We start from the raw sequence: 576,716 nt of genomic DNA on the forward strand, positions 1-576,716 counted from the left end.
AGGATTGTCCAGTCTTATCCACTTTACAGAGTAATTTCAATTTCTGATCATTATGTTTGTTATTACATTATGGCCTTGTGAATTATGCAAGGATTTTGTTTTGTTTTTATGTCAATTTCTAGAAAGTATACCTCCAATATTTATGTGGAATATGAGATGTGTATTTTGCTTGATAATTTTATCCTTTTACTTTTTTTTCATATTTTACTTCATATGAATTTAAGTCACTAGCTACCATAGTGTGGAGGTCATTTCTACTTGTATCCATAGGTTTCAGCTATTCTAGCTGTCCCTGACACAGGGTATTATATTGGCCTTTGGTATATATTATATATTATATTCTGAAAGACACAATAATGATTTGGAAAAGATCAATAAAACTGACAAACTGCTAGCAAGACTAAGAGAGACAGAGAAAGAGAGAGAGAATACAAACTATCATTATGAATGAAACAGGATTATCACTACACAACGTGCAGACATCAAAAAGATATGAAAACCTGTACACATAAATTTGACAACCGAGATGGACCTTTCCTTGAAAAACACGAATTACTACAACTCAAATAATATGAAATTGATCATTTGTATAACCCTGAGGCAACTAAGTAAATATAATTCATACAACTACTCTACTGAAAACTTTTCCAGATCACAGATAATTTCACTGGAGAATTCTATCAAACTGTCATAAAATGCTTAATATGAATCTGATGCACATAAATATTCTATACTCTTTCTTTTTTCAGAAACTGGAAGATGAGGGAAGGCATTCCAGTATATTTTATGAAACCAGCATTATGCTGAAACTAAAACCAGGCAAAGACAGTACAATATGGTTAATAAATGTAATGTAAATGTAAAACTATAAAACTTGTAGTGGAAAAGGATTGGGGAACATTTTTGTGATATAGAGTTAAGCAAAGAATCCTTAGACTTAACACCAAAAGCATGATCATAACAGGAAAAACTGATGAATTGGAATTCTTCAAAATCAAAATGTATATACTCTGCAAAGAACCTGTTGAGATAAAACACAAGATTCAGCCTGGGAGAAAATATTTATAAACTACATATTCAATAAAGAACTATCTAGACTATATCAGAACTCTTAAAACTGAACAGTAAATAAATAAACCCTTTCACTTTAATTATGTATTTGTCCAGACCAATGGAACAGAATTGAGAGCCCATAAACAAGCCCACATATGTATGGACAAATAATTTTCGACAAAAAAATACAATGGAGATAAAAAACCCTCTTCAACAAATGGTGCTGAGAAAACTGGAAAGCCACATGCAAAAGAATGAAACTAGACTGCTATTTTTCACCATACACAGAAATTAACTCAAAATGGATCATAGACCTAAATATAAGACCTGAAACAATACAATACATAGAAGAAAATATAGATACTAAACTTATGGACCTTGGTCTTAGAGGGGATTTTATGAATTTGACCTCAAAGACAAGGAAAGTAAAACCAAAAATAAATGAATGGGGCTATATCAAAAAAGCTTCTGCACAGCAAAAAAAACCATCAACAAAACAAAAAAGCAACCAGCCCAATGGGAGAAGATATTTGCAAACAGCACCTCCAATACAGGGTTAATATCCAAAATATGTGAAGAACTTATACAACTCAACAATGAAAACAATCCAATTTTTAAAAAATGGTCAGAGACCTAACGAGACACTCCCCCAAGAAGACACACAAATGGCCAACAGATATGTGAAAAAATCCTCAACTTCACTAGCTAATTGGGAAATGTACGTCAAAACCACAATGAGATACCACCTCATACCTGTTACAATGGCTATTATCAAGACAAGTAATAACAAGTGTTGGAGAGGTTGTGGAGAAAAAGAAACCCTCATACACTGCTTGTAGGAATGCAAATTGGTACCACTATTATGGAAAATTATATGGAGTTTCCTCAAAAAATTAAGAAACGAGTTACCATATGACCCAATAATCTCTCTTCTGCGTATCTACCTGAAAATTTGAAAATGTTTATTTGTAAATATGTATGTACCCCTATGTTCACTGCTGCATTACTCACAGTGGCCAAGACAAGGAAACAGCTGAAGTGTTCTTCGATAGATTATTCGATAAAGATGTAGTACATATATACAAGGGAATACTACTCAGCCATAAGAAAAGATGAAATACTGACATTTGTGACAACATGGATCTTGAGAGTATCATGTTAAGTGAAATAAGTCAAATGGAAAAAGCCAACCATACGATTTCACTCATGTGGGGTATAAAACAGAAAGCAAAAACAAAGAAGACAAACAAACAAACAAACAAACAAAAACTCATAGACAGAGACAACAATATAGTGGTTACCAGAGGAAAAGGGGTGGGTGGATGTAGAAAGGGAAAAGGAGGTCAAAGATATGGTGATGGAAGGAGATTTGACTTTGGGTGGTGAGCACACAATTTAATATACGGGTGATTATAGAATTATACACTTGAAACCTATATGATTTTATTAACCAATGTCACCTCAATAAATGTAATACAATTTTGAAAAGAAAGAAAAAAAAGATATAGAAATAAATAATCTGAGTAGAAAATACGCAAAGGACATGCAGTGGTATTTTACCAAAGAGGATGTAAAGATGAAAAATAAACACATGAAAAGCTGTTCATTGTCATTAGTCATTGAGGAAACAAATGGTCCAGCCACTTCAGAAACTTTTTGGCATTTTCTTAAAAACCTAAATAGGTAACTGCCACATAACCCAGCCATTTCACTCTCTTGGGCATGTATCTCACAGAAATGAATACTCATGTTCATGCAAAAACATGTACATGAATGTTTAGAACAGCTTTATTCAAAATAGTAAAAAATTAAGAACAGCCCTGATGTTCTTCAAGGAGTGAATGGTTAAAGAAATGTGTACATCCATACCATTGAATATGCTTGATGAATCTCAGAAAATTATGCTGAGTGAAAAAGTCAATCCCAAAAGATTAAATACTATTTGATTCAGTTTGCATAACTGGTATGGCTGAATTGTTTCCCCTCCCAAATTTGTATCTGGAGGTTGTAACCCTCAGTACCTCAGAATGTAACTGTATTTGGAGATAGTGTCTGTAAGGAAGTAATTAAAGTAAAATGAGGTCATTATGGGCAGGCCCTAATCCCATATGGCTGGCGTCTTTATAGGAAGAGGAGATTAGGACACAGACATGCATGGAGGGAAGACCATGCAAAGACACAGGGAGAAGATGGCCATCTGCAGGCCAAGAAAAGAAGCTCTCAGAAGAAATGAACCCTGCTGACACTTTAATCTTGGGCTTTTAGCCTCTGGATCTGTGAGGAAATAAATTTCTGTTGTTTTAGCCACCACTCTGGTTCTGTGGTTATAGCAACTCAAGCCAATAATACAATAACCCTGTTGAAATGAAAAAATTACAGAAATGGTGAACACATCAGTGGTTGCCAGAGTTAAAGAATATTTGGGAGGTAAAGGGAATTGGGTATAACTATAAAAAAGAAAAATGAGGGATCCTTGTAGTGATGGAAATATTCTGCATCTTGATTTTTGGCTCACCAGACACTGAATCAATGAGTTCAGTCACCATAATTATTCCAAATCTCCAAACTCTACACTCATGTTAGCCAGCAGCCATATTACCACAGGAATGAGCTCTATCATACATGTGCCTTGTAAATCTCAGGCCATATAACTAACTGGTAAAACTTAATTTATATCAAGCAGTTGAGATTAAGAAAATCTTGAACATTTGTTTTTAGATTTCTATCCTCTCCACCTAGAAGGTAGTTGAAATGAATGTTTTCAGAGGCAATACACAATACTTACCACATTAATATTTATCTTTTAGGTTTGTGATAAGAATCAAAAAATATTCTTTGTGATAATGTTTCCTTAACTGCTATTGAAATGTTAGTTTCCTGCTAATCTCCAGGCCTATAACCTTGAAGAATCGCTTCTGCAAATCTGTACACCTAAATACAATAAAACATACAGTTTCACCCATTGACAGATTTCCCTTCTTGTTCTGTGATATCTACTTCATCAATTTCATTCAGACCCACATCTTCAACTTCTGACTGTCAAATCCACATCTTTCATTCTGATCTGAGACTGAATTTTCGTTTTATGTATCAGAAATCTTCAACTAGGTGTTCATTATCATTAATTTGCTTCAAAGTCAAGATATCTTGAATTTGTATTATGTCTTGTTTCATGAAAAGCTGATTCGATGATTTATACTATATATAGACAGTACAAGAAATTAGAAACGAATGTAAGGAAATTTGGAAAAATTAATAATGATCTGGCATGAGTTTATGTGTCTCACCAGATAGCTCAGCTCGGCCTGTCTTTAGATCTTGAATAAATAAAAAGCCCTGTTCTTATTGTCTTTCTCTCTTCTCTTAACATTTTGGATTATAAAGTACAATTTGCCTAGACTCACAGAGGCTTTGGCTCCCTGTAACACTTCCTGGCTCAGGTGAAAACCAGCTCATGGGATCTGGTTTTCCCAAATTTGTTTTCCTGACATCTTAGTAATGTAACTCAGAAGTCTGGGAAAGATAACCTACTTTAGTGAACCAAAGACATACAAGAGAAACGAATAACTCCTCTCATTTCTCCTCCTGGAAAACTGTTCAAGAAGGATTGGGTTCACACATCTTCTCTGGAAGATGCTACTCATGACCTAGGAATTGACAGTTTTATATTTTTGAAGCTGTGGCCACTTGGGTAATGCCCCAATTTATGCTTGCTTTTTTTCTCTTCCTTGCTTCACTCTTTCATTTACTCACTTTTCCCCTTTACTCTTGCAGCCCCAGGATTGCTTTTCAAATAAAGCCACGGCTCACAAACTTTACCTGAGGTTCAACATTTTAAAGAATCTGGCTGAGACAATTTGTACCAGGTCCACACCACCAATGCAGATTATCAGAGTGGAGATTTTAGTGTTGGGTTACCTGTCTAGGTGAGTGAGATGATAATAACCCCTGACATGCAGTGGCACTACAATTACTGAAATCTTGACCTGTGGTAAATTTTAATGAAACCCAAATGGAAACCAAGGCTTAAGGAGACCAAATGTGTAAAACCCTTGATCACTATGGAGGCAGGGATAGCTATAAAGATTGTAGTTTGGGATATCTGTTTGAATGCAATCAGAGACCTTGCAAAATAAAATTATAGGACCAATGCAGCTAACTTAAAAGATGCTGTGGAAGCCAGAGATTTACTACTTAAAGGACTTTCCAATATTCTGCAGCCACATAGCGGATTATGATTAACATCAGGCCCAAGTTATGATCATAAGGGTATCAGAGCCTCCATAAATATTACATTAGTAGCATCCAAAGGTCTTTGATGTCAGGGCCAGCATTATGATAGGAAAATTGATTAGAATGGAAAAATTTCAGTTGATGAGCCCAAGACTATTCAAACTCCAAATTCCTTGTACCTCTCCTGCCAGGTACAAGCAGTCCCTTACTAGTGACCAGAGTTTCCCCTTTGCGAGGAGTTAATGCAAAGACCTCACCTGAAGCAGGTGTCTAGTAAAATGTTGTGGTTCTCCTGAAATACACCACCACCTGTTGCATCCACGCTAATAACCAGAATCAGTTTTAGTACATCCCAAGTGGGTTGGGACGTACTAAATTCTATAAATATGAAAAGAAGAGGATACTGGGAGAATATGAACCAGCAGGCACTGAGTGGATATTAATGACCATGGATCCTAAAGATGTTAGAGCAGGAGATGCAAAAGATAAAGGTAAGTAGAAGAGAATTCATTCATATGAGGATATGTACCCATAACTCAGGATGCCGAATGTTGGCAAAAATACTTATAGCGTGACCTAAAATTTCACGGAATGTCTCCTTGAAGCCTAAGCATGACAACAATCTATAGTAAGTGTACATTTACAGATATGGTGTACATCTATTTGAGGAAGTATTGAGGAAGGACTCAGAAACCTTAAGGAGTTGGGAAAGTTTACTGTGTAATGCCTAAGAATAACCAATCCTTCTGTTTTTATGAAATAGACCAACAGACACTTTTTAAATCATTGGGAAGGTGATGAGGAATCCCTTAGTAAGGGAGGCATTTGAACTCTGGGAAGTTGTGAGGGCGATCCTCTGTAGTCCTGAGGCAGTGAGAGATGCTGCTATGGAAATAGGGGACCTAATATCAGTGAGGATGATGAGATTCCAGAATGAGGGTACAGCCCTGGGGGTAAAACTTATCTGTGAGAAGCATAGGAGGCATAACTGCTATAGTAGGCACCAATGTGTTTTCCTACAGGAATAGGAATGTGATAGATAATAAATCATGATGCCCCTACCAGTTTGACAGACGTGCATCTGACAAGGCTATTCCTCCATTTATGTACTAAAACAATTGAGTGCTGGCAAGAAGAAAGTTGACAGCACTGCAGTAGGAACTATAAAACTCTCAGAGTACATAAAATGTTAAAGTGCCATGTGATTTGGTGATCATTACTAGATTCATTCTTGGATTAACTCTTTAGGGAAAAACGTGAAATTATTATATACAAAAAGGTGATGTTTTATGGCCATTAATATATACTTTTTTTTTCTCAAATTTTTTCTTTTTTAATGATCAAATTTAAAGCCTCATTAATTTATTGAAGGTTCCACAAAATCATTTTGAAAGTGCTTTAAGATGCATTAGGAACAATGGGATTCATGAAAATTGGTATCATCTAGTGTATTTAGAACAGCCACACTTATATTGTTTGCTCTCATTTATGAACGAATACAATCCATCAATTCTGTGGACAGTGAGCCACAGATACAGCAATGACAGGCTCATTACCCTGCTCCCGACATGGCTCAGGTTCCACTGTCCAGGAAAACCAACACATGGAATGTTGACCTCAACCAAGCTGAACAGAAAAGTAAATCTGCTTTAGGAAATACGATGTTCTTCAGGTCTAATCGACATGACGCAGGATGATCCCTGCGCTCAGGATTAACTCTGCTATCACGCTCCTCCATTAGCAGTGGGGAAATAACAGTTGACAGAAATCATATCTCACCCATAGACAGTATTTTAAATCATATTTCTCAAGGGCCTTCTCAAAGTCATTTTTAGAAATTGACAGGTGTGTTAATTTGCACTCAATGTGAAACTGTATTAAATGGTTAATTTGCTAACTATCCACTGCTGAGGAAACATTGAGTTCCTGTGTACACAAATGAGTAAGAAAATCGACCAGTAATGGGAAGTAGACAACTGTAGCAGTTTACTAATTGTGTCCCTACCCTTGCTGTTCTAGTTTATATTTATGGAAATGGAAATTTTAAACTATTGGGGATCACATCCTAATAGAAATGTTAACCGCCAATCCAGAACATTAAATCTATTGAGACTTTTATTCATTATTTCCCTTGTCTCCTCTGACAGGATTTATAAAAGTTAATTATTTGAAGAATTTTAAGTCAGTATCCAATTAGGAAATAAAAATCCAATATTCACTAGAATGCATAAAATCAACATATAAAAATATTGTCAGGATACTATGGAATATTCTGGTCAGAAAGACTCTAGCCAAAGAGATATCAAAATCAACATAACCTTATGCATTCAAGTATAAAACTGCATGGAAATCTATTAATAGGAATTAATCTGTTAGCTCTGCACATAACTAAGGCATCAACCTTAACTAGCTACTGCTTCTCCTAAATTAATTTTGCAAATTAAAGGAAAACCAACAATTTGTGCTTGGAAATAGTTTGTTACTACCCACTGTACCAGTTAGAGGAGTTGCTATCTCATGAAAAAAATCCTTGTAATTAATCCATCACGTGCTCAGCTGTAGCCTGAAGAGGGCTGTCAGGATGAACGTCATGGGCTTCAAAAGCCTTCTCCAAGAATTGGGAGCATTCCAAGAAATAGAGTCTCATTTGGAACAAGAAGAAAACTCATTTCACCCAAACAAATGTTTCTGAGACATTTGACCTTTGTGTTGGAAGGAATAAAAAGGAATTAAACAGAATTTGTACTCTATAATTGGACTAACCTTATTTGGAAGCCATTCACTAACAGACTAGAACACTAAGGCAGAATTTCAGTAAATGGCACGTTGTCTCATAAAGAGCTCTGCTCAAGGTAATTTATAAGAAAGAGAAAGCCTTACTTAAAGCAACCACTTAGAATTATAAAAATCAAATCAATTTCATGGTTCCTTTAAATTTTATTGATGTTTCTACAACTTTTGTATTTCAGAGTTTCAACAACAAAAACATCTCTGAGATATATCAATTTTAATCCCATTTTAAACTCAATTTTTAACCTAATTTGCTTTTTTTGTGTTAAAAAAAGTTTGTTTCCATTTAAACTCTCTGACTATAGCAATAGAAACCACTGTACTAAAGATTATCCTGACAACTTTTGGTATTTAACTGTAGTGTGGGCAGAAAGCCGAAAAACTTGTTCTTCCTGTGCGAAGATGAAGATAATCACAATATTTGGCGCCTGTGTGTAGGATGGGGAATGAGGAAGAAAGGGAACCTCTGCACATTGTCTGTGGAACAAGCTGTGCTTATGTAGGAGAGCTGAGGCAAATTTGTGGTGGGGTCTGTCACCTGACCTGGCTCTGCTGTAGGCCTTGGGACCAGACCAGCTCTGCAGCTCAAACACTTCCTCCTTCCTGTTTGTTAACATGAGACAACCATTGCCCTGCAACTGCAATTCTGCTCATTTTCCCTCATGTACAGCTTCAGGGTCTTTCTGGGTAATAATTACATTTCATATAGCTGTAAAATAAGTACATTTTCCTTTGTCACAACATACCTCACCAAGTAATAGCTGATGAGGGCATTGACTGCCTCCTTCCGCTTCTCGTAGAATTAAAACTCAGAGAAGATTTTCCTCCATGTATTTGATTAAAAAAAACAAAACCACAAAAATCTTTATTATAAACACATGTTTACATTTTCCCCAAAAAGGAAATGTAAATTCCTAACTGATAATTGGATGCCAGGTTTGGAGTATGCAATGAGACCACATATCTGGACTTGCCTTCCTTGTTAAAAGCACATAAAAATATCAGCATTACAAAGTGATATGGATTTTTTTTCTGAGCAGCAATAATCAATGTTAGAAATTGGCCCTGATTCTTTTCTTCTCTGATTGAACTATTATTTCTGAGATGATTATTTTAAAACACTGTGTGAATAGGTAAATATTTCTTGAAAAAAACCTAACAAGTTTTAAGCAAAAACATACTTGACAAATTGGATGTTAATAGAATTACAATCTTCTGTCAATTAAAAGACACCATTAAGAGTGAAAAGGCAAGACAGAGAGCAGAAGATGTTTGCAATACAAAGAACAAATAACTCAGACCTAGAATACACATAATTCCTGCAAATCAATTAGAAAAATACCAGTCAAACCAAAAGGGAAAAGGAAAGAAAAGACTTAGAGATACTTCACAATATAAGATATTCAAATGGCCAATACACATTTGAAAGGGTTCTTAAAGAAATTAGTCATTAGGGAAATGTAAATCAAAATCATGGTAAGATACTACTATAATATATTCTAAAAATAGTAAAATAAAACAATACTATCATGCATTGCTGCTGGTAGTATAAATTGTACAACTTCTTAGCAAAACTGTTTTGCAGTATCAACAAAAGCTCAAATATTGCGTATCCTATGAGATGGCTATCCTAGTCACTATAAGGATCTTTGAGGATCCCAGCTTTACATAAAGGAAACCCTCTCCAAGCAGTAAGCTAGGGCCTTCATAGGGCTCACCTCATTGCCTCTTTCTCAGGGATCACTGTTCTGCATTACCTTTTGTCCAATATCTGAAAAGCATTGCTTCAAATATTTAACGGGTTTTCAGTTGCTCAAAGCTGGAGGTTAAACTGGTCCATACTACTCATCCATCTTGGCTGAAAGCTCATACTGTGCATGACTTTTTCTTGGCTAACTGCCACAGCCATTTCATCTTCCTGTTGGATCACAGCATTTGTACCTTCATTTGCCCTCATGCCACACCTGTGGTATAATATCTGTCTCAATCCCAGGATTCTTTTGCCAATACTCTGAAACACTTTTAACATATACACATTTGGTTTGTTATTTTTGATTTTTAAATTTGTCATTTCTTATTCCAGGAGGTAGACAGGAAATTAAAGAAGTTTTCCATCCACATATTTGATTTAAAAATATCTCTTTATTGTAAACACATGTTTACATTTTCCTCCAAAAGAGAATGTAAATTCCTCTGTCCATTATTTAATTAGGTTGTTTTTGTTGTTGTTGTTGTTGAATTGTATGAGTTCCTTATATATTTTGGATATTAGCCTCTTATCAGAGGCGTTGCTTGCAAAAATCTTCTCCCACTCAGTTGCTTGCCTCTTTATTCAGTTGATGGTTTCTTTTGCTGTGCAGAAGCTTTCAGTTTGATATAGTCCCATTCATTTATTTCAGCTTTTTCTTCCCTTGCCTTTGAGGTCAAGTTCATAAAATGCTCTTTGAACCCAAGGTCCGTAAGTTTAGTACCTATGTTTTCTTCTATGCAGTTTATTGATTCAGGTCTTATGCTTAGGTCTTTGATCTATTTTGAATTAATTTTGGCACATGGTGACAGACAGCAGTCTAGTTTCATTCTTTTGCATGTGGCTTTCCAATTCTCCCAGCACCATTTATTGAAGAGGCTGTCTTTTTCTCCATTGTATGTTTTTGGCTTCTTTGTTAAAAATTATCTGTCCATATTATGTGGGTTTATTTCTGGGTTCTCAATTCTATTCCATTGGTCTGCGTGTCTGTTTTTCTGCCAATACCATGCTGTTTTGATTATTGTTGCTCTGTAGTACAAGCTGAAGTCAGGGAGTGTGATACTTCCAGCATTGTTCTTTTTTCTTAGAATTGCTTTGGCTATTTGGGGTCTTTTGTGGTTCCATGCAAATTTTATGCTGAGCAAAATAAGTCAGACAGAAAAAGTCGATAATCATATGATTTCACTGATATATGGTACATAAAACTGAAAACAACAAAATAACAAGACAAACAAATGAAGAAACAAAAACTCATAGACACAGACTATACTTTAGTGGTTACCAGAGGGTAAGGGCGGAGAGGTGTGGTAGATGAGGGTAAAGGGGATCAAATATATGGTGATGGAACAAGAACTGACTCTGTGTGGTGAACATAAAATGTGATATATATAGATGATGTATTACAGAATTTTACACCTGAAATCTATGTAACTTTACTAACAATTATCAATTTAAATAAAACTTTAAATTAAAAAAATAGAAAAAGAAAAGAAAGAAAGAAAATGTAAATTCCTAACTGATTTGGATTCCAGTTTGGGGGTTTGTAAGCAGACCACATATCTCTGTATTTGCTTTCCTTGAGTTTTCATATGTTGATGATATCATAAATGCTATTCTTGTGATTATTAAATTCTATGATAAAACTCTGCAAAATGTGTTGTATTACTTATTAAGATGCTATGAAACTAAAACTGTTCATTAACTTAAAATTTTATGATTATGAGTAAGCTAATAAAATGTGTGAAGGCTCAAATGTAAAACAACGGTAATTTAATTTCCTTTCAAATCCATTTTTGTGTCTTATTTTATTCAGCAGAGAACCACAAGGTGTAAGTCTTTCGATATTTTGTTGCTGTTGTTCTTGATGCAGAAGCAGTGTGTGTGTAATGAGGGTATCATTAAACAACCATAGTAATTAAAAGTGACTCAGATAGAAATTTACTAAAGAACTTGCATTTTTTTTAACTTCACGCTTTTGTTTAGTAAGGTACTGATTGGCAAAATGATTGAGTAGGTAACTTTATCGGTATCATTAAACAGCCATAGTAATTAAAAGTGACTCAGATAGAAATTTACTAAAGAACCTGCATTTTCTTTTTTAACTTCACTCTTGTTTAGTAAGGTACTGATGGTCAAAATGATTGAGTAGGTAACATTGATTTTTGGTTTGCTCCCATTCATTTCAACTCCTCTTTCCCATTTTACATCTGAGGTCACAGCCTGCAGCTCATGTGCCTCTCTGGGGTTCCCAATTATAGCATCAGAGCCATATAAGTAGATTTTGTCCTCTATTCTCACTTGCCTTGATCTCTACAAAGTGGTATATATCTGACCCTTTGAACAACACAAGTTTGAACTGTGTAGGTCCACATATACATGGATTTTTTTTTTTCAATATTTTAAATGTACTTTCTCTTCATTATGATTTTCTTAACAGCATTTTCTTTTCTCTAGCTTACTTTGTTGTGAGATGACAGTACATATAATACATATAACATGCAAAATATGTTAATCAACTGTCATCAGTAAGTCTTCTGGTGAACAGTAGGCTTAAATTAGTAGTCAAGTTTTTGGAGGGTCAAAAGTTATATGCAAATTTTCACTGTGCAAGGGATTGGGGCCCTTAAAACCCATCTTGTTCAAGGGTCAACTATATATTGAATCTCATAAGCACAGTTAAGTTTGTAGTTAGTTGTCACTAATGGTTTAATACAGGATCAGCAACTTTTTCTGTAAGGGGCCAGATAGTAAATATTTTCAGTTTTTACCCTATAGTTTTTAGTCTCTGTTGCACCTACTCAGTTCTGTAAATGTGACACAAAAGCAGGCATTGGCAATATGTAAATGAAGGCATGGCTGTGTTCCCTTAAAACTTTACGTACAAAAAGAGGGAGTGGGCCAGATTTGGCCTGTGGCCAAATAATAATTTGCTGAACCCTAGTATAATTGGTTATCCTTCCCAAAGTAGTATGTTAGGATCTTAACACAGACCTCTGGAAAACACTATAACTCAAATTTTGAAGGCGAGATTTAACGGGGACAATTTCAGATCCATTGAGAGAACTGTAAGTCATACATTTTTAAACCATTGGCATCCAGAGCAAATTAGATTGCTAAACAGATACATATGCATATGAAAGTAAACACTTCCTGGAAAAATGGTATGTTTACTATGAGCACTGTATGAGAGTTTACGGTTCACTATAATCAAAACAATAAAAAAAGGGGTTAGTTTGATTTTTATCAACTTTCCAAAAAGCATTGTGAGCTAATGATTGGTAGTTGGAAAAGGTTAAAATGCAGAGGGTGCCAAAAAAAAAAAAAAATGTATACACATTTTAAGAAAAGAAAAAAGTATTAAAATTGTAATGCTCAATATATATCGATAACATAAGATGAATACAAGTCAAGTGTACACATATTTTTGGCACCCCCCGTATAACAAAGTATGTAAGTGATCAGATATGGGAGTTTAGTAAATTATTTAGTTTCCCATTTAAAAGAAGTCTAATTGTCTTGCAAAATAATTTTCTAACAAGGACATGTAGTACCCATGTTGCCTGAGAGAAGAAATAATTTACCCAAAAATATCCACATGAAGATCCACATATAAGCCATAGTCTCAGTGGGATGGAAGAGTGCAAGGATGATTTTCTGTTAACTAACTTTGAGGAATAATTGTAATTTTTCTCCCTGACAAAATAATATTTCTCGACTAGTTCATATTTTTGTTTTCGTGGCTACATGTAGACTGTAGAATTGCATTTTCTTTAAATTCTTGTTTGTATAGATTTATTTTTCTTCAAAACTTTCCAGAAATATCATGGGTTTCCAAATAGACTAAAACTATTTTACTAAAAAGTTGTGTGATGGATTCAAAGACTGTATTCAATGGACAAATTCATGGCTTCAGGTGATCTTTGGAAAAAATCAATCAACCAGTGTTTTCTGCCATTCTGTCCCTGGTAGTTCTTTTAGTCTCTTTATGCTTATTGCTTTGCAATAAAGTATTCCAGCTGAGTTATATTTGGCCATTATAACAACATTCATTTCTTGACTAAATTTGGGTAACTTAATAAGTTTCTCAAAACTATATACAAGAATTGAAAATATTATTAAGCTATTTAGAACATTTTTAAGAAAGCATATTCAAAGATTACAGTGGTCACTCAGCAGGAATATTACTTTTCTTATGCCAGTAAAAAGCCTATGAGCTTTCATAATACCAGGTAGGTCAGGATTTCAAGTAATTTTTCATGTCATTTCACAGTAATTCCATAGTTATACATTTATTCGTGAAATTAACAGCATGTCATAAATCTTGACTTTCATTTTTGCTTAATAACTCATGATTTCATTCATTCAATCTACTACATGCTAAGATCTGGGAAGTCAGGAATGAACAAGTTAGATGTAATTTCTGCCCAGATAAAAATTGCTGTCTGAGTTCGCCGAATCAGATACTAAACAAGTAGAAAAATGTACATAATGATTTCAGAATATGACGAATGCTTTGAAGGAAAAGAACATGTGATATTAAAAATATATGACAGTTATTGAACAAATGAGGAGCCCAGCAATTCCTCTGCTAAGGAACGATGCAGAACGTGAAGCAGTATATTGTTACTGTATCTTCTAAGGAGTTTTTCCAAGGAACAGGAATTTCCAAGAAATTAGGGCTATTTCATGAGAGCAATAATCTGTAGAGAATGAAAAACTATTTCAAGGTTTTAAGCTCACAACAAATTAATGTATAATTTCTTTTAACTTTAGTTTCTAAACTTTCTCAGCTCTAATCCTATAGATACTCCAAAAATAATCTTGTATTCACATTTCAACCTTGAGAAAACCTTAGTTCACTCAGCCCCAGGCTGCTCTGAGAGGGAAGCTGAGAATGAGAGGGAGACAACAACATTGTCCTCCCCTAACACCCTGGTTTTGTTCACATTGACAAATGGTAAATGACTCTGTCAATCTGATAGCAAGAGACGGAGCCTAAGTTACTACAGAATTGTGTCTTTTGGAACATTAGGCTTCTATGCACCCATGCCACCCTTCTAAAATAGGATCAAGATTGAGGACTTTCATCTCACTTCTGACTTAACTATCCTCCATATTTTACTCCATGTGTGGAAAATGGTAGTCATACAGGAAGCTCGTTCTTGCTGTTCCTTTGAATATCTAAACACCTGCATGGCACGCGCAAATCTAATTTACTTCCTGTGAACAAGTCACACCTCTACAGGGCTTGGAACATAGAATGTTAAGTATATAGACTATACTCATTTTCCTACAAATAACAGAGAACCTGGAAAATGTTGGCTTAAACTACTAATCTGTTTAATTTTTTTCTTGCCAATAAGAATTTGGCAATCTACTGTTGATCTCATGGAGCCATCAAAATCCAGTTTCCTTCCAGCTTTCTGCTCAGCCTTCCTTAGCATATGGCTTTCATTCTCAAGTTTTCCCTCAATTTTTTTCAAAATTTCAAAATTTTACCCTGACATGGAACAAAATACAGCCAACATCTGAGAATACCCATTCTCGAAAAAGAAAAATGCTGTTGTAGGACATAGTCACAAAACTTTCTAAAATTTAGTTAACAGTAGGCAACAAAGAGAGAAAGCACATACTGCTCTGCTTATATTCAACATCAGTGTTTTCTGGAACTTGACAAAGCACAGCACTTGCTACTGAGGAACCAAAAGGAAGAGCCTCAAAAGCTTGCAGGACTACAAATGGAGGAAAGGGAAGCAACATAAGAGGACTTAAAAGCTTGTGATGCCAAAGAAAGATGGACAAATGGTGGGAGTTAAGCAGGGTCCACTTGGCCTCTTCAAACCACCGTGCCTGTAAGGGAGAGGGGCACCTCCTAACTGCCAGTTGGAGGAGGATGTTTAAGGTCCCTACATAGTTGACACTGACATTGCTGCAGGTGGTGGGGAAGCCTCATAATTGGCTGGCAGAAATGAAAGCCCTGCAGCCCTACTCAATCTTCCTTGACACCAACCAGGGTTTATCAGGGCACCTTTCATAAGTCAATGAGGGAGGAAGTGTAGTCTTTACTGGAGTCAGTAGGGGTGAGGTCACAGGTGTTTGTTTATTGTTTGTTTGTTTGCTTGTTTGTTTTTTCAGTGTTGGCTGGAGAAGAGTGGGCATTGTGTTCAAGTTTTCTGTGTTGCTAGAGTGCCCTAGACGGTTTGTTCCTTTGGTTAAAGAGAGCAGACTTTTCTGGTGCTTTTCTAGTGCACACCTATTGGCATTTCCAGATTGTTGGCTTCTTCAGCTCCCACTTTGGGATGTGTGAGGCAAAAAGAAAATCAAGGGCACACACCACTGTGTCATTTCTCAGGGTGCAAATTTCTTACCAAATCTGCCTTGTTTTCCCGAACTTTCAACATCTTTGAATGATTATTTTATATATAATGTCTAGTATTTTCCATTGTACTTAGCAGGAGAAATATGAAAATGTACATCTATTATCACCTCTTGGAAACAGTAGTTGGCTAGCGTCATGAACATTTTTAGTTCTGAGAAGTCGACTTATTAAATGTTGAAAAAAATTTTTTTTTTAAATTTTCTCTTAGAAATTCCTTTTATTTAACTCAATATATTCAGAAAGCCCTTAGAAATTCAAAATGTTGTTAATTTTAAACACTTTAGTCATTTTAAACACTTTTTGCATTCTATGTAAGGTGAAAAACTTGTTATAACTCATCTGTAATATTTGAGCTCTTCAAAAGAGTTTTCCCCCCCTAAAGCTAAATGGCAAGTTCTGGAGATGAATATTGAGAATATCTGAAACAAATTTACTTGTATTTAAATACATGAAAGAAGTCATTTTTTGAATTCAGTATTTCTTACAGATTATATCCTGTTTTGCTCTCACGTTGCCCCCCCAAGAGGAATTCTTTGACATTAGGCAGAGGATAGAAGAGTTGAGGTTAAGTTGCCTAAAAGAAATTTGCCATCATTCCTTTGCACACTCAGGGATTTCAGAATGTTTCATCAAGGGCCAAAATGTCCCCATCGTAATACCATGTTTGACCTTTAAAAGTAATTATGTACTTTATGAGATGAATTTTCCCCCACTACATATTACTGTCTCTTGAAATCAAATGCACCTTATAATTGTGGTGGGGTAATGATTGCCAATGCCTGCATGTGTGCAGTGAGATCAAAATGTGCAGACAGGATGTCTGTAACTTAGAAGAGAATCTCAAAGACACTACTGTAGCTCTCCTTTATTTCCTAGCAACCGAATGGCTGTAGGATGAGGTGGAATATGTGGAAAGCAGAGGGCTTGAGTTTTATTTCCAAACCAAGACAGCAAGAAGGCTAGCTTTATTCAGTTGCAAAACCATTTTAGGAATCATCTCTAAGGACTTTCAGTGTGTCTGTAATTATGTTAAGAACCTCTGTGCCGCCAATTCTTTTGATGGAACAGAGGTTAGTATTTTGTGGAAAAATATAAATATTTTTGACTCTAGATAGGAGAGTGATTCCATAATTCAAACTGTAAATATGAAGAATTTTAAGGAAAATCTTAGCCAATGTATGTCCCTTATATTTTTATGCATGTACAGAAATAATATGTGATAAAATTCCATGAAAATATATCTTTCAACAATTATAAATTGAAATTTTTATGATGAGAAAATGTGTGTCATACTTCAATTGGCTGTATGGTTTTTATCATAGTTCTTAATAATGAACATTTTCTTGATAACATTTTAGAGTAGATGATATAGACATATAGATGATAGATAGATATAGATATATAGATCAATAATCTCCTATCTCGAGCTTATGGAACTTTTAATTATTCAAGGAGGCTTCTCAGAAAACAGTAGATCCCTTTGTTTGGAGTCCTAGAATTATTTTGCATCCCAGGCAATATGTAAACAATATACATTATTTTATATATTTTATTAATATATATATTTATGTATAACATGATATTTATAAAACATAGTACAATTGTATTCTATTTTAGATACCAGTAATTTAAGGTATGCATATTACAAGATTATTTACCTGGAGCAATTCTCAAAGGCTTTACTATGTGAGGGCATGTGTTGAATTTCCACAACAATGTTATAGTGTTCAGCATTTTCTGCACATATTTAATTGTGGGACATGTTTTCCTCCAGATCCTCTAACTAAGACACCTTGGAACATGGTTTGGATATCATTTCTCTAGCTTCTTTTATGTCACAGTGCTGTGGTGTATTTTCTAATTTTCTCTACATTGTAGTATTTAATGTGGTAACAGAGATTATATTCTTTGTTAATAGTTGTATGGATGTATGCCATTTTTCTCAACAGATGCTACAAATTGTCACCTATGATAGCAAGTTTTTAAATATAGTTTTTATTAATTTATAAAATCTAACTAAGCCTAGATACATGGTAATTTTTCAATAAATGCCTATTGAACAGAATCAAACAGTAGCTTCATTTCCATAATAGTCAAGAGAGGCAACCTAGCAATGGTTGTGGGGGAGGGGAGGGTCATGGCTTAGGTTATTACACACATTTCATATTATATATCACTCTTCTATGTTTATAATTTCATTAAGTCTATGAAAAAATCAGTCCTTGTATATAAAATAACAAATAGAACAAGAATTCAAATTGAGGTCCTTTGGTTGCATATCTGATTCAGTTGCCTTTTCTATTTGACTTCATACACAGTCAAACATCTATTTTATTTCCAAATGGTATTGATAGTCATTATTTTAATCTAGCACATTTTTCATGTCATTAAAGTATTTTTGAATCACGTAGGAGATTTACTTTCTTCTGACATTTCCATTAAGTTATGGCTTCGTATATTAGGCAATAACAAGCATAACTAAAGGAACAAGTTGAAGTATCCTAATCCCCAGGTTAACTGCTCTTTTAGCCACATGTCTATTTCCTTTGGACCCAAATTCCTACACAACTACGTAAATGTCTAACAACGAAATGCAAATCTGACATATTTATCAGAGAATCAGGAGAAGAGAAGCTGAACGCTTTAGAAGAAAAACTTTGTTTGCATAAGATGAATGTCTATCAGATGCTCTCCAGCATCAGAATTAAAATTTTCACGTTCAAAGAAGGTCGAAAGGGACTAGAAAGGAAATGTTTTATACAAGAAAATAGTCACCTCTTTGAAGTACTTTAAATGGTAAATTCTTTCCACGAGTATCTAAAAAAATTGCACAGAAAATACAAAATTATAAGTATTCACTCTTTGTTATTATAAAAAGGTACATTTAGGTCAGTAGTAAAAGTATTGGGCTTTTCACCTGCTCAAAAATTTAATTGGTTTATTCATTATGGGATTCAAGTTATCCAGCTGATTTTCCAGAAACAATGAATGATCATTAATTTTAAAGAGGGAATGGAGTAGGTTAAACAAGGACAAATATACAGGCATTGAAGCCCACAACTTTTAAAACATGTTTTTTTATTCTCTCTCTCTCTCTCTCTCTCTCTCTCTCTCTCTCTCTCTCTCTCTCTCTCTCTTCCCTATATTTCATTCAGGACTGCTCATTATTCTTTTCTCAATGACAAGGGACATTCTAGCTTAATTAAGTGGAAACTTGACTGAGAGCAATGAAAAGGTCATCTGTAATTCACGCTACAAGTGATAAAAATTTAGGGGTTAAGATTAACAGAGACTGGGAGGAAAATTGAAAAAATAAAGATGAAGATTTATAGACACAAGGCTATTCAAAGAAGACCAAGTGCTGCCAGTTGCTGAGAAATCAAATTGATAACCAGAAAATAAGATCAGTTTAAGAAATATGAGATTGGTAGGGCTTCCTCAGGCACAGGCAGGGGACACTGAAATATATTTTTAGCCGATTATGAAGGCTCTGGGAATGGATAACTCTGAAATCCTTTTATACTACATCACAATGTGTCACGTATTCCTTGAGAAACTCAATTACCAAATATCCCAGACAACATGAGTGGCTCTTGTTGAAGTGAGAAAAACTTTGAAAGTGACATGTAATGCTAAATTGGCTTTCAGGGTTCAGAAAAGTATTTTCTAGGTAGGCATAAACGCTGATTTTCTTCAGCATAAGAAGCTCATGTATACAGACAAATACCCGTTACCTGTGAAAGGTAGATTTAAAAAAGGTATAAGATTGTTGTGAGCCTTAAAATGAGCACCGACATGCATTTTTATTTATAATTATTTAAGATCTCTTGTGTTTAGCTTCTTCCTCAGCTTTAATTCACCTGGGAGAGGTGCTTAGGGACAGAATCAAAAGTAGACAGTACAGAAGGTATATATATATTGAAGGATGGCTTATGAAGGGAAGCAAGAATAAGTTTGATTAAGGGATGGAACAAAATAGAATCATTTGAGTAAGTATTAGAGGAAAGAGACTAATGCCTCCTAAGAACAATAATGTGCTAGAATAAATTAACACAACAAACTTCAATCAAACTGTTTGATATTCCCTTTTGTCTTCTAAGACTCTTTTTCCCAGATTTGATTTCTGTACATGGCTGTCCAGAATTAATAATGGAATTAAATTACCCAGGCCCCCTTGCATCTAGGCATGGGATCAAGGATCAATTCTGGTCAATGGATGGAAGTAGAAATAATATGTGCAACTTTAAGAATCAGTCTTTAAGGGAGATTTTGGCTTATTCTTTTCACCTTCTTTATTCCATAGCATCTTCATAGCTTCTAGACTACAGCACCTGCTGATGGACCCCTATACCATGGTCCAACTCCCAATGGGGCTACAGCTGCTTCCTTGCTCCATCACATACATCTCTTCCTTCCTGAGTCGCTTTGGCTCTAAAGATGATAAATCTTCCCACCTCGAGAGAATGTGGGTGCCTCAGTAGATTTCTTTGTCATAGCTCTGCATTACAATATCTTAATTTGAGCCATCCTTTTCTTGCAGAGACCATAACTGATACAAAAATTAGAAATTGCCATACCAGAAGTGATGTGTGACATGGAACCTTTCAGAGTTTCCATTGTGATCAAACAATATGGTGAATGCTACTGCCAAGTGCCATCCAATGGAAAGGCAGGGATCTTCAGTACAGGAAGTAGTGCTTCGAGTCTTAGTAACGGTGTGTGACAAGTTTCAACTTGTTTGGTGCAGTCAGTCAGGTGTGAGCTTCGGTTGAGAGAAGGTGTGTTTTAAAGTGTGCTGTAAATTCTCCATGGGTAACACTCCATGTCACACATCCTTTCAGGTATAAAGCAATTTATGTCAAAAAAACATTACAGTGTGTCCTCATCCACCTTATTCACTGGATCTGGCACCATGCAACTTCTGTCTCTTCCCCAAAGTCAAAATGATTCAGGATATCAAGGCAGCCACAATAGCGCAACTAAAGCACAAATGAAAGAGGACTTCCAGAAGTGCTTCAGAAAATGACAAGAGTGATGGGATAAGTGTGTTTGAAGTGAGGAGGGAGTATTTTGAGGGGGTTTAAGGTCAATGTGTCTTTTACTATAATATTTTTTTTATTTAAATATTCATCATATTTTTTTATCACACTTTGTATGTTGGTTCTCATAACCAAGATGTGAATGGCAATTAAATCAAGTGGATTTTGTTTTGCCTCCAGGTGGGTGCCTGGTATAGCACACAGTGAAATTACCTCTGCTCACAAAATGGCAGAGTAGTTTGCATGGGGGGTGGGCAGGAATGAGGGAATGTACACAAGGGAAAGCACAAAGAATCCCTCGATCAAGTGCAGAGAAGGGAGAGATTTTCAAACTAGCCCTAATTACCAGAAGGCATTTGCAAGGAAGGGGGAAAGTTTGAAATACAAATCCATGACAGCGTGGGTAGATTTCATAGAAAATCCATATCCACATGCTACAAAGGCATTTTCTGGGTCCCAACGCAGAGTAGCTGCCTTAGCAGGGACAGCTACTGAGATTCACTGAGCAGTGGAGCCCAAAAGTCATGCAGCAACCATGCCTACCTTGGACTGATGAATCCAGGAAAACCAAATCTTAGTGGTAAGGGCCAGAGGACTGAGAGGAGCCAACCTGTCAATGAGAAACAGGAGGTAACATATAAGCCAAGGAGGGCACCGTTTGGATAACAGTCAGTCATTCTTGAATACATGTCAGAGCACAGGGAATTGTCTCTTACATCTGAATTTTGAAACGTTCTGGACTTTACTTCTTTGAAGGTTAGAAGTGTTAAAGGGCATAGCCCAGTTGGGTCTTAAGTTGTAAGTTGTTATGGGTTGAATGACATCCTTCCAAATTTCATATGTTGAGAGCCTAACCCCCAGTATCTCAGAATATGAAAAGAATGTGATAAGATCTTTACAGATGTAATTTATTAGGCATCAGGATGGGCCCTAATCCAATATAACTGGAGAAAGACACACAGGAAAAATGTCACGTGAAGATGAACCAGAAGGTGAAGTGATACTTCCACAAACCAAGAAATACAAACGATTGACAAAAAAGGATCAGAAGTTAAGCAAGAGGCTTGGAGCACATTCTTCCTCACAGCCTCTGAAAGAACTACTGACATTAAACAAGCAGACAGTCAGATATTTCTCCAGCAAAATGTATTTGTTCAGGAACAACAAAGAATTGCAATTCGGGACATGATGTCTAATGGTGAACCACTGGCAGATCCCAAGAAACAAAGGAGGAAAGTTTTTTTATAAAGGAGAAGATAAATTTGGGAAAACTATTCGCCTTCTTGGGCTCTGCAATCATAGTAGGGCATGAGCTTCCCTTACAGTCCCTCCAACTCCATTTTAAATGACGTTTCTGTCCATTAATACTCAGAACCAAGCCAGCTGACACCTTGATCTTGCACTTCTAGTCACCAGAACTGTGAGCAATATATTTCTTTTGTTGAAGTCACTCTGTTTTGATCACCTTTATTTAAAAATATTCTCAATGAATACAGGGACCTTATTGTCAGCTTCTGCATTAGTTCTCTGGGGCTGACAAAACAAAACAAAATCCCTCATATTTCCATAAACCAAAGTACGAGTTTGGACAGTTAAGTTCACTATCTGGTTGCAACGATGTTGCTAACATTTTTTGATATCAGAGGAATTATTCATAATGAATTTATACCAACTGAATCAACAGTTAACCAAGTTTACTATTTGGAAGTGCTGAAAAGGCTGCATGAAAAAGTTGAAAGGCTGTGTGAAAAAATTAGACGAAAACGACCTGAGCATTTTGCTAACAATTTACGACTCTTGCATGACAATGCATCAGCTCACAGGGCACTGTCTGTGAGGGAGATTTTAGCCAGTAAACAAATAACTGTATTGGAACACCCTCATCTGATCTGGCCCCCGATGACTTCTTTCTTTACCAGAAGATAAAGGAAATATTGAAAGGAACATATTCTGATGACATTCCGGACAAGAGTAATATGATGATAACTCTGAATGCCATTCCAGAAAAACAGTTCTAAAATTGCTTTAAAGGATGGACTACGTGCTGGCATCAGTGCATAGCTTCCCAAGGGGAATACTTCGAAGGTGACCGCAGTGCTATTCAGCAATGAGGTGTGTAGCACTTTTTCTAGGATGAATTCTCAAACATAATTGTCAGACCTCGTATGCTGCTACAAGAGACTCACTCACTCTCAGGTTGAAAGATGTACACAGACTGAAAGCAAAGGAATGGAAAAAGTTATTTCATGAAAATAGAAAAGGGAAAAATAAAAAAGTGGGGTATAAATACTTATACCAGTCAAAATAGACTTTAAAACTAAACTATAAAAAGAGACAAAGAAGGATCCAGTTATCGCACCTCAGAGTTTTCATCTGAAGAAACCCAAAAAGCTACTTTGAGGGGACATGAGCATCCATATGTTCACTGCAATATTATTTACAGTGGCCAAGATGTGGAGACAGCTTGGATGTCCATTGATGGATGAATGGATAAAGAGGAATTGGTACATATATACAATGGAATATTGCTCAGCCATAGAAGGGAATGGGTTCTCGCCATCTGCGGCAGCATGGATGGTCTGAAGGGTATTGTGCTGAGTGAAGTATGTCAGACAGTGAAGGCCAGATGTAATGTGATTTCATTTATATGTGTAATCTAATGAAATAAGTAAACAAACAAACAAAACAGAAACAAACTCGCAGATACAGAGGACATTTTGATGGTTGTCAGACGAGATGGGGGTTTGGAATGGGTGAAAAAGGGAAAGGGATTAAGAAGTACAAACTGGTAGTTACAAGGTAGTCATGGGGATGTAAAGTAAAGCACCAGGACTATAGTTGACAATATGGTAAAAGCAATCTGTAGTTCCTCGTGGTTACTAGACTCATCGGGGGATCACTTCTTAAATTATACAAATGTCTAACCACTACTCTATACACCAGAAATTAATATAAAATAATATTGAATGTCAACTATAATTGAAAATTTTAAAAAAGGGGGGAATGGGTAAAGGGGAATAAGAGGTTCAGATTTCCAGGCATAAAACAAATAAATCATGGGGATGTAATGTACAGCATGGGGAATACAGTCAACGATATTGTGATAGTGTGGTACGGTGTCAGATGGTTGCTGGACTTATGGTGATCACTTCTTTAGGTATATAAATGTTGAACAACTATGGTGTAACTGCAACTGATATACTGTTGCATGTTAGCTATATTTTTTAATGAAAATCTTAAATATTAAAATTTCAAAAGAAATGTGATATTCAAGAATGCTTATGAAATAAAACAGTGACACGAAATAAGTAGCTTATTCTTGAATGAGAAGATGTAAGACATAGAGGTGAGAAACTCATCTTTAAATTATGTTTAACAGTTATTATAATTAATTCACATCATCCTCACAACTATGTTGTGAGCTAGTAGAACAGATGTTATCACCATTCAAAGGCAAGGAAACTAAAACTGTGAGGTTAAATAAAAACCAAGGCTAAAATTTTGTTAACTGGCAATGCGGCAACACCAACCAAGACTGAGTACTCTCTTGAGTATTGATATTATGTATTATTTATATAATTATACAAAAGAGCCACAAATCCTGCTTCTCTACCTCTTGTTAAATGAAATTTACAAAGGCTATATTGTATTGGTATACAATCATTTTCTATTAAAACTCATAAGCTATTACTTCTTTGTTTTCAAACATATTAGTGATCAAAGTCTAGGATTCATTAATCACTTTTACATTTATCAGAGAAATGTCATATTTCTCTAAAAAGGTTTATAATCTGTTTTGTTTTTGTTTTATCTTTGTGCTCTGAGAGTTCAGAAGGTTTTATCAATATGTGGAACTTTCTTCATTTATCCTATAGGCTCCTGGAGGACCATATAATCTAAACATGTTTGTCTTTCTTTAACTATGAGAAATCAATTCAATTATTTCTCAAGAAACATTCCCCTATATTTTTTCTGATATTTTTATTAACTGGATATTCTGCCTCCTGGATTAATTTTCTATATCTAAGATTTTATTCCCCCCCCCTTTTTTTTTCAGTCTCTGCATTCTGCATTATACTAGCTATCTCTGTCTTTATCTCTCTCTTACTCTCTCTCTCTCTCACTGCGTGTTTTTAATTTCAGAGAACTCTTTCCTTGTATTTGAATGTTATTTTTTTCATAACATTTGATTCTTATAAATTTGTGTGTGTATACCAATTAGAATTTCTAAAATCTCTTCTTCCTGCATTACCTCTGTAACTATAGTCTTTTGGGTCAGCAGTTCCATTAAGTTTTTCTCTTCTATGCTGCTGATTTACCTCCTTTGTCTAAGTATCCTTGAGCATTCATTTATATTTTAAGAATTAGGAATTGGGTTAATCTAAAAAAACGGCATGAATTTCCTCTATTGTTGTGTATGTAAGTCTGTTTCCTTAATCAGCTGCCCTTCAAAATGGAAAGTTTGGCCAGACATGCTATAAAAATGGGTGTAGCTTGTCAACTATTAGGCTGTGCTTCATATAAGGAACTCACATAACTCAACAACAGAAAAACAAACAATTAGTTTAAAAAATGGGTAGGGGACCTGAACAGGCACTTTTCCCAAGAAGACATACAAACAGCCAACAGATATATGAAAAGATGCTTGACGTCACTCCTTTCAGGGAAATGCAAATCAAAACCACAATGAGATGATGTCATCTCACACCTCTTAGAATGGCTAATATCAACAAGACAAGTAATAACAAATGTTGGAGAGCTTGTGGCGAAAAAGGAATTCTCATACACTACTGGTGGGAATGTAAATTGGAACAACCACTATAGAAAACAGTACAGAAGTTCCTAAAAAAAAATTAAGAATATAATTACCATTCAACCCACAATTCCTCTTCTGGGAATCTACCCACCAAAAATCTAAAAATATTTATCTGTAAAGATATACGTAACTCAATGCTCATTGCAGCATTGTCCACGGTTGCCAAGACATGGAAACAACTGAAGTGTCCTTCAATAGATGATTGGATAAAGATGTGGTACATATACAGTGTGATATTACTCAGCCATAAGAAAACGTGAAATACTGCCATTTGTGACAACATGGATGGATCTTGAGATTATCATTCCAAGCAAAATAAGTCAGACAAAAAAAATCTAGAGCCATATGATTTTACCAATATGTGGGATATAAAACTGAAAGCAACAAATGAACAAGACGAACAAACAAGCAAAAACTCTCAGACACAGACAACAGTTTAGTGGTTACTAGAGGGTAAAGGGGGAAGTAATAGAAGGGGTCAAATACCCTGTTTCCCTGAAAATAAGACCTAGACAGACAATCAGCTCTAATGCCTCTTTTGGAGCAAAAATTAAGACCCAGTATTATATTATATTATATTATATTATATTATATTATATTATATTATATTATATTGTATTATATTATATCCCCATTCTTCTAATAAAATAAGACCAGGTCTTATATTAATGTTTTGCTCCAAATGACGCCTTAGAGCTGATTGTCTGGCTAGATCTTATTTTAAGGGAAACACAGTATATGGTGACAGAAGGAGATTTGACTTGGGGTGAACACACAATGCAATATATAGATGTAATACAGAATTGTACACTTGAAACCTAAATAGTTTTACTAACCAATGTCACCTCAATAAATGTAATAAATATATATACATGGTGATGATATTAGCTGGAAAGCTAATGATGCCAGAATGTGAAGAGTTTTAATCAAGTGTAGCAACAACTACATCTATAGCTCTATTTCTCCTTTAAATATGAGTTGAAATTTCAGTTAACATTAAAAACAATTTTAAAGAGATGAATAATTACTAGCAGCTGTAGTAGTTAGACTTCCCATAGCTATAATTCTATATCTTCAGATATTTGTTGGTAAATGTCTTAGAAATCAGTAAATCTTTCAAAATCCGTTCTGTAATACGCTATAATTTATGCATAATAATTATGCTCTCAATAATAAAATGAGTGAACTTAAAAAAAGAGCCAGTGCTCAGGTGGAGTTTTCTCAATTTCATATGTTGGTTGTATATTGGATTTTATCTACTGACATGAAGAGTATTACAGGAGCCTCAAGTTAGTGAAACTAACCACGAAATAGCTAATATCAAGACCTTGATTGCTCAATACAATGAATTAAAACCACAGAGTGATAGTTGGGAATAGAGAATAATCTATAGACAAGCAAAAAACTGAGGTCTAAGAAGAAGACCTATAAATAGTGAGTAGTTAATGACACATGCACTTGAAGGAGAACTGTAGCACTTGCTAGGAAGGCATTCCAAGTGTATGTAATTGTCTAACGAACTATGTACAATCGGGAAGGATGGTGTATGACAAGAATCATTACAGGGGAGATGAAAGAAGTCGAAGGTATTAGTGAGTAAGACAGAATGAAGGGAGTGAATTGTGTGGCAGAAATGTACCACCTCCGTAAGGGGCTAAATCAGGGTTGACTGGGGAAATGCAATTTTGACAACCTCCTGAGTGAAGCCTAAGAGAGATTAGAATATACAGGTTTTTCTAAAATACTGGCATGAGTATTTCCATTACTGACATAACCCGCATCTTGGGAGATTCCATCAACCATGTGGTTGGGAGTGTTATGGTGAGAAGGGGACAGGGATGCAATAGGCTTTTTCATGACTTAAAACATGTGTCATAGTGACATGATACTAATTGCTTTGTGAAAGTGAATTAAATACATTTCTGAATAAAACAAATGTGAGGATCCATCATCAAAGAAACAACTTTCTCAAAACAGTATTTTAAAATGAAAGAATGTGAAGTTCATTATTTATGAGATTTACTAGCCACAAGTGTGCTCAAAACTAGGTTTTTTAGCTTTATCCCATTTTGTGAAAAAGAGAGATCTTAGCCAATTCATAACACAGAGCAACCACACTCTGAAGTCAATGCAGAATGGTAAATACATAAAAATGACAGCTCGAATGAATCTTATTCCTAGGTGAAACCACAAGATAGACTTTGATCATGAATCAAAACAACAGTCTTCACAGTCCAAATTGTCTGGTAATGGCCCGAGCACATAATCACCAGAGATAAAGTACAAAGTCCCATCCGCCCTTTCGGAATGGCAATCACAGGACCCAGATGCCAGCCTTTGAAAGACCTTTGCTAGAAGCATGGCTTGACTCACTGGCAGACTTTTCAGTTTCCCTGGCAGCTTTGAAGTTGACTCTACGCCAGTTTTGTGATTAGACTCTTCAGAGAGCTTGGATGTGCTTATCTTCCTCTATGCTGTATCTTTGGACAATGCACCTTCTCACGAAGGCAGGTAACTGTGCAGTTCCCATCAGTTTGGGCCACCCGTTTTCAAGAGTGAATATCTATTTGGTTGGACTAAATAAACAATCATAGTGAGTTTTCCAGAATCTAAGCCAAAATCTTGAGTGTCCAGAGAACACTCAAGATGTATTATGTTTTGTTCCTGAGTGCCTGGCCTTTCTTCTTTCTTGGTCCCCACTCTTATTTTAGAGTTCCAAAGATCCTTTTTCATCATCTCTTACCCTAAGTAACCAACCACTTCCTCTAGGATATTCATTAAAGTATATTTTATGGTGGAATTACAAAAGAAACAGAAGTTCAGAAGAGACTATAAAGAAAGATTAAGAATGGTCATTGGAAACGTCTTCCTAGTTTATATCATCATAGGTGTTTTATCAATGTATGGAACTTAAAGACAGATGTGGTATAATAAAAACATTTAAATCACATAACATTAAGGAAATCAACATCAGTAACCCTTCTCTGTAGGCATGCCAACCTGTGAGATAAGACCCCTAGGGCCTACATTTTCCTTTCCATTTATACTTGTACACGTGGGAAATAAATGCAGTCTTTGTTAGAATGATACTTAAGTGTTCTATTCATTGCACAAGAACTTGATCTTCTTCCTATTTTGTTAGAATTATAAATGAAAAAGTTGGAGTTCTGTTCATGTAATTTGCCAGGGAGATGCCAGAGCAACCTGAAAAAGGAGGCCCAAGAGTTTGCCAATCAATATCATATTGGTTCTTCACGGAATATTTGACACCACACGTGGTTTTCTAGCCTGTTCTTACAATGTTTCCTATCCCATTTTACACAATCCATCGATAGTTTTCTTCCTTATAATTATTACATGAGAATACATGTATATATATATATATATATATATATATGAGAATGACAGTTAAGTTCGCAAACTTATTACAATAATGTTGCTAACATTTTTTTTTTTATATCAGAGGGATTATTCATTATAAATTTGTACCAACTGGACAAACAGTTAACCAAGTTTACTATTTGGAAGTGCCGAAAAGACTACATGAAAACATTAGATGACCTGAACTTTTTGCCAACAATTCATGGTTCTTGCATCATGACAATGCACCAGCTCACACAGCACTGTCTGCGAGGGAGCTTTTAAGCCAGTAAACAAATAACTGTATTGGAACACCCTCCCTATTCACCTGATATGGCCCCCAATGACTTCTTTCTTTACCCAAAGATAAAGGAAATATTGAAAACATTTTGATGACATTCAGGACATCAAGGTTAATACGATGACAGCTCTGATGGCCATTCCAAAAAGAGTTCCAAAATAGCTTTGAAGGGTGGACTAGGCACTGGCGAAGGTGCACAGCTTCCCAAGGGGAGAACTTTGAAGGTGACCATAGTGATATTCAGCAATGAGTTATGTAGCACTTCCTAGGGTGAGTTCACAAACTTAATCGTCCAACCTCACCTTTTAATTTTGGGGTAGATTCAGTTGAAGCCATTTTGTCATTTACTCAGGGCCCTGAGAAAACAAAATTATACATGTCTCATTCTAATTGTGCTTAGTGAAACTATGATTCATCTTATTTTTTAGAACTTAAAAGCATGTAGGATATAGGTAATGTCACTTATCTTTTGCAGTGCTACAAACTCAAAATAATATGCCAAAACTGCATATAATAAAAACCTACTTAAAGTTTCACATTGATAACCTATTCATCATTGCTTTTATTAGTAAAAATGTTCTCCCTGACCTCCAAAGAGCCTTTCTACATATTAGATATTTTAAAGTGTGGATCGCCTGGAAGTTAGAAATGAAATAATAATACCATATCATCTCTGCTCAGCTCTTTCTTCTGTGGTACTGTGTGGCTTTTTTAATTATTATTCTTTTCTGTGTATTTTGCTGTCTAGTCTCATCTGGCAAAAGGATCTGTCTAGTTAGAGCAGAAGTTGTTCTCTCTGGGTCCAAGGGTAGAAGCAGGTGTGTTCAACCTCAGGACCCTTCTTCCCTAGCCAAGGATACTGAGAAAATTACAAATGAGGCAAGACTTGATCTTCAGGCAAGGCAGACAGTGCTCATCAATCTTAACCATCAGACCATCCTCTGCTAGACTTTTCAGCTAGGCCAGATTGAGAGAAGGTTAAACAGAATTTTTTCCCCATCTTCTTTTTCCCCCTTCTTTTGTTATTTTAGCTGGTATTGTAAGAAACAGCAGGAAGGAAATTTAAATTGTAGGTCTTTTATTTAACAAATCTACTTTTAGACTCACGAAGTAAAGCTAAGAGCACAGTAATTGACTGGGAAAATTAACAGAAGAATATTTAATGTGTGAACTATGAGATAAGTCTAATTTGTTTCTTTTAGAAAATCTTATTTTACCACTTGGCTGAAGCAGAGATTTGATGTGTGTCCTCTTTGAAGAGCATAGGGTCAGAAACTGACCCAACACGTCACCTTAGCATATTCAGAATTGACCTACATATTTAAACATAAGATAGTAAAATAATAGCACAATTTTATATTTTGGAAATGTGGGAAAATATTGTTCTTTCATTCTCACAAGCAAAATGCCATCTCATTTGGGTGGTGGCAACTTCAACAACAAATGCATTACTAAATCATGTTCATTTTCTTCCACTTCCATCCTGTCCAACATGCTTTTACCGCTTTGTATTATAGGACTTCTTTATTTTTAAGTATAGTTATGGCTCCAAGTTGCTCAGTTGCATCCCAACTTTAATAAACAAGTAAAAAGCCAAATTATTTTCAGTATTAATATGAAAATTTTATACAATGCTTTAGTTTCTCATCTTTCACATACACCACGTCATTTGAACCTCACGGAAGATACCTAGGGGAAGGGATCATTATCCATATCTTACAGATGGGGCAATACAGATTCAGAGAGATTAGGTGACTTTCCCAAACTAGTAAATGATGCTGCCAAGAATCTGATACACTTTATATCTAAAGCCCAAGATCTCTAGGCAGTGTGTTTTTTGATCTCAGCTTTTAGGCTGCCAGGCAGGGTTTAGGTGCCACTAATTACCTAACCAGTTGCATTCATCTGTGAGAAACCTCATTCTTGATGCTTGTGGGCCAAACATTTATTGTCATTTTTATGTGCCCCATGATAGGAATACAGTAGGAAAGTAATTCTATGAGCTATCAGTGTTTCCTAGAAATGTTTACCGACATTGTTTAAATTTTACTCTAAATACATTCTAAAATTGAATTGGGCTCAGCTAAAGTAAATTTCTTTCTTCAGACCACATAAGCATCCCTTAACAGATATCTTACTGTTTTTCAAGAAAACAGTATATACGTATATGTGATGGATGGATAGATAGATACATAGATAGATAGATAGATAGATAGATAGATAGATAGATAGATAGATAGATAGATAGATAGACATAGATATAAACTGTATGTGATGCTCTAAATCTGAATGTGCCCAATCAATGAACTATTTCCTTCCTAAGTTCAACATATCTCTAAAAACTATGATAATAATTAATATTCATCCCCACTCAAAAGTAACAAAAATACATTTGAATGTTGTTTTGCCATTCACAAATTACCAGGTGTTTTTATGTATTTTCTCTTGTCCATTCTCAAAAGCATTTTGTGAATTAGCTATGATCCCTGAGTTTCTGATGAAAAAGTGTTTGTGAGATATGATTCCTTCTTTGATTGCTTTAAGTTCACGTCTCAGCCTATAACTTCCTGTAAGTTCTGAGAAGTGATCACCATGTCATTTCTGTCAAACTGATTCTTCTGCTAATATTTATCACTCGGTTTCCTTAGTAATGCCTATGAAATTCTTGAGCTAGCATTTGTCTTCTCTTTCTTTGCCCGAGGTATCCTGAGACTAAACGAGTTATCCAGGTCTCCCTAACTGAGGTCATTAGTTCCACCCATCACCTTATACCTTCAGGATCCTCTTACTCACCTAACATAAATGGTTTTAAAATGGATTACAGTTTTCAATGCAAAGAACTTAATATCGCAGAACCTTTAAGAGACATAATTTCTACCAAGGGAAGAAAATGGTCATTTCACCACAGAAAGTCTTCATAATTGGTGTCTCTCTACTTGCAGTGCATTTGCTAGTGGTTGCTCTTAATGGTAGAGGATAATCAGCTCACCGCAGCAGAGGAGAAGCGCACAGCTTCAAGTGGGAACTGTGAAGCTGGAAAATCACATGACCAGAAGCCCAGACTGCTTTATCTACTGCAAGAGCATTCTGACTTTCAGCAAAAATAGCACCATAATTTGCTCCACAGCCCCAAAGTCACACTCCATCCCCATTCTCACATAAATATTTCATATTAAAGAAACCTTTTCAGAGCCCCTGAGCTCACATAAGCTCCTTTCAAAATGACAGATGACCCCCTGCCCCACAGAGACAGATTTCACTGACTGCCTCAATGTAAGTTTCAGACAGAGTGTTCTGTGATGAATTTCAGTAACAACAGTGATTCTGCTCCTCACCACCCTAATAGCCAGACAGCAGTGAGGAGCCTTGACACCAAATTCCTAGCCTTAGGTTCAACAGTCTGGACAGCAATCTACTTGAATGTCTGGTAAGACATCTTCCCCGCCTTAGTGCTGGATATGTGGCAGATCATTAACTTCAGAATAGCCAGACTGACAAACAAGGGAAACTATCATCTGAAGATGAGATTTGCAATAGCTTTCTTTTAATGTTGGTTAGGGACTTTTAGGAGCATATATTCTAACTGACAATTATACTAAAAATGTTAACAGTGACCTAAAAACAACAATAGTCTCATCAGTTCTTTAACAAACATGTCTCTATTCCTGGACAAAAGCTAAAATCTTTCATCTTCAAAAGTCTGTAAGTTTCTTCAGCACTCCCGGACTCAGTATCAGATACACTTCTGGTCCCTGTTCCACCAGACCCAATATTACAGGAAAGTGGTGGGAAGAGGAGACAATGAGTCAATGTTCACAAAGCATTTTCCTGTTTTATTCATCCATCCATCCATCCATCCATCCATCCACCCATCCATTTACTCATTCAATCATCAGGGTTTACTCAGCATCTACTATATATCAGTCAGTGTTTCAGGCACTGGCTATAGAGTGGCAAATAAGATCAAACCAAGTTCCAGTAGCAAGCATGAATTTAAGAATCCTACATTTTAGTGGAGTCATTGGGAGTGTGTGTGTGTGTGTGTCCCCGTGCTCACATGCACAAGCATCTGTCTGTCACCTGTGTCTGTATCTGTCTTTATGTATAAAAGAGTGCTAGGAAATGATACTAATAGGCACCCATGGACCAGATAATGTAGAACTTTACAGGCCATAGAATAGAAATGTTTGTACTTTTCTAGTTTGACTAGAAGCTAATGGAAGGAACTTGAGTAAGAGAATAACATGATTAGATTTACTTTGTAGACATATCCCTTTGGCTACACAGTGGGGAATGTGAGAAAGTATAGAAGCAGAAAGACCAGTTGAAAGTCCAAGGTAGCAGTGCTTGAGAAAGCTGAGCAATCTTAGGACTAGAGTGAGAGTGGCAACAGTGATGAAGAGTTGACCAATTTTGAACCAATTGAAGTTAGACCCGAGATAAGTGAATAGGGGCGGTTAAGAAAACAATCATGAAAGGGTCCTAAGTTGTTAGCTTAAACTGCTGGATAGCTGGTGTCGTTTACTGAGATGAGAACTGGGACAAGGGGCATCATCCAAGAGTTTTATATTTGATTTAGAATTATGAGATGTTTAGACATCTAGTGGAATTATCACATTGGCAGTTGGAATACAGGTCAGAGAGAATTTGTAATTGACCTTACAAATTGAAGATTGATCCACAATACAAGTGATATTTAAGGTAAAGGGTTAGGTTTGATCACTTATTGGGTAGGAGTAGACAGAGAAGAGAGGTTTGAAGACTGAACTTTGGAGCCCTCCATCAGTCAGAAATAATGAAGAGGATGATTCACCATAGGAGTCTGAGGCATGAATAAAATAAGAAGAAAACCAGTGAGTGTATTTATTGTTTATATTCTTCTGACCACAGGAATCATTGGGGGAAGAGCATAACTGTATTATCGATAGAAGGAAGTTATCATAGTTTATCTAGTCTAAGATGCCCTTTCTCACATTTTACATCTCTAAAAATCAGGATGTATCTTATAATTGATGGCATCTTAGGACTGTGTCACAGTTTAACTGTCAGACATTTTTCTTTAAGAGTGCATCTTACAATTGATGCTGTTTTAGACCTAATGAAATTCAGTATGACTATACAACACAGGCATGTTTGTAACAGTCATTTATTCTCTCTCTCTCTCTCTCTCTCTCTCTCTCTCTCTCTCTCTCTCTCTCTCTCTCCATTGCATCATTAAGTATTTATTAAGTACATATTTGAACATTCTTTCCTAAGGATTCTTGAGGATCCCATAAGAAAAATTTTACTTTCTTTGTATAAAACAATAGGAAACAAATTAATGAGTTCCTACATGTGATATTTGAGTAGGAGGATATTCTAAAGTAACATGGTACATTGTCTGTATGTTTCTCATATAAAAACTTTATATTTGGATGGTGAATATGTTGTGTTCAGATGATAAATATATCCAATGAAAATTCAGTCTTCTATCAAGCAAATGTAAATTATCCTTATAAATTCCACAAGTAAGGCATAACTTGCTAGAAAGCTATTGAGTACTTTCGATTTGCTAGAAATAAGGGAAAACCATGGCCATGAAATAAGACTAAAATTTTTTGTTCATGGTAATTTTGTAACAGAGTTTTACTTTCAAACATTAAAGAACTGCTTTTCATAATAAAAAAATGACACTGAAAGTGAATTTAAAGTATACAGCTATCCAAAGGTCTTATGTAACTTGAAGTAACTAAGAACTCAGTATTTTACCAAAGAGTAGTAAGTTGTACAGTACATGTAGTTATTGTCATTGATTAGATACAGAATTGTTTTTGCACTATAGGAATCTGATATTAAATAATTGAAAATAATATTGAGGTTAAGTATTTAAAAAATTATCAGCAAAATACTAGCTGTATAGATATGGGGCATATGAATTTATGCAGCCTATTCCTGCTATTGATAAATTTTAAATGATGATAATTGAATAGGATACTGATTGATTGGGGCTGTTGTATAATTTTCTTAGTTTTTCTTTTCATTCGTTTATTAAGTTGTTATTCTGTTTCAAAGCTGGAGATGACCTATTATCCTGGCTTACCATTTTGTAAACAAGTGTTCACATCAATGTCACTAAGTTGTTCAGCTGCAGTAATGAGTCAAAGATCAATTAAGCACAAGCCCCATAATAGATCAAGGCACAAAGATTTTTTTTCCCCAATCCATTTGAATTTAGAAAGAGACAGCCTGGTTTAATCTGTCTTCTGAAACGCAAGGTCAGCAGCCTAGAGGATATTGGCTGCCACTCTTTTTGACATCTTCAATCAATCAACCTTGATTGGCCATGCAGTTGGACTTTGGAGTTAAGAAAATGATGTTCCTCGTCTCCTCTACTAATGCTTGAGATGAAAGTGAAATGTATCTTGATTTCAAATTTTAAACAAATGGTAAAGTCTAGTTTTCATGTATTATTCAAGGCTTGTCTCTAAGATACATAGGCTCACAAAGTTAAAAAGTATTTCAATGAAGAGCTAGGTTGCTTTATTTTCCTTTGAAAGTGGAATTAAATTTAAAAATAAAATGCAAATAGAACTCGAAAATATGTACCTCACAGAATTTCTTATTTTTTACCCAAACATTATATTTATATCTAAAAGGAAAATAAATTATTGCTAATAAAATCAAACAGAAAAATAGCCTGTAGTCATGTTTCCCAATGATGGTGGAAACAATTTACATTGCAGGCATTGGAGCATGCATGATTATTAGACGAGTTATAGGTTCAAATGAGACCCAGACAATCTGTGTACAAAGACAAAGCCAGGCAAAATAATGGAAGCAGAACCATCCAGAACATATGAGGTCACACTGGTATAATTCAAAAATTGGAAACTTGTCACTTTGTTGAAGCTGGAGTGGGATTTAGATCCAACAGAAAATGAGTGGGAAACTTAGAATTCGAACCCATGATATCAGATTCTTTTCACTGCAGCATGCTGCATCATAAAGAGTCAGGGGAGTCCAAGATGAGCTCTCTTACAGCATAGCCTTGGAGCCTCCTGGGTTGGTACATGAATTGCATAAATTCATTATATTTGTCCTTAATAGCAATTTAAGAAGCATCTACTTATTCATTTTTGTTTTTCACGCCATTCCACTTCATCCATCACAAGTTCTGGCTTCTGATAAGAAAGTAAAAGTCAAAAATATTTGTCCTTTTAGCTTCCAGCGTCAGAATTAAATGTGATAAATTCTGTTAAAAAGCTTGGGATAGGGGGAGGGACAGGTAGTCCCACATTCTTCATTGATTTGCCAAAATCAGTAGTAGGTGTGACATTATTCTTCAATCATACATTAATTCATTAAAATTGTTTAATAGTATCATAGTGTTGACAGGAAAATATCAATACTAATATGAGTTTATGCTTTTCACCAAGTTTATTCTATCTTTTAAAAATATACAGACTTTCTTTTGTTTTCTGAAACTGTGTTGGCAGTCCCTAATCATAAGGATTAAATAAATGGTGCATAAGAAGTGGCTATCTTGGTGTCTAACATGTTTAGATCATTAAATGTATATTAATTCATTTATTCATGCATATAATTTAACTATATTTCATTAATTGAAACTAATCATCTGTGAGGAGTTCATTTCGATATCAAAATATTGCCCATGATATTCAATGCATGAATTCATCCCCTCCCAAAATGTAAATTTGTTTCTAGACAATACCCTATAGTGTAAAGTGCCAGGAGGCAGAATCATTCTTTTTAATTTGCCTTGTAAGAATGATGCCAACAGTAAGTAGACATGGGATGCTCTTGACAGGGATAACTAACTAATCTCCCTTTTGGCCCTCTATTCTCCAAATAAATAGCCTTGATTACTTTTTTTCTTTTTTTCACTATCTAGACTTCCTACATTTCTGAGCATTTTGACTACTACTGACCCCCCTCCCCTTCAAAACCATTGCTGTGTTTGAGGAGCAACAGGAATATTGAGGGTAAACAAAACTTAAAATGGTAAAAATAATTCTCAGATGTAGTTTTGGTAATAAAGATAGTTTTGGTGAAAGCATGTTTTCTTAGGTTGGATTTCCTGAAAACAAAACCTGAGCAGTGTGTACTGTGCAAGTGGTTTACCGTGTTTCCCTGAAAATAAGACCGCACCTGAAAATAAGCACTAGCATGATTTTCCAGGATGCTCATAATATAAAATAAGTCCTAATGCATCTTTTGGAGCAAAAATTAATATAAGACCTGGTCTTCTTTTCGGGGAAATATGGTAGGGCTTATTTTATATTACGAGCATCCTGAAAAATCATGCTAGGGCTTATTTTCCAGTTAGGTCTTATTTTCGGGGAAACACGGTACTAAGGAGAAACCTGTAAGGAAGTGAGGCGAGCAGCACTGGGTAGGGAAAGAATCTTGGTGGAAAAAATATGGAGTCAGCCTAAGTCTAGCCAAAGCCTGACCTCATGTGGCTCTCTGGAGAATGGATGGTACCACAAAAGTATTCTGATTTGAGGCAATGTGGCTGGACTTTTACACTCCATATCAGTCAGTCCTTAACTCTGGCAAATATAACTTCCCAGGGATCCCTGGGGGAGGTGACTGCTGTTAGTCTATAACAGTTGTTTTCAATAGATGGTCCCTGGCCAGCAGGATAAGCATCACCTGGGCACTTGTTAGAAATGATAGTTTCTTGAGCCTCAGCCCGGACCTATTGAATCAGAAACTCTGGATGTAGGGTCAAGCAATCTGGTTTAACAAGCTATTCAGGTTATTCTGATACACAATAAAGTGGAGAACTACTGGCTGAGGGCAATTCTCCCGAAGGGAGAGCTGTGAGCCCTTAAGGGCTGATTCTCACAGCATTTATGGCCCTGGGAAGGGAATCAGAGTAGATCACCAACAGCACCCACTAGATATGTTGAATGCTTCAGTTGTATTATAGTAAAGTCATCCCTCTTGGATTAACAATGTTTGTAGCTTCTGTAAGCTTGCTAATTTACTGTCTGCCCTGTATGCATATGCCAGACATGCCTCGTTCTAAAGAACCTGAAAATATGCCTCAATCACTTTGCCTTGGCCTCAGGCCTTCCTCATCACCCCACCCCCATTCTCCAGAGGAGTCTTCCTCCTGGAAATGTATTTTTAAATACAGACCAACCAGTCAACCCAGAGTCCACTCTGCCAAGCAATTGGGCTCTCACATCCCAGGCCACTTGTGGGGACAGAGCCAGGAGTGCAGTTTCCAGGCTCTCGGCCTCACGTGGAAAGGTGCTGGCTCAGGTAGTAAATGGCCATCAACTGTGATTGGATGGCCATCAGCTGTGGCTTGTTGGCCGTCAGCTGTAACCAGTGAGCCATTGGCCACTAATATAACTGCCGTGGCTACGCTAGCAGCAAACAGGGGCTAGCAAGAAGATGGTGGCTGAGCCTGCAAGAGCGGATTGCAGTTAGCACGGCGGATTACCGCTAGCAAATGAGGTGGGTTGGCAGAGACAAGAGGACGGCAGGTAGTGGATCGCGTGGCTGCTGCTTCCTGTGTAACCATCCCAGCCACCAGTGAGACTATAGTGATATGACTCCCCTATCTATGGCTCCGTGGGTGTTCCTTTTTGGCCTCACCATGTCCTGCGTTCTTAATGTGGGGAGCAGGAGCTGAGACCCCGCTTGAGTTCCTGCATGACACATGGTGCAGCGAGCAGGGTCTCCTGTATGACACCACTACATCCTACCCTAATGAACCCTAGGGCCAGGTACCAGATAACTAGGTATAGCCCCTTTGCCCTAGAGGTCACTGAAATTATTCAAACTAGCTAATCCTAAATCAGCTTACCCTGCCTCAACTGTTCCTTCTCTGAGGAAACCACAATAAAAATCCTTACCCTTAGGTCTTCTGCCTTCTCTGCGCTTTCCTGTGTGGCCTCCCGTGGTGTGTCATGCCTCCTCCTCTTTGGAACTGTGAGTAATAGTTTACCATTATTTTGGATGGCAATTGTTTTCCTGATATGTTGGTCTTATTATACTTCACATTTTCTATTAATATGCTATATTTTAAAACACCTTTCTATCACAATTCACTCCGTAAGGAATGCACGTAAGATTCAGAAGGTCAATCAAAGAGTCATACCACAGTGTGTGTGAGACCAGTTGGCAATTCATTTCCACTGATTGGAATTCAATTTTCAACTTGGAGTGGTTAAGGGCAGAGAGATTCCAAATAGATGCCATGTAAAATTCTACCTCACATAATCTCAAAATGTGACTACTCTTTCCTTTTAAACAAACAGAATCAAAATTCACCACCAACAAAGGGCAAATATTTGAGTCTTCCATATGAGGCTGCCTAAAGAATAAATTCAGTTTGTCTTCTCTCCAAGAATTTAAATAAACTTTTCCTTGAAACATCACTCTTGAATTGCAAACATCCCTTTAATGCTCATGTGCAAAACACAGTTATAATTTTTACTATAAAAGCTGTAGTATGTACTTTTTGGTCAGAACAAAACAACAACAAATAACTCACTGTGTGCTTTCAGAATGAGAATGTATCTGCCAAGGCTGAAACTCAGGGTGACAAATAATAATAAACATTAACTAAAAGTACTTGATGTAAAAAGAATATAATTATATACCAAAGCAATTTTTCTGCAATAAGCAAGGTGACGTGCATTTTCGGCATCGATTTGCATTGAAGGTTTCTCTTAATTGTTTACAGTCAGAAACAATATTATGTGTTGATTCTTGTTCATGAATGCATGTTTTGTGTGAAGTTTGTGTGAAGATATTTCATTTAGCAAGGACTTAAATTCAAAAGTGAACACAATCCCAGCTCTGGTGACCTTGCTTTTCAGGTATTCTCTGGTGTGCCAAACTGTGAAAATTGCAGGAGATACATTCATCTTCATCATGTGTGTTTGATAGCAGTTATTGAATTTTTAAAATTAAATAGTTTGCAAGCTATTTTAGAGTCCAAAATTTTCTGCCAAATTTTCTATCTCATGAGTGATTTATTTGTAGGTCCAAAGCACTAGAGGCTATAAAGCTGTGGCCCAAAAGATACTTGCTCTGTATATAGATTAAAAGGTTTATCTCACTGGAGATGCACCTAACTCTTTGCACAGATGCCAAAACCCAATGGTGTGTGACATGGACAACAGGTTATATATCTCCAATGGTCAAAGCTGGGATATGCATTGGTGTTGTTCTGCCTTGTAAAATATTCCACAGGAAACAGAGTTTTCAGTTACATAAGCATAATTCAACACTTAATTCTACTTCTGATTTTAGCAGGACAAAAAAGACAACGTTCGATAGTTTAAAAGGATATCTATTATTTTAGCTTTAAACCTCAGGAGTGTTTGACAAGCTTCTCATTACCAGGCAAACCTACCCCATACTGTGACGATATAAAAGCAGCCTATATTCCAAGAGATAGTGATTTGTTTATAAGATTTAGTGTATACTTGGAGAAAAAAAGGTGAAGAAATACGATTCAAAATTCACAGCATTTTAAATGTACTATTCTCCCCAACTTGTAAACTTTAGGCATAGAAAATTACTTTCTGTATTAACACCACCTGTCTTAATCCAACACATTCCAACAAAATCAACTAGACATGATTGTGGTCAAACAAGGATAATGGAAATTACAGTATTAATACTAGCTGTAATTTCATAAATGTTTATAGGTATCAGGCATTTTCCTAGGTGATTTGGATATAAAAATGTTTTTACTTAATCATCAGAGCAACCCTTTATGTTCCTTTTCCAAATGAACCTGAATTGAGCTCTTTCTTTCTTTCTTTCTTTCTTTCTTTCTTTCTTTCTTTCTTTCTTTCTTTCTTTCTTTCTTTCTTTCTTTCTCAGTTTTATTGAGATATAATAATCTATGGGATGCTGAAATTAGGCAGATTGAGTTCAAATCCAGGCACTGACACTAATAAAGTAGGTTACCATAGGTGCATTACTCGACCTCTGACACACATTATTTGACCTTTAAGTAGCTGACTATTTAAAGGACCCTTAAAGAGAAAGCCATTTATAATGTGACTAATATCTCTAATATGGACTGTTAGCCTTACTTCTATATAATGTCCCTTGATTGGGTTTCTTCCTCTCCATACCCATAGTTGCTTTATGATTCTTTATCCTCATCGATTTTACCTAGATGAAGCATATTCTCTTTCCCTGCCAGCAGTATTCTAGAGCAAACTGTTCTGGCCCATGAAAACACAATTGTTAAATATTCAGGAATTCTGAAAATCTGGTTATTAAACCATCGGCAGCTTGAAGTCTCCCACAGTGGTGTACTTGCACCAGGAAAATCTGTAAACTGTACAAATCAGGGCTTTCTCGCACCCATGTCTTGCTGGAGAACCAGTTTACCAGCACATCAACCTTTACACTGATAGCAGAGGAATATTAAAAAGCATGCATCTAATCACTTTTTGATATACAGCTGACCCTTGAACAACATGGAGGTTTGAGTGCCTACCACTTGTGCAGTTGAAAATTTGCATGTAACTTTTGACTTTCCCCACATTTACATTGTTCCTTAGTATCTGTGGGTGATGAGCTCAAGGACACCTGTGGATACCAAAATCCACAGCTGCTGAAGTCCCCTATAAAAAGTGGGATAGATCAATGCATAGGGTTGTCCTTCTGCATCCACAGACTGCCGAGTGCAAATTGAAAACAGTACAGGTCTTTATTGAAAGAAAATCTGCATGTAAGTGGGCTCACGCAGTTCAAACCTGTGGTGTGCAAGAGTCAACTATACTTCTATTCACTTCGCAATTCCTAGAGACTAAACTACTAAGGATTACCTATCATTTTTATAACTTGAACACAGTCAGTCTTTTCAGCCACTCGAACTCTCGCTTTTTGATTCACACATGTTTACACTATGTTATAGCAACTCTTCACCTTATTCCCCAGACATATGAACTCCATGCCTTCGTATTGTCATTCATGTTTTTTTGTCTGCCTAGAATTCCTTTCATATGGTATATACTAGGCAAACTTTTTTTTTTTCAATCCTTTATGGTTCAGCTTTCTAATCTGTATAATTTCCTCAAAGCCTTTCCTACTCTGGATGGGGGTGGAGGGCGGGGACCTTCCTTAACTGTTTTCTATAGCACATTTTTAAATGTGAATATTGCACTTACCACACTCAATTATATTTGCTTAGTTACCTACCTGAACAGATCTGAAGTCTGAGATTATGGCTTATTACCTAGAGTATAGTAGGTGCTTGTCAAAAACAAAATTTCCACCACAGGAATTTAAACAGAAGATAGACTATTGCAATAGAGAAGAAAGATTGAATTAAACTCCTCTGAAACAGAAGGTAAGACTTTGTAAGCACAGGGGTGAGCTAGTGGAAAAGTGGGAGAGGATGTTGGAGGAGCAGGGTTGGTCAATGTGATCACTGCCCTCTGCGTTTGCTAACTGGCAATTATCAAAGTCTGGTGGCTACCCTCCCAAGGAGAATGGGATATAGGGTCTTTGTGAGGATTACATTTCAAAGACAATTTTCAGGTCATCTTTCTTTCTTCCTTCCTTTCTTTCTTCCTTCCTTCCTTCCTTCCTTCCTTCCTTCCTTCCTTCCTTCCTTTCTTTCTCAGTTTTATTGAGATATAATTGGCATATAACATTGTGTAAGTTTAAGGTGTATAACATGACTTGATATGTGTATATATTGTAAAATGATTACCACAATAAGTTTAGTTAACATCCATCACCTCATATAATTATCTTTTTTTTTTTCCTTGTGATGAAAACATTTCAGATCTACTCTCTTAGCTACTTTCAAGTATTCAGTAGAGAATTGTTAACTATAGTCATCAGGTTGTACATTACATCCCCAGAACGTATAAGGAAGTTTGTACCTTTTGACCACCTTCACCCATTTTGCCCCTCCTCATCCCCGGCCTCCCACTGCTAGCCATTTTTTGTGTTTGTCCTAGATTCCACATATAAGAAATGATATTATGCAGCATTTATTTTACACTGTCTGACTTATTTCACTTAGCATTGTGTCCATGTTGTCATGGCAAAATGGCATAATTTCCTCTTTTTTTAAGGCTGAATAGTTTCCTGTGTGCTTGTATTAATCACATTTTCTTTATCCATTCATCTGCTGATGGATGCTTAGTTGTTTCTATGTCTTGGCTATTGTAGATAATGCTTCAGTTAACATGGGGGTGCAGATATCTCTGTGACATAGTGATTATATTTCCTTCAGATACATACCCAGATGTGGACTTTCTCGGTCATACAGAAGCTCTATTTTTAGTTTTTGAAGAACTTTCATAATGTTTTCCATAGTGGCTGCAACAATTTACATTTCCACCAACAGTGTACAAGGGTTTCCCTTTCTCCACATCTTACCAACATTTGTCACGTCTTGTCTTTCTGATGCTAGCCATTCTGATAGGTGTAAGGTGATATCTCATTGTGCTTTTGATTTGCATTTTCCTGATCATTAGTGATGTTGAGTACCTTTTCATGTAACTGTTGGCCATTTGACTATCTTTGGAGAAATGTCTATTTGGATTCTTTGCCCATTTTTAAATTGAATTGTTTATTTTTTGCTATTGATTAGTATGAGTTCCTTATATATTTTGGATATCAACCCCTTATATGTGTGGTTTGCAAATATTTTCTTACATTCTGCAGGTTGCCTTTTCAGTTTGTTGATCATTTATTTTGCAGTGCAGAAGTAATTTAGTTTGGTATAGTCCCACTTGTTTAATTTTGCTTTTGTTGCTTGAGCTTTAGATGTCAATTCAAAAGAATAATTGCCAAGACGCATATCAGGAGCTTTTTTAAATAAAAGATTTTAAATTAGCAAACATAAAATGATTTTTTTTCTGGAACTTTTATGGAAATGGGTCTTTGATCCATTTTGAGTTAATTTTCATGGGTGATGAAAGATAGGAGTCTAGTTTCATTCTTTTGCACATAAAGATCCAATTCTCCCAAGACCTTTTATTAAAGACCCTGCCTTTTCCTCATTGAGTATTCTTGGCTCTCTTTTCAAATATTAGTTAACCTTATACGCACTGGTTTATTTTTGGTCTTAATCCTATAGTCAGGAAGACACCTATCTAAAGTCTACTCAAGCTGAGGGGACATTAAGGTCATCTTGGTCATGCTTAGTAAGTGTCTTAAGAATTGTTTGACCAATGATGTGAATCCTATTAGTCAATTCATTCTAATAATGTTTACGGGTAAAAGCAATAAATATGATAATATGGTCTTGGTAGTCACCATTTTAAAAATTACTAATTGGTATTATTTGGGAAGTATTTTCATTTTGGTCTACCTAAATCTATGCTCATAAAAAGGTCTGTGCAAATAATGTGTTATAAATAAAATCATATTTTAAATGTAGTAAAATTGTTGACTATTTAAAGTACCCTTAAAGGGAAGGTTATTTATATTGGTGAAAATACTGCAGAATTAGATGTTTCATAGAAATGTATTTTCTATACTGATCCCCCTTCAAAAGAACTGAGGTGCGTTCGGTGTGCTAGGGATATTCTATTTTTTTATCTCAGTTCTGGTTACACAGATGTTTGTGAAAATCCATTGATTATACCTTTTTACCAGGGGTGCCAAAAAAATGTATATACATGACTTGTATTCATCTTTTGTTATTGGTATATATTGAGTATTACAATTTTAATACAGTTTTTTCCTTTCTTAAAACGTGTATACATTTTTTGGCACCCTCTGTATATGTACATTTCTAAATATATATTATGTTTCAATATGTGCATTTTTCTGAATATGTATTGTGCTTCAATATGAAAAGGTATAGAAAAAAATGACATGAGCTTTCGAGTAATAGGCCTTGGATAATAGACCAATGGCAAGTTGCTTAATTTTCCTTGTTTCAGTTTCTGGATCTGTAATGTATATTAATTTACCTGACATACTCATTTTTCAGATCAAAAGTGATCATGTCTGTAAAGTACATTATATAAACTAAATACTTGCTCATATGACCCTGAAGTGGAAAATAATTCATGTATTATGGAATTTGTTTATGCTAAATTCATTTATTTTCATTCATATTATGTTTGCCTTTAATAAAATTTTTTTATCTCCTCATCTTATAAATATTTTATTTTGGGGGGAACATTTCCAATTTTTCAACATTTTATGTGAGAATATCCTAACATAGAACAAAACTGAAAAAAAATGGACAGTAAAACCTGTATACATACTGCCTAGACTCTCCCATTTCCTCTTATTTTGTAATATATAATTTCTTTACATAGAGTAAAATTCACCTATAAGTATGTCTTATATAGTGACAGAGAAATACATTTAACACACACATAGCCTTGCATAAACACCATCATAATGAAGATATCTAATATTTCCATCACCTGAAAAGTTTCCTGAGTATTTCTGAAGTCATTCCCTTTGCCTATTCACACCCTGACAACCACTGATGTGATTTCTGTCCCTACAGTCTTGCCTTTTACAGAATGTTATATAAATGGAATATTATAATGCAGCCTTTTGAATTTGACTTTTTTTCACTTTTGACTTTTTTTCCACTTAAAATAATGCCATTGAGTTTCATCAATGTTATGGCAGGTATTGCTAGTTATTTCCTTTTACTTGCTGAATATTATGCCATCATTTAGCTGTACCACAATTTGTTTATTCATTCACCAGTGATTAACATTTGGATTTTCTTCCAGTTTTTGGTAATTATGAATAAAGTTGCTCAAAACATTCACCAATAGGCTTTTATATAAAAGTCACCTGTCATTTCTCTGTGGAAAATTTTTTGTTGGAAAAGTATTATATTCCTAAGAGTGGGTTTGCTGGATCATATGCTAGTGTGTGTTTAACATAATATGATATTGCAAAACTGTTTTCCAAGGTGATTGCATCATTTTTTACTCTCAAAACAATGTATAAATGTCCTAACAGTACCTCAAACTTGCCAAAACTTGGAATTGTTTTATTTTTTCTTGTTGTTTTATATACACCTAATAGATATGTAGTTATAGCTCATTATGGTTTTAATTTTCATAATGATTAATTATATTGAGTAACTTTATCTTCATATGCTTATTTGCTATCCATGCCTGTGCAAATATTTTTTTTCAATTGGATGTTTTTGTTCTCCTTGGCAAATTGTGAGCATTCTTTTTATTTTCTGTATACATCTTCTGTCATTGTCTTTTGCAAATATTTCTCTATTGTTTTTATATTTATGTTTGTTCCAATTTTTATTTCCTTCCTTTCCTTCTTTGCTTTTAATTCTCTTTTTCAACTTTCTGAAGGTGCAAAATTAGATTTACTGTGAGATTTTTCTTGTTTACTAATATAAGCATATAATCTATAAACTCATTTAGGCACAATAGTGTCCTCCTGTATTTGTATATGTATTTTTTATTCAATTCAAAATGTTTACTAATAACCCTTGATCACTTCCCTTTGAGCCAATGTTATTTAGAAGTATTTTTTTTAATACTCAAGTGTTGGGAATTTTCCAGATGTCTTTTTTTGTTATTTACTGTGGTTTATTCGGTTTTTCTTTCCATTACTTTAAATCCGTTAAAGTTTATTTGAAGCTCCAAAGTATGGTTACCTGGTGAATGTTTCATTTAACTTGAAAATGTGCATTTTGCAGCTGTGTGTTGGAGTGTTCAATTAGGTCATGTTGACTGATGGTATTTTTCAAGCTTATGTGTCCTTAATGTTTTCCTGTCTCTGGTAGAGAAGTGAAGTCTCTACCTGTAATTGTAAACTTTTCTCTATTCCTATTTTCCTTTCAGTTTTATCAGTTTCTTTATATATTTTAAAGGAAATGTGCACATACATATTTTTGTATGTCTTCTTAATAAATTGATTTCATTATCATTATAAATTTTCCCTCTTAGCTCTCGTAATAGTTTTTATTCAGAAGTCTACATTGTCTGATACTGGTATAGCCAGCCTACCTTTCTTCTAGTTGTTAATTATATTGAACATCTTTCCCATCATTTTAATTTTGACATATCTTTGTTTATATATTTCAAGTACATTTCTTTTAGGCACTATATAATTTCTTGGTTTTTAAAAATCTGCCAATCTGTTTTTTATTGGTTGTTTAAAATATTTGTTATAATAAAAACTATATTATATTAAGCTGCAGTTGACACAATTGAATTTAAATCTACCATTTTGCTAGTTTTCTGTTTGTCCCATCTGTTCATTTTTTTCTTTATATTCATTATTTTGAAAAACAAAACAATGATATTTTATAATTCCATGTTATTTCCATTATTAGCTTCTTAGTTTTATTTTTTTCATTGTAGTGGTTTCATCAACATTTAAACTATACATTAATATATCATAATCTAATTTTAAACAATGTTATGTTGTTTAACAGTGTTTAAATCTTGCAACAACATACTCTTAACTCTTCCGTGTCTCATTTATGCTGTTTCCCATACATTTGAATTTTGCATATATTTTAAGCACCACAAGAGTGTTATTTTGCTTGAAGGGGTCAATTATCTTTTCAAGTGTGTAAAATTAGAAAAAAAGGTATTCTATACTTCTGTTTTACCATTATTAAACACTCTATTGTGTAGATTCAAGTTTCCATCTGCAATCCTACTCTACCTAACTAAAGAACCTCATCTAACATTTATAGCTTTTCTGGCAATAAATTTTCTCAGCTTTTGTCTAACAGTCTTTATTTTGCCTTTATTTTTAAATATGTTTTTGCTGGGATAGAATTCTAGGTTGAAAGCTTGTTTTACTTTCAGTGCCTTAACATCTGGATTGTATAGCTTCTGACTAGAAATCTGGTGTTACACTTCGTAATACTTTCTTCTGGGTCAAGTTATACATGTTAGCTTTCAATGATTTGGTCTTCTCTCGTAACTGTTGGGCACTCTATTTTATTTTCACTCTTTTTTCTGTGTTATTTTGGATAATTTTTATTGACATTAATTTGTTTCTCGATTTCTTAGCTTCCCAATTTCTTAGCTTTATTTATTCTTCCGATAATCCTATTGAAGGAATTCTCCATCAATGTTATCACACATTTATCTATAACATTTTCGTTTGACTTTTTGTATGGTTTTAATCTGTCTGCTGACATTGCCTATCTGTTCATAAATGTTGTCCAAGTTTTCTACTATAATCCTTTACATGTGAATCATGGTTATTTCAAAATCCTAGACTGATAATTTCACCATTTGAGTCACATTTACTTTGGTCCTAGGGATTGCTTATCTGTTTACAGTGCGTCACATTTTCTTGCTTGGCATGTGTGTCTCAATTTTTAATGGAATGCTAGATTTTGTGTAGTAAAGAACAGAAGAAGCTGATGAAAATAATTTATGCCCATTAAGGGGTGCAGCACTTCTACCTGGCATCAAGTATAAGGTTTGAATCAATCAAGTCAGTTGATTTGGGCTTAACGTTTATTGTTGATATCATGCTTCAAATTGCTGTAGTGGTAAGCTGCCTCTTACTTTGTTCCTTATGTGTGCTTAGGGTGCTAGACAATTTTTCTCAACATTTATAATCACTTTGAGTTTTCAGCAGTTCCTTCAAAGTTGGGCAAAAATAAAGATCTCTACACCCCTCCTCCTTCCTCAGTGTTAGACTGGTGTTTCTTCTTACTTATGCTAGGTTCTTGTTTTAGGCAAGATATTCTCTATGTCAGTCTAGCTTCTGTCTTAGGCAGATTCTAAGAACCTGGATTCCAAGGGTAAAGCATTTTCAGCATCCCTGGCCTTTCTTCTACTTTCATTCAAACTGAGCTTTGTTTGTATCTGTGGTTGGTCTCGGACAGGAGTTTTCTATATCTACCCTAGTGAGTAGAGTATCAAGGTAGTTTTCAGGGCTAATGCTAATTTCGTACTTTTCCACATGGATCTTGCTTATTTGTCTCCTTTGAAACAATGGATTTTATTCATTGAAAAGTTCTGACACTGAGAATTTCTACTGCTCCTCTCTGGTCAAGTAGAAGATTGGTGCAAAAGTAATTGCGATTTTTGCTATTATTTTTAATCTGTTAAATCGCAATTACTTTTGCACCAACCTGACCAATGGAAGTCCAGGAAAAAATAACTTTTGGGTCGGTCTCTTCCACCCCTGACAACCACCTCTGCAATTTTATGACTCTCTTAGATCTGCTCTGTCTCAATTTTCATTGTGAGTACCCAGTGGAAGCCACTAAAGAAGATCTTGCAAGTCAGTGCAAACGCCTCTTCTTTCTGGGTTCCCCACATGTTTCAAACCTGGCCTTTAATAATTCCCATGCTTGGCATATAAGATTGTATTAATTTTTTAGCTGATTCCTTCATCTCTGTTTATATAGCTGCTACAACTTTTTGCCACAGGTGAAAGAGTGTATTTGCCCTATATCTCCTTGTTCTTCTCTAAAATTTATTTCATTTATTTGCTTGAGTAAATTCAGAACAGCTCCATTGTGTGCTCAAGAAAATAAGACAAGTAATTTAGCCTTCAAAAACAGTTATGTTCTCTGTTGATATTTAGGATTTTAAAAAATTGGCTGACATTACTGGACATCATTTCTAAATAACAAGGACCAACATATTGGTAGATTCTTGTGAAGTAGTTGTATTTCAAGATAAACTTTTTTGTTAAGGCCTCCAGACATACCACAGAAGTCACAGGGAGAAAAATCAGGTTGACCTCAGACTTTTCTGTATCACCATACAATATCCAATAACAATTGAACAATGTTCAAAATTATATCCAGTCAAAGGTATTCAACATTCAACATAATTAGGTACTCACAAACATTAAGGGACTCAGGGAATGTTAATAGCACTTATGAGCTAAATTTTGAGGGAAATCTGTTTGACTGTTTTGTTTGCTGAACATTAAATCCAATAAAATATGAAATAATATGGTTTTATTAAAAATTGCCAATGTTATTTTTTTAAATAGCTATAAAAATAATACTTTTAATATATTTTTGTCCCTGAATAGAAGGTTGTAGAAAGAAGGGTCTAGGAGTATAAGTTCACTGTTTCCTCATATTTCATATCAGGGAGACAATTCTCTAAAATTTAACATGAAGCTTTAGGGAAAAAAAACATTCCTATCAACATTTTTAATATCCACTTAAATTTAGACATTTAGAAATAAACATTATTGTAAATGTTTATCTAGAGTTTAAAATTCCCTCTACATATCAATTATTATCAGTCTGTCGATAGTCAATTATATTTACCACTATTTTTTCTGTATAAATGCATACAGAGATGTTTGCAGTCACCAAAATGCAAAGTTCAATTGTTTATAGATGGTGCAAGAGAGATAACATCACTAATAAATATACACTTTGGGGTATTACTATAAATTAAAAAATGACCATGGAAGGCTGGCCTTATAAAATGTTATTTTTCTTTCAAAAGGAATTTTATCAAATTAAACATATGCTTTTTAAATTTCAGAACACTGCCTATTAGAATCCTCTTCAGCTTACTTTTGTGGCTGATGCTTTCTCTAAGATTTTAATTATTTCCCATAGGAAGGGTTTCTAAATTTATTACTGGTAAGTAATCTTGCTTGGTCATATAAGGTCTGTTGTAAAAAATGAAGAGTTTTGTTCTGGGTAAATAGGATATTGCAAATATTTTTCTCTCCTTGGGTTATCTCAAACCAAGTTGCTTTATTTCTGGTATTCTGATTCTGTGTCTTTCATCGTGGCTGAGAAAGTGTATCTGGAAACTTGACTGATTTTCTGACTTCCTTCTATCTTGCTTTCCTAACTTACGCATTCCCATCCATCTACCTCCCTACTCAACTCCCCATGTGCCTCCCCTAGAGAACTAGATACTAGTCAATCTACTCTTACTTTTTATTCATTAGGACACTGGTAATATCTTAAATTATCCTGAATAAATTTGTTTTTATGCTTCATTGCTTTCTCTTGCTTGCCTCAGAACATTTTTTTTTTTTTTTTTCAAATTGCCCTCATTAGGACCTCTGTCCAAAAAAGCTGAAGAGTGTTTTGGATTTAGCAACACAGTGATTTCTCATGAAGCACATGAATATACATTTGTATAATTAGTTTTTAAAATATTCATTATTTTAAATAACTATTTTAATATCGCCCACAGTCCATTTTCAGCAAAGCATTACAAGATGAGATTTATTCCAATGATCATATACAAATAGTAGCTAACCATTCTTTAACACCCACTCTGTCCCAGGAATTACTCTAAATGCCTTACACAGTATCAACATTTAAATGCATAACATTTAAAATAACCCTATGAAGCAGGTAGTATTACCTCCATTTTGAATGTGATGAAACTGAAGCATAAAATGGGTAATTTGCCTAAGGTCCTAGTGAATGAATTGGTACCACCAGGAACACAGGTTTTGGTAAATTTTACATTAAGGTAATATTACCTTAATTTCATGAATAATTTTTATTTATCTTTGTTTTTATAAACATATAATGTCATGGAAAATTTGCATATAACATTTACAAAATGTAAAACATTCTTTCTGTTGAATTACTGAATATGAAACTGACTTGCTGTAAATAAGACAAAATTTATTTTTTTTAAATTTGGATTTTAATAAGGATTGTTTGAAAGAATCCATGCTCCCTACCTTTAAAAAAAATTGTGAAAGCTACTAATAAATACTGTCACTTTAAGAACTAAAACTATGCATAGATTAACAAATTTAATGTAAATAATATACAAATATTTTGTATTCTCATTTTTTATTCAATATATCTAAGTGATTATGGTTCAACTGATAATCATAAGTTAATTTACTTGATATTAACTATGAATATCAATGGAAGAAATACTTGCCTAAAAAGTTGTCATATATGGAAACTGAGACAGAAGTGTTTTCAAAATGCCTAACTATAGGAATATAACAATAACAATGTTATGCAATAGAATACATAATCATGACTAATTTATTTTGTCATAATTTCACACAAAATAATAGAACTTATGATATGGATTATTTTCCTTTAAAAACAGGAAATGGAAGATTAAACAAGCAAACATGTTTGAAAATGACACATTTATTTATTTTAAATTCTTGTATTCAAAGAGCATCCACCGTATATTAATAGTGGCAACTGCAAAATGCCATGCCATTTACTGTTCATGTGTTTCTTTTTAGTTCAGTACAACATAAATCTGGAATGCAAAGATTACTTTAGATGTGATTTTCAAGGATTTAATCAGACTTAAAGAAATGAAGACCCAGGGGAAAGATATCAACTTATTCTTAGAGGTTATGTGAGATAGAATTTTTAGTAATTCTGAATATCAAGAGAAGTCAAGTATTATTCCTTGACTCATGATAGAAATTTTGTCAATCATTTATTTATTTTTTATTTTTTAATTTTTGCCATCAAGAACGTAAGGACAAGTCAAGACCATATTATTAGTCATTCACTGTGTCATTGATTCTATCTATGCAGTTCCCTCCTATCATTTCCAATGACACTGCCTAGGTTCAAAATTGTGTCTTTATGATTTAAATACTCTCCTAGCTCATAACTCTGTCTTCATTTTTCCTTTCCACATCATAACCCCTCTCCCTAAAACCAGTCTATTTTTAGTGCTGTCATAAGGAGTTTCTAAAACATATTTGATGGAGTCACTCTTCAAAATCTTGAACACGGAGTCAGACTGTTTCAGTGTGAAGCGTAGCTCTTAATAGTAGCTTTGGAACCTTGAGAAAGTCATTTAACTGCTTAGTGCCTCAGGTTTCTTTTTTTCATGTGTAAAACAGGGATGATAATAACGAATTCAATAAGGTTGCTATAAGAATTGAGTTAATGTACATGAATTATTAAGAGTAGTACCCAGTAAGCAATACAGACATTATTTTGGGGAGAATAAAATAAAAAAATAATAAATACTATCACCTAAACAAGGGTAGGCAGTGTTTATATGACTAAATGTAATAGGTATTTACATTTTGTACCTACTTACAAATGTAATAGGTATTTACATGACTAAATGATATATATTTATCCTTGTTTAAATGTGTATGTATATTACATATGTGTGTATATGTTATATATAACCCTTATATTTACATATATATTATTAGGTTGGTGCAAAAGTAATTGCAGCTTAAAAGGTTAAAAATAATGGCAAAAACCGCAATTACTTTTGCACCAACCTAATATATACATATACATTTACATATGTTTATATTCTGTGTGTGTGTGTGTGTGTGTGTGTGTGAGTAAATCAAGCAACTGGTTTAGTAGCTCTACTTATTCGGCATTAGAAATTTACACACACTGTAAAAAGCCAGGATTAGAAGAAATGTAAAATTGTGAGAATGGGTCCAAAAAGAAACTTTAATAACTGGTTTCAGATAGATATAGAAATGAGAAAGCAAGCAAAGTAGACATAGACCAAGGTTACATCAGTGGGAGGAGTCCTCTTTCTCTGGGATCTAGAGAATGGGGTGGAAACATTCCTTGGAATATAGCAACCAATAACAAACAACATTTAGGTGAGGTTCAAGTCTGAGCGTCATCTAGAATAGGGGTGTCAAAACTGCGGCCTGCGGGCCAACAGCGGTCCGCAATCCATTGTTAATTGGCCCTCAGCAAATTCCAAAAATATATTTAGTTTACTTAAATAAACAAGGTGAGGCAATACGTACGTCACCTCGAGTGAGTGACCCAGCTGTTTGTGTAGTTTACCACATATGGCCCTTGGTAAAAAACATTGAAAAAAGTTTGTACACCCCTGATCAAGAATATAATACAGTAAAATGGGATTGAAAGAGCAGGTGGGCAGGATTTAGAGAGTCTGGCTAAGGTCAGAGACTCTAAAGGATATTTAACAGGAACTTAAGTGAGCAGGGGCTGATGTCAGCATCTCTGGAACTTGATTTCCATGGTATCTACTGCCTTGGATTTCAAATTTTGCTTCTGTATCACCACAACTGTCAGAAAGATGTTTGATTCTTTCTATGCAATCACTCTCCAGTTTATTGAAACCATCACAAACAAACCTGACCACATTACTCAGACCTAGTTCTTAGATGCATGAAAGATATAAGGCAGATGGGATCAAGAAGCAAATTGCCCACTGATGTGGTGGTTCTTGCACTGTGTCCTTAACCCCTGACCTCTGGTCATTTCATCTGTAGTCATTTCACCACCATCATGCCTCTAGTCTTTAAATGATTACAGATTACATAATTGTTGCCCACCTCCTGTTGCATGAACAGGAGAAATCTCAACATGTTTTAATTTCTAGTCCTTGGTTTTGTTCCTTATTTTCCTGCATGCTTTTACTACCCAGTCTTTGCGTGAACTGAGCTCATTCCTTTCAAATTAGTCCACACTGGAGCAGACAAGACTCATTTTTATGGATGGTGGGCTGGACTGCACAAGTATGAGCAGGATCTGGGACATTATTCTGATTACTCCAGGCAGATGAAATAATATCTTGTGCTCTTACTGTATTACATATAATATAGATTATATTTACATATATATTATATATAATATAGATTATATTTACATATATATTATACATAATATAGATTATATTACATATATGTATTACATATATTACATACATTATATATAATATAGATTATATTACATATATATACATACCGGTACCATTATTTCTACAGTGGGTGTATACACACACACACACACACACACACACACACACTCTCACTGTAGAAATAATGGTACCAGTATTATTTGTGCAATGTTTGGTATACTTGTGAATCTCTCCACTAGATTTTAAACTACATTTTAGCTAGAATAAATGTGTGTGTGTGTGTGTGTGTGTGTGTGTGTGTGTGTGTGTGTTTACCCCCTAGTGCCTAGTTTAAAATGAATAATATAGAATAAAAATAATTTAATAAATGACCCAGATGACAAAGGTATGAACTAATGTTTGGCATAGAAAGAGCTGAATTCATTGGTAGACAAATATTGGTAGGAAAGCTGTCCAAGTGTCTTTTAAAACATGAGGCACTTTTTTTTGAAATATTCTAAATATATAAGATTTATTTATTTGTTATACTAACTTGTTCAATTCTCTTTGGAAAGCAACAATATTTCCATACCTAAAAGTTCCCGTAGATTGGAATTTTTGACACTTTATAGTCCCTATAAGTTATTTCAACTGATAGAAAGAGGTATGCCATTTAGGGTCTTAACTGAGGAATATCCATGAGTAAATATAATGTGTGCTAAGGAGGAAATGTATGCTAAAAAAGGAAGAAGAACTGTTTTTAAAATAGTTTATTATTTTTACTCACTGCAATATACAATGAAGTTACATTGTATATTATCTTCTATCTCTAACGTTTAAGAGTTTTTCTAACTTAATATGTTAACGTTGCCATTAAGGGATTTTCAAAACTCCATGTCTGGTTATGTTTCATGATTGGCAACTCTCTTTATTCTTTCATTAAGCTTGACTTCCCTTCAACAAGCATATCAGGGTTTTCCTAAGGATGATTCAACAAAAGCAACAAAACAAAATTTCCTTTTTTCCCCAGGTTATTCCTCCAACTGGCTGTGGCTACAGTAGATGTAGAAAATAAGTGTATGTTTGCACTAATCTCAAAGTCTACTTTTAAGCCTTTTTAACTTATTCATTAGAGTAGCAAAAAAAATTAGTTGTAATACTGTGGAAAAGAAGTATCCTGAAGGGGTAAAAATCTGTAATATCTTTATTCATTAGAACTGAGAATTTTTATATTAAAAGTAGTTATATAATTTAAATACCCATGTGCACAAAATTTCTCAAATATAGTACTTTTAAACAATAACATTATTAGGAGTAAGCAGAACATCAAAATTACAGAATACCACTTTGAGATTGCTACTTCTTTCTCAAAATAAGAATTTTCAAAAGTTTTAAAAGCATTATTACTTGGTTGCTGAAATGAATCATAATAATTTCTTCTTAATTTTGCTTACTGCATACCAATATCCAGAAGTCACTCCATTAATTTTTATTAAGGTATGTACCAACTTCCAATATGTTTTTAGTGCCTAAAATAGAGATAAGTAAAAAAGTCCTTGCTCTTGTGACATTTATATACTGGGAGGAGAGTGCTGGAAAAGGGCAAAATATGTCAAATGAAAAAATATCCCAAAAGATCATTTTAGAGTTTGAAAAGTGCCATGAAGAAACTAAATTTGAGCAATAAAACAGGGTGTGAGAAAGCAACATTAGTGTTATGGTTGTCAATTAGGTTGTAACATGAATGACAAAAAGGAGCAGATCAAAGGAAGATCTTGGGGGAAGAGTATTCCAGGCAATGGAAACAGCAAATGCAAAAGTATGAGGCCAGAGAGACCAATAGGACACCAATACAGCTAAAATAAATGGGAGGTGCTTAAGCAATCAGGTAGCAGAGTTTGGCATGGCACCAGTCATGTATAGAAATGATGTCTGGGTGGTGAACATGTATTATAGAATTGTATACATGAAACCTATGTTGTTTTGTTGACCATTGTCACCCCAATAAATTTTAATTTAAAAAAAATTTTAAAAAATGATGTGTAGACTGTGGTAATGATCTTGATTTTCTAAGTGCCATAAAAAACTATACAAAGGTTTTCAGCAAGGGTTGAAATAATCAAATATTCATCTTCATTTCTGAAGATTAATTATGGCTGCTATCAATGCATGAGTTTTACCTGACAAATTTGACTTAAGTGGGAAACTCTTTGAAGATGTCAGTGCCGTAACCCAGTGAGTAATGATAGTGTCTTAGACTCAGATGATGGTGATGAAAAAGTAAACAAGTGATCAAATTTGGTGTGCTTATTAGAGGTAGACTTAACAGGATTTAGCACTGGTGTGTGTGTGTGTGTGTGTGTGTGTGTGTGTGTACACACGTATGCGTGTATATGCACACGCCATTCACACGTGCAAGAGTTGAAGGGAGTGGTGTATGTGTGTGTGTGAGTTGAGGGGAGTAAAAGAAAGAAGGGTATTAAGAATAACTGCAGGCTTCTTCTAACTTGAGCAACTGAGTGAATGATAATGCTCTTTACTGAGATGGGGAAGATTAATGGAAAATCATGTTGTGGGGAGGGAGGCACAAATCACAAAGTTCTATTTTAGACTTGTTTAACTTGAGATGCCTACTAGTCATTCAAGTGACAGTTGGGTTTATGAATTTGGAACTCAGGGGAAAAGTTAAACACACGAATATATGTTTGGAACTCATTGTCCAGTTCATAACGTTTCAAACAGTGCAACTGGATGAGATTATATAGGAAGACTTTTTAGATAAATAATGTAATAGAGCTTTAAAATAATATAGCTTAAAACCAATTTCTAGGGCATTTCAATTTTGAAATATTGGGTAGAAACAGAGAACGATCCAAGAAGGAAAAAAGCCAAAGTATAGTATCAAGAAAACAACAACAAAAATAAGTCAGGAATGAGGTAGTTATCAGTTGTATTGAATTCTGCTGAAGCATGGAGATCTCTAATGAACTTAATGAGAGCAATTTCAGCAAAGTAGAGAGGACAGAAGACTGATCACAGAGGCTAGGAAAGAAAATGGGAGATGAGGATGAGGCGATAGCAACTGTAGCTTACTGCTAAATTCTGTGAAAGGGTATGAAAAAGAGGCAAATGCTGGAATGGAATGTAGCATAAAAGATGGTATTTTTAAATAATGCATTTTTTCTTGTAAGATCAGATATACCAGAGTACATTAATGTAATTATTCAGGATAGCAGGAGAAATTGTTGATGTGAGAAAAAAAAGGGAGGGGAAAGAGAGACTGAAATGCTTAGGAAGACAAAAAGCTGTAGGACAATGGATACGTCTTCATAATGTCAGTAGGAGAAACAGAATGGAGAAACCTGCCCAATTAGGTAGTTATAGGTTTGTTCACAGGAAGATTAGATCATTCCTTTCTGTTTCTGCATTAGTAAATAAACATAAACTGAGGTCATCATCTAAGAGTTGCTGGGGGATATGAGATGTTTGAAGAGAGAAAAAAATATGAGATAGTTGTCCCAGGAATGGGAATTCTCACTTATTATGGAAATATAACAAAATTGCCTGATAATGTTGAGTGTCAACTTGATACTTGTGGTTATGAATTGAAAGGCAGTCCATTTAACAGGATTGTGTAGTTTTCTGCAGCAATATTCAGCTTCCCAGATACAAGCGTAGTGTAAGAAGTGTTGTATTACTTAGATTTGCGACTTTGTCAGGTGAGCAAGAATGGGAGAAGATGTCAAGAGGTAAGGAGTTTTGCAAGTGAATGATTTCACTAATGAAACACAGGTCCTAGACCTGGAAGTTGACTTGGAAGATGAAACTAATTATTAATAATGAAAAAACAAATAGTATACTAATCAAGCTGGACTGAGGGGAGGAAGAAAAGAGGGGATTGAAATTGGAATTTTGGAGGTGTTCTGTTGATAATGTCAACAGAAAGGGTACAAGCATAGTAGTGCATGATTGAGGTAGAATGGAGAAAATTCCCATTAAAGATGAGGTCAAATAACTTAAAATGAGAATTTTGAATTAGAATGAATTTGAGTATCTCTGTAACATTACAACACTTTTCCCACATTCATAATCCTAGTAAGGAAATGAACAAGAAGTGTAATGTATTTTAATTACTATGATTTTGCATTCATTTTTGTCAGGTCAGAATTGTGCAAAGTGAAGTAAATATTTTTCCTAAGAACATGTATAATTTTAAGTAAATTAGTGTAATCCATTTTGTGTTAATACTGAAAAAGTCCCTCAAAGAGGGTTGCAGATTCTTTTGCAAGATGGTGTATCCAAAGTTGTAGTATTTTTCAGGTTTGTTTTCTTCTAACAACCAATTGCACTGAAAACACAATTTGAACTTTGGATAATTCATTAGGAGTGTTTTAACTACCAGATAAAAGATCATGAGTTATTCCCTCTTTTGCACTTAAAGAGAATCATTTTTGCCCTATCCTCTATGTTCGCTTTCACTGAGATCTTTCTGCACTTGACCTAAGTACCACTGAGAATATACTGTTGAAAAGAATAACTGTGTTGGGACTAAAAGTCTATTCATGCTGCTACTGGAGTTAGTTGCTGTCATTTTTTCCGTTTAACACTTTTCATAAATCTAGGCACTGTGAAATATAGTTGACATAATATTACATTACTTTTAAGTCTCTTATCATTTCCTTACTCCCCAAATGTCTGAATAAAACTTAACTATTAAAATAGGGGGGGAAATGCCAACCATATGGAATTAAAGAATATAAAATATCTTAAAAATGCTTAAATTCTTAATCATGTCAAACTCATAGACATTTAAACAGTTTTCAATAATTCTATTAACAAATATCAAAATGTCCACTATGCACTGGAGTTTGGAGCTCATGACACATCCAGTGACTGAGACAGGGATAAACTCTGCCCACATGGAGTATGCTCTTTATTGGAAATGGAATTTAAGCACAGAGAAATACAGGAAGCTATAGGAGAAGAAAATGAGGAGACCTCACCAAATCAATGAAAGCGAGGAGGGCCAACTAGAAGAAATAATGACTAACCTGAGATCCAAATGATTACGAGTGTTTTTCAGGAAATCTAATTATTCCAGGAAGAAAAACAGCATATTCAATGCCTTTAGAGCCAAGAAAATTTATGAAATGGAAATTCAAGAATTTTGTATTGCATAATGGGAAGAGTCAAGGTGATAAGAGATGAAAGAGAAATAGTGATGTGCTGGGGTGGGGTGTGTAGCAATTAGGGTGCCTGCCAGGAATTGGCAAGCTTTACAAAAGGGAGTGACAGATTTTGTTTTTATAAAAACACTCTGAGAAAAATACATAGAATATCTGTAAGAACTGAGTAAGATTAGAAATAGTCAGGAACAAAGTTATGAGGTGACTCAAAGTAGGCCAGAGGAGATTAAAATGGTCTGGAATATTCATTAATTCACTCAGCAGATATTTATTGAGTTGTATTTAAAGCCATATGCTATATATACAATAGTGAATCACCACAGGTAATAAAAACATAGATTAAGAGTATCTCTAATGCTTAGTGATTATTTTGGTTTGCGGTATGTTAATGAGACTCAAGTAACTTGGTGGATTCAGGAAACATAAAAGTAGGAATAGACTTAATGTGTGGTGGGGATTAGGGGATAAATTCGGTGTCCGTCATGTTGCATTTAAAGCGAGATGTCTAACAGCAGGTGGGTTAATGAGTCTGGAGCTATGAGAGATCTAAGATAGAAATAGAGTTAACGGGTCACCAACTTCTAAATAGTTATCAAGCACTTAGACATAGATGAGGTTACACAGGAAAGGCGTGTACAGAGACAACAAAGGGAGACATAAAATAGCTCTGCGCAAAAAATAGCATTTAGTGGATAATGAAGGAAGATGATTGCAGAGAAGACTTGGAACAAAAGGTTATGGATTTAGGACAAAAGCTCAGCCTTGTTTTGGGTAAGCCTAGACAAGCAGCTATTCCAAGGTGAAGAATAATTGGTAAGCGTAGGTGAAACCTCTTCACCTCCATCATCAACAAAAAAGACAAAAGAAAAATAAGAAAGCAATAGTAGAAATAATCTTACTCTTAGTCTGAATTATTTTAATATCTTTGACCCAACTCTTACTTGAAGAGGGCTAAAAGCTCTCATTTCCCCTCCCCGTCAAACATACCAATCTTCATTATTTCATTGAAATAGTAATGCTTTGTTTTATTCAGCAAAGTATTAAGGGAATGGATGATATGTTTCAATTACACTGATTGGGAGATGTTAAAATTTTAAAATCTCTCCATTTTCATCTTTTTAGCAACTTTTGTTATTTTTCTATAAGTAACCAAATATTTCTTTGGATAAATTAAGCATAAAAAATAATTGGAAAGATAGAACTAGCTCACAGAATTTGAACAAACAAACAAAACAAAACTATAAAACCAGGCTCAGAAAACAATAGGAAATAGGGAAGCCTCAGAGTTCTAGTTACAGGTACTCAATTTTTTTGGTTTGTTTTTTTCCCTAAGCCTCTACTGCCAGGATTAATAAACTCCAAGTGTTTTCTCCTCTTAAATCTCTTCACTTAAGATCCAATATCTGGGAAAATATAAAGTCTACTAACTCTGATGGGTTATGTGTCTTTTCTTTAATGAAGGGGGGCAGGGAATTATATTGAGGGTCACTTTGGAACTGCACACAATGGGGAATAGTAAATTACCCACACAGAAATTAGTATGCTATTACTGAAAAAGGAAGGAGTGACTTCTGGAGGAGTACAAAACCATATTTTGTTTTTTATTCTTAAAGTAAACAAACTTTCTTATACACTGGATTCTTAAAGTAAGCAGACTAGAAATATTATTTTGAACCTCAAATTGCATAAATTCCCATTTCTCCAGCTTTACTTTTTTATGTCTTCTGATTTTTTAAAGCAATTTTATTGAAATATATGGACATACAACAAACAGAATGTGTAAAAACTTTACAGTTTCATAAAGCTTTGCAGTTGCATACACTCTGAAATCATCTCCACTACCAAGACAAGGAATATATATCCCCCACCTTCACAGTTTCCTCACGCCCATTTGTAATCTCTACATCCTGTACTTCTCCATTCCACACCTGCTGTCTTAAGCCAACTGCCTATCTACTGTCTGCTGATACACATTCCGTTCCTTTGCCTACAGTTTTATGTAAGAGGGGTCATGCAATGTGTACTCTGCTTTGCATGGATTTCTACTTAGCGTAATGATTCATCCGTATGATTAACAGTATCAATACTTCATTTTTTGTCCACTGCTAAATATTTTATTCTATGGTTATAACAATTTGTTTATCCATTACATATTAAGTGGCTTTCAGTTTTTGTGTATTACAAAGAAAGCTGCTGTGAACATTTAGCACAATGCTTTGTAGAAACATGTGCTTTTACTTCTTTCGGGTAAATACCTAGGACTGGAACAGTGAAGTGCTAAAATCGGCAGTATATATTTAACTTTAAACATGGCAGAACAGTTTTCCAAAGGATTGTTTCATTTTACATTCCTACCAGCATTGTATAGGAGTTCCAAATGCAAGTAGTTGGGATGGTCAATTTTTAAATATCACACATCCTATTTGGTATACAGTAAGATCTCACTGTGGTTTTAATTTTCCTAATGACTGATGTTAAACATCACTTCATTGTTTTTATTTGCCATTCTTATAGATTCTCTGATGAGCATTCAAATCTTTTTTTTTTTTTTACCTTTTTTTTGTCTTTATTATCTTATTGAATTTTGAAACATTATCCGTTCTAGATACAAGTCCTTTATCAGTTATGTGTTTTGCAAATATGTTTCCCAGTCTGTGGCTTGTGCTTTTATTCTTAACACCATCTCAAAGATCAAAAGATCTTAATTTTGATAAAGTCAAATTTATTGTTTTTCCTTTTAAGGATCATACTTTTAATGTTAGAGTTAAGAAATTTTTGTCAAAACCAGTTGATTTTACCCCATTAAATTTTCTTCTAAAAATTTTATAATTCTAGGTTTTATATTTGGAGTTCTCTGGCTCTCTCCTTTCTGAAGTTCCTCTCTCCGTTCTACAGAGGTCTTGTTTTCTCCAACCCCTTTCCTAAGTTTCCTTTAACTTGAAAGATGGTAAAGTTCCTATGAGAGTTTTAACACTGCATCTCTACAATGAGAGCTACCTTCACAGCAAAATTACACAAATATGTAACATTTCATTGCTTCCTCTAAAATGTTTGTTAATTACATTGTGAAAGGATTCACATCATTTAGTTTATTAACACAAATACACCCATCACCTTACATAATTTTTGTGAGAACATTTAGTTCTACTCTCAGTAAATTTTAGTTATACAATACAGTCTACGATAGTCACCATGTTTTAATCTTAGAGCAGAAACTGTACCCTTTTACCCACTTCTCCTTATTTTCCTACTCCCAACCCCCAGCAGCCACTTTTCTACTCTTGTTTCTATGAGTTTGACTAACCTTTTTTTTTTTTAAGTTTCCTCATATAAGTGCTACTGTGCAGTATTTGTCTTCCTCTGACTGGCTTCTTTCACTTAAAATAATGCCCTCAATGTCCATCCATGTTGTCCAAAATGGCAGCATTTTCTTTTATATTGCTGAAAAAAATTCCTCTGTGTGTGTGTGTGACTTTTTTTTTTAATCCACTCATCTATCGATGCACACTTAGGTTATTTCCGTGTCTCGGCTACTGTAAATAATGCTGCAGTGAACATGTATAAATATCTTTCCAAAACAGTGATTTTGTTTTTTTCAGATAAATACCCAAAAGTAGAATTGCTGGATTATATGGTAGTTCTATTTTTAAGTTTTTTGAGGAAACTCCATATTTTCCCTAGCGACTGTACCAATTTACAATTCCACCACCAATGTATAAGGCTTTTTCCTTTTCTCCACATCCTCACCAGCATTCATTATCTCTTGTCTTTTTGGTGATCGCTGTTCTAACAGGTTTGAGGTGGTATCTCATTGCGGTTTTTATTTGCATTTCCATGATGATTAGTGATGTTAAACACCTTTTCATGTACCTGTTGGCCATTTGTATGACATCTTTGAAAAATATGTCTATTCAGGCCTTCAGCTCAATTACAGAAATATAAAGCATACCATTGCTTCCTCTACATAGCCACTCCCCTTCAAAATCCACTCCTTATGCTTATTTTTTTCTTTTTTTTCCAGAATTTACAATTGTTATTTATAGTAGAATTAATTTTTGTAGTAAAGTCAGTGTTTAGATTACATCTTAGTACTACATGCTGATGGCCAGAATTTTAAATATATGTAATATATAGCTCTTGTGTTGGTTTTGGTCTTTTTTACCCAAAATAACAACAAAGGCAAATTCAAAATTCATACATATAATTGGACATCTCTCATTAAGCACATCAGTCCCCCCCTTCCTCAAGCCAGTGTTGGGGTTATTGGCTTCACACAGGTATAACCTGATGTCCTCTTGCTTTGGACCCAGGCCATGAACCTCTTATGTCCTGCCTTCAGATTTCAGTTGTGCATGAGATGCCTGTGGAAATGGCTCAATGCTCACTGACAACTGATATATTTTTAAAATGTAATGCCCCAGACACATTTTGAAAGGATCTTCAGAAGGTCCTATGTGACTGTGACTAAGCAGTGTTTGCTTGTTGCAGTGGTCAGCTCAATAATGCCTCTTTAGTGTTGGTTTTACCCCCTTCTCTGTTTTAGCACTCAAGTTTGTCAAGCTTCCCTGAGATCATATTTTGAAGTTAAAGACCAGAATGCAAATCTTTGTCTCCAGCTCTGCTTTCAGAGAATCCAAGTTTAGACAGATATTTAGTTTATGCCCTAAGTGGCTCTAATAAGCAGACCTCGAGGATAGGATTAGAAAGTTGGATCACTCACAGGTCAGATCCACTGTGGACATGGTTCTTGATGGTAAGTGAGGTGGTGAGATCCCCTGCTATACAATTGCACAACAGCATCACCATGACCAAGATTCTCACCCATGGGGGATTGTGAAGTGATAGCAAAGAATAGTGCAGTAGCTCTGACTCTTGAACAACACGTGAGAGGTGGCTATTAATATGTATAATGAAATAGCTGGGGGTTGTTACCTAATATAGACACTGAATAAAGGAGTTACAGGATCATGTCAGCCTTCTATCAACTGAATAAACTCTGAGCAATCCAGGTGGTTTCTATGGAATCTTTGAGGAAGACTCTCATTTCCTACATCTGCGCTTAAGATTATACTTAAGATCATGGAAAAAATTTAATAGAAATTGCAAATAAACCTTAATGTGGCATCTTCCACATCAGAAAAGTTTTTAAGGGCCCATGGCAGTCCAGTATATCCTGTTAGGATAAAAGACAAATTGTCGCACTTTGCAGGACCTACCTTTGATAATAAGACCCTTCACTTTTTTTTTTTTTTTTTTTTTTTTGAAACGTCATGTCTTACACTTAGGAAAATTTTCCTCTCTTGCATTTATAATTCTAAAAGTTAGCAAAATTATTTTCTATGAAGAGGAAGATAGTAAATATTTTAGACTTTGCAGACCAAATTGTTTCTATTAAAACTACTCAACTCTACTATTGTAGCACAAAAGTAGCCACAGACAACACATAAATTGGTGTGGTGGCATTGCAAAAAAAAAGACTTCTATATTAATTGATGACTTGGAACTCTTACTAGTCTAAATTGGGTTCCAGAGGAAGAAGTGGCTTTGTAATTCCATGTCCAGGTCACAGGTCCATACTATGGTGAAAGTTTCTCTGTCATTCAGGCCATACCACCCAGCTGATCTCAGGAAACTAGCCTTAGCCGTAGTTACCCATAGTGATATCCAATTCACTTATGCAGCCTTTTGTTTTCCTTGTGCATTTTATTCTTTGCATCTATCAATTTGGCTTTCTGGGATTACCTTCCCCAAAACACCCACCTGTATTCAGATATTTGTCTCAGAGACTTATTTCAGGAGAATCTAATATAAGATATACTGTTAAAACTCTTTTTAAATGCAAAAGACAAAATTGCATTATTCTAATGTTCCAAGATAAGAACAAAGGTTATTTTTCTGCATGCATTTATTTATGAAGAAACATAATATCCCCTCAAAAAAAAAAAAAAACTAATTTAAAATACAACAACAAAAAAATAGGGAATGATAAATCTCACATAAACAAAGGGGGTGATGTATGTGAATATAGATTTAGAAATCAAATGTAATCAAACTAGTCTGTAAACTGAGCTGGTCAGCAGTATTTGATATAATTTTGAGTTACTCAAATGATGTCTCTATAGCTCTCTGTAAAGAAATTAAATTCAAAGGCTATTTGGTTTTTATAGATGAAAACACAAATCAGATATTCCTTAGAGAATTTTCCTACTTCCTCTAGTCTTTTCTGTGGCTGCTTCTTTTTATTTGTGGTAGGGGAAAGTTTGGCAAAATTAAGGTAGCGTATTCAGGAAAGAGTATTCAGGAAATGGACCAAGGGAATGGATATAGGGGCTCCTAACCCTGTTATTTATTTTTGAATCATATTTGAAGACATAGCATACAGATTTACCTTTATTTAACTTGGATATAGAGTGAAAAAAATCAGAAAATGGTAGTCTTCCTTCTCTGTTTGCATGTTTTATTCTTTAATTCCCTAAAGTAGAGATGTGCTGACTGTAACACAGTATGTCACTCTTAAGCTGGTTGCTACTTCTAGCTGTCACTTTTGATCACAAGGCACACAGGTTTGGGGTATGAAACTTGCAAATAAAAATCAGGGAAATAAAAACAATTTCCATTTTCACTTAAAAATTCACAAACTGGTGCTGAGCAGCATGTGGTAGTTAAGAAAACATGCCTTTCATTTGTCTTGCCTGTATAGAAAATACAATTTGAAGAGAAAAAAAAGTAAATACTGAAAATGTTTCTTTCAGCTTGCTGAGAATTTGGGAATGCTGTGAAAACAGCAATTAAATAAAGGCTGTGAAGTCTGCTCCCCTCCAGTCTTAGGCATAATGTGGCCAAAGAGGCTCTATGAGGCATTTTAATTCACTGGTGGATAGAAGCGTTTTGTGTTATTTGCCCATGTAGCCAACATTTTCAAAATAAAATGTGGATCTTAAGTTCCCCATTGGTTCTTAACTCCAAATTGTTAAAGTGCTTTCTTACAACAGCTGCAACAGTGTTTGACATACCAGAAATCAAACAATACTTAGAATAAACAAATAATCAACATCTAATTTCACTATTAGCCAAATCTCAGCCTGCTTTCACTGTCTGTAGAATCTTTTCTAGTATAACGACTCCAGTTAGAAATCATCATATTGTTAGTTTTCAGTTTTTCTCTCTGGATCATGGTTTCTCACCCCTCTTTTGCTACTACAAGCTCCAACAGACCAAAATTTGTCACTTTTTATGACTACAAAGCCCCACAAGATATAACATTTTATTGTGTATGAAATAATCATAGGTCTACTGATTCTACGTGTTTTGGAAAACAATATATTGTAAACTTTAATTTTGAAAAAATAACATAGCCCTATTAATGCTTTAATATTACTTTGATCAGTTTCAGGTAAATTGTGTGTGAAATCTGGTCAAAGAACCAATTAAAGGTTAAAAGAATTTGTTAATAAGTGATTGTGTACCTATTATAATGTCGAAAATCTGGAACATAACACTAAAATCTGGTGAGGATGTGAGTAACAGGAATTGCTTTTGGGAATGCAAAGTGATACAGCCATTTTGGAAGGCAGTTTGGTGGTTTCTTATAAAACTAAACATGCTCTTATAATCCAACGATCGTGCTCCTTAGTATTTGTGCAAAGAAGTTAAAAACTTACGTCCACACAAAAACATACACAGATAGTTATAGAAACTTTACTCATAGTTGCCAAAACCTGGAAGTAACCAAGATGTCCTTCAGTCGGGGAATGGATAAATAAACGGTGGCACATCCAGACAATGGAATATTATTCAGTGCTAAAAAGAAATGAGCTATCAAGCCATGAAAAAACATGGAATAACCTTAAATGCACATTACTAAGTGAAAGAAGACAATCTGAGAAGACTGTATACTTTGGTTCCAACTATATGACATTCTAGAAAAGGCAAAACAATGGAGAAAATTAAAAGATCAGTGATTGCCAAATCTATTGAATGTACAACAGCCGAAGTTGATCCTTAGGTAAACTGTGACCTATGGGTGACTTTGGTCAATGTAGGTTCATCCTTGGTTAAAAAAAAAAAAAGTACCATTCTGGTGAGTGATGCTGATAAGGGGGAAATGCTAAGCATATGTGACAACAGGGAGTAAATGGGAAATCTCTGTACCTTCTTCTCAATTTTGTTGTAAGCCTGAAACTGCTCTTTACCTTTGCCCAGTCCACACTTTTTTTAAAGATTGTGGAGGGAGGTTATAGAGGCAAATAAATATAAGAGAAGTAAGAATTTAGAATTAGAAGATGCTACTTTACTTATTAGTAACTTGGTGATCATGGCCAAATCTCTTAAGCTCTCTGAGATTCTACTTCCACATCTGTGATATGAGACTAATAGTATTTGTCTCACCAGGTTGCTTAAGAAGAATATGAAATAATATACATGAATATATATATATATATATATATATATATATATATATATCACTCAGTAAGACTTCAGAATTCTCAATGTAGATAAAGTATATCTAATTGTAGGATAGCTTATAAAATAGTAATATCTTCAAGATTTATTCATCAAAATCAGCTGAGCTAACACTCAAGTTACCTTTTTTATACTTGATAACTATTTTTAGAATGCCAGTCAATAACTATTTCTCTATTCACAATTCAGATAGATTCTTTTCTGAACTGAAAATTTTTACTTAATGCCACCTATTGATTTTTCAGCAAGTCACAAGAAAGGCAAATAAATACAACTTTTCAACCTGGGAAATTCTGCCTTCAGGTCATATTTAAACACAGAAACAGAAGATCAGTTGCTTTTGTCTGAATCAATGAATAAGACAATGACTAAATATGTCTGTGCTCCATCCTTTCTCACCTTTGGGGATTCTTACATAAGTTGTGTATTAGTCTGTGGCTTTTCACCCAACAGTCTACCCTGAGGTCCAAAGATCTGTAATAGCAGTAACTATAGGTCAAAGGTCTTCAGAAACCAAAAGTCTTGGTGATGATAAAAGAAAGGAAAAATAAAACAAATTTTCCAAAAGGAGTTTTTGAGAAGGACTTTGAGATGAAACTGCACTGCAGTCATTTGTAAGACTATACTTGAATTACCATTTCAGTTTTAACTTTCATCCAGAACTTGATGCCAGCATTTTTTCAGGAAAAATCCATGTCTCTCACCTCAAAAGGAATGAGTATTATCGAGTGGTACTTCTCCATGGGAAGGAACATGACTGCAGCGGGGGGGAAAAAGATGAATCCAGAGCATCTGAGGCTATAAAGTAAAGAACTCCAGAAATGATGTGGATGTGTCAAAAGGATATAGACGGCAGCTTGAGGTGGCTCCCACAGGCCAAATGTGCAGCAACTTGAAATCAAAATAAATAATATTAGTAAGAATATTAAGTTAATAACTAATACATTGAATCAAATAAGAGTCCATGAGTCTATGCTGTTATAAATACATGGAATAATTGGAAGTTTAATGAGAAGTGGGGTATTTATATAAGTACCTCCTCACAGAATGCTAATTCAAAGGCGAAAATGAATAACTTTACAGTGAAGTCACCATCTTAACCAAGTGATCGAAGTGGCCATCATCAAAAGCTAGATAAATCAAAATATTTGGCACTTTGTAGAATACAAGAAGAAAAACACAGTATCCCAGGCACTTCCTGAGGAATGTGATCTAATTCCAAGGAGGGCATATTACAAAAGAACTGGTCTGTAATCTTCAAACATGTCAAGGTCCCAAAAGCTAAGGAAAGAGTAACAGACTGTTCAAAACTGAAATAAACTAAAGAGAAATGATGTTTAGATGCATTGTATGATTCTGGACTTGATCCTTCTGTTATAAAGGATATTATTGGGGTGATAAAACCTGAATGACATCTGTGGCTTACATGGCAGTAATGTACCCACGGTAATATTTTGGGTATGATGGCTATATTGTGGTTATGTAAGAGAATGTATTATTTGTAGAAGACACACTAAAATATTTAAGGACTTTAGGGCATCTGGTCGGCAACAGATACTCAAATAGAATTAGGGAAAGTCTTTGCGATATACTTGTGAGTTTTCTGTAGGTATTGTCATATATTCATAAGTCGATCAAAAACAAGTCATATGGTCAGAAAAAATCAAACCATGGAAAGGATCTTGCTTATTTGATGGCTCTTATGTCTGTCTTTAATTACAATTATGAATGAAAATACTACAGAATTGTGTATAGTGAAAAATAAGTCCCTCTCACATTTCTTCTACTCCCCAATCCACTTTCTCAGAATGGACATTATTAGTGCTTTGGAATGTATCCTTTCTGGGCTTTTGCTATGTATTTATCAGCGTGACAATGGCAATAGAATGAACAGTAAAGATCATACTGTGCAGCCAGCCACACTGCATTCAATTCCCTCTTCTGCTTAGCAGTTCTGCAAATTTGAGCAAGTTACTTAACTACTTCTTCTTCATGCAGTAGCTTCTTCATTTCTACAGTTGGGCTGATAATCATTTCTACCTAAGAAGTTGGTTATAAAATTTAAATGATACGTGTGAAGATCCTAGAATTGTGCTTAGCTATGACTATCTTGCCCTACTTTACACAGACACATATATCTAGTTTTACCACACACACAAAATGCTATCACAATGTCTTGTGTGATTTCAGTTTTTCCACAAACAACATTCCCGCTATTTTTTTATTTCAACAGCGATTCTAATTTTCCTTACTAAAATTGTATCAAACATATCTTTTCATCATAATTACAAGGCAGAACTGATTAGATTATCACACCCACTTCAAAAATTCTATAACTTTCCTGGTTATCCTTTTCTTTTCCCCCAGGGACCCAAAAGGATTTCATTACATAGCAGCCTCATTCAGAAATGCCCTTGAGGCAATGCCAACAGCACCATGATGTTTGACAATTTGAAATCACAATTGTCCCCTCAGTACCAAGCCATAGACCACAGCTGATGTGCTCAGCAGTCAGCAGTGGTAACAGGAGAGCCAGCCTAGAGGCAGGGACCAGAAAGACAGGGAAAGGCTGTCCTTGAGTCTGAAGGTTGGTGGTAGGGGTTGAGTTAAGGATCAACTACCCAAGAAGAATCAAAATTGAAGTACAAGCATGAGTGCCTGTGACATTAGAAGTCACCGATGCATGAAGAAGCTCAGCAGAGCTAACAGGAACTGGTGAATCTCAAAGGTCTAGGAAGAAAGGCTGCAGGACTCAGGGACTCGGCCATTAAGGGGCCAAAATGCAGACTGGGAAAGCAGGCCATGAAAATAAGTGGTCATGAGCAGCAGCAAGAAATTTACTCTCCTGATGCTGTACCAAATCTCTGCCTCATTTCAGGACATTTTCTATGAAGGCAAGAACCACGTCCCAGCTTGTGTGGCCTAAGTGTGGGAAAAGAAAATGGCCACACTTAGTTGGACCTGAGAGAGGAATGATTAGGTCTTCATGGCAGGAAGTCTAGAGCATGTTACCCAAGATGGTGCACAGCCTGATTTTTCAGGGACCACAAGCAAGCTATAAGTATTATGAAACTCAGTGATTTCCAAACATTATTGAATGATTGTGATATGCAGCTCGTAAGACAGAAATAAACTTTATTGAAACAGCATTCCATCAAGCATGTTTTTTACTCTTTTTGAGCACCAAAGTCTTTTTGCATAGTAATAAGGAAGTGTTCTGTTCTCTCTATCCAGGAAGCAATTTATGACAATAGGATAAGGAGTCTTTAATGATAAGGTTTAGTAAAAATGGGAAAACTATTTCTGGATCTTGACAGTAACCTTCATGAGAAAAGAGACAACTTCATATTTTAAAATAGTATATCCACTTGAATAAAGAATAGAATTCTAATAATCAATTACAAACTGTTCTGACAAATGAAAGGAGGGAGATCTGTGGCCTGGGTTACACAGGAACCAGTCACGTTCTGTTTTGGATTCTGAGGCTTTGCATTGTGCTGGGGGAAGCAGGGCAGTACCCACCCCACTGCATAACTTCAGAATGGCACATTTGCATAGTGGCATATGTTAATGAATGATGCCCCCTGGAACTGTGCAGTGCACAGTCTGCATTGGCAGAAGTGGCAACCTTGCTGCTCACCTTTTTCTTTAAAGCTTGTTTCACAGTCACCTGCACTGGCTCTGGCTCCTTCTGTAATTATATTTATATTCTCGGTCTCCCCTTTTGCAGTTGTTCAACTTTAAGAACAGACTTTTTCAACTGATTTCCATAGCAACTTTAATCCCCTCTCTTGATCCCCTCCCCAAGTGTTGTTTTGGAGGCAGTGAGGCAGGTAGGATGGAAATACGGTTGATCCTTGAACAGCAGAGGTTTGAACTGCTTGAATCCACTTATACGTGGATGTGTCTTTTCAACAAATATTGTAAATGTACTTTCTCTTCCTTATTTTCTTAATAGCATTTTCTTTTCTCTAATGTACTTCACTGTAAATATAGTATGTAATACATATAACATACAAAATATAAGGTGTTAATCAATTGTTTGTTATCAGTAAGGCTTCTGGTCAATGGTGAGCTATTACCAGTTACGTTTTGGGGGAGTCAAAAGTTACACACTGATTTTCAACTACCTGAGGGATCGGAGCTACTAGCTCCCTCATTGTTCAAGGGTAAACTGTATTATTGATTGGGAGGCATTATTACAAGGATAGGTTTACCTAAGCGGTTTTCTCTCCCCTGACTCACCTTAATGCAAACAAAATCAACACTTAATCACCATATCCTCCACTCAGGTGATTCCTAGGGTTGCCTCCATCACTCCTCCCAAGAGACCCTCTCTACTCCTCTCCTATTAAAGATCAGGCACTTCACTTTTGATAAACTGCTAATCCTGTCACACTGGCAAATTCAGTCATCTCCAAGCATACTTTTGTACTAGCAGGGGGATGATCTTTGCAATCGAAGTAAAATGTGCATTATTCTGGTTATATCTGAATGGATACTGCCAGGTGAAATTGCCTTAGGTGCTACCTGTAAGTGCTATTTTGCAGTTTCATGACCTGTGCCGATAATCAGCAGGTCTGATAAGCTTTGCCTTCTTTATTGCTTTTCATTTCACTGTTCTCATCTTTATTATTCTTCTTAGGTATGACTTTTTAGCAGAGCTCATTCAACACCTCATTTCACCCACATTTGCTCAAGCATAGGTAACTATTTCGTTGCCTTGAACATCAGCACTCTGACCCAGTCATGTGCTGCTTTGTTTAATGTTAGTAAAATCATGCCCATCTTTCGCCAAGATCATCTGTCAGTATTTTACTTAAGATAGTTTTTGACACATGCTGCTTAATATTGAATCATCCTTTTATTTTCCTTTAAAGTTTATTGGGGCAACAATTGTTAGTAACATTACATAGATTTCAGGTGTATAATTCTGTAATACATTATCTATATCTCACATTGTATGTTCACCTCCCAGAGTCAGTTCTCTTTCCATCACTATATATTGGACCCCGTTTACCATCTTCTAGAGCCCCACTCTCCCCCCTTTACCCTCTGGTAACCCCTAAACTATCGTCTATGTCTATGAGTTTTTCTTCTTTCGGTTGTTTGTCTTGTTTTTTTGTTGTTTGCGGTTTATATCCCACATATCAAGAAATCATATGGTTCTTTACTTTTTCTGTCTTATTTCGCTTAGTATTATAATCTCAAGATCCATCCATGTTGTCACAAATGATCCAAATTCATCTTTTCTTACTGCCGAATACTATTCCATTGTGTATATATACCACAACTTCTTTATCCATTCATCTATCAAAGGATATTATGGTTGTTTCCATGTCTTGGCCACCATAAATAAAGCTGCAATGAACACTGGAGCACACTTGTCTTTATGGATAAATGTTTTCAGATTTTTGGGGGTAGATACCCAGGTGAGGGATTGCTGGGTCATATGGTAATTCTATTCATAATTTTTTGAGGAACCTCCACACTGCCTTTCATAACGGCTGCACCAGTCTGCATTCCCACCAACAGTGTATGAGGGTTCCTTTTTCTCCACAACCTCTCCAACACTTGTTACTATTTGTCTTGTTGATGATAGACATTCTGACTGGGGTGAGGTGATATCTCATTATGGTTTTTATTTGCATTTCTCTGATGATTAGTGATGAGCATTTTTTCATATGTCTCTTGGCCATTTGTCTTTCATATGTCTGGAGAAACGTCTCTTCAGGTCCTCTGCCCATTTTTCAATTGGGTTGTTTGTTTTTTTGTTGTTGATTTGTATGAGTTCCTTGTATATATTGGATATTAGCCCCTTATCGGAGGCACTGTTTGCAAAAATCTTCTCCTGTTCAGTTGGTTGCCTCTTTATTTTGTCGATGGTTAATTTTGCTTTGCAGAAGCTTTTAAGTTTGATATAGTCCTATTCATTTATTTTAGCTTTTACTTCCCTTGCCTTTGGAGTTAAATTCATAAAATGCTCTTTGAACCCATGGTCCATAAGTTTAGTACCTATGTTTTCTTCTATGCAGTTTATTTCAGGTCTTATGCTTAAGTCTCTGATCCATTTTGAATTAATTTTGGTATATGGTGACAGATAGCAGTCCAGTTTCATTCTTTTGCACGTGGCTTTCCAATTCTCCCAGCATCATTTATTGAAGAGGCTATCTTTTTCCATTGTATGTTTTTGGCTTCTTTGTCAAAAATTATCTGTCCATATTTATGTGGGTTTATTTCTGGGTTTTCAATTCTATCCATTGGTCTGTGTATCTGTTTTTCTGCCAATACCATGCTGTTTTGATTATTGTTGCCCTGTAGTACAAGCCAAAGTCAGGGAGTGTGATACCTCCAGCATTGTTCTTTTTTCTTAGGATGGCTTTGGCTATTTGGGGTCTTTTGTGGTTCCAAACAAATCTGATGATTTTTTGTTCTATTTCTTTAAAAAATGCCACTGGGATTTTGATGGGGATTGCATTAAATCTGTATATTGCTTTGGGTAATACGGCCATTTTAACTATGTTGATTCTTCCAATCCATGAGCATGGAATGTCTTTCCATTTCTTTGTGTCTTCTTCAGTTTCTTTTAAAAATGTCTTACAGTTTTCAGCATATAGGTCTTTCACATCCTTGGTTAAGTTTATTCCTAGGTATTTCATTATTTTTGTTGCAATTGCAAAAGGATTTATTTTTTTATTTTTTTGAGATTTCATTGTTTGTATATAGGAATGCAATGGACTTTTGTACATTGGTTTTTCAGCCAGCAACTTAACTGTATTTGTTTATTGTTTCTAATAGCTTTTTGATGGAGTCTTTAGGGTTTTCTATGTATAGCATCATGTCATTTGCAAAGACTGACAATTTAACTTGTTCATTCCCAATTTGGATGCCTTTTATTTCTTTGTCTTGACTGATTGCTCTGCGAGGACTTCCAACACTATGTCAAAAAGCAGAGGTGATAGGAGACAGCTCTGTCGTGTTCCTGAACAAAAAGCAAAGGGTTTCAGTTTTTCACCGTTAATTAGATATTAGCTGAGCGTTTCTCACCTATGGACTTTATTATGTTAAGGTATTTTCCTTCTATACCTATTTTATTAAGTGTTTTCATCATAAATGGATGTTGTATCTTGTCAAGTGCTTTTTCTGCATCAATTGATATAATCATATGATTTTTGTCCTTTATTTTGTTTGTGTGATGTATCACATTGATGGATCTGCGTATGTTGAACCATCCTTGTGCCCCAGGGATGAACCCCACTTGGTCATGATGAATAATCTTTTTAATGCATTGTTGCATTCAATTTGCTATAATTTTGCTTAGGATTTTTGCATCTGTATTCATCAGAGATATTGGCCTGTAGTTTTCTTTTTTTGTGTCATCCTTACTAGGTTTTGGTATCAGGGTAATGTTGGCCTCATAAAATGAGTTAGGGATAATTGTCTCTTCAATTTTTTGAAAGAGTTTCAGTAGGACAGATATTATATCCTCTTTGAAGGTTTGGTAGAATTCACTCGTGCAGCCATCTGGTCCCAGACTTTTTGCTTTTGTGAAGGTTTCAGATGACTGATTCAATTTCCTTACTGGTGACAGGTCTATTTAGATTTTCCAGTTCTTCATGATTCAGCCTAAGAAGGCTATATGTTTCTAAGAAATTGCCCATTTCTTCTACGTTATTGAATTTGGTGGCATATAGTCCTTCAAAGTATTCTTGGATGATCCTTTGTATTTCTGTGGCATCCGTGATAACTTCTCCTCTTTTGTTTCTGATTTTGTTTATTAGTGTCTTTTCTCTTTTTATCTGAGTGAGTCTAGACAAGGGTTTGTCAATTTTATTAATCTTTTGAAAGAACCAGCTCTTTGTCACATTAATTTTTTCTATTGTATTTTTGTTCTCTATTTTATTTAGTTCTGCTCTGATATTTATTATTTCCTTTCTTCTGCTGACTTTGAGATTCATTTGTTCTTCTTTTTCTAGTCCTTTAAGGTGTAACGTGAGCATATTTATTTGGGATTTTTCTTGTTTCTTGAGACAGACATGTAATGATATAAATTTCCCTCTTAAAACTGCTTTCGCTGCATCCCAAAAATTATGGCAGGATGTATTTTCATTCTCATTTGTTTCTATGTATCTTTTGATCTCTCCTCTTATTTCTTCTTTGACCTGGTCATTCTTTAAAAGTATGTTGTTTAATATCCACGTATTTGTGGTTTTTCCTGCTTTCTTTTTGCCGTTGATGTCCAATTTCAAAGCCTTGTGATCAGAGAATATGCTTGGCATGATTTGCATCTTCTTAAATTTGCTGAGGTTAGGTTTATAACCCAATATATGGTCACTGCCATGAGCGTTGGGTTCAGCCATGTTATACGCTGTCCCCTCAGCCCTGTGGGCCATAAGTGGAGCCCTAGCAGTTCGAGTTCTTCCCTCTCCCGCATCTGCGGTAGTTCTAGGGTGGAGCGAGTTTGGAGCACCAAGCTAGGTCAGCATCCTACACCCAAGAGGCCGTCTCCACACTTCTCCCTTCCTTCCTCCCCTGCTTGAGCTATTTGACCACCTTTAGATGATTTCAGTAGTGCACCTTTTAGTCTTGCTTGTCTGCTGAGCAGGGAGTCCTTTGTGGCGTTATACTTGTTCAATTTTTTGTAAATTCCAGGGGAGATTTCAAGAGGCTCTCCTCACACCGCCATTTTTATTATGTCACTCTTGATTCAAACTTGATGAAGGATCTTAAGTGCTACAGTTCAGTCTTGCAGTTTAGCAAAGCTCTCTAGTTATCAAAATAAGCTTTATATGACTAATTCTTAAACCTACCCTCTCTAAAACCTAACTGGGTTTTCTTAGCAAACTTAGACAGCTTAGAAATATCACAACGGAGGTGAGTTAAACTAACTGCATTGCATCACTTGATGATTCATGTCTGCTGCCTTACATAGTATCTAAGGAAGCAGGGAAACCAGACACATTTCTTTTTATTTTATTTTTTTCATATATATATATATATATATAATTTTTTCAGATACAATTGACATACAATATTATATTAGTTTCAGGTGTACAACTTAGTGATTAGCTAGCTATAGAACCTACAGAGCTATACCCCCAATAAATCTAGTACTGATCTGATACCATGCAGTGTTATTACAACATTATTGACTCTATTCCTTATGTTATACCCTGCATCCTTATGACTGTTTTGTAACTACCAGTTGTACTTCTTATTCCCTTCCCATTTTCCACACATCGCCCCAACTCCCCTTCTATCTGGCAACCATCAAAATGTTCTCTCTATCTATGAGTTTGCTTCTTTTTTGTTGTTTACTTTGTTCTTTAGATTCCACATGTAAGTGAAATCATATGGCATTTGTCTTTACCTATCTAACTTACTCTACTTAGCACAGTACCCTTCTGTAGCCATCCATGTTGCTGCTGATGGCAAGATTTTGGGGTTTTTTTATGGCTAAGTAATATTCCATTGTACAAGTTCTGACAATTACATTTGCGAACTCATCCTAGAAAAAGTTCTATATACCTCATTGCTGAATATCACTATGGCCACCTTCAAAGTACTACCCTTGTGAGGCTATGCACTGACACCAGTGCCTAGTCAATGCTTCAAAGCAATTTCAGAACTCTTTTTCTGGAATGGCCATTAGGGTTATCAGCGTATTACCCTTGAGTTCCTGAATGTCATCAAAATGTCTTCCTTTCAATATTTCCTTTATATTCAGGTAAAAGAAGAAGTCATTGGGGACAGATCAGGTGAGTGATTTGTTTACTGACTCAAAACTCCCTCACAGACAGTGCTGTATGAGCTGCTGCATTGTCATGATGCAAGAACCATGAATTGTTGACGAAAAGTTCAGGTTGTCTAACATTTTGACGCAGCCTTTTCAGCACTTCCAAATAGTAAACTTGGATAACTGTTTCCAGTGGTACAAATTCATATTAATAATCCTTCTGATATCAAAAAAGATTAGCAACATTGTTGCAATAAGTGTGCGAACTTATCAAACATTGTGTGTGTGTGTTGTGTGTGTGTGTGTGTGTGTGTATTCAGGAATTTTAATTGGAATATATATATATGTGTGTGTGTGTGCGTCTATATATAAATGTGTCTATATATGTGTCTATATATTGGAATATATGTACATATGTGTGTCTATATATAAATCTAGACACATAAAACTCTATGTAAAACTCTATATTATATATAATATGTATTATATATATAATATATATTTAAACTAAAATGATCTTTCCTTCCAAAAATATGCCATATCACTCTATTTAGCCACCTGAAAATATTATTTAAGTTTTCAAATTTCAAAAAAATAATACCAAGAATTAGACATAGATTAGGAGTGTGGCAAGATCTCAGGGCTGGTGAACAGAAATGTCATAAACAAAGCTTCTGATGGGCTTTTTGTGGGGAATAGGTACATTTGCCTACACATCTGATTGGACAGCAGTGGAAACATCACTTTGTTCCTCATGTGCTCAATGGAGCATTTGCCATAGGCTCGTAGTTTCAGGCTATTGTAATTGAAGACAGCTAGGAGAGGTTAAGGATTTGCCAAAATCAGACATTTAATTAAAGACAATGTTAGAAACCAGAACTCTTGTGATTTCAGTAAGCAATTCCAGTACCTGAGTCACTAATGCTTAATAAAAATGTATATAGGTGACTGAATAAATTAATCAAAATTTTTTCCACAAGTCAATTAATTTTTACTATGCGTTTTTATACATGTCACATCCATGATATGTAAAAACTTCTTTGGTCACAAGAAAGTTAATCCCAAATACTGACAGATCTACTGGCTTAAAAATAATTCTAAATAATACTAGCAACATCTAAAAGTAACTTTGCTTAAATACAAGGCTTTAAACTTATCAACTATTCTGAGTTTCTCAGTCAATAAGGAAAGAGAACTTTTTATCCAATTGTTTACAGGCAAGCCAATTGTAATAATTTTAACCAAATGCAATTCATCTTTTTATTCTGCTTATCCAAGTAGAATACTCCCAAATACTCTTTAAAAACTCTAAGCGGATAAATAGATTCAGGAGTAGGACAGCCGAAACACATTATTATACCTTTTTAATGTACTTTTATACTTAGGATGTAACAAAACATAAAGGATAGAAACTTGACTCCCCAGTTATGTCAAGAGGAGCGTCATTATGTTCCTGTCCTTAGCATATGAAATCCACATGCATATAAAACCCACAGTAATCTACCACTAGGCATTCACTAGAATGTTAAAATAAGAAAGACTACCTATACCGACTGTTGGTGAATATGTGTGGTAACTGAAAATTGTATACATTTCCAGCAGGAGTTTCAGTGGTGCAACTACTTGGGGAAATAATTTTTGTAATTTCTTTAAAAATCACATGTATTTACCATATGACACCAATCCTACTCCTAGGCACTTACCAAAGAGAAATCAAAGACATATAGATGTACACAGGAATTTATACATGCGTGCTTAGAAAATGTGTATTCATAATAATCAAAAACTGGAAACTAAATGTCCAACAATAAATGGATCTATACACAAATTTTGGCAATATTTTCACAATGGATTATTAGCAATAAATTAGAATGAAGTACTGATACATGTAAGCACATGGATGACTCTCAAAGAACATTATGCTGAGCAACATAAACCAGATATAAAAGAGTAAATGCTATATAAAACCATTTATATAAATTCTAGATAAGGCAAAACTAATCTATAGTGTCAGGAAGCATATCAGTTTTTGCCTTGGGTTCAGGGTGTGTCTGAGGGGGCTTGGGGTGAGAGCAAATTTGATTGTAAGGATCAGGAGTATAATTTTGTGGCTATGTTCTATATTTTGAATGTGGTGATAATTATCAAACCTCATTGAAATGTGCATTTAAAATGAGCATATTTTCTTGTTTGTAATTAACATTTCAGTAGGGTAAATTTAAATAGTGAATAGAAATTGGTTGCTAGGGAGAGGGGATAGATATGAAAAATGTAAACTTGTGCGCAGAGGCACCTAGGGAGGAAAGCATATGGCATTTGTGGAACAAACAGGAATTGTTGCAGCATAAATTGAAAAGTTAAATAAAATTAGAATGTGCACAATCATAAATACCAGAATAAACATCTCAAATAGTATTTGTGAGCCAATGATGGGACATCAGTTTATTTTCTCTGCATTGCCTTGAGCTTCCCTTCCCCTTCTTAACATTTGGTGTGAAATTCTCCAACAAGTGGATAGACAAGTCTCTGGCAAACCATGGTAGGAAAAATGCCATGGTTCCTCCTGAAGTGGTAGGATGTCTTTGGCTTCTGCTTTGCATAAGCTCCCTGCCCATCAAGTTGTAATGTTCATTTGTTTCTGTTATGTCAGCCTTCCTCACAATTACTATCAGCAGAGCTCTTAAACATATGATTTTACGCAACTGAAATGGAAGCATGATATTCAGTTCTAGGCACTTCTTGAAAAAAACAAAAGCATTGAGTAAAAATCAAGTATTTTCTCAAACACATACTTTGTTCATATTCTCGGCTTATTTTATTTTATTATTTTATTTTTAGTTTCAGGTGTACAAAACAACAAAATGATTAGACATGTACACCCCTCACAAAGTGATAGCTCCCCTCCCCAATCTACTCCCCTCTGACATCGTATATAGCTGTACAATACCATTGACTATATTCCCTATGCTGTACTTCACATCCTGTGACTATATATGTGTATTTAATTATAGTTGCTATTCAATATTTTAGGCACTATTATTTTAATCTTAATATCTAAAATAACTGTTATGTGGAAATAACTGTTAGATGGAAATATGAAGGTTTTGTAAACTACTTTTTCTCAACTCTCAAGCTTAATTTTCATTTGAGGAATTATAGGGATTAGTCACATATACTAGAATGACTGCAAAGGCTAAAAGATTCTCTATAAACCTATAAATCTGTTGAGTTCAATATTAGGCAAGACAATGTTATTCTATCCATATGGCTAATTTGCATGACTTCATTTAACACTTCACTTTTCCACACTCATTTGCTTATTGTAAAGATTGTTAAAAGAAATACATTAGTTACCTCAAATTTTGAAAGAGAAAAAAGACCCTGCAAATATCCGGCTGCCAGATTTGAGTCTTGCTATTCATGTTTCTAAAATGAAGGAGAAAAGAGGTTTAAAGGATTTGGGGCTTTGGAAAAGCAGTAGCTGCTTTTGCAGTCTCCAGTGAATTAGTCTTCTATTGGATTAACAAGCTATTAAAGTTTCAGATAGGGACATTTTCAAATAAAGTCTCACTGGAAAAGTGCAAAGTCAAAATTCAAATGGAGTTTTCAGTACTACTGTTATTTAAGAGTTAAATTACTGTATGTTATAAAACATTTTTTAAAGGTTTTATAAGAAATGGTAAAGCATTTAAATTAAAAGAAATTATAGAAATATGTTGCTATATTGACATGATATAGAAATATATCAATATAACACTTATTTCTTTTAATGCCCCATCAAGCAGAGACTCCTTGCTTTCAGTCTAAACACTACCAACATTATTTTCTATTTGTGGCACTCCTAATAATTACTTCTTCTTAATGATTATTTTAGCCATTCTAATAACCCCATTTATTCCACTTATAATTGAGAATTGGACTTTATAAAATAACTCAGAGGCACTGTCTGGGGTAGATAGAAGAGATATCAGGATTTGGTTATTTCCATTCCTTCTCTCTGAAGTCATCATTCTATACTGTGGTGAATTTGCAGTCATTCCATAGTTATCACAGTTGCTTTCTCCTAGACAATTAAAAAAAAAAAAAAAAAAAAGCCAGGTGGAAACAGAATAAAACACTAAATGTTTGGAAATTGTAGAGATTCACAAATAGGCATTTGGGAGAACGGAGATCCTCAACTTCTGTTTTGTGATTATTCAAACTGAAGCCAGAGAGATTGAAACTGAGATTCAAATCCTGCATCTCCAACTGTGTTGGTTAGGAAAATCTCAAACACTGTTGACCTCAGTTGTCACCTACAAAGTGATAAAGGCCTAACTATGCAAAATAGGGTTTTGTGAAGTTAAAGACAGTTTTATGAGAGCACTCTGTGAAGTTTTAAACCAAATTAAACATGGTAACAACATCAACAAAAAGCCCAAATAGACAAAGACTTGAATTTGAGTCCTGACTCCAGAATGTGTTGATTACATGAGTTTGTAATCTCTATTTTATAGAGTAGTTGTGATGATTGAGTGATAATCTATTTATGCCAACATGCAAAGTGGCTGGTTTTCTTTTGATAGCAATTCTAAATGTTGAACAGCCCCAGGAATCAAGTGATTCCCTCTTCTATTGGTTCAAAATGAATGCGAGCTCTGCAAAAATAATTGAGACCAAAAAATATAATCAGAGGTCTTTGAACTTCTCTAATAAATATTTCCTCCAGGTTTTTCTTACTTTTTTTCTTTTTTCTTTTTTGTCAGGATGAATTATTTTCAGTAACCAGGCTAGTATTTTTCTTTATAATATTCCGTAATAAATGCTACCTGAGTATGCTGAAACTAGTATGCAAATATTTGTGTATTCCCCTCAACTCTTTTTTTAAAAATAATTTCCAGTTATTTATCTATGTACCTAAATCGCTCATTCCCCCCTTATTTTCTTCTGTTTCTTTCTGTTTCATATGCTCAGGAAACTGATCTGTTTTTTTCAATTGTTTAAAAATTATTATCTACAAAAACTTAAAAGAAAAAAAAAGAGATCAGCAGAACACACTTTTTAAAGTTATATTTCAATTAATCCATGTTTCAATAGATCAATTAGTTGTAGAAGGTACTGTGCTAAGTAAACCCCATGGGAAATTCAAAAAATTATAGACCTGCCCATTTTTTTATTGGATTGTTTGCTCTTTTGGTGTTGAGTTGAAGAGGACATGAAGAGACATTTCTCTAAAGAGGACATACAGATGGCCAACAAACACATGAAAAAAGGGCTCAACTTCACTAATCATTAGAGAAATGTAAATAAAAACCACAATGAGATACTACCTCACTATCGTCAGAATGGCTATCATCAATAAAACAACAAACAACAAGCGCTGGCGAGAATGTGGAGAAAAGGGAACCCTCGTACACTGCTGGTGGGATTGCAGAAAGGTGCAGCCACTATGGAAATCAGTATGGAGGTTCCTTAAAACACTGGAAATGGAACTACATTATGACCCAGCAATTTCTATCTTAGGTATCTATCCAGAGAAATCCAAAACACTAATTGGAAAAAATGCATGCACCCCTATGTTTATTGCAGCGCTATTCACAATAGCCAAACATGGAAACAACCGAAATGCCCATTGGTAGATGACTCAATTAAGAAACTGTGGTACACTTATACAATGGAGTTTTATTTGACCATAAAGAAGAATGAAATCTTACGATTTGCAATGATATTGACAGACCTAGAGAATATTATGCTAAGTAAAATAAGTCAGACGGAGAAAGATAAATACCATGATCTCACTTGTATGTGGAATCTAAAGAACTGAATAAATGAGCAAACTAAACAGAAATTGTCTCGGAGATATAGAGGAAAAACTGATGGTTGCTAGTTGGGAGGGGTTAGGGATGAGGGAGAAGATGAGGGGATTAGAAAGCACAAGTTGGTATTCACAATATTGCCTTGGGGATATGAAAAACAGTTTGGGGAATATAAACAATAATGTAAAGATTTTGTAGGGTGTTAGATAGGCACTTGTCTTATTAGGGAGATCACCTCATGGACCGTGTAGATGCCTGACCAATGCTCTGTACACCTGAAGCTGAATAATATTGAATGGCAACTGTAATTTAATATATATCGTATATAATCATGAGATATGGAGTACAGCATAGGGAATAGTGTCGATGGAATTGTAACAGCTATATATGATGTCAGAGGGGTAATAGATTGGGGACGAGGGTTATCACTTTGTGAGGTGTGAAATATCTATTACATTGTTTTGTACACCTGAAACTAATTAAAACAAAAAAAAGTATAGACCTCAGTATACTTACAATCTAATTATAGATTAAAAAAATACACCTATGTTCTGGAAATTGTTAGAAACATTAGAGTTTACTTACTTAATCCTCACATTAATCCTCTAAAGTGTGTGCTATTATACAAAATGGGGAAACTGAAGCTTAGAGAGATTCCATGTCTTGCCCAAGGTCATGCAAATAAGAAGCATTGTAGCTGGAATTGAACCCACTTTGACTCCATACCTTTTATTCTTTTAATTGTGCATACTAACACATGACTTGCATGTTTTTTAAAAACAATCTATTACTGCATTTGATTTGCTAACATTTTTTTTTTTTTCAGAGAGTTTGTCAATTTCATAAATGATATTGGTCTCTAGTTTTCTTTTCTGATAATGGTTTTGTCTGTCTTGGTATCAAGGCAATGCTGGCCTCACAAAAATGTACTGGGGCATGTTTTCCCTCTTCTGTTATGTGGAAAATTTGTGTATCATTGGTATTATTTCTTAAATGTTTGGTAGAACTCACAATACAGCCACCAGGAGTTTTCTTTGTGGGATGATTCTTAACCGTGACTTCCACTTTTAAATAGACATACGAAAATTTTGATTGTGTATTTTTTTTTACTTGAATAAATTCTGGTATTTTGTGTCTTTCAGGGAATTGGCCTATTGTAGGTTGTCAAATTTATTGGTTGTTCCCAATATTTCTTTACTATTCTTTCTATATCTGTAGAATCGCAAGTGATATGCCCTTCTTCCTGACACTGGTTCTTATGTTTTCACTCTGTCTCTCTTCTCTCTCACAAATGCACACACTTTATTTATTTTGGTTAATATGGACTAGTGTTTTCAATCTTCCTGATCTTTTTAAAGAACCATTTTTTAATTGATATTCTCTGTTCCTTTGATGTTTTATGAATCACTAATTTCAGCTCTTACCATTACCATTTCCTTTGTTCTTCTTATTTAAAATTTAATTTGGTTTTCTTCCTCTAGTTTCTTCAAATAGAAATTTCTGCAAATAAAAGTTCAAATGATTTGACCCCTTTCTTTATTTCTGATGTAAGTACTTCATGCATTCATTTCCTTCTAAAGATTCCTTTGGCTTAATCACAAAAGTTTATATATGTGTGTTTTATATTCACTTAGTCATAAAGTATTTCTGTTTCCCTTTGTCATTTCTTCTTTGTCTCAGGGGTTATTTATAACTGTGTTGTTTAATTTGCACATAAATGGATATTTTCTAGATTTCCTGTCTCATTGACTTCTAGTAATTATGTTATAGTCAGAAAACATACACTGCATCATGTCTAACCACATAATTTTTAAATATATGTCTCAGCATATGATGTATCATAAAAAATATTTCATATACCTTTGACAAAAATATGTCTTTGCTAATATTTGGTGACATTCTCTATAAATATCAATTTGTTGTAGTGTTTTAAAAGTTCAAGTATTCTACATCCTTAGCGATTTATGTCTACTTGTTATATCAGTTGTTGAGAGATAAGTGTTAAGTTCTTCCACTGTAACTGGATGTATCTATTTCTACTTTAAGTTATACCAGTTTTTGCTTCACAGGTTTGAAGCCCTGTTGTTAGGTGAAATTAAACTTAGGATACTTTTTTCTCCATAAACTGTTATTTGTCATTTTGTTATGTCTCTCTCATCCTTGGTTGTATAGCTTTTTCTGAGACTTAACTTTATCTGATGTTAACATAGCCACCCCAGCTTTCTTTTGATTAATGTGTTTGTATAGTACATATATGTCCATCAGTTTACATTTAATCTGTTTTTTTTTTCTATTTAACATGAATTTCTTTATTTTTATTTTTTATATTAACTTCCAGTGTACAAAACAGCATAATGATTAGACATTTATAAACCTCACAAAGTGATAACCCCCCAAGTCTACAACCCCTCTGATATCATATATAACTGTTATTATACCATTGACTACATTCCCTATGCTGTACTTGACATTCTGTGAAAAAAGAAATATATGTGTGTGTGTTTATCTATATATATACATGTATATTATATATTTTATATAATTATAGTTTATAATTGAATATATAATTATGGTTGACATTTAATATTATTCTACATCAGCTTCAAGTGTACAGAGCAGTGATCAGGGATCTACACAATCTAGGAAATGATCCCCCGATAAGTCCAATACCCATCTGTCACCCTAAATAATCTATACAACATTATTGATTATATTCCCCATACTGTATTTTACATCCCCGTGACTATTTTGTGACTAACAATTTGTAGTTTCTAATCCCTTCAGCTTCTCCCCTACCTCCCCACCTCCCCTCCCATCTAGCAACCATTAGTTTTTTTCTCTCTATCTCTGAGTCTATCTCTGTTGTTTGCTCATTTATTCTGTTCTTTAGATTCCACATATAAGTGAGATCATATGGTATTTGTCTTTCTCAGTCTGACTTATTTCACTTAGCATAATATTCTATAGGTCCATCCATGTCATTGCAAATAGTAAGATTTCATTCTTTTTTATAGCAGAGTAATACTCCACTGTATAAATGTACCACAATTTCTTTATCCAATTGTCTGTTGATGGGCATTTTGTTGTTTCCATATCTTGGCTTTGTGAATAGCACTGCAATAAACATAGGGGTGTATATATTTTTTCAAATTAGTGTTTTGGATTTCTTTGGATAAATACCCAGGAGTTTTGTGTACATAGCATATAGTTAGGTATTATATTTTATTGAGTGTGATAATTCTGCTTTGAATTCGAGTGTTTAGCTGCTTTTCATTTAATGAAATTTTTGATACAGTTAAAATCTATCTTGCTCTTTGCTATTTGTCCAATATATTCTCCCTTTCTTCTTCTTTGTCTGTCTTTATTTTGATTGGGTGTTACTACTAATCTATTTTATGTTCTCATTTGCTTTTAAACCATCTCTCAGTTTTATTTGTAATCATTGTTACAGGTTTTCTAAAATTCACTTTTAGTTTATCACACTGCACCTTCAAATACCAATCACATACAGTATTAGAATCTGACAACACTGTTTTTATCTCTTCACACCTAATCTTTGTGATTATCATGTATTTTATTTCTCTATATGCTACAAACCCTATAAAATATTGTTTCTATCTTGTCTTAAACAATTATCTTGTATACTATTTAATCATAAGAAGCATTGCAGTTTAAAATATACCCCAATTTTTTCATTTCTCCCACTCTCATTTTTGTGTGTGTGTGGATTTAGATTTCTATCTGGTATCACATTTCTTCTACCTGATGTACTTCAACATTTCTTATAATTCAGGTCTCAGTAGTTGCTCATCTGAAAATGTTGATTTCCCCTTAGCTTTTGAAAGATATTTTCCCGTGTTATATAAATCCGGACTGATAGTTTTCTTACTTTTTTTTCCCCATTTTTAAAGATACCACGCCATTGTCACCTGGCTAGCATTGTGTCTCACAAGGCTTCTGCTGACTGGTTATCTGTGTTCTTTATTCACAGTGCACCTTCAAGGTTTTCTCTATCTTCTGTTTTCAGCAATTCAATTATTATATGCCTAGCTATGATTTCCTTTATATTTATCCTTTGGGGGTTCTGACCTTCTTTGACTTACAATTTGTTGAATTTTATTAATTTTGAAAAATTCTGGGCTATTTATCTTTTTTGTTTTTCCACTCTGAACAAATTTTTTATTGTGCCAAAGAAAATCAGTCTTCACCCTGCCTAATTGACCCAAGCTGAATAACTGTGCTCCCATTAGTATGCCCAGACATTACTAGTTTGTCACATTTATGGGCTATTATCTCTTAAAATAGTTCTGTCCTTATCATACTCTCTTTACTTTCTAAGATGCCAATTTACATGTGTGAAATAGTTTGACAATATACCACTGTTTTGGGTGCTCTGTTTAGTTGATTATCATTTTTTGTGTCTCTTAATTTGGATAATTTATATTAAACGATCCTAAAGGTTAGTGATTCTTCCTAGAATATGTCCATTGTATTGCTAAGTCTGTCAGTGGAATATTTCAACTCTATAACCTTTTCATAACGAGTTTCTCATAGTTTTTTATATTTTCTATATCTCTGATGAAACTCTCCATCACCTGCATATTCATATTTTTTACTGTAACTTTAAACACATTAATCATAGTTATTTTAAAGTGTCTGATATTTCTGGGTCTGGTTTTATGGATTTGTTTTTCTGGATTTTTTATTTTTTTGTCTCAAATTTTGGAATAAATTTTAGACATTGTGATTAAAAGGAAAATAGAGACTGAGTTAAATAATACTTATATGCAGAAATAGTCCTGTCTTCTTCAGGCCATCAATATGGAGGGTTGGGTTAATCTAGTCACTAATTGTTTTAGATTTAGGTTTTGTTTTCGCTACAGTTTCCCTCAGAGTAACACATTTCAGATTTCTCCAATAGTGGACTGTTGCTACTCTGTGATTAGTGTGAGTTTTGAGATACAGGAATGTTTTTCTAAGTGTTCCTGCTCTAACATCAGCTTTAGATAAGCTCAGCATATCTGCCCCAAAGAAGTTCTCCATGTTCTTAAGTCTCTCCCAGAGGTAAACTACTATTGCTTTATACGTGGTTCATGAAAAGGTTGATAATGGGACTACGGCATTTTCTCAGTTCTCCTGTACTACCTTCATGTTTCCTCATACCTGGTACACCTGAGCCCCAGGAGTGAACTTTGCTGAGCATTCCTAAACTTTTTCCCTGAAGAGTTTGGGCATACGTTTCTTGCTCAGTGATAGCAAAAATGTGCATGGTATCATCAGAGAATCGTAGGTACACGAAGGTTTCCTGACATTTCCACAGTAGAAAAAGTCCTTTGCTTATATTTATTCCGAAGTGAGAGAAGGAGGAAGAGAGGGAAGGAGGGTTTGCTGCCACATCCCCAGCAATAGTCATATTTTTAATTATAAGAGAATGGGCCAAGACACTAAATAAACTCTGGCTTATCACCCAGTCACCATCTGCATGTCTATTTCACTAAGGCATACCAATTCAGTCTCTTTTCTGTCCCTTGTCTTCCTTGTGAGGCCCTGTCAAAAAACTGTCAAATAGGTGCTAACTCCTATTGTGTCTGGCACTCCCAGTGATTCTCAACTGTCAGGCAGGCTCACACTTAACCTTTAAAGATTTATTAAATTTTTACTTTTTTTTCCTACTTGCTTTTATAACTGTTATCTCTTTCCCTCACTCTCTGACTTATAGAGACACAGTTATGTGCTCCATTTCTCCTCATGGGATCTTCTTTGAAATTCAGTTCAGCTTATTGTTTTGCGTCCTTGGCCTGCTAGTGAGCTTTAAAAGCATTTGACTGCATAAATTACCCAGGTTTTATATTTAGTAGTGTAGATCTCTTGCAATATTCTACATCATAACCACAAGTAAAACTTTGAACATAGGTATATTTGGAATACAGTTTTTGACTATCCTCAGAATAAAAAGTATTTAAACAAATATTGAATTCTAATTAGTATGTGTGTATATTCATATTCTCTCTCCTTTTATAGTGAAACAACAATTTATTAATATAGAGGAAATGATACAGTTTAAAATTCACACTTTGGCAATCAACACACTAATTGGTTGAGAAAAGGAACACAGATTAATGCTAAAACTTTTGAGTGAAAGTTTGAGGAAAAAGATACAGTCTCAAAATATCTCCCCTGGAAATGTTTATAAATTACAAAAGCAAAAATAGAAATACCTGGCAAACACCACCTAAACCATGTGATAAAGTTGTCATAACAGCATTAAAACAGGATATGTGCCTCCTGGCAAGATTCACTGAAAATGACCTAACGCTTCTGTGATAATTCTGCCAAATATGAATTACTCTAATTTGATCAAGCGGAAATACTAAACAAACCCAATTATTGGACATTCTACAAAGCAACTGGATATGTCTTAAAACCTGTCAAAGGTATAAAAGACAAAAAAAAAAAAAAAAGACTAATGAACTCTTCTAGATTATAGGAGGCTAAAGCGGCATGACATGCAGTGAATCACAGTTCCTGGACTGCAATAACTGTTTGCTCTAATCAGACATTATTGGGATGAGTTTGGTTTAATGTTTGTATAATAAGATCTGTAGTTTTGATGCTAGCATTATATCAATAATTTCCTGATATTGATTTACAACATGGTGGTTGTGGAAGAGAATGGCTTTTATCTTTATGAAATATACAATAACTTATCGGGGTAATTAGATGTCATATCTGCAATTTATCCTCAATGGTTCAGAGAAAAATATTTACTTACATATATGAAAAGATAAAGAAAATGTAGGAAAGTAACTTTAGGAATCTAATTTGAGGTTATATAGAATTTCATCACCTTTTTCTTTTAATTTTTCTGTAAGTTTGCAATTACTTTACAATGGTGTAAATTTCTAATATTTGATAGTGGTAGATAGCACTAAGAAATAGAAATTTGCTCTATGTTTTCCTTTGCTTTTTTGTCTATTACTCCCAGCTTTATTGGGACATAATTGGCACATAACATTTTGTAAGTTTAAGTTGTACAAAGTGTTGATTTGATTCATTTATGCCTTGTAAGATGATTCCTACCTTAGCATTAGCTAACACTTTCATCCAGTCACATAGTTATTACTTTTTTGAAGTATGAACATTTAAGATCTACTTTCTTAGCAAAATACAAGTACATAATACAGTGTTATTAACTAATTTCTATGATGAACAGAGATTCCCAGAAGTTATTCATCTTATAACTGGAAATTTGTACTCTTTGACCTACAGCTCCCCAGTTCCCCTGCCCATTCTCTATTTCTATGAGTTCAACATTTTTAGATTCAACATATAAGTGATAGAATGGAGTTTTTGTCTTTCTCTGTCTGGCTTATTTCACTTAACATAAAGCCCTCAAGGCTCATCAAAGTTGTTGCAAGAAGCAGAATTTCCTTCTTTTTCATAGCTGAATAATATTTCTGTTTGTGTGTAAGACATCTTTATCCATTGACAGATACTTAGGTTGTTTCCATATCTTGACTACTGTAAATAATGCTGTAATGAATATGAAAGTGCAGATATCTCTTTAAGATACTAATTTTAATTTCTTTGCATATATACACAGAAGTGAAATTGCTGGATTATATGGTAGCTCTGTCCATTCTTTTTTTTTTGAGGAACCTCCATGTTGTTTTCCATAGTGGCTATACCAATTTGCAATCTCACCATCAGTGCAAAAGTGTTCCTTCTCTTCACATCCTCATCAACACTTGTTATCTTTTGTCTTTTTAATGATAGCCATTCTAATAGGTGTGAGGTAATATTTCATTGGGTTTTAGATTTGCATTTTCACAATGATTGGTGACGTTGAAGACTTTTTATGTACCTGTTGGCCATTTGAATACTTCTTTGGAAAAATATTCAGTTCCTCTGCACATTTTTTTTTTAACAGGTTGTTGTTTTTTTATTTATTTTATTTATTTTTTTAATTTTTTGCTTTAGAGGTGCATGAGTACTTTATATATTACATATTTGGGATATGTAATATCCATATATATTATATATATATACACACACACACACACACACACACACACACATATAATTTGCCAATATTTTCTTTCATTCTGTAGGTTGCCTTTACATTTTATTCATGGTTTCTTTCCCTGTGCAGCTTTTTAGTTTAATGTACTCCCACTTATATTTTTTCTTTTGTTGCTTCTGCTTTTAGTGTCACATTCAGGCAATTGCTGCTGAGACCAATGTCAAGGAACATTTTCCCTATGTTTTTTCCCTAGGAGTTTTATGGTTTCAGGATTTAAAATTAAGTCTTTAATTCATATTGAGTCCTTTTTTAAAAGTAGTGTAAAATAAAGGTACGATTTCATCCTTCTGCATGTGATTAGCCAGTTTTCCCAATACCATTTGTTAGATTATCTTTCCCCATTGAGTGTTCTTGGCTCCCTTGTCAAATATTAGTTCCATTGGTCTTTGTGTTTATTTTTATGTCAGTACCATTCTGTTTTAATTACTGTAGCTCTGTACTATAGTTTGAAATTAGATAGTGTGACATCACTGGCTTTTTGTTCTTCTTTTCTCAGGATTGCTTTGGCTATTTGGGGTCATTTGTTGCTCCATACAAATATTTAGATTGTTTTGTTAATTTCTGTTAAAAATGCCACTGGAATTTTATTGGGGATTGTATTGAATCTGCAGATGATTTTGAGCAGTATAGACATTTTAACAAGATGAATTCTTCAGATCTATAAACAAGGGACATCTTTCCATTTGTTTTATCCATTCTTCCATTTCTTTCATCAAAGTCTTGTAGTTTTCATTGCATAGTCATCTCACTTACTTGGTTAAATTTATTCCTAGGTATTTTATTGTTTTGATTCTATAGTAAATAAAATTATTTTCTTTGTGTTTTTCAGATGTGCTATTAGAATATAAAAACATAACTGATTTCTGTGTTGATTATATATCCTGCAACTTGACTGAATTCGTTGGTTAGCTCTAAGAGTGTTTTGGTGGAGACTTCATCATTTGCAAAGCTAATTTTACTCCTTTTCCTGTTTTGGTACCTTTTATTTATTTTTCTTGCATGATGGCTCAAAGACCTCCAGTTCTGTTTTGAATCAAAGTGGCAAGAGTGAGCACCCTTGTCTTTTTCCCTAATCTTAGAGGAAAAAGCTTTTAACATGTCACCATTGAGTATGATATTGGCTATGGGTTTGTCATAAATGGCTTTCATTTTGATGAGGTATGTTCTTCTATCTATAACCAATTTATTAACTTAAAAGGATATTGTGTCTTACAAAATGCTTTTTAAAAACAGCTATTGGTATAATCGTACACTTTTTATTTTTCTTCTATTAATGTGCTGTGGTATATCACACGTATTGATTTGTGTATGTTGAACCAACCTTTCATCTCAGGGATAAATCCCACTTGGTCATGATAATTGCCTTAATGTGCTGTTGAATTCAGTTTGCTAATATTTTGTTGATAATTTTTGCAGCTATAGTCATCAGAGATATTGGTCGATAATTTTCTTATACTATCCTTTTCTGGCTTTGTTATCAGGTTAATGCTTGCCTCGTAAAATGAGTTTGGAATTCCTTCCTCTTCTACTTTTTGGAAGAGTTTGAGATGTACTAACTATTCATTCGTTTTCAAAAGTTTTATAGGATTCACCAATGAAACAATCTGGTCTGGGGTTCTGTGTTGGGAGGTTTTTGATTATTGATTCAATTTCCTAATTGGTAATTGGTCTGTTCAGATTTTCTATTTCTTTATGATTCAGTGTCAGTAGGTTTTATGTTTCTAGGAACTTACCCATTTCTTCTAGGTTATCCACTTTGTTCATACTATTCTTTCATGATTTTTTCCATTTCTGTAGTATCAGTTGTGACATCTCCTCTTTCCTTTCTGATTTTATTTGATTACTCTTTTTTTTTTTTTTTTTTTTTTTCTGAGTCTGGATAAAGGTTTGTCAATTTTCCTTTTCAAAAACCAGATCTTAATTTTATTGATAGTTTCTATAGTTTCTCTGGTCTCTATTTCATTTATTTTTGCTCTCATCTTTGTTATTTCCTTCCCTGTTCTAAGTCTGGGCTTAACTTGTTCTTCTTTTCCTAGTACTTTGATGTGTAAAGTGAGGTTATTTGAGACCTTTCTTGTGTCCTAATGCAGGTGTTTATCTCTATAAACTTATCTCTCATAAATGCTTTTGTAGCATCCTATAGGTTTTGACATGTTGTGTTTCCATTTTATTTGTGACAGTATTTTTTTTTTTTTTTTCATTTCCTTTTGATTTCTTCTTTGACTCATTGGTTGGTCAGGAGGATGTTATCTAATTTCCTAATACTAGTAGATTTTCCAGCTTTCCTATTATTACTAATTTCTAGTTTTATATTGCTGTGGCCAAAAAATACACTTGATATGATTTCAGTCTTCTCAATTTGCTGAGACTTGTTGTATTTCTTATCATATAGTTTGTTGTGGAGAATTTTCCATGTGCATTTGAGGAGAATGTGTATGCTGATTGTTGAATGGAATGTATGTAATTATCTGTTAGGTCCATTTGGTCTAATGTATGATTCAAGTGCAATGTTTCCTTGTTGATTTTCTGAATGATTTATCCATTGCTGAAAGTGGTTATTGAAGTCCCTTACTATTATTGTATTGTCTGTTTCTCCCTTCAGACCTGTTAGAATTTGCTTAATAAATTTAGGTGCTCTGATGTTGTATGCATACACAGAGGGTGCCAAAAAAAAATGTATACACATTTTAAGAAATGAAAAAAGTGTGTTAAAATTGTAATACTCAATATATACCAATAACAAAAGATGAATACAAGTCATGTGTATACCTTTTTTTGGCATCCTGGTATATTTACAATTATTATATCTTCCTGATGAATTGACCTATTTATCATTATATAATTACCTTCTTTGTTACTATTTTCGTCTTACAGTCTATTTGTCTATAAGTATAGCTGCCCCCACTTTGTTTTGGTTTCTACTTGTATAGAATAGGTTTTTCCTCCCCTTCATTAAAGAGCCTATGTATGTCTTTAAAGCTGTAGTGCGTCTCTTGTATGCAATGTATACTTGGGTTTTGTTTTTTATCTACCTACCTACCCACTCTGTGCCTTTTGATAGATGAAGTCAATCCATTAAGTTGAAAGTTATTATTGGTAGCTAAGGACTTAATATGATGGCATTACTAACTCACATCTGTTTGAGTTCTTTCTTTTTCCTATTGCTTCTTTTTTCGTGTATTTCTGCCTGCCTTTGTAAAATTGTGTGTTTTGTTTTTGTTTTTACGGTGGTATGCTCTGTTTCACCTTTATCTTTTGTTCTTCTACTCTAGGTTTATTTTTTGTGGTTACCATAAAGCTTAAATAACATATCTTACAGATAAAATAGTCCATTTTAAGCTGATAGCAACCTAATTTGGATTGTCTATAAAAACTTCACCCTTTTACTCCTCCCTTTTATATTTTTGATGTCATTATTTATGTCTTTTTACTCCATATATTTAACTAATTATAGTAGCTATCATTATTTCTAAAACTCCTTGATTGAGGAAGGGATTCATTAGGTGGAGTCTCTGTGTAGAGGCTGAGGAGGTATGGAGAAAAGCACAATTTGACCTTCTCCCCTGAATTAAGGTTGTTTTCACCTCTGATTCTAGCATCTACAAAAGTCCTCTGACTTACAAATTATTTGTCAGTTACTGATAAACTGCCTTACTTGTCTTGCATAAGCACTTAAAAAGCAAATTTTATTCATCCATATATTTTCCAGTAGGTTCTTGCTCCTTCATAACCGTAAAAAATATATTCTCGATTTATAAATCACTCATATCCTGAAGTATATATACATAGAATTTTAAAATACTTATTGTGTATTCTCAGTAAAGCCCATATGACTTAGGTCATATGGCTGTATAGCAATATATAAGCAATATTGATTTACAACAGTTGATTAATGCTATTATAAAAGGTTCATTTGGGTAGTTAAGTTTAATATGTATTAAATTTTCCTTTCCCTTTTCACACCTAGATTTTTATGTTTGTTTACAAAATATTCTTTTTAACTCCTGATAACTATTTCCAAGCTCTTTTCTTAAGACTCAGAGAGAAACACTGTTTTTGTTTTGTATAAAACATTTTATATAAACAGGTACTTAGATTATGAAAATTCAGTATTAAAAGCATTTGTGTACACACACTGGAGACACAGACATGAATAAGATGCTAAAACAGATATTAAGAATCTCACAGTCCATCCTGGATGAACGGAAAGAGAGACACATTCACAAATAACTACCATCTAAGTCCATGGTGGTAAATGCTGCAAAACAACTATAAACATTTCCTGTGGGAGCAAAAAGGAAAAGGTGATTGATTGATCAATTGAGATTATGGATACTAAGAAAGAGAAGCCTTGCAAAAGATATGGCATTTGGTTTATACCTTTAAGGATAGTTATGTCAAGAAGGCAGAGAAGCGAAAAGGCTATTTTTGGCAGAGAAAGGAAAAAGCAAAGAAAAAAATTGCATGTTTTATTCAAGGGGCAGGGAATAGCATCCTGTTCCTGGAGTATAGAAGGCAAAGGAGAAGGAAAGTTCTTGGAGACAGCAGATTCTAATTATGAAAGGCATTGAACACAATACTGGGATTTAATTTCAATCTCTAGGAAATGGGAAACTATATAAGTTTAATGCATATAATGGAGACTCAAGAGAATATCAATATCATATTTATGCATTCTGAGAACTCATTGCTGAGATTCTAGAAAGCATATTTAATAAAGAAGCATTATATGGTGGTGAAACAATTATTTGATTCTCAAAATAGATTAGATTATGTAAGAGATATTGTTAATCTAGACCAGGGCAATGGTTTTTTAAAATATAGGTTAGTGGCAAAAGGGTAATTTGCATATTGTTGAGATAGTACTGTGAAAGACCTGGCTGGTCTTCCTTTGACTCGATAGTCAAAGGAGGACTCCATGTTTTATAACTTTAGAGAATAAATAAAGGGAGATATAACAAAAAGAAATCAGGATTACAGAAAAGGGAAGAGGTGTCAGGAAAGAAAATGAGTTTGGTTTGAACATTATGGTAGAGTCTTTGATATGGGCCACAGAGCTAGCCACCTATTTAGTCTACATTTTCCATAATCCCTTGCAACTAAAGGGAGCACATAATGGATCTTTATGTACAAGGGAATATAAACAGAGTGATGTGTACCATTTCCAAGTCTGATTAAAACATCCTCCTGTGCATATTTCTTGTTCTTTCTCCTTCTGCCACTCAATGCAAGTGATTATGCTTCCCTAGAAAAAAGTAGACGATGTTTCAGTTTATGGATGAGGTATCTCAGAAAGAGACATACTTACCTTGGACTGTAAGTGCTCAATAAATAAACCTCTATTGTTTTTGAGACATTAGGGATTATGTTGGTTTTGAAGCTTAGCCCAACTGTAGACAGATGTATTGAGTTTAAAATTCCAATACACAGTATATGCAGTACAACGTTCCATGAAAGATAAATAAGTGAGGTCCCAAGATTACACAGAGGAGAAGCACCTAATTCAGAATGAGAAGGCTGAGAAAACTTCTCAGAAATTTATTTTGAGATTGGGAGTTTGGTGAGATAGAAAATTATTGGGACACTCCTGAGAACAGGAGTCATAAGGCCAAGCTTTTTGTGAATTTGCATTCTTGGAAGAGAGACATCAATTAGTTGGTCTTACTGAGATGTATTAGTTTGCTTAAAGGTTAATTATTTGGTTAAAAGGTAGAATTATAAGCAGGTTTTTGAACCATAGGATCAAATAGGTCTTTACTTAAAGAATACAGGCTTTAATGATAATGGGTAAACTTTAAGCAAGCTCCCTTTCAGCCACCCATTCTCCCACACTAAGGGGTAAAGCAAGTAAACGGTCCCTAGACCAGAAAGAAAAAAAAAAAAAAGTGATTTCTCACCACTCCAGTAAAGGAACTGCAGAGTCAGTCAACAGTAAAGCGTAAGAAAAAGTATTTTGACAACTAGGGTGCCAAAAGAAATTGAATTTTTCCTTCATTTTGTCAGAGAAGGAAACATAGTTTCTAGTGAGTGTAAGAATACAGCACAGACCAAATTCATCTTCTGTTAACTGAATTATCCTCCTTTGAATTTTATATAAATTTGAAAACCAAGTTTTTTTATCCAAAAAATAGGAAAACAGGTAGACCTGCTATTGGGATTACATTAAATCTATGTATCAGTTTATGTAGGACTGACATCTTTATAGTATTGAATCTTTCAATCAATAAACATCGTAAGTCCCTATACTTAGGCTTACTTTAATAGTTCTTGTTAATGCTACGCTACTTTTTTTTTTTTATTCATATAGAGTAGCGGTTCTCACTCAAGGACAGTTTTATAGTGGTGCTATTGAAAAAATATCTGAAGTAAAGATACTGTGCATACTTTATTAGATTTATTTCTAGAAGTTTGACCTTTTTTCTATTGTAAGATGCCTAACATTTTATCTACTTAATTGATAACTTTTTAAAATGTCATTTTCAGTTGTTTATTGCTGAAATATACATGTAATTGATTTTTATACTTATCATCTTTTATCCAGTAACCTTGCTAAGTTCACTTATTAATTCTAAGTTTATTTGTTCATTCTTTTGGATTTTGTCTATTCACAGTCATATCATTTATCAATAATGACATAGCTGTATCTTTTTCTTTAATTCTTATATAACTTATCTCTTTTCCATGTCTTATAACACTGGTTTAAGATCTTTAGTACAATGTTTAATAGCTGTGTTACAAGCTGACAGCCTCATCTTAGTCCCAATCTATGAGTGGAAAGTTTGCAATATTTCACCATTAAGTATAATGTCTGCCTTTTTTTAAAAAAAAATACAAGTACCACTTACCAGATTAAGGAAATTACCTTATATTCCTAATTTAAGAGTTTATTTCATAAATGAGTACAGACCTTTTCAAATACTATTTATACATCTACTAATATGATCATATGATATTTATCCTTTATTAACTTAATGTGCTTAGTAAATATGTACATCTCCTTATATAGTTTTTCCAGACAATTGGATGTCACATATTTAGTTTTAAAATTAGAATCAAAACCCACTGAAATTCTTCACATGGAAGATTTTCATCTACATTAGAAATTTTGGTTTCACAATCACATAACATTGGAAATATTTTAAACACCCATTTTACAAAATGCTTTTTCCTATGTATGAGTTTCTCTCACATTTACTTTTTTGCTTATTTTCAAAATGTTAGTTTTAACTCTAAGATAAAATGTTAACTTTCCAGGTTGACTATCCAAAACTTTGATCATACATTTTCTTGGCAAGTCTGAATAAACAAGCATATCATGGACTGCCAATAAATATCAATTGATAGCATTGTTAGGGAGGGCAGGTTGTCTGTATCAATCAAAATTACTATGTTTACATCCTTTGACCTAATAGTTCCACTTTTGAGAATTTAAACAGTAAATCTACTTACACATTTTCAAAATAATATGTGTAAGTCATTGCAGCTGTATTTGTTATAGCAAAAGTTTGGAGATAACTCGTGTATCAGGATAGGCTAGGTTATGTGAAAGTAACAAATACCACCGAAATCTTAATGATTTAAAATGGTAAAGTTTTATTTATTACTCACCCTGTATGCTCAGTAAGGGTCTTTGCATGGATATTACTTAAAGAATTCTCCCACTAGAATCAAGCTTATGGGACAAGAACTGTCTGGAACATTGAGGGCTGCAGTGACAGAAGAGAAAAAGAGAATGTCAAAGTATGCCCTATGATATAAAGTTTCTGACTACATCAAATCTACTCATATTTCCTTGCCCAAAGCAAGGCATATGGCCAATTTTGGCCCTAATGAGAGAAGGAATTAAAACATAATTCTATTCCATGGTAGGAAATTGGTCAACTGTAATTGTATCTACCCTAGTCTGCTCTTCAGATCAGCAAATCTTTGGTTTTCTCCCCCTCTCATTTACACACTCACTTCCTCCAAAATGAAACTACCCAAACCTTGCACCCATTTACTGCTTTGAGCTCAAAACCGTAGGTCTCAGTCATTCCAACAGTTCATCACATCCAGGTACCCTCTGCCAGACCAACCGGATACACAGCAGTGAAATGAGAACAGCATACCTGCTGTGAACACTTCCATCCAGATGGAGAAATATTAAGGAACATACAGCAATAACTCTGTACGGGAATTTAGCAATGCCAATTCATGCTGGTCATATACAGAAATGAGCTTCTATCCTGGCAGTGGGAAATACTTCTTGATAGGTCTCTGATTTGTCTTTCTAAGAAGATTCCCTGCCCCTTGTTCTTCATGGTCCTTGAATCTACCCTCTGGGAGTTCATTCTTTTGCCATTATCTTCCTAGGCTACCCCTGAAGAAGGCATGTGACAATATAACTTTTTTATGTGGTAATAGCTTTCACAGCCCACTTTCTGCCCACAGAGAGTTGGAAGCACAATAGTCTATTTTAGTCCACGCTAGTGCTTCTCTTGAAAGTATAATCTCTCAAATAATTTATTGACCTCATATTTATTTTATTTCAATCAGCATTATGTACAAACAGCCACATACACCATGTCTTCTCAAGACATACTCAATTGCAGATACCTTGCGTTGTCAGGTTTTTTTAAGTCACATTCTTAGTCTTTTCTTAACTAAATCATCTGTGCAATGAAAAGAATGTACTGTCTGCCACTGAATCTGTTCAGATATTTTAACAACTGTTACATGATCTTTTCTACAAGGCTGATTTCAAACACTTGTTCTCTTAATTTTTCTTTTTACTACTAGAAATCACGATACAATTTCCTCTTGCAAACCTCAAGTCCTAACTTTCAGCACTGTCTCTCTCCCTTTTAATTTCTCCTTTCAAATTGCCAATTTCTGCCCTGGGCTTATCTCTTCTTGTAATTCCTTTTCAAGTATAGTCAATGGGAGACAACTCACTACTCCATTCTGTTTTCCAACCTACTTACCAAATTATAGAGGTCATTATTGACTTTCCAAGTTATTGTAGGTAACAGGCAGTTTTATCACTACTCCAACACATAATGTAGACCTTATGCCTTCCAGCTTTAACAACACTTTTCTTGCCACTGCATTATGAACAAGGATGCCAATAAATATAATTTCTATATTATGGTAGCACACAAACTTTGGTACCATTTTTCAGATCAACAATGATTGTCTAGGTAATGCTATGGTAACAAATGAAAACACTCTTTATGGATTTTAGCAATGAAAGTATATATCGTTTCCACAAAGTGTTTGTCATGGGTCCTAATTTACCTACACCTTCTAGATACCAGTTTGAAAAAGGCTGAAACATTTGGAATTATACTGGTTTTATTGTCTGATTAAGAAGGAGAAAGAAAGGTAGGGGGAAGAAGCACCATGGCAAAGCATTGCCTGTCTTTTGAAGTTTCTACCATCAGTGACTTAATGTCACTGTCACTCATATTTCATCAGTCAAAACAAGACAGGGCCAGGTCTTTCTTCACAGGGACAAAAAAGTATGATCCCTGGATTGGAAATGGATATTGGTGAACATTTTCAATGCCTACCACAAATTTCACCAATAGAGAATTAGAAATTAATTATGGTAAAACCATACAAATATCTAGCAGCCATTTTTTAAAAAGAATAAAGATGTACTGTATGCATTAATATAGAAAGATTTCCAAGTTTAGTGTTATTGGAAAGAAATTAAAGTTTTGAGCAGTATGTGTAAATACTCTTCTGTGAAAAGATAGGGAGATAAAAATACATATTCTGATTTTTTATATAATCATAAAGAAAGCCTAGAAGAATACATAAGATACTGGCTAGATGAAATATAAAAAGGGGAAGTAGACTATTCACTCTGTAATACTTTCTGTTTTTGCATTTTGAACCACATAATGTATTTCCTACTCAAAATTTCTTTTAAAAAGACCACGCTATATTTTGAAGGGACAAAATAATTTTTCTTTTATATTTAGGTAGAACTATGTACTTACTGGATAGCATATTACTGACAACTACAACATCACAGAAAATGTCAGCTCATTTACAACACCCGGCTTCGTGAAAAGAAAATGTTCCATTTATCTTTAACTCTTCCCATTCCTTTTATGTTCTTCACCACAATGTTCTGGTAACCTTTTTAAGATAACACATTGCAAAGCCATTCTTCATGTCATTAATAGTAATACCTTCAAAATATGATATAAAGGTCTTATTTTTATAAAACTAACCACAGTGATGATACCCCATAGTATTCTGTTCACTTTGGGCGTCCACAGACAGTATCACCCACTTTTCAAAAGTTCACTTTAAGTCACTTCACTTTTACGAAAGACCTACATTAACACCTATTTTCACTAACTGAAAGGAATCAGATAATTTTCACGTTTGCTTAGAAAGGCAAAAAAGGGAAAATAGCTTTGAATATTTATTTTGCAGCGAGCCATTATTAGACGCAGCACCCGGAGCTGCGAGAGTGACACTGCCAAGCTCCTTCTCTGTGAAATACACTAAGCATCAAGCTACCCTTGCTTTGAATGATGTAAGAAATGCATTTCAGGTATATAGTTGTGGCTGGAAACAGACACTGGATTCTTTTTTAAAGCCAAGGTAAAACTATCCAATATGGATGATGACATTTGCAAATTTTTACCTTAACATGTTTTGTTACAAATAAAAAAAAATTGTTATCAAGTCATTTTTCTGATATTTTAGCATACTATGAAAAAAATAATTTGTCATAACTTTCATTATGAAAACAGTCTGTGTCACACAATTTGAGATTGGTTTTGAAAATCATTCAGTAGTTTCCCACCACTGTATAGCAAAACTCCCAAACTAAGTACAGTTGACCTTGAACAACATGGGTTTGAACTGCATAGGTCTATTTAACGTAGATTTATTTTTTCAAAAAATATACAATCAGCCCTCCAGATCCCTGGTTTCACTTCTAAAGATTCAACCAACAACAGATAAAAATCAGTGTTTTTCAATTTCAACAGGGTACCGACTGTATATATTGTTCTACACCATTTTACCGGTTTGTAAGGGACTTGAGCGTCCATGGATTTTGGTGTGTGGGGGGGGCAAGGGGTTGTAAGTTTTGGTGAGTCAAAGTTATACACAGATTTTTCTTGACACTGTGGGGGCCCAGTGCCCCTAATGCCTGCATTGTTCAAACGTAAATTGTATATTGTTTTAAGTACATTTAGTTAGTACATTAAATTACATCGAATACATTTGTTTCTTTAAATTTCAAAAATGTTTTCTTCTTTTCCAACACTAGATGCTGACTAAAATATGCAACTAGTTAGGTGCCATATTGTTTAATGTATATTTTCAGGATTTTTTACTCAGCTGGAGAAAAAAATAACAAATAACAAATTCAACACGTATTTGTGATAAAAACTCAAAAAAGTGGGTATGAAGGAATTTACTTCAACATAATAAGGACTATATATGATAAGCCTATAGCTAACATATTCAATGGTGAAAAGCTGCAAGCTTTTCCCCTAGGATCAGGAACAAAACAAGGATGCCCACCATAGTATTGGAAATCTTAGAGCAACTAGTCAAGAAAGAAAATAAAAGTCCTCCAAATTGAATAGGCAGAAGTAAAACTTCACTAGGTGCTGATGACATGATATTATACATCTATAAAACTCTAAAAACTCCATCAAAAAGCTGTTAAAACTAATGAACAAATTCAGTAAATACACAAATCTGTTGCATTTTTATACACTAATAATAAACTATCAGAAAGAGAAATTAAAATAAATTTGACCAAGGAAGGGAAAACCCTACATATTAAAAACTAAAAGACATTAATGAAAGAAATTGAGGGAGATGCACATAAATGGAAAGATATTCCATGCTCATGGATTGGAAGAATTAATATTGTTAAATTGATCATACTACCCAAAACATATATTCAATGCAATCCTTATCAAAATTCCAATGGTATTTTTCACAGGAATAAAACAGTCTTAAAAATTGTATAAAACCATAAATGACCGAAATAACCAAAGCAATCTTGAGAAAGGTAACAAAGCTTGAGGCATCATGCTCCCTGATTTAAAATATATTAGAAATCTATATAAATTAAATCAGCATGATATTAGCATAAAAAAGACACATAGATTAATGAAATAAAATAGCCCAGAAATAAAGTCATGCATGTAAGGTCAATTAATTTATGACAAAAAAGCCAATAATACACAATGGGGAAAGGACTGTCTCGTCAGTAAATAATGTTGGGAAAATTGAACATCCCTATTAAAAAAACTGAAATCAAACTACTATATTACACCATACACTCAAATTAAATTAACTCAAAATGGATTTTTAAATCCTTGAACATAAGATCTAAAACCATAAAATTGCAAGAAGAAAACATAGGCAGTAAGCTGCTTGATACCTATACGTCTTGGCAATAATTTTTGAATTCCACACCAAAAGCAAAAACAATAAAAACAAAAATAAACAAGTGGGATTACATCAAACTAAAAAGCTTTGTTACATAAAAGGAAACCAAAACAAAATGAAAAGGCAACCTACTAAATAGGAGAAAATATTTACAAATCATATATCTGATAAGTGGCTAAAATCCAAAATATTTAACAGCATTCATACAACTCAATATCAAAAATACAAACAATCTGATTAAAAATGGGCTGGAGATCAAAACAAAACATTTTTCTGAGGAAAACATACAGGTGGCTAACAGGTACATGGAAAAATGCTCTACATATTTAAACATCAGGGAAATGCAAATCAAAATCACAATTAGATATCATGTCACACCTATTAGAATGGTTATTATTAGAAAGACTAAAATTAACACGTGTTGAATATGTGGAGAAATGAGAACCCTTGAGCATGCCTGGTGGGAATCTAAATTGGTGGAACCACTATGGAAAACAGCATGGAGTTTCCTCAAAGAATCAAAAATAGAAGTACCACATGTTCCATGACTTTTTTCCAAGTCAAGTTGTTGTCCTTTCAATCTTAGTTGTGGAGGGTGCTGTTCAGCTTCAAGTTGTTGTCCTTTCTTTTTTTTTTTTAATTTTATTTTATTAAATTTATTGGGGTGACAATTGTTAGTAAAATTACATAGATTTCAGGTGTACAAGTTGTTGTCCTTTCAGTCTTAGTTGTGGAGGGCACAGCTCAGCTCCTGGTCCATTTGCCACAATCCGCCATTCATAACCCACACCAACATCAAGGAAGTAAGTGCTAAATCTGGTATCCACAATAGCTGATTCGATCACAGAAATTGTGATTTTCACCACTTTGTATATTGAATCATCACCCAGGCTGGGACGTTCTTATTTTCTTCATCTACGGTTTGCCCCACACAAAGAAGTGTCCTCCAAAATCCTGGTTTTGAATTTGGATGCAACTGTGATGTCAGGTTGTATTGTCTTTCTTTGGGAAGTAAGTGAACACATTTTTAATTAAATGTGGAACCACTGCAAAAGTTTGAGAAATATGTGCTTTTCAGGACTATGCATTTTTTTTTAAATAACTTTTTATTTCAGAACAGTTTTGGATTTATAGAAAAATTGTGAAGATAATAGAGTTCTGATACAGCCCATGCCCAGTTTTCCCGATGTAACATTTTGCATTAGTATGGCACGTTTGTCTCAATTAGCGAAATAATATTTCTTCATTATTATAAACTAAAGTCCATGCCTTATTCAGATTTCCTGAGTTTTTACCTGGTGATAATCCCATTTAGGCTATCACATTGCATTGAGTTGTCATGTCTTCTTAGGCTCTATTTTGGCTGTGACAGTATCTCAGACTTTCCTTGTTTTTGATGACTTTGTCAGTTTTAATGAGTACTGGTCAGGTATTTTGTAGAATCTCTCTCAATATAGAGAGTTGTCTGATGTGTTTTTCATGATATGAAATGGTTATGGGTTTTTAGGAGAAACACCACAGAGGTTAAGTACCATTCTCCTCACATCAAGGATATACATTATGAACATGATTCATGACTGTTGATGATCACCTTTATCACCAAAGCTTAGGTAGTGTTTCTTAGGTGTCTCCACCACCGTAAACTTACTCCCCCACCTCCCATACTGTCTGAAAGAAATTCAGTATTGTGTAGCACAAACTTAAGGTTTAGTTTTGTAAGAACTGCCAACTGTCTTCCAGAATGACTACTAATATTTTGCATTTTCACCATCAATGAATGTGTTAATGTTGCTCTGAATCCTCACCAGCAATTGTTATTGTTAGGTTTTTGGATTTTGGCCATTCTAAAGGTATATATATATATATATTTCAGAGATACAAAAGAATGAACTCTTGCTATTTGTAACAACAGGAATGACCTCAAGGGCATTATACTAAGTGAAATAAGTCAGAAAAAGGTAAATATCATATGATCTGTCTTATATGTGGAATCTAAAAATAAATCATTCTCATAGATACAGAGAACAGATGGGTGTTTGCCACAGGCAAAGGTTGAGAGTGGGAGAAATGAGTGAACTGTTTTTGTTTTCAGTAGTTTAAATAAATTGAAAAAGAAAGTTTATAAATTCAAAAGACTTAGAATAGAAAACACAATACTGAAGAAGTTGAAGGATTGACACTACACAATTTTTTAAGATTTTACTATAAACTTATGGTACTCAAGCCAGCCATGGTATTGGCTGAAGAAAAGATGTGTAGATCAATGGAACAGAATAGAGATGCCAGTAATAGACCTATGCAAATATAATCAACTAATTTTGACATACGAACAAAAGCAATTAAATGAAGAAAGGATAGTATTTCAAAAATAATTGGGCATTTGAACACAAATATGAAGTTAAATATAAACCTTATACCTTACATAAAATAAAATCAAAATGGATCAATATTCTAGAAACTATACTCTAGAAATAAAGAATATAAAAATTAAATAAAATGTATAAGTATTAAAAAAATTTAGAAAAAATAAGAAACAGGAGAAATCTATATGATCTTGGTGCAAAGTTTTAAGATACAATACAAAAGTACAATTCATGAATGAAAATACTGATACATTGGACTTTATTAAAATCTAAAATTCTCTGTGAAAATCATTGATAAGACAATATAGAGATCAGCCACAAACTATGAAAAAATTTTGCACAGTACATTTCTGATAACAAATTTATATCCAAAACATACAAACACTTAAAGCTCAATAAGAAAATCAACAAGCCAGCTTAAAAAGGTACAGTATCAGAAGAGACATATCACCAAAGAAGATATAGAGCTGGTTAATAAGCATATGAAAATACATTCGAACAAGACAAACAAATAAAGAAACAAAAACTCATAGACACAGACAACAGTTTAGTGGTTACCAGAGGTAAGGTGGAGGGGCTGGTAGAAGAGGGTAAAGGGGGACAAATATATGGTGATGGAAGGAGAACTGACTCTGGGTTATGAACACATATGCACTATATAGATGATGCATTATAGAATTGTAAACTTAAAACCCATGTAGTTTTGTTGACCAATGTGACCCAAAAAAACTTTAATTAAAAAAAGAACATACAAACAAAATCACTTGTCATTAGAGAAATGCTAATTAAAAATACCACGAGATACCAGAACATAAGTTTAGAATGGCCAAAGTCCAAAAACCTAACCATAACAATTGCTGGTGAGGATTCAGAGCAACATTAACTCATATTCATTGATGGTTAAAATGCAAAATATTAGTAGTCATTTTGGAAGACAGTTGGCAGTTCTTACAAAACTAAACCTAGTTTTTCCATATGATCAAGTAATCACACTGCAAAGTATTTACCTAAATAAGTTGAAAACTTACATCCACACAAAAAACATAAATATGAATGGTTACAGTAGCTTTATTCATTATGACCAAAAACAGGAAACAAGTAAGATGCTCTTCAATAGGTAAACAAATAAATAAAATGTCATACTACTTAGCTATAAGAAGGCATGAGCTATCAAGACATACAAAGACATGAATGAAGCTTAATTATATAATGAGTAGTGAAATAAACAAGGCTGCATATTATATCATTCCATTTATGTGGCATTTGTAAAAAGTAAAACTATAGAGGCAGTAAACAGATCAGTGATTGCCAAAATTTCAGGATTGGGAGAGGTCTGGAACATTGGATAGGCAAAGCATGGAATTTTTAAGGAATTTTAATCTATTTTATGTACTACTTTAATGATAGATATATACACTATGCATTTATCAAAACTATTAAAACTTTATAGTACAAAGAATGAGTCTTAAATATGAAAATACTTAGAAAGTAGAGGTTCCCAGGATAGAAAACAGAGTGTGAACCAAAAATTTAAGTATAGTATAAATATATAAAACAACCTAAAGTGGGCTGGAGGAAAAGGTGCTCACCTAAGTAACTTTGGAAATGAGTGGATTCTGTAAGACAACAGGCAAAAAGAACTATAAAAAGCACTGTACTCTAGTTGATAAAGTTGTTCCCCAGGGAAGTATAAGTAAACAATTCTGAAACCACCATACATTTATACTGGAACTAAGCAAGCAAATTAATTATGCATGATAGGAGCTGGGTTTCTCATTTTTGGAATTCAAGGTTACAGTGAAGCAAGGGGTGAAGACTAGAATGATCCATGTAGTAATGGATTAGAGTTGGAGACACCAGTATGGAATCATGTTTAACTTAATACAGTGATAGATGCTTATATAGAGAGCTTTTATAGATATGTGTATATACACCAGTTAGTATACTATTTATACACAAACAAATATCCTTCTTCGCTCTGTCAACAGACACGGCCTAGAAAAAAATGGTACCCCAGTACCAACGAGCATACTTAGCACCCAGACCTTTGTTTCTAACACCATTGTCTAATTAAAAGAACTAAGCTCCTTGGGAAAAATGGCTGATTCTTTGACTACGGCAGGGAACACAGGAAATGAGCATGGAGCATCTTGTAATGCCAGAAAGTAAAAGTACTCTAGGGAAAAAAAAATGACTATAAAGGGGGTATGTCAAGGGACACAGGACCCAACTTAAAGAGCACCCGATTGCCAAAGCTGGAATAATTTGAGTGGAAAAAGGTGATATTAAATTATAATTCAAAGTATAAAATAAATGTTTGAGTCTACACTACTATAGGTAAGTAATCAAAAATAAATTAATAGAGAATAGACAAATCTCCCTTGCAGAAGAATTCTACATAGTTTATGTAGATAACTCATTTTCATGGAGGTAGAGTATAACTCTCTAGTACTTAAGTTTGTGCTACACAATACTGAGTTTCTTTCAGACGGTATGGGGGGAGGTGGGGGAGTAAGTTTACGGTGGTGGAGACACCTAACAAACACTACCTAAGCTTTGGTGATCAAGGTGATCATCAACAGTCATAAATCATGTTCATAATGTATATCCTTGATGTGAGGAGAATGGTACAACCCTCTGTGGTGTTTCTCCTGAAAACCCATAACCTAAGTCACATCATGAAAAACACATCAGACAGCTCTCTATATTGAGAGAGATTCTACAAAATACCTGACCAGTACTCAGTAAAACTGACAAAGTCATCAAAAACAAGGAAAGTCTGAGATACCGTCACAGCCAAAATAGAGCCTAAGAAGACATGACAACTCAATGCAATGTGATATCCTGAATGGGATCATAATTAGGTAAAAACTCAGGAAATCTGAATAAGGCCTGGACTTTAGTTTATAATAATGAACAAATATTATTTCGCTAATTGAGACAAACGTGCCATACTAATGCAAGGTGTTACATCGGGAAAACTGGGCATGGGCTGTATCAGAACTCTATTATCTTCACAATTTTTCTATAAATCCAAAACTGTTCTGAAATAAAAAGTTATTTTTAAAAAATGCATAGTCCTAAAAAGCACATATTTCTCAAACTTTTGCAGTGGTTCCACATTTAATTAAAAATGTGTTCACTTACTTCCCAAAGAAAGACAATACAACCTGACATCACAGTTGCATCCAAATTCAAGACCAGGATTTTGGAGCACACTTCTTTGTGTGGGGCAAACTGTAGATGAATAAAATAAGAACGTCCCAGCCTGGGTGATGATTCAATATACAAAGTGGTGAAAATCACAATTTCTGTGATCGAATAAGCTAATGTAGATACCAGATTTAGCACTTACTTCCTTGATGTTGGTGTGGGTTAAGAATGGCGGACTGCGGCAAATGGACCAGGAGCTGAGCTGTGCCCTCCACAACTAAGACTGAAAGGACAACAACTTGACTTGGAAAAAAGTCCTGGAAGTCCACACTATTTCCCAATAAAGTCCTGTTCCCCTTCCCCAATAAAATCTTAAAAAAAAGAATGGAGGATTGCTTTGCAGAAATTACCATAGGGCATAAACAATCACAGCTCTTTTTTTACATGCTAATGTGTCAATACACCTTCCTTTAAGGTTTAGTAGAACTAGCCGGAATTTGCATTTGGTCTACCCCAGAGGCCTTGTTGAATCACAATTCCTGTTCTATAGCTTAGTCTAGAGATTGTTTTGGTTAGCAATGGGCTTTGGTGTTCTGGCCAATGCTACCCTACTCAACTCTGCAATCAAGAACTCAGCGTAAGGTCTTCAGTTTTGGCTTCTAAGAAAGTTCAAAACAGAGTAGCCTAGAATGGGTAGGTATATTCCCTCCTTTACCCCAAAGCTACATCCCTTTAGATGACTCCTTCCAACCTGGCAATTTTCAAGGCTGTTACAACCAAGAATATGCCACAAAGGAAGATTGAGAGGGATATGGTAGACAGTACAGTAAGTAGATTCATTACTTGTAAATTATTGAATAAATTACTGCACCCAAGAGGAAGTAAGGTTTGGAAAGACTAGGCCTGCATTAAGGCACCATCTCCAAAACTGGGGAACCAGACAGCCACATCTGAAATATGCTAACTGAAAATGAATAACATCATGGATCCTTTTACACAGCAATATTGAAATTAATGCTAAGCAGGTAAAAGCAGGTGATATCCACTACCAGTATCGTCGCTTATTATCTAAAGTATTATTCAATAAAATATGAAATTCAAGCCTTGGCTTCTATGTCATGGCTATTCTTTTGGGAAGTAGGTATTGAGAGGCCATCTTCTGTTTACTTTGATCAATTTTATACTGCTACAATACATCTGAAAATAATTTGTTCATACTGCTCCACTGACTCCCCAGAACAATATGAGAACTCATTAGGTTACAGCTGTGAATCGTATGTTGTATTTATGAGGATAGTGACATTTAAGTGTAATTTACAGTGTTATTCTTACTGAATAATTTCCTTGTGACCTGTGTTCTAAAAACTTCCACTTGTTCCTGTTTATAGCTAATGATAAAATTTCATTCAAAAGACAATTGAAAAAAGATTTAAAGCAGATGTTAAACTGAATAGCTATAAGGCTCACTTTGAAATGACTGATAGAAAAAAACAATGAAAATAATTTGAGCATGGAACAAAAAAGCATTGATATAAATTTGTAAAATAAATAATTTTTCAATAAAAATTGTAAAGTAGAAATATGTGTGTTTTCACACATAGCTCAGAGATCACATAAGTGCCAAAAGAAGTGACAGTTGCTGAAATAAATGTGTTTTTTATGAAAAGCAAAGTAATAAAACAAGCACAATAGATGCATAAAATGGGTAAATTTTCAGTGTATTAGTTATTGCTGCCTCAGGGCAGCTGTAAATTACAAACTTGTTTTTAACTTTTTTTTTTTTTTTTTTATATTCATGAATTTATTCTGGATCTGTTATTCCTTCCACAGACCTTGTGATTTGACCCTTTGCTGATTTATAATCTTCTTTAAAGTTTATAAAGCAAAGGGTACCAGATATTTGGATAGAAAAATTTGTGTAAAAACTGAAATGTAGGTAGATAAGATATTAACTTTGGGAAATATTGTTAAAAAATAAAATTTAAAAAAGTCTAAGTGTAAAATTTTATTTCATCTCCCTTTATCCAAAAATAAATTTTTAACAAATATAAAACTTACTATTTTGCTTTTTTCTTTCAAAAAGGAGCACTGCTACATACAATGACTTATTCATCCAGCCATATTGGTCAAAGTGATTAACTCTGCAGTGAACACATTGGTGATGAGATGTAGAGAACGACTGTAAATTAAATGCTTTTATAGCATGGAAATGAATATTTCAGACAGAAGAGTCATTTTATTGTCTTAAATGGAAGCCTACATATTTCACCCTAGCTCCTGGAGCTACAGAGAACAGAGAAAATGCACCTCTGAATGGAGTTATTCCTAGAGGACTACACACCCTAAAGTTCTTACCTGGCATGCATTTATGTAGTTGTAATTAGGAATTAGAACAAAAATGGCATGAACTATTAAAAATGTTCAATTTCTCATCATATAAGCAGAAAATCAGTACATAGGACTGAACTTTAAATAATATCAAAGATACAAATTGTAAGAGAGTAATAAGTTAGATAAACTTAACCCTACAATTAATGCATCATACTTTCTTTTCCCAGGCTTATTGAGGTATGACTGACAAATGAAAATTACATATATTTGAGGTGTTTTGATAAATGTATACACTATTAAATGATTACCACAGTCAAGTTAATTACTATATCCATCATCTCACATAGTTATGTGTGTGTGTGTGTGTGTGTTGAGAACATTTCAGATCTACTCTCATAGCAAATTTCAAGATATAATGTATTATTCACTGTAGCCACCATGTTTATACATTAGGTCTCTAGAACTTATTCAACTTATAACTGAAAATGTGTACCCTTTGATCAATATCTTGCTTTTTCTCCCACCTCCTAGACTGGCAACCACCATTCTATTCTCTGTTGCTAAGAGTTGAACATTTTCTCTTTGACTTCCCATATAAATAAGGTCATGCAGCATTTGTTTTTCTGTGTCTGGCTATTGCACTTAATATAATGCCTTTCAGGTTTATTTATACTGTGACAAATGGCAATATTTCATTCTTAAGGCTAAACAGTACTCCATTATGTGTGGATAATTAGATAGCTAGAGAGATAGACAGATATCACATTTTCTTTATTCCATCAGTTGATGGACACTAAGGTTGTCTCCATATATTAGCGGCTGTGAAAAATGTTGCAATGAACATGCCAGTGCAGATGTCTCTTTGAAATATTGATTTTATTCCGTTAGGTATATAGCCAGAATTGAAATTGGTGGATGATGTAGTAGTTCTATTTTTAATTTCTTGAGGAGCTTCCCTATTTTTTGTATGATGGTTGTATGACCAATTTACATTCCAACCAAGTGTGCACAAGATTTCCCTTTTCTCCCCATCCTCACCAACACTTGTTAATTGTTGACTTTTTGATGATAGCCATCCTAACAGATGTGAGATACTATCTCATTGTAATTTCAATTTGCATTTCCTTGGTGATCATTGTTTTTTAGCATCTTTTCATATACCTTTTAGCCATTTATATGCCTCCTTTGGGGGGAAAATGTTTATTCAGGACATTTGCCCATTTTTCATTGGGTTTTGTGGGGTTTTCTTTCTATTGATTTGTAATGAGTTCCTTATATTTTTTAGATATTGACCCCTTATCAGAAATATGGTTTGCAAATATTTCCTCCCATTCCATAGGTTGCCTTTTCATTTTGTTGATTGTTTCTTTCGCTGTGCAGAAACTTAGTTTGAGTATTACTTGTTTAATTGTGCTTTTGTTGCCTTTCCTATTGGTATCAAATCCAAAATATCATTGCCAAGGTCAATATCATGGAGCTTTCCCCCTGTTTCCTTATAGGAGTTTAGGGTTTTAGGTCTTACATTCAAGTTTTTAATAATTTTTTAAGTTAATTTTTCTTTGTAGTGCAAGATAAAAGCTCAATTTCATTCTTTTGCATGTGGCTGTCCATGTTTCCCAGCATCATTTATTGAAAAGACCATTCTTTCCCCCTTTGTGTAGTCTTGGCACATTTGTTGAAAACTAGTTAAACGTTTATGTGAGGTCTCTTTGGGTTCTTGATTCTTTCCATTTGTCTATGTGTCTGTTTTTATGCCAATATCGTACTGTTATGATTACTAATATACTTTGAAATCAGGAGATGTGATGCCCCCACTTTTGTTTTTCATGTTTAAGATTGCTTCAGCTATTCAGGGTCTTTTGTGGAATCACACAAATTTTAGGATTTTTTTTTCTACTTCTGTGAAAAATGCCATTGGAATCTTGATAGGGATTGAATTGAATTTGTAGATAGCTTTGGATAGCATGAACATTTTGACAATATTAACTTTTCCAGTCCATGAAGACACAATATCTTTCCATTTATTTGTGTCTCCTTCAATGTCTTTCGTCAATGTTTATAGTTTCCAGTAGAGATCTTTCACCTCCTTGGTTAAATTTATTCCTAAGTATTTTATTCTTTTTGATACTATTATAATGGGATTCATTGTTGTTGTTTTTATTTTTTTTATTTTTGGACAATTTATTGTTAGTATATGGAAATGCAAGGGATTATTATATGTTGATTTTGTATCCTGCAACTTTACTAAGTTCATTGACTAGATATGCCAGTATTTTTGGTGGATTATTTAGGATTTCCTATATATACAGTCATGTCCTCTGCAAATATAGACAATTTTACTTCTCCCTCCATTGCTGGTGCCATTTATTTATTTAGCTTAATTGCTCTGGCTAGGACTTACATTACTATGTTGAATAGAAGTGGTGAGAATAGTCACCCATACCTTGTTCCTGATCTTAGAGGAAAAGTTTTCAACCTTTCACCATTGAGTATGTTAACTTTGGGCTTGTAACATATGGTTTTCATTTTATCAATGTCATTATGACCTTCTACAGCTGACTTGTTGAGAGTTTTTTTTCACGAATGGATGTTTAATTCCATCAAATGCATTTTCAGCATCTATTAAGAAGATTATGTGATTTTTGCCTTTCATTCTATTAATTGAATGGGTCACATTTATTATTTTGCATACATTGAGCCATCCTTGTATTGCAGGGGTGAATTCCAGTTGATCGTGGTGTACGATCGCTGTAATGGGCTGCTGAAATTGGTTTGCTAATATTTTGTTGATTTTTAAATCTATATTCATCAAGCAAATTTCCCTTTAGCTTTATTTTCTTGTAATGTCCTTTTCTGCCTTTTGTATCAGGATAATGCTGGCCTCCAAAGATGAGATTGGGAGTTTTTCCACCTCTCAATTTTTTAGAAGAGTTTGAGAAGGATTGGTTTTAATTCTTCTTTATCCATTTGGTAAAATTTATCAGTGAAATTATTTGGTCCTAGGCTTTTTTCTTTGTTTGTTTGTTTGAGGTTTTTGTTTTGATTCAATCTCTTAACTCATTATTGGTATATTCAGATTTTCTATTTATTCTTATTTAGTCTTTGTAGGTTGTATATTTCTAGGGTATTATGCACTTTGCTAGGTTATCCTATTTTCTTGGTGTACAGTTTTCACCGCAGTCTCTTATTATCCTTTGTATTTCTGTACTCAATTTTAACATCAACTCTTTGTCTGGTCCTAAAAATAGCAAGCCCCATTGACATTTTCTACAAATACGTAGCCTTTCCAACATATTTCATACTTATTTTCCATGCTGGATGAACACTTTACTGAATTTGCTGATTCATCATCTTTTACAGAAGCACTTCTAATCTCCGAGCATGGAGTTAATTGCTTTTCACTGCTACAGTCATGATAAAATATTTCGTTTCTCCTTCACCATTACTTTTCACAGCTTATGTCATAAAGTCATCCATTTTTTATGTTTAAATATGGGTGATGAATTTTTTTAACTGAATTTTTAGTACTGGGTTTTCATTTATTTTCTTGGTTACGAGATAATGCTGATCTAAGCCACAATAACCAAACTCTCCGTATGTTGGTCCTTTCCTAACTGCTTCCTGACTTGATCCTTGATCCTTCTGTTCTAATTTGTTTACAGCAGCCAGAGTGATCTTTGTAAAGCAGACCATTCCTCCCTGCTTGAAACTGTCCATTGGCTTCCCTTTCCTTACGGATGCTTATGGGATACTATAGGATTTGGTTCTGCAACTTACCTCCCCAAAACTTTTCACCCCTGATTCTCCATCATTCACTAATCTCCATCACATTGGCCTTCTCACAGTTCTTCTAAGAGGCCAATTGTGGAACCACCTCTGAGGCTTTGCTTTTGCTCTTCCTGTTACACAATTCTCTTCACTGAAATATTACTCTGACATTTTCTTTCTAGTTATTCCTGTTTCAACTTTGAGTTGGTTCCTCAAAGCAGCCTTCTTTACCCGTCTCATCAAGCAGTACCTCTAGTTATTCTGAGCTATTCTCCCATTTTAGCTTTTTAATATCACCTACCAGTCTTGAAAACATCCTAGTTAGTTTAGTTACTTAGTTATCTAGTTAGTTAATGTGAGTCAAGCACAGAGGAGGGTCTGACATTTTACCACACTTGCAAGTTAACAAGTTAGTCTGTCATATCTTTATGGTTGCTCACAGAAGACAAGGGTCTTCTGGGTGAAAGACAATGCACAATTAGTATTCACAGTAGCACTTGTCATTTATCCAAACTCCAATTCCCTTAGTGTGATTCAAAGAGGGTCAGGTAAAACATGAACACAGGATGAAGTGTATATAATAGGGGAGAAATTCTGAGCTAAGGAAAGTCCAGTTATACTGGACTTTAAGCAAATCTCTTTTCCCCAAATGAATATACTCATATACACTATCTATTCCAAGGTTGTACACTTTACATAATGGTATCTTATGCTTCACCTTATGTGTGTGCTAGTTATTAATTCATTGCCTCTCACCTCTAAATTCACTCTCATATATATATATATATATATATATATATATATATATATATATATATAGTGATAATAGAATATTCCTTTAAGTATTTCTCCTTTAATGTGAGCACGATGTTAAGCTCTCTCAGTAGAGAGTTTGATTCTTTATATTAAAAATCTTGTTTAAACTACTATGTGTTTCTATCTCTTGATTGAATCCAGATGGATACAATGAATTTAAGCAATCCATATTAACATGTATGTTGCTTCTAATATTTCACTATTATTAAGAAAACAACAAAGAACATCATTGATCTTAAATCTTGGCACGTCTCTATGATTATTTCCTTAGAGCAAAAGCCTTGAAGAAAAACTGCTACTTTAAAAATTATGTATATATTTTTTTAATTATGTATATTTTTAAGAATTTTGATATATTTTTCCAAAATACCCTCCAGAAAGGATGTAATAAAGTATACTTCCTCTAGAAAAGTGTAGCATGCCTAAGCCCCATTCCCTTATAATAAGCGTGGTTTATAAAAAGAAAAACAAATGCATGAGATTGCACAACAGCATGTCTCTAGCCTACAAAATATCTATCAAAGGTGAGCAAACTATTTATCACAGTTTGTGTTGGACTGTCAGAGGTTATTACGACTTAGAGAAATAAAAATAGTATTGAAGGGAAAATTATTTCTAGGATCCTGTTGACTTGTAAACCCTCAACACCTCAGTGCCCTCTCTAGTTTCACTTCCACCAGAAACCAGAACCTCTTCACATGTCATCTCTTTATTCATTAAAAACCTCAAAGGAGGGGCGGCCTGTTAGCTCAGTTGGTTAGAGTGCAGTGCTCTTAACAACAAGGTTGCCAGTTCGATCCCCACATGGGCCACTGTGAGCTGTGCTCTCCACAACTAGGTTGAAACAACTACTTGACTTGGAGCTGATGGGTCCTGGAAAAACACACTTAGAAAATAATAATAATAATAGTAAATAAATAATAAAAACCTGAAAGGAAATCAGAAGCCCCACAGCTAAGCCAAAGTGTGAGTTTTAAAAGCTGATCAGTCACCTTAATCATCACTTACAATTTTCTGAAGGAAAAAATTTAATTTCCAAATATACTGAGGCCAGTTAAAATTTCAGCAAAGAAAATACTTTCTACTAATGGAGTATAAGACTTCTTTATTTCCTTGGGGAAGAGCATGATTAAATTCTGAGAATGAGGGACATTCCGTTTGCGACAGAAACTGAAAATCTGAAATTACTGACTGTCGATCTGGAAGACTGGGTATGAGGGGTACCAGGTTTAGATCAATAGAGGTCTCCTTAAAGTAATAATAATAGTCCACTGAGCGTTACTTGTATAGACACCTAACTAGGCAAAGGCAAGGAATTGAGATGACTACGAACTTGGAAATCAATTTACTAACCTCCCAGTAAACCTGAGAAACACTTAGAGCTTCTGGCCCTTTCTCAATCCTTGACCTATATGTATTTGTTTCAAAACCGCTAATATTTAACAGGGAATTAGAAAGATGTACATATCTATGCTCCAAGGTCTAGGGCAGTTCACTATTCCTAAATATTTGCTATTTACTCAAACACCTGGATTTTGGACCTTAACTCTTTTGACACTTCACTTCACTTTACTTATTCCAAACAAATGTGGCACTCTTCACTTATTCCAGGTAATCAACTGCCTCGTCCAGGTACATGGGCTCTCAAGTCATGCCACAGCGACTTGATGACTAGGCTTAAACCTGCTCAATGACTCCCTCTTTGTTGCAAACGTTTTCCAGATATGGTACCAGATAATTACCCATAGGAACATAAAAATAAAAAGGGAATAAATATTCAGGCGGGTTGATCTGGTCACTTGTACCGATGTAGCCTTCATTTTTTGAAATGAGATAATAGTTTTCCCACATTCTTGCCAATTAAAGTGTGATTAGTGGCTTACTGCTTTTAAATGCTTTTCAGTGTCCTCAAGAGTAAGATCTTACTAAAAGGCCTGGTGTCATTATGCCTCCATTGTGTTACTTCATAATTGCATATAATAGATGAAAAAGCTAGTAACCTAATTCCATTCTCATTAGTCTCATGAATCAACTATAAACTCCTGGTCAGAGCCTTGACACTGTCCTATTTATAGACATGTGAAAAACCCAGAAAAGAGAGAACATCCTTTGGAACTTGAACTCCTCCTTGACAGGAAATTAAAACAGCAGTGTTTTCTTTGAGAAGTCCCTGCACTCAGCAACCCTAAAGCTGTGGCTGCTTCAAAGAGTCTTCCTGCAGAGTGACAGACTGACTCACTTCTGAGGAAGAAAGATGGGAAGGAAAGCTCTTCTGGATGTCAACATCACAGGGTCCGCACATGGCAGCATTTCAAAGTCTCCCTTATTCTCTTCAGTGGGACAATGTCGTGTTAGTAAAATGTAACTAGGTAGAAAAGTGAAGTGAAATCATGTGGCTTTTTGTCTCCTACTCAGCAACTCTAAAGCTCTGTCATCCCCCTTTTAATTGAAATTAAAAAGTTCAATCAAGTTTTGAGGACCCAAAGGGTTCAGAACTCACAATTTGACAATGGCATTTGCAGAACTGTGGTATGCTGAATAATGCCCCCAAAGAGGTCCACATCCTAATTTCTGGAACCTATGAATTTGCTACCTTACATGGTAAAAGCAACTTTGCAGATGTGATTAAGTTAAAGACCTTGACATGGAGAGATTGTCCTATATTATTCAGGTGGGCTGCAGTAATCAAAAGTGATCAAAGTCCGAAAAATATGACCATGGATCCAGAGGTTGGAGTGCTGAGCTTTGAAGTTGGAGTAAGGGACTACAAGCAAATGAATGCAGGTGGCCTCTAGAAGCTGGTAAAGGCAAGGAAATGGATTCTCTCCCAAAGCCTCCAGAAAGAATGCAGCTCTGCCAACTCCTTGATGTCAGACTGCTAAACTTCACAGTTTATAAGAATATACATTTAGAAGAATATAATTTATGATGCTTTATGCCACTAAATTTGTGATAATTTGTTACAGCAGCCATAGGAAACTAAGACACAAACCAATCAGTATGTATCAAGTGCTTGTAATAAATTTCCATTTGTGACTGCTTAGGGATCTCAGGAGGATGACACCATGACAAGATAGATGCTACTAAAATCTCTATAGACACAAGGCATAGCACAGTGACTGCTAGGAGCTAATTTGTGGCCTGGAATAGAGGTCAGAGTACATCCTAAAAACCAAAAAATGTCCTCCTAAAATCCATCCACTTATTAGGTCATGTTCCCATTTGAAAAGTCTTTGGCCTAATAGATTAGTTTTTAAAACATTGAGTGTGATACTAAAACATGTTAATAATTTGTTTCCAATCTATTTCTTGAGATTCATGCCTCCCTTGCACAATGCATACCCGGTGTATTCCCTGAACAAACTCCCAGGGCTGGACCCACTAATTAGAATGCCTGACTTACTTGGCACATGTTTAGTATTCCTTCAAGAGGTCCAGAGTAAACATCTCCTTTTCTAACAAGCCTTCCCTGGTTCTCCAGATTCCATCCCAGAGAGCCAAAATACTTTGTTTAATAAAACATTTTTGCACTTCCAATTTTATTATTAATGCAATTTACATTATGATATAATTTGTCTTTTTAAAAATCTGCCTATTTGCATTTGATCATGGTCTTATCAAGGATGAGAAAAGACCTATCTTGTGAATTCTCTGAGTCTTGATATTTAAACTTTAGCACTCAGAAAATTAATGAATTAATGGGTGAATGAGAGAATGGACTAATAAAAGTGCAAGTTTTGCAAGTACAGCATCGGGCTTTGATTTAATTGATTTAAGGAATTCAATTTGTGTGTTAGCCTATAGATTTCAATATGTCTTCTGGAAACAAAATTCCAACTCCTGACCGTGGATAACAGGGCCCTGTATAACCTGGCTCCAGACACTCTGTCTTTCCCCTACTACTTCCTTACACTGCTTCCCAGACATGCTAACCATCTCTCAATTACCCCAAATCAATATTATTTTCCCTGTCTTAGGAATTTTGCAAATGCCTCTGCCATTATACAACCTACACTGAGTAAATCCATTTTCACCTTTCATCCCTCACTATTAGCTCCTTTGTATCCAACAGACCTTACATTAAATACCAATTTTCATACAAGTCTTCTGAGACGACCCAATTTGAAGCAGGCTCTTGTTATTATACACTTTCCTGGTTGAGATTCTTTTCCTAGATATCACAACTTGAAATTATATGACTGTTAGCATTAGATCCCTCCCACTGAAATTAAGTTCTATAAAGACAGGTCATGCCAGTTTTCTTCCCCACTATTGTACTCCTACACCTGACAAAGGTTGTACATAATGTCAGTGCTCAAAAAGTATTTGTCAAATGGTTGACTGAATGAAGGATACATGCACAAAAGAACAGGTATGTGACTGAATGGCCAAAGATTCAAAGATGAATACTTTGCCATACTTTTTTGTCACAGAAAATCAGTTAAGTGAATTCAAATTGATGAATACAAACCTACCACTTTGTTTCTAATAACTGTTCATATCTGTCCTTTTTAATTCAACTTTGCAGAAACACTTGCTAAATATCATGGTAAAAAGATGCTAGTTTAAATAGGAATTACAGCTGAGCAAAGCAGATTAGCATACATAAATTCCATACAAACATCAAAATTTTTTTCAAGAGAACAAAATGAAGTACGTCTGATACTGGATTGCCCACTACCCCAACAGTAAGCATTACTTCTCATCTTAGAAGGTCCCCTTTGGCCAAAGAGATTCAAAGTATTACAGTTGGTTCCTACTTTGCACATAAATGCATTTTCAGAAAACAATACAGTTTGTAGAAACTTCTTCATTCACAATTTGCTTTCTGTTTAATTTATGTGTTATTTGTTTCACATTACAGAGAAACAACTTTATGGTATTGTATCAACATGTTAAAGATTCTATTTTCTGAAAGTCATGAATTCTTTAGTCTAGAGTGATGGCTCTGACAATTGCAGTCACCAGTCGAAGCACCATAATTTTACAATATACAAGTAATCATTTTAGAGTATTTTTAAAAAGGTGATTATATTAATTGTGACTCCTACTAAAACCACATCCAAGTTCTTAAAATAACTAATCTAGTGTTTTCAAGACCCCTTGAATTTCTGTTTTCTGGGGCTAAGAGACTAAGAAGCATATACAAGGTAATGCTAATAATTATCATAACATTTTTCCTGTCTTTATGTAGTTTTCTTCTTAAAGCACATATGCATTTATTCTTACTTGAGGCTCGGAAGCACACTGAAGGTTTTGTTTCTACTTCATGTCCCCTTATCACTATAAATATCTTTATCGCATTACATAACAAACCTTTGTCAACATCGTTCATAGTTATATACGAGTATATATACATACATTGGTTTCCAACACTAATAAGAAATCTGGTTTATTCACCTAGGTAACACAACTCTCTAAAATGCCCACCACACAGAGACCTCCAATAACATTTACTGAATTGAACTGAAGTAGTGGTTGTAGATATCAAATATCTTTTAGAAATTACAATTTTAAGTTAAGTGTATAATCTATTTACAAGGTTCAAAATTGATGGGTATTAAAATCAGGACTATAAGTTATCTAACTGATACCCTGAGTACAGCTCTTTCCACTAAATAGCATCTTTGAATGTTTTTAATGTGAAATAGTGTTTCAGTGTCCCTAAGAATTAGAATTGGCAGACCTCATAAAGCAAATCACTTCCATTCAAAAATCATATAAGGTATATAAGATATTGTTTCTTTAAATATCAGTAGGTTTTGACTTAGTACAGTTGCTTAATCATAGGATAAAGAGCTTTTTGGTAATGACAGTGGAGGGAAGTCTTGAACATAAAAAGGATGGTTAAGGTAGATAACAGTTGAAGTCCTTTTCAATAGGAACAGTCCATGGTTCTGTTTTTCCAGAGACAGTACAACAGCACTTCTAATGGAAAAAACAAAACAAAAAAACAAAAAACAAAAAGCAGAAAAAAAAAAAAGAATAAAAAAAACTTTTACATTTTATTATTAATCCTGGTGATCACTAAAATGTAATTAGTGGGGGGAAAACCCTATTCCAGATATAGAGTTCTAATTCTGATACTGGGAAAAGTAATGATGGCACAGTGAAATGGTTCAGACAGAGCAGGATATCTGGACTTATCTTTGCTAAACTTAAGTCCTGATTTTACTTTTGTGTCCTAAGCATAAAAGCTTTACGAGACTCATCTATAAATTGAAGATAACGCCACCATGAAGTTTCTATCAGGAGTAAATGAAATAATAGCTATAACAGGTTTATCAGAGTGCCTGGCCTGGAATATAGTATGCTCACAATAAATGTCGTTTATATTTCCCACCCTGGTTCCTCAACTGCAAAATTAAAAATTGCACTGGATCAGAAATGTCAAATAAGAAAGTAAGGGTACCACCACTCGCACATACGTCACACATTTACAAGTAATTGCCACACAGAAACCTGCAGAGCCAGCCTGATTGTGAGAATCCTTCTCAACCCAGATAATAGCCACTAGCAGTTGATCAAAACTGGCAGAGGAATTGGAAACTACTTGTGCTACCCAGACTTGCTGGCACTAAGATTAGGTGTGATTCTTTAGAACGAAGTAGCAACTGTACTACATGAAACAGAGTCACAGCGTTATAGATATGATGCTGTCATTTACCTTATGAAACTTTATTTGAAAATATACTAAATGTGCACACATATGCGTGCACACACACACAATCACAGTTTGTTCTAATGAAGCAAATCCTATCCATTGTCCATGTGAGAAAAAGAAGCACTGTCCCCCTTTTCACTATCCCCATCTTCCCAAAGTCATAGTGAGAATACTTTGGGGGAGAATAGGCTGATCTTAGAAAGAGGAAGAAAACTCTAAGCTTATAGTTTCAATTATATTGCTTATACAGCGCATGTATCCAAAATCATGTAGGGTCAGATACGTAGTGTGAGTACCGTGTTTCCCCGAAAGAAAGACCTAGCTGGACCATCAGCTCTGATGCGTCTTTTGGAGCAAAAATTAATATAAGACCTGGTATTATATTACATTATATTATATTATATTACATTACATTACATTATATTATATTATATAAGAGCCAGTCTTATATTACAGTAAAATAAGACCAGGTCTTGTATTAATTTTTGCTCCAAAAGACGCATTAGAGCTGATGGTCCAGCTAGGTCTCATTTTCGGGGAAACATGGTAATTATTTTGGGTCATAATCAAAAGAATTCAATACCATTTCTTTTCAGTCTGACTTGACTGTGTTGTTATGGCTAATTTAGAATATGTTGAAAAGCAAATTATCTTCACTTAGTACACTATCTTGTTTGTTTATGACTATATTATCTGTCTGTATCTTTTTAATTATGGAAATATGTTGTTAAACAATGAGTATAAACAGAATAAAGGATTGGATACCTTTATTTAAGGTACATTTGCCTATTATATATATATTAACATTTCCAAAGAAAGAGAACATGGTACTAGTGACTAAAATTAATAGAAACCAACCAGAGTAATCTGTTTCTTTTGTTCTTCTTACTGAAGCTTGGTTATGTCTACTGCCTTCCTGATTGTTGGCTGTCAATCATGGGAGTAGTGTACCTCCTCCATACACATGGATGTCAATCACATAACTGGATGTGGAAACTAGAAAACCTGATGTTTCAAGTAAATTGGCCAGATAGACTATCAAAATACATTTTGTTGTCTTTTGTGATTTTACATTTGAAGATCCCTATCTGCTATTTTGGTTAGAGAAAATTATGAAAAATTAAGTTCACCATCTTCAAACTGTGGTTCATATATTGCTATAAAAATGTATTAGAGATTATGATGATTATTGATGATTGTCTTTATTTTTATTATTATCTTTTTAAAGAAGGTCACAGCTCAAAGTGGCCCAAGTGGGGATCGAACGGCAATCTCGGTGTTAGTAGCACAGATGCTAACCAACTGAGCTAATTAGCTGTCCCTATTGGTGATTGCCTTTAGATGCAGTTTGGTAAACATTTGATTCACGCATCCAAACTTTATAGGCAACATCTAAAATAGCATTTTAACAAAGACATTTGAACAAGTTGGTTTGGTGTGGTGTGGTGTGGTGTGGTGTGGTGTGGTGTGGTGTGGTGTGGTGTGGTGTGGTGTGTGGTGTGGTGTGGTGTGGTGTGGTGTGTGGTGTGGTGTGGTGTGGTGTGGTGTGGTGTGGTTTGGTTTGGTTTTAATCCCACGTTAGAAAATCCTAACTTCACCCAGGTGAGTATTAGCAGGGTTTAAGAAGACATAAAGCATTTTCTATAAAATAATAACACATTAGGATTTGGATTTGCACACAGCAAAAGTTCTGCCTGCCCACACAAACACATAATAGTGTAAGGAGGGCATACGACAGATAGAAGTCTGAAATGAATGTGTGCATTTCGTAAGTTTTAATGATTTGATTTTGAAGTAAATTGCTGAATATATCAAAGAATATATCAGGAACTAGGAAGAGTGTAAAGGGGAAAAATAATCAAGAATGAAATACCTCCTTTAAGACATAAAATAATTTTTTTCTATCTTTCTCCAAATTTTAAATGCCATCCTTGAGAAATTTTCCAAAATCAATTAATTCTCAACTAGATGGCAGTAAGACATCTTACTGCCAGGGTTACTGTTGATGGCAGTAACCCTGGTAGGTAGTTGGATGAGGTGCAAAATAAGTAATATAAATATAAACATACTGTTCTACAAAAAATACTATAATTTGTTGATTGTACCTATTTAGGAATAAACATTGACCTCTAGAATGTCTGAATGTAGCACAAAATTCAATTTTATAGATAATTGAATGATATATTGTCATTTTGAACATTTTGTTATTTAAAAGTGACAAATTTATATGGTTCAATCTAATATTTTAAGCACAAAATAGTCTAAATGAAAACCTTAAAATTAAATTATACTCAGTAGTAGCAGATTAGACTTAAGCTATCTAAAGAAACACTCTAATTTTCATAGTAATGCTTATGTCACAATGAATATTTAAAGGAAAGGAATATCTTTTAGTTTTCCAGAAAGTTATTGAATAGGTGGAGTAAATCAGTCTGGAAGTTTCATTGGTCTAGATCCAGACTATAATATTACTGTGAAACATATTTCAAACAAGCAAAATGTAATTTTTAAGACTAAAAAAAAAAAAGTACATGTGTGAAATATAAACATTTCATACTCATCTCAAAATGTTGCAATCCTCTATTGTCATTCATTTTTAATTATATCTTACTATGTAGGATTTACATAAGGAATAGAAAGCATTTTTAAAGTTTAAAATATAGTAAGACAATGTTACACCTGCCCTTTAACAGGTACAGCTTTATTTTTTAATTAATAAGTTTCTCCACAAAGTGGTTTTAAATAAGAGATTATCAAATCTATGAGAGAGAAAATATTTTTTTTTTTCATTGTGCTTCAAAGATCTTGGACAATAATTAGTCGAATTTTTCCCTGTCACAATCCATATTGTCTCTTCTACTGCATGAGTCTTTTTATAATGCAGAAGAGAAGGAAAAAAAACTAAATTTCAGCAAGTGAGAAAGAAACATGCAAAATGAGAGCAGGTGCTTGAGTTTCTCGCCTGGAGGTCAGATCCAGGCATTACTATGTCATTGATGTGGCAACACTCCTAGAAGTCAGAGAAAAACATCTCACCTGGAGAACTCCTTGAGCTAAAGAGCAAATGAACTTAATAAGAGTAGCAATAAGAAGTAATAAGAAATATTAGGTTGGTGCAAAAGTAAAAGATTAAAAATAATTGCAAAAACCGCAATTACTTTTGCACCAACCTAATAAGACCCTGAAGTCACAGCCTCAGGGAATCAGTTGACAAAAGAAAATTACCTAACACTTTTGGAACCTCTGGAGTCACTGTCTAACAGTTATCTCTTTGTATTTCCTTACCCTTCATTTATCCACCCCTCTCCACTCATTCACTTTAATTCTGGGAATGTGCTTCTGCAGTTCTGTTCCTTGACTTAATTTGCCTGAGTCTGTCTCTACAATTTGATCCCTCCCTCCACCCCCGACATTAATGCCAAATTTATATTTTATTTTATTTTCTTTCTTCCTTACTATGCTTATAAACTTATTCTTAAGGAAGTATATAGTGAACCTCAAGGGAAATATTAAATATTTATTTTACTTTTTAGACTTAACACTTCAGTTTTCTTTTTTTTTTTTAACTTTTCTTCCTTTTATTCAATAACATCTACAGCTGCTAACATAATAGCTGTTAACAGAATATAGTTACCCCCTTACTCCTTCTGCAACATACTTAACCTTAACTAATTGCTATTTATTATAAGCAAAAATTATTTTTGAGATAAAATAGAAAAGTTAAATTTAAATATAATAACCACCCTGAATCTTTCAAATTATACCCTTCCAAAAATTTCCTATGCAAACATATTTATATTATTTGGCATATTCACAAATATAAATATTCTTTACATGTTTTCAAATAACTTTGATAATTAAAAACTTAAACTTTTTATCTCAATAATTATAAAACTGCATCATCATTCAAGGAACTATGTAATATTTCTTTTTGGAGAATTCCATCATAATTTGAAATCAATCCTAACAGCTGAAATTGTGTTTGTAATCTCTATAAAAAATGTTTTTAAGTATTATAAAACATTGACTACTTGAATTGGTTTTATGGTTCTACAATTTTCATTATAAACTTTTGTTTTGTTTGTTTCTTTTCTTTTCTTTTTTTTTAAAACAACAGAAATTTATTCTCTCACAGCTCTGGAGGTCAGGAGTCCAAGATATCAAGGCGTTTCTGTCTGAAAGCTCTGGGGGAGAATTCTTCTCTGCATGCTCCAGCTTCTGGTGGAGCTAGCTGGCGCTTGGCTTGCAGCAGCAAAATGCCAATCTCTGCCTCCATCTTCACTTGGCCTTCTAGGCATCACTTATTAAGGTTGTGACTATGTCTCCTCCCCACAACTTCCCCCATGCTCCTCCCAACTTACTCATTTACCTAGTTGTATAAGTTTAACTCCTTTCAGATGTCCTAGGTCTAACTGTCATCCAAGTAGACCCTCCATTGTTACATATTCCCTGAAATGACCACACATTGTGGGTACAGGACACAGATCTGTCTTGGGGAATGAGGGCTATCTTTGCACAAGGTCCTTTAGGGACCCAGAATTTAAACTTTGGCCACTCCGTGTCGTGCTTGATTCTTTGAGTCCACTTGCTTCTGTAACCACAGACGCACATGTTTCTGCCAGTCTCTGCTCTTGAAATGCTGCAGGGCTACCCTTTGGTTGTTTTTGTCCCAGAGAGTGCGACAAGACAGAAGGGAGACAGATAAAAAGAAGGTAGAAGCTAAATATTTGTCATTGAAAGAGAGAGCAGGAAAGAGCTCTTCTTTCCCAGACTGCTTTCTTTTTATTACACTTTTTTATTAGTTTCAGGGGCACAAAACAAAGTAATACTTAGATGTTTGTCATTTATATCTCTCACACTGTGTCAATCCTATTTTCTTTTAATTATAAAATTCAGATAAACAAAATACCACCTCTAGTTTATTTTTAGGATTTCTAAAGAAATTAATTTGCCTGTAATTTTCATTCAACTAACATTACATAGCGCAGTGACCTGCAATAAAGAAAGTTTCCCCACTCTGATGTGTATTTAACAAAATATACTTCTGGTATCATTAAATTTCATGGCAAGAATGAGGACCTGGAAACGTTTGTCATTTTAAATACCTTTTTATGTAATTTATGAAATTTTTATTTAATCTTTGGAGCCACAGAAATAAATTAGAAAAAACAGGTATAACTGATATTGTGTTAAATCTCACAATTATTTTTTTGTTTTGTTTTCACTAATGGGACTTTCCCTTTGTTCTTAATACAAGCAGATGACCTCAAACAGCATGCTTGAAAAGTCATTCAGGCATTTTGCTCATTTATGCTATTAGCCAATCATTTAAGAAAACCCAACACCTAAAATCAGGATAGTATTCTGAAAAGTCAGGACTAACAGTACATTTCCTTCTCTGGCACAATCAAAAGTTCTTTTCAGGAGTAAATTATAATGCTTGGCTCACAGAACAGACATTAGCTGATTGGACTACCAAGTTAGGTTACTAAATGACCTTATTAGTTTAAAGTCATTATAAGTAGCAGCGGGGATTTAACATAGCAAAGACTGGGCACAAAATGTATCAAAAGGTTCACTGAATCTTGGAAAAATGTCCCTTAGTATTGTGTAAAGATGATGTGTGATGACTAATGACACAATATTTATTTACGTCTTGTTCTGATAGGCACGGACACCTGAAGGGTGAATGGGATCAATTACTGAACATTAAAAATTAATTAAGATTGCAGGTCCACTGACTCTAGTCACAAAAAAATAATAAATCAATAATTGCAGGTATAAATTTTCTACAAACTGCAATTCCCCAATCTCAAAACACTGAAAAAGTCACTTTGTCATCATGATCTAAGCAAAGAATGCCAAAATGAAAACAGCATCCAGCTTTTCTATCTAAGCAAATCATACTCTCTCATACACAGTTGTGTGTGCATTTGTGTGTGTTTGCAGTCCTGCACCTTGCTTTTTTGTCCCTTAACCATCTCTGTCAGGATCTGGGCACTCCTTCCAATTAAAAGGCTGTTTCATTCTTTGTAATGGCTCTGTCGTGGCCCACAGCATGGATTTTACATAATTCAGTCTCTCATGTATTGTGGACATTGTTATTCCTATTATGAGATTACAAACACTGCAGTGTATATTCTTATCTACAAATGAACTCAAACATATGCAAGTTTATTAGTAACAACTATCCTTAGATGCAGAATTTCTAAGTCAAATGTTATGACTCATAGAATTTGTCAAAATGCACCCAACAAAAATATATGAAAAAAAACACCACTTTCCTACACCTCATTAACAGTGTAATGAAATATTTTGATACACATTTTGATACCCATTTGAAGTAAAAATGTCTCCTTGATATTTTAGTTTACATTTTCCTGAAGAGTATATTGGACATCTCTTTATATATTATCTTATGTCTGTTTTTTGCCTATTTTTCTCTAGGTTATCATAAGTTTACATTTGTTGCTCTTATTAATCCTCCTCATACCATAAACAAGTGAACATTTGGTCTGAGACAAACAGTACAAATTTTCTATGCTGTGGTTTGATTTTGACTCTGTTTATTGTGTTTATGTCAGCTGTATTGAAGCATAATTTACACACAGGATAACATACCAATTTTAAGAGTACAGTTTAAGCGTTGTACCATGTGACATAGAATGTTTCTGTCACCCAAATAATGTTCTTATTTCCCTTTTAATCATTTCTCCCCTAATCCTCTTCCCAAGCAACTACTAATTTGATTTCTATAATTAGTGTTTTCTTGTTCCAAAACTCTCTATATAAGTGCATAGTATGTACTCCTTTTACCTGGCTTGTTTTGCTTGGAATCATGTTTCAGAGTTTGTCTACATTATATCTGTAGTGTATTGTTTTTCACTCCTGAGTAGTATTATATTGTGTGAGTATATAAAATTTGTTTCTCGGTTCATCAGTTAATAGGCATTTGATATGAATTGTTTCCAGTTTTTGGCTAATATAAATAAATTTATTTATAAGTCTTTATGTAATCATTGTTTTTATATTGTTGTTGTGTGTTTGTTTGTTTTCACATGATCATGTTTAACCTTGTTAGACAATGCCAAACTGATTTCCAAAGTAGTTGGAGAACTTGACTCTCTTGCTAGCAATGTATGAGAGTTCCAGTTGCCTGACATTTTGTCAGTCTTTTATTTTTAGCCATTCAAGTTGATGTACTATGGTACCTCATTATGGTTTTATTTTAAAATGTCAGATGCATAATGATGTTGAATGTCTTTTAATATGCTTATTTGCCAAGGATATATTTTATGAGGATTTTGCTCAAAACTTTATACTTGGTTGTCTTTATTTTATTGAGCTTTAAGATTTTTTTTTTTATATCATGAGTGCAAGTTTTTTGTTTTAGCACACTTACACTTTCTCCCAGTCTGACTTGTCTTTTTAACTCCCTCATATTTTTTTCAAGACCAAATGTTAAGTTTTCAATAATGATGAAATCCAATTAATCAATATTTTTCTTCTAGGCTCTATGCTTTCTGTAACATTTTCAAAAAAGTTTTGCATCCCCAAATTCCTGAAATTTTTCTCCTATGTTTTGCTTTACAATTTTAGTAGTTTTAGACTTAGGTCCATAATAATTTTAAATAATATTCAGGTCATGAGTTAGGGGGAGATGTTCACTTTTGTCCACAGATATCTAATTGTTACAGTACCATTTCTTGCAAGATTATTTTCCCCATTGAATTACCTTGACATCTTTATTAAAAATAAATTTAACATATTTTATAAATTTATTTTTAGAGATCTGTTTCTAGCCTCTCTTATTCAATTCCATTAATTTATATATAGATCTTTTCACAAGAACTATGCTATCTTGATTACTGTAGCTTTATACTAAGCCTTGAAATAGTGTAAGTCTTATTGTTGTTTTTCTTTTTCAAATATGTTCTGGCTATTCTAGTGAATTCCAAAATAATTAGCTTGTAATTAAAAAATATATATATAAAGATTTTGGATAAAACCACATTGACACTATAGATCAATATGAATAATAGACATCGTAATATTGAGATTGCTAATCTATAATCGTGATATATTTATTTAGATCTCTTAAAATTAATCTCTCCTGTATTTTATAGTTTTATATGACCAGGTGTTTTACATATTTTGTTACATTTATCTCTATGTATTTTATGTGTGTGGATGCTATTATAATTGGTATTTTAAATTTTTTTCTTTTCCAGTTATATATTGACAGCACATAGAAATAGAGTTGCTAAAATAAATGAAGGGGACTCTATCAAACTAAAAAGCTTCTGCACAGCAAAAGAAACCATCAAGAAAACAAAGAGTCAACCAACTAAATAGGAGAAGTATTTGCAAACACCTCCAATAAGGGGCTAGTATCCAAAATATATAAAGGACTCATACAACTCAACAACAAAAAGAAAACAATCCAATTAAAATAAATGGGCAGAGGACCTGAATAGACACTTCTCCCAAGAAGACATGTAAATGGCTAACAGATATGTGAAAAGGTGCTCAACTTCATTAGCTGTTAGAGAAATGCAAATGAAAACCACAATGAAATACCACCTCACACCTGTTGGAATGGCTATTTTCAACAAGACAAGTAATAATGAGTGTTGGAGAGCTTGTGGAGCAAAAGGAACCCTCCTACACTGCTGGTGGAAATGTAAATTGGTAGCCACTATGGAACACAGTATGGAGGTTCCTAAAAAATTAAGAATAGAGTTACCATGTGACCCAGCAATCCCTCTTCTGTGTACCTACTCAAAAAATTTGAAAACATTTGTCTATAAAGATATACTGTGTTTCCCCCAAAATAAGACCTAGCCAGACAATCAGCTTTAATGTGTCTTTTGGACCAAAAATTACTATAAGACCATGTCTATAATATCATATCACATCATATCATATCATATCATATCATATCATATCATATCATATATCATACTGGGTCTAATACTAATTTTTGCTCCAAAAGATGCATTAGAGCTGACTATCCAGTGAGGTCTTATTTTTGGGGAAACAGGGTAGGTGACTCTATGTTCACTGCAGCAATATTCACAATGGTCAAGACATGGAAACAAAGTGTCATTCGATAGATGACTGGATAAAGAAGACATGATATATATATGACAAATTTGAAGACAAATGTTTTCAAAATTTTTATATGTATATATATAATGGAATATTACTCAGCCATAATAAAAGATGCAATACTGCTATTTGTGACAACATGGATGGATCTTAAGAATATTATGCTAAGCAAAATACGTCAGACAAAAAAGTCAAGAACCATACATGGTTTCACTCATAAGTAGGATATAAAACTGAAAGCAACAAATGAACAAATAAGACAAACGAAAACTCAGACACAGACAACAGTATGTATGATGGTTACCAGAGGGAAAGAGGGGTTAGAAGGAGGAAGAAAAGGATAAAGGGGTTAAATACATGGTGATTGAAGGAGACTTGATTTTGTGTGGTGAATACATAATGCAATATACTGATGATGTATTATATAACTGTACACTTGAAACCTATACAATATTATCAACCAATGTTAACCCAATAAACTTAATATATAAAGAAAAAAGAAATAGAGCTATTAAAGTCACCTTAGTTCTCATGGGTCTCTGTAGATTCCTTTAAATTCCCTATGTATGTGCTCATGTAGTCTTAACATAAATTTAGTTTTACTTTTTCTTTCTAATACATATGGCTTTTATTTCTTTTTCATGACATATTGCACTGTCTAGAATCAAAAGTAAAATGTTGAATAGCAATGATAAGAGGTGACATCAATGCCTTTATCCTGATTTTGGAGGGAAAGTATTCTTTCAATGTTGAATGTAATTTAATTCTAATATTTGATAATGTATTTTGTCAACTAAAATAGAACTATAGGCCTCTGTTAAAATATGACATCTTTTATTAAATTTGTGTATCAAGGTGGACATATATCTACATTCTATTATTTTATTGATTTTACTGTCTATTTCTGTATAATTACCTCATTTTAGTTACTCTGGCTTTATTTTATATTTTAATGACTGTTATGAGTGGACTAATTAATTATTTTCCCTGTTTGACCCAAATTTTCTAGCTATTCTTACTTATCTTTTTAATATATGAACTTTAAAATCAGCTTCTCTGGCTCTTCAGAAATTCTATTACTTTTACTGAGATGTTAGGATTTTGATAATTTTATATCAATTTAGATAGTATTCATTATTATGATAATGAGTTTCTATCTAAAAGCATGCTTTTAAGTAATGTTTTGTGTTCTTCAATAGTATTTCAGAGTCCTTCATAGAGAGCTTTTCAGTTTGTTGTTAGATTTATTATTATGTCTTTTATATTTTTTAAAAATTTCATTAATAGGAGTCTTTCTTTTATGACATCTTCCTGAAGTGTCTGATTCTTTAATGGTCCCGATTTATTAGGTTGCTAAAGTTTACCTTAAACTATTTGATATGTAAACTCCAAGAGACATGCCACTGAAGTTAGTGAAGCCAAAACATAACAGATGGTATTTTCAACTTCCAAATTCAATGAAACCAGCAATGTGCTCACTGATACACACATTCTCCTTTGGGAATAAAGATTGCTATGCAGCAAAGATCAGAGTTATGAGGACGGAGGACAAAAATTCTGCAATTGGGTAATTAGATGATACAAGAGAAGGTCACTTCCACATTTGCCCCTGAGTTCCTGGATATATGTATTCTGGTCTATTGGTAAAAGCTGATAGTTTTCCTGCAGGACGGCACCCAACTCCTCAGGAAGTTGTCTCCTAGCTCATACTATAACGTACGCTTCAGTAAGCTATTCCGCATTTCTAAGATGCTTCTAGATACGAGGTCTGTGATAAGATCAATAATTTACTCAGGAAGAAGCATGTGGGATACTGATGTCTTCAAAGTATTCTATAAATCCAGTAGTGACAGTGATTGCAGAAGTAATGCAGGCTAAGAACACCAACACAAATACATGCATCTAAAAAAGGCATTGTTTTCCAATTAGAGCAAACCCTTCATTTCAATGAAGAAAGAGGGTCCAAGTATCCAATCTTCAACAATGTAGTTGGCTACCCTCCATTTCTTGAAACAAATCCATATCACGGGTCGAGTTTTAGATTCTGCTATTGACAAGTTGGGAACTTGGCAATGGTAGAAGCCAAAAGATACAGGTAGAGGCCTAGAAAACATAATTTTCAGAGTTTAGTTCCTGTGATACAGCATGGATATGAAAGCAACCAGGGAAATGATTGACACAGGAGTTTTCTTATGATTACCTTTACATATATTTCCACGTTTTCTTCTCCACAATACTTTCTTTCCCTCTACCACCGTATTTCATCTCCTTGTTGTATTTTTCTTTGTACTGCTAGTGTTCCCCCATAAGGGGATTTAATATGCTTATCTAAACATACTTATAGCCTATTGCTGATTTCATCAACTTTATACTAATATCTTTTGACCCGTAGTTTTAAAAGGGTAAAGCAATCTGCATACTAACATCCATTTTACTTTTTTTTTTTTTGCCACTTCTGTCTCAGTCTGTAGGTACTATCAGTTTTACTTTTTCATGAGTTTTAATATTTATTTTCTGTTCTGAAACCTTAGTTGCTTAATCCTTCAGTTGAATAGATTTATTTTAGTCTTGGTCCTTCAGTGAATGTTTGATACTCATTTCATGTCCTTTTGTCATCTATTACCCCGTTAATCTCTTGTTTGTCTTTGAACTCTTAATTCTAAGGATGAAAGTTTAAGTTTCTCTAAATCATAACTGTATATTTGAACATAATTTCCATGTGGGTCATGAAAACTTTGTTTATGAATATTCTTCGTTTGTTAATTGTTTCTGCTTTTCCTTTTCTCCTGTTCTAATTGCTTTTGGTTTATTATTCATCTTTTTAATAAAGTTCTTTCTGGCACAGCTAATTGCAGGAAGTTTATGTGGAGTAGGACAGGACACTGCTTTCTGCTAGCAGGGATTCTCTGTTGTTCACATAAGTACCTTATGATATATTAATAGTATATGCTATGATTGTTTTTTAAAACTCAATTTTAGATTCCTTTTCATTTTGGAATAAAACTGGCTCTCTGTTGTTTAGAGGTTATATTTGAATTGCAAAAAATATTCTGCTCCCTCTATCAATGTTTTTGTACTTCCTGCATTCCTCTAGTCAATCTTGGCTGCCACAATGAGAAAATACAAGAACACTTTCTTGCATCTATAGTGGAAAACTTAGTAAAGGATTGTTTTCTTGTTTTGGGGGATTTTTCCCCCCCAATCTTTCTCCTTTGGTAGCAAAATTCAGGGGGTGAAAGGAATTGCAAATGATTTAAACCTGAGCAATTTCTGCAAATATCATCACCTATTAGTCTTTCTAGCTAACAAATGGTTCCAAATGCCTTGACTTTTAAGCATGTGCACTCATAATTATTTTCAACTCATTCTTTCAGACCTTATATTAAATTCAAAATTTTCTTCCCTTCTTTTCCACACATTTTCTGCTTATCTTGATGGTTTCCCACCAAGAGAGGAGAAATCTTTGTTGACAGATCCACATTTTAAACCCACAGATATGTAAACAAATAAATTTATAGCCATGAAAATCATCAAAACTGGTCCACTGGAGTAAATTGATCTGGAAAATGAGTATTTGGGTAAATCACATTATTTTTAAGCCTCATATAAATATAATTGAAGAATTTCTCAGGTGAATTCATGGGCACACACACACAGGTTTTTCAACCATAATGAGACATATAGGTTTTTTTGTTTTGTTTTTTTCTTTTCTTTTTTTTTCAAATTGGCACAGTTTTAATTCTGTATCTCTAATAAACATTTATTCTATATGGAAGTTAGTTTGGAGAATGCCCATTTATATATGTGTGGAAGTGGGTTCAGCCTCACAGATTCATTTGTTTTATAGGTGAAACTTTTTATTTGAAATACCTTAAATATATAGAAAAGTAAATAACATAATATAACCAACACCCATTGCCCACTGCCCAGCTTTAACAAAGCTTAATCTTCACTACAGTTTTTTAAATACATTTATCATAATATGCATATCATTCTGCATTTGGTTTTCTTATTCATGATTTTGGGGATGTATTCGTATCTGTTGATATCTATAGCTCCTGTTTTCTTTTATTAGTTTTGGGTGTACAAAACAACAGTGATTAAATATTTATATATCTCACAAAATGATAACCTCAATAATTATATTACCCATACGACACTGTACACAGTTATAATATTATTGACTGTATTTTCTATGTTGTACTTTATATCCCCGTGACTATTTTTTTAGTTGACATTCAATATCATTTTATATAAGTTTCAGGTGCACAGCATAGTGATTTGACATACAATTTATGAAGTGATTCCCCCCAGTAAGTCTGGACATATCTAACACTATGCATTGTTTTTACATTATTATTGACTATATTATCCATGCTTGAGTTCACATACCCATGACTATTTTATAATTACCAATTTATACTTTAATCCCTTCATCTTTCTTATCCAGCCCCCACCCCCACCCCTTCCAGTCTAGCAACCATCAGTTTGTTCTCTGTATTTATGAGTCTGTTTCTGTTTTGTTGGTTCATTTATTTTATCCTTTAGATTCCACATATAAGTGAAATTATATGGTATTTGTCTTTCTCAGTCTGATTTATTTCCCCTAGCATAATACCCTTTAGGTCCATTCATGTTGTTACAAGTGGTAAGATTTCTTTTTTTTTTTATTGCTCCCTTGTATATATGTACCATTTCTTTATCCGATCACCCATTGACAGACACTGGGTTGCTTCCATACTTTGACTATTGTAAATAGTGCTACAATGACTATAGGGGTGCATATATCTTTTCAAATTAGTGTTTTGGGTTTCTTTGGATAAATACCCAGGAGTGGAACTGTTTGTCACAAAGCAATTCTATTTTAAATTTTGTGAGGAATCTCGAAACCATTTTCCATAATGGCTGCACCAATTTGCAATCCCACCGAGTTCACAGGGTTCCCTATTCTCCACATCCTTACCAACACTTGTTTGTTGATTTATGGACAATAGCCATTCTGACAGGTGTGAGGTGAAATCTCATTACAGTTTTTAATTGCATTTCTCTGATGATAAGTGGTGTTGAGCATCTTTTCATATGTCAATTGGTCATCTGTGTGTCCTCTTTGGAGAAATGTCTACGTATTCAGGTTCTCTGCCCATTTTTTAATTGGACTGTTTGTATTTTTTTTTGGTGTTGAGTTGTATGAGGCTTTTAAAAAATAAATTTTGGATATCAACCCCTTGTCAGATGTATCATTGTCAAATATCTTCTCCCATTCAGTAGGCTGTCTTTTCAATTTTTTGTTGGTATCCTTTGCTGTGCAAAACCTTTTTAGTTTGATGTAGTCCCATTTGTTTATTTTCTCTTTTGTCTCCCTTGCCAGAGGAGATATATCAGTAAAAATATTACTAAGGGTAATGTCTGAGAGTTTACTATGTTTTCTTCTAGGAGTTTTATGGTTTCAGGTCTTACATTTAAGTCTTAAATCCATTTTGAGTTTATTCTTGTACATGGAATAAGAAAGTGGTCCACTCTCATTTTTTTTTTTTGCTTGTATCTGTCCACTTTTCCTGGCACCACTTATTGAGTAGACTGTCTTTACCCCAATGTATAGTCTTGCTTCACTGATTCTAGACTAAATGATCATATAGGCATGAATTTATTTCTGGACTCTATATGTTCTATTGATCTATGTGTCTGTTTTTAAGCCAATGCCATGCTGTTTTGGTTAGTAACTATGGCCTTGTAGCATGATACCTCCAACTTTATTCTTCTTTCTCAAGATTGCTGTGGCTATTTGGGTTTTTTTATGGTTCCATATAATTTTTAGGGTTATTTGTGAAAAATGCCATTGGTATTTCAAGAGCATTGCATTGAATCTATAGATTGCTTTGGATAGCATGGACATTTTAACTATATTAATTCTTCCTATCATGAGCATGGTATATTCTTCCATTTATTTATATCTTCTTTAATTTCTTTCTTCAATGTTTTATAATTTTCTGAGTGCATGTCTTTTACTTCTTTGGTTATATTTATTCTGAGGTATTTTATTTTTTTTGATGCAGTTATAAATGGGATTGCTTTCTTAATTTCTCTTTCTGAAAGTTAGTCATTGGTATATAAAATTGCAATCAATTTCTGAATATTAATTTTGTATCCTGATACTTCATTAAATTTATTTATCAGTTCTAATAGTTTTCTGGTGGAATCTTTCAGGTTTTCTCTATTTAGTATCATGTCATCTGCAAATAACAAGTTTACTTCTTCCTTTCCCATTTAGGTGCCTTTTATTTCTTTTTCTTGTCTGATTAGTGTGGCTAGGACTTCAAGCACTATGCTGAATAAAAGTGGTGAGAGTGGACATCTTTGTCTTGTTCCTGATCATAAGGAGAATTCTTTAACTTTTTCCCATTGAGTATTACGTTACCTGTAGGTTTGTAATATATGGCCTTTATTATGTTGAGATATGTTCCCTTTATTCCCACATTGCTAAGAGTTTTTATCATAAATGGATGTTAAATTTTGTCAAATGCTTTTTCTGCATCTATTAATATGAATGTATGATTTTTATTTTTCATTTTGTTTATGTGGTGTATCACGTTAATTGAATGCAGATGATATATAGGGATTTCATCTGGGAATTTTCTTAAATTTCAGAACTAGATTATATTCATATTTTGTACATCCACATCTTAATACCTGACATACAGGAATAAAACACTGTTGATTGAATTTTATAATAATCATAATAAATCAGTTTGTGTATATATATATATGTGTATATATATATATATATATATATATATATATGTATATATATATATATATATATATATATGTATATATATATATATATATATATATATATATATATATATATATATGGCTATTTTAAGTGGATTTTACAGTATAGTCATTAAAGCACAGGGTTTTTGATATATTATTATTTTTAAATAAGAAATCATTTTTTACCTGGTCTAAAATGTTTTAGGGAAATATTACTTTCTCAAACATAGGTAGTTTACCAACTTTAGACCCCCATGCCTCTTTTTGTTCACTGACAAGTTTTTTGAAGGGATAGTTATAGCTATTCCCACTTCCTCAGTTTCCACTTCTCAATTTATTATAATTTCTCTCCGCCTCTATTACCAACAAAATGGTCTCATTAATGACCTCCAAATAGCTATGCAAAAGACACTTTCATTCCTGATTAAAGTCTACATAGGATGAGATAATGTTTTCCTTATCCTATTCATTGGATTTTCCTTTGTTTGACTTCAGGGATCCTCTATTTCCCTGATTTTATATCATCTCTTATTATCATTCGTGGGTTCATTTCTTAATCATTAGTGTTTCTGAGGCTGCTATTATTGTCTCCTCTTACTTTACTACTCTCACTGAGTAATGTCATCCAACCCTATTAATCCAAACACTACCTATAGGAGATTTTATTTTTCATTCGGAATGCTCTCTACCTTTCCTGTAGTTCCCTCTGGGTAGAGTATACTTCCTCACCCCTTTGGTGGTTGGCTTGGCCATGTGATTTGTTTCAGTCAATGGAATGTAAACAAAGAGCAATTTGTTAGGCGCATATTGAGACCTCAAGAGACACCAAGAGTTTTTGCTAGTGCTTTTTGTATCTTTGCCATCTACCATGAGAACGTTCCTTGGGAAAGCTCTAGTCCCAGGATAAGGAGCAGTACTGAGATGATTTGCAGCCTGAAGACAAGTACAGCCTAGCCCAGCAGAGCCACATCTACTCCACAGGCACAGGAGCAAAAAAATAAGTATTTGTCATAAATCACTGAGCTTTTGGAAGGCTCTTATACAGAGTTTTTCAAGCGAATATGTCATATTATACCACCTGCTTGTTAATGTTTCTCAAACCATAACCATTCTCCTGAATTTTAAACAAAAATAGTCAAGTTTCATTTTAAAGTCACCACCTCAATAATTCTAGGAACCCCAAATTCGGCAAACACAAAAATGAACTTGACTTCGCTCCAGGTAAGCTAATTTTCCCATGTTATTTTCCATTTCAGTGAGGAATTGCATTTCTCTGTTTTCCAGACAAAAAAGCCTAGGCACTGTCTCCTTTATCCTCCCTCTTCCTTTTTCCAATTGCTAATTGTTCAATCACTGATACCCTTGATAGTATTTAATCCTATGAACTAGTATGTTTTTCTGTTGCATTTTATATATCCCTATAAACTACCTTAAATTTTTCATGAAACAAGACAAATAGAAACAACCAAAAAAATTATGTGGATTAATTTTTTTTTCTCCTTAGCAGCCCTAAAACGTCCCCTGTCCTAATCCCTGCTGCTACTACATTAGTTGAGACACTCCTAATTTTTTACAAGGAATACTACATTCTAACTTCCTCCAAGTTACTTATTCTCCAGTATATTCTCTACTCTTCTTTCACTTGATCTACTTAAAAATCCTGATCTACTTAGAATCTTGATCTACTTAAAAATCCTCATTGGCCAGCTACTTTCAGAATAAGTACAACCAAAGAAAAGCATATAAACCCAATTTGATATCCAAATACATTAACACACTGTAGCTCAGTGAACACAGAAATCTCTTGTGATTTTGTGTGCTTTTTAAAAGCAGTCCTCTTCTCAAGAAATTGGCCTTTGCTGTCTCCCTACAATCCATCTACTTACTGACGCCTGCTTATCTTTCTAACCCCACTTTAGTTATTCTCTCATCTGGTGTTAGTTTTAAAATAACTCTATACCCCTCCTTCACCACCAAGCTAACTTGAGAACTTGTGCATAAATCTATGACATTTTATAATATTTGACTTATGACCCTTCTACTTTAGATATTTCATAGAGAACATGAAAAGTATATTTTTTATATCTAGCTTCTAGAGGAGTAGTCTTATATTATATACCTTTATGTCTCAAAAACCGACACATAAGTAATGAAAAATATTTTGGACATGAAGGAATGAATGTAAATTTGGATAAATAGTTAAGGGGGAGGCATTGATTTAACTTAGCGTTCTATGTCTTCAAATAAAATTAAAACCCACTTAAACTCATCAAACTAATTTTCATTTAAGAAAACAGCAATTCAAGAAAAACTTCCCCAAGAAGTCTTCCTCAACATGATAAGGCAAGAGCTGGATATCCCATTCTGGTTTAGCACTTTGTACAAACTTTAATCATCATGCCATAGTGTTATGATTTATTTTCAAGCCTGACTTTCCCAGTAGACTGTGAAATTTCTGAGGCCCGAATGCCAATTTCATTAAGCCATGAAATCCTAAAATCGAACACAGTTAAATCCCAAAACTGAATGCTATCATTTTATATTGGATTGATCAATGCTTGTTGAACCAGATCATGTATTCCTTCAATAGTAATAGAGCTTTATTGTGTGCCATACACAAATCCCAAAACTGGGAATAGAGCAGAGGTGTAACAGGACAATCTCCTACACATATTTACTATGTGGAGTTCAAAAAAAGGAAAGATCGTTTATTTTATTCTTTCTGCAGTTCCAGGATGTTTAAAAATTATCTATAGGATTTCATCTTTAACAATGGCTTCAAGAAACTAAGGAGAGTTGAATTGTCCCTAAATAAGCCAATAGGCCCTGCTATTCTACTACTATTTGAAGTAGTGTATAATTGCACTTGCATTGGTCTCAATTCAATATGGTCCACTACATTAAAATATCAGCAGCTCTCATTTTATAAGATCACTACTAACCTAAATGAGTTCTATTATTATTTTACTAGTTTAACAGTTCTTTTCCTGACTTCTGTAGTATTGCTGTTTTTAATAAGAATGTATATTTTGTATATCTGTGTTCAAGCTCCTCCTAGGAAACTATTACTCTTGATAGATGACCTGATTTTAAGAATCGTGCTGTCCCTTTTCCATTATATATATGTATGTATGTATGTATTTATGTGTGTGTGTATATATATATATATATACACACACACATATATGTATATATATATGTATGTATGTGTATATATATATACACATTTATATAACCATAATATTAAATGATTTTAATGACTGCTTATAAAATATAAGTGCTGCTGGATGATACCCTATTGCATGTTTTATATCACAAATTGAAAGTATTTTTGAAGAGCTTTGAAAATCAATAAACAAATCATAAGATTTCAATTCTTTATGAATTTATCATCAAAATTATATTTCAAATACACAAATATTATTACAAATATTTAGTAAGAAAACTGCTTTGGAGACATAGGGGTATAAATTAGTAATATTCTTCTATAATCTGATACAACACTGTGATATCTAACAATTATATAACATCATACATGTCACTTTCTTCTTCAATTAAAATGGCTAAAGAATAATAAATCCAATCAGAATAAAAATAGTTACTTCCTACCAATTTGAGGCATAAAGAATTCTTTGAGTAACAGCTGTGGTTATTGATATAATTAGTCTATTATGTATTCTTTCTTTGGGAAACCAAAATTATTTGGGGAAAATTAAAATTGTAGGTTTGTTTTTATAAATGACATATTTGCACTTCATATTTCCTTTGGAATTATAGTCAAAGCACTTAAGGTATTGGAAAAATGTACTCTGAGGTCCTTTAGAAGACCTCAAAATCAGTGATATTAAAAGACAGACCTTCCCCTACACTGACTGTCATAGCATCAGAGTGAGGCACGCTGTAATAATTGAGTTGCCCTTTATACTATGATTTCCTATTCTAAGTGGTGTCTATGTAGTGGACACTGCACAGGCTCAAATATCATACTTAACTACAAACTCTCCAACTGAATATCTCTGGGGGGCACTTAACTTTAATAGACTTCACTCTACCTGGTCCTGATCAGTCTTCAATTTATGAAGATCATTTTGTAATTAGATCCTACTTTCCAAACTCTTCACCCTGCATAGTTTGAAATAATATGTAATCTTAATGATCAAAGCCTTTATTCTAGCATTTAGTCACAGAAAAAGATGCTGTGTTCCAAACTTGATCGCTATATGTCCCTAGAGGTGACATTGATCTATGGCTAAATATACTCATCTTAAAGGGAAACATTAAAACTTTGTAAAATATCAAACAGATTATGACTATTTTTAAAGTCCATCATACTTTAAAAAGAGATATAAGTTATTGAAAAGAACTTGTTCTTTATAAAGACACTGGTTGATATAAAATTCCTGATTTCACTAAGGGATACTGAATACTGGCGTGAAACATTATGATTAATTATGCAGTCTACAGACATTTTCTTGTAGGATATAAAAATAACTGCTTAAAATATTTTTGATTTCTCAGCTTTTCTTTTAAATTATTCAACATTCTTCATTGACTTGGAATTTTACTAATCAGAAAATTGCTGATTAATTGGTCTAACAGTCATGGGCCTTAAAATTACATGGTATGGTAATTACTTTCAAGAAATTTCTATTCAAGTTAAAATTATGCAATAATGCCAAAACTCTGGGAAAGCATGATAAGTGCTTCCATAACTTCTGTCCAGTCTAGAATGTATTATAATGTCACTAGGATACACTTTTGAATGAAACTGCCAATATCATTCGAAAAAAAACAAAATCACACATCTATGGCATTCTGGTCTCTGCTTCCAAGTTACAAAGTTACTTCTCAAACTCTGTAACGGTCATAAAAATTGTTTTGGACAACCATACAATCCAAACATGTTAGAGGCAGAATAACCATTATTAATATACCAAAAATTGGTTAACATTCAAGGAAATTGAAGTCCCAAATAACAGAATAGAATACCCATCTTGGAACAGAATCCAAATCTTGCAATTCTCAACCCAGTATTGTTTCTAGTCAGTTAATGGGAGACATCATGTGACAAAAGGGAGAGGATGCAATTTAACGTTAGAAGAGATTTTGGCAAGGTCCCCTTGTGGAGTCACACTCTTCAAAGTCTCCCAGTATTGGAGATGGAAAGGGAAAGAGATGAAATGTCTGATGAAAATCTGATTCTTGCATTAGGGGCGTCTGTGTGCTTGTCTTAATCATTGAAATTAAGAACATTTACCAAAATATATTCAAGTATGGGTCTTTTTTCCCTTTTTATCTTTCCTAGCTCCCAGAGTCCCTGTAGTTTGAAAATTCTTGCCTTTTCCCAGGTAAGTGTGATTTTTCAATCTGTTATATTTATTGTTGCTTCTCTTCACTCCCGTTTTGAATACTGCTGCTGTTCTTTAACACTTCTGAAACTATTTCTCATTTGCAGCAAATCTACAATACCATCAACAATAAGATTTAACTCCATTTCAGAAATATTATAATGTAAAACAAATAAGGCAACAGGGATTGTAACATAATAGAGATTGCTAGACACATCTTGTTTCCAGACTTTTTAATTTAATATGTGAAAAAAATTACTTCTGAAAATCAATGAATAAGTAAAACCCTAGGGTTTTTTAAAAGTTGTCATCGTATTCCCTTATAATTTCAAACACTGTATTATTCTAAATTCTGTAAGCATATCTCAAACTCACTTTCTAATCATTAAATGTAATACAACAGTTAATTTGCTGTCACTTCAGACTGGATTTTACATGGAATGAATCATTTTAATTTTAATAATCGTTGTTTTAATTTCCAAAAATTTCACTTCTCTTTTTATTTGGAACATTCAAGTATTGTTTATGATCTCTAAATGTCACCCTCATTATTTAAAAGAATATTTTTAAACCTTCCTATTTAAAGTTATTTGATTTGAGTGCTCAGATGCCCATACTGTTGAACTTTAGGGTGGATTTAAACTCGCTTAAAATTGGTAATCATTAGCTCTCTCAGTAATTGTAGTCACAGCTCAGTTGTATTAGTCCCAGGTAAAAATAGATTAAAATATAAAAGAAGTACAAAAATAAACATTTTAAAAAATGTAAATTTACTCTTAATTTCAAGATCCAGTGTGACTGTCATGGGAGATGGGATAAAGTTTGAGGCAAAGAAAGCTATAATTTCAGAGAAATTGATTTTTGTGAGTCAGATGCCAAATGCTGCAATGCTTTTCAGCTTTACTCAGTAGGGTTCCCAGGCTCCTGGATGTTTTGTGACTTCCATGGGCTTCTTTATTTTGAAGGTTCTGACACTTAGCTAGTAAGCCTGGAATTCATCTCCCCAACTCCCTGGCGCAGCTTCAAAGTCCATCCTTTTGTTCACAGTTCACTTCTAATTAGGAGATGTTATTGGGGTTCTAGAGAAGTTGGGATGAAAACAATTTAGGAATCTTTACCCACTCCACTGGGGACTCTATTGCACCTGTAATGTATTCTCTCAACTACACCCTTTACTGACAATAAGCTTGGAAGTATCATGTACATGACAGGAGCTTCTCTTTTCTAGGTGTTATAGAATGTCTTAACCCTTAGTATATTCACTGATACATTTAGTATGAAATAAAGAGAAATATAATACAAAAAATCCATGGCTTCAGTATACCACCTTGGTTTGTGTATTCAAATACTTTCAAAACTAGAAATTTACTAATACAACTTTTTGCGTAAACTTATTTCATTCCATTCATAAAAAGGGGCAAATGAATTAGAATCGAAAGTTCCTTGACAGCATGGTCTCAATCTTTTTAAAGTCATCTCCCAGAATGCTGACTAAGCTTTACTTTTAATAGTTAATCATAGTTCCCTGGACGTACTATGATCTTTCATGCATTCGTATTTTGCCTGTTAAGTCTGAAACATGTTCCTCCACTTTAGCCTATAAAGTATATACTCCTCATGTTTCTAGATTCAGCTCAAATATCATCGATTTCATACAGGCTTTCCTGGCCCTTTCTATCATATTTGAACTCACATAATACTTTTTTATAGCACTTATTTGATAGTCTTCTAATTATTTATTTATGTTATTTTTTCCATTTGACTCAATTTTTCACCATGTATAGAATGCTATAGGCCTATGAAATGGGGGTCAAAAATCCTAGTACTTTTTCCATCCAAATCCCCCATAAAATAATGGCATATTTTATGAACCACATAAAACCATAGTAGTCTAGGAGTTCTGTTTATGGCACCCCTCAGAGCTCCATTTTTATCATTATACAAATAATATTGAATTCCAAAGACAGAATATACACATTAAAAAAAAAAAAAAGCCCAAGGGCAGCGCTAACCCAAAACAATATTTTCTACTTGAGGATTATATCAAAACATTGCTTTAACAATCTCATCTCATATTTTCTAGAGTATCCTTCCCATTATTATATATATCTCTTTCCCAAATTTCAGACCAGTTATCCAGAGTTCTAAGTTCATCATTTTGGCTTTGTATTGTTATCAATATTAATTCTATTATGTACCTAATACTTTCTGAGTGTTTTATATACATTAATTCATTTAACTGAATCCTGAAAACAATCCCATAATTAGGTGATATTATTACTCCAATTTAAAAAATAAGGAAATAGTGAACAAGAGGAGGAATTTTTGACTCTACAAGTCTTCCCAGATTTCCTGAACTCATATCACTGTAATATTATCATAGTTATCACCATTATTATTAACCATAGTAAAATATTACCAATATTTGATTAGAATATAACAATTGAATCTGTATGATATTAAAATATTAACATCGCCTAGTATTTGTATGGTGTTTTATCATCCTGAAAACACTTTGCAAACATAATCTCATTTAATTTTCACAATGACATGGTACTGCAAGTCACACCACATCCAAGTGCAAGGGGAATAAAACTGACGCCTAGAGAGGTTGAGAGCAGATTTATATCAGTCCTTATTATAAATAAAATACCATGTTATGTTTGAATTGGGCATTCTCACAGGCTAAATAATGGCTCCCAATAATATCAGGTACCCATCCCTAGAAAATGTGAATGTCAGTTTATTTGGAAAAAGGGTCTTTGTAGATGTGATTAAGGATCTTGAGATGAGGAGATTATCTTGGATTATCCAGATGGGCTCTAAATACCATCACCTGTGTCCTCATAAAGGAGAGACAGAGAGAGACTTGTACACACAGAGGAGAAGGTGATGGGAGGATGGAGCAGACAGAGATGTGAAGTTTCTGGCCTAGAAAACTGGAGTGATACGCAGCCATAAGCCACGGAAAGCCAGCAGCCACCAGAGGCTGGGACACGCGAGGAACATATTCTCCCATAGAGCCTTAAGGAGTGTATTCTGGCCAACACCTGGCCAACACCTTGACTTTGGCCTAGAGAATCAGAGTTTGGACTTTCATCCTCCAACTGTGAGAAAATTAATTTCTGCTATTTTAACCCATAATATTTGAGGTAATTTGTTACAATAGCCACAGTAAACTAATGTGAGCTTTAGTTTGGACATGTGGACTGATTAGCCTTATAATGGCAATCACATGAATATAGTTGTCCCCTAGTTTCTTGCTGACTGAGATCTAAAGAGTAAAAAAGGAATCTAGTAAAGTAGAATTTCTGTGAATTCAGTATGAAAGTCTCTTATCTCCCCAGAGCGTTAACAACAGCAACTTGCTACTACTGTTCTAACCTAATTTTCTTGCTGCGTCAATATTCATCTTACCATGCTATACACCGAATGTATATATGATTAGCACCTCTCAGCATTCTTTATCCTTGAAATCCCTCTTTCATCTCTAGATTAGGATCTCCTTAACTATCTGTATGCTTTCTCCTTCCCAATATGATTTGTCTGTCACCCCTCCCCCATTCACCTCTCTCCTTGTGCTTTTGTCCTCAAAGTTTTCTTTTCCACATTTTTATATTATTTGATCTTTTACTGCTGCCTACCCCGCTTCCTTTCCCATTCCCTGACATCTTTATGGAGTACTAGATTTTTCAACTTATTTCCTTTGCTGATTTTTACTCATCAGATTTTTTTTTTTTTTTAGCTATTGCTAGTAACTCTTTCACATATCTTAGCATTACAACACATTCCTGCATCCCCTTTGCAACAGAGTTGTATAGCCTCAGTTTTTCAATACAATTTCATTTCTGAAAATGTGACAGAGGTGTAATGCTTTTATTTGTAACACTCATCACTTTGCTGATGTACCACATTCTGTGAGTCTGTGCCAGCATACTTTGATTAAAATTGAGCTGACACAGCTTTTGAAGTAACTATTGAAGGCCCTTAATTTCTTACAATTCCCATTTTACATCCTTTGCATCCAATTACTGTCTAAGTAAAAGAAAGGAGACAGCAGAGTGGAATCTTTATCGGTAGGTCCAAATCATGATGTGTACAATACAGTGTCTGGGGCTTGCCATTGGGATCCACTGACAATAGTCTTAACAGACAAGCTGGTGATTTAATGTTGCTGTTCACCCAGTTCACTTCAGTTTGGGAGGATTGATAGCTGAGCATCAGGAAATCATATTTCAGAGCTCTCAGACTACCTGCAAATTCATCAGTGGTTCCTATAAACCACCTAGCTGACTTTTATTCACATATTTGTTTATTCAGAACCTGAGTTGTTTCCAAAAAGGTTTAAAGCAACTTACAGAGATAAAATATATTCAAACAGGGAAGATCAAAGTAGGGAGAGCACAAGGAACATAAAGTCATATACATGTTAAGGTGGGTCACAAATTCAGCGCCAAGATTTCTAAGCAAGCAAAGAGGGGAAGTAATTATGACTCAGTTCAGTGAGCTCGGCTCTTCTTCATCTGAAGACTAGAAAGAAATCTCTCCCAAAGGTCCTCAAGAAAAAGATGCTGCATAGGAAATGAAGACTTTATATGCAACACCACACATTTCCACAGGGTTATTCATAGTGTTCCTGAATCTGTCTTTGATATCAAAATTAACTATTCGCCAATAAAATGCTACGCTAAGGTCAGGTGAAAATTTGACTGATACAATTCAGCTATGCTATCAGGAATCTCACAGTCTAAACAACATTATATGGCACTTTCCCAACTCTGGACCGCTGTTTTTGCTGTCGTTTCTTATTATTACTGGTAGTGTCTGATTATATCTGTTGAAAACTGATACATTCTTCAAAGCCCAGTTCAATTGTTACCTACAGGTATGTAATATAGTGGATAAGAGCATAGAAGATGGATCAGAAAGAAGTAGGTTAGAAATCTGGCTCCTTCATCACAAGCTGTGTGGCTCTAAGCAAGTTCATTTCTCCAATTATCTTTTTCCATATCTGTAAAATGGGACGAAAATTCTATCTCATAAGATTGTCAATAGTTTTAAATATGATAATGAAACATAATAAGAATTCAATAAATGACAGTTTTAGCTACTTAGAAGAGATTTTTTAAAATGCCCTTTCACTCTTGTATTCACACAAAATTATGGTACAATGTAAAGAAACATAAAATATGCAGCAGAAGGTTTAGTTAATTTCTTATCACCTATGTGACACTATTGGCATTGTGTAGGCACATGTTCCCCAAAAGTTCTGCCCACTGATACATACCCCCTAGCTTGTGCCTGGGTTCCTGACTCAAAGAAAGTGTGAAATAATACACACTTGAAGGCACGCTTGCAACAGATCTTTCTAATCAAGTAATAAAAAAAATAAGTAAATAAAAATTGTATAATTAGTTCATTCAATCCTGTCTTGTGACCCAGATAGCCCTATACCTAAATACATCCAAAGCTCAATAATCAAACATTACAGAGAACCAGCATTTTAAAGAATTGAACTCATGTATTTAAATGATCTTCATAAGTTATTTAGCTTTGCAAGAAAAATAAAAGACATGATGTTCAAGGAACACCAGGGCACATGGTAAAAGTAGCAAATGGGGCATGTGCTTGTGAGACTCTTGAAACAACATTGAATTTTCATTGGCAGTGTCAGCAGGTTAATGAAGAAATCTCTTAGGCATGGCACATGTTCAATTCAGATTGACATTACTTGTGACATGGTTTTAACAAATGCTTGTTCATCAATACTCACCCAACTGATTGACCTGACTGAAAATTAGAAAAATGCCACTTGCTTCGGGGACTGAATGCCTGTAAAATCATTGCATGGAAGAATGAGAGGCAACCATGTGAAGAAAATCAGAAGATAAATAGCATTCGGTGTCAAACTATTGCATTGGTCTGTTCACTTCAGTGAATCAATCTAAGGGATGTTTTAGAAAGCAGCACAGTAGACACTTTTCATGACTTCAAGCTCAGGAAACTAGGAAAATCCTCCTATTTCCATCCTTAAGTTTCACACTTAGTCTCCGAGCTTGAAGGGACTCAGAGATAACTGAATTCAAACTCCTCTATTTCAGGGGGGGGGGAAAATCAGCTCAGATATTAAGAAGTTGGGACAAGAGAGGATTAAGAAAGGACTTGTGTTATATTAAAATGAGCATAATGATAATATTAAGGAAAATATATCAGTGGAGTAATTAACTTTAAGAATTATAAAATAACTATTTTATAGAAAGTCTTATAAAGGATTCTGAAAAACTATTTTCAGTTCTCTGTTGAGGCAATAAAACTCAAAGCTCTCTTCTGGAAACTGAGAAAAATCTGGTCAATAAAATATAAAGAACAAAATAAATGCATTGTCACTACACAATCTGTGGCCAAAGGAGTGGGAAAAGCAAAGAACACAAACAGAGTCTGACCAGATTCAAGCATAGATTGAACTGCTCTTGTCCCACCCTCGGTTCCCTGATAACAGACATTCCTACTTGAGTCAACAAGAAATGATACTATATCAGTGAAGTTAATGATAATTAGGCGGCTGAGAATCTGCAGTTAGCAAGCTCTAGTTGGAAAGGTCTGGAGAAATTTAAAAAGCATTGGTGCTGCAGGCAAAGGACTAGATTGAGAGAAAAAAATAAAGTGTTGTAAAAAAAAAAAAAAAACACATTAAATTCAACTGAATGATCATCCACTCCTTACTTCTGCACATATTTGTCTAGTTTGGACACAGTCAATGTCAATGCTTTATATGTTCACAAATGGCATGTGGCCTGCCTAGGACTACTCAATGGCATGGTTGCCAGAAAGAGTTTTGATCTGGGGTGCTGCCAATTTCAATGAACTGGTAAATGAGGTAGACTGGCTGGACATTAGAGCACTTTAGCCACTTGCTACTTAGATAGCTCTCCTTGTTGCATGGATATGCCTAAGAGTGTGTCAAGTTTGCCCAGAAGGTAGTTGGCATAGAAACAGGTGTCAACAGAAGCAACTTCTGTGCAACACTACGGCACTAGTTAGAAGAGCTCACACCCAATCAAGGACTCAAGATTCCCTACTCAGTGCTCTTTCTACCACATCAGATATGCATTCCGTGAACGAACGTACCTACAAAATTCACTTCTACAGTGTACACAGAATATATGCATTTAACAGTATAAACAGAAGCTAGAGGCAGACCAAATACAACAGTCAGAGGAACAGAGTTCATCTTTGCAGAGTTTCTCCCACTGTACTTTCTGATACCTCTAAGCAACAGGCTCCTCTATTTTCCATCACACCACCCACTACCAATTAGCAGTTAGAGTCACATTTACTTGAGGATCATAATATCCCTATTTGGAACATAACCCAGGTCTCAGTGTCCTCAAGTTGTAAGTCTCTAGTTGTTACTGTTCACTCTGATACAAGCAACTTCATCCTCTGTCCCAGATCTTATTTTCCTTTCCTTGACTGCTAAGCAACTTGCCTGCCCTTTGCCTTGTTCCCACCCAAGAGTTATGCCCTTTGATAAACAGCACCTAATAAACAATTTGCAAGCAATTATGTTGCCATGCTTTGTCTCATGTAGAGCCAGAAAAACCAAGGTAATCTAGCTCAAACTCTTCATTACACAAATGAGGAAATTTTAGCCCATAGGATTTTACTCCTTATCTAATATCCTGAAAGTAGATGTAAGAACTATAACTCAGGATTCTGGACACCTGACAGAATGTTTTTTTTTAATTCTATCTTATTGTGATGCCTCAGATCATACCAATTAAGTTGTCATTATAAGTAACTGGACTGAAATGTACAAACCATTCTGACATGATGTTAGCCAATGTGATTTTTTTTAAATCTTCAAAGTAAAAATAAAATTAATCCACAGGGATATAAGCACATTAATATGAAAAAGTACACACACTGTTGTAAAATTTGAAAGGTAATAAAGGACTAGAAGTATTTTTCATACCCTAAGAACTTTGTTTATTACCAAAAATGAATATTCTATTTCACACAGAATTGAGAATCATTTCAATTTTGCAACAAATGTGCTTGAGGAAACTAGAATTTTCATAGACTACATTACAACCTGATTTCTTTCTTTGTAACTCTTTTACCCAAAAAAAAGTATTTTCTAGCAAAAATGGAAAAAAAAATTGTTTTGGCATATTCCACCAGAGACATTGATAGCTTTGAAAAATATAATAATTGATGGTAAAATGTTCATTTGTTTCATTAAAGATGATTATCTGAAAATTTTGATAGCTAAGGAAAGTAAGGTGAAACTGTGTTATAAGAGTAATGAAAAAGATTTCTGGATGAAGATAAAAGCTATGGGATTCATAAAATTTCATGGCAAATCTATGATCTTTTCCCACATAATCTGATAAACTACTGCTGCTCCTATTTCCTGGTCACTGATAATGGCATTAAACTTGCATCAATTGACATTCAAAATCCAATCTTGGTTCAGTTTTCTATCTCTCTGACCACCTCCCAAAGAGTAATCAGTTCCTACTGGGACTATATTCTCAATGTTTTATCAACATGGATTTTCTTTTCCCTTCCCACAATTACAGTTTCAGTACAAGTCTACCTGTGTTTGCTTTCCTCTGGTCTTACTCAATAAAAAGCATCAGGCAACCTGACTGGAAGAATGATGTCCCATGAACAAAGTCTAGACTTGTCATGCCCTTTTGTCAAAAAAAAACAAAAAACAAAGAACAACAACAACAACAAAAAAAACCTCATCTTTCTCCCTAGGTAGCAGACTACGGTTCAAATTCCTTACTACTGCATTTAAGAATCTCTGTGAGTTGAGATAAATCTACTTTATTCCATTTCTGAATAATCTCCCATTGAGGTCTCCATACTCTAGAGCAATGTTGTTCAACGTAACTTTCTGTGATGACGGAAATGTTCTGCAGCTATTCTATCCAATATGGTGGCCACTTACTCCATATGCCTACTGAGCACCTGAAATGCAGCTAATGCAACTGAGGAATTGAAATCCTGATTTAATTTAAATTTAAATTATGTAGCAACAGGTGGCTAGTGGCAACCATATTGGACAGTTCAGCTCTAAAAGAGATGTTTTCAAATTTTATCATGCATCAGAGTAACCTGGAGGGCTTATGAAAACAGATAGTTGGGACTCCATTCCAGAGTTTCTGAGTTTGAAATGCCCAAGAATTTGCATTTCTAAAAAATTCTCAAATGATGCTAATGCGGCTGGTTGGTACAGGATGCAAGTTTGAGAACCATTGTCCCAGAGAACTTTAAATTCTATTGTCTCTTGAACAGATCTAGTACATGTGCTTACCTCTGCACAAGTTTCTGTTTATAACTACATTTGCCTTACTTTATATTTACTTGCATGTCTATTAACTGCTTCATAAATTTTAAGTTTTTTGAAAACAAAGACTATGTCTTTTTCATACCTGTAAGACCTAAAAAGTCTCAATCAGTCATATAAGCACAATAAACAAACAGTGGGGGTTGTTGAATTAGAAGCCAGGCCTTTTTAAAACATTAAACATTTCAAAGTGGTTTTATTCATTCTAAATGTAAATTTTGGCTAGGTGGAAGAATTAGTTATAAAACTCCCTAGAACACCTTACAGTTAATTTTATAATTTGGATTACATAAATTTGAGACTCTCATGGTTGTTCACCTACAGAGTCATATAATAATACTCTAATGGCATTTGTAATTATATTTGTGAAGTAAAAATAAATATCACAGAAATACTAGTGAGAGCAGCTAATGTCACAAAGTACTAACTGTTTAAAAATAACAAGACAAATCTACGTCTCTGAGTATATTTTTTAAACAAATGAGAAACTCTTTATAGCAACTTTAAATGTTTTACATATAACCTTCTTTAGCAAAAAAAATGTGAAAATAGCTCACTTTTTCTGTTGAAATGAGACTCAATACAAAAAGAGCAAGGCATCATTAAAATGAAGTTCAAAGTGATACAATACCACGATCTCAATTTCCAAGATGTCTTACAGCAGTGAGCCTAGTTAAGACCAAGCAATTAGTTCCTTATTACTGTGATCAGCCACCTTTAAACCTGCAATTTGAAAGAAGCCACCTATAGAGAAATCACTTACACTTCTTTTTAAATTATAGTAAGTCACCACCAAATTATTTTTCTTCAGATTATCAAAGAAGTTTACTCAGCACATTTTTAAAACAAATTCACTCTATATTAGAGACTGAACAATATATGGCCATTTCATTTACAAATCATTCTTTCTCCATTTTCACTCTAATGTGGGTCTTTATGTGAACATCAAAGAAGTATGGTTAATGAAGGAACCCTCAAAATCATAGCACAGAGAAGAGCCTAAATGGCATCATTTGGCCTCATCTCAACATTTTTTGTTGCTAGGTAATGAAAGATAGTAAAAAGGATGTCTGAAGTAAGCCAGCAGAAGAAAAGCAGCCCAGACAATCTTTAATGTCAGCCCTGCTGCCACCATTAAGTTTGTAGGAGGCCCCCAAATCAAAATACAGCACCAAACTTGAAGGAAGTAGAGTTGCTTTTACCCTGCGATCAAATGCCCAACTTTGTATTCCAACACAAGGTTTGGCTGACAAGAAGTTTTCCAAGGAAAAAATAAATTCATCCATTTTGGGGGTAGTCAACGCCCTTTACATTTGAGAGTCACAGTTTCTAATATTCTAAGATAGTCATTCAAATGTTCATTAAGTAAATATCTGAAAATTTGAAATACATTCTAGAAGTATGAGGGGGTTGTTTGGGTTGATAGTATTTTTATTTTATTGTCTGTTATTGTTTGGTGATAAAGTTTATGGTCTAAGAATTTAAAATATCTTTAGGAAAAGAATATCTAAATAGGCAAATCAATAAACAGAAATAGTAGTCCATGATTTCAATTAAGGACCATGAGTATACACAAAATTTAGACCTACATTTAGAACTTTTGTGTTCTGCTTTGGTAGGACAAGGCCTAATGGAATAGGTGGGGTTTTGGCTGGGTCTTGAGTAAGGTATTGTAAGTTAAATAGAAAGAAGCAGCTACTTTGCACAAAGAGGCCAGAGTCAAGAAAGCATGATGTGTACAGAACAAAGTGAAGACATGCTTGCCTCAAGAGGAAAGTTCACTGTTACTTTATTATTCATAGTTAGCATTCATTGAAAGTCTACTCTTGCCAAAACAAAACAAAAAACACTTAAGCACTTTTTGTGCCTGATTTCATAACTCATAATAGAAACGCTCTGAGCTAGGTACTATTATATCAATTTTGTTGATATGGATGGATCGATGGATGGATAGAAAAAATACCAACTTTAAGTTGTTTAAAATTTGCCTAAATTCACACAATCAAAATCCAGGCTTGTATGATTTCAAAGTTCAAGTTCCTAACTACATTTTACATTCCCTCCAGGAATATTGGGAGACAGGAGAACAACACGGGGTAGGTAAATTAAAGTAAATTATCGAAATTCAAATTTGATTTAATGATTCCATTCAATATGGATACTGAAAAAAAAAAAAAAAGATATTTAAGTAGGAGTGTGAAAGATATTGATGTTAAAACCACCAGGAGAAAATGTTTCAACCTAACTAGGTTGCCAATTATAATGTTGAAACATCTGGGGTCTCAGATATGCTCAACATATGAGCTTCACCAGCTAAACGTTTAGTCCAGTTGTCTACCCCTTCCATAAAATATATACCCAAAGACATTAAGAAAAGATTATTAAATGTGAAAATATAAAACTATGGAATATTTGAATCATAGCACAAGAATGCTTTTAATCTGATATTATTAATAAGTGTCTTTAAGCAAAGCTGGCTTAGTGACATTATTTCCCTACTGAGACTGTCATTAGAAGGGTGGCTTGTAGAGAAGCCTAAGTAGATTACCCAAATAGCTTCTAAGATCATTTAATTAACATGAACTTGGAAATCTGTGTGCTTTTCTTCTTTGTTTGTTTGCTTAACAACCAAAGGATCAATTAAACTCAACTGGTGGGCTTTTACTAAAATGCAGATAAAAAGAATATCAGTATTAACAGTTTTCCAAAACATGTAGAACTGAGTAGTGCAGTTCCTATGTGTTGGTTTATTTTAATCAATTGGTATTTTGTTGGAAGTTATAATGAAATTCAGTGGGTAGAAAATTTTAAGCACCTTGTTTTACTGTCTCAGAACCATTTCTAGTCATCTATGCATCCTCTGGGTAAGAATTGGGAGTCTTGTTAATTTACCCCTTTTCTATTTATATACCTCTGGTCTCAGCATTCACCTCCTGCAGGATTGCTAATGAAAAGACCTGCACATAATTCGCATTGCCAGCTCAAATCTCCTCAGAGTCTTTTCATCACTAAGAAACATTAGATTTTATATTGGAAAACAGTCTTCATTGGTGAGAGGCAATTCAGCATCTCCGGAAGAGGGACGTGAACATTTTTCATGTTCCTCAAAGGAATAATAGGCTAAAAACAATTGAGAAACAGCCCTATCAATACTGAACATTTTTCTGTCCATCTTGGCTAGTTTAGCAATTACTATTCCTTCTGCTTGAAATTTCCTTCTCTATCTTCTTATGAACGATGTCTATACATCCTTTAATAACAAGCTTAGGTGTCATTTTCTCTGAGAGCCCATCTATGAACATTAGACTGTATTTATGTGACTGTCTCCCACTTAGATTGTAAAGTCCTTCAATACAGAGATTGTGCATCATTCCTCTTTGGATCATGGGTACCTATCAAGATTTGTGTCAAATAAGAGATTCTCAAAGAACATGAGATGAACTGACATAAACTGGACTTTCAATCTAAATAAGTGATCCTACCTCTGATCTTACTAAGAAGCATGAGAAAGAAAAATGTCTTTCCCTCCAATATTATGTATCTCTTTTACATCACACTCTGCTCTTCTTTAAAGCCTTGTTCTTCAGTCTACGCTTATTCTACCCTCTTTCTCTCTCATAGAGGTATAAGCCTGTCCTATTTTCCAAGGATAACTATGCTTCCTGGAAGATCATTCTATAATCATTCCTTTTTTCTTGCAAAGCCTCACTCTTCTGCTTCATTTCTTTTGCTTACAGTTTACTTAGTCTAAAAATCTTCTTAAGAAACCTTATTACCCTCTTGAATTATAATTCTCACTTTTCACTCAGAGATTTTCCTAAATAAATCTGTAGGTCAGTAAACAATTAAAATCCTTTGGAAATAAATGTGAAACAGAACGAGGGGACGATATTGAGAAGCTGATTTGCCACAATAAGAGAAAGAGTGTGCTGGTGGAAAGCAATAAAATGTACTTCTAGAAGGACTGGTATGGTACTTGATAAGCTCTACTTCCTCACCAAACCCCATACATTAATACCAAGTTCTTGAAGCTCAAAGCTCACTTGCCTCATATGAGCCTTTACCGAAAATGTCCAAGTTCTGAATATTTTTTGGTATGTATCTTAATTTTTCATGTCAGAAATCTTAATTTTGAAGTGTGGGTATGCAAAATGTGTGTAACATGTAAACTTTTGTGTAATATGCAATACTTTTATATATTTTTTGTAAAAGTTTGAGGAATTTGATTTTTTTTTGTTTATCTAGTTTGGTTTATTGTTATGTAGAGTTCATTTTATATCAAAAGAAACACATTAGACATGATTTAAGTTTTTGAAGGGTTAATGAAAAGGACGGTAGGATGCAGGGAAAGAAGATTCACGTTTTCTATATACAAACCACATAGAGACATATGGTCACAAGAAAATGCTTATTGCTACAAGGGGAAGTCACCAAGCAACTAAACTCTTGTGGCATCAAGCAAATAAAATTCAAGTTCAAATAGGCTATGGTGATACTTTATGTTTTAACTATTTTATTGTAAAGTAAGAGATTACTTAAAGTAAATGATCTCCTAAAACCTCATTGTGGTAATTTATTGCAGTTATGGTCCCAAATGTATTCATGCCATCCTGTATCCTCACCTTTGGTTGATACTTTATTATACTGACTAATGGGCTTGGTCAGATGCTTTGGCCAATGGGTTATAAGGGGATATAACATAACGCAAGCAGAGATTTGAAAAATGCTGGTACCTTGTTGCTTATGTTCCAGCCACTGTTGAAATGAGTCTCCATGTGAATAAGCCTGGGCTAGCCTGAAGAAGTGAATCATTGTGCTGAAGCCATCTTAGACCAATAGCTTCCAGATGGTTGGAGATATATAAGAATCCTAGATAATACAAGAACTGTTTGGCTAAGTCCAGCTCAAATTACTAACTAATAATTGAGTCATTTAGTCTGGTATTTTTATCCCATTATAATTGCCACTTTTGAGTAATCACAAGATTCTGTCAAAGAGAAATTAATTGTACTAATGCACTTATGGTAAATACAAAGTTTAGCAGTAATATATGACCTGTGAATGCTTAAGCAAAACATGAAGAGCTAAATTCAGTATGATACTTATAACATTGATTTTATCCTGGAAGTTCTTCAATAATGTTGAACTTCTAAATAAGGTGAATTCTTAAAAATAAAATATCTCTATTATGATGCTGTTTGCTAAATGTTTCTTAAAAATACAGATCATATCATATGTTTCATTTCCTATAGTATCATATGAATATGTAGAGAAATACAAGCACTGATTATTAAATCCACCATATTTCTCTACTCTCAGATTTTAAGGCAGACTACATTTAAAGGCTTAATGTCCTTGAATATTTTAGGCTATATGTGATATTTGTGGTTAGAATAAACTAATAACTAACAGAAATTACAAATTTTCAATCAAGAAAACTCTGAATATGCATGAAATCAATGAAAACCTACAATGATTTATGGGCTTATCTAATCAATTTTCATAGCATTTTTTAAATCCTCTCTTTCTTCAAGAAAACCTATTTAATATTCAGGTTCAGGTTCCCTAATTTGGTACTTTACTGAACATATTACACATTTATTCATTTATGAAATATAATGTTTATCTAAAGCTGAGTTCAAATCTACAAAATTATAATTCTAGGTTCGAATGATTACATAGCTAGATAAACTAGGACATTTATTTACATTAAATCCAAGGTTCACATACTGGCAAGTTTTACCTGCTAAGCCATGACTGCTTTCTGCAACAGAAAAATATTGAGATATAACAGCATAAATGTAAAGACATCAACATATTCAGTTAGTATCATTCCCTGATCAGCAAAACACTCTTGCAAAAAAACATTATATATATATATATATATATATATATATATATACACACACACACACACACACACACACACACACACACATATGTACACATATATATTTATTTATACACATGCACACACACACACACACACAGAAACTTTTGTGAAGCTGGCATGAGGCTTCATAAATTATTATTTATACACACAGAAAGCAGATTTCATCAGGTATTCAAGTGATTAAAATATCTTTCTATCTAAAGCAGATCATGTTTGTTTTATTATGTTTGTGTTGATTTTTCTTTATGTTTTTCTCCATTCTTGAGAGGATTGTGTCAAATGAAGTTGTGAGAAATGGATAGCTATGAAGCTGAGTGCCCAAAGCCAAAAAAAGGAAGGAGAGAAAAAAGAAAAAAACAGTTAAGAAGTGTAGATGAATTCTAGAAGTGAGAAAATGGTCAAAAATCAAAAACATGTATGTTAAAATTAGGGTTTATACAAGCAGTAATATGGGTGAACGATGAGCCACAGCCAAATAAACATCCAGAATTAGTTAAGAAGGAAGAAAAACAACTATCATTTGCTGAATGCCTCCTGTTTGCTGGGCACTACATTTATGCTTAGCTTAGATTACTTCATTTAATCTTTATCACAACTTTGTGAAGTAGGTAGTACTATTCTTTCCATTTTAGCAATGAGGAAACTGAGGCACAGATAAATTACATGACTTGCCTATGATCACTTGATTTGAGTTGCTTAAATAGAATAGAAACCTGGGCATGTCGGAGTCCAAAGCCTGTGCTCTAAATTTGGCTGGCACTGGTGGCAAGAGGAGACTGATTGCTGAGTTCAATTTCTGCCTCAGCCTCAGGATTATTTTACTAGCATTCCCAGTCTCACAAGCAGTCTGTTTACTAACAGTCTACTTGTAAAAATGTCCACTGCTACTCCATACCCCAGGTTTTGGTTTGTAAGTTACATGTGGGGTGATAGTTTCTCTTTCTAATGTAACTCCCTAGTAGGCTTGGACGATCTCATACAACACACCAAAAGTCAGGCTAAAATTAATAAATCATAAAATGAATCTTTATTGACCTATCCTCTATACGGGATTTTATTCTTGTAAGGAAATGTAACAATCACTGCCTTTAAGGGGGTTAAAGTTATAAGACATACAAATGGCCTCAGTGTACATGGCTCCCCAAGGGCATAGGAAAATATTCCAAACTCCCTATCTTAGCATGCATGAACTAAAAAAAAAAAAATGTTCATCTTGGGGTTGCCAATTAGTTCAGTTGGTTAGAGTGTGGTGCTCTTAACAACAGTGTTGCCAGTTCAATCCCTGCATGGGCCACCATGAGCTGTACCCTCCACAACTAGACTGAAACAACTACTTGCCTTGGAGCTGATGGGTTCTGGAAAAATGCACTTAAATAAATAAAAGTTTTTTAAAAAATGTTCATCTTAGCGGTAAAAAAACAAGAAAGAACTAGTTAATCACCAGTTTTACTCATATTAGAGGCAGAGCTAAGTCATAACTAAGTATAAATAATGAGATACAATTAGTATGTTTAGCATAAAGCCTTGACATAGTAATGGCTCAATAAACATTCAGTGTTTTAGTGTCACAGTGAATACCAAAATAGTAAAACTTGCAAGAGAAGTAGTATTTCACATACAAGGGGAACTTTCTACCTCTGTGAAAGGAAAACATTATGCGTGCTCTTTGCTTTCAAGAGAGATCAAGAAGGGAACAGTCTAACTATGCTGTGACAAGTATTTATTATAAAAGAATGATAAATACGCAATTAAGAAAAAGGTTTATCCTGTTGTTTGCACTTAATGTCATATTATGCATATATCCCATCACCTTAAATTGGTTTTTAAGAGATAATTCTAATGGTTTCGTTGTTGTGAATTACTGTTCTATTCTCCAAAATATTATATGTCTTTACTGCCTTTGTGCCTTTTGTCATTTTGAAGGATGGTTTTTATAACTTTATCCAAATTATTGATAAAAATTATTGAAAAAGATTCAGCTTGTGGTTCATCAATAGAGTTCTTCTTGTTGGTATTGTTTCTCAAATTTGATCATTTTTCTTTTCAAGAAAAATGTCTGTTTTTTTAGTAATATAAAAACATAAGCATTTTCAAAATTGTGTGGATTGCAAGCTTTTTCTGATAAGGGCATGTGATTTCAGGGCTAAAAGTTTCTGCTTTTTGGGGCCCAAATAGTACATCTTTTGTTATCCCTGATAGGGTTCAGCAAACTACAGCCTACACACCAATTGTAGCCTACTTCCCATAAACAATGTTACATGGGAACAAGACACACTCATGGCTTATTTGTGAATCAGACATTTTCTTACTACTGAAGCTGGTATGTATATATAATTCTACCAAATTAACTTCCAGTTTACATATTGTCCATGGTGGCTTTCACACTAAAATGACAGAACTGAGTAGTTATGACAGAGACTGTATAGCCTGAAAAACTGAAAATATTTACTCTCTGGCACTTTACAGAAAAAGTTGACCAATTCCTGCCGAAGGCACATGAGAACAAGAAAAAAAAAATGGACTTAATGGGAAAGTAGTAGTTTTGTTGCAAAGTGAAAGAAAACCAAAGGTATCATCATAGTCTGAGGTTTAAATAAAAGAAAATGATGGAAAAATTGGGTTACAATCAGGCTCGATGGCACATGCAAGTCAAACTCAGACTGCATCTACAGCAGTCAGTTAAGGCATTTCCCATATAAGGAGTGAATAAATGTCTAAAGATAATACAATGTTACATTAATATTTATTTTACCTGGGGTTAATTTAGCTTCTTATGTCTATAATTTAATGGTTTTCATTAAATCTGGGACCGTCGGGGTCATTATTTCTTCAGATATATTTTTCTATTCCTTTTTCTACTTCAGCTGATACTCTCATTAACATAAGATGAATACTGAACATTGCCCCACACGTCATCTGATCATCGAAGATTCTGTCCATTTTTCTTTTGTCTATTTTCTCTCTCATCGTCAGTTTAGGTAATTTCTATTGGTCTGTCTTCAAGATTACTGATCCTTTCGTCTGCCAACTCACATTTACTGTTGAGTCCATCTAGTGCAATTTTCAATTCAATTATTATGCTTTTCAACTCTAGATGCTTCATTTAGAAATTGAGACAAGGTACAGATTTTATTCTAGAGTCTTCTTAGCAACTACCACAAGACCCACACCTTGATTATAGAACTCCGGCCTCCAAAACTGTGACAGGATAACTTTCTATTGTTTTATGTGACCACATTCATGGAAAGTAGTTACAGCATCCTTAGGAAAACTAATACATGCCCTAACCAAATTCCTAACACAGACTCCATAAGCATAATAAAATGATTGCTGTTTAATGTGAGTAAATTTAAGGTGATTTGTTAACAGTAATAGAAAATCACATCAATTCATGTGTAGATATTCAGAAATCCTGAAATACTCAAAAGTAACTCAATTAACTAGGCATTATCACTGCTGTCCCGAATTGTTCATCGTCAGAATTTTCATTTACTGTGTTTTTCTATTCTCATTTTCAATGAATGTTAGTTTTGCTTCATTATTATTGGATTACTGGGTGGGATTGTTTGGTATTCCTACCATGTGCAGTAGCATCTTCTGCATATTTTTAGACCATAATTTTCCAATTAGATTATAAGACATGTTTGTATCATGGCTTATTTGTGAATCAGACATTTTCTTACTACTGAAACTGGTATGTGTATATAATTCTAACAAATTAACTTCCACAATGGCGCTTTATTTGTGGTGTGCTGCTTGTGCATTTTGCAATTTAAATAATTTGCAGCTTATTACTAAAACATATTACTAATTGTTATTTTTATGAGACAATATTTTATAACATTAAATCATAGGTATAACGTCAGATTCTTCTCTTCCAAATTAAATGATGATTATTTTTCCACTGAATTTTAAATAATTAGGGGATGTTTTTCTGGCTAAGTGAGTTTAAAAACAAAAACGTTTAATTAGCTTTACATTAGCTGCCTCCACATCCCCTTTGAACTGACCAAAATTTCACTTAAAGGTGATATTATAGATCATATGATTCTTTCTTCTCTATAAACAATATTTGTGAAATGCCTGGTTTACATTAAGATGTATAAAGACTCTGAATTTCCTCCTCTGACAGCCTAATTACCAGTTAAAAAAGAATAGTCAGTTAATTTGACAAGACTTGAACTTACTAAAGATATTAGCTAATGGTTAGTATTTTCTTTTCTAAGTACACTCAAACCATTTGCTTAATAATTCTACTTAAAGTGTTAACATAAATCAACACCAAGCTCCTTAGTTCTCAGCTTCTGAAATCTAATTTACTCCCATTTGGAAAATCCTTATATTTATATTTGTCCATCTCCACCCTTTTGGGAACATTTTCAGTCATTTTCAAAAACAAATACAATGCCCATTTAACTGAGAATCAAAACAGTAATGAAGAGTGTCCTGGATATTTTTTGTTGTTTATAAATTCCACTGTTACCTATTTTTATCAATTACTACATTACAAAATTCAAACTCCAATATTACATTTTCAGGGTTTTTCTTTTTTTTTTTTCTGAATATGATGCATTCTTAAAAATATTATTCGTTCATTTTGCTATTTAATTTTTAACTTTCTACTGACACACACTACTTGACACTAAAATTTAAAAACATACAAAATACTTGATTGTTCTTTTTATTAATTAATGTGTTATTTGGGTTCAAATCATAGTCTAATTCTTGGTTATACTGACTGCCAGTGTTGCATTATTCTAGGTACTTCTGACTGAGTCTTATACAATAGGAAAAATGCAGTAGAAAATGTACATGTTTCATATTTTGCTCATTGCATCCTCATTTTCATCCTTTAAGTGGAATTAAAAACAAGTACTAAACAAAGGCATGTACCCACATTCATAACAGCACTATTCACAATAGCTAAGAAGGTTGAAATGGCCTAAATGCCCATCAATTGATGAATTGATAAAGAAATAGTGGTATATCCATGAATGGAATATTATTCAGCCTTGAAAATGAATGAAATACTGCTACATTTTTACACTATGGATGAACCTTTAAAATATTAAGCTAAGTGAAAGGAGCCAGACACAGATATGCAATATCTAAAATTCCACTGATATACAATATCTAAAATAAATAAACTCACAGTGATAGAATGCATGTTGGTGGTTACCTGAGGAGGGGAGAGTGAACTGGGGAGAATGTGCTTAATGCATATAGAGTTTTATTTTAGAGTCGTGGAAACTCCAGGGTCTTGAAATTAGATGGAAGTTTTTTTTTTGTACAACATGGGAGTGCACTCAAGGCCATTGAAACTGCTCACCTTAAAATGCTTATTTTTATCTTATGTGAATTTCACCTTGATAAATAAAAAATGTAAATCTTGTTTAAAAAATATATAACTATATCGATATGCAAACCTATGTTAATATATGTGTAGTAAAAAACACCCAGAGAAATTCATGAAATTTTTAAATAATGGTTATCACTGGGTTTGGAATTATGGGGTTTTTCTTCCTCAATTATTATTTTGGTAATTTTACAAAGAACACATTATTTTTGTCATCCCCCAAATTCATATATAATGTTGATACATACATACATTTTAACATTGCACTGACAGACAGATTAGGTAGAACAGTTGTTACTATTCCTTAATTGTGCATTATATTTTATTTGAGGATGTTGAGAGCAATACATTCGCTCTTAGGCTGAGTTTATAACAAGAGTGAACTAGGAAGGGAAACTGGATATGGATATGAGTATAAAAATCGACTCTATTTATATCAAATGGAGTTTGTATACATTTCCTCCTAATGGTACAGTAAAATTATATATACACTATTTTAAAATAAAATGTACTATACCGTGTTTCCCCGAAAATTAGACCTAGCTGGACAATCAGCTTTAAAGTGCCTTTTGGAGCAAAAATTGATATAAGACCCGGTATTATATTATTATATTACATTACATTATACTATGTAATATTATATTAAAGACCTGGTCTTATATTACAGTAAAATAAGACCGGGTCTTATATCAATTTTTGCTCCAAAAGATGCATTAGAGCTGATTGTCTGGCTAGGTCTTATTTTTGGGGAAACACGGTGGTAAATCATGAACATCCTTGAAAACCACAATAGTATAACCTTGACATTCTTGAGGTGTATAGCAAAAGACCTAGATTTACAAACACGACTATATCTACTCTTTCTTTTGGGAAGTATTTTTTCATAAAGACAGATTTTATAAATTCAATAAAATAACTATATACTTAATTCAAGAATATCATTTTAGATGCAGATGCTGGGCTATGGACTAGGATTACTGTGGTAAAGGAACAATCTTTCAGAGATGGCTCATCCACATCTATGAAACCTGTGACTTTGATGAGATATCACACCCATGGTTATGTTATGTTACGTTACGTTACGTTATGTTATGTTATGATGTTATGTTAAGTCATGTTATATGACACAGTTGATCTTAAATAGGGAGATTATCTGGTAGGTCTTATCTAATCACAAGAGCCTTTTTCAAAACAAAGAGTTTTCTCCAGGAAGCAACAGAAGGGGAAGTCTGAGAATTCAAAGCAAAAGAAGAACTTGGCATGCAATTGTTGGCTTTAAAGATGGAGAGGGCCCTATGCAAGAAAGGAAAAATGGTTCAAGAGGCTGAGAATAACCCCAGTTCAGCAGCGAGGAAATAGGAACCTTACTCTCACAGCCATTAGGGACTGAATTTTGCCACCAGCAGCAGTGAGCTCAAAAAGGACACAAAGCTCCAGATGAGAACACAGCTGACCAATAATGTGATTACAGCCTTATGAGACCTTCAGTAGAGAACCCAGCCACACCTCCGAGACTTCTTATTTATAGAACTATGAGATAATAAATGGATGTTGTTTCAAGCTGCTAAATTTGTGGTAACATGTTATATAGCAATAGAAAATGAATACAATCACCAACTACCTAATTGATAACCCCCATACATTGAAAAATATTGCTACTCAAATATTGCCACAGAAAATGTACCCACCACTACCATGTACCGAACTCAACCTCTCTGCCAATAATGTCACTAAGTAATTTGCAAAAGGAAGGGTATCTATACTCTGGATTCTTATCTTCTGGAACAACAGCAAGGTACGATCGAATGTTGTGGTAACAAATTCAGGATGATGTTAGAAAAATCCAACAATGAATGAATGAAACCTATGAGGGGGAAAAGACCTATGGGAATGAACACATGCCTGGAGTGCTTCCTGGCCCATAGTCAGTGAGTGAATCAGAGTATCAGTCTAAAACTGTCACTCAAATAACTTTATTGTAGAATATGATCAGAAGGGCCCAAAAGAATGGGGTATAAGAACACAAAATTTGACAATGCACGCATGTCAAGCACGGCCCAAATGGTATTTGTGGGAACAATTGTGGCCTTCCGACCCCTGGACAAGTAGCCTTTATTGAAGATCAATCAGGGAGGGTTCGCCAGGCCTCATCATGATATGGATGACTTCTCCTTCAAAATCGTTCACCTCCATTTCCTCTTTCCCTTGTCCACCTATAACCTTCTACTCTGATATGTGTAAGGGGTGCATATAGTAAAAGGCCCAAGAATTCAGATCACTAGAAAGAAGTACCTTCAATTTTAAATTAATATTCTGAACTTGTGTAAAAATTAATATAAGTGGATCCACTTCAAAATGGAGCAAGAGCTGCCATCCCAGAGTAACTGCCTTGCATAGCTTACTCCTCAAATTTTTGGAATGTTTGAACCCAGTAAAATAACCTTTGGACTGGGCCTAAAGCAGCATGGTACTCCAAACAACTGTTAGCAAAGTAGCAGGAAAGCAGACATTGTGACCACCTGACTGAAAATTAAAGATATTCTTTATAAGTAGCGTCACTATATTAGCTTATTTGCATCTATAAAAATTCCTTCCTTACCATATTAACACCCATAAAAATCCCTTCCTTCTATTTATGTATTGATTCCCCTTCCTTTTATCATATATACCCCTTGCCTTTACCTTCTAATCAGAACATTATTTGGGTTTCTGCCTGAATCAGTGCTTCCAGAATAGTTATTCTATTGAATCTCAAATAAAACCTTGTTACCTCTTATTTTGGCCGCTTATTTTTAGGTTAACACTTAATTAATAAGAATCAGTCACACGCATTCTACTAATTCTGGGTGCTTAGAAAAATGAATTTCTCAACCTATGGGCCATACCCTGGACTGAGCTGATCATCTTTGATTATCATCAAAAGATGCTCCTGGGCAGCCAGCCAGGCTCTCATACAATTTCTTTATCATGTGGCTTGTGTTATAAATGCAGCAGCTCATTTTTAAGACTTTTAAATATGCAAAATACCATGAGTAGACCAAAAAGCATAATGAAGCCTTAAGAACAAATTTTCCAGTATTGTCAGTTATAAATGCATGGCCAATCTTGTTTTATATACACCCAACCCACTTCGTCATCTCCCAACACCCGCATGAATCCACACAAAGGCTTGTTTTGAAACAAATATTAGAGACATTCTATAGTTTCAATAGTCAGTATTCCAGTATGTACCTCTAAACGATAAGGATATTTTAAAAACCTAACCATATTACTATCACACCTAAAATAATGAGCATGATTCCTTAAAATGATCAAATATTCATTAGGTGCTCATATTTCACACTCTGACAGTTTTTTCTTTTTTAAGTTGGTTTGTTTGAATTAAGATCCAACAAAATATAAGCGTCACATATAGAATTTCTATGCATGTCAGGTAAGAACACTATGAGATCGACGTTATCCTCCCTAAAGGAGGGCAGTGCATAGACGGACTCTTCCCTCCCATGAGGGCCTCTTCCTTCCCATACGTGAGCTGCCTCCTCAAGCCACTGCCCTGCCACCAGCCATTTGACTGATGTGGAGTGTGACCCATCATTCTGTGGCTCTGTCTGTCATTAAGGATTGACAAGTACAACAAAGGAGCCACTCCAGGCAATTTCTTCATATTCCCCACAACCCATTTATCACCAGTATTTTTACTTAAATTTCAAGGTACATCTGAAAATCTTTCCAATTCTCTTCACCTTCCCTAACAACCATGATTATCTCTCAGTTGAACTGCTGAGTTGGTGACTCACTGAACTCGATGGAATCTCTCTGGCCTCCCTCAAACTATTCTCTACCCAAAGACTTCTTAAATAATACATCAATTTATGTCATCTTTCTCTTAACATCATGGAATGATTTCACTTTATGCTGAGAATAGAATTGAAACTATTCCACTAACCTGTAGGACACCGCTGGACCAGACCACTGCCTGCCTCACTAAGTTCTTGTAAGGTTCTTCTCTTCACTCACTACACTAGTGAAACTGGTCTTCCTTTCATCCCTCACCTACAAATTTCCTTTTCAGATGCTGTCTCCTGTCTCAAATGCTTTACTTTTACCTCTTTACCAGCCTGATATAACTTCTCATTCTTTGCACATCACTCTCCTCACTTATCTTTCATAGCATTTATCACAATATGCTATCGTATGTGTACTGTGAAATGCATTTTTAATATGTCTTCTCACTGTGACCTAAAATCCATTAAGCTCCATGAAGAGTGAGGATCATACCTTTAATTCACAATGTACTTAACTTGGCGAAAAACTACTCAATAAACATTTGTTAAAAGGATAAATGTATATATCCATGCATTCATGCAAGAATGAAAAACTAAATGGATTACTTAATCAGCTAAATCAGGCACTTTGCATAATCCTAGTCATCGGGTTTCAGACAGAAAGAGGACATGATAATCATGTCTCAGGGCATGTTTACTTTTATCATTGGAAAAAAACAAAAAAAAACAAACTAAGCACTGAGGAGAGATCTGGCTCCAAGTCAAAACAAGAGAGGTGAATCAGAAACACTACGGCTCTGCTCAAAAGTGGTTTCTGAGGTTCAGTAACAAGGGCTGAAGGAATCTGCATTCTGTTGGTGGTCTACTGAGCAGAGTTAAAGCCACATATCTCTCTTGGTTGGGAAAGTATTTTGTAGAAACCCTCTGACCCAAATGGAGTTTTAGTCCCACAGTCCAACTATGCAATTTACCATATACTTAAAATCTTGCCCCACCAGAAATAATCCTCGAGCATCCTATGTATGGCAAAGATGGCTGCAAAAATATCTTCTACCCCACATGCTCTTCTGTGATGTAACTTTACTAGTCCCCCATTAATACAGGAAGTCTACTTTCTTTGAATCTCAACTGGTTCTACTCACTTGTAGTCAATAGAATGGGATGAAAGCAACTCCAGTGACTTCCGAGATCAGCTCCAAAGTAGCCTGTCCCCCATAAAGCCCTACGTGATTTAGTTCCCTGAACATCATCTTGTTCTGCTTGGACTCTTGGAACACTATGTGCCATTTGTTCCTTTGCAGGATTCTCCTTCTCAGAACCCAGATGCAATGGTGTGAGAAGTCCAAGCCATGCGGAAAGCCTGTGGGTAAGGACTTCGGTACATAGTCCTCGCTGAGCCCTGACTTTGAGTCATCCCAGGCCAGCAGCCAAATATGTGAGTGAAGAAACCTCCAGATGATGCTAGCCTGCAGTCGTTCAAGTCACTCCAGCCATTTCAGTCTTCCCAGCAGAGGCCCTAAACATCATTCTATCCAAATTCCTGACCACCAAATCCATAAGCATAAAATTGTTGTGGCTTTATGTCACTAAGTGTGGAATAATTTGTCACACAAGAATAGTTGGAACACCACAGATGCCAAAAGAACATGTAGGGCACATCCTACTAAAGTATAAAAGCTAATATACTGCAAGGGTCCTTTGTGGCATATATCTTCATTGTGGCATCATCTATAACAGGGAATTAGATTCAATCTTAAGGTTAAAGCAGCCAGAAATGATTTATTTATACATTAATAAGATGGACAATCAACTGTGCAGCCACTAAAAATAATATGAAATGCACAGTAATCAGGAAAATGTGTACGCTCTAAGATTAAGCTAAAAATAAAAAGCAAAACATCAAACGGTGTAAAAATATGTATGTATTTGTTCAAAAACATGTATGCTTGTAGATAGCACCAAAAGCAGCACACAAGAGGGAAGACTTCTACTGACATTAGTGAGGCAAAGTGTGAGGGATGGCACCAGACTTTCTTGAACATTTTGTAGTTATTTTTCCTATAAAAGTGTGTATAGTATACAGGTGGTCCCATATCTTATTGGTAGTTAGAGAATTATTTTTTTTTTCAAATCAGGCAGGGAGGTAGAAGAAGAAATGAAGAGAGATTCTCTCTTTTGTACTCTAATAGATGTTACGGCTTTTGCTCTATTGGATGTGAAAAAAGGAGTTATTTCTGTTTACGTGTGTGGCACACACATGCAGATTCATTCAAAGGATAAATTTGGTTCCTAAATATAGACTCTTTCTTGAATAAAGTTCAGAAATGGACCATTAGGTCAGCCTCACAATATACTTTCTTAAGATTTACTTGAGTAGCTAAGAACTCAAAAGAAGTTTTTGGTTTTGTTGTTGTTAGTGCTTTTCTATCTCCAGACATGAAGGCCAAAAATAAAAAAAAATTAAAAATGCTACCTAAGAAGTTAGCAATATAGAATTCTAAGGAAAGATCTCCTGGATCTGCTACCAAAGATGACCTAGACACACAGAAAATCGAAAGTCTATGTTTAAAGCTCTATGGAATCTGGTATTTCTCTGGTTGGGATCTAGGTGGAAACATTGATATCTCATCAATGCTTATTAAAACATGGTTCTGCTTTGATGCTCAGAATAGAAAACACTGGAAGGCAGAAACCCGTACATGCCATAGATGTGCAGGGGAAACCATACCAGGATTAACCACGACAATTAATGGCTGAGAAATAAAGAACCTCATTTCCACAGATAAAAAATGCTCCATGCCCAAAAATATATTCAAAGTATTGAATTCAAAAATGTGTCTTTTAAAAAAAATACCTTTAGGATTATAAATCTGTACTTAACCTGTATAATACCTTTAGGATTATAAATCTGTACTTAATCTTTCATCTATTCTTCTACTAAATTTCATGTGTAGAGTCCACTGAATTACCTGCGTATTAAATTGGACTTTTGGATAGCAAGGAGACTTAAAATCTAACAAATTGATATACCAGTTTGTATTCTACTCATTTCCTTTATACGACGGTCATGTCACTCAAACACAAAAAACATTCATGGCATCTTTCATTTTAAACTCCTCCTATGTTTCAGCACATTCTCTATAATAACCAGCACCTTTACCATTGAATGAAGGAAGTCTCCACTCTGCAGAAAAATCTATGAGTTCTATGATTTAATGGGTTTGTCTTTTCTAATAATGTTTACAAAAGCAAAGTCGCTGCTTTACTGTCCTGCAGGGGGTAACTGCTTTTTATTTTTCAGCACTTGTCTGCAAATCCTGCTTATATCTGTCAGTTTAGACATGTCTAATAATCACTGGCAGAGTTTATATTTAACTAAATTTAAATATAAGAGTATGAGTTTATGACCACACAGCCCCTTTCTCAGACTAAAAGCTGCTGGCACTGGGAGAGTTTTGCAAGTGAGTGACAGCAATCTGATCCAATTTCAGATTTGCCAGGAATACATTTTTGATAGAGAATCCTCTGCAAGTACTTTGAATACCATCATCTGGCAAGACTTGGAAAAGAGCCTTTGAGATAGAAGAGGTGGAATAAGCTACTCTCTGAAGTAGGTCCCCATCCTGATGGTGCCCTGCAGGTCTGACTTAAAGATGCCAGATGGAGTAGGATGCCAGTCGCGAGAGAGGGGAGAGGCACAGACACGTGCAGGGTACAGGCGTATAACAGAGTGGCCATGAGAAACTGCACATCACTGGATGGCTCCCCAACATGCCACTCCAGGGTGCCCTAAGAATGTTGAGGAGCTAAAGAAGGCACTTGAAACTGAATTGTTAGTTAATAAGTTCTATTCAAGGTTTCATAGTATGAGATGCCATATTCAGCTTTGTAATAATTTGAGATTTTAGTTTTATTCCATCTCCACTCTTAACATTCAAGAGTTTCCCTTCATTTGATTATAGTCCCCAAAGCTTATAGGTCTTCAAAAAGCAATTGGGAGTATTACAGAATTGTACACCTGAAACCTGTATAACTTTATTAATAATTGTTGCCCCAATAAACTTTAATATAATATAATATAATAATACTGGGTCTTATATAATATAATAATATAAGACAGGGTCTTATATAAGACCAGGTCATATATTAATTTTTGCTCCAAAAGATGCCTTAGAGCTGATGGTCCAGGTAGGTCTTATTTTTGGGGAAACACGGTATGAGTACTGAAGTCCCCCATACGTATGTGAAGTATAAACACTTGTCATGAAACTTTACAGTTCAACTTACATATATTTAATTTCTATAATACTCACACATTCATTTCAATTCCAAAATATTTATCTAAAATTCAGACTTGAATGAACAAAAGGGAATATACATGATTTTCCCCTCTTATTTCACTGTGATTTATGAGAAATACTGCTTTCTTATCATTATTCTATCTATAATCAGAAAATTTAAAAATTAAGGTTAACTCTATAGTAACTCCAATAATCCAAAAAGGTCATTAGTTATAAAACAAATAGCAATGTAAAGGATTTATAGTACATAAGGTTCCTACTTCTACAAGTGATTTTGTTTCTCTTGGGTGATCAAAAGACATTTAGTAGACCATGTCCTGCCTTCCTGGGAATGAGACAAAGTTTTTCAAGTGGAGCTTTGGAACACCCCTGGACCAGCCAGGCCCTGCTGTATGTATGTTCAAGAAATAAAAACACTTACCAGATTCCTAGGAGAGTTCAATTCTCTGATAATTATTTCTGGTTTGCAAATGACGATAGCTTCTGACCTTGTTTAAATTTTATACAGTTTACAAAGCTCTTTTCTATGTCCTGTTTTATTTTCCCTTTACATTCTTTGAGTTATAGGTTTTCCAGGTTTTTTAGTTCCTACATTTTCTACATGAATGAACAGAAGCTCAGAAGAGTTGCTTCATACGGTCATAGGGTTCATAGCCTCTAGAGCTGATGAAACAGGTTTGATATTATCCAACTGCCCGCTATATGTTAAACAACATAATTACTATGTTGACCTCTGCCTTATACTCTGAAACAGAGGTCTCTAAAATTAAGGTTTTCCAACTCTGCACATGCTATGATAATTATCTTTCCCTAACAGCTGGCACCTAAGTTAAAAAGAGTAATGAAGTATTTAAAAGGACTTAAAATGTGTAACTTGCAAGAAACCTAACAATATTATAATACAAATTTCAGCAGTTAAAAATAAAGCCAAAGCTCATATTTAGAGTTAATAATTTTGTGTCCAAGGATAGAGAAAAATCCATAAGAAATGATGATAAAATGCTGACTTTGGAATACTTGAAAAAAATCAATAAGAAAAACATTTAATTTTCAGGAGTAGGGAATATTTTGAAGATATCAGCTTCATTACTGCCCCAAATTCAAATGGACAGGACTTTTAGGAAGAAATGACATTTCATTATGTCAAAGTTTCCTTTTGCTCCAACAATATAATATTATATATATATATAAAATAGCATTATATTGCACACCTCTCTCTCTCTCTCTCTAGAGAGAGAGAGAGAGAGAGAGAGAGAGAGATTGAATGCTAATGAAAAGTCACAAACAAATAACACCTTTAAAGGCAAATCTCATTTCTGGAAAAAGGACACATTTCTTGCTTAAATATAGACTTTCCACCGGGGGCTTGTTAGTTCTGTTTTAATCTACACTATTCTAATTAAACTATCCAATTCGCTCTTTTTTTTTTTTTTTGGTGTGATTATCATTGTTTCTACGATGTCATTAGCCATGATTACAGCAGTGAGGGACAGCACTTGAAAACTTACAGCAATTCCAGTTTTCAACATGTAGGCTTCATGCTTAATGACTATAAACATAACAAGCAAGGTGTGCAATATAAAATATAAAAGTAAATAAAAACAATAATCAACATAATAGTATAAAGATATTTGACTGCTCATACATATGGACATACAAACAAAAATAAATGAAATAAAAATTTCTGGAACAGGCGGATTTGGAACTTTTTAGTCACTTCCCTCCAAATCGTCCGATACAGATTGTAGGCTTCTGAAGATCCTGATTTACATACTAATTAGTCGTTTGCATTCAGTTTGTTAATAAACTTATCAACCTGAGTACTTTCCCTGTTTCCATTTAGTATTGATGTCATTATTGGATAAACATGCAAAAAAACGTAAAAGAAGGTATTGCTTATATCATCAAATAATTCAAATGAAAAAAAGTGACTCAGTTGGGAAGTTGAGAGTTACTCTGGATCAGTAGAAAGAGACAGATGCAAATTACATTGAAAATGTCTGTTCATTTGGCACCTCTTCCTCGATCTTTTTTTGATAGTGAGGGAGAAGAATTATCTACCATATAGTTTATTTGGCTCTGCCTTATCTGACCAGCTACTACCTACCAAGGCTTTAATCTCTGTGTTTATCTCTCTCTCTGATTCCACCTAGAGCTGACCATTACAGAATTATTCCTTAGTTTTATAAACTATAGTTTATTTAACAATTTTCCTGGTTTTGACTCAGATTTAGCATGTTCCAGGCACATAGCATGAAAATCAACATTTGGAAGTATTGGATCACAGAATCAATACCAGAGTCAGTCTCAAACCTTCTGTCAGTGGCTTTGGCTTTAAAAAGCATCCACAGTGAGCTTTTGTGGAAACAGCAGGAGCAAAAGAGCTCCTTGAAGTTGCATATAGTTATATTTATCTCCTGCCTCAGCTGGTTTCTATGCCAGAGGCAGAGATACTATTTGATATTTAGACCCAATGCTTTCCTCAGACCCCCACCACTTAATGGTGCCATGGCAGCCCAGAAGGATGTTAAACAGCTGTATTCATTATTTAAAGATGGGCCCTAGACAGTCTGGGTTTTACTAATGCCACTGCTTCACATGAGCTCTGCGACTATTATTGAGGAACTTAGCTGAGCTCTAGTTAAGAAGGAAAACACATCTGGACGACACTGAAGACGTGTTTAAAGGGCTTAGGTAAATCTCAAGTTCACTTCTGATATTAACTGCCAAGTAAGCAGCAAATTCTGAATAATTATGCATGTCCTATATAATATAATCAAGTGTGTATGAGAGAAGGAAACTTCTCTCATCGGAGTGACAGCTTATTTCCTCAACTGAAAGCTATGAGTTTAAAACTCTTAAATGTTGTACCTTGTGCTTATTAAATAGCTAATAATTCATATTTTTATTAGGTCTCTGCAAATTGCAACTAGAAAAAAATCACTTAATTAGATTATACTGAAAGTGAGAAAGTCTTTTAATAATATAAAAATGTCTTATGGAAACTACTGGATTCAGATACAGTCAGGTCTCAGAAATAAACTTGTAACCAGGGATACAAATGTCAACAGAGTGTTCCCACCTCTCATCTCTGCCTCTGCCAGACTGCGTCATGATTCTACCTCATAGAATACCACCTTTCTTTACTGCAAGTCCACATGGTAGGATATGGCTGACCATATCTCTGGGGTTTATAGATCATCTGTTGAAAAGATGAGCTATGCTTACATAACCTGATTTCAGGTCCCCGCAAGAAAATTTTGATTGGGCCCATTGGTTTGGTTGCCCAACCCTAAGCCTAGTATGGAGTCAGGTTACATAAACACAGCTATTTGGGGCGAGTGGTTCCCAGTACAGTAGTTGAGAATTTTGCAGACAAAAGAAGAAGAAGGAGAGTATCAAAAGTGACATGACACTGTTCTGACTGGGCTTTCAAGAGAAAAGATGTGAGCTATGATTTCCACGCCAATAAGAAACTCCTCAATTAAGTCATCCAGAACAGAGATTGAGATGCTAAAGCAGTGGCTGAAGCTCTGCGTTGTGTGACTCTAACTTCTTTAGAAATGGTTGTGACTTTCCCTTATTCTTCAAAATCACAGTTAAAAAAATAGTATGAAAATCATAAGGAGACTGTGCTTTGCTGTTCATTTATTTATTCAAGCATTGACTCTTCCTAAGAGCCACAAAATAACTAATTATTTTTACAATAAAAGGAGAACCAGATTTTAACTGGGGTTGAGGTGTGTAGTGGTCAGAAAAAGGCTTTTGGAGAAAATGGCATTCAAACTAAGATCTAAGAATGAGGAGGAATTCACTGGATGAAGAGTGGAGGAAAGAGATATGTAAGCAGAGGGTATATTAAATGTAAAATCCAACAAACTAAAACAAACCATAGTAGAAGCTGTTAACATCAAATCCAAGTTAAAACAATCAGCCAGAGAGCATACTGAAGCACATAACAAATGTAGGAAAATTGATATATTATCCTGTACCAAATGGTTGTTTAATTCTTAATTACATTAAATTACCACAAATATTTAATTAGACACAGGTGGTGATGTGGCTTTTTTTTTTCTTCTAGTTCTCAGTTGCAAAATATTTTGCATGTGTTCTTTGTCTGCAGACTATATGTACATATACATATTCATAGAATGCTAGTGAGTATAGATTTAACAGCCTGAAAGAAAGCTTTCCAAGAATAAAAAATTTTGATATTGATAAACAACTGCCTGATTCAGTTTCCAGTTCTGCATGTAGACCAGCTGTGCTGTTAGTTATAACTTCTGGCATGTGTATAAATCTTAGCTTTATTCCATCCCCAGAGGTTCTCTACTTGTCCAGACAAATTCAAAAATACAATGTTTGAATTCTGGGAAGATAGCAATGGTGGCCAAGGCTTATGAATCTCCCTGCATCCCCATAAAAAGAGAAAGAGCAACTAGAATAGAAAAATCAAAACTCACAGACAATACCAAGAAGAAAAGTAAGTGAAAATTGATCTGTCGCCCCACAGCCCCAGACCTGAGCAAGTATGGACAAACCATGACAACAAGCAAACCTGTGTGCTATCAGCAGCTGTACAGGAGGAAGCAAGAGGACTTCAAACAATCAAGAGGTGCTCAGAGGAAAGGATGACTTGGTGTGAGAACCTCAGCTGAAACTCCAGTTAAGGAATAATGCAAGGGGTCCATTGAAATATCTAAAGGGGTTGGAGCCATCAGGGATGCCTTGAGCTTTCAAAACTGACAACCTGAAAATCCCCTCTAGACTAAATCCCCACATTAAAGAGATTTGGCTTGAAATAGAATTCAAATGAAGCATGACCTCAAAAGTATGTGTAAAGAAAAGAAAAGGTCCAAAAGAAGTAGGGGAGGGGAATAGAGTCTGGAGATCTCCAAAAATAAGAGGTTATATACCTGAACATTGGACAAAACAACAGATCAGGAACCACAGCTTTCCTGCTCACCCTTGTGGGTGACCAAGAGCTAGCAAAATTCCTAGCAGATATGGTAACTGGTATAAAAACTAAAATGGTTTACAAGAATGACAATTACAATATCCTTTTATCATCTTTAATGTCTTGGCTCCCTTAACTTCTACCCATAAAAGAAAGTATCCATCCAAATATCTGAATAACATTTTTAAACTTAGCTTTTTCATAAGGTAGAAGACATCATGATGGATTTAACTGAGTTAGCATTACAAAAGCATTGCACTTATTTCCTTTGCATTCAGAACTGAACCTGTATTTGTGTGAAGTTTCAACTAAGAAATTAATCAGTTAAACATAATAGAGAGAAATTTCATTCCAGAACTGATACAAAGACAGAGTCTACAAAAGAGATGCATCAAATATTGCATAACTTAGCTAGAGACCTAATGGATATTGCAAACCAAATATTAAAAAAATATATATAACCCATACCAAAATTCTCCCTAGAAAGGAATCATTTAACTCATTCAAAAAGGAGCCTGATGTGGCGAGGGCCAAGTATCTTGATACTCAGTCAGGTTTCCACAATCCCTCATACGTAGGTTGAATCTAATAAGTCTAAAATTTCAGACACCCTTCTGATACACAATTATTTTATCCTGTAGTTATTACTCAGAGAAGGAGTGCCTGAATTGGAAGCAGAGAATTTAATTTGTTGAGTTGCTGTGGTTTTATTGGACTAAATGTAGCAGAGATATAATACTAAATAGATTTTTTAAAAAGCTCTTTTCTGAGTACCCTTCTCCTAGTAGCCATGCTATTACCATCATACAATTTTAGGGCAATGCTTGGGTTGTAATAGCCTTTGGACGCTTGTGCATTGTAGTGCAAGATGTAGCACATTATTGTTTGTGTCACCCCTCAAATTCCAATTTACTAGGCTGCCGATTGCTCCCTGGGCTCAATAAATGCTTGCAGATCCATCTAAAGTGGCTGCACTGCACTCTTCTCCCCACTGCCCCATTCACTTGGTGCGGCAGTTTCTACAAAGTGTTATTATATTATGGTTTCTATCAATCTGAAATTATTTTTGATATTTTACGACACTTGAAGAAATATTATACAGTATATATCCATTTATCCAGTCTCATAGTAATAATACTATCAATTTATTATTATCACTTTATATTTGGGTAGCACTTTACAAATTTCACATATACGGATGTGTTTTGGATTTGTTTCATCCTTTCAAAATCTCTGTGGGGTAGAGAGAGCAAATGACATACATATTTCATAAAAGGAGCAATGGCTAAACATTTTTATAATTACCATGGTCATAATGAAAGTAAATGGCAAAATCTGAATTTGAACTCTCATCTGCTGCTACTTCCTCAAGAAAAATGACATTAGCCATATTGGTTAGATGACCCCTTTGGTGTGGATATTTGGATATTTTTATTTAGTGAAGGTATAGTTCACCTGTATGGAAGGCTTTAAGGAAGACGAGGTTATGGCAATAGTCCAGGAGAGAAACAATGAAGATTTGAATGAGATAGTGATGAAGGAGTTCCTACGAAAATTTGTAAACTAGAGCTAACAGGATTTGCTGATATGAGGCATAAAGAAGACAGAGGATAATATCATAATGTTGAGTCTGCAACCAGAGGAGTGCATCTGTCATTTGTTTAGATGGAGAGGGCTGTGAGAAGATTATGTGTTAGGTGACAAGATTCAAGACCTTAGGTTTGAGTTTACGTTTGAAGTGTTGGTTAGACATCCAACTGAGTATGTTGAGTATGGATGGGTGGGTTTAAAGCTTGGGTGAAATGTCTGGGCAGGAGATATAATTTGAGAGTCATAAATGTATAGATATTGTTTCAAGTCACGAGACTGGGTAAGGTTATGAAGATAACATGGTTTCCTAAAATCCAGATGAAGAAAGTGTTTCAAAAAATTAGGAGTGGTCATCTGTGTTAAAGATTGTTGATACATTAAGTAAATTGAAGGCCTAGAATTGACCATTGTCTTTCCCACCAGAAAAGTCCTTTATGTGATTGACAAGAGCTATTTTGATAGAGTGGTAGGTACCAAAGAATGCAGTGATTTCTAGAGATAATGACAAGAAGAGTTAGTTATTACAGAAATTTTTTCTGGTATTTCGATGAAAGAAAAATAGAATAGAAACCAGAAGAGAATAAGGTTCAAGGGAAACTTCCCCCCACGCCTTTTTCTACACCAAGAAGAAGAATATAATTGTATACTAGTAGATAATTCAGTGCAACAGGAAAAATTGATGCTGCAAGAGAGAGAGGAGGTAATCAATAAAGCAGTCTGAACAGGCATAAGGAGATAGGATCCACTATCAAATAAAAGGGCTGGTATTGGATGAGAACATGAACTGTCCATTAATAGTGATAGGAAAGGAGACAGAGAACCTGGCTACAGATGTTTATAGCGTCACTTATGTAGTGGTCAGAGCATCTGGAAATTCTCTTCTAATTGCTTCTGTTTTTCTCAGTGAATTAGGAAGCAAGAATGTTATCTAAGAGTGATGATGACAGAAGCATACTAATTCAATTACAACAGCTTCACAGTCTACTTCCACAAATTCCTGTTTTATTTTCTAACACAATTCTTGGCCATTTTCATACATTATTCTTTCAGATGAGCTGCAGTATCAGCTTTTCAGGTTCTAATAACAGCAACAACAACAAAATAAAATAGAATGTCAATTGAAATAGAAATTAAATGTATGAACTTGGATATAATTGGTATTATAATGATATCATGTCTTTCCAGGAACCTGGCAGGCCTCTCTACTTATTCCAGTCTTCTTTTATATTTTCAGATAAATTCTATTATTAGTCTTGCTCCTATTTGTCAAGTTCAATCCTGGATATTTTATGGTTTTTTTGTTGTTGCTTTTTTAAATGTGAACGATCCTCCTTTTATCCCATGCCATCGCATTTAAAACTGTTTAGTATGTCTATAAAAGAAAGCTAATTCAATTTCTGCCAGCTAGTATTTTTGTGAAGTTGAGGAAATCATTTACCCCCAGAAATCTCATGTCTCTGCAGCTGAAACAGGGACAAATAAACTAAACGACCTGTGTAATTTAAAAAGATATATATAAATAGAAAGATACTAACATTATTTCTATTTTACTGATTAGCCAATTGAGTTTCAGAGAGTATAATTTACCCAACATCATTCTGTGGATAATGACAAAAACTTACCCAGTTTGGGGTAAATTACAAATGCACTGTCTATCAGACACTGCTTGGTTATCTAGAGCTGAGAAACAAACCACTCCAAAACTTACTGGCTTAATATAAGAACCATTTATCTGCTTATAATTGTTTGCATTAGCAATTTAGGCAGAGCTCAACTAGGAGAAGTTGTTTTTGCTCCATATTATGTTGACTTGACTCACTCATGCAGATGCAGTTGGTTGGCAGGTCAGCTGGAGGCTGGTTGTTGATCCCAGATGGCCACACGCTAATGGCTGGCAGGTGGCTGGTGCTGTTGGTCAGATTGCCTTGGTTTTCCTCTACCTATAAAGCAAGTCATCTTGGGCACCCTGGGGTTCAAATGGGAAACCACTGTGTGCAAGTACAAGCTTCTACTTGTGTTCATATTTTCTGATGACCCATTGGTCAAATTAAGGAAGAGGACTATACAGGGACATGGATAATAGGAGGCATGATTCATTTGGAATTATTCATGTATTCATTTACCACAGCCCTGAATATGATTCAGCAGACTATCACTTTCTAGAACCAGTACACAAAGCTTCAGTTGGTCAAAGCTTGGGAAGCATACATAGCACGTCCAATGAGGTTATTTGTTTTGATTTAAAGTCTCCCAAAGCTCTCACATCCCTAATTTCCCCCCTATCAATCTGCTACAGATGACTGACATTTCAGCATTTGATTGTGAGTCATTTGTGTTAGAATTTGCTCCTTATAAGATGATATATATCTCTATGAAATAGACTCCACATAAATTTATCAGAAAATTTCCAATGGGACCACTAGCACTAAGCAGCTACCTTTGGAATAAATAAAGATTTTTGCTCTATTTAAGGAAAGAATGAGAGATAGTCATTATCTGTACAGATTGCTGCTCTGATAAGTAGATCTGAGCTCAGGATCACTTTAGAATCCCTGGAAAGGCAACAGGCTACAAGGGAAAGGAGCAAACTTGAAAGACTCATTTTGTTTATGTTTCAGTGAATCCCAGAGCTGAAGTTTGAATGCAGACAATGACAATCCTTCAGCAACCTTACTGTTAATTCACTCCTACTATAAACTTATCTACTATGCATTTGCCACCACATAGACTTTAATAAATTTTCTCTGAACAAAAATGCTATTCCATGCCACATCTGGGCTTGTAAATCATGGCAACTTTTAATGATGAGAAACATATTCTAAAGGAGAGCTATTTCTAACAATGGTATTCAGACTTTGTGAATCCACAGAATATTTCTATTCTAAATCATCATTTGTAGAAAAATAAAATAAAATTTGTTCTACCCATCCTCATGTAAGAGCTTTGAGGATAAAGCTTACAATATTCTAAAATTGCCTCAAGATTCTGGAGAAGGTGATATTGCATGATCACATTATTCAACTTTTATTTCTGCATATTAATACAAAATAATGACCCAACAAAAGGAACCAAAAAAATTCATAAATTAGGGTCAGGCTAACCTTCTAACATTGAGGCTTACCATTTATTTTAACTGAGATGCTACCACTAATTTAAGCCTCTATTTTCTGTATATAAATGTTTTAATCTTTATAATTATATTTCATTTCCTCATAGTGTTTATGCAGATATATATTGTCCATAGACAATATATACCTATAATCAACATGTTAGATCTTATAATTATCCAGGAATAAAAAATCAATTAGAAAATTAAACAAAGGATTATTTATTTAATTGTTTGTATTCTTCTTAGTTATTAATAAATGGTCTTTCACTATATTCTGTAGAGAAAAGATAGGAACAAACGTGAAAAGCAGCTGAACTTTTGATGAGGAATGAATTGACTAAAATCTCCCTCCCTCCCATCCTTCCATCTTCCTTCTTTCTTTTCTTTCATTCTTCTTAAAAATTCTGCTGTGTTTACTGAGTTGGGTACAGGAAGACAGTGGGAAATTAATTATTTGATAATGCAAGAGGCAGAAAAGTAGTCATTTTGGTGCCCAGAAAGCAATTAGTGGATGTAGCCAGAACTGGAAAAGCAGCTTGCTTGGTTTGATTGATTAGAAAAGGCCATATAGGAAGGCAAAGATCAATTACTAGAGTAGTCAGGAAAGGAAAGATTAAAAATAGGTAGACAAGAGAAAGTGTCAAGGAAAGCTGGTTGGACTGAGCTATGTCCAATGTGAGAACTTTCTAGAGAAGTGTGAAATGGGAGACAGCTGGAGCACTAGATGGCAGAGTGAGGGGGAATTTGTGAGGTTTCAACCCTAATTAGCTGGATTTCATTGCAATAATGGATGGGCCTATGGACGTCCCAGGCCTCCAGATGACCACCCCAGGCAGAAGGGAGCTAAAGGGCTACAAAAAAGCATCAGCATGGCCCAAGGTGCTGAGGTCACCTGAGATGGGTTTTGGAGAAAGAAGAGAATAGAGAGAAAATATGTTACTTTTAAAACTACTACCGCAACAACATGAAATCTCTTTTTGTAAATGCCAAGAAGAAAACAGCTTAACAGCTGTTGGCTGCCTGTAGGAATTGGCAGAAGCCAACTCTCAGAAGTGATTTCCCAGGGAGAAGAATTGGCCCCAAACAACTGAGAGTTTACCAAATAACCAACTTTACTTTTTAAAACATTTTTGAGTCCTACAGATGAACAAAACAAAACCCCTGAAATTATTCTTTACAATATTACTCTATTAATAACTTGCTTATTTCAAGTCACCTAATTTTCTCAGAGGCAGCAAATAAGACTGGGGCAGAAGTCAGCATGCCTGAGGAGACAAAGGAGTCCACATAAAAGAAAACTGTATGTTCAAGTCTCTGGAAAATCCTAAATCATCTCCTATAGAAACCAAATATATAGGACATACTTCCATCATTGTCATTGTGAATGAAGTTCCCTGAGTAAAGGCTGGGTTGCTGATAAGACGATGTGATGGTGATATTATCCAGGAGGGACTTGTAAAAATAATCCCCTCATTGTAAGAGGTAAACCCTTAAGGTTACAAAGTCAGCTCTCAGACTTTCAACTCCAACGTCTAATGTTCTCAGCACCTAAAGAGATCAGTCTCTGTGACGAAGTCCTGCTAGGTGACTGCACAAGATCCATCTATGGACTTCTGAGCACAATACCTCACGACCAGTATTTCATTCAAAACAGCAGTCACATCACTTGAGTGATGAAGTTCCTATACTCCTTTCTCAGGCTTCCCTTGTCCTAGATTCAACAAGGCGGTGTTTCAGAATGGCTAACAATGCAAGACTTGGAGTTGTGATTGCCCCATTGTGCATCATAGCTCTGCCACTTACTAACAATTTGTTCTTGAGCAAATTTCTTAGTCTATGGAATCAAGTTGCATCAATTGTACAATGGGGTTAATAACAGCATCCACTTTGTAGTGTCTTTATAAGAATTAAATGAGCTAATACATTTAAATGGTGTCTGGCACATTATTAATGATCAACTACTTGAGCTGTTATAAGCAAGATTATTGGGAAGCTACATCTTTTCAACAGATGGTTGCTTGGTTAAGTGTGGAATGTAAGATCCAGGGCAGCAAGGTGGGGGTAGTGGTAGTGTTACGTTTAATTTCTAGGGAAGCTAAATAAACAAGTTTACTTTTTCTCTCCCAAATGGAGTCTTCTGTAGTGGAGCAGCACTCACTAAAACCTGAGGCAGATCTCTACTTTCTGAATCTCAGTGTCCTAGGCTTTCCACCTCTCTCCATCAAAATCATTCTTTCTTAGATGGGTTAATATCACTGATTAAATGGCACTCAAGTGTGATCCCCCGTGGGGCTTAGAGACATTAGAGATTGATTGAATTAATCCAACCGTCAGAGTTTTAGAAGTACTGGTACAGCCTACGTCATATCCTGTTAGTGGTCAGAATTGAAGGCTATAACCAGCCCTGCCCATGTACTGCTCCATATCACCTCAGCCCACCTGACCTGACCTGCAATAGGCAATCTCTGACACTTTGCACCTATCCCACACAACACGCCTACATTGTTCTCTCTCTACCTGGTACTGAAAATAATTACATTTTAAAGTTATAGTTGGGACTATGTCATTAGATAACAGAGAGTAAGTGATTGCCTAGGTATGTCCCTGTGTCCAATCAAACTAATCAGAGGCAAGCCATATCTGTCTCCTGAATCTTCCAAATCTTCCTTTTGGCCACACCCTTCTTACTCTTCTGAGTACCAATCCCAAAATATCAACCCATCCTCCAGGTAGACAGATTTTAGTTATTAACGGTCTCCAAACATCATGTTTCTAGTCAGTAAAAACCTGAGCATACACCCCCAAAATATGGGTTTCTATATTCTAATAATACACATGTACTATTATATGTGTTATTTAATTTAAATACAAACAACAGACATTTGACAGAATGAGATGACCCACCATTAATAGAAGTACTAACATCTTAATTCTACATCTCAATAAATCATTTTGTACATACGCCAGGGTGAACATACCCTGATGCAGAAAGCGTTGCTTGAGGTATATAGTACATACCAACCTGCAACTTCTAAATGTCAAAGCCAAAAATAGCTGAAGATGCCAGTTGGTAGAAATCATGGTAAGACAGAAGGGGCACCACCTGATTATCACCTGGTGGAGGAGAAGTCCAGGTTCTTCATTTGACCCCTTTTGATATTCAAGGGAGGATTTCTCATTACTGTTGGGTGGGCATGGAAGTTGCAGTTCCCCACAAGGTGTCCACTCACCTCCCTGGCTGGAATAGGTAGGAGTGCCTTGCGATTGCTCCCCACCTGGCCTTCTCTGACACCACAGGGCCAGAGGACGGCCTTGTTATTGCTGGGTGGTGGTGACAGCCCTGACTGTCCACTGGGCCTCTATACCACTGCAGCGGTGAGAGGGAAGGGTGCTTCATTCTTACCAGGTGTGGATAAAAATCTGTTTCACTACTCAGCATTCTCTGACACCACCCTTGTGGGGAGATGGAAGCACCTCATTATGGCGGGGCCAGGGATGAAGTCTAATCGCCTCACTTGTTGTTAGATGGCAGGGGTAGGGATGAGGCCACTGTTTTTGTTTTATTTCCCTGTGGTATTTGGATACAGCAGAGTGGCTATTGGCTAAAATTTTCCTGTCTTGTATGCTGCCCCTGACTTAAAAGCACAAACTTTAGTTTAGAAAATGTTTGTCTGTACCTGTTGGCATTTACCAGTTGCCTATACCCTCAACACTACGTTTGAGATATATGAGCCAAGAAAAAACCCAGGAAACTCACCAGCATGTTGGTTCTTGGGTTCCAAAGTTAACAATGATCTGCCTTCTTCTCTTTACCTTACAGAGTCTTCTTACATTGTTTGATATATAATGTCCAAAGGTTTTAGTTATATTTAAGAGGAAGGGAAAAAGATCATATTTCTAGAAGTGGAAGTAGGATTTGTTTTATGTGAGCTATTTAACCTCCCCAAGTCTCAATTTCCTCACTGATACAATGACAATAATTATATCACCCTTGCAGAGTTGTTGGAATAATTACAGATAATGTTTTGTTTTGTTTTTTCTAAGCTACCTTATTATACACTCTCCAAGGACAACTGTGTTAAAGCTGTTTCTATGAGTGCTCGTCGTGGGAATGAATCAGGATAGTGTTGATTCTATGAAACACTGTGTTTACCACTCCAGACTGTGTGTTTTATATTCTCCAAAGAGACATGTACAGAAGATGTTTCTAAGAGTACTTGTTGCACAAATGAATTCATACATTATCAAAAATAAAAGTTAGTCTGGAGCATGGCACCTTCTAGTTATTTTTTTTTTTTAAATGACAGCTGTTATTATTATTACACAGTAATGGCATCAGTGTTTTCAATTTTGACAGCAACAATTAATGATGTTGTAACTGACTAAAGCAATTGTTGGATGTACCACAGTCTGAAAAGGGACATTGGTGAAATGGGATAATGCTAATAATACAGAGTTAGAGTTTCTGAGAAGACTAAATTAAGGCATGTTAAAATATGAGCTATAAACTAAATTTGTGATAAAATGAAAGTTGCTGTAATTGTATTTATTATTAGCAGTCATAGTAATACTGCAAAAAATTTATCAACTATATTAGTTAGGTCAATTACATCCTACAAAACCTCAGTCTGGTTTTTAAAAGTAAGTAAAAATCAGTTAAACCTTTAATGTAATCTCAAGAAAATGCTAACAAGTTTACATTTATAATGACAAAAATACAAAACTTAAAAATCTTCTTTGACCTCTCCCCTCTCTCACATACCTCAGCTGCCTCTGGAGTTTCCTGTTCCCTCCCCAACTCCTGTTATATATTTATCATTTTTTTCTTCCACAAAGAAAACCCTGGCTTAACTGCTTTCTTTTGCAATTCTTCTCAGGACAGACTCCATAAGGTAAAGTGGGGGCAGTAAATTCTCCTCTGTTAATTTAATATTTCCCTTTATATCATCCACTTCATGAAAATTCCTTAGCTTTTCAGTGCTGGAGTTATAAGCAAGATACAAATGTAAATTTCTTCCCACAATGGGGCAAAAAGCTCATTGCATTTGAGCAGATTTCTAAGGAGGAATAGGGTAGATGCAGGTGTAGTATAATGCATCTGAGCATAAACTTTGGAGCAAGTAAAGCTGAGTTCAAATTCTGCCTTTACTTCTTTTTAACTTTGTGCCATGGGCATGTAAGTAAACACTCTCTGTCTCAGCAAGCTCCCTGGGTAATAGGGAAAATAAAGATTTAGAGTTGTTGAAGGATCAGATAAATATGTGTAAATAACTACCTGTCACACGAGACATGCTAATAAAAATATCTGTTACAATGTTTATTAAATACCCTGTTTCCCCGAAAATAAGACCTAGCTGTATAATCAGCTATAATGCATCTTTTGCAGCAAAAATCAATATAAGTCCTGGTATTATATTATATTTATTATATATTATATTAGACCCAGTCTTATATTATATTATTTAAGACCCAGTCTTATATTATAGTAAAATAAGACTGGATCTTATATTAATTTTTGCTCCAAAAGACACATTAGAGCTGATTGTCTGGCTAGGTCTTATTTTCGGGGGAAAACGGTACTTGATTTCTTTAAATCACACTGAATTAATCATGTACTTTCTGGCCATTTGCACTGAGAAAGGAAATAAAACAAATTGGAAATCAGTGATTGTTTTTGAAAAACCCACGTGTCAAGAATTTATGTTTTTAATTTGTTGAGAGAGGAAATCTTAATGAAATGAAACATTTATACCCTAGAAAATAATCATCAGTAGATAAACAAATAAAAAATCCTGGGCCAGAAAAATACATTGGCAACTTCCATGAGACAAAGCCATCCTCACTAAAACTATTAAGTGATAGACTGCATAACAAATAGAATCTCTTCCGAGTTCAAAGGCTGATTATTTATTATAAGACAATTTACATACATAGTGAATGTGAAAAAAATGATACTAGATGACTAGGTTTCACGACTTGGAAGTTGGTCAGTTGAAAGCAATTGAACAGCATTTTAATCCATGAAAATGGCAAGGAATTAGTTAATCTAAAAAAATAGATTTGACCTATTTAGGATGACTGTAGGTAAATTTATAGCTCTGAAATCATATAGTTAGGGTTTTAAAAGTAATAAAATATGATTATCAATGATGATGAGAATTATGGTGATGACAACAATTATCTGAGAGATGTCGTTAATGTTTTGAAGTGTAACTGCTTAGATAATCAAGTTTACCTTACAACTTGGTGGGGTACTTTTTTCCTATGAACTTATTCACATGTTGATTGAACGTATTACTTCATACAGTAGAATAGCCACTGACAAGGAAATTAAAAATGAGGTCATCACAGAATAGCTGACCAAGAAGTCAGGCTATGAGTAAAAGGAGATGAAAGCTTGTCCTGATGCCTCTTCTGCTCGTCCATATTGCAAAATGGTAAACACCATCATCACAGGTAGTACTGGGGATCAAGGTTACCAGATAGGATTTAAGGGCTTTTTTGTACAGCAAAACTAAAATTATATTTTCTTATCAATATGACTGTGTGAGATAATGGTAACTTATTTTCAGTCTATTTATTTATTAATGGTCTATAGACTCAGAACTAACCTCCCGCCCAAAAAGCCATTCTCAACAAAGTCAGCAGGCAGAGAGATTTCTCACAGTTGTTCTCAGTGGTGTTCAGATCACTCAAGTGAATTACTGGAAACAATGGATACTGAGAATAAAAGAAAAGTGATTGGAGAGAATAAAAGTTGATAACATTGAAATAAAAACCTTCCATTGGGGCAGACCTGTGTGGAACTGCATGTCTTTGCCTATTTCCCCAAGGAGAGGAATAAAGAATGGTTTGGGCTGGAAGATGCATTTTAAAACTGTAAAATGAAAGGAGCATGTATCAAACCAAATTGTGCTGGATTAGAGACATATTACATTTTTACACAGTTTTGCATTTTCTACAATATTTTTAATATTTATTAATTTACTTTATTCTTCCCATAGAATTTCTCCTCCTAAGATAGATAGAAAGATAGATTAGATAGAATAGATTGGTAGATAGATAGATAGATAGGTAGGTAGGTAGGTAGGTAGGTAGGTAGGTAGGTAGATAGATCGATCGATCGATCGATCGATGGACAGACAGACAGACAGACAGATATTTGTTGGTACTGACTCAGTAGCACATAACTCCTGATAAACTTAAATCTTTAATGAATTCTGAAAATAACTAAAATATTTTCACTCATCGTGATTTCTGGAATATTCTGTAATTTAGAGTGTGCTGCATTATTCTTGACTCCTTCATTTGGGATGTCTGTTGCTCAAGTACTGAGTATTTCCAATAAGTTCATTTATTACTTTCTTGGCACAAATAAAAGCCTTACACTGGCGTAAGTGCAAGGATTCTATGGCAAGAGAAAGGTGGTGCCTCTATTCTTAGCACAGGGTTCCTAGACAGGACTATTTAAGACTAATACATGGAAATATTATCAATGCAGATAATATTGCACAATGAGCTCTATTTATAAGAATAGCATATTGTTAGAAAGATGAATGGGGGTTATAGGTAGGAAACTAGTAAATAAGGAAACAAGTAGTTTTTGAAAATGATTTTAAATAAAATCCTTGGCTTCCGAGAGAATGTAAGCTATAATCACAGGAAAAGACCAACAGCAAAGAACATCTTTTTTAGTCTAGACCTTTTTTGCATCCTGACAAGGCAAGCCCAATGTTTTAAAATCTACTTTTATCTGTCACAGCTGACTAATATAAGAATCTCACCAAGTTCCAAAGTGAATTTTACTATTTGGGACAGGTATACCATTTGCCTCAGTTTCCACATTGCTGCCGCTTTCTGAATTATCATATCATGCCCTAGGTTTAAAGCATTATGAAAAATCAGCCATAATATAAAATAGAAGCTAATTTTGCAATTATAAAAACTCTTTCATTAGTAGATTATTTGAATCAGGAATATGACCACTGATCTTTCTGCTTTACTAGAGCACATTCCATTTTCAGGGATTTAAACAAACAAACAAAAAAATGGTCTCTTTAGGAATAGGGTCCATTATGGTAAATAGTTGGGACCACTCCAGTAAGAGAAACTAATGTTGCCTAAGACCTATTGACTAAGAAAAAGTGTTCTACCCATTTTCTCATTATGCAAGAACTAGAGAATTTCTGCTTAGTGATTTGAAATGAAAATGTCATTTTGGGATCCCAGGATAATTTAGGAATAAGGGACTCTGCATCTTAGATCAACTGCATGTATTTTTCAGATGTACTCTGCAAGGAGAAACTACCATCCATGCCGATTGCTTCTAAACAGATGCCAGCCAAGTCCATCTGTTTCTCATTGGATACCTGCCTCTCTGAGCACCCTCTGTTTACATATTCCGTCACAGCATTTGTATCCAGGAAGATCCCAGGTTCTTCTCTCATTCTCATTTATTTTGCTGCATGATTAATAAGAGTAAACACATATAGAAGATTTATTTTGTGACAGGCACTATTCAAAATGCTTTGTATAGGTGAAGCCTACCCTAATCCTTTGAGGTAAAAACTGCTATTATTCTCATATTACAGATGAAGAAACCATGGCATGGAGAGCTAAATATGTTACCAAAAGTCACTCAGCCAAGGAGAGATAGAGCCAATATTTGAACGCGAGCAATCTGTGGTCAGAGTCCACTCTTAAACACTACTCTGCTGCCTCAGGTCAAAGACAATACAGGACATCCAGTTATCATTTAGCATCAGATAAACAACTAGGCTTTTTTAGTAATAAGTATGCCCCAAATATTGCCTGGAATATACTTAAACTAAAAAAAATTATTATTTTTTATCTGCTATTCAAATGTAACTGTATGCCATGTATTTTTTATTTGCTGAATCTGGCAACCTTACTGGGGAGTGTCACTTAGCCTGACTTTTCCGAATAAAGTCTCTTTCCCTGCATGGTGTCCGTGACCTTCAACAGTAGCTTGCCAATTACCAAGGCTGCCTCCTAATCCATGCCCCTAGGCTGCCTCAGCTGCCTGCTACATGGCAATGCCTTAGAGAAAGTTCTCAATATTATAGATCCGAGTTAGCAAACTTTTTCTGAAAAGGGTCTGGTAATAAATGTTTTAGATGTTGTAGGTCATATAGTCTCTGTCTCCACTATCAACTCCACCAATAAAGCAGGAAAGCCACATACTTGTACATGGTGATGGAAGGAGAACTGACTCTGGGTGGTGAGCACACAATGTACTGTATAGATGATGTATTATAGAAATGTACACTTAAATCTATATAACTTTACTAACCATTGTCACCCCAATAAATTCAATTTCAAATAAAAGAGTCAAACTCATAGAAAAAAAAAAATAGTGTGGGTATGTTCCAATAAAACTTCATGGATAGACACTAAAATAGGAATTTCATACAATTTTCCTATGTCACTAAATATTTTTCTGATTTTATATTAGCCATTAAAAAATACAAAAACCTTTCTTAACCCCTAGCTGGTGCAAAAACAGGAAGTGGCCAGATTTGGCCAGGGGACTATGGTTTGTGGGACCTTGCCTGTAATTACCAGATTTCAAAGCTTTTGACACACCACAGCTGCCTGATTGAATTTGAATGCAAAAGCTACTTACACTAAATAAGTGTTTATTCAGTTAATACAACACAATTTTTGAGATTTCTGCTTCAAAATCTTAATGCCTGTTTAAGAAAAATTAAGTAAAATGGAATCTCTTTCATCCCTCGGTTTTATATCTTTTGAAGCTACTTACACTCTATCTGAGTAACTTTAAAATCATCAATCACCTCTTCTCAAATTCATCCTCTTCTCTTCCCACTTCCACCAGCCTCTTTTCCTGGTCTACTAACATTCAGATCCAAAATCAAGATTACCGTGTATTATGATGACTTGTGTAAGCTTGTCACTCACTTCTTCTTCCTTATTTTGCTCTTTCCTTCAAAATGTCCTTCAAAAAAGAGTGCTATTAGAGACTCAATTGGCACAGCCCACTCAGACTCAAAATATGCTTGCTTTAGGCTTATTGATTGCACAATTTGCACCACACCTTTCAGAGATTTTTCCATTAAATTTTGGGCAAGGCAATGAAAACAAAATCGGCTAGCAATGCTTACTGGTGAGAGCAACAAAACTGAAAAAAAGTTTATGAGTTAATTCAATTCTACTATGTAACCCACACCAGGATCTGGACAGAAAGAGCAATAGAACATTAACATGAGAGACGGTTCCCAGAGCAGTATTTGGCTACCATTAATCCATTGAAATAAATATTTAGTTAACTCTAATATCTAAGTAACTAATAATTAAGTTAATATTGAATACAGGTGTGACTGAGACACTTGAATGCAATAGTATATAAAAGATTATAATTAATTTCATGGCAGAAAAAATGCAGCAAAATCTTGTCAGATATGACACACATTTTTAAAATGAACTGAAACAAGACAGAATTTTTAAATTGAATCTCAGCATTTCCTCTCGCTTTAGAGGAAAGACAAAGCTTTCACTCCCTCGTGAACAATCTGACAGACTTCCTTGCCTTCCTGGGACTACTGTGCTATTCATTTCACCAGTGCCATTACAAGCCATTAGTTGGTCTTTTCATTAAAGTACTGTCCCAGCAAATCCCCAGGGCCACCATCCAAAGACCAAAAGCCAGGATGATTTTATGCCTCTGAAATAACTAGATTTTGTTAGCACAGAATATTTCAACGTGGTCTCTGCCTCTCTTATTAGATGTAGGCTTAACTGAATAGTTTTTAAATGATCGTACCGAATACTGAAGCCTCAGTGCAGAATTATCATAAATACACAGATGTCTCCTTCTTTACATTTCTAGCCAATAGCCTCTTTAGAATAGGGACTACCAAAAAGAACACTAAAAAATGCATTTAAAAATCTTTTTGTAGTTTTTCATGCTGTGGGTCCATACCTAGGCCTAAATTAAAACCACCCTTTCATCTATTCTTGAGGCCTCATTTACCTGTCTTTGAATATGAATAGTGGTGGTCGACTTTAAGTGTTATTACGGACATTTTAAGAATATTATGTGATGCTTTCATTAAGCACCTCATATTAACATATGGAGTAGTGGTTCCTTATTCCCTTTCCCTAATCCTGTTACTTGTCTGTGAACAATCTTCTGTATTCACCTGACTTCCTTCCTGTCTAATCAAAGAACAAGGAAAGGAAGAGTCTCTGGATGAAACCAGACTGAAAGGCAGCCAGTACATTTGGGCTAGTAAATGTAAAAAAATTCAAAACCAAATCTGTTTTTCTCAGTCTTGGCTGAATGTGATCTGGGTTGAGAATCAAGAATGGAAACCATAAATGAGCCAACAAATTATCCAAATCCAAAAGGCCTCTGCAGAGCTTTTCCCTGAATTACCTTTATTTTGACCAGAAGTGTCTCATCCTCTAAACACATGTCCAATGTTCCTCAATTCACCCTACCGAATGAATCAAGTGCCTGCCTACAGCAGGTTCAATTTAGATGACATTTAATTCAATACCTTGGATTATAGTTCAATCAACCAAAATCTGTGAAATCCTTAAAGGTAAGTATTTAGTCTGTTTCGTCTCTGTGTCCATAGCACACTGCTTGACATAATTGATGCTCAAAAACACATTTGCTGGCTGAATGAATAAACATATCAGATAATCTATTCAGACCAATAAAGAACTATTTGACTGACTAATTCATGACGTGACTGAACTGCCTAGCTGACCTGATTGATGCTTTTTTTCCCCCAATCACGTCAGACAGAATATTTGCATCTGTCGTGCATGTTTAAATAAAGATTCAGGACATCCCAGTTAGTCTCCTGCCCTTCTAGATCATACCTTCAACTTGTATCTGTTTCTCCCTTAAATTCATATTCCCTACCATCATTACACAGTTAATAAAGAGAATATAAGGAAGTTAGGTCATTAAATTTCTTACAGACATAATAATAAAGGTGCTTATTTCCATGCCTGTAAAAGGATATCTAATTTATATTTCATTTTTCTTCCGAGTTCCTCAAATATACCATAGGCTTTACTTTATTGGTTTTGGTTTCCTCATTACAGACCAAGTGCTTCGATAGCATAGGACGGAATGAAATTTGCCCAAGGACAAACAGACGACATTAGAACTTGGGTGCCCTGGTTTTCATTCAATGCTTCTTCCTATTTTAAAAACCAATAGAGGTCTTTTTTCTGATTTTGCTACAAGAAATGCCGGAAATAAGAGTGGTTTTTATAAATTTTTATTTATATAAATTGAAAAACGATTTTACATGAAGGCTTTCAGTGCCTTCTAATCTCAAAATTATTTTGGGTAACTTGGTATTTTTATAATTGAAATTATGATTCTACCTTTGCCCTTAATATGTAAAAACTATAAGCCAAAAATACAGTTTACACCAGCTATTCATCTCCTACAAGATTATATGTGACCCTGTTTAAGAAAGAGAAATCCATAATAAGCAATTAATCCAATCCTTTAATTATATAGAGAGCTTTACTTTTTATAAGTAAAACAAAAATATTCACTATAAGGGTATAGTCACCATGGAAAAGAGAGCCATAAACATAAACTGTCAGCAGGACGCATACGACATAGTAAATAAACAAAACCATTGTTTTGAACCATGTCGTTTTCTGATATGATCCAGGTTCGACAAATGCCCAGGTTTATTCACAGGACTTCGTTTTGTTTCAAGAAAGCAAAATGATATTGTCAAAGTGGTATATTGACATGTTTTCAGAAACTACAGACTAAAACTGCAATTTATATATTAACACGTCATTGTCTCATAAATGCTCTGTTCATTAAGAGATGGTTTACATGCAATCCTTCTCATGAGAGCTTTGCAACAGCTGTGTCACTAGGAATATACCCTATTTCAGCTGTGCAGACTTGAAGATAACCTCTTAGCGTCTGCCTTGCCCTACCTTATTTTATTTCTCTTTTCAGTAAAAGATTTTTCAGGAATGTAGTCATAAATACACACTCCAAAATTATTAGTATTAACTAAGACACATGTCTTAACAGAATAGGACGTAATAGAGTTTATCAGCCATTAAGGACCTTCATAGGCAACTATCCCTGAAACCCTGGAACCAACCATAAACCAACCACCTGAATCTACTCATAGGCAGATCAGTTTACAAAGACACTGGTTCTTACCAATTCTGACAAGCACTGACAGCTTTCTATTTCCTCTATATGGAGTTAGTACATGCTAGCTAGTGAATTCTGGATGCAAACCAGATTAAGAAGAAATTCTATTTTTGCCTCAAGCAGAAACAAATTCAGTGGGAAGCCAGTAGGCATTCTGACACACCAGGGATTATGGATTATGATCTATCAAGTCTTTATTAGAACACCCAGGGCAACAAGCTGTGGTTGGAATTTGTTGTGTAGCCTTGGATTGGCAACATAATTGATATCAGTTTCCACACTTTTTATTCTGGGGATAATAAAACTTCCCCTCCTTGTTTACAACATTGTGGTAGTAATACAATGAGCTGATGCAGGTCAAACTGCGGTGAAAGGTCAAAGGCATTATGTTATACAAACATAAGATACTTGTTCATTACAGAATACAGGGTCCACTTTCTACATTTACCACTCAAAAGAAGCAATGGAGTCACCGAAATTGAGGATTCTGTGATAACTTTGATATCACCCAGTTTAACATACATCTTTCATAGATAAAGAAATGGAGACAAATAGAGATTAAATTCTTTATAAGAAATAGTGGCAAATCCACATCATCTGATGCCCAGATTAATGCTTAGTTAAGATAGCTCATTCTAACAACGTATCCCAGCACACTTCATTTATTTCCAGAATACTGACACATTTTTGTACAAATACACTGCTATTCCTTTATCAACTCACACATTTGATAGGAATAAAGTGAACTACATGTGCAAATTTAAAGGTATTATGGAGTTTGGAAACCAAAGTAAAGGGGAGAGGTAAAAAGGGTGGATTAAAAGTTTATCAAAATACAAGCACTAATGCATCATTTTTCAGAAACATCGCAGAAAAGATTGATTCAAAGAAAGGCTTCTCTGTAAGTTTTAGCCAACAGATAACTTGCAGAATTTTCTTTACTATAACTATTTGGATCACAATAAAAACTCATTAATTCAGGTCACAAAAAGAGAGATCCCTACAGAACATGAGGAAGGCAATATCATCTTCTTAATTCTGTAAATCTCTGCCCAGATACTCAACATCCCTCCATATTATACACTTAGGAGGGTTGGGAGGGTAAAGAACAACGTGAGGAGAGATTTTCAGTTCAGTTATCCTGAGAGATTCTCCCCTCTGTCTCTCTAGCAGTAAATAAAACATAAAATGCTATTATATTTCTTTATCAGCACAAAGCTATCTAGAGCAACTCACAGAAAGAGTTTGTCTTACTGCAGACATTTTTTCTTCGGTGGCATCAGAGCAATCATTTTTAAAGAAGTTATTTTCTCACTTTCTCTGTTCCCTACATCATACCTTCTATGCAAAGCTGTGATTTTTATGTCTTAAAAAGTAGGGATTATGCCCTGTGAGTCTTTAATTAGTATTTGTTTGTCACAATAATGCTAATAATACCCAAGCCAAAATTGTTCAAACAAACCCATGCTGCCAAAATAAGCACAGGAAATTATATACTCTCTAAATTGATTTATCCAGGAACAGAATGGGAGGATGTAAGTAAATCCCACTGGGAGTTCTGAACTTGATTGTCAGTATGTCCTAGAAACAACAGTTTTCGCATTGTCTATTAAAATATCATGTAAACTTCCCTGAAAATAAATATGGTACGGCCTACATATGTGCAAACCATAGACCCAGACCGTTTTTTGTAGATCTTTAAAGCATTCTTCAGTATTTTGTATAACAAGCAAGACTACAGTACAGTCACGAGTCCCACAAGGATGTTTTGGTCAAGAACAGACTGCATATTTGATGATGGTTATAGATTAAAATGGAACAGAAAAACTCCTATCTCCCAATGACATCATAGCTGTACGACACGTCAGAGTTCTGTGCAGGTCTCAGTCTATCAACAGTAATGCTATTGACTAGTAAAGCCTGAGCCTGTGAGTTTCCCACACACATCCATCCCCATTTTCCACACCAGTGTTACAACTGGACCGAGCCTTGTGGTTCATATTATGATTGCAAGATGCCCTTCAGCAGTAACCATTAGAACATTTTGAAGGGAAAAAAAAGAGTTTATTTCTTACAGGCCCTGGAGCATACGAGGCATGCCAGGGGCCACACAGTAAGGTCCCTGGTGAAGAGAATGGGAGAACACAGGCTTAGGAGTCTATTTTTATCAGGGTTCCAGGTGGGGTCTAAGGTTTTGCACACTCACTCTTTATTGGTGAATTTAAAACATAAGAGCAAGAATTTAATGTATGGAAAGAGAAGTAAACAAGTAGTCCAAATGGTCAGTTACTGAAGTTGACCAAGATCCAGAAAACAAAAGAGCCTCAGTGAGGGGGGACGGTCTGGCTTTTAATCTGGTCCTCTGGCTGGCAAGGTGTTTATTTGAGATAGCCTTCCTTGAAATGGACACCTCCACAATCAGAGCTTAAGTCAGGCACTTGCATTACCAAAAGAAAAGCCAACTGTAGGGGCTTACTCACGAGTTTGGGATGATGCTGGTGTAGGCAAACCTACTGGGCTGCCAGTCCTATAAAAGTACAGCGCATACAATTACAGTAACAGGCTGTACCATCTAGGTTTGTAAATACACTCTATGACATTCACACAATGAAGAAATCGCCTAAGGATGTATTTCTCAGAGTATGTCCCCATTGTGAAGCGGCCCATGACTGTAGTTAACGATTTAAGCCACATTATTACAAATTTAGCACTTGCACATTAAACAAAGGAAGATGTCAGTGCATTTGTTTACTTATAAGTGACGTGAACTTAATTCAAGTAAATTGAAAAATGTATATTTTCATATCATCAGAGTTTCCAGATTGTTTCATTTCTGGTATCTTTCTCAGTGACATTTGTGTTACTCTGCTTTGCTGGTCATCTACATGTCCATCTCAAAGGTGTTATCCTGGCATAGTAGACAGTGCACAGACGGTGGGAGAAAACAGATTTAAGTTTAAATCATGACCCCAGCCCTTAGTAATTGTGTTACCTTAGGCATGTTAGTTGATCTCATTGAGCCTCAGTTTCACATCTTTAAATAGGGATAAACTCCCAACTTTGCAGATGTGTTGTGAGAATTAAGTGGTATAAAGCACAGCATTTGATCTAACCTACTGAACAGGTGCTCAGCAGTGGGGGCCATAACTGTTATCTCCTTCACCATGCCATGTCAAGGGTATTGAAGGATACTAACTCATTTCTTCTTACCATCAGTTAAACTCATAGCATGGGTCCTTTCTAAATAATGGTTTAATTGAGTACAACTAAGCTTGTCAGCACAAAGGGTTAAAATACACAGAGCTCATTTTAAGAAAACTGTTAAAACAAAATAAAGGAATGAACACACATATACAAATGAGAAAGTACTGCCTACTAATAATACTAAAAATAGTCAAAATAAAAATACAAACTTGCTAAAAGTCAAAGAAAAGTAAAACAAACATGTTTGGTTATATCGTTTTTCACCATTAATTCAAGAAGAACTTTTCTAAAAATACCAATATGCAGAAGTGAAACTATGTCAAAAAGTGGCACAAACATAAGGCTGCTGGCATTTGGTCAAGACTTCTAAAAAATAAGATATATATATATATATATATATATATATATATATATATATATATATATATATATATATAATCTTCAAATTCTGACCTATTATCTAATATTTGGAACTATTTTCTAAACTTTTCCTAACATTTTATTTCTAAAATTTGAAAATTTTTATATTTGTGGAATATATACATAATTGCATAAATTATAACACAAAAGTGGAAAAAAATTTATGTCTAACAAAAGAAGAATGGTATAGTAAGTTTTTCTTTATTCACTCAATATAAGAGTATATGTATTTACAGATGCCAAGCCCTGTTTCAAGAGCTGGGGATACAGTAGTAAATAAGGCAGATAAGTCCCTGCCGTCATGGTACTTATTATATTTTAATGGGGGAAGACAAAAAGTAAATGAGCAAATGAATATACAAAATTATTGAGTATAGGACTAATTGCTATGAATTTAATAATTCTGTGGAGGGTAATATGATTGAAAGTTGGGGGAGAAAATAGGTTAATATAGATTGAATGACCTGGGGAAGTGATATTTGAGACTTGAATGATAAGAGTGAATTTTATAGTTATGTGAACATCTACAGAGTACTACATAATTATACAAAATCATAGGAAAGATGTTTAGGATATAAAGTATAGAACTTAAAGTTTCATAAGTACTTATTACAATTATAAAAACCCATTATTATATAGAAGAAATGCATTAAAATAACAATAATAGTGGTTTCAATATGAAGGGTATACGTGTTGTTGTTTTCTCTAGTTGTATTTTTTAGTGTCAAACTATGTTGTTTCATGCTTAAAATGGAAAACTAAATAATATTAAATACACCAAAGACAAGGTCATGTGTCTCAATGTTTTTCATATCAGAGTACCCGTCCTATGTTGTTTTAATTATAGTGATTTAAAATATACAAAAAAACTGAAAAACAAATGGCGTCATTAAACATCCTAAAAGTCATTATTAATCTGTTTAACATATGTCCAACTGATTCTTCTTCTCCTGCTACTCCATTCAAATTTCTCTCCCACAACCATCCTCTAAGATACTAAAAACAAATCCATCATAATTTTCAACCTGCACTCTTTAATTTCGTATCAACATCACCTTCTGGAAGGTAGACATCTTGCAAGAAAGCAACAAGTGTGTTTTCAAAATGATCTCTCCTACATATATGTCATTTCACATCCACTCCTCATTCCTCTCTTGCTCCTATAACCAAAACTATTGAAAATAAAAATATAAGATTCCTACAAACATTCATAAGTGTACATGGCATGTCTGTCAGAATATCCTCACTGATAGGTTACAGCCTGTCTAACGTCTGTTCAAAAAATGCAATTAGTTTCTGGAGGTCCAAAGTCAAATACATTGTCTTGGAAAGTAGTTTTAGTGCAAGCCACAAAGCTCTCTACTTGGTAATTTAAATGACTGACCGCTCAATTTATGAGAATTCCCAGCAATAAAATTCAGCCTGAACTTAATAATAGCACATTTTATGTGACAATGATGACAATTACAATCTATAGTTACTGCAGTCGCCCTTTGGTCTAGGGGAAAAATGACAGTATTAATTATACACACTCGCCATTTATCAGACTTAACTTGGCAGGCGATTGAGCTCAGGAACATCTCCAACTTGACTTCTACATTTACCATTTTCTAATCCACTGAAACGAAGATAATTAGAATAAAGAAAAATGAGTAGCTCCTTCTTCCACTGCCTTTATCTCTGATTTCATGTACAGTACAGTTCTTGAATTATATTAAATTTTTACCACTTGGTTTAATAGCCTGCTATTGTTTACATTCTAAACTCTAGAGCAAAGGGAATAATATTTCCTAGGTGGGCTACAGCATCAGATTTTGGCAACATGCAACTTTCTCATTTTGTTTTAATACTTATTTTATGTTTGAAATATTTGGGGATCTTGGGTCCTTGTTATTACATTGGTGCAAAAGTAATTGCGGTTTTTGCAATTTTTTTTTTTTTACCTTTTAAACTGCAATTACTTTTGCACCAACCTAATATTTTCCTTGCTCATTAATATTACTGATATATTGAGATCTAAAATTATTTAAAACATGGAAAACTATCTAAAGTGCTTAAAGTCCATGAAAGAACACAAAATGTGTCCTAAACAGTCTTATTTTCATTTATTTTTTTAATCATTCTTAATCAATCATGTACCTGTCTTATTCAATCTTTATTTTTTTTGGGGGGGGGGCGGGGGCTGTTGTGTTCTGCAGACTCATAGTATGTCCTTTAAGATTTAAGACAATTATAAAATTGTGCTGTCTGCTTCTGTGTTCAGAGCTCTACAACCTCTTCTTAGAAAATTCGGAGAATTCCAATTTATTAAAGTCCTATTTTGACTTTACATGAATTCCCTCATCAACCCTTACCAAACCCTGAGAAATATTGTTCTTGTTTCTTAAATAAATATATTTTGAGGCTTAGAAAGCTTAAGCAACAGTGACACCTGAAATTAGAAATTCTAGAAGAAGCATCAAAGAGAAGATGTGGTTAGAGGTATTTCAAAGGTATAAATAAGCAGGGAGCTTCAACCACTGCTAATCCTACCTGATTCTGTCATTGTTTGCCCAAAGCACTTCTTAGGAAGATCCATTAGTTAACACCTTCAATCCAGAGAAAGTCAAATAGGTAGAAATACATTTGAATAGACAGAATTCACAAGAGATTTTCCCATGTATATAGGCAGTATGTTATACTGAAATAGAGATTATAAATAGGGTCAAGAAAACTGGGACTAAAACTAACTCTGTAATTACTACTCACAAGAGTTTTGGGAAGTTAAGTAACTTCTCTGTGTCTCAATTTCAAATCATCTATAAAAATGATGGGATTGAGTTATACGAAGTCTGACAATTAAGTTCACGAACTTGCCACTGTGTACTTACATTGGCAGCATTGCACAAACAGCTCGATAAGGTTTCATAACCTCAGGATATCAGTGTTTCACAGCTGTATTTGTGTCAACATGTGGCAGTATCTTGCTGAGTGGCATTCATTATTGTTGCATGTTTTTATGTGCCATGGCAAAAATGTCTGAGCTTGAATTAGAGCAACGAACAAACATTAAATTTCTTGTTAAACTTGGCAGGAGTGGAAGTGAAATCAGGGATATGTTAGTCCAAGTTTATGGAGATAATGCCATGAAGAAAATGGTAGTATACAAATAGATTAAACGTTTTCTGAGGTGGGGGGCAATATGTCACTGATGAAGAGAGGTCAGGGCAGCCAGTAACAAGCAGAACTGATGCAAACATTGCAAAAATTCATCAAATTGTGCGCCAAAATCATCACCTGACTTTGAGAAGCATAGCAAACCAAGGAAACATCAATAGAGAAACAGTTAGGAAAATCTTAACTGAAAATCTTGGCATTAGAAAGGTGGGTGCAGAAATGGTCCTGAAGATGCTCACTGATGAACAAAAGCAAAGGAGAGTCAAAGTTTGCAAAGACCTTTTGGAGAAGCAAGATGATGTTTTGGGCCGTATTATCACTGGTGATAAAACACGGATGTACCAGTACAACCCTGAAAGAAAGCATCAATGGATGTGCACAATGGAAGTCAGCCAATTCTCCACGACCAAAAAACCTCCGTCAGTCTAAATCAAGAGTCAAAATGACGTTGCTAACCTTATTTGATATCAGAGGGATTATTCATTATGAATTTGTATCAACTGGACAAACAGTTAGCCAAGTTTACTATTTGGAAGTGCTGAAAAGGTTGCATAAAAAAGTTAGACGAAAATGACCTGAAATTTTAACCAACAATTTATTGCTCTTGCATCACGACAATGTACCAGCTCACACAGCACTGTCTGTGAGGGAGTTTTTAGCCAGTAAACAAATAACTGTACTGGAACACCCTCTACTCACCTGATCTGGCCCCCAATGACTTCTTTCTTACCCAAAGATAAAGGAAATATTGAAAGGAAGACATTCTGATGACATTGAGGACATCAAGGGTAATATGACGACAGCTCTGATGGCCATTCCAAAAAAGAGTTACAAAATTGCTTTGAAGGGTGGTCTAGGTGCTGGCATCAGAGCATAGCTTCCCAAGTGGAGTACTTCAAAGGTGACTTTAGTTTCAGCAATAAAGTATGTAGCACTTTTTCTAGGATTTCACGAACTTAATTGTCAAGCCTCATATCTCCCATAAGGTCCCTTCATCTCTAGAGTCCTCTATGTAATTACGAAATCCTGCAGTGATTATATACAGAACAGGGGTGTATCCTAGAAAACATTAATTATATTTGTAACAAAGCCCAACTGCTATGTTCAAGTTGCCAGCACAGAGTTTTCCTAATTCAAGATGTACAAACTTAAACTTTAATAGTAAGAAAACTGCCATAAGATCTAAAGGAATGATCCTAAATCATCCCCACATTCTAGAAGTAAAATTGACTCTCTTTTGGGGACTGGCCCTGGTCTTTTTCTAAGAAGGATAAATCATTTGAGAATATTTGGTAATGCATGTTTAAGGAAGTCCTTACTCAATCTTTTAAGGGAAATTTAAACCAGTGAAATAGCTATAGGAGCTTCAGATTGAGATTTGGGGTATGTTCTGCCTTGTCATACAAAGCATATACATGCAGATATTCTGCTTTTTATGAGTTTGAATTTAGATATAATTGTCCCTGAAAATATTGTTTGCTCTTGGGAACAGTACATGCCTTCTGTGACTATATTGGCCCTCAAACACTTGTGAGATCAGATAGAGCCCAGGGAGACTTCAAAGCTTCTTTTTCTCTTCACTTCACATCAAATCAGGGGCAAAAGATCAAGTTAACGCACTATGTTTAGTAGATTTTAGGTGAAGAGTAGTAAGGGGGATGGGGGTGGGGGGTGGGAGATGAGGGTAAGGGGGATCGAATATATGGTGATGGAAGGAGAACTGACTCTGGGTGGTGAACACACAATGGGATTTATAGATGATGTATTACAGAATTGTACACCTGAAATCTATGTAATTTTACTAACAATTGTCACCCCAATAAATTTAATAAAATAACATTTAAAAAAAAAAAAAGAAAGAAAACCTTTGGGAAAGTCCTATTGATTTTGCCTAGAACTTGGAGAACAGAATCCAATATACCTAATATTCCTATGATCTACAGAATAATGCCCACCCCCAGCCAAAGATATTTACATTCTAATCCCTGAAACCTGTGAGTGTGTTACACAGCAAAAGGCAATTTGCAGACATGATTAAATTAAGAATTTTGAGTAGGGGAGATTATCCTGGCTCTGAGCTCAGAAATAGCAGTGCTTGGTTTCTAAAGTAAGAGACATCAGAATTATGGGCTCCCAATCCTAGGGAAAATAGAGCAACACTACAGCATAGCATCAGGCCAGTGTCTAAGTCATTTCTTTTTCTGCATTCCCAAGATTGCTGTAAAGTTTTGCAAAATACTAGGAAGAAATGAGGAAGCAACAAATTCCATAAATCCATTGTGGGGAAAGCATAAGAGATTTCTAAGTGATTCTGGAAGCACCTAGAAAACAGTATACAAAATGTTTTAGTTTATTCCGGGAACATGGTGAATCTAGTACGCAATCAAAAACAGTGCTAAGTCTATCAGGAGATGCACTTATTTATTTTTATTTCTTGCCTAGTTTGTGAATTTTATGTGTCCTTGTTTATAAGGTTATAAGTTTATTTTCCTGAGATGTTACAAATTCTGGCCTAGACCCATTTTCTTATACTTTTTGTCATTTCAAAAAATAATGAAATTTATTTGGAATTAAGAGAATACTGTCGCGTCCAGCACGACAAAAGTTGTGGGGAGCGAGGAGGGTGGCGCAGGGTTAAGAAAGACTGTAGCCAAGAATAGAATGCAAGCGGGGCCAAGGGACTCGAGCCTCACAGGACTGAGCCCCGAATTGGGCCAACACATAGCTTTTATTAACAAATGAGGAAGTAAAGGAAGTTAAGCTTGTCAATCTCAAGATCTGTGAATCTCACACATTATACTAGGAAACTGATTCAAACCAATCACCCTTGCCTGCAAGCAGCGGAACCGTAAGTCTCAGGATGTACGTACCTCCCCAAGGGACAAAACCTTTATGCATATGAATAGATAGAAAGCTGATGTTATCACATCATTGACTCTCTTCCCAAGCAGGATGTAGGAAGGAATGTAGCCACAGAGGCAGAAGCTCTCCTTAGCCAGGGGAAGATGGGGGTCTGTGCCCACCTATATCAACCCCATGAGTTCTCCAGATGGCCCCTATGCGACTGTGCCTGGCTTAGGTTGCTCCTTCCTTAAGGAATCTTACCCGTCATTGACTAACCAGTCATCCTTTGGGGCCAAACAGGGAGACATAAGGTATAAGCACAAACGTGAAGCAAAGTCCATGAAAGGATCCGTCTCACAGACTCTCCTTTCTTTAGGGGTAGGTACAAGGGGACAGACAGGTAGGCTGCTGCGTGGCAACAGAATACTTTTTAAGTCATAAAATGGAGCCTAAGATATTTAGAAAAATTCTTAAGTGAATGATGTATTATTGTCGGGTTTTTAATATTCATCTTTGTTAATTTTACCATGAATGTGCTCAGTGTTCTGGATTCCAGGCAGATTTCTTACTAAGTCCCTCACAGTAAATAACTGTGTCCTCCCCATTTTCCCCTAGTACTCATTCCTACAGCAACATGCTGAGATCCAAGTCCATTTTCCTACATGTGTAGTTAGACACCTCATAGATGAGGGGTGAGAAAAATATGATTTTTCTCTGCAAGTAAAGGGGAAAGGAGGCAGCTTCCTCCTTTCACTCCACAATGGCCTCCTTGGAAACAAAATGAGCTTGACTTTACATACCAGCCCTTTGGTATGTAAATAAATCTTTCTGGAAGCCACATACTCCCCTGTGTTTTAGCTCTTGTGACCTAAGATGTCTCCAAGTTCTGGGGCTTCATTCCTCCTGAAATGTAAATAACTGGGCGATAGCTCACCAGTCTCCCTAGTACTCTAGCACTTCATTTAGAGACCTGGTTCAGGCTGTCACCATTTGGCCCTTAGGAAATATGAGAAATTGTATTATTCTTTGAGATCACAGCAATTTACTAGACTAATGCCTACAGATCTCATGGTATGTGAAAAATGAAATATTTCTGGGAGAAATAGAAACAGACACTCCGTATCTTTACACAGATGCTTGGATTAAATAATTTTTCTGACTTGACGATAGCACCAAAGAGATACACATTCAGAAGAAATCAGCACTTTGAATTTTGATTTTTTTCCCCAGGCTAGTGACACACAATATGATACTCTCTCATGACATGGGCAGTGTCAGCAAGCCCCAGTTCCCAGTCAGCCAGGGGGATCGATCACAAGGGTAAACACCAAGCCTCTACTGTGCTGGGCTGCCCACATGTTTTGGATATTGTGTTTTGTGTTTTCGCATCCTATCATGTCTACAAAGCATCCATCTGTGTCTCTTGCTTTGGTGAGAAGAAGAGAAAAGCCACTCAAGATAATTGCCCAACTGTAGGCTAATGTAAGAAGTGTTCTGAGCACATTTAAGGTAGGCTAGGCTAAGCTATGGTGTTTGGTAGATTGGGTGTATTAAACTTATTTTTGACTTATGATATTTTCAACTTACAGCGGGTTTATTGGTATGTAACTTCATCATACGTCGAGGAGCATCTGTGTTACATAAATGTCCACATCAGGGAAAGCTGGTAAGTTTTGCAGTAGCACTGAGAAATCCAGGCAAGTTTTATTTCCCCACCATTTTCTACTCTTAGCATGCATCAGAATTACCTGAAGGGTTTGTAAATGTCAGATACTAGCTAACCCCTCCAAGAGTTTCTGATTCAGTTAAAGTTAAACCTGAGAAGCTGCATTTCTAACAAGTTCCTAAACATGTTGATACTGGTCACAGACCATACTTAGAAATCCATTGATCCACATTCATCACAAGTGGCTTCAGGTTTTGAGGAACTTGAAACTTATAAAAATTTAAGAGCCCTAGTTTTTATAAATGCAAAATTTGATGTAGGGATTGGAATGGGCCTTGACATCATTATTTCACAGCACATAAATCTCCTGACAGTGATTAAATCTGATAGAAAGCTAATAGTTCTCTACTTTATCTCAACTGTATTCATTTTGCATAAATACTAGGGGTGCTAAAAAAATGTATACAAGTGGAAACCTTGGTCAACGTTGCTCAAGCAGTAGTTCGCCATAATCAGAAGTGTCTGGACGCTGATGGTAACCACTTTGAGCACCTCTTGTAATTACAGAAGTCAAACGTGACTTGTAGTCATCTTTTGTTATCGGTATATATTGAGTATTACAATTTTAATACAGTTTTCCTTTCTTAAATTGTGTATACACTTTTTTGGCACCCTCTGTATGAAATAATAACATGCATAAAACAACCACTTATTTAATTGGGGAATTAAAAAAATAATAATGAAAATCATCTTGTTCTTCAGTGAAGTAATGACTGATAGACCTTTATCTGTGGTCAAAACAATTTACCTGACTGTGCAGTGTCTGAAAATATTTACAAGGTCTAACAATTAAGTTTGTGAACTTGTTGCAACACTGTTGCTAAACTTTTTTGATATCACAGGGATTATTCATTATGAATTTGTACCAATTGGACAGTTAACCAAGTTTACTATTTGGAAGTGCTGAAAAGATCCCATGAAAAAGTCAGGTGACCTGAACTTTTCACCAACAACTCATGGTTCTTTCATGACAACAATGCACCAGCTCACTGTCTGTGAGGGAGTTTTTAGCCAGTAAACAAATAACTGTATTGGAACACCCTCCCTACTCACCTGATCTGGCCCCCAAGGACTTCTTTCCTTACCTGAAAATAAAGGAAATATGGAAAGGAAGACATTTTGATGGCATTCAGGACATCAAGGGCAATACAACAACAGCTCTGAGGGCCATTCCAGAAAGAGTTCCAAAATTGCTTTGAAGAGTGGACTGAACATTGGTGTCAATGTATAGTCTCCCAAGGGGAGTACTTTGAAGATGATTATAGTGATATTCAGCAATGAGTCATGCAGCACTTTTTGTAGGGTAAGTTCGCAAACTTAATTGTCAGACCTCGCATACACTGTTGGCTGGAAAATCGTTATAGTGGCATAGAAAAAAGTAGTAGCCAGTGGCTCAAATGAGGGCATCTGAATCTTGTGCATGGTATCACCTTGCCCAGTGTATTGGCCCTGTAAAAAGCTATATTTCTTTTCACTATGTAACCAGGCTCAAATCCTATTTTAGAATAACAACATTAATCAGTGTCTAAGCTGGCAATTTACCAATATGAGCCTCTAACATATCCCCATTTTCTGAAATTGAAAAAAGTTGTATATTGAAATTTTGGCCTAAATCTCCCTTATATAAGAAAATAGAAATCATGTCTTAAATCATTTACATTTTTAATTCTAGAGATCAATTAAAACTAAAAGAGAAAAATACTTAAATTATGTACTGGGTTTTACACCATTTTAAAAAGAATATTTAACATGTCATATTATCTAATAAATCCCAATAATTCCACAAAACCCTCCTATAGGAGTTCAGAACAAGTCACCCAAGTTGTGCCTCTGTGGCCTGCAGATTATTTTGAGCTATACCCTATGGGCTTAAAAGGAACTTCTGCTCTGCCCGTCCCCCACAGCCCCTCTCCCCACACTACCACCCCAACCCTTAATTACCTAGAGTAATATGAATTAGGAGCCTGTCCATAATAAGAGATTATCAGAGAGAACTGTTTTTGACCTATGTACATGGCAGGGCAAACTACTAATTACTGAATATCTGCTGTTCTTATCATCCTGCAATGACCCTCTAAAGCTCCAAGGTGCCTTTCTCATCCTTAGTTCAGAATGTCATATATACCTCATTTTTCCTTTCTGTCTCTGAAACTCTAACGTATGCAGGGTCTCTAATACTCTCATGTATGTGGGGTTCCTGTGCACAAAAAAATTATATGTGATTTTTTCTTGCCAATATGTCTCATGTTGATTTGATTATTCGACAAGCCAAAAGAACCAGAGGAGGGAAGGGGGATTTTTCCCTTTCCCCACACTTCAAAATATCTTTTTTTATATTGGTAAAAATATCTCCTGAGGAAGCTGCTTTCTCTCTTGCCTAGGTCTCAGAAAAATGATTTGCCAACAACAAGCTAACCTCACCTCTTCAGATATATCCTGCCTACCCTATTGATTTTACTGAGGGCTCCTGGGTTTGGAGAATAAAAAGCAGATCAGATAGTTTTGAAAAGTAGAACTGGGATCTGACTTTTAAGTGTCTAAATTAGACAAGCCAGACACATCCTACCCTCTATACAGAACAAAGAGGAAATCAACACAAGCATTTCATGAAACTTCAAAAGCCTGCCACTGTCACTCAGGTACATGTTTCCCAGTACAGGATAGAAGCCACATGTATCCAGTTATGGCAGAGTTCTAGAACAAGAAATAGAAGAGGCAGAAAAATCAATTTATTGAACACTGACCCTACTTTGAAGTGCAGTGCAGTACAAGCATCTTAGCATAAACCTTTAACAAAGGTCTCTGATCAGCCTACAAATTGTCTTTGGCTATAATACTGTACAAAAAGGAAAGGATCAGGAATTAGAGATTATCCCACTGGTTTGATCTATACAGATGTCCCAGATTTCAATCCAAATCAGAGATAAGTAATTTTTTTTTTTTTTTTAAAATCTGAAAATTCCTCTCATGAAAACTAAGGTAGATACACCCTGATGGTCATTTTCAACACTGCCTGCTAAGATTATGTGGTTTTTCAAGTCCTTTCACACCAGCAGTTGAACTGGCTGTCCCTGTAAACACACAATTCGAGCTTCCCCGTCAGACTCACATTTCAATAGACTCACATCTATTGAAAGGGCCTAGAACTATCTGGCACAGAAGTGGCCATCCGTAATTCTTTAAAGCATGATTAAGTACATACATAATATATTGAATAAATTAGAATTTAAAAAGTAACCTATGCATATTATAAAACTGAGACATTCCAGGAACAGGATTTTTCAAAATGGTTTAAAATATAAGTTCCAGAACACTGGGAGGCAGGGTAAGTCTCCGATTTTTATTATTCCAATAATCAATGTGAGGAACCTTTAATTATAGTCCTAGACCAGGGAGAAAGAAAAGGGAAGTAAGAATTTATATGCAATTGGAATGTAACAAAACAAGTTTTTCTTTTTAATTCCTTGGAAACATTCCTGAATCCCAGCCATCTCTGTGGAATCATCTTAGATTAAGTTTGCTGTACATTTTTTATCTCAGTATCTCAAACCCAAAAATACCCTTTAAATGTCCCTGTTGGTATTGTCAAATTCACTCCCCTTAAAAACAAAAAATTTCTATATGTGAGCACACATACATATACATACATGTACACTGGAGGGAAAGAGGTGAGTGTTAAAGAAAAAATGGAATAGAAAAAAAAAAAAACAGTAAATAGGATTGAAAAACTAGGAAATGTTCAAAGATTATGAGAAGGAAAGTAATCATTTTTATAAATGTAGGTCAATGAAGGAGGGTTGTCATTTTTATACTTAGGTTAATGATAATAATGACAATAACTAAAAATATTTTACCTCCAGGGTTTATAATCCAAAATATATTTTAAAAGAGCTCTATACTTGGATACCTATAATGAAACACAATTGTCAATGTTTACAGGGGTTGTCTGTTATTAAAAACAATTTTAGACATGTGTTTCTATGACCATTATGAAGAAGTGGTCAAAAACCAATACGAAGAAGCATTCTGCTGGTCTGACCCCCAACTAATTTTCTTAGTTGGTACATCTGAGAATCATGCATTTATTTTGCTGCTTCTGCTATGTACATTTGAATAACATATCTCCCAATATTTACAGAGATAAGCAATTTATATTTGTTTTGTATTTTATTCTTTAGTGACTATAGTGAATTATTGACAGAATATTAGAATATTAGTAGGCATAAAGAAATCTAAGCGGCATTATCTAAGGATTCAATATTCTGATTGCTACCTAACCCAGGTGTGTGTCTTGGTGCATGTTTGTTCAGTAACATTTTGGTGCCTTGACTTGCAGGGAAGTGTTGGTGACTAATAATCAGTATGTCAGTCTTCTACAAGTGAAATAAACAGGGTCTGGGCTTCACCCTTCCTTAAAAGAAAATTTAAGTACAATTTGTATCCCTCCGTATGCTTTTAGATATAGTTATAATGTGTATGCAGTATTTTAATGAAATTAATTTCATGCTTATTTTTAAAGGACTTGTTTTCAATTTTTTTACAGTTTTCTTAAGTTACGTGATAAAGTATATCTTGTCAGAAAGAGAATCATAATTAAAAGTTTAAGGTACAATCGTGACCAAATATTTTTCTGGTCTGAGAAGAGTACTGGATACAAATGCAGGGAAAATTTGTTTGCCTAATTTGTTTTTTACAAACCCATGTAGCTTTCTAAGGAAAGTGGGCCTTACTAACTAAAAGGTTCTCTGGTTGTTGAACACAGGGTATGGAGAGAGACAGAGAGAGAGAGAGAGAGAGAGAGAGAGAGATAGTTTCCAAGGACCAAGGAAAAATCCAAGAGGCAAAGACACTGAAGCCCAGAGTGCTGGGACACCCTCCTCCCACATAAGCTACCTCATCTCCTCTCCCTCCCTCCACACATCATACATAATGGGGTGGGGCTCAAAAGAGATTTTGAAAAGAAAATGGTTGAATAGGGATTCCAAGCCATTTTCAACCGTGTTTCCCCCAAAATAAGACCTAGCCAGACAATCAGCTCTAATGCACATTTTGGAGCAAAAATTAATATAATACCTGGTATTATACATTATATTATATTATACCCGGTCTTATTTATTGTAAGACCTGGTCTTATATTAATGTTTGCTCCAAAGATGCATTAGAGCTGATGGTCTGCCTAGGTCTTATTTTCGGGGAAACATGGTATGTGGTAAGTGGTATTAGCCTCTCCTCCTTTTCCATCTCATCATCAGGAAATTCTAAACTGCTCACTTAATGCTCCTATTTTATTGGTTTCTTGTGCGGTATCCCAAAGAGAGAAAAGAGGTAATCACTGATTTCCAAGTTTTGTGTGTGTTAGGGAAACACTTCCTTGATTTTTATTAAAAGGAACTGGTTATGAATGACTAATAGATACGAAACTGATGCAAATATGCCTGAGCCTTGCCTTGCATTTAATTGAGTATTGTGAACATATACTAATACACTCAAATGTCCACAGACCAAATGTTTTTAAAAGACCAATGCAAACTGACAAGCTTAATAATTCATGCCACATTTACAAGAGCTTCAATTATGTGTTTAGAAATAGCAGGAGAAATTTCATTCCAAGGTCTGGGCAATGTCAAGGTAATCTGCCAGAACAGGCTAATACTTTGATGGCTTTCAACATGTTAAAATATGATATATCCATTCTAAGTCTCCTATTTTAAAACCACTTTTGAAACAACTGAATTGCATTTGTAAATGAAACTCAAGGGTTTCCTAGAGCCCCTCAAACATGGATTTCCAAAAACCAGAATTTGAAAATAACTTTGTAAGGTGATAGGGGGTAGTGAGGAAAAAATAGTACAGGACACACTCCCTTCCTTTCTCTTTGATCTGTAGAAATCAGAGTCTAGTGGTTAAAAGCTTGGACTCTGAAGACTAAATGCCTTGGTTTCAGTCTCAGTTCTGTCTCTTACTAAACAGGTAATCTTGGGCGAGTTTCTCAACTTCCCAACGCTTTCATTTCCCCATCTATAAAATGGGATTAAACGCAGTATGTATATGGCTGTGGTGAGGATTCAATGACTAAACATACATCAAGCACTGAGAATAGGGCCTATCTCTTTTTCAGTTATATATATATACATATACATATACATATACATATATATATATATACATTCTTACTGGATTAAATAGGCATAGTCACTAGCTTCCAGTTCTGCGGGGACACTGTTCCCCTTTTGTCTTCACCCTAGCCGAGGACTCCCGTCTGCTGGGTGAATTCCTGGTGCTACCCAGTGCCATTTTTACCCAGTGCCATGGAAAGACAGCAGTGACAAGTTCTGCTACTATAAAAGGCACATGTTTACCCTTTGCACTTCCAGATAACTCATCAATGTCAATCTTCTATAATTTACATTTAAACCATTCTTTAGAGAGAAAACTGTCAAAGTTTAAAAGACAAACAAATGAAACTGCAATGTATTTCACAGAGCTACTCAAGCATCAACTCGCCCTACTAGGGAATTAGGATTATAAATATAGAATATGATTCTTAGAGTATCACTGATTTAACATATGGATATGTCCTCAAATCATATATTCAATGCTCCCTCAGCAATAAGTTGTTGTTCATCTAGAATGTCTTATTTAGGGTGAGTACTGGGACCCAGTACTGACCAATCAGAGATACACTCAGAACTGGGTATATGACACAAGGCTTTTTTAAACAGGGTCCTCTCTGGGGCTTTGCAGGCAGGCTATCAATAAATCTTCTCAGTTATTCCCTGCTTGACTACCTCTGTCTTAACTGTGGCTGGGAGGACTTGGAGCAGCCAACAGCTGTCTTTTCCAACAACCCAGAAAAAATTGCCGACAGGATGAAATCAATGCACTGAGGAACGTGGTATGAAGACATGGAGATAGAGAAGAGAGCGAGATAGAGAGACAGAGACAGAGACAGAGAGAGAACTGACATAGCTTGAGACCCAGGATTCAGCTATGTCTGAATCTAGACTCTTGAATTTTTCAGGTATATAAACCAATCAATCCTTTTTTTTTTCTTTTTTTTTTTTTAGCAGAGGCTACTTTGGTTTGAGTTGTGTTTCTGTAGCATGCATCTAAGAGTTCTGTCTAATATACATGCCCGTCTGGATAACCCTAACATGATCAACAATTTAATGAATGAATAAATGATTGCTGTAAGTAGTTTCCCTGAACAACTTGGATAGGAATAAAAGTTTGATGCGGATCAATAACGTAACAGTTCTCTAATGGATCATTATTTCCAAATTCCTTCTCCTGGCTCAAAAACATAGCAAGTGAGAAAACTCCTTGGAAGACTACTCTTTCTTCTTTCCCTGCTTCTCACCTGCTCCTATATCACTGTTACGACAGACCCTTAATGCTCTCAGCACCAACAAGGAAACTGGAGTCCTACCACATCACTGCTGCTTCTATGTCCAGAATAAGGCTCCTCACCCTGGATGGGGGCTTGGTGCTGGCTATATAGTTTGTAAAGATGTGGTGTGCTGGGAGTAGGGGAAGTGGAAGGTGTCTTAAGGGGCATTCCTAGGCTCTTCTCCACAAGTCTCCTCTTGGCTGCTCCGCTGTCATCATCACTGGCCAACACACAACCCACTTTCTCTTAGGAACCTACAGGCTCTCTTTCTTGCCCTTCTAACAATCTGGTATTTGTTTCTTTCTTTGCCGGGTTACCATGGAATAGCTTAAGAAGCCTGGGCCTCAAGCCCCAAGTCCCAGGTAGAGTTAAAACTTTTTCCTCATCTATTATTTCTCTACCCACCCAGTGCCAGATCAGAAAGTTCAGCACTTCCGTATTTCTGGAGACATCATTACCCTTCTTTTCTAGAGTCCCTACATTTATCCCAAGCACTTACATGGAAGTATTACTTAAACATATTTACTTTTAGAGGCTTTTGCTATATATTACTGTAAACATCTACTATATTCAGCAGGGAGTCTTACTATAAATGTCTACTATAGAGTATATAAATGGTTTTGGCTTTCTTTTCACTGTAGCTATTAAAAAAATGAAAACAATCAGAAAACAATTACAAAACTATAAGCCATGACTTGTATGAACAATTAGATTTTACATAAGAGCATGTTTAATCTAGTATCTAATAGATCTTGTATTTTTATGAGATGACTATATTGCCAGAACTTGAACGTCCCCAAATTCTCAGACATCTGTATGGCAGGAGCAGTAGGCAGTCCCCAGACTTCGTTTTTGTACCTAGAGATTCCCAATAACATTGACTTCACAGTATGAAGCTCAGAGGTATCTTCTCAAGGTGTAAATTACCACATTATGGAGAATTAGGATCCTTCATCAATTGTGATGGTTAATTTTATGTTGACATTTATCAACTTGGAGGGTTTTGTTTTGGGTTTTTTTTGTCATTTTTCATTTTTTTTTTTTTTTGGATGAGATTAACATTTAAATCGGTGAACTTTGAGTAAGCAAACTGCCCTCCATAATGCAGGTGGGCCCCATAAAAGCAGTGGAAGCCCAGGAACAAAAAGACCAGCTTCCCTGAGCAAGAGAAAATTCTCCAGCAGACGGCCTTTAGACTTTGCCTGCACTACTAGCCTCCCAGATCTTTGCCTGCCAGCCTTCAGATTCCATCTGCACTGTCAGCTCTCTCATGTCTCCAGGTTGCTGGCCTTCAGACTGGGATGCAACCCATCAGCTATCCTGGGTTTTGGGCCTGCCAGCCCACACTGCAAATTTGGACTTGTCAGCCTCCACAATCATTATAATAATGATGATGATTATGTTTATGTTAGTCAGTTTGGGTTTTTATAACCAAAATACCATAGACCGGGTGGCTTAAACAATAGAAATTTGTTTCTCACAGTTTTGGAGGCTTAGAAGTCCACGATCAAGGTGCTAGCAGATTTGGTTCCTGATGAAGGCCCTCTTCCTAGTTTGAAGATGGTCACTTTCTTGCTGTGTGCAAGAGAGAGAGAGAGACAGAGACAGAGAGACAGAGAGAGAGAGAGAGAGAGACAGAGAGAGACAGAGAGAGGTGGGGTGGCAGATTGAGAGGACAAAGTATGGTCTTTTCATCTTCTAAGAGCACTAATCCCATCATGGGGCTCCACCCTCATGACCTTCTCTGTATCTAATTACCTGGTAAAGGCCTAACTTCCAAATACCATCACATTGGGGATTAGGGCTTCATCATATGAATTTGTGGGGTGGGGTGGAACCCAAACATTCACTTCAGAGCTACACACACACACACACCCTATTGGTTGTTACTCTGGAAAACCGTGACTAATACAAATCATCAAGTCACAAAAGTGCAATTTTGTGAGCACTAAAGGTTTGCAGTTATTAGAGAGAGAGAGCTTAAAGGTAGCTGGGCTTCAGCAAAGACATAAAGAGAAAAATTAATATGATATCTTTTTTACTAAACAAACATTTATCAAGCACCTACTCAATATGAGGCACCATGCTAGATTCTGGGAATACATAGATGAATAAGACACATTCTTTATGTGAAGATACTCACTGTATAATAGCACAGAAAATATGAAAACCCAGTTCTGGAGAGTGAATAGATGGTTATGGAAGGCCTCTTAGAAGAGCCACTAGAATAAATGTTTCAAGAACGACTACAGATTTGATAACTGGAGGTGGGAAGAACATTCTAACAGAAGCAGTAGTATATGCAAAGAAATGAATGGGGAAGAATGCATGGCACATTTAGAAAACTGAGGAACACAGATATGTGTGACTGGAGTATTAGCTGCTTATCAGAAAGTCATTAGAAACTAAATTGAAGAGTAGCCTGAAGCCAATCTGAAAGGTCCTGGCTGGAGATATAAACGCGTTTTAGGAAATAGCTTAAAATAGTGATGGATGGATAAGGTAGGGTTATGTTATGGGGATATTAAAAATAAGATGTGATTGGCAAGAGTAACAGCAGAAAGGTGAAACTATAAATTTGTTGTTTTGAGTTGGGGCTAGGACTGAGATGCATATTGAATTGGAGTGGGGGTGGGCAAGAGGGGAAAACTATCATGATATGAAATCTTTTAAGAGTACATACACGAAACAGGAAAGTCCTGAATTTTGGTGATGGCTGTGGAGGACGAAAGGAAAAGAGAATCCAGGTGACTTTTTTTTAATCGTAGATCTTTATTGATCAGATATGTACATTGAAGGAGGAAAAGATGTCAAGGATAGCTTCAGGGTTTTTAGCCTTGGAAACTGAAGTAATGATAAAAAATACAGAGGGAGCGCATCATTGTAAAAGAAGGGAAAGTAATTTAGTGAGATGACAACTCAATTATGGGCTGAATATGAGGTGATGGCAGCATTTATAAATGTAAATGATGTCCATTTGATAAGAATCAGTCACAGCTCCACCGAAGAAAGTCATTTATACATGCACAACATAAAAAATATAACTGATAACATGTCATTTTTTCAAAAAATTTGGATGAGGGATAGTGATAAATTTTAGTAATGTTTTCTCCACTTAAAATGGAGTTTTAAAACTATTAATGCAATATTCAGTCCAAAGCAATAATGTGGATTTTAATAGAAATCACCATGTGCAGATTTTCAATGAATAGGTAACCTATTTAATACTCATTATATTGTGATGGGATGAGTTTATTTTGTACTGGTGCTAAAGAAACTATACCCAGACACAGAAAATAGATCTCTTATGTGAGTTGGGAGTCTGATGACAAAATATACATTGAAACTGTGTTCCACCACCTGAAATTCATAGAGCTTAGCCATGCAGGCAGTAAACCATTGTGTATATTTGTACCAGATACTAAGAAAGCAAGATACTTCATAAAACTATCAGGAAAATTGACATAGATTTCATAAAATAATAACATCAAGATCACTAAATGCAAGAAAAAAAACTATCTACATCCTTCCATCAAGTGCTTTCCAGATTTGTCTATTTTATCACTTCATGTTTTTTTGAAAAGATAGTCTGAGTTTGATATTATTTTACTGTATATAATGTTTTAAATATTCACAATAAATATGGTAATGCTATGCATTTATAATAAATCCTTATGGATCCAAAATGTATAAGGGAGTGTATATTTCAGACTTCGTCTGCACCATTGGCTCTTTGGGGTTTCTGCCATTGAATACATAGAGTGTCAGTTGTCAGACTAAGATATACTGACAAAGATGCATATATATATGCACATATACAAATTTACATATATAAATATATAAAAATACATAAATATATAAATACATATATAAATATACATATGAGGTCAGACAATTAAGTTCGTGAACTCATCCTAGAAAAAGTGCTACGTACTCAAAGCTGAGTATCACTATGGTCAACTTCAAAGTACTCCCCTTCGGAAGCTATGCACTGACACCAGCACCTTCAAAGCAATTTGGAACTTTTTCTGGAATGGCCATCAGAGCTCTCGTCGTATTACACTTGACGTCCTGAATATCATCAAAATGTCTTCCTTTCACTATTTTCTTTATCTTTGGGTAAAGAAAGAAGTCACTGGGGACCAGATCAGGTGAGTAGGGAGGGTGTTCCAATACAGTTGTTTGTTTACTGGCTAAAAACTACCCCACACACAATGCTGTGTGAGCTGGTACATTGTAGTGATTGATGCAAAAGCTATGAATTGTTGGCAAAAAGCTCAGGTTGTCTAACTTATTCACACAGCCTTTTCAGCACTTCCAAATAGTAAACTTGGTTAACTGTTTGTCCAGTTGGTACAAATTCATAATGAATAATCCCTGTGATATCACAAAAGGTTAGCAACATCACTGCAACAAGTTCGCAAACTTAATTATCCAACTTCGCATATTTACATATATACATATATGAATTAGACACTGTTCTGTACTTGTTTATTAAAAAATAAGCTTCCAAGGAATATCGATTGTTAGATTCTATAGATTCTATTAGAGTCTATAAAAACTATTATGTAGTTTTTATAATGTGATAATTGATATTTGTTCTCATAACCCAAATCTCCTCTAAAATCATGACAGATATAATCAGTCAGGCAAAGATTACTGTTGTCAGTACATCTTAGTCTAACAATCATTCCGATATGCATTCAATAACATATTCTTCTGTTAAACCAGAGCTTGCATCTCAAATCAAGAGACCTACACAGAATTGCTAACAGAATTATCAACTTCCCAGGATTTCAAAGTTTCAGGACCAGTAACTTCCAGAGTCAATCTGCTTTAATTTACAGCATGATCATGACAATAGTTAAATAGACTTTTTCTTACTGAGATTTAAAAAATCAAGCATTATACAAAGAAGTAGTAAAATGTGGTGAATAAAACTATCCTGGAAATTAGTAACTGGGTTACAAGTTATGTCTTTTCCACTTACAAGCTATGTGACTTTGAGAAGTTAAAATTCTCATAGCCTCAATTTGTTTCTCTGTAAAATGGGGTGATAATGCTTACCCATACAAACTCACAAGTTTGCTGAGGAAATCATGTTGAGAAAGTATATATATGAACATATTTAGTATACCCAGTATTTTATTATATATATGAGGCACCCAGCCATTACCTGGGACATAGTGATAAACGGTAGCGATCATTTCTTTCATTATACAGATGTAAGACAGAAGAAGCAGTCAGTAGGGGGAGATAGTCCCAAAGCTGTTACAATCTCATGTACCCTGCTCCACAAGTTGTGGTCTGTCCTCCCTCAGGAAATCCATCGGTCAGGGTTCCTTATATGGTCACTTATACTCCTCTTTAGCAATAGGTGAGAATATACTAGATTCAAAATATAATGAATATGCATATTTGCTCTTCCCTATATACTTCATTTTCACTTGGATTTGGGCATTATCGCTTTTTATAATGACTTCTGCTTTCTCTGTGCAGTAATAAAAGGAATATTTTAGAGCTATATAAAGTTTTCTTAAGTAAAGTAGGTAGGTAAAAACAAAGGGCATTTTAGTTGAGAATTATTTTAATTATCACTTTATATTCAACATCATTACAATAAATGTTTCTGTAATAGAACTGATGAGATGTTTTCCTGGAACAGTGTTTTTGTCCATCTGATTGTTATATGTTTTCATAAATTATCTTTCTTATCCCTAAATAATATTGTATAATATATTAAAACTCAGTCTATGAGCTACCAGAACCCGAAGAGTAAAAGAAATAACAGAAATAAATATTCTCAGCTTCATGTCATGTTCTTATGGTTTACTGTTCTCTTGTAAGGACTGGAAGCTTACTGAGGGCAGCCTTGTTGTCTATCATTCATTGCTCTATTGCCCAGGTTGAGCACAATGCCTTGCAAATAGAATGTGCTCAATATTTATGGATACAAAGAATAAAAATTTATGGCTTTTGTTTTTGTCAGTTTTAATTTTTAATTAATAGAACCAAGGACACACCTCATCATTGAGCAAATAAACAAGGAATTCACCTATTTTGTCAAAAAAAATCACGCCCCAGTGCCACAATGAGGTAAGCGTGAACCCAGGGGACAAAAGGAAAGAGCACTGGGTGAGGGCCAAAAATGTGGTTTTTCATGCCCTTTCTCAATTGTTATATATCCTCAGGCAAGTCGCTTAGCTTCCCACAGACCTCTATTTTATTATCTGTAAAGTGAGTTTAATGTCTACCTTCTCTATTTCACAGGGCATGGATGAAATCCTATATGCTATAGGACCTGGTAACCTGCAAAGTGCAGTGACAACTGGATGTGAATATAAATCTGCAGCTCCTGAATGAGAACAAACGTGACTTGTCACAATAAAGATCTATTATTAGGCAAAATACATTCTGATAGTTTGGGAACACCCTTTTTCCTTTTTTTTTTCTTTTTTCTTTTTTTTCCAGTCAGTAGAGTAGAAGTTATACAGTTTGTCTCACTGTACCCTAAGACTCCTTAGCACCCAGGGGCTAGATTTATAATTCTATGTAGTAATGGAGTTACACGGTCTCATATAACTCAGGACTGAAATTGGACTTTAGGATGCATCCTTTCTGGGTATTCACCCAATTTATATTTATATATTTTTATGTATCGAAGGAGGAGTGCCAGACAAGTTAAAATAAATTGGAACTCTGAACAAAATATTGGTCTGTAACATGCTGCTAGAATGTCGGGGGGAGAAGGGTTTCAGAGAGCTGTTTCTGTGGGCTTCATTATACAGCACCCATCATTCTGCCGTCTCTGTACGGTCTCATCCTTGCAGCTTCCTACTCAAATATCCAGGAAGCAGCAAATAACAATACTCCCCACGGTAACATGAGTCCACAGTGAATAAGTCCATGCAGGTATCAACTACTTGCTTGCTCATGTCACAGCTCTCAGGAAGTTCCTTTGGAAATTTCCACACAAGACATTATGCTTGTCACTTCTATTTACTGTGTATCTAATAGATGCCATGCATTGCACTAAGTGTAAGAAGGCAGAGATATAATGTGACGTGGCACATACCTTAAACTGTACAACGAGACAGGCTATTGTAATGTGAAATGACTACCAGGGCTAACATTTATTGAGCATCTATTAAGCCAGACATTATTCTAAGCTTTTTACATGTATGAACTTTTTCAATCCCTGTGATCATCCCATGAAATAGATATTATTATTATCCCCACTTTATGGATAAAAAAAAAAAAGAAAAAAAACAAGAGGCAGAGGCAAAATTTACCAAGAATCACATCGTTAGTATGGGTTGGAGCTGGATTTAAACCAGATACTCTGGGAACAGAGGGCCCATTGTTAACCTCAGAACCCCGTGGATTGTAATTATCTCTCCCTTCTGGCAATGTCCAACCTCAGTCCTCAGGAGAATCTGACCACAGTCTACAATTCATCTTTGTGACTCTCATGGAGCACAAAGGGACATAAGAGTATATCAACCAAGAGAGGAAGAAGTAACATTTTGAGCGCCTACTGAGAGCTTTAGATAAAATCACCCTGCAGGCTTTCCGAATCAGGGAGCAGAGAGGCTCATAGAAATGGAGGCCAATCTGATTCTAACAATCAGGTCCACTGCACTACAACATAACATCTCTTTCAAAACCCCAGCATAGCCATAAACAACGATGTAAATGAAAGTCTAATGACAAAACTTCAGTTACTCATAGAAAAGGATTCGTCACATTGTTCCAATTGCCACTTCTACATCAGCTAAAAGTGTGCTTTACAAATGAGTCAAGCAAGCATGCATTTGACCTTGGCACTTAGTAGAAAATATGTCACAAATCAGGGTCAAGTGATAAATTCAATTTTGGTCATTTCTTTGTCTTTTCTACTCCTTGTGATTGTAAAGGGACTAACGAACTCTGGACGTGCTGACAATGTATACCAGTCACTGGTACAGCTCCTTGTTCGAGGACAGGTTAGAAATGTGCCAAGCTTCAGCAAAGGAACAGTCAGGTATCCCAGGCAAGTTGACTCATAATCACGATGCAAATACTCAACCTCTCTAGGTCCTGTAACAGTCAGGGTTCCAGAAGGAGGCAGAATCCCACACAAATGACTCTATTAAGAACAGCTTAATAAAAGGAATATTTATAGATGTATGGCCAAGATTAAAAGAACCACAAGAGGCTGAAGCTCCCAAAAGCTCGCAGAAGAATGAAGCCAATACCAAGCCGAGGCCTACAGGAGCAAGAGGGGGACTAGTTGTGTAGGGGCCCAGTGAGAGCTGGACCAGAGAGGGGGGGCCCCACAGCCAGAGAGGTAGAAGGACACAGCCACAGTCATGGACCCAGCACCCAAGGAGGAAAGGATCGGGGAAGAATGCTTGGACTTCTCTCTCCTATAGTCCTCTCGCCTGCCATTGCCTCTAGCCGAACTGGAAGCCAGCTGGCAGTGGAACCCAAGAAGAGCACAAAATATGTAGGGAGGGCAGAGGTCAAAGGGTAACAAGCGTGGCTCCCTTTTGAGTCCCTGCCATCCTCAGAATGTTTCCCAAAGGGGCTGGTTATTAGAACCCCCTCAACTGGAATCCTGTACTTCTAGTCTCAGGAAAATTACTCCCATCCTATGTGGTCTTCAAACTCCAGGCTGAAATTTCCATCCTTTTCCCTTACAGGGCAAAGCTAGTCTTTTCCTTAAGGATCTGTCTTTCTGAGGTTTATCTCAATGGCTCCTAAAACAAAATAAATTGTCAATTCCCCAGATTTCTTGAGGGTACAAGAAATCTCAAAACCAAAATACCTGTTCTTTGTTTTAGTGAGTATGCATGTAAATTTGAGTGTGTTTGGATTGGGATTGAGACATAAATTAAGCCTCCCCACCCCAACAGGAGTGAGAATAAGACAAACTGTTAAAATTGTCTTGCAGGGAAGGATTTGCTAAGAGCTCTATTTAGATGAGGGTGAACAGTTGAACCTACACACAAGGTAAGAAGCTCATGTGTTAGAATGTAAAGAAACACACAAGGGAATGATTGCACAGTACACATTGTCCACAAGCTTCCCAAAGTTGTTAAAATATAAAAATCCATTTCACAACACTGTCAAATACCTCAAGAGTTTTGTTGACTGACTCCCCTGAAGACCTCATATTTTCCTGCAGGGTGTTTAACAACCCACCATTTTACTATTTTACCTTCCAATCAATTGGTTTTGACCAGTATTTTGAAAAGTATCAAACTCCCATCCAAAGAATTTTAAAAGGTTTTTTTTTACTTTCCCGTATCTTTCTCTCTACAGAAATACACACAGAGGTAAGATACTATGGTCCAAGCATAAGTGGCATTAGGGACTGAAATACGGAATTCTGTATGAGAAATGAGTACAAGAGAAAAAAAAAAAAAGTTTCCAAGGGCTGTCACCAATACCAGGACTAAATTTCCTATAATTTTAAGAATTAATGACCGTGAACAGTTGCAATTGCATGAGTTTCATATTCAAATATACACGTAAAACTAAAATTATAGATTCTTTCTATTTATAAAAACTAATGTTTTTTGTGACCTCTTTTATCCAACTCTAATATTCCAACATATTGGATAGGCTATAATGATATATTGTAGATTGGAATACTGGTATATATTGAATATTATATAGTGATATATACAGAGGTGCAAAAAAATGTATACACATGATTTCTATTCATCTTTTGTTATCAGTATCCATTGAGTATTACAATTTTAACACAGTTTTTTTTCTTAAAATGTGTATACATTTTTTGGCACCCCCGGTATACATAGTAGTGGTTTTGAATATCAATATATAAAATAATACATCTCACTAACTTTAGTTATAGGAGAAAAGCAAGTGTGTCAAATCTTATTAGATTGCTCTTCATTTACCTTTTAATAAGGAGCTGACAAAAGCTCATACAACTGAATTCAGGAGCTCTGCCTCTTTATTATTACTTTTGTTCACTTAAAGTTCTTGTATTACCGGTATCATTCCATCCCTTGTTTCTGTACAGGACTATCTTTTAAGCTACTTGCCCCCATCTGTGGGTTTAATTTAGTTAAAGTGGTAGAAAATTATATATAAGTTTATTTAATCAGATACACAAAAGCTTCAATATGTAATCAAATGCTGACTGGCTGAACCACAAACTCCTGAGCACACAGACCAAGGAAAAATGGCAGCTTTCATACATATTTCAAAAATTAACATACTTAATGATTATGCATACAATTCATTCTGGGTATTCATGGTAGTTATGTCCTGTAGATAAACATTGAATAGCAAATACAGAGCCATCACTCCTTAGGGGAAATACAGGGTGAAGTTTTTGCAATCCTCTGATCACAACATTGTTATCAACCAATTGACACCCAAACTTGTTCTTTGTATGTTTCTATTTCAAGACTCTAATTTAATACATATTGATTCATTAACACTGACCTCACAGCCGAGACTATTGTAATTCTGGCCTGAATAAAGCTGATCGAACACACATATTTTCTCCGTAAGACAAATTATGGCCTTCTTCTGCTTACGAACATTCAGGAGTATTTCACCACTAATCTCAGGGGCCATTTTAAACAATGAAATCACCAACGGAAATGTGAAAATTAAATACACCACAAAAAAACCCACCTGCTTACAGCATGAGAGCTGAAACAAGAAGGCAGAATCACCTTGTTTGACCTCAGTTGGGAACGTGCACACTGGGTGACTCCAATTGTTCACTACTCTGCATGTCTAAGAATGACCATGAAAGCACTATGAGTACTGCTTTCTGGGTTACAAAGAAATATAGCAAGTAGGCAAATTCTCAAATACAGAATCCGTGAATGAGGACCGACTGTAGACACTGAATATTTTTAATACCTGATATAATTTTACTTCACCTTCAAAACTTCTGCATTAGTGTTAGCGTGAAGCAGCTATGTTTCAACACACTGTGTGAGTGGAAGAGGACCTGACATTGTTGCTGCAAACCACACCGCCTTCTCTCCTTCACACAGCATGTGGTACTCACAGACACACATAGCAGTGTCTGTTGTGACCTCTGGAAAAGAGGAAGGAAATTCAGTTGGATAAGGAGAGCAGAAGAGAGTGGAAAGAGGTCGGTGGATTGTCTAATGTTGTTTTTATATAGGGAATAAGTTTGACTTTGTATATATATAATAGAGGGAATTCTGGGAGGGATGACAATAGTATTTTCTGGGAAAGATGGTGCAAGGTGACACACTGGGCAAATAGTTATGGCCAGAAGGAGAGAAGTTTTCCAGAGAAATCCATGAGATGGTGAGAACTGAGCCAGATGACACAAATGGCACAGCATTGAAGAAAAGCCCATCTTTCCTGGTCTGGTTCTTACGGCTGAAAACGAACTGTACTTTGGGGACTGAATATACTCTGAGGACGGCATGTTTGGAAGCATCTGGACTCAGCACCTGGAACGAACACTAGTTTTCTCAAGGCAGACAGGGAGTGTAAAGAGGCTTCAGTTTGATGAGTGAGAAAAATACAATAAGCGGGGAAGGCCAGGCAGGAGGCAAAGAGGTAAATTCTGGTTTTCTAAATTCATTCCTGGACAGACAATCCTTTGGGGATAAATAATTGGGAACATTCTGAAGCTGATTTTCTGACAACCAGGCCAGTGGGAGTTTGCACGACCATGAATTGGTCCTTCAAGTGAATAAATAATAGTCTGTTGTATATTCTATACATAGCGAAGGTTGGCCCTGGAGTATGATGAAGTTGAATTGTGACTGAGGAATAGGCCTTTAAATTTGTGACAGCTACCCCACTTGTTCAATATTGAAAGAGTTCTATCAATGGACTTAGATCAGCCATTAAAAACTCAGATTGCTGAGAAAATGGAGCTAGCAAAGGATACTATTTCAAGAAATTTGGCAAAGCCAAAAAAGACACATTTATTGGCTAACAAGAACTCACACTCAGAGAAAATTTTTATAAATTAAAATTAAGAAGAAATATCAAATATGCCTCTGGGTGACAAACAGCAAGTTGTTGATAAAGAGGGAAAGGTTAAATATATCATCAAAAGGAAATAAAGGAAATAATTATTAGATTTCCATATTTTTAAGTGCATATATCTTAAATTTGGTAGGTCTACCTGCAAACGGATCCCTTCATATTCAGTCATCCAAACAGTGTTCATAGGGCACTAATTTGTGCTAGGCAGTGGGCAAGGCATAGTGATACCTGAATAAATGAAAGAGACAGAATCCCCATCCTGGTGGAGTTAAAAGGTTATAGGGCAATACAGAGCCACGTGCAATGCAGTGGGAAAGGTGCTCGGACATTGGAAATACCAGTCCCCGAAGCAAATAGGAAAGGTATTCATGTCACCTGAGGGATGAAGGAGAGCATTTTACAGGAAGGGACATGTAACCTGTCACTTGGACAAAGGTAGGAGTGATGAAGACATGGGGAAAGGAAAAGTAGCCAATTTGCAGTAGGTTAGAGGGGTGAGGCCAAACTATACTAGAAAAGGAAGACAGATGGTATATATCGGAGGAAGAACTCCAGGTTTGATGGACAGAGATGAGTTGGGAAAAGAAACGGGTTATGTGAGGCCTTATAAACTGTGTTAAGGAGTGTAGATGTCATTCAGAGAGCAATGGGAAACTGGATTTTAAATAGGGAAGGAGCATAATCATATTTGAAGTTTACAAAGGTCACTGTCTGCAGCTTTATGACTGCGGGTTTCTAGTTAGAGACCTTTGTTGAAAGTGATCCTTTGTTTGAAAGTTGTGTATGTCAGAGGAATATTCTGGTTTAGTGTGTATTTCATTAGAAATGCCTCATCATCAACCCTTGAAGAGTGTTGTTGAAAAGTAAAGAAACAAAGTAAAGAAACTAGGCACGGAGATGCTGGTGATTAACAAAAGAGTCACAATTAAATCCCAAGGTTCCTGCACACTATGGAAGGGTCAAATGTAAATACATTTTCCTGATAGATTGCCACAGTAAAGCATTTTTTTTTTCACATTCTCACAGCAGTGTGATGCCAAGTTTTGTAAATTTCCATTGTATGACCCTGATCTCAAAGTCAGGTCCTTGAGGATGAAACCATCGGAAAAGCCCAAATTTTACAATACATCTGCTTTAAACAGATCTTTAAAAGGAAAACAACAACACCCTTTCTGAGTTGAGGTCTTTAGGAAATTTTCTAATACTGGGACACTGGTAGAGATTCTTGGAGGTCATTCCCTATTGTCTTATCTCTGAAGTCCTCCACGTACTGCTACTTTGTTTTTCATATTAACTGTTTGAAATCTGGAAATTAGTATGGGCAGCTCACCTACTTTCACAAAGCAAAAATACTTGCTGGAATTTTTCTTCATTATTCAAACTTGTTATTTAGTTCTACCATCCTCCTGCAGAAAGTTGCTGGGAAGATCTTATTACTTAAGGAATTATGCACATGTGTGGTGTGTACGGACATGTGGCTTTAACAAGACTTGTTACCTGTTATGGTGTGATTCTCTCCCTTGTCCATAACCCTGCCCCTCCCGTCCCCACTTCACCACTCACACAACATACTATGACACGCATACGTAAATGTGCACAGGTGGTCTCATAAAACAAACCATTTCTCCAGAGAAATCACAGGAGTTTAAAAACAAAATATTTCTATTGTATTCTACTTCAGATTAGCTGATTGAGATGAAGCAAAGGAATAGACCTACCCCTAAATCCTTAAACCATAAATGTTTCTTCTACCTCCATACTGAAGGCTGAGAGCCAGAGAGGTGCATGTACCCAATAAAAATTTGGACACAGAGAATTATGGTTTAGCAACCTCTTTAGGCTGTGCTCTGTGTATGTGTATATATCTACTTCCTCTAATATCTTGTCCATCCACAGAATGTTTTGCGTGCCATTATCTTAATCTTTAGAACTGATTTTGGTATTTGTCACATTATGAATATATGTATTTTTGCTTTAGACCTGGAAAGTTTTAGTTATATGTATTATCTAAAGAGAGGTCAACCTAATTGCACTGCAACCTCAATGACCGTTGCATTTCCCCAAGTAGATATAAGCAGCATTTTAAAAGCGTCCCTTTTATCTTAAAGAATAAATGAAGATCTAATAGCTGTGTAATTAAAATTTAAATAGTGTCTGTGGAGGCACTGTTTTTTTACATATCAGTAAATGTTTTAATTGAGGAAAACAGTTGACACATTAAATTGTTGCCAAAAACATTAATGAGACTATTACTCTTTCATGAAATTTCATTCAGGTGGTTTCACTTTTTTATTTTTTTGTTTTGTTTTGTTTTTGTACCTACAGTGTACTATTTCCCCCCTTTTACTTCTATAAGATATGAATGATACCCCATAAAAATCAAACTAGAATAATATCGACAGCCACCACCGCCACCACCACCACCACCACCACCACCACCACCACCACCCATTTGATGTTAACCATGGGCCGATCAGTTCCTCACCCAGTTTACATACAAATCCAAATTCCTTTTCATAACCCATAGGTCACACCTAATCTGACCTGATGTCTTCAATTCCCTCAGACCTTGAAGATTCTGTTTCCCTGGTCAAGGACACTCTTTCCTTAATAGACTGAGAACAAGACGGTAAGGGGGAAAGGCTATTTTTAATCTGTAAGGTTTCAATTGAAAGGTTGATCAGCCTGAACAAGCCATCTGACATAAGGTACCATAGTTATTGCCTATAGCCACACCCTGTGTTTTCTCTTCATCGCTATTAAAACAATTCATAATTGCATTATTTATTTGCTTTTTCACTTGTTTCCAACTAGACTGTAAACTCCACTGCTATATCCTAATGCCTAGCTTCATGTGTGGTATATAGTAGGTGCTCAATAATATCTATTGAATGAATAATAAAGGGCACCTTTCACATAGTACCCTGTCTGCAGATGAGAAAACTGAGGCATATAGGAGCACTTTACATTTATGCATCCTATTCTGGTAGTTAATGGGCTGCAGAACTAGTATGAGGTGGGGGGTGGGGGGACACAGTTCTCTTTGCCTCAAAGCCGTTGCTTCTCTGACTCTACCAGAGCATCTCCAAGTAGGAAAGCCTTACAGTGACACATTAGGGAAAGATGCTTTGGCAGAAATATTCTGAAGTTGGATTTTGAACTGTCCCAACTTTTCAATCACTATCTTGTGCTGAGAATTCCCACTGCTATTACAGTGTAGACCCTAATCTATATTTAGCCATGGAAACAGGAAGGCTCTTGACCATATCTAACCCAGAGTTTTGAGCTGGGGGACAGTTCCTGACCCTTACTGACCTCCCCTGGCTTTTTTGTTCTCTACTTAGGCTGAGACAACTTTGGGCCTAGTCAGGCCCTTGGTCTGAGTGAAACCCAAGGAACAGAAGCAGGTGGATAGGATAGGGAGGACATCTTAACAGCTATGCACTCACATGCCCTCATATAAGCAGTAACTATTGTCTTATGTATGAATTTCCAAATGGTATATAGTCAAGAAACTAGATCATCATCTAATATTTAATTCCATGGATTAAAGACATTCTGAATGATATTTGACAAATATATTATTCTCAAGCTTACTTACAGCAAAGAAAACCAGAGTTGGACAGTAGATAAAAGCTATAAAAAGAGATTTTAGTCAGGAACAATTACAATCAGGGGAAAAGACCTCCTTATAGAACTGGGTTCAATTCCAAATATAGCATGGACAGTGGGGATTTACAGGCAAAGAGTAGGGTGAGGAATAGTTGCCGGAAATTCCTAAAAGGAAACATCAGGGATAAGCGGAGGATTCTAAACCAATTTGATATGATCCTTGCTGAAGGCAGATGAGAGTGGTCAGATACCAAAGGTAGGAGTTGAGTAATTTGATCAGATATCGAGGCAGGTCAGTTATCGAGGGTTGGAGAGTCATGCTGTAGTAATAGGAGAGTTTTCGTCATAGTTTCCAATAGTCTTGATTCTATGATTTGTCTTTATTTATATAAATGAAATAAAATTTTAGTATTAGGTTGGTGCAAAATTCCGATTTTTGTAATTATTTTTAACCTTTTAAATCGCAATTACTTTTGCACCAACCTAATATATTCCACGATGTTAGTTATTTGAAACATGATAAACCTAACTCAATGGTCATTTGGAATTTATTTAAATTTTTAATTGCTGTAACATAAATATTTTTAAAGGTAAATCGTACATTTTATGCATAAGCAGTGATTGAAATCAGGTCTTCTCGAACTCTTGTGCTGCTCCCAAATTGCTGGCATAGAAAATTTTTCATCAAAAGGATTTTATTTCTGGGAATTCATTGTTCCTCTAATCCCTGGGCACACCAGGAACACTGGATATACCCTGTCTCACATTATTAGCCACAAGTCCTGGGGCAAGAGTTTGGGATATTTGTCCCTTCCCTCTCAGAAGACCCCTCGGATGCTTTATTTGCACTATTTCTTCCCAGATTTCAGCATACTTAAGAGAGAGGAACTCTTACCAAACCCCATAAGATAGACATCCATTTCTTCCTTCTCCTCATGACCAAGGATGGCTACTCAACTGAAATTTTTCACAACCAATAGAACCACACTAGGGACCTTTCACAGGACAAAGACACTTTAAGGTGGAAGGGGCAATATCCCATTAACTAGTTCTGTATTTTATAAAACAAAGCTTAAATCAATGTAGAAGCAAGGTTTAAAGGAGTCTTATAATAATTTCTTTGTAGAAAAAACAAAATAAAACAAAACAAACAAAACAAAAAAACACTCATCTTAAATGGACAACCACCTAATAATTTTTATATTCAATAAAAGTTGAGTATCCTTTTTTAAAATTATAAGGCAAGGCATACCAGTAGTAATCTAAAAGGCAAAGAACTAAATGTAAAATCTTATCAATTAAATAGTTATTTCCCATCAGAGAAATCCATCATTTGAATCCTTATAAGAAGTCAAGCCTATTTCCTAGATCAATTATCAGAGTCCTCTAAATTCAGTTATACCATCAACTGGGGTATGACAAAACCCCATCTTAAATTTTGATTTCATACCCATTCTAATGCCTACTAATTCGAATGGGTTCATAGCACATCATGGCTAACAAAGTAATAAATGGTCCAAACTTCTGACTGTTACCGTAAAGACAATGATAAAAAGAAAAAAAAAAAGAATTTTCTTTAAGTGTAAACTAAAGATACATTTCTGGTGAAATTCTTTCTCTATCTAATGCCCTTATTATTCTAAAAAAATTAATCCTATTAACTTTATAACTTCTGGATAATAGTAAATATTCAATTTTCTATACTTTAAAAAGACACAATTAGCCAAATATTTAAATTTTTTAGTATTCCTTTTATAAGGAATAGAAGAAAGTACCCAAGCTGAGAGAAAAAATGCTGTATTTGACTTTTTCAGAATATTACCTTGTAGGTAGCCCCCCAAAAATCTTACAAAGTTTTGGTTACATGCTATTGAGAAAGAGCAAACATATGCTTAGTGTTTCTCGGAGTTTAATAGCTTAAAATTAGGCTTCAGAATATCAATCAACCTGTCACTCCATGGAATTGGTTTCTGGGTAGCTGATAATCTCATACTAAAAAGTCCATACTGAATCCGACTAATCTCGCGTCCCTTTCAAGCTTTCTTTGACACACTCTCATGCTGTATTTTGAAAAGGAAATGGGAAGCAGCTTCTGAAAACTTTATTTAAAAAACAAAACAGAACAGAAAAGAACACAGAAGCTCAGTGCAAACCAGTGCTGAAGAGATAGATTACAGCAAATTCAACACAGGTCCCTGCCTCTCAGCTATAATACAGTCAACAATATGGATTTGTCCAAGTCCCAACAGCAAAGTTCCCCTAACCAGTCAGCTCCTGGACTGTGCCCTCAGCCCGTATCCCTATCCAAACACAAAATTAATCACCGTAGATATTTAGCTAATATTAATGGATAATGTCTACATAGCACATGCTATGGTGAACACCATTTTAAATCTTTACATATATTAATTGATATGGTCCTCATAATTCTGTGAGATAAGGTTACTATTAAACCCATTTTGTACTGGTAGACCAAGGTACTGAAAAGTTAAGCAATTTGCTCAAATTCACACAGCTAACAGGTAACAGAGGAAGCATTTCAACCTAGGCAGTTAAGGCCCATGCTCTTAACTGGTACATCCAGGTAGGGTATCCTTCCTGATCTGACTTTTCTAAATCTTTTTCCCCACCACTGATCCCATAGGCACCTTCTGGTAACAAACCCTCTGTCCCTGGCTTGCCCTTTTCATTTTGTCTAATTTATACTTGAAAACCCATCTGTTGACAATCTGTTATGACAAAGGTGATCATACCTTCTATTTGTCCAGTATAATATGAGTTTATGTCTGTTGTACTGGCAAAATAATTAATAGCATATTTCGTACCCTCAACCCCCATTTAATCTCAAACATGTCCCAGGGCGATGATAAATTATATGACCATCTTAGTCATGACTGACTTGAAAATTCTATTAAGATGCTTTGCCTGGCAACTGTCATCAGGCCCCATGCTTTATAACTGAGGCTGGAAGCCAGCACCCACTGCCAGGGCCCTGCAATACTGTCAGCAGGGTCCTTGACAAATGGCATGCAATAGACAGTTATTCCCTTGTCTAGGACAATGAAATCATAAATTAGGAGAGGACAGTGTGAGGTATAACATGTTACTCACTCTAACCCTTACACCTAAAAAGCCAAAATTGGATCACATGGATTCAGTTTGCATTCACACACACACACACACACACACACACACACACAGCTGCAAGAACAGAAGATGGTACTATCATAACATTCAAAGCCTTACACTCCCACAAAAACCTATTAGAACTAATAAATTGAGCAGGGTTAAATGACACAAAATCAATACACAAAACTGGTTATATTTTGATACACCAGCAATGAACAATCTGAAAATCAAGAAATAATTCCGTTTACAATAGCATCAAAATGAATAAAATACTTAGGAATAAATTTAACCAAAGGACAAGACTTGTAGACTGAAAACTACTATATATGACTGAAAAATATCAAAGAATCTAAAGATGTTTATTTAGTATTCCTGGATTAGAAAATTTGATATTGTTAAGATGGCAATATTCTCCAAATTGATCTACAGAATCAGTTTAATCTCTATCAAAATTCCACCTGCCTTGTTTGCAGAAATTGAAAGTTGATCCTAAAATCCATATGGAATTGGAAGCCCAGAATTGGCAATAACAATTTGAAAAAAAAAAAAAAAAAAGAACAAATGTAAAGACTCACACTTTGCCAATTTCAAAACTTACTACAAAGCTACAGAAATCAATATAGTGTGCTACTGACTTAGAGACAGACATATAGATAAATGGAATATAACAAACCCTTATACTTATGATTAATTGATTTTTCGACGAGGGTGTCAAGACAATTCAATAAGGAAAGAATGATCTTTTTAATAAGTGGTATTGGGACAACTATAAATCCATATACAAAACAATAAAATTAGACTCCTTCCCCACAACAAAAACAAAAATTAACTCAAAATGCATTATAGACATAACTGTAAGATCTAAAACTGTAAAACTCACAGGTAAAAACAGGGGCAAATATTAATTATCTTAGACTTGTTATTTGTTTCTTCTTTGATATGACACCAAAATCACAAGCAACAAAACAAACCAAAAAAATTGATAAATTAAACTTAATCAAAAATTAAATATTTTGTGCTTCAAATGATCCCATCAGAAAGTCAAAACAAAACAAAAAACCCACACAGAATGGAATAAAATACTTTCAAAGCATATATATGATAAAGGACTAGTATCCAGAACATGTAAAGAACATTTACAACTCCAACGCAACAATAAAAAGACAACCCAAATAAAAATAGGCAAAGGATCTGAATAGGAGATTTTTCCAAAGAAGATATACAAATGGCCAAGTGAAAAAATCCAGACACAAAGGGCCCTGTATTATATGATTTCATTTATGTGAAACTCCCAAATAGGCAAAATGATAGAGACTGGAAGTAGATTAGTAGTTAGTGGAGACTGGGGTAAGGAAAAATGAAGAGTGACTGTTAATGGGTATCGGGTTTCTTTTGGGGTGATGAAAATGTTCTAAAATTAGATATTGTGATGATTGCACAAATTTACTAACAGTCACTGAATTGTACACACACACACAAAATAAGCTGAAATAATAAAAATAAGCTTTAATCTCCACAGCAAACTGTCACTTAGGATCCAGGAATACCAAATTAAAGGAACAGGTGACACTGAGTTTTAGTTTGTTGAGCACTTTGGTTAACCTCACAAAACACTGGAAGAGGTAATTCTTCCTAAGAAAGCTGGTAAGAAGAACAAATAGTATGTGCAGAGCAATACATCCCAGAGGCCTCAGAGGACACTAGCACAAAAAGGGGGTTCAGCTATTAGAACTGTGAGCATCTTCTCCTGCTTTGAACACTGGGCTATAGTACACTACTCTTCTATGCCGGGTCTTCAGGGATACCATTTTTGCTTTTGGATTCAGAATCCTACTCATTCTGGAGACTATGTTTTTATTGCCTCAGGAAATCATTTTTCTTAAAATCTAAAACCTTATTGGATCATTGATTTCAGTGGTAGCCTGCACATTAAAGAAAAATAAATGGAATTCTAGAAGCACAAAACAGTGACAGTTTCTTTAATTACATTTTTAGCTATGAAAACATTTTACTTCTCTTTGTAACAGAACAACCTGGCTTAATATATTAATACTTTGGGTGGATGAGTCACCACAACCAAATTATTCACCCACTCATTATTAGTTCACACACACACACACACACACACACACACACACTTACATTTATAGAACTTTACATAAAAGGCACACACACACAGAAAAACAGCACAGTGAGAAAAACTCTCCCATTCCTGTTCTTTAGTTACTCAGTTCCTCACACTGGAGGCAAAAAACAAAATAATTTCTTGAGAGCAAAATTATTGTTCAACTTCAGTCTAGACTTTGGAAATCTAAAGATACAAAATATCTGTCAAAGAAGTTTCCTAAAGAAGGGATGACTGATAGAAAACAAGATTATTTTGTTTGTTTCTTTTTTTTTTTTTTTTTAATTTACCTTAAGTATATATGATTGCCTAGGGAGCAGAGCCATTAAAAAGCTGTTAACATTTTCCTACGTAGCCAAGTGGATTGTGGTCCTGGCAAAACAGCGCAGACCCTATAATTTTGTAAATAATTTTGCTTTTGGCCGTGACTCTAAATGCATTGAGATATTCTGCCTTATCTTCAGAAGTGTTTACTTCAAAAAGCTTTATTAAACTTTAAAGTATTCCTTTTGCTAGTTTTACAAATCGATAAAAGTTCTTTCCTGTCCAAATTGGCTAAGTATAAAGATGAAGGATACTTCTGAACCGTGTTCATACACTGGCCGACATTGTATTTTGAGACTGACCCGAAGATTCAAACACATTTATAAATACCCCATAGACAGAACCGCCAGTCAGACAGCGATTGGTGGAAATGTCAGATCTTAGGCCTACTGCAAAACTGGACTACAGCTACCATTCATATAATTTTCTGAACCCTAGAAAAATTATCTACTTAAAACATTCTTAATGTGATACACAAAGTGTGAAACATTTAGAAGAATAATTTCAGTCAGATTTTTAGAATAATCAACTTTCCCAATTTCTACATTGAAAAGTTCTCATCTGAGTAGATAAAATACACAAGCTTCTGTCCCTCTTCCAGAGGAATTACCTCTTCCAGAGTTTTGTGAGGCTAACCTTCCACTCTTTAAATGAGAAGAGTGTCATTTCCAGCTGTACCATGGCATGTGAAAATTAATTTAGCAAAAATTAAATTGCTCAGAAGTTGTTGTGTGGCACCTCCCTACTAAGTTGTTGTGTGGCACCTCTCTAATAAGACTATGATTGCTACATTTCTCCAGAAGATTAAGAAATGGCACATATCATTCAGTGATGTCTTGTATGTCAGGGTGGGTATCAATGAATCCGGAAAATTGAACACACCTAAGAAACAAACACAAAACCTCTTACAGCACCTCCAATGTTATTTAAGTAAGTGGGATTTGTGTTACACAAAGACAGCAAATCTAAAACCAGTGGTCTAGAGTAGACCAAAGAAATTCTAAAATCATATAGATCAAGGGACCTTAGCAAACAATTCGTTTTACATATATGGAATTTAAGTCAAGGAAATCAACTGATTTACTCAAGATCAAAAAACTACTTGTGGCTAAACAAGGTTGTTTAAGTAAATAAAGTGAAGTCAACAAAGCAGTTTTACAAATCCCAGCTTTTCAGAGGTGTAGCATGTATACATTAATAGCTGTGATTATTTTGATCCTACCATGTCAAAAAAAATAAAAGGTGTGTTTTTAATTCTTAATTAAAATGCACACACTTTTAAAATATACTTCAGTACAATAAAAATATTTAATATCAGGGGATAATTCTTCCATTTGTCTTTTAGATTTCACTCAATTTGGAATAGTGCCTGGTATGTAGTGGACCTAATAAGAATTCAATGAACAAAGAAATGCACTTTTTAAGAAATTAATTCTTCATGATTCTAATTATAAGCTACTTTCACTATTAGCTTGAATAGAATTTAAGAAATGCCATACAACACAACTATTTTTCCTAGTTTAACATGGGAAGATTATCACAACAAAATTAATCTCTACTTTTGGCCTTTTCTAAAACCAGAATTTGATGTGAATTCAATGTTAAAAGACTACGCAATTTAAAACCCAATATAAAAAGTGCCACAGGGAACAAGCAATGGGGTCAGAAAATATCTTTTCAAGTATGCATATGCTCAAAAGCAAACAAATTATGAATTTTGCACTTGCAAAGTACATAATGGCCCAAAGTTACAGTTTCTTTGCACTTCCAGGGATGCCACATTATGGAAACAGAGTTCAGGCTTTGAATGTATTACGTTGTCTCTATGTTCTGCATCAAGTTGTGATGTATACAGAGGTCCCATCAAGTAAATGGCACTAAGTACCAGGACATTTCTGTACTGAATTTGCAATATGTTTGCTAAAAAAATTCAATGGACATGTGAAAAGATTTGACAATGAAAAGCTTACTCAGCAGTACCTGGTATACCTCTCCTACTAAAGTTTAACTTACTATGGGGGCTTCCAAACTTTAAGATCTCTTGGTTCCCATAGACGCCAGATAGATAATAGATAGGGGATAGATAGATACTTAAAGCATCTTTGCTTAAACCTGTCTATCAAAATTGTATGGTCACCAGTATTTTTTTTTTAAAGAATGCTAATGTTTCACAGGCATACCAGATCATGAAACATCTGTCACTGAAAAACCAACAGTGACATAAATTCCACGGACATTTTCATCATAAGCCATTAGACTGAATAGACATCTCCTAGAGTGTAAGTTCTCTCTTCAGTAGGAGCAAGCTCCTTAGAGGTTTTACTTAAAGGCCAAGTAGATTTCCAGACTAGATACTGAAGGTAAGTCCCCAAAGAAATGACACAAGTATTGTCACCACTAAGTTGATGATTACTGTCTTTTAAATTGTCTTCAGATGCTACAGTTCTGACTCTAAGTGAGCAGTATAATGATGACATTAAGAAGTATGGAAAATATAAATCAGGAAACATGCCAGCAAAAAAATAATTCATTTCAGATATCAAAAAGCTAAATATTCAGGATTTTATTGTTTTACTTAGTTGGTTCTAATTTAAAAATCTCAAGACTAGTTAAGATAAACTATCTCATTACATTTAGCTATATGAATTGCATTTCACTTTCCTCTTTTCCTTTGAAAAACATACATGCCTTACTTAATAGTTTGCACATTTTTTATATAATGCAGAAAACCTTGCCTAATTGATGATTTTATTTTTTTTAAGAAATTAAACTTCCTTAAATTTACCTAAAGGTAACTTTATATAATAGAAGAAATAAGGAAATATGTTATCTATAGTAATTCTCAGTTTGAAAATGTAATGTTATTTCAGGGTTTTGAGAATATTTTTATTTCCCAGAAAAATTACATAACAAATTAAAATACCCCAGGATCTGATTTAGAGTATTTGAAAAATCACACAGTGCATATTAGGAAATATAATGAAGACATATTAGCCATGTCAACTGCAGACTCATACTACCACATAACTCATTACAAATTCTCCATGTTCCGAGGTAATACCCAAAATGGAAGCAGAGGATGACAAGCCATACTGTATTGATTTCCTATCACTTTTCAGAATGTGTTAAATATTACAATGAGAAACAATTTAATGGGATTTCATCTGGCAAGTACCTTATTTCCTTTCAAGGACATAATGCAAAATTCACTAGAAGCTAATATTATAACATCTATAACAAGGTCAAGGGTTTTCATGAACCTAAGTATCTAAATGACCAAAGACAAAGGTTACAGTCTTGCAGTGGAAACTTCAATAAAATAGAAAAGAAGTATGTGGAAGACGATTAGAGAATCTTTTTTTTTTTTTGCTGTTGTTTAATTTGTTATTTTATTTTGAAAGATTTGAAACTTACAAGTTCAAGCACAGCATAATGAATTCCTAATATACTTTTGACTGACTGTTAGTATCTCACCATACCTTCACTTCCTGTCTCTCTTCCTCCTCCCTCCCATCTCGCTCTACATATACACATATACAAACACATATGTACATACACACATATATACACATACATACATACATACAGAGAGAGAGAGAGAGATACTTCTGTTATTCCAAACCATCCTAAAGCAGGCTATAGGCACTGTAACATTTCATTCCAAGATACTTAAGCAGAAACTCTCAAGAATGACATTCTCCTATACAACCATAATACCATTATCATACCTAAGAAAGTCAACATTAATACGGTATCACCCAAGAAAAAAATCTATACTATAATTTTCCTCTTGTTTCAAAACTGTCCCTTACATCGCATTTTTCCCAATCTTGGATTCAATCAGTATTTACAGTTTGGATTTGGCTATTATGTCTCCTTTGTCTCCTTGAATCTAGAACAATTCCCCTTCCTGCCTCTGTTCTTGATGTCACTGAATCCTTTTAAGAGTTCAGGTCACTTGTTCTGCAGAAGAGTTCACACTATTGATTTATCCTGTGTTGAGATTCAGGTCCAAATTTTCTAGGGAGAATACACTGGTAACGTTGTGTACCACTGTATCACATCAGAAGGTACATATTAAGCTGTCCCACCATGGGCGATGGAAAGATTGATTAATTAAGGTATCTGTCATAAAGGCAAATTTACCCTTCATAATCAAGGAGTAATTTGTGGAGAAAGTGAATTGATTACCTATGTTTGAATCAAATTGGGAGTTACAAAATTGTAATTTTCTAATTTTGTCACCCCTTCTATTATTATTCACTGGCATTCTTCTGTAAGGAAGAGATTTCTATCTTCTCTCTCATTCTATCTTTCCTGTTACAATTTATGTTTTTCTTCAGAATCATGATGGACTTGTATTTCTTTTTTATGTGTTCAATATGGTGCAATCCATTACCATCATTATTCTTTTTGAAGCTCTATTATGCCAAATATGAATAGCTTCAAGATGGCTCCTACGTCCTTTGGGCTTGACTCTATCTTTGAGTATTTCCATGCTCTCTGTCAAAACAAGATGTTCCAGGCTCAATTTGTACTCTCCTTTGCCCAGATTTGAACTAAGTCATTTTCCCAATGAGTCCAAATTCCTTTTAGTAGGTAATGGTATTTAAGATGCATCACTTTTTTTTTTCATGAAGATGGTGCCGAAAGCGAAGAAGGAAGCCCCTGCCACTCCCAAAGCCAAAGCCAAAGCAGAGGACTTGAAAGCAAAGAAAGCAGTCCTGAAAGGCGTCCACAGCCACACACACACACACACACAAACACACACACACACACACACACACACAAAAGATCTGCACATCACCCACCTTTGGAAGGCCCGAGACATTGCTGCTCACAGACAGTGCAAATATCCTCACAAGAGCGCCCCCAGTAGGAACAAGCTTGACCACTGTGCCATCATCAAGTTCCCCTAACTACCGAGTCAGCCATGAAGAAGATAGAAGACAACAATACAGTGTGTTCAGTGTGGATGTCAAGGCCAAGGAGCACCAGATCCAACAAGCTGTGAAGCTCCATGATATTGACGTGGCCAAGGTCAACACCCTGATCAGGCCTGATGGAGAGAAGAAGGCATATGTTTGACTAGCTCCTGACTATGATGCTTTGGATGTTGCCAGCAAAATGGGGATCATCTAAACTGAGTCCAGCTGGCTAATTCTAAATATAAAAATTTTTCACTGTTTAAAAAAAAAAAAAGATGCATCACTAGATTGTACTAGTAATTGTTCATTGCAACTGGGCTGTCACTCTTATAGACACTTCCAGGCACAGAACTAGAACTAGAACACAGAGAGTTGAATTAACATATGTATATACAAGTGCATATAGTTGAATATCAATAATGAGTACTGAATTATATATGTGTGTGTGTATATGTGTGTGTATATATATATATATATATATATATATATATATATATATATATTTGTTGAAATATATAGGATCACGTACATGAGCAATATATATGAATATATATATGAATATATATTTTTTCAATATAAGGTTCTTACCTTTCACATTTCATATTTGCATCTCCTTTCACCCACAGTGAAAGTCTAACAATATCATACACATTTACTTTATCCTACAATACATACAGAATAGTTTTAGAAATATAATGCTAACAGAACTACTAATCGCAAACATACTAAGTAAAGTTTAATATTCATTATAGTTGTTGGGAGGTTTGAGATGTGTCCTTAAAGCATACAGCAAGAGCACTGTATTCAATAGTTATTTGAATTAATTATTTATTCTGGTTTCATTATCATTTTCAGTACATTTCTTTTTTGTGTATTTCTAGAATTTTTTATTGTTTTTAATTAATTTTATTGTTTAATATGTGAAACATATTTATGGTTCATAATATAAAAACATGTATATAGACATATTCAGAGAAACTTCAATTCTCTCCCTGTACCTTCTACATCCTGGTCCATTACCATCCATCCCAACATGTAACCATTTTCTTTAGTTGCTGGTGTAACATTCTTGTTTTTCTCTATGCAAACATAAGCAAATATGTATATGTTAATTCTCTTTTTTTTTTTGTAAAAAAGCTAGCATGTTCTTTATACTCTATGAACCCTGCTTTGACTTATATCTTGAAGACCACTTTATATCAGTTTATAAATGGGCATCCTCATCCCTTGTTACTGCTGCATCACACTCAAATTTAGGAACGTAATTCCAAATGGAAGGGTATTTATTTAGGTTGTAGTCAATATTTTGATGTTCCAAATAATACCACAGTAAGTAACACGTTGCATATGTTGTTTAATATTTGTGGAAATGACCATCGGGTAAATTCATAACGATGGAATTGTTTGGCAGAGACTGTGCATTTGCCAACAATTCCATCGTTATGAAACTGTAAATACTGATTGAATCCAAGATTGGGAAAAATGCGAAGATTCACAAAGATAGTATAGCTTTATAGTTTTAGTCACTCAATTTTCCTCATCAACATCTTACATTAGAGTGGTACATTTGTGACAATTGCTGAAGTGATACTGATACATTATTATTAATTCCATACTTCATTTAAATTTCCTTAGTTTTAGTTTTAACTTCATGTCCTTTTTCTACTCTAGGATTCCATCAAGATACTACACTTAGCTGTCGTGTTCCTTTTGGTTATTAGCATGTGTTCCTTCCTTTCTTATTTTGTTTTGTTTTTGTTTTTACTTTCAGTCCTCAGACTGCATTTGTTTTCATTAAAATTTTCTGTTTTGGGAATTTACCAGATTTTTTTTTCTTGATTAGACTAGGGTTATGCATTTTAGAGAGAAAGACCTCAGAAATAAATGCCATTCTCATATCATATCACATATCACACTATGTAAAGCTTACAGTAGCAATATGATTTATCACTGTTGATGGTAACCTTGATCACAGGAGTGTGTTTATCAGATTTCTCCACCGTGAGGTTAGTCTGCACCATATTCTCTTTACATATCATTCTCATTGGAGGGAAGTTATTACGTATAGCCCACACTTAGGTAGTTATGTTTCACCTCCGTGAGGGTGCAGCAGCTACATAAATTGGCTCAAGTATTATTATTTTTCACTTTGGGTTATAATCCAATAACTATTTATCTTCTTGTTCAAACTGTTCCACCAATGACCATTGGGAGCTCTTTCATTTGGCTCCTGTATACCTTTAACACCCATATTGTAGTGTTTTCTTGAGCACTTCTTGACTTCCTGGCTCTACAAGGTGCTCCAGGACCATCTTGTATATTTCTGCCTCCAACTCTAGAATTCACCATTTCTCCAAGGTGCTCTGGTTCCTTTTTATTGAAAATGATATTAGAAACCAAAATCTGGGTGCTAGGTATGTTCACTGCTACAAAGTGTCATTTTTTCTAGGCCCTCTCAGTTGCGAGAGCAAGGAAATATAGGTGTGTATACTACCTCATTTATGTATACATACCTATGAATATTTCTATATGCATCCATCTATGTCTATATTAAGCTAAAAATGTGTTCCTATATATGTCTTCAGTTCTAATCCATTACTCTATGGATCATTCTTGCCTTCTGCCCTTGTTTATCTGTTCCCTCCCATGCCATCAGTGATAAACCTGGCTCTCCAATCCATTCACTTAATTTTTCAATTTGTGTACACGCACAGTGGTGTCATCATTGTTAACATACAACCCCATGAGATAAAACTTTATCAACTAGAGTACCATGCTTATATACAGCTTTTTTTGTCTTTAGGCTAACAGGCTTCACTCATCTCCAAAGTTACTTAGATCAGTCCCCTTTTCCCCCACCCCTCTCAGTAAGGTTGTTTCATGGATTTGTAACACAATGAGATTCTAGCGTCACATTCTGCTTTCCATTCTGGGATACCCTAGCCTCCTAAATGAATTATTTTTAATTTGCATACGTTAAGCTTCACTCTTGGTGCTATGAAGTTCTATGTATTTTGACAACTGCATCATAGCAGTATTCAACATTATAGCATCACACAGCCCAGTTTCATCACTCTAAAAAAAATTCCCTGGGCTTCATCTAGTCAACCCTCCCTCTTCATACTACCCCAGCCCAATGACAGACACCGTGGATCTTTTTAGTGTATTTACAGTTGTGCCTATTCCAGAATGTCATAAATTTAATCAGGCAGTATTTAGTCTTTTTAGACTGGCTTCTTTCACTTAACAATATGAATTTAAATTCCTCCATGTCTTTTTATGGTTTAATAGCTCATTCATTTTTATTCCTGAGTAATAATCTGTTGTATGGATGTACCACAGTTTGTCTACCCATTCACCTGTAAAGGATATTTTGGCTGCTTCTAGTTTTTGGCAATTATGAATAAAGTTGCTGTTAACATATTTACACAGTTTTGTGCGGAGTGTGGACATAAGTTTCAAATCAGTTAGACAAATACCTAGGCATGCAATTCTATACCTTTAAAATCCCAAATTGTCTTCCAATATGGCTGTATCATTTTGCATTCACACTAGCAAAGAATGAGAGGTAGATTTGTTTCAAATCCTCACCAGCAATCAGTATTGTCAGTTGTTCGGATTTTAGTCATTTGAATAGGTATCTCACTGTTGTTTAAATTTGCCTCTTCCTAATGACAAGTGATGCTAAACATCTTTTTATATGATTATTTCTCGTTTAATTGATGAGGTGCCTATTCATATCTTTTGCCCGTTTTTTAACTGAGTTTTCCTACAGTTGAATTTTTAATTTTATATACAGTGGATACAAATTCTCTATCAGATATGTGATTTCCAAATCTTTCTCCATGCCTGTGGCTTGTCTTTTCTTTCTCTCGGTAGTAACATTTTTGCAAAGCAGATGTTTTTAATTTTAACGAAGTCCAACTTATCATTTTTTTTAATGAAAGGTACTTTTGGTTTTTTATCTAAAAGGTTATCATCAAATCCATTGTCATGTAGATTTTTCCCTATATTTTCTTCTAAAAAATTGCATAGATTTGCATTTTACATTTAGTCTATGATCCATTGTGAGTTCATTTTTGTAAAAATTATAAGGTGTGTGTCTAAGTATACTTTTTGCATATGGATACATAATTTTCATTTGTTGAAAAGACTATCTTTTCCCCATTAAATTGCCTCCATGACTTTGTCAAAAATTAGTTGACTATATTTATGTGGTTATTATTCTGTATTCTCTATTCTCTTCCATTGATCTATATGTCTAGTCTTGACAATACCATCACACCATCTCGATTACTGTAGTTTTATTTTCAATCTTAAAACCAGGTAGCACAAGTCCTCCAACTTTGTTCTTCTTCAGTATTGTATTGACCATTCTAGGTGTTTTACCTTTCCATATGCATTTTATAATCGGTTTGTTGATAGCTACAAAATAGTTTACTGGGATTTTGATAAGGATTATGCTGAATTGTTATCAAGATTGTTTTATTATATTTCTTTCATATTTAGTGATAACAATATTGAATCTTCCAATACATAAATATACTTGTATATCTCCATTTATTTTTCGTTTTAATCAATTTTTATAATTTTTGAAATATAGATCCTATGCATAGATTTACATCTAAGTGGGGTTTTCTTGGGTGCTATTACATTTTTTTATTTTAAATTCCAATTTTTCATTGTTGGCATATAGAGAAGCAACGGATTTTATATATTGACTTGGTGTCTATAGCTATACTTGCAAGTTCATGAGTTTTTTGTAGCTTATTTCAGATTTTCTACATATACAATCTGTCATCAGCAAATAGAGTTTATTTCTTCTTTCCAATATGCATATATTTTATTTCTTTCCTTCTCTCATTGCACTAACTAGGAATATATGCATATAGAGAAGCAACTGATTTTGCATATGAAACTATAAAAGTATAAAGCTTGTTATGAGATAATTTTTTTATTACTTTCTTTATTCCATAAAAATTTCATCTGTTTAACTTTCAAACTCAGCTGAGGTCAGTTTGGAGACTGTATTTTCCTAGTAAATTCTGCTATTTATATAGAATCTCAAATATGTTTTGAAAGAGGTGTTTGAAATTTCCTCTTTCCACTGATGTTTCCCCTCATACTTCATTTTGTATATTTGTATCCATCTCCCTTTACTTTTAATTAAACTAATTAGGGCTTTGTCTATATTGCTGAATTTTTCTTGAAGAGCCAGCATTTTGATTTATTTATTATTCTAATGTTTTCTGTTCTCTATCTCATTTGTTCTTTTATATTTATTCCGTTGTTTACCTTTCATTTTCTAGCAGTTTGAGTTAGGAATACATCTTATGTGTGCCATTCTTTCATTTTGTTTTAATGAAAGAAGTTGGGTCTAAGAATATTCCTCTGATCACTGCTTTAAGTTGTACCCAATAGATACTAATATATAGTTTTATTATTTTTGCTTATAAATTCTGAAAATTCATCCTTTATTTTCCATTTATCTATGTTCAATAGAGAGTTTTTCAATTTGCAAGTTTAAGAGACTTTTTTTAAATTAATTTCTGGTTTATTGCAGTGTGATGTAAGAATGCTATTTACACTTTTTCTGTTATATAGAATTTATTGTGCTCAATTTTTGTGAATGTTCCATGTGCTATTACTAAGCTTGATGCACATCTATAAGATCTACCTTATTTATGATGCTGTTTTGACCTCCTGTGTATTTACTCATTTTTATCTACTTAACCTGTATTAGACTGACAATGTTATTTTAAAATCTACTTACAATTGCTTTATGCCTGTCTATTTTATTTTCTAAATTATGAAGCTTATGCTCTCTGTTTGGTGCAAAGATATCCACAGTTTTTTAAACAATCAATGTGAATTTTAGCCTTTATTTTATAAATTTCTTTCTTCCTCTCATTTGTTACTTTTGGTCTGTTTTCTATTTTGTCTGATACCAGTACCACAGACCCTGCTTTCTTATTGTTTGCATTTACCTGCTGTACTCTTGCCCATTACTTAATTTTCAACCATCCTACATCATTTTATTTTACAGTTTAAATGGGTTTTGTGAGCCAATCTGAAAATACTTCCCTTTTAATAAGTGAGTAAAGTCTGTTTATATTTGTTGATATAATTAATATTTTGGGCTTATTTTATTCTATATTATCTGTGTGTACTTCATTACATTTACTATTTCTAATTGATGTTTTTTCTTTGTTTTATTATATTCCTTTCATATTTAGTAAAGTTTGTATTATTGTTCTAGGAATCTTTACACTTGTACATATATTTGTACATAATGGTCCTCTCTCTTCCTAATTAATGCATCTAATGCTAGGGTTAACTAGCTTTAGATAATATCCTTTTACATCTATTTATAAACTATGTAGCGACCAATAAGCCTATCCTACATTTTCTCTTTCTCCTTTTTATTTACCTCCAAATTTTTACTTGTGGTTTTCTATTTATTACAACTACCACATACTGGCCTTCAAATCTCTTCCTCACCTTAGTTTTATTCTTAGATATCCACTTAAATAAATAAACTTAATGATTACCATCAGTCCTTTTGCTCAAATTTCCCAGTCATGTCTTAGTTAAATGAAGCTCTTCATCTCTAGATGAGTACTCAAAATGGGCTCATGAATATAGTACTCCCTAATTTTTCACATGGTCACCACATTTTATATAGCCTTCATACATTGAGGACATGCAAGACTAGAGATAATCATTGACTGAAACATTTTTTCCTTTAATTTCTTTAAAATGTACCACTGTCAAGAACTACAAAAGGTCTGATATTTTTTAACCTACTGAGAAACTAACAAGATACAGATGCTTGGAGAAAACATGAGACTCCTGGACCCAAGACAAAGGACTTTATTGTTCACGGGACTACAAGAAGTGTGAGCACCAGCCTCTGTGCATCACTTCCTCTGGTCCCAAGTCCTTCAGGGATGATGCAATGGGCCCAGATAAGAGTCTGAATACAAAGTGTCCTGTATTATAGGAGAGAAACTCTGAGTCGAGGGAACCTATATCTTTTTACAGTAGATGTTTGCCCTTTGCTCCAGTGGGAAATACTGTATCTATCTTCTAAGGATGTTCACTACACAAACATCCTGGAAAACATAGTTTAGAACAAAAGACATGCAGTGCCTCTGCTTTCAAGACAAGCACATACGCAAAAGATCCATATAGAATTGTCTTACAATATTATCTTTATTTGTATAAGTACTACCAACAAAATGTTGTTGGTATACAGAATCCTCCGATATTTCACTGTGTTGTATTTCTTATTTAGTCATGAATGAGACTATGATTCTGCAGCATGGGTTAAATAAGACCATTTTGGAAAAGGCTCACGTGAGTGACAAATCTCCTTCTTACTGTAACAGTTAAGAATTTTTCTTGGTTTCCTTTCTCTCTTGACTCATAAGATTTGTGGTCATGTATGTCATGACAAACAGTAGGAGAATCATGAAAGTTGACAGGGTTAGTTAGCTAGAGCCTGCATCTTAGCTTCCTCTTATAAGGGCTCAGTGGATGACCAGGATATACCTGAGAATAATGAATCCATAAAGTCTGGGTCTGGGATCCAGATGGCAGGACCTTTTAAAGCTTGCCAAGTGATTCCAAAGTGCAGCCACAGTTGAGACTGAGCCCTGCTGTCAACTCACATATAAAAACGTAACTCCCCTAGGAATAAAATCTGAGGGTCATAAGAGCTAATGTTTATTTTCGAAGAGGGTTTTATTTTAACATTACCCTTTACTATCCTCCGTAAAGTAGACATTAATACTTGTCTCCAAATGTGTACAAGAACTTGTGAACAGAAAAATAATAGTTTTCTTATTTAATATACTTTCAGATATTACAGGCAAATTCTTGAGCAGTTTAACAACAGAGATAACAGCATTTAAATGTTCAAACCAAAGTTGTCATGTTGGTGGAAAAAAAGGTATTTTAAGCTTCAAAATAAGTATTATTTGCTCTGGAAGTCAGCTACTGCAAAGCACTTAAAATTATTTCAGACAGCTAGTTTATCAGGTCACTTGGATGGTTAAACATTCCTCACTCTATAATTTGGGGGGAAAGTGGGTACTACAAGATATAGAATTCTCACTCTTTAGCTTTTAGCTTTAGGTGAAGAGTTACATTGTTTTCTCTTTTTTAAAAAAAGTTTTCTATTTGCTTAAATTGTATCTTACAGGGTGCTGTCCAACTTACTTTGGCAGAGATACATGCAGCTAAAATCTCTTCCCTCTTGCTAATACTGTATACTCAGCATTTTCCTGATAGGCATACTCTTGGATGAAACCTTCAGACATACACTGAATGACTCTATGAATAAAATATTTAGTCTCCTTAGAGCCCTCAAACACAGCCTTGACTTATCGACTTCAAAAATGCTGACTCTCCACAGTTCATGCCAGTAGGCTTCCGATATGGCCTTACCCTTTAATGATAAGTAAAGCACTTAGCTACCCCTAGAAGACTATTATAAACTGCCATGAAATCTATAAAATGTCTGTTAGGAAGCATAAGTAAAAATGCTGCAAAACTCATTGAAGAAGTATATCCTGACAATCAATTCCATTGTAAGTGTATCAACAAAGACTTAGAATCCCTGCAAAACAGAATAAAATGCATGAGTCCCATGTGAGGACTGGCTATATATAAAAACTGTACCAAGGCTACTAAAGTTACATGATAGCAAGAATAAAAGTTATCTGGAATTGCATTTATATGCCATCGTTCCCAAAGAATTCAAAACATTTTAAAGATCAGCAAACTGTAAAAATGGAAATGGCACCATATTACTAACCTCATGTTTTAGGTAGAAAAAAATTATTGGACATTGATTGATGGTCCTAAGGGACTACTATCAAAGCCAGTCAAGCATTATTTTATACAATGATGCCAGGTGATTTGGCAAAGGCAGCAAAGAAAATGTATGGTAAAAATAAGGAATATATACAGTATATATTTGTCAGCAAAAACTTGCTTGATCCTTACCATCAAATACACAGGAAAATCTTAGATAACAAATTACTGTTTGAGAATTTTTAGTTAAATACCCTTCCTCTATGTCCTTTTTATTTGTCCTGGGATTAAAAGAGACCATCAGAGAGCCGCTCATAGAAATGATGTCACAGAATAATATTTTGCTTTCTATTATTTTCCTGGCAATGCAAATATTGCTGAGGACTGTATCTCCATCATACAGTATCCATAGCCTTTAAAAACCCTCTCTAAAACCAATCTTTTTGCTAATGGCTACACTGTTTTCATTTTAAAGAGAATTGCCAATGTTATTTTTTCTTCTGCATCAGCTTCTAAAGGAGTACAGAGCCTATGACCAATCTTTACCACATGCAAACACCTTCCTTCTGGAGACATGGTATGGTTACTACACTTTTTCTCATTTGTCTTGGTCTACCATAATCATAATTTTTGGTATTTTGAGAATAATATAAAATCAATGTAAACCTTGGAAAATCCATATATATATATATATATATATATATATATATATATATATATATATATATATATGTATATTATCGTATTACAAGGATATATCTTAGTACTGGCTATACTGTATTCTAAAAGTTAGTGTTCATTTTAATTTTGTAGATGCAAGTTTATTTTTATAGAGGTTTCTTAAAAAGTTATTGCTTAAATTGTTGTCTATTCCATTATTTGTCTCCCCTCTTGGTTTCCATTTACACATATATTGAACCTCCTTTACCCTCTATTCCAACCCAACTATTTTGTCTCTAATCTCCTTTAACTCTTCAATTCTATTTTCTTCTTTTTAAATTCCTTTTATTGTGTTTTTAATGTTATTTATTTTTTCTTGAACTTATTCTGATTTAGTCTTCACTTCTGTGGCAGTCCAAATTTTTATTTTTCCTTGAAGTTAATTAGCTCGCCTCACTTATCCTTTCTATACATTTTACAATCTCTTCCTTGAACTCTCACAGTTCTACTTTGTGCTTTTCTTTTATACATAGTTGAGTCAGGTTTTTGTTTTTGTTTTTTTGTTTGTTTTGTTTTTTTAATTCACTTAGAAATATTTAGCCACAGTATTATTTTGCTCCTTGGAAATTTACTTTTCTAGTTAAATTTTTCTTTCTTTCTTTCTTTCTTTCTTTCTTTCTTTCTTTCTTTCTTTCTTTCTTTCTTTTTTTTTAAATCTGCCATGGATTTATTTTCCCTATCCCTTTCTTAATTTTTATTTTAGGGTATTTTCACTCTGCTTCTCTGTTTTCTTTAAATAACAAACGTTTAAATAAGAAGAGCTGAGTTTTTCCCAAATCGTTTACTTGTAGAAACTTTGTATAAGGGAAACATCAGAGCTTTATTCTATGCCAGTAGATTTTCTGATGACAGAGGTTGTGACAGAGTTTTAATCTCTTTTGTGCCTAGACAAAAGAGATTGCAGTTATAGGAGTTACTTATAATGCAGAATCTCACTTGTATCACCAAAATAATACTTCAATAAATACAATTTTCTTTTGGCATTGCTCTTTATTCAGTCAAACATCCTCTGTCTCTCAGCAAAGTAACTGGATCCAAGGATGACACCATCACCATCTTGATTACCCCATTATAATAGTGGCACATAAGAGATTTGGGGTGCTTCTCATATTAGGCCCATTAGCCTGGAGAAGTATATATTTTCTAGCATTTCTAAGATATTCAGAATGTCTCTTTTTTTCACTTTGCCTCATATCGTTGCATAATCTCTAAGATTTTTTGGTAGCTCTTTCGCCTGTTCAGGGTTTCAGATTTCCCATAGTTTCATTGAAGATGTAATTAGTTTTTGTTCTTATTCATACTGTTAATTATAGGAAATTATCTGAGAAGAGGAAGGGGAAATAGCTTAGAGTTTAAATCAGAACAGAAATTTCAAATTTTATTGTAGTCAAAACCATTAATATTTTTCTTTATAATTTCTAATATTTTTGTCATACTTAAAAACCTCTTCTATTTTCCTAATGTAATATACATATTTTATATATTTTGAGGTATTTTATTCTACATTTATCCTTTTATCTGTTTCCTTCTTTATCTAGTGTATAGTAAGAACATGACCTTCTTAAATAGTAAGTTAATTATTTCAGTTTCACTTAGCAAAAAAAATCATCTTTGCCTCACTGATTTAAAATAACAATTTTATGATATAATAAATAAAATATTTAATATGTTTGTGCCTTTTCTTTCCATTGATCAATATGTTGATTTTGGAAGAAGTTGTATTTATATTGATATTTTGCCACCAGTTGTTTTATTCTGTATTTTCAAATCTTTCAAAAGCATATATTATTACAGATAAACATTAAAAATCATTTCTTAAGGTAAGAAAATACCATCAAGATTTTGTTTAGGATTTTATGAACTATATAAGTATGTATAAGGATAATTGATGTCCATTCAACATTAAGTCATATAAGGTAAGATCAAATATTTTCTTCTTTACTTGTTTATTATCTGTCTGCCCATCACCCACCATTATCACCAGAATGTGAAATATAATAAGAACACTTGGTGAAAGAAGATAGTAAAAGCTTCTGGAGAAGAGAAAGGGGACAATGAGATGATTTACAAAAGACTAAAATTGAGAATAGCAACAGCTTTCTTTTCAATTTTATTGAACACTGTAAGATGGTGAGACAGTACCATCAGAACTCTGAGGAAAAATTATTCTTATCATACAATTATATAGGCTATATTTAGCCAAATTATGAATCAATATAAAGAAAAAAAGAAGATACTTTCAGACATGAAAGGAGTCAAGTTTACCTCCCAAGTACTCTTTTGTTAGATGTTACTCAAACAATTAACAAAACAGGAAAAACAAGGGGAAATAAAAGACATGAGACACTGTAAACAATAATGCAAATGTAGCAGTACATTAAAAATATTATCAGGATTACAGTTATGCAGCACAATCTAGAAAGCAATTAGAATGACAGATGTAGTCTCCAAGAAGGATGTCATCAAGAAAAAAATGGAATAAATAGAATCAGTCCATCAAAGGTAAATTTTAGTTATCCATGTATTTGATAGAATACATGTTAGGATAACACAAATGCTACTACTCTCTTTGTAGCCTAAATAACCAAACCACAAATGAATTGCTTATAATTAATCATCTTTTGATACTACCTTCTAAAACAAGACCAGAATATCTTTCTCCCTGAGCCTGTCAAGCCCAGAAAATGTCTGAATGGTTTTCACATTCTCTATCCCTATATATCTTCCCTGTTCCCTTACTTCTAATACCATTTTCTCTGGAATCTAGGAGAGGATTGTATATCCCAGTTCCAGTTTTAATGGCAGCCCCATACCGGACAGAGCTCAGAAGTCATGCATGCAGCAGCCACTCCCATGGAATCTACTGGAGGTAGACAGTGTAGAGCTTATAATTAGTTTCCCCAAATCCTGAGGGAACCAAGCTCCTTTAAACTCTCTGGCCAACCATTCCTTAGGACCTAATACATACAGTTCCAAAAGTCAGACTTTACTCACATCTGATTCCCAGGCAACAGGATAAACGAAGGGATGTAGAATGAGAAAAGGACATACCCTTGTTGTCTTTTAGGGAGTTTCCTAAAAAACATCAAAAAATACTTCTGCTTACACTCATAGATAAATATTAATTTACATACTCACACCAAGACATAATAAAGATGGGGAAATGTAATCTTAATTTCTGTCAATTATGTACCTACCTAAAAATAGTGGTTTCTATTACCTTGCAATGGAAGGAGAATGGATATTGCAGGACAAACTATTACTCTTGTCACATTTCCACAGAAGAGATTTGGGTTACATTTATAACCCTTTAATTTGTCAAGGAAAAAAAAATGGATTATAACAATTTTTTTTAAAAAAAAGGAAAATGAAACAACAAATTTCAAGAATGGATCTTAAAAGTAACACTGTTCTATCTAGTTGGGTATATTCAACACATGGATACAATCCTTCAGGTAATAGAAGTAATAAGTGTTTAACATAATTACAATAACTTAGAGGTTTATAAACTATAACAAACTGTGTTAGGATAAACTTGACAATAAAAGTATTATCATTTAGTCCTTCCCTGTATCTGATAACAGACTGTAGAACTCCACAGGGCTATGTCTTCATAAGAACTATATATGTAATATCGATAAATGTAATCTTATTGAGTCTGGAAACTGCCTACTACTCCATAAAGAAGCTAAGGTTTGATGGAGAACTAATGCAGTTTTGGAGCAGGAAAGATTGGCAGAGTGGTAAACAAAGATGGAGGTCAATCCTGCATCCATCATCGTACTTTCGTATTACTTCTCCCTGGATTATGACACAGTTAAAAAATATGCTAGGAACTTGAGAAGATAGGGCATAATTCCTAGATATCCTTCTTGTAACAGACAGGTAATTCTGTAAGAGTACTACCAAAGCAATTACACTGCCAGCATGGGGTAGTGGGAGCCATTTTGCAAATCCATTTGCACCCGCCTTACTCTCCTCAGGGATGCACAGAGGACAGAAGTGATTTTTTTCCACTTACTTTCAAGGTTGTCTATATGATGATGAGTTAAGGACTGAGCCTTCCCAAGTTTAGTTATTATCCCATTATACAATGGAAAAATGTGGAGAGCAGGAATATTAAAAAATCCTATCTGCATTTACAATATAATTTCCTATGAATAATCTTCCAGATTTGGCTGAAAAGTCAGCACAATGAGCATCACATCTGGTGGATACAGTACATCAAGTTACCACCCCCCTTAGCACGCAGGCTTCACTGCCGAACGCCAGGGCCTCCTGCAGCAGGATCAATGGAATGAACTATGTTCTATTGTTTTATAAGCTCATTGTGCAGAAAAAATGACAATTAAGCTGGCTCTGTTCTCATCATCTCTGATAGCACAGGGCAGGTGATTCAAAGATAATGGCACTTTTGAAATGGATTTTTATGTTGATGCAAATATTATAATTTTTAATAGAAAATTACATTATGATACTAGGTCATTTTTTCCACTTGGATAATGATATTTTTCATCCCTTCCATTCTAATTTGGAAGTCAATGCAGTGTAAATAACCATACAGCATTTACTTATTATCATCAAGTCCACAGAAGCAAAGATGATTAGAGTCAATTTTGTCATTTTTGAGTTAAGGTGGTACAAAAGCATTTCAGTGTTTCTGGTAAGCGTCAAAGAAACAAAGAAATGACAAATACAAACATATCCGTTTTAATTTGCTACTTTTTGTGTACTGTACAAAACTGTATTTAAGACAGATACAATATAATTCACTATACAAACTGTAGATAAGCAATCAGGCCAAATCTAACTGAGGTATATTTTGACATAGTCGATGTCACTTGATTGTATTATAAGGTTGTCTCTCTCCTTCTACATTATAGAATTGAAGTCTCAATAGTTAAATTTGTTTTCATGTTTTCAGTACGTACTAATGTAAATTAGAAATATACAAATATTACATGCAAGTAATATTTTCAAGGACTATTTAAAGGGGCCTTGCCACAGATTGACTTGAAGGATAGGAATAGGAAGACATTATTTCTTAACACTTGAAAAATGATTGACTGTTGCACATAGGAATGATATTATGTGCCACTCTAGACAGTAGAAAGAGATACTTTCAAGAGGCTTTGCATTCTCTCACGAGGCCAATTCAGAATGCACTCAATGTTATCATGGCACACAGCGTCTTTTGCTAAAATTGTTTTGGGCAATTATATATTACTTTCAAAGCTGTTGTGAAATTCTTTCTTTATTAGCCCAGAGACAATTATAATGTTCCTTGACCATGGGGGTGATACGACAAATGCTGACTGGATTTCCCTGACAGAAACAATGCTGCTTTATTATTTTTGTATTAATTTCTGGGCTTTAGGAGCCATCTGCTGCATTTAGTTACTTCTTTGTGCTGATTATCTGCTATTGAACTAGACTAGATTTTAATTCATGAGAGGATGCTTTCTATTTGTTTGTAAAATGAACCAAGTAGGATATCTCGCAAGCACAGCATTCTACTTAGAGAGCAGAGTTAGTATTTTTGTTATGTGAAACAGTTTTCTTACATCAAAGTTATAAAAAAGAGAACAAAAACACTATATGCTCCAACCACAATAAAGATTTTATTGACCATGAATACTGAACCAATAAAATCTGTCAGCATGTCCAATAATTAAGGCTTTAAAAAAGCACAGCTGATGTTTTTCAAGATGAGTTTGGGGCCTATGGTATGACATTATATGCTTTTTAAATGGAGAGGATAAAAAGGATAAGCAACAGAGCCACTGGAAAAAAAAATCAGAATTCTATCCTCTGTCCCCTAGTAGTCCTCCCAGGCTCCAAAATTTTTTTTCCAAAAGGTGCTGCTATAGGTACGTATCTAAAATCATAAGCTTGATTTTGAAATTAGCTTGAGATTAATTGGCATAAAAAAAGGGGGCTAGATAACTCAATAAATGCTAGCCTTTTACCTGTGGGGATCTGTATTTATATCCTGGCTCAAGTAGAAAGTGAAAATAAGTTTGGTGATTGGCTTCTCTTTCCTATAACAATCTCCTATGACTCTACCTCTGCTTGAAAAAGGCCAAACCCCAAGATGGTATTATGCAAAAGCCTAACACAAAAAACATTTATGTAGAGAAGATGAGAATTGTTACATTAATAATAACAATAAATAATAATAAAGCACAAAGAACAGAAACTAAACATTTTTCTTCTTCTCCCCCTTACCTTCAATGTTATTGAATTCAATTAAGTAAACAATTATTAAACATTTTCTCTGCACAATTATTTTTGGAAGAAACTGAGAGATACAAAGACAAATGTGTATGACAGAGCAATAACAGAATTCATCACAAGAATAGAGCCAAGTTGAAGAGAGTGTTCTGAGAAGTGATCCACTTCCCATTCCTAGAGGCTCACCCAACGTGAAGTGGGGTTGCATTAAAGGAACTGGAACACTGGGTAGGTGACTGAATTTGTAATCATGGGGAGCCATTCACAGTGTGGGGCAGGGGCCCCCGAAATGGACTTCAGTACACAGGAGCCTCTCAGAAATGTAAAAATAACCCATCTGGGACAAACAGTGTCCTGACTGGAAATAAAATTATTAGGTCACAAACATGGCTGAGCTGCACAATCAAGAAGGGAACTGTTTAAAAACAAAGATTCTCAGGCTCCTCCTCAGTTCTTCTGAATCAGCATCTTTGAATATGGGGCCCATGAAAGGCATACTGTGTTAAGCAGAACCACTTCACTAGTTACCTATGGATCCGGCAGCATCTTCTAAAAAAGACTTAGGAAAGGCCTTCTAGGCTGACCTAGGAAAGGCCAGGTGAGTTTCTTACCTATCTCAGGGATAAGAGTGGCGAGAAGCATTGGGGAATTGCACCATCTCTGAGAACTATTGTCATGCCTTACTTGCACAACATCCATTCATACTCTCCCACCTTGTCAACAACAGCCACTGGCCTGGGCTCTACTTGGTCACAACAATATTGTTCCTTGGCGAATTCTAAGAAATGGGCATTTTGAGGATTCAATGTGGCTTTTCTCTGTTATGTCCTGTCCAAAGCCTCACATGTTGCCGAACTTGAAGTGAATGTCACATGAGAGAACCTGCAGTAAACTAAGTGCACCCAATGGAGGAAAAATAACAATAAAAAAAAGCAGACTTCACCGAAAAGTAGCCCATGAGACATTAAATCTATAGCTCTGTTTCTCCTTGCTCAATGAAAAAGGCCGCATTGTATTCAGTTGTAGTCCTTGAGGGTAAATGAACACATAACTAACTCACTTTGAGACACCTTAGGTCAATAAAGCACCTGGCATCACTGAGGATAACTATTATTAAAAGGGTATGGATAGTTGATTTGCCCCATTTTCCAAGGAAAGAGACTTGTAACAAGTATGTCCTTATCCTGAGAGTTTTAAAGAAAAGTTGAGGAGAGGACTAGAGGGCAGACTGTTTTTGAGATCGTCAGAGTGGTGGATACATAACCAACCATTGCTCACTAAGCACCAGACAAAGCCGGAACTCAGCCTCGTCTACACGTCACCCCTGAACTGTTTCACTTGCTATAAGTGGGCACTGGCTTCCAGCTGAACTAGATCACTTTAGCTGAACTGGTGTCACGGTCAGGGCTTCATCTATGGCCTTGTATGGCTCAATATATTAAACGAAAAATTGGATAAAGAATGTATGCCCAATTGTCAAGTAATACAAAATGAAAGGATACCAAAGATACTGGTTCACTTTCAGAAATTCAAAAAGATCCGAATAGCTTGGAATGTTGAGCCAAATATAAACAGAAGGCTCTACTAAATAATAATAATAACAATCACCATCACCATCATCATCATCATCATCACAGTAAACCATAGCGGTGTGGATTAGTAGCCACATCTCAATAATAAAAAGGAAAATTTAAATCAACAATATGTCAACCCTAAGTCAAGAGTTTGATGTGAGCAATCCAAAAACCTAACGTGATCTCAAGACTAATAGTGTAATATTTCCTCCCCAGGTAATGACAGAAGACAGTTCTTGCAGCTTTAGCCATAATAAGTGACAGCATAGCTGAGCAGCCTCAGCCTCAGCCTCAGCGTGGATGTCAGGTGGCACTGGAAGCAAAAGTAATGTCTCTAGCAAACATTTATGGCATGGTTGTCACATTCAATATCAGAGTGGAATTAAGAAATACTGCAACTAAGAGATGGAGCAGGACACAGGAAGGTGTTAAATGTACATGGCAACTGGGAAGACTGTGAGGAAATGAGACCCTTCTCTGAAGACTCATAGAATTGTTTGGGGAAAAAAGAAAGGGATGCGGAAATGCAGTCCATGTATTTTGTGGCCCCGTGAGGTGCTGGGGTGATAATCAGTCTGGCTCACAGTATACCAGAAAAAGACAGTGTCTCAGCTCAAGTCAGGTCAAAGAATTACACTTTAATAGAAATTTTTATAGGTTGCTCATTTCATGTTACAATATCTTCCCCACATCCTCTGCAGTTCAGCTCCCTGCCATCATTTTAATAACAGACGTCCTGTAAGAAGCACTGTGGTTATTATGAAGCAAGAGGAGGAGAGAACATAAGCCTGACCACAGCGTGACTTACCCAGTATGAATACGAGCTCTGTGCATCTTGAGGAGATTTCAAGGACCCTGGTACTTATTGGCAAATTGGAAGTTTAAAATTCCCATCCGAATGAAGGTGAACCTGACACCTCTGGGTACCAGAGCTACATTTAAGAGCCATGAAATCTTTCCAAACATCTTCCATGAAAAGAAAAGGCCTCTAGCATAAAATCCAATGAGAAAAGAAGCCTATGGTAAAAAGAAAAACGAGAGTGGTAGAGAGTGTTCGAGAAATGGAAGATACAGCTGGCCAAGCTATTTTAGTATCCTAAATACGCTGTGCTCTTTCTAGCCCACAGGCTATCACATACGCTGCTTCCTCCTTTCACCTAATTCCTATGCACACATTAGGTTAGCCATTACTTTCCAAGGAAAGATTTCTGGGACCGCCTAATCAGGTACTTGCAGCCCTGCCCATCAATGTTTAATACCTCCATCACCTTGCTCCCCAGGGCTCCTTGTGCCCCTTCGGGCCTAGCATTTATCCCACTGCATCCGTTGTTTGATAATACATCTCCATCTTCAAATAATCTATAGGTTATCTGAGCATACTGAGCAGAGGGACTGGGCCTGTTCTATGGGTAATTACTTCCAGCACTTGATGCATAGTCAGGGCCAAGGAAGTATTTCACAAATGAATCAGGTAATTGATTTTTTTTCTTTTCACACTGTAAGTTACATAGACATAGCCTTTATAGAGGAAGTAAACTCCCAAATGGCTTATTTCTCTTAATTTGTAGGAGTACTTGGGAAAGAAATTGCAACATGATCTGTAACTTTCTTAGCCTCCATTCATTTACATTACTTACTAATTTCTCCACAATGTGTTATTTTTGAAGAGTTAGCTGTTGCCGCTGAACAGATATATTGACTACATGTGTATGAATTTAACCCCTACTTCTCTTCTTTGCTTAAAAAGAAAAAATATATTTTATTTTTGGCAAGAAATTAAAGGGAAGTGATTCCTTATTCATGATCGGTTACCAATCACAGTTAGCAGATCAATGATCATGTAAAGTCATCAACAAAATATTTTATTCAATGCTTGTATCAAATTGTTGTGCATTTGTCTTCTGTATCTCTGTAATATCACCCTTCTAAACTTGGCTTGCCCTTCTTAGATATCATGCTTTACTGGAAAATTCAGGGGGAAAAAAGGAAGACATTAACATTTAAGTTATGAGGGAAAGCGTCTTTACTTTAATTATCACTTCTCTACTCAGAAGCAGCCCTGAGTAACACATTCATTATAAACCAGCAGCACTACATCTCTTTTAGTCACTTTATAACACTGACAGAATTATTAGTTAAAATTAGTCTTCTCATTTTCATATCAGGGGAGACATCAACATTAGTTTCTACATTAAACATAACAGTTATTCATACAATCTGGAACTGCAGAAAGCTTTTTAAATGGGTTTAAGGCGATGGATGCTGGATTTTCTGAACATTTGCTTAATAGAAATTATGATTATCGACCAAATTATATTTTGGGAAAGCAATCATTTCTTCACTGCAATGCAATAATACATTTTCCAGTCTACAAAAAGTGTTATGCATAAAAAAAGTATTTTATAGGACTTTTTATAGTTCTGCAGAGTACCACATTACTACTCGTCAACTGGCAACTGCATCATAATTTAACCTGCTACAACTATAAAACTGTATCTTGACTTGATGAAACAAAAGACACCACAAGCATATGTGCTGTACATACATATGTGCATACAGCAAGACCAGGGATGAAAATAATAACAATTATATATTTAGCACCTAAATAAAATAGTGTCTATACAATGAGAAGAAAGCAGAACATCCAATGGGAAACCAAATAGATTCTGCCTTTAACTTTCTATTCTACTTGGTGTAAGTTTTGTGAAAAATTTTTGCCTGTAGACAAAAGCGGGGGATTTATTGCAGAGAAGTGCTTATATTTTCATTATCTAATATACCAAAAGGCTGAAGGAGAGAGGAATGCTATCTTAAAAATGCTTCCCTATCTCTGATCATGGTGTTTACAGCAAATGATAAGCTATATCTGCACTCCTTCTCAGGGGCAGCGAGAGTGGTTCTCAGGCTGCTACTACCCCAGGTCTTACTGGTCACCCCGCCCAGGGCTGAGGGTTCACTGCCTCAGTGCATGAGTTGCCCGTTTATGGCATATGGATTGGGAAGCTCTGGCTTAGGAAATTTGGGGATTCATAGATGGAAACAAAGCTACTGTAAACACTACAGAACAAGGAGAATGTTCCCAGATCCATTTATAGAAAATATTTTTGGATGACATGATTATAGAAAAAAAGTCTGAATTACCAGGGGGCAGGGAAAGCTTAGTAGTTACAAGGGAAGGTTTTGCCATGAATATGCTGTAGTTCAAAACACAATTCCATTCCTTACTCACCATATAAATATGAGGAAGTTATTTGACTGTTCTGTGCTTTGATTTCCTATTCTGTATAGGAGGGATGGCAATAATGGGGTGATTGTAAGGACTGAATGACTTAATATTTGATAAGCCCTTACAGGAGCATTGAATAGATATTGGCTTTAATTATAATATGTTTGAATATAAGGGAATTTAGATAGATAGATAGATAGATAGATAGATAGATAGATAGATAAATATATTATTTCAAATGATCAAAAATTATGGAAAAGACAGAAGAAAATAGAAAGAAATATTATTTATCCTAAACATATTGAGAATAAGATGCCATCTTGATATATTTTAATATATTCTTTAGTGCATTTTTAAACACTTAAAGTTTTAAAATAATTTAGTGTTTTTCTTGAAAATAAAGACATTCACCTATGTAACCATAATATGACCATCAAAATAAGAAAAGTAACAATGATATGCATCTACCATCTAATCCTGACCCTTGACCCTTACACCGTGTTCAAGGGTCAAAGCTACTATAAACACTACCCTAATCATGTTCTTTAGAGCAAAAGCTTCTAGTTCAGAGTTACATGTGCATTTGTTTTCATTCTCTTTTAATATGGAAGAGATTCTTGGTCTTTTCCTGACTCTCATGATCATGACACCTTTAAACATTACAGTCCAAATATTTTATAAAATGTTCCTCAATTGGGCTTTGTCTGACATTTAGCACAATTAGATTCAGGTTTCAAATCTCTGGCAGGAATCTCACAGAAGTGATACTGTGCACTCATTGCATCCTATAGTTTGTATACATTTTAATTTGTCTTATTAATGGTAATGGTAACTTTGATCATTTTATAGGCGGTGTCTACCAGGCTTCTCTACTAAAAAGTTACTAATTTTTCCCTTTTTCGTTAATAAATATTGGGGGGGGTCATTACTGTGAAACTATATCAATATTCCATTTTTAATCAAACTTTCAACACATACATATTTATATAAACATATTTATTATATATATATATGTTTATATGTATTGCTATATATTTACGTATTTACGTGTGTGTGTGTGTGTGTGTGTGTGTGTGTGTGTGTGTAAAAGACCAAAAAATGTGCAGAAGGCAACTTATTCAATAAAGAACAGTCTGGGCTTCCTCTCCTGTCTGAATTTCAATGAGAAGAGGTTGGACAAAAACTGCTTCAACTAATCTCACACATTCCCCTAAGCATAAATCTAAAATAAAAAGATAAACATACAAGCATCACCAACTTAAAATTTGAGAAAAATCAATACCATGGATATAATACATCAAAATACAGAATATATATATATATATATATATATATATATATATATGCTCTGTATACATATATATGTATATATATATACACACTGTATTTTGATATATGCTCTCTCTCTCTCTCTCTCTCTATATATATACATATATATGTGTATATATATATATGTGTATATATATATATATATATATACACACATTATAGAGATACAGAGAGAGATGGATAGAAAGAGAGGGGGAGGTGGAGAACAGATATAGAAGTGCCTACATTCTACTGATATTCCAATATTGGAAATATGGAGAAAGGAAAAAAATAATACAGAATCCCTTAAAACTGATAAAAGACAGAGCACTCATGTTGTGAAGGCAACTAAGAACAGAAGGGAACTTGTTTCTGTTAATAGAGAATATTTATCAGAAATCTAAAGTATTATATAATGTTGGAGACTCTCCCAGTAAAGTTAAAAACAGACTAGAATTTTACAGCTTTCTGCAGAGCCTAATCTCCAATTAAGAGAAGTGTAAATTTAGCAAGGAAGAGATGCAGAAGGTATGATTGACTATCTGAGTGTTGGCAAAGGTATGGAGAAAGCAGTTCTTCTGTGCAGGGATAGGACGGGAGGGAGACTAAAATCAAAGCCATACAGCAAGATCCATGGAAACTAAAAAGGTTTCATCTCATGCCTCAGAAAAAACTTTAAACCAAGATTACAAATTTTGATAAAATGTTCTCCCTTCATCTCTTGATAAATATATCTTCATAATCTCAAAATTAAAAAGCATGTCTAAGTATGTTTTTATGTGACTGAAAGTCAACCAAATATCAACAAGTGACTGGTTTAGTTATTATGGTCTAAATGATCTTTTAAAAGACTAGCCATATCTGAATTAATAATAAAATAAAGACAATAATTCATACATTATTGTACATTTATTCCTTAAAGTTGTCTTTTCCTTTTTTATTGAGATACAATTGGTATAAAACATTATGTAAGTTTCAGGTGTACAACTCTGTAATTTGACATCTGAATACACTACGAAGTGATCACCTCCAAAAATCTAGCAATAATTTTGCACCATACAATTGATCATTTTCATCCATTTCACCTCTCTTAACCCCTTTCTCCTCTGGTAACCACCAATCTGTTCTCTGCATCTATGAGTTCATTTTGGTTTTGTTTTGTTTTGTTCATTTTTTTAGATTACACATATGAAACCATATGGAATTTGCTTTTCTCCATCAGACTCAGACTTATTTCACTTAGCTTGATAAGCTCAAGGTCCATCCATGCTGTTGCAAATGGCAAGATTTCAGTCATTTTTATGGCTAAGTAGTAATCCATAATAGAGATATATACCACATCTTCTTTATCCTTTCTTCAATTGATAAACACTTAGATTGTTTCCATATCTTGGCTACTTTAAACAATACAGCAATGAACATAGGGGTGCATATATCTTTTCTAATCAGTGTTTTCATATTCTTTGGATAAATACCAAAAGTAGAATAGCTGGATCACACGTAACTCTAATTTTTTTGAGGAACCTCCACACTGTTTTCAATAGTGGCTGCACCAATTTACATTCCACCAACAGTGTATGGGGTTCCCTTTTTTCCACATCCTCTCCAACACTTTTTTTTCTTGTCTTTTTGACAATAGCTATTATAACAAGTGTTAGGTGATATTTCCTTGTGGTTTTGGTTTGTATTTCCCTAATATTATGTTGGTACAAAAGTAATTACAGTTTAAAGGTTTAAAAATAATTGCAAACAATGCAATTACTTTTGCACCAACCTAATAATTAGTGATATTAAACATGTTTTCATATGTCTGTTGGCCATCTTTATATCTTTGGGAAAAATGTGTATTCAGATTCTCTGTCCATTTTTTAATGATGTTTTTGTTGTTGTTAACTTATATGAGATCTTTATATATTTGTGATATTAATCCATTGTCAGATGTATGATTTGCAAATATCTTCTCCCACTCAGTAGATTACCTTTTCAGTTTGAGGATGGTTTCTTTCACTGTGCAGAAGCTTTTTGGTTTTGTGTAGTCCCATTTGTTTATATTTGCTTTTGTTTCCCTTGCCTTTGGAGTTAGATCCACAAAGACATCACTAAGACCTATGTCAAGAAGCTTACCACCTGTTTTCTTCTACGAATGGTTTGCATTCTTACGTTCAAGTCTTTAAGCCAGTTGGATTTAATTCTTGGATATGGTGTAAGACAGCAGTTACACTTTTTTGCATATGGTTGTCCAGTTTTCTCAACACAATTTTTCAGAGACTATACTTCTTCCATTGTATTTTCTTGGCTCCTTTGTTTTAAATTAATTGACCATATATTTGTGGGTTTATTTCTGGGCTCTCTACTCTGTCCCATTAAAATATGTGCCAGTTTTTATGCCAATACCATACAGTTTTGATTACTATAGCTTTGTAGTATAGTTTGAAATCATAAGCATGATGCCTCCAGCTTTAGTCTTTTTCAGAATTGCTTTGGCTATTTGGGGTTTGTTGTGGTCCCATACATGTTTTAGGATTGTTTGTTGTATTTCTGTGTAAAATGCCATTGGAATTTTGAATTGAATTGAATCTGTAGATTCTTTGGGTAGTATGGACATTTTAACAATATTAATTACTCCAATCCATGAGAATGAAATATCTTTCCATTTATTTGTGTCTTCATCAGTTTCTTTCTTCAATGTCATAGTTTTCAATATATGGGTTTTTCACCTCCTTGGTTAAATTTATTCCTAGGTGTCTTATTCTTTTTGATGTATTATAGATGGGATTGTTTAATTTCTCTTTCTGATAGTTTATTGTTAGTATACAGAAATACAGCACATTTTTATATATTGATTTTGTAGCCTGAAACTTTACTGTATTTGTTTATTAGTCCTAACAGTTTCTTGGTGGCGTCTTCAGGGTTTTCTATATATAAAAAATCAGGTCATCCACAAATAGTGAGTTTTACTTCTTCCTTTCCAATTTGGATGACTTTCATTTATTTTTCTTGCCTAATTGCTCTGACTAGATCTTCCTATACTCTGTTGAATAAAAGTGGTGAGGGTGGGCATCTTTGTCTTGCTCCTCATCTTAGAGGAAAAGCTTTCAGATTTTCACCACTGAGTATGATTTTTACCATGTTTCCCCAAAAAAAGACCTAGCCAGACAATCAGCTGTAATATGTCTTTTGGAGCAAAAATTAACATAAGACCCATTCTTATTTTACTATAAGACCGGGTATAATATAATGTAATATAATATAATATAATATAATATAATATAATATAATATAATATAATATAATATAATACTGGGTCTTATATTAATTTTTGCTCCAAAAGATGCATTAGTGCTAATTGTCCGGCTAGGTCTTATTGTTGGGGAAACATGGTAGCTATTAAATCCTTAGTAGACTATTCTTCAAGCTATTATATGCTTTGTATTCTGTCTGACATTCCAAAATGAACTGTTCTTTAAATTTCTAATACATCTACAAATATGATTCTTAATTATTCTATCAGATAGGGGCTTTAGTGGTTATTTTAATGTTCCCTTTATGATTCCCAAATCAGAAATCTATATTATATTTAACTATAAAATTTTTCCTGAATAGTCATGCTGTGCCAACATTATTCACATGTGCCAACAATATTCTTAGTGTTGCAACCACTGTGCTAAGTATTTGTTAATTAATCATTACAACAACCTATAAGAAAATGTTCTTATTATAAATAAGAGAACTGAAGCTCATGGAGGTTTATTGTACAAAACAAATGTCAGCAACAGAACCCAGATGGAGAAAAGTAAAAACTACAGAGCTGGAAAGATCAAGACCTAATCCAAGCTAATATTTTCTAGGTAGGCCAAAGAAAATCAATTAAATGAGTAGGAAATATGGAACAGCCCCGTTTTGGCTATTGATACTTTGAGGAAAGAATTATCAAAAGGAAAATGTTTATCAGCAGTGTCTAGGTTTACTGGAGCTGGATTCACTCTTGAGAAAAATCTAAACAGATGTGTACTTCAGGCACTACTCTAAATAAAGTAGATAAATTGCTCTCCAAGTTTGACAGTAACTAGTCCCAGATAAAGGTGTTTGCTAAGAAGTAGAACAAAGAAGTAAGGAAAGATTTAGCGCTGGGAAGAAAAAGAGCAATATTGAATGGATCAGCTTTCACACTTTCCGGATGGCCAGACAAGACAGTTTTTTGTTGTAAAAAAACAGCAAACCTGGAAATACAGACCCTTCCAAGCCTCTATAGGCTCAAGCAGCTTGATGTCCTCTATGCCAAGCTGCTGTCAGATTACAGTTAAGCAAACACTAAGATTCAAACATGTTTCACAAGTCCCAGAAAAATTTCATTGGAATTTTAAATAATATGCAACACAAAATATAATATAAAACCAGTTGTTAAGTAAGCTTAAAATTTATAGAACACCTCCAAACTTTTCAAAATGTTTCTATTTATCTAATTATTGCTCAAAGGAATACTTTTGCTTATTTTCTTAGAGAAATGTTTGTACTTTCACACTTGTTTTATTAAATATATAATATTTATCAATATATAATATTCAATATATATTAATACATACTAATATATATCAACATATAATATTTGTAAGAGGATTAGGGGTTATAAAAATGATTGCAACTTCCTGATCAGTTATATAGCGAAAAGATTCAATGTCTATACACTTTAGAACATAATTTTATTTCAGAACATGATTTTACTTATCTTTGTGACATTATTAAAGTTTAATGTTAATGTCTATTTACTTAACCAGTATATTTAATGTTTTGCCATACTCCATGGTTATCCCTTATCCCCCACCACCACCCAGAAGTTTAACCAAAAATAAATTCTACATAAGCACATGGACTCATGACACAACAAAAGGACAATATATGCCATCTGTGGCTTTCTCACTAATTTTTGAAGCTTTGGCTTACAAACACAATCTTCTTAACATGGTATTAAACATAGTCATTAATATTATCTTTATAAAACTAAGCATGATTTAGACCATCAATCAAATTCATAGGAAAACTTCAACAAGCATCATCCCTAGAATGAAAAGTCATTTAAGCACCTAATCACGCATGAAGCTTTCAGTGCAGAGAAAATTAATTGCATAGCTCTGGGCCCCTGACCTGCAGTAGTTTTACAACTTGAAATAGACAATGAAATAGAGCCATGCGAACAACAGAAAAGTAACAGCAATTTTCAAGGTGTTTAGACATTCACATGCGGTGATTTCGGGGAGGGGGGGGGATATTTAGAGTAAACATCCACAAGTCCATGAAATGTGCCTTTATTTCCTGTTCAAGAATGAAATAACTCAAACCCAAGACAAGAAAAATTTCTCATTTCAATGTTACCATGTAATAGTTATCACAGAGAAGGGCAACTTGGCTTTCTCTAGTATGGAGATTTCTCTGTAGTAGCTGTAGCATTATAAGCAATAATGTTCACTCCTTCACAGATTTACCTCCACCACCACCCACCCCCATTGTCAGTAATTCCTTTATGGAAATTGATCACTGTTGCAGTTAATTCGTGCACTACCGGCTTCATTGCATGTTTGGTGTCCTTTCCTCCTCCTAGAACACAGACTCCATGGTCCCCTGTGTCAATTTGCAAAGTCTAGCACATGGTAGTGTTCCTAAAAAGAAGGAAGGGAGAGAGGGTGGAAAGGACAGAGGAGAACTCTGGCCATAAAACATTAAGTGTAATTAACAGAAGAAATTCTCTAACACATTGAACAAACACTAAGTGGCTAACAGAATACATTAGCACTTTAAAACCCTCACAGTTGGCAAACTTATTCATCTCAAACCATAACCACTGACACCTTTGCATATCCTGAGACAGAATTTTAGAAAGACTTAGAAATCCTCAGCCTGCCATAAATCTTGAAAGGATGCAGAAATTCCTTTTCAACTTTATCATGGTTAATCTGCATCCCTTCATTGCTGTGACTCTGCTTCCTGGTTCTTAGGCTGTGACCTCACTCTGCGTTTCCTGGGAAGACCTTGCTAAGTTAAAATGATTGTATGTATAAAATGATCTCCACTGTCATTACAAAGGCTATCCTATCAGCAGTTGCCATTTTGGTTCCCGATTCACTGGATAACTTTTGATTTCTTATCCGGAGTTGTATCTCATCCCACCAGGAGTCTACTCTTCTCAGTACCTCAAGATCTAGGTGTTCCTTATAACAGTGCTGCTCAAAATGTGACCGCTGAGCCAGAATCCGCATCAATCTTTGTGTCCAATTTCTTGAAGCAGAGTATCTGACAATGGAGCCCAGGAGTCTGTGTTCTAACAAGTTCTTCAGACAATCCCTGTGTATGCTGAACTTTGAGAAGCACAGCCCTATGCATCTCTGCTTTACTGACCTCTGACACAGATGCTGGACCCTCATACTCTCTTAGGTACAGTTTGCATTGGAAAAATCTGAAGCAGCTAGCCTACACATTCCAGTACCATCGCTCCCTGTGCCCCATCCTCACCAGCCTCCCAGAGGGAATAGTGATTAAGAGCCTGCATTCCAGACTTGGACTGCCAGGATTGGATTCTCAGCTCTACTACTCAGTAGTCATGCGACCTCAGTTAACTTATTTAACCTCCCTGTCTCAGTTTTCTCTACCATGAAAGTGGAGTCATAATAGCATCCATCTTATACAGCTGCGGAAAGGATTGAATGAGTTTATATCCAAGCTTAGAAAAATACATGGCATATTATATGGGCTATATTTGTTTCTTATTTAAGGTTGGTTGAAGTCATAAGGTCCTCTTTTTCTGCCCAGAGAGTGTGATTACTTTGCGTATCATCTTTCCTCTGGAAAATAAATCCATGCTGAATGTCTCATGCAAGCTAAACTCTGGTCTTCGTGATGGAGTTAAGGATTAGCATCTTTGAACGTCTTTTCCTAGTTTGAAGTGTGATACAGCATTATAAGGAAAAAATTACACCAATATACCTCCTTTCATTGGTGAATACCGTTCTCACCAAATGACTTGCAAACACTCCATATCTGTCATAAAATGTTGACAGTAATGGCTTTCGTAGGTATCTTCTTGTGAGAGCAGAATATATAAATTAAATTGGTAGGTGGCTTCTGAAGAGGAGGGGTAAAGGAAACCTTACTTTCTCGATAGACTGGAAATATGGGTAAGATCCCATTATAATGAACTCTACTGGCTCCATGATTTGCTTTTGCTCTAATTAAATTGTTATTATGGATATATTGCTAGATACCACATCTTAGTCACAGGCGCAAGAGCTGACACCCTGCTGTTGGGTAGCCATTCTGGATAAATTAACAAGCACAAAGGAATGTTTTGAGCCCAACTGGAAAAGAGAAAAGCATAATGAGCTCACCACCCTGTACTCTGCGTCTCCAGTTACTGCTGGACCCTGGTTTAGCCTTAGAAGGTGTTTTAGGTCCTATATATGTGGGTGTATAGAGGTTCATGATTTGTGTGGGTCTGAGATTTTACTTTTTGAGTAATCAGGAGACCTACAGTTACAGAGACAGGAAGAAAACTGAATATTAATTATTACTTAATCTTGAAATTGTTATGGAAATAACTTTTGTTTTGCCTTCTTTCAATGAAAGCAATATATTTGGACATGGCTGGTGAACACGTATGAAATTCTTGAACAGGATCACTTGTTTTAGAAAAGTATTTGTAACAAGAACAAGACACTGGTGGTTTGGACCACATGGCACTACATGGAGTCTCTTGGTTCTTTGGAAGGCTTATTTATGGTGAAGTGTTTATGCATGAAAGATTGATTCTATGATATCCAAGTCTGCATTTTGAATCTACTATTCAGGCTTTATTATTTCATATATTCAAGACAGTATGAAACTATATATAGTCAATTTTGGATATTTGCACATATACGCATACGTACACACATTTTATATCTATATCTATATCTATCTGCATATCTATATCTATATTTGTGGTAGTTTGATTCTCAGCAATAGATTATTTTATTTTGAGTTTTAAATTTTGTTGATATTATGCTGTTAATATAAAAATAGATAAATAAAATGTTCTATGTCCATTTCATTTCATCTGGAGATTTAACTTCAAGGAATATGTCCTAAGAAAATAACTTGTAATGAGTTAGACAATATATACATGAGTATACCCCCCTCAACATTTATGAGTAAAAAATTAATACAAAATGAATGTCCAACAATTAAGAAATGATTTAGGTTAGTGATGGATAAACACATAATGGAATATTTGCAATAATTAAAAATTATGCTTGTGAATACCATGTGCAAGACAAATTATGCTATAAGAATAAAGGAAAACCTAGAACCCCAAATCGTTCCTATAGTGAGAGTAAAGAAAAAAGAACATATGTATCAAAACATAAAGATAATATGAGATTAATAATGGTAGAGTGGTGATTTTATTTTGTATTTGAAATTATTTTGTTCAGATTTTATGATCAAAAAAATAGTTTTTCTAGTATAACCCAAAGATGAAGGCATTTTTTTTGTTGTTGTTTAGCCTGAAATCTTATTAACCTAAATATCACATGAAATGATTGAATCAATATGGCTTAAGTATTTTAATAGAAATTTTCATTATGTGAAATGAAATTTTGTCATAAGGATTTGGCTTAAGAGATTTTTAAATGTCAACTATATGTTAGTGCAGTGTTTTTTTTTTTTTTACAGTGCTATTTTACTATGTTATGTCACATAGAATAAAATAGCCTACAAATTATGAACTATGTTAACAACTGTATCAAGTATATTGTGTTGACTATATTCCCTGTACTGTACACTATATCCCCATGACTCATTTATTTTATAATTGGAAGTTTGTGCCTCTTATCCCCCTTCACCTTTTTCACCCATCCTCCTACCCCCATTCACTCTGACAACCATCTGTTTGTTCTCTGTATCTATGAGTCTTGTTTGTTTGTTTTATTTGCTCTTTGGTTTAGTTTTTTTTTTTTTTAATAGATTCCACATATAAAAGAAATCATACAGTACTTGCCTTTCTCTGTTTGACTTATTTCACTTAGCATAATACCCTCTGGGTCCATCCATTTTGTCACAAATGGTAAGATTTCATTTTTTTTTATTGTGGAGTAATATTTATAGTTTTCTAATGATGAAATTAATATATATTAGTTAGCAAGAACCTTGGAAATATAAAAATAAATACTGAAATCACCTATGATTCTACAACCAAGAGATTGTCACAGTGAATAATTTGAGTATTTTTTCTTAATTTTCATAATTTTTTATAACATATATCATTAGTCTCAAACTTCCAATAGCGTCAGAGCCACCTGGAGGGCTTATTAACACACAGGTTGCCTGCCACCATCCCCAGAGTTTCTGATGCAATAAGTCTGAGGTGTGGTCCAAGATTTTGCTTTTTTCACAAGACCCCAGGTGATGCTAATGCTTATCTGGGCTCTACATTTTGAGAACTACTGTTTGATGTATTAGGAGCAGCCTGTATTTAACATTAGATATATTTTGAGTTGATCCATTAACATCACTTTATAAATATTTTTCATGCCATTAAAATTTCTTGAAAATATATATATTATTATTTAATATTATTTCATATGAATAAACTACAATTTAACTCATCTTTTTGATTTGTTGAATATATATTTTTATCTATTTTTATTATCACAGATAATTCTGAAATGAGACTTGTCAGACCAAAAATCTCTATTTGCTTTGGACTATTTTGTAGAAGTAAAGTACTGTATCGTAGACTATGAACAGTTTAGCTTCTTGGACTACACTGCCAATCTGTGTACCAGAACATTTATACAAACCTATAATAGCAATCTCTAAGAATATCCACTACCTCACACCCGTGCTAGTAAATGCATAGTTCTTAATTCAGCCAAGTGGCTTTTTCTTCCAAATATATCTCGTTCAATGTAACAAGGGAAATTGAAGGGAGAAATCTTACTCAATAAATTTACAAATAATTTCTAAGATATTTGTCTGGTCTATAAATCAACCAATGTCAACATTAATTGTACCATAGATTAAATGTATGAGAAGTTCTTTTAGGCCACTGTTACAGAGGGCAAAAATCCTCATTTGGACAGGTTGAAACATACATTAAAAGGAAACAGATTAAAGGAATACATTCAACAGCTAAAAAACAAATCTTTTTTATATTTTTACACTTTCTTTATCTATTCCCTCCCTACAGTTCTCACATTTAAAACTGATATGTGGAAATCACTGAGTAGGGAAACTTGTGAAATTTGAATGAATAACACCATCCCTTTATAACTTTCTCCCAGAATGTTTTCCCATCTAACTCTTGGCACTGACATGTTCTCCCTATCTTCTTATTAACATTGACTTCTTTGCCCTGCCTGGAGGATCCCACAATAAGGAAACGTTTCTGTGTATTCCATGGAGGAAGAGAAAGGAAGACATTTATATAACATGGGCTTGAAACCAATTTTAGGAATATACCAGGGTTCTATCCCTTTTTCACTCATATCTAGCGATTTGGGGCAAATTTACTCCTCCTCACTGTGCTTCAGTTTCTCATGGAAAGATGAGACAATTCTTGTACCGTTGGATTCTTGCCAATACTACAGAAAATATAATTAAAACACACTGTATGTGGTAGGCACTCAATAAATAATATGTATTATTATTCTCTTACATCTGCCAGGACTTGGAATACAAGTACACATTCAGTAAGTGAGTAAATGAATAATAGGCAGATGAATGAATACAGGTATGATCGGATAACTCAACCTCTAATGCAAAATATAACAAGTTTTAGGACGCTCTGTTTCTGGGCCCTAAGACCAAGAAGACACAGTGTAATATATTATTATTCCCTCTCAATTTCTTACTACATTTTCACATGAAGAGTTTCTGCTCAGGTCTCTTCCATATGGCACAACAAAACCTTCCCTCAGAAGAAGACTGGGAAGGATAAAAAGGAGCGAGAGTGTCTGGAAAGAGAAGACCTCCATTAGAAATTCCACCATATTTCACCAGTCTTCTTTTGGGATGGGTGGGGTACTTTGTTTGGATGCCTTTTGATGTGAATTCTCGTATTTCCCTGATAAGTGGCATTTCAAAGCTGACAGCCCCAGCTGTCCATTCTTTCTCCCTCATGCCCAACAGATGGTGTAAATAGCCTGGCACAGATTCCCTGGATCAGTGTTGGGGGAAAATCCTTGCCAGACAGCTGATGGTTTCTTAGAAGTTGTCCATTCTGGCAACAATGGATGGCTAATAGTAATGTATTTTTTCTTATTAATATTATGTTAGAGCTGTATCATTCTCTCACTTGAAATTTACAATGCCTGCAATTAAGATAAACCCATTAATATAGCTCAGATGACAGTGAAAAGAACACAGGGCTAGAGGTCAGTGCACCCAGATTCTACCCTCAGTTCTCCCTTTAAATTTCCTAGGTAATTTTAGCCAAGACATAGATGTGCCTTGACCTGGAGGTTCTGTACCTTTTACAATGGAGTGAAAATATCTTCCTTGCTTATTTCACAAGGTGATGTTCAGACACATATAAAATAATGAATTTTAGGTGTTATGTACAGTAAGTATTACAAAAGGTTATAAAGTTGTAAATGTCATGAAGAACACCATACTGACCCTCCACAAGCATATGAACTCTTGAATGAGCATGAGTTTCCACAGATATATATTCTCAGCCCTGTCCATGGCCATTGAAGGACAGTGGATATCACGGAGCTAGAGACTCTCTCTAGCATGTATTTACCAGCTCGGCAGCACACCTTAGAATCATATTAATTCCACAAAATATAGAATCGGCTTAATTCTTGCTTTGATCTAAAAATTCTTCCACAATGTGAACTATAATATTTTAGGAAATTAGATGGTATTAAAAAAGACATGTTCTTGAGTTTCTGAGACCTTCAAAACAGTCATGACTGTTCCAAATAATAGGTTCTAAACACACTCTCATAAATATGAAACTACTAAAATCTACAACAGAGGTTGGTTTTCTCCTCATGAGACTGTAGTTTCCAGAATCAGAGATTTTAACCCATACATCTCTGTAGCCTCAACTCTGGTAGAAAGTCAGCCTGAAACGGCACACCTAGTGGATATGGACATCCAATTCAGAAGTACAATCCATATGGATTTACTATACTAACCAATTTCTAATTGTACCTGACGATCTAATTAATTACTGAAATCACTTCTTTATTCTTTATTTCCCAGAAAATTCTAGAATGTTTTATATCCAAAAATGCATCGAAATATCACCCAGTCAAAAAGAGAGGAAGAAAAAAGCCTGAATCTCTTTTCTTTTTGTTTACCAAAATTAACTTCCTCAAATTAATTATTAGCTTTATTCCCTTTCTCCTTTCACTAAAAATTAGTGGGAGGGCAGAGGATATTGAAGTCAAGTGCCTTAACCTGAAACATTATTTTAAATAATTTATTCAAAATTTCACCAGTTCTTACTATATACAGGATATTCTTATCAAATACTCTTTTCAAAATTGAAGGTAGTAAGTTGTTAGATTTCCTTTTCCTTCAAATGAATTTGAGTATACACCAGGCTTAGGTTTAGCTTGTTGGCTCATAAAAAATGGATAAAAAGTTTCCTAAGGCAGCTGTTAAACTGGAAAAAAAAAGTTGTACTAAGTATCCATTAAAGTTTGATTAGAAAAACAGAAGCCACTGTAGACATTTTGAGCTCTCCCAGGAAACCCAGAGTTTCACGGTTACGAGGAAGCTGCCATCGGTGATTTCATTTGCCTGCATCATCAGAGAAGGGATTTTGAGGATGATGCCCCCAAATTGCAGGCAATACCCACCTCAGCCATCTGTTGATGCTCATGTACCTGACCTGATGTGTCTAGAGAATAACGGTTTCTTTCCTTCCCGTTTCAAATCTTTATGAAAGCCTCTAATTGGTAGAATGTAACCAGAATCTTACAGGCACTGGGGTGCCCATAAAACAGGAAACTTCTCTGATATTTCATTCCATCTCCCTTCTCCTTCTAGAGCCAAAGTAGCCAACTCAAAAACACTCTCAAATCTGAGGTGTATTGTCTCCTCCGTCACTGAAAACCCTTGTTAAGAGTTCTGCCTATCCCAGGAAAGGATTCTTCATGAAGAAAATGCAGCAGCAGCAGCAACAAATATTTATTCCTACACTAATTAAAGCAGCACACTTCCTTCCTTCCAGCATGTGATGACTTAATGGGAAATGCAAGATTTTACTATTTTTAAACGTGTTGAGAACCTCCTTTCTGTTAGGTACTGTGTTAAGGACAGCATATAATTTGTTAAATCCTTGCCAATTTTCTGTGATGAGTTTATTGTTCTGTCTTACAGCTAAGAAAATTGAGATTCGGACTAGTGAAGAGAAAATGGCACAAGACCTAGAGCTGCCTAATGCTAAACTTACCCTGGTTTGTCTGATTCCAAGGCTGTTACTGTTTCTGCTACACAATGAGTGTGGTAAGGTAGTATATTCTGAGGGTCAAATATCAGTATAAAAATACAAGTGCTAAAAGAATTCAGAGGTATGAACAAAAAATGGTCCTATTGCATGATCATAATCACTTTTTTTTTTGGCCAGGAACCATATTATTTTATGAAAAATTGACATTTGTCACAACTGCATATGTATCTCACAAAATACATATTTGAAAGCCTAAAACCTCAAGTAAAATTAATTCTGCTGACAAATTTGCAGAATAATTTATATCTAGATTTAGTTTAACTCTTGTTTTTATCCCCAAAGACAATTTAGGATATATCTCTTTAAAACTTTAAATCTCTCTTGATGATTAATGGGGACCTGATGATAGGGCAGAAAGATTTAAACTTGAGTTTAAACACTTTTCAGAGACTTCAATTAACCAGCATCAATTTGTTGCTCCTAGACCTAACCTTCAGGGAGAGAAAAACTACTTAAAAGCACTTTAACATAGACTGTCCATTCATTGCTTGATGCCATCTGGGAGCATAATGGCTCTATCCTTTTCGCCCTCAGATTAATGGAGTAAGCTCACATGTTATAAAGAGCACGTTAATTCTCTGATACTTTTGTTATGGATTTCTCTGTGGCAGAACTCATTTGAAATAATGCACATGTCATTTTGTAAACAGAATTGAAAAATCTTGGATCTTAAAGTTACTCCTTTACTAGAAGAGATGTTGAATATACAAAAAAATTGAAAGGCGAGGCAATGCTATTCCTCAGCTTTTTCAATTCTTTAACAACAAAAGTGAAATTTTCAATTTGTTGCCAGAATGTTGAAAATAGGTAACTTAAATAAAATAGAATGCAATAAGAAATGGAAATGAAGAACACTAATAAGGTTGTCTTACGCTCCCTAAGTATTATAAGATGTGAAACATATTGTAAGATGTCTTTCTCAAGAATTTGAATACTCCTTAACTTAAAATTAAATCAATGTAAAACTCTTGAAATCACTAACATGAATATTTCTCTTTTTATTTGGAATTTTCCATCCATAAATATCACACATGTGTTCTTAAATTAAATTGGCATTGGAGAAAGGCAACAGGGCTGAACTAAGGGGAAAAGGTTTATGTAGGACACTTTTCTTTATTAAATTTATTGGAATTACATTGGTTAATAAAATTATATGGGTTTCAAGTGTACAGTTCTATAATCCATCATCTATATATTTCATCATGGGTTCACCTCCCCCAAGTCAAACATCCTTGCGTCACCATATATTCAACCCCCTTTACCTTCTTCTACCTCCCCCCCTTCCCCCTGAGCCTCTGGTAACCACTAAACTATTGTTTGTGTCTATGAGTTCTCCTTGCCTGTGTTGTTCATTTCTTATTTTCAGTTTTATATCCCACATATGAGTGAAATCATATGGCTCTCGATTTTTTTCTGACTTATTTGGCTTAGCATGATAGTCTCAAGATCTATCCATGTTGCCACAAATGTCAGTATTGCATCTTTCCTCATAGCTGGGTAATATTCCATTGTACATATGTACCACATCCTCTTTATCCAATCATCTATTAAAGGATGCTTCAGTTGTTTCTATGTCCAGCCATTGTGAATAATGCTGCAATGAACATATGGATGCAATATCTTTACAGATAAATATTTTCAGCTTTTTAAAGAAATATATAACCTTCCTAGACTGAATCATGAAGAACTGAAAATCTAAATAGACGGATCAACAGCAAGGAAATTGAAACAATTATCAAAAACCTCCCCAAAAGCAAAAGCCCAGATCCAGATGATTTTCACCAGTGAATTCTACTAAACATTCACAGATGATTTAATATGTGTCCTTCTCGAACTCTTTCAAAAAATTGAAGAAGGGGCAATAATTCCTAACTTATTTCATGAGGCCAACATTACCCTGATACCAAAACTTGTAAGGATAACACAAAAAAAGAAAACTACTGACCAATGTCTTTGATGACTAGATAAACAAATTTCCTAAAAAAAAAAAAAAAAACTAGCAAATCGAATACAAAAACACATTAAAAAATTATATATCAAAATCAAGTAAGGTTCATTCTTTGGGCACAAGAATGATTCAACATATGCAAATCGATTACTGTGATACCACATAAAAAAAAGAATAGAAATCTTATAATCATATCAATAGATGCAGAAAAAGCCTTTGAGAAGATACAACACCCATTTATGATTAAAACACTCTATATAATGGAGAGGGAAGGAAAGTATCTGAACATAATAAAGGCCATATATGACAAAGCCTCAGCTAATATCATACTTAATGTGAAAAACTGAGAGCTTTTCCTCTAAAATGAGGAACAGACAAGGGTGCCCCCTATCACCACTGTCATTCAACATAGTATTGGAAGCTCTAGACAGAGCCATCAGGCAAGAGAAATAAATAAAAGGCATTCAAATTGGGAATGAAGAAGTCAAATTGTCGTTTTTTGCAGTGACATGATTCTTTATATAAAACACCCTACAGAGTCCACTAACAAACTATTAGAAACAATAAAAATACAGTAAAGTTGCAGGATACAAAATCAATGTACAAAAATCCATCCTGTTCCTATATACTAACAATAAAATTTCAGAAAAAGAAATGAAAAAAAGTTCCTTTTGGAATTACAACAAAAAGAATAAAATACTAGGAATAAACAACAAAAAATGTGAAGAACCTATATGTTAAAAACTATAAGACATTATTAAAAGAAACTGAAGAAGACACAAAGAAATGGAAATATTTTCTGTGTTTATGGATTGGAAAAATCAACATAGTTATAATGGCCATAATGCCCAAAGCAATACACAGGTTTAATGCAATCTCCATGAAAATCCCAATGGCATCTTTTAAAGAAATAGAAAAAAAAATTTGTCAGATTTGTATGGAGTCACAAAAGACTCCAAATAGCTAACATTACCCTGAGAAAGAAACCGAGGACAGAATGTTCGTTTTGAATGATCAAAGTATAATGAAACATCACATATGCTAAAGCCTAAATCACTAACGCTGAAGTAATAAGTCATATTTATACATTGGAATGGAATGGTTTCTATGTATCTTATCTGGATGAAGAACACCAAAATGAACTTATTTTCTATTTTGTTTTTTATGTTTAATACTTCACAGTTTAAAATTTTTAAATGGATTTTTGTTTTAAAATGCAATGGTGTTAATTTGGATACCATTTACTCACATTTTTATTTGAATTCATAACAGAGTGGCCTTATTTTGTACATTTCATGGAAACATACTCCAAGGATTTCAGTATCACCTTTGGGATCTTATGGGGTCAATAAATAATACTTCATTCTTCCCATTTTAGGTTCAAAAACAATGAAAAATAAAGCACATGAGATAGATGAAGATTGAAATAACAATGGTATGACTGATAAAGCAGATTAGAGAATGTGACTTTAAGCCTGAACCCAAAGGACTTCCCAAAACTACACAAGACTCCCACATCCAATGACAGGCAGGACTGCAGGATTTCCCCACCCCTGGGAGTTCACCTTAGTACAGGAGAAAGCAAAAAAATAAAGGGAGAAAGCTATTCATAAAAATAGAAAGAAAGGGGGTAGGCTGGCCTTCTCCATTCTTTCTGCCCAACCTGCTTTCCGTGAGGAGTGAGTGATGTATCAGCAAAGGAGCCAGTAGTACTGTGCTACATAGACCTCCCCCATGGAAAAATGATGAGTGAAATAATATCCACCCCCAAAAGTAACATTGAAATAAGGAATCAATAAAGGTTTCTAGCTTATAGGTTGATACCTGCACACATCCTTCTTCACTTATTAAATGTTTGTGTCTTTTCCTGAAAATAGGATGTACAAATAATGTGTTTTCCATTTTAAGAAAATATCTATTTCCTTTTCTCATTTTCGTGTTCTATAGCCCATGAATAATAAAAGCATGTAGGCCTGTTTTCTCTACGGAGTATTTTAACCAGGGCTAAGGATAGATGGATGGACAGACAGATGGATGTCTATAAATATAGACAAAAACACAGCTTCAAGAAAATATTGATTGGACTAATCATCTTTTGTATAATATACACTAAGAAAACTACAAAGTAATTGTTCATCGGAATCATACTGGTTATTTGCCCTCTTTATATAGCTTTATGCATCACAACATATAGCCTTGGAGACAGAATGCAATTTTCTATACCCTTTGGGAACTGCTATTTCTTCCCTATTTCAGCTGGTCATGCATTTTGATTGTGTCATCATTGTGAATAATTGAGCTCACAGGAGATTTACAGCACAGGGATTTCAGATTTTTGCATTTGTAAAGATCTAAAATAGTCATGATTAAATATTTGGGAGAAATGAAAACCAATTTTAAATAACTATATTGTGATGGGGAGGGGTTCTATTATAACAGTTTTAGCAAATGCTAAATGAGTCATCTAATCTTAATTATGTAAAGAGTATTTTTAAATATTCAAAATTAAATTTTAAATAATTATTCAATAACATCAAATATTCATTACATAATGACTATTTAATCATTGTTCATAGTTGCTAATCCTTTGCAATTCAAATTGAAGTTAGAAGGATGGCCTAGTCTTGCAGTTTAGCCTATTATATTCTTCAAAGGCCATAATTACAGTAGTCCTAAAAATGGTCAGTGGGAATAAAATTGATACCAGATTTTCTTGTTTATTTCCCTTAATAGTCCTACAAAGGTAAATCAAATCCATTGGTGGCAGATTAAGGGGGAAATCTTTGGGACTGAATAAGAAGTAAAATGGAGAGAAACATACTTCTTTTACATTGGTGGGTACATATGGTTATAACTAACATTTACAGCGCATAGAGATGGTATTGGGGGAACAAGACAACAATGAGGGGTTCTGTAGTTTCCTGCTCTGGTGCGGTGGGTGTGCACTGAAGGGTCCAGAAAAGGGGGATTACTCTGATATTCCAAGGGTATGTTATTTTACGTTTCATCCTCTGATTCCAATGTACAAAATAAGCTGCAAAACTGCCATTCTCCAGAGCATTTTGTCAATCTGTTGAGATTTTGCTTCCCGGAAATTATAGTCAGTTTGGCTCAAATAAACTCATAAAGATTCTCTACAGGTCTGGATATTTCTCACGTTGACATTGACAATACCAAATGCTGGCAAGGATATGGATCAACAAGAATTCTCATTCCCTGTTGGTGGGAATGCAAAATGGTACAACTATGTGGGAAGACAGTTCAGCAGTTCCCTACAAAATTAAACATACTCTTACTAAATCCAGCAGTCATGCTATTTGGTATTTACCCAAAGATAATGAAAATTTATGTCCACACAAAATCTGGCACATGGATGTTTATAGGAGCTTTATTTGTAATTGCCAAAATTTGGAAGCAGTCAAGATGTACTTTAGTAGGTGAATGGGAAAATACTCTAGTATATCTGGACAATGAAATATTATCCAGTGCTAAAGAGAAATGAGCTATTAAGCCATGAAAAGACATGGAGGAAATTTGGATGCATATTACTAAGTGAAAGAAGCCAATCTGAGAAGGCAACATACTGCCTGATTCCAACTATATGACATTCTTGAAAAGGCAAAACTATGGAGATAGTAAAAAGATTAGTGGTTGCTGGGCATTGAGGGGAGAGAAATGAATAGGCAGGGCACAGATAATTTTTAAGGCAGTGAAAATACTCTGGGTGATATTATAATTATGGACATATGTCATCATATATTTGCCAAAACCCACAGAATGTACAACACCAAATGTAAACCCTAAGGTAAACTATGTAATTCAATGATTTGGGTGATTTATTTCTCACAGGTCTGGAGGCTGGAAGTCTGAGGTCAAGGTGCCAGAGACTTCTAGCTGTGTCCTCACATGGCAGAGAGAGAGAAGCAAGCTCTCTCATGTCTCTTCTTATTAGGGCACTAATCCCATCATGAGGGCTCCACACTCAAGACCTAATTACCTCCCCAAGGACCCACCTTTGGGGGATTAAAGAGATTAGGCTTTCAACATATGAATTTTAGGAGGGCACAAGCATACAATCTGTAACAAGTGACATTAGAATTCAGCAATAAGGTGCTCTTGGTGATGGAACGAAGTAAGAGCAGACCTGCCACAATTAACAGGATTATATACTTCCTATCCAGAGGCCCATTTTCATCATTGGTTTCCCTTGTGAGTGGACAAGTTAGAAAGTGAAACATTATATGTCTATTCCCCAAACTGCCATGAGTGCCTCATAGAAACTGTCAAGAAAGGCACAACTGATTTAGGGCAAGCTCGAGGGACTTGAGGAGTCTGAAAGCCCTCCTTACGAGAATGGAAAAACAAAAGGGGAATAAGACCTAGAAGACAAAAAATATAATTATTACCCAAGTATCATTAAAAAGCATCCTTCAAAGATAACCAAGTATAGTTTGTAAGAAGCATGTATTCATAATGGAAAATAATGTAGGATTTGAAGTCAGACAGACCTGGACATGAGTTTCAGTTCTTATACCAATAAGACCTTGGAGAAGTTCTTAAATTTCTCAACTGAATGTACAAATAACAGTTTTGTGATTGTCGTAAAAACAAAAACAATGTGTAATTATTTATGTATAGTGCCTGGGATGTCAAAATTGTCTAACAAACTGTCCTTGTCATTGCTGTTTTTGCTATGTTGGCGTTTTTATCACTGATATAGAAAAAGCATTAGCTTCCATCTCTTTAAATTTAGCAGTGAAATTATCAATATTCAGCACTGCTTCCATTGCCAAGACTAATGTAAATGAGAAATGGCAGACCAAGATGGGGACCAGTGGAAGCAGCCTTCCCCATGCTAAGGGGAATTTTATCACTAATGTTATTTAGAATTGCCTGTTCACAGTGATTTAAAAAAGGTTAACTGAATTTGAGGCAGTTTCAATTCTCTACAGATGATGAAGCCCCGTAGAGCCTGTGCCGAATGGAACCTTCCAATAACCGCCACTTCCCCTGTGGATCAAACTACTTTCTTTATACAAATAAAGAAGTTGGAGACCCAGAGAACACAATCGAAAGTCATGCAACATCCTTTTCATGCTTCTTTTTTTTTTTTTTTCTAATTTACATTTTGCTCCTTTTTTTCCCAGAATATTTGCTGCCTCCTAACTTCTTTTGACTCGGGTGTCTAATTCTGGTTTTCCGTTTTATTTTTTCCCAAAACCTAAACTAACACAAATAAAATCCATTTACTTTTAGAAGTTCTGATGGAAAAAATAGTAACAAATATAATCCATTCACGTACCAGGATTTTTACTATTTCTGTTTCTGCCCCTCAGTCAACATGCCTGATCTGTTTGTCCAGTCTTTACAGGCTCTGTTGACAATTCTTGCAATGTAGCAAAATGTTTGCCCAGAATAATGTGATAAGACAAAGTAGAGCCATACTTATGTCATGTCATATTTTAAAATCATTCTGTTTTCCAATTCTTCCCAAAAGGAATATGGAAATATATATCAGTGATAGCTTTCTTCCTTCTAGCTATAGATGAGGGATAATAGTTAAACAGTGTTGGAATTTCTCCCAGCTTCTATTTCCCCTTCAATATAACTGTTGTGAGATGTTTATTTCCATGTGTGTATTAAGAATCCATTCCTCTACGTAAAGTCAGATAACTTGCCACTTCTCACCAACTCAAGGAAATAAAATGACAGAAACAGAACAAATGGTGCACACCTCCATTTCCACCATACATGGGAGCCTTTCCATTTCTCAACAAAAAGCGCTCCCTGTGGCAGAACGGATGAATTAATGTTCTGCTAACATAATTATGCATATGGAAAATGGTTGCTTGCGCAACTCAAAAAGAAATCAACCTATATAGCTGAGTGTTCACAGTTCTTATGTCTCTGTTTCATGACCCTATTGTCCTATATTAATATTGTCTTTTTAAAGATAAAAAGGGCAGTCTCTCAGGGGAAGTACTTCTCTTTCATCAAGAAGATTTTACTAAACCCAGAGTAAGCTGTCCTTACTTCCCCTAATTTCAAACTACCCAAATAAGGATGCCTCCAAAGAAATCCTACAATGGATACGATCTCTTTCCAGAACTGCACTTCCCTCCAGAATTATGCTATAAAACAGATCCCACACCATAGGTACAACATATAAAACATATGCTAAAATTTAGCACTCAAGATGTAAAAGGTCTGAAATATTTTTGCCTCAATAGTGTTGTCTCCACTCATTTTCCTATAAGTAACTGTATCCAGAAGAGCACCACTTGTTTCTCCTCAGAACAACATTGTAGGACCAACAATTATTTACTTCAAGGCAAAAGGACATATATTTAAGAAAATTAATTGGGAAAATTTCTTCATATATAAATATAAAGAGCCTGGTGAGGACCTTTGAAATGCTCATTTGACACTCAATTTCAGAGTTTACTAATGATTTGGCTAAATGATAAGTGTATCTACAAAAAAAAATGCAAAATAGCGTATCTTCTAAATGAGACAGTATTGAAGCCAATTGAAACTTTAAAGGTGAAATGTTTTCTTTATACCCGTTAAAAGCTAAAGCTTGAAGGAATAGAAACCTAAACATTTTAGCAGCATCAGTAAAAGGTACTCTGAGAGGAAACATAATTATTTATTTAGGAGATTCCTAGAGATAGATACTGCGGCCAGCAAAGATAGGATGGCACAAAAACAACATAAATAAGAAGAAATGGAGTAGTAGAAAGGCAATATGAAATACACAGCAATGTCCCTTCCAGGGCAGCAATTTGGACTCAAACCAGGCCAACAGTGATAGAAAATCATTATTACTGGATGGCTGATCCTTTAGCTCTATCTGAGTATGGATATAAGAAAGGTATTGGAGGCCTGGACTTGTTAACTAATGCTTTTATCCCAGGCACCAGATGCTAACTGGTTAATCCAGAATTGCCAGGACCAGCATCATTTCTTCTCACTTCATTACCTAGACTGATGGTTAGAAAACAAACCAGAATCCAACCATCTGTTTCAATTGAGACAAAAACGTTAGTGTCTAAAGAAAGAAAAAAAAAAAGAAAAAAACAAACAGCACAATGTGCAGTAGAATTAAAATTTTGCTTAGATAGTAAAAGATACTTAGTATATAAAGATCTTTTTAAGCAAGAGGGAAATCTCTAATTCATACTTTAAAAAATCTGTTAGCTGTCTCTATGAAAGGAGTTATTCAAGAAAGAAAGATTAATCTGTCATATCTTCTATGCTCTCTGAGATTACTCATCACCAACCTTTTTCAGCTTTATTTGGGCCGACCGATTCAGAAGTTTGGTATGTTTATGGCATTACTCTCAGTTAAATATTTCATAATATATATTTTTAAATCACATCAGCTAGGAAGTTTCCTCCCAACAGTTAATATCAGTTTATATTCTATAAAGATAGTAATCTAAAATAAAATAATTTTACTAAAAGGAATTAACAGAGAATGAAATCGCTGTACAATATGTGGGGACAGAGCCAGGAGTGCAGTTTCCATGCTCTTGGCCTCACGTGGAAAGTTGCTCACTCGGGTAGTTAAATGGCCATCAACTGTGATTGGATGGCCATCAGCTGTGGCTAGTTGGCCGTCAGCTATAACCAGTGAGCCTTTGGCCACTGATATAACTGCCGTGGCTACGCTAACAGTGGATGGTGGCTAGCAAGCGTGAATTGCAGTTAACATGGCGGATTGCAGTTAGCAAGGGGTTAGTTGGATGGTTGGCAGAGAAGTGGACAGCAGTTTGTGGATCGTGGGGCTCCTGCTTCCTGTGTCTCCAACCCAGCCACCAGCGAGAATATAGTGGTGTGACTCCCTTATCTGTAGCTCCATGGGTGTTCCTTTTTGTCCTCACCATGTCCTGCGTTCTTATGTGGGGAACAGGACCAGAGACCCTGCATGACAAATATCTCTAAAACAAATGTTTTAGAATATATTTCCCTCAAAGAAATATTATTGAAATACAAACTAAATTTATTTCCTATTCAGTGCTATTGAGCACTTTACTGCCATAAGCCCTCAATGCCATATTCAAAGTAGCTTATTTCTGAATCCCCTCTTCCACATTGTGACCCCTGAAATAATTTTAGAAGCAAACACCAATTTTTTTTAAATAGTGTTGTGAAATGTTTTTAAATATATAAAACCAAGAAAGAAAACTTTGTTTTCACAAACAAAAGTCATTCAGGAGCACACGTATTCCAACTGTACAGGTTGTAAATGTATCTATTAGTTTTTCCAATATATTTGGTTTGAAATATTTCCTTACTATTTTGGAGACACTACAGAAGTGATAGAAGTTGATATATAAGTCACAACAACTGGCTTTAAAGTCATGTATGGGTCAGAGTTATAACTCCACTGCATAAGGCTATGACCCTGAGTCTTAATGTTATCACTGATAATTGGGATAAAAATAGTATATGTTTGCCGCAAATAATACATAATACTTTGTGTCTGCACATAGCAATCAACAAATGTTAACTATTGTAATTGTGATTAATATTAAACAGGGCAGTGATATCAGCAAGATGGCATAATGGAAAGCCATCCACAGAAACACCGATTTAACATCATCTATGGGTGAAAATACTTTTATGAGCACTCCAGAATCCAGGTGAGAGATTACACTATCCCGGAAGAGCACAGAAATTAAAAAAATAAATAATTAAATTATAAAAAAGCAAAGGTTTAAAAAAGTTTCACTTTATCTGCATCACCCTTCCCCCACTCTGGCAAAGCACAGTTCTAAGAGAGATTCCCTTGGAACATAAGAGATCCCCTCAGAACATGAGAGATATTCTCAGAACATAAGTTCTCCTGTGGAGCAAAGAGAGAGTAACTCACCCACAGGTGCCATGGACAGCATGGTGACTGCAGTTAATAATACTGTATTACATACTTGAAAGTTGCTAAGAGAGCAGCTACTAAATGTTCCTACCATGAAAAAGAAATGGTAATTATGTGACATGACAGAGATGTTATTTAATGCTCTGGTGATAATCATTTTGCAACACGATAAATGTATCAAATCAACACCACTGTACACCTTAAATTTACACAATGTTGTATGTCAATAACATTTCAATAAAGCTAGAAAACACACTTCAAAAATGGGTTATAGATTTAAAGGTAGGAAATGAAACTGTAAGTAGGGAAAAAGCTTCCTGATATTGGTCTTGTCAATGATTTTTTTTATATGACATCAAAAGCACAGACCAAAACAAAGCAAAAATAAACAAGTGGGACTACTTCAAACTAAAATGTTTCTGCAAAGCAAAGGAAACAAACAACAAAATGAAAAGGTAACCTATGGAATGGGACAACATATTTGCAAACTATACATCTGATAAGTGGTTAACATCCAATATAAATAAGGAACTAGGGGCAGAGACCAGAACATGAGGAGATGTGGGTCAAAGGGTATAAGTTTCAGTTATACAAGATGAATAACATTGGGAGATCTAATGTAACAGCATGATGACTATAGTAAATGTATAGTTAAATAATATTAACTATAGTTCATATACCAAATTATATACTTCAAATATGCTAATAGTGTAAATCTTAAGCATCCTCATGGAGAGAGAGATGGGGATGAAGGGGAGAGAATGAATGGAAGCTATATGAGGAGGTGTATATGTTAATCAGTTTGATTGTGATAATCATTTTTAAATATATATATATATATCAAAACATCAAGTTGTATGCCTTCAATATACATAATTTTCTCAGTTATACTTCAATAAAGCCGAAAAAATTCATATAGAACCACAAAAGACCTTGAACAGCCAAAGAAATTTTGAGCAAGAAGAACAAAATCTGGAAAGCATCACACTTCCTGGTTTCAAAATATATAAAGCTACAGTATACAAAATGGTATGATACTGGCATAAAAACAGACATATAGACCAATGGGACAAAATAGAGCCCAGAAATAAACCCGCAGTCTACCGATCTTTTCAGGGGTCTGAAGTATACATGATGAAGAAAGGATAATCTCTGCAATAAATGGTGCTGGGAAAACTGGACATCAACATGCAAAAAATAAAATTTGACCCTTATCTAACATTATGTACAAAAATTAACTCAAAATGCATTAAATATTTAAACATAAGACCTACAACCATAAAACTCCTAGAAAAAACGATAGGGAAATTTTTCTGAACATTGACCTTGGCAAAAATTTGCTATGACACCAAAAGTACAGGCAACAAAAGCATAGACATGTGGGACTAAACCAAATAAAAACCTTCTGCAAAGCAAAGAAAACAATCAATGAAATGAAAAGGCAACCTACAGAATGGGAGAAAATACTGGCAAACAGTGGAATATTACTCAGCCATGAAAAAGAAGGAAATTTTGCCATTTGTGACAATATGGATAAATCTAGAGGACATCATGCTAAGTGAAAACAACCTAGAGAGACAAGAAATGGAAAAAAAGAAAGAGGTTAAAGGACATAGCCATGGTAAAATGATAAAGAGTTAATATGCAAACTGTACAGGGACATCTTACAACTCAATAGCAAAGATCCAAATAGCCCGAATTAAAAATTGGCGATGGAACTGAATAGACATTTCTCTAAAGACAACATGCAATTGCCAACAGATACATGGAAAAGTGCTCAGTATTACTAATCAAGAAAGTGCAAGTCAAAACACAATGATATATTATCTCACACCAGTTAGGATGGCTATTATCAAAAAACAAAAGGTAACTGGTGTTGGGGAGGATACAGAGAAAAGAGAACCCTTTTATATTGTTGAAGAGAATGTAAATGGGTACAGTCACTATGGAAATAGTGCAGAATTTCCTCAAAAAAATTAAAAATAGAACTACCATGAAATCCAGCAGCCTACTTCTGGATATATGTATGTGTGTACACATATCCAAAGGAATTAAAATCAGAATCACAAAAAAGTTTTCCAAATGAACTCCAAAGTTCATTGCAGCATTATTTATAATAGCCAAGATATGGAAGCAGTCTAAAGATGCATCAATTGACGAATAGGTTTTTTTAAATGCGCTATAACATGCACTTGAATATTATTTGGCCATGAAAAAGAAGGAAATCCTGCCATTTGCAACAACATGAATAAACCTGGAGGACATTACACCAAGTGAAGTAAGCTAGTAGACACACAAAGCCAAATACTACATAATACCACTTTGATGACAAGTCTCATATAGTCAAACTCACTGATGCAGAAAGTAAAATGGTAGTTTCCATGAGTTCAGGGAAAGGGGAAAAAGGGAAAGTATCAATTGCAGGGTACAGAGTTTCAGTTATGAAAGAAGAATAAGTTCTAGGGATCTACTGTATACTATAGTGCCTATAGTTTATAACTCTGTGTTGTATCCTTAAAAATTTGTTAAGAGGATAACTCTCATGTTAAGTGTTCTTATCACAAAATAATTATTATTAATAAAGAAATAGGACAGGAGGAAACTTTTGGAGGTGACGCATATATTTATAGAATAGATTGTTTCAATGGTTTTATGGATGCATACTTACTACCAAATTCATTAAGTTGTGTACATTAAATATGTACAGCGTTTGTTTTTTGGAAGGGAATAAAGTATTCCTATCATGTATTGAGTATTCACTATGTGGTTGACACTAAGTTGGGAAATTCACATATACTATTTTGTTTAGACTTCATAACACCACTATGACCTGGGTATCTGAATTGTCCATTTCAGAGGTAGAAAAACAAAGATTCGAAGAAGTGAAGTGACTTCCTCAAGGTCAAATATACCATAAGTAGTAGAGAAAAAAAATCCAAACTCAAGACTATCTTGCTCTGAGGCACATCACATGTACAGCTTTTTATATGTCAATCATACCTCAAATAAATGTCCCAAACTAAGATTTTTTTCCACACCTAAGGAACTAAGATATGAGGATCTTGGATATTATCTGTCTCCCATTCCCAACGTTTTTCACAATTGTAAAGCAATGTTAAAAGCTGATTCTATACACTCTTACTGAAGATAAGGATGCAATCTGACTCAGACAGATAATTCATGTTACACTCACCTCTTTGTGTCAACAGCCATTTCTGAAATTAGGTTGGAGCAGCAACAGAAATAAAGACAGGAAAGCAAATGAAATGAAAAACAGAATTAAGACCAATAGAAAAACATTTACCTTTTAAGAGTCAAATTGAGAATAGCAAAATCTAACCAGCCTCAAATAGATCTTACCACTAAAACCATAGTTCTTGTAACAGAAACAAACTCTGGTAACATTAAGGCTGAAGTATTTATTTTGAACTTCCTATTTTTTCCATGTAATGTGTCTCATCTGAGGGTCAGCCACCCACACAGAGCTGCTTAGATCTGTTCATGATACACAGAGAGTTACTGGACTGGGAGTTTCTAACAGAAAGGGAGTCAGAACAAAGATGATAAAAAAAATAGGAGAATGGCATTTTAAAAATGTGTATTGGAAGTGACATAAAAAAAAACACATATTCTAAAGTCTGTATGACAAAGATTTTACTCATAATTCCAGGATAAAAATGTTAAGCATGACTGCACAGAAGTGATAAGACACTGATTTATGTATAGACTAGGGGAGTCAACAATTTTTTGGTTAGACTATTCTCTCATGCATTATAAAATGGTTTTTCCCTTTTACTGTTTAGTTCAATAAATCTTCTTGTCTACTAATCTGTAAATTGCCAACTCAAGCTACAGGCCATGATTTCCTCGTTGAAATAAAGTCTGTAGGAAAGGGTGATGGCATGAAGCAAAATCCCAGATTCAGCATACAATCCTTCTACCCCCTGCAGACCCACTGCCAAAAAGATTTTACTGAGTTTACTTACTAAAACACTAAAGAAATTTCCAGTAATGTTTAAAGCAGCAATAGCCTCCCTGGGGACCTGACGTCCTCTAAAACCTTTTAAATGTTTTGCACACCACAAATGAATCATTACTCCAGTCAGGACAGATACAAGAAGTAATGAGCAAAAAAACTATGCTAAAAAGCAAATGTCGAAATAAAACACAATTATGATTCTAGTGTCTGATCTGTGGAGTTAAAAAGCAAAATAATGTATATCAGCTAACAATAACATGTGATGAAATAGAGATTAGAACTAAAGGGCTCTAACGTACTGAAATTCTAAAGCCAAGGCTTTGGTAGCTCAGAACTAGAGATCGTATGCTCCAGAGGACAATGTGGGGAAAGTGGAGTCAGTGTGTCAGCAGGGTGTAAGAAAGGATGGACTGGCCTAGTGGTGTGGCAGCAGGGAGAAGCAAGGAAGCCCTGAGACAATGTATTCTAGCAACACAGTTTTGGGATAGTGACTCCTGGAAGAGAAGCCGAGTCCTAACTATCTGCTCAACGATCCTTTAGGTAGACTTCCAGAGAACAAAATGATGCAGAACATTACAAGACTGCCACACAGTAAGAAAGTAAGCTATTTTGAGTCACATCTAGCAAAAACAAGAATTAAGTAATTAAAAAAAAATTAATATCGGCAACACTGGAAGGTTTTGAATTGTCAGTCCCAGCATTCAGAAGAACCATTCATGAAATGTTTAAATGCACAAACTGGGCATTGGTAAAGATAAACATAAATCAACAAACTATCAGAAATAAATACCCAAATTTGAAAAAAAATAGAAATTATAGAAATGAGTTTGAAATAAATATTCACTGAATGTTCAAAATAGTAGGAAAGATAAAATAGAAAAGAGAATTCATGAACTAGGAGATACAAATAATTTATCTAGAATGAAACAAGAGAGAAAGATGTGAAAAATGTGAAAGAAGTTAGGAGACATGGAGGACAGAATGAGGAAATCAAATGTTTGTCTATTGTAATTACAAAAGATAAGAATGGAGAAGAGGCACTATTTAAAAAGCTAAAGCCTGATTATTTTATGGAATGGAAGGAAAGATAAATCAACACATCCAAGAAGCTCAGTGTATCCAAAGTAGAATAAAACAAAAACAAAGTCTTTGATAGCTTTCTTGCTCTATACTCAAGTCTCCCATTTCTCCAAGATGTTTTGTTTCCAGAAAGGATAGGGACTGGTATTTGAGAAGCTAATCTGAATACTATGGGTATTCATTGCTAGAGAGTTCATTATAATCTCTAGGCCTTTCAGTAGAGAAAGCAAGGAAATATGCATTTCTTAAAAGAGAAAATGCAGCTCAAAGTGTGAGTTCATATCAGTAATTCGTATTTAAATTTATATTTTTATCTCTTTTCCCTTACTCTGGACATTTTTGGATCCTCATGACTATGCCAATATTATAATGAATAATACAGCTACTTTTTTAATTAAGTATATAATTTTTTCATAGAATATGATTCGATAAAGATCTATGGTAAATTTACCAGAATTTAAAATAACTTCCAGTAATTCTTCTCCATATGATTTATACGATCATAACAAGTCAAAGTTAGGTTCATTAGTTCAGTTTTTTTTGTTGTTTTTTTTATATACTACTTTTGCCTTTCTTTCTATTAATTTTTAAACTATTGTAAAAATAAACATGTTTACATGATTTCAAAGTCAAATCCATAAAATATGGTATATTCAAAGCAGTTTAGCTTCTATTTATGTGCCCTCCACATAATGTTCACCTTTTGAAATGTTCTGATTTATTCATCCACTATTTTAACATAAAGAAATACACACATTTTGCATATATATGCATATTTATATAATATACATATTATATGTTTATACTATATATAAATACATAATTTATATATTTTGTGTATACATGTGTATATGTATATAGACATATACATTTAGATATATACATTTTGATATATGTACATTTATATAGACTTAGATATGTATATTCACTTATATATATCTAAACAATATATTTAGATACAAGCAATAATATGCAATACACATTTTCCATACCTTATTATTTTACTCCATAGAAATATAAAGGATTTCCTCAATCTTTTACAACTGAATAAAACTCCATCGTGCAGATATAATAGCTTTTACGTAATTTTAAACCAACATGACCATCAAAGGGAACGAGAAAACTAAAACCTTCTACCATGAATAGTCCTATGCAAATATCATTTTGCATTTTTGCCTGAGTGTCTTTGAGATGGATTCCGATCAGATTTGCTGGGTCAAAAATTAAAGACATGCATAATTTTACTAGACATTGCAAAGCTCTTCACAATAGTTGTATCATTTTGTATTCCTGCTAGCAACATATGAGTGCACCTGTTTCCCACAGGCTTGATCACAAATTATGTTGTCAAATCAGAACTTTTGCCAATCTAACAGAAATGGAATCTCATTGCAGTTTCAATTTGCCTTTTACTTTTGGGGAAGTTGAGAAACTTTTCCCAGGTTTAAGAGTCACTTGTGTCTCTTTTTTCTATGAACTGCTCATTTACTCTAAATCTGTAATTTCCCTTCTCTGTTTTTAGAACCTCTGTATCATAACTTTCTGAAATAAATTACAAATATTTTTCTAGCTTATTATTTATCTTTTATTTGTTTATAATTACTTTGCCATTCGGTTTTTTAAAGTGGTCAAATACAGCAGTCTTTCCTTTACTGCCTCTGTATTTTAATCATAGTTAAGAAAATATTCTCTACTCCTGGGTTATAGAGGGACATCGTCGGATTTCCTTCCAGGACTTATATAAAAAAGATACATGTTTTCCCCACTGATTCATTTTCCTGACTTTGTAATACATTTCACAAGGATTAGGATCTATTTGTAGATTTTGTTATTGTCCTTTCTTGGTCTGAATGTCTATTTAGACTCCAATAATGCACTTCTTTTTATACTGTTTAATATCTGATAGAGCTAGTTCACTCTGCATACCACACTACTCTTCTCATCAGGATATTTACAGCTGTCCTTGCTTATTTGCTTTTCCAAATAAAATGACTAATCGACATGTTTATCCCCAGAGAGAAAAAAACTAAATGATAATTCCATTGAGATTGCATTAAATTCACTAACTTAGAAATTATTACTATCTATATGATGTTAAATCTTTCAATGAAGGAATGCGGTATATAAACATATAACCCAAAACCAATTAGGGGATATAATGAAAGAGATGACCCTGTTATGATAATAAATATTTATTTGCAAGCTTAAAAATGTGCAAAGCTTATGTGAGGAAAGCCATAAAATGCTTTTAAAAAGCACAAATCAACTACAACATAAGGGAAGATATACTGTATTTTTACATATATATTTTTGCATATATGCAGATATGATTTGGTATCACATGGATGTCAATCATTGCTTGCACATGAATGACCTCTGTTTTCAGTCCTAGTGGTGTGACAAGACAATTGCAACCCCTTAACTATTTAGACATAAACAACTTGAGAATTATTTGAGGAAGTAATTTACATCCTGCTTATTGTCCGAAATCCTTCTGTTGACATTTTATGAAAATAACATGAAAAGTTCAATGTCAAAACATAGTTGATGGGTAGAATAAGCTTGGAGGAAAACTGCAGAGTATACAGTAGAGCATCCTTTAAAGAAATGCTTCATCATTAATTATATTGATGACGCAGAGTATAATTCTGTATGGAAAAAGACAGGTATTAAAAATCCTACATCTAAAAGAGCTGGCTCTAAATGCAAAGAAGTTTGGCTCTAAATCCAAAGCACCTCAACACAGCCCTGAGACCTTTTAGGGATCTGGAAGTTCAAAAGTATTTTCATAATTTTTAAAGTGTTTACTTTTTTCACTGCAATGACATTTGCACTGATGGTTCAAGAGCAATTCTGGGAAAAACTGCTGGCACCCTAACATGAATCAAGTGGGTACCAAGCTGTACCAGTAGTTATATTTTTCACCACCACATACTCAGATTACCAAAAACATAAGGAAGAAAAGGCCAATTTCACTTAAAAATGTTCTTGAAGAAGCAGTAGAAATCATTATTTTTATTAAATTTCAACTCTTTGGTACACTTTTTTTTTTTTTTTTAGTTTCAGGTGTACAAAACAATGTAATAGACCACTTCATGGATGGTACACATCTTTTAAATATTCTGTTTGACAGGGGGAATTATACATCAAGTACTTTGCTACATCCTGAAGAGTAGCGGTGTCTTTAGGAAAAGCACTCAGGCAACTGTTTGAGTTGTGAACTGAACTAGCTTCTTTTTCACAGAACACTATATTTTACTTGAAAGAATGACAGACAAAGAAATGATAATTATTCAGATTGGGGATATTTGGTAGACTATTTTTTAACAATGAACAAAGTGAGCCTGTCACATTAAAGAAAAGAACTGACTAGATTTGTTGCCAATGATAAAAATAGAAGCTTCCAAGTGAAATTTAGAATTTTGGAAAACTAGTGTCTGCTACAAAACATGTTCCCAATCTTCAAAGACTTTTCTGATGAGTGTTGTGGTGATATTAATAAGCACAATTTTTAATACTGTAATAAAATGTGTCGATATTTGGAAGATCCTCCTTCCAAACACTCCATAAATGAGTGTTTTCCAAATGACTAATGCATGAGGTTATAACATGACCACTCAGATTGCAAGATAAACCAATGAATTTTAATGCAATAGAATAGGACAAGGTCATTGATATGTGTAGTGGGCTGAAAGGTGGCCTTCAAAAAATGTACATCCATGGCTTAATCCCCAGAACCCGTACTTTATATGATAAGAGTAAATTACATGTCAAAAATGTAATTGCATAAAGGATTTTTAGAGAACTTTATTCTGGATTATCGGGGGGTAGGAGAGCACTAATTCCAGTGATAAGTGTCCTTATGAGTCAGGCAGAGGCAGATGTTATGACAGAAGAGGAGGAGGCAATATGACCACAGAGACAGATTGGAATGATGAGGTCACAAATCAAGGAATGCTGACAGCCACTAGAGGATGAAAGAGGCACAGAGCAGACTTTCTCCTAGAGCCTCTAGACTCTAGGGAGGCTGTCAAATTGGCACCTTCATTTCACACTTTTGGCCTCCAGAACTGTGAGAGGATAAATTTCTATTGTAAATCATTCGGTTTGTGGTAATTCGTTGTGGCAGCAATAGGAAATTAAGATGATATCCTTTCAGATACCACATTGCAACTAACCTCTATGAAACTACCACTTACTGAGTTGCAGTGTAATATTAGTATATTCGAAATTATCTGTAAAGGCTATTGAAATACTCCTTTTTTTGTTGTTGTTATCTATGTGTGAAAACAGACTTCCTGCCGAAACAATATATGGCAGCAGACTGATGCAGAAGCAGATAATGAGAATACAGACTGAAAATAATCTCTGTTAAGGCAGACATTAAAATGGTTGACACAAATATGAAACAATACTGCTCTAATAACTATTTTTTATTTTTGAAAAATATAGTTAACTTTCATAACAGTGTTTATGTTAATAATTTTATCTATTTTTAAACGAATTGATACATAAATATTTTTAAATTGTCTCAGCAAATTTTTAATACCGTAAATACTGATAGATGTAACATGTAAAGAAAAATTATTAGGGTTCCTCAATAATTTTTAGGAGTATACAAGAGCCCTAAGTCCAAAAAGAGAATTATTATATTAACCAATACATTGCACTTATAATTTCCTGTTTTATGCATTTATAAGAGCGATATATAAGGGAAAAGGCTACATCTCTATGAATTCAACAGTCCTCCTTAATTAAGAATAAAATATAAGAAAAGAAATTTAGAGTTCTCTGTAAGGAGTACCTTTAGGAAGAAGACAAATTTCAGTATATAAATTATACTTATTAAAGGTTGGAACTTCTTAATAAAAAGATAAAATCATTTGACTTTCAATAAACCAAAGGGACAGAGAGAGAAATACAGAACTTAAAAAAAAAAAGAAAAAAAATTTTTTTAAAAACCTGAATTAAAAGTCTTAGTCAGAATCTTTCTTTTCATTTCTTGCACCTTTTAAAGGGTTACATATACAACAGTACTTCAAATGCTTATGACATGTCCCATCTAATTCCTTTACACACAAACTTATTTCCATTCCTTCTCCTAACTCCCCCAAAACTGCATCCTAACCTTAACACATTCCTTGACTTTATGACTCTTCTCCTTTCCTCTCGTTTCTATATCACAAATTCCCTAAACCTAATCTGGCAACATCCTCTGGGAGTGGAGGAGGAAAGAAACTCAATGAGCAAAGCCAGGAACAACGTTTGAAGATAGGAGTGAGAAAGAGAATCTAAAAACAGGCTTACATTTTCTTATCCATAAATCAAACATCACTATTTATTGATTGTACTGTAAATGCTGTTTCTTGGTTTTCAAATTTTTGAATCCACTACACACAAAGAACAAAAAGTGCGATTATAATTTAAAAATGTAATTGTGTAAATATTGACAAAGTAAAAGTAATGATATAGCTGACAAAAGCTGACATGGAAGAGAAAAGAAAAAGAGAACAGAGAAGTGCAGATCCACAAACTTCTTCATCTTACCTAACAGTGATTCCTTAAATACTATCTAAAGCCATAGTTCTCAAAGTGTGGACCCTGGACAAGCACCATCAGCATCATCTGGGAACCTGAAATGCAAATTCTCAGGCCTCACCTCAGACCTACAGTAAAGAGTTTAGCAGAACTACTCCATGGCATTGCTGCTTCTCATTCATTTTGCGCGGCCAAGCAGACTGCGGGGACTTTTTACTGACCCAGGGAATCTTGTACTGACACTAGCCGTTCCCTGAGCGAATGCCCAAAGTAACAGCCCACAGAGTCACAGGTAAATGTAAGATCCTGATGTGACTTTCCCACGGGCCCTTTTGGTAAACATTCTCCCTGACCTCCCAGGTCCTCTCTTTGTGAGCACCTTGGAAAAGACCCCACAAGCCTCATCAAATCCCACTTCTTTTTTGTCTGAATTGACAAATGCAGTCCATCTTAGCCCAGGAATCCCAAAGCACTTCACCCATGGGAGGACCCTAACAAAAGCATGCACACCAGGTCCTCAGGGGCTCTTTCTGCCTGCACCCTGCCTTGACCTCCCTTCACAGTCCCTTCAGGGATGCGGTGTACTTCCACCAAGGCTGGTGAGTAATAAACTTCACTATTTCAATTCCTTTGTAGTCTTTTGTTGAACATGGCTCCCCATCCCACAATCCAACAGCCTGGGGCTCTACTTAAAATGAATGTTAATTTTTATTAACTATGCATATTTTTTTACATCAAGAAATTTATTCATTATTAGGCATTTGATATTTTACATTATTTTAAATTATATGTATATTTAATTTTTTTTTTAATTTTCCAATTACAGTTGACATACGTTATATTAGTTTCAGGGTACAACATAGTGATTAAACATTTATATAACTTACAAAGTGATCACCCCAGTAAGTCTAGTACCCATCTGACACTGTACATAGATACTAATTTAACAGTCACAATTCCTGCTGAATCACATTTTAGGGGTAGGGCCCAGCAATTTGCATTTTAATAAGCGCTCAAGGTGATTTTGATACTCACTAAAGGTTGAGAACCACTAATCTTTACTTCTCAGATCCAAAAACAGAGATCTATATATTTGACCCCTTTTGCTCTCTTCATCCTCCCCCACCCCTTCCTCTCTGGTAACTGCCATTGAATGTCCATTGAATGTCTTTGTTACCCCAATCAATTTAATTGAAAAAAGAAAAAAACTGAGGGCTAAAAATTATTCTAAGTAAAATGGTAACCACTAGAATAACTATTATAAGAAGAGCTTTTTTACATAATAATATATATTAAAAAACCAGGAGTGGAGTGTGTTGGCAGGGGAAGGAAGCCGTTTAAATGCATTAATTGCCTTAAGTTATGGGAAATGGTCATCAAATAATACCAAGAGTTAATAAATTAAGAAACATTGATAAAGTACATTATTTAGCATGATAACAAGAATTAAAAACAAACAGTTAAAAGTGGCAATATCTGAGAAGTAGAACAAGGGAAGAGGACTAGGTGACACATTCATTCTTCACTGTACACATTTTGTAAAGTATTTTTTTCAACAAATTATTACGTATCAATTTGAAATAATGTCCAGTATTCATTTCCAAATCCCTGGAAATTTTCACCCCAACCTATATCTAAATATTTATTTGAGCATTTTATTTTTGTCTCCCCTCATATTAAAGATAATGGATTAAGAAGATTCCATCTAAATTCCATGTTCACTAAGATTGGTAACATCCAGATAGCACCAGCATTTGCAGTACCAAAGCGAAAATTGCACCAAAGTTAAGCAGGCAAAGAAGACTTAATTCAGGCTATTGCAATAGGAGAGAAAGACTGAACTCAACTCTGCTGAAACAAAAGGTAGGAGGATTTTTAAGTGACGAGGTGAGCTAGTAAAAAGTACTGGAAGACATTAGGGAGTAGTAATGGGATGTGTGGAGTACACTGAGGTATTCCTGAGTTTCCTAATGATTTTCTATGTGAGTGGGCCATCTGGTTTGCTAGTTGGTGCCCATCAAAGTTAGGCTCCTACCCTCCCACAGAGACTAGGAAACAAGGGTGATTTTATGTTAACCTTTCAAAGACATGGCTCCCTGGTCCTTAAGAAAAACATATCCCAGGTTGTAAACTGGAAATAGACTTACATACACTTCAACGAGGCAGAGAAATAATGTACAATTTCAAGTTTTCTCAAGTAAATGGTCTAAGAAAAATGGGATCTGGGGCCTAAACTAAGGAAGAAACCCACCTAAAGTTTAGTTAAACTGAGGGGAATGTTAAGGCCATCTGGTCATCAATAACAATATTTCATATGCTGAAGTGCTGCTTATGAATGCATGCTAGAATGCTAACCTACTCTCATTTCTTCATCTCATCCTGAAGAGCCCTCTGACAAGAACTCTATCATTGGAACTGATGAATGCAATAACCATGTGAGAAATTCAGGACACATATGCACTCTTGTTCCTCTGCCTTTTCTCTGACACCCAGACACCCACTCTTGCCTATGGCAATGATATTTGACTATAAACTACTTGAGGAAAGACTCTTTTCTGACTGATCTTCTTAGTCCTTAGTGGTCTTCATACAATGACCTAAGGATGGATTGTGTTCAAGCAATATTGAAGCATGCAGTAAATAAATGAATACTCCTTTCTTGAAGATACATAACAAAGATATTACAGCAGAATCTGAGAAGCTGTACAGGTCAAATCAATTCAAAAACCAAATCTATGTAATCTCATCTCTTCTGACCTTCAATCCCTTTTATTAAGCCAATAAACCTTTTAGAACACAGCCACAAGTCCAATAGTCCATTTGACATTTGGATGACAAAGAGGACCTCCAGACTTCATGCACTTAGTTCTCTGATAGCAGAAGTGTAGATGGGTTTAAAAAAAAAAAAAAAAACAATCCGTGTAAAAAAATACATAGAGATAACCAAAAGTAAAACTGCTTGTCTCATTATAATGTATTACATATGCATTTAATGAATCACTTAGCAGATTCCTGACCTTTGTAAAGAATGAAGTTAGTATTTTCACTATTCGTCTTAAAGTGTACCATCACAGGAAATATCTTATGGGTAAGTAGATCATCTACTAGCCAATTTAGGTGAAAATATAAATGTATAGGGTTATTACACAAAGAGGATTTACTAAATTGAACTGATCTTACGTGAATCATCTCAGGTGCTCATGTCTTCATTTCAGGATAAAATGGAGTCTACATCTATTTTGAATTTCCCATTACTTTCATAAAATAGGCCACTTCTGCTTTTTGAAAATCATCTCCCCAGCTTTATTTCAGTCCCCTAAATTGCCCAGCTACTCAGAGCTTAGTCCTGCAATTCTCTTACTCATATTCTTATCTTGAATCATTCCAATATCCATAAAGACCTTAAAACATTTTTAGGTTTCCACCAGCGAAAAACAAAAAAAGAAGCACAAACGAAAGAAAATATCTACAGAAACTTGTATTAGTTATCTAACATCACATAACAAATTACTCTAAAACTTAGTTAGCTTAAAACAATAAACATTTATTATTTCACCGTTTCTGTGGGTCATGAATTCAGGTGCGGCTTACCTGGGTGGTATGATGTTGCTTGTAGTCAAGATGTCAGCCATTTCTGCGGAAATCTGAAGGCTTGACTGGACCTAGTGGATCTGTTTCTAAGATATCTCACTAACCTGGTGCCGACTATTGGAAGGGGCCTCAGTTCCTCTTCAGGAGCTGCTTGAGTATCATCATGACTTGAAGGCCGGCTTTCCCCAGGATGAGCCATCTATGAAAAAAGATGGCAGAGCCACAATATCTTTTATAACCTTGCATCAGACTTCACACACCATTGATTTTGCAATATACTATTGGTTACACAAATCAGTACCATTCCATGTGAAGGGGAACTAAACAAGCATGTGAACAATAGGAGGTGACGCTCACTGGCTGCCATCTTGGACATGAACTATCATAACAACCTTCTTTTATTCCTGCCTATCTATTCTACTTACTAACCAATGCCCTTCTCTGGTTTTTCTGCCAGACTTCGAATATTTGACCAACAGCTTTCCTCTCTTCTTTTTAACTATACTAATTTCTTCTTATTCCCTTTACCATCTACTTCAGTGCATACCACTCCATAGAAATTATTTCCTTGAAGATTACCAATGATCTCTTCCTGCTAAATTGTTGGTCTGGCTTTTCCTCAGACATATTCAACATTTTTCAAGGTTTGGTGTTACAAACCACCCACTCAAGAAATTCTCTCATCCTCTAGCATCTTTTGTAAATTACTTAAGGTCTTCTCCCATCTCTCTGATGCCACTTCTCTCCTGTTCTCCACTAGGTTCCTAAATGTGGAGTATTCTTTAAGCTCATCCCTCTGGTTCTCTTACTATAGTTCATGGAGACAATATGTACTCACTACTTCAATTATGTCATCTGTTATCTGGCTACTAATGAATCTGCATTATTCAATCATAGTATGTCCTTCCAGGCGCCTGTAGGCATCAGCATTCCCTAATCTCTAAACAATGCCGATTGCTTCTTTCTTCAATGCCTCTTAGAAGAATTTGCCGTATCTCATTCATGCCATTAACCAAGTCCAAAGCCCTACCTATTTCACAACCAGATTAACACAGCAATACTTTAGCTGCTGTACCTACTTTAACATTGATCCCACTTCTAGTATAATCCAACTGTCATACGTATCAATGCTAAATTTCCCTTAGAAATTCCTTTCATTTTCCAGCACAAGAGGATTCATTGTTATCTACTGTTTTCAAATCTAAACTTAGACTGGCTTTTAAAGCAGTCATTGTTTTCCCATTTGACTAGCATAACTAATTTCTTATTCCCCTTATATCCCTTGTTTCTCTTCAGTGAGGTTAATGTATTCACCGTCCCTCAAATACACAAATTTCCACATTTACCTTTTTAATTCTATTCCCTCCACACAATAAATAAATAAATATTCTTACTCATCTCCTCTATCCTACCAATTTTCGTAGGCCTACCTCAAATTCTATAACCCCAATGAAATCTTTCCTAAATACTTAAATTAATGCTGGGCTGTTCTATTTTTGAGTTCCTGAGACTCAATTGGGCATCTACATATCACATGTGTTAGTCTTGTATCCAAAAGTAAGTTACAAGCTTCTGAAGACTGGAGTCATGTTTTATGACTATTCTTTGTTTCTTTTAAAACACCTAAAATGGTCCACAAGTAACATAAAATGGGCCATGAATATTTATTGGTTAAGGAAAATAACTAGAAAATTCCCATGTCATCTGGCAAAATGAGTATAGGCAAACAACTCCTTTCTAAAATATATTACCTAAAAGTATTTTTCTCATGTGTCAATGAAAAAAATGACTATATTCTAGCATAGCCCAACTTAGCTCTTAAAGCATGGGTAAAATCCAAAGACAGAATTGTTAAAGCTATAACTGTTTAAATCAAAAGACAGATATACAAAATAATTGCTTCATTTAACAAGTACAGAAGTAATCAGATCACATTCCAAAAGTAATTTGATAATTTCAACAGTTCGAGAATAACTAAAGGAAAAAAAAAAAAAGCAATAAGGCTGTTGTCTTGGATTTATTAATATAAAGGAAATTGTTGTGAAACCAAAAGGAGAAAAACTTAAATGATATGTAACAGAAAAAAAGTAGTGAAGGTAATTGCATCACAGCAGAAACATTTTTTTCTAATTCCAGCATATTAAAAATTGCTATGACTATTAAAAACAACTATGACCTATCTTTGGGAAAAGAACATATTTTTATTTCCCCCAAAGCCCCCAATGCTTATTGTGCCCAACTTTGCAAGCAGTATTATGTCTTGGAAACTGTGTGAGTTTCTGCAACCAAAGGGACTGCATTACTATTATAGTTGAGTGATCTTAGCCAACTTACGGATCCTTAGGAAATGTACCAACCCCATGGAGTTGTTGTGCAAATTAAATGAGATTGCAGATCTGAAAAAACCTGGCACGGTGCCCCACACATGGTGGTTAGTTTGTTTCCATTCTGCTTAGCAGAGATAAAGAGAGAATAGGAGACTTAATAACACTAGACAAGGAGAGAGGAACCAGGGACTATTATCCCAGCTCAGCACCTACTTAGATGTTGTGGCGGTGACAGACAACTCTTGTCCAGTTTCCATTTTCTTCTTCTTTTGGTAATAGATCCCTGAGTTTTTTTGTTTTGTTTGTTTGTTTGTTTTTTAATGGGCACAAAGGTAGGCAGATAGAACTATATATCCTTTGGCTTCACAGGGCTTTTACCTGATTTGCAGAGCCTTTGGGTAAACCAGATACTTCACTTTTCTACCATATACCAATCACTTCTGTCCTAACCTGGCCTATTTCCAATGTGCAGGACTCCTTCCTGACACATATAGGCTCTTCTGTGTATGGCCACGGGACCACATGATCCCTAAGGACTCTTCCAACATTTTCAATGGTTCTGAGGAAACACAAGGAATCCTGTGCATTCCTCTGGTAGTCAAAATTAAAATTACTAAGATTTATTTTTCCTAAAACTTTAAAAGTAAACTTGAGATAATCAAGTTTTAAAATTTTCAGATCTTTTTTCATGTTAGGCCTATCATTTTTATTTAGATGTATAGTATATTATTTTCCTGTGGCCACTGTAACAAATTAACACAAACCTGATAGCTTAAAACAACAACTTTATTCTTTCACAGCTCATTCCCAATTTGTTTGAGCCTGCTAAATTGTTCTCCAAAAAAATTCTCTATAAACTGTCCAATGAATGCTGAAGAATAATTTTTACCTGGTCAATCAACCAGCTATATGCTTCTGTGATAGCTTGACATGGGTAAGAGGACTTATATGTATGTGTATATTTGTATATGTGCATGTATATTAAGTACATGCATACATATACATATATTTGTGTAGGTAAAATACAAATGTCTTATACAAAACATAAATATATAAATTATACATAAACATTATATATTATATCATATATATATATATATATATATATATATATATATATATATATATTCTATCCAGGTATATGGAAGGCCACTTAGCATTGGTTAGATAAATTAAGGAAAAAGCCACTTATGCCCATATCCTCCCTAATCCACCCACAATGGCTGACCGTCAGGCACTCAAGGAAGGGAAAAGAGACCTCCTTTCTTGATGTAGTGAACAGAAAAGTTTTTAGAAAGTGGCATCTGTCATGCTTTTTGACCCAGTGCTATTGTCCCAGGGCAGAACAAGACCGGGAATTCTCCCTCAGAACGGATATGGCTCCAAAATATCTAATTGATGCATGCTAAGTCAATATCAGAACTCAAGCCAAAAATGGCATCAGAACTCATTGTGCTTTTTTCTCAAAAATGCTAGCAAGAAAAAATTTGCTAAACACTGTATGCAACTTGAATTCCAAAGTGATCTGATTAAAGTAAGCATGGCACCACAAATTATGTATTTAGATGATTTTCAGCTAAACTAGGAGAGGAAGAATACCTTCATCAGGCTCAAGGTTGAGCAGGAATGGCAGTAGCATAAAAACCTTATTGAGATGCCTCAATAGCTGTCACTCCTGACTTCAGCACTTGGCATAATTACAACAAGGTAGTAATAATTATTCCAAAGCATTTGATCAATTACATGCTCTTAAAACAGGCTGAGAATTAAGAATGCACGTATGTTGAAGGTAATTGATCTTACAGCTCTTTAAAATGCAGCAGAAAACTGTTTTGCTAAGTTAAGGGAGTACATAAAATTATTTATCAACCCATTATAGGAAATATACAGACTCGGAGAATTTATTTTGTTCATTAAGTATAGAATTTCCTTCTATTTGGCTTTTCCTTATACAGGGACTCAAATATCCTTCATCTAACTTTGCTGAAGTCAGTATACTCATCTACTCACTTTTTACCTTCTAAACACCCCCACATATATCCTCATCACATATTTAGCAAAATAGAGTGCTAAATAATAAAAACATGATGGGCTGCCTTGCAGGAATGGCTTTCTGATGAAAATCTAAGATGCATAAAATGCTGGGTTGTTGCAGCATCTGTTTTATTTACAACACAGAGAGCAGAAATGTTAGTAATTTAGTCATGAAATTGGCTGCACTAAAGCTTAGAATACACCGGGGATTAGAGACACGGTTCAGGATGGCTGCCCTTAGGCAGTGCGACATATTTCAGGACAAAAGGATTTTGTACTGGGGGATGATTCTATTCTGCCAACAAACAAATACAGCAAATGATTAGTTTTTGTTCTTTACATGTTATTCTTTGAATACTCTTTTCACCATTCAGAGATCAAAACTGTTCCTGACTGTTGTGCAATTTCTTTCTCACCAATGATTTGATACCCTTTTCTCTGCTGGTTTTCACTTTTTATTGAGATATAATTGGCATTCAATAAAATGTACAAGCTTTCAATGTTCAGTTTGATGGGCTTTGACAATTATATGAGCAGTGTAACCTCGATTCAAAACATATAGGACAAATGTCCCCTTGCACCCTTTTCCAGACAATTCTCGCCCCACCCCCACAATTCATTTGGGAGTTCAATCACTATAAAGTACTTAGATTTAATATATATGATACCCTACAGTATGTACTCTGCTGTGTATAGCTTCTTTTGCATAATAATCATATCTATATTGTTTGTATAGCAGTAGCTTTTTCTTTTCTCACTAAATAGTATTCAATTGTATGGATGCACTACAACTTGTCTATCAATTCTCCTATTGTTAGACAATAGGGTTTTTCCTAGTGTATGGCTATCATAAATATGGCTACTATAAACATTCTTCTACAAGTCATAGTAAATACCTACGAGTCGCATTCCTGGGTCATAGGGGAGATGATGTTTAACTTTACAAGAAATTGCCAAACAGTTTTCCTAAGTAGTCTCATTACTACACACGCTCATCACCAATGTATGAGAGTTCCTGTCACTCTGTATTTTCACCAAAATTTGATGTTTTCAGTCTTTCTTATTTTAACCATTCCAGAGAGTGTTTAGTAGCATTTGACATCTTTTAGTTTGCATCACCTGATAACAAATAGCATTGAGTACTTTTTTAACATATGTCTTTTGTGAAGTATATGCTCAAGTCTACTGCACATTTTGGTTATTTAATTATTAACTGATAAGAAGAAATTCTTTATATATTCTATATACAAGTCCTTTGTCAGATACTCTAAGTTTTTTCCAGTTTGTGCTTCATTTATCCATTTTTAATGGAGTCTTGTGATGAGCAGACTTTTAAAATCTTTGCCTGCCCTGAAATCATGAAGGTATTTTTTTCTATTTTCTTCCAGAAACTTGAAACTGGTTCTATATTTTGATCTATGAGCTACCTGGAAATAATTTTTGCTTATGGCATGAGATGACAATCTATTTTCTTCCATATAGATGCTAAGTTGTTCCAGCAACATTTATTGAAAAGACTTTGCCCAAAGAATTGCTTTGGCACTTCTGTTAAAAATCATCTGACTGAATATGTGTAGGTCTGTTTCTAGACTATTCTGTTTCATTATTTTCTTTGTCTATGCTTATGCCAATACCACACTGCTTTGATTACTGTGCATTTATAGTAAATTTTGAGACCAGGTAGATTATAGTCCTCCAACTTTGTTCTTTTCAAGATAGTTTTAGCCATCTTATTTTCTTTGCATTTCTATATATAATTTAGAACTATCTTATCTACTTCTTCAGAATAGCCTGTTGATATTTTGATAAAATTCCATCAACTGTACATACCAATTTAGGAAGTATAGCTATCTCAGTAACATTTCATTTTCCAATCCCAGGAACATGCTCTATCTCTCTACTTATTTAGGTCTTATCTAAGTAATATTTTGTTGTTTTCAATGTGGAGCTCTTAGATGTCTTTCATTAGATTTATTTTGTCTTATCTGATTTTTTATGCTATTGTACATTTTTTAAATGTTATTTTCCAGTTAGTGGTGAGTGGAGACTTGCTCTATGGCGGGGATCACTAGTCATTCTTACTTATTACTAGAGTTCATACAAAGCTATTAAATGTGCATTAGCAGTTCAAATGGTTTTCTCATCTTTTATTTGTGGTGGACATTCCTTACCTGATGAAACGAATGGTTAAGTTTCTATCCTATAAAGAGCTCCTCACACTCTGATGCATTTGGAGGGGGGGGTTTCTTTATGGGCTCAGCTTTATGATTTTTTTTAAACAATGATTTTTAAAGTTTATCTAGCTTGTTTGGGTTGTTAATTTGAAACATTGTGATTTTTTTCATCTCCTGTGATTTTTTTACATACAAACTAGAAATTGATCAGTTTTCTTTTTTAATAGTTGCAAGACAATCTTCCTTTTCACTGTGTGTGAAACAGCAAAAAGGAAGGATATCAAATAGCATTAGGAGTCCAAGCACTCATACTACAAACTAATGTTTACTCAGTGCTTGCTATGTGTTAGAATTTAAAAATATCAACTCATTCAATCTTTAGAATAACCCTATCTGGTAGGTTTGATAACCATTATCCCTGTTTTACAGATAAGTAAAATGAAATACAGCTTAAGTCATTTGTCTAATGAAATACAGTTGTTAAAAGGTAGAACTGGAATTGATCACAAGGAGTTTGAATTTCGAGCCTGTATTTTTACTACTTCCTCACAATACCTCTCTACCAAATCTGAGCATTCCTACCTTTACCCTGATTCTGCAGATATTATAGCTATCTGCATTTTTCATTGTAAATGTTCATTTCTCTTTGAATTGCACCATATCTGCATTTTTTCACCTGAAAAATCTCTTCTAGTCACTTAGCGTTTTGATATAATAACAGTAGATACAATTTATTAAGTACTCACATGAAAGATACTGTGTTCGTAGTTTTGGGTATATTATTTACAAGCCTCGTAAAAAGTCTAGTAGATAAAAGACATTATTCCCATTCTACTCTGGAGGGAGCTGAGTTTCAAAGAAAACAATTTTCTTAATTTACGCAAAAACCAGTAAATGAATAAGACTGGAAACTGACCTGTCTGGAACCCAAAGCCCATGATGCAACATCTCATGAATGATTGATCATCCAAGTCTTCACCTAAAGCTGTCTTTATAACCCGCTTTCCTCACCATTACTTAAATACTCTGAGTATTTAATTAAACACTACTCCTCTGTATAACATTATGACTTCATTTTTTTCTTGCTCATTTTCTAAATCCATTTGTTCAAGTTTAAGGGACTCTGTGAATGTCTACCGGATATCTTTTAGAGGCTGTTGTAAACACTGGAATTTAGATAAAGAACATCCTAAGTAAACAATCATTAGTAGGAAAGAGTAAAATTAGTTAACCAAGCAGGCTTTCAGTTGTGTGCAGTAGACTGAGGCCTGGGGCTATGCTCTGGGTTGGGCCTGATTCTTAGCTCTTGGAGTCGGCAGAAATAACATAGAATCTCTCCACTGATGCACAAAATGTCAGAAGCTGCTTATAACCCCACTTCACCACAATTGCTATTCCTTCCCAACAACTCCCCCAACTGACTTTACCTTCAAATACCTTCTGTGTCCATTTCAACTTGGATTCAGAGGGAAACGAGTTCAAGAAGGCCCTGAACTCCTCAAGACTGATTTTGGGACTCACATCCTCCTACCATTATTGACTGGAAAATTTATCCACTTCTTGCCTCATAAATCAAAAATCTGGTGTATAGTTTCTATCATTATTTCTTGAATCATTTAGCTGAAATAAGAGAAATTCAATAATAAGAGCTTGTAATCAGAGGGACTGTAACCTGATTTGCTAATACTCAAACTATGATAGGCCCTAGGCGAAAAAATCTGTAATCCATGATTTTAGGCCTATTTCTGAAATGTAATGGCACTTAACAAAATTCAAGAAGACTTAATACTTATCTTCATTCGCAGTACAGAAACTCTTCAGAGAAAAAAATTGTGCCACTCCTTTAGGACTGAATCTCATTTCAAACACATGTTCCTTATTATAGTCTGTGTGCAATTATTTAAATGTCATGAAATCCTGCAAATGTGTTTGATAAAGTAATTGAAATCACTTCATGTAATTTATTTTACTTTCGATGATGAAAATGTGTGCACATAAATGTCACTGCACCGTCAATGCAGTTAATGGCAACTGAGTTTACTCTTTGAGGATTTCTAGTCAGTGGAGATTTTACCTTCCAAATCCACAATCTCTCTCTCCTAGCACATGCCTGAACTGAGGCACTAATTATTGTATATTATTAATAAGAAATTCCCCTATACAATCCTCTGACCAGAGAGGTAAGGCCAGGACTTTATTGAAACCAAGTTTCTGCTCTAACATGACCTCTCTGATACTTTCACAAACTATACAAGTAGTTCTTTAAAACCAAGACTTCAGCATAAAAGAGTGCACTTTTTGGAACTGATTTTTGCATGCCTGGAGCAGGTGCTACGACTTGTAGTCAATAAGCACTAATGTACGGCCAAGCTGATACAGGAAAAATGAACTAATATTTCACCCAGAATGATTTTTGCAAAGGGTTCTAGCCTCAGGATTGCACTCCATACAGTTTCGTTTCATATATTTTCCTGTATATTTGTACAGGTGAAACTACAACCTGCCTTTGCCTGAGGAACCTGCCCTTCTGCCTTCTTACTAAGCACAGCAGTAAAGAGAGCTTTTGGCTGACCTGACAGAAAGTTGATTTTGTCTTTGTCACTTGTAAAGCACACTTGTTGTTTATCAAGGGATATGCTTTCAAATGAGCATATTAAATGTGTTTGATATAAACAGCAGCAGTGAAGGAAGACTAAATCCTTGACTAAGAATTTGTAATGAAAATTTCAGTTTGATGTGGAATACAACACTCCACAGTTGAGCTGTGTAAATAGTTCTCTCAGACTGATTAGGCAACAGTAGTGACAGAATATTCTGGCAAACTTTAAAAAAAAAGGGAAGATGTGGCCTCTCCCCATTGTATAATCCCAGAAGGGTATTGTTATACTTTCTAGTTCAGAATTACAGGCAGTTGAAAACTGATTATTTTTAGTTACCTTACGATGTGTTTAAGTTTGAAGACAAATCAATCAAAAACCTAATTTAATGTAGACTCATTGAATTCTTCTGGTTACTTATTCTCATCTATGGAATTGAGTTTTGTATTACATATAAAAGGTTATCTTCTCAGCAGATTAATACCTAAACCACTAGAAAAAATAATTTGTAACTGAAAAAATTATATATGCTTATGCATAAAAACTTGCATTTTGCGAAAACTACAAATGCCAAATGATGTACAAATCACAGGATATCATGCTGAATTTTGCCATTTCAATTTTAAGTAAACCCTACACTGCACAAAACTACAGCCGTATATTTACTGTCACGATAAAAGTTCCCTTAAATGTCATGATTCACAACATATATTACTACCACTCACATTTTCCTTGGTAACTCACTTTTACTTCTAAAATATCCAAGTGTGAATAAACAGAAAGATCTTCTGTTTTCTGTTTGGACTCCAGAAACTGCAGAAATTAAACCTTCAAAGCAAGACAAGCATAAAGTCAAGAAAATGAAGGCGAAATTTCTGGGCTGGACTCTCAACTGTACTGTCTAGAAAAAAGGGGTTCTAGCCTGAGCCTGTGTATTAGGAGTCTGCTCCTGCCCTCCTCCAGGGATGTCTCTCTACACACATAAAAAAGCACCTGTGGGTCCAAAGCTCTGGGGACTTGGGACCCTGCAATTAGCTACCTAAACAGCCTCAGCATGCTGCCAGAGCTGGCACAGGCCTCTTACCTACCACAGCATCCTCCAGAGAGTGAGCTAAGCCACCATTGCTAAACTGAAAAGTGGCCCAAAAGATGTTTGTTCAAGAATTCGGCTGTTGATGAAGCTTGACTATGAGGTTGGGTTTGCAAGATGTACACAAGGCAACAAGCAACATGTGACACAGGACAGAGCTCGGTGGGACAAGGAAAAAGCCACAGGCCACACGTCTGGCTTTCCCTGGGAAGCTGCAACTATTCCAAAAATTTCAAAATCTAACTGAACTTGCAATTCATTATGAAGGCACATTCATCAAGGTAGAAGGATAGCATATATTTTATCACAGTTTATCACAAATCTTTAGATGGATGTACATATTTTAGATATATGTAAAAATTAGATATATGAAAATTTCTATTTTCAGTTGTACCTTCAGCCCAGCTAAAGTTAGGACCACGACGAGGCTGTCTTTGAATAAAGTCCTCAGTATCCCTGAGCGTGACTTTCACTTTTTTACTTCATTATAGCATGATATGGTCATAGGTTCTAAAAGAATAAACAGAACTAACTGCCTATACATAATACATCATCAGAGCTACAATATGCATGCAAAGTGTAAACATTCTGCATACATATATTATCAGATAAAATACAGCAAAAACCATAAATACATTATTCATACATGAAATGCAGTGATTAATATCTCTAAAGCTACATTGCTTCCTGCCCGTGGACATAAAATGATTAATTTTCTTTAATATGTGGAGTGTGACTTCACAAGCTTTACTAAGTATATTAAATACTTCAACAGGAGCCATGAAGAAAAACAGCAGGCTAAAAAATATTTTTAAATTGAGTTGTCTTGATTTCAAATATATGTATACACATATATATACAGAGGGTGCCAAAAAACGTATACACGTTTTAAGAAACGCAAAATTTGGATTAAAGTTGTAATACTCAATATACTTGTATACCGATAACAAAAGGTGAATACAAGTCAGGTTTGACTTCTGAAATTACAAGAATTGCTCAAAGTGGTTACCATCGGCGTCCAGACACTTCTGATTACGGCAAACCACTGCTTAAGCAACATTGACCAAAGTGTCCACCTGTATGCATTGTTTTGGCACCCTGGTATATATATTTAAAATCACATTTTATTTATTAAAATGTTATAAAGTCAAAGAATATGTAGAAAATAAAGACTACATGGTTATAACTCCAAAAAGAGAAGGAGCTCATCATTTAAAGTTTTTGCCATGACATGCTTCTCCTCAAAATGCTTGAGAATTCTTCATGGCAGAGCGGATCAAATGGTAGACTAATAACAGAGGCATGGCCTATTTGTATTGGGACGGGGTATGTGTTGAGGAGCTGACTTTTAATTTTTAAACATATCTGTACCAGATTTTAGGTCTATAAAGAAACTTGCTTTAATTCAAAGATTCTGAAAATAATGCTGATGAGAATTAAACATTCTTTTTAGCTGGTACAAAGTCTCACACCCAAACGGCCCAATAAATAACATGAAAATGATACTTCAAAAATAGAGTACTTGATGATTCAGAAAAATCATCAGAGATTGTGTTGAGCCAAATTTTTATCATAATGAGCACTAATTTGGCTACTAACAGAAAAAAAAATGCAGCATTTTGTTCATATTCTCTGCCCTTTTAAAAGGAATTACAGAATCAAAATAATTTACTATCAACCCTCCTTCTATGAGAATCTACTTCTCATTCATTTTACCATCACCCATTTATTTAACATTGTATGGTACATAATATGTACTAGAAGCGCTTAAAGACACTTTATAAATATTAACATAATCAATAATCCTAACAACCCTCTCAGGTGGGCACTATAATTATCTCTATTTTATAGATAAAGAAACGGAGGAAGAGAGCTTAAGTGATTTGGTCTAGGCCACATAGCTCCAAGTGCAGAGATGGAATTCAAACCAAGGCCAAGTGCAGAGCTGGAATTCACACCAAGACCAACTGCTCCAAAGTCTGAATTCCTTAACTGCTATGCTGTACTGACCATATCTTGCACTACTCAAACCTTTATTAATGCAAGTGAAAGAAACAAACACATTCAAGCAAAAAAAAAAAAAAAAAGCAACAATCTAAAAAAGAAAGCAATACAGTGTATATTGGCATATATAATGATTTAGTCCATGGATTATTGGGTGGATTTGATCAAGGTTTCAAATGATGCTACTGGAATGACTACTCTCCTTTCCTCTTTTAATGGGTGGCAAAGATATCCCAAGAAATCCATCATTAATGTTTTTGTTTTTTATACCTGCAATTTCAGGCAAGGAGTGACCCTTCTCTATAATTTCAAAAATGTCCTAGGGAGAGCTCTCTGCTTGGATCATGCGTCTGTCTCTGAGTGAATCACTATAGCTGGTAAGGAGGACAGAATACAACGCTCTTGTCGTCTGTTGTTGCTGGGAGTAGGTGACTGTCACCTGAACCATGGGGAGTTTCTCCCATGAAAGAGATTATGTTACCACAAGAATGGGAAAGGTTGCTGGGCAGGAAGAAACCGTGCATGATGTGAGTGAAATCTTCTTTCCATAGAAAGATTTTAGCAGATGTACCAATCATACGAGCTAATTTAACTTATTCTATTATTAAAATACTCTATTATTAAAAACGTATCATGATATCACAGAATATATAACCACATATATTTTCCAAATACATTAATTTCAACATTTTCAAATATATTTTACACAAAACCTATAGACTTATATTCTTTAATTTTTACTATGACCACGTAACTACTATGAACAGAAACTTAGATTTGCTTCTGACTATCACCACCAGACCCTGTTAGTGCAGTATTTATTGCCTGAAATTTCCAAAACCAGAGGTAGTAATACATATTAGTGAAAACTACTGTGGTTTTGCTTTGAATTTGTGAATCTGGTATTTTTCTAAAATGCTTCATAAAGACAGAATATGAACATGTAGAATTTTAATAGTATGTCCATACAAATGCTTTTCAGGAAAAAAAATTAAAGGCATACTTCAAAATAAATGAAAATCATAATATCAATAAAGATATTGCAAAGTCAATATGCCTAACAAAAGTTAATGTTTAGTAAATTTGAACTCTTCCCTGTGATATATTTGATTATCTGTGTTAAATTGCATAAGAAAAAGATTCTAAAATGGAAGAAATAAAATAATGTCCAATTGTAACTAGAGTAGAAGAATGAAATTCCTACGGAAAGGCATTTTGTACAATATTCTTCTAAGATTCCTTTAAATACATCCAGTGATTGAGAAGACAGCACATACTACAGTGAAATGAAGTCTCCAATTCCACAGAAACACAATAATACAGGAAAAAGTTTTAAATTGCAGTAAAAGTAGTTTAGCTTAGATTTCAAGGAAATCATTGAAAGATAATCCTTTAGTCTGCAATTTTTGAAAGGAAGAACTTTTGCTGCATATATATTTCTCACTAGAAAACAAGATCCTTTTTCTGAGTCACTATATAATTTCTCATTGAGCCATATGAGTTATTTCAACAGTTTCAGCATTAACTGGGGCACTGAGGTCGTGTTAAACTAACATGTACTTTTTTGCTAACACAAACATTATCACTTAATCATTTATAAGACAATGTATCATTTCTTTTTAATTCTAGGTTAATTTTCCTTCCTGAAGCAAATCTGAAACATTACTTGCCTTCTGCATAAATATAGGATTTTTTAAAAAGGTCCAAAGCACTATTAAAGAATAAATGTGTTTTCCTTTCCACACATAATTAAAAGATGGCAGAAAATATGTTACTCAGATTTGGAGGAAAACAGAAAGGAAAAAAAAAAACAAAAAAAAAAACCTCAGCTAAAACCCAAAAATGTCAAACAAATACTACTTTCACTTTCTATGAGATTTCCTTTCAATATTGCTTGGGTATTCTCAAGCACCAACACTCCATACCTGAGAAATGAGGAAGAGTGGAAGAAAGGCAAATGCCATGAGGGTTAAGAATCCAAAAGTAATGATATAGAATAAAAATCTAAAAGGCAAGGATATTCCCACTTTATTAATGAATTCTAGTCCTGAGTATCCTATTCTGTTCTTATAACTGGACTAGCTATCATCTAGGAATGTACAAAAAAATTAAGTAAGTGCTTAAGAAGCAGAAAACAATTGTTGACTACATAGTAGTTAGTGGTTTTGTAGTGTGTGTGTGTGTAGAATCACAGTGATTATGGAAAATATGTTACAAAATATAAATTAAACAAGAGAGATTTAAGAAAGTGGCAGTTTGCCAACACATCATCTTAGAGAGTAGAAGCTGATAGTTATTGAAACTGATATCTTGAGTGATACAGAATCCAGAAAGTTTTTTAAAGTCTTAAAATCAAAAAGGGAAAAATGTCAAAGAAATTCCAGCTATAAAAGAAAACAAAGAGATAAAAAGCATAATAAAAGTTTCAATATCATGAAGAGACAAATTCAAATTTATGGTAAAATCTTCAAAGGAACAAAAAGTGTTACTTTTATGGATAAAAGGACAATGCTCAAAGGTCATAACTGTCATCAACTTTTATGCACCAAATAAAGCATAAAACATAAAGCAGAAAACAGTTGACATTAATGAAACATAACAATGCAATAAGAACTCTCTTAACTGACTCTTTAGATTAACTGATCATTTCTATTATTTGCAAAATATGCTGACATATCATAGCAGTCTACACACTAACCACTAATACATTTCTTCCACTGTATACTTATACCTCTTAACTCTCACAAATTGAGTTGTATTCTTACCAAGAGTCAATCATATTTGTTCCCGAACATGGTTACCTCTATTGTACTTGATACTGATAAGGGACCTGGTATCGTATATTAAATAGCATGCATTAAATAAAATATATCTGAAAATAGACTTTATACTGAAACAATGTATAAAGCCTCAAACAATGTGACTCTAAAAAAGTCCTGTCAAATTAGGTGTAGGGACAAAATGTAAGATTCTAAGAGATCAGATACTAACTTTAAAAGCATAGATAAATTATTCCACATGAAGGTGACTTTCAAAAACATCTTTAAACTCTCACTGCACTTTAAACATCCACAATTAAAAAGAGCAGACCTTACATAATGGGTGTGACAAATAATAGAACTCCAATTTAGTGTCCATACTCTAAGAAAGACTTTAGCCCTGAATCAAAAGATTGGCAAGTAAATATATACCCATGTTTTAAGCCAAAAGTTTCTCAATATGTATACATTATTTTTCTTTCTCCCTTGTCTTAACAGACATTTTTAAATGATTCACTCTAGTTATGATCATGTTAGATAGAGAGTTTTTACTACTGTGAAATGTATTATTACCCCTTTCTCAGCATTTGACAGAGTAAGTAGTTAAAAGTAAAATGATGCTATGGAAATGATGACTAATAATAATATAATAAATTTGGTTATGATGCTGTAGCAAAAATAAGAGGTAATATGTGGTTTGGACCATGATGGTGGCAGTGGAGGCGGTTTAAATTTTCTGCATTTGACAGATAATTTTTAAAGTTGAAAGTCAGATTGGACATGCATTGAAAAGGAAAGAGAGGAAACAAGAATGAATCTCAAGTTAATTTAAAGAAGCAAATAAAAGGATGATATTGATTTTGAGATGAGGATGACAGGAAGAGGAGTTCAAGTTGAGACATGTTAATTTTGAATTGTCTATATGACATCCAAATAATGAGTCCATATTCGAATGTATGATTATAAAATAAAGAGGGAAGTCTTAGGGAAAGGTACAAGATGGCAGAATAGGTAAATGCTATGTCTGCCACTCTCACGATCACATTAAAATTACAGCTAAATTATAGAACAATCAACCTCCAGAATCATATAAAGACTAGCTGAACATAACCCATATAACTAAGAATATAAAGAAGAGACCACATCAAGACTAGTAGGAGAGGCTGAGATACAAAATGCGCTGACTACAAACCCACAGATAGTGGTTGACCACCAGCAGGGATACCTGGCAGTGGAGGTTCCCACCTGAAGAGTGAGATGTCCCAGCTCCACACCAGGTTCCCCAGCCCAGGGGTCCTGTGCTAGGAAGAAGACTCCCACAACATCTGGCAGGAAAAATCAGCAAGGATTCCATCCATTTGTCCTGGTGAGACAGAAGGTGGCTAGAAACCCAGACATCCTCTTAAAGGGCCTATGGGCAGTCTCACTCAGTTACAAGCACTCACCCTGAGCCCTGGTAGAAAGGTGGCAACTTGAGAGGCCCAAGACATACAGAGAAAGACTGAGTTGTGGGCCTCAGGGCAATGGCAAGAGGGACATCCACCATTATACCAGTATGGCGCCTGCCTCACAGGTACCCTACAGGAAGGTGCCATCTTTATTGTGTTGAACCCATGACCACAGGGCCAAATCTGAGATCACATAAGTCTGGTCAAATCTACATCTCCCCACCTTGGTTATTCCATTGGACTCTACCCAGCTAGTGCACCATCACCCCAGGTACTCTCAGCTCATGGACTGCCATGCTCACCCCACAAGCTGTGAAAGGCTTCTACAGCAGGGGACGCTCTGCAACAGCCCAGGAAGCTTTTGGTGGTTGGCTGTCAGCCCCAGTTCTTGCTACAGGCTTTCTTGGGTAACTCTCAGGAATCTGTAAGCCCAAGACAAGTGGCTGCTGGCCATGGTGTTTTCTGGGCCTTTTGTGGGGTGGGCACAGGCTCAGCACTGGCCCAAGAACTGAATCTGCATTAACTTTGTGAAAACCACCCACCACACACCATGACCCACGGGGACTCCACCCCACCCAACTCAAGCAGAATCACAGCCCGGCCGGCACACCTAAGGAGGTTCTTTCAGTGCTGAGCCTTACGACTAGCCAGCAGGTGGCAACAGGCCTAGGGGAGACCTGGACCTTTTGCTAAGCTGCTCCAGGATAATACTGATGGCACTGATCTTGGTTCATAGCGAGGCCACCCCCACACACCTCCAAGTCCAACATAGGCAGCAAATACCTATATACAGCTTTGTAGCTCCCACCAGGTAGCCCTGGGCTAGTCACAGGCAAGGCTGAAACTGGCCTGCATGGGAGCCCCTCCCAAGAGACACCAGAAACAACACACCAGAGGCCAGCCTTAGACCACACCAGAGCACTACCCAATTAACCCCATAAGAAACACACCCAAAGGATGGTCTCAACAGGCACAAGAGCCACTGGGGCAAATCCCCCTCTAAGGGGTCAGTCCCCACAGAGCAGCTCATGCACGCATTGTACACCAATAACAAACTATCAGAAAGAGAAATTAAGAAAACAATCCCATTTGAAATTGCATCAAAAAATTAAATACCTTGGAATAAATTTAACCAAGAAAGTAAAAGACCTGTACTCAGAAAATTATAAGACATTGAAAAAAGAAATAAAAGAAGATGCAAATAAATAGATGCATATGCCATGCTCATGGATGGCAAGAATTAATATAGTTAAAATGTCCATACTGCCCAACCAATCTTTGATTCAATGGAATCCTATCAAAATACCAATGGCATTTTTCACAGAACTAGAACAAATAATCCTAAAATTTATGTGGAACCATAAAAGACCCTGAATAGCCACAGCAATCTTGAGACAGAAAGAATAAAGCTGGAGGTATCATGCTACCTGATATCAAACTGTACTACAAGGCTATAGTAATCAAAACAGCATGGTACTGATATAAAAACAGACACATAGGTCAATGGAACAGAGTAGAGAGCCCAGAAATAAATCCATGCTTAAATGGTCATTTCATCTATAACAACGGAAGCAAGAATATACATTGGGTAAAGACAATCTATTAAATAAATGGTGCTGGGAAAACTGGACAGATACATGCAAAAAAATGAAAATGCACCACCTTCTTACTCTATATACAAAAATAAACTCAAAATGGGTTTAAGACTTAAATGTAAGACCCCAAACCATAAAACTCCTAAAAGAAAACATAGGCAGTAAACTCTCAGACATTACCCTTAGTAATGTTTTTACTGATATATATCCTTGGGCAAGGGAAACAAAAGATAAAATAAACAAATGGGACATTAAACTAAACATTTTTGCACAGCAAGGAAACCATCAACAAAACAAGACATCCTACTGAATGGAAGACTATATTTGTCAATGATACATCTGATAAGGGGTTAATATCCAAAATCTATAAAAAGCTCATATAACTCAACACTAAAAAATAAACAATCCAATTAACAAATGGGCAAAGGACTTGAATTGACATTTCTCCAAAAAGGACATACAGATGGCCAATAGACACATGAAAAGATGCTCAACGTTACTAATCATCAGAGAAATGTAAAAACCACAATGAGATATCATCTCACACCTGATTTATTGGCCATCACCAATAAATCAACAAACAACAAGTACTGGTGAGGATGTAGAGAAAAGGGAACCCTTGTGCCTTGTGGGTAGGATTACAAATTGGTTCAGCCACTATGGAAAACAATATGGAGCTTCTTCAAAAATTAAAAATAGAACTACCTTATGACCCAACAATTCCACTCCTGGGTATTTATACTAAGAAATCCAAAACACTTATTTGAAAGATATATCACCCCTATGTTCACAGCAGCGCTATTTACAATAGAATAGTCAAGATATGAAAACAACCAAGATGCCCATCAATAGATGATTGGATAAAGAAGTGGATTCATATATACACTCTGCCTTAAAAAAGAATGAAATCTTATGATTTACTACAACATGAACCTAGAAGGTATTATGCTAAGTAAAATGAGTCAGATTGAGAAAGACAAATACCATAGGATCTCACTTATATGTGGAATGTAAAGAATAAAATAAATGAACAACAACAACAACAAAAAAAAACAGAAACAGACTCATAGCTACAGAGAACAAACTGATGGTTGCTAGATGGGAGGGGGCTTGAGGGGCTTCATGAGAAATGTGAAGGGATTAAGAAGTACAAATTGGTAGTTACAAAATAGTCAAGGAGATATAAAATATAGTATGAGGAATATAGTCAATAATATTTTAAAAACTATGTATAGTGTCAGATGGGTACTAGACTTATCTGGGGGATCACTTCACAAATTATATAAATGTCTAACCACTCTGCTGTACACCTGAAACTAACATAAAATATTGAATGTCAACTATAATTTTTAAAAAGTCACAGGGATATATTGCACAGCATAGGGATTATAGTCAATCATAGTGTAATAACAGTGTTATTTCAGTGTCAGGTGGATAACAGACGTATTGGGGTTATCACTTTGTGAGGTATATAAAGGTCTAATCACTATGTTGTTTTGTACATCTGAAACTAATAAAAACAGAATTCACACAAAATATACATATAGTAAGAAATTGACCACTTAGTAAAGTTTGTTCTTGATTAAAATATATATAGAGAGAAGAAAGTCTTGGCCTAGAACATAAATTTCAGAGTTGTCAGTATATCGATGGCATTTCAAGCAGGGAAGTAGAATGATACCACCAAGCGACTATAGGTAGATGGAGAAGAGGTCAAACAACTTAGCTCTGGAAGCTGGGGAGACTAACAATCAGCAAAGAAGTCTCAAAAGGAGCAGCCACTGAGGTCGGAGGTAAACAAAAGATGAGGGAATAATCAACTGTTGCAAATCCTGTAGATAGGTATGGTAAGATGATGACTGAAATGCCACTGGGTTTAGCAACTTGGAGATCATTGGTGACCTCCATAAATACACTTTTGGAAGTTCTAGGTGTAAAAATCTCATTGCAGTGGGTTCAGTCCCAAAATGAAAAGAAGAATTGGAGTCGATGCATGGAGCAAAAATTTTTTTTAAGAGCTTTGCTATAAATGAAAGGAGAGAAATGGGAGAAATAGTTGGAAAAAGTAGGGGGAATTTGGCTTGTTTTGTTAAGAAAAATCACTATATGCTCGTGGAGAAGCTCAAGAGAGAGAAAACTGATTATACAAGAAAAAGGAAAAAGAATTGCTGGAGTGAATTTCTTAAGAGGATAAGGGAAGGAGACCTTGTGTACAAGTAGAGGAGTTTCTTTTGCTAGGAATTTAGATAGTTCATTCATGTAAAATAATTAAGGTAGAACACACAAGCATTGATATATATAGGTAGACAACAGAATGGGTAAACTGAGGCAAATTATCTTCTGATTGCTTTCATTTTATCATCAGCAGAGAATGAGGATGAGGAAAGAGATGATGGAAGTTTTAGAGGGGAGAAGCAAAAGGTCTGAAAAGCTATCTAAGGACAAAGGAGTGAATGTACAAGGGAAACATTATATGGTTGTTGGGCATTATTAGGACCCACTTGAAGTTAGTTGTCACGAGTTTAAAACAAAACCAGTCAGCATGATGGAAAGTTTTTCTCCAGTCATATTTAACTTTTCATGCATGGACACAGGTTAGGCAAACATTTGGATTTAACTACCGTTGTGATTTTACGAGGCAATATAATGAAACAAGAGAGCTGCAAGGGAGCTGGGATTTTATACCAATGAAATGATTATAATAATAAAACATGGAATTTTCACAGAATAAGAAATGGTATGAGGACATGTGCTCAGTTGAGAACATGAAAAGGTGACAGGTCATCTAATTTCAAGTTTCGGCACATAAAAGGATTGTTGGGGTTGGACTATTAAAAAGAGTCAGCTAGAAAGATAAGAAGTGGCAATCACATATTGGAAGCTGGAAACTGAAATGATAGAAGGGATATATTTAATAATAATGACAAAATCTAGGCTATAAAAAGGATTGAGTGACAGAAAAGGACCAACATCATTGGAGGACATAAGACAAAAGATATGAGAAACTAAGATATTGGATGAATGATCTTGTAGATGTTGACATCACCAAGAATTATGACAGTAGTAGTGTTGGAGGATGAAAATCAATACAGGAGCTCAATTTTTCAGAAAATGAGGAGAAATGAAATATAGCCAGTAGATAACTTAAAAGAGAAGAAATAATGGGAATGTGCTAACAGGAGATTCAAAACTCAGGGCTCTTTCCTTTCATCTAGGAGGGAAAGAAAACAGTCTATTTTCATCAATGGCAGCCAAGAAGAGCCCTACTCCTCCTCCATTCTCAGTAGCTTAGGAGGGCTTTTGCCCCACGTTGCTTTGGCACTTGGGGAGGAGACCAACTCACCTAGGGAAATTCTCTCAGAGTGAAGTTAACAGAGTGGCAGAGTTAGGCAGAGAAAGGACTCGAGTTTAGCTTTCTAGCTTGGCTATAAGTGGCATAAAAAGAACACAGAAATTCTTACATGCCCTACAGAGAGCTGTGGAAGGTAATCGATGGGATGTCTGGTAATTGGGATGATTAGCAGGGGGTCAACACCTGTATCTGAGGGTTGCAGAACATGGAGGCTGGAGATAAAAAGGGAATCACAGCCAGACTTCAGTGGCAGCCACCTCTGCAGATGGGAGAGCTAAGATGAGGTCAAGACAGCAGATGGGACCATAGGTCCTTTCCGAGCCCAGAGAGGAGACACCCCATATTCTTCAGCCTCAGACTTCAGCAAAGGATGCCAACAAATCAAGCTATGACAGGCTGCAAAAGGACACCATTGCTGCAGAACCAGTAAAGACCCAGATAGCAGAACAAGGACACACAGAGGGCTGCAGCCCTTTCTCTGAAGCCAAGGGGACAGTCAACTCCTTTGTACACTCGGACTCCATCTTGGGGAGAAATATAAAAAGGAAGTAGAATTCTGAAAAACTGAACATATATATATATATATATGAAGAGGGTGTTTAAACCCAGTCAGTAGCTTGTGATAAAGATCAGATCATTTATAAGAAATGAACAGGCTGTTCTTTATATATCTGAATGTAGAGACCTTTGTAACACATACATTGAGTGCTTAAGCAAAAATAAAAGTAAAATAAAGAACTGTCTTTATAGATTTCTTTATAGATAGACGAGTTCAAATTAGCTTCAACCCAGTTATGAAATTAGTCTCAAATCTGGAATTAAAAACTGAGTTCTGACATGATGGCCTCTTTTGAAGAAGATTTAGGTCAGTGGTATGAAACAGATGAAACCACACGGCGATAATGAATGTCAAACATAAAGTGATCACAACATAGCTGAGAAAAATCAGAAGATCAAATGGTAAAACATTACAATGCCACAATGCTAGGTCACTGGTAGGAGGCCACTGCTTCCTTCTGGGAATTCGATCCTATCTGGGCCAAGGTCCAGGCTCTCACAAGTTCAGTAGCCAAAAATGTACTGGGGGCCAAGGGTAGAGAGAGAGCAAGTATGCTTTCTCCATGCTGGTGCATCCAACAAGCCCAGTTTCCCTGACAGAGTAGTGGTTAATGTTCAGGTTGACAGAAGAACAAATAGATAATCCTTTTTTCATCTACTGGTCTTTTACGACTCGAGAATTTAAGCTTTTAATGTAGCAAAGAAAACCATCTTTATACATGAAAAGAACAGAAATAAAGCCTGGAAAAGAAATTTCAAATCTTTGTGAGACTTTTACAGAATAAAATGTCAGATTGTTAAAAACAATCTTAATTAAACTTTGTTGAAATTAATAAATGTTCTTATCCAGTTCCCCATTGTCTTTGTTAATATGACTTATGATCCTATTAATAATAACTAATATCTATGAGCACTTAGCATTTTTAGACTCTAGGCTACAATATTTAGGTATTATCTTCTACAATTCTTACAATTGTGTGAGAAAGGTATTAGTTTTAGCCTCATCTGACAGATAAAACAGGTTTAGAGAGGTTAAGTAATTTGTGAGATACACACTAAGCTTTAAAACATAAATACCCAGAAGTGGGATTACTGGGTCCTTCTTTGTCTCTTGTTATAGCCTTTGTTTTAAAATATTGTGTCTTGTATAAGCATTGTTACCCCAGCTTTTTTGTTTCCATTTTCATGAAATATCTATGTCCATACCTTTACTGTCACTCTGTGTGTGTCTTTTGATCTGAAGTGAGTCTTTTGTAAGCAGCATACACATGGATCTTGTTTTCTTATCCATTCAGCCACCCTGTGTTTTTGATTGGAGCATTTAACCCACTTACACTTAAAGTAATTCTTGATAGATATGTAGTTATTGCCACTTTATTTTTCATATTCTTTATCTTTTTTTGTGTGTGTTTTTTTTTTGTTTTTTTTTTTTTTTTTGGCTTAAAGAACTCACTCTAAGATTCCTTATAATACACGTTTGGAGGTAATGAACTCCTTTAGCATTCTCTTGTCTGGGAAGCTCTTCATATGTCCTTCAATTCTAAATGACAGACTTGTTGAGTAGAATAATCTTGGTTGTAGGTCCTTGCTTTTCATCACTTTGAATATTTTCTGCCAATCCCTTCTGGCCTACAAATTTTCTGTTGAGAATCAGCTGACAGTCTTATGGGAGCTCTCTTGTAGGTAACTAACTACTCTTCTCATTTCTTTTAAGATTGTTTGTTTGTCTTTAACATTTGGCATTTTAATTATGATGTGTCTTGATGTGGGCCTCGTTGGCACTGGGCCCCACAGGACACCTACTACATAAAGCCACTCTACTAAGACAAGGAGACATAACAACCCTACCTAATACGTAGAAACAAACACAGAGAGGCAGCCAAAACTGAGACAAAGAAACATGCCCCAAATAAAAGAACAGAACAAAGTCCCATAAAAAGAATTAAACAAAATGTAGACAAGCAATCTACCAAATGCAGACTTCAAAACACTGGTTATAAAGATGCTCAGTGATATCATGGAGAATTTCAACAAAGAGATAGGAAATACAAAAATGAAGGTAGAAAACATAAAAAATAACCAGTCAGAAAAAAATACAATAATTGAAATGAAGACTATATTAGAGGGAACCAATAGATTAGATGAAGCAGGGGATTAATCAGCAATTTAGAACATATGAGTAGCAGAAAACACCAAAACAGAATAGCAGAAAGAAAAAAATCAAAAAAATGAGGATAGTTTGAGGGGCCTGTGGGACAACATCAAGCGGATCAAGGACCACATGTCTTGATTGTCCAGAAGTAGCCTGTTATCTCAGTGGCCTGTCCTGTTCAGCATTTCTTCAGGACAGAAGCATCACAATTGGTAGGATATATTACATGATCACCCAAATTGTAGGTGAGAGCAGGTCTGGTTTCTACCCTTTATGGAGTCCTCATTTAGAAAAGCTGTCAGTCATATCTCAACCACACCTGTGAGCCAGGCAGACTTGCTGCAGAGATCCAGGCCAGGATGAGGGAGAAGGTGTAGGAGAAATGCAGGGTAGAAGAAGCAGCACTGGAGGGCTATGTTTTCATTACCAAGGCACTGCATGCAACCCATACTCTCCAAATCTATTTCTCTAGATTTTTAAGTTCACAGTTTAAAATGGGTTCAAAAGAGATGCCAGAACTGTATAGGGGAACACTCACTTTATTGAAAAACATTTTAGAATTCACTGCATTAAATGTGAGAAATATGCATATTCATAATTTAATACAGGAAGATTGGTACTATCACTACTGAGAAATATAAAATACCTATGGTAATAGACTCTCGAAATACTTTGTTTTCTTCTTTTGTTTAATATTGAAGTAATAATAAATAACAAATGTAGAATGGATTTTCAGCTTTTTAAAACTTTTCATTTTCATCATTTCATCTGTTCTCTATAGTATCTGGTAGATAATAGATAGGGAAGATAAAATCTCAGATTACCGATGTATTTTTAAAATTCCATCTTTGCCTTTGTCTCAATTGATATACATCTCAGAAGCCAGAAATATTCCCTTTAAGAAAATACATATCACAAGTTTGATCACAATGATGGTGATGTTGGTGTCATGATTTTTGAATCTCCCCAACCCCCTTTAAAAAGCTAATAGAAATAGGGGGAAAAACTGAAAGAAAAAAAAAAAAGCTAAATACGTCAGGGTTTCTTTTGGGGGTAATAAAAACGTTCTAAAATTGATTTTACAAAAAGGCCACAAAACTGTTCATATACTAAAAATCATTAAATTGTTTTTTATTTTTAATTATTAGTTTCAGGTGTACAAAGCAATGTAAAAGTTAGACATTTACACCCCTCACAAAGTGATAACCCCACTCTCCAAGCTACTACCCCTCTGACATCGTATACAGCTGTTACAATACCATTGACTATATTCCCTATGCTGTACTCCACCTCCCTTGACTATATATACACACACACACACACACACACACACACACACACACACACACACGACATTCAATATTATTCTACTACAGTTTTAGGTGTACAGCACAGTGATCAGGCATCTACTCGTACATAGTCTATGAAGTGATCCCCTAATGAGTCCTGTGCTCATCTGGCACCTTACATAATCTTTATAATATTGTTCATTATATTCCCCATACTGTATTTCATATCAGCATGACTATATCGTGTCTACTAATTTGGGGGAGAAGGTGAAGGGATTGGAAAGTGCAAATTAGTAAATTGTGTACTTTAAATGGATGAATTGTATGGTATGTGAATTATATCTCAATAAAGCTGTTATTTTAAAAAATCTAACAGAGTATGATATGATGGTGAGTTAAAGCAGCCACAGTTCTTAAATATTCATGCCAGTAAGAGTCAAGGTCTATTTCCTTTGCCCTTAAGTCTGGGCTGGCCTGTGACTACTTTAACACGTTGCGCACGGTGGGGTTTAAATCCCTCATGAAGATTCTCGTGATCCATACGCAACGTGTTAAATAATAGAGTAGGTAAAAGTGACGCTAGGCCATTTTCAAGCCATTAAGAGAACCGGATGCTTCCATCTTGGTCTCTTGGAGAGTTAGCTGCCATGTAAAAACTTCAAATACCTTGAGGCCACTCTAGCCTGGGGAAGTCTATGTCAGCCACATACAGAGAGAAAGAGAAAAAATAATGTTTGTCAAGCCCCCAGGTGTTCCAACTCTAAATCATTCAAGTCATCTCACCTAAGTTTGCAACCATGTGAAACAAAAACAAGACACCTATTCTGTGCAATGCCTGAATCCATGATGCAAAAATATCATGAAATATAACAGTAATAAATTGTTGTTTTAAGGCCATAAGCTCTGGGCTCATTTGTTATGCAGCAATAAACAAAGATTGCAAAACAAGGTGATAAATTATCCCATAAGTGTATTTAAAACACTGACAGCAGCAAGATCCTAAGAAAAAGAGCAGATATGCTAGAATAAACAAAGAGAATACAAAAGGAATTCTGGTGGGTTCTAAAAGCCAAGGAAGCCAGGAATGTCCAACAAGTATTTTTCCCCCAAAAGAAGGTCTCTATGCAGTGGAGGACTTAAATGGCAAAACTTAGGAGAGTCATAACTACAAATAGGAACCTGTAAAGTCTCCCATACATTCAAGGGGATTGCAGAAGAATCTGAGGGTGTTGGGGCAGCCTGGGCCCTTTAGAATTTCAAATGTAGTCAAAACCCTACAATTAAGAGAATTTAGTAAGAACAGAACACCACTTGTTCAGGGTAAAAACTCTTAAGTGTAAAAGAGAGATGAGAATTGGATTCTAATGAAAGAGGAAAGCAGAAGATGTGGATCTCAGAATGTATTACAGATATAACTATGCAGATACATAAATGTTTTAAACACAGCGCAGTGCAACCAAAGAGGAAACGTAGCCCTGAAGCTGGAAAAGCAAATTTTGACCCTTACTTCTGCTAAACAGGCACTTCTTAAAATACAGGCAGCAACTTCTCACTTAAAATAAACAATTAAAAGAATTGTAGTTAAACCCAACTAAAAACATAATTTAAAAGATAAATAAGGATACTAAAATCTAAATTATATGCTTATGAAAATAAAGTCACCGCAAAAAATATGGCTCCAGAACAAAAAATTGGAACCCAGTATTACAAAAAACAAAAAGAAAAAAACATCTAAAGAAAATTATAGAAGCTGTCAAATAAAAAAATGTGCATTTTAGAATATAAAAAATGTTGTTGCATTTAAGGATGGTTGAGAAACAGATGTGGATAAAAGGAGAGAAATGAATTTAAACTAGAAAATTTAGAAGAAGAAATAGACAATACAGAATGAACCAATGTAGAAATAAAGAGAAAAAAATAAAAATTTAAAACTAGGAATGAATAGAAATTGTAAAAATTGGAAAAAGTAATAAACATAGAAAACAGACAAAAACAATCCAACATAGCTATATAGTTCTTAAAAGAAAACAAAATCAGTGGAATGGAACAAATACTGAAAACTACAATGCAAGGAAACTGTCATGAAATAAAATGTGAATGAACTTGCATATTTAAAGAACACACAATAGGAATCAAATATAAATTTTAGAACTGAAAGATAGAACAACCAAAACTAAGAAAACTTGATGGATGGATTCAATAGCAAAATGAAGGGAACAAAGGAAGAATCAATGAACTGAAAGAATAATAGAAATTATTCAACCTGAATAGCAGAGATAACAGACATTTAAAAAGTGATATCCATGCTTAAGTCATTAATTCACTTTGAATTTTTGTGAGAGGTATAAAACAGGAGTTCAATTTTATTATTCTGCATGTAATTATCTAGTTTACCCAACACCACTTATTAAAGAGATTATCCTTCACCCACTGTGAATTCTTGAATTCCTAGCCAAATATTAATTGACTATATATGCAAGAATTTATTTCTTGACCCCTGATTGTGTTCCACTCGTCTATGTGTCTATTTTTACGCCAGCACCATACAGGTTTGATTACTATAGTCTTTTAGTATAGTTAAAATCAAGTACTGTGGTGCCTCCAACTTTGTTCTTATTTCTAAGGATACATTTGGCTATTCACGGTCTTTTGTGTGCTTCCACACAAATTTTAAGATTTTTTTTCTATTTTTGTGAAAAATGCCTTTGGAAGTTTGATAGGGATTTCATTACATCTATAGAAGTCTTTGAGTATTATGAACATTTCAGCAATATTCATTCTTCTAACCCATGAACATGGGGTATCTTTCCATTTATTTGTATCTTCAATTTCTTTGATCAAGGTCTTACAGATTTCAATGTACACATCTTTCACCTACTCAGTTAAATTTATTCCTAAGCATCTAATTGTTTTTGATGCTATTGGGAATGCATTTTTTTAATTTCTTTTCAGATATTTTACTGTTAGTGTATAGAAGCACAACTGATTTCTGTACGTTGATGCTGTATCCTGCAACTTCACTGAATTTATTGATTAGTTCTAACAGGTTTTTTTTGGTGGAGGTGGAGGTGGGATCTTTACAAGTTTCTATATAAGGTCATATCATCAAAAAACAGACACAATTTTACTTCTTCCTTTCCAATTTGGATGTTTTGAAATTGGTTTTGTCAACAGTTTTTTGTTTGTTTGTTTGTTTGGTTTTTATATGACACCAAAAGCATGATCACAAGAAACAAAAGTGGGACGACATCAAACTAAAAAGTTCTGCACAAAAAAAGAGACAATCAACAAAATGAAAAGACAACCTAAGGAATGGGAGAGAATATTTGCAAAACATATATCTGATAAAAAGTTAACACCCAAAATATATAGGAAACTTCTACAGCTCAAAAGGAAAAACAGAAAAAAATCAATCCAATTGAAAAATGGACAGAGGAACTAAATAGACAGTGTTTTTCCAAAGACATAAAATGACCAACAAGTACATGAAAAAATAAAATGTTCAACATCACTAATCATCAGTGAAACGAAAATCAAAACCACATGAAATACAACCTCACACTTGTTAGAGTGGATATCATCAAAAAGACAAAAGCTGTCATTGAGATTTTGATGGGGATTGCATTAAATCTGTATATTGCTTTGGGCAGTATAGCCATTTTAACTATGTTGCTTCTTCCAATCTGTGAACATGAAATATCTTTCCATTGCTTTATGTCTTCTTCAATTTCTTTGAATAACATTGTGTAGTTTTTGGTGTATAGGTCCTTCACATCCTCTGTTAATTTTATGTCTGAGTATTTTATTCTGTTGCAATTGCAAGTAACACTTTTAAAATTTATTTTGCTGACATTCCACTGTTAGTATCTGTAGGGAAGATGTTGAAGAAAATTTGCCTTCATTGGTTGATAAGAGCTTTTGTCTATTAGCTTTTATCTGTTCCTGTATGTAAGGTGATATCTGTGCTGTGATCAGGGGTTGAGTAAATTCTCCCTTTGGTCTCATTCTCCAGAGCAGGGGAGACTTGAGATAAAGTTTTCTGTTTGGTCTCATTCTCTTGAGTAGGGGGAGATATGAGACAATGTTTGTTGTTCTGTCCATGTAGTGAGGGTTAAATAAATTCCTGATCAGGGGTTGAGAGAATTCCCTCTTTGTTCTGTCTGTTTCACCCACATCAGCAGATGAAGTAAAGATGTAGCTAAGTTATATCAGGACGACGTGACAGGCACATTGTCAAGCTTTCAAAGACCTTGGGCTGATGGTCCCAAGCAAGAACAGTAGATATTGGATGTCCGGATGAATTGGCCCTTCAGCTGGATGGACTGCATTCATATCAGTAACTGCTGGACCCTCCCTGAACTGGCCATTCCTTGAAAGGGGAGGTAGGAACATAAAAGTTGGCTCTGGAATGCATCGAAAGAGATATATAAGACAGACCTCAGGTGGATTGATATGGATTGATTGCTGTTTCAAGAAATTGCAATTCAGAAGATTTGCTGTTTCAGGACTGCTTTTAAGGATTGGATTGTTTCAAAGTAAGAGATTGGAACTTGTCTCAATGGACAGTAGAGATTTTTCTGTTGGTGAATTGTCATCATTCTAGCATCTTTGGGAATTTGTATGTAACTTGCAGCTTGCAGAATCAGAAGACGTCCTAACATCTAACAACAACAACAGCAACGACAACAACAGCAACAGATTGTTAACACCTTGAAAACTTATATACAGCTTGCAGCGTATAGCATCAGAAGATGCCTTGACTCCTAACAACAACAAAGACCACAACAGCAGCATTCTTGGGAACTAGCAAGCAGCACTGTGGGAGACACCTGAGTTACTCTCAGCTACAGACCTGGCAAGGTTTTCATTTATGACTTTTCCAGTACAGTTTGGTGAGCTTTTGACATCTACTTTAATAGTGATTATCTTATAGCGCTTATTACTGCTTTTGTATACTCCTTACTGATGTTATTTGTATGTTTAACCAAGTGATTTTTGATCAATAGTAAACATATGTTGGAATCTCTTCAACTTATGTGTACTCCTTTGACATGACATTGTCATCAATGTATATAGTTTAGTCTTAATCACCTTTACTTTCTGTCATTAGCACATTCTATGAATTGCCTTTGTCTTTTGCTATTGCATATTACTAAATAAATTGATTAGATATTGATAAATAAATTCATTAGCCCCACTCTAGCTTGTAGGAATGAAATGGGTTTTTGTACATTGATTTTGTATCCTGTAACTTTACTGTATTTATTATTTCTAATAATTTTTTGGTGGAGTCTTTCGAGTTTTCTATACACTGAATCATGTCATCTGTAAAAAGTGACAATGTTACTTCTTCACTCCCATTTTGAAAGCCTTTTTTTTTATTTCTTTCTCATGCCTGATTGCTCCGGCTAGGACTTCCAGTACTTTGTTGAATAAAAGTGGTATGAATAGGCATCCTGTCCTGTTCCTGATGTTAGAGGAAAAGCTTTCAGCTTTTCACCATTGAGTATGATATTCACTGAGGGTTTATCCTATGTGGCCTTTATTACGTTGACGTACTTTTCTTGTATACCCATTTTATTAAGTGTTTTAATAATAAATGAATGTAGTATCTTATCAAATTCATAGACATAGACAATATTTTAGTGGCTACGACATTTTTTAAATGCTGAAATAAGTGAACTGTCAACTATTTTCATTGGGTATAGAATTCATCATTTTTTAAATGCTGAAAGAAGTGAACTGTTCACTATTTTCATTGGGTATAGAGTTCCATACCCAATTAAAATAGAATTTAGCAACTAAGAGGAAATCAAAACATTTTCAGATAAAGTAAAACTAAAAGAATTTGTTACCTGAATAACTAGCCTAAAAGAATTACTAAAGGAAGTAGAATTTGTAATTTTAAAACTTCCCCCCAAAAATATTCAGGCACACATGGTTTTTTTCTACCATTCAAACAAATGTTTAAAGAATTAACACCAATTCTACACAATTTCTTTCAGCAAATAGAGGATAAACTTCTCAATTAATTTTAAGAAGTTAATATCACTCTGAAACTAAAACTAGAAACAGAGTTGTACCAAAACACAAAACTACAGAGCAATATTAATTAATGCAGAAAAAGCACTCGACCAATTTCAACTTCCATTCCTGATAAAAACTTTGAAAAGTGCCAGTAGTGGAGAATTTCCTAAATTTGATAAAGAATAGATACAAAATCCTACTGCTAACATTATACTAAATTGTAAATAGACAATATTCTCTCTCTTGCTCCCACTGGAAACAAGGCAAGTGTGTGTACTCTCACCACTCTTATTTAACATAGCATTGGAAATTCTATCCAGTGCAAGAAAATCAAGAAAAAAGAAATGAAAGGATATAGATCAGAAAAAGAAAAAGAAAAAAGAAAAAAAAAAAAGAAAAAACTGTCACTATTGGCATGAGTGTCTATTTAAAAAATACCAAGAGATCAACAAGAAAAAAACATCTCGAGTTGATAAGTGAGTTTCACAAGGTCAAACAATACAAGATAAATATATAAAAATCAATTGTTATTTCTATAAACTAGAAATAAACATATGGACACTGAAATAAAAATACAACAGCATTTATAATAGTCATCATCCCCTCCCTCAAATGTAATAGATTTAAATACAAAACACATATGGGACCTGTATGCTGGAAACTATAAAACATTAATAAAATATATCAAAGAAGAGCTAAACAAATGGAGAAGCATATGTGTTCATGGATTAGAAGACTCAACATAGCATAGATATGAATTCTCCCCTACAGGTTTAATGTAATTTACATCAAATTCTCTGCAAGATTTTTTGTAAATATAGACAAGGTTAGTTTGCATTTTATGGGGAAAAGCAAAAGAATTAGAATAGCTAAAACAATTTTGGAAAAGCATAAAGTGGTAGGAGTCAATCTCCCTGACTTCAAGACTTATTATACAGCTACAGAAACAAAGATGATGTGGTATTGAAACAGGCACAGAGTAGCAGATTGGATCAAAAAACTAAACCCAACCACATGCTATCTCCAAGAGACACATCTCAGTTACAAGGACAAATATAGACTCAAAGTGAAAGGGTGGAAATTGATACTCCAAGCAAATGGTACCCAGAGAAAAGCAGGTGTACTGCAAATGAAACAGACTTCAGGGTGAAAAAGGTAATAAGAGACAAAGATGGACATTTCATAATGATAAAGGGGATTATACAACAAGAAGACATAACAGTCATCAATATTTATGCCCCCAATCAGGGAGCACCGAAATATACCAAGCAACTACTAACAGAACTAAAGGGAGAAATTGACCAAAACACAATTATAGTAGGGGACCTAAATACATCATTGACAGCTATGGATAGATCATCCAAACAGAAGCTACATAAAGAAATAGCAGCCCCAAATGACATATTAGATGAAATGGACATAATTGACATTTATAGAGCACTTTATCCTAGAACATCAGACTATACATTCTTTTCTAGTGTACATAGAACATTCTTAGGGATAGACCACATATTGGGATATAAAATTAGCCTCAGCAAATTTAAGAAGATTGAAATCATACCAAGCATATTCTCTGACTACAAGTCTTTGAAATTGGATATCAACTGCAAAAACAAAGCAGAGAAAAAACACAAATAAGTTGAGATTAAACAACATACTTTTAGAGAACACCTGGATCAAAGAAGAAATAAGAGAGATCAAAAGATACATAGAAACAAATGAGAATGAAAATTTATCCTACCAAAATTTTTGGGATGCAGAGAAAGCAGTTTTAAGAGGAAAATTTATATCATTATAGGCCTATCTCAAGAAACAATAAAAATCCCAGATAAATAACCACACATTAAAGAACTAGAAAAAGAACAAACGAAGCCCAAAGTCAGCAGTAAGAAGGAAATATAAAAATCAGAGCAGAACTAAATGAAATAGAGAACAAAAGGACAACAGAAAAAATTAATGTGACAAAGAGCTGGTTCTTTAAAAAGACTAATAAAATTGACACACCCTTGGCTAGACTCACTAAGATTAAAAGAGAAAAGACACAAATAAACAAAGTCAGAAATGAAAGAGGGGAAGTTATCATGGATGCTACAGAAACACAAAGGCTCATCCAAGAATACTATGAAGGACTATATGCCACCAAATTCAATAATCTAGAAGAAATGGACAAGTTCTTCAAAACATATAGCCTTCCTAGGCTGAATCACAAAGAACTGGAATATCTAAATAGACCAATCACCAGTAAGAAAATTGAATCAGTCATACTAAACCTTCCCAAAAGAAAAAGTCCAAGACCAGATGGCTTTACTAGCGGAGTCTGCCAAATATTCAAAGAGGATCTAATACCTCAAACTCTTCCAAAAAACTGAAGAAGAGACAATACTCCCTAATTCATTTTATGAAGCCAACATTACCCTGATGCCAAAACCTGGTAAGGATAACACAAAAAAAGAAAATTACAGACCAATATCTCTGATGAATACAGATGCAAAAATCCTAAACAAAATTCTAGCAAATCAAATGCAACAATGCATTAAAAAGATTATACATCACGATCAAGTGAAGTTCATCCCAGGGCACAAAGATGGTTCAACATACGCAAATCAATCAATGTGATACACCACATAAACAAAACAAAGGACAAAAAACATATGATTACATCAATAGATGTAGAAAAAGCATTTGACAAGATACAACATCCATTTATTATTAAAACAATTCATAAAATGGGTATAGAAGGAATATAACTGAACATAATAAGGCCATATATGACAAACCCTCATCTAATATCATAATTAACAGTGAAAAACTGAAGCCCTTTGCTCTATGTTCAGGAACATGACAGGGATGTCCCTTACCACCTCTGCTTTTCAACATAGTATAGGAAGTTCTAGCCAGAGCAATCAAGCAAGAGAAAGAAATAAAAGTCTTCCAAATTGGGAATGAAGAAGTTAAACTGTCACTCTTTGTAGATGACATGATGCTATATATAAAAAACCCTCAAGACTCCACCAAAAAACTATCAAAAACAATAAACAAATTCAGTAAATTTCCCGGCTACAAAATCAATGTACAAAAGTCCATTGCATTCCTACATACTAACAATGAAATCTCAGAAAAAGAAATAAAACAGAAACACACACACAAAAAAAACCAATTCCTTTTGCTATTGCAGCAAAAAGAATAAAATACGTAGGAATAAACTTAACCAGGGATGTGAAAATCTATATACTGAAAACTGTAAGATACTTTTAAAAGAAATTGAAGAAGACACAAAGAAATGGGAAGACATTCTGCACTTATGGATTGGAAGAATCAACATAGTTAAAATGGCCATATTACCCAGAGCAATATACAGATTTAATGCAATCCCCATCAAAATCTCAATGGCATTTTTTAACGAAATAGAACAAAAAATCATCAGATTTGTTTGGAATCACAAAAGACCCTGAATAGCCAAAGCAATCTTAAGAAAAAAGAACAATACTGGAGGTATCACACTCCCTGACTTTAACTTGTACTACAGGGCTACAATAAATAAAACAGCATGGTATTGGCAGAAAAACAGACACATAGACCAATGGAATAGAATTGAGAACCCAGAAATAAAACCACATAGATATGGACAGGTAATTTTTGACAAAGAAGCAAAAAACATACAATGGAGCAAAGACAGCCTCTTCTTTAAATGGTGCTGGGAGAATTGGATAGCCACATGCAAAAGAATGAAACTGGACTGCTTTCTGTCACCATGTACCAAAATTAATTCAAAATGGATCAAAGTCTTAAGCATAAGACCTGACACAATAAACTGCATAGAAGAAAACATAGGTACTAAACTTATGGACCTTGGGTTCAAAGAGCATTGTATGAATTTGACTCCAAAGGCAAGGGAAGTAAAAGCTAAATTAAACGAACAGGACTATATCAAACTTAAAAGCTTCTGCACAACAAAAGAGACCATCAACAAAATAAAGAGGCCACCAACTGAATGGGAGAAGATTTTTGCAAACAGTGCCTCCGGTAGGGGGCTAATATCCAAAATATACAAGGAACTCATGAAACTGAACAACAAAAATCAAACAACCCAATTGAAAAATGGGCAAATGACCTGAAGCGACATTTCTCCAAAGAGGACATACAAATGGCACATAGACATATGAAAAAATGCTCAACATCACTAATCATCAGAGAAATGCAAATAAAAACCACAATGAGATATCACCTCACCCCAGTCAGAATGGCTATCATCAACAAGACAAATAGTAACAAGTGTTGGAGAGGCTGTGGAGAAAAAGGAACCCTCATACACTGTTGTTGGGAATGCAGACTGGTGCAGCCGTTATGGAAGGCAGTGTGGAGGTTCCTCAAAAAATTACGAATAGAATTACCATATGACCCAGCAATCCCTTTCCTGGGTATCTACCCAAAAATCTGAAACCATTTATACATAAAGACACGTGTGCTCCAATGTTCATTGCAGCTTTGTTTACCGTGGCCAAGACACAGAAACAACGAAAATGTCCTTCAATAGATGAATGGATAAAGAAGTTGTGGTTTATATACACAATGGAATACTATTCAGCGGTAAGAAAAGATGATATAGGAAAATTTGTGACAACACGGATGGATCTTGAGATTATAATGCTAAGTGAAATAAGTCAGACAGAAAAAGCAGAGAACCATATGATGTCACTGATATGTGTTATATAAACCAAAAACAACAAAAGAACAAGACAAATAAACAAGAAACAAAAACTCATAGACACTGACAACAGTTTAGTGGTTACCAGAGGGTAAGGGTGGTGGGGGGTGGGAGATGAGGGTAAGGGGGATCAAATATATGGTGATGGAAGGGGAACTGACTCTGGGTGGTGAACACACAATGGGATTTATAGATGATGTAATACAGAATTGTACACCTGAAATTTATGTCATTTTACTAACAATTGTCACCCCAATAAATTAAAAACAACAACAACAACAAAAATATTGGCAAAATACGTATCTCATAAAGGACTACAATTGACAATATACAAAGAACTCTCAAATCTCAGAGTACAAAACAAAAATCCATTAGAAAATGGGCAAAAGACATAAACTGATATTTATATATACATATGGCAAGTACTATTATCTCAATGTCTGGGTCCCCCCCAGCAAAAAAAAAAAAATTCCGATGTTGAAATCCTAATGCCCAATATGATGGTATTAGAAGGTGGGGCCTGTGGGAGGTACTTAGGTCATGAAGGCCAAACCCTCATGAATAAAATTAGTGTTTTTATTCAAGACATCCCACAGAGCTCACCAGTCCTTCTCCCACATAAGTACACAGTGATAAGGTGCCAGCTATGAATCAAGAAGAGGGCCTTCCAGAATGTGACATTGCTGGCACCTTGCTCTTGTACTCCCAGCCTCCTGTGAGACACAATGTCCTTGTTTATAAACTACCTAGTTTGTGGTATTTTGTTATAACAGCCTGAATGGACTAAGACAGCAAGTAAACACGTGAAAAGATATTGAACATCATTAGCCATTAGGAAAATACGAATTTCACCACAATAAGATATTACTATACATGTATCAGAATGGCTAAAACAAACCAAAAAAACAGTGATTGTACCAAATGCTAATGAGGATGCTGAGAAACTGGATCACTCTTATATTGCTGGTGGGAATATATAAAGATACAATTCCAGAAAACAGTTTATTGTTTCAAAAACTAAAGAAGCAGCTACAGTATGATCCAGCAATTTCTCTCCTGGAAATTTAACTCAGAGAAATAAAATCTTATGTTCACACAAAAACCTGTACAAGAATGTTTATAGAAGATGCCTTCATAATAACCCAAACTGGAAACAATCCAGTATTCTCCAATGGGTAAATCGTTTAATATTGATTGTGGTACATGCATATCATGGAACATCACTTGGCAATAAAAAGGAATGAACAACTGATACATGCAACAACTTGGACAAATCACCAGAGAATGACACTAAGTGGGGAAAAAAAATCCCAATGTTAACTGCAGCATTACTTACAATTGTCAAAATATGGAAGCAACCTAAGTGTCCATGATATACAAATCGATAAAGAGGAGGTGGTACATACCATGTTTCCCTGAAAATAAGACCAGGTCTTACACAATATTTCCCCCAAAATAAGACCGGGTCTTATATTAATTTTTGCTCCAAAAGATGTATTAGGGCACATTATCAGGGGATGTCTTATTTTTTCAGGTAGAACAATCTACATTTATTCAAATACAGTCATGTCATCTTCTTCTGGAACATCGTCATAACACACTAAATGTGTCCGTCTGGCTGACAATCTTAACTGGGGCTTATTTTGAGGGTAGGTCTTATTTTCGGGGAAACACGGCATATACAATAGAATATGGCTCAGCCATAACGATGAATGAAATCTTGCCATTTGCAACAACATGGAGGGATCTGGAGAGTATTATGCTAACTGAAATAAATCGGACAGAGAAGACAACATGTAATTTACCTTACATGTGGAATCTAATAAACAAAATAAACAAAACAGAAGTGAAGCAAATCACAGATACAGAGAACATTTTGATGGTTGCCAGATGGAATGAAGGCTGGAAAAATGGGTGAAAAGGAGGAAGGGATTAAGATGTACAAACTGACAATCATAGAAACAGTCACAGGTACAGCATAGGAAATATAGTCAATAATATTTTAATAACTATGTATAGTGTCAGAAGGGTACTAGATTTATCAGGGTGATCATATCATAGTTAAGTTATATAAATGTCTAATCACTATATTGTACACCTGAAGCCAATATAATATTGTATGTCAATTGTATTTGAAAAATAAAATTTAAAAAAATTAAACCTGAATTTAATCAATCCTCTGGATGAAACTCTACAGGATATAGGAATATAGAGAGGAACACGTTAAATAACAGCATAAAGATACAATCAGCCAAACCCAAAATGTGGGAAATGCTAAAGGACAAATGACCCAGTTTCTTCAAAAATTAAATGGTATAAGAAGGGATGTTCTTTGAAATGAAGAGTTTAGAAACATATTAACTGAATGCAGTATGTTGACTTTGGTGGGGAAGATCTTAATTCAATCAAACCAACAATACAGACATTTGGAAATGATTGGGAAAACTAAATATGGAATGGGGATTAGATGATATAAAAAAATCACTGTTAATTTTTTTTATTGTGGTATGGTTAAACTAATGTCTTATCTATTAATATTACTTGATTTATGAAGAAAAATGTAACTGGGATTTGCTTTAAAATACTGTCAAAAAAAGAGCAGAGAATATATGAAAGAAAAATGGCAGTATGTTGATGGCTGAAGCTAGGTTTGGGTAATATAATGAATCACTGTGTAAGCATCTTTGCTTTTGTGTGTGTTTGAAATTTTCCTTGGAAAATTTTTCTAAAGTTATATAAATGTCTAACCACTATGCTGTACACCTGAAACTAACATTGAATGTCAACTATAATTGAAAAAAAAAATTAAAATCAAAATTACAAAACAAGAAATAGTAAGATTGCTGATTATACCTATGTTCTTTATTATTAAATAAACTATGTTGTATGTACAATAAATTATGAAGGTTCTAATGACATATGCAGAATATACATATTCAGTGATAAAAAGTTTACTTTGAAATATTCCAAAAATAAATGTGATTGTCTTGAAATCAAAAAAACAAAAACAAAAACAAAACATACAATTGTCTGTATTGATTCATTTGTTTGATAAATTGGGCATGTACTCCTTGCAGAACAAAGTAAGTTACATACAATACTTTCTCCCAAGAAGCTCACAATCTAGTAGGAGAAATAGAAAAAAAAGAAAAAAGTGCAATGAAGTATGATATTTGTTTAAATAAACACATTACAGTCACAGTAGGGAAACATTGAAAGGGAAAAAGACATACCCCTGGAGATTTACAGTTCACTCAGCTGACATGGAAGAAAAGGCATTCAGAGTTACAGTAATAAGTCATATTAATATAGAACTTCCTATGTTTTAAGCAACCATTCTATGCACTTCACATATTTAAATCATTACATTCTCAAAACAATCCTGTGAGATGTGTATTATTCTTAGATCATATTCCCATTTTACAGATAAACTAACTGGGGCATAGAAAGGTTAAGGAATCTGACCAAGATCACATACTTATAAGTGACAGTGATAGCTTGATCTTAAACACTACAGACTTCCTCTTTAGTAGATGGAGCCGTATGTACAGGCAAAGAGGTGTAACATAACAGTGCACTAGGAAACCATAAATGTTGCTATAATATATGGTGTGAGATGGAAAAATCAAGAGGGTATGTCAGGAAATGAAAAAAGATGGATAGGTAGTCAAAAGGCAGACCACAAAGGGCTTCGCATATCAAGTAAAGGAGTTTATACCAAGTAAGAAAGGGCAACAAAGGGTTTTAAACAATGGAGTGACATGTATTGATTTATACAGTAGAAAAAATAACTTAGGCAGGGGTGAGCAGAATGGACAGGAAGGGAAATCAATAAAGGAGGCAGAGAACTCAGTTAGGAAGCAAGGGTATTGGTTTAAGAGAGGGATTGTGAGGGCCAAAGTTATGGCACTGTCGACAGATTTAAATGAGAGAGAACAGATTCAAAAGAGATTCAAGAGAATCTTGAATTTGGAGAACGGAATTTGGAGAATGATTCCAAATGAGAAGGAATGGGGTAAGATGGGAGAAATAATAACATCTCTCGGATTGCTGACTATGGAGAAGGGATATGCCATTAATAGTAACTAGGACCACCGGAGGAGGAAGGGTTTTGTAATAAGGAAAATGAGTTCACATTTGACCAGGTGAGCCTGTGGACACTACCGTCTGTATAATGACTCTGAGTCTCAGAAGACAGGAGCGTATTTGGGAGACTTCAATTTACAGGCAGTATTTAAAGCCATAGAAACAAATGGGATTCATTCAAGAATCCAACACAGAATAATAAAAATCAAACAAGTCAGTGTTTCCAAACTGCATTGATTCAAACACTACCTTCAGGATGGTACCACCTTTTGCCATGTTAAGGTATCACCTGTACTATTGTTTATTTAACAGTTTTCTTTGAACTGCCGTCTTTTTTACTTTATTTTACAACAAAACTTTTCTCACTACTGTAAAAAGAAAACTAGTATTATTTGGCATACTAAATATTGTAAAAAAAAAAAAAAATGACCATAAAGATAAATTTTAATGCTGTGTCAATGGAGGTTCATCAATTGTAACAAAATGTTCCACTCTGGTGAGATGCTGATACTGGGGGGAGGCTGTGCAAGTGGAAACCGAGAGGCACATAGTACATCTCTGTATCTTCCACTCAATTTTGTTATGAACCTAAAACTGCTCTAAAAAATTTAAGTCTTTAAATAAAATGAACAAATAAATACAATTTTAAATATTTACATTTAGTCCAATACCATCACCTGTGATAATTCCGCTCATGCTTCAGCTCCTAAGAGCTGTTCTTTCTTTGTAAAAATGTTTTTTAGCAAGAATATGAAAATAAACTTGCCACCATCTAAAGTACAAATTAAAGTAATTTAAAGGAGATACAGTTGAATTTTTACCATGTGATGGGATATTATTTAATGCACTGTCTGTGTCACCTAAAGTCATGTCCTGTGCTTGGAACATGGCCGACAATAAGGGGAGAAGAATCTGATTTACAGGAAAGACAAAGGAAATGGGGACAGACGTTTTTTGCAAGGTGAACTGCAGTAAAGGAGAACTGAATCAGTGGCCACAGAATGGACAGTGTCAAATTACACAGAATAGTGTCAAATAGAGAAAGGTTAATTCTGGTTTTACAGAGGCACATTCAGGATGGTCCTGAAGAGTCTAGATTATAATTAAAGAAAGATGTAGTCACTCATTCCTAAATTTATACCTAAAGAAGCTGAGTGAAGCTAAAAGATTCTATATGTAATTGTCACTGCCCATCAGGTGACTAATTTGAGCCTAGACCTAGCATTCTTTCCTCTCCAATATTTAGTCCTCTCTTCCCTGTTCCCTGCTCCAAGCCCACCATCTTCTTGCTGTGCCTAATGTTTCAGTAAAGGAAGGTACCATGAGTGTGCAGTGTCAGAATCCTTATTCTGCACACTCATGGGACGATTAGCAGTTAACCAAATTCTTCCAACCAGCAGTGAGTCTCCTGCAATAGAGGGCTGCATGCCCAGACCAGCTTCCTGTCATTAGAAGCCAGAAGCAAGGCAGACAGAATAAGACATGACAGTGGAGTGAAAAATCATGGGGGAGATAATTAAAAAATACAGAGGCTTTAACTTACTATGATTCCACACCACTCTGCTTACTTCACATAAAAACTGAGAGCTTTAGATTATTATGCAGTCACTTCTACGAGCATGCACTTATCTAAAATATTGGCTTCCTTTAGTATTCCAGAAAGTGATTGAGCACCTTTTACCCCATCAGTTCTGCACACCTGACTCCTTTTAACACGAGGTCAAATGATTCTTGTTTTTAATGTGTGATCAACAAGTAAAATTTTGCAAAAAAAAAAAAAAATTGTTCAGCAAATCTAAATGAGTTCATTTCTATTTTTCTTTTTTTCTCACTAATCGCTAAAAAAAATTACATTTTTTACATTTTTTTACTTTATTGCCAAACCCATTAGACCACTATGTGTCACCTACATTAAATATCCTAAATATACACAATTTCCTTTCAAATGTACTGATGCAACTAGTTTAGGAATAGACTTGTATACAACAGTTTCCATTTTAAATAGACTTTAGTATTTTTAAGTCTCACTCACACTGAAAACATTCTCAAGTTTATGATATAAAATAGATGATAAACAGATGTGAATAGAGCAACTAGAATTCTGCAGCGTACTTTATCTTCCAAATGTCCAAACTTCGATTTAAAACTTAAACACAAATTTAGACTTGAGCATTGTGCATAATCAACAAAGAATAAGAATTTTGTTCTACCAAACTCCAACAAAGGACCAGAGGGAATATTTGCATTGAAATGAAATATAATCTGCTAAAAAGTTATAGAACATAATGACATTTTTGCAATCTAAAATTAAGACCAACAAGCATAAAGTCAATATATTTCTAAGTTAATGAAAGAATTGTAAGAATATGGGAAGCCCCACTAACCCGAACAACTCAATGAAACAAAGAGAGAAAAAAGAGGAAAGAGAAAGAAAAAAAAAAAAGATAGAAAAGAGACAAAAAAGAGTAAAGAGAAAGAAAAAGAGAGGGTTGTGAAGGGGGAGGAAGGAGGAGGGAAGGTTTCGCACTGTGACCTTGTCATTTGGCTACCTACGTGTGTATGCCTCCACTGTCTTCCTGCCTTGCCATACCTCTTGTCACAGCCCATTAGAGGTTTTGGAGGGAAGGGGTTATGCTGTCTGCTCCCTAGACTGCGAGCTCCTCAGGAACAGAGAACCTATCATCTTTACGTCACCTCCATCTGGCATCTAGTGTGGATAAGATGCTCAGTTAATGTTTGTTGCATGATTTTCGTAACCTTTCACTTGATATTAAAAAATCATATGGCCTCCAGCATTAAAAAATATGTTCTGATAAATTATTCTTTGGCTACAACTGAGAAATATCCTTAAAATGGAAAGGGGGCACAACAGTCACTGCTGTTTGTTTTTCCTAAGTGGTTGCCTTGGTTTGGGTTCCAGAAGCAGATTCTGAGAAGGAGATTTGTGTGCAGGAAGTTAGTGGGGGAGTTTTCTAGGGGGACAACAACAGTGATGGGGTGAGGGAAGCCGCACTGGGCAAAAGGGGAACTGCAATGCCGTTGCCACAGAGGTCTTGGTTAATCCCATATGAACTCGGGGGGGGGGGGGGGGGCGAGGGCTTTTAGAGTTGTTCAGGTTCAGGCAAAGGACCATTATTTCCCTACCTAGCCCAATCACTGGACATGGGTGCCTCTGGGAAAAGAGGGGAGTGCCAGCAGCTCCCTTCTGCTGAGCAAGCTCAGGGCAACACCCTTCTGGAAAGGAACCCAGCTGTGAGACCTGAGCGGCCAACAGTTCTGCCAATGAGTAGATCGACTCTGCAGAAGGTTCTAGGTGATGCCCCCCAGCACCCACTACAGATCACAAAGTTCAGACACGCACTCAGAGCATATGGGAATAATACACAGACCTCAGACCCTACCAGTGACCTTTCTGATATAGGCTAACTATATTTTCATAGGCACTGACAGGGTCTAAACCTATATAATCCAGTCTCTAGCCCGTGACTGTCAATCTATCCCAATCTGTCACTTCAGTCACTTAAAATAAAATTACCACAGACAGGAAAAATTGCCCTCCCATTGAACTATGGGAAAGCACAATTGGTAACCATCTTTTAGTGCAAATTGTGAGCTTTCTTTCTAAAGCTGATTGGTCCACTTAGAATGAGGAAGCCTAGCGGGAATGGTTAAAAAGCATTCATTCAGAAAGCGTCCCTGGATTCATCACCATCTGGTCAGATCCGATTATTATACAGTCAAGGAAACTCCAGCTGGAAATGCCACAGGGAGAATTCTTCTGAGGCTGCCATTTAGCATTTGTAACGGCTGTGGGGAGTAAGCGTGATGTACGACAGGCACCTTGTGCCAAGGACCTGAGCACCAGATCCACTCTAGTCACTCTCGTTCCACCAAGTCCAGACAGATAGGACGATGAATGGTGGGATTTTAAAGCCCCTCAATGATAAAAGTAAATATTAAAAAAAAAAAAAAAAAAAAACAGGAAGGAAGTGAAAAAAATGCTTGAATGCTGACCAGCATGCCTGTTTCATTCCACACTGGTCAACAGTGTCCTCTCCTTAGCTAGGAATGCCAATTCCATTTTTCAAATATCCCAGATGCTTCCCTGCATGCAAGACTTCCTAACCAATCTTTCAAATGAAGCGCATCCCTGGAATTTGGCTACTCTCTCAATCTATTTTGATAAAGCGTCAGCAGTTTTGATATCTGCTACATTTTATTAGCTGTAGCTTCAGGATCTCCACAGAACAAAGCTATAAATAAAAGCTAAAGAGAATTAGGAAAGAGAAAGCATGCTTCACTAGGGTGCTAATTCCTCTGAACTCACAATGGAGGGAGAAGACCTGCTGGGGTGAGACTCTTAGAAAAAAAGAAACATCAACAAATCTCGCCAAGAAATGCCATCTGCAACTCAGAAAAGCTTTCAAAATCCGACATTCTGTACTGGTAACAAGTTAAAGACATCAATTACATTTACATTAATGAGACTGAGAATTAAGAGAGCTGAGTAAATGAAAAGGCTTTCCTGGGCTTTTCCAACCTTCAGAGATTTTATTCAAGACATTTAGCAAACTCCAAACAAGATGATAGTGAAATAAGCTAATTTGACAATTCTTAGGCATTCATTTGTAGTCACGGATAGTATTCAGGTAATCTCCTTATTGAAAGTTTTTCAACAGGATCTAAGTGCCAGGAGATGAAAAAGAATTGGCCATTTGTTGTTTTATCTTTCTTCCCAAACTTGGCTGATGATTGAAAGACTTCTCAAGTATATAACTAAAGCACCCTGCTGAAAACAGCCATCATCAGCAATGCTGGCACTATTCAGAGCTTTTAAATCAAATCTTTCCCTGATATGTAATTTGTTTACCACATTTCCTTCATTATGCTGTCATGATAAGAGCTCTTAGTCTGCAGACCAAGTATATCTTTCATGTGATGGCCATGATTTAAACCAGTGGTTTTCAACCAGGGGTGATCCTCTCCCCATGAGACATTTGGCAATGTCTGGAGAGGATGCTTGCTGTCACAACTTGGGGGGGGGGGGGAAGGGGTGTGCGAATGGCATCTCCTGTGAGGAGGGGAGGGATGCTGCTAACCATCCTACAATGCACAGGACAGCTCCCTCCCCCACAACAAAATATCAATCAACAGTGCTGAGGTCCAGGAACTCTGATTTAGACCTTGCTCTTGTTGAGGATACAGAAGCACTGTGGAAGAAAGTGCTTCAAAACAGCTCCGCTTTGTGCAAAATACACAAAGAGCAATAGGGTTTTTCTTCACTGGAAATCTACTGAGCGGGTCTATTTTAGGATATTGTACTGTACATCAGAGTCCACATCATTCTGTAATGCAAAAATATAACGAATTCAAATACCTGCATTTCTACTTTCTCTGATCTCTGCCCAGGATACTTGGCTCTTTACGGATGGGAACACAGCTTCACTGTCTTATAGGAACCCTGAAACCTCATCCCCCCTTTAGTGACTGGTCCACAGCTGTTGCTTTGCCTTGTGTCACAGATGTGCTATAAACAGAAGGGCAAAGATGACTTGTAACCATTCAGAAATGTGCTTATATGTCTAGAGAAAAGGGACACTATTTCATAATCCAAGACTGACGAGACTAATACTGCATGGTATTCCCCCTCCCTTCCTTACTTGCAGAGTCCCTTCATTATGATTTCAGCATCTTCACTCCTAACCCACGTTACCTATCTGTTCTTAGATATTCCCCCCTAGGTATCTCTCCACTTCCACAAATTCATAGTGGCCAAAATTTTACTCATCTATTTCCTAAAAACAGCTGTTCTTCTCGATATCCTTTGCTCTTTCACTATTGTCTGTCAATCAGGTCAAACATTCACACCTTCTTTACCTCGTTTCCTTTATTTAGTCGGTTATCAGGTTCTGGATATTTCCACTTTCCCCTCCACTCTCCCTTCCACTTCAATTATTACATCATACTCTATTTCTAAGACTCCCGGACCTCTTTTCTAGAGCTCCTTTTTTCTTCCTGCACCATCCCAACTGCATCTTTTACATAATACTCATCTTCAGTAAAGCTCATTTTAATCTATTTATATTCTACTTATTTAAGACTTAAGGAGGTATGGTAGTATAGTAGATTGAAGAGGTTCCCCCAGAAATTCATGCCCAGCCTGAACCTCAGAATATGAGCTATTTGGAAACAGGGTCTCTGCAGGTGTCTTTAGTTACAATGAAGCCCTACTGGATTATGGTGGCCCTACATCAAATGACTTTAGTCCTCATAAATGAGAAGACACACAAAGAGAAATGCAGTGTGAAGAGAGGGCCAGAGATTAGATTCTGGTTTCCATTTTAAATAGATTTCTTTGCCTGGTTTCTGGAGAATGGATTCACATTTGGCAAGACTGGAACATAAAGACCAAATAGGAAGCTAATGTAGTAGCTAACGGAGACAGGCTTGTGGCTTATAGTACAATTATGCTGGCAATGGGTACAGTGGTCAGATTCCAGATCTACTTTGGCAGGCAAAGTTATCGAACTTGGTGAAGGATTTATGTGAGTATGGGGGAAATTGGCATCAGGGTGATGCCTTCATTTGCAGCAAGAGTAAATGCAAGGGTATTGGTGGAATTTACTGAAATGCAGACTAGAAGAAGAGTAAATCCAAAACTAAAAGACTAAAAGTTCCGTGTTAGATATGGTCAGGTCAGAATTACTTGGAGTCATCTAAACAGAGATGTCAAAAAGAGATTTGAGTATAAAAGTATGATGTTCAGAAGACTTCTATATGAATTTGAGAAATATCAGAATGTAGTGTTGAAAGTTGAGGAAGTAATTAGAATCCCCTAAAGGAAAAATGTACCATGAGCAGCAAAAGGGTAGTCATGAGGCCTTCCAAAATGTAAAGGTCAAAACAGAAGGAAAAACTGACAAGGAATACTAAGAAGAAATAACGAGAGAGGTAGAAAAAAAAGTGTGAACATGGTGTCCATAAGCTAAGAAAAGAGAGAATTTTGAGACTGAGTGGAAAGTCAACTGGTCAAATGCTGCAAGGAGACGATTTACAATTGTCTGTTGGCTTTGAAGACAGGGAGTCTTTGGTGATTTGCTGTTAGTGGAGTGGCAAGAACTTAAGCAAAATAGAAGTGGTCGGAGTTGAGACTGAAACTACTTCAGGTTGACTTGTGAGTTGGGAACCCTCTATGCCCCAAACACATAACACTGATAGACAAACAAAATAAAACATTATAGTTTATAATAAAAAGATATAATCAAGGAGGTTTTCATTTAATTTGGTATTTATACTTTAAGCATTTTCACAACCCTGACTCAATAGGTTTTTTTAAAAAAAATAATTGTAACCATGACAAAAAAGACAAGATAAGCTTCTGTGTAAACCAGAGTCCAACAAAGACATACAACAATAATGCAGGCTAAAACAATGCATTTATTGGCTCAGGAATCAAAAGAGACAAAGGCAGAGCAGAAGCATAACACCCTATATTCTGTCATGCACCAAGTTCTGAGCTCTCAGCATTGGAGGATACTTACTACAAGAAGGGCGGGCAACTGTTTAGTTGGCATTCATTGCAATGACCATACCTACTTCTAAAATGTTGAAATACTTCTGTACTACTTGGTAAATATCCTCTAAAATATCCTCTATCCCAAACCCCCCACAAAATGTTATTTTAAGCCTCAAATTATATAAAAGAAAAAGGTTAAATGCACAAATTTTAAATTATCATCTCATTTCTTTGAACTTCTTTCCCACTCTACTACATTCTTTAGTCCTTACTGGTACAATCCAAGTATCCCTTTTCCTTCCCAAACCACTGGCATAGCCTCTCCAACTGCAGTAGAAACAACATTATTCGTCATATTTAGGTTACTGGGGATCCTTGCCCATAATCTCAATCTCTACTGCCACTTCAATTGGAAACTGATGGCCCTTTTTTAAGAGAAAAATGATTATTAGAGTTTCTTAGACATCAGAAATAAAGACTACCAGTCTATTTTAGTCTGAAGAAGTAATATTCTGGTATAAAGTCCATGAAAGCTTTAAAATATTAATATGATATTCAAATGATAAACAATAACATTACTTACTCTCTTGAGATAGGGACTGAAAATAAAATGTAATATAAAGTTTACCTGGGACATTGCTCTGTCCTTTATACAAAGTAATAAAAAAATTGTCTCTTAAGAAGAAAAATACTGTGTTTTTAATCTGTGTGAGATCTATAAGCACAAGCCTCCATGTCATAAATAATATAGAAATTCATGTAATCAGAAACTAGAACTGAAGTACATGTTAAATAATTCTGGGGGTGCTCTCCCCAAATGAAACCTGAACACAGAGGTTTCAAAACAATGTCACTGTGAATTTGATTTCGACCACCCAATAAACCAACTATCACCAGGAGGTTTGGGATACAAAGGCACAGGTTACACTGACTGTCGTGCAGGTGTCATGCGGGATCTCTGCTCCCGCTCCCTGCACAAGAACACAGGTGTCGTGTGGGGCGGCCTGCAGGGTCTCTACTCCCGCTCCCCACATAAGAACGCAGGCTGTGGCTAGGCCCAAAAGGAACACCCACGGAGCCATAGGTAGGGAAGTCATACCACTATAGTCTCACTGGAGGCTGGGTTCACACGACGTGTGACCTGCTGTCCGTTTTCCTGCCAACTGACCGACGACTCTCCTCCACTCTCCTCCACTCTCCTCCACTCTGCTCTCCTTCTCTCCGTAGCCCCAGCAGTTATATTAGTGGTCAATGGCTCAATGGTTACAGCTGACGGCCAACTAGCCACAGCTGATGGCCATCTACCACCCGAGACAGCACCCCTCCATATGAGGCCGAGAGCCTGGAAACTGCTCTCTGGGGCTCTGTCCCCACACTGACCCACAAAAACAGCTCTGGATATTTGTGTTTGCAGTAATGAAGTATTTACAGACACACTACATAGTGCAGAAATACTCCAGCTACCTGAAGAAAGGGCATGCATAGCAAAGAGGAGAAAAATGCATTTCAATATAAATAACTCTGCCTTAATAAAAATACCAAGGGCATGTATCTTCTGGCCATGGTTTAAGATATCAGTGGGGGCCATATATACCTGGCAGAAAAATAAATCTTCAGAATATTCAAAATGTACTTGTCCTGTTCTAGGTATTTAATATGGGGAAAGAGAGATTTTTCACCTGGACCTCCAGGTGCAGTTGCTGCCAGCAAATCAAAGTAATAAGTGACCTGACCCTACACAAGCTCTGCTCTCCGTACACTGGGAAAGCATTTGTCAGGGTGTAAAATATTTACAGTGCTCCCCAAAGGCTCTGGAAACTTAGTGTATTTCCTTAACAATAAAAGAAAGAATTCCTGGAATTACATGAAATAGGAGCTAAGTAAAGGTATACTCTAAGTAGTAAAGATTGCCTTAATTGGAAAACACACCCCACACTTGCATTCTTGCCAACACCAAATGAAGCAACAGAACCTAATTAATCAGTTCTCTATTTCCTACTTGTCACTTTAGACTCTAAGGATAAGAATAGCAACATTTAAATGTAAGCACCGAAAATAGACAATGGCTTAAACCTCATCATTTTAACATATCTTCACTGAGTGATAACGGACACTCAAGAAATGCATAATTTGATAACTACTTTGTATTGACTCCATTTTATATATAAAGACACAAGAATGTTAATAGCTTTAAAAGAGCAAAGATGCAGCAACTTCACTGAAACTCAATTTCAAGGTAGCATTACAGCAATGCTAACATTCTGTTTTATAGGAGGAGGGACGGGAGAGAAGGAAACCAATTACATGTGTTAACCAATGAATCAATGGTCAGAATGCTTTCCACAGCAAGTAACAAAATACTTGCTCATTTAAAACTTAAATGATAAAGTTATCCCATTTCCTTATGTAACAAGCAGTTTGAAGTAGCAATTCTAGGATTGGTTCAGTAGTGCAAATATGCCAGGCTACCAGTTCTAAGAGATTGATTTGCTTACCCTTCTCCTTATAGACTCAAGGTGCTGGCTGCCATCTCCAAGAGAGTTATAGCACTCAATGTAAAACAAAAACAAAAACAAAAATAAAGGATCAAAAAAGTATCTCCCCTTTATGCAGCTCTTCCACTTATCAAGGAGAAAAGTATTTTCTTAAATCCTCAACCAGCAGATTTCCCACCACTTCTCATTGTTTAGAAACAAGCCACATGCTCATGTTTAAGACAATGAGTGGTTAAAAGAATAGGAGTGTCAGCTTGGATGAGACAAACCAGCTTCACCTGGTGTTGGTTAATTGAGGCCTGAATGGCATTGTTAACAAAGAAAAAGGGACAATTTGGGCAGGCAACAAAACAATGTCTGCCACGACTCTGCTTTTTATACTAGAGGTCAAAACATTTGACTCAATTGGACATTTCAAGGAAACTAATTTCTCTTTTTTTTTTCCAAAGTAATGCAGAGTTTCCACTTCACAATTTTAAGCAAAAGCCCCCTGGATGAGCTCCAGGCTGGCATAATAAAGCACCTGGAGACAGGTGCTTGTGTAGTTTCCAAAGTATTTGGATCCCCAGATCTCCAGTCACATGAGATTCCATAGATTCCAGTCAGCACTCTGAACTTCCTCAGAAAGAAATAAGCAATTACTGCAGACTCTAGAACACAGAGTTATAGTGACAAATACAGTGAAACAGAACAAATGTATGTTAGTTATGTCTAGTTCTGAGCAGTTTTTCAGTTAAGCACTATTTGTTGCTATAATCTGATCAAGAGACATCAAAGGTGAGGCTAACCATGACACAGAATTTCTGTGCTGGCAAGTTAAACATTGATTGTTCCCCAAAATGGAATGTCTAGTTTAGATTATATCAAAGAACTAATAAACATCATTCCCTAGAACCCAAAAACTGAACCAGAAATAATTCAACTTGAGATTGCAGCAATTTATTCTACCCCTTGTTACTTTGATTCTTTCTTATCTCAAGTTGAGTTGAATGTTCTGCTAGAAACCCTATTGTAAGAAAATACTAGCATTATTTCCAGTAGGTCCTGAGGTTGTAAATTTGAAATTCTAAGCACAGTTCTGATCTGTCTGTAATGTGAGCTAATGCAGTCACAGACACTGACCTAAGGCCAACCATTTCAGGTGCCTAAGATAAGAGATAAAGAAAAGAGTTCTTCATAGCCTATAAAGGACACAGATGTAAACAATTACCAGTGATGTTCAAAAAGAAACAATTTGGAAGAAAGAGAGCATAACACAAAGTACTATATACTCAGGTGGCGTTTTGGAGGCAAAAAGAAGGTGGTTCAGATCCAGGCTGGGCCACATACTAGCTATGTGACAGTGCATGCATTGCTGTTTCTCTTGAAAACTCAGGATAAAGTGATATTACTCACCTACCAGGGAGGTTTTAAAAATTAACTGATATGACAAATGAAAAGTGCCTAGCACAATACCCCACACAAAGAAGAAGCTAGATAGATATTCTTCTTTTCTCTTGATCCTCTCCCTTTCCCAAACAGAGAGTATGTCAGGTTGTTCTGAAGGGTACAAAGCTCCCCAGGATTGGGCACAGTGGACTGAAGCTCAACTACCAGAAATCAGTGCTTAAAAAGGTATCCATACTCGCATGTCCATTGCAGCGTTATTTACAATAGCCAAGATATGGAAACAACTTAAGTGTCCATCTATGAATGAATAGATAAATATATGGTACATATACACACAAATACGATGGAATATTATTCGGTCATAAAAAGAATGAAATCCTGCCATTTGCAACAATATGGAAGGACCTCAAGGGCATTATGCTAAGTGAAATAAGACAGAGAAAGACAAATACCATATGATCTCATTTATATGTGGAATCTGAAAAAATAAAACAAAGCTGATAGATACAGATTTGCATGGATGCTTACATTTCCTAGGTATTTGGTGATTATGTCACCATGGAGAAAGACAAATACCATATGATCTCATTTATATGTGGAATCTGAAAAAATCAAACAAAGCTGATAGATACAGATTTGCATGGATGCTTACATTTCCTAGGTATTTGGTGATTATGTCACCATGGACCCAAGCACATGAGGTTTGGAACCACACACTGCATGGCAGAAGGCAATGGTAAACCATTAAATAAGCAAATCAAACCTGAAACATGGTTGGAGACAAAAATGATAAAACTGAAGCTGTCCTACTTTGGGTACATTATGAGAAGGAAGGGTTCTTTGGATAATGCTAGGAAAAATAGAAAGCAGCAGGAAAAGAGAAAGACCAACTAGAAATGGATTAACTCCATAAAAGAAGCCATGGGCATGAGTCTATAGGAACTGAGCAGGTTGTTGGGGATAGAACATTGTGGACATCACTCATTTATAGAGTCATCAGGTGTCTGAGCTGACTCATAACATACATAGATACAGAGAAAAGATTGGTGGTTGCCAGAGGGGGGATAGAGAAATAAAATGGGTAAGGAAGTCAAAAGGTACAAACTTCCAGAGAAAGAGAAAGAGAGAGAGAGATGGTGGAGTAGAAAAACACTATGCCTGCTTCCTTCCATGAACATGTTAGAATTACAACTCAATCATAGAACAATCAACCTGGAAAACCATCTGAAGTCTAGCTGAACAGAACTTTTATAACTAAGGATATAAAGAAATCACATCTAGACTGGTAGAAGGGGTGGAGATGCGAAACAGGTTGGCCCCAAATTTCCATATGGCAGTTGAGAATCAGGAGGAATAACTCAACTGTGGAGGTCCCCCCCAGAGGAGCAAGGAACCCCAACCCCACACCAGGCCCCCAAACCCAGAGTACTGGTGGCAGAAAGAGGAGTCCCCACAACATCTGGCTGTGAAAAATAGTGGGGATTTTGACCATCCAGGTGGAATGGAAGGCTGTGGGAAACATTCTCTTAAAGGGCCTGTGCACAGACTCACTTGCAGGCACTCCCCCTGGGCTCTGGCAGAGAAATGGTGACTTGGAGGGTGTCAAAGGCATATGGGGGGCAAACAAAAGTGTATGAGGGCTAGAAGACTGCCATTTTCCCTGTGTGGGGTCCTTCTCCTGTGCAACTGGCAGATGGACACCATCTTTCCTGTGTTGAGCCCTCCCCTACACGGCCTAATCTAAATCTGAATTGGTCTTGTGAATTCTGCTTGATCCACCCTGCTGACTCCCTGGGACCCTACCTCACTGCACTCCCCCAATGCCAGAGGCACTTTCTCAGTGAGCAGCTAGTGCCACCCTCATTTCACTCGTCCTTGGAAAACTGTCGGAGTCTCCTTGGAAAACAAGTGATGACTTGCCTCCATGTGCTCTGAGACTTTTGCTGAGTACCTCCAGGCTCAGCACTGGCATCAAACCAGAATCTACATTAACCTGGTGAGGACAACTCGTCCCATTCTAGTGACTCCCTGAGATCCTTTCTCACCCAATTTGCATACTACACGAGGCTTTATCAGTGGCTGAACTTTAAGGTAGCCGGCAGGTAGCAGCAAGCCTCGGAGTGTCCTGGATTTTTGCAGAGCTACCCCAGGACCAGTACTGGTGGTAAACTTCTTTAGTTCACAGAATGACCTCTCCTATGTGCCTCCAGGTTTAGCATAGGCAGTGAACAACCATGGATCACTCTATAGCTCTTACGAGGTAGTCCACAGCCAATCACAGTAAGTGGGTGACCTGGGCCTGCATGTGAGTCCCTCCAAAGAGGCCCAGAACCAACATAGTTGTGGTCTGAAAGTTGGTTTTAGACCAGAGTGGAGCACCACCCAATTAGCCCTACAAGTGGAACACCCAAAGGGCAGCCTCAAGAGGCACCAGAGTCCACCAGGGCAAATCCCACTCAGCGAGGTAGGTCTCCTCCCCCACAGCAGCCCATAAGCTGTGGATAAGGCCAAATCCCACAGCTAATCAGCTTGAGGGTCAATCCCACCCACTGATGTGCCAATAGCAATCAAGGCTCAACTATAACAGGAGGGCACACGCAACCTACATAAGGGACACATCTGGAACACCCAGAGTCAGTGACCAGAGAGATAGTGCCAGGGCCCCACAGGGCACTTACTACATCAGTCCACCTGGCAAAGACTGGGAGACATAGCAGATCTATTTAATACATAGAAAGAAACACAGAGAGGCAGCCAAAATGAAGAAACAAAGAAATATGTCACAAATGAAAGAACAGGAGAAAACCCCAGAAAAGGAGCTAAATGAAATGGAGGCAAGCAATATACCAGATACAAAGCTCAAAACAATGATTATAAGGATCCTCAAGGAACTCAGTGAGAACTTCAACAAAGAGATAGCAAGCATAAAACAGGACATAGAAACCACAAAAAAGAACTAGTCAGAAGGGAAGAATACAATAACTGAAATGAAGAATGTACTAGAAGGAATCACCAACAAAGCAGAAGATCAAATCAGTGATTTGGAAAACAAGACAGCAGAAAACACCCAATTGGAACAGCAAAAAGAAAAAAGAATCAATCAATCAATCAATCAATCAATCAATAAATAAGGATAGTTTAAGAAACTTCTGGATAACATCAAGTATAACAACATTCACATCACAGGGGTAACAGAAGAAGAAGAGAGAAAGCAAGAGACAGAGAACCTATTTGAAGAAATAATGACTGAAAATTTCCCTAACCTGCTGAGGGAAACAGACATACAAGTCCAGGGTGCACACAAAGTCCCAAACAATAAAAATCCAAACAAGCCCATATCTAGACACATTATAATTAAAATGGCAAAGATTAAAGACAAAGAGAGAATCCTAAAAGCAGCAAGAAAATGACAACTAATAACTTATAAGGGATCTCCCATAAGATCGTCAGCTGATTTCTCAACAGAAACTTTGCAGGCCAGAAGGGACTGACAGGAAATATTCATTGATGAAAAGTGAGGACCTACAACCAAGATTACTCTATACAGCAATGCTATTAATATCATTTAAAATAAAAGGACAGATAAAGAGCTTCCCAGACAAGAAAAAGCTAAAGGAGTTAATTACCACTAAATCAGTATTACGAGGAATATTAGAGGGACTTGTTTAAGATGAAAAAAAAAAAGATCAAAATTTTGAATAACAAAATGGCAATAGCTACACATCTATCAACAATTACTTTCAATGTAAATGGATTAAAAGCTCCAATGAGAAGACACAGGGCTGAATGTACAAGAAAACAAAACCCTGACATATGCTGCCTACAGATTGAAAGACACACAGACTGAAAGTAAAGGGATGGAAATTTTATTTTATGAAAAATGGAAACAAAACAAGCTGGGGTAGTCATACTTATACTACACAGAATAGACTTTAAAACAAAGGTTATAACAAAAGATGAAGAAAGACCCACTAATCCCAGTTCTGGGTATTGATCCAAAGAAACCCAAAACTAGCACTATTTCAAGGGGACATATTCCTATGTTCATTGCAGCATTGCTTACAATGGCCAACACGTGGAGGTAGCTCAGCTGTCTGTTTATGGAAGAATGGATAAAAAGGAGTTGTTATATATACAATGGAATATTGCTCTGCCATGGAAGGGAATGGGTTCTTGCCATCTGTGGCAGCATGGATAGACCTGGAGTGTATTGTGCTGAGTGTAGTGTCCGACTGAGCAAAACAGATGCTATGTGATTTCACTTAAATGTATAATCTAAGAGATAAAATAAACAAACAAAACAGAAACAAAATCTCAGATATAGAAAACATTTTGATGGTTGCCAGATGGGAGAGGGTTTGGGCATGTAGGTGAAAAACGGGGAGGGGATTAAGAAGTACAAATTGGTTATTACAAAGTAGTCATGGGGATGTAGGCTATAGAATAAGGAATATAGTTAATAATATTGTAAAAACTATGTATGGTGTCAGATGGTACTAGATTTTGGGGGTGATTGATGGGAGGCGGGTGGGGGACAGGCTGAAAAAGTGAAGGGATTCAGAAATACAAATTGATAGTTACAAAATAGTCATGTGGAAGTGAAGTACAGCATAGGGAATATAGTCAATAATATGATAATAACTATGTCTAGTGCCAGGTGGTTACCAGCCTGGTCAGGAGGATCACTTCTCAAATTATACAAAAGTCTAACCACTATGCTGTACACCTGAAATTAATATAAAATAATATTGAATGTAATAAAAAAAAGAACGCAAACTAACTTTCATAATCCTCTAATTGAAATTAGCTGGCAAGTTTATAAAACTCTGCAGCAATAAATGAAAATCACATGCCTTCCAAAAATATAAATAAATAAAAATAAAACCAAAAAAAAGAGGTACAAACTTCCAAGTATAAAATTAGAAAATCATGGGGATGTTATATACAACATGGTGATCATAGTTAATAATTCTGTATTGATAGTTGAAAGTTGCTGAGAGAGTAAATCTTAAAAGTCCTCATCACAAGAAAAAAAAAATTAGTAACTATGTAAGGTGATGGATGTTAACTAGACTTATTGTGCTGATCATGTCATAATTACACAAATATCGAATGATAGTGCTGTTTACTTGAAACTAAGATAATGTTATATGTCAATTATACCTCAATTTTGAAAAACTAATAAAGAGAAAAAAAGATCTATTTTAATAAAATACCATATAAATTAAGGTTAAATTCCTTTGGCCGTTGTTTATGAACATGAAATGTAAGGCTCCTATTGTTCTAAAAGTTCAACCTTGCCCCCAACGTGGCCGAGCATGTGTCCATGCACATCAGTGGCAATGACTCTCCGGAAAAAAGAAAAAGAAAAAAAAATCACTCCTGTACCTGTCAAGAGTGAAATCCCACGTTCATTGCTGCCCAAAACCTATCAAAAGCTTGAATGGAAAACAATACTTGTGGAAGATTGCCTCAAGTTTATTCCGTCTATCCTCTCCTGTGGGTTCCTTAAAATGTATCCCTAAATTAAATTAAATCATCCAAGAGAGCAGCCTATCTGCACAGCATCACTGTGGCCTCTCAAACTGATATGACTGAATTGCCGTTAAAGACCTATATTGAGGAAGGTTATAAGGAAGAGCTCAATGAAGTTCATTGTTTTTGTCAAGGACACGGTTCACTTTGGTGCACAGTGTCTCTTTTCTCCATATAATGTACAGTGGGTCCCTCCTGGTCAGCATTTATGACACAGAAACAAAGACTGGTCCTATTGCCATATTTTTTTCATTCACTGCTAGAAATCTTAAAGACAATTCTAGCTCAGTATTAGTAGTAGTATTGCATGCGGGACTTAAGAGGGTGCGTTTCAAACTAACCTATCTAGTCACTTTTCTTTATTTTTACTATGTCTCATTTTTCTTATCTTCATTTCATTCTTTCATTTCTTCATTTTGTGTCTTCATTTCACCTCGCTATTTTATATTAGTGTTACTCTTGAAAAGATGAGATATAAATAAATACCAAATTCCCTACACATCTATGGATTAATGATTGGTTTCCTTATGGGATACATGAAGTAACTGTCCTCCTTGTGCTCTGGTCATGACAAAGTCCTAAAGCGTGAAGAAAGCGTCTGAAGTATGCAGAAAAGAATGAAACAGCCACTTTAAGCTACACTTTTACTACCACACTACAGAATTTTTGCCAAAATCATTGTCTCAGAAATTAAAACAGAGATTCCCTTTAAAAATATATTTTTTCTATAACGGTTCAGACTCTTGGTTCTTACTTTGGCTTACTTGCAATGGGAGATACCACAATTTTTAATCCAAGAAAACTCCTTGCTGATATTGTCACTACCACAAAATCCAAGGGAGTTTTAAGAGTAAGAAAAATAGAACTTGGAAAATAGAGCACAGCATTTGTTTGACATGGTTACAACATATAAGAATACACAATACATGAACTAATACTATTACCATTATATATTTTTTCCTCCTGCTGGCTACATAACAAGTGCCATGGTATTTACATCTTACAGTATGTTATAAATTAAATAAATTCAAATGTCGCTATGTCACATGATCTAATGTACTTCTCAGCCCTGATTTTGCTTTCGCAAGGCAGAGATCATAGTATAAAAAAGTCTTAAGTGAGTATTTAGAAATTTATTTCAGGTAACCTAGGTTCTAATCCTGACTGTTGTAGGTCACCTTGAGTAGGTCATTACCTCTCTGGGCCTCAGTTGTCTCCTGTTCCAGCAGACAACAGTGACCCTGAGCATAAATAAGGACCTCTGAGCTAAAAACATTCATACATTCAATGAATAATTATTGAGCACCTGCCATGCTTCTGGTCGGCACTGAGACGCTAATAAATACATGTCCTATCTCATGGATCTATTAGGGTATCATCTACCTGGCTAGCAGGAGCTATATCTGTTCAGAGGGATGTCTAAATTTCTAGCAAACACTGCATTAGATCTCAAATTTTAAGAAACATTATTATAAGCATATAAATAAATTTCAAAGTTCCAGCTATCATGTTATTAAAAAACAATATCTAGCATTACTTATTACTGCAACAAATACCCACAATTGTGCACTAATTCCCAATTGTATTTACTGAAGTGACTCTGACCATGCAAGGGGCTTTCCAACTCTGAAACTTTCTTTCTTCCCCCAACACACTTTCTGTCAGTTTCTTCCTATGGTTTCATTTCACTTTTTTCAGGAAATAAGGATAGATTCTCAATACTTAGATTAACTCTTGTTTCCAATTATGCAGTGATCCATATTTTAGAGAGGATGCAATAAACACGAGTGCTATCTTTCAGTCCATGAACACTTGATTCTATATTCAAGAAGATAGCACATATGAAGATTTCTTAATGATCATTTTTAAGAAAAAAACATGTGTGTTTGTGTGTGTGTGTGTGTATAAAACAGAGAATCCAGATGTAAAATGATTGTTATAAAAATAAGCTGACTTGTTATAAAAGAAAAAAAAAGAATGACTACTTAAATATAAACACAACTAAAGCACACTTAGTTTATCAAGGTTGAAATGGAGAGAAAATGGAACAGGATTTTCATTTTCCTCTCATCATTTTGGATCTTGAAAAGATGAACAGGAAGCAAGAATCTGTCTAGAAAACCAGGTTTTCACAGTAAGCTCAGATAGGATAAAATCCATCATCTGCAATTTGAGAAATGATTTTTATCATTTTAGTAAAGTATATTTTAGCACATGAGGGGGTACCATTTCATGCTTCCTACAACGCATAGCTTTATGCTGTCCTCTAAAGCCGTCATTTTCCCCACAATGACCTGACAGCCAGCTGAAAGGACAAGATGGGTTGCTTGACTGATTATACCTCAGTAATATTTATGTAACTTCATGATGGCAGCAAAATACTGAAAAGAGGATACAGGAGATAAAGTAATGGAAGCTGGCCTGACTTAAGCTTCATGTAATCCCCAGCATCTCCTAAATCACAACGTAAGATTAGTCAGTGATAAAAATTCTTGAACAGTTGGCAGCTGTCAGAAAGCCTGCATTTTCCTTTTGAGTGGACTGTCAAATTTAGAGCATTTATGATCTGACCTATCAAAGATATTACTTTTAAGTTGTAGACCAATTTAATAAACATTAAAGACAACTATTATTGGGATTTTCTTTTTTTTTACAGTTATTGTTTTTTACCTGAGTTACATCCCAGCCAGGTTTACAAGGCAAATGGTTGAATGCTACACCAAATGATACTTACATCTGATCAGGCCAAAGCTCAAAAAATGCTTTTCCTTACTATTCTGACTTTTGAATGACTTCCATTCCAAATGTGAAAAGAAACATTTTTCTTTCCTATATATATGGCCAAAACAAGGTATTCCCTGATCTCCTCAAAATTGTCTGAATTTTTACCTTTTAAGAAATAAGAAATTTTTTTTCTGTAGAAAATAAGTAATGTTACATAAAACTCCATGCAATATAATGTGATTTTTTTTTAAATTTTCATATGAGTAAGGATGATTCACAATGATTCAGAGAACATAAAGCACTGGGGTGTATGCAAATATATCATTATAATAAGCTTCTTTGATATAACTTTGATCACCACTGGGATCCCTGCATTATACATTTTTTTTTAAGTTTCTATGTAGCCCAATTCTTTTATTTTCATATAATGTGGACATACTAGTCTTAAGTCAAAAGTGAATTTTGCTGTGTTCAATCTACCTAGGATTCTCTCTCCAGGACCCACATAGTTTTATTTATTAGATTTCTTCTTCAGTGAAAGATACAGTGAAGGGGAGCATTACTTTCTGTTAAATTTAAGAAGCATGTAATGTAACATATCAAATCCACAGTGGAGAAAAGCATAGAGAAATTTTCTCTCTTCATTTCTTTTTCTAACGTGTGATCCATGGCCTAGCAAAAATACTGTGCTCCAGGCACAATGAAATGCACATGCTTAGGAGCGCTACTAATATTTAATACATGTAACAATTCAGGCACAAAAAGCCACACCAGCAAAGCTGACACTTTCTCCCCATGATCCTATCGTTTTGGACTTGTCAACCCTCAAAAAAAAAATACAGGTACAGTAGTTATAGGTTCACCCCAAAGTCAACAATATAACTAAATTCTCATCCAGGGAAAGAGAATTAAAAAAAAAAAATCCTGTTTCTATTTTGAATTTTGCTCAAAATGGTCTATTTGTTTTCAGCAGGTGAGGGATGAAAAAACCTAATTTAAGCCTCACAGTTATAAATGTGGAACATTTTCTTAAAGCCAACAAAATTTTATTCAACCAAAACAAAATCCTAATATAATACTCAAAACATCCTTTTTTTTATAGTTTAGATGTTTAGATCTAGAAAACAATTAAAGTGTAACAACTTCGGCAATATGGTAAATGCCCATATCAATGATTAGGGTGACTGCTATATCAGGGGTCCAGTAACCAGAGTGTTATGAATTGAGGAATTTATAATAGATATTAGACTTTACCCAGCTGTGCAAGAGGAGAGGGAAGTACAAGTCCAGACGGCAAAGGTTGAAGCATCAGCTCCACTGAATAGGACTCATGAAGAAGTCTATGGATGACTATTGACTCTGCATCTGTGGGTGAACTCAGTGTAGCTGTAGGTCGGCAGGGCCCACAGTGAGGAAGAAAAGCTGGATTCAAACGTAGAACACAGTAGGCTGAAATCTGCAGACAAAGTTACATCAGTGAAGCCACTGGAATGTGTGCCTGTCAAAGCTTCTAATCAGGATTATACCGGTGACCTACAGAGGAAGCTGGTACCATTCATCCCAGAGCTACACACATGAATGGCTGGGGACCCAGAGAAGCTAAACAGATCTGGAGAAGCTGCCAGCACAGATGATGGGGGACCCCAACCAGATGAGCCTCCCTAGTAGCATCATACTCCCTAATTGTTGTTCTATAGTGTAGATTAACCACTTATGCATACATTTGGGGTTAGCAAAGAAATGAAAGGGAGGAAATGAAAAAGAATTGATTGAAATATATGTTACAATTGATCATCTATATACAAATAAATGTAAGTCAAAATAAGTAAGACATTATCATAATTATTACGGTTCTCATTTCTACTTGGTCATGTCATTTACCTGGTCTTTTTGTGTTTTTTCTAACTTTAATTTTTTTTTTTCTTATTTTAAGTGTGTTTTTCCAGGACTTATCAGCTCCAAGTCAAGTAGCCATTTCAATCCAGTTGTGGAGGGCACAGCCCACATCGGCCCACACGGGGAATCGAACCAGCAACCCTGGTGCTACAAGCATCGCGCTACAACCAACTGAGCTAACCGGCCACCCCCTTAGCTGGTATTTATACCTTGCTTTTTACACTACTCATTACACATTCCCTTTGTCTCTGAAGTAATTTGGTTGCTCAGGTTTCCACACTTGGTGAGGAAAACCTTCATTCTTTAAAGTGTCTGAGTCATTTATATAGATAATTATAGTTTTTCCATTAACTCTTACCACAAGTGATAGAAGTACTAAGAGATACCCCAGGAATGTCTGCATTCCAGACATATTTCTCTCAACCCCCCACAGCAAAGCAGCAACACAATTATTCTCTTGATAATCGAGACAAACAGCCGCAGCCAGTATAGTACCCCCTTCCTTGCCTGTTGATTCACTTGAGTAACCCAAAGTAGTAATCTCAGCTTCCAGATTAAGGGAAACTACTGTGCCCTCTGATACGAGCATTTCTCCCTTGGGAACTCAGACCTCTAAACCAGCAGAGCCTAAAATCACTGAGGCAGGCAGCCAACGTGTTGCTAATAGATCACTGGGGGAACTGTGAGAGGATGCACCTCGTTTTCACTCGTTGATTCCAGGACCCATGAATTCTGGCTCTGGGAGAAACAGGACTATGTATTGGACACTGATTTCAGCATATATCACACCCTAAGAGACACTGTCCCAACACTGCAGTGTGTTGTCATCTAGCTGGTCCTGTGATAAAGTCCTCAGAAGATCATTTCACCACTCTATCTGGTCTCTACTAGCTATTACAGAGGGTTAAAGAAAAGCATTTTCTGGGTAAATAACTACTTACCACGTTACGAGGATACTATGTCCATTTGCTCCAAAATCAAAAGCACATCTGGGACTCCAGCTAAAATTGGAGTTAACACCCAATAAGGGTGTGCTAATCCACAGACATTCTCCGAGAACCATCTGTCTGCTCACAAGCCAATATGTAAGTTGTGTGAGGATGTGAGTCACCATTTTTTAGGTGCATAATGGTGGCCCTATTCTCTAAAATCCCTTCAGACATATACTATTGTCTTTGGTTTATTAGGATGATGCAAAAGTAATTGCAGTTTTTGCACAGTAACTTCTCCCAGAGCCAGAATTCATGGGTCCTGGAATCAATGAGTGAAAACGAGGTGCGTCCTCTCACAGTTCCCCCAGTGATCTATTGGCAACACGTTGGCTGCCTGCCTCAGTGATTTTAGGCTCTGCTGGTTTAGAGGTCTGAGTTCCCAAGGGAGAAATGCTCGTACCAGGGAGCACAGTAGTTTCCCTTAATCTGGAAGCTGAGATCACTACTTGGGTTTCTCAAGTGAATCAACAGGCAAGGAAGGGGGTGCTATACTGGCTGGGGCTGTTTGTCTCGATTTTTAACTTTTTAAATCACAATTACTTTTGCATCAACCTAATACTATTTTGGTAGACAACAGAAGTTCTAGGGGCTACCACTTGGTCTTTCTTGTCAAAAGAGCCACCATTCAATCAATCAGGGAACTAAACTGGGGACTCTGCCAGGGGCTGAGTATGCCTAATCCAACTATACATTCTCAAACTGGAGAAATAATCACAAAATGGATTTAAGGGCCCACTGCCCCACTCAGACCGAAATAAAAACTCCATTCATTCCTTTGCTTCTATAAGCCCTTTCTCTGACTAGTGGACCACAATGGTATTTGGGGTTTCTAGGAATAAGTGTCATTTATGAGACCAGTATCCAGTAATTTCCAAAAACAATGGTTATTTCCCCTTCTTCAATTTACCACCCTGGTAAATTGCAATAGGTCCCTTTGAAGAATGTTGAGAAGATGTTGTGTATAAAATGTTGGCTATGTCCAAGGATTCTTCTTCATAGGAACCTGGCCTTCTCTTCATTCAAGGGACTCTGGGTCTGGAAACTGGCTCATATTTGGTAATTGACTGAGACCCTAACTCTATTGTTATTCAAGTCAGGCTTTTGTTCCCAAACCTAGAGTTTGCCACTTAAACAATTCAAGTAAGACTATAGGAGGTCCTCTCTTTACTGCATCTACTGTGAGGATGAAGACCATTCTCGGCAATCAGACCATGAACATTCCAGAAAATGTGGACATCACTCTGAAGGGACGTGCAGTTATTGGGAAGAGCCCCAGAAGCACCCTGTGGGGGGACTTCAATCACATCCATGTAGAGCTCAATCTCCTCGGAAAGAAAAGGAGGCTCCAGGTTGACAAATGGTGGGGAAAGGAACTGGCTACTGTCTGCACTATCTGTAGTCACGTACAGAACATGACGGGTGATCAAAGGTGTTACACTGGGCTTCCGTTACAAGATGAGGTCTGTGTGTGCTCACTTCCCCATCAACGTCATTATTCAGGAGAATGGTTCTCTTGTTGAAATCCAAAATTTCTTGGGTGAAAAATACATCCACAGGGTTCAGATGAGGTCAGGTGTTAATTTTCAGTATCTCAAGACCCGAAAGATGAGTTAATTCTTGAAGGAAATTATATTGAACTTGTATAAAAGTCAGCTGCTTTGCTTCAACAAGTCACAACAGTTAAAAACAAGGATATCAGAACATTTTTGGATGGTATCTATGTTTCTGAAAAAGGAACAGTTCAGCAGGCTGATAAATAAGATCTAAATTGTCCAGCTACAGAAACAACGAGGTGTCGAGCGATTCCTCAGAATTAGTTGTGATATTTTAAAGAGGCAATAAAAGTCATGTATTGAAAACAAAACAGAAAAGACTACAGGAAGCTGTAACATTATTTCAGTTTTACAAACACCACGATCATCAAAGCTTTTTCTCTGTCTCTGCAGGTCAAATTCTGATCACTGCTTTAGCTCTGCTGTCCATACGGTAACTACGTCTACCTTGCTTCTGGCAATTACGCACCACCTTTTAGTCCCTGCTGCCCAGGGATCGCACCATCCCCTTTGAATTCAAGGAGTCCAGTTTGCTGACAGCATCCTCTCTGTCAGTCCTGATCTATAGAGAATAGCCATTGTAGCGCTCTCCAATGATACTGGGCTACACGTATATTTCTCATAGCTTAGATGAAGGGAGCGTTCTTTGGACCCCCCTGAGGGATATAGTTCAGGGTTGGGTGCAAAGGTCTGACATAACAAATCTACTCTTGCATTACAATCTTCCTAAGCCTTTGATATCTTCCTCTACAGTACATCAAGGAACTCCTGAAATTTCAACTTGAATTAGAGTTGTCTTTGGGCCCATATTTCAGTAAATTAACAAAGCAAACTCTTAGAGCCATCCTAGCTGCTTAAGCTAAAACATTAAATCCAGAATCTCTGTTTAGTTCATCCATATCAGTAAATTCACCCAATACAAGATTATATTTGTCCTTTATTGTTCCAACTATCTTAGGATGTATTCCTGTACATGTGCTCCAGGATTCTGTCAATAGAAGCTGGTTAAATCTTGCAGTTACCTTGGTGAGTATGGCACTACTTGTACTGTCAAACGTTGTAACTAATCGCCAGGACTGGCACCAGGATATTAATCTAGTTATAGATCTAGAAGATATCAGATGGAAGTAGGTCCCATGAAGGATCAGCCATACTTTGCAAGGCTTTTACCTCAAAGGAGGCATCAGGATCTGTCCATAGGTCCCCATCTCAATTTTTTGGTTTTCACTTCTTCCAAATCAATGTCATCAACATAAGAAATTCTGCCAGATTGTGAATTCAATGAGCATTGAAATTCAGGCAACTTTAGGACTAGACGTTAGGTTTGGTTTTCAGACATCTCAGTCCTGTGTTTACAGTAAATAAAAGTTTATTTTGGGGTAGTCATAGATGCATTCTAGTTCATTCCCTGAATCTTAAGACTTGAGGCCACCATTTTCTTTCTTCAAGAGCTCCCATACACTTAGCGATAGCCCACTGTCTGGCAGAACACCGTACACCAGTTACCAGTCCCAGTGGGAAACTCCAAACATCTGCCAATTGCATATTGGTATCAGAGTCACCAGGGAAAACACAACACAGTCAAGCACTGGGTGGAACAATACTTTACTCACATAGAGAGGAAATAGAGCAAGATCAGGTCCAATTTGGGTCTTGTTCTCCCAGGGCCATTGGGGCTCTCCTGGCAGCCAATGCAGGGCAATTCACTCATATGTGCCTATTTTGTGCCTCACTGGGAGGATCCCATCCCTTCCTCTCCCAAGACAGACACATCAATGGGTTGGCCAAGCATCGTATGTTGCTGACACTTAAGCAGAACAAAAGAGCATATAGTGGGCTTACAACAGAGAAAGATATTCCCACACAAAATGATACGCCCAATGCAGGCTGTGTGAGTGCTGATCTGCTGGTAAGGAAGAGTCTCAGGCCTAAGGTCCATTCCCACGACGGTCAGCGAGGGTCACAAGACTGCTAGCACCAAACTGAGCATCAGCCTTTTTCCTAGCATGTCATGGATGACCAATGTCCCCTTTATCATCAGTCACACTGTCATTAATGCTACTAGATTTCATCAGATAAAAAAATACTTTCAGATACTCCAGAACCAATGAAGAGGCCCCCTTCCTCAAAGTTCTGTTCCTATGGAAGTTCAAAAAACACAGGCTACATTTGGTACCACTGAGCGAGACTGAAAAGAAAAAGCCTGCTTCTATTTTGAATTTTGTCAGGATGATCTAGTTTACTCAGCAGGTGAAGGGTTAATAGAGCGGCCAATTAACTTAAGCCACAAAGGATAGATGTTGAACACATTCTTAAAGCCCACAAAATCCTATTCAATTAAGCAAAAATATAAACAATGTTGAAAAGCTGTAATGTTTTCTCTATTATATGTTTCAAGTTTAGAAAGCACTAGGAAATGACAGTTTTCAGTATATTAAATGTTAGTATTACTGATTAGCTTGAGTGCCTGACTAAATCCTAAAAAAAGAAAATAAATGAAAGATGGCTATACTAGGTTTATCAGGGAAAGCAATTTTCACCAGGCGATGCATTTGATTAAGCAGAGCATATGGTCTAGATGGCAATTAATACGAGCCCTGTGGTATAATATCTGCCTGTATGTGTGCAGCAAAACTTCCGTTTTTCACATCATCCTATTACAATAAAATGCATTTGCAGCAGAAGCTAAGTGCACTGTCAGTAGCAAAAGCCAATGATTGGTATCTTTGCAGCTCTTTCAGTACAGGAAAGATTTCCTCTTCTTCCTCTCAAGTTTTCAGGAAAGCATTAAAAAATTTAAAAATTAAATTAACAAAAGTCCTCTTTGAGATTGTTTTTAAGCTGATTAGCTGACATATTATGATTATCAGATAATAGATACTGCACTGGAAGGTGATTAGACATACACAGGCATTTCTTTCAGGTCCAGAAAAACTCTATCTTCAAAACCAACTCTTAAAGTACTTGAATAGTGAAAAAAAATTGAATGTGGTTATCCAAATGATGCTCTCCTTAATGCTACAAAAGCACTACTAGCATCCAACTTGTCCCTTCAAGTACCCTACTCTCGGTGCCAAGCAAATGCTGGCCGGTCCCTCTAGGCTTCCTCTTTCTAGGTATACATCCATGAACTAGGGCCAGTGTATTCACTGGGACTTGGCTTCTTGCAAATGCTGTCTTTTAATGCACTGTATTGGCCAACAAATGAATGTCCCAGTGAATTATGTCTGCTATGTAAATTCCTTTCCACAAGAGGAGAATCTTTCACTCTATTCATTTTTGTTTATACATGCAAAGTTCGCTTAAGTTTACTTTTTTTAATTAAAAAAGTCACATTAATGCATCTCAGAATGTGTTCCAAATATACTAGTTTAGTCTTTGAGGTCCATTCAACCTTTTCAAATATTAACTTCACTGAACTCCCTAAAAGAACAGAGTCACATTTTAAGACTGCAGGATTAGTAAAGTGCAAGGTCACATCACAATGTCGGAATAAAAGAGAGCAAAGATTCTCAAATTAACTGATTTTTCTGCTCTTTTGGTGACCTTAGACATGCCCCTGCTTCCCTCCCACCAAGTCAAAGACCCATCTCACTTCCATAAGGGCCTCAGTCCCACCAGGTCCGATACTAATGAGGAGAGAAAGACCTTTATCTAAGCAACCTCATCAAAACAGAACAGACATCGTACAGGTTTGTTATTACAGCAAAGGTCAAGAAAAGGTCTTTATAGGAAACTGACACGCAGAAAGGTGTAGTTCATGAGGGGGTTGAAAAGCAAGGGTGTCCAAATGTTTATAATCACCCACAACATCCTGCAGCTATTGAGCAAGAGAGAGGCATCACCAATGCATTTTTAAGTTGTTTTAGTCTTTTTTATTCTAGAGTAGGCTCCTCCACCTTGTTGTAGGGAGAAGTATAAAAAATGTACAAAAATGTGCCAAAATCATGAATGTATGACTTGATGAATTCTAAAAAGCCCAATACACTTGTGATCACTATCCAAACCAAGAAATAGAACACTACCAGAACCTCTGATGCCAGTTTCCCCTTATGTCGGACCATCATAGCTATGCTGGCTACCAAGAAGTCAGTGCCAGAATAGTTCACATACTTGATATAAGCTATCATTGCAGATTAGCATAGAGAATTTGTAGGGGATGATAGAAGTTATACATCACTGAGCTCAAAATTGATCCAAAATTCCATTACTTCTTGCAGCTCCACACTGCTATCATTTCTTGCCTGGAATTTCACAATAACCTCCCAACTACTAATCACTGCTCTTTAGTTTTCCCTTCAGAATAGTCTCAAATAGCAGCAGAAGTGAATTTTTTTTTATTTTAAATGGACATCCCATCATATCATTCTACCCCTAAAAGTGATGTTTCTCAATCTTGGTTGCACAGTGAGTAACTTGAATGCTGCCAATGTCTGGTTTCCTTCCCCCGAGATTCTTATATACAGACCTTTCTATGACCTTGAGGACAATGTAAGGCCCACATTACCTGATTTCATCTATTACTACGCTTCCTCACTCATACAATCACAGACACATTGGCCTCCTTTCTGTTCCTTGAAGACAACAGACAAGCTCCCAGCCCTAGCCCATTACACTTGCTCTTCCATCTTCCTAGGTTGTACCAGAGATAGGTAGCTCCTTCACTTGCTTTAGGTATTTGCATAAAAGTCTACTTCTCAGTGACCTTTCACTGGCCACCCTGGCATTTTATACCCCTCTTCCCTGATGTATGTTCTCAGCAATAATCACTGTCCAACATACAGTACACTTGTTTTATTTTGCTCCACAATGACAGGACTATCTGCCTATTTGTTCAGTGCGCCAACTCACAGAACAGGGAGTACCTATCACATAGCCAGAGCTCAAGAAATGTATATTAAATAAACCAATGTTCCAAGTGATAAAACCCTGCTAAAGAGCTTTGAGTCAGCATCTAACAGCCAATAATGGAACATCAGTTGCAATCATAAGCATTGAGTGCATTATAAACTAAACTGGTTAAATGAAAATACCAGATAAGGTGTAATTTATAGCAAAATGATGATATGCTTTCTGCACTTTGTGCTTTAGACAAAAGAAATCCCTAGAGAAAAGTCCTATCTTCTTTGACAGGGCATTCAGACCTTTCCGAACTGCCAGACATCTAAAAGCTTCCAGAAATTTTATATATATGGATAGATTGGCTTTAACCTCTCTCTTACATAGTCTTTTTAATATTTTCTTTGTAATTCACTCATCTTGGGTATTTGAAACCACTTAACATATGAGAATGGAATTGCACTCATTTGCAATGACTGCACATGGCATGACATACACCCCAACCCCCAACTCTCAGATGCCTCAAGAGGACTTTCCTAGAGAAATGTAACACTCTGATTCTATTTGTATTTCCCCTAGAAATACATTTTGAAATAAGAGCTCCTGAGCTTTCTACCCTGCCTGAAATATTAGGCTAAGTTTTCTGAGGTACCAAGCAGGTAAGAAAAAAGAGAAAATGAGAGAGAGAGAGAGAGAGAGAGAGAGAGAGAGAGAGAGAGAGCCTGACTCATCAGGACAGCAAAAAAGAAAAGATCAGCAAATACAAGGCTATTTCCAGTTATACCCATAAGCACTGCTGATAAGAATTAAGTCACAATTCCACTGGCCCCAAACTTTCCTGTTGCTCAAAGGGGCTGACCAATAGTTCATCCCCACTTGCCTCAGAGACAGTTAAATTCCTGAGGCTCATATTTGAAAAAATTGTTACAGTCTCTTGGTACTTCAGTGTTTTTGTTATCACTGTTAATTATGAAAAACAAACTGATATCCTTTATAATTCTGATTTCCAAACTAATACAATACCCAATGTACATAAATGCTGTAAAATTCCTGATAAACTCAATATTTGATAAAATAATAAAATTCTGATAGTTCTGAATTCTTTTCTATTTCCTGGACATTCAACTTCATATAGAAATTTCTGATTATAAAGTAGTATAAAAAGAGGCTTCTAAAATTGGAATTTGTATTTAAAATCTGTTCTAGTGACAAAATTCCATTCTACTAAGCTATAAACCAGATAATTTGTTTTGCTTCATTTTTTTCCTTCTTGTGCTCGCAAGAAAATCCCATTTTCTTGTATTCTATCAGGTAAAATATTCTGATAAATAAATAATTTAAAGAATAAAAAATAACCGAAAGTTTACCATTTTGGTAAAAAAGAACCAAAAGTCCATCATTTAAAATTCATCATTGGAGACAACAAATGCTGGTGAGGATGTAGAGAAAAGGAAACTCCTTGTACACTATTGGTGAGAATGTAAACTGCTGCAGCTACTATGGAAAATGGTATGGAGGTTCCTCAGAAAATTAAAAATAGAAATACCATATAATCCAGCAATTTCACTTCTGGATATATATATACATACTCACACACACACACAAAGTAAACAGAACTACTATCTCATAGAGATATCTGTATTTCCATATTCATAGCAACCTTATTCATAATAGTCAAGGCATGAAACAACCTAAGAAAATACTATATATAGATATAGATATATACATATATATATACGTATATATATATATACATATACATATACGTATATATATATGTATATATATATAGTGCCAAAAACTGTATACACATTTTAAGAAAGCAAAAGCTACTAAAATTGTAATACTCAATATATACCGATAACAAAAGATGAATACAAGTCATGTTTGACTTCTGCAATTACAAGAGGTGCTCAAAGTGGTTACCATCAGCACCCAGACACTTCTGATTATGGCGAACTACTGCTTGAGCAATGCTGATCAAAGTGGTGTCCAATTGTATATATATATATTTTTGGCAACCCCGTTTTATATATATATATAACAATGGAATATTATTCAGCCTTAGAAAAAATAAAGAAATTCTGTCATTTGCAACAACATGGCTGAATCTGGAGGGCATTATACTAAGTGAAATAAGCCAAACAAAGAATGACAAATACCACATGGCATCACTTATATGTGGAATCTCAAAAGAAAGGTCAAGGGGCGGCCGGATGGCTCAGTTGGTTACAGACAGTTTGATTCCCACATGGGGTGGTGGGCTGTGCCCCCTGCAACTAAGATTGAAAACAGCAACTGGATTTGGAGCTGAGCCACACCCTCTACAACTAGATTGAAGGACAACAACTTGGAGCTGATCAGCCCTGGAGAAACACAATGTTCTGCAATACGCCCACCCCCCAAAAAAAAAAATTACTTAAAAAAAGCTCAAACTCATAGAAACAGAGTAGAAAAGTGGTTGCCAAAGATGGGGGTGTGTAGGGGAAATAGGGAGAGGTTGACAAAATGGTACAGACTTTTAGTTATAAGACGAGTAAGATCTGAGAATCCAATGTATAACATGGCGACTATGGCTGATAACTGTACATTGCATAATTGAAATTTGCTAAGACACTAGAACTTAATGTTCTCACCAAAAAAAAAGGTAAATATGCGAGGTGATGGATGTGTTAATTACCTTGATGGGAGAATGCATATGTATATCAAATCATCGCAACATACACTTTAAATATCTTACAATTTATTTGTCAACTATACCTCAAGAAAATAAACAATATTTATGGATCAAATACACTGTCTTATACAGGTGTAGTTGATGGCACCCCAAAACAATTACAGTAACACACTGATCAAAGATCACTGATAACAGATCATCACAACAAATAATAATGAAAAAGTTTGAAACATTGCGAGAATTATAAAACTGTGACACAGAGACAAAGCAAGCAAATGCTGCTGAAAAAATGGTGCTGATACACTTGCTATTGGGTTGCCCCAAACCTCCAATTTGTAAAAAATGCAATATCTGCGAAGTACAATAAAAAAAGATATGCTTGTATTATGTACACAGAACATTAATACATTTATGCAAAAAGTATTTAATAAAGACCCACCATGTTATAATCCCTATTCTGAATTCCAGGGACATGATGAATAATGAATAGAATACCTGCTCTAGAGTAACCGAGTACCTACTAGGGGAGAGTGATACCCATAAAATCGGATTGCTACACAATATGAATGCTATTCCTGACACATGTGCAAGTTGATATGGCAACATACAAGTGGAAATAACGAGCACTTATCTATTAGGTTGGAAGGAGCATGAATTTTAAGTTGGGGCTAATTCTTTGAAAACAGTAATTGATCTAAAGTATATTCCAAGACAATTTATTTTCAAAAAGAGGGAATTTATAAAATTTAATAACTGAATGAGACCTTAGAGATAGTCTATCTCAAGTTTCTTATTTACCCATAAGAGGAAACACTCAGGTGAAACACTTTTTTTTTACATAAGTTTATGATAGAGTCCAGAGGAAAACCTCCTGCCTTCTAGTATAGAGCTGAGGGAATTTTATTAATCACGTCATATCATAGTGCTAACATTGATGATAGAGCATTTCTTCCACATAGTTTCAAAACACTGAAAGATATTTTTCATTTCTTAGCTAAAGACCCCCACGTTCTTTGGCCACATTTCTAATCAACCAGTCCTGGGAAGTTCAGTTTTGAGGCTAAGGTCATCATTACTCTCTTCCTCTGGATCCTGAATTCAAGTTAGCAAGATGTCTTAGGTGATAAATCAAATAATTCCTTGCCAGAGGCTGAAATTTTCCTTTTAGCTTGGGCATTGTGGTAAATTTAGGACTCTAGTCTTTCTGTACGCATGACTAAATATTAAATAAATGTCAACACTGTCATTTTCTAGTTCACAGAAGAAAAAGGAAACTGATAAGAATGATAATTGATATTATATCATTTAAACTGTACTGCAGAGCACTGAAAATGAAATTCCCTAGTCCACTTGTGATATATTAATATATTTTAATAAAAAAAAACAACTGTAAGCATGTAGCATGAATGGTTTCTTTCATATTTTTTCCCTGTGAATGACCAAAGGATTTAAGCATGACTTTTGATGTCATTACAGGCACAGCATTCTAAACAACATAAAGATCTTGCCATGCTACTTGGTTGTTAAAATTGTTGTGATGCTCAGAATAGTGGCCCCCCACAAAGATGTCCACACCGTAATCTGTGAATATGCTACCATACAGGGCAAAGGGGAGGTTGATGTAATTAAAGTGTAGTACCTTGAGATGGAAGACTGCCCTAGATTTATTCCAAAGGGCCCAATCTCCTCACATGGGTCTTTAAAAGCACAGAAGATTTTCAGGCTACAATCAGAGAGAGTTGTGGCTAGGGAAAAAAGTCAGTGAGAGGTAATGTTGCTATCTTTGAAGATGGAGGAAGGGGCCACTATCCAAAGAATGTGGGCAGCCTCTAGAAGCTGGAAGAGGGCAAGGAACTGGGTCCTACCCCAGGGCCTCCTGAAGAAACACAGATTTACCACATCTTCATTTTAGCTCACTGAGCCTAGGGAATTATAAGATAACAAATCTGCATTGTTCAAGCCACAAAATTTGTGTAATTTGTTATGACAGCAATAGAAAACTAGTACAATTGTGATTTTAGCAATATTACAATATCCACAAGAACACTCGAGAGAAAGATGACATGACATGTTTGTAACAGAAGAAAATGCTATTACCAAGTCCAACATGAATTGCTCGCTTTTTTTTTTGAGTGTGGGGCAGTTAATGTTGTGTATACCCTGCCTAATTCAGGGAGGACTTGGTAGTGCTGATAAAATATCGATGAAGAGAGAAGTGAACAGAAGGAAGTGCAAAGAGGGGAGACCTGGTTGACCAATTGCCAAACACAGACCATCATTAGTATGGTGCTAAAGACCAGTGCCCCCTTAGACTCAGGCACGTCACTGCCCCAGGGATTCCAAAGCTCTGGATGCCTTCCTTAAAATTTTGTAAGTTCTCTTTCAGGATCGGGCACTGTCAGGGGCTGGCAGTGCCACCAAAGCAGGATGTCTGAGCCCCATGGGGCAGAGATCTGTGGAGGTCCTGACTCTGCTTCTGTCCTTTGAGACTCGGTCCCCCTATACAGCATGGGGTCCACAAGAGGCACAGAGGACCTCTGCGACTCAGACCTTTAGGTGATCCCACATCACCCAAAGGGCCCCAGTTCCAGGATCGCTCCTATTCACTGTTACACACAATTCGAGGTATCTCACTCAGGTCTCACAATGCGTTAATTCAGGGATGTGGGCTATTTACAGTCCACACTAAGCCTTGGGCTTGAGTCACACGTGCTGATCATGCATTGCTCCTGCTGGTTGGTGTTTCAATAATGCCACCTCAGTTTGCAGCGCCCAGTGGTGATAGGGTGGCAGTGGGCATCATTTACCCTGTGCCCACACATACCTGCCATAGCAACAGGGTACACACCTCACCCATCTTTGGCCCTCCCACAGGTGGCTATTACCCTTCTCCATCCACTGAAGGTTTTTTGAGACGTTTTGAGACATCAACACCCACAGGTCCTTCATTAATGTCCTCTCTTGCCTCCTATTGTGACATCATGCATTTCCCTGCAGGTTATAAGTCATTCCAGATGAGGGCTAAATATTCCTTACAGCCAGGACTGTTCTCAGCACTTCAGCTATCCTCCCACTTGTGGCAGTGTGGGAAAGACAGGATGCATAGAAGACGGGTGAGATCACTATCAAAAGAGATCACGTCCTAGGAATGCAATGATTGCAGCCTAAAGAGTTTAAGAAAAGACGTGTTGGAAGAAGTGTTGTTCTATGTTTCCTCTAAGATTCTGAAAGATAAATTTAGTATGCCCAGAAAATGAATTATGTACTGTTCACATTTTCCTGCACACTCTGTTGGAAAGCCTTGCATTTGTGGTCATTATCAAGGAAGCACAATAACAACCTTTGAAAGAGTCATGGGAAGCCCTATTCATAGGCAGCGTGATGGATGATGAAGCATGATGAGTAATGATGTAACCAGCATTAAATAAATGGCATCCGGAAACTGCAGAACAAAGATCTGTATTGTTTCAATACAGAGGCATGACATTGGAACAATAGCTTTGCTACCTCTTTCTCCTAGTAAGATATGAAATTGGCCAGAAACTTTGCATTTCACCTGAAGAGATGGTTCATCAAAAATATTTACCCAGTGTATTTGTTTTCTAGGGCTGCCATAACAAAATAACACAGGCTGGTAGCTTAAATAACAGAAATGTGTTTTCTCAGTTCTGGAGGCTGAAGTCCACGACCAAGGTCCAACAGGGTTGATTTATGGTAAGGCCTCTCTCCTTGGCTTGCAGATAGCCTTTTCTTTGTTAGCATGCACCCCTGGTGTCCCTTAGGGAGACACCAGTCATATTGGATTAGGCCCCATCTTTATGATTTCATTTAACATTAATTACCTTTTTAAAAGCCTTATCACCAAGCACAGACACTATGGTGATTAGCATTTCATCATATGGATTTTGGGGAATACAATTCATTCTATGACACCTAGGGCCCTGCACACCCTAGGACAGCCTTGCTAAAAACACTCCTTTTATATCAAATAAAAACACCTCACCACCATAATTGTAATTTGGCAGCCATAGAAATATTTCCAGGGTGTTTCTGGTAATTAAAAACAAAAAATTTCCAGTTAAAAGGGCATCTGAACAGCAAGCCATACCATGGCTTTCAAAGCTAAAAAACGGTCTCCACCAGCATTTCAGCAACTACCACCACAAAGTATATGCAAACACTCAAGCACAAACATATGCTGAAGTGAAACCTTAGGGTCAAATGCACAACTCAGTGCTCATGACTGGAGCTGAAATTAATACACACACACACACACACACACGCATGCACGCACGCATGCACACATACACAGAGTTATAGAAAAAAAGGATCCAAACCAAAGAGAAATCTTTATTCATGAATTTGTTTAAAATTCTTTGAGCATACATTTCTGTATCCTTGCATGATTTTTTTTTTAAATCAAGTAACAAATGAGTAAATATACCTTTCTGCAGGACCAAAAACAAAAACAAAACAAAATTAAAATTTTCAAAAGCACCATGATCCCCCTTAAACTTGTGGTAGAGATATCATTAATTCACATATTTCCTTAGTGTAAATAATACATTACCCTGGCCTGAAAGAGTAACTTGAAATTTGCAGAGTAATTCAAGAACAAGAAGATTCTGATTGGTTGAAATGTTGAATGAAAGCATTATCAGTCTAAGGCTTATATTTAGGATTGACCCTAAGATCTCTGATCTTAAGATCAGACCTCTGACCTGTCAGACTACCTACTTACTAAATGAATATCTTTATTTCCCAATAAATTAGTTATATTGCAAGGTCTTTATTAAGGAAGACATGATAGCCTTAAGGACATCTGATCCCAAAACAAATGAAGCACCTTTACCTTTATATTAAATTGCATGTTTGTCATGATTCTTGGAACAAATATAAATACTTGATAGATTAGGAAAAAGAAACTATGGTTTTTATCAAAATTTTGTAGTCATCTATCTAAAACAATCATTTCTAATAAAGCACACTGAATAGATCGGTAGGATAGTAAATCTTCTGAACATAAAAGATACTTATCTCTACATTATCAAATGAACAAGTGAAAATTCAAATTTAAAATGTATCTACTATGTAGTCCCATTTAATGTGGATCACTCAAAGACATCTACTAAGAACTTGTTCTGTAAAATATAAACTCACATCTATGTTCAACCTCTATTTTGCAGATACCTGCCTTCCCCTGTCCTCCATTTAAAAAAAAAATCAAATTTTAAAAGTGTACCTTATATTCATTTGGCATCTATATTAGTCAGGATTCTTCAGAGGTAAAAATTAACATTAAATCTATAGAGAGAGAGGGATTTATTGTAAGGAATTGACTCACATAACATGGAAACTGAGAAATCCCAAGATGTGCGGTCAGCAAGTTAGAGACCCAGGAGAACCAATGGTGCCGTCCCAGTCCAAGACCAAAGGCCTGGGATCCAAGAGAGCCAAGGATGCAACTTCTAATCTAAAAGCCAGCAGGCTTCAGACTCAAGAAGAGCTGATTTTTGCATTCCAGTTTGAAAACCAGAAAAGACCAATATGACAGCTCAAGTGGTGAAGTGGAAGGAGTTCCCTTTTACTCAAAGCAGGGTCAGCCTTTTTGTTCAATTCAGGGCTCCAACTGATTGGATGAGATCCACCCACATTAGGGAGGGCAACCTGCACTACTCAGTCTACCAATTTAAATGTTAATCTCCACCAGAAACACCCTCACCGAGGTACCCAGAATAATGTTTGGCAAACTGGCTGGGCACTCCATGGCCCAGTCAAGATGACACATAAAGTTAACCATCACAAAGGGGGGTGGGGGAGGATGCAGAGGGTAAAGAAGGTCAAATATATGGTGACAGAAAGAGACTGGATTCTGAAAGGTGAGCAAACCATGGAGTATACAGTTGCTGTATTATAGAATTGTACACCTGAAACGTATAAAATATTGACCGATGTTACCTCAATAAATTTAATTAAATTAAAAATGTAAAAAATAAATAAAACCAAAAAAAAAATAACGTTCATAGTAGCTTTTCAAATAAATATATAGGACTTTTTAATTTTTATGAACAAATGAATGCTTAACTTGTGGAAAGCAACGAACAAGATTTTTTCAGTGTCAGAAAAGCAAAGAAAATTATTAACTTTAGAATTCAGAAACAGAGTACAGAAATATATGTTTCTAAAATAGGTCAGAAGAATAAAAGTAGAATCTTTAAATCAGACACCAAATTTCTTTTTATAGTAAAGTTCTTGATTGAAGAGGGCCTATCTTGAAGGAACAAGCAAAAAACTTTCTTGCAATTCTTTGCCCATAAGGAATCAAGGCCAGGAGCAGCTAAGAAGCCTTTGACCTTTGAAAAGTAGAACAGTAAATAATTTAGTTAAGAGCACAAAATCACTTTTGGAACAATATTCTCAAAGGCATAGAAGGAACAAGTTTTTTGGTTTAAACCCCATAATGATCTGTTAAGAAATCAAGAAATAATATTATAATATATAAAATACATAGAATAATATTAAAATGAAATAATATATCTTAAAAATTCTACTATATTTTAGAAGACCTCATCTCATTTCTTGTTGTTAATTACATAATTAGATCATTCCTATAAATCTTAAGTTTAATGTATATTCCTATTGACAACAAGCAAAGGGGAAAAGAGTCTTAAAATGCTAAATTTCTTTTGAATTTATTCAAAATTTTACCAAGCACTTACCTCATACAGTTCATGGTTAGGAAAATTTGTGTCCTTTCCATATTGTCCTAATTTGTAAGCAAAGCTAAAAATTCATTGTGTGTGTATATGTGTGCCTGTATGTGCATATGTGTGTGTGCATGTGTATGAAAACTCATATGTTTAAATAACAACGTAATCAAATTTAAAAAATACAATGTGAACCACATAGAACATACTTATGGTCCAAAGCTGACCCCAGACTGCTCCTTTCCTCACTTTCGATTATGCCATCATTTCTCTCTCCGAATCTATGTATCGTTTAACTGCCTGGCAATTCTCTTTTATACAATAAGACTTTAGGGTTCCGATCACAGCCTTTCTATATATCCCAAGCATTGTCATCATTCTTGGTAGCTTCAACAAGGATCGAATTTTTTACCTATCACTTTAATCCCACAGTGTCTTAACATCCTCCCTTCTAGTGACATCATTTCATTGTGACGCCAACAGCCACATCCAGGACTTCCTTCTTGGTCTCAGTTCACTCAATAGCTGTTGATGCCACAAGCTTCCTAAACTAAAGCATTCAGCTTCTCTGACCACAGCTTTCTGTCCTCCAGAATCTTTCACACAATTAACAGCATCTGTTCTTTTGACTTACTGAGACAACTAATCCTTGATCCTTTTGTTGGGGGTCTATCTCTTATCTGCCTTTACCTCCATATTTTCCCTCAACTTCAAGGGTCATCACATCAAGGGCCTCTTGCCATTATCTGTAATACTTACCTTCTGTTTTCCTTCCATCAGTCATTCCTAACTAAATGACAACATAGGATCAACCCAACTTCTCCTCTTCTCCGTGCCTGCATCCAGGCTCGTAAAGCTTTCAAGGAAAATTACACAACTAAGCTCATTGATATCACAACATATTTTAGATCTCCAGTGTTGACAAAGTGCTATTTGCTGTTTGCCAAACTTTCAAATGTTTCTTTCCTTAGCTTTCTCATTCACTCTGCAGAGCATGTATTTCAAATATCTCCATTACCCTCAAATTCCAACGAATCCTCCATCATTCAGTAAATGGCCTTTCTTCCTCCTCCACAGAGAAAAAGAGAAGCCAGCAGAGAGAAACGATCTCAATTCTTTGCAACCGTGCCTGCTATTTTTCCTTTCTTCCTTTCATAGAGAAGAGGTGTCAGTTTCCTAGGCCTACTGCTTTCCCCCAAGGCTCTGGATCCATCCACAGGTGTTTCCCTGGGGGCTCCTTTCTCTTTATTTCCTCTTTCCTTTTTTTATAGTATTTTTTTCTTTTGTGCTGTCATTCATCCAAAGAAAATTTACACATGCTCATTATTTCTACTATCTTAAAAAAAGACTCCATTCCTCCCTCCACAACTGTCTTCTCTCTCATTTATCTTCATTTATTCAACAAATACACACATACTCCGTGACAACCGTAGTTCTTTGAGTTGTCCTTTTTTTTTTTTTTTTTGTCTCCACTTCATCACTTCTTATTTACTTCTCAGTCCACTTATATCCGGTTTCTACCATCCGTTAACTAATAGCTCTAACTATTGTGATCAGTATTCTCTATTTTGGTAAGTCCAATAGACATTGTGTAGCTCTTACTTGATGTCTCTGCAACATGTAACACTGTTTCCCTTAATGTAGATGTTGCCACACTTTCCTGATAATCTTACCTTTTTCTCAGATGGGATAAGCAGAGAATGGATCTCTTCTGGTCATTGCTTAAATGTTGATAGTATCCTGCCCTCTCCTCTTTTAGTCTACAAACTCTCTCCCTAAATAACCTCATTCATTCTGGTGGCCATTATATTACATCACTAGTTCAGTACTTTCCTGAGTTCCAGAAAAGTTATGTAATTGCAAGGGCATTTACCCACATAAATGTCTCAAGCTTCACTTGTACAAAAATGAACCAATAACTGCTCTTACAAATGTGCTGTCCCATTGTGTTTCCTATCCCCATGAAAAGCAGCATAATCCTACTAACTGAAAACCTCCTATGTTTCCCATCCCAGGAAAAAGATGCAAAATTCCTTCCAACTGATCAAGCCAAAATCCTGAATGTTGTTTATAACTTTTCTTCTTCATCTGGTTTATTCCACCTCCTCAAACTTTTGCAATATTGACACTTCCATTCATCTTAGCTGCTAAATTCAAAACACCATTTTTCCCTTTTGTGATCACTAACAGCCTCCTACAATATCTCCTCACTTCATCTGCCACCACTCCCATTATATTGTTAAATGTATGTATAGTGTTAAATATAAGTATAGTGTCCATACTATCCCAAATGATCAACAGATTCAATGCAATCCCTATCAAAAATCCCAATGGAATCCTTTACAGAATTAAAAAAGCAATCCTAAAATTCATATGAAAACACAAAAGGCTCCTTACAGCCAAAGCAATCTTGAGCAAGAAGAAAAGAGCTGCAGGTATTACATTTCCTAATTTCAAAATATATTACAAAGCTACAGAAATCAAAAAAGTATGGTACTGGCATAAAGACAGACACATACACCAATAAAACAAATTAGAGAGCTCAGAAATAAACCTCCGAAAAGAAATTATAGGGGAAAATCTTCGTGACATTCATCTTGACAACAATTTTTTTGGATATGACACTAAAAGCATAAGTAGCGAAAGAAAAAAGTAGTTAAGTGGGATTGTATCAAAACAAAAAAGCAAAAGAAACAATCAACAGAGTCAAAAGGTAATTTGACTCTAGGAGAAAATATTTGTAAACCATATATCTGATAAGAGGTAATACCCAAAATACATAAGGAACCCATACACCTCAATAGCGAAGAAAGAAAGAAAGAAAGAAAGAAAGAAAGAAAGAAAGAAAGAAAGAAAGAAAGAAAGGAGGGAGGGAGGGAGGGAGGGAGGGAGGGAGGGAGGGAGGGAGGGAGGGAGGGAGGGAGGGAGGGAGGGAGGGAGGGAGGGAGGGAGGGAGGGAGGGAGGAAAGAAAGAGAAAAAAACCCCAATTTGAAAAAGGAATACATACAGATGGTACATAACAGGTGCTGAATATCGCTCATCATCTGAGAAGTGCAAATCAAAACCACAATGAAATAATACTTCACACCTGTTAGAATGGCTATCATCAAAAAGATAAATGATAACGTGTTGGCAGGGATGTGAAGAAAAGGGAAACTTTGTGCACTGTTGGTGGGAATGTACACATACATCCACCATGGAAAACAATATCGATGCTCCTCAAAAACTGAAAAATAGAACTACTATATGATCCACCAATAAACAAATACTAATACCTAATGCTAACACTTCTGAGTATATATCCAAAGGAAATGAAATCAGTACCTCAAAGAGATATCTGCACTCCCATGTTCATTGTAGCATTATTCACAATAGCCAAAATATGGAAACAACCTAAATGTCTAACAACAAATGACAGTAAAACTTGTGACACACACACACACACAGGAATATTATTCAGCCATGAGAAAGATGGAAATCTTGCCATTTGTAATAACATGAATGAACCTGGAGTACATTAAGCTAGGTAAAATAAGCCAGACACAAAAGGAGAAATACTGCATGATCACACTCATAGGTGGAATCTAAAATAATCAAACTCATGAAAGCAGAGAGTAGATTGGTGGTTGCCAGGGGCTGTGGGACGGAGAAATAGGGAGATGCTAGGCAAAGGATACAAAGTTTCAGATATACAAAATGAGTAAATTCTGGAGATGAGGACTACACTTAACAATACTTGAAATTTTCTAACAGGGTAGATCTTAAGTGATGTCATCACACAAAAAAGAAGGAAGGAAAGAAGAGAGGGAGGGAGGAAGGGAGGGATGGAGGGAATGAGGGAGGAAGGAAGAAAGGAAGGGAGGGAGATGATGGATATGTTTATTAGCCTGATTGTAATGGTTATTTCACAATGTATACCACATATCAAAACATCAAGTTGTACACTTTTAATATACCTATGTAATTCCTATTTGTCAATTATATATTAACAAATAAACTGGGAAAAACTGGTATATAGAGAAATATTATCCCCAGGAGAGCATACAGTTATTTTCTAGGTTCATTTTATTTTCTCAAAGACTAGATGTAACACTAAATTCTATGCATGCAAAAGATGTCAGAAAATATGGAAATTTAACTAATTGAGATTTAACCGTATTTTATTTATTTCAACACTAGAGTTGGCTCTCAGAACTAAAATTTTTTTTAAAGCAGTTTCTGCTACAAAATGACCCAGTTGCCATTAAATAAAAGGTTGTTTGGCAGAAGTGAAGGTGGGCTGACTAGATAAGAGATTCAGCATTGTCATGGAAGATCTGAGCACCGTACCACAACTCCACATGGGGAACTCCGCCAAGAACTAAATGAATGCCCACCGCCAAGACCAACATACAGAGGGAGTCAGAGGAGCAAATGTGAAATGAAAGCGAACAGAACCAATTCAGGTCAATGAGGCCTAATGAAAGACCAGATGAGAGAAGAAATAGAAGCCAACCAAGTGAAAATGCCTGTCTCGATCACAGAAAATGAAATAACCCACTAAAATGAACTGTGAACAAAAGGTCCTCACAGGCCAACCTTCCAAGTGGTTGAAATGCAAGTGCTTTAAATGAAAACAGTCTTCTCCAAGTAGACAAAAAATCCAAAATGAAACTTTTCATAATATCACCATTTTAAGAGACTAAAGTAACCCCTGAAACTCATTTTGGCTTAAGGAGAAATTGTTTAATACTCCATTGGTTCCCTGGATTTAGTAAAAAATTTTGAAAAGAAAAAGTCACTATGGTGGTTGCTGCTCTTTTCCCAATAATTAAATAAAAACAAACAAATGAAAACAAAAATAACAATCAAAACAAAGAAAACTTTCCTGGAATGAAGAACTATGTTATGACTATCCAACTATCCAGAACCAGATTCTCCATTGAAGCTAAGTGTTGAGAGCAATTCAATGACCATCGAATTTTGAAGAAAAGATTTGATTCCTAGAATAATAAAATAAATAAAACCACGGAGTAAAATAAATTTTTGTAAAGCTCTTCTTTATATCATACCCGTTGGTATAGAGGTATTCTTATTTTGTTAAACATTTTATCAAGAAAAGATTGTAAAGTGTATCAAGCATTAATGGCTATAATAACCAATTTCCATTGCAGCAAAAGGTTAAGAACCATAATAAATACAATGAATTGGCTAGGAAATAGTTCAAAAATCACAGCAGATATCAAGAAAATTTTCTAAAACTAAAGACACAATTAAGTCTGTCTTGATGTTTCCAAGAATGCATACTGTGTCCACCGTCAGATAGCCTGTCTCAGGTTTGCACGTATTTACGGGCTTTGAGTGCCCACAGAGATGAACTCTTCCATTCAGCTTTCAAATTCTCTAGATCACCTAACCTCATCCATAGTCATGAGAAAGGAAGAACATTGCTTCCTTTGCATTCATTTACTTTGCAAAACTTTTACCACACAGATTACATTTGTCCAAATCTCTAAGTCTCCTATGACCAGAAACTAAAAGTCTAATGAAAACTGGTTCTGGTAACAGCGTGGGAAAAGTGTCATTCCTGGACATAACTGGTAGAACTGTAAACTACCTACAACCTTTCAGAGTGCAATTTGGCAAAATCACCAAAATTTAAAATGTGTCTGCCTTTTGACCCAACAATTCAACTTCTGGGAATTTATTCTGTGTGATATTTGCTAAGAGATGTATGCTTGGGTATTTGGCCAGCATTACTTATACTAGCATGAAACAAAAAGCTAAATACGCATCACTAGGAGAGTGGTTAAATAAATTATTGTCCATCCACACAGTAAAATTAGTATACAGTGATTGAAAAGATTGCAGTATTCTATATTCATTGCTCAGGAAAAGCTCTACAAGATGAACTAAATTTAAAAAGTCAGGTTTAGCATACTGAGATTGTACCCTTCCTTTCATGAACAATTTCCAAAGCATATTTTCCTCTTTATATATAAGGATATATTCATATTTACATGTATTCAGGCACGAAAACGTTTTTGTCGATGCATGCACCAAGCAAGTTTCAAAAGTGGCAAACTAGATTTGGGATCTAAATGGGACTATGTTTTTTAGTTTTCATTTTACACTTGCTATACCATCGAAATTTTCTGACCATGTGCATTTACAACATTTTCCAAATGTCTACGGGATTTATCCTAGCGACTGGGATTTGAAACCACTTTGGTTTTTGGTGGTTTTTTTTTTTTCCTGATAAAAGTTATTTTTTTGACCTCAGCAATAACTGTCAAGTAAGAAAGAAAAGCATCCAGTTAGTCATGGTAGGGTTTCTTTGCTCAAAATGAAACATAAACAAATACTAATGCCTAATGCTTAGATCCCCAGTACTGGCTCGTATGATCACCTTCTCTACCTCACTCCGGAGTAAGCATGTTCAATGAGGCACTAGTGTTTAATTAAGCACAATTTTCAAAAGCTGGATCAGGCCCCACTAGACGTATAAATGCAATTTACTTACACCATAAAGTTTGCTAATAATACACATCCATAAGGTGAAAGCCCTTTTATAGCAGGGTGTCAGGTTAGCTGGAATCCAATTTATGAAAAACCTCCTGTATATTCTCATTTGGTAAGCAATAATGCATTTCAATTCCATCCTGACACAAAATCTCTCAGGTTCCTTTATGTTATTTTAAATAAGTATCATAAAACATTAATAAAGGTGCTCTCCTAGGTCTCTATTCAAATGTTCCTTGATTTGTAGATTTCATTAACAAAATCAAGAAAATTTTCTTTTGCCAGTATTACAGAGTGGGACAAAGCTGCTAACACTAACTTTGTAAAAACTTGCATAATGCCATTTAGAAACAACTTTGTTTTGGGGCCTTGTCAAAATCAGAAATGATTTCTTCTTAGGACCAGGCCAATTTCGTCTTTTAATGAGCAATAAGATAGATATTTCAGCACACCAGGAGACTGAAACCAGCCAAAGAATTATTCTACTCTTCACTTTATTCCTTCCTCTAGGGCAATGATTTTTTTTTTTTTTTTTTTTAGGAAATCAATTATGATCCATCCAGCATTGCATTTCAGCCCTCTTCTGAAGAGGGGAAATTGTAAGCAATCTAGGACCTCCTCCAGTCCCAACTCTGAGCTGGCATAGCCCCTTGGCCTTGGGAGGCAGACACAGAGGACTGCCTGCAACCTATCACTTCATTTAAGGGTTAAACAGGGGATTTCTTCAAAGGCAAGAGATATTCCCATCACTTTACTACATACTCTGGAGCAGAACTAGGAACAGTGGTAATAACCAACCATAATTCACTTCCTCATTGAGGCAGGTTCAGGGGGCACGTCTCCCTCTCTTCCAATAGCAATATTAAACAGCAACCAAGTCTAATTTCCCAAAGAGCATTTCTCATAGGAATTTCACAAGTACTACATGTTCTATTTGTTATAATATATGTTGTTTTCTGGGAAAAGTACACACAGATAATAGCTTGATTGTAAGACTTGCTTATGGGATCAAGTATTTATTGTTTGTTTGTTCCCAGGTTAGTCAGTTTGGGGAGATTTTAGGCCAATAAAGGACAATTTGAGTATGTGCCTCACAGAACTATGCTAACAGAAGCACAGAAGAGAAATTTCACATTTCTGCCAGAACAAAAATTCAAGTTTTCACCCATATATTAACTCTTAATTCACCTTCACCAGACTGGAATAGCAACAGCATGTTAAAGAAAAATTTGAGTGATGGAACCAAATGTTAAATGGAAAGCAATTTTTTTTGTCTTGAAGTCCCAAGAAGTTGTGATGACAGAGTGTTATACCCTTCAGGTAACCTTGTATTTTAATAACATGTAATAATATTTCCAATTAACGTAGATATCACTTATCAGCACTGTCTACCCACAAAGTATTTAGACACACAAAGCATTTTGTATGGCATTAAAAATAGCCTCGTGATCTTAAATATGGTATTATACAAACTATACAGTTCATACTGTTTATTTACAAACATTATATGTCATAAGACTGCCTTCTGAATGAAATATATGCTATAGTTACTATATAGTATTCCCATTGTGGAAATAGCGGAAATAGAGCCTGAGAAAGAATAAGTTCTTAGGATCACACAAAAAGTTCGAAACTTGAATTGGGTATTTCTGCCTCCAAATCCTACGCCTTTCTATTACCTTGTTTACATGTAATTATATAGACATTCTATTCGAAATATTGCGGTTTACATGAGACATATGCTTTATATACATTTGAGCTTTAGGATACAATTATTATCTTCAAGTAACATACCTGTGGATGGTAGTCAATCAGCTAACAAATATTTATTGAGTGCCTTCTACATGCCAAGCACTATTTTAGGTGTTAACAGTGACCATTAAGAATCCTTCTTTTTATTGAGCTAGCACTCTAGGATGAGAGGAGCAAAAAAATAAACACAATATGATCGTTTTAGGTACTGATAAATATTGCAATGTGTTAGGGTAACGTTATAGAAAGTGACCAGTGTGGGAGGCTGTTGTAGATAGGCTACCAGGGAGGGCCTCTTTGAAGAAATGGCATTGAGTTGATAATCTGATTGGAGAGAAGGAAGTAGACATGTTTTCATCTAAAGGGAAGGTCAATCCAAGCACACGGATAACAAGTACAAAGGTTTTGATTTGTGTGAATTCGTGGGTTAGAAAGAAATCTAGAGTAAACGGGGCCTAGTGAAAAAGGAGAGTGCAAAATAAAATGAGGTTGAAGATATGGACAGGAGCTGAATCACGTGGGGACTAAAACTGTGGTTTAACAAAGTAATGCTTTATTTCTAACACATGTCATATTCCAATCAGAGTTAGCTGGGGTGGATGGTTTGCTCTATGAAGACATTGAAGATCCCATCCTTCTTTCGTCTTGTGGGAATACCATCCTTAACACATGGCCTCCGATTTTGCCACACAATAGGAAGACAAAAGAGAGTATTCCACGTGGGAAATTTTGGGGGCCAAGCCTAGAAGTGATGTCCTCTAATTCTGCCCTATGTTTCATTGCCCAAATTCAGTCAATCTCCACAAGGGAGGAAGGGATGTAGATTAGCTATGTGCCCAAGAAGAGAAACTAGGAAATGGTTGAGTGCTAACATTCTTTGGCACTAGCTTTGTATATATAGTTTTAAAAATGGACTTTCACATTCAATGTGAAACCTTTTGAAAGTGTTAAGCAAAAGAATAACAGGACGCTATTGTAGGAATCAGGGCAAAAATCATGGGTGCTTGGACTGGTTGTGGCAAGGTGAATTAAGAGAAGTGATAAGATTTGGAATACAGTTATTTAAAGGAGGGGGTAGAGCTTATTGACATATTGGATGCAAGTATGAGAGAAAGAGAACAGTCAAGAATGACTTCTTGATTTCTTTTTTTTCTTTTTTGCTTAAGCAATTGGTATGATTTATTGAGATATAGTGACTTGGAGGAAATTAGATTTGGGATTAAAGTGGGAGAGACTGGAAACTCTATACTTCTATTTGGAAACATTAAGTTTGAAATAGCTATAGGTATTCATTCCAAATGAAGATACGAAATAAGAAGATGGATATGTGAATGTGGTGCTCAGGAGAGTAACTCAATTTGGAGATACAAATTTTAATCATCAATAAATAGATGGAATAAAAATTCACAAATCTTATTTTCTGATACATACAAGGAAACAGAGAGACAATACAAATATATTAATGAATATTTATGAAAGAAACAAACATTGAGACACAAATTCTTCACTTTCAAGGAAAACTGTACTTAGGGGAGTGATAAATTAACGGAATCATAATAGGAATTTACATCAGGATATGGATATAATTTCTTGTTTTCAAACAATGCAAACATGGTGCTTATGTGTAATAATAAGACACAATAGCTTTTCTGTAAATCTTATATAGGGATAGGTGGTGCTCTATAGGCAAATCATATATTTTCTGATCTTAGCTCTTAGAAAAACTGAAAGTCATGACTCAAAATTTAAAGTGACATATAGAAAATCAAAATTTTTGATATGATCCACTAAAGCATAAAAATATTAGGTACCACTAGAACTAGACAAAATCATAGTCAAAACAATTATTTTATCGTCAAAAGGTATATTCCAATTTGGAAACTTGATTATAAAAGTGTTTCAACCAATAAAATGTTTCATTCTATTTTTAGCTCAAAATAACCCAGATATATTTCTAATCTTTTTATTCAATGCGTGAATAAAAGTGAAAAAGCTTCAGTATCTGAAATTTTTCTTTAAAAAAAGAAAACCGCATCAAAATACTTTGAGTATCTTTCTAGCTTGAACTCAACACAACACAGAAGTGTTCACTACCATGTGGGCTGTTTGTTGCAATCCCAGTTTGGTTCTCCTCCGGTGTCCCAGTCTTATGTGTCATTTTATTATTAATTTTCACTTGAACTCTTTGAGGAATGGGATGATTTTGCTTTCATTTCTTTGCTAGGAATTGCTTAATCCTGAAAGTCTTATGGGAATTTAAGGCCAAGGCAAAAATCAAAAACCAAGTGTATCCATTAAAATGGAGAGGAAGAAAAAGAGGGCTTAGTCATACTACAGATATTGCAGATTTTTTCTATAAGGGACTAAAGAGTCCATTTTACCTAATCAACCATGTAGCTGTCAAGTAGCCGATTTGAATGATTTGACACATTTTTTAAGTCAATAGTTGTTCAATACAATCACTGTTCAGAAAAAGAAAAGAGCATTACCAAAGTTTTAGGTAAAAAATAAAGTGAAAATGGTGCACACTTCACCCATACTAAAAACAAGTTATTGAAAAATATGAAATCTTTCCTATGAAGTTTAAAATTGTGTTATTAATAATTTCTAATAACCTTCTTCTTGGTGCATAAATACATTATCTTTAATTAAAATCCCAGGAAGGGGTCTTTATAGCACTACCGATCTCTTCTCCAGTGACTCCTTTAAAGAATCTGTATCTGAAGTGAAAACAAAAGCACTGGATCACACAAATACTGAGAAATTTCTAAACTCCCCATGCATGAGCATACAAAACAAATGTGGCCTGGGACATCATGATCAGGAGCAATTTAATCAATCAGAATCTTACTCAAAATGCTTACATGTTGATCTCTCCTTTTTTCAACACAGGAAGAAAGTAAATTCATTACAACATTGTTATCTAATTCTATTCCTCACAGTTAAACCAAGTCCCCCATACACAGAAAACAGTTTTAAGAACACAATCCTCAGCATGGTAATCACAATCCTTCTAGATTTACACCTTAAATCCCAACTTATCCCCCACAAATCCCCCATGTGCACTTTTTAATCAGTCAAACTGTACAACTCTTTGTTCCCCCAATCTGTGGCTTTAATTTGCCATCTTATTCTACTTCATAGCTATTTTTTTCAAATAGTGCACATACCAAGGCCTTTTGCTTAGGATACACCTTTCTTATAAATGTCAATGACTGTCTTATATGTATTGCTTTGGGCAAGCAGTCAGACACACACACACACACACACACACACACACACACACACACACACACACCATGCCACACCCTTGAATTTCCACTGCACAGCCATACCTCTACAGAACACTTATCACATTCTAATTACGTAGTTATTCTGTATTCATTTTATCCTTGGGAGTAGGTAAGAAGCTTGAAGGCTAGCACAAAGCCTTGCTCAGAGAGAGAAGTAGTGGTGAGGATACAATGGAATAGGAGTCAGCAAACTTGAGTTTGAAACCCACTGCCCAGGAGATTAACCTCTTTCTCTAAATTTCCCTTTATTTATCTGTAAAACAAATATACCAGAAATTATTGTGTAGTATGATTATGAGGCTTAAATTGATCACGCACGAGAATCTTTAAGATAAAGCAGATACAAACATAAAGCTTTATTATCTTTCCTCTTCCTATTTATCTATTACTTTCATTGATCACAGCCCTTCACTCCCTGTGCCCACCTAGTATTTTAAGGAAAATATTCAAAAGATATTTTTATATTCTTATAACATTGAAGAACAGAAGACATAAAATATTATGTAAATATTTTTTTACAAACAATAGTAAATGTACAGTAAATCTAGATCCAATTAGAGTCCAGACAAATGGGACAAAGACCTCAAAGATACACAAATTGGTTGGTATCAATAAACAAAATGCTACTGCATCCACTTACATATTCTATCTGGATGTCAAAATGGCATAAAAGGATATCCCCAGGTTGGGAAATGTTAAAAATCATTCTTCTGTTATGGACGGAGGCTCAGATAAACTGTCTCAAGCCCTCAGACATTAAGATGCTGTGCTGCCTTGACTGTTCAGCGGTGTACTTGTCACCACCAAGGAGGGACTATTCCATCCCAAATGGTTAAAATAGACAGATGGGAAAACGTAGTTTTATTATAAAGGCAGACATATGGGTCACAGAGGAGAAGATGACACCTAAAGTTTATTATCAAAAAAAGACTGAAGAAAATGTGAACTCAGACAGAAGAACGCTTACATGGACCAAACAGCCTTACCTACCTACTGTATTATAGCAAAATATAATTATTGACATTCATGATAATGATCCTGAATCATCAATAGCTTTACGTATCCTCTGTGGTCTTAACAAGGCAGAGGTGCCTGTAACACTTGACAGAAATAATGCATACAAAATATACAGAAATGAGAAGTTGCAGTGCTTTCGTTATCTGGAAAACTCACGCTTGTGAAAACAATGTTCGCAATAATAACAGATAAATGAAGTGTTGCATGAAGTACATAAAATGCGTTTTGTAACTCAATGCAAGTGTCATAGGAGTTTAAAGAAAGAGTTCAAAAACTGTTGGAATTGTCAGGAAAGATTTCACAAAGCTGGTAGTGCCTGTATCCTCCTTGGACAAGTTAGGAGTAATCAGGAGAAGAGATGGAATTCCAGGACCAAGGAGCATCATCATTAATGATTGGGGACATGAACATACATGGCATGTTCATGAACCATAAAGAGACCAGTCTCGAGAAAATGAACTGGATACCCAACAATGTAGCCAGAATGTAGAAAGAGACCTAAAAGCCATGCAGAGAAATTTGGTTCTAACAGAACACGTAATAAAAGAGTCATTGAAAGCTTGGGAGCTAGAAGCAATCTGATAAAAAGCATCATTTAAGCAAGCCTGCTTTTATTTCTTTTTTGTTTGCTTGTTCGTTTCATCAATTGTTTTTAAGATACTGAATTTGTAAGACTGGAGACGAGGAAACAAGTTATCAAGTTCTGGTATCACCCAGCCAACAGGACAAGAAAAGGATGCTTCCTCCCTCCCTCCTCCTCTCCCTCCTATCCTTCTTCCTTCCCTTCTTTCGAATGTGCACCAAAACCTGAAGCAATCCTATAAAAAGGGTTTTATCAAATAGACAGAATTAAAATGCATATGAATGAACAAAAAGTTCATATCCTTGTTCCCAGCCCTTCACTCTTTGTGTCCACTAAAAAAATTCTAGCTTAGCTCACTCTTTGTCTTTCTTATTCTTCTCTAGTTGGAGGGTCCAGTAGAGGGTTGTGCAGGGTCTTTTCTTTCTTTTTTAATTAACTTTATTGGGGTGACAATTGTTAGTAAAGCTATATAGGTTTCAGGTGTACAATTCTGTAATACACCATCTATATATCACATTGTGTGCTCACTATCCAGGGTCAGTTCTTCTATCACCATATATTTGACCTCCTTTACCCTCTTCTACCATCTTCTCTCCCTCCTTAACCTCTAGTAACCACTAAACTGTTGTCTGTGTCTATGAGTTTTTGTTTCTTTGTCTGTCTTGTTCCTTTGTTGCTTTCAGTGTTACATCCCACATATCAAAAGAATACAAAACCATGAGCAATATTATGAACAGACAGGCAGAAGCAGGAAATTGCAACCCCTACACAAAATAGGGCACCATACACTTAACATAAAGGATAAAGAAGATAAAAATGTTTTAAACAAAAAAAGGGAAAAGAGCAGAAAAAGACAACTTGCTACTGCAACTCAGAAATCAATGCACAACATAAATTAGGGATAACTTGTGACAACAAAAACATAAAAGGAGAGAGAGTAAAGGTCTGAATCTGCAAAGGGGCTTTTCAATTGAAAAAAATAAGTAGGAAGAAGAGGCAAAAGTCTGTGGCTAGAGAAGAGGCCTTTATGGGAATTCAGGAGAGTTTAGAGAATAAAGTGTGAGAAGATCAAAGCGAAGACTTCACTGAACAAAGTTCAACAGGCAAAGAATTCAAGGCTATAGCAAAAGGGAAGGGAGGCCAGAATTGAGTCTGAGCTCAACTCTGCTGAAACAAAAAGATCCTGAGATTTTAAGGGCTGGAAAGAGGGGATCTTAGGCAACGTGTACGTGCTAGCAGCTTTTACCCAAAGGAAACATAAACTTCCTCGTACCTTCATGACAAGTTTACAGCTTTGAGCAAGGCCTGTGCACTGAGGATCCTACCCTCTCACAGAGAATGGGAGGTAGGGTAGGTCTTCCCTGATGGTTACCATTCTAAGAGGTGGCTCCCAGGTCCTTTAGAAAGACAATTCTGAGTTGTGAAACTGGCAGGAGACTTTTTTTTTTTTTTTTAATTTACATCTCAAAGAGGCAGAGAAAGAGTTTGTAATTACAAGTTTTCTAAGTAAATGCTCTCAGCAAAAGGAGTAGGGGACCTAGAGGCTGGACAAGGCCCTAAGGCTAGCTTGGTCCGGAGCAAACTGCTCTGTAAGAGAAAACTGAAAGAAAAACTAATTTAAGAAGTATTACTAGCATAAACAAAATTAATGCCCTTCATGGTTTTTGAAAAATATAAGGAAAAAACGGCTTGAGTTTCTATGAAATTACTTTTTGGTTATAGTTTTTTTGTTTTTGTTTTTTTAATCACAGCACTACTCTGAAACTAAATTTTAATACTTTTGAGTATTACACAATAGTACTAAAATACCAACTTCCAAAATAAAAACTAGCATATCACATTAAACTTTGATTAGCCTTTTAGAAATGATCCTAACAGAAAATAATCACTCTCTAAAGAAAGGAATATATTCAGATATATGACAAAGGAAGTCTTCAAATTAGAACTTTTTTTCTGGAAATCAAGAAAACAAAATTTAATAAATAGCATTGATATTGTATCCATATAGAGAAAACACAAACATACTGACAACCTCATCTGTCTGTGGTCAGTAACATACCTGGTGAGAAGATGACCCATTTAAACAACAACCCACACCAATGTCCCTGTTTAATGTGCGACATCCAAGATATATCTATTTCACAAAGGTATTGTAAGTTCTTAAGGAAAAAGTTTTGTTTTTTTTAATTCCAAGTGCTTAAGGCTACATATGATAAATTATTTTCCTAGTTTTACACTTGCAGAGTTTTATTAACCGTTTCAGGAGAGTAAAGAAAACCTTCTTAAAGTAATTGTTTCCTTTTGTTCTCCAGCTGGCTATCTGCTTGCATGAATACATAAAATACCAAAAGATCCCCAACCTAGGCCTAATTGCCAGAGAAAAGTGACTAAAGCAAGAAAGTACTAAATATTGGCTTTTTCTTCCAGTACTTCATGTGATAACCCTAACCTTCAAAGGTCCCCACCTCTGAATTTCACACATCCACTGCTCCTCAAGCAATGACACAGTGATAGATTGGGCTTTTTACACATCATTGTGGGTAAGAGCAGATGCCCTCAAAGCATTCAAGTATCTAAATACTTGCTAAAATCTTCATTTGTAAACTATAACTCCCACAACAGAAATCACTGACCATCTGTTGGGCTTAATGAACTGCCAATAAAAACTATTTGATCTTAACTGGACCTCACTGTAAATGCTTCGTATAACCAAATTACAAATTTCTCTAAAGGCCAATTTTCTCCATTGTTGCCTTTTCTGTGACTTTTTATTAAACCTAAAAGATACTGATTCATCATATCAGTAATACATAATAGGCTTCCTAATTTCTCTACTTCTCAAATTCCTCCTTTCTCCCATATTTTTGATTCCTGGCAAATTTGGGGGTTTTCTGAAGCCTGCAGGACAGATTAAATAAAACTCCTTGAAGCTGCTCCCTGCCCCCACTGAAAAGGAAAAAAATTAATCTTTGCCTTTTTCCTCACACTAAAGAAAATGTAAAAGAGGAAAGATGGTTCATCTTTTCTTCCAAGGGGAGGGTCTTAGAAAATAAACTGGAGTAGACTTTGTTTATTTATGCTAATAATGTTATCATTACACTCTACCCTTCTTTGAGGAAAATCAAAAGTTTATCTGTCCGTTCAATTTGTCAAATATTCATGAAGTGCTTTTAGAGAAAATATATTCTGTTAAACACTGCAGGAGAAAATAGCATCATACATTTCTGTCCTAACAGTAGAAATAGACATGTTTACAAAAAAAAAAAAAAAAACTATTTCAAAGCTGAATGTGCCAAGAAAACCATTTTTAAAAATCACATGGATGGTTCAAAAAGTAAGAGGTTACCTCCATTTGAAGAGAACCAGAAAATAACATATCTTGCCACCATAGCTCTGTGTTAAGATACGTGACTCAAGGTCAGTTTCTTTAACCAGTGAACAATAATTAACAATAATAATAATAGTTATTGTTTATTATATTATAATAGTTAATAATAGTTATTATTATTATTATTAATGATCAATTTATGAGTTGAGAGCAAGATCTAGAAAACTTGGATCATGAGGCAGGCAAGTTTGTTTCTATCTTTTTCAATTACAGTTGACATTCAATATTATATTAGTTTCAGATGTCTCTAAAGTAAAGAGGAAAAGCTTGGATCTTAAAAAAATCTAGGAGGCCAATTTAAAGGGTTATAGTTATAAATATTGGGCATTGAAGGGTATAGCTTGAAATGATACAAAGGATTAAATTATCATATCAGATTCACAAAGATTAGAGATGTTATCTAGAACTAAAGCATACTAATAATTTCAAGGAGATAGGAAATCATAAGTAAAGGGAAAAAGAAGTCTGGGACAGCCAACGTCACTCCCCAGATCCCTTTGTGCAGCATTAGTACTGCTTTGGTCTAGATTTAAAATGCAAGCTTTATGTTTTGCATGCAGAAGCATTACTTACATAAAAAAAGAGGTATTTCTGTCATGAAACATCTCCAATTTATACACAGATGGTCACATAGCTTATGTTATAGTTCCCAGGTAGCCATTCCCCATAAATTCACACATTTTCAGGTTTAACATAAGCAATCTTAAACAGACCAGATACATGTACTAAAAATATTCCACGTATAAGAATTCTCCTGCTAGTAAATACCATTACTGTGTTTGCCATAAGTTCTACAGTTGGAATGTTTACAAGGGGGTTTTATGTATCTTTCTTCCATGGGCATCCCTTAGCAGAAGGAGAAAATGACTTGTAGGTCTGCAACTCACATTTTCCTTTCTGTTATCAGTCAATACACCCCTTGACACAGATTTCTTGGGTATATTTTCATTATTTGTCTTACAATATGTTATGCAGAAGAATAAGCCTACTAACATCCACAACTACCATGATTTTAGCCTATCCGATGGTGAGTAGGAATCTTCCACAAAGCATGCTAATTGTGACCATAACGCTTTAGGAGTCTTTTGATATTCTCTTACAAGTGTGATTACGCTTCTTCCTCCATCACCTATAATTATTTGAACCATTTATAAGTTTTGATAAATGCATTTAATTATTTGTGTAGTTATTTCTAAAATAAGGCCAAATTCACTCATATTTCTGGCCAATTGGTTTCCATAAATATCATCTGTGGGCTTCAAATCAAACTTCCAAAATATTTTCTAATCATTGTATAATTCTATCAATAAACAAGCCATTTATTGTGTTATACAGCTTTGAAAGAAAAATTAAAGTAACATTTAACACACCATGAGATTAGTTAAAATTATAGCATTATTCTCCATTTCTTCCCAAGAGAAATTACATGTTCCCATTTCACACATTCCCAATGACTGGGATGGTGACTTAGAAGGTATTGTTTGGGACATTCTAGATTCCATTTGGTTTTCATACAGCCATCCCAGATACCAGTGTACAGGTATTTATGGACACAGGTTTCCATGTATCATTCTCTACTATCACCTCTATACCTCCCATAGGTACAACAGGATGTGTTCATCATCTATCCTACCCAAACCAATTGCAAAGGGAAGACAAACTCATTTTGTATCCATGATACCTGGGTCATTGGAAAACAATGATAAAAGCCTCACTGTCCAGTGGCAGTCCGCCGAAATATGGGACGAACATATTTTTCCCATAAGTGTACCCTCTCAGCCTAGCTTTTCAAAACTCCAGGCCACTGGCTTTTAAAAACATCAGATTCAGTTGTGACTAGAATATCTAACAGTCCTTCCTTAGTAAGGATACAAAACTTCTCCTAGTATGGTCAAGGATTATAGTGCTTCAATAGCACAACTATTAATTAGTTCATTTACTTAAAGCTTTATTAGCCTCTCGACAGTAATTTCTGAAAGAGAGCTCCCTCTGATATCGCTGTTTGGGTTAACAAGTCCTTTTTTATGATGATCAACCCAGGAACATTATTTCAAATAAATTCAATACCCAAAGCCATCTCCTAAAATCTCCACAGAATACCTGGAGTGGCAAGGCCATTCTTATTAAGCTACCACATGTGTTACTGCCATTTAACATGTATGGGATTTGTGCAATTTGTAAATACATTCTACAATGAAAATTACTGTGCATCAATCGGATCTATTTTAGCCTCAAATACAGCTCCATCTAAGTGCACCGTAATCCCTCCAGAAGAGACTTACTAGTAATATTGGATCCCTGGGTTCCATTTCAGCTTCCTTTAAATGCATTCCATGCACATGGACATTTGATATACTCAAAGGGACAAATCAAGCTTTCATGTATTTGGCAGAAGGCAGCAATCTGCTTTCCATTGTATGCAGGCAGCTGTTGCAGCAATGCATCACTTAGGCACACATAGAAAGCCGAAACTCTGCTGTTTGGCATCTCTACCCAATAAGACTCATTGGTAGTGTTTCTCTCAGGTCAACTGAGAAATAACCAGAAAGGAAAATACAGCTTGTAAACAACGAACTGAATGAGAGCTGTAGTTAGGTGCACTAAGCTGATTCATGAGAGGATACCGCATCACTTCTTTTCTCAAATTATTCAGGTGGAGTTCAATTCCCCTTTTTTGGAAATAACAGTTCAAGAAATTTTCCCCAGCATTCACCGTTAGCCAGCACCAGACCTGCTCTTATTGCTCCTCCCTTTGATCATTTCTTTCCTCTCTTTGCCGAGACATTTCTCTGTATCCATTTATTACCTGTTCACACCCTACAGTGGGTAAAAACCCTACCTTTTCACCATGGTAGGGTTTCCCAGCTCACATGTACTATTTAATTATAGCACTGGTAATAACAAAATCTTTCCTAATACTTCTTGGCTTGCTCACAGGAATAACTTATCAACCCATATGATTTCCTCCAATCAACAGAATTTAGAATTAGCGATATCATTAATTTTAATTAATGATAATTAAATCATTAATTTTAAGAATCCAATAGAGAGACTGACTCTATTATAGTCCTGTTACTAACACTTTCCTTTTCATAACTTAAGAGAAATAAGACAGCATAAAGGGATAATAAGTCAAATGAAAATATTTCAACAAGAATAAGCAGAAGTGCCAAATTTCAGCCTAATTCAGCTTTGCCCAAGATCAAACTCTATTAAAATTATGGCTTAATTTTCATTTTAATTCCATTCAAATTCTTATTGATTTTAAAATAAGTACGTCTGTAGATTAGGATAAAACATTAAACCCTAAGTAATTATTTCTCTTGATATTCTACAGCAAACAGAAGCATTCTTTTAGATTTTTGGAGGAAATTCCTTGTATGAAGAAGTTCCACAGTAGATGATGAAGAGCAGAGTAAAACTGTGATTCTGGGAGTTGAGACACTGAAGTGCTTGCCTAGTCTTTGCACTAAAATGCTGGGAAACCTTGAGCAAATCACTTACTGTCTCTGTGTTTCTTTCTCTATCTATGGGTATTAGGTTGGACTAGGATTTTTTTTCCTGTATTATTTGTCATACTTTAGGAGGATACTCACCCTTGATGGCTTTCGGATGCCTACAAAATCAAGACCCAACTGCTTAGTAAGGCACACAAGATATTTCACAATCTGACTCCAAAAAAATGCTCCATTTTGACTCCAGAAAACTTTCTCTATAAAGGTCCAGATAGTAAATATTTCATCTTTTCAGTCCATATAGTCTTTATCCCAACTACTTCAGTCTGCCATTTTAGTGCAAATGCAGTCATAGACAATACACAAATAAATGAGTATGGCCATGTTCCAATCAAACTTTATAATAGGCACTGAAATGTGAATTTCATCTAATTTTCACATGTCACAAAATATTATTCTCCTTTTGATGTTTTTTTCTACCATTTTGTACAGTTCACAGGCCACAGAAAAGTCAGCAGTAATCTTTCAGCTCCTAATGTACACTGCTTCTCACCAGTATCTCACTACTTCCCAAATAATTATTTTCAAGGTTCAATGTCATTGCACAATGATCCATTTGCCTAGAACATCTTTTGTTTCACACCCTTGTTCTCTCCTGGTGAATTCCCAACAGGCCCATCAAGGCTTACGCACATATTGTACCCCTCTCCAAATTTTCTCCTACAATCTTTCCATCTCAATAAGTGGCAGCTTCAATCATTCAATGGCTTAAGCCATGTAACTCATGCTTGACTCGCTCACATCTCACATCCAATCCATGAGCAAGTCTTTCCAGTATTCTCTTCAAAAATATGTCCCAAATCCTACACTTCTCTCTCTGATAGTCTGTGACTCCATTATCTTTCATCCGGTCTATCTGAACCCCTCTCCAACAGAAGGGAGAGGAGAACACAGGAGCCAGAGTAGTTTTTCAACATAGAATTCGGATGATTCCATAAAAATATATCAGGTTATAATTTCTTCTGCTCAAAACCCTCAATGACTTTCTATTTTACTCAAAGTAAAAGCAATGTTTTCACACAGCCTAAAATCCATACACGACATACAAATCCTCACTTATTGTCTCTCCAATATCATCTCTTACTACTCTGCCCTCCACTTACCCCACGCCGGCCACAGTGTTGCCTGGCTAGTCTTACAACAGGCTGCACAAGTTCCCACCTCAGGACATTATTCACTTGCTGTTCCTCATATCTGAAATTTGCTTCTACATTTATTTGCAAGGATCACTCACTAGGTTCAGGTCTTTGCTAAAATGACAAATTCTCAGAGGCCATTTCTAAACACTCTCTTTAAAACTTCAAATTCCATCACCCCCAAAAGTTCATATTCTCCTTCTTGGTTCATTTTTCTCTCCACCACACTTATACCATTTGACACAAGATATGTTTTGCTCTTTGCTTTATAATCTGTTTCTCCGCACCACAATGCAAGCTTCAAGAGGTCAGGAAATTGTGCCTGTTTGTTCACTGCAGAACTGCCAATGCCTCAATTAGCACCTTGAACTTGGTTAATTTGTTGATCACTTACTATGTGCCTGATTCTACTACTGAATACTGAGTGCCAAATCCTTATTTAAAATCTCCATCCTCTGAATGTCCCTTCAGAATTCATCATTATAAGACACCCATTAAAACTAAGGAAAAACATATTCAAATCTGGCATAAACCTATCAAAAATTCATATTGGACTCTACTCCAGTACAAAATTTGCCATGAATACCAGTATTACATTTTTAGGGCCTTCTAAGGAGGTTTTTGGATATCAGAAGCATAAAAAATAGTTGCTTTTAAGTATTTAAATCAAAAGGAAAGTATATGATGCATTTTAATGACTTTAAGGAAATGAAAGTATTCATTTGGTTGCTTTCTTTGGCATACTCTCTCTGCTATAATCTAAAATATCAACTCAGATTTTTGCCATATTAAACCACTCTTACAAAACATTCCCCATATACAAAAGTCCTTAATTAAACTACCTACTCATCTACTATATCTTGAGGATGCTTTTAAAAAGCTCAATTAGCAAGAAAGCTTCTTTTCTACTAGCAGGGCATATATTGCTGTTGATCCTGAATAAAGAGCTATGTGCAAACTGGACTAAATCTGCGGTGCATAAGCAAGTCAGTGCTTTTATGTAACAAAGTTTTTGCTATACACTGTACAATTGACTTGGTTAAATTGTTTGGTTCCATTAGATGTACACTTCTTGCTATGGTAGACATCAGTGATTAAACATCATTTCAATTACATTAAGTTTAACTTATCTCCAAACTTCCCCATCCAATCCATTTGACGCAAAGCTCAAAAACATAAAGATAAAATAGTGCTATAACAAAGCAATTTAGAGGCAGAAATTCACAAACTGTTGGGGTTTAGCTACTAAATTTACACCTAACCAAACATTTTATATATGAATAACAGAAATTAAATGTTTAGTAAAGATCAGAAGATATAAAATTGATAAGAAATCTTAACTCAAAATTGCCACATAAGATTTAATTTCTACATATACCTATTTCCAGAATTGTTGCTGGTATTGAGAAATTTAAATTACTTTAAACAGTATACACCTTCTTTTTTTAGGGTCGGGCCAAGGCCAAAAGTGACAAAATGTGAAGTTACCAAAGTCCTCAAGATATCTTGTCATTACTGTTTACTTGTACAACTTTCCAATGTAAAAACCATACTGACAACCTAAATCAAAATATAAGAACGCTATCCATCACTCCTAGGGTGGGATAAATTAATATATTTAATGGGCTTAGAACAGTGTCTGGAGCATATTAAACATTCAGTAAATGTTGGTTATTGCTGTTTTGGGCAATGGGAGTAGTCATATCATAAAGTAGGAAAAGCACACCCCCTGTGGATTGATATTCCAGCGTGGGCTCTCAAAGCTATGGGAAAAATGCACATCTTTATAGAATACCAGTTTTACCTGGAAGCAAATAATTTAAAACCCTTTTTTTAAAATATAAACATGGATACACCATGCAGCTGAATCGAGCATTCAATTGAATATTTTAAGTAATAAGGTAGATTTTTAAAAATTTTTCCTATTCATGGAGAACTTTGGCCTACAGTTACAGACCCAGCTCAATCTCTTCCGCTTAGGGATATTTTGGTAGAAAAAAAAAAATCTTTGACAAGCACTGATTTATGAAACCACTCTTTGTGCCTGTAGACAGACAAACAGCACACATCTACCCTCACTTTCAATGTAGATGAAGAGTGAATGCTTAACACCTTGCTCTGTCTAGCTTTTCATTGGCTAACATCTTTTCCTTGCTGCCTTCCTCACCAGGAAGGCTTTATATCCTGGACATGTGGAAGCAAACCTGAGTCAATAACATATCTGTAATTGTTCCCCCTTTTTATTTTGAGCACTGTAAAACCAAGACTGACTAATACCTCCCTGCAACTTCCTAAAGTGCAGCTGCTTTTCAATACTTATAATAAATTATAATTAGGAAATACTAACTACCATATAATTGCATCTTGATGAGAATATTGGAAAGGAGAAAATCAAAATAACGATTTCTCATGTTCTTAAGAAGTTCCATAAAATTTAGTGTTTACATCTTCATTACAAATCCTCTTCACAATTCACAACACATTCCTCAGCTCTGCCTCCCATTTAAATCTGGTTAATCCAAATGATCTTGTTTTAATAGCGGGTGGTTCACTGTGATTTATTTTTGAAAATTGCTAATAAAAAGCAAAAATTTTATCTTTAAAATATTTGTATCCTAGGAAAGTGTAATATAACTTTTACGGAGGCCAAATATCTGAGAATTATACTCAAAGCTGGTATAGTTACAGCTTTCTGCACTGAAATGGAAAAAAAAAATTATCAGTATGCCCCTCATAGGAAGAGTTTAAAGATGACTGCATCTAATTAATAACAAAATTTGAATATGCACACTAGTGAAAAATAATTTTTAAACTTCACTTATAAGCACCAGATAGATATATCTAATTGTTTATACTTATAATTTTTATCTATATATGAATACAGACACATTTAAGTATATGTACATATATAGAGAAAAAGTTGTAAACTTTACCAAAACTTTATAGATTAATGTAACATATTTCCACTAGATAAAACTAATAAGTAAACTGAAGCAAGAGAGAAAATATCTTTTTTTGCTGGCATTGAAAAAACAAGATTGGTAAGAAGTGGTAATTCAGATGTCATCCCCTTAGGAATTGCTAAAGTGTCTTGTAATTGATACCCACATCATCCCCGTGAAAAACACATTACACCTATTATATAATAAGTAGTTATTGAAATGGAAATACCAGAAAATTATTTACTTTGGCTTATTTTTAAAAATCACCTGAAGTGTGGAAAACAGATTATCCCCAAAATTAAACTAGGATTATACAACATCCTTAAAAATTTTTATGAAAACCAAAAGAAAAGAAAACAAGATGTGAGTAGTCTTCCAGGTCCTTCACTGTTCATATGCGATTTTACAGATTGCGAGAGTTTGAAGTAAGTCCAGCAGAGTAATAACAAGTAAGTTTTTCTGTAAACATATCAGTGAAGTTATAAATATGAGATCTACTATTCATATTATAAAATAAATCCTCTTACAGTCCATCCATATGACTTTTCCTGTATCCCCTGGACCACATGGACGAGTTCAGTGCTACATCCATCAGCCACCATACTTGGAGGGTGCTGATGGGAAAGACTGCTTGCACACACCTATGGCCAGGAACCTGTGCCTCTTAATTCTACCTACCAGTAATGCCTGTCAACCTCAAACTTTTCAGAACTCACGACAGCTCGGTGAAAAGTAAGTCTTCTGGCATTATAAAAAAAAAAAAAGAAGAAGAAGTTTGATTTTTTTTCATTAGTCACAATTTTTCTGTCATCAGATGTGATAAAATTGGGTTGGACAATTTCAGGATCTAGTGCCAAATCTGTCTTAAATATGTTGATCATTTTAGTCAGCCAAAAGATTAAGGACAAAATATTTATACCACCTACTTATACCACTCAAAATAGACTTTAGAACAAAGGCTATAACAAGAGACAAAGAAGGACCCAGTAATCCCATTTCTAGCTCTTTACCCAAAGAAGCCCAAAAGCCTACTACAAAGGGACATGTGCATCCATATGTTCATTGCAGCATTGTTCACAATAGCCAAGATATGGAGGCAGCCTGGGTTGGATAAGTGGATATAGAAGAGGTTGTACATATATACAATGGAATATTACTCCACCATAAACAAGAATGAAATCGTGTCATCTGAAACATGAATCAACCTAGCAGGTATTGTGTTGAGTGGAGTAACTCTGACAGAGAAAGAAGACATATGCCATATTTTTTATTTATATGTGGAATCTACAAAACAAATTAATAAACAAAACAGAAACAAATTCATAGATACAGAGAACATTTTTATGGTTGCCAGATGGGAGGGAAGATGGTAAAAAAGGGAAAAGGATTAAGAAGTACAAATAGGTAGTTACAAAATAGTCATAGGGATATAAAGTAAAGCATATGGAATATAGTCAATATTATGGTAATAACTACGCATCACGCCAGGTGGGTACCAGACTAGTCAGAGGAATGACTTCTTAAATTAGTCATAAGCTGAAAAAGAATTGTACACAGAGCATTGAGGAGTCCTCAGACTCAGTTGAAAGGTTATAGAATCAAGTTCAAGAAATTAGATAGAATCAAAGAAGGCCAGAAAGTGGGGAACACAGTCAAGGTCATGTTACAGGAAGAGACAGAGGACACAGCCGCTGGTGCCACTGCCACTGGACATGCACCACCACCCCACCTGGATACATTTTTAACATGATAGGTTGCTGTATGTCACTATATCATTGTGTTAATGCCTCAAGTTAAAGAATTGCATAGCAGTTTCCAATCAGCTGAGTGAAGACCATGTGTCTTTGTCAAGTGAGAAGAAATTTGTGCCCCCTCTTTGGTTTCTATAGTGGAAGACAGACCTCAGTTTCCAAGGAATACCTCATGATAGGGAATAGGAATGATGATTAGATTCTGCGTAGCCAAAAAATAATTATGTTAACTACAACCTTCTTTAAAGGAATCCTTTACCTTTGACTCCACATTCCCAAATACAGCATCAAGGAAATAATTATTCCATCCTCAAGACTCCCTTTCCAGCCTTTTATTTCTTTTTTCTTTTAATTAATTATTCACTGACCATTCCCCAGTCTTACTGCATCTCTCAGATAGTTCTTTCTACTGCTAATTATCCTTCCTGGTTTCTACCTGTATAAGACTCCTCCAACACCGTCAGGACTACTCTTCAAATGTAACCTCTTCCAAAACTCTTCCATGTTATTAGGTAATCTTGCCCTTTTGGGGTGGGGGGTGGTCCCAATTTATAATAATTACATTCTTCCAAAATTATATTTTATTTATGTGCATGCATTCTATCTCTTTCTCTAGACTACAATTTCTTTAAGAACAGAGTATGGTATATTTTTCACATTTTTACAAGTATCTTTAACATAGGTGCCAAATAAATGCTGAACTGATGGTGCAAATGTAGCACTCAAAAGTAGATCTAAAACATAACAATTCACAAGCAGAAATTGGTTACAGAATTGCTGTGGAACAAAAAGACAAGGATGCTATAATAAAAATGGGCTCTACTTTAAGAAAGCTCCTTATAAACATAAAAATCTAAATTTTAGAGAATTCCAAAATGCTAATTCAAAAAAGTTTATGCACCACTATGTCTATTGCAGCACTATTCACAATAGCCAAGACATGGAAACAACCAAAATGCCCATTGGTTGATGACTGGATTAAGAAACTGTGGTACATTTATATAATGGAGTATTACCAGCTATAAAGAAGAACACAATCTTACCATTTGCAATGATATGGATGGACCTAGAAAACATTATGCTAAGTGAAATAAGTCAGACTGAGAAAGACAAATACCATATGATCTCACTTATATGTGGAATCTACAGAACAGAATAAATGAATGAACTAATCAGAAACATTCTCAGAGACATAGAGGAAAACCTGAGGGTTGCTAATGGGTGGAGGGGTGGAGATAAGGGGGAAGGTGAGGGGATTAGAAAGCACAATCAGTAACCACAAGATTGCCACGGGGATATGAAAGTCAGTTTGGGGAATAGAATCAATAATGTTGTAAAGATTTTGTAGGGTATCCGATGGACACTTGTCTCATTAGGGAGACCACTTCAGGGATGGTATAGATGCCTGATCACTGCACTGTACACCTGAAGCTGAAGCTGAATAATAATGAATGTCAACTATAATTTTATATATATATATTCACAAGAAGTGGAATACAGCATATGGAATAGAGACAGTGGAAATGTAATGGTTGTATGCGCTGTCAGAGGGGTAGTTGATTGGGGGAGGGGGTTATCACCTTGTGAGGGGTATAAATGATAAATGTCTAACTATTACAGTGTTTTGTACACATGGAACTAATAAAAAAAAAATCTAACACCACAAAACAAATCTAAATTTTAAAAATCATTTATCTTTGTACATTTGCCTAACAAATGTATTCATTTTCAAAAAGATTGATTATAACCCTAAAAAGGTAAACTTGCTAGGAGTATTAAAATACCATTTCTTTTCCCAAAATATGTTATTTTAAATATCTATTGTCATAATAAAGGTGCACATATACGTAAACACAAAGGATAAAATCCTTTCATGAAACTCCTACTCTTCCAAAAATATCCTCTCTTGCTCTGTGATCTACAAGTAAGCAAAGAGAAAAAAAAAGAAAGCCGGTTTAGTGGAAAGCTACAAATGGTGACTGAGGGTTTGGAAAAAGATCTAGTAAAGGAGGTCATGAGAATGGATATTACTCAGCATGAAATTTGAAGGTTGATTTGAGACAATTTAATAACCATCTATAGATAGAGGAAGGGCTCTCACATAGGAAATAATCATCAGCTTCTCTCCAACTTCAATTTGGACCAGGACAAGAGAAAAATTATGTTAGATAAAAGGAAGAATCCTTGATAGTAGAAATTACTTAATACTAAAATGGATAGCTGAGGAGAGATGTGAGCTCTTGTTCTTTGTGAGAAGGCTTTAAAATGTAGTTCACAACACACAGCTGCCTACAGGTAAAAGAAATGCACTAGAACATGTTTCAAAGTCTCTTTCAATGTCTGCAGTCAGAACATTTAAATTCATTTATCTTTTTAAAAATTTTACTATTTTTTGGATTCCCTGTTTTGCCTATGAAAAAAAAATTGTGTTGAAGAATAATTTTAGGATTTGGTTATATTCCAATTTTCTCCCACATCAATCTTCAAGTTCTGCCATTTTGATGATTACATTCTGGCATCTATTTGAGTATTAAACACAGATAGAAGGTGAGCAAGAACATGGACAATATAAATTTTGAAATATGTTAGGTAACTTCTTCTATATTATAATTAGTTTCTTGGTAAAATAAGCTAACTGTAATATATTTCCAATTTTATATTGCATGTGTTCTTGCTCACTTCTTGCATAGGTTCTTGCTCACTCCCTTCGTATCCAATAGGGTTCCAGCAAAGCATGATTCCTTCAGTTTTATAGCTCTACCTTCTCCTGTGCCCTATGGCTGGTTTATATTTGGATCAAAGAATCCCTTCTGCCTCTGTTGTTATTTCCCACCATCTTGTCTGTAACATTGATCTAGCTCAAGAAAATGAATAAAGGAAGAGATGAAAACAGTGTGAAGATAGATGTGACACAAATAGCCTTCAAGGTTAACCATGTTACAGCCTACATTAAAGTTTCTATTTGTTTTCCACTGTCTACAAATTAGTAGAGGAAACTAACCCAGTGTTGAAAATCTCAGAATTTAAAGAAAATTCGAGTTTTTTTTAAAAGCCTCGATATACTAGCAGTAGTGTATTTAATTACAGAGAGTTAAAGATTTGTTAAAAAATTTTATTGGCGTATCAGTCAGGGTTCTCCAAAAAAAAGAACCAATAGGATATATATAGAGTGAGAGACAGAAATAGAGATTTTAAGGATTGCCTCACAAGACTGTGTGGGCTGGCACATGTGTATGACAGATCAACTGGCTTATAACTCAAGCAAGAGTTGATATGCAATCTTGAGTCCCAAATTTGTAGGCAGGTTGGCTGCCTGGCAGTTCAGACAGTATTTCTGTGTCACAATCTCGAAGCACAATTCTTTTTCCTTTAGTTTTTTATCTTAAAGACTTCAACTGATTGGATAAGGCCCGCCCATATTATCAAAAGCAATCTTCTTTACCTAAAGGCAACTGATTGTAGGTACCAATTATATTTACAAAATACCTTTAAACAACAGCTAGACTAATGTTTGACCAAACAATTGGACACATAGCCTAGCTCAGTTGACGTAAAAAATGTAATCTTCACAACTGGGTTCCTTGTTTTTAAACTTAGGAAGTAGGAGTTTTTACTCATTTCTTTGTTCTCAAGTTCCTGAATGTATTCAATAAACTCATCCTTGATAACAGGTATAGATTATTTGAAAATATTTTGGTTTGTATATTTATTCATTTAGACAACAAATATTTATTGAGCTCTCTTATAATCTGGCACTGTTCAAGGCAGTAGGTATACAAAGCTAGAGAAGACACACAAGGCCCTTGCCATCATGGACTATAAATACATCTCATTTAGAGTGCTTATTACCACTCAACATTTCATTTTTTATATCTGCTAGTTTATTTATTAATTTAATCCCAACAATAACATCATTTTCAATAACCTGGGAATATTTTGATTTTTTTATTGTTTATGCCCAACACATACAGGTCCAGGTAGATCACAGGTAACCAAGACATATGCTAAATGAATTAATAAATAGTCCAGTACAGTCTCTCCATAAGGCAGGTGCTAAAACAAAGACCCAGAGAAGTTGATTTATTTAGTAATACAATTTTAATCATTCAACCAGAATAGACCACAAATATCCAGGCAAATATGTTCCAATAAACCACATATATAAAAGGTACATTCAACAAACATTTATGAAAACCCTGTCAATTTATGAAAATACTGGCCCCACAAAGAGCAATTATACCCATGAAGTAGTCCAAGAATATAATTTATTCTTCATCATCTTTCTTCCTCCGTAAAATTAATGTCAGTTTCTTCAATTTTGTCTACGTTCTTCAATTTTAAATGAAATGTCTACCTTGTTCAATTTTAAATGAAAAAAAAAAGAATTGGTATTTAGAACAAGGGTATAACTGGAGCTCCACTGATAAAAAAAATTAGCATGAAGAGTTTCAGAAGCTTAATAAAAGCAAATTATTCTATTAACCCACACAGCCTAAATTTGGTACACATAGTTTAGTATTTAAATTAAACTGTAATAGTTTAACAGTTTATCTCAAGTTTCCTCCAAAAATAACCCTGCTTTCCCACTAGAAATTCACTTCATGAGGTTGAAGTGAAAACAGCCTCCAAACTCCTACATTTCCTTCTTCACCCTGAGTGCAGGGATACAACCACAAACAGAACAAATCACTCAAAGTACTATATTTCTCAGAAATTGGTTTCTAAAGAAATCTACAACGCAACACAGTAAAATTAAATAGTGAAAAGACAAAGATAATTTTGAAATTGGAAAAAGTGACTCGTCACATACAAGAAACCTCCCAGAAAAGTATCAGTGGGTTTCTCTAGACTCATAGACGGAGAGAGCAAACTGATGGTTGCCAGAAGGGAGGGAGGTTGGGGTGAAAAAGGTGGAGGGATTAAGAAATACAAACTGGTAGTTACAAAATAGTCATGGGTATGTAAAGTACAGCATACAGAATATAGTCAAACAACTATGAATAGTGCCTGGTAGGCACTAGACTTTGGCACTATTCTAGTGCCAATTGGAGGGATCACTGCATAAATCACATAAATGTCTAACCATTATGCTATACACCTGAAAACTAACATAAAATAATATTGAATATTGAACTGTAACTGAAAAAATAAATAATTTAAAAAATATATCACTGGGTTTCTCAGCAGAAAACTTGTAGGCTAGGAAAAAAGTGAAATAATTATTCAAAATGCTGAAAGTCCACTCCTAGGTATCTATCCAGAGAAATCCAAAACTCTAATTCAAAAAAATGTATCCACCGCTATGTTTATTGCAGCATTATATACAATAGCTAAGACATGGAAACAACCAAAATGCCCAGCGGTAGATGACTGGATTAAGAAACTGTGGTGCATTTATGCAATGGAGTATTACACAGCCATAAAGAAGAAAGAAATCTTACCATTTGCTACAACATGGATGGACCTAGAAAACATTATGTTAAGTGAAATAAGTCAGACAGAGAAAGACAAATACAATATGATATCACTTATATGTGGAATCTAAAGAAAAGAATAAATGAACAAACTAATCAGAAACAGTTTCAGAGACATAGAGGGAAAACTGAGGGTTGCTCGATGGGAGGGGGGTGGGGATAAAAGGGAAAGTTGGGGGATTAGAAAGCACAGTCAGTAACCACAAAATTGCCACGGGATTATGCAAATTAATTTGGGGAATGTAATCAATAATGTTGTAAAGATTTTGTAGGGTATCTGATGGACGCTTGTCTCATTAGGGAGACCACCTCAGGGATGATGTAGATGCCTGATCACTGCACTGTACACCTGAAGCTGAAGCTGAACAATAACAAATGTCAACTACAAGTTTATATACATATATATGTATATAGTTACAAGAAGCGGAGTACAGCATTAGGAATAGAGACAGTGGAAATGCAATGGCTGTATGTGATGTCAGAGGGATAGTGGATGGGGGGAAGAGGGTTGACACAGTGTGAGGGATATAAATGATAAATGTCTAACTATTACATTGTTTTGTGCACCTGAAACTAATAAAAAAATAAATAAATGGGGGGAAAAAGGTGCTGAAAGAAAAAACTGCCTATACCTGGAAGAACTAGCCTTTGAAAATGAGGAGAGATAAAGACTTTCCCAGAAAAGCAAAAACTGAGGGAGTTCATCATCACCAGGTCTGCCTTATAAGAAAGATTAAAGGGAGTTGTTCTACTTAAAACAAAAGTACAGTGAATAGAAACCTGAAAGTATATGAAATATAAATATTACTGGTAAAAGTATATACATAGACAAATAAAGAATAATATAATACTGTAAGAGTGGTCAGTAAAGCACTTTTAACTCCAGTATAAAGGTTAACAGTATTAAAAATAACTACGACCACAAAAATTGGTTAATGGATACACAATATAAAAAGAAGTTCTAATATCAAAAACATAAAGTATGGACAGGAGTAAATGCGTAAACTATTTTTTTAATAAAACAAATAGCTCATCTTTATTCTACGTATTAGATGACATCAATACATGTGTCCTTTCACACACTTCATTTTATTTGTAAGAGTAAGATGTGAAATTTAAAATTTTTAACTTATCAACTAAATAAACAAGCTGCACGTTGGATAAAAATGGATTTGCCCTTTGAGACAATGTATAGAGTTTTTGTACGCAGTTGAAGTTATCAGCTTACATTAGACTGTTATAACAATAAGAAGTTTTATGCAAACCTCATGGTAACCACAAAGAAAAGAAAAAAAACTCTATAGTAGATACCAAAATGATAAAGACAAAAATATCAAATCAGGGGGCCGGCCCGGTGGCTCAGGCGGTTAGAGCTCCATGCTCCTAACTCCGAAGGCTGCCGGTTCGATTCCCACATGGGCCAGTGGGCTCTCAACCACAAGGTTGCCGGTTCAACTCCTTGAGTCACACAAGGGATGGTGGGCTCCACCCCCTGCAACTAAGATTGAACATGGCACCTTGAGCTGAACTGCCTCCTGCATGGCTCAGTTGGTTGGAACACGGGCTCTCAACCACAAGGTTGCCAGTTCGACTCCCACAAGGGATGGTGGGCTGTGCCCCCTGCAACTAGAAATGGCAACTGGACCTGGAGCTGAGCTGCGCCCTCCACAACTAAGATTGAGAGGACAACAACTTGACTTGGAAAAAAGGCCTGGAAGTACACACTGTTTCCCAATAAAGTCCTATTCCCCTTCCCCAATAAAATCTTTAAAAAAAAATGAAATAAAATAAAATAAAATCACAGATGACATCAAGAAAGGAAGTGAAGAACTAAAGAACTATAAAACACAAAAAATAATTAACAAAAAGGCAAGAATACATCCTTACATATCAATATTTACTTTAAATATAAATGTATTAAAATAATCAATCAAAAAACATTGACTGAATGGGTTTAAAAAAATCAAGATCCAAATAAATGTTGTCTACCACAGACCTACTTTAGATTTAAGAACAAAACTAGGCTGAATGTAAAGAGATTAAGAAAGATTACATTCAAATAGTAAACAAAAGTGATCAGGGATAGATAGCTATACTTATATCAGAAAAAATAGACTTTATGTAAAGAAGGTGATTACATAATGATAAAAGGGTCAACCTACCAGGAAGGCATAACAACTATAAATATATATGAACCCAACATCAGAACACTTAAGTATATAAAGCAAACAAAAATACTGGGAGACTTCATTACCCCATTCACAATAATGAACCAGCCATCAAGACAGGAAATCAATAAGCAAATAGCAGACTTGAACAACAGTACAGACCAAACTGACCTAACAGATAGATACAGAATATGCTACCCAATGGCAGAAGTATACACATTCTTCTCAAACATATATGTAACTTATTCCAGAATAGATCACATGTAGGTCACAAAGAAAGTCTTAACAACTTTAAGAAGACTGAAATCATTCCAAGCATCTTTTCTGACCATGATGGAAAGAAATTGGGAATCAATTAAAAACAGAAAAAAATCACAAACACATAGAAATTAAACAACACACTCTAGAACAACTATTGGGTAACAAGAAATCAAAAGAAAAATTAGAAAATATCTCAAAACAAAAGAAAATGCAAACACAATATACCAACATGCATGAGATGCAGCAACAGCAGCATTAAGAGTGAAGTTTATAGCAATAAACACCTATATTATCAAAGAAGAAAGATATCAAATAAACAACTAGCATTACATTTCAAGGAATTAGTAAAAGAACAAATTAAGCCCACAGCAGAAGGAAACAAAAGGTGAAGTTTACAGAAGAAATAAATGAAGTAGAAAATAGGAAACAATAGAAAAAAAATGATAAAATTAAGAGTTGGGTCTTTGAAAAAATAAAATTGACAAACCAACAAACTCTTAGCTAGATAAGAAAAAAGAGAGAAGGCTCAAATAAATAAAATTAGAAATGAAAAAGGAGACATTATAACTCATACCACAAATAAAAAAGATCATAGGGACTTTTATGAACAATTATATACCAACAAATTGGGCAATATAGAAGAAATGGATAAGTTCCTAGAAACATACAATCTACAAAGACTAAGTCATTAAGAAATAGAAAGCCTGAGCAGATCTAAAACAAATAAGGAGAATGAATCAGCAATAAGTAAGCTCCCTACAAAGAAAAGCTCTCTCTCTCTCTCTCGCTCTCTCTCTCTCTCTCGCTCTCTTTCTCTCTCTCTCTCTCTCTCTCTCTCTCTCTCTCTCTCACACACACACACACACACACACACACAAACAAAAACAAAAACTTCACAGGTGAATTCCACAAACATTTAAAGATAAATTAATACTAATCCTTCTTAAACTCTGACAAAAGATAGAACAATAAAGAACACTCAACCTTTATGAGGCCGGCATCATCCTGATACCAAAGCCAAAGATACCACAAAAAAAGAAAATTACAGACCAGTATTCCTGATAAACATCAATGTAAGAATCCTCAACAAAATATTAGCAAACCAAATTCACCAGCATGTTAAAAAAGTCATACACCATGACCAAGTGGGATTTACCCCTGGAATGCAAGGATGGCTCAAGATACACAAATCAATCAATGTGATAGACCACATTAGCAGCATGAAAGAAAAACATGATTATCTCAATAGATGCAGAAAAAGCATTTAACAAAATTTAACATTCTTTCATGATAAAAACTCTCAACAAAGAACTTACCTCAGTACAATAGAAGTCATATATGACAAGCCCACACTTAACATCATATTCAATGGTGAAAACTGAAAGCATTTACTCTAAGATCAGAAACAAGGAAAGAATGTCCATTGATACCACTTTTATTCAACATAGTAATGAAAGTTCTAGCCAGAGCAATTTGACAAGAAATGAAAGTTATTCATTCAGAAAAGAAGCAAAATTATCTTTTTGCAAATGACATAATCTTATATGTGAAAACCCTAAAGATGCCACACACAAACACAGACATACACATGCACACATGCATACACACACATACACATACTGTTAGAACTAATAAATAAATTCAACAAAGTTGCAGAATAAAAAAATCAACATACAAATATCAGCTGCATTTCTATACAATAACAAATTATCTAAAGAGGAAATTAAGAAAACAATCTTATTTATAATAATATCAAAATATAAAATAAAATACTGAGGAATGAACTTAACCAAGGAAGTAAAATACCTGCACACTGAAAAGTATAAAACACTGATGAAAATAATTGGAGCAGAAATAGAACATGTATTCTTTACAGAAATAGAAAAAAACAATTCTAAAATTCATATGAAATCAAAAAATACCCTAAATAGCCAAGCAATTTTGAGCAAGAAAAACAAAGCTTGAAATCACACTTCCTTATTTCAATATATTACAAAACTATAGTAATCAAAATGATATCAGTGGCATAAAACATATATAGGCCATAGAAAAGAATAGAGTGCAGAAATGAACCCGTAGATATATCGTCAACTGATCTTTGACAAGGGTGCCAAGAATATATAATGAAAAAAGATAGTCTCTTCAGTAAATGGTGTTGGGAAAACTGGATATCTAATAGAAAGGAATGAAATTGGACCCTAAACTCAAAACGGATTAAAGACTTAAACATAAGTCATGAAGTTGTAAAACTCGTAGAATAAAATATATGGGAAAAAATTCTTAACATTGACTTTCGCAATTATTTCTTGATTAAGACACCAAAAACATATGCCACAAAAAAAACAAAATTAAATAGGTTGTATTATGTCAAACTGAAAATCAACGAAATGAGAAAGGCTATCTAAGGAATGGGAGACAATACTTGCCCACCATATGTCTTATAAAGAGTTAATATCCAAAATATATAAGGAACCTATGAGTCAACAGCAAAATAAATAATAATAATAACGTGATTTAAAAAGGGGCAAAGGACCTGAAAAATATTTTCCAAAGAACATAAAAATGGACAATAGGTACATGAAAAGATGTTTAACATCACTAACCATCAGTGAAAGGAAAATCAAAACCACAATAGGCTATCATCTCACACCTGTTAAAATGGCTACTATCTAAAAGATCAGAAACAGAAAATGTTGTCAAGAATGTAGAGAAAAGGGAACTCTGTATAATGTTGGTAGCAATGTAAATTGGTGCACTCATTATGGGAAACAGTATGGAGGTCAAAAAATTTTAAATAGATCTATGACACAATCCAGTAATCCCATCTCTGGGTATATACCCAAAGGAATTGATATCACTATCTCAAAGAGGTATCTGCACTCCCATGTTCATTGCAATATTATTACAATAGTCAAGACACGAAAACAACCTAAATATCCATTGACAGATAAAAAAATAAAGAAAATGTGGCATATACATATTATGCAGTTTTTAAAAAGAAGGAAATCCTGCCATTTGTGACAATATGGATGAACCTGGAGGACATTATGCTAGGTGAAATGAGCCAGACACAGGACAAATATTGTATGATACCACTTGTATGATGAATCTGAAACAGTCAAACTCATAGAAGCAGAGAATGGGATGGTTGTCAGGGGCTGAGAGGAGTAGAAAACTGGGAGATATAGTCAAAGGATACAGAGTTGTAGTTATACAAAATAAGAAAGTCTAGAGATCTGTATGACACAATGCCCCTATAGTTAACAATATTATATTGTATACTTAAAATTTTCCTAAGAGTTTAGATCATATGTTAAGTATTCTTTTCACAAAATAATAATAATAACAAGAACAACAAATAGGAGAGCAGGAGGAAATCCTAGAGATGATGGATAGGTTTATAGCATAGATTATGATGATGATTTCACAGGTTTATCATTATCTCCAAACTCACCAAATTGTACACATTAATTATGTACAGCTTTTTGTATTTCAAAATTTTTTTAAACTATAAAAAATAGGTCAAAATAAAACTTGAGTAAAAAGAGGGAGAGAAAGGAATCAACATAAATTCCTTGGTTGTCTCAGAAGCTATGGCTTGAAATAAAATATTACTTAAACTAACAAAGCTTTAGCATATTTGAAAGTACTAAGATCAACACTAAATAAGTTAGTACCATTGACTAAAATTAGATAGTAGGAGAGAGAAAAGGGAAGAGGAAGAAAAAGTTTCTACTCTAAATTTACTGTTTATCATAGATACAGGGTAAGTAAGAGGGTACTACTTATGTTATTTAAAGTTATTAATGTAAAAGTAAGCACTAGAACAAATATATAAACCTTCCAAAAGATCCAAAACTTCCATAAATAGAAAGAAGAGAAAGAAAAGGAAAAAAAGGCAGATAACACCATGATTGTGAAAAGCACTCTCTTCTTATATATATAATGTATTTACTACCATAATATATGTATGGTATATTATATGTATGATACTATTAACCAAGTATCAAATGTATTAATCATATTAACAAATGTAAATGTGGTTAACTCATCTACAAAATAAAACGATTGTCATATTAGTACTCAAAACAAAATCAAATTTTATGATGTACATAAGAGAACCACCTAAAACAAAGTGATTCAGAAATGTTAAAACTCAAAGATTGATAGAAGGTTGCAAAGAGACTCTTATGAGCTAAATAGTGTTACCCCCAAAATTCATTTGTTGAAGTCCTAACTCCCAGTACCTCAGAATGTGATTATATCTGGAGAGTCTTTCAAAAGATAATTAAATACAATGAGGTGACTAGGGTGGGCCTTAACCTAATATAACGAAGAAGAAATTAGGGCACAGATACCACAGAGAGAAGACCATGTGAAGTGATAGGGGAAGGCACCCTCTGCAAGCCAAGGAGAGAGACCTCAGAAGAAATAAATCCTGCCAACACCTTACTCTCAGACTTCTACGTTCCAGAATACTGAGAAAGCAAGTTCTGTTATTTCAGCATTCAGTCTCTGGTCTTAGTCATAGTAGACATAGCAAATTAATACAGAGACTACTGACCCTCACAATGAGAACACATTAAAAATAAACTATAATTTTTTTTTTAATTTGTCAGAGAACTGAAGATGCACAGAGATCTAAAACAATAAGTTCCAGACAGTGATGACGTCTTCTTCGGATATAAGAGATTCACAGCTTTGTTTCTTCCTGGTGGAGCTGTAGGGCGAAGAGAAATCCATTCTATATAGAATACAGAAAAAATATCCAAACTTGTTTCAAATGTTTAATGGTTATGCACGTGTGGGTATGATGAGTTAGAATCACTAGGAACACCAAACACAGTGAGTCTGCCCCAGCAACTTCCTCTTCCCACAGATTTTCACCAAGAGTGCAGGATAAAATGCCTAATACTGTGGAAAGAGCAGGAGAGTTGAGAGAGATCTATCCTGAGATGCACAGGACCTCCTCCAAGGACGAGGCAGCAGGCTGTGGAAAGCTGTGAGGAGAGTAAGAATGGGGAGTGAAATCCTCACAGGGCACTCCAAAGAATGAAAGATGGAGAGAGAAATTCTCAGGTACAGAAAGTAGAGGATGGAAATTAGGAGAAAAGACAATTCTCCAGAACCCAAAAAGCTAGTATCCATGAAGTAAGACAAAGAGGAAAATCTCCCCCAGTTCAGAAAGTTGATGACTGGGTTGAATAGGTAGGTAGATATGTAGGTGGATGGATGGATGGACATATTGGTGAGCAAAAGATAATAGTAGATTATAGACGGATGGATAGGTAGATATATATAGAGAGAGATGATAATGGATAGAGAGATAGATGATGGATAGATAGGTAGATAGATAGATACTCTTTCTCCTTTCAAAATGAATCATGCTTCTGGGGACAGAGCCAGGAGTTCAGTTTCTAGGTTCTGGCCCTCACGTGGAAAGGTACTGGCTCAGGTAGTAAATGGCCATCAACTGTGATTGGATGGCCATCAACTGTGGCTAGTTGGCTGTCAGCTGTAACCAGTGAGCCATTGGGCAGTAATATAACTGCCGTGGCTACGCTAGCAGAAAAATGGGGGCTAGCAAGAAGATGGTGGCTGAGCTAGCAAGTGCAGATTGTAGTTGGCACAGCGAATTGCAACTAGCAAGTGGGGTTGGTTGGCAGAAAAGCAGACGGCAGGCTGCAGATGGTGTGGCTCCTGCTTCCTGTGTCTCCAACCCAGCCGCCAGAGAGACTATAGTTGCATGACTCCCCTCTCTGTGGCTCTGTGGGTGTTCCTTTTTGTCCTCACCATGTCCTGTGTTCTTATGCGGGGAGCGGGACCAGAGACCCCTGCATGACACCCTGCATGACTCTAGTTTTAAAGAAATACATTATAAAAGATTTGTTTTGTGAGGACCTCTTGTAGTTTTTCAGAGACCAAGACATCAGCGTTATCACTACTGTAAGAGCCCACTGAAATCAATTGCAAAGGTCTCCTTCTAAATGCGTGTGAATTGCTTTCATTTACAACTGTAAGAAAGAAAACCTGTCACAACATTACTAAGAGTAAAATCCATTCTTCTGTTCACTAAACCTAAACCACTGCATTAGTGTAGACCAAGACAAACACAAAATATCACAACAATGCTTTGGGGGATATACGCTTCATTAAAGATAATCCACAACAATATGACAAAACATAAGGTAGCTATTCTTTCTGCAGCAATACAGATGAAGACTTTATTTTAAACCCATAGCAGATTGAATTTTTGCATGATGTTTTCTTTAAACTGCCTTGCTTAATCTAGAAATACATTAAAACACTCATCCACCAGCTGTGCTGGTTTCAGCTGTAGCAAATTGATGATTAGCTTCCTCCTGACAATATTTTCCTCCCACAAAATTTTTTAACTTGACTGAAACAACATTAAAATTCAGGAATGGAAAATACAATTTCATTATTAAACTTTTCAAAACTATTTTATCTTTAAATCATTTGAATAACATATGAGATGAAACTATTAATATTATATAGAAAACATTAATTCGTATAATTAGTATTAATTATTTTGTCTTATTGAGATAAAACTCAAAATATCCCAGATATTATCCCAAACCCAAGTAAATTCTGCAAAATTCGTTCCAATTGCCTGCATTAAACTCCCTCACAAAATTTGGAACTTTTGTAGTAGTCTCTAAACTTGTTAGTAATTTAAGGCAAGCTTGGCTGTTAAAAATGCAAACCAATTTATTTTTTTAATTTAATTTATTTAGAAGTGTCTCAGCAAGAGTTGGCAAACCAGGACATATGGACAACTGTCTGTATTTGGAAATAAAGTATTATCAGAACACAACCACACCCATTCATTTCCATATTGATCTTGGCAGATTTCACATAATGGCAAAGTTGTGCGGTTGTTACAAAGACTTTATAGCCTTCAAGCCTAAAATATTTATATCTGGTTCTTTAAGAAAAAGTTGACCAACTCCTTGTCTAAATAAAAAGATTTCAGACCATCTCTCACCTCTATCTCATCAAGGTTGTTTCTATGTTCTTCCTGGAAGAGAAAAAAAATTTAAGAAAAGAATTAACAGATGAGATGTTCTCCAGATTGAACCAATTACATTAAAATTAAGAAAAAATAAAAAAACACCCACCTCAGCATTTCATTTGTCCCTTTACCTGACCCAGATGTGACATGAATTCTCCTGAAGTGTGATGAATCGCACATGCCCGTACCACTTTGATTAGAATATGCACCCTTCCCACTGATAGTATTCATACCTATCCTTGTTTTTATTCACATTATTTTGTATTTCCTAAAATTTGTAATAATTTGTACCAAATAAAGGGAAAGTTAATGAATTTTGACCTCTTCAAAGTCTGAGAGGTTAAAAGGTTCTGAGCATAATTCCAATGTATAAAGGAGGTTCCTCCCACATCTGTGGGTGTCCTGTAAATAGACTCAATTCTGACACACTCCAGAGATAGAGGCATATCCCATATGCTGAGGTCCCAGTGCCCTCCTACACATACATACTTCAGGTGCCAGTTACATGTGCTTCTGACTGACCAGCTACAGACTGGAGGTTCCCATGACCCTCTCCTTAGACTTCAGATACCAGTCGCAAATTTAGGTTTTTCTCCTGAGTTGCTGGCTATAAATCAGGTTTCTGCAACCCCCTCCTTGGTGGAAGAGATGCATAGGGCAAGGTATGAGGAAAGGGCATGGAGCTTCCATGCTCTCCCCAAGGGCACAGCTCTCTCTAAATCGCCACATGTTCACCAACCTGAAAGCTATCCAAAGCCAGTCCTTTTGGGGTTTTCTGGAGGCTTTACTACATAGGCACAATTGATTAAATAATTGGCTACTGGTAATTGATTCAATCTCCAGCCCCTCTCCCTTCCCTGAGGTCAGGGGGTGGGACTGAAAGTTCCAACCCTCTAATCACATGATTGGTTCTGCTGGCAACCAGCCCCATCCTTAGATGTAGCCCAAATGTCACTTTAGGAACATAACAACAGACACAGTTTATTGCTCTTATCACTTAGGCAATTCCAAGAGTTTTAGGAGCTCTGTGCAGGAAACAGGGACAAAGACCAAATAAATATTTCTTATTATAAATCACAATATCACTGAAGTAGACCAAATTACTTGATATCTAGCACATTCAGATTAAAATTTTGCTTAGATCATTTATGGTCAATAGCTGTTACCTTGTAGAATTCTACAAGCCCCTATGGATAGGCAGGCATAAGTGGTCTTATAAACTGAATATGTCCTAACTAGTAGAGCTTACCTGATTATGAAATCCTATATGTGATGATTACCAACTCCATGTATAAGACTGAAAATCTTTAGATTATCTTCCAAACTTCAATTAGAAGAATAGTATAACCAAGTACCCATTGCTATTATGAGACTTAACAAGTAGCTGCAGAAGATAAGCTAAAGTCATACATTGGAAACATTTTTTATTTCTCATTTGACAACAGAATTAAAGAAGAACTGAATCCCAGAGAAACAAGCAAGTCCAAATTCACAAAAATCCCTGAATCATATTTAGGGAAGTCTACTCTTGCGGGTTCCAAATCTTCCTGCACCTATGAAACATATTACAAAATAAAAGGTAATAATATTATGAGCCCTCCCTCCAAGATTCTGACTCAGAAGATCTGTTGTGGTATTAAGGATTATACAGATTTTAATAAGCACCTCATGCCATTTCGATGCAGTGGAGACATGGACAGATGTTTGGGAAGTGATGCAGTTGATATTAGTATAATAACAAAAGAATGATAATCTAGATAGATTTTTTATTGTTATTTCTTTCCCCAGTAGCTATCTGTTTTGCAATCAGTGTGGAAAAGAGGTAAATCAATTTCCAAAAAAAATCCAGAACTCTTTATTCTTAACCAGCTTTATCACTGTCAAGCGCTGTGATACTGGACAATCTGTTGGATTGTGTATGCATCTTGTTAACCTAAAAATAAAAAGCTTATGAGAGGTCACAAGCATTTATTTGAAATTTAAAAAAAAAAAAAAAATTGAAATCCAGGGGCATCAAATTATGTGCAGATTTTTGAGGTAAAGGCAAAGAGTTTTTATGAGAAAGGGAAGGGAAATAATTACATAAACAGAAGAAAGGAATTTTCTAACAAGCTAGGTCACTCGTTAGCTGTACATGGCTAGTTACTGATTCTAAAGAATGTCCATCATCATCAGTGCTTGTGGGCAGGATGGCTTCTTTCCTATTAGCTTTACAAACAGTGGTTTGTAAGACAATGTTGGCTTGGCCCAGTTCAAAGCCTATTTTGCCCAGTTCAAACATTCCACAAGTTCAAGTAGTAAGACTCCAAAGCAGTTCCTCTGGAATGGCTGCTCTAGCTCTATTTTAAAATGGTTCCACTTATGCCAACTTTTCATATTCTGTTTTTGAACCTGTTCAGTGATAAGGATACCTGTCTGTCTATCTCACAGAAATATGGGAGCATATGCCAACGTACTTTGAAGAAAGTAAGGGAGGAACGAACACCAGGGTACATATGACAAATTGGACACACACACTTAACTTCACTCTCCTAAGTGACAACAGTGACGTCGAGTATATTTAAAGGAATTATACCATAAAAGACAAAGGGAATGGGAAAGAAGACTATACCAACACAATTTAAGCAGAAGGATAAGTGGTAAGTGATTTAGCACACATGGGAAAGCCAAATCCTAAATGAGCATTATGGAAAGTTCACATGTAACCCAATTGGTATGGCAGAAACCTCAAAAGGTTCTACACTGAGTGGAGGTGGAGGTAAAATTAGGACTGTAAACAAACAAACAAACAAACAAACAAACAAAAGAAACCAATGGAATAGTTGAAAGTTTAAGGTGAAATTCAGTCCCAAGATGCACTTAACTGGATGACCACTATTCCCCTCCTCCAGCAGAAGAATGGAGCTCTATTGTCTGGAGAGAGCAAAAAGAGGACCTTGGATTTGGGAGATGAAAGGCATGATTGAGGGTGAGGTTACCATATAAAATCGGGGAGATTCAGGAAACATTTCATATCAAACATTGGAAGTCCCTATTCTCTAACTCTAACTCAGCTCTCTAAACACTGTCAGTCAAGCCTATACATTCTGGCAGGCAAACGTGTCTTCCTACTGAATCTGACCAGATCAAGGGAAAAGACCTCAAGAGGTTCCCAGAATAACTAGCCAACAAAATACTCTATGGTTCCCCTACAATCTCCCAATCTCTCAAGTACACAGAGCTTGCAGTCAGCACAAACACCTGTAGAAAGTCTCTAATGCAAAAGACAGATCCAAACAAAGAGTAGATGCAACTAGGAAGAACCAACATCTATGCAGGAAGATGGAGGGCTTTAAAAATGGTAATTAGGTCCATAATCCATGTGTAAATAGAATTTGTTTATCTAATTATATTTTTAACTAACGTGCATCATAATTTTGGAGAGAGACACAATTTTAATTTCAGAGCTGCAAAAACATTCTGCTCAAAACATAATAAAATAACATAACACCATTTACTATAATTTATCTCTTGACAAACTCAGTAGTATCTTTTTACTTAATTATCCCACATAAGCCCAAGACTACACTGAGACTGATTAATAAAAACAAGTCATAAAAAGTTGTAAATGAAATGTTTTCTGTCATACTCAAGGCTAATTTTAATTGGGCATGTATTTATTTTATATATATATATATATATATATATATATATATATATATATATATATATATATACATATATATGTATATATATTCCTTAAAGACGTCTGTGTGCCTCTATGCTTATCTACATCCCACAGTCTATTTTCAACACAGCAACCAGAAATATCTTGCTACAATAAAACCCAGAATCATATCATTGCTCTACTTCAAATTTTCCTATCTCATTCAGAGTAAAAGTCAAAAATTTACAGCAGCCTGCAAAGCCCCTCCTTCTGCCTCCCCACTCTCCTCTCTGATCTCCTTCCTCCTCACTCACTCCTCTGAAGCCAGTGAGACTCCTTACTGTTTCCTAAAGAGCACACTGCCACAAGGGGCCTTTGTACCAGCTGGTCAGTCTTACTGGGACCCTATTCCCACAGATATCCATGTAACTCATTCCCTCAACTCTGTCTGAAAGTGACACCTTTTCAATAAGGCCTACCTGGATTTTGAAGCCACCACTCTTTTAACAATATCAATTGATTCTACTCTCTTTCATTTTTCTCAGAACTTATTGCTATCTAACATACCATATAGTTCAGTTATTAATTATCTTAATTATTTATTGTCTTTCTCTCCTTGCTAGCCTATAAATAACCCCATTACAGAAAGGCAATATGTATTACAATTACATAATCATTTCTTTTTTAGATTTTCTTAAATTTATTTTTGTTATAGTTGACATACAATATTATGTTAGTTTCAGTTGTACAACAAAGTGATTTGACATTTATATACCTTACAATGTAATCACCACAAGAAGTCTAGTAACTATCTGTCACCATACAAAGTTGTTATGATATTATTGACAAAATTCCCAATGCTGTACACTACATCCCCATGACTTATTTATTTTGTAACTGGAAGTGTGTACCTCTTATTCCCCTTCACATTATCACATATTCTCATTCTCCTCAGTTCTAGAAACCATCAGTTTGTTCTCTGTATCTATACGTCTGTTTCTGTTTTGTTTGTTTTGCTTTTTTTGATTCCATATATAAGTGAAATCATATAGCAGTTGTCTTTCTCTGACTTATTTCACTTAACATAGCTCTAGGTATGGTGATGATTGCACCACTTGGTAAATTTTCAAAAAAAAATCACTGAATTTTACACTAATGGGTGAATTTTGTGATATGTAAATTATACCTTAGTAAAGTTGTCTTTTAAAAAGAGATGTTTTTAAAAGAGAAAACATCATGATTTATTGGGGTGAACACTTCATAAGTTAAATAAATGTCTAATCACTATGTTGTATACCTGAAAGGAATATAATATTCTATGTCAACTTTAATTGAAAATTTTTTCAATTAAATTTTTTTAAAGTAAAGAAAATGTGAGATAACAGATTATTACTCAGCCATAAAAGAGAATTAAATCTTGTCATAATAATTTATTTAAAATAACTAACTACATGTGCCTGGTACATAGTAAGCACTCTATAAGTATTTGCCAGAAAAAAAGAAAGAGTTATCTTCTTTTTTTATTTGCATCTTCAAATAAAAAAGGAATAAACAGAGAATAAGGAAGCTGTCTGTAAAAATTAAAACATGATAACAGAAATGAAAAACTCAACAGAAGAAAATATAGAGAAAAGCAAAAAGACCAAGAGATGACAAATAGCAGAGAAAAAAATTAAAGGCTTAATCCAAAAAGTTAACATCAAAATATAGGAGCTCCAGAAAGAAAAAAAAGAAAAAAAAAAAAGGAATATTAGAGAAATAATTCAGGAAAGTTTCTGAGAATTGAAAAAAAAAAAAAAAAGTAAATTAATACTTTGAAAGGGCCCATCAACTTCCCAGTACAATGAATGAAAATAGACTCACACATATTAAAGCAAAACAGAGTGCAATTTTCTGAACACTACCGTATTTCCCCGAAAATAAGACCTAGCTAGACCATCAGCTCTAATGCATCTTTTGGAGTAAAAATTAATATAAGACCCAGTATTATATTACATTATATTATATTATATGACCCAGTCTTATATTAAAATAAGACCGGGTATTATATTGTATTGTATTATATTATATTATGTTATATTATACCCAGTCTTATATTATCTTAAAATAAGACCGAATCATATTAATTTTTGCTCCAAAATATGCATTAGAGCTGATGGTCCAGCTAGGTCTTATTTTCAGGGAAATATGGTATGCATAAAGAGAAGATACTGAAAATGTCAAGAGAAAAAAACAAAACAGTTCCCATACAAAACATAGAGCCATGCTGGTCTTTAACTTTTCAAGACAACACTGAAAGTTGGAAGGCAACTAAAGCATGCTTCCAAAATTCTAAGAAAAATTATTTTCAACCCAGAATACCATAACAAATAAACAATAATTTGAGCAGAAGAATAAAGACACTTTAAGATATGGAAGACGTCAAAAAAATGAAAACTGAAAAATTCCATTGCTCCCTTTCTTAAGAAACTAATGGAGGATATACTATACAAATATTAGGGGTATGCTAAAAAAGGGGAAGACATGGGATCCATGAAAGAGATGCAAATTCAAGAGAGAGTCAAAAGGATATCCCAGGAAGATAATTTATGAGTTGAACTGTGTCCCCCAAAAACATGTTGAAGTCCAAACCTGTAAATGTAACTTTATTTGGAAATGGAGTCCTTGCATATGTAATCAAGTTAAGATGAGGTTGTAACTGAATTAGGGTAGGCCCTAAATTCTATAAGATTACTGTCCTTATAATAAGAGGGAAATTTGAATACACAGATACACAGAATGTCATATGAAGATGGAGAGAAAGATTGAAGTTTTGCATCTATAAGTCAAACAATGCCAAAGATTGTTCACATCCACCAGAAACTAGAGGAGAATCAAATGGTGCTAGGAGAATTGGAAAGCCATGTGCAAAACAATGAAACTAGACTGCTATCTGCCACCATGCACAAAAATTAACTCAAGATGGATCAAAGACCTAACCATAAACCTGAAACAATAAAAAACAATAAACTGCATAGAAGAAAACATAGGTACTAAACTTATGGACCTTGGGTTCGAAGAGCATTTTATGAATTTGACTTCAAAGGCAAGGGAAGTAAAAGCTAAAATAAATGAATGGGACTATATCAAACTAAAAAGCTTCTGCACAGTAAAAAAACCATCAACAAAATAAAGAGGCAACCTACTGAATGGCAGAAGATTTTTGCAAACAACGCCTCCACTAGGGTGCTAATATCCAAAATATATAAGGAACTCATACAACTTGACACCAATAAAACAAATAGTACAATTAAAAAATGGGCAGAGGACCTGAACAGACATTTCTCCAAAGAGGACATACAAATGGCCAATAGACATATGAAAAAATGCTCAACATCACTAATCATCAGAAAAATGCAAATAAAAACCACAATGAGATATCACTTCACACCAGTTACAATAGCTATCAACAAGACAAATAATAACAAGTGTTGGAGAGGTTGTGGAGAAAAAGAAACCTTTGTACACTGTTGATGGGAATGCAGATTGGTGCAGCCACTACGGAAGGCAGTGTGGATATTCCTCAAAAAATTAAGAATAGAATTACCAGCAAGCCCTCTCCTGGGTATCTACTCCAAAAATCTGAAAACATTTATCCATAAATATATGTGTGCTCCGATATTCATTGCAGCTTTACTTACGGTGGCCAAGATATGGAATCAACCAAAGTGTCCTTTGATAGATGATTGGATAAAGAAGTTGTGGTATATATACACAATGGACTACTATTCGTCCATAAGAAAAGATGAAATAGTACCATTTGCAACAACATGAACGGATCTTGAGATTATAGTGCTAAGCAAAATAAGTCAGACAAAAAAAGTCGAGAATGATATGATTTCACTGATATGTGGGATATAAAACTGAAAACAACAAAGGAACAAGACAAACAAATGAAAAAACAAAAACTCATGGACACAGACAATAGTTTAGTGGTTACCAGAGGGTGGGGGGAGAGAGGGGTGGTAGATGAGGGTAAAAGGGATCAAATATATGGTGATGGAAGGAGAACTGACTTTGGGTGGTAAACACACAAAGTGACATACAGATAATATATCACAGAATTGTACAACTGAAGTCTATTTAACTTTACTAACAATTGTCACCCAATAAACTTTAATTTAAAAAAAATTAATCTCCAAACAGATACTCAAAAATCAAAAAAACCATAAACAAAATGAATTCCAAATGGATAAATATCTCAATGCAATTTTAAGTCAATTTAGTATGCTTTGGAAAAAATTATGATAGACTGTTAGGGGAAGGTTTCCATATGATATGAGATAGTAAAATTTTCTTACATGCCACCCAAAAAGTGAAGGTGATAAAATTTGCCTACATCAAACTTAAATACTTTTCTCAGGCAAAATAAACCATAATGTTCAATTACAAGCTATGGACGAAGAGAAAATATATGCAATCTGTAAAAGCTAAATATTTGTTATATAAAATGAGTACCTATAAAACAATTTTTTTAGTAGACCAAAAATGGCAAAGGCTATAAATAGGCAAAAATAGAAAGAGAATCCACAATAGCAAACAAGCATCTGAAAAGATGCTCACCAGAACTACTAATCAGTGAGATTATACCAATGTAACATACCATATTCATCAGATTGGTAAAAACAAAATTTTGACAATATCTGCCTTTGCAGGGATATGTTTAAAAAGTTCTATAAAGTAAATTAGAATCACCGTTTTATAGAGTAACAGGACAATTATCTAGCAATATCTAGCAAAAGTTGAAAATATTCATACAAATGGAAATGAGAGAAAAGCTGAAGTAGCAATACCTACATCAGACAAAATAGACTTTAAAATGAAGACTATAATAACAGATAATGAAGGACGTTACATAATAATAAAAAAGGGATCAATTCACCAAGAGAATATAACCCTAGTAAACATTTATGCACCCAAAATAGGAGGACCTAAATATATAAAACAAATATTGACCAATATAAAGGCAGAGATCAACAGTAACACGATCATAGTAGGGGACTTTAACACCCCACTGAACCACTGGACAGATCTTCCAGACAGAAAATCAACACAGAAACAGCTGCCTCAAATGACACACTAGACCAGATGGATTTAATTGATATTTTTAGAGCATTTCACTCCCAAGCAGCAGAATATACATTCCTTTCAACTGCCCATAGAACATTTTTCAAAATAGACCACATGTTAGTAATAAAATAACTCTCAATAAACTTAAAAACATAGGAATCATACCAAGCATTTTCTCTGACAACAATGGTATCAAACTAGAAATCAATTATAAGGAAAAAACTGAAACCACACAAACACATGGAGGCTAAATAACATGCTACTAAACAATGAATGAGTCAACACTGAGATCAAGGAAGACATGAAAAGATACCTTGAGACAAGCAAAAATGAAAACACAATGACCCAAAATCTATAGGAAACAGTGACAGCAGTTCTAAGAGAGAAATACATAGCAATTCAGGCCTATCTAAAGAAAGAAGAAAAATCTCAAAACAGTCTAACTTTACACCTTTGGGCTAGAAAAACAACAACAAATGAAGTCCAAAGTGAGTATAAGGAAGGAAACAATGAAGATCAGAATGGAAATAAACAAAACAGAGACTAAAGAAAAAATAAAACAATACAAAAGATTAATGAAATCAAGACCTTTTTTTTGAAAAGATGAACAAAATTGACAAACTTTTAACTAGACTCATCAAGAAAAAAAGAGAAGACCCAAACAAATAAAATCAGAAATGAAAGACAAAAACTGATAACAGACACCACAGAAATACAAAAAGTTTCAGAAAATACTACAAGCAACTATACACCAACAAATTGGACAATATGGATGGAAGAAATAAATCCCTAGTAGCATACAATCTGTTTACCCAAAAATCTAAACAGACCAATCATTACTAATGAAATTGAATCAGTAATCAACAAGCTCCCAACCAACAAATGTCCTGGACCAGATGGTTTCACAGTTGAATTTTACCAAACATTCAAAAAAGATTTAACACCAATTCTTCTCAAACAATTACAAAAATTTCAAGAGGAGGGAAGGCTCCCAAGCTTATTTTACAAGGCCACCATTACCCTGACTCCAAAACCAGACGCAGACATTACAAAAAGAGAAAATTATAGGCCAATGTATCTAATGAGCATGGATGCAAAAATCCTCAACAAAATATTAACACACTGGGGGGCGGCCCGATGGCTCAGTTGGTTAGAGCGTGAACTCTGAACAACAGGGTTGCCGGCTCAATTCCCACATGGGCCAGTGAGCTGCACCCTCCACAACTAGATTGAAGACAACGAGCTGATGCTGAGCTGCCAGTAGGGTGGCCAGATGGCTCAATTGGTTAGAGCGCTAGCTCTTAATAACAAGGTTGCAGGTTCAATTCCTGCATGGGATGGTGGGCTGCATCCCCTGAAACTAAGATTGAAACGGTGACTGGACTTGGAGCTGAGTTGCGCCTTCCACAACTAGATTGAAGGACGACAACTGATGAGTCCTGGAAAAACACACTGTCCTTCAATATTCCCCAATAAAAATTAAAAAAAAAAAAATGTTAGCACACCGAATTCACCAATACATTAAAAAGATTACAAACCACGATCAAAGTGGGATTCACTCCTTGTATGCAAGGTTGATTCAATTTCAGCAATACATGCAGAAAACATTTTGACAAAATCCAGCATCGATTTATGGTAAAAACTCTCAGCAAAGTGGAAATAGAGGGAATAGATCTCAACATAATAAAGGCCATATATGACAAACCCACAGCTAACATCACACTCAGCGGGTAAAAGTTAAAAGTGTTATCCTTAAGATCAGGAATAAGACAAAGATACCCACTTTCACCACAAAATAAAACATAAACAAATGGGACTACCTCAAACTAAAAACTTTTTGCAAGTTTTTGCACAGCAAAGGAAATCATCAACAACAACAAAAAGACATCCTTCTGAATGGGAGAAGATATTTGCCAATGATACATCTGATAAGGGGTTAATATGCAAATTTTATATAAAAAAAACTCATACGACTCAACACCAAAAAAAACAAACAATCCAATTAAAAAATGGGTAGATGACCTGAGTAGACATTTCTCCAAAAAGGACATACAGATAGCCAACAGACATATGAAAAGATGTTGAACATCATTAATCATCAGAGAAATGCAAATAAAAACCACAGTGAGATATCACCTCAGTCCTTTCAGAATGGCTATTATCAATAAATCAACAAACAAGTGTTGGCAAGAATGTGGAGAAAACGGAACCCTCGAGCACTGTTGGTAGGATTTCAAATTGGTGCAGCCACTATGGAAAACAGTATGGAGATCCCTCAAAAAATTAAAAGTAGAAATGCCTTATGACTCAGTAATTCCACTCCTGGGTATTTATTCAAGGAAATCCAAAATACCAATTCGAAGGAATATATGCACCCCTATGTTTACCGCAGCACTATTTACAATAGCCAAGATATAGAAACAGCCAAAATGCCCATCAATAGATGACTGGATAAATTGTGGTACATTTATACAATGGAGTATTACTCTGCCATAAATAAGAATGAAATCTTACCATTTGCAACAACATGGATGGATCTAAAGGATATTACGCTATGTGAAATAAGTCAGACTGAGAAAGACAAACACTGTATGATCTCACTTATACTATGTGGAATACAGAGGACAGAATAATCGAACAAACAAAACAGAAATACGTGTAGACTCATAGATACAGAGAACAAACTGATGGTTGCTAGAAGGGAGGGTGGTTCGGAGGATGGGTGAGAAAGGTGAAGGGATTAGGAAGTAAGTACAAATTGGCAGCCACAAAATAGTCATGGGATGTGAATTACAGTATGGAAAATATAATCGGTAATGTTGTAAAAACTATGTACGGTGTCAGATAGGTACTAGACTGATCAGGGGGATCACTTCATAAATTATATAAATGCCTAAATCTGTGCTATACATCTGAAACTAATATAAAATAATATTGAATGTCAACTATAATTAACTACACACACAGTCACGGATATAAAGTACAGCATAGAAAATATGGTAAATGGTATTGTAATAGCTATGTACGGTGCCAGATTGGTAGTAGACTTGGGATTATCACTTTGTCAGGGGTGTAAATGTCTAATCATTATGTTGTTTTGTACACCTGAAACTAATAATAAAAAAAGAAAGAGAGAAAGGGAGGAAGGAAGGAAGGAAGGAAGGAAGGAAGGAGGGAGGGAGGGAGGGAGGGAGGAAGGAAGGAAGGAAGGAAGGAAGGAAGGAAGGAAGGAAGGAAGGAAGGAAACAAGAAAGGAAGGAAGCAAGGAAGGAAAGGAGTAAGGAAGAAAGAAAGATAGAGAGAGAGAGAAGAGAGAGAGAGAAGGAGGGGGAGAGGAGGGGAGGAAGGAAGGAAGCAAGCAAGGAAAGAAGGAAGGAAAAGAGAGTTCGGAAGGAAGGAAGGGAGAATTTCAATGTAGGGAAGAACTTTAAAAAGACACCAAAAGCATTAACCACAAAGAAAAAGTTTGATAAACTGGACTACATTAAAACCGAAATCTTCTGTTCATCAAGATACCATTATCAAAGTAAAAAGACAAGGTCAAAGCAGAGAATATATGCAACATATAAATCCAACAGACTCATATCCACAACATATAAAGTACTCCTAGAAGTCAATTTCTCAAGACAGACAACCAAATGAAAACTGAAAAAGAGGTTTGAACAAACACTTTAATCAGAATATATCCAATTGGCCCATAAACTTATTAGTCATCAGGGAGATGCAAATTAAAAATGCAATGAAATGCAACTACACACTCATCAGAATTGGTAAAATTAAAAGATGGCAAGGGTATAGAAAAATATGCATCATCTTATATTGTTGATGGGACTCTAAATTGGTGTAACTTCTTTGAAAACAGTTTCTCATCATATACTGAGTGAAAGATATGCATAATCAATGACTAAGCAAAACCATTCCTAAATAAATACCCATGGTTGTGTTGGTTAATGTTTAATGTCTAGCTCTCTGGCGGAAGGTGGGACTTCTTATTTGCAGTATTTCCTGATTTCCATGGGGTAAACACTCCTAACAATGGCTGATTTCAAGCTACCCACAAAATGTCACTGAACTCAGAGTTGGGAAGAGATGAACATAATTGGCTCTTTTGAGCAAGTGGGAGTCAGCTACAATATACCACTGTAAATATCCAATATAAAAGTATTCACATGTCCAAAAAAAAAACATTAATAAGAATGTTCACTAGAGTATTAGCATTAGAAAAACTAAAAAGCAATCTAAATATTCTTCAACAGTATAATGGATAAATAAATTGAAATATATTAATACAGTGGAATATTATACAGAAATGAAAATGAACAAGGCATGACTACATGGAATAAATCTGATACATATTAAAAATAAAATAGTGGAAGAAAAAGACCCAAAATAATAAATACAGTATGGTTCCATTCATTTTTAGAAGTTAAAAAAATTTGTAAAATTAAAGTACGGTGTTTATGCACATTTTGGTTATAAAATAAATAAAGAATAATAAAGAAAAGCACTGAAATGGTTTTTATAAACCATTAATGACCACGTCTGGGGTGTTGGAAACTGTAATGATTAGGAGAATGAAAGGTGGAGAGTCTCTAGAATGCTGACAATGTTCTCTTTCTTGTCCTGGGTGTTCCTTTTGTGATAATCATGAGTTGTACATTCAGGTTTTGTACATTCTTATATGTTGCTGTACTTTATTATTTTTAAAAAGTTTAAGCAGTAACCTGATAGAGATATCTATGAGAAAAATTTTTCTTTCCTTACAGAAAGGGACAGATGTGGCTGGTACAACCCTTCCCTGTCCTTTTCTTTCTCCCTTGAAAGAGGAAGTGATGGCTGGAACTGCTGCAGCCACATTGCAGCCATGATGGAAAAGCCAAGAGATCTGCAAACAAATTGGCCCTGACTTGTGGAGTTGCTGAACCAACAGCAGTAATTGCCTGTCTCTGGACTTCTTGTTATATGACAAAGATAAATCATCATTTTTTAACAAGAAAGAGGAGAATGTGGGTAAGGGTGAGGTACTGTGATGAAACTTAATTGCTTTTGATAACATATCTAAATTTCTAAATATGTCAGTTTTCTCACAAGGGTAAAGCAAGGGTAATAATAATTAACTTATATGGTCATTATAAGGATTGAATAAGAAATGTAAGTAAAACACATAGCATATGATAGGTACTAAAAATGTTAATTTCTATTACTTAAAAAATGCTTTTATTGAAGAAAGGAGGACTTCAACATCAGTCATTCACACTTAGTTTTTTTTTTATATATTTCTGGGTTGTTAGTTTTATTTTATTTTGTTTTAGTATCCTCAGTGTTGGTGACTATGGCTGTGTGTCTGTGTCTATGTGTGTAGACTACTTAAATTTTATGTCATATACTTCATATCAGGTATTTACGCTCTACCAGTCTTACCTTGCACTGTATTGTGTTGGAGGAAAAAGTCAAACATTAAACATAAGTGTACTACATAGACTTCTTAACAAATTTCCAAATTATGAATTTCCAATTTCCTCTCTTTCCTATTTGTCTTACCCTTACACAATCTGTTAAAACACAGGTAGATGAACATAAAGCTGGTATATTCTTCATCAGTTTTTCACATGCTTTGCTTTAAAATTTCCCTTGAGTTTAGATATTCTCATTTTTAAAAATTTGAAGAATTTCTGCTAACTGAAAGCCAGATGTTAATAATTATGGAAAGAGAATTGCTTAAATTCCTTACCAACTGGAGTCTCTTGACCTAAAGGAAAAACATGATTTTACTGAATGATTGCATCATTTTCTAGTTGCCTGAGTACGTATGATTTCCATTTCCTCCCTGTTTTTAATTATTTCTTCTATTTCCTAGTAGTGTTGTCTTCTTTGAGGTATTTGGACTGACAGTAGCTGAAGGAGAAAATGGATGCTTGCACTCACTTGTGTTTGACAAATTATCTCCTGGTCAGAGTAAGAAGTAACTGTGAGGGTAGATGTTTGAGTGGAAGTTCAGTGCAGTTGTCATGAACAAGAAATCAATGGAACAAAATCGTCATTCCCTCCTTGATTCCTTGATATTCCCTACTATACCATATTGATGAATGCTGGAGGACTCCCAAATTTGCCCTAAGACCCTCATTGCACTTTCTACCAGTATTTGTGAAGTTCTACCAGTATTGTGAAGTTCTTTAGGGGGTCTTGACTTCATGCTTCTGTCAGACTGACACTTTTCATGAATCCATGTTCACGCATATGATAGTACAGTAGACACTATTAAATAGTACAGAAGACATATCAAAGAAATATTTTAAAAGGATTGTTAAAGGTAAGAGATATTATTATACACATCAGAAGAAAGAATTCTATTCATCCACCAGAACAGAGTTCTGCAGGAGGTCAACCAAACCATGAATGTATTCTAACATTTAAAACCCACGCAAAATATTAAAAATGAGAAAATATTATGGGAAAAATTGAGCGGGCTTACTTTCACAGACAATAACAGGTGTGCAAGCCAGATCACACAGTAGAGGGGGTGAACACACACACATACATACATACACACACACCTCCTGCTCCTCTACTTTCCACAAATTAGATCCTGAAAAGCTGTTCATTAAAAACTCCCTGTCTGTTAAGTCAAAGTAACAACACCGTGCAAGGGACTTTTGAAAATATTAGCAAGCAGATTTGATATTTTATTGTAAGGTATGATTGCACTGGAATAATGACAGGACCCTAACTATATGAGCTTCTATTACACCACCACATGATATAGTAATGCAGGCTGGAGCTTGTCTTTTTATGCCCTGTGGAAGATGATTTTCTGTTTCCTGACCCACTGTTTGTCCATCATACCACTCAAATACTGCACATTTCTTTGGGGCTAGGATGTCCTTACCCTATTCTCACACCCCACTACCAAAAGATGAATACCCTTGGCCCTAACAAAGTAAAAACAACCATTTAAAGTGTTTCATCTAATGGGGAGTCACCAAGTGCTGCCAACCACACAAGCATATACACAGTCTTAAAAACAGAACAAATGGACAGCTGCTCAGGGCCTCGCCTAAGCAAAGCCTTGAGTGACAGATGAGGTCAAATATAATCTTAGAGAATGGATTTAAGGAAAACACATACTTTTGAAAATTCTGTAAGAATTCTAAACATAAAGGAAAATGCAAGGAAAACATCAGACATACACTGACTAACATACAGCATATTCAAAACACTCCAGATATTCCTGTCACTTGGGTTGTCATAAATTCTACAGGCATCTTTAATTAAAAGCACTTTTTCATTAGAAGTACCCAGGAACTTACCACAAATCATATTTAACTTTGCTTTGTTGCAATTTGAAACTCTTGTTTAAAATAATAAATTTTAAACTGAGTTGTAAAATTTTTAAAAATTTACCCCAGGATATTTACATTTTTGTTGTTTCTTGTAGTTTAGTTTAAAATGAATCTGCTACTAAAAACAACAAACATAATCACATGACTTTTTAAAAATCAAGTGTCAAGCACTATCAGTGGTATAATTTAAATTTGTAAAAATTTGAAATGTATGAATAATATGCTGTGCAAGGATACAAAACAAACTGCCAATAGTAGTGCTCTAATAGTGGCTGTTGGTGAGTGATGTCATCAAAATGGCAGTGTGAGGTGAGCCTCTGTAAATCTCCTCTGGAATTTACAACAAATCGAACTATAACTCCACAAAGGACTCCCTGCACAGCAGACAGGCAAGACAAAGAGGTTGACTACGGAATTCACCGAAAGGTGGGCAAATTGCGTGGGCAGGGGAGGAGGGAAGGGAGAAGTGAAGAGACGGGGCCGCACAGTCAGGATGCAGACTTAGCTCAGTGCTCTGAGCTCGCTGCATCCCAGAACTACCGCAGCTGCGGGAGAGGGAAGAACTCGGACTGCTAGGACTCCGCTTATGGCCCACAGGGCTGATGGGGACAGCATATAGCATGGCTGAACCCAACGCTCACTGCAGAGACCTCAGAGCAAAGACTGAGGGAAGAAGACTGAAAATGGTGGTTTAAGCTCAAATTGCCGAGCAGAGAATGGATGCCTTACGCACTGAGACTAGCCACCGCCTCCCTACCCTCCCAGAGCTTGCCCTGCCCCCACCTGCCCATGCTAGAAGTGGAATAGTAGCAGTGTCAGATCAAAAGAACAGAATATTTGCAGTTCTGAGAACTGTGGTCTACAGACACAGATTTGCTGCCCAACTAATTCCGACAAAGGGGAGGGAGCTGTGGAAGCAGGACTGGCTGTGGAGCTGATCGCCGCCATTGCTCTGGGCCAACTCTCACAACCCAACCCCTGTACTCAACTATCTGGGCGGATCCTTGCAGGAGTAAACAGAACTGCTGAAACACACAGGCTCTGAATCTGCTTCAGGAAGAGCTTTGGAACTTCAAAAGCTCTCCACATCCTCACACAGACGTGGCACCCTATGACCCAGGCAAACTGTTAACAGAGGTGAAGCCCACCTTCCAAGAAATCCCCCCATTGTGTGAGAAGCTGGAATAGTGTAGAGAAAACATAACACTACAATGTGAGAGAGAAAAAAAAGGCTGCAGTCAGAGAGAAAATAAAACATTCTACCAACACGTACTAGAAAACAAAAGAAAGACCTCTTCCTAGCAACCTGTTGCAGAACCCACTCCTGTAGATGTCTAGGAAGAGAAATAATAAACCATTAAATGCCATGAATAACCAAGGCAACCAGACAGCTCAGAAAGAAAATGAAGTCTCCAGAAAATGAACTTAAAGATATGGAAATATGTGACTTAAATGACAGAGAATTCAAGATTGCAGTTCTGAAAAAACTCAATGAGATGCAAGAAAACACAGAAAGGCAGTTTAATGAACTCAGAAACACAATCAAAGAACAACATGAACATTTTACCAAAGAGATTGAAATTTTAAAAAAGAACCAAATAGAATTTCTGGAGATTAAGAACTCAATAGAAGAAATGAAGAATGAAATAGCCAGCTTAGGTAGTAGAGTTGACCAGATGGAGGAAAGAATCAGTGACATCAAAGATAGAAACCTGGAAATGACACGGATGGAAGAAGAAAGAGACTTGAGACTTAAAAGAAATGAAAGAACTCTACAAGAACTTTCTGACTCCATCAGAAAGAGCAATATAAGAATAATGGGCATACCAGAAGGAGAAGAAAGGGAGAAGGGAATAGAGAGTATATTCAAACAAATAGTCGATGAGAACTTCCCAAACTTCAGAGGAAACAGAGGAAAAAACTGGATCTTCGAATCCAAGAAGCAAATAGAACACCTAATTACCTCAACAGGCCTTCTCCAAGGCACATTGTATTGAAGCTGTCAAAAATCAAGACATTTCATAATGGTAAAGGGACTATACAACAAGAAGACATAACAGTCATCAATATTTATGCCCCCAATCAGGGAGCACCGAAATATACCAAGCAACTACTAACAGAACTAAAGGGAGAAATTGACCAAAACACAATTATACTAGGGGACTTAAATACATCATTGACAGCTATGGATAGATCATCCAAACAGAAAATAAATAATGAAATAGCAGCCCTAAATGACACATTAGATGAAATGGACATAATTGACATTTATAGAGCACTTCATCCTAGAACATCAGACTATACATTTTTTTCTAGTGTACATGGAACATTCTCAAGGATAGACCATATATTGGGACATAAAACTAGCCTCAGCAAATTTAAGAAGACTGAAATCATACCAAGCATATTCTCTGATCACAAGACTGAAATTGGATATCAACTACAAAAAGAAAGCAGGTAAAACCACAAATACTTGGAGATTAAACAACATACTCTTAAAGAACAACCAGGTCAAAGAAGAAATTAGAGGAGAGATCAAAAGATACATAGAAACAAATGAGAATGAAAATACACACTACCAAAATTTTTGGGATGCAGAGAAAGCAGTTTGAAGAGGGAAATTTATATCACTACAGGCCTATCTCAAGAAACAAGAAAAATCCCAAATAAATAACCTCATATTACACGTTAAAGAACTAGAAAAAGAAGAACAAATGAAACCCAAGGTCAGCAGAGGAAAGGAAATAATAAAAATCAGGGCAGAACTAAATGAAATAGAGAACAAAAATACAATAGAAAAAATTAATGTGACAAAGAGCTGGTTCTTTAAAAAGACTAATAAAATTGACAAACCCTTGGCTAGACTCACTAAGATAAAAAGAGAGACGACATTAATAAACAAAATCAGAAATGAAAACGAGGAAGTTACCACGGATGCCACAGAAATACAAAGGATCATCCCAGAATACTATAAAGGACTATATGCCACCAAATTCAATAACCTAAAAGAAATAAACAAGTTCTTAGAAACATATAGCCTTCCTAGGCTGAACTATGAAGAACTGGAAAATCTAAACAGACCAATCACCAGTAACGAAATGGAATCAGTCATCCAAAATCTTCCCAAAAGCAAAAGTCCGGGACCAGATGGCTTCACCAGTGAATTCTACCAAACGTTCAAAGAGAATCTAATACCAATCCTGCTCAAATTCTTCCAGAAAATTGAAGAAGAGACAGTACTCACTAACTCATTTTATGAGGCTAACATTATCCTGATACCAAAACCCGGTAAAGACAACACAAAAAAAAGAAAACTACAGATTAATATCTCCGATGAATACAGATGCAAAAATCCTAAACAAAATTTTAGCAAATCAAATGAAACAATTCTTTAAAAAGATTATTCATCACGACCAAGTCGGGTTCATCCCAGGGGCACAAGAATGGTTCAACATACACAAATCCATCAATGTGATACATCACATAAACAAAATAAAGGACAAAAACTATTTGATTATGTCAATTGTTGCAGAGAAAGCATTTGAAAAGATACAACATCCATTTATGATTAAAACACTTAATAAAATGGATATAGAAGGAAAATACCTTAACATAATAAAGGCTACATATGACAAACCCTCAGCTAATCTCATAATTAACGGTGAAAAACTGAAGCCCTTTGCTCTACGTTCAGGAACACGTCAGGGTTGTCCCCTATCACCTCTGCTTTTCAACATAGTGTTGGAAGTCCTCGCCAGAGCAATCAGACAAGAGAAAGAAATAAAAGGCATCCAAATTAGGAATGAAAAAGTTAAATTGTCACTCTTTGAAGATGACATGATGCTATATACAGAAAACCCTAAAGACTCCACCAAAAAGCTATTAGAAACAATCAACGAATACAGTAAAGTTGCAGGCTACAAAATCAACATACAAAAGTCCATTGCATTCCTATATACTAACAATGAAATCTCAGAACAAGAAATGAAAAAAACAATTCCTTTTGCAATTGCAGCAAAAGGAATAAAATACCTAGGAATAAACTTAACCAAGGATATAAAAGACTTATATGCTGAAAACTATAAGACATATTTTAAAGAAATTGAATAAGACACAAAGAAATGGAAAGACATTCCGTGCTCATGGATTGGAAGAATCAACATAGTTAAAATGGCCATATTACCCAAAGCAATATACAGGTTTAATGCAATCCCCATCAAAATACCAATGGCATTTTTTAAAGAAATAGAACAAAAAGTCATCAGATTTGTTTGGAACCACAGAAGACCCCGAATAGTCAACGCAATCTTTAGAAAAAAGAACAATGCTGGAGGTGTCACACTCCCTGACTTTAGCTTCTATTACAGGGCAACAATAATCAAAACAGCATGGTATTGGCAGAAAAACAGACACATAGACCAATGGAATAGAATTGAGAACCCAGAAATAAAACCACATAAATATGGACAGATAATTTTTGACAAAGAAGCAAAAAACATACAATGGAGAAAAGACAGCCTCTTCAATAAATGGTGTTGGCAGAATTTGAAAGCCACATGCAAAAGAATGAAATTGGACTGCTATCTGTCACCATGAACCAAAATTAATTCAAAGTGGATCAAAGACTGAAGCATAAGATCTGAAACAATAAACTGCATAGAAGAAAACAGGTACTAAACTTATGGACCTTGGGTTCAAAGAGCATTTCATGAATTTGACTCCAAAGGCAAGGGAAGTAAAAACTAAACTAAATGAATGGGACGATATCAAACTTAAAAGCTTCTGCACAGCAAAAGAAACCATCGACAAAATAAAGAGGCAACCAACTGAATGGGAACAGATTTTTGCAAACAGTGCCTCCGATAAAGGGCTAATATCCAAAATATACAAGGAACTCATGCAACTCAACAACAAACAAACAAACAACCCAGTTGAAAAATGGGCAGAGGACCTGAAGAGACATTTCTCCAAAGAGGACATAAAAATGGCAAATAGACATATGAAAAAATGCTCAACATCATTAATCATCAGAGAAATGCAAATAAAAACCACAATGAGATATCACCTCACCCCATTTAGAATGGCTATCATCAACAAGACAAATAGTAACAAGTGTTGGAGAGGCTGTGGAGAAAAAGGAACCCTCATACACTGTTGGTGGGAATGCAGACTGGTGCAGCCGTTATGGAAGGCAGTGTGGAGGTTCCTCAAAAACCTACGAATAGAATTACCATATGACCCAGCAATCCCTCTCCTGGGTATCTACCCAAAAAATCTGAAAACATTTAGAGATAAAGACACGTGTGCTCCAATTTTCATTGCAGCTTTATTTATGGTGGCCAAGACATGGAAACAACCAAAATGTCCTTCGATAGATGAATGAATAAAGAAGTTGTGGTATATATACACAATGAAATACTATTCGGCAGTAAGAAAAGATGATATAGGAACATTTGTGACAACATGGATGGATCTTGAGAGTATAATGCTAAGCGAAATAAGTCATAAGTCAGACAGAAAAAGCAGAGAACCATCTGATTTCACTAATATGTGGTGTATGAACCAAAAACAACAAAAGAAAAAGACAAACAAATGAGAAAAAAAACCTCACAGACACAGACAATAGTTTAGTGGTTACGAGAGGGGAAGGGGGAAGAGGAGTGGTAGATGAGGGTAAAGGGGACCAAATACATGGTGATGGAAGGAGAACTGACTCTGGGTGGTAAACACACAATGTGACATATAGATAATGTATCACAGAATTGTACACCTGAAATCTATGTAACTTTTCTAACAATTGTCACCCCAAATAACTTTAATTTAAAAAAAAGAATTATAATTAGTGGCTGTTGAACAGGATTTCATTGCTAAGGAAAGACACACAGGACTCGGAATGACACTACTTAAAATTCTATGTTTTTTTCAAGAAAAGGATACAATAGATGCTCTACATCTTGTATCATCAGGGAAATGCAAATTAAAACAATAAGATACCATTACTCATCTATTAAGATGGTGAAAATCTGGAAAACTGACAACACCAACTGCTGTCAAGGATATAAAGCAACAAAACTCTCATTCATTGCTGGTGGGAATGCAAAATGGTACAGCCATTTGGAAGACAGTTTGGTGGTTTCTTAAAAAACTAAACAAACTCTTACCATACGGTCTAGCTACCATGTGCCTTGGTATTTATGTAAAGGAGTTAAAAACTTATGTCTACACAAAAAACTTGCATATGGATGTTTATAACAGCTTTGGTCATTACTGACAATACTTGGACTCAACCAAGATGTCTTTCAGTAGGTGAATAGATAAATAAACTGTAGTAAATTCAGACAATGAAATATTATTCAGCGCTAAAAAGAAATGAGTTATCAAGCCATGAAAAGACACAGAGGACACTTAAATGCATAATGCTACATGAAAGAAGCCAATCTGAAAAGACTACATACTCTATGGATCCAACTACATGACATTCCGCAAAAAGCAAAACTAGAGAAACAGTAAAAAGATCAGAGATTGCCAGTAGTTGGGGTCAGGAGGAAGGGATGAATGGGCAGAGCACAGAGGATATTTAGAGCCGCAAAAATACTCCATATGACACTATAACAGTAGATATGTGTCATTGTACATTTGTCAAACCCATAGAATGTACACCACCAAGAATGAACCCTAAGGTAAACACCCATTTTGTGTCATCATGATGTGTCAATATAGGTCATCAGTTGTAACAAATGTACCCCTCTGCTGGGTAATGTTGACAAAGGGAACGCTAAGCATGTGTGGGCACTGGAGTACATAGGAAATCTCTGTACCTTTCTCTCCATTTTGCTGTGAATCTAAAACTTCTGTAAAAAAAAAAAATAGCCTGTATTAAAAAAGTTGGGGGGAGGCAAAAATTCAAAACAATCATGTAGAGTCAGTCTGCATGATTCTGATATTTCTTGAATAAGGGTACAATGCCAGGAAATTTTTAAAAAGTTACAATATAGCAACAGCATTAAGCAAGGATATGCATTTCAGCCAAAGGCTGCCTCCTAGCAAGAAATCCAGGGAGGCCAGATGTGGGCTCCTTTGCCCTCCCTGTGTAAGGGTGCACTTTCTCTCTTGGATCAGGAGCTACCAGTATGTGCACAGAACACTTTGGAACCAGAAAGCTTAAAGTGGAGTCTCCACTGGGTTTTGTTTTTAGTTTTAATTTTGTTGGTCATGGAGGCATAATCCTAACTACATAATCATACTCCAAAGTAGAGCCCTCCCTGGGTCTCTGAGACCAGGTGCAAATCATCATTCTGATTGTTATTAATAACCATCCCTATGTTATTCATATGTCCGTGTTTACAAAGTAACACTCTTCCTCAGTGTGTTTCCTGCCTTGAGTCAGTGTAGTGCAGATGCATTTCTTTTTTTTTCTTAGTATGTTATTTTTTTAAAATTAATGTTTATTGGGGTGACAATTGTTAGTAAAGGGGAAGGGGTGAAGGGGCTGGTAGATGATGATAAAGGGGAACAAATATATGGTGATGGAAGGAGAACTGACTCTGGGTGGTGAACACACAATGGGATTTATAGATGATGTAATACAGAATTGTACACCTGAAATCTATGTAACTTTACTAACAATTGCAGATGCATTTCTTTTTTCAGTAGGAAACCACAGGCTAATTCCAGACCTACTGATTTAGCCCTCACAGCAGTTTCTTCGGTGAAAAACAAATCAAGGTTATGGACCAGTGTTGTGATTTTGATTTTCTTTTTGTACTTTTTTACTGCTTAGAACTTCAGCACTTTGAGGAAGTATCTCCCTTTACAGATGTAAATGTAAGGGCACGTACATTAGCAGATACCACCTACTCCAAGTGAAACTGGAAATTAATTGTTGTGAACAAAATGCATGCACAATTCTTATGAAAAGTCTTGCCAGTAGAAGGTAAGACTTCTGTACTTGGTACCTTCAAGAATAATTAAAAACAAGAAGGAAGAACCAAATCCCATTTAATCAACATTTAACTTCAGTCTTCTCTGTTAGGAAACTAATTCCCAGCACATCAGTGGAGCATGGAAGCACTTTACAGCAGATCATTTAACCCAGAATGAGATGAGGAATCTCTAAAAAGTTAAAACACTAAGCTGCTGAACATAGGACAATGAAGGCCCATTCAAAACTCTGGCACTGTCATCTCTCAATTCTTTCTTCACACATAAACCAAAGCTCAAATTTAAAGTCGTAAATTCTATTAACAATAATGCTGCACGATGAGGAGAATTACATGTCCCAGAGTCTACCTCAGGGATACAGGGAGTTCAGAAGGAAGAGAGGTTAAAGCTGCGTAAGAAATAATAATAAAAGGGGTACACAAAGGCTACCTTAATTCTTATCTGATGAGTTTTGCCTATAATTTATAGCTGAGAGGTGATCATGAATTCATCCAACTATAGCAGAATGAATTTTTGAGTCAATTAACAGGCATTTATTGAGCATGTAATAAGTGCTCAGAACTGTCTTATCCTTGGCTCTCAATGGGTTTACAAACAAGCAATGCCATCCAAGAAACTTTTCATAACTTGTCCTGTGCTTGCCTTGCATCTCAACTATCATGAATTTGTGTCACTATTAAAACACTGATTTCAACCTGATTCATTGAATGAAATCCTGGCTCGGTTTATAGAATATTTAGAGAGTCTACTGTAGTTGTTTTAGAAAACTTAGAGCTGATTTGTGATTTATTTTTCTCTCTTAGTTTGTTTAGTTTTTAATTATTATGATATGTAGCTGAGTAAAAAAATATAATGGCAGTTTAATTGGTTTAAGTTTCAGCGATTGTTTTTCAGTTTAGGGTTCTCAGTTTGGCTCTAAATCCTTAATCACTACATTGTTTTAAGTAAGCACAGTACAAGATTCACACAAAAAACTTTTTTGCAACATTCACTTAGTGACATGACTTTTTTTAAGCAAATCAGTCTTCTTGGAATAAGTACTTTAAGAAGAAAATAAAATTCTGAAACTAGCTGCTTGGTGAAAGAAGAAATTATCTACATAAATGAGAAGTTGGGGAAACCATTATAGGGCTCAGGGAAACAATTAGAAAACTTTTCCCAATTAAAAAAAAAACAGAACACTTTTTTTCAGTCATAACAATTACTCCCATGCACACCCTATGCTTAGTGTGAAAGCTTTCACTTCATCTATTTCCCACTAAAGAAAGGGTATCATAATGCTAGTGAATGAGTGGCATTACTAGGGATACCAACACCCCTCTAATTGTGTAAGTAAATCAATTAACATATCAACAATCAATAGTAATATTTGCAGCACACCTTGCTTCATGTCAAAACACACTGTGTCAAAACATCCTGGATGAGAAATGCAGAAGACAGTGTCATCCCAGGGCTGAATGTGCCTTCGCTTTAAGCAGAATCTAAGAAGGCCTCGCTGAGGCATTTGGTGGGAGTATTTTGAGTTGTTTTTAGGAAGAGTAAAAGGAATTGATGATATAAAAAAGAGGAGGGAGAACTAAAGAGGCAAAGTTCTGAGAAGACAAAAACAAATGGGACCACAGGTCACAAAGGAGGTGGTGTGTTTGACTTTGGTGGGGGCATGGACACTCCAAGTAATAGCGAAGTGAAGGAACAGTACAAATAATGCAGGGAAGGGGACAGAGTTGTGATGGGAGACTCCGCTTCTCTCACCGAAGTACCAGAGGAAACTGTCTCAGCACGAAATGAGAAAGGAAAATGTAGAGAGTAAGCATCCAAGGGAGTGTGAACGCAACACTGAGTACCCATTTGAGAGTTGAGTCCTCCGCCCTCAGTTAGAGGTTTCTGCCCGCGGATTAATATGCCATTGGGTATTTCACAATTGATGAAGGCTTGGCAATGAGTCTTTTTTATTCTTTTCCCTGCTCGCTACAATGGAGGTCTTTGTTGCCTTCTCTTCCTCCATCTCTTCCTTTCCACCTGAGTTTTCCTCTGTCTCCGACCTTTAAAGCTCTTTGAAAGAAGAAAAAGAAAAAACATCCTAAGAAACGCATACTATTTTTTTTCTGATTCAGTTTTCGTCCTGCTTCTATTCTTCTTCCTTTCCTTTCCCTTCCAGGCCACTCCCTTTCTTTCCTAAGAACTCAATAATAAAACAATTAGGTGGGACAGAGCAAGGTAGGCATCTGTACTAAAAGCCCAGAGGAGGGGGCAGTCATGTGGCCCAGGGAAGAGTGGCAAAGCTTAAGCAGAGTGAGGAGGGCATTCATGTGGGGGTCATAGGTACAAATTATCTTTAAAAAAACTTAACATTTCTAATAAATTCTGACTTTTTCCGACACAGTGGCATGAATAAGAAAGGAGAAGAAGATAAAATCATGGCAGAAAGCACGAATTCTTAGGGGTGTCCTGAATAGCATAATAACAGAGAGTACCTTTGGAGAAAATTATACTAAGACGAGCTAACACAGATAGCCAGAGAGCCACGGCTACTCCAGGACACTCCAGTAGGTATTGGGAATCCAGACTCCCCAGGTATCTCAAAAGGTCTCAAAAGAGCCAGAGCCAGAGGTTCCGGGAAAGTCCTCCACCCCTTTGGAGAGATGCCAGGGGTGATGCAATCCTGCACCTTCCTAACTAAACAAACTTGAGGCAAGAGGCAAATGGTCCAGGTCAAGATACCTAATTAACAAAACAGGCAAGTTTGGAGACTATCTGCAAGGAGTCATGGCATGCAAAGGTGAGGGGCAGTGCGGGAGGGCAAGAAAGCATCTATACTGAGACACGTCAACAGTAAATCTTTTTTACTAAAAGAAGTCTCCATTCAAGATGAAACATAACTGAAGAATATCAGACTGCCCTCTGATTCCAGCAAAATACCTTGCCAGGTGCATAATTTTCTCAAATTGCACCCATTTTTATGACTAAGTGGGGCCCTTGGTAGCAGTTCCAAACGATTCTCACGACTGAGCACAGTGGCTGTTTCTTTGGTACGAAAGCCTCTTCCTTCAATGTAGTCACCACCATATCCTGATAACATCATAGCATCCTCCATCCACCCTCACCCCCACCAATAGGCCCTGAAGGCCCCAGGACAGTTGACAACTCATTTTTTAAAATGTTCCTGCTTTTCCTCAATAGTCCAGCAACTGAATCACATGGGTAGTTAGCTTGACTGCCCACTCTCCTCTTAATAAACAAGCAACATCACTCAAATAAATTATATGATGCTTCAGAACTTAAGAAAGAAACTTAAGTTCGATGCTTTACACTTAAAATGACTTAGGTCACCTCATTATTTTTCATTTATATATAATGTGACCATGTTCTGAGACGGTTATTAAGCTACGGACTCTTAGCTCCAAACCTACCCCCTCTACACTCTGCTTCATGGTGCCAGAGCTGGGACTCTGCAAACCGTCTTTCATCTGTGCCAGCTGAATCTCTTAGATATTGTCAGTAATGGGTACTCAGGGAGACTGGAGGCTGGAGGAGGAGAAAGAGACTTATTCCAGATTATCCTGGTGGATTCTGAATGCAATCATATGTATCCTTATAAGGAAAAGGCAGAGGGGTTTTGACTCAGACACACAGGGAAGAAGCCATACAAAGAGGAAGAGGCAATGTGATCATGAGGTAGTGATTAAACTGACACAGCTACAGGGCAAAGAACACCAAGGAATGTCACCAGCCTCCAGACCAGAAGAGGCAAGGAATGGATTCTCCCCAAGAGTGTTCAGGAGGAGCATAGCCCTGAGACCATCTAGTTTGGTTTCAGACTTCTGGTCTCCAGAATCATGAGAGGGCATACTGCTATTCTTTTAAGCCATCAAGTTAGTAGTAATTAGTTTTGGCAGCCCTAGGAAACTATTTCAGGTCCCAAATCAAAATAATCCAATTGCAAAAAGTGTTCTGACAGCATTGTTAAAATAAATCCAGATTTGAAAAAAAAAAAAAGAAAATTAGCAGACATAGTACCTGTATTTGTCTCCAGGTGGGGACAAAAAAACTATTTCAAAATAGTTTTTAAAATGCAAAAGTTATTATTGTTCAGCTGTGTTTTTTTTTCATCAAAAACCCAAGTTATATAAGAGTTTCAAGAACCAAAAAGCCCTTCAAAAATTAGTGAATCATTAAATTTATTTAGCTAATCAATTCCTTATAGTAACAACTCTGTTTTTCAAAAGCACAAACAAAAGCAACCTGCAGCTACACTGACATTCTCTTGGGTGATGTGCTTCTAAGCAGCATAGAATGCCAGCCTCCAGCAATTCAAATAATCCCAGTGGTATTTTCTGTTCACTTCCTATAGATTTTCAACCTGAAATCTTTCAAATCAGACAACGCTATTATGAAGTAAGTGAAAGAAATTGGATTATAGCTGTCTCCTTAATAAAAGAGAGGAGGAAAAAATTCTAGCATTTATCTTAATGTGTGCAACAATTTAAAATCCTCTAAAACTATTTTTTTCTTTTATTCATCAAGCTCATGAAAAAAGTAATTTTCCTAAAAGTAAAGAAAAATTGTGAAGGAAGCAATTCACTTTATAGCCTCTTTCAAGTTATGATACCTATGTGTTTCAAAACTATTTTAAAGGATGTAGATATTATCAGCCTGGGTTAGAGCTATAGATCATCTAACAACCTTAACAACCTAGTTTTCTGCCTTTCATAGGTTTCAAGGAGTGTCCTTGCTGACCTCAACCTTGGAGCATTCTAACATTTCAGAGACATATTGGTTTCCCTAACCCACTGTATCTGTCAACTGAAGAAATAAATAATCTAATTCTGTTTTTCTTTTTACAGCTGAGTGTTTCAAATATGATATCAGATGTGAATAAGTTAATATGGAGAAAAATAGTTTCATGAAATGACAAATTATATTCTGAGTCCCAGAAATCATTGGCTTCCAAGGTCAAGACTAACTAGAAGCTCTGAGAGACATTCCTGGTCTGCTATCCCCAGACCTCAAGCACATGGCATTATGGTCTTACAGGAAGTAGAAAAGCTTTTAAGGTACCTTCCCCCACCAACATATAAGCAGACTGACCTGAGCTTTAAATAGCAAATGGTGGGAATGCGGATATTTAGGAGCCTAGAATCTAAGCAGAACTGCCCAAGGCCATGATTGGAAACACTGGGGCAACTGGCAGAAGTGGCGAATTGGTACCTGAGCTGCTGGGAGTCTGAGTAAACAGGAACCAGGGTAGTACATAGCCAGATGAGGCCAGCAGACCAGGAAAGGTCCAAGTTACCCACAGATGCCACAGACACCATAATATAGCTAGCTGCACATAAATCATGGAACAGAGCAAGTTGAATAGGAGACTTACTCTAATACCTGCATGTTCTTAATGTCTCCTCACAAATTATTAGTTGTAAGGAGGATGGGGGAAAGTGTAATTATAGCAAATCAAGTGATCAAAATGATTACCACCTATGAGGGACAGATGGATACATATAACCTCTGTATGTGACACCCTGAGAAAAATATGACATCATCTATCCAGGATTACAACAAAGAACTAGGAAATGTTTTCAGGACAATATTTAAAATAGCACCAAAAAAACTGCAAAGTTACAAATGATGTGTTATAAAACTTTAATGAAAACACTGAAGTAGACCTAAATAAATGATCTTTCCCATGCTCGTGAATTAGGAAGTCTTTATATCATAATAATGTCAGTTCTCCCCAAATTGATTTATATATTTACTGCATCTCCAATCAAATTACCAATAGGAGTTTTTATAGAATTAGAAAAATTGGTTATAAAATATCTATGGCAGAGCAAAGAGTGAAGAATAATACTTCAGAAGAAAAAGAGATTTGCCCCACCATATAGATAGACTCATTATAATGTTATAGTAAAAAGGCAATATGATATTAGCATAAGGAAAGAAAAACTGACCAACAAAAAGAACAGAACCCAGAAATAAGCCCATATCATATATGGAATTCTGATAGGCAGTAGAGGTTGATAGGCAGCAAGCCAATCAATGGGGAAAGGAAGGACCGTGCAATAAGAAAAGCTAAAAAATATTGATTATCCACAAAAACATAAAAAGAGTTCTTTACCTCAAACATAAAAGTCAGCCCCAGATGTATTAAAACATTAATGTTTAAAGCAAAACTTTAAAACTAGAAGAAAATATAAGTTAATGTCTTTCTCCTTGAAGTAGGGAAAGATAGATTCAACAAGACAGAAAATTCCCAAATTGTTTTTAAAAATGATAAATTTAATTATATTAAGAACTTCTATTCATAAAAGACATCTTAATAAAGTGAAAAGTCAACTAATACTTGGAGAAAATATTAACAACATATAAATTGACAAAGGATTAGTAGTAAAATATATAAAGAATCCTCAGAAACCAATAAGGCAGTACACAAAGGATATAAATATGTGTTTTTATAGAAGAAACACTATTTAGAATAAACATAGGAAGAAACAATCAACAATACTGCTGATTCATAAAATTCAAATCAGAAACATTATGGAATATCATCTTAAACTTGTTTGGGAAAAAAAGAAACAAGAAAAATGACAATATTGAAATGTTGGAAACAATAGAAATTTAGTGTAATTTTTTATATATATTTCTGGTGGTATATACCAACTTCAAAAAACAATTTGACATTATCTTATAAAGGTGCATGTAACCATACTCTGTAACCCAATAATTTTGCTCCGAGGCTATAGAAATGTTTACATGAGAGATGAGAACTAATATGCATGGGCACAGTGTTCACACCATTAAAATACTAGAAAACATGTAAAATACTCATCAAAAAATAAACTATGATATATATCATAATATAATGTTATACAAAAGTGAGAATGAAAAAACTATGGCTACAAGCAACAACATGAATGAATAATATAGTGGAGAGTCAAAACGTCATGTCCCAGAAAACTACATACAGTTGTAAAGTCATAAGCTCTTTTATTAAGTTAAAAACAAAGTAAATTAAACAATATATTATTTGGCATATAAATACATGGGTAATACCTTTCAAAAAAAACAAAGGATGAGAAAATTTAGTATAGTATATATGTCTGGGGGGCCTGTAAAAATGGAGTAGGAAAGGGACACACAAATAAATGTCAGTTACTGATGAATTCTAGTCCTTCCATCAGTAATGATTTTTCTCTCTTGCAGGGAGGGGGCGTGGTGGTGGAGAGAATGTCATACATAGACTAATGATGATAATGTGTTTCCAATCAAAGACTGTTATGATTAATAAAATTCTGTTCACCTGAGTTTTTTTAAGTCCTATAACGTTCTCAAAACATTCAGCGTACTCTATTCAACACAAGATGAACTTTTTTAAAAGTGTCATTTGCTTTTTTTCATATTTGTTTTATGGTTCATGTTTGCTATTTATTGGTAAGGGGAAGAGGAAAGAGAATAGAGAGCAAATGGGCAAATAAAAAGAGATGTCTCCAAGTTTCCTCCAATGCTTCTAGTGCTGTCAGAAAGTAGTCCCTGGAACCTAAGCATTTCCATCTATTACATCCACAACTGCATCTCTTTGCAAACAAGCTCAAGAAGGTTCATGAGTTGTCATAACTCATAATTTTGTTTAGGTGTAAATTTGAATGATCTGCATAGTACTTCTCAAATTGTGGTATGCATAAGAATCTCTCAAAGTGTTTGAAAAAAAGGCAGAGATTCTGATTCAGTAAATCTGATGTAGGGTCAAGGAAACTACATTTTTAACAAGCCTCCGAGTGATTCTGTACATTTTGAGAAACTCTATAATAGTTAGTGAGTGTTTTTCTGCCAGTACCATATCGTTTTGATTATTGTTCCCCTGTAGTACGAGCTAAAGTCAGGGAGTGTGATACCTCCAGCATTGTTCTTTTTTCTTAGGATTGCTTTGGCTATTTGGGGTCTTTTGTGGTGCCATACAAATCTGATGATTTTTTATTCTATTTCTTTAAAAAATGCCATTGGGATTTTGATGGAGATTGCATTAAATCTGTATATTGCTTTGGGTAATACGGCGATTTTAACTATGCTGATTCTTCCAATCCATGAACATAGAATGTCTTTCCATTTCTTTGTGTCTTTTTCAATTTCTTTTAAAAATGTCTTATACTTTTCAGCATATAGGTCTTTCACATCCTTGGTTAAGTTTATTCCTAGGTATTTTATTCCTTTTGCTGCAATTGCAAAAGGAATTGTTTTTTTTGTTTTGTTTTGTTTTAATTTCTTTTTCTGAGACTTCATTGTTAGTATATAGGAATGCAATGGACTTTAGTATGTGATTTTGTAGCCAGCAATTTTGCTGTATTTGTTTATTGTTTCTAAGAGCTTTTTGGTGGAGTCTTTAGGGTTTTCTATATATAACATCATGTCATCTGCAAAGAGTGACAATTTAACTTCTTCATTCCCAATTTGGATGCCTTTTGTTTCTTTCTCTTGCCTGATTGCTCTGGCAAGGACTTCCAACACTATGTTGAAAAGCAGAGCTGATAGGGGACAGCCTTGTCGTGTTCCTGAACATAGAGCAAAGGGCTTCAGTTTTTCACTGGTAATTATGATATTAGCTGAGGGTTTGTCATTGGCAGAAAAACAGACACATAGACCAATGAGAACCCAGAAATAAACCCACATAAATATGAGAACCCAGAAATAAACCCACATAAATATGGACAGATAATTTTTACAAAGAAGTCAAAAACGTACAATGGAGAAAAGACAGCCTCTTCAATAAATAGTGCTAGGAAATGGAAAGCCACGTGCAAAAGAGTGAAACTAGACTGCTATCTGTCACCATGTAACAAAATTAATTAAAAATGGATCAAAGACCTAAACATAAGACCTGAAATGGTAAACTGCATAGAAGAAAATATAGGTACTAAATGTATGGACCTTGGGTTCAAAGAGCATTTTATGAATTTAACTTCAAAGGCAAGGGAAGTAAAAACTAAAATAAATGAATCGGACTATATCAAAGTAAAAATCTTCTACACAGCAAAAGAAACTATCGATCAAACAAAGATACAACCTACAGAATGGGAGAAGATTTTTGCAAACAACGCCTCCAACAGGGGGCTAATATTCAAAATATATAAGGAATTTATACAACTCAACAAAAAAACCAACAATCCAATTAAAAAATGGGTAGAGGACCTGAAGAGACATTTCTCCAAAGAGGACATACAAATGGCAAATAGACATATGAAAAAATGCTCAACATCACTAATCATGAGAGAAATGCAAATAAAAACCACAATGAGATATCACCTCATTAGAATAGCAATCAACAAGACAAATAATAACAAGTGTTGGAGAGGTTATAGAGGAAAAGGAACCTTCATACACTGTTGATGAGAATTCAGATTGGTGCAGCCGCTATGGAAGGCAGTATGGAGAGTCCTCAAAAAATTAAGAATAGAATTACCATATGACCCAGCTATCCCTCTCCTGGATATCTACTAAAAAAAATCTGAAAACGTTTATCCACAAAGATATATGTGCTCCAGTGTTCATTGCAGCTTTATTTATGGTGGCCAAGACATGGAAACAACCAAGTGTCCTTCGATAGATGAGTGGATAAAGAAATTGTGGTATAGATACACAATGGAATACTATTCTGCCATAAGAAAAGATGAAATAGTGCCATTTGCAACAACATGGATGGATCTTGAGATTATAATGCTAAGCAAAATAAGTAAGACAGAAAAAGTAGAGAACCATATGATTTCACTGATATGTGGTATATAAAACTGAAAACAACAAAGGAACAAGACAAACAAATGAAGAAATAAAAACTCAGAGACATAGACAATAGTTCAGTGGTTACCAGAAGGTAAGGCGGAGGGGGGGTTGTAGATGAGGGTAAAAGGGATCCAATATATAGTGATAGGAGAACTGATTCTGGGTGGTGAACACACAATGTGAGATATAGATGATGTGTTACAGAATTGTACTCCTGAAATCTATGTAACTTTACTAACAATTGTCACCCCAATAAACTTTAATTTAAAAAAAAAGAGTTAGTGAAATGTCTCTCAGCACAGCTATGTAGACTTTTCCTTGTCAACAAGTTTCATGGCTATATTATTAGTTGACAATTCAAACTTTTTCAAATGGCTCTACAACATCCTGGTGAATGTCACGAGTTGACTATAAATCTGAAAGCCTGCATCTCACTCCTAGCCCATTAGACCACATCCAGAAAGCATTTGACTAAAAGTCATTTTAGGCTAATGAGAACACATAAAGGAGCAATGTGAAAAGGTGGCAAATCTTGCTGAATACAGAATGAGAAGCACTTCTGTTCCTATAATTTCTTTTCCCTGCCCACTTCTCCAGTGGAGCAGCTTGGCACCATCTTGGTAACTACTGAGCTTTCCCCATAGTTCATAGCAGCAGGGCTACCGAGACCTTGTATACTCTTGTCCTTACCACATGCAGACTTGAAGGCACTGGCCAAACACTGCCAGACTCTATTCACGTCCATCTGGCAGTGACACCATCCAAGCAGTGCCAGCACCAACCTTGGCACGGCTCCCAGCGTGAACTTCAAGGTTGGGTGTGGCACTCATGCCTATACACCCAAAACTCCTAAGAAGCAAGCTTTGCTGGCCATTTTTTTTGTAAAAACACACCAAGGTAATAGCTTCAAGAAATAAGCAAGATTGATATATTGAATTTGTAATAATATAAGAGTAAGCACTTCACTTTTTTACATCTTTGTGTTTCTAATCTCTCATGTTCCTTATTTTCTACAATTGACTCTTTTTTTAATCAGGCATATTCTAAAAGTTCACATTGTCTTGAAGAGTCTAGCTCAGGAGTATTTATACACTGACTGGTATAATTTTTCCTAAATAAAATATACTGAATACTTATAGTTAGGGTGTCATTAATGATTGTCTGATATCATGAGTCCCAAGCTGATTTATTAGCCCCCTAAATACAGATATGGAGGACTTCCACCCATCGCTTTCCTATTAGGTATCCCTTTCTTGGGCTTACATGAGCCCTAAGGTTGTCTAAGGAGAGATATACACCTGGGATGTGGAAACTGAGCAAGTCTTAGGCAATGACAGAGGTTACTCTTGTTGAACAGGCACCATTAGGTACTTACTACTGACGAAGTTAAAGTTTCACCATCTGCTCTCTAAAAGAACTACCGTAGTCCATGCGTGTAGGCAAAGGTGGGCTGCCTCCAAGGAAAGCTGGGAAATCTATGATCCAGTTCCCACGCAGTACCTGGATGTGCAAATATGCCTCTGTCCTTGCTTGTTATGGGCTGAATTGTGTCCCCCCAAAATTCACATGTGGAAGTTCTAAAGTACTTCCAATAGTTCAGAATGTGACTGTATTTAGAGACAGAACCTTTTTTAAAGAGGTGATTAATGTAAAATGAGGTCATACGGGTAGGCCCTAACGCAATCTGACTGGGGTCCTTTAAGAAGAGAAGATTTGGACATAAACATGCATGCACAAAAAGACCATGTGAGGATGCAGTGAGAAGGCAGCAATATACAAGCCAGGGAGAGGGGCTTCAGAAGAAACCAAACCTGCCAACACCTTTATCTTGGACTTCTATCCTCCAGAACCATGAGAAAATAAACTTCTGTTCTTAAAGCCACCAAGTCTGTGTTATTTTCTTATGGCAGCCCTAGCAAACTAATACACTGCCAAGTAAACCCTTTTGGCTCCTCTGGGCAGCAGCCACTTTCTCTTCTTGAACAAATTCTCCAACATCAGCTCCTTACTTTAACCCTGCCATTTGCATCTTGTCATCCTTCTTCATCCTATTTCTCCTTCATGCTTTCCTCATAACTTGTATTTGTTTTTCAGGGTTGCCATAACTAAATAACACAAACTGGGTGACTTAAAACAAGGGAAATTTATTCTCTCACAGTCTGGAAGTTAGAAGTCCAAAATCAAGGTGTCATCAAGGTGATGCTCCCTTGAGACTCTGAGTAGAATAGCTCCTTGGCTCTTCCTACTCGCTGGCGGTGGTTGCCAATCTTTGGCTTGCAGCTGTGTCACTCCAGTCTTTGCCTCTATTGTCACGTGGAGCTTTCCCTCTGTTCGTCAGTCTTCTCATGATGTTTTTCTCTTCTTATTAGCACACCAGTCATATTGGATTCAGGGTCCACCATAATGACTTCATCTTAAAAACTTGATTACATTTGCAAAGACCCTATTCCCCAGTGAGATCACATTCACGGGTACTGGGGGTTAGGACTTCAACATGTTATTTGGAAGGACACCATTCAATCCGTAACACTACTTAATGTAGGGAAGGTTTAGATTTGCAGTCTCCAGTATCCCCTCTCTTTTTATGTTTCTGATCAAAATGCTTTGTGCTATGAATTTCCTTCCCTTTGCTTACTCTCCAACAGTCCCTCTATTTTTCTAACACTTTGATAACTTCTAAAAATAGTAACCACCACTAAGTCTGTCAGAGCAGGGTTTGCTTGTTTTTTTATCTGTTTTTTTAGCACTGTACCCCCAACACCCAGAACAGTCAGGCCCATAAATGTTTCCTGAATAAATGAATGGCTACAAAGACTTATGGGGTACTTCACTTTCTGACTTGCCCTATATCTGCCCTTGTCAAAAAAGCCAAGAGCCAGCTCATTCCTTAATATGAGGATGGCAAAGTAGAAAATATAGAAGAAAAGAATCTTAATAACTAAAACTATTATTCAGTTACATGCTACAATAGCCCAAGGATATATTTCCAACACAAATGAAAAAGATGTATCAATAGGCAACTAAATGATTAACATATTATAACAAATTATTGCCTTTATGTTTTAGTGTTACATAAAAATTTAAAATATGTGCTGTCTCATTTCATATTAACACTCAGAGGCTTTGAGAAAAGTCATTAGAGAAATCATTAATCAGATACCTCTGCATACCAAAAGTTGACCTCCTGAAACATGGCAGCCTATAATAAAGCCATATATTTTCTACCAGAATACAGTAATCGGATGAAGTTGTTGAATTTTGCACAACATGTATGAAAGCTTAGAAGTGAGAGAAAGAGAATCATCTTATTTTCAAAAATCACTTCAGCAGGCCTAATGTCAAATTAAACATGTTGAGGGAAGTGGTAACAAAAAATAAAGGCAGAGAAATCTCCAGTTATATGGAACAAACAAACACAGCCTGCCCAAGCTCTTCCTTCCTTCAATTGAAGAGCATGGTGGCAAGTCAGCCCTCCCACCAGGGGGCGTGGTCCTTCTCCCCAAGGTTTTCAATCTCACTCAGATAACTCACCACCTTCATTAGGTATCAGTACTAGAAATTATTTTATGTATTTCTCTACGTGTTCTTCTGTCTCTAGAATAAGCAACTGGAAATTAGGAACTCTGTCTTTTTCACTGCTGAATGTCTAATGCTTTAAATCACACCTAGCAATTGCTCAATAAATCTTTGTCAACTGACTGATTGACTAAAGCATTCAGTAGAATGTTTCCAAACATAGAAATCATGGATCCGAACAAGATTATAGGAAAGTTATAAGAGATTCGTATTCAAAGAAACAATGAAAATCTGAATTGGTTGTAGAGAGGAGGCAACAAGATACATGATAAATTATATGAGATACAGTTAAAAGAGTAATTTGAACACAGTAGTATTTGAAAATTGCAATTCTCAGCAGGAAAAAGGCATTGTGGGTCCTTTACGGTTTCATAGGGAAACAGTCTGAGAGGCACTTTTGTTTCAAATACTGAAAAGTCTACGCTAAAATATTTTTATGTACCCAAGTCATTACATTTATTTTTTTATATAACAGCAAAGAAAAATTAAAAAATAAAACTGCAGGTTTTATGCAGCACAGTGAAACACTAATATTGCCATTTTACAGATAAGGAAACCAAAGTCTTAAAGCAGATGAATAACTGCTCAAAGTTACAAACTAGTAAGTGAAAGAATTGGGCTTTGGACCCAGAAGATGTAAGTTAGGAATATTAGCTAAGATCTCAAAGCTATTCCATGGGCAATTTTGACTCTGGTATTCAGTATAGTCAATATGTTTCAAAAGCAAATCATCTCTCCTCTTCCCTCACATGAACATGGGTCTGGGCATATTACCAATTACTATAATTCCCATATAATTGCTCATAATTTTTCTAGCTCCTTTGTATACAGGATCTCAAAACACTTTCAGTAACTGTGAATGATCAAATTGTTAACATTTATACTTGCTGTTAGATTACAAATCAGTTTAATACAATTATCTTCATTGAATTGTTGAAAAATTACAGTATGCATTATTGAATAGTATCTTTCTACTTGGCACTTTCTAAACCAAGCAGTATACAGGCCTTTCTTCATGCTATGGTATAGTGTGTTATTAGCTTCTGAAAGACCAGAAAGAGAAAAAGACATGTTGTCCTACAAAAAAAATAAATAAAAATAAAAACAAACAGATAAGAAAAGCCATCAGAGGAATGAATATACAAAGTAAGCACAAGTAGACAATTTTTGTCAGGGTATATAACAAAGAACAGCTAATGAGGATGGAATACACTCATATTAGACATATCAAAAGGGTAGCCTCAGATTTTTTCCATCTCACCTGTCTTCTAGGCCTTCAGCCTGTTTCCCTAAGTCACCACCTCCTAGCCCAATTCTAAGACCCAGAATGCTGTGGTCAGCTCTGTGCAGCTGAGAAAACCTGTCATCTTTGTCTCTTTCTGCTGCTTCCTGACTCAGGTGAAGTACTACAGAACATGGGATCTGGATTCCCAAGCCGCACAACTTAGTGACATAACCCCAAATGTGAGGGGATCAACTCCCCATAGAGTTTACTTTGACCAGTGAGAAATTGGAGATGGAATGAGCCAGTAGATACATTTACTTTGCATTCCACCCATCTACGGTGGACCATTCAGGAGCAAGGTGCTTCTGAACCTCCTGACAGGAGACTTCTGTGGCTGGAAGACCACCTGTGTGCTGCTGTGAAACAGGATTGCTCAGTAATGCACCACCTTATGTTGGCTTTCTTCCTTCTTTATCTCGGTTTCTTTTTTGTCACTCTCACTGCCCTGAGGTTGGATGGCCAATACAGCATTAGCACCTAAGCTTTGCACCAGTCTATTTTCCAAGGACTCTAAAAATAGCCCTATGTACTCGTACTATTTGAAACCTGTCAATGCACTAATTATAAAACTGGCTGGAGAAGGAGCCTTCTAGTTAGTAGAAAAGACAAACATTTAGATGATGAACATGGATTATGCTCCTTATTCATAAAGATCCCAGCACAATTTTTGTGCAATATATAAGTCAATTACAAATGCCCATCAACATTAGCATTTTAGTAGTGTTGCATCATGGAAAAACATATGTTTACATGAGACTATTTATCCCATGTTTGAAAAGAAAATAATACAATCACAAGTCCATTTTACACAGATAGTTGTTTTTTTTCTTACGTAAGGAAAAATAGTGAAACCAATCATCCAAGGTACCCATCTAAAATCTAATTACTGTTATCAAGTAAAATCTAGGAAAACAGCATCAGAAACTATTAAACATATCTTAAAATCCACCCGCACCCAGCACACCCTACACTTCATCCAGCTGCCTCCTGTTGTCTAGTTACCACAAACTGAGAACAATCGGCTGAATTTCAAAATGGAATTATGCAAGTTTATTTGACTTTCTCTGCTTGCCTCTCATGAAAAGACATAAAAATGAAAATGGATTGGTAGAGATGGTAGAAACAGCCAGGTGAATGCAAACTACTGCCATCAATCTCATCGTTTCCGGAAGCAACGGGCATGGTGGGCACAATCAGGCTTAGCAGAAAAGAAAAATTATTTCCGCGGAGGCCACCGTGAAAAATGAGATACCAAGGAACAAGGCAGCAATTTTGCAGCAGGAAGTGAATGTACTTTCTTTATAAAAATCTCCAGGGAAATCGGCAATTGTAAGTAAAGGGATTAAGAGAAGAGATGCTTAGAGAAGAAACCCTTGACTTTTCCCTAACCACCACAAAATTTCATCAGTACAAACTCTTCAAGCCACCAGGTTTACAAGCCATGAGTATTGCCAGTTATAAGAGCCATTTCAATAAATTATTTTGAAGATTTTAAAAGACAAGAAAATGGAAACGTTGCTCCTGTGGCATAAACTGCTTATTTAGCTTTCAAGTCTTCCTCTTTGATGTATTTTCGCCAGTATCAATCAAAACCAAATGTGAGTTAACAGCATAAGAGATAATAAGTATGTATCTTGAAAAATTAGAAGATATCGTCAGCATTTACCCCTAGGATATGAATCCTTCCTATTAAGAGAGTCATGGCATTATTAATATAAGGTAAATTTAATATATAAATAAGTTGCAAGAAAAAAAAAAAGCTCAGTAACTATAGAATTGTATTAACTTTTGTTGGTATTTGAAAGCTACAGTCTCTTTAGTTCTATATCAGACAGTCCGTTCACGATTTGGGAGAGTCTTTATCTTTAAGACTGTCCCTTCAATGTCACTCTTACTGCCTTCTAACCAGACAGCCTATCTGTGAACTTCTCTCCCAGGATAAAAGTATTCTTAAGAAGCTGCACCTATCCCTGCCCTCATTCCATGGTAACTAGCAATGGGCTATATGCCAGGATCTGTAAGCATTTTCGACCATCTAGGAAAGCTATTCTTTTAAAGATAGCACCATTCCCAGATCTTCCACTTTCTTCATCAGAACTTAAATATTATGTTTCACTTTTACTTGAGATCTTGCCTCATTTCCAGTTACAATGGATTATGAGGGATGAGATGAATTAATTTTATTTTTTAATAATTCTAGCTCATATATTATCCTTCCTAGAGAAAATACTAGTCTAACTATTGAAAAGACCAACATTTTCATCACCACAGAATGCAAGTGGGAGGAAATTTTTGGTCAGGAGCCCCTTTCTATCCCTCTCCAATTATAAACCTTGGAAAGTTGCCCAGCTGACCAATGCACAATGCCAGTCCTAGGTTAGAGAAACAATTTAATTAATAGCATGGGCAAATAAAACAGCAATTCAAACAGTCAGGTAATAGATTTCTAGGATCAGACTCTGGACCTCAAGTATCCACATAGTTATAAAAGCAAATGACTGTACAGTTACTGCATAGCTGCTTTTATTGCCAAGGTTGTTATACGTAAATAGATTTCAATACCTACTTTGTCTCCCTCAAATTGCCATCACATTGCTAAACAGCAAGAACATTCAGACCAGAAAATTGAGTTATTTTTTTTATAAGTAAAGTTAAGTGGACAGCTGCTGCAGGATTAATACATTGCCTTGATTTATTTTTTATTTACAGATGCACATTTTCATTAGCTGGGACTTGAACAGAATGGATTTTTACAACAAAAGCAAAAGCAGCCCAATTCTGGCTTTTAGACACAGATCGGCTTCTCTCTGTCTCCTTGGACAGTTTTGAGTGTATCCTCTTCCAATACAGCCCAGATGCGTCTATTTGTAATGTTCAGCTTGCAGCCTCAAGGCAGAGTACGTAATTTCCCTCCCTAATCTTCAGAGGCAATCTCAGATTCAGTGTTCTCTGTGTAGATGCAAGGAAGTCTCAGGGAACTGGACTGGAAATACAAACAGTGTTTTCCCACCTTCCTCCTATGGAAATTAAGGCAATTCATGCCTCTGTGATGATTTCTTTAGTTATTTATATTTGCTGCAATGATTTCCTAAATGGCCTTAGGCTATATTATTTCCTCTTGCCTTAGAAACCAATCGAATTTGTGTTGCAAGTGTCCCAGACTGACTCTTCTGTTTGATCACAGTTATTACACTCTCCTCTAGTGCTCTGACATGTTTACTGTCTTAGGCTTCGAACTACATTAGTTATAAATAACCAAAGATTCCAAAAATTCCTTATCTGTGGTCTACATTCTCACTGACCAGTCTTGCTTGTTTAGAGGCCTACAAAATGTTTGATAATTGGATAAATGCACAGTAGATGTGGCAGAGAACTTGAAAATTGCTAACTGTCCAGCCCTGTCTTAACTTCGGGGATGGTGCTGTCAGTACATCTTCAGGAGCTCTGGTTTAGAATTGACCTCAATTTTCTAACTGTGTTAGGGTAGCAGTACAGTATCCCATCCTGTTAAGAAATTTACAGGATGCGGTGCTGCTAGTCTAGCCAAGACAGTAAATCGGCATCACAATGACTGATGGCGAATATCGAAAGTGCTGGATAGAGGCAACAGTGCCCACTGTCTTTGTGATAACAAGATCACAGATTTCGGGAGACATCTGAACCCCAGGGTATGTACTCTGCCTTTTTCCTATTCTTATTCCATCTAAGGCACCCAGAGAGGTTAAAAAAAGGTAAAGAACTGGGGTGGCAGGTAAGCAGGTAAGCCTTACCGACTCCATGCTTTTATCCTTATCCCTGTGCAAACAAAAATAATAGGGAACTTGGTTGAAAAGTAAGACAGATCTAAAATATTAGCAAAGCAACCAGGCCATTTTCCCTGGTAACTCTCAGCTTCCTAGTCCATTGTCTCAGGCACAAATTTTCACTTTCCCCTGGCACATGCCTGTTCATATTTATGGGTGACAAAATTCATTTTAAATCTGAAACTATAAAATGTTTGTTCAGAAAACAACATTTTCCAGTTGTCTTACCAACAGGGTGACTTGGAAAAATAGAACAGCATCAGCACTTTCTAAGTCAAACGTAGAAAAAGAGTTAAAATAACACTCCCAAGCACTGATGGTGGAACTTACTCCAGCAAATGTAAATGAGCACTACACCTTTTAAACGAGGGTGGTAAGGAAGAAAACTCAGTTCCCTATTCAAAATGTATTCCCCTGCTAGACGCCCTATCACCTCAAGGTTTTCATATGCTTCCAGGTAAAGGTCTGTACACCAAGTTTCAACCCAGTGTGTACTTTCTAACAGTTCATCTGATTGTTTGACATCTGAAGTATCACAATAACACTCTCAATATCACTCTCAAGAACATGAATGGTTAAGTCACAATTCAAAGGTGCCTTATCAAATCCTGTGGAAATAATCCTCTCTGAACTTTACCTTCATTTTAGATGAAATACTTGTTGTATAGAATTTATACTCAGTGTTTGTGCTTAGGTTTTATTTGTCCAATTTTTTTAACTTAGCATGAGTTCTTCTGAAATTCACCTCTGCTTAGCTAAAGCAATCACAGAATAAAAACAAATACATAAATAAAAAGAATTTTTTCCCATAGATGTACTGACACAACCTTAACTGGAGGGAAGGGAGTCATGCAGCTGTAATAATAAAAGTAGCAAACGTTAGCAATCTGCTTCATAGCATGAAATAAAATGTATTTTAGTAAAAACATGAACACTACTCCAACTGTAATTTTTCACACAGCTGTGATAAAAGAATGATAAAAGTGATAAGGCAGAACAATTCCTGAGTAAACACACATATAAAATGAAGTGGAAGTTCAGGTCTAAAGTGTTTTGTTTTACTTGCAGACTCTAAATATACCAAGACTGATGCTTTAATTTTTTTAACAAATATCAATTTTGTTCACTTGTACAATTTAATGGGTGCTAGAAGCTTCCAAAAATCATGTTGCATTAAGAAATACATTCCCTTAGCCTGTGCATTTGACATCTTGTCACTTTGTAACATTATACACTTTTGAATAGATATCCTATCCATTGCCTCTTGATAGGAAAAAAAAATAGCAAAAGCAATACCAATGAATCTTTCCTATGGGGGGAAATAAAACACACTTTATTCCCTTAGAAATTATGTGATTCTATCCCTGCCTCTTAAAAATTTGAGTCTTTCCCAATGTAATAAAACACTTCTTTAATCATTAGAACAAATGGATATTTGTCCAACAATGGGAACAATTATTTTTTAAAATAGAAACATATCTTCTAGAATGTTCTTTGGGCAAATAAATGATTTTTTTAAAGCACTTAAGTGATAAAATGTACTCAAGAAAGAAGATGACTATATATTTTCATAAGTATTCATCACTATTTCTGTAAAATAATCTGTGACCTTTGGAGCAAGGCATGTTTAAAGAGTATAGATAAATCCCAAACTGATCATTTCTCCCTTAGAGCAAATAGCTACTCTACCACCACCCACATTAAGTCTGTGAACTATTACATCTAGTAGCCATAAAACACAGGCTAACTTGTGGCTCTCACCTTCTAATTGCCTTTACCTTTGACCTGGTACATGCTATTTATTCATTCATTCTTTTTTTAACTAACATATATCAAACACCTCCTATGGAGCCGTAAAGAGCTATGATAGCCTGTATCACTGTGGCAGAGCTACCTGTTCAACAAAGATATGTGTTCCTATCCCATAATGTCTAGGGAAGTGCTGTCTAGCCTGATGCTATATTTCCCAGTCTTTCTTTGCATCAATCAAAGAAAGACCAGTGGCCAGACAACTGCAAATATAAGCAGAAAAGTTAACCCTTTGGGGCCAGCCTGGTTAAGAAGTGTATGTGCTGTGTCTACTCTCTCTTGTCCTTTCCTGGCACTCTTGGAAGCCACATGTTTTTTATTTTGTTTTGTTTTTTGTATTAGAGTTGGCATACAATATTATATTAGTTTCAGGTGAACAACATAGTGAGTCAACATTTATCCATGTATATCTTAGGATGTGAACGTCACACTGTCTGTGTTGCAGATGGCAGTGTCTCCAAATGGAAAGAGACTGGTTGCTACATCACCATACAGAAGACTGCCTGTCAAAGACCACGCCAATGTGTGAGAATAAACTTCAGTAGCGTTACTTCTGTTATGACCATTAACACAATCATATATAATAAAGTTGTTCTTAGGAGCTTACCTCTAATGAGAGAGATACAACTACTTTGAAACGTTTGGGGAACAAAATCAGCTGTATTTATAGAAGATAATAAGGGTGATAGGCAACTAACCCAAAATTATAGTTTACAATATCGCCCACATAGCAAAATGAAGGGACCTGGGTTTCAAAGAAGGACAGGATCACTTAAGTGAAGAATTACTAGAAAAGGCCTCACGGAGACAGAGCCCTTTTAAGTTGATTTCAAAGGATGTGCAGCGGCGTGACAAGTAAGCAATGAAGTTGAAAGGCATTTCAGGCAGAGGGAACTGTGTGATCAAGTCCGGAGGAAATAAAGTGTAATGATTTTGGAATCGTGAGTCGTCTGCATAAAGGATTATAGCCAGCACAAAAGTAACCATGAAATAGTTAAACAGAACCTCCCAAGTCGCTATAGTTCAGCACTTATTGATAACCTGACAAGTAAATTACAAAGCCACGGCTTTGGCATTGTGGAGGGATCAAGATGTATTGGAGGAGAGTCATTTCATCTTAAAAGTTTTTCTCTTCTTTCCAAAAATCGAGGAGCTACGATAGCTCTCTCCCCACTACAGAGAATGAGAGAGTGATATAAGGATTTCAAAGATCTGAGGTCACAAAACCGAGCAAGAAACACAAAGCACATATCCAGTGAGTTCTGATTTGAAAAAGGAAACCATTCCCCTAGAAATTGACATTTTTCAAGAAGCATGATGAAAGGGACAGAAATCCTGAGTCCCCAAAATGCATGGATCTGCTGCCAGCAAAGACAGGGAAAATAAAGCAACATCGATTAATTACAGAGCCTTCTTCAATTTTATGAATGAGACTAAAAACTCTGATCTTAATATTCAAAGATCTGATAAATAAGCATTCGTTCAGAAATTGACATGGTTCACAAAAGGTGACTGGGAAACCTGGATGATAACAGAGCGGGATAAGATGGCTAAGGAGTTCCCCAACCTTATTTAGAAAGGATTGAAAATTAAAATGAGAACCCACTATAATTATTCTTAAATAGTCCTTATGCTTGAGTTAGTAATTAAGAAGATTGTTAATGATTTTCATTCCATAGTATAAATGCTCATTTTTTAGAATAATTCTCTAAGGAATTCTTTAATTGACAAATAATGGATTATTTAATAAACGATATTTGTCTAGAGAACACATCTGCATTACCTTTTAATCTATATGTAGAGTTGTCCATTTATAGACAAATGTCCATTGGCAAATAACTCTGTGTTTCTGCAAAAGGCCAATAGGTCTTGCCTACAAGAAAGAATATTCTCCTTTCTTCAAGCTCCGTCTTTGGCAAGGGTGCAGAAGAGATCTACTGTTATGGACTGAATCTTTGTGTCTTCCCCCAAATTCATATGTTGAAACCCTTCCCCACTGGTTGTTAGGAGGTGGGGCCTTTGGGAGATAATTGGGATTAGGTGACTTCCTGAGGGTGAAGCACCCATGAAAGGGATTAGTGCCCTTACAAGAATCAGGAGAGAGCTTGCTTCCTCTCTCTGCTCTCTACCATGTGAGGATGCAATGAGAAGTCAGCTGCCTGCAACCCCAAAGGAGGGCTCTCAATAGACCTGGACCATGCTGGCACCCTGATTCCAGACTACCAGCCCCAAGAACTGTGGGAAATAAAATTCTGTTGTTCATAGCCACCCAGTCTTTAGTAATTTATCAAAGAAGCCCAAACTGACTACAATACCTACCCAAATACAATATAAACCAATGTCTGCTGCCTCCTTTACAGAAGTTTGAATCACATTAAAGTCTTATTCTATAAAAAGGAAAATGTTTCCTTGTTTTTGTTTGCCTTTTTAAAAACACACATAGCTTTCATACTTCTTTGCTAACATTTGGTGTCCTATGTTATTTGTGCAGCTTCTTTTGGGTTAGGAAAAAGAAGGTAGAGGCTCATTTCCAAGAGAGTACTGTGTGAAAAAACTGAAGAAAAGGTGTGGAGTTAGCAAATGAAGCAACCTTACCAGTTTCCTCCAACAGCTTGGCAGTAGCTTCGCGTGCCTAACCATGCCAATCCTGATTCTAATTGCAAGTGTATCCTTTGCCATTTTTTTTATTATTTCACTTCTTCTCACCATGTACTACAATAATTTACAAGAAGAGAAGTTTTGGATAAATGCACTTATGCTCTAAAAAGAAATTTTCATTTAAATGGATGCAAATGTCAAAGGAAGATAAAAATATCCCCTTTCTACACAGATCTTTTTCATCTTAACATATTTTTCCAGCAAATCTAAAATACATGAGGCTGCAGATTCTTTTGGACAGCAAAGAAGGGAGCTGTACTCTGAGCATGAAAAAGAAAAATATTTTTTCTGAAACCTTCGTGCTTTCTAAAATGGAAGACTATTAGAAAACAAACTAGCACAATGTATTTTCTTAAGAACATTTTTTATGAAAATAATAATTTAATTCAAAGACCTAAACCTGAATAGAATTTTCTCTTTGATAATCTCTTACTCAACATGCTTCCCTGAGCATTCTCTCCTTTCTGAACCACCTTCCCCCTGTTTATCCTCCATGGAGTCATGAGTACAGGCTACCCAAAAATACAGCCTTCACAGTACCTCTCTCAGGTTAAATTAACTCAGCAGCTACCCAATGCCAGCTTTAGAAAAGCATACAATTCACAACATAATTTCTTTTCTTTGTAATGCTTCGACCTCATTTCCTATGTCTCCCACCTCCTTACACTCCAACAATAATGACTTACTTTGATTCATATTAACATACCACAGTATTGCATGCCCTCCATCAATTTGTTCACTCTGTTTGCTTTGGGTGGAATGGACCTTTCTTCCTTTGTTCACTTGGGGAGCTTCTATTCATCTTCCAAACCTTTGTTATCAGTCAGAGTTTAATGTAAAAATAGAAGGCACGCTGACTATGTCACACAGGAAGATATTTAATGCAGGGAATGAAGTGCCAACAAAACTGTTGAAAGAATTAGAGGAGCACAAGTCAGGCACCGCCAATAAGCTTTCAGGTCACAACACTGCAGGTATAATCCAAAAATGGGGAGCTGCTGCTGCTAGTCAGAGATCAGAAAGCTACAAACGACTGCTGATGTCACAGCTGCCCAACAGCCAAGGCTGATGATTTGGCGGTGAAACAAGGAGTCTGATCACTGTAAAAGCCAATGTTTGCTGGATCCTTATACATCAGCTGCCATCACTGCTAAAGGAAAAATGACTCTATTCTCTCCTGCTTTGCAAAGCTTGTACTGGAGCATCTTATTACATGTTTTAGCCTTCCAACCCCTGTAAATGGATAGAGACACTAAAGAGGACGAAATAGGTCAATAGTTAATATGAGGCATCATATCCTCTGCTCAGCCCTTCTCTGGTTCTCTGGACTTTCCAACCCCTAAAGAGTCTTGGTTAATCATTCACTCCATTATATCATCTGTGTTATTTGCCAAGCATGTTCTTCTTTATGTTAATAGTCCCACCTATTGTAATATTTGGAAATACTTGAATGACGTATAGTTCATGTATTATAAAAACATGATTATTGTACACCTGGAACTAATATAAAACAATGTTGAATGTCAACTATAATTACACACACACACACACACACACACACACACACACAGAAGGTGCAAAAAAATGTATCCACATTTTAAGAAAGGAAAACTGTATTAAAATGGTAATACTCAATATATACTGATAACTAAAGATAAATACAAGTCACGTTTGACTTCTGCAATTACAAGAGATGATTCAAGTGGTTACCATCAGCGTCCAGACACTTCTGATTATGGAGAACTACTGCTTGATCAATGTTGACCAAAGTGTCCACTTATATATATCATCAGTGTGTGTGTCTGTGTGTGTGTGTTTGTGTGTTGTGTGTATGGTCATGGGATGTAAACTACAACATAGGGAATATAGTCAATGGTATTGTAATAGCTATGAACGGTGTCAGGTGGGTATTAGACTTTGGTGGGGTTATCACTTTGTGAGGAGTATAAATATCTAATCACTATGCTGTTTTGTATACCTGTAACTAATTTAAAAATTGAAAAGTAAAAAATATATATGTAAAAAAAAAAGTTAAGATATATCGGTAAAAAATATAGGTAAAATATATAGGTGGAAAAAAAAAGACCTGATTATTAATTTATTCATCTTTTTAAATACCCAGTGTCTAGCATAGTCTCTGGCACATAATATGCCTTGCACATTTATTTCACCAAATATTATTAAGTAGCACTTTAATTTGCAAAAAAAAAATATGAACTTTGAAAAGTGAAATTTTCAGTTTCAATCTTCTCTTTCAGTTGATTTGAAAAATATAGAGTTGGGAAGTGGTGACATTCAACTCTACTGAGAATTCAGTAAATTCTCCTTTTGTTAAAATAATAATATGTTAGGATGTTATTCAGTTAAACATGCGAATTTGAGGATTCTTTGGTTCTAGTAGATATTCTACTCATTGCACTGTCCAGGGCTAAATTTGCTCATCCCAATACAGAACAGAAAATCAGGCATTTAATTGCACTTATGCAAATTATAGTTCACTTATGCATTGTGTCAAATAACCTCTGAGCATGCTTATAAGCCTCACAAGTAAAAACACAGCAAGCAATTTGAACTTATGTTCTAATATAGACTAAGTGTCAAAAGAATGTTCAAATCAGATTCAGAATATATTTTATGTTCCACTCACAATAATTTCTTCATTAAAGTGTGGTAGATAAAGAAGGATATCTAGATCTAGCTCTCATATCACTAGAGTGGGCTGTTCTACTCTCAATGCAGCCTAGGTACAGTCCTGTGATTCTACACCACCCAGTCATATATTAACAACAACAAAAAAACAAAAAAAACAAAAAAAAAAACCTGAGGACACACAATATTCCTCTGGACGCCATACAAATACCCAGTTATCCACTGGCGGCTTGATTAGAGGGAAAACTAAGATATAATCAAATGAGCAATGCCTTTTTAAATACTGACCTAGAAACGTCTTATGTAAAATTACGCCCTGTACTAAGAGAATATTATATGGCCAAAGAAGAATTTATCTTTCAGTTTCACTTAAATTCAGTAATGAGAATCAAAAGTAAAATTAGACTACTCTAGAGAAAAATTAAGAGTAGACATTGCAGTTATCAGTCGAGAAATTAACTGCAGGGGATACAACTGTCATCATTAGCTCTCGGGTACTTTGAAATGTCTCTCTTAATGTTTACAAATGAAGGAACTGAAGTACCTAGAACTTATGCTGAGAATATCAAAGAAGTGGAATTCGTCAGTGTTTATGTCTTCTCAAAATGCATATGTTGAAACTCTAACCCCCCGTGTAACTTTATTTGGAGATGGGGCCTCTAAGGAAATAACTGAGGTTAAACGAGGTTGGGTAGGGGTGAGAGGGAAGCTTATCTGATAGGATTACTGTCCTTATAAGAAGAGACACCAGAGAACTCAATCTCTCTCTTCTGGAGTCACAGAGGATGGCTGCCTCCTGGCAGCCATCTGCAAGCCAGGAGGAGAGCCCTCATCAGAAAAAACCATCATGGTGCCATGACCTCAGACTTCCAGCCTCCAGAACTGTGATAAAATACATTTGTGTTGTTTAAACCACCCAGTCTGTGGTATTCTTTTATGGCAGCCCAAGCAGACTAACACAATCAGCAAGACAAACAAGATTCTTCCCCACTCCAGCTCTCATCCACACACTCATCATGTCTTCATTGAAAAGCTGATGGTCTAAGAAGCAGCATATGGAAAGAGGATGAAAAGCACTAAAGTTCTTACACAACTTCTATTAAGGAAAATAGCATACACATACTTTGTGCCTCTGATATTTCTCACACTTAAAGCTACTCCTGGTGTAGATATTTATACAGATAAAATTAATGTTAGCTATTATCACATGCATAAGAATGTTGTGAGAAGACCATCACGGTGTGATTTAGCCCCCTAGGGAAACCCTGGGCCATACATCTTTGTTGGTAGAGCACTGAATCACAGTAATAGAAATGGGATTCCAGGTTCCCCATTCTCTCCCATGAGAACACAAATCCCGCTATATATTACTGTGGAAATTATTTACTGCATATAATGTGTTAAAATTGTTTTAAATCTTGGCATTGGAATTGATAATAAGAAGTAATGTATTTCAAGTTGTTTAGTTATAAGCTAAATCTAAAAGGTAGAAATACTCTCACCATTAGTTAAATTAATACTTGGAAAGCATTAATTCAAGCGCCATTTCCTTGAAAAAGAATAATTTGGGTAGAGCTAGTAAAGGGTATATATAAACTAAATGGGTTTCCTCACCCTGTCTACTTCCTACCAAATTTGTGCCCACTTGATAAAGACTGCTCTCACATTCTAAGCTATGACCTAAAGTCAAAAACTCTAAATGTAGAAATATGTTTAAATGATCATAAATATTGTGGTGGTTATAAACCTCTCATCTCACAGCTCTGAATCTATTATTCTCTATCTCTTGTGATCCTGGGGCTAAGACCTTGAAAACCACTTTTTTCCTTTGTTAGCTTGCTCCTTATTCGGTGCAGCCAGTAAGGGACTCTGGGTGAAGACTGGAAGGCTAGAGAAGAAAAGAAGGAAAATATTCTTTCCTGTTCCCTTCTTGTTGACTAACACTGACCCTTCATCCCAGTAGCAGCCCCTGACATTCCTAGAACCAGCCTCATTGCACCCTCTTCAGAGAACCTGCAGTCGCCAGGTCATGACGCCTCCTCAGTAATCTGAGCCCCAATATACAGTCTGCAGTCTTCTAGATTCTGAAAATCCTAATCTCTCCCTTGTGTGCTCCCAGCCCTAGGGATGGTAGGTATTCCTACAATTATGACTGGGCTTTCTGATTTTGCTCTATTAGCTTTCTTTAACCAATTCTCTAGATTAGATTCCCTTTGTTGAAATATCTAGTGAGGTTCCTCTTTTCCTGACTGGACCTTTACCAATACATATAAGGAAAATGATCTTTAAATTCAAGATTTACTCAAGCTATTCCTCATTCCAACTAGATTATCCAAAATCAAAAACCATCTTTGACACAAACGGATTACCTACATTAAAAGAAGAAAAAAAAAAAAAAAACAACACCTTTCCTTTGGAATTGCATATGGTACAAACAAGCACCGGTTTGGGGTTTCTCTACACAGAAATGGAATTCTACCATATATTTTGTTCTGTACATGAAACAGTTAACTGTGGTAGCAAGCCTAAAAAGTGAGAGTAAAAGCAATGGAGACCTTTACTTTTTCCTTTTGACACTGACTAGGTTTTAATTTTTGTCAACTATGTGCTATTGAAGCAGTTGTCTGTTTTCTTAGGGAGTTGTTTATAGGATTACCAGCATTGCCATGCTAATTGCCTATCCACAGTCTCTGGCACACAGTAGGCAACCACTAGTAGGCAGACATTAAATGACCAGTATTCTCTACAAGTTTCTCCTCTCTAAGCTGGTAATAATTAACAATTATGGTTCAGCCGTGTAGCAGTCTGGTCTGGGTCTTCCTTGAATCAAATGCCCGTGCCTCCAGAAGCATAACCACAATCTTATGCCTTGATCTACATGTACAGTAGAACGCTAGGGTCATCTTTTCAGAACACATGTAACCAAAAGTGATTTCAAACTAAAGTAACAAATCTTTAATTTGTATTTGCCAAACGTGGTAGAAAAGAAAGATGGTCCTAGCAACATCTTTTTTTATCACTATTTTCCTGTTCCACTTCTGCTGTCATAAAATGGTTGTGCTCCCAAATCCACTGCTGCTCCACAACAAAAACAAAACAAAACTGCTTCCGGCAGTTTCTCACTAGTTTCCCTTTTCTTCCTAATTCCTCATCACAAAATCTCCCATCATGACCTGTCCAACATAACCCACTTTAGAAAGCCTAGCAGGGAAAGCAATTGAAAAGGTCAGGCCAGAATGCATTTCAAATAAGGAAGAGAAATTCAAGAAATTGATACAAGGTGACTTACACATTCCCATGCTTTTTAACCCTGTGTAGGCTGCATGGTGCTAAAGCTCTCTGCCTCTGTAGATTGAAGGCCCCAAATGCATCTCTCCATTATGGCAGTGATATCCTCACTGCAGAACTGAAATTTTTCTAGCACCAACAAGACAGAATGGAGATTTTGAACTTATTTTTCTGCAGAAAATAACATCTGTTTAGAGTGGTAGCGTTCATCTGTGTGGCTCCTTGACACCTCTATGGACCACTGTAATATTTTCGCCACCTTTCCAGCAAGTAAATCACTACATATTACTGCTTATTCAGTTCACACTCAGCATCCTGTGAGTCACACAAACTCAGATACACACAGACTTAAGAATCAGGAGACAGAGTTACAATTGCTACTTTCTCAACAAATTCATGAAAATTTGTGGGAAACGATATTTGGGCTCAGTTTCACTATCAAGACCAAAAAAGGGGGGGATGCCTTTTCCATCTTCACTGAACTTGTATGTGAAGTATCTAAAATATATACAATATGAGGAACACAGCACACACACACACATTAAGTAGCGGTTTCATGCTTAAAATATAAGGCAAAGTACCTGGAGCTTAAAGGATACTAGAAATAGTGAAATTCATAGCTTTGAGGAGATATAAGCAACATTAGTCCCAAGAGAAATGAATCTGTCAAATAACTAAGGAAAGGGGGAGACAAATTACTATAATAAGAATAAAAGAGGAATAGAAATAATAAGGAAGACAGGGTTCTAATGTTAATGAATCCATCTGCCCATCCCACTAGCATTGCCAGGGAAGGAGGTTTTTTTTTTTAACTTTTTGGCACTTTAGCATAGACCTTATATTGAATTACCAGTAGAAATCTCTTACCGTAAAACAGATTAAAAAATAATTTGTATGCAAATCAAAATGATGACAGTCTATTACACCATCTCCAAATCCTGACACTTAATCTCTCATTTTAAGAAAGAAAAATAAAACACATCACAGCTTATTTTGATAATCTCCTATATCTGGTCATTTTTCTTTTATTTTATGTATTTTCATTTTATTTTGTTTTCATGTGGAAGTCCTTGACCAAAAATTAATCAAAGGACATTGCCCAGGTATATTCTCGTTCTCTCTGAAGGGATGAATAGCCAACCTATAATAAGGCTTGTTCAAGGTCTAGCAATCACTACAAATGCTATGGCATAGTTTGGAAGGCCGCCTCAATCCTTATCATTGCTCACAGACAGCGATAAAGTACAAAAACACTGTTATCTGAGTAATAGTTACCTCATCACTCTTTACTGAAGAATTTGTCCTTCATCAGTATCAGTCCCAAATCAATTGGTTAGAATACACCCCAGTTATAAGCCCCATCTTGCCTTCTGCTTCCATGTATTACAACCATTCTGTTTGTTTGTTTGCTGCTCAACCTCAATTTGCAGGAAAAGAACTGCAAAGATCAATTGGAATCATCAACTTATGCACAACTACCTGGAAATCATTTCTTTGATATTGATGTAGTGTCAGAGAAAATGACAGTGAAAAATACTGCTCACTTGAGCCAGAAAAGAAACAGTCTCAAGAGCAATGTTCAAGTACAATAGAAAGGGTGAACGGCTGAAATTCTTTTGTAGATAACCAGAGGGATAGAGGAAGAGTACTAATAGATTCGGCCTTAAAAAAATGTTAGCCTAGTAACCTCAGCACTCTCACAGTGCATAAGTATGAAACTCTTATTTTTAAAAAGAAAAATAAAAGTACAGAAAGGTTGCTAATGCCAGTAATAGGCAATAATGGTACTTGGAAATTTAGCAAATCAAAGGCAAATCCAGGACTTAAAATCCATCCCAGGCAATGACCATCAGTTGGTTAAGAAAGATATCACCAACATTCTAGATCCATGTTAGAGGGGCACAAAAAAGGAATATCCCATTGCCCAATTGCCACACTCTCTAAATCCCTTCCTTAAAACATACTGGAGCCTGTGCTACAATGCGAGTTTCCTGTAGGTTGGTATCAGCATTATTTTCCTAGGATTGATTTTTAAGCCAGCTGAATTTTATGTAAGAGCTCCCTATAGACTGATATCACTAAAGAAAACCATTCCTCTTGGGTTAAAACTAGAAAAAATGTTATTATTCATTCTGTATGATGCCAAACAAGAAACAGAGCCATACTGAGTCCAGAAAACGCTACAGTTAGGATGGGAAAACATCATAATTGGCCATAATACCGTGGCAGATACATTTTTGAAATCTGAATTTTTATTCCTCCCTATCCCTTTCCCAACTCAAAGAAAAGGCAGACCCTATGCTTCTTTACTTCAGGGAAATATGTGGCTTGGATTCTTTGAAGAAAGTAGGACCAATGGAGCCAAAGAAACACTTGAAGGAAGAGGTAGAACTTTCTCTGAAACTAACAAAAGAGGTTCTCCAAACTAGGGAAAAAGAGCGGTCTGCGGCTGCCTTCACTCAGAGATAGAAACCTGTTCACTGCTCACTAATGTAGCAGGACCTCAGAGGGAAAGGCCAGTTGGTACAGGTTGTGGGGTAAGGTGCTATAGTCAAGGTCATCATATCCCAATGATGGCACTAAAGCAGTAAAGAAGTGGCTGGAAAGGCAGAAGAACAGGGAAGATGGAGCTAACAGGTGCTCCATCTGCACACAAGGTGAAAAACTAATAGAGTCACAGTTATCCTTCAAAATGCCTTTAATTGCCCATTAGGTACAGCCTGCCAATCATCTCTCAGGAAATGCAAATCAGTCAGCTTTCTTCCAACACTGGAACAGTTTGTCATTTCTTCCATTGGGCCCCAGATTAAGTACCTGGATTGTGGTCAGGGGCGATTTTATGGCGGGGGTGGGGAACACCCATCAGAAGTACACTCAGTGCATCTAGATACCCACACTTGGGAAGCTCAAAGTGAGCAGCAGAGACACAACTTCCATGTCAGGTTCACTCCCGGTGTTGTCTTCTTGAGTTCCCTATAGGTGAGGAAAATTCCCTGAACGTTTTTTCTCACTTTTTCTCTGACAATAGAGTTGGATTTCACTGAACTACATAAAAGAATCCAACTAGATTAAAAGATAAATATAATAAGCAAGAACCTCTGTGAGGACAAAGTTTCCCCAGTAACCCATGTTATTATGTGGTTGTCATGTGACATGCAGAGTCATAGGTCATGTTGTGCAGAAAGTAGAATAGAGGGCTGAGAATCTGGAAGTGATTCCTTGTCAAAGGTAGAGTATGTTTTGTCAAGAAGAAAATGAGCTTTAGTGCTAAATTGCCTGAAGATCAAATGGTAGATCTCAGTTTGCCTCCGTGCATGGTCACAGGCAAGTTACTGCATCTCTTTGCTCCTCAATCACCTTATCTGTGAAAAAGAGAAATAATGTATAAATCTGAAAATATACACAAACTATGTGCCACGCCCAATCCCTGGATTATGGCAACTGTTGATGGTTTTTTTTTGTCCACAATATTCTTCCCTCAACCCCCATTCCTTATTCTACCATCACCATTCTTTTTTTTTTATTATTTAGAGAATGTCATTTTAATTTTCTAATGCTTACTATAATGCTTGTATTGTAGTGGCTTAGGCTACATGTGGAAACTTATAAAATCTTGTTATACTTTCAAATCTTTTCATACTAAAAATTTTAATTCATTTTTCTTCAAAAACTTCTCAGGACCTCTTAGCTATTAGCTATAAAGCAAATAAAAGAGGGATAGACGAAAGCAATTCAATAAAAATTGGATTTACTTTTAGAAAAAGATAGGTTTTAATCTTCCTTAATTGTCCCTTTGATGTAGACAGTTTTCAAGAGTGGGGTATTTGATAGACTAAAAGATCATGTTAAAGTCCCCCTTTATGGTAATCAAGATTTGGTGATTCTCTGGAAGAACAGGAATGATTAAAAACAGCAAAGAGAAAGGAATTATTAGATGTGGACGATCAAGGACTCCAATATATTAAAGCAACTAATGCAGGCCTGCAGATTCTAGCAAGCTCAAGATAACATTTTCACTGCACATTTCTTTAAAAGAAGATAAAAAGCATTGAATCAATATATCATTGAAGAGATTATTATTTTGTACAAGCTGAAGGTTGGTGCAGGTCATTCCCACTAAAGCAAACAGAACTTGTTAATTTAATCCAACAAACTTGGCCGTAAAACCAAACAGGAATTTAATCAGCAGGTGAAGGTGGTGAGCATCTCTGAAAATTGAATGATCGCTGTGCAAACAGTAAATATCCTCATGGAAGGGCAAGGAAATAAAAAGGGTGCTCCTTTCATGATTTTCATTGAGCTCATCAAACATAATAAATTATTCCAAGTAAACCATTTCTAGGACTGCTACAATGATTTCACATTACTTGTGCTAGCAAGTTAAAATTTATAGTTTTCCATCTTTCTTAAATACTTTTCTTTAAAATTGCAAAGTTATAAAATGAAGGACTAAGTGTCTTATATTCCAAGTAAACACAGCAGCTGACTTTTCAGTATCTCATTTCAACATAATGTTCTAGCTTTCTGATGCCAATTTGAAGGCTTTTTATACATAGACTAACACAGAGACAAGACTAAGATGTATAAGGTAACCTGAGGTATTTAGTTGAATAATAATTGCTTTAATCACCAAAGCTTTTTTTTAAGCATGTATATTGTTGTAAAAGGATAAATAAAATGTACTTTTCCCTTCCCAATCTCTGTCTCTCACTACTTCAATCAAATTACCATCAAAGAATATTCAGAATCTTTCCCACTTGCGGTTATCACAATTATCACTTTGCCATTCTTTCTTTCTTTCTCATTTCAGCCTTTTATAAAACTCTATTAGCAAGCTCTACTTATCTCCAATCTAGTCTCCTTGAAACCCTGTTATAAAAGCATAACCTTTTGCAAGCCTCATGCAGAACAGGACATGTAAATATGCACTATATCCAAAATAAAAAGACTTGCTCAATAGTGTTTTTTTCTCTAGCTATGAATATGAAAACACAGTGTTATCATTAAACCAGTTAATTCATTACTCCATACAATCTCAAAAACAAATGTCAACTGCTGTTTCCCAAGAGGGTCAATTGCTGTTTCCCAAGAGTGACTAACAAAAATAAATCATGTAAGTGGCAAAAAAAAAAAAAAAAAAAAAATCCTTATTTCATAGTCTCATAGAAAATGTTCTAAATGTTCAGTTACTCAAAGTAAAATGTAAACTTATCCGGAAACTCTAAAAGAACTTTGTCTAGTGTCATTTAAAAAATTAGACTAAGAGTTGAAGAGATAATGAAGAACTGTATTATGTTAGACTATTGAAAAGAAAGGACTGGGACAATCAGGAGCTACCATTTTAAAGGATGTATTCAGAGAATAGGTTGAAAATCCCAGCTTTAAGCAAAATAGAGAGATACTTTTTCATAATTTTTCTCTGTCAAAATGGACAGTAAGATACACACTTACTTGTTTCTAGCCCAGTGTTTATACTGTCTTGAATCACTTATCTCCATATTCCATCTCCCAAAGTAACAAAATATTCTTTTTTTTTTTTAATGTGTATATGGCTGCACCATCTTTTCTTTGCAGTTAACAGAAAGGATAGACTATCCTGTAGAATTTTGGTTACTTTGAGAGTCTAAATATCTGTTTAAGTGTTTATGGTAGATTGTTTACAGAGACAGCCACAAAAATTTTTCCCAATCTTATATGCACAATATCCCTTTACAATGTGACTTTGCAGCCTCTTCCACCAGGAGGTAGAGAATATTTCCCCACACCTTAAATTTGAGCTGTCCCTGTCAGTTGCTTGCACCAATAGAATATGGTGGAGATGTTGGTTGTGACTTCCAAGTCTAGGCCTCCCTCAAGAAACCTGTCAGCAATTGTTCTTGCCCTCTTGGAGTATTGCCATGAAACTGCCATGGGAAGAAGACCAAACTCTAGGAGCATGAAAGACCATGTGACCAAACTGTCCTGGTTGAAGCCCTCCAGATCAACCTACCAACAGCCAATCAACAACTACCAGATATGTGAGTGAGGCCGTCTCAAACCATCTAGGCTCATTGGAGCCAAAATGAGTGATCCCAAGTGAGATAAGGAAACAAGCCATTCAGTTGTGTCCAACCCAAATTGCTTACCTACAGAATCATGTGCCCATAAATGCTTATTGTGTTATGCCACTAAGCTTTGGAGGGGTATGCAGCAATAGATAACTGATACATAATTGGTACTAGAAATGAGATGCTGCCACAAAACTTAGAACATTTAGCATCGGGACAAGGGGGTACACAGAGTCTAAAAGGTGATAGGAAATTGTTAATGGAGCCCTAAAAGTGATGAAGAAAATATTATTAGAGGCTGGAAAAAGAGTACCCTGGCTATATAGTGTCAAACGTGATGAATTATAATGATAATAGTCATACCTTCCTATTGCATGACAAAAAAATACAACTTGAAAATTAGAAAATGTGCCTAATGAACTTACTGATACAGCTAAAGAGATCTCTAGTCAGTATGTCGAAAGTCAGGACATTGGGTGTTGCTAACTGTATATGACAAGTCAATGAGGAAAAAAAGAACGAAAGAAAGAACTCACTGTTTGCAAGCAGAATTTAAAGAAAGTTGTTAAGTTGGAAAATAAGCCTATTTCTTACGCCCAGTCTCTCCACCTGGAAAAAGATTCCAAATTAAGAAATAACTTCAAAGTTGTGGGTATAAAGATTAAATCAAAGTTGTGGGTAAAAACCCTTTGTATGACCTCAAAAATATTTAAGATAGAACCTAACAGAGTCTTTCAGACACATAAAGAACTTCTAAGAACATTAAAGGCATGTCCCACACATGCTGACACAAAAATAGAGATCTGTCTGAAAAAGAATTGTGGTGTTGTTTGTGGGGCAGGTAGTAAACCCTGAGAAGATTCATTTTAAAATGCACGAAGTTTTTAAGACAGTTGTTCTAGCAAAAGCACATCCAGCTTATATGAAAAGGGGCTGAGTAATTCAAAATGAAAAGGGGCTAATGGGCCTCTAGATTTCTATGGGCAAGAAGCAGCCTGAGAAAATAACTCAGCTACAAACACAGGGCAGTTCTTATTTAAAAAAAAAAAAAAAAAAAGGAAAGAGCTCAGAGGACTGAGCCAAGGGCTAAGAACAGTAGACCAGGGAATCAGTCCACTGGAGTTCAACTAGTCTCTAATCAAGGCATGTTCTTGGCCCCTAGAACAGAAAAAACTGGCAACATGTGCCAGTTAGATTTCAGAATTTCCATGGGCAGATGACAGCTGCGTGCTTCCATTCTTACCTTTTTGGAATGCAAATGTCTATTGCAGTTTTCCTTGTCCATTTTTACCATTGTATGTTGTGTGTAGAGTGAAAAATTACTTATCCTCTTATTTCACAGGTTTCTGAATCAAGAAGAGTCATAAGCAAGGAGCTGCACTGAAAAACCTTATCCACATCTGGACCTTTTAGATGAGGAAATCCTGAACTTCATGGATGATTCCATGTGAATATAAGACTTTTATGAAATGGGTAGTACAGTTTCATGTAGAAGACAATGTGAATTGTTGTTGCCAGAGGGCTGATTATGGTAGGTTGTAAGCAAAGATGGCTACAAAAACTCTCAAACCTCTGTATGCATGTCCCTTTGTAATGTGACTTTGTTGCTCCTCCCAACTAGGGATGGAGTTTATTTCCCCAAACCATGAATCTGGGCAAGCCTGGTGTTTGGGAGCTCCAAATACTAAGCATCAAGGGAATGTGCAGCTTCTTTTCTTGCCCTCTTGGAAAGCTGACCCTACATTGCCATGAGGGAGCCCAGTACAGTAAATTAGAGGATAAGAGACCAAATAGAGCAGAGATAAGTCATGCAAACTAAGACCCCTAGACAACCAGCCAAAGCCAGACATGTCAGTGAGGCCACCTTATACTATCTAGTCCCACTAGAGATATAGAATGCAGCCACATGAGTGAACCCAAGAGAGATCAGCAGAAGAACCACCCAGCTGGGCCCAACCCAAATGTTTACCCACCAGGGGAAAAAAAATGACCATTGTTTCAGGTCATTTTTTACACAGTGAGTAATAAATAACTGATACAGTGAGTAATGTATTTCATAATTTTCCAACACAATACAGATTTTAAATATTCTGTCTTGTTATCATATGTTGTGTCAAATAGACACCATTATTTTCATTGGAAAAATGGTCCTACCAGAAAGCAAGCACTAAAATGTGTGCTATAATGATGGCTGAACTGATGCACACTGCTCACCTCCTAGAAGGTGAATTATTATTATTGTCTAATATTAAAATAAAGTCCTCTTAGTCCTGAACATAGCTAGCTTTCCTTCCAAGGATGCAAATCAAAAGAGGCAGGAACATAATCAGATTCAAATGTTTTCTGTCTGCAGAGGTAATATAGATACTACTCAGTGACATTTAAGTCCAGTGAATTCCTTGAATATTCTTTCCCAGTTGTCATTGTCTCATCACCACTCTTTCTGCCACACATATCCATGGAAAAGCACACATACATAAAAAATAAAGTGAGGAGAGGAGAGGAGTGAGAAAACTACAGATTAAGAGGAAAAGATGAATAACAGTTATAATGACACACTGAACAATTACATTTCTATATATTTTTGTTTGAATTTCTTCCCAGCTAGACCTCTGCTTTGGGAGTTGCTGTGTAATTTCTTTGGTTATGTGATAGAACCAAGATCAAAGATAACTCAGGAGCTCCTGTGGCTTAAAATATAATGGTTGAAAATTGATGGGTTATGTATAAAGGTTTTTTGTTCCTTCTGTTTGACAAGGAAAAGCAGAACTATACTCACCACCCCCACCTCTGTCCTTCTCCAAAATAAAGGTCAAATTGCTTTTTTTTTAGAGACACTGCTAAAAAATTCTGATGCAAATATATAATGAATGTTAATATAATGGTCAAAATAGCACCCTCTTCTCTACAATGAAAACCAAAAGATCTAAAACTTCTAAAAATAAAGTATATTCAATGCTGAAGAAGAAACCAACTTTAAAAATCATCTATACTTGAATATCTATAATTGCAAAAACTGTCACGACAATATCACATACCTCATGGAACAGTCATTTAGATTATATGATCATTTATTTTAACTCCCACTATTCTTAGAATAGATAAAAGCCAAGGATTTATACATCCAGAACCTCATCTCTAAGGACTGCTAACTAATTCTACCAAAGTCAGAACTTATTTAAATATTAATTATAAATTAAAATTAAATTATTTTAAACCTCCTAGACTAATTTAGCACTGGTAGCACCTCTGTTCAAATACACAAAATTATTTGATGGATTTTTTTTTTAGTACATATGCTAGACATACGTAAAGACTTTTTTTTTTTTTAGTGAAAACCTGAAATCATAGACTCAGCTCTAAAAGGGACCATAGTTAAACTTCTTAACTTTATGTATGAGAAAACTAAAGGTCAGAGAATTGAAATGATATGCCTGGAAGTAGTGGGGTTTACTAGTGGTGATGCTAGTTTAAGAATCAGGGACTCTCAGGCCAGTGAGCTCCCCACTTTACCATGCGGAGTCACACAGGAGTTTGTATCTGCTGTGGATGAGAGGTACTGTCTTCTTCCAGTCCTGAATCCAGGAGCTGCCCTGCCTAAGTACAGAATTTTTACAATCCTTCAGTCATGCCCTATCCCTGAATTATTAATTCAGATTCTCTGGGAAGGAGCAGAGCACAAGTAATGCAAAAAGAACCCCAGGAGATTCTAACATCACTGGCGTAGTTTCTCATCCTCCCTCCCTTAAATGGTTTAGGCTACCAGGCTAGCAGTCACAGTCTCACTTCCCAGAGTTTCTTTGGCACTTTGACACCCTAGACATCAAAAACTTAATTCTGAGAGCCAAGGCTCCTTGGAAAGGAAAACATGAAAAAGGGAAGACAGAGAATATTACAGTACGTGGTCTTAGGAACATGCAATATCAGTGACATGTCTAATAGATACACAAGAACTAACAAGATAAAACCATAAGAAGAAAACTCAATTTGGCTATGTAAAAATATTACTTACAGGTGTTCAGTTAAACAGCTAACAAACTTTGCAATAATATGCATCAGATTGTTTATTGTTTTATTTCAGTACATCACTCAACCACTCATATAAAGCCATGGTCATCGGTTCACAAGCTCGTGAACTTAGCGGCAGCATGGCTTAGATAGATTCTTAGACATTATGACAAGGGAGAGAAACAGAAGTAGAAAATCTCACATGGGAAAAAAAGGCCTAAATCAGTCAAAGTCCAGTTTAACAACAACAACTGTTAGCAATCCAAAGGTGAACGAACCTACATGTATCACATGATCCTCCATTCCAGCCTAGTCCTCAAGGAGCAAAGCTAAATCTGGGTTATTCTGAACCTGAGGTGAGAAAGATAAAATTTACTTGTTGGAATAGGATTATAAGCAAAGACAGCCTCCTTGACTCTTGCAATTCTTGCTGACTCTGGCAGCTCAGTTAGAAAAACTGGTGATGCTGTGAATTGAGCCTGTAGGTCATTCACAGTTCCAGGTGAAGCATAGACATCTTGGTCAGTAGTGGTGCCACATCTGCCTGCCTCCCTGCACAGGCAGAACTGTTTGGGGGGTCATATGTTAATTTAAATCATACATAATACCAAATATTTAGCAAATATTCTAAATCTGAACTAATCAAGAAAGGCGATGGCTGTGCAGTTGCTTGACTCAGCTCCACGTGGAGAACAGTCCAATATGCCAGAAACAAGCATGTTCCTTAAGTTTCGAACGGGACAAAAAAGAAAAAAGTTAGTTTGTCTGGTATAACGCGGGGTCTCTGGTCCCGCTCCCCACACAAGAACGCAGGATATAGTGAGGCCAAAAAGGAACACCAACAGAGCCATGGATAGGGGGTTCATGGCACTGTGCTGTCGTCGGTGGCTGAGCCGGAGACCCAGGAAGCAGGAGCTACACGATCCACAATCCACTGTCCACTTCTCTGCCCACCAATCAACACCCCCTAGCCACGGAAGTTACATTAATGGCTAACAGCTAACCAGTTACAGCTGTTGGCCAACTAGTTACAGCTAATGGCTATCTGATTACAGTTGATGGCGATCTAATAACCGAGCCAGCACCTTTCCATGTGAGGCCGAGAGCCTGGAAACTGCTCTTTGGGACTCTGTCCCTACATCTGGTTTTAGCTTCATGTTCTAGTTTAAGGCGTATTTTATAGAAATGATTGTTTTGCTTTTCTGCCTCTGTCACCAATTCTTCTCCACTGCAGTAAATCCCACACATGGGAAACACACGTTAATTAAGTGTTCTGTTAAAGAGTATTAATATAAATGTCTCAGATGTTCCTCCTTAAACTTCTACCGTGTAATTATTATTGCCCTGAAGGAGAAATGAATTTACATTGTTGACAGAAATACTTAGAAACAAACATATTTAAATGTTAACCATCAGTTCTAAAAGAACAGATTAAAGGAAGCAAAGTTAAATCAAAATATTAACATTTAGGTGGTCCCACAAGTTAATGTGAAAAGAGAATATACAACTCTTGCTGTTTCAGTCAGATTGAGTTTTCAAATAACCTCATTCGCTTTCATTCTAGAACCAAATATGAGTGTTGTCAATTTAATCTCTCTCTTTATCTGCTTCCAGGCTAATCATGAATATCATCAAGAAAGGATTTCTTCCAGCTCATCAAACACCCTCCCTCTGATAGATTAAGACAACTTTGCGAGCATCCACAAGCAGAGCCAGTGTAAACAGTGCCGGGTTGAAATCAGAGGGCTGCAAGTACCTTTTAGCTATTCTATGGTGCATCCTCCACTTCCAATACAATCGTTTAAATCAATGGTTCTCAATCTTCGCTGCGCATTGAAATTTTCTGAGAAGCTTTTTAAAATGCCACTGCCCAGCCCTAAACCCCAGAAATTCTAATTTAATTGGTGTGGAGATAGCCTGGGAATTGAGTTTTAAAAGCTCTCCAGGTGATTTTAATGTGTGGCCAAGTGTCAAAGACCACCAAGAAAACATCAGTAGTCAAGACAAGTTAGGTTTACTTAGCTTGCCGTAGCATGGGAGACCCTAGGAAAATCTTGGGGGCTTCTCAGTAATAGTAAGTTGCAAGAGCTTCAAAGTGGGTGGTTTTAAGGAAAACTGAGGGAGGCAGGTGACAGTTCTGGATTGAATGACATCAAGAAATGGGGGAAATTCAGTCATTGGGTATCTCAATTATCTTCATCAAAGAGGCAGAAAGATTAATGCAGGGATATCATTTATAAAGAATCAAGATTACTCAGAAGACGGTGTTGTTAGAATGAGCCATTTTTGCGGTTAAAGTGTGGCCTAGTCATTGTCTCATTGTCCTTTTCTAAACATGGTGTACTTATGATCTTTGGCAAACTCTGTGGTCCAGTTTTCTAGTGAGGCTAATTTTCCCTTTCTCTATTTAATAGGACCCATTTTCATATTCTCACAAAGGCTGGGAACCACTGATTTAAACAATCTCAAAAATCTAGCTGAATATGATTGTTATCTGGTTGTGACATCTGTCATTCTTTTGAGTTCCAGGGTTAAAAGTAGCTGATCTGGCTTATTAAATATGTATTTTATTTCTCCCCAATTTTTCCCTACTTGAGCTCTGAACCAACTAAGAAAACCAAAAATTAAAGCAGAAAGATATTTAAAACATTTATAACCAAAAGAGGTCATGTCACAGATTGGGTTCGCCAAGTGCAGGCAACTGAAACAGATTTTGAGTTCAAGATGTTGTGGGGACAGAGCCAGGAAAGCAGCTTCCAGGCTCTCGATCTCACATGGAAAGGTGCTGGCTTGGGTAGTAGATGGCCACCAGCTGTAACTAGTTGGTCATTAGCTATAACCAGTTAGACATTAGCCACTAATATAACTGCCGTGGCTATGCCGGCTGATTGGTTGCTTGGCAGAGAAGAGGACTGCGGCTAGCGAGTGCGGTTAGCAAGCAGATTGTGGATTGCGGATCGTGTTGATCCTACTTCCTGTGTCTCGCCTGGCCGCCAGCCAGTGAGACTGGGGTGCAGGAAGACCCCTTCATTGGGGTACTGGTGGATGTTTGCTTTGTGTCTTGACCAGCCGACATCGAGAATATAGTGGTATGACTCCCCTATCTACGGCTCCATTGTTGTTCCTTTTTGGCCTCACTATATCCTGCGTTCTTGTGTAGGGAGCGGGAGCTGAGTCCCTGTATTACACATGGTGCAGCGAGCAGGGTATAGTGCCACCCAAAGCTCTCCGGAGGATGGTGGAGCAGTTTGTGTGTATAGACACTCAGTCTCAGGAAGCCTGTGAGGAGTGCTGCTAGGAGCAGGAAATATGATCTGCCTGGGAGAAACGTGATCCCTTGGTAAATTGGTGGTCCTCTCAAGCTGCTGGATGGCACACTACCCTACTGGCCATAGCAGGCATCACCTGCTTTTTCATAGTGTGCTGCTACTGTAGGCTCCTAGAATTGTGGACATCTCACACTGGGGCCACCACCCACTTGGATACCTGGCGCGGCAAGGAAGATTCCGGCCAGGTAAGAATGATGTCTGACTCTGGGCAGGAGGACATGTGGCCCCCACACAGTGTGTGGTGTCTGGTGGCCACTGTTCTCAGGAGTTGGACCCCCATGGAGGGGTGGGCAGATATGGACGGTTCTCCAACTAGCATAGAAAAAGCCATGTAGCTGCCGGAGAGCTGGACCCTCATGGAAGGGTGGAAAGACGTGGATGATTCTCCAGACAGCATGGGCCAGAGAAAGCCAAGGTCGTTGCTGCCCTGTGGGCTGGGAAGTGCTTGCTGAGGCAGCCTGGATGCAGGACTTGTAGTCCCAGGAGGAAACGCTTGCTGAGTCCTCAGTAGAGGATGCAGGTGAGGTCAAGGTCGTCCCTCACCCCAGGTTGGGGAGGACTTGGAGCCCTCGCCCTGTGGAGAGGGCATAAATTGTGAGGCCAATGCACAGCCCTGGTGAATGATTGTGGACTATGGGGACTTGCCTTCCATCCCTGATTTGATGGACCTCTTGACTGTTTGCTTGGGAACGTACAACAATGTAGTAGAACTGGCAGATATTTACTTCCTGTGTCTCCCCCGGCCTCCAGTGAGATTGTGGTGCAGGAAGACCGCTTGATGGCGTACAGGTGGATGTTTACTTCCTGTGTCTCACCCAGCCACCAGCGAGACAGTGGTGTAGGAAGACCCCTTGTGGGGGTGCAGGCAGATGTTTACTTCCTGTGTCTTGACCAGCCACCATCGAGAATATGTAAGCACTTTGGCTATGCCCAGAAAGACTGGTGGTACCCTGGGAACCCTGGCTGTGCCCAGAAAGTAGGTGGACATTGAGGGACACCCCCTGGGACATTACTTGAACTGGACTGAAACTTTTTCTCATGAACTGGTTCCTGGCACAGGGCCCCTTGGGAAAGACACTGATCGCATAGGGTGTGAGGCAAGACGCTGGAGGTCTAGATTGTGGAGACAGAGCCAAGAGAGCAGGCTCTCAACGTTACATGGAAAGGTGCTAGCTTGGGTAGTAGATGGCCATCAGCTGTAACTAGTTGGCCATCAGCTATAACTGGTTAGCCATTAGCCACTAATATAACTGCCGTGGCTAAACTGGCAGGTTGCTTGGTTGGCAGAGAAGAGGATTGTGGCTAGCAAGTGTGGTTAGCAAGCAGATTATGGATTGCGGACCATGTTGATCCTACTTCCTGTGTCTTGACTGGCTGCCAGTGAGACTGGGGTGCAGGAAGATCCCTCACTGGAATACTGGTGTATGTTTGCTTTGTGTTTCGACCAACTACCTTCGAGAATATAGTGGTATGTCTCCCCTATCTGTGGCTCCGTTGTTCCTTTTTGTCCTCACTAAATCCTGCGTTCTTGTGTGGGGAACAGGAGCTGAGTCCCTGCATGACAGATGTACATAAGGGATTAAAGGAAGGGGATGAAGCAGGACTGAGAAGATGAAAAAGTCACACTGTGATGCAGACTCAAAAAAGCGTTGGCCAACCTGGCAGGAAGCTCTGGAGTGAACACTACCCATGAGAGTCATCCCATAGTGGGTTGAAATGTCTGGGCCTTTAAACCCCCTCCTAGCTCACTCACCAAATATGGGCTGCCCGGGAAGGGTGTGACTTTGAGCAAAGCATCTAGCTCTGTGCAGCTGAGGCAGACCCGAAAACAACAGACAATTGGAGGCACTCTCCCACCACCCTCTTCACTGCTAGACAAGTCCTGCTTTGAAGGGGCTCTGGGAAGCACATCTTATGTCTCCCCCAGATGAAGTTGGAGTGCATGGCTAAGATGTTTAGCAACAATACATTTCCCAATATGACACCCAGTACTGTGACATCCAGACACAGGCCATCCCTCAGTAATAACAGACCTCATTTACAGGTTTGGGCCACTGAAAACTTACAGCATAGAGATGGTGACCCAGGATATATAGTTTTCAGTAGCAGCTGGCTCTTGAAGAAAAACATGAAGAGACTGAGATAAATATGTCCAATTTCTGCTCCCACATTCACCAAAACAATGTTACTCCATGAGAGAGAGTGTAGGAATGAAGATGTGGAGACAGGGCAGAAGTGATATGCTAGTGGTGACCCTCCACATGGAAGAAAACACTAGGAGGGGGAGGTAAGTGGGACCGTCTATTCTCCACCAACTGAGTCACAGAACTTGGCAGTCAAAGGCAGTACAGTGAGGCTTACTAATATTCTTAGGTCTCCAGATTATAATAACTCAAAAATATCATGTATACAGTAATCATTTTTGTGCATACTTATAAATATTATTCCACATGAAACTTTGGTTCCTGAAGAGTTGGTTTGTTGTGTGGAAATTTGGAGTTTTTATTCTTGTAGTTGCATGTGAAAGAATACATAGGTTTCTTTACCAAGTCCTAAATAACATGAACATTTTCTAGATCCTCTGTACGCTTTTCTGCTTAATGCAAAAGTCACAGAAGGAATTTTAATCACTCAGTGACAAAGTGATATATGCTGCCAAGTAGCAATTCAGCAGCCAGACTTTTCACCTTTATTCCCCTCGCAGCCACAGACCTCTCCACACTAACTAATAGTATGTTGCCACAGAGGGAAACTGCCTTGGCAGATACTTAAGATAAAGGAGTACCTAGGAATTCATATCAGGGAATCAAAGTGAGACTCAGAGAGCACAGGAAGTCAATGAAACCACAGAGACACCCACTTCCTCAGAGACATATTGAGGGTGATTCCAAGAGGGACCACAAGGTACAAATCACAGATTTTTAATGAAAGGGCATCGAATTGTCAAAGGCCTGTCAGTTTTTTTTTAGCCAGCCAGACAATTTATTTTAAGTCTTTGGTTAGTCCTTCCTCTATGAAGGCATGATAATAAAATGTTGCTAAGGAATTTCATTTTTAAAACAATCGTCAGCTGGGATTAAGAAATTTAAATTGGCAGTTACAAAATAATCAAGGGGATGCAAAGTACAGAATAGGGAATGTAGTCAATATACTATAAAAACTATGTATGGTGCCAGGTGAGTACTAGAATTACCAGCGTGATCACTTCGTAAGTTATATAAATGTCTAACCACTATGTGTACACCTGAAACTAATATAATATTGAATGTCAACTGTAATTGAAACATGTTTTAAAAATTAAAAATAATAAAAATAACTTTTAAAGTAAATTTAGAAAACAACAACAGTCAACTGTTTAATCATTTAAGATTTGACGTCATGGAGATTTACTCATGACAAGATAATACATGACCAGCTGTTAACATCTGCGTGTGCAACTGATACAAGACAGTCTTTTAGAACTCATTCTAGATTGATGACCTAAAGACTGCCATAAGACCATTTCCTAAAACCAGTTGTCTAGAATATCTGCCTGAAATATATGAACCTAACCAAATTAAGGAAAATACAGATCTAAGTTGGGTCTGCCTGAGTCTTTCTGAGCATTTAACAGTGTGGTCCTATGACCACCTGCTACACAAACACTCCAAGCACTTGTTAAAAATGCAGATGGCTAGACCCCACCTAGTGAATGAGAATATCTATGCGCTGTGGCCCAAGAGTCTGCATGTTCAACAAGTTGCCCAGGTGATTCTAATGCTCACTAGGATTGGAAAAACCTTGTTAAAATTGAGGTTGCAACATCAAACACAAAGTCCAGAATTCAAGCTCAAAAGAAAAATTCTGCAAAATTTATTTGACATTTATTTGGCAATAATCGTTTTCACAAGAGAAAACAAAAATGCTTATTCATTCAATAAATATTTGATTGTGTTCCTGCCATATCTACTGTGGTAAATACAGTGGATTAAAACTAAAACACAAAGAAGATTGTAAGACTATGTTAGTAGTGCCACACATTTTAACTCCTTTGACACTGAATTTGGATCGTAGGGCATGCATACCACTAGGAATTAAAACAAGAATTCAGAAAAAAAAAAAATTCAACTTCTGCTGGAGTAGAACTACACTAAGGAAAGAAAACCATTAAAAAGTACATATAAGATATTAAGTGAATCTAGTTCCCTCCTGGGAAAAGAGGTGTGGTGGGTAGACACATGTACACATGACTATTTTAAAACAAAAGATCTCTTGAAATAAGAGATCAGAGCTTAGAGATGATTCCCATCCCAACTGGAGTCACTTCTTTATACTAGAATCAGAGAGCTGATGAACTTTTGATCTATCCTTTCTTTCTCTAGAAGCATAGATCTAAAAGCTGTTATCAAACAGAGTTCTAAAGAGAGGCTGAAAGGATAATATATAAACCATTACTGATTTCCCATGAGCTCTGCTTAAAGAAACTCCAGATATTAAACCCACTCCACATGTACTACCTGCTATGGACTAAATGTGTCCCCCCAAAATTCCTATGTTGAAATCCTAATACCCAATGTGATGGTATTAGTAGACAGGGCCTTTGAGACGTGATTAGGTCATAAGACCAGAGCCCTTATGAATGAGACTAATAACCTTATAAAAGACCACAGAGAGCTCCCTTGTACCCTTCCACTGAGTGAGACCACAGTAAGAAGACAATGAACCAGGAAGAGGGCCAGTGAACCAGTCATCCTGGCACCTTGATCTTGTACTTCCCAGCCTCCAGACCTGTGAGAAATAAATTTCTGTTGTTTATAAGCTACCCAGTCTGAGGTATTTTGATACAGCAGCCAGAAAGGACTAAGACACTACCACAACCCACTAGAAAATCCCTCCCTCCTTGCTAAAATAAGATAGACTTGCTCATGAAGGAGCACCTGAAATGTTTTCCATAAAGCTTTACACAAATATGGTTATGGTGTGAGAAGCACGTTATATATTTCTCCATTTGACCCACATCACTTTTGTTTATAAAAAGATTTTACAAAGTATTTATATCTATAATTTTGTCCTATGATCAAATAAAACCCAATTAGATGATTTTGTCAGCAATTATCAAAGTCAAAACAAACAAAAGCATGCACTGAAAAAAAAACAGGAAAGAATATATATTAAATGTTAAAATTGATCAAATATATGGTGCTGGAAGAAGAACTGACTCTGGGTGGTGAACACACAATGGGATTTATAGATGATGTAATACAGAATTGTACACCTGAAATCTATGTAATTTGACTAACAATTGTCACCCCAATAAATTAAAAATAAATAAATAAATAAATAAATAAATAAATAAATGTTAAAATTAAATGATGGAATTATATGGTTGATTTTCCTACATTTCCTAACTGTTTGATGATAAGAATTATTACTTTCTAATGAAAACAACCAAAACGATTTTCTTAGGGAGTTTTTTTTTTAATAATAGAATTTTTTTAAGTAAAAATAAATTGCAAAATTAAGAGTCTTCAGTGGTCATTGTTTCTTTTTACCTTACCTCCTTTCTTCTTTTCTAAACATGCGTTTCACCCTACAGGCCAGATCATCTCCATTCTTTCAAACATTCATAAGCTTCAACATTTTTTTTATTTATGAAATTTACTGGGGTGACATCGGTTAGTAAAATTATATACGTTTCAAGTGTATATTTCTATAATACATCATCTATATATTACATTGTGTGTTCACCACCCAGAGTGATAGAAGGTCAACATTTTTGCTAGAACAAAAAGTTCTGGCTTTTCTTTTTCTCTTCTTCTTTATTACAACTCCATAAATTCTAACTACAGCTGTCCACTCTATCTCCCATTATTCTCAATAATCTTGACTAACTGACTTTGAAAGCATATTGCTTTAGCACATTAACTTTTGCTGGAGAACCTTTTTTCCACACCTGACTCTCCTACCTTGCAATTTTATATCCACTTTAACTAACAGTTTTCTAGGTAATAAATTATACATGACATCTGTCTCGTCCTAGTTTTCAAAATCCCCACAGCCTCTTAAAAGTCTTTTTAATGTCCTCATCCTTCAGGCCAGACCATCTTTGGTATTTCCTTTAGGTAATACTTTCTGCTTATCTTTTCTTCAGTCTTTACCTTTATGCTCTTCTCCACTATCTTCCTCAGCATTTCTTTCCATTTTCTAATCCCTTTTTTGTTTCTTACATTTGTCTTCCTGGCTCACTCCATCAGCCTTGGGCTAGTGAAATGTGAATGCTCCTCATCCTCTACCAAAATTGTGCCCCTTCTACCTATTTTAGATTTAAATACAATTATACTATACTGTGACATAATCTGTCATGCATCACACCCAGTCCCTGCTATGAATAAAGAGCCACACCCACCTAGTTCCTCAGAATATTGCCTGGATTGGGACACTTTCCACACCATGTTGTCATTTCCTCATTTTTTCATCTACTTTTCCCTCTAAACTTTAACATCCAATTGGCAGAGAATGAGGTCATCTTCATGGTTGTATCATCAATATTTATCATAGCTGCCAGCACATGGCAAATGTTTAATAATTATCTATTAGATAAATACAGGATCCACTTTCCTGAATTCAAAGAAATCAAAAGATACCTGCAGACAAATGAAGAAAAAAACACAATGACCCAAAATCTATGGGATACAGGGAAAGCAGTTCTAAGAGGGAAATTTATAACATACGTGGCTACCTCAACAAACAGGAAAAATCTCAAATAAACAATTTAATCTGACACCTAAAGGAACTAGAAGAAGAAAAATAAGCAAAGCACAAACTGATGAAAGGATGGATATAAAGTTTAGAGCAGAAATAAACAAAATAGAGTCTAAAAAAATAGCAATACAAAAGATCAATTCTTTGAAAAGGTAAGCAAAGTTGATAAACCTTTAAACAGACTCACCAATAAGAGATCAGAGCTTAGAGATGATTCCCATCCCAACTGGAGTCACTTCTTTATACTAGAATCAGAGAGCTGATGAACTTTTGATCTATCCTTTCTTTCTCTAGAAGCATAGATCTAAAAGCTGTTATCAAACAGAGTTGTAAAGAGAGGCTGAAAGGATAATATATAAACCATTACTGATTTCCCATGAGCTCTGCTTAAAGAAACTCCAGATATTAAACCCACTCCACATGTACTACCTGCTATGGACTAAATGTGTCCCCCCCAAAATTCCTATGTTGAAATCCTAATACCCAATGTGATGGTATTAGTAGACAGGGCCTTTGAGACGTGATTAGGTCATAAGACCAGAGCCCTTATGAATGAGACTAATAACCTTATAAAAGAGACCACAGAGAGCTCCCTTGTACCCTTCCACTGAGTGAGACCACAGTACGAAGACAACGAACCAGGAAGAGGGCCAGTGAACCAGTCATCCTGGCACCTTGATCTTGTACTTCCCAGCCTCCAGACCGGTGAGAAATAAATGTCTGTTGTTTATAAGCTACCCAGTCTGAGGTATTTTGATACAGCAGCCAGAAAGGACTAAGACACCACCACAACCCACTAGAAAATCCCTCCCTCCTTGCTAAAATAAGATAAACTTGCTCAAGAAGGAGCACCTGAAATGTTTTCTATAAAGCTTTACACAAATATGGTTATGGTGTGAGAAGCACGTTATATATTTCTCCATTTGACCCACATCACTTTTGTTTATAAAAAGATTTTACAAAGTATTTGTATCTATAATTTTGTCCTATGATCAAATAAAACCCAATTAGATGAATTTGTCAACAATTACCAAAGTCAAAACAAACAAAAGCATGCACTGAAAAAAAACAGGAAATAATATATATTAAATGTTAAAATTAAATGATGGAATTATATGGTTGATTTTCCTACATTTCCTAAATGTTTGATGATGAGAATGTATTACTTTCTAATGAAAACAACCAAAATGATTTTCTTAGGGAGTTTTTTTTTAATAACAATAGAATTTTTTTAAGTAAAAATAAATTTCAAAATTAAGAGTCTTCAGTAGTCATTGTTTCTTTTCACCTTATTTCCTTTCTTCTTTTCTAAAAATGTGTTTCACCCTATAGGCCAGATCATCTCCATTCTTTCAAACATTTATAAGCTTCAACATTTTTTTTATTTATGAAATTTACTGGGGTGACATCGGTTAGTAAAATTATATAGGTTTCAAGTGTACATTTCTATAATACATCATCTATATATTACATTGTGTGTTCACCACCCAGAGTGATAGAAGGTCAACATTTTTGCTAGAACAAAAAGTTCTGGCTTTTCTTTGTCTCTTCTTTTTTATTACAACTCCATAAATTCTAACTACAGCTGTCCACTCTATCTCCCATTATTCTCAATAATCTTGACTAACTGACTTTGAAAGCATATTGCTTTAGCACATTAACTTTTGCTGGGGAACCTTTTTTCCACACCTGACTCTCCTACCTTGCAATTTTATATCCACTTTAACTAACAGTTTTCTAGGTAATAAATTATACATGACATCTGTCTCGTCCTAGTTTTCAAAATCCCCACAGCCTCTTAAAAGTCTTTTTAATGTCCTCATCCTTCAGGCCAGACCATCTTTGGTATTTCCTTTAGGTAATACTTTCTGCTTATCTTTTCTTCAGTCTTTACCTTTATGCTCTACTCCACTATCTTCCTCAGCATTTCTTTCCATTTTCTAATCCCTTTTTTCTTTCTTACATTTGTCTTCCTTGCTCACTCCATCTGCCTTGGGCTAGTGAAATGTGAACGCTCCTCATGCTCTACGAAAATTGTCCCTCTTCTACCTACTTTAGATTTAAATACAATTATACTACACTGTGACATAATCTGTCATGCATCACACCCAGTCCCTGCTATGAATAAAGAGCCACACCCACCTAGTTCCTCAGAATATTGCCTGGATTGGGACACTTTCCACACCATGTTGACATTTCCTCATTTTTTCATCTACTTTTCCCTCTAAACTTTAACATCCAATTGGCAGAGAATGAGGTCATCTTCATGCTTGTATCATCAATATTTATCATAGTTGCTAGCACATGGCAAACGTTTAATAATTATCTATTAGATAAATACAGGATCCACTTTCCTGAATTCAAAGAAAGCAAAAGATACCTGCAGACAAATGAAGAAAAAAACACAATGACTCAAAATCTGTGGGATACAGGGAAAGCAGTTCTAAGACAGAAATTTATAGCATACATGGCTACCTCAACAAACAGGAAAAATCTCAAATAAACAATTTAATCTGACACCTAAAGGAACTAGAAAAAGAAAAATAACCAAGGAAACCATCAACAAGATGAAAAGAAATCCTACTGAATAGAAGAAGGTATTTGCCAATGATACATCCAATAAGGAGTTACTATCTAACATATACAACGAACTCATACAAGTTAACACAAAAAAAACAATCCAATTAAAAGATGGGCAGAGCACCTAAATAGATATTTTTCCAAAGCAGACATACAGATGGCCAATAGACGTAAAAAAACATGTTCAATGTCACTAATTACCAGAGAAATGCAAATTAAAACCACAATGAGGTATCACCTCACACTCATCAGAATGGCTATCTATCATCAATAAAACAACAAAAACAAGTGCTGGCGAGGATGTGGAGTAAAGTGGACCTTTGTGCACTTTTGGTGGAATTGCAAATTGGTGGAGCCACTATGGAAAACAGTATGGAGGTTCCTCAAAAAATTAAAAACAGAACTACCATATAATCCAGCAATTCCACTTCTGGGTATTTATCCGAAAAACAATCAAGAACACTAATTCAAAAAGACACATGTATCCCTATGTTCACTGAAGCATTATTTACAATAGCCAAGATATGGAAGCAACCTAAGAGTCCATCAATAGATGAATAAAGAAAAAGTGGTACATATATACAACGGAATATTACTCAGCCATAAAAAAGGATGAAATCTTACCATTTGCAATAACATGGATAGACCTAGAGGGTGTTATGCTAAGTGAAATAAGTCAAACAGAGAAAGATTAATACCATATGATTTTACTTATATGTGGAATCTAAAAAACAAAATACACAAACAAACAAAACAGAAACAAACTCATAGATACAAAGAACAAATTGATGGTTTCCAGATGGGAGGAGGGTTGGGAGAGTGGGTACAAATGATGAAGAGATCAGGAAGTACAAATTGGCAGTTACAAAATAGTCACAGGGATATAAAGTATAACATAGAGAATATAGTCAATAATATTGTAACAATTACAATAGTACCAGGTGGGTACTAGACTTATTGGGAGGAATCACTTCCTAAATTATATAAATGTCTAGCCACTATGCTGTACACCTGAAACTAACATAATATTGAATATCAATTAAAAATAATTTAATAAAAATAATAACAATGATCTGCAGTTTTTGCAAATAATTGTAAACATAGCTGTATGTAAGTTTCTATTATTTTCTTTCAAATAGTACAACATAAGCTTTTCACGAAAAAAACCATTCAGTCACAGGCAAGGCTTGTTTGATCTTTATAACTGACGCTTAAAATTGGTTATTGTGGTGAATAGAACACTTATCATAATCTTTGTAGATGGGGAAACTGAAAAACAAAAAGGTTTAGTAATTTTGTCATGAACATTCAATAATTTAGTGAGAGAGCAAAGAACAAAACTCAATTGCTCTGTTTCATTTTATTTTGTTTTCATACCACTTTATATTCTGACAAGAGCAGACACGTTTCTCCGGCCAAGATGGCCAACTAGCATAGTGCTATGACTCCCATGGCTAATATGGTAACAGATAAACTACAGTAAAATGAAATATGCATGTGAAAATATCAGTTACTTGCAGAGAGAGCTCACTAATTCTCTTAGAGAATCCATTACTTTGAACACAGTAGGTACCCCATTAATGTATGATAAGTGAAAGTACAAATAAATGGCTAATCAATCTAAACATGGTATTTTTACAGTCTACAAGGTTTTAAAATTATTCTACTAGAATAAAACCACACACAATTTAATCAGACACCTAGAATCCCCTAGATCAAAGGAAACAATTTTAATTTAAAGAAAGTGCAAAGTTTAAAACACACACACACATACACACAGTCACAATCAACATGACAGGTAGATTGGACTCTTTCACAGAATAACAGTATAAACATAAAAAGTAAATTCCACACTGGATCTCCATCAGTACGTGTGCATTCATTATAAGTAAATATATCAAGAAGCCTGAAAGCCTGAGAAATGCCATCTATAAAAATTATCTAAGACTGGCCTTCTAAATTCTTCTGACACATTCTGAGTATGCAATTGACACCAAAATATATAAGCAAACAATACAAGCATGTATACAACCAAATGAGGAGCATAACTAGTAATCTAGTAAATGACTAGTAATGTCATTTACTAGTAATGTCATTCCCTAGTATAAGCACAATTTCATGGGCAATTATTAATATGTGCTAGCTCTATAAATGCATTTTTCAAATAGCGATTTGAAGGACCCTGAAACTATAAACACAGAACATTGTGCCTCTTGAATGGGACTGTGATCATTCCAATTTGAAATTTCTTGAAAATGAAAGTGGTCATTAGATACCAAATACATTTTTTGCTAAGTACTGTACTATAGCAGTTAAAAGCTTGCTAGGAAAACAATAGGAGTTGTTCAGAATTAGAGCAAACCAGCCAAACCTGCACTGTCCAATACTGTAGTTGCCAACCACATGTGGGGATTGAAATATGATTAGGTCAACTCAGGAACTGAATGTTAAATTTTATTTAATTTTAATTAATTTCAAGTTACCTGTAGTTCTAATTAATTTTAAATTACATTTAACATATTAATTGTGATTAATTTAATTTAAAAGTAAAAACCAATCCTCAATACAATTAGGAAACTTTTAAATATATTTGGAATTTTTTGAGTGTATGAATCTATTTTTCCAAACTACAAATTCTATGAAATCTCAACACATATCAACAGTTTTACTGGCGACAATTTACGTCCAAATTAAGTTGTGCTAATCCACTCAGTTGTTATCTACTTTCAGAAAAAGTCAAAGACAAATAAATAACAGTTTTTTCAAGCACGGCACACCCTACTGAGTACTTACTAAAGACTCAGAGATAATTAAAACCATGACAATTAAATACCAACTGCATAAAAATTTTCCCCTAAAAAATAACAAAACAGCACAGATAAACAAGAAAATGTCTCAAAAGAGACTCAATATATGTTTTGTGGTCTTGGATTAGATAGAAGAATGATTGTCAAAATACAAAAAAAATCACCAGTGGGGTTTCAATATTCTTAATATTAAGTCCCACAATTATATTGGGCATGAGCTCAAAATTCAGCAAGCCAAGTCATAATCATATAGCAATCAACCACACCATTACCCAAAATCATAAAGTACATTACCAGGACTTGAGATGGGGATGTTGGTTGGAGATGGGTGAAGAAATACCCAGTTGGTATTGCAGATCGGAGGTATATATTTTCAAACTAAAACAAAACAGAACAAAAGGTACAAGAGGTGAATAAATTTTTTTTGGTTTTTAAAATAGAAAAATCTTTAAAAGATTTCCCTTTTTTTTTTTTAATATCCCACTTTAAACATTCCTCAAAAATATTTGGAGGATAAGACACAAGGTTCTAGACCTAATTGCAAACTACATGGCAGTAGATGGCAACCACTACAAAGTTTAAAAGAAAAACGTAGGATAAAAACTTAAAAGTGTTGTCCAGAAAGCATACTCTAGCTTCATAAATAACATCATGAATAAATATGATTTGAAATCTTCTTTGAATGCAGGGAGTACAGCATTATGCTGCTTAACCTCACACATGTTGAGCATCATTACAAAAGTTTAAAAGCAAAGTCTTTATACAGAAGGGCAGCATACCAAAGCCTGGAAGAGTGCATTCAATTCTGTCTGCCATTCACGTGTCAAGACAGATGTAAGAGACCAAAAGAGACAAGAAGTTGAACCAACATAGTCAAAACTAAAGGAAAACAGATCCAAAAGCCTCCAAATAAAAAGATGAGAGATGATTAGAATGTCTCCCAGTCTATTTTTAAAATACCAGTAAACAACAGAGACAGTAAATACCATCTTGGTTAAAATATACACGTTAGGCCAATTCAATCACTTATTCATGAAACATTTACTGAAGACCCACTTCATGTTAGGCACTGTAATAGGTAGGTTCTGGCACAGAGATAAGAAAGGCAAAGGAGCTGCCTTCAAAAGGTCACAGTATGGATAGAACAATGGTTATAATTGAATGCAATAAATACTTTAATGTAAAGCATGGCCATCCAGTCTGGAAACAGATATTATTTTATATGTATTTGAAAATACTGTTGATAAATATGTGTACTGCCTGTGTTTCCAGACTGGAAGGCCACCCTTACCTATGTACCAGGTGCTATGGAACCACTGGGAAGGATGTACCCATCTCTTCAGAAGGAAAAAAGGAGAAATGTCAGGGACTAATTTACAAAGGAAATAATGGTTGAACTTAGCTGGATGATGGAGGAATTTGGGAAGCAGCCAAGGGAGGGAACATTTCTTAGTTGAAAGAACCATAGGAAAACAGATGAAAGAATGCACCGAGCATCTGGGAACTGGCTAGAAGTTATTCTGTTTAGCCCTAGCACAGAGTGCGTACACTGAAATGTCCTGCCTGCTGTCTCTAGTCCAACAGCAGTTTCTTTTTCTGTGCGTTCTTGTTCCAATTAAACTTAAAGGTGTAGGAAATTGAAAAAAAATGAAATAAAGAAAACATATTAATTACTCATAATTCTACCACCCAGAAATAAACAATTTTTGGTTACTTTTCTATGAATGTAAATATTTTATGGATGGAAATATGGATAGATACATGATAGATAGATGATAGATAGATAGAGAGATGATAGATAGATAGATAGATAGATAGATAGATAGATAGATAGATGATAGATATAGAATAGTTATGTGTATATATCTATAGTGACATATTCTCTTTTTCATATTTCACTTAACAAAGACATCACCCTTTGTATTCAAAATTATTCATAGATGTAATTTTTTCCAGCTTTACTGATATATAATCAACAAATAAAAATTACACATATTTAAGGTATACAAGGTGATGTTTTGATATATGCATACATTATGTAATGATTACCACAATCAAGTTAATTAACATATCCATCACCTAGCAAGGACTTTATCATGCAACAGAGCATGATTCAATTCTATTCCCTAGTCTTGTGGGGGGAAAAAAACAAATGTTCATCCAAGTAGAATGGGAAAATGATGGGATTATTCCATTGGTGTCTTGGGAAATGGAGTACTATACAACAGTGAGCATAAACACGCTCCTGCTAACAGCACTATGGATGAATTGCACATACTGAGTGAAAGAAGACAGCAACAACAAAGTCCATACTGTACGAGTTTATTCATATAAAGTGTAAAAACAGACAAAGCTAATCTCTGGGGAAGGGAGTCAGGACAGTGGTTAGTAGGAGAGGTCAGGAGATGGTGCATTCATTTAGTCTACTAATATCCACTTCTCCCCAACTCCACTGCTACCACCATAGTCTATACTGCTGTCTCCTCATGCGGGGAATATCCTGGCTGTCTCCCTGCTTCAGTTCTAAACCCCTCCACCCATTCTCTACAGATCCTCCATAGTGATCTTTTTTCTACATAAATTAAATCATGTCATCTCTGCTTAAACCACATCAATGGCTTTCTGTAGCATTCAGAGTAAAATCCACTCTCTTTACATCACCTACAAGGCCCTCTCAACCTCTCCATTTTTGCATCCTGCTCACTCTCTTCTTGTCTGTAGCATCTGGTCACAACTCTTTGGTCAGTCCCAGATCACTAAACTCTCTCCATCTCAGGGCCTTTGCTCCAGGTCTCAGTATAAATGTCACTTCCCCAGAGCAGCTCTCCTGACCCCTAGATTTGAAAGCACTTTGCCTTTCACTGCTTACTTTCCTTGTATCATTGACCACAATCTGTACTCATTTTGTTGTACTGTTTTTGTTTACATTCTGAATCATGCTGACCCATAGTAGTTGCTCAAAACCTATACCGTGAATAAAAGACTACATCCAATCAACCCATAAGCACCACTAAGGCAAGGCAGTGGGAATATGTGTTAATAATTTAATAAGCATATGTGAGATGGTTAAAATGACTTCTTTCCCATCTCAAAGCTTTTCTTAATTTCTGGGGGTGTGGTGGAGAGTGCTACACACACACGATGTTGTTCTCCTTAATCATGTACTTTCCTGGGAATAGCCAGGATTGGAGGTTAGGTCTGTCCTTACTACTTTGACCTTTAAAAGGGGCAGTATGGTGTAAACACCTTGTATGAGTAATTTGGATGCCTGCACGCATCCAGCCCCTTTCCTTTATCACACAGATGTAATCTGCATGATACATATTAACAGGTTAAAAAACAAAATTAACAGTTGATAAACAGAAAATTTTGTGGTGTAGTAAACAGACGAACAGCCATATTTCCTGGGTTTGAATCCTCCTGCTCTGCTCCTCATCAGCAGTTCCCTTGAAAAACATAACTATTTTTGCTCCTCGGTTTTGTCAGCAATAAAATGGAGTTAACACAGCCACATGCATTTCTCAGGGTTGTTATGGAAAGCAGATGAGCAAATCTACGTGAAAAGTATTTTGCAAACCTGCTATACACTGTGTACTGTAAGTTGTCATAATTATTTCAATGCAAGCTTTTCCCCTTGCCTAAGCATAATTTACATCCCTCATTTCTGCTTGGAATGCAAACATTATGGCCAGCTAGATAAATGGAAAATTTTAATCATCCCATAATGGGGCACATTAATGTGATAAGGATGGTTATGCTGACACGAATACTGTGCTTTATGTCAGTTTGGTCCCAATGCCAATCAGGGACATTTTCATATATATGAGTGTGTGTGTGTGTGTGTGTGTGTGTGTGTGTGTGCGGGCTTGTGTGTCTCTGTGTGTGTGTGTGTGTGTGTGTGTGTGTGTGTGTGATTTATAAATTTATGTTTTATACCATTAAATACTATTGGCTAAATGAAACAGACTCTGAAAAATTTGTTTACTTCTGGGATATCTAATTATTCATACTTTGCCTCTAAGAGTATGTAAATTAACGATTTTTCAGCCTCTAAATATTTTCATATATTTAATAAATGATAAAGATCAGGTCTTCACCTACACCATCTACTCATATCTCAGCAGAAAACAGCATTTGAATTCATGTGAGTTCCCCTTCTCAGTTATGGCTTTGACTATAGCAGGAATTTTGTCACGAAGATCCTCTGCTTGTGTTTTTCTTTTGATTATAATATAATAAACACTAGAAATAAAGACACATGTTTGATTAGTCTGGAACCATGTAAGTTATAAAGAGGTGTCAATAATGTTATTATATAATTAAATATCAGTTATAAGCCATAGTCAAATTCTAATATTTTACCTCTATAACATAAAGGACTTCACATGCCTGTAGAATTTATTTTATTTCTATTTACTTGAAATTTTATTTACTTAAGGGGATTTTGTATCAATATATGCTTTTGCCGTTATGAGAAAAAAAGAAAGAAAAAGTAAACCTCCAGAAAAGCAGAACATTGTACAATGAAGCCACAGTTCATGCAACCACTCTAATTTAAAACAGGAAATAAGTGGCTTCAAGGAAAAGAAAATAACTGATTCTAAAAAGTATAGAGAATAAGCAAGAAACTAGAAGCTACCAGCAACGTGGTAAAGAATACACTTTTTTTTTCATCCATTAGGATAAAAAGAACAGAATCAGTTTCTCCAGCAATAATAATAAAAATGATACAAGCAGCATAGTTCAAACATGAAAGCTATTCAAATGTGACATGATTTTGAGCAGCCAGTAGACTGTATGACAGGAGAATATAAATGTTATCAATCTTGACTATAGAAAACTAAAAATACAACTTCCAGAAACTAGGAAATGGAGGTGGGAGGAAGGCTAGACACACAAACATCCTTATCTTACAACTTGGGGAGGCAAGAGGAACTATGTAGAGTGGATGAAAGCAGAAGGTTTAATCAACTTATTTCAATTTACAAGTGTACACAACAAAAATATGTTAAATATAACTATTGAGAGAAGGTGAGAAGAAGGATGGAAAGATGGACTAAAGCGTCATGTAGCATAGCAATTGATAATTCAAAGTTGATAAAATAAGAGAGCAACATAGCATCATATTTGAAGATACAGACAATGGCAGTAACAACTAAAGGAGCTAAACACAGTTAAAAATGTTGACCTCTAGAGAGATGGACTGAGGGTGGAGTAGACCAAGAGAACGTCACCTTTTCCTATAGGCCTTTCTGCACTATTTAGCTTTAGAATTGTGTGTGTAAACTATGTCTGTCAGCTACCTAGAAGACATGGTCACCTGGATTGTCCCACAGCTCCCTCACACTTAAAATTTCCATGTTGAATTCCTCCTGGTCATTCTCCATCAAGCATTTAGCTCTTACTACATTCTTTCTATTATTCCATAACATTCATTTATTCATTCATTCAAAAATTGAGGGAATGCTTTGAATCACTGTGCTAAATGCAGGACGTACAATAGTAGCAAGATAGATATTGCTCATTTGCTAGAGATATTACTCATTTGCTAGAGTATAGTAAAGTCTATACTCTAGTAAGGGAGTTAGAACACACATACACTCACTCACAACTAAAATTATTTCAAGTTATCGTAAATACCTAGAAAAAATAAACTAGGGTCTAGGAGATAGAATAACAGGGGTCTATTTTTAACTAGGATGTGAAGGAGGCCTCTCAGAGGTGACATTTAAGCTGAGACCTAAAGAATAAGAATTGGGTAACCATGTGCAATAGACATTTGTCATATTTGGGGCTACTCAGTATCTTTTGAATACCCTCCCTATGTTAGGGGCATTTCTCATTTCATAAGTGAGGAAATGAACACTCAGTCCTACTGGAGAACAATACAGCATTGTTCAAGAATCCGCTGCAATTAAGCAAAAGACTATATACTATGTGATTACATTTATATGAAATGTTCCCAATAGGTAAATCTATAAAGAAATAAAGGGTTTTAGTGGTTGCCTAGTGCACTTGCAGACAGTGGAAAAGGGGAAAAGAGAATAGGGAGTGACTGCTAACTGGAACAGGAATTCTCTTTGTGGTGATGAAAATGTTCTAAACTTAGAATGAGGTGATGGTTGCACGACTCTCTGAATATACTAAATCTGTAACATTGGTGAAAACATACCTCACAAGCCTTCACAGCTTTTTTTATGTGGTCATTCTTGATTAAAGAATATATAGTAAGAGTTGTGGAGAAGTGTTTCCCTGGGAAAGGGACAATGTTAATCACGTGATTAAGATGGTTAAGGTTAAGGATCATGCTGTTGAGCACCAGAGCCAATGAACAAAGGCACCTGTGCACTTTAATAAATTGATTGTGATACACAGAGTCCCCCATAGTGCAGGCCCCAGGCCAAGGGGCCCAGGCCAACAGCCCCACTTGCCTAAACCAAGGTGGTGATAGTGGACATGAAAAGAAGTGGAGACTCTAGAAATATTTTGGAGCTAGACTTGAAAGGACTGAATGATTAATCATATATGGGAAAACGTGGCAAAAGCTGTTAATGCCTAGCGAACTATGAATCTCCCCACCTCTTAGGAGGAAGAGGAAGAAGAAAGGAGAAGAAGAAGCAGAAGAATGAGAAGGAGGAAAAATAAGAGAAGAACTGTAGAAGAGAAGGAATTAAATTAGAATTAAAATGATTTTGTTGATGTTTTGAGCAGCCATTTTGCTTCATGGCCCCCTCCCTAACCCCAGTGGCTAAATGATGACATGTCTAAATCAATCAGTTATCAAATACATCTAACCAGGGACTGACTTAGATATGGACATACAACATAATCTTGACCAAAAAATATATAAGGGAATATCTTCTGGGAGAGCTTCTGCTACGATTTTCCTTATTTGTAAAGGAGATAGAAAACAAGTGCTTTGCTGGGAAACTATTCTTATCCAGGTAAGATTGATTACTTCCCTTGTAGGTCCTCAGATCCTATATTTGTGTGTCTATTACAGCTCATTTAACATTTAACCTATTTACATGTTTGGCTCTTTCTATCAAATTTTAAACCCCTCTAGTACATAGGTGATATATTATTTGTCTTAATTACCCTCGGCTTCTAGCGCGATGCCTGGCTCAAAGTAGCTCTTATTAAATTTGTTGTACAAGGTGGTATAAGGCTTAAAACTAAGATCCAGTATTATGTGCTGCCTCAATATCTAGTGAAATCAGAAAGGACTCAAAGACCTAACCACAAGTCCCCCTTCCCACTCTGCTCCTGTGCATAAGATCCCCTAGCTAAACAACCCTCCTTATCACATGGACCAGGTCCAATTCCTGCTTATTCCTGAGAGCAAGGTTAAGTTCTCTGCCAGTCTGTGGAATTATTCAAACAAACCAATGACCCTCCCACTACAACCAGGCGGCACCCCACCTTAGTGATACTATAAAGCCTGCCCCTCACAGCGCCCGGTTGTTCACTCCTGAGTGCAATCCATGAATTCCTGTGTGGCATGTGATTTCTTTTTCCACCAGCCTGTAAATAAATGTATATCTACCTGTCTGGCAATTGGCGCTGGCTTTCATCTGGGCCTCACTCTTTCTGTGTTCTTCAGCCTCGAGGAGACTAGTCCAGGCTTTCTCATGACACAGCCCTAATTCCAAGATCTGTTGATATCATCTGTCCAGTGTTGGGCATTGGGTGTTCGGCCATCCCTATAAACTTAGGGCAAGAATCCCTCCCTCACCAACAGGGTGAAAAGGAGGTGATTCTATTCTCTATGCCAACTTTTAGTCAAATTATGTGGCTGAATAGATTTATTAGGGAGATCACTTCATAAATTATATAAATGTCTAACCACTACGCTATATACCTGAAACTAATGTAAAATAATATTGAACGTCAACTATAATTTTAAAAATTAGTCAAAGGGATGTATGTAGTGTCAAATGCATGATAGACTTATGAGGGTGATCACTTTGTGAGGTATATAAATGTCTAATCACTATGTTTTATATGCCTAAATCTAATATAATTTGTGCCGATGGTAATTGAGAAATAATTTTTTTAATTAAAAAACAAACCCTTTTTCCAAATTAGGTCACATTCTGAAGTTTTGGAAAGGGCATGGATTTGAGGAGGATATCATCCAATCCAGTATATCCATAAGCAGATATTCTCGATGGAAATATTACAGAATTGTACACCTGAAATCTATGTAACTTTACTAACAATTGTCACCCCAATAATCTTTAATTACAAAAAAAAAAGAAAGAAAACAGAAATATTTCCTTTGTCATGTAGATATTGTCAAGAATGTAATTTGAGTGAAATGTCTCAATGGCTCCATGTATACACAGAATAGCTGATGTGTACCAACATACATTCTTCTTTTATTAAAACACACACAAAAAAAATGGCTAAAGAACACTGAGAGAATCTGCATATTTTACCAACTGACAAAGAAAGTTCAGTGAAGTTCACTACAGAAAAAAATCCTTTTCAGACAGCACTTGGGGACGAGACTGTTAACCACTGCAATGCTTTTGATCTTACTTCAATGTCATTTTGGAAAGAATCACTATAGCTATCTCGACCAAGTCAGTTTAATACCAACTTGATTTCTCATCAAAAATGAAAACTAACCAAACAAATCTTTTTGTTATCTTTTTGTCTGGGAACAGAGTTTGCACATAATACCTTAGATATTTTGAGTTCGTAGATCAGCAACGAGCTCTCACGAAGACCATTTGCAGAGGAACAAAACTAAATGATTCACCCTTCTGATTAAAATACACATTACAGGAAGGGTTTCCCTTTCTTTTAAAAATGCAGCTTCTTTATGAACTTGTAAATTGTTTCTTCTCTCTACCTCTGGGTTTAACAATGCCACCCACAGATTAAGGAGTACATTTTTCGAAACAGAAGTAGGAAAGTGAAGCTCGCTGCACGCTGTCATCAGAGAAAAGGGTTAAGCACCAAAGCTGACCTAGCAAAAGTTAAAAGTAGTCATAGGTTTTAATGAAATTATTTTAGAAAACTGGAAAGACTTTATAAAAGTACCTCTTCGGCTTTAGATTATTGTAATTTTCTACCTTGTGATTCTGCTCTTATTTTATTATCTCAGTTTGCTGGTGACATTAGATTCTTCTCTATGTTTTGATCCTCTGAACTTGCTTTCATGTATTTCATGTAAATGAACATACATTATTAGCTAATAATGCATGTAAATAAGCTATTACAGGTGTTGTGAGGTAAGCTTATCCGGAAAGATGATCACAGTACAAAATCACAGTTTAACTTCTACAGCACTTGGGTCACGTCTTCTCTCCTATCCTAATTTATTAATAAACTCAGATAATAATTACAACTGACATCATTGAACATGAACAATGTGCTAGGCACTGTTAAACATTTTTACTTCTTAGTTCATTTAATCCTTCCAGCAGCCCCACAAGGGGCACATCATCCAGCCACAGGGTGTTAGGGAAAGGGAACCTCTCCCCTATGTGAATGCTGAATTTCTACAGCAGCACGACTGACAATTAGGCAGTAACCACATTAGTCTTGCCCCACCCCCCCTGCAAAAAGTGACTGAATTATGAAAATATGAACACAATGAAAAGCAGATAAAATTACAGGTTTCCCTTTACAAAAAATAAAAGATTATCAGATATTTTTGAACAAAATTAAACATATATTCACCACTTGCTCCAGGAATTCTACTCTTAAGTGTATATCCAAAAAAATTAAAACACATCCACACAAGCACCTGTACACAAATGTTCGTGGTACCTTTATTTATAATAGCCCAAAACTGGAAGCACCCCATCAACTCTAACAACTGTATCAATAGATGAATGAATAGGCAAACTGGTACATTCAAACAATACCATTCAGTAATAAAAAAGAACTACTGATATGTGTAAACCATAGATGATTCTCAAAAACATTATGCCTGGCAAAGAAATCAAACATAAAAGAATACATAATATATGACCCATTTTACCTAAAATTCTGAGATGGGTAAAACTAATTTATCATGACAGAAAGCAGATCAGTGATTGCCTGGAACAGGAAGTAAGGGGGAATGATTACAAAGAGACACAAGGAAACTTTTTTGGAGGTCTGGAAATACTCTATATCTTGATTAGGATGCAATTGATTACACATGTGTATACAATTATTAAAACTTATACTGGACAATTAAAATAAATGCCTTTCATTGTATATAAGTTAGACCTCAATAAGTTAATTCAATATAAAAGGTTGCCAGAGTTTGTTTAAACAGCAATTTCCTTTCCCTCAATCCCTACATATTTTTAACTACTCAGTGAGGGATAAGGCAAAGAAACAAACTATTAACAGCCACAGTCAAGAAAAAGTCATTCTGATCTGAAAGGAAGGTAACTTCTAAATTATGTACAATTGCATGTAATTCAAAAACCATTTATTCAAAAATTATACAAGTATATTTATTATCACATTTCTACCTCAGAGGAATTAATTTAAGCCTTCTGTCACTACTATAGACTCATTGGGAATAAATGAAGTATTTTTCTCCTTTCCCAAAAAAATAAGGCCTCTGTTGTTGAGTCCTGGAGTTTCTGTCCTGGCTGGGAGATAGAAAGTGGTGGGAGATGGTGTTAACAGAGATTTTTATGTTTTTCCCAGAGTTATTATCTGGATATTTGTTCACTTATTCCTAAACTGACCTTTGTTTCTAAGCTATAGGCCAAGAGTCACAAATTCAAATATTAGGTTGGTGCAAAAGTAATTGTGGTTTAAAAGGTTAAAAATAACTGCAAAAACCACAATTACTTTTGCACCAACCTAATACATACAAGGAGTAGGCAGGTCATATAAAGGAGTGAAATAGACTCATGTAAGATGATATGGAATGATGGAGATGGTGATGAACTGGACAGCACATGTCACATATTATTCATTCATTCAACAAATATTTAATAAAGACCTACTATTTGCCAGGGAGTATATAACATAAACAGAACGGACAAGTCTGTTTTAAAAAGTAGTTTACATTCCAGTGGAGATAAAACTAACAATAAATAAGTGGACAACTAAACAAAAAAAATATGTCAATGCTACAGGTGAAAGGGATAGGGAATGAAAGAAGATTTCAATTTTAAATAAGGTCATCAGGGAAGTTATTGTTGGTAAAATGACGTTTGAACAGAGACCTGAGGAAAGAGCCAGGCCAGCCATGTGGATATGGGGGTGAGAGTGACAGCATTCTAAGAGAGGAAACAAGAGACCCCAGAGCAGGAGTATAATTAACACAATTAAGAAATTACAAGGCTATTGGAGTGGAGTGAGGAAGGGAACTGTACTTTAGGATATGTTATTTTAGGATGTTTAGGCCTCTCTATGGCCTTGAAACCTTTCTTTTTACTGTGTGTGAGATGAAAAGCCACTAGAGGATTTAAAACAGAGAAATAGCATAATCTGACTATTGCCACTGTGTGAAAAATAGACTATAGAGGAAACTGGAAAGCTTATGTGTAGGTTTTGGCAATAAAGAAACAAGATGGTGGCTCAGAAATGAATGGTATCTGTAAAACTGGTGAGAAGTAGTCAGAATCTGAATATATTTTGTAAGATTAAGCCAACCAGATATGTTATGGCTTATAGATGGAGCGAGACCAAAAGAGGAGTTGAGGAGATTTCTCCGTATGGATCCTCTTCTGGGTAAAGATTCAACATGAGATATGCCTCACACAAATGATGACCACTTGAGACAAGCTAATAAAAGTGTTACCTCATCATTTAGCAGCAGCTTGTGTGAGTCCAGAGACTGTATGGATATATTCATAGTAGATGTTAACTGTAAGATTCCCATCCTGGAATAATCTATCTGAAGAGTAAAGTAGGCTGCCATCACAGAGTCATCACTGCTAATGCTTGTTCTTCCAAATTTGGAGGTAAATATTCTCTAAGTCAACACACTCATTTTTCATTCAACTTTGTATCAAGCATCTTATAGGAGAAGCCTGTCATCTTGAAACAAAGGGACCATGGTGAAGTATCCAGCGTCTCTGTGGACCAGAGGAAGTCTTCTCATAACTACTCAGAGTATGCCTCTTCAGCCAAACAATAACCAGAACCAAGGCAACAACCTTTCCTACGTTCCTAAACAAGTACAGGCAAAGATCATTGGTGATACCAAGGTGGCCACCCAAGACAGCATCTAGCAGGGCTGCTGAGTACATGACCTACAACAGTTTAGCCCCAAAGAGAACCCTGACAGCAGAATATACATGGTGCCCCAGGAGAGAACACCCACTGGGCAGAGCCAATTGTCATTGGATATATGAGCACATTGTATGCTGAGAATTGGCTACAGTCACAAAGTTCCTTTCGTGGTGCTTAAGATGTGGGGAAACTCACATTTTAGGACTGGGTAAAGTAGTGTAAACTCAGAGTTGATAGGATTGGAGGCTTACCTGACTAAAAACGTTAGGATGGTGGCGTTCCCATAATTAGTGTTAGAATATAGGAGTGCCCGTGGATTCTTAGCCAAATATGGAAGTATTCAAGAAATAAAGCAGGTATATGACGCCCAAAAACAGGAAGAGAAGCATCAGTCCTACAAGAAGGAAACTGTGCCAATCCTGGCAGGCTTTTCCTTTCCACCTGACCTAGGAAACAGGCTTATTCTTGACCTCAAATTGTCAATAAGTGCTTCCCTCCCATTTTTCCGTCCATTCTGGGTTGCCAGGGCCTACAGGTATAACGTTTCTCTGTCTCGGGCCCCCATCAGGGAGACAATAGCATGTGGGCACTAGTATGCCCTGGGAACCCCTCACCCCTAACATAGGATTTCCCATCCCCTTGCTAATCCACAGGCTGAAGAATAGTATTGGCTGGACAAGATGACGTCTGCTTCCAACCTAAAGGTGTTCACCCTCTCGTTATGCAGTAGTGAGGTAACTTCCCCACTGTAATCAAGGTTACTAACAACTGCCACCATCGTCAAGCTCTGTTGAGCCAATCCAAAGCCTATCATGAACTGTCTAAACAATTCTGGAGAAAAATAAATTTTAAACTTAGGAGGTAACTAAGCTGTATCTGTATTGCATTGGAATGAACTGGACCCACACCCAGGTCAGCTACATCTCACCCTGACGCGCCCAGTGTGTCAGTGGCTATGAGGAAAACAATCTGGTGTTCCAGGTAGCTATGTCCACTGTATTTCCCTGCCTATCCCTCTTCCTACAGGCAATCTCTGAGTTTGTTTGACTCCCATGATTGCTTCAGTCAGGAATGTAGTCCTGCTTTTTGTAAGGATGGCATGTGAATTGTTTTTTCAACTCTACATACAGCTTTAATGATTGGGGTGTGTCTTAGGACTTAAAGATGGAACGGTCTGGCATGTGAATTTTTAACATGCCATTTACCATATACATGACACCCATTTTCTGAATGGAATAAAGTGGATGGGAAAACTTGGGAGCTGTTTTGTCTCTTTGACCAGTCCTCGCTGTCTTTGGCCGTGACATGAGCCTTCTTAGTCACTGGGTATGATGCTGGAGCACACATCTGTGATTGCTTAGAGACTTTGTAGTGCTGTCTAACTCACAAGTTGGCGCCCACTGTGCTCAGGGTGTATTATTGACTCACAGTGAGACATAAGGAGCCAATATCGTCCACTTGAAAACTGTGTGCTGCACATGTTCCCCATATTGGCATTATAAAAGACGATGGCCTTGTAGGTCTATCTCTGTTGCCACAAGGATTTCAATTTTTAAATCAAACCTAGTTTTTGAATTAATAGTTTAATGTTATCAGATAAATTGGGAAAGTAAAATTTGTGTGAGTTAAGAATAGCAAAAGAAACTTTGTAACTGAATTTTTTTTTTAATGCAAAAAAGTTCACCTTTTCTGAATGTACCAGTAATAGCAAACTAAATGATATGATATTTTCACTCGGAAGTATGATCCCTCATGTATTCAATTCAGTGTTGTACTTACATCTTTGTGTTTTATGAGTATATGTAAACACAGCTTAAATTTTTTGATGCCTTCTTTGCCTCATGAACCACTTCTTTGCATCCCTGCAAAATAACAAACTGTGGTTTTAGCATTTCTCCCTCCTTGTATGTGGTCTCAAGCTCACATCAGAGGATAAACTCCCAGCATCACTTCTGGTTGTGACATTGCAGCCCCTGGAATGTTTACTAAGCCTATGTTCATTTTTTTCTCTCCTTATTTTTTAATTCTGTCAGGTAACCACTATAACCATCCTAATGTAGCACTGATTGATATTGTTATTTCAAACAACAGTGGGTTTTTTTAATTGAAACAGAGTAATTGAAAGAGCACTCTAGTATGGCAGACTTTATAAACCTGAAATCCTTAGTATTCATAAATTCCCAAAAGATTACCACTTTTTTCTGAGCACTGATTTTAGGGAGAATCTCACTCATATTTAGATATAAATAATTTATGTTATTTATATGAGACTCTGCTCAACCATTCAGCAGAGTCTCAAATAAACAAAAATACAGTCCCTATTGCCTTTCATAGAGTACATCTGAGCAGGAGCCATGGGCACACCTACACAGGTGTCACTCCTTGGCTTTTTGGCCCCAGCTTCACTCTGGCTGAGTTCCAGCTCCCAGAACAACTGACATGCAGGCATCTTGCCAACAGCAGAAACTGGAAGAATCCCGTCATTATTCCAGCCAGAACATTTTTTTTCCTTTTCCCATCCCCAGTTGGCTGCCAAAAGTTTTGGCTCATGGCTGGCCTTTGAGGGTATTTTCAAGTTCTAAATATATGGAGAGCAGAGCTTCACCTCATGAGAAGTTATTTAAAGAACAGAACGGGTATTGCATAATTCAATCTGTCTCTTTGTCGCTGGCAGAACCCTTCCTAATACCCTCTACCATCTGACCCTTCCAATCCTTTTCCAAAGGGAAAAGAGTGTCTCAGTCATCTGGATACCTTGGCAGCTTTTGCAATATTTATCTCACCTTTCTATTCGACACTGCTTAGGTAAACTTGATCTTAGTCAGCTTTCCAATTAACTGTTGACAGAGTTCACGATGTAATCAATCGAATTTTTAGTGGGCAATACAGGTGTCTTCAGGACTAAGATAAAAGGCTAAAGAGAATGAGGCATATTTTCAAGATTAAATAAAAGTCATGTGTCACAAAGAGTGAAACCGTAAAACATTTTCAAAATTTTTAAATTATTCTTTATATAAAAAGACAGTTTAAATATGTCATATGGAATTGATGACTTGTCAAAGCTTCTAGAGTTCACATCTTGAGAATATTTACATGTGACTTATGACACTAATTATTGGTTAAATTGAACCAAAATAAATTTTTAAAAATTACAATGCAGTTTGTTTTTTTAATTGAAAATTGTCCTCTGCAAATGTTCACTAAGGACCCAAGAAGATGCTCAGCTCACAGAGCTTTCAATTTAGAGTGTGGTTATCCAAGAATGCCATAAATAAGTAGCTTTGCTAAGGCATGTCTGCACACCACTACATTAGGAAATGCTATTTATTTTGACAATCATTTCCTCAGAGATTGTCTGAAATCCTTATTTATTTGAAATTCCTTTTTTTTTTCATATATGTCTTACTGCCACCTTGTGGATAAATTTTTTTTTTCATTTTTTTTTTCTCTCTCTCTCTTTTACAAATATATTTTCGTATGTGGGTGTCATTTCAATGAAAATGTAAACCTCTGTTCCAGAGTAACTTTCAGTGATACTATCCTGTGGGGACAGAGCTAGGAATGTAATTTCCAGGCTGTCGCCCTCATATGGAAAGGTGCTGTCTCAGGTAGTAAATGGCCATCAACTGTGATTGGATGGCCATCAGCTGTGGCTAGTTGGCCGTCAGCTGTAACAAGTGAACCATTGGCCACTAATATAACTGCCATGGCTATGCTAGCAGGAAAATGGGGGGTAGCAAGGGGAGTGGGAACAGACACCCTGCTTGACACCCCACATGACACATGGCGTAGCGAGCAGAGTCCAGTGCCTGTCAAAGCTCTCCGAAGGGCAGTGGAGCAGTTTGTATATAAGAACACTCAGTCTCAGGAAGACCAGGAGGAGCAGCTGCCGGAGAGCTGGACCCCCGTGGAGGGGTGGGAAGATGTGGACGCTTCCCCAACCAGTATAGGCTGGAGAAAGCGAAGGTCATTTCGGGCCTGTGAGCTGGGAAGTGCTTGCTGAGGCAGCCTGGATGTAGGACTTGTAGTCCCAGGAGGAAACACTTGCTGAGTCCTTGTGGGAGATGAAGGTGAGGTCCAGGTCATCCCTCACCCCAGGACAGCCCTGGAGAATGACTATGGACTATGGGAATTGCCTTCCATCCCTGATTTGATGGACCTCTTGACTGTTTGCTTGAGAACTTACCAACATGTAGTGGAACTGGCAGATGTTTGCTTTTGTGTCTTGACTGGCCACCATCGAGAATATGTAAGCACCTTGACTGTGAGTCTCTGTTCTTCCAGCACAGTACCCTGAGAGGCCCAGAGAGAGTGGCAGTGCCCTGAGAACTGTGGCTGAGCCCAGGAAGTCTGGCTGAGCCCATAGAGAGTGGCAATACCCTGAGAACCCTGGCTGAGCCCAGGAAGTCTGGCTGAGCCCAGAGAGAGTGGCAGTGCCCTGAGAAACCCTGGCTGTGTCCAGGAAGTCTGGCTGTGCCAAGAGAGAGTGGCAGTGCCCTGAGAGGCCTTGGTTGTGCCCGGGGCAACTGGTGGTACCCTAAGAAGCCCAGGAAGTCTGCCTGTGCCGAGAAGGACTGGGTGCCCTGAGAAACCCTGGCTGTGTCCAGGATATTACATTCACCTCCAGGCTTCTCACACAAGGCCCCTCGCGGAAGACGCTTGTCGTGTAGATTGTGAGGGATGGAGTGTGGGGACAGAGCCAGGAGTGCAGTTTCCAGGCTCTCACCCTCACGTGGAAAGGTGCTGGCTCAGGTAGTAAATGGCCATCAACTGTGATTGGATGGCCATCAGCTGTGGCTAGTTGGCTGTCAGCTGTAACCAGTGAGCCATTGGGCACTAATATAACTGCCATGGCTATACTAGCAGCAAAATGGGGGCTAGCAAGAAGATGGTGGCTAGCAAGCACAGATTGCAGTTAGCATGGCGGAGCGAGAGCGGGTTGCGGATTGCAGAGAAGTGGACCGCAGGTTGCGAATAGTGTGGCTCCTGCTTCCTGTGTCTCCAACCCAGCCACCAGTGAGACTACAGTGGTTTGACTACCCTACAGTGATGTTCCTTTTTGGCCTCACCATATCCTGCGTTCTTATGTGGGGAGTGGAAGCTGAGACCCCGCCTGACACCCTGCACGACATAACCATATTCCCAATAATAACCATTTTAAATCAAATGACTCCTTTATTTATTTCTAAAGTAAGCCATGAGTCTTTAACCAATATTTCTAATCAATCTTATCTATGTTTTCCAAAGATTTCCTCTAACTTCTGATATTACTCCACAACATAATAGAATGAAGTACAACATGACTCTGAATCTACATATGCAAAAGAAAATATTGAGGCCATTATTCACACAGTTTAGAGGAGAAAATGGCAACTTCAAGACTTTTTAGCCCTATTTAAATGCTAGTGGGTGTGGATTCCCACTATTAACATATAAGATTGTCAACAAAATACCAACCAGAAGCAAAAGTAGAGAATCAGACACAACAGACAGAAAGTTAAAATCTCTAGCAGCTTCTTTCTGTTTCACGTGAACCCCAAACCAGATGCTCCAGCAGCATCTGACACTTGGAAATTCAGTCTCAACGGCCATTACAGACCTATGGCTCATAATACCTGCATTTTAACAAGATTCCCAGGTGGTCTGTGCATACAGAATAGAAGTATTGCTCTATCCCTGTGCTCATGACAAGATGCTGCTTAGATTGACTGAACCTATTACCTCTAACGATCTAGCAGGTGTCAATAAACTGTGCCTAAAGGCTGCTTCAGCATGTGGTCATTATCACTAACTCAGTCCGTTTTTTCCATTTTCCCACCCACTTATGCAAAGAACTGGCCATATATGAGCCTAAGTGCGAAGAGTTCCTATAAAAAACTCATCAGAAACTACAATCTCTGTTATCATAAGTGAATGAACACCATAGGTGAACATCATCACATATGATGATGCTGCCTCTCGATTTCCTTTAGTTTTCTTTTTTATGAGAGGAGAGAGCATTTTAATTTACAAAGAGCAATGAAGCAATGAAAATTTGCAACTGCTATCAGGCCTTGTCTACTTATTGCAAAGTAAAGACAGAATGTTTTCTTGAACTATCAGGTATTTATTCACCATTTTGAAAACATTTATTGCCCCCCTCTCTTTCATATTAGGCACCATGCCAGGCGTTTTCAAAGGCATGATATGATAAATGGCAATAGACTCACCACTGTGTCTTAGTCCTAACTCTGCCCTGACTAGTTGTGTTCTCCAGAGAAACAGAACCAATAATCTATATATAAATATATAAAGATATTTATTATAAGGAATCAGCTTATACTATTATAGAGGCTAAGAAGTCCCACAATCTGCCATTTGCAAGACTGAAACCCAGGAAAGCAGATGGTGTTATTCCAGCCCAAGTCTGAAGGCCTGAGAACCAGGAGTGCTGATGATGTAAGGCCCAGCCCAAGGTCAGAAGAAAACCGATTCCCAGCTCAACAGTCAGGCAGAGAGAGCAAATTCTCCCTTGCTCCATCTTTTTGTTCTATTCAGACCCTCAATGTGTTAGATAACATACCCCCTCACTGGGGAGGGCAATGTACTCTACTTGGTCTATTAATTCAAATGTTAATCTCATCTGGAAACACCCACACAGACACACCCAGAAATAATGTTTAGCCAAATATTTGTGCACCCCATGAACCAGTCAGTTTGATATATAAAATCATTATCACACTAGCTTCTTCTGAGCAAGTCACTTTATGTCTCTCTGGGACTATAAATCTTTGTAAAATTACAGGGTAGGGGATAAATGGTATTTGATAGTCATAAAAAAACAATTATAAAGATCTCTCTCTTTCTATGGTCATTAGCTCTGTTCCTGCCTAACATTGACTCAGTCAAGTCAACAAGAGCATATATCTCTATACTTGAGAGACAAGCTCAGAAAATAAGCATTTAGACAACATAAAAAGCAAACATAGGGGATGAAAATATTATCAAGAATCAGCCACTAAAACATACCTCTGCCTAGCAGTCTCCATACTCCAAATTGAGAGCAGGACTTCAACACGTAAGAAGCCAAAACGAGTTCTAAGGCTACTGGTACTTCATAAGTGTAGATGAGACACTGCTGACATGAATTATATACCCGTAGTATCACATATTCCAAATTTTGTTCCACAATAGTTCTCTACATCCAAAGTGAAACTAAAAAGCAAGACTTCAGTGTCAACCCAAATAATACCTTATCCTTCTCTAAAAGTCAAGCGTTCTGAGAATTAAATGGCATTGTACTGGATTTAAAAGTATTGAATTTTTTAACATCAGACACAATGGGAAGAACCTAAAGCATTCCCCTTAAGATCAGGAACGAGACAAGGATGCCCACTTTCACCACTTTTATTCAACATAATACTGGAAGTTCTAGCCACAGCAATCAGACAAGAAAAAGAAATCAAAGTCATCCAAATTGGAAAGGAGGAAGTAAAACTGTTATTTGCAAATGACATACTATATAGAGAGAACCTCAAAGATTCCACCAAAAAACTATTAGAACTGAAAAATGAATTTAGTAAAGTAAGAGGATACAAAATTAATATTCAGAAATAAGTTGTATTTTTATACACCAACAATGAACTATCAGAAAGAGAAATTACAAGAACAATCTCATTTACAATTGCATCAAAAAAATAAAATAAAATACTTAGGAATAAATTTAACCAGGGAAGTAATAGACCTGTACTCAGAAATGTATAAGACATTGAAGAATAAATTTAAAATGACACAAATAAATGGAAACATATGCTCACGGAGAAGAAGAATTAATATAGTTAAAATGTCCATACTACCTAAAGCAATATATAGATTCAATGTAATCCCTATCAAAATACCAATGACATTTTTCACAGAACTAGAACAAAATCCTAAAATTTATATGGACCCATAAAAGACCCTGAACAGCCACAGTCATCTTGAGAAATCAGAACAAAGCGGGAGGTATCACGCTACCTGATATCAAACCATACTACAAGGCTATAGTAATCAAAACAGCATGGTATAAAATATAGACACATAGATCAATGGAACAGAATAGACAGCCCAGAAATAAATCCATGCCTATATGGTCATTTAATCTATGACAAAAGAAGCAAGAATTTACACTGGGTGATGACAGACTATTTAATAAATGGTGCTGGGAAAACTGGACAGATATATGTAAAAAAATGAAACTGGACCACCTTCTTATGCCATATACAAAAATAAACTCAAAATGGATTAAAGACTTAAATGTAAGACCCAAAGCATAAACTCCTAGAAGAAAATATAGAAGTAAACTCGCAGACATTACCCTTAGTAATATTTTTACTGATATAGCTCCTCAGGCAAGGGAAACAAATTTTAAAATAAACAAATGGGTCTACATCAAACTGAAAAATTTCTTCACAGCAAAGGAAATCGTCAACAAAACAAAAAGACATCCTACTGAATGGGAGAAGATATTTGCCAATGGTACATCTGATAAGGGGTAAATATACAAAATTTATTAAAGAAAAACAAAACAACAGAAAAAAAAAAAACTCATACAACTCAACACCAAAAAACAAATAATCTAATTTAAAAATGGGCAGAGGACATGAAGAGACATTTCGCCAAAGAGGACATACAGATGGCCAATAGACATATGAAAAGATGCTCAACATCATTAATCATCAGAGAATGCAAATAAAAACCACAATGAGATATCACCTCACTCCTGTCAGAATGATTATCATCAATAAATCAACAAACTATAAGTGTTGGCAAGGATGTAGAGAAAAGGGAACCCCTGTGCACTGTTGGTAGGATTTCAAATTGGTGCAGTCACTATGGAAAACTGTATGGAGCATACTCAAAAAATTAAAATTAGAACTACCTTTGACCCAGAAATTCTACTCCTGGGTATTTATCCAAAGAAATCCAAAACACTAATTTGAAAAAATATATGCACCTCTATGTTTACTGCAGCACTAGTCACAAAGGCCAAGATGTGGAAACAACTGAAATGCTCATCAACAGACGACTGGATAAAGAAATTGTGGTACATTTATACAGTGGAGTATATACTCTGCCATAAAAAAAAAGAATGAAATCTTATCATTTGCAACATGGATGGACATAGGTGATATTATGTTAAGTGAAATAAGTCAGACTTGAGAAAGACAAATACCATATGATCTCACTTATATATGGAATCTACATATATATATATGAAATAGACTCAGAGATATAGAGGAAAAACTGATGGTTGTTATATGGGAAGGTGTTGGGGGATGGGAGAGAAGGTGAAGGGATTAGGATGTACAAATTGGTAGTTAAAAAATAATCACAGGGATGTGAAATACAATATGGGGAATATAATCAAAAATGTTGTACAGATTATGTAGGGTCCCAGATGGGTACTGGACTTATCAGCGGGATCAATTCATAGATTGTGTAGATGTCTGACCACTGCTCTGTACACCTGAAGCTGATGTAGAATAATATTGAATGTCAACTATAATTAAATACACACACAAACACACCTACACACACACACACACACAGAGGATGCCAAAAAAAATGTATACACATTTTAAGAGAGGAAAAAACTGTATTAAAAGTGTAATAATATATGTCGATAACAAAAGATGAATACAAGTCACGTGTATACACTTTTGTGTCACCCCTGGTGTGTGTGTGTGTGTGTTTATATATATATATATATATATATATATATATATATATATATATATATATATATATGTGTGTGTGTGTGTGTGTGTGTGTATGTGTATGCGTATGCGTATGTGTATGTGTATCTGTATGTATATGTGTGTGTGTATATATATATATTCACAGGATGTAAAGTACAGCATAGGGAATATAGTCAACGGTATTATAACAGCTATATACATATATACATTGTCAGAGTGGTAGTAGTTTGAAGGGGTTATCATTTTGTGAGGGATGTAAATGTCTAATCATTCTATTATTTTGTACACCTGAAACTAAATTTTTTTTAAGTTTATTGAATTTTTGGTCAAGCTACTTACTCTGAGGAAGAATTGCATTATAGGTCTAACTAGCAGAGGGACCATGAAACAATTTTAACTAAAAAGTTGTATCTGAATACCTCAACTCCCTCGATAAAAATGGGAATATTTATATTAAAAATTGAATCTGTTTGCTACTAGTTAGATGCATATTTAGGTTATGTTTATACACATGAGCAAGTTTACTTGAATTCATATTTTTTAAGCTGAGTTAAGCAAATAGCAAGTATTTTTCATGTCTCCCTAAAATCAATAATTCGTTCATCTGAATTTTCATCCTTTTTAACTAGTTGTTTTGTCAGAGTGTAGACACAGTCAGGCAGAACTTCAATTTTTGCTTGAAGTTTTGTGTATTGTGTTTGGTTGCAGTGTTATATAAATGCTGAACTTACCATCTAAGGCATTCCTGTTACATTGCTGTTAGATCATTTCTGTCTATCATAAGGCAAAAGAAGTGGTCTCTATCAAAGATCTTCAAGGATATTTTACAAGGAAAATTTATTTCCAATTCCATGGCTCAATAGTTTATGAACTGAAGTATGATCTTATAACCTAAAGCATAAAACTCTTAAGTTACTTGTTTTACTACATAAATGTTATTGGTTATAAAATTCTTCCAACTTCATTTTGAATCCATCTGTTATAACTGACTTGATGACCTCCTATGGTAACAAATTCTACAGACTGAACAAACGTAATCTGGGAACTATTTCTGTCTACTCTTTTCCTTTTACTTAATAAGGCTGATGTGAGTGAGCAAGGCAGAGGACAACAGGGGCTCACGTTTCTAGAAGAGAAGATTGGACCTATAGCTTCCCAGTCACTATAACTGATAACTGTAGAACACCATATAAAGTATCATGTTTTTATTAACTGAGAAAATTCATTATTTAAAAAAGGAAGGTTATCAGTTCCTATTCTATGTTAATTACTTCCTTTCAAAAACACATACTACAAAATATCAAGTACACTTTTAGTACGCATTTTTAACTTGGAATATAATTGAGGTTGGCAATTGGTTTATGATGCACATGTCTTTCAACTTGTCCATCTGCTTTGGTTTTTACCTTGACAGTGCAAGCATCAGATTTGCAGCTCACAAAATTTTCTATTTTATTCAATATAAAATACTTTTTCCCAATATTATTTGTTTAAAGTATAATTTTAAAAGTAGTCAATCAAGGACTTGCTCTTGATTCTTCCATCAATAAAAGTAAAAATGGGAGTGGGGGAGGGAAGGCAATTGTAAGAATAATTTAGATCCAAAATCCTTCTACAAAGAATGAAATCATGCATGTCAGCCTGAGTTAATTTAATTTCTTGTCTATATTGATCAAATTCACAGAAAAATTGTTGATTTCTGTTCTAATTACCCCTGTCGACATAATTAAAAGTTGCTTTATTGTAAATCTCCCTCTCCTTATCTCCAATGGGAAAAATAAAAACACCTTATACTTCTGATTAATTTATCTTCCATATAGCTTGAAACATTTCAGAGTATCTCCTCATTAATCCTAACCACATTAACTTCAGGTAAATAACGGGAAAATATCGCCGTGTGCATTCATGGACATGTGTTAAAGCACAGAAAGGTTAATTAACATGCAGGAAGTCATACAACCAGTCAGCCGGAACCACATCTATTGTCTTCTCTCTCCTAAGGCCCCACATTTTCAGCTTGGCCTCACTGCTCCCTGCCTCCACTTGGGGAAGCGAGCCTCTCCTGCACTTCGGAAACCTAAGCAATTTTATGGTTTAACTTTGGTTTACATTTTATCATTGTGCTTTTTCTTTTAAGATCTGTATTGCTAGGTGTTTGGGTTGGAAGTAGTTTTTTGGTGTGTTTTTTTTAACTTTGAGCTGTGAGTTTTTCTCTTCTAAAAAATGTTTTGCAATAGTGCTCTCACAGTCCATCAATGAATCAAAAAAGGATTTTGCTTTTTCCTCTGTTTAGTTTATATCATTGTAAAACAGCATGGGATCTAGCCATCATTTTGGAATGTCTCTCATAACTCAGATTCTGTTATTTTGTGGCTATTTCTTTTCTTAAAAAAAAACACAACATTTTTATTATTTCATTGTCTTTAATTAGTGGACTTTATGTTTTTAGAGCAATTTTAAGTTCAGAAAAAAATGGAGTGGAAAGTACAGAGTTCCCATATACATCCTGTCCCCACATATACACAACCTCCCCAACTACCACCATCCCCCATGAGAGGGGTACATTTGTTACAATCAATGGACCTACACTGACACATCATTATCACTCAGAGTCCATAGTTTACATTAGGGTTCACTCTTGGTGTTGTATTTCCTATGGGTTTTGACAAATGTATAATGACATGTATCCACCATTGTAGTAGTATCGTACAGAATATTTTCCTGGCTTAAAAATCCTTTGTGTTCTGCTTTTCATTCCTGCATCCCCTAATCACTGGCACCCACTAATGTTTTTATTGTCTCCACCGTTTTGCTTTTCCCAGAATATAATATAGTTGGAATTCTATCTAGTCTTTTCATTAGGTATTGTAACACTTTCATTTAGCAATAGGCATTTAAATTTCCTCCATGCCTTCTTATGGCTTGATAGCTCATTTCTTTCTATTTTTATTTTTTTAATTAAATTTATTGGGGTGACATTGGTTAATAAAATTGTTTCAAGTGCACAATTCTATAATAAATCATCTGTATATTGCATTGTCTATCCAACACCCAGTCAAATCCCCTTCTGTCACCATATATTTGATCCCCTTTATCTAATTTTACCTCCCCCTTCCTCCCCTCTGGTAACTACTAAATTGTTATCTGTGTCTATGAATTTCTGTTTATCTTGTTCGTATGTTGCTTAGAGTTTTATATCCCCCCAAATGAGTGAAATCATATGGCTCTCGACTTTTTCTGTCTGATTTATTTCACTTAGTATGGTAATCTCAAGATCTATCCATGTTGTAGCAAATGGCAATATTTCATCTTTCCTTATGGCTGAGTAATATCCCATTGTATATATACTATATACCACATCTTCTTTATCCAGTCATCTACTGAAGGACACTTTGATTGTTTCTATGTCTTGGCCACAGTAAATAATGCTGCAATGAACAAAGGGGTACATACGAGTATATCTTTACAGATAAATGTTTTCAAATTTTTGTGCAGATACCCAGAAGAAGGATTGCTGGATCATATGGTAATTCTACTCTTAATATTTTGAGAAACCTCCATACTGTTTTCCATAGCAGCTATACCAACTCACATTCCACCAGTACTGTGTCAGTGTTCCTTTTTCTCTACAACCTCTTCAACACTTATTATTACTTGTCTTGTTGATGATAGCCAATCTAACAGGTGTGAGGTGGTATATCATTGTGGTTTTGATTTTCATTTCCCTAATAGCTAGTGAAGTTGTGCATCTTTTCATATATCTGTTGGCTGTTTGTATGTCTTGGGAGAAATGTCTGTTCAGGTCGTCTGCCCATTTTTTAATTGGATTGTGTTGTTGCTGTTGTTGTTATTGTTTTGTTGTTGAGTTGTATATGTTCTTTATATATTGTGGATATTAGCCCCTTATCAGAGGTGCTGTTTGCAAATATCTTCTCCCATTCGGTAGGTTGCCTCTTTGTTTTGTTGATGGTTTCTTTTGCTGCTGCAGAAGCTTTTTACTTTGATATAGTCCCACCCATGTATTTTTGCTTTTACCTCCCTTGCCTTTGAGGTCAAATTCATAAAATCCTCTATAAGACCAGGGTCAATAATTTACTACCTATGTTTTCTTATATGCATTTTATTGTTTCAGGTCTTGTATTTAGGTCTTTGATCCATTTTGAGTTAATTTTGCTAAACAGTGATAAATAGCAGTCTACTTTCATTCTTTTGCACGTGGCTTTCCAATTTTCCCAGCACCATTTATTGAAGAAGCTTTCTTTTCTCTATTGTGTGTTTTGTCTCCTTCGTTGAAAATTATTTATTTCTGGGTTCTCAATTCTGCTCCATTCGTCTGTGTCTGGTTTTCTACCAACACCATGATATTTTGATTATTGTCACTTTGTAGTATAATTTGAAGTCAAGGAGTGTGATACCTCTGGCCTTGTTCTTTTTTCTCAGGATTGTGGTGGCTATTCAGGGTCTTTTGTGATTCCATACAAATCTGAGTGACTTTTGGTTCTATTTCTTTAAAAAATGCTATTGACGTTTTGTTGGGGATTTCATTCAATCTGCATATTGCTTTGGGTAATATGTCTATTTTAATTTAACTATGTTGATTTTTCCAGTCCATAAACATGGGATATCTTTCCATGTCTGTCTACTTCAATTTCTTTTGATAATATGTTGTGTATAGGTCTTTCACATCCTTTGTTAATTCCTAGGTATTTTATTCGTTTTGTTGCAGTTTCAAAAAGGAATTGTTTATTTCTTTTTCTGAAATTTCATTATTAGTATACAGGAATTCAATGGATTTTTGTACATTGATTTTGTATCCTGCAATTTTACTGTATCTGTTCATTGTTTCTAATAGTTTTTTGGTGGAGTCTTCAGGGTTTTCTATATAAAGAATTATGTCATTTGCAAACAGTGACAATTTGACTTCATTCCCAATTTGGATGCCTTTTATTTCTTTCTCTTGGCTAATTGGTCTGGCAAGGACTTCCAATCCTATGTTGAATAACAGTTGTGATAGAGGGAATTATTGTCTTACCCCTGATCTTAGAGATAAAGCTTTCAGTTTTTACCATTATGACACTGGCTGAGGATTTGTCATATATGGCCTTTATTATGTTGAGGTATTTTGCTTCTATACCCATTTTATTAAATAATTAATCATAAATGGATGCTGTATTTTGTCAAATGCTTTTTCTGCATCTATTGATATAATCAGATGATTTTTATCCTTTATTTTATGTGGTTTACTACATTGATCGATTTGTGTATGTTGAACCATTCTCGTGCCTTTAGAATGAAGCCCACTTGATTGGGATGTCTAATCTTTTTAATGTATTAGTGTATTCAGCTTGCTAGTATTTTGTTTAGGATTTTTGAATCTGTATTCATCAGAGATATTGGTCTATAGATTTCTTTTTGTGTGTTAGCCTTTCCAGGTTTTAGTATCAGGGTAATGTTGGCCACATAAAATGAGTTAGAAAGTATTGCTTCTTCTTCAATTTTTTGGAAGAGTTTGAGAAGGACAGGTATTAAGTAATCTTTGGATGTCTGGTAGAATTCACTAATGACGCCATCTGGTCCTGGACTTTTTCTTTTGGGGATGTTTTTGATGACTGTTTCAATTTCTTTACTTTTGATTTGTCTATTTTCCAGTTCAGTCTATGTAACCTCCAATCTAGTAAGGTTATATATTTCTAAGAACTCCATTTCTTATAGGTTATTAAATTTAGTGGCATATAGCCTTCCATAGTATTCTTGTATGACCCTTTGTATTTCTGTGGTATTCATTGTAAGTTCTCCCCTTTCGTTTCTGGGTTTTTTTTTGTTTTTTGTGTTTTTTTTTTTTTTTTTTTTTTGTATCTTTTCTCTCTCTTTTTTAGTGAATCTAGCCAGGGATTTGTCAATTTCATTAATCTGTTCAAAGAATCAGGGTTTTGTTGCATTAATTTTTTTTTTTTTTTCTTGTCTTTCTGTTCTCTCTTTCATTCAGTTCTGCTCCAATTTTTATTACTTCCTTCCTTCTGCTGAGTTTGGGTTTCATTGTTCTTTGTTTTCTAGTTCTTTAGATGTAATGTTAGGTTGTGTATTTGAGATTTTTCTTATTTCATGATATAGGCTTGTAATGATATAAACTTCCTTCTTATTACCGCTTTTGCTGTGTCCCAAAAGTTTGGATATATTGTATTTTCATTCTCATTTGTTTCTATGTATCTTTTGAGCTCTCCTTTTATTTCTTCTTTGACCCAGTCTTTCTTTAGTAGCATGTTGTTCAACCTTCAAATATTTGTGGTTTTTCTTGCTTTCTTTTTGCAGTTTATTTCCAATTTCAAAGTATTGTGGTTGAAGAATATGCTTGGTATGATTTCAATCTTCTTAATATTGATGCAGCTAATTTTGTGTCCTAATATATTGTCGGTCTATCCTTGAGAATGTTCCGTGTGTAGTAGTAAAGAATGTATAGTCTGGTGTTCTGAGATGAAAGGCTCTGTAAATATTGATTATGTCCATTGGATCTAATGTGTCATTTAAGGCTGATATGTCCTTACTGATTTTCTGTTTGGATGATCTATTCATAACTGTCAATGGCATATTTGCGTCCCCTATAAAAATTGTGTTTTTGTCTGTTTCTCCCTTTAGTTCTGTTAGTAGTTGCTGTGTATATTTTGGTGCTCTCAGGTTGGGAGCATATATATTGATAAGTGTTACATCATCTTGATGTATTGTCCCCTTTATCACTATGAAATATCCATCATTATCTCTTCTTACCTTTTTTTATCTTGAAATCTGTTTCATCATGTATCAGTGTGGCTACACCCACTTTTCTCTGGATCCCATTTTCTTGGAGTATCATTTGCTACCCTTTCACTTTGAGTCTATATTTGTTCTTATGGCTGAGATGTGTCTTGTAAAGGCAGCACATGGTTGGCTTTTATTTAGAGTCAAACCTGCTGTTCTGTGCCTTTTTATTTGTGAGTTCAATCCGTTTACATGTAGGGTGATTATTGATGTATGAGGATTTCCTATAGCTATTTTATCTTTTGTTTCTGGTAGCTCAGTGCCTTCATTGTTTCTTTGCCCTTGTGTTTTCTTTTTGTTATTCTAGTTTGGGGTATTCTATGATTTTTTCCTCTATTTCCTCTTTTTTTGTTTTATGTCATGTGTCTCAGTTCTGGATTGTGTGTGTGTGTGGTTACTAAATTTATGCAAAAGTAAGTTTCATACATAGAGTAGTCCTTTCTCTTCAGCATGCTTATCTCCATTCCACTTTGCAATTTCACACCTTTAACCCCTCCTCTTTTATGTTTTGTTGTCACAAATTATCCCTTTTTATGTTGTGAATTCATTTCCAAGGTACAGTAGCTATTGTCTTCTCTTTTTTATAGTTTTTACCTCCTTTAACCATTATGTTATATTTAGGTGTATAGTACCCTATTCTGAATGAGATGCAATTTCCTGATTCTGTCTGTTAGTAATCTTACTCATAGTTTTCTATCCTTTTGTCTTTTTGTGTCAGATAGAATAACTTCCTTCAGTATTTCCTGTAATGCAGGTCTTGTGGTAGAAATTCCCTCAGCTTCTGTATATCTGGAAAGGTCTTTATTCCTCCTTCATATCTAAAGGATAACTTTGCTTCACATATTATTCTTAGCAGGTAATTTCTGTGTTTCAATAGTTTAAATATTTGATTCCGTTCCCTCCTGGCTTGTAGAGTTTCTGCTGAAAAACCTCATGATAATCTAATGGGATTTCCTTTATAGGTTTCAGTCTTCTTTTCCCTGGCTGCCTTGAGGATTATTTCATCATTAATTTTTTGGCAGTCTTAATATAATGTTCCTTTTTCGAGAAGGCCTTTTGGGATTGAGATAATTAGGTGTTCTGTTTGCTTCTTGGATTCGAGGACCCAGTTCTTTCCATAGGTTTGGGAAGTTCTCATCGACTCTTTGTTTGGATAGGCTCTCTGTGTCCTTCTGCCTCTTTTCTCCTTCTGGTTATACCCATTATTCTTATAGTGCTCTTTCTGATGGAGTCTGATAGTTCTTATGGAGTTCTTTCATTTCTTTTAACTCTCAACTCTCTCTTCTTCCATCTGTGTCATTTCCAGATTTCTATCTTCAACATCACTAATTCTTTCCTCCATCTGGTCAGCTCTATTTCCTAAGCTTGTTTGTTTCATTCTTCATCTCTTTTATTGAGTTCTTCAGCTCTAGAATTTCTATTTGTTTCTTTTTGAAAGTTTCAATCTCTTTGGTAAACTATGCCTTTTGTTCATTGAGTTTACTTATGAGTTAATTAAATGGCCTGAGTTTTCTTGCATCTCATCAAGTTTTTTCAGAACTGCAATCTTGAATTCTCTGTTACTTGTGGGGAGCCATGGTTTCTTGTAACCCTGAACCTTGCAGACTGGCTCGGTTTCTGCCCCCATAACATTGTCTCTGCCTTATCTGAGAAGCGCCTAACGGCTGCTGAGGAATGTGGTGAAAACGGCCAGTTCCCAGACACAGAAAACTAAGGGCTTTCTAGACAATTAGTAGATTCTGTCTCCTTGAGATATTTACTTTTGTGAGTTTCAGTGACCTTGTATCTTCTATGTCAAAGTAAAGTTGAGGCTGGAAAGATTTACTTTCACTGAGATAATGCATATCTTCTTCGTTCAACTGCACGTCCTCAAATTGTATATATTGGTTAGAGATAATAAACTCAGGGCTTCAGCATGACTGAAGACCGGCCGCATTAGCATTTGTGTGTGTCTTTTATTTCATTCCCACTCCCCCATTCAGGTACTGATCGACTCGTGGCGGCTGGCCCGTCACACTTGGCGCCCGAACAGGGACCTGAATACGGGGGTAACAGTGAGGAACACCACGTGGCGAGGGCCCAGCTCGTAGAGAGCTTATCAGTGGATGCGTGGTGAGTAAGGCACAATACCCCTCGGTCGAATGAATGTGTGAGTGAGTGATAGTTCCACGACTTCTTGTCACGGAGCTTGATTGGGCCCTAATCTGCGGTTCCGGTTCTGTCATATGGCATAACGGCGACTGGGCTTTACAACCCACCTGGCCGGGGAATTATACCGGCGCGCCTCTAGCTAAGACAGATTTGGCTCCGCGAGGGGCACGGCCAGACGGGCATCAGAGTGTTTTCTTTGTTTGAAAGAAGGGCCGAGTTAGGGTGAAGGATGGGTCACGCTAGCAGCAAGGACCTGTATGTTAGAGGACTTAAGAAATTGCTTGCCGCCCGTGGCAGTCGGGTGAGCAGAGAACAGTTAGATAAGTTTTTAGAATTTGTAAAAGAAGTTTGTCCATGGTTTCCAGAAGAAGGCACTGTCAGTCTGGAAACTTGGGAGAAAATGGGAGAGCAGTTACAAGATTATTATGCTGCCCACGGACCTCAGCAGATCCCTGTAGAAACATTCGGGTTGTGGACCTTGATTAGAGATTGTTTAGATCTCAGGCGTAAGAGCTGTAAGCTAGAGAAAGTAAAACAAGCTGGCAATGAAGAAATTCTTTCATCTGCCGCTTCTCTGGCAGAGAGAGAAAAGGGGGAGGAAGCCAAACCCACAGAAGAACATACAGAGCCTATTTATTATGAACCTCCGGTCGAGGACTGGGAAGATTTAGACTCTCAGGATCAGGAAGACTTAGAGGATAAAGCAGCCAAACATAATAGGAACAAATACCCTCCTTTGGTGGCTATGGCTCAAGAAGGCAGACAACCTGCAGGCACTACACTTTCTTTTGCAGATCAGCTAAAAAAGATTCAGGGACAGCTGATTGAGCTTAAAGTTGCTGTGGATGGAGGAAATTGTCCTCGGAGTCCCCAGATTCCTTTTAGAAATCAATGGAATCCTCGGGGTAAAGATCCCCCTTGGAAGCAGAGGTGCAAAGATTACAAGCTGCACTCACTTCCCTCTCTGTTCAAATGCAATTAGTCCAGGCTCAACAGACTGGGCCTTTATTAAAATCTCAATCAAAATAGAAGCCTAGGTTACAATTAAGCTCTCCTCCAAGTGTAGTTGCAGGGCTAGATCCACAGCCTGAGGCCCCTGTTGTAGCCCCTGTGACAATGAGACAATTACCAGGCGTAAAAGATCAAAGGTCCCCCCTACAAAAGAGTTTACAAGCTGCTAGTACAGGACCAACTTTAAAAGGGACACATTGCTTCCTCCAATTCTCCCTGGAATTCTCCCATTTTTGTTATTAAGAAAAAATCTGGTAGATAGAGATTATGACAAGATTTACAAAAAGTTAATAAAACCATGAAATTAATGGGAGCCTTACAGACAGGCTTGCCCTGTCCTGCAGCCATACCAAAAAACACATATAAAATTGTTTTGGACTGCAAAGATTGTTTTTATACTATACCTTTAAATCCTGATGACTGCCCCAGATTTGCTTTCAGTGTTCCTTCTGTTAATTTACAAAAACCTTTTAAGAGATATCATTGGTTAGTGCTACCTCAAGAAATGGCTAGTAGCCCTACATTATGTCAAAAATTTGTATCAGCTGCAATAAAACCTACCCAAAAGACATTTCCAGGTATTTACATCATCCACTACATGGATGAAATACTTCTTGCCCACTCTTGTGAACCAAAGTTGCTTGCTGCTTTTGCTCATTTACAAAAAAGCTCCACGTTATGGGCTGGTTATAGCCCCCCAAAAAAAATTCAACAAGTGCCTCCTTACTCTTATCTGGGATATTGTTTAATGCCTCAGGCCATTGTGCCTCAAAAAATACAAATCCGGTGAGATTGTTTAAAAACATTAAATGATTTCCAAAAGCTACTGGGAGACATTAATTGGATTAGACCTCAGTTGCGGTTGACAACCGGTGAATTACAACCTTTGTTTAAAATATTATGCGGAAAAGCTGATCCTACTTCTCCCCGCGAGATAACACGGGGAAGAGGCTTTGCTTGTATTTCTCCAGGTCCGAAAAAAAAACCTTTGTAAATTCCTGGTCGGTGTTAAACCATACCATGAACAACAGCCCACAAAAAAAAAGACATCTATAGATACCAATCCACGCCCCTAGGGTGTGAAAAAGCTCTCACTTTCTACAGCTGCAGAAGGACTTTCCACTTCAGACCCTGTTAAATGGATAAAGACTTTGGGTAGAGGGTTTGCTGGAGATATTGCTATTCTGTTTATTGTTCTGTTTATTTTACATAGTCCTCAGATGTGGACAAATAGCCCTCCGACAGGCTGTAAATGAAATAACTACACGTTCTGTGTTTCTCATACTTCAAAAACAAAAAAGGGGGAGATGTAGTCACACAACAGCCTAGCCGACTGTCCCCCCCATGTCTTTCCTTAAGGAAAGAAGAGCCTGTAAGACTGTGCCTTTTTAGGAACTTTGCTTATCTCTATATTTTACACCTTATGTCTCTCTGTCTGGTCCCCAAAAGATGGTTTGCAGCCAAAGACGGGTAAGATATCTCACGGGAGATACAACCTAAGCCAGGCAAAACCGAGTGGGGATGCCTGGGAAAAGCCACTGCTGTCTCTGGCTTTCCTCAAAGGAGATCGGTAGCCAATGACGGGTAATGATCAGTAAGCGTTTTTACAACCTAAGACAGGAGTCGATCGCTTTGATGATTGATATCCAATGACGGGTAAGTAAAAATGTCTGTACTGACCACCTAAGCCAGACACGATCTCAAAAATAAAAAATAAAAAAGGGGGATATGTAGGGAATTGGAGCATTAAGGGTTAAGAAAATGTAACTTCAAGCAGAGTTTGGGAGGATCGCTAAGGGAAACTCCGATAAGCATAAAGAACAAACAGACACCTGCTGCCCTGGGAATGGGACAATATCAAAAGGTCTAAAGACAGTCAGGGTCAAACTTTGAGAAAACATAACTAATCTGTACTTGCTGCCTCAGCCGCTTTATGTAACCTTCTTGTTTCTGTGTGTATAAAAGAAAGCTGGCTTCATGATGAAATTCAAAGTATGAGAGAAGCTGAACCCTTAAAATTTGATGCAGCTCAGGCTGCCTCTGAGTTTGTTGATGTTCTTAGGAATGTTTTGCCCTCTATGCCTTATATTACCCATTCTGTTATAATATTTCTTACATTGGGCATCTGTGTCTGCTTGGTTCTGTGCCTACTCCCCATCCTCATCAGATGTTTCATCAGCAGGATGTTAGACTTACGAGCTGACATCCATCAGCTTGAGCTCAAGGCGAAGCCTTAAGTCTTTCTCCCCCATGCATTTAGAGGGGCGGGTTAGTCAACGACGGGCAAATACTTGGGAGCCGCTTCAACACCTAAGACAGGGCTTGTATTAATAAAATATGAGTACCAATGACGGGTAAGTTGAGGCAGGCGTCCTAGGATGCCTAAGTCAAGATGTGGGGAGCCATGGTTTCTTGCAACCCTGAACCTTGCAGACTGGCTCGGTTTCTGCCCCCATAACATTGTCTCTGCCTTATCTGAGAAGCGCCTAACGGCTGCTGAGGAATGTGGTGAAACGGCCAGTTCCCAGACACAGAAAACTAAGGGCTTTCTAGACAATTAGTAGATTCTGTCTCCTTGAGATATTTACTTTTGTGAGTTTCAGTGACCTTGTATCTTCTATGTCAAAGTAAAGTTGAGGCTGGAAAGATTTACTTTCACTGAGATAATGCATATCTTCTTCGTTTAACTGCACGTACTCAAATTGTATATATTGGTTAGAGATAATAAACTCAGGGCTTCAGCATGACTGAAGACCGGCCGCATTAGCATTTGTGTGTGTCTTTTATTTCATTCCCACTCCCCCATTCAGGTACTGATCGACTCGTGGCGGCTGGCCCGTCACAGTTACTTAAATCACATATTTCCATGTCTTTAAGTTTATTTTCTTGAGCTTTTTCATTTTCTTTCTGAGCTGCCTTGTTGCCTTGGTTGTTCATAATATTTCATGAATTGTTTCTCTGCCTAGGCATTTGTGGAAATGACCTCGCTTGCTTTTAAAGAGTGATACCTCTTCAGCAGGGTGATAAGAGTCTTCATTTTGTTTTCCAGTAGGTAGCGCTGGAGCACAAGTGTTTTATTTTTATCATGCACTTCTGCTTCTGGGATCTCTGCAGGACAGTGGAAAATGCTTTGTATTCCCTGGGGAGGTGGGCCTCTCTTCTGTGACCAGGTCAACTTGGTCTCAGGGCACCACCTCCGTGGGAGAATATGGTGGACTATGGGCTTTAAGTCTGTGAAATTCCTGAAGTCAGTGCTGCACTGCTCAAGGTGTCACAGGTGCCCCTGCTAGGATAGGCCACGATGGCTGTAGGTAGGATGGGCTGGGAGAGGCCGTTGGTGTGTTTGTGGCTTTATTCTCCTCCCAGTAATGGCAACTGCCAGACCTCAGCTGCCTTGCCTCTGTATCTCCACCTCTCTCACTGGGATTAGCTGTAGTGTGTGTCTGCTGCTCAGGAACTGCCTCCAGTTCTCAGAGCTGTAGATATTCTGCTCTTTAATCTGACACTCACTGCTATGGTTTCTTCTGGGTCTCACTGATAGCTCTAGGAGGGTGCAGGGAAGTGATCTCCAGGAGGGTCCGGGGAAGGCAGTCAGACTCCATGGCTTTGTTTTCTGCCTGGCAACGGCAGCTGCTAGAACACAGCTGGCATACTTCTGTGTTCTGTCTCTGCCCCAATCACTGGGTTCAGACTCAGTATGTGCTATATAGATCATTCACTCCTCAAGTTGAGCATATGATAGAATTATGTTTGAAGGCTGATTCAAGCAAATAAATAAACTATTAGTGAGGGATTGGGCAATCAATCAGTTGAGCAATCAGGAAAAAAAACATTTATTGAGGAATACTGTGAATCAAGCAATGTACTAAATGTTGGTGGTACACAAATATGACAATATTACCTCCTGAAATAGCTCACAGCCAGATGGAAAGATAGGCAATATATGTAAATTAGACATAATGTGGCAAGTGTTACCTAGATTGGGGGATGTGGGGGTCACGAGGCAAGGTTTTGCATAGCATATGACATTAAAAGTGAGTTTATACAGACAGGTAGGAGTTGGACAGTGAAAATGGGCTATGTAGGCAGGGGACATAGTGTGTGCATAAAAACAAGGGTATGGGAAATCTGGCAATATTGAAAAACAGCAATAGTTTCATATGCATAGCATATAAGACGGAAATTAGGAGTCAAAAAAAGATGAGACCCTGAATTAACAAAGACAAATGACAAAAGGCCTTATAGCCAAAGTGTAAAGTTTGATCTTGTTCTGAAAGCTATGGGGATACTTTGAAAGATGTAGAGCAGTGAGATGCAGGCTTTAAAAGAGGTTTTCAATGAATACTGTACTAGTTTCCTACTGCTACTATTACATCAAATTACATCCAACTCAGTGGTTTAAACAACACCAATCTATTATCTTATCGATCTGGAGGCTAGAAATCTAAGGTGATGGCAGAGCTATGTTCCTCTCTGGAGGCCTCAGGGAAGCATCTGCTATTCTTGCCTTATTCCATTTCTAGGATTCTCACACATTCCTTGGCTTGTTGTCTCCTGCCATCTTCAAAGCCATCAATGTCCTAATGACTCTTTCTCACAACTCATCACATTGACACTTAACACTTCTACCTCCCTCTTCCGCATTTAAGGGACTTGTGATTACACTGGACCCACCCCAGATAATCCAAATCTCCCCATTTCAAGATCCTTAATTTAATCATATTTGCAAAGTCCCTTTCACCTCATAAAGTAAAATATTCACAGGTTCCTAGAATTAGGATGTGAATATCTTGAGAGACCATATTTTGGCCGATTACAAGTGGCACTGTTTTACATTTTTCATTTCCTTTAATATCTGGCTTAACCAAAGGCAACTGGATTCTCATATCTGTTTCTGCATTCAATCTGCAGCAATACCATACATCAAGCAGCCTGTGGAAAACTTGTTAGAGAATAGAAGTGAAAAAGGTAAATAATGTTTAAGTATTATAATCAAAATGATTTTGATGTCATTAGCTGCTTGAAAAGGTCTCAAGAACCCAAGGATCCCAAACCACACTTTGAAAACTAGCTATGTTAGCACTTTATAGGCTATCAGAATCTGAATATTACATAATTTAGCTCAGTAATTCACAGAATTGCTGCACTAAGGTGAAAGACTTTATTATTAATTTCTCTGAGAATATACTCTTTTCACTTTGAATCTAAACTTAAAATTATAAATATCTAACAGCCCATCGTCATTGGGTATTTATCCTGGAAAATATATATTGTTATGAAATCTATTACAGGAATGTTTCATTTGTACCAATCAGGAAATACCTGCCTCCTAAACCTTATATGTATTTTCTCAATTCCTTTCAAAGCAATTTGTGGAGAAAGGCTTTTGAGAAATGTACAGTTGAAAACTAAGTTAAATAATTGTGCCACTGTATAAGGAAACAACTGAAATCCCAGATATTCTTAAGGCTTCCCTTGAATTACTCAACCCAGAAAATATGAGTGAATCTCAGAAGGCAAAGTTTTGGATGACAGAGAGAATGTAAAAAAAAAAAAAAAAAAAAAGGCAGGGTTTCTCCATCGAATATGCATTTGCCAGTGGTAACGGAAAAACAAGGGCGATTATCATTTTTCCCAAATCTAATTTAAAGGATTAGCAAAAGAGAAAACAACAATTCAGAATCTTTCACAGTCCCAAAGACTTCTTTGCCCTAATATATGAAATGATACAAACATAAGGTTCTCAGGAGATTATATATTAGTCAAAATATAACATTTGGAAAATAATTAAAGCATTATTTGCAAAAATAACTACTAGAGTTGCTAACTAAAAATGGCACCTGGGTTTCATTCCATGATACAATCTGTACTCCTTTCTGACTATCTATTAGAAATACAAAAAGAAAAAGATGAAAACCAACAAAAATTAAGACTGACAGTTAACCTACTGCCAGAAACCAGGAGAAATTTTCCATAATTATACCTTACCAATATCACTGACCAGACTTATTGAGAAACACAATTTATTAGTCATGAACACTTTGCCAACTAGAAACAATAAAGTGCCCATCCTAGAAAGATAGAGGGAAGATACACTATCAGTCACTCATTCAAATATCCAGGAGCTGTCCAAGCTAAGTAAAACTGAGTGGCCACCCTGTACTGAACAAACATTGTATTATGAAACAGCCAGAGTTGTGTACCTTATCTCTCCCTTCTGTTTATCTTTCTGTAGACAGAGACCAGATCTCAATTCCACTGCAATACACAACAGCTCAAAACAGAGACTAGAGTGCTCTAATGTCAAATGCCTCTGGGTTAGTGTAGACCCCACTAGTAAAGTACTTCAGATAGAAACAAATAAAGAGCCCAGGTAGCTGTCCAGGTCCTGTACTGCTTCTCAGTGCTAAATTTTTAAAACAGAAATAATAAGAAAATAACCCACACATTCAGTCCAGCAAAGATAGATGACTGCTGGGAATTGGGAATTAGACTCATAAGTACACAACTACCTTGTTTCTGTGAGGAATTTATGTGGAACTTAAGTAGCATCAAGTTGGCTAATTGTAATCCAAACACTTTGTTTATAAACATCCTATGTAGAAAGAATTCTCTTCATTCCAGAGATCATGGAGAAAGCATGGTCTTTCAGTTCACAGGCACAGAAGTTTTAATCCTAGCTTCTGCACTATAAGGCTCAGCTTCTTCATCTACTAAGTGAAACTGATAATCATTAATGTATGGAAATATCCAGCACAGTGTCTACACTGGAGTTGGCACTCAATAAATGACAATTATTATTATAAGAAAGAATTAAGTGAGGAAAATTAGAATGAGCTTAAAAGCAAAAATACTTGAAGATCAAGTAAAAGAATACAACATATTAAAAGGGAAAACATACCACTAAAGCCAATTAACTACAAGAATTAGAAGACAATGTTTAAACACAATTCTACTTTCTCAAAAAAAATTTAAAAGTTACCTCTATGAAAAGGAACAGAAATTAAAGGGGGGGGGGGGGTGCGGCCGGATGGCTCAATTGGTTAGAGCATTAGTTCTGAACAACAGGGTTGCCAGTTCGATTCCCACATGGGCCAGTGAGCTGGGCCCTCCACAACTAGACTGAAGACAATGAGCTGCCACTGAGCTTAGAGCGTGAGCTCTCTACAACAAGTTTGCTGGTTCAATTCCCACATGGGATGGTGGGCTGTGCCCCCTGCAACTAAAGATTGAAAACAGTGACTGGACTTGGAGCTGAGCTGCACCCTCCACAATTAGAATGAAGGACAACTACTTGGAGCTGATGGACCCTGGAGAAACACACTGTCCCCCAATATTCCCCAATAAAATTTTTTTAAAAGGAAATCAAAGAGGGCAACAAAATTAAGTTAAAAATAAAGATGGACAAAAGAGATCTAAAGAATAAAATTTACATGTGAATTTTTTAAAGGAATACTAAGAAAAAATAAAATATTATTTTAATTGTAATAAAAATTGCATAGTTGATACTGAGGAAAAGAGAATAAATGATGAGAAGTGTAAACTTGAAATGATCTCACAGACTGCAGAGGGATAAGATTGTGAGATAAATGAAAAGAATGAGAGCAAAAGGAAAGAAAAAATGGAGATTAAAACTAAACAATCCTGATTTTTCTGAAAAAAACAAACACAAAAACAAGAATTATTAGAACAGATGCACTTTATCAAAGACGAGATTGAAGAAAACTTTCCTGAGCTGAACCAAACCAACATACAAAGAAAACATACCACCTGGATACCCTTTCTGAGAAAGTTAAGAAGGTAGTCCCAATCATATGAAAATTAGATCCAATGAAGATTTCAAGGAAGAAAAGATGAGGAGATAAAAAATGGTGATGAATGGATGGATGAAGACCTATTGGAGGATTAAACTACTATAAATTATACATAAATAAAAAAACAACTACCTGAGCACTAGAGAGTGAACAAAAGTAGACAGATTCTGCACATGGTAAAGAAAGGAATGAAGGGAAGCCATAGAAAGTAAACACCCAAATTTTGTGGTGTTTAGATTCAAAGTGCAGTTGACAAACATTGAAATCAGCAAGCGAGGGCACTTGGGGTAAATCACAGTCTCTCTTACATAAGCATACATGTTTAGAAAAATCAAAACATTTTTCTGGCTAGGTCTCATTGACCAGGACAAGGTTATCTCTGATCCAGAACACATTCCAAACTAAACTATATTAATATCTAACACTTACAACATAGGCAATATGATTTTAACTCTCTCAAAGGGAACATAATTACAATCATATTTTGTGGGATATTCCAACCAAAGAAGCGGGCTGACGCTGCTTTTTCTTTCTCTATCCTGAAATAAACAAAAATTGAAGAAATCACCAATACAGTTATAATTTTTACAATTTTAGTTATTATTTTAATCAGAAAGAGCATAATTATTCTTTAATTTAGGTTGGGGTAATATATATATATATATATATATATATATATATATATATATATAATGTCACTGGACATTTAGTTGTGTATATATACATATATATATATATATATATATATATATATATATATATATTACAACTAAATGTCCAGTGACAATCCATGCTCAGAGATTCAGACTATGGTTAGTAAAAAGTTGCCCCCCAAAAAATGTCAAATAAGCCCCGTCTCCAGAGAGGTTTCTTCTAAGATTATATTTATAATAATGTTCCAGTATTACAGACATTTTTAAGTTACATTTCGTACTGCTCAAGCAAATAAAGGAAATGTTTAACATATGAGGCAGATTAGATTTTCTAAGATGTTCTATCAGAGGTAAGCCTGTAAAAATATAATTGCTTTTTAAAAAGAATCATAGTAAAATCACAATACATGTTTTCTAAGCAACATTTAAAGAAGTAAACCACTTTATAACAGATGTAACTTTAAAAAAAAGAACTCTTAAGACTTTATATAAAACCATTTATTTTGCACTTACAATGTCCCATTTCCTTGCATCAGCAGATATGAGCATTTATCACTACATGAACAATTTATCCAAAGTATAAAGTGATATAATTATCTTTCAGGTGCATTTCGTAAAAAATGTGAACCCTTTTTATGGTCTCCTAGAGAGAAAAAGAAAACATGCACATTCAAATATTTTACCTGACTTACCATAATGGAAGATTATGTATATCAAAAAGCTAATTTGACAAATCAAATTCAATTATGAAATTCTATAGAAATATGACAGTATAGAGCAGGAGTGTCCAAACTTTTTTCAACGTTTTTCACCAAGGGCCATACGCGGTAAAATACACAAACAGCCGGGCCACTCACTCGAGGTGAAGTACGTATTGCCTCACCTGGTTTATTTAAGTAAACTAAATATATTTTTGGAATTTGCTGCAGGCCAATTAAAAATGGATTGTGGGCTGCAGTTGGCCCGCGGGCGGCAGTTTGAACACCCCTGCTATAGAGGGAAATCATTCACGCTACTTCACCTGTTTTGAAGAACTACATTCCATTGCTCTGGGCGGGGGGGGGCACATTTTGAGTTGTTAAATATTGTTAAATATTTTCCCCAAAAATGCAGTTGTTCATTTGTCTGTTCCTATCAGCAACCTGGGTTTCTCTCTTTGAGAGAAGAAAGAACAGCTACGGTAGAGAATTGTAAGAAAAATTTCAACTGCATTATAGTCCACCAATGGCACAGACCTTCCAACCTACTTTCACAAAAATTTATAAGCAAATCTAAAGACTGGTTCTGTCCCCAGGATGCATCCCCTCTGCATTCCACAGTATTGCTACTGGTGCAATAGCGGAAATTGCTCTAACTCAGCAATTAAAAGGGAAGAAACATTCTGAAATCTGCAAATGGAATACGGCATTGTTTAATACACATGGTAGCACAATATAACTAATTGAGATGATTTTTAAAAATACAGATTCTTAAACCACACCTCAGGTATACCAATTCAAAATTCCTGAAATGGTTCCCGTATATTGGCACTTTTTTTATAAAAAGCCATTTGTTCTGCTGTGCAGCAAGGTCTGGGAACCACTGGTATACAAGATCACTCAAACACAAATCCAGTTCTCAGGAAGAAACCCTTCAAAGAATCAACTGATATTATTTACAATTTTCATTTTTTGCCGACTCCATGGCTACTGCATATTTTAATTTGTGAAAAAAATTCCTATCTCCTTGACAGAGGCTGAAATGTGAAAATTAACACGTTGCGTACGGATCACGAGAATCTTCGTTTTTTTCTGAGCCATGCGTTAAGGACGGATAACGAGAATTTCAAAAGATTGGGCAGAGAGCAGTGAGAGGCCAAGACAGGGAGGTGAGACGAGTGGCGACAGGGAACCAGCTGTGAAAGTGCCTACGCAGCGGGCCCCCAAGGAAGACAATCCGGCCAGGCTCTCGGGAGATTTGGCCACGCATCATCTGGAGCCCATAGTGGGAAGAGGAAAGAAAAAATATCACACACGGGTGTGTAAAGCGTGCACATCAAAAAAAGTGAGAAGTGAAACTTGGTACATATGCAATTTTTGCCATGTCCCACTGCACAAAGGAAGCTACTTTCTGCAGTATCACACCAGGAGGGATTACTAACATCATAGGTGAGTAAATCCTAAAAAATTCCATAGAAAAATAATAAATGACATAGAAGCATTTACACTTTAAAGAGAAGAGTGCATTTTAAAGTAGTTTCTTTTAAAAACCTGCCGGAACAGAGGGGTATGAGGGATTTAAACCCCGCTGTACGCAACGTGTTAAAATATAAAGGGAGTCAAATATATGGTGATGGAAGGAGAACTGACTCTGGGTGGTGAACACACAATATATATAGATGACGTATTACATAAGTGTACACTTGAAACCTGTGTAATTTTACTAGCCACTGTCAAGCGGATAAGTTTTAATAAAAATAAAATGTTTAGTTTTCCCAGTTACAGAAAAACTGTCAGCCTCAAAAAAAAGTAAAATAAAATGTTCAGTTCCATTCTAATTCCTTGGGTAAGCATTCCTTCACAATCAAAAATCCAAAACAACAAAACTGAGTTCAATATGGAACATTTATATGTCTTTTGTATGTTTTGAATTTGAAATACAGCTTTAAATTAACATAAAGGGTCATCCACTTTGAATATGGTGGCGCATTGTCAGAATTTTCCTTTCCCCTGTTGGACATTCCAAAAATTAAAAATGAAAACAAGAATAGAAATAGAATTTTTTTCTTTAGCTATATCTAAAAGTACAGCTAAAAAGGACCCATATAAAGATAAATAAAATTCCCTCAAAGCAGACCAGAATAATGAAACATTGCCATTGTTAAAAGATAAAAATGCAAGGAAAAAAATACAACATTTCTGACCCTACACATCAAATGGCAGGTCATTCTCCAGGAAAAAAATAAAAACACAGTCCCAGAACAATAACGTCAATTCATAGCTTTGTAAAGCTGTAAAAATTCAATAATGAAGACAGACTATATTAGGAATATGAGGGTTGGGGAGTGGAGATCAAGGCATTCACTGGGGAAAATCGGCCTTAATTTTATTTGGAAATGGCCTCAAACACCTCCATAGTAACATTCAATATTTAAAAAGGCAGTGGAACAAATTATAAAAATTGTAATCCAAGAAATAAACATAGCCAAATGTTTGTTTGAATACAAAGGCAACACTTAACCAGTTTTTAACACGAAGAGAAATTTCATTCCCCGTTCCCAAATTCCTTCTACACGGAGGAATCCACCAGGATAACATGCCTCCTCAATCTTTCTGCCTCCTTATTCTCTCCTAAGTGCATTAGCTTATTATTAATGTGATGAAATTAGGATCTGAACATCATGTTCCAACCCCTTCCCCTCTACCATTACTCTTAATAGTTGCCTGAGTGCAGAAAATATAACAGCTCAGTTACTGCCAACCATATATCAAGTCTAGCACAACATTCCTTAATGGAGGCATTTTTGACATTTTGGGAGGGATAATTCTTTATGCACTATAGGACTTTAAGCCCTGCTCTTCACCCACTAACTCCCAGAACGGTTGCTGAAGGCTCACGGGGATGTCCAAGAGAGGACTCAATCCTGGAGCAGTGGTGACCAGGTTCTTGTCTCTGCGCAAGAAACAATTCAAGAGTGAGACGATGCAGGAAAGCACAGGAAGTTTACTGAAATGAAAGTACACACTTGAGAGGGAAGTGTGGGAGACCTCAGAGAGCAAGTCCACTGAGGAAGTCCTGACCAGGGGTATTTATACCTCCCAGGGGCAGGATTTGGTGACACCCCATCGAGGTGGCTCCTAATATTCCTCCCGGTATGTGGGATTGTCAGTTTCCTGCTCTTTCTTCCTTATTTGGCTCCTCCAGAACTGTCATGGCATCAGATGCATGTTGGGAGTCATAGTAACCTCAATGTAAATGAGATTATAATGACATTATAATTAGCTAAAGGGCAGGTTTCAGACACAGGGATTAGCCTTGCTGGATGAAACCCGTTCTTGTTCTTCTCCAGGTACAGGTGCCAGATACAGTCCCTTGTTACTTGTGTAGCCAGTGACTGCCTCATGTTGTATCCTGGAAGGAGTGATCGATTTCCTAGGCTACTTATCCTGCCTCAAAAGTATTTCCTAGTTATTGGGACAATCAAAATTGCCTATTCAAATGCAACCTAGAGGGAAGTACTCCCCAGTTGTTGGTGTGAAGAAAAAGCCCTTTCACAGAAGAATCATGTGACTCTCCAGCCTGCTCATGACAAGGAGTGATATATCTGCCTAATTCTTGGGTTCAGTATTAGTAGCCCACCTGCCTATAGATAATAATAAATAATAGCTAATATTTATTGAGTGCGTAATAATCCAAGCACAATCCCAAGCATTTTAAATGTATGTAAAATTGAATCCTAAAATATAGTTTTAAATACTATTATCTTTCCCGTTGCATACTAGAGAAACAAAAAGATCATGATCCTATAATCTAGTACATGGGCAAGGAACATTGGAAAAAAGTATCAGATACAGGGAAGTCAAATATTACATGCAGATTATGTTTTCTGATATAGACAGGAGGTGGCTTTAAACTCAGTATTTTACTAAGCACAGATCAACAGAGTTCTTGACCTCTGCAAAACTTGTGCTACAGATTAAATGTTTGTTTCTGCACCAGAAGTCATATGTTGAAGCCCTAATCCTCGATGTGATGGTATTAGGAGGAGGCGGAGCATTTGGGAGGCTAGAAAGTCCAAGATCCAGGTGCCAGAAAATTGTCTAGTAAGGACCCAATTCCTGGTTCATAGACAGCCATCTTCTTGCTATAACTTCATATGGTGGAAGGCCAGAGCACGGATCTCTCTGAGGTCTCTTTTATAAGGGCTCTAACAGTATCCATGAGGGTTCTACCCTTATGACCCAATCACCTCCCACAGTCCCCACCTCCTAAAACCATCACATCAGGTATTAAGATTTAACATATGAATTTGAAGGCAATGCTAATATTCAGTCAATAGCATTCCACTCCTGGTCCCTCAAAATTCAGGTCCTCCACACATGCAAAATATATTCATTCCCTCTCAATAGCCCCAAAAGTCTTAACTCATTCCAAGGTCAACTCTAAAGTCCAAACTCTCATGTAGATATCATCTAAATCAGATATGGGTAAGACTAAAGCTATGATTCACCCTGAAGCAAACTGTTCTCTAGTTGTGAACCTGTGAAACTAACAAGTTCTATACTTCTAAACTACAGTGATATGACAGGCATAGAATAGATATTCCCATTTCAAAAGGGAGGAATCAGAAAAAAGAAAGGAGTGACAGGTCCCCTGAACAAGTCCAAAACCCAACAGGGCAAATCCCATTATAACTTAAGCCTCAAGAGTAATCCTCTTTGGTTCAATGATCTGCCTTCCAGGTCCACTGGGGTAGAGGCCCTGCCTTCCTGACACATTGGAGCAGAGGGTCCTGCCTTTTGGACTGACTTGGGCAGTAGTCCTGATCCTACTTCTTTGGGAGGCCCTGCCCCCCATGGCATTTCTCTGCCTGGGCCCCTCAGCTTCCTGGACTGGGGTCCCAAACTGGTGACTCTGCCAGAAGGCCCTGTCTTTGAAATCTAGGTAGAGGTAGCCATGCCCCCATGGCTCTACTGGGCACAGCCCATGCTTCTCTGGGGCTCTGCCAGAGTAGCACCTGGGGCAGCAAGAAATCACAGCACCAAACTGTGGCGTTTGTGAGGTGGTGCCTGAGATGTGAGGTGGTGCCAGGCAGCATGCACCAAGGTCCCAAAGGTGTCAACAGCCCTTCTATTGCAAACACTCTGCCTCTTAGGCCCTTGCAAGTCCTGCCCCCTTCACCAACCCCGACATACAGATACCCACCCTGGACCTGTGATGGGAGTGACAGCTCTGATGATCTCTGAATGGCTTTCAGGATCACTCTTCCATTTTCTTGGACAATAGTTCCTAGCTTTTACTGAGATGGCTGATCCATACAAATCTTCTCAAATGGTCATTTGGCCACCCTTAGTGTTCTCTTCCAAACACACTTTTTCATTTTTTTAATATAATAGGCTGAGAATGTTCTAAATCTTTCAATTCTGCTTCCTTTTAGATTAACCATTCTTGTCTTTAAATCATTTCTCTCTTCTCACGTTTTACTCTAAGCAGTCAAGAGGAGCCAGACCTCTCCTTTAATGCGATTAATTCTTAAAGCTATTAGAAATAGCTTCAGCTAAATATCCACTTTCATCACTCCCAAGTTCTATCTTCCACAAAACACTGGAACACAGACACAATTCAGCCTATTTCTTTGCCACTTTATAACAAGATGGCTCCTCTTCCATTGGCCAATAACACATTCCTCATTTCCATCTGAGACCATATCAGAATGGTTTTACCATCCATATTCCTGCCAACATTCTGTTCAGGATGACTTAGAATTCTCTAAGAAGATTTAGGCTTTCACTACAGCTCTCCACTCTTCTTTCTGAGCTCTCACCAGAATCCTCCTTAATGTGCCATTCACAGCAATGTAGGCTTTTCCTAGCATGTACTTCAAAACTCTTCCAGCCTCTACTCATTAGACTTGGGTTGTTTCCTCATGAACAAAATAGTTCATATGAACTTCCTAACATTGCTTCTACATTATATTTCAGATTATGAAAAACATATTGTGTTAAACTAATTTGAAACGTTCTGACAAACTTTTTATATCAACAGTAATAATGTGTAATACATCAACTTAAACATAATTTCTAAGATCTTTAGGTAACTTAAACCCTTGAGTCGATATTAAAATAAGTTAATAGATCATTTTGGGGTACCTACATAATTTCTAAGTAAGAAAAAATACTAAGATATTATTTACTGACCATAATTTTAAGTTTATATTCTATTAATTTTTATTTTTACATGCTGTAGAGTGACTGACTCTTTGTGTCATACCAATAAAACATGTTCATTTTTGGTGCTTTAACATGTAAAAGTGTTGTGTATGGCTAAAGAAAGTTATGTGTATTCACAGTTACAGTCTGCTAAAATGCTTATCTCTGACAGTTTTCAGTTACCTAGCTCTCAGCTTTCTCTGTGCAATAGAAGTTAAATTCTATGATTAAAAGTTAAAATATTATGGGTGGTTGAGACTCTATTAGGCAATAGGAAACTACAACTGAACATGTATTTCTATTTTTAAAGAAAAAAAAGTAATTTTGTCCTAACATAAATATCAGTTTGTCCCAGAATATGAGACGACATTGCAAAGGACAAAAGTTGAAACAAGTGAATTTTATTTGCTTTGTTTATAACATCTGAGTTTAGAGAAAAAAATCTATGAAATGTATTAAATTTTTGGCAAATTTTGCTTAGTTTTGAAGGGCTTATTTCCTTGCACCTTAATCTACAATTTGAAAAATGATTCTTTACCTTTTATAAATGTGTCTAGATAGCAGAGATTGTTTCTTATCAGAATAGCTTCCTGTTCTTTATGTTGACGCATATACTTGATTAATAATATTAATAATTTTTTTAAAAAACAACTAAGAACTCGGTTGACGTGGTTATTCCACCAGAATCACAAATTCAGTAGGCTAAGGAGGTGCAATGTTCTTACACGTGAAAGAGTTAAGTTTCCTTACACCTGAGTTACTTTCTTTTATGCTTATGTATTTTATTTTCACTTTGATTAAATAGAAAACCAATTGTTGTTTCTCAGGAACCCACATCCTATCTTTAAATATTGAAAACAATCTCCTCTAACAACTCTTCAACTTGCCTTCCTCAGATCATATTCTACATTTAGAAAAATAAATAAAATAAAATTTTCAGGATATCTTTTTACAACTAAAGCTATCTTTGACATTTCCCAGAGGGGCCCTAGAAAATCACAAAGATTTGTTCTTCCATCTAATAAAAGGAGGGATGCTATTGACCAAGAGGGCCTTAATGTCTCCCTCAGCTCGGCTAAACTTTAGATGAGCTTCATCCTGACTTTAGGCCTCTAACCTCCCTTTCTTAGAGCACTTACTTTAGAAAACTTGTAATTGGAAATTCTTTCTCTGTCTCTTCGAGATGAAATTCCTTTTCTGGCCTCTTGCCAGTTTTATAGCCTAGGACTGTCTTTTGCAAGGACCTAGGAGCCATCCCTTTGAAATGTGACTTCATTAAGGAAGTTAGTACCCCTGTCTCTCATTCTCTATAGGAGAACAGGAGCCTACCTTTCGCAGGAGCCTTGTTCCAAATTGTTAAACTATCTCCTATCATGAAGGTACAAGAAAGCTTTCTTCTCCTATGGCTAAGACCAATTAGCCAACACAGGTGGCCTGCTACTATGTACCCCCACCCTCCCCACACTCACATACATACCCAGCTCTTACAAACTCTCTTGATCTTTAATTCAACAGAGTTGAAATAAGTTAAGACTTTAGTTTTGGCCTCTCTCCCCAAGTTCCAGAAGACAATAGCCTTGAATAAATTCTTTCTTGCCTGTTTAACTTTCTCAGGTACGATTTTCGCTTTGACACTATAAATAATTTGGTTTGCCTGATGTGTTCCATATGGATCTTAATTAGATCCAATAGAGGGAAAGCTGCATAAGACGCATTGTCAAATCAAAGAGACACTCAACCTTTCTTAGATTAAGGTAAATATATTACCAATTTAAGTATTTCAGAAAGTTTACATTTTATGGAAAGGCCTTATAGATTTGTCAATGCCCCCACTGTCCATAACTTATTTTTAATTTCAGGGGTAACACTGATCAAACTCTTATGAAATAATATGTACTATATTCCAATAAATAATTTTATTCTCCTCCATCCCAATATTATTGGTTATACTGGAATAAATGAATCACATTTATTCAGTTTGGGGCCTCTACAGATAGTTTGTTTTACTTTGGTTCTTGCCTGAAAGCTCTGCTCTAAGTTCCTGGTCAGAGTTTATATCTTCAACCAAGGACAGTTTCACGTGAAGATAGCCTCATTCAAAAGGACTACACTCGTACAGTACAAGGTTTTTTTAAACTACTGATCCTTCAGGAAATAAGTTCTTGGGCACAGAGTTCCAAAATGATATCACTTAGACAACTTTCAGAAAATGCCTGTGGCCTGAGTCAGGATTTCCAGGACTCTCTTAGTCCAGAAACAAACGGTTTCATGAAAATATCTCCTGACCCAAGTTCCAGAAGATAAGAATTACATAGGACTGAGAGCACTGATGAGGGAAATTTAATTATGGCTACTTATTTGGAATATTAATATTGTAGTTTTTTAATGTATATATGAGGAAGCCCTGGCTCCTTTCCTTAACTTATTTCTTATCCTCAATTTAGTAAATTCTGCTTTTGAAAACTGATAGGAAGTAGTTTTAAATGGAATCTAATTCTTACTGGACTCCCCTCTGCCAAATTCACAATTACTTTAAGCCGTCTTAGTATTTAAGGCAATAAGGTTATTTGTATCGATTCAATAACTATCTCTTCTCCTTTTTACCACAAACATCATTGGATAAATCAGTGTTGCACCTGTAGTATCATATCTGAGAAGGAGTCTCATTTAATCTTCCACAATGAGCCACTATTAAGGGACAAGTTTGACTTTATACATGGATTCAATATCTATAACGTCCTCCCAGGAAAACTGGCGTCAGGGAAGGACAGGAAGATCACTCACTATCAGATCAGAAACCTCAGCAAATTTTAGAGACATCAAAAAGAAATTCATCCGAATTTATAGGTATTACAAGTGAAGTCTGATGAAGAGATTTTCTTGACTTTGGCTTACTGATTTTGGGAGAGAAGAACAAATTGCAGAGCGTTTTAAAAAGTCCAGTCAAGATTCCTCATAAAAATTTCAAAATCAGTGTTACTTCTGTGACTTTTGTAGTTTCATAGTATTGGCTGTCTCTAGATTTGCAAAGCAAATGCAAAGCCTATATAGATAAGTAATAGTTTTCCTGCACCCTGTGTTAATAATCACGTAAAACCGAATGAGACTAGCCTTTTTGTGATCAATATATTTGGAGATTATGTTATCATCACATGGAAGAGGGGAGAACATCAGGAAAACTGCAAAAGACATGGGGGAAAAAGCAAAAGAGATCACTGGGTGCCCTTCCAGTGTAATGTTGGTCATTTGTCTGGTAGATTCTCCAGGTGATATCTAATTCCATGGGGATGTGAACCTTTGAGTGTCTCATTGACTAGACTATTTAACAAACTCTTTAGGGATAGAAATGAACTTGTAGAAAACTGCATAGTAATACAAATATCTCCAGCCTATAGCAATTCCAATTATTCTTTTCATAGAGACGCTAATAAATTTTGTCTAGTATAGAATGTAAATCCCTGTAAATCAAACTCTCTTTTTTAATCAGTTTTAACATCTTATTGGTTCCCTCATTAATTAGAGTTCTTTTAAATCTTTTATATATTATGTCTATTACATAAAAGTGATTTTTACCTTTTTGAAAATTATGCTTTATCAGCATGAACCTAGAATTTGTGTAAATAAGAGGCAATAAGTTGAGAAATATATTTTAATTGAATTGAATTATATGCTAGCAATCACAATAGCTACTATTTATTAAAAGCCTAATGTGCACCACACACTCTGCTGACACCAATACTTTAGTTTTTCCAATGACCCTGCATTATTACTATCCCCACTTTTTAGATGAGGAAACATGTTCAAAACTATTAAGTGAGTTGCCTGAGATCACAGAACTGGTAATTAAAATCCAAGATTCAAACACAGGTCTAGCTGATTTCAAATCTGTTTCCACTAGTATTACTACCAGCCAATCTCTTAATCTCTCTGGATGTTAATCTTTCACCTATTATTGGATGGCAACCTTTCAAGGTCCCACATGTTTTTAATTGCAGTACATTTCCCAGATACAAGCCTCAACTCACTGAAGTGGTTTCTTTTTCTGCACATAAATTCAATACAGCAAAAGGTAAACTTTTAATTTGAGGAGTCAAGAGATAAAAATAATACAACACAACACTAATTAAAGTAACTGAAGAAAATCAGCTAAAGTAATTAATAAAGCATCCAGATAAAACCCTTATTTAGGCACCCCATTGTGAATGGGGCACATTTCAAACAGGAAATAAATGTGAAGGAAGCCACAGTAAAAGAAATTAATGAGCCTTTTTAACATTATAAATGGTAAATTGAAGCTCAAGTAAAATAGAACTACAAATTAAATGTAAAGAGGGTAATGAGTTAGAAATTAAGGTGGTACAAAAACAAAGTAGGCAAGAATGAAAAGGTGGAAGAAACTGAAACCCAGAGAAGGCTGGCTGCACTGGCAATGAGAGATGGCTTCTAGACAAAGTGCTGCAGAGGCCAAAAAAAAACTCCCCCCAAAATGTGGGACCTCCAACCCACTATCACATAACTGCTCAATTCATCACTTCATTGTGCCTACATAATATAGCCAAAAATTGTAACGCACTATAGATAGGTGTCAGCTATAGCTAAACATCAGAAGGGAAACACAACCACGCAAGCGCGCACACGAAAAAGCAGGGTAAATCACATGCTTAAAACTTCTAGCTAGATAATCGCCTGCAAACCTCAATTCTCTAAGCTGGGCAAACCCATAAAGCCATACTTTCCTTAGTTGCCTTTTCATTAGGAACTTAGAAACTCAGTGTGACTTTACTTTTTCTGAAGCTGCTCCAATTTCAGATGATGCAGAGAAAGAGCCCTACCATTTGCTTCACCCCTGAGAGCATGTGATAGCACTTGGGACTCCAAGTCATAGATAACTGAGTTTAACTCTGGTTTCACCTGCAAGCCCTGTGACACTGGGCAAATTACTTGTGTATTCTGAATCCCAGCTAAGAGAGAATAAAAGAGCAAAATAGTAGCTATCAGATTAGGTTGTGGTAAGAACTAAATGCAATAACATACTAATTTAATTAAGTACCTGGCATGTGCCTACCACAAAAAACTTGTTCAACAAATATTCTCATTCTGTTACCAGATTGTGATAATAGTCTCAGCTCTTTGTCTTCTTGAGGGAGAGAATTCAATTGAGAGACAGAGTTTTGTGCAGGTATAGGGTAGTAAGAAGTTTATTAGTAAAGGCAGATACACTCCAAGATGTGGAGCAGACCAATCCCAAAAGGGGGAAAGGCCTCTCCTTCCATTGTATGGAGGCTTTTATTTCTATGGATAGAATTGCCTCTCCCTCTCCCTCCTCTTTATCTCTTTCTCTCCTGCTGAGGTGCCCAGTCCTCCATTTTGGTTCTCAAGGCAGTGTCTGTCAATGTTCTTTTTAGGATTTGTTTGAGCTCACTAATATGGTCCTGATAAGCAGGATGTATACTTTGATAAGTGAGATGTCCTCCTCCCTTCTCTGGCTTCTAACAACACATCCCTTTGATTTAGGGGTATGTGTAAGCCTGGAATCCTGGTGGGCTAGTAAGGCATTGGTACCCTAAGTGAGGCCATCTGCAAGGGGTCTTGACCCAAGTAGGAGCTGCAGCAAGAGGCTTTCAAACCAGGTCTAGGTCTCTCCTTCTGCTCATTTCTATCTCCCTACCTTATCAATTCCTTTCCCTTCTTCTTGTAGACTATAACTGTTCTTGTAGACTATAACTGGGGATTCCTTGCTTCAATTTAAATATTCTATTCCAAAGACATATGCCTACTGAGTTTTTTCCCAATAGAATTAAATCATGAGAAACCTTAAAGTTCTGTAAAATTGAATGCATCCACAAATTTCTCATGTCATGGCATATTTCAAAAGTAATAATTATGCAGCACACTGGGATATTAACAGACAAGACTGTCGGGTTGGGAAAATTTTCTGTCTATCCTTCTGGGTTGTTTGGCTGGTATAATAATTAAATTGATATCAGACAAATTAACAGGACAAAATCAGATTTAGTTTTGTATGTTCTGGAGCCCCATAAAAATATATGACCCAAAAGGCAGTCTGGTAATTGAAACTATATAACATCCTGAGCTAAGGAAAGGGCTAGGGACCTCGGGATGCAAAACAGAGGAAGACCTTTCACAGGAAGGCAAAGGAGCTGTTTTTAGAAAACAAAGGTTACTCTGCTATGCAGATAAGTTTCTTAGGTAAAAAGGTACCTCTGCTAATAGCTCTTTTCAAGGCAGGGTCCCCTTTCCAATGTAAATGTACGCAGTTGAGAGGGACTATAAAGAGTTTTCGTGAATCTGCTGGGTTTTAATTGCCTTTGGCTCAAAAGAATCCTTTTGCCAAAGAGACATATTTTGGGGTAGCAAAATCTGCTCCCCCTCAAGAGATAGGCTTATGGCTCTGGCCTTTCTACAACACACTTACTACCTCAAAGATGAGGGAGTCATATTTCAGCTCATTTGAAACCCATCTGAGGCACACAAATGTGTCACAGCTCACCTATTTGAACTCTAAAGTGGTTCTCAAAGTGTGGTCCCCACACCAGCAACAGGAGCCACCCAGGAACCTGTGAGAAATGCAGTTTCTTCCCCACCTTCCTTCTACTGAATCAGAAATTCTAGGGTTCGAGTTTAGCAATCTGTTTTAACAAACCCTGCAAATGATTTGGATGCACACTTAAGTTTGGATACATTGCTCTTAAATAACAAAGAACCCTTCCCATTCTATTGAATGTGTAGTCACGCACCACATAACATTTTGGTCAATGACAATGATCCCATAAGATAATTAACAGAGCTGAAAAATTCCTGTCACCTAGTTAAGTCATAGCCGTCGTAACATTACTCACAGCTATTAATATAAAGATATAAAGAAAAAAATGTTTGTATAGCTGTACCACATGTTTGTGTTTTAAGCTAAGTGTTATTACAAGAGTAAAAACGTTCAAAATTTTTTAATGTTTATAAAGTAAAAAGTTACAGGAAGCTAACGTTAATTTACCATTGGGGAAAAAACAGTTTTTATAAATGTAGGGAAGCCTAAGTGTACAGTGTTTATAAAGTCTACAGTAGTTACAGTGATGTCCTTGGCCTGCACATTTGCTCACCACTCACTGACTCACCCAGAGCAATTTTCAGTCCGTTATGGGTTCAAGGGGTCCCTTTGCCTGTACACATCCAATCCAAACAAGACACAAATATGAGATTGCAGCAAAGAAAGCAAATGTTTATTTAAGGAATTGGCATCAAACCCGGAGACACAGGTGAGCTATTGCTCTCACAAACCTGGCTTCCCAATGGCCTCTAGTGGCTACGTTATATAAGGGACAAATCATTAATCATGGTTACTATGGGAGTGGGGGTCATGGGCTCTGCTGATTGGTGGGGCCTAAGGCAGGGAGCAATTGATCCTGGCTTCAGGCCCTGGTGTCGGTCACAGCATCGTTCTGTCTCGTTTCAAGGGGATGAAGTCTTTCATGAGTCTAGAGCTGAAACATGACTAAGGCCAAGGTGTTATCCTTGTTTGACTAAAACCTTATGGTAGTTCGAGGTCTGATTATTGTGTCTTGGTCATGATTGATAGATCTGACGCTGTATTCTTAAGTGAATTTGGACCAGAACCTAATGTCCTAAGGACTTGATGACTAAAGGGAGTGGACATATGGTACATGTACAGGTAGAAGGATCTGGGGCAAGCAAGTCATAGTTCTATTAGGCTAAACACAGCTGGCTTGGTTTAAAAAAAAATGCATGCGAAATATATATAAGTTCTCGAGTGTTTACAAAGGGTCTTGGGACCAATAATTCAAAAGGCCAGTATTCAAAATGTTGTTCCAATTCCTTGAAATAAGGAAAGGTTTATTCATCAAGAAAATGGGGGGGGGGGCTTTAATACTTCCACAAATCCATCTTAACAGCCTCAATTTCCAGTGTCTTTTATGTAAAGGGAAGGGAGGAGGGGCAGGACAAGAGGTGGGTGAGGAAGAGTGAGAAATCTCCAAACCTCTTTGTTCTCAGTCAGGACCCCTGCTGATCTGAGCCCCTTCGTGAGGCTCCTGTAAATCTTTGATAATCAGTCATTGTTTTGTACATATTTCCCACCTCCTCCTCGGGAGATGCCCCTTCCTGACAAGGGGCTGTTTTTTGCAAAATATGCAAAATACTCAAGCCTCAGGCAGAATTCCTCTAATTAATTAGCATATCTATAGCAGTAGCTATTAGCTTGAGGGGGTGGGGGAGAGAGAGAGAGAGAGAGAGAGAGAGAGAGAGAAAGAAGAGAGACAGAAAAAGCATTTCACTCTGTTACAGTCCTGCAAGCTCCATTCATGGTAAGCGCCCTACACAAGTGCACATCTCTTTATCTTTTCTACCATATTTTACTGTACCTTTCTATTTTAGATATGTTTAGATACACACATACCATTGTGTTACAGTTGCCTATAGCACTCGGTACAGTAACATGCTGTACAAGTTTGTAGCGTAGGAGCAATAGGCTATACTATACAGCCTACGTGTGTAGTAGGTTATACCATCTAGGTTTGTGTCAGTCCACTGTATGATGTTGGTACAAAGATGAAATCACCTAATGATGTATTTCTCAGAATGTTTCCCGATGGTTAAGTAACACATGACTGTACTGAAACTAAGGGTCCTCATAATTCTGATTCGATTTGTAACTATAGCTTTAGAAATCATTTTGCTTTCTTCTCTCTGCACACTTCACAGACCTTAGCCTTTCCCCTAAGGCAGCAGAAAACAGTAGCCCACTCCTGACTAATGGTCACAAGGTTTGAACCTCTGGCAGGCTAAAGATAACATCTTGATATCCGAGCCCTAAGGCAGATTGACCCCCTCTTGCCACCTCTGCATGAAACCAGAACGGATGCCAGAGCTGACCTCAGAGCTGTCCTCAAGAGTGGAAGAAATGATTCATTATCCTTATCTCACCTTCGACCAGTCAGCTCCTAACACAACCCCCAAACTCCTAATCCACAGTGTCTTGTGATTTTGCCCTATATAACCTGTTAGCCCGGTCTTCCAGAGTACAAACTCACCTGAACTCTGGATTGGCACCAATCTTAATATAGTACTTCCTTTCTCTACTGCAAACTCCTGATCATTGTGTTCTTTTGGCCAGTGCACGCAGGCAGATGGACACACATATTGGGGTTCAATAACTACTCATTTTTTTAAATGCTGCCATATTAGTGATACATGTGACCCTGAGGTAGTACCTATTCTCTGCTGACTTTCAAGGAAGCAGAATTTGTCTCCCTAAAATATGCTTCTTTGGCACATGGATTATTTTAGGCTGATAATTTAAAAAACAAAAAACAGCAGACAAGATAGAGCACTCTTAAAAACCTAGTAGAAATTACTTCTTTGTAAGAGGCATTTACATTTATAAGGGAAATCTCCATTTGTAAGGGCGTCTCCCTCTCTGTACCAGGAAGAGGAGGGTGACTAAATCTCTAGAAACTCTTATCAATGAAGAGGCATGGACTTAAAACTGCATGACATGGAAACAACCAAATTGTCCTTTGATAGATGATTAGAAAAAGAAACTGTGGTATATATATGCACAATGGAATACTATTTGGGCATAAGAAAAGATGAAATAGTGCCATTTGCGACAACATGGATGGATCTTGAGATTATTATGCTAAGCGAAATAAATCAGACAGAAAAAGTTGAGAACCATATGACTTCACTGATATGTGGGATATAAAACTTACAGCAACAAAGGAACAAGATAAACTAATAAAGAAACAAAAACTCATAGACACAGACAATAGTTCAGTGGTTACCAGAGGGTAAGGGGGAGGGGATGGTAGAAGAGGGTAAAGGGGGTCAAATATATGGTGACGGAAGGAGAGCTGACTCTGTGTGGTGAGCACACAATGTGATATAGAGATGATGTATTACAGAATTGTACACTTGAACCCTATGTGATTTTACTGTTGTCACCACAATAAATTTTAATTAAAAAACCAAAATGCATAACAACCTTACTCTTGATTAGTGTGCTTTTCCTGAAAACCTGGCTCTCCCCATGCCACGTGTTTTGTTTTTAGTTAGAGATAATATGTTTTTAAGGTGGTGGTTGGGCCATTTGGGAGAGTCACTCATTTTTCCTGGGTCTCTCCCATATATACAGCGCATATATATGTTATTAAACTTCTATCTGCTTTTGTCTTGTTAATCTGTCTTTTATCACAAGGGAATCTCAGCCAAGAACCTACAAGGGTAGAGGGAAAATTCTTTTTCCTCCCCACATATGCATGGTATGTTTCAAGACGGAATAGTGGAGTTCTAGCACCCCCACAGCCCAGCAGCAAAGTGTCCGCTCATTGGCTGGAGGGTTAGTATTTGGCAGGAAAAGAGATAAGGGAAATAAAACAGAGTTGAAAATATTTAACTCTTGGAAAACCTTTCCAAAGGGCTTCAGGTCCTTTGCTGTCCCCTAGAACCTATTTCCTTAAGCACCTTATGTAATTTAATCTTTTGTTAAAGCCACACTTGCCTAGAAGATAAATGAAATTTTCTACTTGGTTTTTAGGAGGAGAAAGCTTGACCTTTCCTACTCCATTTCATTATGAAGATTAAAGTTAAATAGCCTAACGGAGAAGAGGAGAATTTATTTCATATTTAATAATTAAAGTCATCAAGATGATCAATTGAATCTGTGCAGTGTATTAGGTAGCAAATGTGAAAAAGAATTGTTCTCCAGATTAGAATGCCATCTTTATCATAAAGTAAGCATTTTTTAAAAAGAGGCTTTTACAATTTAGATAGCATCTCTCTTATCCCTTATGGCCACAAAAATGAGAGACTTGTCCTTTTGTTGTGAATAATTTCCAAGTGAAAGAGCCATAGGAGAGGTGAGAATAGCACAGTTCCAAAAGATCTTAAAAGACAAGATTGATTCATCTTTTGACATTTTGGTTTCTTGTGTATTTATTAAAAATTATACCATTTTAGTGGATTCGGTTTTAACAAATGTCAACCTCAAGCATTTTCACATTTTTAAAAAACCAATTCCACACGTCAGCTGGTTCCTTATTCACACCTCAAATCCTGGTACAGACTGAGGAGCGTGCATTTAGGTCTCTCCAGTCTCCACTGAACTTTCATCAGAGGATTTAATGTCTCCCACCACTCAGGTTAAAGATTTCTCTTCGTAGTTACACTACTTCATATCTCATGGGTTCTCTTCCTCTCACAAATGAATGTTACTCATTTCTAGTTTCAATTTTGCTATTTTACACTTCATTAGATTTCTACAATATTTATTTATGAAAAAATGTTTCCTAAATTTCATAATGTTTTCTACCAATAGTCTTTAATTTAGCCACAATCAATAAGCAATTTACTCTCCAAAAATTTTTGCAGGGTGTAGTCATCTGAAAAAGGCTGTATTTAATCCAAATGTGAAATTGAAATTTTGTGGTGTTTATATCTCTGTCATTCATTTGTAAAATGATGTAATTATCATTGGATCTCAAAAAATATAATGTATTTACCATATTTAAAAGCTCCTTTTTTCCTTCACGTTTTTTTGTTTCTGTGTTTTGCATTTGCTTGTTTGTTTGTTGTCTGTATGTTAATGGCCACCTTTACCAAACAAATGATTTAAAATGCTGGATGAGCACCTGCCATACAGTTCTTGAATTTTATAGTTTATCAGAATAAACATAAAGAATGGTAGCCTTCCTTTGGTGATTTTACTGAGAAGTTCTAATTTGTATAGCAGCAAACAATAAAATGGAGTGGTTTTGAAATCAGAGATTCCTGGGTTCTAATTCTAGCTCTACCTCTTACACAAGGTGAATGTCAATGAGAAAAGTGTTTCATTTTCAGTACATGGCATACAGCAAGCCTGCCAGCAACTACAAAGGAGTTATAGGGTGTTTGGCTGAGACATATCACCACCCATTGTCCTGCGGAGTAAGTCAGCTGACCTGGCTGGCTGACAGCTGTCCCATTATTTTCTTCACCACTTGGAAACTGCATTCTAGGTTAAAACTGAAAAGAAAAAAATATAAAGGTATCCTTCCCCAATTTAAAAGGACTATTTTTAAATCAAGAATATAAGAGTAGTCATGTTTCACTGTCACAAGGATCATAGTCTATGAATTGAGATAATACAATTTCAACAATGGAGAATACTTATTTTCATCAGTATTTTTAGAATCAGTTTCTTAAAGAGGTGCACAAAAGACTTTGTTTTCAAATTAACACAGGCCTGTGGTCACAGATTTTTTTAAATTATAATTAACTACAAATTTCTTGAAAGGGAAAAAAATTAAGGAAAATGAAGAAAAGAGGAAGGGAATAAGGGAGAAAGGGAGAAAAAAAAGAAAGAAGGAAGGAAGAAACAAAGACTTAGATATCATTGATTTAAAGGAACCTACATTAAAATTGGATATTTAAAACCAATTAAATAATGTTTCCAAAACACCTAAAACACCATAGCCAAGAATTCATACTAGAAGATTAACTCTGTATAGTGGAGAATAGTAAAGGCGCCAAGAAGGCCTGCGATAAAAAATTTTTTAAATTATCTAAATTGTTTTAGCCTAAGATTTCCAAAATTCTTTAATTATGGGACCCATTTTTCCTTGGAACATCTCTAAACACTTTGCTGAACCAGCTTTCTGAGTAAGATAATTTGTAAACTGCTTATCTAAGTTAATCATTGGGTATACCCGAAAACCTAAGGCCAAGTCTTTAAATATCTGAGTTCCCAGACATCTATCACACTTGCGCCTCATTATCCAGCTTATGTTGCTGTCCAAACAGACTCTATGCCATTGACTGATTATGTTACATATTTGCACACTGTTATTTAGGTGGTCCCTTCTATTAATCAAACTCCTAGTCATCCTTAGGACCCAGGTAAAAATACCTTACCTAATATTCCTGGGTAAATTTAATTTTCTAGGATCCCACAATACTGTAGAGCTTTAATGCTATTACAGACTTTATTTGACTCCTAAATTCTCTTTTCAGAATTAGATCATAAATACGTGTATCAAGTAAAATAACATAACTCATGTCATATTGCCTTGTATATAAGTACATATAATTTGCCTCCAAAACTAATTTAAAGTCTTTTGGAATCTTTTCAAATCTTCCATTAAATTCTATAGAAGGCTTGAGGTAGAATTGTTTTGAATAATTTGTATTTCCCACTTGAATTAAATGACGACCCAGATATGACAGATTATTTGAAGCTAATGTAGAAAAGAGAAAATTGATTTTGTTTCCAATATTCCCTTCATCCCCCATCTAGACCCACATTTACTAAACTTCCTAAGACAAGAAGATAAAACAACATATTTTGCCCTCTGACATTAAAATACCATGGAGAAAGATTCTTCTGTGGTTTAATGATTTCTGAGAACTAGGTCATATGCCTCTTATTACCACATAATTTGGGCATTTCAATACAGCCAGAGTGAAGATTGCAGTGCAACTAACAAATGCATCCAAATAAATGTAAAAGTCAGTGCGCATAATTCAAATCCAAAATACATTAAGAGTGGGTTTTTTTGGCCTGAATCATCAGGAGAATTTCCTCTCCACTTAGCTTACTTGCATTGGCACAGCTTTAGAGAAATGAATATAGAGATAATGCTTTACATTAAATCGAGCCATGGAGGGAATCCTATGTTTCTCATTTATTTCCTTCATTGTCTTAAGTTCCATGTCTTAAGAAAAATATTTCCCAATAAACTGGAGTTAAAATTTTGGTGAGATGGGATCTAACCAAAGATCTTGTTGAATTCTATAGCCTTACAACAGACACATAAATTCCAAGAACTGGAGAGGTCTCCTAACATCTTGAAGAACTTCAGCTTTTAACCCCCTTCCATCGCTGGCAACATTCCTAGTCCTCAACAAGTTCCCCAATCTGTGGGGATTCCCTAGTTTCCCTCTGCAGTTTCTAAAATTGTGGCTCCTTCTTTCTTCCATATAAATACAGAGGGTGCCAAAAAAATGTACACACATTTTAAAACTGTATTAAAAATGTAATACTCAATATATACCAATAACAAAAGATGAATACAAGTCATGTGTATACATTTTTTTGGCACCTCCAATATTTATCACATATACTAGAATTAAGCTATATTTTACTCTCTTTTAGGTGCCAATTTTGTGCTTTATACTTAAGGAACAACATAAACCTCCTTATGTGTGAGATTTTATCCCTACTTTCTTAAGCCTATATATATTGGGTTCATTAACAAAGAATTTATTAAGAATGAAGGGAAGTGTATGTCCATATTTCCATCCTTGATATCTTTTTTCCACGGACTCAGGGAAAATAATTTGAACAACAAATTTGTTACTAATGGTAGTTAACATTTATTAGGCACTGTTCTCAGTTCTTTATATGAATTAGTTCATTTAATCCTCACAACAATCTTCTCAGGCAGGTACTACTACGTATAGCAGGTACTCCACTCTATAGATTAGGAAAGTGAGGCACATAACGTTAGCTAACTTGCCCAAGATTAAACAGTTAGTGAGGGACAGACATGGTATTCGAACTCAAGTGGTCCGGCTCCAGAATCTATGTGTTTAATCACTATACTATATGACCTCTTTTGAAGGCATGAGCAAGAAAGTAAGTCATCTAAAATGGCAGCTTTGAGAGATGATACAATTAATATTTTAAGTATCCTTTCAAGCACGTCTTTAGAAATATTCTCACTTCCAAGATAGCTTCCTCACTCACATATCTGGCACCTTGGCCTCTCTCCACATGGCACCTCAATCCTCTAGGGTTCAGGGTTGTCAGACTTCTCACTTGGTGGCGCTGGACTCCAAAAGGAAGTGTTGCAAAAGAAGGAAGTGGAAGTTACCACTCTGGGCCTAATCCTGGAAACGGGTACAGCTTCACTTCTGCTATATTCTGTTGGTCAGAGCAGTCATAGAGCCTGTCCACTTCCAAGGGAAGGATTCATAGATGTCTACCCCCTGATAGAAGGGGTGTCAAGAAATTCTTGGCCATCTTTTATCTGCCATAGCTGAATTAATATATTTTAAGCATCCGTTCAGGCACGTCCTTAGACATATGAATATTGTGTGTGTGTGTGTGTGTGTGTGTGTGTGTGTACATACATATACATACACACACACATATATATATATATATATATATATATATATATATATATATATATACACATTTTAAATAAATGGAATGACAGTAGACCCCCCTTATCCACAGGGAACACGTTCTAAGACCCCAGTGGATGTCTGAAACCATTATAGTAACAAACCCTGTATATACTATGATTTTTCCTATGCATACTATGTTTCCCTGAAAATAAGACCTAGCCGGACAATCAGCTCTAATGCTTCTTGGAGCAAAAATTAATATAAGATCCGGTCTTATTTTTCTATAATATAAGACCAGGTATAATATAATATAATATAATGTAATGTAATGTGACGTGACGTGACGTGACGTGACGTGATGTGACATGACATAATATAACATAATATAAGATAGTAAAGACCAGGGCTTATATAAGACCGAGTCTTATATTAATTTTTGCTCCAAAAGATGAATTAGAGCTGATTGTCCGGCTAGGTCTTATTTTCGGGGAAATACGGTACATACCTATGATAAAGTTTAATTTGTAAATTAGGCACAATAGAGATTAACAACAATAACGAAAAATAAAATAAAACACAACAATATACTGTAATAAAGTAATATGAATGTGGCCTCTCTCTCTCCTTTTCTCTCTCTCTCTCTCTCAAAATATCTTAGTGTACTGTACTCACCTTTGCACGTAAAGGAAGCATTTCACAGCTTCTCTTTGGCATATCCAAATTGCCAGCATCACTACGCTTGTGCTTGGAGGCCATTATTAAGCAAAATAAGGGTTACTTGAACACAAGCATTGCAATAACATGACAGTTGATCTGATAACTGAGACCAGTACTAAGAAAGTAACAGGTGGGTCGCAGGTTCAGCATGGATATCCTGGACAAAGGGAATGATTCATGTCCCTGACGGGACAGATCAGGAAGGCACAAGATTTCATCACGCTACTCAGAATGGCATGCAATTTAAAACTCATGAATTGTTTATTCCTAGAATTTTCCATTTAATATTTTCAGACTGAGGTTGACCATAGGTAACTGAAAACAGAAACGGAAACTGAAACCACAGATACAGGAGGACCACTGTATGTGACAAATGCTGTTTTTGTGGATTTCTTTCTTTATATAACTTACTTGTATTTTACTTGCCTACTTCTTCCAATCTATTCCTTCTCCTCCCAAACACATGCCTTCTTTCCCCAGCCAGGTAACCAATGTTAAAATCCTTTTCTGCAGTTATATAATCATATGTGTCACACACATACACACACACACACACACACACGCACACACACACACACATGCACACACACACACACAAACACACACACCTTTATTTAGTCTTTTAACAATTGACACTTTCCTTGATCAAACTTTAATCGGGCCCCTCTAAGTCTTCTTCTAAACTAGGCTTCAACCTTGGGCTTCAGTGTCAATCTTCTGTCCTGTCACACCTGTATCACCCAGTTCTAGCAAGAATCCTGCTAAGTCAGTTTAGATCAAATTTACACCCTTGATGTTGGATCTCTATAACATATGATCAAAGTCCTCATCCCCCATCCTAAATATCTGATCATGCTGGCCTATCATCAGCAAGAATCCTGTCAAGTTGGTTTAGCTAGAATCCCCCCATCCTTACCCCTAATGCTTCCTTTTAGTAATTTTCCTACCACTGACTCCCATCCTGTTCCTTGGCTATAAATTCCCACTTATCCATGCTGTATTTGGAATACCCCCCTATTGCAATAGTTCCTGAATAAAATCTGTTTTCACTTCTTTAACTATGGTCCAGCTCTGGTTTTCCTTTAACACAATACATTGGAAATCCATCCAACTTGCATGGAAAGAAGTTAACATTTTTTTATTGGATTAATATCTATGTTATTAATATATTAAAATGTATTCAACCGTTCTCTCTAAAGATGGAAAGTGATATCCAAAATAGTTATAAAAACGAAAATACTGATGGGAAAAAAAAAAAGATGGGGGATTAAGCACACACATTTACTCCTGCCCTATCCTGAAGTCTTACTAAAATGAATTCACAGTTAATTTATTACAAGTCGCAAATCCATAATGACAGGGAGAATGGAAGAGTGCATAATAGCCACAAAATTTCAGAAGATGGAAAGCAGACAGACATTTTGTAAATCATTTATCAGACCTGAGACAACAAAGTCCTGTCAGTGTTGAGGAGAGCCAAAAACAAGCCAATTTACACTGTAAAATCCCAAAGGATCAGAATCGGTAATAACACATATCCCTGGAGAAGAGGTGAATGGGAGACTACTACCTAGAGTAGAGTGGATTAGTTGAAAGTCTATTTAAGAAGCTGTTAGAGGCGGTAACAACATCACTGCCTATGGTAGGCAGCATAGGTCGTTCCCAACTTCAGTCCCGCTCACAAGGCCAACTAACAACTATCCATAGACAATACCATTGTGAAAATCCCAGAACCCTGACTATAGAGATGGAGAAGGACCCCATTAGAAGGGTAAGAGGAGTGGTTTCATTGTGACAGCATTGCCCCTCCCCCCTTCCCGAAATACTGCCAGTGTAGCCGGCTTTGTATGGTACACCCTGTCCTTTAAGGTCCACCATAGGTAGAAATCAAGGGGTGTTAAGTCAGGAGAATGTTCTTGAATTTCAAATACCACTTCAAATTTGTCTTGTGCTCCTTGAACAACAATTGTGCTTCCCCATATTCTTTGTCCTACCTGTGACATGGTGACACTAGCATTCATTTGATTAACGCCATCTTTGGAGTGAACGTCATACTACACATTGCTACTGTAATTCAACTTCGAAAAATAATACATAGATAACATCACTTAAAATGTGTATACATTTTCTTGACACCCCGGGTGTGTGTGCATGTGGGTATTGATCAATGGATAGATAGATTGATAAAAAGATAGAAGATAGATAGATAGATAGATAGATAGATAGATAGATAGATAGAATCTCAGACTAGCAATTTTCTTGTTTAGTAAAGCCTACTATTGGTGGGGGCTGCCAGGAGAAGGCACTGCTAGCAAAAATGTAATTTATTAAGAGTGTTTTTAAGAAGCAGTCTGTCATCATCAATTAAACTTAAAATTCATACTACCGCAGACCCAGTAATCTCATGCTTGGATATCTATCACGGAGAAATAAAAATGCCGGTGAGTAAGAATATCAGTACGAGGATGTTTAGTGTAGCATTGTTTGAAGAGGCAGAAACTGACAACTTAGAAGGTGTCTTAATGGCACCACTGATGAAAACAGCTGTTTCAATAGGTTAAACCACAAAAACTGAACCAGCACACTCAGTTCCATTTAAACACTATCCCTGACTAATCAAACAAGCGAGTTTTCCTTCCTCTTCCTTCTTTATACCGTCTGTTAGTTTCATCCATCCAAACACTTTCAAATCTCTAAACCCCATGTCAGCAAGATCCCTGGAACCCACAGAGACAGTCACATGTCCAAAGCTTTTCCTCAAAAAAGTCTCTGCTTTCTACCCTCACCACTGTTTCCCATTAGACCACACCTCCTTTTAATAAGGTATTGCCTTGAGATTAAGTGACGCTTATATGGCTACAAAACAGCAGTGTCTAGTGCAATCCTACTCACATGTAACAGTATCTATATAACTGATGTCTATTAGTTAGATAACCATCTAACTGATCTTTCTCTGGAAAGGTATGCTCCACATTCTCAACAGGTTAACTCCATTTGGTTGATAAAATTACCATTCATTTTTATTTTCTTCTTTATATCCTACAACTTCTACATTTCATTCAATAAATATGTATTTTTTTTCATTGAAAGCCACAATAAATATGTTTTAAAATAGCATTATCATAGTTCCAATTTTTTGTCTTCAACCATGTTGATGAGTGCATATCAGAGTGGAATGGAAGAGACAAAGAGACAAATTTTTTTGTTTGTTTGTTTTGTTTTGTTTTGTTATCCAACCCCAGACTTCATTCAGATTTTACCCACTGTCCTGCTTGTCCTTTGTAGTAAGAATTTTTCAGGTCCAAAATCACCTGTTACATTTCAGTTGTCATGTACCTTAGCTTCAGCCTTCCTTCATCTGGATCAGTCTTAATGAGTCTTTCTTTGTCCTTCACAAGTTTGACATTTTGAAGAGATGGGGCCAGTTATTTTGAAGAATGTCCCTCAATTTGGGTTTGTCTAATATTCATTAGATTCAGGTTATGCGTAGGTGGTGGGAAAACCCCAGAAGTAATGCTGTGTTTTTCTCATTGATTCTATCAGGTGGCAAGCGATTGTGACTTGTTCCCATATTGGTGCTGTTAACTTTGATCACCAAGCCCTGGACATGACCTCCAAGTTTCTCAACTGTAAAAATACTATCACTCCCAACCCTTGTAATTAATAACCAACCTTTGGGGAGATTATTTGAAGCTATGTGAATATCCTGTTGCTTATAGTAATTGATGGCTTTTGCCGAAATCAAATTACTATAATGATTGTCAAGTAATGATTTTTAAACTCTATCATTCCTTTTGCATTTATTAGTTAACATTTCATGGTAAGGACCTTTCCTTCTCCCTTATTTACTTAATTACTTCTGTCAATATGGATCCATGGATTCTGATTTTATTCAATGAATTATAATCCATTACTATCATTACTTGTTCTGATGCTCAGATTGAGACAATCTTTTTTAAAAGATACTTATTTGAATGAGAAATGAAAAATTTCATTAGCAATATATAAAAATTAACCAAGAAAATAGTAGAGCTACTCTATGTCTGGGACTACAAATGAAATTTTTCACTGTAATTTTAAAGGCAATGATCCTTCCATTTTGGCAGCCTCTAAAACTTGAAGAACTATTCAATAGACTATTCCTGACTTCCTTTTGACCAGTAGTCATGTATATAAAAGCTAGATGCTAATATACCTATATAAGTAAGATTTTTCTCTAAGGAAGGCTCAGAAAGCATAACGCTATTGAAAATATATTAGCCCATAAAATCACTTTACTTTTATCCATGTTTGAGAGCTTACTGAGAAATAAGTCTCTATAGGTAATATCATAAGTCTCTATAGGTGATATCATAAGTATCACCTATACTTAAGAAGCATCTGGAAGAGTCACAAACAAAAGAAGCCATAATTCTCTCAGGTGGGGGAAAAAATCACATTACATGCAGCCTTCCTAGAAAGAGATGTACTGAATGCACCATGAACTTGAGGATACTATGCCGAAGAGAACTAAGTCTCCATGTAAATTGTCCTTTAGATTTAAAGTTATAATACCTTGCTCTCCCTCAGTTCCATATGACATATTTTAGCAATTCAAGCCTTTAACTTGAGCTCACATACTACAGACAAAAACGATTTCAGTCTCATCCTTGCAAATATCCTGATGAACATAAAACAATGTGAACAGTGGTAAAAATAACACCAAAAACAAAGTCAGGAGTTCTGGACTCCAGCCCTTGGGCTGCCACTGGGTGGCCTTGAGTTAAGTTCCAGAACTCATTTTTCTTTCATGTAACTTGGTTAAATTAGATGATCTCTAAGTCTCCTGCCAGAAATTCTATGACTTTGTGGCTGGTTGTAATCAGGACTGAGGGACTAACAGCTTTTTCAGCCTGTGGAGGTAACTGAGGGCCTCCTCTCTTCTGCCCTCTGTCCCTCGGGCTATCTGGTCTTCCTTCCTTTTCATTGTCCTTTCCTTCCTCCTTCTGCCACTTCCTTGCCTTCATTCAACATACCATCCATTGTTCTCCAGTAACAATAGTAACATTCACTGAATACTTTCTATGTGCCATACACTTCACAGTCATTATCTCATTTAATCCTGACAACTAGCTTAGGAAGTAGGTTAAATTATGTTCTCATTTTCTAGACGATGAGCCTGAGACTTGGGCAGTTTTCCTTCACTCTACCGATGACTGCTATAGTCCAGTGTATACAATAGCACAGTCATTAGATATCTTGTATGAAGTCCTTGGCCATGATGACAAGAATATAAGGATCATTTCGGTGATCTCACAATGTCTCAACTCATGATTTTGTTTTAAGTACAACTGGTATACAATATTACATTGGCTATATTAATCTCAGGTGTATGATGCAGTGATTTGACATTTTTATACTTTACAATGTGATCACTCCTCTAATTCTAGTAATCATCTGTCACCATTTTACCTTATCACAATATTATTGACAATATTCCCCTTCCCCTTTTCACCCATCCCCCACCTCTGCCCTTCTGGTAACCATCCCTTCCGTCTTTGTTTCTATGTTTTTGTTTTGTATTGTTTTGTTTATTCATTTATTTTTGTTTTTGTTGTAGATTCCACATATAAGTGAAACCATACGGTGCTTGTCTTTCTCTGCCTAACTTCTGTCGCTTAGCATAATACCCTCTAGATCCATCTATGTTGCTGCAAATGGTAAGATTTCTTTCTTTTTTTGTTATTTTCTTTTTTATGTCAGCTCATGATTCTTAGCAAATCCCTTAAGTAATGTCTGAAGTTTAAGCAGGGCTATTAAAGCTGCTTGGGAAGCAGCCTTCCTACAGCAACCTGCATAGATCACAGTTGTGCTTCAGTGACAGTGGGAGTTTGGGTATGATACATCTACCTTGATCAGGGACAAGATTCCCACACGCACGAAAACTAACGATCAATAGGTCAGGAACCAGAGACAAACATTTTAGTCACAGGGACTTTCATCCCTTCGTAAACAGCTCTTATTTCTCTAGGCATAGATTTTCAACTCCCAAAGTTGTTGTGAACATTAAAGGAACTATGAGAAGCAGTACATTGTGGTTGTAAAGAGCAAAAGGCTTTGTGTCCTTGAGCAGATTATTTATCCTCTCTAAGCCTCAATTTCCTCATTTGTAAAATGACTAAAGTATATATTTCAAAGATTTTTATAAGGATTAAATAAGATAATTTATATCACCTCACACCTGTTAGAATGGCTATTAGCAAAAAGACAAGAAATAACAAGTGTTGGCTCACCATGTACTACGGAGAAAAGAGAACCATAGTGCACTGTTGGTGGGAATGTAAATCGGTGCAGCCACTATGGAAAACAGTATGAAGGGTCCTCAAAAATTTTAAAATAGAACTACCTTATGATCTAACTATTCCCCTTCTGGGTATTTATCCAAAAAAAATAAAAACACTAATTTGAAAAGATATATGTATCCCTTTGTTCACTGAAGCTTTAGTTACAATAGTCAAGATATGGAAACAATCTAAGTGTGCCCCAACAGATGAATGGATTAAAGAAAAGGTGGAATATAAACACAACAGAATATTACTCAGCCATTAAAAAAAAAAGAAATCTTTCCATTTACAACAACATGGATGGTTCTTGAGGGTATTATGTTATTTGAAATAAATCAGACAGAGAAAGACAAATATTGTATTATCTCACTCATATGTGGAATCTTAAAATAATAATAATAATAATAATAATAATAATAAACTGAGCTCATAGATACAGAGAACAGATTGATGGTTGAAAGAGGCAGTGGGTGGGGAGTGGGCGAATTGGGTGAAGGGGATTAAAAGGTACAAATTTCCAGATATAAAATAAATAAGCCATGGGGATGTAATGTATAACATGGTGACTATAGTTAATAATACTTTATTGTATACTTGAACGTTGCTAGGGGCACAGATCTTAAAATTTCTCAACACAAGAAAAAAAATTTTGTAACTATATATAGTGACAGATGTTAACTAGACTTACTGGGTGATCATTCCACAATCTATACAAATATCAAATCATGTTATACACCTAAAGCTGATATAATGTTATATGTCAATTATACCTCAATTTAAAACAAAAATAAAACAATTTATGTGAAATGCTTGAAATGATAAGCACTCAGTAAATGTTAGATACAGATGTAAATATAGATACTAAAGGATATATAAAAGTATACACATGTACACCTAAGCAAACACATAGGTGATAAACACATAGAAGTGAGTCTGAATATACAGAATCTGATGCTTACTCTAAACCTCATGAAAATTATTTAAACCTTGGAATATGCTCAAATACCATAATAGTGACACAACCACAAAGAATGCCATCTTTTTCTCTTTCCAGGGTCTGAGAAAGTGACTTTGAGAAAGCCAGGTAAAACAACTTGGAAGCCTCATCACCAGAGGCCCGGGAGTACGTTCGTTTTTGCTGCAAAGGGTTCTGGAGCCACCTTGTGGCCACAAAGCACAGCAGCCCACCGCTGCACAGAAATTGTGACGTCGGAGCTTTCCAAAGGCAGCTTTCAACACTAAGATGAATAGTTTCCTTGATTGGAAGAAAAATCCTATCCTATCCTATCCTATCGTATCCTATACTATCTCAGACGGAAACAGTGCATAAAGCTCACCCTATTTCCAACGAACCTATCTCTGCGTTTTTACTGAATTATCCCAACTAACCACTCCCAGTGAAGCTGGTGGTGGGTCCTTAAGGATTCTGCCACAGCTAGTCAATAAGAGAGGCAGGCAAGTTACACAACTGACTAGAACATAATCAGAAAAGAACTATAAAACAGGTGTGTAGACAGAAACAAAGGCTTTGAGGGAAGCTAACTGGAATTTTAAAAAAAGCAAAACTAAGAACAACAGGCCAATAGCCAGGGTAGAATTCCATCCAATAAAAATTTTTTTGAGCTCCAGCTATGATTCATGTTCTGCTAAGGGCTAGAAATACGATGAAGCCTAACTCCTTAAGAAGTTCACCTAGGACAAAGCTTTTAGGAAGTACTAAGGAATCACCAATAATACCCTTAGAAATTCTCTGGTTAGCTCAAACTAGCAGTAGTCTACCAAGTTTATAAAGGTAACTATAAACCCTACCAAGTTTATAAAGCTAATTCCTGGCATAAACATGTTGCTAAACGGAAGGAAAATTTAATCCACATATGCCACTTCTGGTTTGGCAGAGAAAACAAAACCTTTCCCTTCCTTTTCCCCAGTGAAAAATCTTTCACTCTTCTGAGGTCAAGTTTAAAACATCAACTCCTCCATTTTAGGCTTCCCTAACCAATTATATCCCAAATCATTGCTCCATTGCTTCTGTCAATTTTAGGCACCCCAGTTCCCATAGTTTATTACTTGGTACTTTCCCAATGAAGTCAATTATGTTTTATCTTATCTCGCCATTTCAGTCAAATAAATGTTAAACATTTTGAAGGGAGGGAACAAGCCTTCAATTTTTGCAGTTTCAAAGTCCCCACCCTCTATCCCCTTCAGCTGGTCTTGACTCCATTGGGCATAAGCTCATTCATCGTCCTCTTACCCTCTCCACAAGGTTGTGCACATCTAGGCACATTTCTTTTTTTCCTTCTAATCCCTGAGAAAGGGGTGTCCCTGCTTCTACTCAAAGATAACTTTTCACCATGTTCCGATTTTCATCTCCATTCACTTTTCTCATGCACCGAACTCGATATATCTTTTCCATCTATCTGCAATCTCTCTCTTTCTGCAGTTCTGTTCATTTACCCTATAAAAAGACTCTAATCTCTCTGACTCTTAAAAGACTTTATTCTCCAACTGTTGACCCAACTCTCTCCCTCATTTTTGTCCAACCAATTGAAAGTCTGTAGTCATTATCTGTATCCTTCCACAGTTCTTCCTTGATGCACTCAGTTTTGCTTCCCCCCTCAATGATTGCTCTCATACAGTTAGCAAAGTCCTCTCAAATGTGGAAACCAACATATACTGTTTTTTATTTCCTATTGTTTTTACTTTTTATAGCACTTGACTCTCTCTCTTGACCACTTGCTCCTCCTTAAATTCTCCCCAAACTACTCTTCATTTGATAAGGATTTATCAGCTCCTCACTATATATACCATGCTTCTTACCAAGCCCAAGGATTCACATAGACAGAAATGATTCCTGCCCCCCAGCTGTTTACAGTCTAGCAGAGATGGGTGAGTATAAGGTAAGGAGAGTACAGAAGTATCTGAGCCTCCTGGTTCTCATCCTCACCTTTGCATGTTCTTCTTTTCCTATAACAAAGGTCTCTCCAATTTTTCACCCTATCTATGTCTTCAATATACTTATAAATATATGCATATATAAACTATCATTGGCTAATATCTCAACGTAATAAGGCAAGATTTGTCATTACCTATACTGAATATAAATCCACATTTCAAATAATCCTCTAGATAGCTTCCAAAAAACTACTTCATAATTAAACTGATAAATAGATTAAACTTGGAGTAAGAAAAAAATGCCAGCTCAAGGATGTGGAAAAAAGGGAACCCTTATACATTGTTGGTGGAAATGTATATTGGTACAGCCACTATAAAAACTGTATAGGGGTTCCTAAGATATTTGAAAATAGAACCACCATATGATCCAGCAATTTTACTTCTGGGTATATATCTGAGGGAAATGAAATCACTATCTCAAAGAGACATCTGCACCTTCATGTTCATTGTATCATTATGTACAATAGCTAAGACACAGAAGCAACCCAAGGGTCCACGAAAGGATAAATGGATAAAGAAAATATTATGTATATGGAATATTACTCAGCTATAAAGAAAAAGGAAATCCTGCCTTTTGTTAACAACATGGATGAAACTTGAAAGCATTTATGCTAAGTAAAATAAGTCAGAAAGACAAATAAAAATGTTGTATGCTCTCACTTATATGTGACTTTAAAAAAAAAAACTGAACTCATAGAAGCAGAGAACAGACTGGTGGTTGCAAGGAGCTGGGGCTGGGGGATGGCGGTGGAGGTGGAATAGGTGAAGGTGGTCAAAGAGTACAAACTTCTAGTTGTAAGGAAACAAATCCTGGGAATACAATGTACAGCATGACTATAGCTAACAATACTGTATTATATATTTGGAAGTTGCTAAGAAAGTAACTCTTATTTCTGGTAAAAATGGCAGCGTAGGTAAATGCTGTGCTCACCTCCTCTCATGACCACATCAAAACTACAACTAAACTACAGAACAAACATCATTGAGAATCCTCTGAAGATTAACTGAACCGAAGTCCTACAACTAAGGACATACAGAAGAAGCCACCTTGAGACTAGTAAGCGAGGCAGAGACATGGAACGGGCTGGTCCCACACCTGTGTGTGACCATTAAAAGTCACAAGGATATCTCATCTTTGGAGGTTCCTCCACCCCCACCAAAGGAGGAAGGGGTCCCAGCCCTACACCAGGCTCCCCAGCCCAGGTCTCAGTGCTGGAGAGAGAAGTCCCCATTAACTTCTGGTTGTGAAAACCAGCAAGATTGTGGCAGAGTGAGATAGAGGACAGCTGCAGTCCCAGGCGATCCTCTTAAGGGTCCACACATGGACTTACTGATGGACACACTTGCTCTGAGTTCCATCACTGGGGCAGCAGCTCAAAAGGTGCTAGGGACATGTGGGGAGGAACTGAGTTGCCTGGCTTCAGGGTGAGGGCTAGAGAGGCAGCTTTCTCCTGGACAGAGGAACTGGCAGAAGCCATTGTTTCTTTGTTGAGCCTCCCACCCCCATGTGCAGGTGTAGGCAGCTGCTATATCTGAGTTTCCATCAACCTGGCTAACACCATTTGTTTATTCCACCCTGGTGAATCTGACTCGTACCCCACCCAACTTGTGGGCCCACCCAAGCTGCTTTCAGTGGTTTTTCAGTACAAACTGCCTGCCTTGGCTCATGCTGTGGATTTTCCTAAAATCTCTCAAAGGTTCACAAAGCCAAAACAAGCAGTGTCTGGCTTCAGCATGTCCTGTACCTCTGGCTGAGCAGCCCTAAGCCTGGCACTAGTAACAGCTGGCCTCGGTTTGCAGCTAGGCCTCTTGAGGCACCTCTAAGCTCAGCATGGGTGGCAGCCATCTGTGGATTGCTTTGTGGCTCATGACAGGTGGCCCTGGGAAGGGCACAGGCTATGGCTGAACTTGGCCTTCAGCAGGTCCACTCCAAGGAGGCCCCAGAGCTGGCACACCCAGTGGTCAGCTTGGACTGATTCAGAGCACCACCCAGCTACCTCCAAGGACAACACACCCAAAGGGTGCACTGTGCAGACACCAGGGCCCTGCTAAAGCAAATCCTGCTCCATAGAGTCAGCCCTTGTACAACAGCTCCTCCACTGTAGTCACAGCAAGTCTTCAGAAACACTGAGCCCAAGGCTCAATCCCTCTCATTGATGTGCAAATAACAACTAAGGCTCAACTACAACAGGAGGGTACACACAACCCATACAAGGGACACATCTGAGTACCTGGCTCTGGTGACCAGGGAGACTGAACCACTAAGCCCCACAGGACATCTAGTACATAAGGCCACTCTACTAAGACCAGGAGGCATAGCAGCCCTACCTAATACATAAAAACAAACACAGGGAGGCAGGCTTAATGGGGAGACAAACAAATATGCCCCCAAATAAAAAAATAAAACAAAGTTCCACAAAAAAGAATTAACAAAATGAAGACAGGCAATCTGTCAGATGCAGAGTTCACAACACTGGCTATAAGGATGCTCAATGACCCCAGGGAGAACTTCAACAAAGAGATAGGAAACATAAAAATGGAGATAGAAAACATGAAAACAACCAATCAGAAATAAAGAATACAATTACTGGAATGAAGAATACACTAGAAGTAGTCACCAACAGACTAGATGAAGTAGAGGATCAAAACAGTGATTTGGAAGACAAGGTAATATATAACACCCAATCAAAACACTAAAAAGAAAAAAGAATCCAAAAAAATGAGAGCAGTTTAAGGGTCCTCTTGGATATCAAGTGTATCAACCTTTCCATCATAGAGGTACCAGAAGAAGACAGAGAGCAATGAATTGAAAACCTATTTGAAGATATAATGATGGAAAACTTCCCTAATCTGGCAAAGGTAATAGATATACAAGCTCAGAAAGCACAGAGAGTCCCCAACAAGATGAACCCAAAGAGACCCACACCAAGACACATCATAATTAAAATGCCAAAATTTAAAGACAAAGAAAGAATCTTAAAAGCAGCAAGAGAAAAGCAGTTAGTTACCTATAAGGGAGCTCCCATAAGACTATCAGCTAATTTTTCAACTGAAACTTTGCAGGCCAGAAGGGTTTGGCACCAAATATTCAAAGTGATGAAAAGCAAGGACCTACAACCCAGATTACTCTACCCAACAAAGCTATCATTTATAATTGAAGGACAGATAAAGAAATCCCCAAACAAGAAAAAGCTAAAGGAGTTGATCACCACCAAACCAGTATTACAATGAATGTTAGAGGGACTTTAAGACAAAAAAAAAAAAAAAAAAGAAAGATTAAAAATATGAATAATAAAATGGCAATAACTATCAACAATTACTTTCAATGTAAATGGATTAAATGCTCCAATCAAAAGACTTAGGGTGGCTGAATGGATAAGAAAATAAGACCGATAAATACAGTGCCTATAACTGATTCACTTCAGATCAAAAGACATACACAAACTGAAAGTAAAAGGATAGAAAAGGACATTTCATAAAAATTAAAAAAAAAAAAAAAAATCTGGGGTAGCAGTACTTATACCAGACAAAACAGACTTTAAAACAAAGGCTATAACAAGAGACAAAGAAGGATCTAGTAATCCCATTTCTGATATTTATCAATGAAACCCAAAACACTACTTTGAGCGGACATGTGCACCCCTATGTTCATTGCAGCATTATCTACAATAGCCATGATATGAAAGCTACCTGGGTGTCCCTAAATGGATGAATGGATAAAGAGGAGGTGGTATATGTATACAGTGGACTATTGCTCAGCCATAATAAAGAATGAAATCTTGCCATCTGCAGCAACATGGATGGACCTAGAGGGTATTGTGCTGAGTGTAGTAAGTCAGACAAAGAAAGACAAATGTCATATAATTTCACTTATAAGTGGAATCTAAAGAATAAAGTAAACAAACAAAATAGAAACAAACTCGTAGATACAGAGAACATTTTGATGGTTGCCAGATGGAAGGTGAGTGGGGGTGGGTGAAAAAGGGGAAGGGATTAAGAAGTACACATTGGTTGTTACACAGTAGTTATGGGGATGTAGCTTATAGCATATGGAATATAGTTAATAATATTCTAATAACTATGTGTGGGTACTAGATTTATCAGGGTAATAGATGGAAGGGGTTGGGGGGCAGAGTGAAAAAGGTGACAAGATTAAGAAATACAAATTGGTAGTTACAAAATAGTCATGGGGATGTAAAGTAAAGCATAGGGAATACAGTCAATAATATGGTAATGACTATGTATAGTGCCAAGGTGGATACTAGACTAGTAGGGATCACTTCTTAAATTATATAAATGTCTATCCACTATGCTGTACACCTGAGATCAAGGTAAAATAATATTGAATATCAACTGTAATTTAAAAATTTAAAAGGAGGGGAAAGGAAGGGCAAATAAGAGGTTCAAATTTCCAATTATAAAACAAGTAAGTCTTGAGGACGTAATATACAACGTAAGAAATATAGTGAATAATATTGTGATAGTGGGGTATGGTGTCAGATGGTTACTGGACTTATCATGGTGATCACTTCTTTAGGTATATAAAGGTTTAATAACTACTGTGTACACCTGAAACTAA

The sequence above is a fragment of the Rhinolophus sinicus genome, linkage group LG09 (assembly GCF_036562045.2).
Source record: "Rhinolophus sinicus isolate RSC01 linkage group LG09, ASM3656204v1, whole genome shotgun sequence".
In the NCBI taxonomy this organism is placed as follows: domain Eukaryota; kingdom Metazoa; phylum Chordata; class Mammalia; order Chiroptera; family Rhinolophidae; genus Rhinolophus; species Rhinolophus sinicus.